At 36.4% G+C, this 576,716-nt stretch overlaps 1 protein-coding gene and 1 pseudogene across 1 annotated transcript; one reads left to right on the top strand and one right to left on the bottom strand.

Moving 5' to 3' along the window:
* Positions 1–141,363: 141,363 nt before the first annotated feature.
* LOC129463953 (dnaJ homolog subfamily A member 1-like) lies at positions 141,364–142,430 on the bottom strand (annotated as a pseudogene).
* A 107,659-nt stretch (positions 142,431–250,089) lies between these two features.
* Positions 250,090–517,887, top strand: LOC134732552 (laforin-like). The gene is made up of 5 exons (XM_063618487.1): positions 250,090–250,522; positions 354,509–354,630; positions 404,263–404,366; positions 502,236–502,328; positions 517,485–517,887. The coding sequence occupies exons 1-2, from the start codon at positions 250,130–250,132 to the stop codon at positions 354,542–354,544; spliced, it is 429 nt and encodes a 142-aa protein (XP_063474557.1). The 5' UTR covers positions 250,090–250,129; the 3' UTR covers positions 354,545–354,630; positions 404,263–404,366; positions 502,236–502,328; positions 517,485–517,887.
* Positions 517,888–576,716: the final 58,829 nt, after the last annotated feature.

Below are 576,716 nucleotides of genomic sequence, written 5' to 3'. Positions count from 1 at the left end.
CCAAATAGGCAGCAGGAAATGTAGTGACAAAAGGGATCAGAGTGGTAATCAGAGGGCCAGGCTCTTGGAAGCTACAGTAAAGACTGGCTTAAACTCCAGCTGAACTGAGGAACCATTGCAGCCTTTAAAAAACAGTGAAATCTAACCTGTATTTCAATACAATTACTCCAATTACCATGTTGAAAATACAAAATAAGGAAGACAGGGAAGATAGCATAGGGTTCAGGAAAGAGTCTTGGTAATATCCAGATAAGAAACTGTAGTGCTCGGATTAGCATGGTTGCATTGGAGGTTAGAAAAGGGTCAAGAATAACTCCATAGGTTTTGACCAGAGAAAGTGGACCAGAGCAAGTGGCTATCAACTTAGATGGAGAATGCTAGTTTTACAGCAGGAGGGATATCAAACTTTGGTTTGAGATATGATCATCAGATTTCTTGTTAGCTATTCAAATGGGGGATTTGAGTAGGCAAATTTGTTTCAAATTGCAGGGCAAGATTCAGAGTGGAAATATATGCTTGTGAATTACCAAATATAGAAGCTATTTAAGACTAAGACTGAAAGAAATAAAGAAGGGGTGTCAATACAGAAAAAGAAAGATCACAATCAGAGCCTTGGGACATTCCAACATTAAATGGTTTGTTCTGAACAGAAATTTACAAAAGGAATTAGGAGGAGGAGCCAGTGGATCAGACAATTAGAAGGAAAATATGAAAATGATGTGAATAAAAAGTTTCAAAAGGCGGAAATTATCAACTTTGCTACTGAGAGGTCAAGAAGGACTGGATTTAGTGCATGAAGATAATTACTTACCTTGATAAAATCAATATCTATGGAGACATGTTGGGAAAATCCTTCTTTAATTGGGTTTATAAAAGATTGTGAGAATGTGATGAGAAGAATTGGAGATAGCCAACTTTTTGAGATGTGTTACTGTAATGAGTGTAAGGCATTGACTTGCAAAGTAGTGCCATCAATGCAAGGTTCTTATATTATTATTTTTATCATTTAATACAGATGAAAAAGTATTCGTAGGGGAGTACTGGGAAGGGAAGAACATGGTACAGAAAGGGGGACAGGAAGTACTGGGTAGAGGAGGGCGTGGTCTCTGGTTAGGATCCACCCCTACAGAACTAGGTGAGGACAGGCACTCCTGCCTTCATGCCCAAATGTTGCCATGGCCTGCCAGGTCCCTATCCTGTGCCTATATAAAACCCCGAGACCTGCCAGGCCCAGTGGCTCATGCCTGTAATCCCAGCACTTTGGGAGGCCGAGGTCAGGAGATCGAGACCATCCTGGCCAACACAGTGAAACCCCGTCTCTACTAAAAATACAAAAATTAGCCAGGCATGGTGGCGCACACGTATAGTCCCAGCTACTCAGGAGGCTGAGGCAGGAGAATTGCTTGAACCCTGGAGGCAGAGGTTGCAGTGAACCAAGATCCTGCCACTGCACTCCATCCTGGTGACAGAGCGAAACTCCGTCTAAAAACAAAAACAAAAACAAAACAAAACAAACAAAAAAACCCTGAAACCCTAGCAAGGCACACACGGGCAGCTGGATATCAAGAGGAGCAGATCGACGGAAGAAGACGGAAGCAGCTGGATGTTGAGAGGACATGGGGGGAGCACGCTGGCTGAAGAGCACACAAACAGACACCAGCATGCCTGCAGTCCATCAGGCCATCGACTGGTGGAAGGAGTTGGAGTTTGGCCAGGGCAGTCAGAGGAGAGCCCGGGCCGCAAAGCCACCCAACTCCAGGGGAAAACCATGTCTTTTCTGGCTCCCCCATCTGCTGAGAGTTACTTTTACTTAATAAAACCTTGCACTCATTCTGCAAGCCCACGTATGATCTGATTCCTCCAGTACACCAAGGCAAGAAACCCCAAGATACAGAAATCCCTCTGTCCTTCTGATAAGGAAGCTGGTCTAATTGAGCTAACACAAGCCGCCTATACATGGCTAAACTAAAAGAGTGCCCTGTAACACAGGCCCACTGGGGCTTCAGGAGCTGTAAACATTCACCCTAGAGGCTGTGGTGGGGTTGGAACCCCACAGCCTTCCTGTCTGCATGCTCCCCTAGAAGTTTGAGCAGCAAGGCACAGAAAGGTGAGCCACACCCCCATCATACGCCCTGCAAGAGGAACAATGGAACTTTTCCAGTTTCAGTATCCTGTTTTGTGTTCAGTGGAATTATCTCGGAAACACAGAGTTAACATTGAAGTAGGAGAGAAGACTGAAGAAATTATCTTCTTAAGTATGTGACAAGAGATAGGATCTAGTACAATGTACTCATCTATAGAAACTGCTGAGAAAACAGAGTACACAGTGAAAATGGTTGCAGATGATTGTTTTGGGAAGGAGGGAAGTCTGTGAAAGTTTCTAATTTCTGTATTTTCTCAATGAAACAAATGAACTGCTTGGCTGAGCATAAGAAAAGTGGTGGGGAAGTAGAGATTGAAGAAGAGAGGACAAGGTGGGAAGTAGTCTTCTGGGATAGTGAGAGACTATGTAGAGATGGGGGGTGTACTGTTTTTGTCTGGCAAGGCTAAAGGCTCACTGAACATCAATCATCCAACATTTAAAGTTGAAATAGAAACATGATTGTTTATTTTTTCTTTAGCCATATTCAGCTGCATGGTACAAGGTTAGGGTGAAGAGAGTTTTGGATTTAGCTCAGGTTGATGTTTGACGTGGCAAAGCAAGAGAAGACAAAGATTGCAGAAGGTTGAGGACCAGAGAAAGTGAGCTGGAAAAAAAGGCTGGAAATCTTGCAATAAAATGAATAAAATTAAGATCCAGAAAGGGTTACAGTAATTAGTAATGATTAATGATCCAGTCTAGGTACAGCCATGGAAATGAAAAGAATAACTGGGTGGAGCACAGCCATTGGGAGACAGCTATTCAGCTACTTGAGAATCTCTTACAGAGGAAAAGTGGGATCGTTTACATAAACATTGAAATTATAAATAATTAAATATGGAGCAGTGAGGAAGAGAGAGAGCCAAAAACTGAAATACTTGAGAGATGAGCATGACTAAACTTGAGGTTTGTTAGGTTATTAGCAATATAGTGCAAAGACCTGGGATTCAAAGTTTAGGAACTTTAGAGAAGAGAGGGAGAGAGGGCTTGGAAGAAATACTGAGAAGTAATGGAGACATCTACTCCATTGCTAGGTCTAGTAGTATGAATTATGGAGAGTGAACTTCCAGTAATTGAGAAGGAAAAGGAGGAAATAGAGTTTTTGGAGAACAACTAGGTTTTAATTAGAGCTAGAAGGCAAGGGGAAATTGAAGAGTTTGAGAATGTGGGCACAAAGAGGAGATGGAATGAACTCTGCACTCCAGAGTGGTGGAAAAGTTTAAGGTGGTAAAGAAGTATGGCAGACAGGGACAGAATAGGAGAACTGGATGGGAGGGACTGAGAATTTAGGGCTTCTCATGGTGATCAGTTTAAAAATCCTGGAAAATAGGCTTAATGAGTTTCATGGCAAATGATGGTGGTGAGGTTAGACAGTGAGAAAGAGGGGATCCGATGACCTCATGTCATACCTTCCAGCGAATAACTGGAGCTGGAAAAGGACGATCTTACTCCAAGCATTCTTTTTTATTAGTATTATTATTATACTTTAAGTTTTAGGGTATATGTGCACAACGTGCAGGTTTGTTACATATATATACATGTGCCATGTTGGTGTGCTACACCCATTAACTCGTCATTTAGCATTAGGTAAATCTCCTAATGCTATCCCTCCCCCCTCCTCCCACCCCACAGCAGTCCCTGGTGTGTGATGTTCCCCTTCCTGTGTCCATGTGTTCTCATTGTTCAATTCCCACCTATAAGTGAGAACATGCGGTGTTTGGTTTTTTGTCCTTGTGATAGTTTGCTGAGAATGATAGTTTCCAGCTTCACCCATGTCCCTACAAAGGACATGAACTCATCATTTTTTACGGCTGCATAGTATTCCATGGTGTATGTGTACCACATTTTCTTAATCCAGTCTATCATTGTTGGACATTTGGGTTGGTTCCAAGTCTTTGCTATTGTGAATAGTGCGACAATAAACACACGTGTGCATGTGTCTTTATAGCAGCATGTTTTATAATCTTTTGGGTATATACCCAGTAATGGGATGGCTGGGTCATATGGTATTTCTAGCCTCATCCCTGGGATGCAAGGCTGGTTCAACATATGAAAATCAATAAACATAATCCAGCATATAAACAGAACCAAAGACAAAAACTGCATGATTATCTCAATAGATGTAGAAAAGGCCTTTGAAAAAATTCAACAATCCCTCATGCTAAAAACTCTCAATAAATTAGGTATTGATGGGACGTATCTCAAAATAATAAGAGCTATCTATGACAAACCCACAGCCAATATCATACTGAATGGGCAAAAACTGGAAGCATTCCCTTTGAAAACCATCACAAGACAGGGATGCCCTCTCTCACCACTCCTATTCGACACAGTGTTGGAAGTTCTGGCCAGGGAAATCAGGCAGGAGAAGGAAATAAAGGGCATTCAACTAGGAAAAGAGGAAGTCAAATTGTCCCTGTTTGCAGATGACATGATTGTATATCTAGAAAACCCCATCATCTCAGCCCAAAATCTCCTTAAATGATAAGCAACTTCAGCAAAGTCTCAGGATACAAAATCAACATGCAAAACTCACAAGCATTCTTATACACCAATAACAGACAAACAGAGAGCCAAATCATGAGTGAACTCCCATTCACAATTGCTTCAAAGAGAATAAAATACCTAGGAATCCAACTTACAAGAGATGTGAAGGACCTCTTCAAGGAGAACTACAAACCACTGCTCAATGAAATAAAAGAGGATACAAACAAATGGAAGAACATTCCATGCTCATGGGTAGAAAGAATCAATATCGTGAAAATGGCCATACTGCCCAAGGTAATTTATAGATTCAATGCCATCTCCATCAAGCTACCAATGACTTTCTTCACAGAATTGAAAAAAACTACTTTAAAGTTCATATGGAACCAAAAAAGAGCCCTCATTGCCAAGTCAATCCTAAGCCAAAAGAACAAAGCTGGAGGCATCACACTACCTGACTTCAAACTATACTACAAGGCTACAGTAACCAAAACAGCATGGTACTGGTACCAAAACAGAGATATAGACCAATGGAACAGAACAGAGCCCTCAGATACAATGCCGCATATCTACAACTATCTGATCTTTGACAAACCTGACAAAAACAAGCAATGGGGAAAGGATTCCCTATTTAATCAATGGTGCTGGGAAAACTGGCTAGCCATATGTAGAAAGCTGAAACTGGATCCCTTCCTTACGCCTTATACAAAAATTAATTCAAGATGGATTAAAGACTAACATGTTAGACCTAAAACCATAAAAACCCTAGAAGAAAACCTAGGCAATACCATTCAGGACATAGGCATGGGAAAGGACTTCATGTCTAAAACACCAAAAGCAATGGCAAAAAAAGCCAAAATTGACAAATGGGATCTAATTAAACTAAAGGGCTTCTGCACAGCAAAAGAAGCCACCATCAGAGTGAACAGGCAACCTACAGAATGGGAGAAAATTTTTGCAACCTACTCATCTGACAAAGGACTAATATCCAGAATCTACAATGAACTCAAACAAATTTACAAGAAAAAAACAGCCCCATCAAAAAGTGGGCAAAGGATATGAACAGACACTTCTCAAAAGAAGACATTTATGCAGCCAAAAAACACATGAAAAAATGCTCATCATCACTGGCCATCAGAGAAATGCAAATCAAAACCACAATGAGATACCATCTCACACCAGTTAGAATGGCAATCATTAAAAGGTAAGGGAACAACAGGTGCTGGAGAGGATGTGGAGAAATAGGAACACTTTTACACTGTTGGTGGGACTGCAAACTAGTTCAACCGTTGTGGAAGTCGGTGTGGCAATTCCTCAGGGATTTTTTTTTTTTTTTTTTTGAGACAGAGTCTCACTCTGTCGCCCAGGCTGGAGTGCAGTGGCGTGATCTAGGCTCACTGCAAACTCTGCCTCCCAGGTTCATGCCATTCTCCTGCCTCAGCTTCCCGAATATCTGGGACTGCAGGCACCCACCACCACGCTCTGCTGATTTTTTATATTTTTAGTACAGACGGGCTTTCACCGTGTTAGCCAGGGTTGTCTGGGTCTCCTGACCTCGTGATCCGCCAGCCTCGGCCTCCCAAAGTGCTGGGATTACAGTCATGAGTCACTGCGCCCGGCTACTCCAAGCATTCTTGCCTCCCTTTTAAGACCTTCTAGATGAAGGATATCCTTATGAAAGGTTAAGATTAGGAACATGCTTATAGCAAAACTGACAAATGGGATCTAAATAAACTTAAGAGCTTCTGAACAGCAAAAGAAACTATCAGGAGAGTAAACAGACAACCTACAGAATCAGAGAAAGGATTTGCAAACTATGCATCTGACAAGGGTCTAATATTCAGCATCCATAAGGAACTTAAACAAATTTACAAGAAAAAAACAACTCCATCAAAAAGTGGACAAAAAACATGTACAGACACTTTTCAAAAGAAGACATACAAGCATATGAACAAGATTATAGAGGCACCAAGAAGCATGTGAAAAAAAGTTCAATATCACTGATCATTAGAGAAATGCAAAGCAAAACCACAATGAAATATCATCTCACACTAGGCAGAATGGCTATAATTAACAAGTCCAAAAATAACAGATGCTTGTGAGGTTTCAGAGAAAAGGGAATGTTTATACACTGATGGTGGAAATGTAAATTAGTTTCACTATTGTGGAAAGCAGTGTGGCAATTCCTGAAAAAGCTAAAAACAGAACTACCATATGACCCAGCAATCTTACTGCTGGGTATATACCCAGAGGAATATGAATTATTCCACCATAAAGACACATCCATATGAATGTTAATTGCAGCACTATTCACAATAGCAAAGACATGGAATCAACCTGAATGCCCATCAATGACAGATTGGATAAAGAAAATGTGGTATGTATACATCATGGAATACCATGCAGCCATAAAAAAAGCAAGATCATGCCATTTGTGGCGACATAAATGAGGCTGGAGGCCGTTATACTTAGCAAGCTAATGCAGGAACTGAAAACTAAATACTGCATGTTCTCACTTATAAGTAAGAGCTAAATGATGAGAAGACATGAACACATAAAGGGGAATAAGAGACACTGAGGCCTCCTTGAGGGTGGAGGGTGGGAAGAAGGAGAGGAACAGAAAAAATAACTATCGGGTACTAGGCTTAGTACCTGGGTGACAAAATATCCTTTACAACAAACCACCATGCCAGGAGTTTATCTATGTAACAAACCTGCACATGTATGCCTGAACCCAAAATAAAAGTGAAAAAAAAAAGAAAAAAAAAAAAGAACTTCAAAAAAAATGGCCTGGCCCTTGTGGAGATAAAGAAGTCTTCAGTGACAAACTTGATAAGTAAATATTGCTGAGTGTATATAGAAAAATGAAGCATTTTGGTTTCTACACATTGCATATTAAAAAAGATCATTTTATCAATCCTTTAAAATTTGGCAGATAAGTGAAATAAGTCACCTATTTGTGAGATCATGCAGTATTTCTCTTTCTGTACCTGAATTATTTCACTTATCAAAATGTCCTTCAGTTCATCCATGTTGCCACACATGACAGAGTTTCTTATCTCATAGATGTACACAGTTGAATAGTGGTTATCAGAGGTTGGGGAGGGAATAAGAGAGGGAATGACGGAAAGAGATTGGTCAAGGGGTACAAAATTAGAGCTAGATAGAAGGAACAATTTGCAGTGTTCTATAGCACAATAGGGTGTAGTAAGCCACATTATAGTGTATATTTTGAATAACTTGAAGATAATATTCTGGATGTTTTCATAAAAAATGATAAACGCTGAAGGTGACAGATATGTGAAATATCATCATTTGATCATTATAGGGCAAAAGTATTGTATAGTATGTATAAAGAAAGGCAGTGAGGATATTTATATCATTATCAATGAAAATCTTGAAGTAGAATATATTTTCTTGTTTTATTAGCTAGTGTGAATTTTTATTATGAAAATATACATATTAAGGCTAAGTAGTTCAGTAAGTATAAATTGGTATATTGAGAAAAGTAAGTCGTTTGTGTAAACCTATTTCTTGTACTCCTTTTTTTTTTTTTGTCCCCCGTGTTGTCAACCATGTTGACTGCATCGTGGTTCTCCTCAAAAACATCCAATGTGTGTACAAACACATAAGCACATAAATCAGTGAACTGAAATTACATCCTTACCTAAGTTCTGCATTTTGTCTTACTTTTTTTCACTTAATAATATATATTAGAAATCTTGCAATGCTTTCCTAAACTAATTTTATGTTACTTTTGTTTTACCTCTAAATTGTTGAACCACATGACTTTTTATAAACCCATGCAAAGTAAGGTTAGAAAACTACTTACTTGCTTTTCTAAATGACTAACCAGTCATCTCTACATCATTGATTGAGTTACCAATGTTTCAATTATCACAGCTTTATAGTACTTTAAAAAATATTAGGTGATGTTATTCTTTCTTCGTTACTCTTATTGGATTTTTCTGCTGATTCCTACAAGTTTATTCTTCTAAATGGTCATTTTTATTACTTCATCAAGAAAGAGGTTATTTCAAGAGGATTTGAATTATTAGAGTTCATAACATATATCAGGTTGTTTTGGAACACAGGAGAATGCCATTTGCAGAGAACAAGAAAATAATATGAAGTTGATGCTAAGTTCATGTTCCCCAAATTAGTGGAAGCATAAAATAGTAACTCAGGAAGAAACAGGATGTTCTGATGAAAATCTTATGAAGTTATTTCAATATGCTAGAATTTATTGAGGTTCTGGCTATAAGATTTAAAATGTCTGAGAAGTAGAGAAGATAACTTTTCATGGGATTCATCCCCTTATAGGAAGGATCTGCAAATGTAGATAATATTAAAGAAATTAATTAAATATTATAAAGAAAGATTATAATAATATATAATGATGCTATGCCATTTCTATAGTTTTAGTATTAAAATTATACTTTTGCTGGTTACTACTTATTTCAACCCAGCTCCCTTTTTCTCTGCAATTTTATATGCAGGATCAGTACCAGAGATGAGTTTGCAATAGTTTTTCAAGTTGCCTTGAAAGATATCTACAATTTATTTCTGCTTTTACAAAGAATGGAAGTCAAACTAGAAGAATATACGGTGTGTGATAAATTGATATATTTTTCATTACTTGAGAACGTGGACTATTTTCTCTCCTATATATTTAGCTGTTTTGGCTTTGAACCTTTGCACTTCAATCAAAGTGTAATTTTGAAGGAAGACTGTGTCTTAAGTTTTATTGAAGACTCAGCTATGTTTTCTGTTTCACTGACTTCACCAGAACTAAATAACAACTCAGCAGCAAAAACTCACTGCTTGCTACCATTTGAAATACCCACTGCCCATAGGCATAATTGTCCATCAACTCTATAGAAATCTGTAAATTTATTTAGAAAGCCTGCAAATGAGATTGATCCAATAATACATACCCCTAATAAAGAAGCTAGAGAAAACATTGGAAACAAATATTCTTCTATTATCACCTCGGCTTCCACTGTAGTTAGCTCCATAATGAAAACAAAATGAAAGAACATTTCATGACAAGTTGCAAAATTCCTGACTGAATGATTGTAGACTTCTTAGCTGTATACTTAAGATGAAATAGATAAATGTGTGTGACATATGTATAATTACTCAATTACCATTGTGTGTGTATGTGTAATCTTGAGTAGCTCATATCCTAATACGTTAGGTTTTAAAGCTTTAAATGATGTCAGCAAGCCTCTATGTGATGCACACCTACAGAGCCAGCAAACTCATGTCATTAACATTGCTATGATCTCCAATAACCAGCTATACGTTGGGTAAATGCATTTAGGTTTAGAAATAGCAAATTATTGGGCCATTTGCTATATTTCTAATGTGAAAGGCTTGGGGGTATCTATAAATACTCTAAACTCATACTTGCCATGGAAAAATTTTGCTCGTCGCTGAATTATTACTTGGCCTCTGAAAATCATTATCATCATTTGGCTCCCTTAGAGAGATAATTTACCTCATATGGACAAGCACTTTTCTCCCAAGAGGGAGTGAGTTTTACTAGCCTGTGCCTCATAGGATCAGAAATACTTTTAATTGTTTCTTTAGTGCTGATAGCTTCTTTCAACTGGTGAGAGGACTAATCATCTTATGCAAATACCAAGCCAATGAAATAATATGATGTTTGTATTCAAAGCAATTAGATTGCCACTTCAATTTCTGTTCTTTATTCATAGATGGCAATAAGAAACCCTGACACATCAATTATGATCTTTTTCACTTGACCTCTAATTAGTAGAACACATTTAGAATATGTTTGAAGATTTTAAAGATTATATATATAATCTTTATATATATATATATATATATCCGACAAGTTATATAGATTAATATTGTGGTGTCTTGATAGCTTAATTTGGGAAAATGAACTTAAACATTCAGAATTTTAAAATATGATTTAAAAAATTGTTTTCTAAGAACATGATAGATTTTCTAAGAACACAATAGATAATAAAAATAAAATGATCAACCATATTTATCTCTTGAACATCTTCTTTTTTTCCCTAGACTTGTAGCTAAATAGCTCAGTGAAAGGCTGCTAGATTATTATTTTTTTCTTTTTTTTATTATACTTTAGGGTTTTAGGGTACATGTGCACAATGTGCAGGTTTGTTACATATGTATCCATGTGCCATGTTGATTTCCTGCACCCATTAACTTGTCATTTAGCATTAGGTGTATCTCCTAATGCTGTCCCTCCCCACTCCCCTAGGAATCCAACTTACAAGGGATGTGAAGGACCTCTTCAAGGAGAACTACAAACCACTGCTGCTAGATTATTGATTACACACATGGTCCCCATACACAGACCTAAACACACACCCACATGTACATGCACATACACTCACAGATTCTGTGGTATTTTATTCTATTTTTAGTCTTCCCAATGGTCAAGTTATAATTTCTGTGTGAAATATCCTCTCTAAATCACTCTGGACCTCTACCTTGGGCAGCTGTATGCATCCTAAATAAAGACAACAGGGCTGTGGCCTCCCCTAAGAACAAGGTTCTTATTTCAGGAGTCAGACGCCAAGCAACAGGAGTCCCAAAGCAGCATCTGACTCAAGCTTGTCAAGCTTCACAGGCTGTTGTTTTCCTTGCCTCCTCACTGTCCTGGGGACTGCCTGATTGTCCTCTTGAAGCTTTCACCATTGATTCCCATTTTCTTACTGTGATGCTCTTCCTGAAAGATATAGGGGCTTGTACAGATTGTTCTAATGAGAGTAACGCAGAGAGCTCTTACAAAGGAGATGTGTGGGGAGCAGGAAGGAAACACCAGGGATGCCCAAATGATTCCTTTAATCTGTCTTTTCTATTAATCTACATGTTGTGCACCCCATTCCCTTGAGAGGTTTGCCGTGATATGTTGATGTTTGAGACGGCCAGATTTTGTATTTATATAGCCCTGGATTGGGGAGGAGGAGCACTCTGCCCTTTCATTATCTTTTCCTTGAGACTTCAAGACAGAAGGAAGAAAAGGGTCTGTTGTATGTATGATGTTTTTCAGCTAGAAAACTGATGCTAGTCGACAGAGAACCTGCTAACAATATCCCATTCTGGGTGGCCCAGTCTACATCACATAGACTCTGTAGTATCATTCAGAATCATTTTATTGTTTTTCCTCTGAATTTTGTGAAAAGAGTAATATATTAGAGAGAGAAAGAGAAATTGAGAGGGAGAGACTAAAAATGAAAAAGAGAGGGACAGTTTCTTGAACAGTAAAGACTTTTTTAACAGGAGTTACAGTGCAAGTGAAAAAACACTGCAGCAATTGAGATGCAGATTCAAATTCTGTTTTATTTACTTTAAAGCATTACAGATGCACTCAAAAGACAAGCCATCAGTCAGCAATGACAGGGAACATGAAAATGTATAAGAATAAATTGAGCTTTAATTTTTCTTGACTAAGTATAGACATTTATCATAACCAACACACTTATAATAGCATAGTACACTCTTGTTTTTTCCTTCTATTTAGTAATCCCATCTATTTTGTTTTGTGTCTTAAACCTAATTAGACAACAACAGTCCAGGATTCTGCAAAATGGCAATATTTCTTTTAACCAATATTGGTGAAATCAGCTGCAGTTAAAGTTATGGCAAGAGTTTATGCAAAAATAGTGTGATGTTTTTGCTAAATAGTGTGTGAAGTCCTCCTACTTGTGACACCTAATTACTGGTGTCATGCTTGCAACAGCAGCATCTGTGCACACTCAACACTCTAATGGGCAGCTCCTACAGGACTAATGTATTTTAATTGATGGTGTTTAGCGTGGCTTTTGGTTTCTCTCTCATATGAGAAGCTTGCCCTTCTGCTCTCCTGTCCCCAAATGAGCTGGCTCTCTGCTGGGGAACACACAGTACAGATGGTCAACAAAAGGTGAAGATTGCCAGGATTCCAGCTATCAGTCTCCTTTCATTCAAGATAAAATCTGAATTACTAATCAACTTCCTTCTGCCCCCACACTCAGTCTTACTCTAGCCCAAGCTGTTTACATTTGGACTTAATGCTAATCTCTCTTTGTCAAATGGCTTTATCAAGTCTCATTTGATTTGAAACATACCTTCCTAACTAGCAAATCAGGGCTGGACCATTTTAGATCCTCATCACTCATAGTTCATTTCAAATACAAATTGTTCTTTCCCTGGGGAAAGAGCTAAAGCCTGGTTAAATTTCATCTCTGGTATCGTCTGAAATGGGAAGAAAAAGTACTTGAACACAATAGAACTAAATGACGAATCACGTGTGCTTCACATGAATCTGGATAGTGCATCCTCCATAGAATTGTTATCAATGTTATTATGTTTAGTTCTTCACAAATAGCACATTTACACTTCTGAGTTTTCTGAGCTGTGTGTCCTTAGTTCTTTGATAAGAAGTCAGGTATATAAAAAAGAATAAATAGAATTATGTACACTTTTCACTGCATCTACCTTAGCAATGCTTACATCATTTTCTTTGTTACTAAAGAAACTTTAAAAAAATCATTTGTAATAGCTCAACACATAGGATACAGTTGTAAAGAAAGATTCTACAAAATCGTGTATAATTCACCAGACCACACTGTGTTCGAAACATCTGAGAAGAAGCAGCCTGGAGAATATGACAGAGTGGATCCCTGGTTTTGAAGGAAGCAGGAAATTGGCTACCCCTTGCTGGCCAATTAACAAAAGTCTGCATCCTTAGTTTTAAAGACAGTAAGCAGTGGGCCTGCCTGTGTGGCCACCCAAAGGGAAATGTTGCAAAGTTCTAATGAGATGCTGTTAATTTTGAGTGGTACTCAGTCTAGTCCTCTTTTTGCATTAGGGGAAAAAAAGGACATAAAACTGCACTCCTTAAATGATGATCCTGGTACTGGTTTCTAGTCAACCACGAGCGAATGAAACAAAAAAAAAAAAAAAAAAGAAGAAGAAGAAAGAAAGAAAGAAGGAAAAGAGAGACTTTGGAAGATTTTTTTTTCCTGAATAAAATACATGTTTTTGCCTGTCAATCAGGTTTTTTTTTTTTCATATTCTGTAATGGAATATTTTCTAAATCTGAGCTTTAAATTAAAGAAGAAATCACTCAAGATAAATGCTATGTGCTTCTGTTTACGCTTTAAAAAGACATCTTTCTTAAAAGCAACTTAATGAGATTAAGATGTTAAATTCTGTATATATTAGGAAGTAGACATTCTTACAGATATATGCAGGCTCGTCCTTTCTTGGTAGCAAAGATTAAAAAACAAAACAACAAAAGCAGTGTTGCAAGACTAAGCAAAGAAATAAAACCAAAGCAATTAAACAGCTACTTCAACATAAACACTTAGTAATATTGAAGGCTACCATGGAGGTGCACACATAGTCTGCCGGATAATAGTGCTTTATGCTTATATCATTTTCACTTTGCAATTTAATTTATATTAACTGGTTTAGTTCTCACAACGACATTTTGAGATAGGAATTATTATCTCATATTACAGGTGGGGAAATTATCCCATTTCTACTATTATTAAGGATAATTTTAAGGTTTTTATTTGGGTCCTCTAATTTCTGAATCAGAGATTAGTTTTGTTAACTTCAGAATGAACAAAATAGACCTCTGTTTATGTTATCCCTACACACACACACACACACACACACACACACACACACAAAAGGGACAGAGAGAAAAAATAAAGAATTAAAAAATGAAATCTCCAGTTCTAGCATAACAGGTCATTCAAAGCAAACAGACAGAACTTCAGATGTCATCATGGAAATTAATATTATTTTTACTTTAATGTATAACAGATGTTCAATCTCAAAATTCATAACTTGGCCAACAACATGCTAAACTTGATTTACCTTTTTATGCATATGTTCTAAAACTTTATATTATGTATAATTTAGAAATATTACCTGCTTTTTGTCATATATACAAATAATGTAGACTTAAAGTAAAAATCAAAATTACAAATTTTTAGTTTCAAACTTCAATTAGTCTCTGGCATTGATAGTCACTAAATAAAGGTTTTTTAATAAATGAATTAATAAACTATTCTACCACACAATTGTACACTTTATGAGAAAGGGTAATTTATGCCAGACACAATTTAACAGTTTAGATCAACACTAGAGATGCAAAGACAAGTAAGTCACTCCTTGGCAAAGTTCATTTAGGGGCAATAGGCACAAAGACAAATATTATTATAATTTAAATACAATATTCTGCAGTTTATGGAAATGCATAGAGTATCATGGGAACGAAAGGAATGCCACCTGGGCCAACCTGAAGAAGATAGAGGTAAATGGGTCAAGCACACCTTCAGTGAAATGCCAAAAGTCAGCCCTAATTTCTGGATCTTTTCCAATCACAAATACAATGTGGTTAAAAAGCAACCTTGAACCATGCAAAATACATTGCACGTCAAACATACATACTTTGAATGCAACTGTGTTCCAACAATATTAAAATAAGAATCATTCTCTGCCAGGCCCAGTGGCTCACGCCTGTAATCCCAACACTTTGGGAGGCCGAGGCAGGTGAATCACCTGAAGTCAGGAGATTGAGAACAGCCTGGCCAACATGGCAAAACTCTGTCTCTACTAAAATACAGAATTATCCGGGCGTGGTGGCATATGCCTGCAATCCTAGCTACTCAGGAGGCTGAGGCAGGAGAATCGCTTGAACCCGGAAGGTAGAGGTTGCATTGAGCCGAGATCGTGCCACTGCACCCAGCCTGGGCAAAAAGAGTGAAACTACGTCTAAAAATATATGTATATTTTCTCAGATATTTGTAGAATAAGAAATATTCTGAGATAGGCAGAGCAATATCTCTCTATTTCCTTGTGCATATAATAGAGAGAAATACATATATTTACATTATAAAAAAGAAGTGAGAACTTATGAATATTCCAGGAAACTAATGACTTTGCCATCTTTCGCAAGCACATTCTTAATTTTAACACTAGAAGTTCTGAATAGTTATATTTGCTATTTCTGTTTCTTGAAATGTCTTCTACTTCCCTCATGCCAAATATACTTAGTTTTTTTAAATAATCCTAATTATTATATGATCTTTCCTGATGCTCTCTAATCAGCTGTAACCTGACTATTAATTCCATAATATTTATGTAGAACCATAGGAAACTCAATGAATATATATTTTGATTATTATTATGCATTATCATTTGCCCAAATTGGTTCCAGACAGGTGCATGTCCCTTTACAACTTACTTGTTAAATATGTTTGAATTTTACAAACATATGTAAACTCAGTTTGGTATTTTCATAATTATGGTAAGACCTGCAATTACAGAAGTGATCATACCGAGAGAAGAACCAGAAACTGTATTAGCAACGTGTATTAGTTCATTCTCACACTGCTATGAAGAAATACCCAAGACTGGGTAATTGACTCACAGTTCCGCATTGCTAGGGAGACCTCAGGAAACTTACAATCGTAGCTGAAGGCAAAGGAGAAGCAGGCATCTTCTTCAAAGGGCAGCAGGGTGGAGTGAGTGCCAAGCAAAAAGGAAAGCCCCTTATAAAACTATGTGATCTCATGAGAACTCACTCACTATCATGAGAACAGCATGGGGGAGACTGTCTCCATGATTCAATTATTTCACCTGTTCTGCCCTCGACAGGTGGGGATTACCGGGATTACAATTCCAGATGAGATTTGGGTGGGGATACAGAGTCTAACCATATCACTATTAAATGGCTGGTTTATTAGAGATAATATAGATACAATGGGGAGTCTATTGCCGAGACTCACTTTAAAAAGTCATTTTGGCTGAAAATTTCTGATACCAAAATCTTGCCCAGAACAGTTCAATAAAAACAGAGAGATCTCTGTCCAAAAATAGCAACTGTTTTTTTATTTGTTAGATCCTGATGATGGCAATGTGGAACTGTAAAATAATAAATAATTCAAACTCTTTGCCTTTTAATCCAAGGCATTATTTTGAAATTAGCCAGTGAAATGACAAAAATTTTTCGATATAGAAAATAATAATAATTGAAACGTTAGCAAGTGCACACTGCAAGAGAAGATGCATTTATTAGAAACAAAATGAGAAAAGATTACTTAGGCATTCATCTCCGTCTTCAGAGAATAGAATAAAATAATTTCATAGTAGTGTTTGGAAGGTCTTGTTGTCACTATATAGGTAGCCTACACCAGGGAATCAACTAGAAAGTAGAAACTACTTTTTTTCTTTTGTTAACTAACATACTGCAAGTTTCTCAGCAATGATTTAAATCACTATTGCTAGCTTGTAATTATAACGAAGTACCATTACCATTACCTCGGTAATGGTACTTTGTGTGCTTGTCCCATTTACCTCTATCTTCTTCAGGTTGGCCCAGGTGGCATTCCTTTCATTCCCATGATAAACTATTTAACATTCCAGCAAGAATAATTAAATATATTAAGGACTATTTTTTCAAAGTTTACATGGAATATTCTAAACTTACATATAGATAAAGAAAACCACAATATAATAATCACCAGTATACTCATCCCCTATATTCATCAGACAAACAAACACACAAAATATCATCAACTATAGCCAATGGGGGAAAATAAGTAGATAGGTATGTTACAATATATTATTTTAAATATCCAGTTCTTAAGAGAAAATTATCAGATGCAAAGAAACAGGAAAGGGTGATCCATACTTAGGGAAAAAATGGAGACGTCATCAAGATAGCTGACTAGATGTGCCCGGGACTATCCTCCTCCTCAAATATGGAACAAAATAACAAATAGATAACCACACTTGGTTCAAGTGTGGTTGAATAACAAGTAGATAACTTGCTAACTCAAAGTAGCTAACCACACTTAGCTGTCAAATACAGTATTTTAGAGTGAACATTGGAATTATGCAGGGAAGTGACAGGGACCTTCTGTGGTATTGAAAGGAGAGACAGGTGAAGAAGCTGGCCAGATGGGACTGGCTGAGCCAGGAGGGACTACCCATTACAGGGAAAACGTGAGTGAGAGATACCCACCATTCCACATTCCCACCATGGACACCTGCAACCCTAGCCACAGGAGAGCCTGTTGGTCCTCACGGGCCCTGAGCCTAGCTAGTATAGAGAGCTGTCAGAATTCTACACCATGGCATTGTTTTAGAGACGGAATTCATGCTGGGGCCCAATCATCCCCTGAGCTGCGGCAGCATAACACCATTTTGAGAGCCAAGTCCCCACTGTCGTTGATTCCAATATTCCCTGCATATCCACATCCCTACAAACCCATTGACATTCCCCCACATTTACCCAGAGGACTGCAGTGTCATGACACCACTGGCTGCAACGTTGTGGCTGGGACCCCAGCACTCTAGCCCACACAGTGTCCTACACTTTGGGGAACAGGCAGAGCAGCTCACCAGGGAGGCCACACCCAAGACAAAGGTAGCCAAATTGCTAACTGCCCAGAAGCTAGGACCCACCTTCCTAGGGCTGCTACCATTGACAACAAACCCACCTATGGTGGTGGCAGGGCCACCATGTACTTGCATATGCCTTAATGGGGCCTGAGGAGCAGCTTGTCACACGTACTGTCTGGAAGCCTGAAGACAGATTTACACCACCCATTGGCAACAATGCCAATGCCCAGACATGCCATGCAGGGGCCTGAAAATTGGTCCTCCCAGCTCACCATCATTTGTACCCACATACTCCAAATGGGGTCCTCTCCTGCCTGCCTGCTGCTGCTGTTGCTGCCACTGCCACCTGTGTGCAGTCTGGGGGTCTAAGGATCAGCCCTTCTGCCCTGCTGCTGACAGGGCCCTTGTGCACTCTCCTGAGGCCCCCATCCCCCTCATCACCAGTGATGATAGTCTCCATGAGCCCTTTCTGGGGGCCCAGTGACCAGCCTGCCCAGGCCATTGCCACCACTGCCGGTGCCTGGACACACCTACTGGGGGACCAAGGATCAGCCCCTACCCACTGCTACTTTCACCAGTTCCCACCCAAGTGTGCCACCTGAAGGCCTTCCGATTGACTCACCCAGCTGACTACCACCACTGCCAGCAACCAGCACATATCACCCAGGGGATCTAGGGCTGACCTGCTGCCACTATTGCCATTGCTGGCACCACTCGTACCTACCAGAGCAACAAGGAACAGCCCATGTGGTGTGCTGCTGCCACCATTGTGCCTTTGCATGCCACCTGGAGGCCTAAGGACCAGCCCACCCCAACAACCCAACCACTGCTGGTGCCCAAGTATGCAGCTTAGGGGTGCTATGACTAGCACACCCAGTGCACCACTATCAACCCTGGTGTCTGCATATGCCACCCAGGAGCTGGAAGACCAATGTACCTGGAATCCTTGTCCCTAGCAAAGCCTCGCCACAACCTCTATTAAAAGCTGCATCATAAGCAACTGAGGAACTCACAGACACCACTGATGTTGATTGCAGCTGAAACAATTATACAGAGACTACCCTATTGTTATGACTCAGAATCAAATCCAAAGTACCCTACACAATCAGCACTATAGATATATCTACAAAAAAGTATTTTCAATAAAAACCAACCCATAAATTTGAAGAAATAATTGTTATAACAGATATGCAGATACCAAAACAACAACATAAAAATCATGAAAAAGCAAGCAAACATGACACCTCCAAAGAAACAAAATGATTCCCCAATAACAAATCCCAAAAAGGAAGTATTTGAAATGCCTGAAAATGAATCCACAATTATGAACTTAAGGAAACTTTGTTAGATACAAGAGAACAAAAGTCAACAGATAGATATATATTATACAAAAGAGCAAAGCAGAAATTCTGGAACTAAAAAATTCAATGAATTGAATTTAAAAAATACATTGAGATCTTCAACAATAGACAAGATCAGGCAGAGAAAAGAATTTCTGAACTTGAAGACAGGTCTTTTGAAGTAACCCAGTCAGATAAGAAATAAGTAAGAATGGAAAACAATAAAAAGTCTATTTGATATATGGAACACCATAAAGCAAAATAATTTGAATTTCTGTGAGTTCCAGAAAGAGAAGAGATGGGAAAAAGCATAGAAAACCAATTTAATGAAATAATAGCTGAAACTTCCAAAGTCTTGTGAGAAAGATTGGCATCCATATACAAAAAGCCCAAAGATTCTCGTATATATTCAATCCAAAAAGGTCTTTGCTGAGACATATTATAGTCAAAATGTCAAAAGTCAAAAACTAAGAGAGAATCCTAAAAACAGCAAGAAAAAAGCATCAAGTCACAAATAAGGAAATTTCCATCAGGCTAATATATTGGTCAGGGGACACCTTATAGGCCAGGAGAAAATGGGATAATAGATTCAAAGTGCTGAAAGAAAGAAAGAAAAAAATTTAAAAACCTGCCAGTCAAAAATATACCCAATGAAGCTATCTATCAGAAATAAAAGAAATAATGTCTTTTCCAGGAAAAGAAAAACTGAGGGAATTCAACACCATCAGACGGCCCTACAAGAAATGCTTAAGGAAGTCCTACATCTGGAAGAACAAAAACAGTATCTATCAGCATGAATACATATGAAAGTATAAAACTCACTGACATGGTTTTGTGGTGTCCCCACCCAAATCTCATCTTGAATTTTAGTTCCCATAGTCCTCATGTGTTGTGGAAGGGAAATGGCGGAAGGTAATTGAATCATGAGGAGGTTACCCCCATGCTGCTGCCCTCATAATAGTGAGTGTGTTCTCACAAAATCTGATGGTTTTGTAAGGGACTTTCCCCACTTTGCTTGGCATTTCTCTATCCTGCCATCATGTGAAGAAGGACGTGTTGCTTCCCCCTCCACTTTGATTCTACATTTCTTAAGACCTCCCGAGCCATGCAGAACTGTGAGTCAATTAAACCTCTTTCCTTGTAAATTACCCAGTGTTGGATATTTCTTCATAGCAGCATGAAAATGGACTAATACACTCACTGGTAGAGCAGACACAAAAATGAAAAAGAAATGAATCAAATGTTACAAGTACAGAAAACCACCAAATCTTAAAGATAATCAATAAAGAGGAATAAAGGAAAAATGGGTGTACAAAACACTCAGAATATTATTAGCAAAATGACAGGAATAAGTCCTTATCTATAAATAACAATTTTGAACAGAAACTGTGTAAATTCCTCAGTTAAAAAATATAGACTGGCTGGTTGGATCAAAAGCAAGACCCAATTGTATGCTGCCCACAAGAAACACATTTCACCTATAAAGACACATGTAGACTGAAAGTGAAGGGGTGGAAAAAAATATTCCATGAAAGTGGAAAACAAAAATGTACAGGAGTACAAAATCTATTATGAAATAGATTGTAAGTGAAAAAAAATCATAAAAAGAGACAAAGAAAGTCATTACATAATGATAAAGGGATCAATTCAGCAAGGGAATATAACAATTGTAAATGTGTGTGCACTCAACACTGGAACACTCAGATATATAAAGAAAATATTATTAAAACTAAAGAGAGAGATAAACTCCAATACAATAAGAGTTGGGGACTTCAGCACCCCACTTTCAGGAATGACAAATTGTCTAGAGAGAAAATCAACAATGAATCATCAGACTTAATCTGCATTATAGATCAAATGGACCTAATAGACGTTTACAGAACACTTCATAATCAGGGGAAAAAAAGAAGTCATAGACTGTCTCTGAGAGTCCCAAACCCTGGACTTTGCAGAAAATAATCTCAAAAAAGCCATTATAAATATTTTCAAAGAACCACATCAAGCCATGTTTAAAAATTAAAAGAAAGTATTAATGATGTACCACAAAAAAGCAAATATTAATAAAGAGATAGATGCTATAAAAATAAAGAAATGAAAATCCTGTCACTGAAAAGTACAACTGAAATTAAAACTTCAACAGAAAATGTGAACTGATGAAAGAATGAATCAGTAAACTTGGTAATACCTCAATATCTGTTACACAATCTGATGAACAGAAAGAAAAACAAAATGAAAAAAACTGAAAAGAGCCACAGGGACCCATAAGACACCATAAAATATACCAACATGCTCACATGGGAGTATCAGGAATATGAAAGCTTATTAAGGTTCACTATAGTTATCTCATTTTCCAGATCTCCCTGCTAAGTTTCTGGCTAGTTTTTTAGTCTTCTGCTTGACCTAATCAAGAGAGAGAGAAAAGATCAAAAGCACCTTTGAATATATAATGACTTAAAACTTTCAAATCTGATAAAATAACATTAATATACACATCCAATATGTTCAGTGAATTTAAAGTAGGATACATTAAAATATATACACATCTTTAAATATTATAATCAAATTGTTTAAAGACAAAGACAAAAAAGTTTCTTGAAGACAGAGAAAAATGAAACATTACATATAGCAAAGCACCACTATAATTAATAGCTAATTTTATATTTGAAACAACAGAGGCCAAAAGGAAGGGGAATTATATATTTACAGTGGTGGAAAAAAAATAAACAACCACCTGCCAACCAATAATTCCATATCTATAAAAGCCATTCTTCAAAAATAAAACAAAATACAGTTATTATAAAAAAATTTAAAACAAAAAATTTGTCATTAGCATATGTGCCTTAAAAAAAATGCTAAAAGAAGTTCGCATCCTTTGGGCTCAAAAGAAATAACACTAGACAGTAATTTGAATCTACACCAAGAAATAAAGTGCACTAGAGAAAAAAGAGTAAGCAACTTCTAAGTAGCCAAATTGCTCAAAATAAGCTAATATCTATCCAGCTAGCGAATTTAAAAAAATAAATAAACATTATTTTAAAAATGAAGTGCCTGCACTCATAAAACTTTTCTCTCTTCCTCTTACGTCTTCCAATGTTCCAACATCCAAGCCAGAAACCTGGGAACATCCTTTACTCTTAATTTTCCCTTAGTTTTTATTCCCCAACCAATAAATGATCTTTTATCTTTTTTTATTCTACTAAGTAACTATTTCTCAAAGATATATAATCTTTATTTCATCTAGTATCCCTGTTTCCCTAGCCTCACAATCATCTTAAAACTGCAGCAGGCTCTGACAGGTTTTGCTTCTTTGTCTTGTTGCACTCGAATTAATTTTATGCATAAAGGTCAATGGGAGATTTCTAAGATGACCCTCAAGTTTCCCTAGTAAATAGGCTCTGTGTAATACCTTTTCTTTGAGTGCGAGGAGTTTTTGTAAACATGATAGAATCAGGGTTCTCTTGATTGTGTTACATCATATGGGAAAAGTAGTGGGATAGTCCCTGTTCTGATTTTTCTATGTTATCAGTAGATGGGAAAGAGTTTTCTGATGCCTTTGAAGAAGTAAGTTCCCAAGCCGTGAGAGTATTACATGGCTAGAAGCTGAAAATGGCCTGTAGGAGCTGAAAGGAATCCCCAAATTACATTTAACAAAAAAATTGGGAAATCAGTATTACAAGTTTGGGGAACTGAATTCTGTCAACAACCCAAATGACCTTGAAAGAACCTTAAATGATAGCCTAGCCCTGGCTTACACCTTGATTTTAGCCTAGAGAAACCTTGGGTAGACGACCTTTGCCTGGACTGACCTATGGAAACTGTGATATCACAAATGAGTGTGATTTTAAATCACTCATTTTGCAGTAATTTGTTATGCACCAATAGAAAACTAAGAATGCTATAACTCTTGTTTCTTCTTTAGCTTCTCTTTATAAAATATATTGCTCATACTCCAATCTATACTTTGACCAAACGGCACTTCCTCAATTTATAAGGTATACTACAATTTTGGGAGGACATTGTGGAGTATTCTGTTCTATTTGATAAGAAACCTTTCACAGCTTCTTTATATCTGTCTAAATCTATTTATTTATCAGGTCTTCACTAAAAGTTTCTTAGTATCTTTGGAGTAGATTTTTGCCTTAAAGTCATCTTGTACTAGGCAGATTGTGAACATTCAGCAAATGACAGATAATATTTTTTAAGTGATGATAGCTAATTTAGTCATGAAGATGACTAAAGTGAGTGGGCTGTTTTCCCCATATCTTTTGAGTGATCAAATTAAGTTGACCACTTGTTGACATAATCACTTATTTTGCATGTCAACCCCTGAAAAACCATTATATAGAATTGGCCTTTTCACATCTTACTAATAGTAAATGATTATATACCTATTACTGCATAAATATCCCTAAGAAATTTTATATCCTTATTGGAAAAATTTTCCACAAACATTGCCTGATTACTAATAATATACTTTTTCATTCTCTCTCAGAATGACAGGTAGGCAGCTCTCTCCGATTTTGAAGAGCAGAAAATAAAAACTACTGATCTTTAGAATGTATTATTCATGAATATAAATATGTACATTATACTATTTAAGCAACTCTTTTAAAGGAAACTTTACCTATATATTCAAGCTGAACATTTAAATCTACATAATGCATTGGTTATCCTATACATAGCTTACTATTTATTTTGAAAATATTCTCAATTTAAAAATCCAGCAACCTAATACATATAATAAAATGTATATTCTAATTTGTTCATTAAATAATTCATATTATTCAGAAAAATATTGGTCAAGTGATTTCATTTATGACACTTTAATTCCATGAGTAACAGATTAACATATACATCCAGGTAAAACTTGAATGTCTCTAAAATCATAATGTTTAACTCTAGGGAAATCAAATCTAGCATTAAAAGACATTCTCAGTGGTCCAAATTACAAAAGGAAAAGGAAGACATATCAATCCTGATTTTGGTTTAGGAGTGACATTTAAATCTTGATTTTTTTTCCAATCTAGTAATCCACTTTCCTCTTTGAATAGTTAACAACAAAGTGTTATCCTAGATATTCTTCTAATCATATTAGCATATAACCTATAAACTACCCTGCAGTTAGCTTAAATACTAACTAGAGACTATCTTTTTGTTGGCCCTATACTCCGTTGGTTTTCATATCTGTTCTACCTTAGTTTCTATCTATGTTTTACATGCATGTTCCCTTTTGCCCCAGAGTTTGAGGAATCTGGATTCTCTTCTTCTTCTGTGTCATGGCTTTTAATAGCCCATCATCAAGTACTTTATGTACAACTAGCCTTTGAGACACTCAATATTTTTTTAAAAGAATTTCATTTCTAAAAATAGGAAACATGAAAATAAACTGGCCTTTTCTCATTTGATTTCATATGCACACAGGAAGAGTTTGTTACCTATGAATTTGTAACACATTTTCCCATAATACTATCAAAATCCAACAGGATAATGCAATGAGTTTCTTATCAATATAAGCCCATATTTAAAATCACATGTCTTTTCCAAGTATACCATGATGCACAAGTTTCATTTCGTAATAATATTCCATACATATTATGAGTGCTTGGATATCTATATATTCTAATTTATTTTATAAACCAGAGCAACATGTAATAAATATTTGATTTAACTTAGTTTATGCTTTATGGTGCCACCAGTAAATATTTTGTTCTTCATTTTCTTTTTTTTTTTTTTTTTGACAAGGTCTGGCTCTATTGCCCATACTGGAGTGCAGTGGTGCAATCTCTGCTCACTGCAACCTCTGCCTCCCAGGCTCAATCTATCCTCCCACCCCAGCCCTCTGAGCAGCTGGGACTACAGGCATGTACCACCACAGCTGGCTAAATTTTTGTATTTTTTTGTAGAGACAGGGTTTTGCCATGTTGCCCAGGTGGGTCTCGAATTCCTGGGCTCAAGCAATCTACCCGCATTGGCCTCCAAAAGTGCTGGGATTACAGGTGTGAGCCACCACACAGGCCACAATATTTCAACCAAGATATACACTAGTGTAATTTTTATAGTATTTGTTTCCTAGACCATTCACTTCTTATAAAATTACACAATTTTAATTGTTAAAATAATCCACATAAGCAACATTAGTTAAGAAGATATCTGAGTTTGATTCTCAATGCTACTTTCCTTTATAATTTCTATACATTTGGATAATTTTATTCAACTTTTAGAATTCTATTTATTTTTGTAACATGAAGATAATAATAATACAACATAGTTACAGAAACTTTAAGAATAATTTATGTGAAAGAAGTTTTAAAATGCTAATCTTATACAAATGCTGGCTAAAAATAATATACCATAGTATTTATAAAAAGAGATGAGATGGGATAAGAATGACAGTATCATTAAGCACTTGTCCCAGAAATTTATTCCACATCTCTGTAGTTTCTATTTGATTGCAAGGATCCATAGGAATTATAACTGATTCCCCCATTTCTTTATGTTTCTAACAGACTGAAAACATCAAATTAGAATTCAGTCTTTTTTCTCCCCATGGCTTTTAGTATCAAGTTTCCATCTGAACAACCAATGCATTTGTCTAAACCACCAGGGTGCCTAACTCTAAAAGAAGGTGGAGGCATATACACACTAACTTTTATGTCATCTTGTCATGCTGTGGTATCTCAAGGTGCTTTGCAATGACATTAAACTTAAAAACGTTATCTCTCCTGCTGAGTTAATTAGTTAAAATCAGGTGAGTGGGAATGACAACAAACACATCTTAAGTTCAAACTTAAACCTGAAGCCAATATCAATAGACATGGAGGAGTTCCTTGAAGCAGGTGTATTGTAGCTCAAAGGGAGACCACCTGCAGAGACATATTTCAGCAAGGAAGATGTTAGGAGCCCCGTTTTAGTTGACTTCAAATTATGAGTGGTGAAAAGAAATCTAGTCCAAGAAGGTAAGTTTTTATTTTTGACAAGCATTGTGAATTGGAGTTAGCTTAGTGGTATAACATGACCTTCAACAAGTGCCACTGGAACAAGCTTTTCGTCCAGTGGTATAAATTCTGAATAATTGGCAGCAACTATGTTTTGAATCAATCACAGTCCATTAAATAAATGAATTAGGCTGTCAGTGAAGGAAATGGTGATGTTTTACACCTTGTAAAAAAATGATCAAGACACCCACTGAAACCATCCAAAGAAGAGGTGATGTTCTGTATTTCCTTCCAGCTAAGAGCAGAAACATTCAGAGATTGAGATCAATAAGCACAAATTCAAATTGTTTAACCACAGTAATATTCCATGGAATCACTCTCTGTCAAGGAAAAGAACCTTAGGAGGAACATTTAGTACAGGTACAATCCCACAAATTTTCTGCAAGTTGTTACTCTTAGAAAGGTCTTGGGCAATTATATATTTTCATTTTTTTCTTTATAATTTTATTTTATTAATATTATTTATTTATTTATTTTGAGACAGTGCCTCTTTCTGTCTCCCAAGCTGGAATGCCATGATGCGATCTTAACTCACTTCAGCCTCAGCCACACGGGCTCAGGGCTCAGGTGATCCTCCTACCTCAGACTCCTGAGTAGCTGGAACTACAGGTGCATGCCACCATGCCTGGCTAATTTTTGTATTTTTTGTGGAGATGGGGTCTCATCATGTTGCTCAGCTGGTCTTGAGCTCCTGAGTTCAAATGATCTTTCTGCTTCTGTCTCCCAAAGTGCTGGGATTACAGGCATGGGCCACTGCATCTGGCCATGTCATTTATTTTAAATTCCTGTGATGACTTGTATTATTTTTTCAAATTATTCCCTTATCTTCGTTTTGCTTATAGGAATTGACTTGCTTTGGCCAAGAAATGTGAGCAGAAGTGATGAGAACCACTTTCAACCAAAGTTTTAAGAGTCATCACATGGTATCACCATGACTTCCTTTCCCTTTTCCTTGAGATTTAGTACGTTCCCCATAGAGGACGTGCCTAGGTCCCAACATGAAAAAACACAGACAGCCCACAAAAGACATCAAATATAATTGAAGAAGTTGTAGTTGTAGGTTTTTGAGTTTTGAGACTGGCTCATTACTATAGCATAACTTAACCAAAACTAATGGATACAGTTTTCATGCTAAAACAAATAAGCAAGTAAGTCAGCAAAACAAACAAATAGACAAACACTTGGAAAACAAAATATAAATCATTAACAAAGAGAATAGCATTGCAAATATCTAGACAAGGATACCCACAACAAGGCATTTTAAAGCAAAATCGTCTCAAAATATTCCACAGATTAACAGTGTTTCCTACATTGTGAGTTTCACTGAAACTGGCATGTTTAACTTGAAATATCTTAAATACCTTAAAAATAGATATCTTACAAAAGAGAAAGGAGGAGAGAGAAAAACAGGAAAACTTATAAGGATGAGCTTATTGGAGGTGAAAACTCTTCAAAAAACTTCAGAAATGATTCTCCACCACTAAGGTAAAAATCATATACCGAATAATAAGAACTCCACCTTTGTAATTTAGGCCCATAATTGGTGTGGGAAAGCATACAGTGATTATATGAAGGTAAATTGAATTTTCAGTTTGTCTGATTTCATACTTGCATGCTACAAGAAGAAAAACAAAACCACGGAAGGCCGTTGCACCCATGTTACTCTCTTCTCACTAACAAACAGTCTTCTATATTCCCACAGTCTATAGAGCACTATTTCTGAAAGTCATTTGGTTTCTAATTATAGCACCAACATTAACTCCTAACACTGGAAATATAAAAGAAACAACATATGTGTACTATGCTATTACATAGAATAAAGAAATTATTAAGTAAATGTATATAGGGAAATAGGAGAAATATTTTTTGTAGAACCAGATATTGAAAATGACATAATGAAAAGACTTTTTTGCTATGTGAAAAATGTGTGTATAACCTTGATCATGAAGGGAACCACCACCAAAGCATCTGTTCACTTTGGCACTGACAAGGTACAATTTTAGAAAATCAAATTAGAATCTCGCCTGTAACATGTAAGTTGCTGGGTAAGTCATCACTGATTAATGGTGTGGCAGACAAAAAGCATTTTCAAATAATTTTAAAGATAGAAGCTCTTTGAAGAAAAATACTGTAAAAATTGATCAGTAAGTGGGATTTGTTTCAGAAGTTTCCTATACGCATATACTTTTCCAAGGAAAATATTAGTCAAAAAGATGGAAAAGATTCAAGTGAATATTTATCCTTCTACTCTGCCTGAGCATCTAGAGACTGATAGTTTTGCATATAAGAAACACTATGGGTTAAAAGGTTAAGGTAAACATTGCTAATCTGCCTTTTTTATTCCTTTGTACAAGCAGGGTGGCTGTGGTTAATGTACAAATTGAATATGATAAACATAAAAATTTTTCTGTATATCTAACTCAAAGTTATCAAACATAAACAATAGAAAAAGTATTTACCACAATTTTAAATAATGCACCAGATCACCCACAAAGATGACCACTTTTTGTCAATTTACTTCTCTAAAAATTAAGATTATTTTTCCCCACCAAATATAATTTCTCTTTATTAAACCCAATGCATTTCATCTTCTCCAAACTTGGAATAAACCAGAATTGTTAACTTTAATTTTACAATATCCACCTGTGTATTCTAGCACACCTTATGTGGAGAAAAACATTACTTCATATGAAGACAAACACTAGAAAAATATTATTGTTTTGTGTAAAAATTAATATGTTAACTGTTGACTTTCCTGAATTTTTCTAAGTTGGTGCTAGCAGGAAGGTATTTGAAAATGTTTAGTACATGTAATCACACAGTGAAGAGTTGATACACTTTGATCTAGAAGAATTTAGTTAGGTAAGGATAATAATTAAGGGGTTATAATCATAAAGCCTGAGACAAACTTGAAAACACTGACCAGAAAAAAAAAAAACATATAACAAATAAAAAGTGGAGTGCAATTCTCAAGTAATCTTCATAATGGCATGCATATACTTGACACTTGAAAAAGAGATGCCAAAGTGCTGTTCTGTAATCCATTGTAAGAAAGTTGACCAAGACAAAAAATAATTAAGGCATAGGCACATTGGAAATTGTACCTTTTATATTTGAAATATAATCATCTGCTTTTCAATACTCTCAGTGATACCTTTGACTTGCTGTATTTTCAGTTCCCCAGTGATTTTCCACCATTGGTTAATGCAAGTCAGTGCCATATTTGCCAGTCATCTAAACCTTGTTCACTGCTACCTTTCCAATCCCTAGTGCATTTTAAGTAGTCAATACATATTTAAAGAAACAATTATTCTTTCACTATGTGGAATTTGGCTTATTCATCTTCCTAATCCATTTTCCCATAGATTATCAGAACTACAGATTAGCCATATTCTATATTGTTTCCATTATATATATAATATATATAATTAAAATTAATATGTTAACTGTTGACTTTCCTGAGTTTTTCTAAGTTGGTGCTAGCAGGAAGATATTTGAAAATGTTTAGTACGTGTAATCACACAGTGAAGAGTTGATACACTTTGATCTAGAAGAATTTAGTTAAGTAAGGGTAATAAGTTATATATATATATAAATATAAAAAACTCATGAATATAGAAGCTTTCTTTATACAAATTATTACATCTAAGACCTAAAAATTTATTAGAAATAATTCAACCCATTTTCACCACAGGGAATAGTTACTGTTATAGCCCTACAACGAATTATGTAAGAGTTGAGTAGCTTTTAAGAACCAACATATTTTAATTAAGGTTATATGTTAGATATTAAATAAAAGGTGGTAGGATATTCATATTAATCAGTTTTTAAAGTCCTATAATTCACTTAACAGATACAGTGACCATGAAAGAAACTTCAATGGACAGAAGATAAAAAATTAAGAAGCCAGAAAGTGGAAAACCTAAGTAGAAAGTAAAAATAGAAATAAATGACCAGTCGAATGCTGCCTTTATTTATACACCTCTTAGCACATTTCTTTTTTACAAAGTATGAATATATTTAATCAATTTTTACTAAAGTAACTTTATTTAGCTGGCTGTTTACCTTTCTGTAAAGCCTCATTACCCATAAAAACAAAGAATGAAGCTGATTAATGTGCTCTAAGTGTGATGTTCAAATTATAATTTTCATATACGTAAATGGATGCTTCTGCAGAATTTTGTTTGATAATTTACGGAGTTAGCACCGTCCAAACCACTAATCAGTTTCTTTTTATGATGACAGCTGCAGTAGATTCTTTTGGAATGTTAATTTTCATTAGTGTCTTCCCTTCCTGTGGACTGTATTCCTGGCTCAGGAGTGATTTCATCATTGCAAACTAAAATTTGTGAGGAAAGACATTTGGATCATTCATTACTTTTCTAAGAGTGCACAAAGATAGAAAGAATTGGAAACAAAAATTCAAATGGGTAGATTTGAAATATGTGAAGTTAATATAAATAATATATATGATAGCTAAAGATGCACTACTTTCATTACAAAATTTGATTAAGTTGTTGCTGACTACGTTTGTTAAGATTGATATATCAAACAAAAGAAAGAAAGAAAAATGCCTAAACACAGCAAAATGACAATGTCTTTGAATTTTGGAGAAAAATAAAATATTAACTTTAGTAATTAAATGATAATATTTTAATTAATATGATAGATAATTTTCTACCTAAACAACTATTTTGTGTAGTTGTATAGATTACCAACAATAATTTTTGACTTTTCAATTAAATCATTTGGTTTTAAAGAAAGCAATAAAACTTGTTCACCTTCACTGTGTGCCTCTCATATTCCAGGTGTGTCATCTCTAGAACAGGAGCAAAATTATTATCGCATTTAAAGGTGAGGAAACTGAGGCACAGCATTTTTGGGAAGCTTGCCCAATGTTACTTGGCAGAGTGATATTTGAAGCTAAGCAGTTTGGATTCAGAGCCTGGAATCCTCACTGGGTATACATATTAAATTCATGGAAAGAAAGCATAAAATTCAAAGCAGAGATGGCAAATGGATTAATGCCTTGTCCTATCATATATTAAGAATAAAGCTTAAATCTATATTTTTAATATCCTGTTAAAACATGTTTTATAGAATTGCTTCTATTTCTCATACTAACTCCCAATTTGCCTGAATAGCAGCATTGGTTCCTGTTAATTTGGAATTTTCATGCTTGGATGATAGTATTAATGTTTTATGCCAGTGTAAATGTTAAGTCTCCAATCAAAGGGCCTGAATATATTAACATTATGCCTCTGTGCATAGGTATGAGAAGATAAGATGAATTATGCTGTCTGGAAAATTATTTTTGTTCAAACTAGATATATTTGTTTAAAAATCTGCTAGTATAGAGAAAACTTTTGATGTTTTCATTGCACTTTTGAAGATTGAGTAAAATATTTTTCCACAAGGTCAAAATAATTGTCAATCTTAGATTTTTCAATCTTGATATTTCCAAATATTATATGTATATATATGTATATATATATACAAACATATAAAATTAAGAGATAAATGTAATCTATAATGTTGTTCATTGTAGATCTTATTTCCTATTTTTTCCTTAAATATTATTGCAATTTTTAACACCTGTAGAGAATGCTAACCTATAAAAATTGAGTGGTTTTCAGCAAAAAAATTACATAAAACTGTTATTTGGCAAGCAATTGTCTGCTTTATTTTCATCCTTCTACTTTCAGATTTTTCTCTGATAATTAGTAAGAGCTAACACCACTTTCACTTCTTTATCATCTATTCTCTTCTTAACTGTCTGTAACATGATTGTCCTTTTTGTCAGTCTATTCAAATGGCCCTCAGAAATACTGTGAGGTCCTCATTTCCCTTCATGACTATGCCACTATATTATCATCTTTCTGTATTTGTAAATCCCCTATTGGCTGAAACACAAATTGATTTTAAAACTTATACTTACAGTGATAATGGATTACAGAGTACATTACACTATGTGGGTCATGAGGGTGAGTATGAGGATATCCTTTGTGCAACCCAGGAAAGGTGCATATTATAAAAGGTGCTCCTCATACAAATGAAATAAAGGTATATGCACAGAAAAGTAGTGTTCTAGGATTGACAAAATTACATGTACATTTTTAAGAAAGTAGACATTTGAAATTCCAATAGGCCTATTTTATGCTTTGAAAAATGAAGTATTGATTTCTGAAAAGTCCTTAAGTAAACTTGATGGGGGTAATATTGTTATTGTTGTCTGTCTTCATTCATGCAGCATACACCCTATTACATAACAAACTTTGGTGACGTAATTTGTAAAAACTATGAAGAAAAAGAAATTAATGCATTTAATTTTCCTGATGGCACCCTAAAGACACCATTCAAAACATAAATGTTTTCTTACTGATTTATCAGGAATATTTTAATATCAATGGTTGTTTAGCATTTGTTTTTCCTTGAGAATTGCTTTTCCATGGGTTCTAAGGTGTGTAGAAGTTTTTTTGTCTTAATGATTGGGGGATATTATTGTCATTTCGAAGAAGAGGATGGTCTGGGTGAGACAGCCTTATACAATAAAGATTTTCCTACATCCCATACAACGTTTTAATGTCACACAGAGTATTTATTTAGCTTGGAACCCTGTTTCTACAAGAAAGACACTAAGTAATTGAAATATAGAGTTATAAAGGGAAATATAGAGTTCTAAAGGGTAATACAGAGTTCTAAAACGTAAGTGTGTCTCAGTTGAAAATGAGATAAATTTTACAAAGTCAAATGTATGATTGTTAGTAATTGTTGAGCCTTAAGAATTTTGAGTAAAATTTTTCATGTCTTTCTAATCTTTGCCTCTCTCAAATGTGGGAATAATGATATTTGTTTTGTGTTAGGACTGTAAAGATTAAAGGATAATATGTAAGTGTTTAATATCTTGCCTGACACATAGAAGACACTAGATGAAAAAAATTTTTTGAGGGAGTGTGTCTTGCTCTGTTGCCCAGGCTGGAATACAGAGGCACAACCACAGCTCACTGTTGCCTGGACCTCCTAGGCTCAAGTGATTCTCCTACCTCAGTTCCCTGAGTAGCTGGGACCACAGGCATGCGCCGTAATGCCTGGATAATTATTAATATTTATTTTTTGTAGAGATTAGTTCTCACTATGTTGTCCAGGCTGGTCTTGGATTCCTAGCTTCCAGAAATCCTCCCTTGTTGGCCTCTGAAAGTGTTGGAATGACAGGTGTGAGCCACCACTCCCAGCCAAAATAAAAATCAGTACTGTCAATAAATACTATCGTTACTACTAATATAATCATTACTATTAATAAATAATATACTATTTTATACTATATTATTATATATACTACATTATAGTGTTACATAGTAGTAATTATTATTATAAGTCATAATAAATAGTAGTAGTACACTTATAGTTATGCTTTCTCAAATTTGGAATATTGTAATAAGGAGTCGGGCTTCATGTCAGGTGTTTAAACCACAGGTTTTTCTAAAAGCCTCACCCTCCCTTTCCTCTTTAGAACCACAATTTAACAGGCTGATAAGAATACACTTGCATGTGTGTGTCTCCCTATTTGGCAACAACAGGAAATTTATATATTTATTTATTCATTAGAGATAGGGTCTCTCTCTATCACCCAAGGCAGTGGCATGATCATAGCTCACTGTAACCTCAAATTCCTGGTCTCAAGTGATCCTCCTGCCTCAGCCTCCTAAGCAGCTGGGATTACAGGCACACGCCGCTATGCCTGGCCAACTGACAGGAATTTAAGCCTCGTCTGCATCGACACTTGTCTCAGTCCAACCTGTTTGTTGCTATAAAGGCCCAACTTACCCTCCTCTAGTTTATGCAAACGAGCCCAAACCTGCCTGTATCAGACCAGCTCTCACTAGGACTCAGCCACTTGTGTGAGCAATAAGCTTTCTTTCAAGTGCAAAACAAAATAAAACCCATGCTACTTATAATTATCTGAAAGTAGAATCTAACCCCATTTTACATATAAACACAAAGTATTTGTTTTATAAATTTTATACACACTGAATTTTCTGGGAACCCAAAAACTGTATATCCAGAAAGAACTCTACATGTATATGTAGAGTTATATGACATTTTTCAAAGCTGTTTATTATTTCAGAAAATCACATCCCCAGTGGCAATGCCTCTTATGGTATTTAAGCCATTAATAAGTCACCTGTATCGATCTATATTTGTAGCTGTCAGAAATAGGTTGCACAGAACTGACTTTTATTTATTTATTTATTTGTTTTGAGATGGAGTCTCGCTCTGCCGCCCAGGCTGGAGTGCAGTGGCGCTATCTCAGCTCACTGCAAGCTCCGCCTCCCGGGTTCACGCCATTCTCCTGCCTCAGCCTCCCGAGTAGCTGGGACTACAGGCACCCGCCACTACGCCTGGCTAATTTTTTTTTTTTTTTTGTATTTTTAGTAGAGACGGGGTTTCACCGTGTTAGCCAGGATGTTCTCAATCTCCTGACCTCGTGATCCGCCCTCCCCGGCCTCCCAATTATCTGTTATTTTTATTGTGTAGATTTTCTTAGTTCACTTTATATATAATAAGATTGACAATCAAAGATGTAGAAGAACATTCTGAAATGTTCCTCTATGTCTTTAATTAATTAAATATCCAAACTTTTCTTATTCACAGTTTTTAAAATGGCAGCATAGAGTAATTGATATGTGTTTGCTATTGTTTTTTGATGTCATGAAAAGGAGAACAATGTTGTGTAGTGTCTTAGCATTCTTGCCTTCATTTTATATTCCTCTGTAATATACTGCAGTGATCTTATTACAGAATGAAACTAAAAAAAATCAAGGAGTGACATGGGTTAGAAGGAATCCAAGGTCATAAAATGGCACCATTACAGAAGTGAAACAGAGACTATTCCTACTAATAATGCAATTGAAGAATAAAAGCAAAAACAAGAACGAGGTGCAAAATTGATGGCTTTAAAGAAACAAACAAACAAATGACAAATTTCCCAGAGAAAGAGAAAAGGATGAAGTATATTGGTTATACTTATAAAAATAGAAGAAAATTAATAAAAGAATACAATTGATATATTCCTCAGAATTCACATATTTATTTAAATCGCTTTTTTTCTTGTAGAAGGTACTTGAGGCCTCCTTAAATTAGCTGCAGTAACACATGGAACAAGATATCCACATTCTCCAACAATATAGAAACCAGAATTCAGCAGCTCTGCAAGAAATCTAGTCAACACATTTATTATGATGATTTATTATTCACTGAGCACCAATTCAATGCTTCTTATAACGGGAAAAATAAACTTCTTTTCTATTTCAGATATTTTAAAATATAAACAAAAATAAATGGAAGAAAGAAATAGTACCAAGTCTATTACTATACCACTTACCTCTTTTTTTCTAGAAACTTATAGCAGAAAAAAGTAGGTTCAAGCCCCTAAGGAATAAATGATTAAAACCAAGGAGTAAGTAAAATAACATTAAAAATGGAAAAGAAAGAATCATGGAAAAAAAAAAACAAACACATAAATTCCAAGTTTCCAATCCAATTTGAACAGTAATTTGGGTACAGGGGCACAAGTATCCAATAAGTTAAGTTCTTCTCTCTCCTTCACCATTTTATTCCACAAATTAACATTCTAATTCTATCTGAACATTCATGTGTGTCTTCTTAAATGCTTTAAGATTCAAATTAATCGGCCGGGCGCGGTGGCTCACGCCTGTAATCCCAGCACTTTGGGAGGCCGAGGTGGGCGGATCACGAGGTCAGGAGATTGAGACCATCCTGGCTAACACGGTGAAACCCTGTCTCTACTAAAAAAAAAAAAATACAAAAAATTAGCCAGGCGAGGTGGCGGGCGCCTGTGATCCCAGCTACTTGGGAGGCTGAGGGAGGAGAATGGCGTGAACCCAGGAGGCGGAGCTTGCAGTGAGCCAAGATCGCACCACTGCACTCCAGCCTGGGCGACAGAGCGAGACTCCATCTCAAAAACAAACAAACAAAAAAGATTCAAATTAATCATTTTTCTTAGTAATTATATTTTTCCCAGGTAATGTTTGCATATTCATCCTCAAATTATCCATAATTTATATTGCATATTCATACAAGCCCAAGAGCTCACATACTATATAAATAGACCATTGAATTTTAGATACCTAGTAGCTGAGAATTATTAGCCTGTATCTTCACAAAAATATATATTATAACAAGATAATTGATCAGGATATAAATAATTTCTAATTTTTTAAAAATTTCGACTTCTGCTTTACAACAACAAATACAAATAATGTAATGAAAGCTTGCTAAGTGAAAAGTATAGTGATAAATCCTTTCCAGACCTTTTTTTCATTGAATCCTTGCAGCAATGTTAGTGATATTTGTTTTTGCCACTTAATGGATGTGGAGGCTGAGGTGTGATGGATTAAGAAGGTTCTTATAGTCACAGAGAAAGTGAGTATACACCAAGATTCAAAATCATAATTCAAAGTATGTTCTTAACCTTTCTTCTCTACTTCCCTCCAATAAGTTAAGTTTATTTTTAACAAATTTTTTAAAACACAGAAAAGCACAAAATATTAATGTAATCAAAACTCATATTCATATCACCACACTCAAATATGAATTACTACTATGTTTATTTGTGTTCTGTTTTACTCTAAGGAAATAATATATTAGCAAGTAAGTTAATGGTCTCCTTAACCATCACCTTACATCTCCTTCAACCCTTCTCATAGATAATCACTGCTATGTAATACTTCTCATCAACTTAATTATTTCATGTATATGATACAAATATGCCTACTTCATTCTGAAGGCCTCATTGAGCTTGACACTGAACCTATTACTAATTGTTCACGTGGCTACTCTATTGCCTCAGCATTTGAAGGGAGTATCTTTCACACAAACTGAAGAGCTCTTTCTAGGAGTGACACCAGAAGCAAGAATGTGTCATCTTAGGTGATATTACACTTGCAGCATTTTTCAGAATAATGGTTAGTTCAGTGGAGACAATGGGAGGACAATTAATTATTCATTTAAACAAGGTAAATTATATGTACTTAGTTCATACTCTCCATTCCAAAAGTATCAATGTAGTGTTCATCTCATAGAAGTATATGAATGTGGCCGGGTGCGGTGGCTCACGCTTGTAATCCCAGCACTTTGGGAGGCCGAGGCGGGCGGATCACGAGGTCAGGAGATCGAGACCACGGTGAAACCCCGTCTCTACTAAAAAATACAAAAAATTAGCCAGGCGCGGTGGCGGGCGCCTGTAGTCCCAGCTACTCGGAGGCTGAGGCAGGAGAATGGCGTGAACCCGGGAGGCGGAGCTTGCAGTGAGCCGAGATTGCGCCACTGCACTCCAGCCCGGGCGACAGAGCGAGACTCTGTCTCAAAAAAAAAAAAAGAAGTATATGAATGTATAGAACATCAGTCATGTCAAATTTCATTTTATAATCCACCACAGTACATAATTGCAAATGTACAAATCAAGCTTTTATGAAATTGTTTATCTCAACTATTTGCTCAAAAATGGCAAAAATGAAACTACACGTAAAAGTCTAGTAAGGCCTAATATTTTATATTACTTCACCATGATGTAAAATGAGGTTTCACTAGAACATTTAGCTTCATACATGAGGACTGTATGATTATTCTAAATCAAATGGCATGGCAGTCCAAAATGAACTTGTTCCTGTTCAGTATGTTTCCCATTTAATCTCATTCTGTCCTTATTTTTCAGTGCTTTGCTAAGTCGAACTACATAAGCAAGCCCTTCCATAGCTAAGACTCTGTCTTCCTTGTTTCTGGATAGCTAAAGTAATGTCTTCTCACAACAGTCTATAAATGATAGTACTACTACTTACAGAACCACTTAACTGATGGTTCCATACCCGCTTGCAATATTGATATTTTAAAGGAGGGCTGAGTAGTGCCCAGAACTAAAAGATTTGATCGGTGAGGATGGATGTATCTCCTGGGAGATTTTTTTTTTTTTTTTTGAGACAGAGTCTCACACTGTCGCCCAGGCTGGGGCGTAGTGGGGCGATCTCGGCTCACTGCAAGCTCCGCCTTCCGGGTTCAAGCGATTCCCCTGCCTCAGACTCCCGAGTAGCTGGGATACAGGCGTGCACCACCACGCCCAGCTAATTTTTGTATTTCTAGTAGAGACGGGGTTTCACCGTGTTGGCCAGGATTGTCTCGATGTCTTGACCTCGTGATCCACCCGGCTCGGCCTCCCAAAGTGCTGGGATTACAGGCGTGAGCCGCTGCTCCTGGCCTCTTCTGGGAGATTTTAACGTAGCTATTTCTACAAGTGGGAAAAGCTCTGTACTCAGAAAAATGCAAAATATGAGTCTTAGAAATGGCTTTTGGGATATAGTGGTTGTTTATGCATAAAAAGGTATAAAACACAAATTAAAAGGATATAAATTCAATTTGAAGACAGCTTAAAAGTAATTTTACACGCACAGGGTAATTATAACACATGGAGAATAATTATAAAGGTATTTTTGATGGGCTCTTGTGTAGTGATATCATACCATGGACCAGACTGTGATGGAAACACATATCTCAATCTACGTACTGAAATTTTGCAACAATTTCAGGCCTCATATTTCTTGTAATACAAATGGGGCTAATACAACTTGTCATCTACTTCATAAGGAATATTATGAGGATTCATGAGATCATTAAATGAAGATTCTCCAAGTGCTTAATTTACTCACTGGCAAGAACTCAAAATTCCATTCACCTTTTCAGGGCATTAGAGCGTACTTGGTCCACAATGAGTTAATATATGTGCTTAATTTTCTTCCCTCTATCTAGACAATCCTAGACCTGTGTGTGATACATAAATAGGATTATTTATAATGTGTTATGAAATCCTTATGGTAAGATGCAGAATTGCTGTTTAAGTAAATGAAAATAAATCTATTTTAACAGTAGCTTTAAAAGTCATCAGAATGGTCTGATATTACTTTGTCTCATCCTATGGATGGGGAACTTAAGTTTTAAAGGGTCATAAGTATAAAATTATATAAATATGCAGACCATCAGAAGTAACATTAAAAGGACTAGGTTATACATTAGCAGTTTTTTTGTGCCTTTTCTTGTGATAAAAACCATTCGATTACTCTCTTTTTAACTAAACATGATCTGTAATGGAGAATAATTATAAAGGTATTTTTGATGCAGCATTTACAACCTATTGTCAAATTCCAAGCTAGGGGATGAGAAAGCCTGTATCACTGAATGTCCTATTTATGATCTTTTAAAATAAATTCTCGTTCTTTTGTGTAGTAAACATCTTGACAACATAAAAGCTCATAGAGATGTTCTAAGATGTTCAGATGTGATGATTATGAATGTTTGACACAGCCCCTTATTGGGCTCTTGTCTGAGAATCAGGATAGAAACTTTCACACAGGGCAGTGGCTCTGTGGCAATCAGGCAAGATGACTGCTCCCAGGACATAGCATGTCAGAACACAAGACCAGTAACCCTCGGAGGCAAGGGGTGTGCCAGCTTACAGGAGCCCAAAATTCATGCTCTTATGACAATGCCACACTGCTTTTCCCACAAAGCTAAAATAAACAAAATATTTACACCTGGTTTTCAGAAGGATATGAGTTGTTCATAAACCTGATACAGACTGGCAACTAACTCATTTGCTCAAAGAAAAGAAATTTTTTTGTATTTGGTTTTGATAATAGAAGTATACTTTTAAAAAGAAAATAGATTAGCTCTGGCAAAAGACTTAAAGCACAGAGCCAAAATAAATACTAGAAGGGAAAAACGCTATTGATATTCACATAAATGAAAATATTTTATAGGAAAATGTCATAACTGTGACATTAATTATGTAATTCAAAATGTGACAGTCATCTTCCAATTAAACAAATATTTCATAAAATCAATTCACCTATACTGCTGGGGACTCTGTGGAATATTTGGAACAGATACTATTAGGAGAAAATGTAGCTGAAAAAGAATTATCTCTTTCATCACAAGCTTTACTATTCCTAAAGTTGACTCAATTTCTACTTGCTAGGCTTAGATATAAAACTATATTTCATACATGAAAATAAACCTAATCAAAATCTTTTGAAGCAGATTTGGAGGTATCAATAGTTTCTAAATTACTAATAATGGAAAACTCTTTCAAAAATACCTAGCTTTTCTGCTCACTTACCTTCAAACATAAACAAACACATCTTAAAAATCTCAAATCAAGTATATTGAAAGAAATAAAATGTATTCCTATTTTTATAACTCCAACTTTAGGATGGTATGCATTAATAGGAAATATAGTAAAGTTTTTAGGACCCCTGGATTCTAATTGCTTTTAGAACCCTCCCTTATGAACAAGAGAAATAGGCTAAATAATTTTAGTTTTTAAAAATTTCAGTTTGCCATATATACAAACATGTTCAATTATTCTTAAATTTGTACTCTTTCAGATTTCATTTTAACTATTTTCCAAGTATGCACCTGACTTACGTTGCATTTTTTGTTTACCATATTCAATAATTTTGCCTCCTTAGCTTAACATTTTTACACGGTTGGTCAACACATAGATTTTTAGGTGAACTACTAATGAAACAAAATATAAGTGCCTTGTATTTTTACCTCTACAATAATGGGTTTATATTGTGAACAGAAGTGTGCTAATACCCTGCTCTTAGGCTAATAGCTATGGTATATCAAATAGAGTCTTTTTTCTTATAGCTTTATGTAGCTGCTTCCAATAATTCATAGTTATACATATTTTAACACTATGGCATAAGCAAAGTTAAATGGGGCAAAAGGAAAATTAGGATCTTGCCCTGAAAAGGTGAATGGAATATTCAAAAATATTAAAATGCCCAATAATTATATCACAGATAATTTCCTGACACTTTCCTACCCCCAGTTAAAATCTAGCCCCCACTATGGGCTATCATGGCATCTATTCCAAGACCGCAGTCCATTTTATAATTATATCACTTACGATTATTTGATCAATGCCTGTCTTCCTTGCTGGACTAGGAGTGAAGCTCTGTTTTGTCTTTTTGTTCTGCTTCCAGTGTCTACCTGAGTGACTAGTGAACTGCAGGCACTGAATATTTATTTAATTAATGAACAAGTTAATAGTCACTGGTCATTTCCTCAGTTTCCTAATTTTTTCACCAAGATTTACTAGTCACTCTATTTAGAGGAAAAAATGAAATAGTTTAAAGTAAAATACCTATATACATAGAAATGTGACTTAATAGTATTGTGCACCTTATTATAAAGTCTATTCTATCTCAAAAGAGAAGTAGTATATAGGTATACCTCCTTTTTTTTTCTTTTTTTTTTTGGCAGAGTCTTGCTCTGTCACCCCAGCTGGAATGCAGTGTTCTTGATCTCGGCTCACTGCAATCTCTGCTTCCAGGGTTCAAGCCATTCTTTTGCCTCTAATCGCTAAGAAGTGATTCTTACTTCTCCTGAGTAGCTGGGATTACAGGCATGTGCCACCACACCCGGCTAATTTTTGTATTTTTAGTAGAGATGGGGTTTCACCATGGCCAAGCTGGTCTCAAACTCCTGACCTCAGGTGATCCGCCCACCTTGGCCTCCCAAAGTGCTGGGATTGCAGGCGTGAACCACCGTGCCTGGCCTTACCTTTCCTTTTTTGTTAAAAATTAATAAAAAGAAAACCATATTTGTTGACTGCAACAGTTCACTCTATTATTGTTTCTAGACATTAGTTTGGGGAGTTTTCCCCAAATACCTTTCTGTCTAAATCAAGTTCTTAACCCACTATAAATAAGTACTAGACTACGTCCGGTTATTTTTGTAGGTGAAGAATTGAGATTATAAAGAATGCTCAATGTCTATTCCAGTATTTAAGGTGAATGTTCTAAATATATTAATAAGATCAACCTTATATAAAATAAGATCCAACCACCTAATTATACAGATTTAATTTTCTGTACTCAAAAAGAGAAAATAACAAAATTAGCATGATGGCTCAAGAAAATATTTATAATATTCATGGACATATTTTGGAGATTGTACATCAGTCAGGATATACTTTCTCTATACCTCATCTCTCATTTCTTTGTATTGTCTTCATTTCTAGGAATCACAAACGTGTCCAGTGACAGCTCTAGGTTTGCACAGCCTGTAAAGAGGGAATCCTGAAGTGAATATTAGTTCCAGCTAACACCATAGAAATGATTCCTTTTGGCTGCATCTCTGATCTACTTTAGTGTGGTCAAGTTACATCACATTTTCAGCTCCATGTGAGAAAATAAGGCCCATGGGATTGGGAAGCAGCTGCCCCCAATGGTAAAACAAATTCTCCAAAAGGATTAAAAAAAAAAAAAAGAAAGAAAGAAATATCCTCCACAAAGGGCTCTACTTTTCTCAGAAAATTATATTATTAATTAAATATTTACACTTGTATATGCACTTCCACAAGAGGACTAAGCCATTATAAGCATATTCGAGGACATAATCTCTTTCTTATATAATTTTACTTTTTAATTTTTAAAATAATTAAGATATTTTAAGATATTCTGGGAAGGAATTAGGAAAAGCCAACTATGTAACACAAACTTGGCTTCATTTTTCTGGTGCAATACATTTGCCTTAAAAACAAGTGACAGTTCTGCACAATAATCTCCATTTGATGAGAGGAACCTTTGTTGAAATGATCATTGTTGAAGGAAAGTAGAAGGATTCAGTATACCTCAAATACTTTTTTTCACACAGAGTGTGTATAGCTGATATTGGGCACTGTTGTTTGCACATAATCTGATGCATGTGGGAAATCTAATTCAATGGAATTTATTACATAGTCTCTAGAGGGGACAGGGATGCAATACCAATGGATGTGAATTTCATGGTGCTCTTTTCACCAAACAACAGTCTTTCTACTTAAAGTTTAGACTCCTGACTCCCCAAAATAGTTAAGATTGCCATTCAAAATAGAAAATTAGCCATATATATATAAGCACCTTTAAACCGACTCTTCTATGAAATCAATTTATAAATATATACATACACATACACACATACACACGTGTGTGTGTGCGTGTGTGTATATATTTATATGTGTGTGTATATTTATATCTTTGTGTGTGTATGTATGTGTGTGTGTATGTATATATTTATATATTGACTTCATAGAAGAAGGTGCTAAAGGTGCTGATAAACATCTAATATTATTTTCTCACTCTAGAATAGACCTTGTTCTTCACATTTTACAGGCAATATATTCAGTCTATTCATTATCTCCAGTGAAAATGATAAAAAATTAATTGAAAATTTATATTGTAAAAATATATATTTCACTGTATTTCTTTCACATTGTATCATGAAACATATCAGTATTAAAAATGTTCCTAGTAAGCATGAGAGTACTTATATGAACATTTGTCACATACAATATTTAACAGATGTCTCATTTCAGTGTTTCTATTACTAGAGTGTCAGCAATGATCTGGTGGATAGTGCATTACACCAGGAGCCAGAAAACCTAGATTCTTAAGTTCTTGGCTCTGCTGTTGCTATTAAATAACATCAAACAATTCCTGGATCATCTGTACCTCATTTTATCCACCTTCCAAACAAAGGGGAATATTTTTTTCCTCCTGTAAAGTGTTATCAGGGAATGGTGAACATGGTTAAACAACTCAGATTTCAAATTTCAGGTCTAAAGTCAAGATGATGGTCAAAAATTTGATATTTATGTAGATACTAGAAATTAAGGAGCAAGGCATTCTTGGAAGACTATCAAGACCAACCCAAAGTCTCAATTTCCTGGCTCTGATGCTGACTATTAAATAACACCAAACATTTCTGAATCATCTGTTCTTCATTTTATTCACCTTAAAAACAGAAGGGATGTTTTTCCTGCTATAAAGTGTTACCAGGAAACAGTAAACATAGTTAAATATCTCATATTTAAAATTTCAGGTCTGAAATCAGGATGGTGATAAGGAATTCAAATTCTCATTTATGTAGGTATCAGAAATTAAGGGGAAAAGCATTCCTGGAAGACCATCAGGACTAAGATTATAGGAATTGAATTGGCAGAAGAAACCATGGTCTGGCAATTCTTCCTGAGTGAAGTCACCAGTTGTCTGTACAGAAGAGCTGGCTGTACAGAAGAGCTGTGCAAGTGATCATGTGATGATGTAACAATGCACCCAGCTACTTCCACTGTTTGCATAGAATGTGATCTCTTGAAACCGTAGTCCTAAAGCAGGGGCTTTGAGATCTGGTTCAGGGGTGGTTCGTGTGTCCTTCATAATCTTAAACCTCACAGTCTCCACTGAAAATTCAAATTCTTTGTCACATGCCGTTGCTGTAATAGTAAGAGGAAGATGAAAATGTCTAGTATTTTCAATAGCTGTAACAGACCAGAGAATTAGAGTAACAATTCTAAGAGCAAGTAACCTAAAAGTATAGTTGATATTGGAATAATGCAACATTAAAGACTCTTGAGATTATCTTATTTCATGCTCAGGGTCCTCAAGAATACACTAGTTGCAGTGATTTTCAACCCTTGCCTCACATAAAAAGCATTTGGGAATATGTGGTTAAAAAATTCTTGTATACACACTACACCCCAGGCCAACTAAATAACAGTTTTCAGAAGTGATTTCTGGATCTTGGTGTTTCAAAAGTTGTACAGGTGATTCTAATTTGCATCCAGGTTTGAAAGCCACTGATCCAGTGCAGTGTACAGCTCCTAATGATAAAAACTTCTTCTCGGCTAGTGAAAAGAAAAATTCCAAAACATCTCTTCTTTATCTTTAAAGAGCTGAATGATGTATATATATATATACATATATATATATATATATATATATATACACATATAATTCATGTGTGTGTGTATATATATGTATATATACACATATTTATAAACCACTTCTAAAACTCTTAAAGATTAACAGCTAAGCCAATGTTTATTGACCTCTGGCAGAGTAGGGTACAATCCAAAGATTCAGTTGTTCACTCATCTGAGTCTATATTATCCTTTGAAATGCATGCATATAAACTCTGGTACTTCCACTCTGGGACCGTCTGCACAGGCTAAATATTACTTTTAAAGCCATTGCCTTAAAGTCCTCAAAGGAAGCTTTCTTCTCTAATTATTGATTTTTTGTCATCAAAAGAGTTATTCTTTTTGATTAGGGACCTAAGTGGTAACATGAATACTCTGACCTACATTCATGGCCCATATCCATCATTTATTTATTCAACACAGTATAGTATCATCTTAGAAATGTCACCAAATTTGCTTATTTCTGTAAAACACTGATAGAGAGTGTCACATGCAGGCTTTCTTTCTAGGTAGATATATATTACACTAATTTTTCAATTATCTACTTCAAACATCACTTTGATTCTTTAAATAGTTCTAAAAAGTAATTTATTTGCTTACTTAAGATTTTCTTTAGGTTTTCTCACTTGCTAAAGCAGATTCTAGAAAGAATTGTCACATAACTTGCAACAGAGTCTAATTGCTGATCAGGCTGTACAAGTTTGAGTGGTCGGCTGCTTGATACCTAGCTATAAGTCTTGTTGAAGAATCTTTAAAGAGAAACCATCTGGATTAAGGAAGCTAGATTTCCTTTGCTCCCCAGAGGGTTCATATGGCTTGTGCTTTCAGCCCAATGTCACCCTTTTAAACAGTGGAACATCCTAAGAAAACATAAATTGCAATAAAACATTTAGTGTATTGATATTATTAATTATGTAATGCATACATTACAGAGAAAACATGAAAGACATATTTTGTTGATTTTTCTCTTGAACAACTAAGTTATTTTATTTTATTTTATGTATTGGCTTATTACCTTTCAACCCAAGCTTGACTTTCTGTATTCTGTTTTGTGACACTGAGACTGATAATCTGCACACTGTTTCCCAGACTCATTGCTACCTCACTGTCTGGTAGTGTCTGAGCCTGGAGGGAGTTTAGAAAGCAGGACAAGGAAGAAACAGATTTCTTTTTGGTCTCCAGTTTCTGCTGCTTCCTTCCAGTAACAGGGGCCAGGTACCACTCCAGGCCCCAGCTCATTGCAGCATTCTTGTTATCACCTGCCATGCATCCCTCAGAGGCACCAGCTGGTCAGATTACCAGCCATGACACTCTTCCATGTCAGAGGTACCAGCACCATCACCAGTGGCACTACACCACTTTCCATGCTGTTCTAGTGATTATAATCTTGTTCTTTGCTGTCCGAACCCTAAGGGTGGGTAACTGATTCCTGTAGTTACTAATTTCTGTGTCACTTTAGCATTTTCTTTTTTGTTGTTGTTTAAGCCTTCCAACGCTTATGTGACCATTTTTGGGGGAGAGATATCAAATCCTCTCTATTAGAAAAATACCTACAGTGGCTTCAGTTTTCCCAGCCAAACACTGACTCTGATATAGGATGAATTATGTAACTTTTATTTCCATCTTCAAAGAGATTTATTGGTTTGAAAAACAACAGGGAACTACTTAATTGACATTAATTTGGGGAACAATGCAGTGAGGCTGTACACAGGAAGCTTACAGTAAGTGAAGGCATCCAATGCTACCTAGTGGATGAGGAAAATGATGTCCCAGACAAGATGATGATCTGATTTTCCAGGGAAGGATTTCACAAGAACCCTAATGGTGGAAAACACATGACAAATTATACATGAAATGATACATATCAGGACCAGATATGTCATTTGCAGGGCTGAGTGCAAAATGAAAATGCTGAATCTGCTATTTTAAAAACATATAAAAATTACAGCACGGCAGCAACAGAACTTTAACTTTGCCCTTTACAGAAGACTTTGCCCAATCTCTGGACAAGTGCCATGGACTAGATACTAGACATAGAAAATTTATTAAATGCCTTCTTAACTCTGGTACTCTTTATTTTACCAGGTAACTGGAATAATTACCTTTCCCAGTCACTTTTATCTCAAAATATGTGAAGATTAGGCCAAAGGTTTCCAAGTTTTAGATCAGAAGATCATAATCATTAGCTGTTTCCATACAAATAAGGAAACCCTTGGAAAGTTATCAAAATTTCAGATAAGCAGTTCAGCATTGTGTGTAAAAAAGTAAGCATTTCAAGATAAATACAATATAAATAAGATACTCTTTAATAATCCACAGTAGTCCAAGCACAGTGGCTCACGCCTATAATCCCAGCACTTTGGGAGGCCGAGGTGGGCGGATCTCTTGAACCCAGGAGTTGGAGACCAGCCTGGGCAACATGGTGAAACTCTTCTCTACAAAAAGTTAGCCAGAGATGGAGGCATATAGCTGTACTAGAGAGGCTGAGGTGGGAGGATCACTTGAGCCTTGGAAACAGAGGTTGCAGTGAGCCATGATTGTACCACTGTACTCCAACATGGGTGACAAAGCAAGACCTTATCTCAATAAATAAATAAATATCCACATTATCTGAAAGTTTTGTGGCTGAAAAGCCACTACTTTTCTCTTACAGCGTTTATAGATCCCACGCCAATGAGCATGTCTGTATACCAATTCTATAAATGGCACATTAGTCTGGCTAGCAGAGGCCAACATTTATCGTTAGTTTTTGGAAAATTCATCTAAAATAACTGGGCAATTATATAAAGACTTATCCATAAAACAAAGTAAATCTTATTATCAGCACCATGCTCAGAGATTACCAACTTTCATTTTAATGACCTCCAGATGCATTACACAATAGCAGTTCCTCATTTCAGGAAAATAGAAGTAGAATAACTATACACGGGGGAGTTAACTAGAGAAGTATTCAATTCTTCAAAAATGCAATTTTACTTCAAGCATAGGCAGTCAGAGATGAGTTGTGAGTTTAGAACTCACATAATGTTTTTTATTTGAATGGAGGGAAAGTTCAAATGAAGGCAATTGGACTTATTCTTTTCTCTGCCAAGAGTTGGGATTTTAACACACATATTATGTTGGTCGTTTAGAAAACATACACAATGGTATTCAGTTTAGTTTTAAACTGTGAATCAGAAATAAAAAATAACAACAGATGGAGAAAATAAAATTGAATTCCTAGTGTATAGCAAACAAGCTTAAATACTGTGTTCAGCTCCCATGTGGTGTGCTATTTGGTCTGAAGGGCTGAATGTGACAAATGTTACCAGTGACTCACAGTCCATGTCTACCTGTAGCCACAAAATCCAATGTTTTGTGATCAGCTCTTTTGCTTTTTTAAAAAATGTTAATTGCTATCTACATATTCTATCAAACTTTGAGGTTGTTTCAAATCATAATAAGAGTGTATTGATCAAAATGTAGCCATCACCTGAGTTGTTTTATTTTGTGTTGTTCAAAGACAGTCCATTCTATTGATCACCAAATGTGGTGGAGGGTCATTTTTGTAAGGCCTGAGATATCTAACCGTGTATGAAATTTCAAACGTTTTCTACACCAGAGAATACACACACGCGCGCGCGCACACACACACACACAATTCTACATCTTTTGCCATTTCTATGCCTGTTGTATCCTGAAGTGATATTTTCATGAAAGATTCTACTGAGACCTGTGTCATGGCACTTTCATTATTGCTTCCAAGCATGTTCCCCACACAGACTTTAATTAACCTATACTCTGTCGCAAAATTTTTTATCATAGTGTTTCAGGATTTTTCTTATCCCCTTCGTTAAACTTATGACAGGGTTACCCCATTTACTCAACCTGCTGCACTCAACCCCTTTCAGGAGGGAGAACGTGAATGAGCAAGTGCTGGATTCGGCCAGACATTCCAAGCACCGACATAGGAGAAAGCTTTGTGCGGTGCCTGCGGCAACACCCAGGTGGGGTTGCCTATGACAACCCCAGAGGAGGTGCTACAGTGCTCTCTTAGTTCCACCGTCTGTAGATGGTGGTGTGTTAGCAGCTCAGTTGGCCCCTTGCAGTGGCACCTGGGTGAGGGTGCCTGTGACCCTATGCCCCAGAAAGGGTGTTACAGTGCTCCTTTAGTTATGTTGTCCATAGTCCGATGACGATGGCATGTTAGCCACTCAGTTGGTCCCTTGCCTTGTTTCCTGGCCTGGCTACCCTCTGCCTGCAAGGTCAAGGGCCAATATGACAGCCTTTTCTGGGTACCCGCCCTCAGTGAGTCCCGAGCTCTTGTCTGGCGTCCAAGAAGAGGACCTCATGACCATGAGGTCACATGGATGCTTAAAGAGTGGTGAAAGAGGAGAATTTTGTGGAGGGATGAAAACAGCTCTCAGCAGAGAGGGAAGCTGGAGAGGGGATGGGAAGGACAGGTTATCTTCCTTTAAGTCTGAGGTCTATAGGCATAGGATGGGTAAACAGGCACAGAATGGGGCATGCATGCTGATTGGTTTGTAATTATGCAAAAAACGTTAAAGCAAAGACACCTACTCAAAGGTGGGTATGACAGTGTAGAAAACCAATTAGGAAAAGGTAGGCATATGTTAAATAGGTGAAGGGTGGGGATCAATTAGAGGAAAGTGCACCAAACAGGAAGACAAGCTCCCAATCTGGTCAGAGGATTTAATGTGTAGTTTTGCTTTCAGGCTTCAAACTGTCTTTGGTTTGTAGGTGGGGTTTCACTGGGTACCCACTCCTATCTGCCTAGGTATTTGGCTGCCTCCAACTGCTCTCAATAGTATAACATGCATACAGAACAGCACACAAATCAAAATCTAAAGCTCAACAAATTTCACAAGTAGAAGACATTCCTTTGACCAGTATGTATATAAAGGAGAATATGCAGCGCAATGGATGCCCTGTACTCCTTCCTTTTAGTCACAACCAAGGTGCCAATGTCATGAATCCTAACCTCAAATATTACTTTTGAATTTTTAAAATTTTATTTAAATAAAATCACACATATATATCCTCTGGTATATCTGGTTTATTATGTTCATTCTTCTGCTTCTAGAATTTATTCACATTGTAGCATAACTTTCAGTTTTATTTTTATTTTCTAGAGTGTTACCATCATATTATGGAACAACATCCTTGTTCTCCTCTTCAAATTCCTTCAATATATCATCCTGTATTAGTTATCTTTTATTATCTTCAATTTTAATCAATTTTTTACATTTACTTTGTGTGATTTACCATTCTTGGCATTGTGAGAATGAAATTTTTGCTAAAAATATGCCTATGTCTTAAGGAATTTAACATTTAATGGAGGGTTCACATATAACAAACTCAAATGTCATACACAATTACAGAAGCTCTAAATAGAGGTAAAAGAAATATATTACAAATGTGATATAGTAAGACAGTCTTATTTTGCCTAAGAAGATCACAGAAAAGTTCATCCAAAAAGTTACCTTCACTTTTGAGAAGGATTTAGGTAGCTAATGAAACAGTATAGGGCACTGCTGGCTGAGGGCAGCACATGAACAATGTCTTGTAATACAAAACAGAAAAGGATTTGTCAGAAATGATTATTATGAGCTACACTGGCTGATTCTGCTGGCAAGATAACTTGAGACATATTTCTGAGGGCCTTGTTCCTCATGCTAGGAGTGGTTCAGTTCCTCTCCCCATTTCCTTCTCTCCTTTTGCAAACCTTAGCCTGTCCTGTTTCTCCCATTATTACTCACTGGTGAATTTACATCATGGCTGTCCTTGGATTTTTCCCTATTCTTTTGCTTCCAGTATTTCCATTATTGAAATAAGACCTGATCACACTATCAAAACAAATCAAAATAGATCTAAATGTAAAACAATATGAATATTTTTCTAAATTATTCAGACTTCTTGTTCTCTTGACAATCTCTTCACTTAACCCAAACTTACTACACAAAATGTCCTATAACAAGTTTTATATCTCTATTATATATTTATTTTTGCATGTGATATGGTTTGGCTGTGTCTCCACCAAAATCTCAACTTGAATTGTATCTCCCAGAATTCCCATGTGTTGTGGGAGGGACCTGGTGGGGGGGTAATTGAATCATGGGAGTTGGTCTTTCCTGTGCTATTCTCATGATAGTGGATAAGCCTCATGAGATCTGATAGGTTTATCAGGGGTTTCTGCTTTTGCTTCTTCCTCATTTTTCTCTTGCTGCCGCCATGTAAGAAGTGCCTTTCCCCTGCTGCCATGAATCTGAGGCCTCCCCAGCCTAAGTCCAATTAAACCTCTTTTTCTTTCCAGTCTCTGATATGTCTTTATCAGCAGCATGAAAACAGACTAATACAGTATGTTTTGAATCATATGTCACTAGATGCTCAGTACATGTTTGGAAAATGTTGATAATAAGATTGCAATGAAAAGCCTAAATTATTAGCTAATATCTCATCTCATACATTTTGCAACATTCCACGTCTATGATCTATCTCATTAATTTTTACTGTTATGGCTTGAAAGTCCATCATTACTAATATTGAGTGTTTTTTTAACATAGAAACTAATTTTTAATTATAACAATTGTTGCCTCCTGCTAAGCACACAATTGTTAACAGCACATACATTGGGTCCCATGGTCAGCATGATGACAGAGCTGTTCAAAATAAATGAAAGTTCTATACGGTTGCAGTAATTTCCTCAATACTGACATTAGTACTAATATTTTTGAAGTTACTCTCCTGCTGTGTCTTGGAAACGTTTTTGTCTTTCTGTGTGTCTGGTTCATGGTTTGCTGTCTTCAGATTTCCATAAGGTAACTGTTGAGCCGTCTTAGTCCCATTCATTCTCAACACCTGATCAGTCCATTGCAGCAAAGCAACAAAGCACAAGGCTTGAACCTGCAAAAGAAAAGAAGGAATGATGGAAAACTTGTTAAAATCAAGTCAGATGGCAAATTTTGGTGGAAAAAAAATGGATCAAAGTAATTCTTCATGGATATTAGAAATGCCTGATATAAGGGCTACCAAATCTGAAAAGAATTTCTTGTAGGGAGAGAAAATATATATTCTGACTGAAATTAATTAAAATATCAATTATAATACTAATAGTAAAATGCTTTATTAAATGCATATGATTTTTTACTTGAAATGACAAATAGATGCCTATAAAAAGTTTTGGATATTTGTGTATGCATGAGTTCGTAGGACAAATATTTGATCAAATTAAAATACTAATCTAGTCAAACTCAACTGACTCTTTTCCCTAAATTGATTGACAAAAATAATGGATTGGTGATTTATTCAACAACACACATTTATTTAGCATCTATTATATATTAAAAACTAAGCTGTTAACAAATGATACAGTTTGGAATGAGATGCTGCTCCTGCCTTTCATTGGATTATACTCTGTTGAAGGGCAGGAGTAAAAACAAGATGAACTTCTCAGACTTCTTTTCCTATAAAATTAGGAAATAATGCACAACAGGAGCAGAGTGAGAACATTGGTTAAAATAAAAACGATACTACACATTCCTTTGTTTTCTTGTAATGATCCTAGAATGCTCTGTGGGGACCCGTGTAATTCCTAGGAAAATAAGTTTTGTCAGTACCACTGTAAACTTGTGGATGCAAAGCAAACAACTATAATCAACTTGGATGAGTTATTCTCATAACCATATTAAGCTATCACTTGATCTGGAAATGTACCAACTTTGCCCAGAAAATTTCTGAATCATTAAAACAATAGATCTAACTCAACTAATGTTATATAGAGAGACTATTTTTGTGCTAGTTTTTTAAGATTTTTATTGGTTGGAAGAAGACCTAAAGTCACAAATTAAAAAGGTTGATGTAACTCTATTTTTTTTCTCATGATTTTTTTTTCTGGTGTGCTAGAGCTGTATTTTTATATTAATATTATTTACAAGGTTTTGTATCTCTGATTCTCATTAGGGAGAAAATTAGCACCCCATAGCACTAATCCATTTATAAATTATAATCTAAATGACAAAGAAATGATTTCTACATCAGCTATTCCCTAACTGTGTTTCACATGAGAAACCCTAAGTCCTCTTAAGTGAAAATAAATCTTGGTTCTGAGATGTTTTCTAAATGCTTCTAACAGGACTTTGAAATATTTATATTTTTGAAGCGCCAAATATTGTGTAATGAGTTTAATATTTCTATAGGTTTTCAGATTCAGTTTACAGAGCAAAATGTAATTTAAAATGAGATTATTTCAGATGTCAAGTTACACTGTGCTGATCAAAAGTTGTTGTATATACTATGATTTTTAAAAAATATTTGTATTTGAAACTCCTGTGAATGATTGAATGATACTTTCAAAACGCCTAGAGGGATTATGTTAATGATTCGGTCTGGACTGATAACAGTAATAATGAATAAGAGTCTGTGGGAAAATTCTAATCAACAGGAGCTTTTAAACTTATTGCTAAAACTTCTCTTTTTGGGGAGTAGGAAATCTGTCCAAGAAAAACAAAAGAGGGATCCAAGTCAAAATCTAATGACAGCTCTTTAAAACTGGGTTAGTTCTTTACAATAATAATAATGAAAAGGATAAGAGAGATAAAGAGACACTTCACAAAAGAAGATGCATAAATAATAAATAAAGTTGTAATGAGGGAACCAGAAATATAACTTATTGTGATTCTCTTTTATTCATTTCCTCCTTTGAGACTTTCCTTTTCTTAGTGAGTCAGAGACAGATTGTTTCCAAGATTATTACACTGGAAATGGAAAGAGCAAAAAAGTCAATGTTGTTCATTAGTGTTTTTTTGTTTGTTTTTACATCCAAAATGGATCTGAGGCTAGCAGGGTACAAAGTTACTGCTATCTATTAAACTGGAAAGAGAATAATGAAAGACAAAGTACCCAGCTCCAAAAAATAAGAGTCACTGGTGCTGGGGGGCAGAGGAATGTGAGCATAGTTTTCGAGAGGGTCTGATAGTGGGAAGAAAACAGGAAAAGGTGACCTAACGAAGTAAAGACAGATTTTAAAAAGGTATGCTTTTATCCATCAAGAAGGCAAATGTTTATTAGCTAAAACTCAGTGTCTCTGAAGGCACAATAAACAGACATTTTATTAAGCAGCAGCTAGGAGCATATGTCATGTCAAAGTCTTTGGAGGTCATTTGACAGTTTGTATTAAGGACTATGCAAATGGCCATACCTTTAACAGAGGTTAAGAATTTATTCTGAGGAACTTAGTAGCGGATGTACATTAAAGCATGAGAGGACTCAAACTTCACAGAAAAATGGAATTAAAAGATAAAGAAAAAAATTACACTTTATTTTTCAACATAAACTCCGGGAAGTTCAAGGCACTTTAATAAGTGAGAATACCAGCCATTTTGTCCATCCTTAAAAAACTGAGGGTCCTGGGAATTTAACCATCTTAATGTTATCTTTTTGACATTACTAATTGAAGAAAAATGGGTGCTCTTTAAAGATTTTTTTAAGATTAGGAAATAAAAAGAAGTCAGAAAGAGCCAAATTGGGGCTGTAAAATGGATGCCTAATGATTTCCCACTGAAACTCTTGAAAAATTATGATTGTTTGATGAGATGAATGAACCTTGCTGTGGTGGGGAAGGACTCTCTGGTGAAGCCTTCCTGGGCATTTTTCTGCTAAGGCTTTGGTTAACTTTCTCAAAATATTCTCATAATAAGCAGATGTTATCATTCTTTGGCCTTCCAGAAAGTCAACAAGCAAAATGGCTTGAACATCCCCAAAAATCTGTTATCATGAACTTTGCTCTTGACTGGTTCCTTTTTGCTTTGACTGGGCCACTTTCACCTCTTGATAGGCATTGCATTTGTCTTTGTCTTCAGGACTTTACTTGTAAAGCCGTGTTTCATCTCCTGTTTTCTTCAAATAAATGCTTTAGGATTTTGAGCCCACTTGTTTAAAATCTCCATTGAAAGCTCTGCTCTTGGCCGGGCACGGTGGCTCATGCCTGTAATCCCAGCACTTTGGGAGGCCAAGGCAGGTGGCTCAGGATCACCTGAGGTCAGGAGTTCAAGACAAGCCTGGCCAAGATGGTGAAACCCCATCTCCACTAAAAATACCAAAATTAGCCAGGTGTGGTGGCAGGCGCCTGTAATCCCAGCTACTCGGGAGGCTGAGGCAGAGAATTGCTTGAACCCAGGAGGTGAAGGTTGCAGTGAGCCAAGATCACACCACTGCACTCCAGCCTGGACAACAGAGTGAGACTCCGTCAAAAAAAAAAAAAAGAAAGAAAGAAAGAGAGAGAGAGAAAGAGAGACAGGAAGGAAGGAAGGAAGGAAGGAAGGAAGGAAGGAAGGAAGGAAGGAAGGAAGGAAGGAGGAAAGAAAGAAAGAGAGAGAGAGAAAGAAAGAAAGAAAGAAAGAAAGAAAGAAAGAAAGAAAGAAAGAAAGAAAGAAAGAAAGAAAAAGAGAAAGCTCTGCTTTTGTTTTCAGTTAATCTGGGCACAATGGTTTTGGCACTCATCCAGTGGAAACATTTCTCAACTTTAATTTTTCAGCCAGAATTGTCCAAGCTGAACCAATCGAGATATCTATGGTGTTGGAATATTGTTTCTGCTGTGAATCGCTGGTTCTTTCCAATTAGCGCACAAATAAGATTAGTTTTTTCCTCACAAATTAATGTGGATGGTCTGTCGCTTCCAGCTTTATCTTCAATGTCTTGTCCCTTCTTAAAATGAGTTATTCATGTGTAAACTGCCGATTTCTTTGGGGCATTTTCCCTATAAACTTTTGGTTAACAATTAATGATTTTACCATTCTTCCACCCTAGATTCTTCATAAATTTGATGTTTGGTCTTGTTTCAATTTTAGCAGAAAAATAATGTTGCTCTGACAGGGGCTTTTTCAAACTGATATCTTATCCTTCTTAGTGCCTCAACCTAGATTCTATTCAGATGTTACAAAAAGCTACTATGACTTTATTTTGGTGTAAAATATTTTTGAAATTTATACATATTTTTTTCATAATATTCATTTTTCGTGAATTTTTGAAGACCTTTTTTTATTACCAACCTACCATTAAGGCATTATTTATAATATTACAGAATTTAAAACTGCCTAAATGTAAACAATAGGATATTTTAAAATAGTGTTTTATCCATAGAACAGAAAAATTTGCAAGTAAATTGTATTATATTCGTAAGAATATATATTCATATTTCATATATTCATATATGTTGAAATATATATTTCATGTATTCATATATAAGAGATATAATATATATGAAATATATATCTTTGAAATACATATGAATATATAAAAACATATGTGAAATATATATATTTGAAATATATTTGAATATATATTTCATATATATGGAATATATTCATATTTTAAAATATATTCATGTTTTTAGTAAATTTTGTTCTATGTTGCATAATAGACTAGAATTGTGTCTTCTTTATTCTTTAAGGGGGAGTATGTTTTAGGCTACCATGAGCATCATTATGCTTCTGTGGATCAGTTGATTGCTGGCTGAGGTTTCAGAGAATTTTGCAACATTGCACACACAGGTCAACTGTGAAGTGTCTTCACATAGCCTGCTCAGAACATTCCTATGATAACTCCATAGCATTTCTCCAATTCCAGCACATATTCCTGGTTTCCCAGTGCTTGATCCAACTACTCAATAATCATCTCCTCTGATATTTCAATTTTATGTCTTTATTGGACAAATTATGAAATAGAATGGTTGTCTTTTAGAATACACCTTGAATTAAGGTAATGTCAAGTGCAACAGAATCTCCTTTTGGGGAAATTTCATAACATCTAAGAATAGAGTTAAAAGAAAAGAATGAGATGACTACTCCAGTGGAGTTGACATCTGTTGTTTTTCTTTTTTCATATACAGGTTTTCAGACACTAAAAACAGTACACTTCTACCTGTGTTATGCTGCCTATATCTAATTATTCAGTTATATCCTCAAATAACCTTTTTTATCCTAATGCTTACTCTACTAAGAAAAGTATCTAAAGCATTAGAAAATGATTACTATGATACTATCAGATGAAAGAAGATCTAATCTAGAAATGATAGACTCACTATAAATTTTTCAGAACTAATTGTTAGAGCATAGAGTTTAGAACTTACATGTCAGGCAAATACAATGATTTCACCTCCTCTTCAAACAAAAATGCCAACATTTTTTTGACTAGTAGACGACACCAATTAAAGGTAAAAAAAACAATTTAGTGAAAATGCATTGCATAATGATTAGAGCGTATTGATAAAATATTCATTTAAGAAAGATATAGTGAAATCAAAACGTCTGTGAAAATTTCTTTTTTGAGAAGTATCACTTCTTCAGTGATAACTCTTTTTTTTTTTTTTTTTTTTTTTTTTTTTTTGAGACGGAGTCTCGCTCTGTCGCCCAGGCTGGAGTGCAGTGGCGCAATCTCGGCTCACTGCAAGCTCCGCCTCCCGGGTTCACGCCATTCTTCTGCCTCAGCCTCTCCGAGTAGCTGGGACTATAGGCGCCCGCCACCACACCCGGCTAATTTTTTGTATTTTTAGTAGAGACGGGGTTTCACCGTGGTCTCGATCTCCTGACCTCGTGATCCACCCGCCTCGGCCTCCCAAAGTGCTGGGATTACAAGCGCGAGCCACCGCGCCCGGCCCAGTGATAACTCTTTTTTTTCATCTTTTCAATAATTTTATTTTCTTTTAAGTAAAGACATTGCAAACAAAAAGTAACTTATTAATAGATATTTAAAGTAATTTCTTGTTAATAAAATTTCTTTTTCTATTGAATTTCTTGTTAATCATTAAGTAGTCGTTGCCTTTAAACCTTCGGTCCCCAACCCAACCCCCAAGCCGCAAACCAGTAGAGGAACCCGGCTGCAGAGCAGGAGGTGAGCGGCCTGTGAGCAACCATTACCGCCTAAGCACCGCCTCCTTGGATCAGCAGCTGCATTAGATTCTCTTAGGAGCAAGAACCCATTTGTGAACTGCGCATCTGAGGAATCTAGGTTGTACACTCCTTATGAGAATCTAATGCCTGATGCTCTGAGGCGGAACAGTCTCATCCCAAAACCATACCCCCAACTTCATCCACAGAAAAACTATCTTCCACAGAAACCAGCCCCTGGTGCCAAAAGGTTTGCGGACTGCTGCTTTACACATTTTTTAAATTTATAATCTGTCAAAGATTAATTTTGCCACAGCCATTTTCCTTTGGTTAGTATTTTTCTTTCTCTTACCTTCAAACAATCTGTAAAGTGACTTCTGGAGGTGTTTTCTGTAAAAAGAATGTAACATGATTTTTTATAAGCCAATCTACTTTCTGTTTTCACACTTTCGAAGTTAATGGCAAAATATTACAATGAGAAAACTCAAATTTAAAAACTTTTTATTTTGGGAAATAAAGCAAGTTATATAACAAACTTTCATTTATCTATCACCCAACTCCAACTAGTATCAACAATTAATTCAATTTTTTCAATGTATATCTCAACACACTATTGAGAAAGTATCTTTTGACATATACCTTTGACCTATTAACATTTTTTGCAATTGATAAATATGGAAACTATTTCTACAACTTTTTTTCCAATTTTTCTTTGCTGTCTTTTATTGAATCAAATTTTTAAGTTCCTTTTCATCTTTCATTTATCGTACATTATATTTCTATTCCTTCAGTAACTGCTTCAAAAAAATATCAGTTCCTAAATTAACAAAGCCTAATATTGATTAATATGTTTTTTCTGCTACTGAATACATTTGATATGGTTTGGCTGTGTCCTCACACAAAACCCATCTTAAATTATAGCTCCCATTATCCCCACCTGTGGTGGGAGGGACCCGGTGGGAGGTAATTGAATCATGGGGATAGGTTTTCCCTGTGCCGTTCTTGCGGCAGTGAATAATTCTCACGAGATCTGATGGTTTTATAAAGGGCAGTTTCCCTGCATATACTGTTTTGCCTGCTGCCATGTAGGACGAGACTTTTCTCCTCCTTCACCTTCCACCATGATTTTGAGGCCTCCCCAGCCATGTGAAACTGTGAGTCTATTAAACTTTTTCTTTATGAATTACCCGGTTTCGGGCATTTCTTCATAGCAGTATGAAAATAGACTAATATAACTTTAAAAAGAATTAACTTTATATCCTAACCCAGTTGCTATTATTTAATATTTTATATTTACTTTCTATATACACTCAGGCGATTATTTTTAATTTACATAGTCAATGTTTCTTTTATGTTTACAACTTGTTACTTCTTGCTTTCTTCTATTGCTTCATTTTGGGTGCAATTTCCTGGTTGATTCATTATGATGTAATTAAGGGGTTATTAAGAAATGGTAGAAGCTGCCACTCTGCCAAGATTCAGGACATTGTTTTGTCTTTAAGAGAAGTCAATTAAATGTTGTCGCTGTATCAATTAGAGTACTTTTAGTTAAAATGTTAAAAAAATACACAATATATTTTAAACAATAAAGAAAATTGTTGTTATCATATAACTGAAAAGTTCTTCTACACATGTTTCTAAATTAAAATTCTACGCAAAAGATAAAAGCATCTATTTCAACAATAGCTCCAGTTAGGAATTGAATTGCATTAGCCCTGATATCTCTGACTTAGGCTCCCCAGTAATAGATTTGGAACACATTGATTGGCTCATGTTATTTTGGGCTTGCTCTAGTAGGAGGAGTGGGGTCTTTCCCAATGAGTCCAAGAAATGATATTTCCGTCAACATCAAGTGCAACTATTTTATAATGTGCTTTATAAACTGTCAGGTTGGGCCGGGCATAGTGGCTCATCTCTGTAATCCCAGCACTTTGGGAGGCTGAGGCGGGTGAATTACGATGTTCAAGATCAGCGTGGCCAATATGGTGAAACCCCGCCTCTAATAAAAATACAAAAAATTAGCTGGGTATAGTGGCGCCTGTAATCCCATCTACTTGGGAGGCTGAGGCAGGAGAATGGCTTGAACCCGGGAGGCAGAGGTTGTAGTGGGCTCAGATCATGCCACTGCACTTTAGCCTGGGTGGCAGAAGGAGATTCCATTTCAAAAACAAAAACAAAAACAAAACTGTAAAGTCCTCTACATATAAAAATAATGACATTACTATGTACAGAGACTAAGAATTATTGGCATTATTATATCCTATCAGCTAACAAAATCACTTCCTAAGATGAAAATTGCATAAAGTTGTTTAATCATTACTTTGAGATTTTAAGGTGTGTTTGCTAAAACTTTAGGCCCTGTTTCTGAACAGATCTTGACAAATATGTCAATAAAAAAAAAGAAGCAGCCAGTGAAAGTGGTGCTGATTCCAATCAAGCACTTAAAAAACTGTTCTCTTAACTTTATTACTTTTTCCTACTTCCTTTCTCATGCTCCATCTGGAAGTTACTAATCCAAGAACTGTCTCCCTTGAGTATATTTTTTTCCCACAGAGATAGTTTCTGGAACTGAAAGGATGTTAAAAGAAAGATTAGTGCCTAGTAGAGGATCTCCTTCTGAAATAAAAAGTGGACCCAATGGAACAATCGAAAGAAAGAAAGAATAACTTGGAGATTCGAAACAAAGCAGGTTTCAGACAGTGTGCTCAGGAAGAGAGGACTCAGAAAACTCAAACAACCTCATAAGAATTTTCATTTAGCAAACACAAACTTATTTCTGAAAGCCTCTGTCCTTTCCATGACATTTCAAGTTGGTTTCTAATTGTATGAAGTTTCCTAGAATAACCATTCTTTTGAAAGAACATCCTGGCCAACACAAACTTTGATCCATTTGTTAGATAGAATTGTTATTATAAAATATTTAATTGACTATATGATGAATAGCAGAAGCTGGATTAACCAGTTAATGATTATAAATTTGGTGTCATGGACCAGTTTTTTCAGAGCTTGTAGGCTGACATTTTTGTGATAAACCCATACAGTTATTAACAAGTTTGATATACAGAAAGGCTAATAACAGTCTCAACTTTGTCTTTCTTGACACAATGCTTTTGCTGATGCTGTCCCAGTATTACCTTCTTAATAGACTTCTCCATGATTATTTTCAAATGGTGACCCATTGTTTTTTAAAAAAGTGATATAATATTTTAGAACGTGCTGAATTACGTACTATTTCTACTGGTTTTTGTTCCAAAGTGTCTACATTTGCTAAACCAGATTCTCTGTTTCTGCTTTCTGTGAAGATAGCTACGGGCACAAAGCCAACATGCAGCAAAGGTTTTTCATTCATTTATTAAACATCTGTTATGTGCTAGGCCCAGTACTAGGTGCTGATACATGGTTTTGAGTATGATACATTAATTATGTGTAATTGATATAAACATTTATACACAGAGATACACATATTCTATTACTTCTAGAATGCATTTAAAATGAAAGATAATTGGAGAGGAAAGTAAATATTTCAGAGGTTATTCTATGCTAAATTAATTTTTTTCTTTTTCAGTTAATAACCGTCTTTTCTCTAGAGTCTATTTTTAAACATTTTTAGGTCCAACAATTTGCTGTATAAGTTAAACTGCATACGCATATTGTGAAGATCTTGTTTCATCTATCTTTTAGATAGTGCCTGCAATTTTAGTTCTCAATAAATATTATTGTAGCAATAAAGCATGAAGTGATTATAAAAATTGGCAATGTCTAAGGCTTTTCTTCATTTCTAAAGCTTAGCAGCATCTCCAATAAAGTGCAATTTTTCATTGTAAAAATTTCACTATTTTCATTACATTCCAAGCAACTAGAACGTATTATGCTAGGTCACATTAAAAATCTAGTGTCCATTTAGACTTGGCTTGAAGCAGGAAGGAAAGTAGCACAAGAAAACATATGAAATAAAAAAAATTATTTCTTGCCTCTAGTTCTACTCTACAAATTTATTATTTTCTCAACTCACCTATTAATTTGAATCTCATGAAAGAATACTTAGATATAACTCTCCATTTTCTGACTTTTAAAAAAAATGAAAGCATTAAAACTAAATTTCAAAAACTACATATTATAGGAGATTCAAATAAATAGCAGGAATTGAACTAAAATCAAAAGCCCCAGCATTATGAAGAGAGTCAAAAATTATGTAAAATGATCAGTGGTAATTTGATAATAACTTCCCGGACTGGATTAGCAACAAGCTTTTTCCCCCAAATTGTAAAATTTCATAAATTTTTGGATTAGTCATAATTGCATTATAGTCAGTAGAATCCCAGAGATTCAAAGAAAATGATGTTTCATAAAATAAATTGTGCTTATGGCCATCAGTTTAATTTGGTTTCTTTTGTAAATGCTTTGCCATTGCCACAGTAAAATTTTGGATTCCAGCACTGCCTCTTACTTACCCTAGGAAACTTTACCATTTAAAAACACTATTCCAAATTGCAAGAAGACTGGTCACTGATTCTGCATGGAGTTTTGAAAAGGAAATACTAATTTTTTTATATAACCCAATTTTTTAAAATTTTATTTTATTATTGTACGTTAGGTTTTAGGGTACATGTGCACAATGTGCAGGTTTGTTACATATGTATCCACGTGCCATGTTGGTTTGCTGCACCCATTAACTTGTCATTTAGCATTAGGTATATCTCCTAATGCTGTCCCTCCCCCCTCCCCCCACCCCACAACAGTCCCCGGAGTGTGATGTTCCCCTTACTGTGTCCATGAGTTCTCATTGTTCAATTCCCACCTATGAGTGAGAACATGCGGTGTTTGGTTTTTTGTCCTTGCGAGAGTTTACTGAGAAAGATGGTTTCCAGTTTCATCCATGTCCCTACAAAGGACATGAACTCATCATTTTTTTATGGCTGCATAGTATTCCATGGTGTATATGTGCCACATTTTCTTAATCCAGTCTATCGTTGTTGGACATTTGGGTTGGTTCCAAGTCTTTGCTATTGTGAATAGTGCCGCAATAAACATACGTGTGCATGTGTCTTTATAGCAGCATGATTTATAGTCCTTTGGGTATATACCCAGTAATGGGATGGCTGGGTCAAATGGTATTTCTAGTTCTAGATCCCTGAGGAATCGCCACACTGACTTCCACAATGGTGGAACTAGTTTACAGTCCCACCAACAGTGTGAAAGTGTTCCTATTTCTCCACATCCTCCCCAGCACCTGTTGTTTCCTGACTTTTGAATGATGGCCATTCTAACTGGTGTGAGATGGTATCTCATTGTGGTTTTGATTTGCATTTCTCTGATGGCCAGTGTTGCTGAGCATTTTTTCATGTGTTTTTTGGCTGCATAAATGTCTTCTTTTGAGAAGTGTCTGTTCATGTCCTTTGCCCACTTTTTGATGGGGTTTGTTTTTCTTGTAAATTTGTTTGAGTTCATTGTAGATTCTGGATATTAGCCCTTTGTCAGATGAGTAGATTGCAAAAATTTTCTCCCATTCTGTAGGTTGCCTGTTCACTCTGATGGTAGTTTCTTTTGCTTTGCAGAAGCTCTTGAGTTTAATTAGATCCCATTTGTCAATTTTGGCTTTTGTTGCCATTGCTTTTGGTGTTTTAGACATGAAGTCCTTGCCCACGCCTATGTCCTGAATGGTATTGCCTAGGTTTTCTTCTGGGGTTTTTATGGTTTTAAAGACAGGGTTCCCTAAATTGTGCCTTGAGGTCTAAGGATTTCCTAAAATGAATAAGGTTCTGAATTAATTAATATTATATTTTTTCATCGTTCTCAATGTATATTAGCATGTTAGAGGTTTTGAAAATGTTGCAGCAATAATAAATATTTAAGTTTCCCAAACTTACTTGTGCACAAAATCCTTTTCACAATTAACACCAAATAACCCATAGAATAAGCATTTGGAAACAGTTATCTAAACCTATACATCAATTTACATTTCCTAGTTTCTAATTTAAGTATGCTACATAGTTTTAAGATAATTATTTATTGAGCATTATTATAAAATGGGCTGGACCATTTTATAATAAAAAATTAAATGTCCTGCATTCATCTACTTAGTTTTAAAATATTTATTGAATGGTCACTGTAAATAATCACTGTGAACAAGGAGAAAGGAGTTCTTACCCAGTGAATAACTGAAAAGATGTTGCTCAAAGAGGTGACAATACAGAACAGAAAATTATGCAAATATTTACTACATATGCAGTATAATAATTGATAAAGTAACTATGTTTTGATGGATTTTTTTTCCTAAAATACTGTCATTTTTGATTCGTTTTATAAAAGCCTCCTTTTCATACTTGTTGGGAAAACTTTGAACATGGATTGCACAGAATTACAATTTCAAATTTAAACTTTGTATAATGACATTATATCCTGAAAGAATGTAAAAAGATTTAGAACTATTTACACCTATATTAAATAGCACTATGTGGGTTCTCTTAGTTATTATTTGTTCATTTGCTTCCTTCTATCAACTCATTCTGCTTTTTGGCTGAACTGGATTATCTCTGTGCAAACTCTGACCAGTGCTTCTTCCATTTTGTTGCCCACAACAAAGCTGATGATTGGAAGAGGAAATCAAACAACCCAGTTTAATCACTGAGCTGACCTTTATTCTTTTATAAAAAAGAGTCTGTGCTGATGAGCATCAACAGCTTTCTCATCAGCTAAATCTTCACTTTTCTTACTACCATGTGCCCAGGCAAACGTGTGTCATTTAATTCCCTTCTGAAAGAGATTTTCAAAGAAGACCTCATCCACCATCTGAAAATTTCATTAGCTCCTTAAGTGATACTTGATCACCAGCTATACACTTCCCTTTAGGCTAAAGAGGTACCAGTGTAGGTAGGGAAGCAAAACTTACATATTTCCCAACAGAAAAGCAATATAAAATAGCCAATAAATTAGAACAAAATCAATGAAAAAAAGAGTAGGGTATGTGCACACAAAATAAGTTTTGGAATTTTTTTTTTTTTTTTAGGAAGAGGAAAGAGAATGTTGCCTTGTAAATAATAAGAAGGACCAAATTGTCCAATCGCCCTTAACACAAATGAAAGATTTTAGGCAGAACCAAGCTTACTGATTCAAAGACAGAGGCAATAGTACAGACAGGCCAAGCATTCTTCCCCTAGCATAATTTGCCATTGTCAATGTAATTTTCCAAATATTATTTCTCTCCTAGATTAGGAAATGTTCTGGTATAGATTTTGTACGTGATATACAAGTAATGCATGCGGATCATTGTGTGAAGAGAGGAATGCATTCAGTTTTGGAGCATCTCTTTTTAATATTCTATTACTATATAACATATGAGACATCTATCGGTGAGCCATGCCCCCTAAAAGCATAAACTTTGAGTTCCTTAACATCACAAAGAGACCACATGTATCCTGACAAAAACATTTCCAAGTTATGAGTTTGCCATTATCTTTCTGCTCGTAAATATTATAAGTGCATTTACCAAGAGATTTTGCATAGAGAGATATTTGACTAGGCCATCTCTGTCACTGAAAAGAGAGATTTTGGGTTACAGACCTATTGTTAACCTAGTATTTCCGACTGATATTATTGGAGTGTAATTCATGGAAGAAAGTAATTGAACTTGTTATGTCACTTAAGGATGGTCAGTATGACAAAGCTTATAGTTCAGTTCCTACCTCAAAACAATCTTGTGCCCTACTGTTTTTCCCATCAATTAAAAAGTCTAACACACTGAAATAGCTATTTTCCCTTCTGATTCGTTTATCATACAATAGTATTTAATCTGGGAATAAATGGAAAGTGTAAAGACAAATAGCATGCAAAATGAGCAATGCCACAAACTCAGATTAAAACAGGCAACAATGATTTTGTAGTTTTGGTGGATCATTCTTCACCCTAATAGAATACATTTACAAAGAAAATCATACAAGGAACATATTCAAGGATTTTCTCTTGTATTTGGCCAAGAAAGACTCTCATTCCTGAAACTCAAAAGAGTTTCTAATAAACTGGAGGTAATTTTTAGCATGCTATAAATGCACTGCAGCCTTGGTAAAAGTTAAGCTATCAAGACTTGAGTGATATTCAACAATTTGTCAGCTATTTATAATCAAATCAATATCATTCTTTTTGGAATCACATCTTTGTCAATCAAATTCCTTGAGGTGGCTGCCCTAATCTTCATCACTTCCTGATTGCTGACATCTGAAATATATAGGAATCATGAGTTAAAGGCCAAGCTATTTTGAAAATGTATTAGGTCTATTATTATTAAATCACAGATTATCTACTAGCATTAAAAACTCATCTAATTTTATCCATTTCATCTTCATGCTGCTGTACTTCAATGATATAGTACTTTTCAACCAGTCTGTACTTGTCTAATTTTTTTTTACCAGAAGCCACCAATAAATGTATAATTAATAAAAAAAAAGCTGTTGAAATCCATCAACAATTGTAGGGTATTATGTCAATTCATAACTTGGAACCATCATCAAATTACATAGATAAATATATATTTATTTAATGAAGATATATGCATAAAGACTGTGTTTTGAGACTGATTTTTAAACATTATTTTAGAGTACATTTACATCCATCCAAGTCTGCATATAAAAAACTTGTATTTAACACAACTTGCCTAATTATTATTTTATTATCCTTTCTGTGTATATGCCTTGAATAATCACAGATATAAACGTGTATACACACACACACACACACACAACACAAACACACATCCAGAGGCATAAAAATCTAAATTTTTAAAACATTTTAATTACATTTAGAATTTTTGGAATTTAGGGCAAAATATGCAGAGAGCAAACAAATAATATAAAACTTTATTACCAAATGATTGGTATCCAAGTTGGAATGTGTGCATGCCAGAGATATGCTGGGGTATTTGAGAAAATTATTAGGATTTCTATTTATGTTTGATTTCTCATACATTTTTAATTACTATCTTTTACAATTTTAACATGCATAAAATGTTGATACAGTATAAAAATGCTTTGGGAGAGTAATTTTTAATGAAATATATGAATAATTAAAAATTGTGTAGATACATGGGTTAAGGACATAGTTCTCTGGTATTGAAACAAATCAGTCCTGTTAACATTTTTTATCTACATGTATTTTAAAATATTATAGGAAAGGTTCCATATAAAACCTGCCTCATTGTCTGCTAATTCTTTTTATAACACTTTTTTTTAACTGTTTATCCAAGTAAAACAGTTTTTGTCAGATAGGTTTGATTCGTAGATAGAATGAAGAATATAATATTTGTTGAAATGTTTGCCTTACATGTAAAGAAGCTTAAATGCCATGAAGCAAAATAATTAGGCTGTATATTTTTATTCTTAATTAAATTTGCCTGATTTAAATCTAATGTTATATTTGAAGAAATCTTGAGCTCTTCCATGAGAAAATATATAACATTTTCATATTTTAAGCTATATATACATATTTATGGAGGAAGAGAGACACAGAGGTAATCAGTTACTGTTTGTAACATTTATCAGAAAAGCACCAAAAAAATCTAAACTTTTAATGGCCCTTGAGTTTTATATTATACTTGAGAGGACATGCTATTTGACAAGCAGCACTTGATAAAAACGACAGTGACTATGTGAATCTAATAGTACCTTATCAGGTTTAGATTTATAATTATTATAATTTTTAAATTTAAAATTATGATACGGCAGTAAACAAATTACACATTCCTAAGTTTTTATTATTGACAATTCTCTTTCTTATGATAGCTGCAGAATTAGCTTGCTTATATTCTACTAGACTTCTTCAGCCATCAACTCGTAAGCCATCACACTTAAGTATTATGAGCTACGGGGCAGTGAGGGAAAATAATGCCAGGTCAGATATACTCCTCCTTTTCTTTTCCAAGCTAATAATGTTGGTTACAACATATTGAGCACTTCCAAAAGTGGCAAATACCATTCTTTGTATATGACATTTACTTTATTCTTCATAACAGAATCATGAGGTGGTGTTTTCTCCAGTATACAGGTGAAAAAACTAAGGCTTTGGAGGAGTCCAATTATTTGCCCCAGTTCACACGGTTTTTAAATGGTTAGGGCAGAATTCAAGAGCATAGCTACATCTGTCTAGGTTTCCAGCTACCACATTCTACTGAGCAGAACTTTGTCTTGAGCTACTAATTTTTAAAAAATTAATTTTTAAATTGACAGATAAAATTGTATTTATCATGTACAACACCGTTTATATATACGTGTTTATAAATATAATTTATATATGTATATAATTATAGTCTATAATATATGTATATATTACATACATATATATGTATATAAATATATAATTACATACATATATACATATATGTATATAAATATATAATTACATATACAAATTATATATGTATATGTTTATATCTACAATTAATTTTTAAATTGACAGATAAAATTGTATTTATCATGCACAACATCACATGTATATATACACATTGCGTAATGACTAAATCTAGCTAATTATCATTTGCATTACCTCCCATAGTTATCATTTTTGTGGTGGGAATATATTCACTCTCTTGTCATTTTTTAAGAATACAATATGTTGTTAGCTCTAGTCACCATGTTATAGAATAGATGTCTTGAATTTATTCCTCCTATTGGAAAGTTTGTGTCCTTTGATCATCATCCCCTTAGCTCTGCTCTTCCTGAGCCCCAGTCTAATCACCTTAGCCCCTGGTAACCACCATTCTACTTTTTGCTGTTATGAGATTAACGTTTTAGCTTCCACATATGAGTGAGATCATGTGATATTTGTCTTCTGTACCTGGCTTACTTCACTTAACATAATGCCCTCTAGGGTTCTCATGCTGGTGAGAAAGTCAAACAAAATAGAGATCTCAAGAGCCAATCCAAGACATCTACCAGGTTTCCTTTTGCTTTGATGCCCACCTTTACCATTATTCCTCCTGCTTCATGGAGTGCCTTCCAAGAATATAGTATTAAAAACAATTATTAAGATGGAGAAAAACTGGTAACTACAGGCCAGGCGCGGTGGCTCACGCTTGTAATCCCAGCACTTTGAGAGGCCGAGGCGGGCGAATCACGAGGTCAGGAGATTGAGACCACGGTGAAACCCCGTCTCTACTAAAAATACAAAAAATTAGCCGGGCGTGGTGGCGGGCGCCTGTAGTCCCAGCTACTCGGAGAGGCTGAGGCAGGAGAATGGCGTGAACCCGGGAGGCGGAGCTTGCAGTGAGCCGAGATTGCGCCACTGCACTCCAGCCTGGGCGACAGAGCGAGACTCCGTCTCAAAAAAAAAAAACAAAAAAAAAAACTGGTAACTACAAATAACATAAGAACACCTCACTTATGCTACCAAAAATATATGCTTCTCACAATTGGCATAATTGTGTCATTCCTGTGTCCTCAATTTAAACTTGATATTCTTTAATGTATTTTGTAGATAGAAAACAAGGTAAGAGGAGTTCTTTGACCATTTGCAATGCTGTGGGGGTGTGTCCCACAGACCCTGACCCAGCGACGGTTAAATAACTTACACTGACACAGATATTATGCTTGTCAGTCCGGTTGAGAGTCTGGGTCGCTTACAGACTCCCGGGAGAGTGCTGTAAAGAGTTGCAAACTCAGCCTGACTTGCTGGCCTTCCCTGCATTTATTCAGCACAAATTAAATGACAAAAGTCTCAAGTGAACACTACCAGAAGGTAATTACCATTGCCAACCCGCTGAGGAGAAAGCAATCATACACCCATGGATGGTCAAAGGTTAGTCTTAGGACCACATGAATAAACAAACTATTTAGACTCCTCTACATTCCTTTGTTAATTACTCTTGTTATAGCTCAAAGAAGATTAGGCTGCCTTCACCCATAATTCTATCCTGAGGCTTTTGCAAAAACCTTCTGGTCTTCCAAGAAAGTTTGTATTTATTTTACAATTTTTCCCACCATCCTGACTGAACCCCTATACAATAGTCCATTTAAAAATAAAGTCTCCTAAAGTCCAAATCTGTGGAGACTAGTCACCTGTGTAGTTCTTCCTCAAACTACCTAAAACAGTGACAGTGTGTACCTATCTGTCATAGTCACTTGGAAATGTGTATCTAGGAAAGCCAGGATCATGCTGTTAAAATATTTTGTATAAGCTTATAACAATGGCACTTAATTGTATGCCAGAAAGGATTTCAAAGTTCATGTAATGATTATAGTAATGATAAAGTTGCCTGATTTTCTTATTGGCACTCTTTGTTCTAGTTGTTACATACAGAAGCCAACATTTGATAAATTTATATTTAGAATGATACCTATGAACAATTTTCAATTAACCGCCTGGAAATTTCAGATTCTCACTTCTTGACATCAAGTGGGATCAAATGTAATGGCAGTATAGATTCCTAACTCTGCACTTTAACTCTAACTTGCAGGTAATACCTTGTTTAGTTTCTCTGTCCAATGGTCATTTGTCTCCTTGCTGTGACTGCCAAAAGACTTGCCAATTAGTGTCACTTGCAGAGGCAGTTTGGGAATGTGGGTACCTAACCAGCAAAAATAGTACCAACATCAGTAGCACATTTTAATGAAAATAAAAACAAAACAAATTTGTCATTAATAAATTTACCCTAAAACATAATCCTATAATATTTCCTGGTCTCCAAAAAAAATTCAGACTATATCAGTTAATATCATCAAAATGAGAGTAAGGTATGATTACATGATATAAGTATATTGTTGAATTTAAAATATAGGCATTGCATTTATTTTTACCGTTTCCCAAACTATCACATGCATCTTGATGACTAATGCTTGGAGAATATCAATAACTAGAAGACAGCCTTCTGACTGTATTTTTTTATATCCTCTTTTCTATATATTCTGAACATTACACTGGGGAGATTCAAAATGAATACAAGGGAAAGAAACACTTTCACTCTTAATCTAAAGGGAGATAATACTTTCCCAAGAGGTGTGTGGGTAATTTATAGTTAAACATTTTCCTTTGATCTCTATATCACTTTTTCTATTTGGAGTTAATTTGATTAAGTGCGCACCAAGAGGGAATCCAGAAAAAAAAAAAAAAAAGAAGAAGGGTTTTCTTTGGGCAGACAGCCAGGAACACAGTTGCAGAAACTTTTTTTTTTTAATTGATTGAGCTGCTAGTGATACACATAATTGACTCAAAATTAGAAATGGGATCTGAAGGCACTGAGGATCTCAAATAGGGAGTATGGACCATGGATAGGCTTGTACATTTTTACCACTTATATATCCAGAAAACTCTCATTCAAAAAAAAAATTTAATGAAAAATTCTAATTTTCCATGCACAAAAGAGAGGTGTACAAAACATTGAGTCATGAGAATTGTCAGATATATATATATATTTGGAGATGGAGTCTGTCTCTGTTGCCCAGGATGGAGTAGAGTGGTGTGATCTTGGCTCACTGTAACCTCCACCTCCCAGGTTCAAGCAATTCTGCTGCCCCAGCCTCCCAAGTAGCTGGGACTACAGGCATGTGCCACCATGCCCAGCTAATTTTTTGTATTTTTAGTAGAGACAGGGTTTCACCATGTTAGCCAGGATTGTCTCCATCTCCTGACTTCGTGATCCACCCACCTCGAGCTCCCAGAGTGCTGGGATTACAGGCGTGAGCCACCGCTCCTGGCTCCAGAATTTCATGTATATATTCTTCTAAATACCTGAGATTATTTCAATTTCAGCATATTGATAAATATATTATCTTGTAAGCTCGAAGCAGAAGGTTTATAGAAATTAAGAAAACCTTAAATGTAAAAACATCTCGAATTCTCCTGCTTTTTTCTGCTTGAGCTTCTCAGGTACACATGAGGCAGGGTAGGTAGTCAGGAAAGTAACCATGTCCTCAGGACACGGCAACCATGCAACGATATAATTAACACAGTAAGCCTCAGCATCTGCATGGTAGTCAAGCTCATTCAAGCAAAGCTATCTCCAGTAGGGAATTTCCCCAATAGGGAGAATGTGCATTTTGATTTTACCTGTCCTCAAAATAACCTTTTGCTCGTTGTAATAGTAAACAAACAAACAAACAAAAAACCACCCATGGGTGGCGATTTAAGATGCTAATGAGACATGCAACCTATGAACAAACATGTAAAGCTACTATGCATGTGCACCCAGAGGACCACCCAGAACATGCTTACTGATAACACCTCTTCCCTTATGAATAATCATGTGAGACTCCCATAAAGGGAGTCTCTCTAGTGCCAGTCTTTACTGTTTCATCCTTATAAGCAGCCCACCCTGAATTCTCTCTCTCTCTCTCTCGGGATGTACTGTCTATTCTGCACTTAACTTTTGTAATGGGAAAGGTTCCCTTGTCCCCCTGGCAGGGTGTGCGATGGGTGTATGGCTGCCTTCTTCAGTGCCCCGCTGCTCAAACCTCTAGGGGAGCATACATATGGGAAGGCTGTATGTATTGCTATGGGGGCTCCGACCCCATGGCAATGTCTAGGGGTGAATGTTTACAGCAGAAGCCCCAGTGGGCGTGTGTTATAGGTGCTCTCTTAGTTTGCTGTCTATAGGCGGCTTATGTTAAGCAGCTCAATTAGACCCTCTATCTGGTTGCAAGGTCAGAGGGCTTTCTGTATCCTGGGTTCTTGACTTGGTGTACCAGAAGAATTGGATCACACGTGGGTTTGGAGAATGAGCGTAAGGTTTATTGAGAGGAAGTAGCTCTCAGCAGACAGGGGAGCCAGAAGGGAGATGATTTTCCCCTGGAGTTGGTAGAATGGGCAGCCTGGGCTCTCTTCTGATTGTCCCAGACGAACTCCACCTCGTTCCACCAATCAGTGGCCTGCTTGCTTGCAAATGCCTGCTGATGTGCTCTTCTATGGCGTGATTCCCTGGACAACCTCTCAACATCCAGCCGCTTGGACATCCAGCCACATGTGTGTCTGCCTGCTAGAGTCTCTGGGGTTTTTATAGGCACAGGATCAGGGCATGGTGGGCCAGGGTGGTCTTGGGAAATGCAGCATTTGGGCGCAAAGGCAGGAATGACTGTCCTCACCAAGGTCAGTGGGGGTGGAGCCCTAGCCAGGGACCATGCCCTTCCTCTATCCAGCAGTTTTCTTCCCTCCTTCCTTATCATTTAAAGAGACCACACTCTTCCCTTCCCAGCACTCCCGGATCACTTTCAAAATGTTCTTTCTCCTTTGCAGTAAATTACTCTGTGCTGCATCTCCTTTGCTGTGTGTCTCTTGTTTATATTCTTTTAAACTAAGAAGACAAGAACCAAGGTCTTGCGTCAGCCATGAACATACACACCTATTGACCATAGGTACTTGGTTTTACTTCAAGTGTATTCTATTTTCTGAACCACGTTTTTATATTACTCTCTGTGTTGTCTTCCTATCAATTTCTAAGCAACTTCATTGAACACCTGACCTAAATCATGTAGAGAAAACATACAGGATGCACATAGAATGTTCTAAATAGTACCAAACATATAAAATTTGGGGAAAATTAAAAAGCTGGTGCTATATTTTAGGTTTACACCCTTTAAAGTGATTTAAAGAAACAAGCAAGAGCTAAGTCAGTTAAACAAATTTGCTAGCATGTGCTGATATGTATTGAAGCCTTAATGTCAGTTAAATATAATTTTGATATTTAATTTCTTTAGCCTTGGGACATTGGGAATAAGGCTAAAAATAAAAATGCATGGTATTTACTTATGAGATAAGGTTTTGTAAAGCCATCTCAGTCTTCTAGGAAAATCAAGATTATTTCTCAAAATAAATCTGAGTCAGTATACTCTTGGGTCTGAGAGTACCAGAGACTTATTTACAATGTGTAAAAACAGTTAAGGAGACTTTAGAAGATTAAACATAGAGGAAGCCTTTGGAAAACTTGCACTAGGCTAGTTAAGGTTGCATTATCAAATAAGGGATGCCTATGCCACACATCCTTCCTGGAGAATAATACATCCAATCAGTTATTTTATAAACAAAAGAGGAGTGTTGATATTGACAGTTTTCTACCTGATTGTATTAATATGGTTGTGAGTAGAGCTGTTTGGTGTGCCAGAGGGACAGGCAAAGGCCTGCTTACCCTCCATTTGAATAGTCCTGTGGACCAACTGTTTTCTTTCTAATGACTGCAGAGGGACTCTGGCAAATTTGCTTGGTCTGGAAGTTGCTAGTTTGATGCTATGACTCTTCAACTTGATACCTGAAAAAGCTACAGAATGAAATTTTATTTCTATTATATTATGAATATGCTATAAGGTAGCTATTTGTGCTTCATCTTGTAGATGAGCATCTGAGACAGAGTGTTTGAATATGTTGTTCAGGGACACCTAACAAATGGCCAATCCAAGATTAGAACTGAGATCAGTATGATTTTAAAAACTGTGTTTTTTACTCTGCTATAACATAATTAATAAGCCATTTAAAAAATAATACTATTAGGCAAGATCTTTCATGTGCCAGGTACAACTCTAATCAATGAAGCTAATTCGGAGAAGAAAGCTCATTTTCATGAAACTTACATTTTTGTTTTTTTACAATGATTGATATCTAAAGTGTTAGTATTTTGTTACCATATTTTTGTCAGGTTCTCAAATATATTATTGCTCACACTGACCAGCCTGTTTTAAAGGATTATGTGGATAGATGACTAATCTTTTGAAAAGTTAGTTTCATAGACAGTGATAGTCATATCCAGCCACTCACATTTGTTCACAAAATTAAGAAAAGGTGTGTAAATTATTGGTGGAGAGAATTCTAATCACATGCTTTATCATCTCCTTTCATCAAGATTTTGATGCAACATATGGTGGAGTATATTTTGTCTTTCTACTTGAGAAGAATTTCATTAATAGACCACTGTTACTGATAGGAGATTGCCATATCCCTTGACACATTAGAAGAGAGAAAAGTTAGAGCACTGCTAAACACATTTGCAGCAAAACAAACTAAGTTTTGAGAATAAGATTCCTAATAATGTTTAATCAAGAAGCTCAGATAACACAACTTATATACCTATATAGCAAGATGTCTCATACACCCTTAGTGGGAGGTGTATCAGAAGTAACTCTAATGCAATGTTACCAATACCTACAAACATTTCGAGTATTGTACACTTTGAACTAGCAATTTTATTTCTAGGTATTTCTACTACAGATCTGCATACATACAAGTGAAATCACACGTGTGCAGTTTTACTCCAGGTAGCAATGTTTGTTAAGGCCAAAGAATTAAAACAATCTAGAAATCAAAAAACAAAACACTAATTACAGATATACACACACATATATAAGATATATTATATACATATATTCTACCTATCAATAGAGCAGAATATTATACAGCCAAAAAAATTAGGAAATATTTTTACGTGAGGAAAAATGTTCAAGGTATATAACTCAGTGAACAAAGAAAGAAAAAACAGGATAGTAGAAAAATGTTTGAAACACTTTATTACTGAGCAAAAGAGGCAAAAATATTTTTATACATATTTGTTCATATATGAACTCTCAAAGAATCTCCAATAAACTAACAGCAATTATTAAATTTGGGAAAAGCAGGTAACAAGATAGTGAGGGCAAGAGAAAGAAAAAGAACTTTCACTCATTTACCTATTTAGTATTTCAGATATTTAAATTACATATCTGTACAATATGTACAATCTTATAAAATCATTAGGAAAACTAAAAATACATAAATCAGCAAAACAAACCAAAACAACCCTTGTTCTCAAGTGTTACTTAATTTTTAAATTTTACTAGTGGAGACAGTGACATCAATATTTAAAATATTTTCTGCCCTTCATGTGTAGTTGCTATAAACACTACTTTAAGCTGCATCTACAATTATGTTATATAATTAAATGATGTAATTAAAAATTGTCCAATTCATTATAGCTACTAAATGCTAATATTGCAACTGACAATGAATGATATTTTGGAATAAAGTTGAATGGTCATTATAAAAATTGAAGTGACTTTACATCAAATTTATATCATAGATTCATCTCAAGATAAAATTTTAAAACATCTATTGTTAAAAATCCAATGCTATTGTTTTTTAAATAGTTATAAATTATATTCACTTTCATTAAAATATTTTATCCTAAATTTTATATTTTTATTAACCAAAGAAGTAATTTTTTTTTTAGAACATCTAGGTCACTAGTATATAAACTATGTAGACATAAACTCTGAAATTAAGGGACAGAGTATTTTATTTAGGATGCAAATGAAAAAAGGTTATATGCGCTTTATGGACTTTTACACTGATAGCACAAGAGCTTGGTTTCGTGGAACAGTAATACAATGAATTTCAGGTTCTGATTTTGTGGATATAAAAAGCACCACTTCTGATAAAAACATCTGGCTTGAGTGTCTCTGAAAGCTAGTTCCACAAATTTTCGGTGCTCTTCAGAACATGGGAGCTGATTGTGATTAATCAGGGAAAAGCCCTTCTCTAATAAGGCTCTGTCCAGTCCAATTTCTGAACATGACAGTCTTGAGAATTACATTGCCGAATGGTCTACCAGAGATAGAAGGTTGAAAAATTGGCTGAATTAAATAGCTCACCCTAGATGACCTTAAAAATGGACATTTTGACTGAAGGTAGAGAAAAAACTCATGCATTAATGATTTTGTATATTATATATGTATTTTGGAAGAAAAACATTATAGGATGCTTCTTTCATCCTGACTACTTCCAAGTATTATTATCCTGTCTAAATGCTGCAGTCACTCAGGTGACAGCCTGCAGTGTGCATCCATCCCTTCACTCCTGATTACAGATAACATTTGTAGCATGAGGATGAGAGAGGAAAGTGAGAGCCTGGACGCAGAGAAAAGTCATCAGAAGTCATAAGAGAATAGAAGCTCATTTTTATGACTTTGCCACCTCCCAGTTAAGTGTCTGCTGCAGACATTTATTGTTATTAGAAAGTGGGCTTCTAAGACAAGTGAATCATGTCTCAGAGTGTGCTAGTCTCCAACATAATTAATAGCCAGGAGATTTTGTACATAGAGTTTGTCAACTCAAAAGCAAAAGGTCTTTAAATTGGTGTATAGAGTTGCATAGCTCAATCATCACACAATCAAAGGCTGTTCTGATTGCATGCAGATAGGTCACTAGTCTCACTAACAGAAGACAGTACTCCATTTAAAAATACCTGCTTGGCTGGGCACAGTGGCTTATGCCTGTAATCCCAGTGAGAGGTGAAGCCAGCTGGACTTCCTGGGGCGATGGGGGACTTGGAGTACTTTTCTGTCTTACAAAGGATTGTAAAATGCACCAATCAGTGCTCTGTAGCTAGCAAGAGGTTCATAAAATGCACCAATCAGTGCTCTGCAGAAACGCACCAATCAGTGCTCTGTAGCTAGCAAGAGGTTTGTAAAATGGACCAATCAGCACTCTGTAAAATGGACCAATCAGCACTCTGTAAATGGACCAATCAGCAGGATTCTAAAAGTAACCAATCGTGGGGAGGATTGAGAAAAGGGCATTTTGATAGGACAGAAACAGGACATGGGCAGGGACAAATAAGGAAATAAAAGCTGGCCACCACCAGCTACCAGTGGCAACCCACTCAGGTCGCCTTCCACACTGTGGAAGCTTTGTTCTTTCACTCTTTGTGATAAATCTCGCTGCTGCTCTCTCTTTGGGTCTGTGCCATCTTGAAGGGTTGTAACACTCACTGGGAAGGTCCACAGCTCTGCTCGAGGTCAGTGAGACCACCAACCCACCAGAAGTAACCAACTCTGGACACACCAGCACTTTAGGAGGCTGAGGCTGGCAGATTACAAGGTCAAGAGATCATGACTATTCTGGCCAACATGGTGAAACCCTGTCTGTACTAAAAATACACAAACTACCTGGGCGTGGTGGCACGTGCCTGTAGTCTCAGCTATTCGGGAGGCTGAGGCAGGAGAATGGCTTGAACCCAGGAAGTGGAGGTTGCAGTGAGCCGAGATTGGGCCACTGTACTCCAGCCTGGCGACAGAATGAGACTCTGCTTATATTTACTTGGAAAAAATTTTTCTTCAATTATGTGAAAGCAAATGTTTACAGGAATCTAAATGTGGTAGCATAGATCACCCTTACCTTTGGCATTATTTTGTTCCACAGATAAAACAATGTAAAGGAATGTTTTGAGCTACCAAAAATAAGAGTTTTATGATTCATTGTGATTTTATCTCATTAAAAATAAAACATACATAAAATTTATAATATATGGACATACAAAAGATAAAAATTTAAAATCATCCATAATTTCAGTATTCTTGTAACTACTGTTAGAAATATGTATATCTTCCATTGATATCTCCTTGTGTTGCTAAATTATAATATATTTTATCAGTCTTATCTGGGTGAGCATTTGACCTTTTTCCAGTATTTGCCAATAAACAACACTGAGGTAAAATTTATTTTAGATAAGCTTTTATATAAGCTCATTATTATTTCTTGAGAAAATATTCCTAGAAATATGACAGCATTAAGGCTTTTAATATGCATTACCTTATTTATCTCCAAAAACTGATACCAATTTAAACTCTTGTAATGATTGTTAGCTAGCATTTGCTTCTATAAACTCTGAAACCACAAATTATTGTCTTACTGGAAGTCTTTTCAAAAATAAATGTTAAAATTATATTGCTATACTCTTTTGTTTAAATGTCCATTTTCTTTATTATAAAAACGACAGTTTGTAATTATATCACCTGTTAATTTTTGAATGCTTGTTGGTTTTTTATGCTTTTCATATTTTATTGGTTCCTACTATCATTTAACTTGTAGAAACACATATATATTAAAGTTATTAATGATGCTTTCATTTTTAGTTAATAATCTGATTAGTTATACATTTGTGTTACAACTTTTGTTTAAGACTTTTCTAATACATGGAGTTTTCTTTGTTGGTCCAGTCAAGTCTATCATTCTGGCAGCAGCCAACCTGAAGGAAATGTCAATGATCAAACCTAGGATTATTTGAACATCAAAATACATATTTGAGGCCAAGCGCAGTGGCTCATGCCTGTAATCCCAGCACTTTGGGAGGTGAGGCAGGCATATCATGAGGTCAGGAGATCGAGACCATGCTAGCTAACATGGTGAAACCCTGGCTCTACTAAAAAAATACAAAAAAAAAAAAAAAAAAAAAAACATAGCTTTGTGTGATGGCGGGCGCCTGTAGTCCCAGCTACTCAGGAGTCTGAGGCAGGAGAATGGCATGAACACAGAAGATGGAGTTTGCAGTGAGCCGAGATGGCGCCACTGCACTCCGGCCTGGGCGACAGAGTGAGACTCTGTCTCAAAATAAATAAATAAATAAATTAGCTAAAATTATATATAAAAAAAGAAAACATTGTGTAAAAAATGACTAACAATAACTAATAGTAATTTTTAAAATGTCTTGAAATTTAAATACTCCCAATAAAGATGTTAAAAAACCATTATATTTATATGATAAAAAAGAGTGAATTGGAAAACAGACCCAAGAAAATTATCTAAAATGAGATATTAAAAAGATAAGACACAATGAATATGAGAAGTCAAAACTATTGAGAAGAAAACGAGGCCTAATATCTAATTGCATTTACAAAGATGGTAGAAAGTAAAATGGAAAAGGAATACATGAAAAAATGTTGACAGATAACTTTCCAACTGTTATGTAAGACAAATTTTCCTTTTTACAGGGAAAAAAATGTCCAAGCAAGATTTTTAAAAAATTTCCCTCTCTGCACTAAATTAGTATAATTTGAAGTAACTGTAAACAGAGAAAGAGACCCAAAGAAGAAAAATAGATCAGTTACAAATGAAGCAACACTATTAGGTCAGGTAATAAACAACAAACACATAATATTGTTGGAGATAAGTGGTAAAAGAAGAATTAAAGAGGATGAAAGACATGCAATCATGATTGGAGAAGGGTGGTATATTATATAAGGTGAAAACAGAGACAGCAGATATCTTCCTGGATACTTTTTTTCCTGAGATTTCTATTCTCGTATCTTCCCCATCTCAGTAAATGGCAGTTATTCTGCCAGTTGTTCAAGCCAAGAACATTGCAGTCATCTATAACTTTCTCTCATCTCTCCAATCCTTTAGCAAATCCTACTAGCACTTCTTTAAGATATTTCCAAATTACCCCCACAGGAAGCAATCTCTTATATGTATTATCACAACAGTTTCCTAATTGGTGTCTCTATTTCAATCCTCCTTTTCCTTCCCTATTTGCATTTGTAATCGGAGAGATTTTTTTTTATTATTTAACAGAAAGTCAGATCACATCCTTCTTTTCTCAGAACCCTCCAAGCTTTCTCATTTCACACGGATTAAAATAAAATTACATTTCCATTCAGAAGGATCTACATTCTCATACACACTGTTACACTTCTGATATTTCCTCCTGTTTCTCTCCTGTCACTACACCCCCACCATGCTGGCCTGCTTGCTTTTACACACTCCTGTCTCAAGCTCTTTTGCTTCCTTTTTTCTCTCTCTGGGATGTTTTTCTCATCCACTTTCTACTCGGAAAAAACCTTCTGCATTCACCCTAAATAATGTACCACCTCCAAATATCATTGCCTCCCCATTTAATCTTTGTAGCACTGATCCCCTTTGTCTCCACTCAGTAAGAAGGCAAGAGCTATGATGAAGGGGCTAAGACATAGCAGGGACTTTGTCTTCTTAACTGTATCCTTAGAATCTGGAAAAGTGTTTAGAACAAAGTACTGTACCCACAGAATAAAGAACTTTGGAGCACAGAAGACGTTCTATTAATATCTGAGAATGTATGAGAAATTTAAGCCATATGAATATGAAATTATATTCAAAGTGCTGAGAGAAAATAGGTGTCCACCTGCACCTAGAATTCTATACACAGCAATAGTGTCACTTGAAGACTGATGATAAAAATAATACATTTTCAGAAAAAGAGCTGGTATACACCATCAAGAGTTTCTCGCTAGGGAAAAATCTACTAAAACTACTTAAAAAAAAAAAGACTACAATATACCATATATTTCAAGAAGAAGGCATTAAACTTAGAATAAAGAAATGAAGTTCAAGAAATAATGATGGGTAAGAAAATTGTTAAAGGTGAGATTAATGAAGTAAGCATTCACTGAATTAAATAAGGAAAACAAATTATGGTTATTCTGATGCTGAAAAATGAGTTAGAACTACAATACTAATCAGTTGATAAATGGGGATTTTAATGATAGAATTTTAAGGTGTTTGCAAAGTGAAATATACTCTATCTTTAAACTCTAATGACTCAAGTATGTATGTTAAATTTACAGATAAAACTAATGAAATAGAAATATAAAACATTTTCAATTCAGTTAAGGTGAAAAATAATGAAAAGTCTATCAGTGTAATTTACATAGCAAATAATTTGCAGGAATGCATAAAGAAATTGTCAAACTCCCAGTCATAATAGATTTTTAACATGCCCTACTTAGTAACTGATAGATTAAATATATCTAAAATTAATAATCATATAGGATATTTAAACAACACCATTAAAAAATATCTTCACCACATAAATACAATATTCATTCTTGTCAATCATGCTTGAAACAATTGCCAATACTGACCAAATGCCAGTCCATAAAGTAAGTCTAAACAATCAGCAGGGTACAATACATACAAATTCCATTTACTAGCAATAATAAATTAAGATTAGTAAACACTTGAAAGTCAATTTAAAAGAAACATGTATGTGAAACATTTTAATAAATATTTGAAAGTAACTCATAAGTTCAAGGTGATATGACTTAAAAAACACAAAAAATATTCCAAGTAAAAGTAATTAAATAGTAAACATCAACGTACATTGGCAAGTAGGTGATGATCTCATTTCAAATGCTAATAATTAGAAAAGATGAAAGCCAGCCGGGCATGGTGGCTCACGCCTGTAATCCCAGCACTTTGGGAGGCCGAGGTGGGCATCTCACCTGAGTTCAGGAGTTCAAGACCAGCCTGACCAACATGGAGAAACCCCGTCTCCACTAAAAATACAAACCAAGCATGGTGGTGCATGCCTGTAATCCCAGCTACTTGGGAGGCTGAGGCAGGATAATCGCTTGAACTCGGGAGGCGGAGGCTGTGGTGAGCCAAAATCGCCCTCCAGCCTGGGCAACAAGAGTGTAACTCCGTCTCAATAAAAAAAAAAAAAAAAAAAAGAAAAGACAAAAGCCTGATGTATAGAGAGATATATAGAATTTGTACAGTTCTCCACCACAACACCACACTGCCCAAGACTGAGAATATACGAGTAAATGCTGTATTCATAAATGATTTGGATTAGTTATTTCTTGCCTCTCTGAAAGCTAATTGGCAATATCTACTGAAACTACTTGTGCATTTACCCTTCAATGAGGCAATCTCCCTTCTGAAAATTTCCCTTAATAGTATACTTCCAACAACTGGAAATTACATATGCATAAGTATTTGTTATTGCAAATTGCACTATTATTTGTAATTGCAAAAATTTGGAAATAACCTAAATGTCCGAACATATAAGTTTTTTTTTAATAAACTATGGTTTATCTTCACATCTTTATTATACAAATGGTAGCATAGTATATAAATGCAGTGTAAAAAGGAATGCGGTAAAACTTTATGAACTGATGTGCAGTGATTTCTGGTATGTGTTTTTAAGTTATAAAAACAAAACTGCTTTTATATATTATGCTACTATCTAAGTAAGAAAGAAGTGAAAAACATGCTTACATTTGTTTATCTTTACAAAAAAATACAGAAGTAAAAAACAGATAATGAAGAAGTTGATTATCTAGGTCTGCTAATGGTGGAGGGGGATGAGGGAGATTGGCAGATATATGAAAAAGATTCTATAAGGAGCTTAAACAAATCAACAAGCGAAAAAAAAAAGCCCCATTAAGAAATGAGCAAAGGACATGATACAGTTTTGATATGTGTCCCTGCCCAAATCTCATATTGAAATTCTCAGTGTTGGGGGTGGAGCCTGTTTGGAGGTGATAAGATCATGGGGGTAAATTTCTTATGAATGGTGTAGCACCATCTCTCTTGGTACTGTCCTCATGATAGTGACTGAGTTCTCATGGGATATGGTTGTCTACATGTGTATAGCACCTTCCCCCTCACTCTCTTTCTCCTGCTTTTGCCAAGTGATGTGCTTGTTTCCCCTTTGCCTTGACTTCCACAATAATTGTAAGGTTCCTGAAGCCTCCCAAGAAGCCAAGCAGATGCCAGCATCAAAGCTTCCTGTACAGCCTGCAGAACTGTAAACCAATGAAATCTCTTTTCCTTACAAATTACCCGGTTTCAGGTATTTATTTTATAGCAAGGCGAGAACACACTAATACAGGACGTGAACAGACACTTCTCAAAAGAAGACATACGCATGGCCAACAAGCATATGAGAAAGTGCTCAACATCATGAATGATCAGAGAAATGCAAATCAAAACCACAATGAGATACCAACTTATACCAATCAGAATAGCTATTAAAAAGTCAAAAAATAACAATGTTGGTGAGGCTGTGGAGAAAAGGGAATGTTTATAGGCTGTCTTGGAGAAAAGGGAATGCTTAATTAGTTCAGCCACTGTGAAAAGCAGTTTGGAGATTTCTCAAAGAACTTAAAATAGAACTACCATTCAACCCAGCAATCCCATTACTGGATATATTCCCAAAGGAATATAAATCATTCCACCAAAAAGACACTTGCACTCACGTGTTCATTGCAGCACTTTTTGCAATAGCAAAGACATGGAATCAACCTACATGCCCATCAATGGTGGGCTAGATAAAGAAAATATGGTATATATTTTCCAGTGAATACTACACAGCCATAAAAAAGAATGAGATCATGTCCTTTGCAGCAACACGGATGCAGCTGGAGGCCATTGTCCTAAGGAAATTAATGCAGAAACAGAAAACTAAATACTGAATATTCTCACATATAAGTAGGACTAAACGTTGAGTACGCAGGAACACAAAGAGGAGAACAATACATACCAGTGGTTACTGGAGGGTTGAGGGTGGAAAGAGAGTGAGGATCAAAAAACTGTATGTGTAATTTACCCATGTAACAAACTTGCACATATATCCCCTGAACCAAAAATAAATATTGGAAAAAAAGTGATAATTTTCCGAGCAAAAAATTTTGCAATATTAATTAATTAAACTAAAATGCAAAACAACAAGAAAAACTTATCCAAGTAACCTATGCTTTTTCCACATGAGTGTGGTTATGGTATTCATTTAAAGTTCAGTTGTGTTCATAAGCTTCAGCCTGCTTTCAGTGCTAGGTTGCTGTTTTATTTCTCTTTCTGTCCTTATTGATTTAATTTTAATTTTTAAATGTGGAGCGCATTGGCATGTCTCCAAATGTTATCTGTAACTATACTGCAAAATTACTTGCTCAGAAAAAGTCACTCTTTCATATACTCCCCCAACCTCTCTTACCATCCTCCACCTTCATAGCTAGCCTAAGTAACCAAATTCTTCAGTATGAGGATCAACTATATTTTAGGGAGGTCCTATATTTGGAACGTTAGGTCATTTCCACCATTTTACAATTAAAAATAATGATTAAATTTGCAATGAAAAATACTTATGCGTATGTGTTTTGTTAGTTTTTGTGTGTTTTTTGTTTATTTGCTCGTTTTGTTGTTGTTGTCTTTAGTTATTGGAGGTATCTCATTAAGGGAAATTTCCGGAGGTGGGAATGCCCCATCAAAGAGTAAATGCACAAATAGTTTCATTAAATATTGCCAATTCCCTTCATAGGGTCTGTACCATTTTGCTTCCTGCCAGCAATGTATAAGAGTGCCTGTGTGGTACAGTGGAATATTCTAACACATCTCTCTCTTTTCTCAGTACTTGAGAGAAAAAGCAGATTAAAATTAGGAAGTCATTATGGGCTGAGTTGTGTCCCCCCAAAATTCACACGTTAAAATTTTAATCCTCAGTATTTCACAATATAACTATATTTGGATACTGGGTTTTTGAAGACGGAATTAAGGTTAAAATGATGGCATTAAAAAGGGCCCTAACTTAATTTGACTAGTGTTCTTACAGAAAGAGAAATTTAGAACACAAACATAAGGGAAAGACCATGGGATGACATAAGGAGAAAATAGCCATCTATAAGTCAATAACAGAGACATCAGAAGCAACCAACTTTACTGACACCTCGACCTTGGACTTCTAGCCTCCAGAATTGTGAGTGCATTTCTGTTGTTTATACCACTCATTGTGTGGTATATTGTTACAGCTGCCCTAGCAAACACACAGAAGATCACAAAAATTTAAAAAATATGAACAAACAACTTTCTGGGCAAATTATAGAATATTTATCCCAAAATGTAGAATATACCTTTCATTTCAGGAGTACATTGACCATTCATAAAAACTGATGATATCCTGGGTCATAAAATAAATCTGAACAAATATAAAGATGATAATATACAGAAATTACCTTCATTGATAAAAATGTCATTAGTTAGAAATTAATGATAATAATAAGAATTTTTTATATCTCCAAATGTTTGGAATTTTAAAAAATACATTTCTCAATAAGCATTGAGTCAAAGATAAAATTATAATGAAAAACATAACATATTTCTAACTCAATGTTAATTAAAATACCATATATTAAAACATGTCAGATGTAGACTTACAAGAAAAAATGTAGCCTTAAATGCATATATTGGAAAAAGAGACTCAACACTTCATCATGGACTTAATACTAGAAAGGAAGCATACGGTATATGAAGCCGGTGTAATAAATTGACTCTTGGCCCAAGTATGATACATAGTGATTCCACTTTATCTACATAATGCATAATTAGGATAGACACTCTTGGTAGTTGGCAGGATTCCATATTGGCTCCTTAGACTTTGAGATAATAGTTATAATCGTGAGGAAAGCCAAGTAGTAGCTTCTGAAATATCTTCATATTAGCATGCAGTTGAAAAGAGCATTACCTCTGGGGGTAAAGGCAAATAATACTGCCACCCTTAAATGTTTAAAAGATGTAGATATTATGATCTCCATCATATTTTCATTTAACATATCTCCAAAAACAGATGAATCCTGAAGGACGACAATAAACTACTGTAAATTTAACTAAGAGTAACACGCAATTACTGTACCAAATGTAGTACCTCTGCAAAAACAGATCACCTTTCAGATGTCTGGTGTATTAATTTGTTCTTGCACTACTATAAAGAAATACCAGAGACTGGGTAATTTATAAAGAAAAGAGGTTTAATTGGCTCTCGGTTCTTCAGGCTGTACAGTAGCATAGTGGCTTCTGCTTCTGGTGAGGCTTCAGGAAACTTACAATCATGGGAGAAGGCTAAGGAGAAGCAGGCACATCTTACATGACCAGAGCAGGAGCAAGAGAGAAAGGGGGGAGGTGCTACACTCTTTGAAACAACCAGATCTGGTGATAACTCACTCACTATCACAAGAACAGCACCAAGGGAATGGTGCTAAACCATTTATGAGAAACCACCCTCATGATCCAATCACCTCCCACCAGGCCCCCCAACATTGAACATGAGACTTGGGTGGGGTCACAGATCCAAACCATATCATTTGTTATTGCAGTCATTTATTTGAAAATGTGTATTTGTTTCTATTCCTATCAGGAAGAAGAACAGAAATAGCTTGGACTCACGTGAAAAGGGCAAGAATTTACATTTAGAAATTTTCTTTTGTCGTAATGTAGTATAGAGAGGTTTGAACTATCAGAGAATAGTGTAGAAAATCACACTTGCTCACTATTATTTACGATATTAAGTTAATCAGAATTAAGAACAAGACATGTCAAGTACAAGTAAAACAAATGTGCTATAGAGTGGGAAATAAACACTACAAAGTTTCAGAGATTACCACATTTAAAAAAATGTTTTAAGACATCCAATGGACTGCAGCATGCTAGAACATCTCCATGATCCTCCAATCTTTCTTTTCTAGAACCTGACCAACCTGCTAAACAATTCACCTCTGTGCATAGCCATGACATGGATGAAGAACATGGAAAGGTCCATATTATTAAATCGAATGATCCTTTTTTCTTATTTTTTAAAAGTTTAATAGTTTTAATTATTACATTTAAGTCCAGAGTGTATTTAGAGTTATTTTTGTCTAAGGTGTGAGTCAAGGTTAATTTTTTGCCTATGGATGTCCTATCCTTTCAGCTTCATTTATTGAAGAGGCTATCTTTAGCTACAATATTATTACTGTAGCTAATAATAGCTCCAAAAATGGGACAGACTGAATTCTACCACTTTATTCTGCGTTTTTCAGAATTGTTTTAGGCATTTCAGTTCCTCTTCCTTTCTATATAAATTCTAGAATAATATTTTCTATCTCTACACACACACACACATCTTTCTGGTACTACAAATTAAACCTGTATATAAATTTCTCCATAGAATTTGGGGAAATTTATATTTTTACCATTTTAAGTCTTTCAATCTATACATTATGTAGCTCTCCATTTATTAAAATCTCTGACTTCTTTAAGCAGCATTGCTTAAAGGATGTTTTCAGAATAGAAGTTTTAAATTGATACCTGTGCATTTTATTTTTATTGAGCAATTGTGCATGTTATTGTACATCTAATGTTGCTGTTTATGTATTCACCATTAGAATATAGAAATGCATTTCATTTCTGTGTGCTTATCTTGCATCCTGTGAACTTGCTGAACTCACATTACTTCTATGAAGTTTTGGGGGCATATTTTTAATTCATTGAGATTTTCTATGTGGACAATTATGTTATCTATAAGTAGAAACAATTTTGTTTTCTTTTTCTTTATGGCACTGGCAAAAACTTCCCAAATCATGATAAGTAAGACTGATGAGGCCAGGAACAATGGCTCATTCCTGTAATTCCAGCACTTTGGGAGGCCAAGGCAGGAGAATCATGTAAGGCCAGGAGTTCAAGATCAGTCTGGGCAACATAGTGAGATCCCTATCTCTACAAAAATAAAAAATACAAATAAAAATTTGACTAGACATAGTTGTGCAAGCCTTTAGTCCTAGATACTTGGGAGGCTGAGGCAGGAGGATGGATTGAGCCCAGGAGTTCAGATTACAGTGAGGTATGATCATACCATCGCAGTTCAGCCTGATGAGAATCAATATCTTTGCCATATTTCTGACCTTAGGGGCAAATCATTTAGTCTTACCATTACAAACAATGTGAATAGTACATTTTTTATGTAGATGCTATTTATTAAGTTGAAAAAATCCCGTCTATTCTCAGTTCAATAGGGAATATATTTCAAATATTGTCAAATGCTTTTGTCTGTATCAATTGACACAATCATGTGATGTTTCTTCTTTAGCTTGGTGAGTTACACGGAATGATTTTCAAATAACAAATCAACTTGGGATTCCAGGAACAGACACAACTTTGTAATGCTATATAATTGTTTTTACATATTGCTGAATACTATTTGCTAATATGTTGTTAAGAATGTTTATATTTTTATTTTTAATTATGAGGGATATTGGTCTATAGTTTTGTTGTTGTTCTTCTGTCTTTACCTGGTTTTGGTGTCAGGGTAATACTAACTTCATAAAATGAATTGGGAACTGTTCCCTATTATTCTGTTTTCTGAAAGAAATTATTTAGCATTGGTGTTAATACTTATTTAAATGTTCAGAAAATTCTCCAGTGAAATCATCTTGATTTGGAGATTTCTTGTTTGGGAGTTTTCAAAGGACAACTTCAGTTTCATAATTCTAGTGCTATTCAAAGTATCTATTTCATTTTGAGTGAGTTGTGGCAGTTTGGTTTTTTTGAAATATTATTTCATTTCATTTAAGTCATCAAATTTGTGTGTAGAGATTGGAGTGATGCAGCTGCAAGCAAAGGAATGCCAGTGTCTGCCAGGAATCAGGAGAAGATAGAAACAGGAAAGAGATAATTCTTTCTTATAGATTTTAGGGAAAGCATAACCCAGTTAACACCTTGATTTCAGACTTCAGGAAATCAAGGTGTTATTTCCATGACCAGTAGTTTTTAGTATATATTTTTGTATAAAATTTTTTAGTGTTTGCTTTATATATTTCATTGTATATGCATAATTTATAATCTACTGATATCATTTTACCAATTCAAACAAACCATAGAATGCTTACCTCCTTTTGTCCCGTTTATAATTGTTTTAAATATTCCCTTTACATACATATAGAACCACATCAAACAGTGTTATAATTTTTTGCTTCAATTGTCAAAAACAATTTAGAAAATTCAAGACAGCAGAAAGTCTATTATATTACTCGTATGTTTGCTTACTGTGATATTTCTTTCTTTCTGATGTCTTAAGGTTACTTATTTCATTGTGTTCTTTTTGTTTAAAAAAATTCCCTGTTATTCTTTTAAGGTTAATCTGCACAGGGCATGGTGGCTCACACCTGTAAACCCAGCACTTTGGGAGGCTGAGGCAGGCAGATCACCTGAGGTCAGGAGGTCGAGGCCAGCCTGGCCAACATGGTGGAACCCCATCTCTACTAAAAATATTTTAAAAATTAGCCAGGTGTGGTGGTGGGCGCCTGTAATCCCAGTTACTCGGGAGGCTGAGGCAGGAGAATTGTTTGAATCCAGGAGACGGAGGTTGCAGTGGGCCAACATGGTGCCACTGTACTCCAGCCTGGGTGACAGAGACTCTGTCTTTAAAAAAAAAAAAAAAGTTAGTCTGCTGTTGACAAATTCTGTTAGTTTTCTTTCATCTGAGAATGCCTTAAATTCCCTTGAATATTTTCTCAGGATATAGGATTCTGGACTGACAATTCTTTTATTTTGAAACTTGAAAAATATTGTGCTTCTTCCTTCTGACCTCCTGGTTCCGGATAAGAAATCCACTACTAATATTATTTTATCTTTATATTTCTCTCTCACTGCTTTCAAGATTTTTTTCTTTGTTTTTAGTTTTCAGAAATTTCACTATGGTGTGAGTATCTTTGAATATCTTTAGGGTTTTTATCTGTTTGGGGTTTGTTCTGCATCTTGAATCTGCAGTTTTATGTTTCTTGACCAATTTGGAATATTTTCAGCCATTATTATTTTGAGTAGTGTTTCACCCCCAAACTCTTTCTCTTCCCCTTTCTAAATTCTGATGACATAAATATCAAACCTTTGGTTATACTCCCACAGGTCTCTGAATGTCTGCTGATTCTCATTCAGTCTATTTTCTCTATACAGCTTGAGTTGGGTAATTTTTCTTATTCTACCCATCAGTTCATAGAATCCTTCACTCTGTCCCCTGCACTATGCTACTGAGCCCATCCTTAGACATTGTATTTAAGATATTGTAATTTTTGGTTCTAAATTTTCCACTGGGATCTTTTTCACATCTTCTGTTTGGTTGCTGAGACTTCCATTTCATTGCTGAGACTTCCATTTCTTTTCTGAGCCTATTTTTTCATTTTGTTTACGTGTGTTACTAATTGATCATTCAAGCTTTTCTTTTCGTGCCTATTTAAAATCTGTGTCAGATAATCCTAACTTCTCTATTATCTCAATGTTGACATCATTGATTATCTTTTTTCCTTTAGTTTGAGATCATCTTGGTTCTTTGTATTACAAATGGTTTTCAGTTGGAATCTGGCATTGGGATATTGTATATTGAAACTCCAGATCTTATTTAAACCTTCATTTTTAGGTAAGTTCCTCTGACACTGCTTGGGCAAGGGAAAGAGGAAGGATGTGCCTTGTTACTGCTAGATGGGGCTAGAAATCCAGGTAACCCACCTGGCCTCTATTGACACTCAAGCTGTGGAATTTTTTCATAACTGGTGGGCATGGGAAGGAGTTCCAGCTTCTCATTAGTCCTGCACTGATACTGCCCTGGCTGTCCAGGGGGGAAAATGGTGCCCCAATTGCTGCTCCCCATGTGGCCACCATTGACACTATGCAGGGGGCACCAGGGAGGCAGGTGGTGAAAGTTCTGAATCTCCAGTAGCTCTTTGCTGACACCATTCTATTGGGGATGAGGATGGCAACTTATTACTTCCAGGTGGGAATAAAAGCCTAGCCTCCGTACATGGACTCCGTTGACATTGTTGTGGGAAGATGTAGGAAACTGGAATGGGATATGCACTTGCTGGAGATGAAAGTCCCAGGTCTTTAACAGGCCTTTGCTGACACACTCCAGTGAGGAACTCTGGGTGCCTTGTTACAGCCTGGCAAATGTGGAAGTTTGTGTTCCTCACCTGGCCTTTGCTGTCATGGGTAGGAGAAGAACCAGAACTGGTGTTCGGATGGAGTGGAGAGTTTATTGTGTAAAGGTTTTCTATCTTGACCAATTGACTTCTCCTGGTCTGTTGGCCACAAATAGAAGGTTAGGTTGCTTTTTTGTTTGTTTGTATCTGTTGGCATTTCTGCATTGCTGGCTTTTTCATCTCTAAATCCGGGATGTATGAAGCAAAAATAAAACCAAGAAACTCATCATCATCCTCCGGTTTAAGTTTCCTAGGTAGTCTCCTTTCTTCTCTACACCTTTCAGAGTGGTCTTTTTTAATGTATATAATACAAGGGTTTTCAGATATACTCCGCAGAAGGAATATGGAAAAGCATGTCTAGTTCATCTTCTCAGATGTGGAAGCTTACTATTCACTTTTAAAATATCTTTTTTCAAAAGTATTCAAGGTGCAGTGGCTCATGCCTATAATCCTGTTGCTTTGAGAGGCTGAGATGGGAGGCTCAGGAATTTGAGATCAGCCTGGACAAGAAAGTGAGACCAGTCTCTACAAAAAAAAAAAAAAGAAAGAAAGAAAAGAAAAATCAGCTGGTGTGGTGGAGCATGCCTGTGGTCCTACCTACTCAGGAGGCTGAGGTAAAGGGATCCCTTAAAACTTTCAGGTGCAGGATGTGGAAGATGCAGTGAGCTATAATCACACCACTGCATTCATCCTGAACAACAGAATAAGACCCCATATTAAAAAATTAAATATAAATGAAAAGGTATTCAATAACTTCCTTTATTTGTGGTTATGACTTGAATTTGCAAAGGCTCCACTTTTATAAAACTATGAGTTTGTGATACGTTCAAAATAACTGAACTGCAGCTTTTCAACTTCTGGAACTTCAACTTCTTCATTTTTTAGTGAGAAGTAGAGAGAAATATAAATTAAAATTAGTTTCAGTGTGTTGCATTATTTCACTTACGCTTATTATCTTGCTTTGTGGCTTCACATGCCTGTGAACTGCAGAACAGATTAGAAAGAAAGAATAAGCTAATTAAACTTAGGTCTCAAAAAACTAAAAAGAAAAACGTGAGAATATAGACAAAAATGTGAGGTAAAATTTTGACTGAACTATTAAAAATAGTTTCTGAGAAAATCTAAACTATTAAAAATAGTTTCTGAGAAAATCTATATAAAGTATATAGATTTAGTTTATATTTACCTTTGTAACTCACTCAGGGGAAAAAAAAAGTTGGATGTGTTGGCAGTTAAGTCTTACAGATTCCCAAGAACTGAAAGAACTATAAATAGAACTTTTAAAGAAGTATTTTCTAACCATCTTTACCCTACTATCAAATCGAAGTATTCTTTCTCTCTCTCCCTCTCTCCCTTCTGCTTCCTATCTCTTCCTCTTTCCTTGTCCTTTTGTCTCTGTCTTTCTGTCTGACTTTTCCTTCCTTCCCTCCTTCCTTCCTCCCTCCCTTCCTCCCTCCCTCCCTTCCTCCCTCCCTTCCTCCCTCCCTCCCTCCTTCCCTTCCTTCCTCCTTCCCTTCCTTCCTGTCCTCCTCTTCTTTCTCTCCTTTTTCTGTGCTTTCTTGCCTTTCTTTCCCCTTCATCTCTCCTCCCTTCCTGTCTTCTCTCCTGACTTTATATACTTTATCGCTACACATTGGTTAGGGCTATCTTCTGGATATATGTATATCATACCAAAAAGTATTAGTGACCATCACTTTGTATCCAGAAAAGACATTTTCAGAGATTAAAAAAAATTAGTCTATGAATTAAATGTAATATTAAAGAAAATAATTTTCTTAGCAACCTGGGTTCTGAAATATCCCTATTCACTTCCTTTGTTTTCTACATGGAAAACAATATATGATAGCAAAGTTGTCACTGGATTTTTACCCTGATCCTCTATTTTGGTCTTTAGGAAGTATAGTGAAAACCTGACACAAACATGCATTCTCTAGCTAAATTTTACCACCTGAAGAGCCAGGGAATTAAAAAAAAAAAGAGAGCTTTATTTGCTTCATTTTTTTCTTAAATGCCTGAAATGTAATGTTTAAAAACATCCTAACCATGGTATTGTGGCATCGATGCTTGTTCATTTTATATTCTGGTTAATGTGAAACTTTCTGTTGAATTGGAATGGTTTTCAAAAAATGTTCCAAAAAATTGAAGTCTTTCTTCAGCTACATAATATGTAAATTCAACTTTAAGTGCAGACTGTAATACTCACACATAAATATCCGAAATCTTCCAACTGTTTGTGGTGTTTTACCAATTTGTTTCAAACAGTGCTAGGGATATTAAGCAACACAACACCCTCTGACAACAAAGGTGCTATTAAGGGCTGTTGCGTCAATAACGGGTGGATGTAAACTCCCTAAATAATCATAGATTGGATATTGTGTAGCAGTTTCAAAGGCACAATTATAGCCCATTGTGTCAGTAATGCGTGCATTTAGGCCTCTTAATAGTACATATTGGCAAACTGACTGTGAGATAGTGGAACTAGTTACCAAAGGGTAGATTCTCATTTCCTTGATATATTTTAGAAACGGAAATAACTATCTGTTTGAAATTATTTAGATTCATTCTTATTGGAGTCAGGGGGTTGGGAAACCTTGCCTCTAGTGGGCTCTTCTGGCACTGTCATTAGAAAAAAAATTATGAAAGTGTTGTTGTACTCAAGTTTTTCTCAACCTTACTTCAGAGATGCAAAGCTCAATTTAGGATACACACGTGTCACATTTGTCTCAATTCAACTCCAATCCTGAAATATGGAAAATCTATGCATAGATCTCCTCAACTTGCTATGACCATCTCCTATTTACAAGCCCATTGTTTCTAACAGAAAAAAAAAATGTTTAAAAAATAAAGATTAAGTATCTCCTGCTTAACATCAGCAATCCATTCCTGATCCCATCCTGAAAAACCAAACAATCTGCCTTAAAATGCTAACCTAATGCCTATTTCCCAGCTTTTATTAACTGGAAAATTTATATTACTATATATAAAACCAAAACTCCCAACTAATGTCCTAAAATGCAACTAAAATACAGTAAAATATTTATATGTATGAAACAAACTATGATGTTAATATTAAATGCTTAAGGCATCATTTTCTGATCACCAATCTATTTTTAACAGTTTCTCTGTGAATTGGCATGTACCGTTTTCATGCCATTACATCAATAGTACATTTTTGATAAAGCATAGCAACAACACACAGCAATAAACAAATTCAATGAAACATACAAATAAAAATCTATAGTTAAAATAAGGCAATTTCCAGAAACAAACCCTTTCCTATTTCTCCAATACAGTAAAAAGTGAAGCCTGAAGAAGGTTGACAAAAGGGAAAGACGAGCATTTATTTCTTGTTGCAAACAGTAATGCATCAGAGTGTGTCTGGAATTGGTGGGTTCTTGGTCTCGCTGACTTCAAGAATGAAACCATGGACCCTCGTGGTGAATGTTATAGTTCTTAAACATGGTGTGTCCAGAGTTTGTTCCTTCTGATGTTTGGAGGTGTCCAGAGTTTCTTCCTTCTGGTGGGTTCCTGGTCTCGCTGACTTCAGGAGTGAAGCTGCAGACCTTGGCAGTGAGTGTTATAGCTCATAAAGGTGGCCTGGACCTGAAGAGTGAGCAGCAGCAAGATTTACTGCAAACAGAAAGAACAAAACTTCTACAGCATGGAAGCAGCCCACATGGGTGGCCGCTGACTGCTCAGGTGGCCTGCTTTTATTCCCTTATTTGGCCCCACCCACATCCTGCTGATTGGCCCATTTTACAGAGAGCTGATTGGTCCATTTTACAGAGTGCTGATTGGTCCGTTTTACAGAGTGCTGATTGGTGCATTTACAAACCTTTAGCTACACACAGAGTGCTGATTGGTGCATTTACAATCCTTTAGCTAGACAAAAAAGTTCTCCAAGTCCCCACCCGACCCAGAAGCCCAGCTGGCTTCATCTCTCAAGAGGATCTAGGCAATGGGGGAACAATCTCAGGACAACTTTGAGATTCAGAGGAACAGACAGATTTCTGCATCATTTTAGTGCTGCTCTAGACACTCTTTAACAGGAAGGAAGGAATACAAATTTATGCTTGGTGATTGATGCTGTAGGTTAAAAAAAGTTATAAAACTGATTTTTGTTAATTTCATCTATTTTTAATATGGTGTGTTAGCAGCATCTAGTCAATTTCAGTTTTTAATTGAAAGAATAGCCGGGTGCAGTGACTCAGTATGTAATCCCAGCACTTCAAGAGACCAATGCAGGAGGATCACTTGAGGCCAAGAGTTCCAGACTAGTCTGGGAAACATAGTGAGACTCTGTCTATACAAAAAAAAAAAAAAAAAAAAGCCAGGTCTGGTGTCACACAATTGTAGCCCCAGCTACTCAAGAGGCTGAAGCAGGAGGATCACTTGTGCACAGGAGTTTGAGGCTGCAGTGAGCTTGAGCTATAATCTTTATTTTTATCCTTACCCCAGTTTTTCTTCTGATAAAATACAAATAAAACTTTCCACTGTACTACAGCCTGGATGACAAAGAGAGAGATCCTTTCTCAAAAAATATCTATTTAATTAAGTGAAATAAACATAAATGAAAGAAAAATGTTCATAACTGCATCTGCATATCCTTGTTTTTGACATTTACCCTACTTTTCTAAGCATCTAAGCATAATTGTGATACTTTACCAATTTTTGGATAGCAAGTTTTCCCACACCTGGTATGTTATGTTTTGAACACTTAAATAAAAATCATCCATGTGTTAACACTGGCAAAACTTAACCAAAAAAGAAGGGATCGTATATTCTATGAACTTTAGGTTTTAAAGACCAAGAGGAGGTTAAGTGAGAGCACATTATCGAGGAGACAGTTTGGGCGGCACGTCTATATTGCAAAGAGAATGAATCTCACCTCTCACACGACTTTCTTTAAAATTCCAAAGGTTTCCCCCATAACAAATTCTTGGATAAAATATGTTTTCGTTTGTAGCTGGGCCTTCTCCATCAACTAGCATCAAATTTCCCTAACTGATATGCTATAGTGTGTTCACTCTTCTCACAAGACCAATTGCTCATCACCGATTCTTATAAGACCAATGATTTTCTGCACATCTCCTCCTAGACAGTGGATGGTCTCCACAATCCTGCACAAACTATTTCCCTGAGTATCTTAAATTTCAGCAATAAATTATTAGAGTTCACAGTCAGTGCAAAGTCATACTGCTATTAATACATTTTCCTTTTCTAATTTAGCTATAACTTTTAAGCTTCTGACTTATCTACTTTAGGTGTATATTAGTAATTATGTAAGTCTGTGTTTTAGAAATTTTGTTTAAAACATTTGAAAGTTTTATTTGTATTTTATCAGAAAAAAACTGAGGTAAGGATAAAAATAAAGATAATATTTTAGAAGAACCACTATAAAACAAAAAGTATCTTTTAAAAAATTAACTTTCTTTGTCTTTATATAAACCACAAAGAGAAAAAATCAGCTAAAAGTCCTGATAACAAAAATACTAATAGAACATTTAGTAGTTTTGAACTAGGTGCTTAAGAAAACTTCTCCATTTCCACCAGAATGCCTATTTCTGTATTTATACATGAAAATATTTATTGGATTGTCCACATTTATTTACAGACATATGAGTTATAAATGACACAGACTTAATAGTTCCATAGTTTTTTGAATAAACATAGAAATTGACCCTTCTGGTCTTAAAGCTTGAAACTTATATTTGTTTTCTCTGAGTTCCTTCATCAGGAAACAACCTCAGGCCTTTCAAAAAAGTTTCAAAAAATGAAACTCATCAGATCACCATATCCAAACAATGAGATGCCGGACCCCACATTCATCATGATTGCTTCTTTGCCCCTCCCTAATTCCTGTTTTCTTACACATTGTTACATTTCTTTCCTGCTGTATAAACCCCGGTCAGTCAATAAGATAGATTTGAGACTGAATTCCCATGTCCTCAGCTGCAGCACCCTATTAAAGCCTTCTTCCTTGGCAATAACTCTTGTCTCAATGATTGGCTTTCTGTGCAGTGAGCAGCAGCAATAGGACCTAGATTGAACCCCTGGCATTTTGGTAACACACACACACACACACGCACCTTTAAAATAAAAACGTATTGCTCCAGAAACAATGTTATTTCCTAAATGTTAGATTATACCTAATTTTTCTGAATGAGTTATTTTGGAAGAGATTCATGTCTTCTTATATAATAGAAGACAAATTGCTGAATAATAGTCTTATTGAGATAAATATTTCATAAAATTAAAAATTATGAGAGCTTTAAGAATTAAAATTGTCACTACATTTTAAATTTTGCTAATGTGCATAGATCAGTTTAGGAGCAGATCAACTAGGGCTGTATGTGTAAGTTTTTTTGTTTTTTGAGACGGAGTCTCACTCTGTCACCCAGGCTGGAGTGCAGGGGTGTGATCTTGGCTCACTACAACCTCCGCCACCCGGGTTCAAGCAATTGTCCTGCCTCAGCCTCCTGAGTAGCTGGGACTACAGGTGCCCGCCACCACACCCAGCTAATTTTTTGTATTTTTAGTAGAGACGGGGTTTCACCATGTTTGCCAGGATCCCCCATTACCTAGATCCTGACCTTGTGATCCACCTGCCTCTGCCTCCCAAAGTGCTGGGATTACAGGAATGAGCCACTGCGCTCAGCCGTAAGTTTTTAATAATTCTCCCTGTTGAGAGTGGGCAGATTACACCCCTGACAAGAAGTAATGCCAGAGATGACCATTACAAAAAATAAATATTTAATAAATTACTTAACATCGAACTGGCCATAACCAATGACTAACTAGAGACAATAGTACATCAAGGGGGCATCTTCAAACTAATAGAAAACATGTAGTTTCTACTCATGGGGAACAACAACACACAGAGCAAGACAAAGCACATATGAAGAAGCTGATGTGCATTTAGTAAGAGATCCAAAGCAAGGCTGGATCAAATACCATTCATTCATTTAGCCAATATCTATTGACTGTCTATTCTACTTAGTCCACCATGTGGTTTTAGAAATACCAAAATAAAGCAGTGTGCCCTAAACACATCAGAATTTTTTACAATACTAAACACAGTAACAAACAAGTACAACACAACATAATAACTGCTATACCAAAGATTATATGCAAGGTACAGAAAAGAAGCTTATGGAAAAGAAAACTTGACCAAGGAAGTCCAGGAGAATTTTATTGAGGAGGGAGCATTAGAATGATATATTACAGGTTAGTGTCATGCCTGGTGGTAAGTAGTGATGGAGAAGGCATTCTAAACAGAGGAAGTAATTTGTGTAAAGTCTTGAAAGAGTGAGGGAGTATAGCAATTGCAAGCAACTAAAGTAGTTTGCTTTTTTGAAACCATAATGTAGAGAAGAAAAATAGCAGGATATGAGGCTGGACAGGGAGCAGAGCCAGATTACATGAAAGAAGTACTGTTAATGCCTGGGTGAGACAAGCAAGCAAAGAAGCAGTGACCATATGCTGGGCTTCCATATAGGAATTCAAGGGAGTCTGTGCTGGAAATCTAGTTGTGAGTACTTTTGATACAGAAAGGGGGCAGGGAAGTGCTAGGAGGAGAAGAGTGGGGTCCCTGGCGAGGGCTCAACCCCTGGGTCTGTGCCCATGGACCTAGGTGAGCACAGGCATTTCTGTTTTCATGCCCAAATGTAGCAAGACCACCTTGGCCTGCCACACCCCCATCCTGTGCCTATAAAAACTCTGAGACCCTAGTGGGGAGAGCACACATGTAGCTGGATGTCGAGAAGAGCACACCAATGGAAGCACATACAAGTGGCTGGACATTGAGAGGAACACAATGGTGAAGAACACACTGATAGGCACCAGTAGACACCACTAGGCCATCGACCAGCAGAATGACACAAAGTTTGGCTGGGATGGTTAGAGGAAAGCCCTGCTGCTGGGCCGCCCCACTCAGGGTAAAACTACCCTTCCTCTCCACCTGCTTCTGGCCTCCCCATCCACCTCACTGAGAGCTACCACCACTCAATAAAAAACCTTGCGCTCATTCTCCAAGCCCATGTGTGATCTGATTTTTCCAGTACACCAAGGCAAGAACCCTGGGATACAGAAAGCCCTCTGTCCTTGCCATCAGGCAGAGGGTCTAACTGAGCTGATTAACACAAGCCCAAGCCGCCTACAGACAATAAAACTAAAAGAGTACTCTGTAACACACACCCATTGGCATTTCAGGAGCCATAAGCATTCACCCCTAGATGCTGCTGTGGGGTCAGAGCCTCACAACCTGCCCACTGCATGTGCCCCTTAGAGGTTTGAGCAGTGGGGCACTGAAGAATCGAGCCACTCCCCCTGTCATACACCCTACAAGGGGGACAAGGGAACTTTCCCATTTCCACTTTCATCATATCAAGTGGCAGTGGAATTCATGGGCAGACTAAATTACAAAAGGGAAGTATACCGTTTCTTCTTGGATATCAGTATGAAAGCTAGAATGAGCACTCTGTGCAGATAGAAGGACAATCAAGAATGAACATTTCCCCAGACATCCTGGGAGAGGTAAATTTCAAGCACTGAGTAATTAACTGTACTAAAGGCCAGAGAGGTCAAATAAAATAAGGACTAAATATATGCATAGGGTTTGGCAACTAGCAGGTCATTTCTTGTCTTAATGAGAAAAATTCAATGGAGTGCCAACACTGAGGTAGACACTTACAACTCTCTAGCAAAGAGCAATTTAAAAGCCATGTTTCTCAAGTTTTAGAACCAGAGATTTGAGAAAGAAAAGGATTTTGTGAATGCTAAAAGCTTGATTGCACATATCAAAGTTTAAAATCCAAAGAATTCATGAGTCGTATTGCAGAGAAAACATGTAATAAAATTATAAGCTTTTCTGTGACCAAAATGAGAAAAGAAAAATATCTTAGGGAAGTCTGAGTTATGTGACATCTGCAAAATTTATCAGGCCAGAGAGACATGAGTATGGGACTTCAGTCATGCCTCCCTACCCCCAAGGCTATTCTCAAGCTTCGGGCTCAAATAAACTCTATACTTAGTCATATTTTCTGAATCTCATTGTTTTAGGTTGACAAAACCAAATGGAGATATGGGACAAAAATGGGAATGGAAAGTGAGTGCTTCACAGAAAAAAGAATATGATAAAACAGAATCAATATTAAGAAATTAATGGATCCCCGAGTTTCAGTAGAAATTTTGAATGAATTTAGGGGATTCCAGAGACAAAAATCTTTTGCCAGACTTCCCAGTTCAGTTGTAGAGAAATAATTTTATTTTGGTATGCATTGTTATATGTGTGTGAAAATTAAAAACAAGCAAACAAAAAAATTTCATCCCAAAAGAAATTTCTTTGACATGTTTCAGGATGGCAATTCAGAGAGCCTGCAGACAAGAATAATCCTGAAAAGCTGCCTTTTGTCAAAGAGACTTGCATCTGTAGAGAAAATCTGCATTGGTGAAACAAACAGCCAGGCTTTCCCTGAGGTCCCCTCCCTTTTTGTTTAGATCTAGGGAAGATTAACTTAAAATCTGACCCCTTTGAAAGACTGACAGAGAAGCTTTATCACAGGTTACCATGTATGTCTTTTGAGACCTGTTATCTGTGAGGTTTTATCTATATAACAAGACTGTCTTTGCCCCATGCCGTTCTCTCTCCCATTCATAACCTATCTTGCCATGCTGCAAGCCCCCTATTCCTTCTGTAACCTCAAGATGGTATAAAAGCATCAATCATCTAGCCTTTTCTTTGGGTTATCATGTTTTGTATGACTCCCATATAATGTGGGCATGTTAATAAATTTTGTCTGTCTCTTCTCTTATTAATCTGCCTTTTGTCAGTTCATTTTCAGTGAACCTTTAGACTTTAGAGAATGATGGGCAAGTTTTCCCTTGGCCGTCATAGATGTGGCACTGTGAGCAGGATACCAAAACCACTCTGTTCTTCTGGAAGCCACAGCCAAGGGAACCTAGGATCTGAGAAGTTCACAAAAGGGTAAGAAATTCTTACTAGTCTGACTCTCAGTCTTTCTCTATAGAATCCAGTTGAGCAAATGATAAAAATCACTGTACCGTTTTCCCTTCAAACTTGAAACTGATGGGAGTAAAGCATTTTATACAGAGTAGTCTTAGGTATAGCAATTCTGGTGTATATTTTCTATGAATATTTACATTGTCTGATCCTTTTCCTCCCAGAAATAGTCGTTATTTTCTGCTTTGTCTCTGTCTTACTGTGTTATTTTGTCATAAAAAGGGTTACCATAGACCCTAAAATAGAAACTGGATAAGATTCGTTTCTCGTTTTATTTTATGTCCTTGAGAACTTGGCTTGTGACAAAGTGGGAACATTCTCTCTTGGTCTCAGCCTTCTATGGGGCATGATTTGGGTCATGTCCAGTGGCCAGTCTGAAAAGATTAGGAACCCAAGACATGTAAGATATTGAACAGCACACTCTTCTTATCAAATCTGCCAAACTCTCTAGGGAGTTTGCCTTCATGAGGAGTCCCATCCATAAGGGGCTTTTGTGATCTCAATCCTTGTTGCCTGGTTAGTCTTGGGAAAGTCAAATCCCCAGAGAGCCTACCCAGTGCCACAGATTAACAAGTCTGTGACTGGTGCCCCCCGCCACAGATTTGTGGGATACTGGAGGCAGCATACACGCAAACGCCATCTTTAACCTTGTATAGCATCAAAAGTATTTTGCTATTCTAGCCTATTTCCAGGAGTGAATTTTTCTGGGGATCATGGGAGGATTCATCCTCTGCACCCATTTTAAAAACATTACTTGTATCTATGGTAATCTTAACCTGAAAATTTATCTCTGGAACTTTTCATGACAAAGACCTATTGCTTTGAGTCACTTATAGAATAAATCGGCTATATTTAAAAGAAAACTTTTTAGGGAGTTTTTATCTTAAAACAGCTATCTTTTTGTACCTATGAAAAGATATAAAATGAATTTATAGACTTACAACCTTCTTTGGCAAGAATAAAAGAAAAAAGCAGAAATCAGATTTAAAACAAAAGTAAATTATTTTTTACATACACAAACTTCCTGCTTTGGATCTTTTGCATGATCTGCAAAAAGACCTATAGTCTAGTGGCTTGGAATTTATGTCTGTACTACTGTGGCCTGGGTTAAATTCCTGACCAGGGTAAAAGTCCCTTGGAAACATAAATAAAAAAATAATTTGATATTTGCATATCTGTATCCATTTATTTTGTAATCCTTTCTACCCCCATAGATAGCTTTTGACTTCCACTCGTCCTGTTTTTAAATTTCCTGTGTGTATGGAACACAGGTTGTCAGGTCTTTGCAGACATTCAACTGAGAAACTGAAACCCTGGAGAACATGCTGGACAGAAGTGTGGGATGTGCTCCAGTTGTGGCTGGTGAAATTTTCTTTCTTTGAACTGTTGTTTGGAGTCCTCTGGATCTTGGGAAGCTTGAAGCTTTTACTCCCTCTTTGGAGACCTTGGTGATAGCCAAGAAGGGCTTTTTGGTTTTGTTCTCATGCGTACTTTTTTTTTTTTGAGACAGAGTCTCGCTCTGTCGCGCAGGCTGGAGTGCAGAGGCGCAATCTCGGCTCACTGCAAGCTCCGCCTCCCGGGTTCACGCCATTCTCCTGCCTTAGCCTCTCCGAGTAGCTGGGACTACAGGCGCCTGCCACCATGCCCGGCTAATTTTTTGTATTCTTAGTAGAGACGGGGTTTCACCTTGGTCTCGATCTCCTGACCTCGTGATCCGCCTGCCTCGGCCTCCCAAAGTGCTGGGATTACAAGCGTGAGCCACCGCACCCGGCCGTTGTTCTCATGCGTACTTATTTCTTTTCGATTGGAGTCATGTGTTTAGGTATACCTTTGATTTAAAACTTTTGTTTGTATTTTGTGTGTAATAGCAACTTGTTTTCCATTGTTTTGTTTCCTATCCTTGGTTGGAAAAACACACCTCCTGCCACTGCTGAGAACTGACTGGTGAGTGGAGGAAGCAAACATCCTCCCAGATCACGAGGGGAAAGGCTACTGCAAAGACGCCATTGCCTAGGTTCCGGTGAAAGGCCGACTGCTAATGGTATGTCCAGAATTGGTGGGTTCTTGGTCTCACTGACCTCAACAATGAAGCCGCACAACCTCGCAGTGAGTGTTACAGTTCTTAAACACAGCGTGTCCAGAGTTTGTTCCTTCTGATGTTCAGATGTGTTCAGTTTCTTCCTTCTGGTGGGTTCGTGGTCTTGCTGACTCAGGAGTGAAGCTGCAGACCTTTGCAGTGAGTGTTACAGCTCTCAAGGCAACGCGTCTGGAGTTGTTCGTTCCTCCCTGCGAGTTCGTGGTCTCACTGGCTTCAGGAATGAAGCTGCAGACCTTTGTGGTGAGTGTTACAGCTCATAAAGCAGTGTGGACCCAAAGAGTGAGCAACAGCAACATTTATTGCAAAGAGCAAAAGAACAAAGCATCCACACTGTGGAAAGGAACCCAAGCCAATTGCCACTGCTGACGCCTGGCAGCCTGCTTTTATTCTCTTATCTGGCCTCACCCACATCCTGCTGATTGGTCCATTTTACAGAGAGCTGATTGGTCCATTTTACAGAGCACTGAATGGTCCATTTTACAGAGAGCCAATTGGTCCATTTTACAGAGCACTGATTGGTCCATTTTACAGAGAGGTGATTGGTCCATTTTGACAGGGTGCTCATTGGTGCGTTTACAATCCCTGAGCTAGACACAAAAGTTCTCCACATCCCCACTAGGTCAGCTAGATACAGAGTGTCCACACAAAGGCTCTCCAAGTCCCCACCAGAGTAGCTAAGTACAGAGTGTCAATTGGTGCATTCACAAACCCTGAGCTAGACACAGGGTGCTGATTGGTGTGTTTACAAACCTTGAGCTAGATACACAGTGCCGATTGGTGTATTTACAATCCCTTAGCTAGACATAAAGGTTCTCCAAGTCTCCACTAGACTCAGGAGTCCAGCTGGCTTCACCCAGTGGATCTCCCACCCTGGCTGCAGGTGGATCTGCCTGCCAGTCCCACACTGTGCACTGGCACTCCCCAGCCCTTGGGCCGTCGATGGGACTGGGCGCCGTGGAGCAGGGGGTGGCGCTTGTCAGCGAGACTCAGGCCGTGTAGGAGCCCACGGCCCGGGGCGGTGGCGGGAGTCGGGGGGAGACTCAGGCATGGGGGGGCTGGAGGTCTGGAGCCCTGCCCCGCGGGGAGGCAACTGAGGCCCAGTGAGAACTCGAGCGCAGCCCCGGTGGGCCAGCACTGCTGGGGAACCCGGTGCACTCTCCGCAGCTGCTGGCCCGGATGCCAAGCCCCTCACTGCCCGGCCGGGAGGGCCGGCCACCGGCCCCAAGTGTGGGGCCCTCCAGGCCACACCCACCCAGAACTCGCACTGGCCTGCAAGCGCCCGGGGCAGCCCCAGTTCCCGCCCTTGCCTCTCCTTCCACACCTCCCTGCAAGCTAAGGGAGTTGGTTCCGGCCTTGGCCAGCCCAGAAAGGGGCTACCACTGTGCAGTGGCGGGCTGAAGGGCTCCTCAAGCACAGCCACAGTGGGCGCCAAGGCAGAGGAGGCGACAAGAGCGTGTGTGGGCTGCCAACACGCTGTAACCTCTCAATGGGACAGAGCTTGCTGCATGTATATTTAAAATATTAAGTGAGTTGTACGGTCAAAAGTTGGCTTAACTAAAAGCTGATATTTAGGTCATAATTTTTTTAAGGGCCTTTCTGCTTTTTCTCTGTTGTATCCTGTTTCACCCCTGAAAAAATTTTCAGCTAATATGTATATATATTATATATAAAATTATATGTTCTGTCCCTCTGTTTGCTTCCTTTCTTGTTGGCGTGATTTTTGCTGACAAAAGGTAAAACTTCATTAGCCTTTTGGAGAAGTTTAAGATCTCTCCAAATTGTCTCCTCTGAGACTTGTTCTTGAAAGAGTAAAGGCAGACCCAGAGCATGCCAAACGCAGTCAAGAGATCTTTATTAGCAGAGTCGGGTCAGGTCGCGCAGAGAGAGAGAGTGCTGTTGGGATGGGATATTTATATCCCTTAGGGCTACGTGGGTATTGATGATTGGGTCTGGGGGGCGGCCTGGGGATGAGCGGGGTGGGGAGCAGGAGGTGTTATTTTCTTATTGGGTCTTTCTTGGCGGGTTTAACATTGCGTCTGGTGTGGAGAGGGAGGAAGAACCCAGAACTGTCGCCGTCTTGTGGTACCTTACGTGTCTGCGCCACCCAACAGTCCTCCCTTTTGTTTTCTTTAAAAGGGGGTCGTGATTCGTCTGGCTACTTCCTGCTGAGTGGGGGCGTTGTAGGAGGGAAAGAGAGTTTTAGGGAGGGCTGTTAGGGAGGTTTGTCACGGGGTATGATGGGTATAATAGGAGAACAAGTCCGAGGAGGAGGGCACTATATGTGAACACCTCCTGGGGGTGTAGTCTGTGAAGGTCCCTTGAAGATATAGATCTTCTAATGCCGTAAGCCATCCGAGCGGTAACGATGGATCAGCGATGAGCCAGCTGTCAGTGCAGAGATTGTTGAGGAACTGCTGGAATCGGTGTGTTGTCATTTCGAAGACTGAAGTTTGACTGAAGGGCCATTAGCAGGCTGTGAGACCGTCTATGGAGCCTGCTTTGTCTTCGCAGGTAGCTAAAAGTTGATAATTTCTAAGGAGAAGTTGGTTAAATGTCTAGGGATTGGGCTGTAAGTCTGAAAGTTGGGACGCACTGTATCTCCTAACCCTGTGCCTAGGAGAGAAGTTGTTAGAGAGATTCCGAGCATGATGGGTAAAAAGATTGCTCGTTTTTGTCGAGGGCCTGTGAGAGAATTGGACTCAGGGTTATCAAACTGGTAGGCCTGGAGGCCTTCGGGAAAGGAGGGTAATGTGAATTGAGAGACTAGAGTGGTAGGTCCAATGTTGAGACATTGTAAAGGGGAGTCGGCCGGTAGGGATGCAGAGCCTCCCATTATGAGAGGAGGGGAATATACGGCGTCGGGCTAGGTAGGGCATCCCCTACTAGCCAATCGACCGTGTGGGGAGTCAGAGCTTCCGAGTCGATCGTCACCAAAACGGAAGGACTGATGGGCCTTTGGAAGGCCGAGGGCCGTGGGCCACCTGGTACCAGGATTTTAGTGAGCGAGGAGGAGGGACCCAGGCCGGGCGAGTGAGAGGGAGGGAGAAAACTCAGTTCCCTGGAGGCCGAGACTGGGTTTGGTAACTTGGGGTATACAGGGACCGGGGAAGGAGGAATCGATGGATTTGAAGCAGTCGGAAGTGGGAACTTGAGAGGCATTAAATAGAAATAGTGGGGATGAGCGGGGGGAGCGGGAGGTGTTATTTTCTTATTGGGTCTTTCTTGGCGGGTTTAACATTGCATCAGGTGTGGAGAGGGAGGAAGAACCTGGAACTGTCGCCATCTTGTGGTACCTTACGTGTCTGCGCCACCCAACAGTTATCCCATTTACTTGTACTCCTCCTTCTTTTCTTGCCACCTTTGATACCACATGAAAAGCTCTAAAGGGGACTTCTGGCAGCCCAGAAACCCCTTGAGGAACACAGAAAAAAAGATGCCATACACATCTTTTTGGGGTTCTTCTGTCTTCCCCGTGAAGCCCCAAGAGTCACGGGCAGTGATGTCTCAGGACTAACACTACTTCCTTTTGCATTGAGTTCCCTGACCTCTTTGGCTTTTGGGAATACTGGAGATTGTTTTGTGTTATGAGCGACCACTTGATCTTCGGGTGTATGATGGCTGGTAAGGCACTAGCCAAAGCTAAAGTTTGGGAGGTGCCTGACAGAGGTTGCAGTGAATAGGTATCTTTGCCTGTCTCTTATCTGTAAACATGTAACCCAAGTCTCTACATAGCTACCAATCCTACTTTAATAAGCTTTCTAAAAGTAAAGTTTAAAATGGGGGACTAAAGAAAACCAAAAATACCCCAAAATACACTTCTTTGACATCTTTCAAGATGGCTATTCAGAGGAGCTGCAGACAAGAATAGCCTTGAAAAGCTGCCTTTTGTGGAAGAAACTTGTATCTGTAGAGTAAATCTGCGTTGGTGAAATGAACAGCCACGCTTTCCGTGAGGCCGCCACCTACTTTATCCAGATCTAGAAAAGACTAACTGAAAATCTGACACTTTTGAATGTCTGGCAGAGAAGCTTTATCAGAGACTACCATCTATTATTTCTGAAAGCTGCTACCTGTGAGGTTTTATCTATACAACAAGGCTATCTTTGCCCCATGTCCTTCTTTTTCCCTCCCTCCCATAACCTGTTTTACCAAGCTCCAAGCCCCTATTCTTTTTGTTACCTCAACATGATATGAAGGTGTCAGTTACTTGGCCATTTGAGTTTTCATATTTTGTACAACTGCCATGAACACACATGCATGTTAGTCAATTTTGTATGACTTCACTCCTATTAATCTGCTTCTTGTTCGTTGACTTTTAGTGAATCTTTAGAGAAAAAAGGGTAAGTTTTCCCTTAAGTCCTACACAATTATCCACCAAACTTAATTGCTTTAAAATGAGAAACTGAATACATAAGTGTATATAACATATTTTGCAAGTTTAGCTGTGTCTGAGGCAGAAAATGGAGCAATACCTAGAAAGACAACAAAAAGACAATTCGTTTATTTTCTTTTTTTCTTTCTCTTTCTCTCTCTTCCTTTCTCGCTTTCGTTCTGTACTGGAGAGACTTAGCTTGTGTTGAAGTCTGAATGGAAGCCACTTATGGATATGCAAAGAGGAATAGATAATTGATAAAGCATGGTAACAAAGATTATTTTCATCTGAGTACAAAGATAAAGTTAAGACTGGGTGAAGATTCAGCCATGTTTGAGAATTGAGTGACAGGCTGTCACAGGCAAGAAGATTCTGGAACAATACAGAAGTAGAGGCAAAAACTATAACTACTCATAACTACTCATATATTTTGCCCCTGTAGAATATAACTAATTTAACTAATAAAGCCTTAGAGTTTCAAATTACCAAAGCACAGGCCTCTTTTCCTTATTAGGTAAAATTTAGACTTTTTTTTTTTCTTTTGAGTCTCACTTGTTGCCCAGGCTGGCGTACAGTGGTGTGATCTTGGCTCACTGCAGCCTCTGCCTCCTGGGCTCGAGTGATTGTCCCACCTCAGCCTCCCAAGTAGCTGGGACTGCAGGCTGGTGCCACCACACTGGCTAATTTTTTGTACTTTTGGTAGAAAAAGTCGCCATGTTGCCCAGATTAGTCTCAAACTCCTGGGCTCCAGTGATCCCCCTGCCTCAGCCTCCAAAAATGTTGCAATTACAGGTGTGAGCCACTGCACCCAGCCAATTTAGACTGTTTTTAAGGAAATACTGGTTTATTACTTTATTATCCTGTGTATAGAAAGCCTGAGAAATTAGAAAGTGCACTCACTGAATAGGCAGAGGTGTAAACCATGAAGCAAGTCACTAAATTTCACTGAATTTTATTGGAATTCTTCTGAATTTTATTAGAGAAATATGAAAGAGGCTATTGGCAGACAGTAAAACTTAAAGACAGATAGAGTAAATAAAGCCAGGCTAGGGGTTTTAGGTTTTTGAGGTAGTAGGGTGCAGCAGAGGGGGTAGAGTCAGAATATGGGATGTGATTGAAGATACTTGATCAGAGAAAGGTTGTGATAAAATGTTATGATACTGTGTGTGTGTGTGTGTGTGTGTGTGTGTGTGTGTGTATTTTAACAGGACAAAGGCGGTGGTTCTTTAGTGGATTATGAATTATGTATGGATTATCTGGAGATGGATATAGGTAGGTAACTATTGCAAGGCTCTGAGCAAGAAATTACAATTGCCTAGACTTAGTCCAGATACCTAATCAAGTAATATTTACAAGGACCTTGATATTGATTACATGGTGCATATAAGATATAGAGTCAAGTATTTCTTTTACATTTCTTACAGTAAGATAAAATAGGTATTTAAAATATAGTCAGAATATAGAAGAGCAAATTGCAAATTGGACGCATTTTTGAAAAAAACAAATCTATGCTTACAATATTATCTTAAGATTATTTTAAAATATTGTGTAGTCTATTAATATACTTAAAAGATATGCATGTATTTTGCAGGTTTTACTTGTTTTTTTAAGTATTATCAATACACACAAAATCTTGTATTTAACTTCATGCAAATATGAGCACAGAGTTTTTCAACAGCCACCACGTAAGGGCTCAGATACACTAAACTAACCTTAAATTTTTCTCTTTTGTGCATAACTTGGTCCTTTTTGTTATTTCAGATTTTATTTGACTTCATCTTTTATTTATTTTATTAAACAATATGTCTGTACTATCATTTCCACAGAGCCGTTTTATTTTGAAAGTGGCGAAAAGACGGGCACATCCATTCTAGTGCTAATATTTTCTTATTAATTACTCTCTTCAAATAAGTTTCACAGGGGTTGATTCACTTGAATTTAAAACAGAAAAGAAAAACTTCCCAGAAAGATACCACGTCCCTCCCTCCAGCTTGAGTGCTGCTTAGAAAATTGCTAAAGTACTTGGATAGAATGGAATATATGGTATTATTTCTCAGAAACCTAAAAATAAATTTGACAGTTAAAATTTGTGTGCCATTATGTTAACCTTTATAATCTAAACATTGAGAAATAGAATGTGTGATTATGTTTTAATTAGTCTATTGACGATTTACATTACAGAGGAGGACAGAAATGCTTTTTTTAATTTTTATTTTATTATTATACTTTAAGTTTTAGGTTACATGTGCACAATGTGCAGGTTTGTTACATATGTATCCATGTGCCATGTTGGTGTGCTGCACCCATTAACTCGTCATTTAGCATTAGGTGTATCTCCTAATGCTATCCCTCCCCGCTCCTCCCACCCCACAACAGGCCTAGAGTGTGACGTTCCCCTTCCTGTGTCCATGTGTTCTCATTGTTCAATTCCCACCTATGAGTGAGAACATGCGATGTTTGGTTTTTTGTCCTTGCGATAGTTTACTGAGAATGATGGTTTCCAGTTTCATCCGTGTCCCTACAAAGGACATGAACTCATCATTTTTTATGGCTGCATAGTATTCCATGGTGTATATGTGCCACATTTTCTTAATCCAGTCTATCGTTGTTGGACATTTGGGTTGGTTCCAAGTCTTTGCTATTGTGAATAGTGCCGCAATAAACATACGTGTGCATGTGTCTTTATAGCAGCATGATTTATAGTCCTTTGGGTATATACCCAGTAATGGGATGGCTGGGTCAAATGGTATTTCTAGTTCTAGATCCCTGAGGAATCGCCACACTGACTTCCACAATGGTTGAACTAGTTTACAGTCCCACCAACAGTGTAGAAGTGTTCCTATTTCTCCACATCCTCTCCAGCACCTGTTGTTTCCTGACTTTTGAATGATGGCCATTCTAACTGGTGTGAGATGGTATCTCATTGTGGTTTTGATTTGCATTTCTCTGATGGCCAGTGATGATGAGCATTTTTGCATGTGTTTTTTGGCTGCATATAGAAGTCTCATATAGAGAGACTTCCATAGATTTTCTGAATGGCTCTTAGATCTAATGGGGAAAACATGCCCCATTTCTACATGTGCCATATACCTACCAGAGCACCTCAAGTGTATCTTACCAGTAAAAGGGAAAAGTCAGGTGAAATGGAGATGTTTTTGCTTATTTTGTTTTGTTTTTAATGTTTTGATAATGCAAAGGAGAGGGCTGTTTTGTTTTTAAAATCTTGTACTCTTTGTAACAGCCTAAAGAAATCCATATTTTACTCTCCTAGGTTATCAGGAGAACCACAATTAGAGAATTTTACTTTAATGTGTTCACAAATGATTCATAATACCTAGTATAATGAGCAGTTCAAAATAACATTACACAATCGTAGCTATACCTCTTATTACATTGACAATATTTATTTTACATTATAAAGAAACTCCAGACTTCCATAGAGTTTTTGAATGGCTCTTAGATCTAATGGGGAAAACATGCCCCGTTTCTGCACATGCCATATACCTACCAGAGCACCTCAAGTGTATCTTACCAGTAAAAGGGAAAAGTCAGGTGAAATGGAGATGTTTTTGCTTATTTTGTTTTGTTTTGTTTTTAATGTTTTGATAATGCAAAGGAGAGGACTATTTTGTTTTTAAAATCTTGTACTCTTTGTAACAGCCTAAAGAAATTCATATTCTACTCTCCTAGGTTATCAGGAGAACCACAACTAGAGAATTTTACTTTAATGTGTTCACAAATGATTCATAATACCTAGTATAATGAGCAGTTCAAAATAACATTATGCAATCATAGCTATACCTCTTATTACATTGACAATATTTATTTTACATTATAAAGAAACTCCAGACTTCCATAGAGTTTTTGAATGGCTCTTAGATATAATGGGGAAAACATGCCCCATTTCTACACATGCCATATACCTACCAGAGCACTTCAAGTGTATCTTACCAATAAAATTGAAAAGTCAGGTGAAAAGGAGATGTTTTTGATTATTTTGTTTTGTTTTGTTTTTAATGTTTTGAAGATGTTTAGTCTACAATTCTATGTTTTCTTTATGAGCATTTAAGTTGAATGGAAATGTAAACCCAAATTAGAGGCTTGTCATTTCATAGGGGTTATATGTAGGCTGCTACTAACACAAAACCTAGAAAGTTTGCTTTTAATTCCCAGGTGAGTAACAGAAGCAGGAGCTAAAGATGTATCATATATATATATATATATGATACAAAGACAAATTTCAAAGGAGTAAAAGGCATAATAATAATATTAATCATAATAATATAAGGACCTATGAAGAAAACAAAGGAATTTCTTTTTATCTAAATCAAGGAAAGTACTCCCATTAAGTAGCATTTGGAATACAGAAACAGTGAAAGAGGAAAAAAAAAAGGATAAAATCATTTACAAGGCAAAGTCATCATAAATAAAGTAAAAAAGAAATAAAAATAAAATTAAACTAAAACATTTGCAATTAATGTCACAAAGCATAATATTCCAAGTTTAAAGAGTTTTTAATGCTTGAGAATAAAAGAATCAAAATCTTAATGAGATACAGATCTGAGAAAGCAATTCAGAGAATTTTAAAGAAAACTACAAATGCCCTTTACATTTACAAAAAGATACATCTCAGTCAAAACAAGATACATATAAATTGAAACAAAAACAAGATATTAAATGTAACTTATTATTGGCAAAACTCCAAAGTTTCGTAGCATACTCTGCTGTGGGTATGGGGAAACATGTATGCTTCTATTCTGGCAATATGAAATGATTATTCAAAATGTTGTTTTATAGTGGCATTATTTGTCATAACAAAAATTAGAAACAATCCATAAATCCATTAATAGAAACCTGAGTAAGTTATGGAGCATAACCACATATTAAACATGCAGTTGTAAAAAGTAATGAGAAGATTTCTTCTTGTTGTATGGATATATGGTTAAGTTTTAAAAGTAAGGTACAAAATAGTATGCAAAGAGTTGTATTTACACATACACACATTTTTAACTGCAAAAATAAACATTACATTAACATTTGCAGAAAAGCATTTGCCAATAGCCAACATACTTTCTTGATCAAAACTCTCAGCAAACTAGGAATACAAGGTAACTTCCTAAATCTGAAAAAAAAAATCTACAAAAAACTCAGTGCTAACATCCAACTTAATGGTGAAAGACTGAATATTCTCTTCAAAAGATCAGAAATAAGGAAGTCCAATCTCACAACTTCTATTCCATATTGTACTGGAAGTTCTAGTCAATAAAATAAGGCAAGAAAAAAGAGGTACCAGAATAGAATTAGCAATTTTGTGGGATATAAAATCAAAATACACATTTTAATTTTTATACTGGCAGCAAACATTAAAAATTTTAAAATGCCATTTACAAGAGCATCAAAAATATGAAATACTTATAAATAAATATGGCAAATTTAAAAGTCCAGTACATACATATATATATGTGTATATATATACGTATACATATATATGTGTGTATATATACGTATACATATATATGTGTGTATATATACATATACATATACGTATACAAGACATTGCTTATTTAAAGAAGACCTAAGTAAGTGAAGAAATAGACCATCTTGATGGGTATAAAGACCAAATATCACCAAGATGTCAGTTTAACCCAAATTGATCTACAAATTTGATGCAATCCCAATAAAAAACCCGGCAGGGCTTTTTAAAAATAGAAAGTGACAAAGTGATTTTACAATGTCTATACAAATTCAAAGGACCTAGAACAGTCTAACCAATATTGAAAAAGAAGAAAACATTTGGAAAACTAACACTACTTAATTTCTTTCTTTTTTTTTTTTTTTTTTTCTTTAAGGCTAAGTCTTGCACTGTTGCCCAACTTGGGGTGCTGTGGCACGATCTTGGCTAACTGCATCCCCAACCTCCCGGGTTCAAGCGATTCTCCTGTCTCAGCCTCCCAAGTAGCTGGGACTACAGGTGCCTGCCACCACATCTGGCTAATATTTTGTATTTTAGTAGGGACAGGGTATCACCATATTGGTCAGGCTGGTCTCAAACTCCTGACCTCAAGTGATCCACCTGCCTAGGCCTCCCAAAGTTATGGAATTACAGGTGTAAGCCACCACGCCTGGCAACACTACTTAATTTTAATCCTTACAGTATAGCTACCATAATCAAGACAAAAATCAAGACAGTGTGATAGTGGTATAAAGGCGGATGAGTAGAAAAATAGAATGCAGTAGGGTCCAGAGAGAGATTTGCATATATATTGATAACTAACATACTATTGTCAAAACTCTAACTCTACAGTACATATGGGAAAACATGCATTCTTCTACTCTGGCAGTATGAAATGATTATGCAAAATGTTGTTTCATAGTGGCATTATTCGTCGTAACAAAAATTGTTATGACATCAACAAAAGAAATGATACCAGAAAATATGCAAGAAAACAACCTTCAACCCATAATTTGCACTATATACAAAACATTAATTAAAAACGAATAATAGACCTAAATGTAAATTCTAAAATTATAAAACCTAGAAGAAAACATAGGAGTAAAAACTCTGTCATCTTGGGTTATGAAATATTTATTTAATATAATAGTAAAACATGATTTATAAGAAAGACACCTTTTTTGTTTGTTTGTTTGTAGATGGAGTCTTACTCTGTTGCCCAGGCTGGAGTGCAGTGGTGCGATCTCAGCTCACTGCAACCTCCACCTCCCAGATTCAAGCGATTCTCCTGCCTCAGCTTCTCAAGTAGCTGGGACAACACCGGGCTAATTTTTGTACTTTTTTAGTAGAGATGGGGTTTCACTATGTTGGCCAGGCTAGTCTCAAACACCTGACCTTGAGTGATCCACCCTCCTCGGCCTCCCAAAGTGCTGATATTACAGGTTTGAGCCACCGTACCTGGCCAAAAGACACTTTTAAGAGAGAAAAAAGGCTATCCACAAATAGGAAGGATATATTTGCAATGTATATATCTAATAAATTCTTGTATCCAAAATATGAAGAATTCTCAAAACACAATAATAAGAAAATCAACAACACAATAAAAATGGACTAAGTATTTGAACAAACACTTTGTCAGAAAGATATGCAGATAGCAAATAAGCACATGAAAATGCTAAAATGCAATAGTCAAGCACATACCTATTAGAATGTCTAAAAGTTGAGAAAGCATAATTTTTCTATACTGCTGTTGGGAATTTAAAATACTACAATCACTTTGTATAACAGTTTCACAGTTATTGAAAAATTTAAACATACACCTATCATCAAATCTAGCCATTCTACTCCAATATTTGCCCAAAAGTAATGAAAGCATATATACATACAAAATTCTGTACATAAATGTTCTTTGCAACTTTATTTGTAATAGCCGTAATCTGAAAATAATTTAAATGTCCATCTGCTGATGAATGGATAAAGAAATGTGATTCATCCTTCCTATGGAATACTACTCAGCAATAAGGTGCAGTAAGACATATTAATACAAACAGTATTGATCCATCTCAAAATCATTATGCCAAGTATCAGAACTCAAACACAAAAGACATGTACTATAAAATTTCAATTATGTGCAGTTCTCTAAAAGGCCAAACAGTAGAGACAGAAAGCAGATCAGCAGTTGCCTAGTGAATGGGCATAGAATGGAGAAGGAGCTGGTGGCAGGAGTGTGGAGGGGAGAATAATACAGGCTTAAGGAAATTTGGGGGGATGATGATTATGTTCATTCTCTTGATTGTGGGGATGATTTCATGGGTGTATAGAGGTGTTGAAACTTATCTAATTGTACACTTTCAAAATGTGTAGTTTGCCAAATGTTAACACCTCAATAAAGCTGAGAAAATAAAATAACAAGAAAAATGACATAGGAGCTCACAAAAACCAGCTTTTAGTGGCCAGATATAGAACAATCTGATCATTGGAAAGAATAATAGCTACAGTGGATTGACCCATATTGAAATAGAAAAACTCCTAATTTCAAAATGATACTCATAAAAGAGATAATGGGAAAGAAGGCAAGAAAAGTTGTTAATATTTATCCTATATTTTTTCTATGCACACTATTTCAGGATAACCAAATAGATCAATCTGAGCATAAAAAGTTATTACATATAGAAAGAAAATTTTCAGCTAATAAATGATAAATGTGAAATAACGGTTTCAGGCAAAGTTCATTAATGAATAAAATGTTAGACAAATGATCTATGACAATCACTCTGTGACTAACCAATCTGTAACTTCCCAATAAAGTAGAAGGCAAGAAGATTCTAAAAAGATAATTCATAAAAGAACTTCTACTGCTCAAAATATTTATTTATGTTCTTTACTGAATAGAGTTGCTTTCAGCTTTCTCACTATTATCTTTGTGTGTGTGTTAATATTTGCTAAATTGCTATACACGTTTCTATCTTATATGCTGTAGAAATATATTTTACATGTCTTTCTAATATATGAAGAAATATTAAGTAAAATTTATAATTCTATTTAAAATAGAGTTTTGGAATAGAAGTGATTCTCCAAAAGATGATCTATTTATTTTTCAAGAAAGTGAAAAGTTTAAAATTTAGATGCATAAAAGACACTAAAACTGTGATTTGTTTTCAGGGAATTAACGAAGCATAGAGCAAATGTAATTAATTATTAAATTCAGTAGGAAATTAGATGAAAATATGACGCATAATCTAAAAAGTAGAAGTCTGCTAATTAACACTCAAACTCAGAAGACACCTGAAATTGTTTCTACAAATATGTCTTTATTGTATACACAATGAAGAAAATCCCATTTTTGTCAGGTTTGCCCGCATTTCTGGTAAATTATTTATATGTATTCAAATATACTAATTTAAATATTTCTATTTAAAGAGCCTAGGAAAATAATTTTTCATTACATAGAATCATAAAAATAAAAGAATGTCTTCTTCTGCCTTGTTCGTTTATTTCCCCCATGAAACCTCATTTGATACTGTACTTTAAGTGGAAATGAACATCCGCAAACTAAGGAAAATAGGTCATTTGCAAGGCTTTTCTTCCAGTTTCATAAAAATCTGCAGTAATGGGCTCTGGTACAAAGGCTTCACAAACCTAGTGGCTAGAATATTTTTCTTTATTCTTCAAAAATATTTCCTTTTGCTTCATTTTGTGTGAAAATTGTGAAAGGAAAATAAATCTTAGGGCCCCCAAATCACTAAGGTAAACGGAAAAGTCAAGCAAGGAACTGCTTAGGGCAAACCTGCCTCTTGTTCTATACAAAGTCACCCCTCTGCTCACTGAGATAAATGCAGATTTGATTGCCTCCTTTGGAGAGGCTTATTAAAGAATGCAACCCTTTGTCTCTTATCTACCTATGACCCGGATGCCCTCTCCCTGCTTCAAGTCTTCTGATCTTTGCTTCGAGTTGTCCCACCTTTCCAGACCAAACCAGTGTTCATCTGACATATGTTGATTGATGTCTCAGGTCTCCCTGAAATCTGTAAAACCAAACCGTGCTCTGACTGCCCTGGGCACATGTCGTCAGGACCTCCTGAGGTGGTGTCACTGGTGTGCATCCTCAACCTTTGCAAAATAAACTTTCTAAATTAGCTGAGACCTGTCTCAGATACTCGGAGTTCATAAAATCAAAAGTGTTTTTATATTCTCCTCAGTAGAGTTCAACAAATAAATATGGAATGTCATAAGAATAATGAATACTGTTTGTCAATTGTTTAATCTGTGACAGACATATGCACAACATGCTCACCTTACAACAACCTCAGATGGACTTGCCATCTCCATTTTATAGTGGGTGAGACTATACAAAAAGTCTGAGTAGACCCCCCTGCAAAAAAAAAAAAACAACAAAATCCAACCCCAACAGGGTTAGGAAACACTCTTCAATCACAATTTTCAGCCACCACCGGGTCCTCACTCCTGGGTGGCAAAATTAATGTCTGTTCTTGACAAGACAACAATGAACAGCAATACAGGCTTTGCTCCCTATACACGTGGAATGAGGGAGCAGGCAGGTGACATATTATTCAAAAATTCCTCTATCTCACTTAGGCTCCATTTCCTCTCCTATTAAATGCAATTAACAAGATAGCAGAGTTACTAGAAGTATAACCTCAGACAATGTGTGTGAAACATCTGGCACATAGTAGGCACTCATGAAATTTCTGTTCTCTATTCCGTAAGTCTGTAAAAATGAAGAGATTTAGAACAAAGGAAAGAATTCTGAAGGCAAGTTAATTTTTAAAACCTTCCAGTGATGTTTATTTATGACCGAATTTCAGTTTAAAGTGTAAAGTACTTCACATTCTCAATAAAAAGTCTGAAAAATCACTAGTACACAAAATTCACTCTTAACAAAATTACTTTAATGACTGGCGGTAAATGCGCTCTTGAATATTGGATGATTTGAGAGTAGCAAAGTGCTTTATTCTTACAAGGATCATTTGTTCTGTATTTGACAAAAACGAACATTTCATTCTGTTTTACTTTTAAATGGGTATTATTGTCTTTGATATTTGACACTGTCAAGTAAAATGTCACACCAATCAGAAAAGCCCATTCATACTTAATAGGTAGACTGCAGAACAGAATGTACCTTTGACTGATTTACGGCTTGAAAATCCTACATAAACAATGTTGATATTTCCATTTTTACCAAGTATCAGCATAAGACATTTCACAACTGTTGTTTAAGCAAAACACAACTGTTCATCGCTATAAAAAAACAGTAGCAAGTAACAGAATGTTAGTTTAAAAAAATACTGTGTATTTACTAAAAATGAGTAGTTGTTACAGTAGTATGTTTTAACCTTTAACTTGGTAAACTTTATGTTCATTAACCATCAAAACATACTGTTTGAATTTGAAGTTGTTGGAACTGAGGGCTATGATTTAGAATATTTTTGGGCAATGTTTACTAGTTGTATTTTTAAGAGTGAATCTGATCATTAGCATATGAACCTTGTAAGTATACATCCTAAATGCTCTTTCTTTGTCAGAGCCTTGATAGCATCTTCTCGTGAACTTGAATTCTGAATATCTTGATGTTGCTTGTTCTCATTTAAATGTTAATATGGTCAACAAGTTTAATTGCATAACACCTTTCATATCAAGCTTATTTCTAATTAAGTACTTCAAAATAAAGAACAAACTTTCTAAGCATTTTACAGGTATAATGTTGCTTTACAATCATGTGAAGAGATTTCAAATACCCAGAGACAACTTCATGAGAAGAAATTGCTCTTATTTTCTCACCTTTAGATTGATGGGTTAGAAATTACACCTCTTTCTCTATGCTAGGACTGCTTTTTATGAGGGGAGTTTGTGTGTGTGTGTGTGTGTGTATGTGTGTGTGTGTGTGTGTGTGTTGTTGATCAGGTTATCGGGACAGGAATTCAAGAGGAAATACATTATCCTTGAGTTCTGGGGAACTTAGACAGATTTATGGAATGTATTTGTGTGCTCAAGCATATCAAGACCTGCATAAAAACCAGTGCATTCCTGAAACTCAAAATCATTTAGTAATCTCTCTTACATCCCATCTCCTTATCAAGGAGAACCACCCCACAACCATCACTAAAGCTTCAAAAGCCTATCATTTAAAACAAATCTCTAGGAAATCCCTTGTTTTTAATATCAGAGGCTTATTACTTGTGCTTTAAATATAGACAGTAATATGGAAATTTGGATTTTAAAAACCTTATTTTTATATGCACATATACAACGGAAGCAAAGGCTATTAAACATCTTTGGCTTTTTAATTGCAATCTCTCTGGGCTTTATGTCTTTTTAAAAAAAAATCTGGTAAAGCCAGCAAACAGGAGTGTCAAACTAAAGGTCAGACTAATACCTGGGAAGGTGCAGCAATGGATTTAATGGGGGCAAACTGATTAAACTAAGTCAGCTTAATTCAAAGCAGCAGGAGCAACAGATGCTGTTGCCTTTGTTTATTTTCCCTTGTTGCCAGATGGAAAAGGAAAAATAAATACTAGAACAGAGAAGAAAGCTGCTGAGTTGCATTTCTACTCCATCTTAGCTTGCTGCAAAATTTCAATATGCAAAGTGCTCCAGTGATCTAAGCAAAGTGGTTTGTTTTGGAGTGGACTTTCATCCCTGGTAACTATCTCTACATTAGAAATAGAAGTAGCGATAGGATGGAAATCACCTATATAAAGCTCAGTTGTTTTATCTCGTGCAAAATGAGGTAATTATAATATATTCAATTTTCTGAAAAGTCTTAAGGCAATTATGAATGTATGCATGCCAACACTTGACTGTATGCTTTTTGAAGGCAAAGATTCTCTCTTGTTATTACTATACTTTGAGCAACCTGCATCACACAAGCAGTAGATACTAGTGAGTAAATGGCTAGTATACAACATGGAATCAATTTTGTTTTCCCAATATTATTGAAGAATTCTTGAGTACTCATTTTATACTTGTCATAAGAGTCCTGTTTTGCACTCCTTTTTGTAATAGTACTGCTGAGGCCATGTAACCTAAAGTGGAGTCCATTAATTTTGAATTTGATAATTATTTATCCAGGAGCTGGCATAAGCCAGGAAGGTTTAGGCAATGGAGATACAGCACTAACGAAAACACTAAAACTCGTAGAACTTATCTTAAAAGCAGTGAACACAATAAACAAACGAGATAGTGTTTGTCTTAGCTTGGACTCCCTAGGAAATGAAGTCAAAGAGTAATTGCTGACTCTTCAGTGAGATGTGTAATACTATGGAAGAAGGAGTGAAGGAAAAGTTCAGTGTGTTGGGAGAGAATGGGAGCAAATATATGATGTTGTGCTATCCAGCTAGCCACTGCTTCAGTGTCACGATCATTCATCTAGGAAAGATCATTCTGGAGAGGATTGAGGGAAAACTAGGAGCAGTCATTGGGAGATAGGAAGGGAAATTATCTGCCTATCTTTAGCTCCCTTATTGTTTTCTAGCTTTCACTGGAGAAAGTTCCCCCAAGGGAGTTGTGAGAGTGGTAGAGATGGTTAAATCCCAATTTCAGTACTTCTGGAATACCTGGCCCCTTGGAGCAGCTGCTGAGGAAGCCAGATCCCATGTCTCACGGTATGGAGCTTCTTTGGGGTTTGGTAATGACCATAAACTCTGTAGGTCATATTGGTAGGACATAGGTGCCATTACAAACACTTTATAAATGCAGTATTTGGCCCAGCACTGAGCATGTAGCCCAAATCAGTGAGCTGATTCATTCCATAGATATGTTATTCTCACCTAAGAGGGAGAAGTTTCATTTCTGAGGTTACTCAGGGTCAATGATGTAATCTTTGGGTTGCTATTGTGGGCTTTGAAAAAATATAAATTTTATGAAATTTAGTATAGATCTGGCAATAAATCAAATAAATAGTTATAAATAAAGTATAAACACATCATATACCAAATGTCTCTCTGTCTGTCTTGTAGGTATTAACTGAAATAAAACCTTGGGATAAGCACTTAAATAACTTACCTTAGTTTAGTTTTGCACCAAAGCATTCTATAAACTCTAAATATTCAAATTCTGTTTTAAAAGTATTTCCTTAAATATATGTAAAACACATACAATATATTAGTGCTGAAAGAAAAATAGAAACTGAGATTTTCATCATATATCAATGCAGAGCTAATAAATTAACATAAACCAGAAGGTCTCCTTTCTTTTCTATGGCATCTAATTACTCTAAATATATTAGTGCATATATTTGCATAATTGTTTCACATATTGCTTAGCACTCTTAAACATCCACTTAAAAGATGTACATATGATTCTATATCATTTAATTCATTGAAGATTTCAATACATCCAACATGTAATTGAAAATATATACAGTATTTGTGTATGCTTATAGATATATGCATATATATTCAAACGTTAGAAATGCATTGTGTTTGGTAATTTGAGTATGCAAATTAGTCTTGATGACCGCTAAGAGGGCTTTCTATCCTGGCCTTGTTTGTTCAGTTATTTTAACTCATTCATCTCCCTAAAAATCTCATAGAAGATTTTATTGAAACTTTCCTCAAATATATTCCAAAGCTTATATGGTGGCCTACGGGACAGAATCCAACAGGAAGAGAGGCCTACTGTATCGAAAAATTACAAAACCAAAATTAAAATTTAAACTTACCTTCAGAAATATAGACAAAAATGAAGGAGTAAAAGGAGAAAGAAATAATAATACATGTTAATAAGATACTAACATCTAATCACAAGTCATTCTCTCATACCAGTTCAATCAACAAATTGGTACAGAAAATAATATCAGACACTTAGGAATGCTAAATATTTGTAAACAAATTCATTTACATATCTTCAAAAAGTTAGGTTTAATAGTTTAGTATTTTATCAGAGAAAATTGGAGAGATTTGTAGAATTTAACCAATAACAGAAATAATTCAGAAAATATTAAGAAACATTGTAGATTAAACTATGACAAATTACCTTGATATGCCAAATGCAAGAAAAAGCTAAGTATATTCAAGACACATATAAGCAACAACAAAAAAGATGTACGTATATACATGAAAGGCAACTTTTGAGAGTTTGGACCAAAATCCCAGAAGACACAATCCTGTATGCCATAATGCTGAATGTTGAAATCCTGAAAGATAAAAGTCTCTGAAGTCAAAAATCTCAAAAAATATAATCCCAAGAGATCAAAACTGCAAAAATATAATTCTGGAAAAATAATGTTTACACATTATTTAAAAGATATTGATTTACATTTTTTAAAGACAGTTTATCTGAAAACATAAAAACATGACAGAAAACTTTATAGGTCACTAAATAGGCAATAACAATGTACATATTTTTGCAAGCATAAACACTCAGGTATATTAAGGATGTTTCATGAGTATAACAGTTATGAGTAGACAAACTTTATTCATAAAGAGGTAGGTCAAAAAGCAAGAGGTATAAACACATATCACTATGGTTGGTAATTATGTGCACCCAGCCTTAAAATTGTGGTCATTTAAATATTCTGATAGATAATCTGAGTCTTTTGACGAGATTGATCAAAAATCCAGATTTGTCACCATGACATATACAATCACCGAAAGAACCAAGATCTCAAAAAATTCTGTTTTTCACAAATACGGATTCACAAAAAAAGAAATATCTCCCTGTGCTAAGAAATTTCAAACAGTTTTATGTACACACACAATGCTTACACACAGACTCAACATTGTGATAATGCACTTTTGTGGATTTGAATCTGCCAAAAATGTATAAAGTTAAGTAGAACTCTCTAAAAGTCTTGACACAATTTATACCTTCAGTATTGGAAATGCTGCAAAGATAAAATATATAGCCTAGCAAATTCGCGCTGTATGTGAATGGGCAGAAGTTGTACACAATTGAATAATTTGGCATGGATGATTTCTTGTATTTTTCACCTACATTTTCACTTCTATGATCTTCTAAACACTTGCTGCACTTGTATTTTAGAGAGTGATTGTGGTCTCTTTTTTAAGAATATGCTATCCATTTGAAAGTCTGGTTATTGCTCAGCTGTTGCAATTAAGTGATGTTCTGCTTTCACAGCACCAGTAATAATTAGCTTTTAAACTTTTATCTTTCACCATTAAGTAGCCTCATACACTTAACTTATCACCGCTTTTTTTTGTGAGGGGGCAATTTCATGGTGTTGTAAGGAACACAATAAGAAGGAATTATATTCGGCTTTCCCAGTACCAAATCAGTATTAGTCAGGGTTTTCCAAAGAACCAATAGGGTATGTATATAGATATATAAGGTGGGAAACTTTTAGGGGAATTGGCTCAGACAATTATGGGGGCTGTGAAATCCTATGACTGCCATCTGCAAACTGGAGACCCTGGGATATCAGTAGCATGGCTCAGTCCAAGTCCAAAGACCTCAGAGTCAGGAAAGCTGCTGGTGTAACTGAAAACCTCAGGACCCAGGGGGCCACTGGTATAAATCTTGGAGTCCAACGCTCAATGAGCCTGAAGTTCTGATGTCAAAGGCAGCAAAAGTCTGCCTCAGCTCTGAGAGAGAGAATTCACCTTCTGTATTACTGTTTTCAGGTCCCTGGCCAATTGGATGATGCCCAACAATACTGAGGGAATACCCTTCCCCACTGAATCCACTCAGACTCACACCCTAATCCACCCTGGAAACACCCACACAGATACACCCCAAATAAGGCTTTACCAGGTTTCTATATATTCCTTAGTCAGTCAAGTTGACACCTAAAGGGAAGTCCACAAGTCCACCCCTTGTCAACTTGGTACATGTATACATCTCATTAACTCAAACTTAATATCCAAATAAAGACAATAACAAGGTAATAGTTTTGGCTAACATGATGCAATTATCTTGCATACAACCAAAAACACACTAATCCTTTCCCCAGAATTTAACTTTAATGATTCCAACATTCAGGATTTTAATCTTTCAGCATTGTAATTTTCAGGATTTTAAAAACTAGGGATTTTAGACTTTAAGGATTTTGATTTTTTAGGATTTCAACAATATGGATTAGGCATTAGGAATTGTGTCTTTTGGGATTATGATCAGCATCAACCTTTTGGAACATGAGTTCCTTAAAAACAGCCAAGTTTGTATAGCACTTAATATAAGTATCTGCTATTGATTAAATCTTTGTGTCTTCCCAAAATTCATATGTTAAAACATAATCCTCAATGTTATCGTATTTGGAGATGGAGCCTTTCCAAGTTGATTAAATCATGGGGGTGGAGCCTTTATAAGTGGGATTTATTCCCTTATAAAAAAATAATCCAGATAGATTCCTCATCTTTTCTGCCATATGAGGACACAACAAGAAGGCAGCCATCTGTGAACCAGAAAGTGGGACTTCATTAGACACCAAATAGATTGGCACCTGGATCTTGGACTTCCCCAGTCTCCAGACTGTGAGAAATAATTTTCTGTTGTTTTTAAGCCACACAGGCTATGGTATTTTGGTATAGCAGCCTAAACCGAATAATAAACCTGTAAAGTAATCAAATAATGTTGTATTGAAAACATAACAGAGCACAGAAGATCATACATAAGTTGTTATTCTGAAAATCAAACTCCCCAAATTTTGAACTTTGGGAAATTTATGGCATAAAATTCAACAGCTATTTTTAAAGTTTGCTATACAATAGATATCATTTTATTTTTCTACTAAGAACAACCATATATAAATACATCATTTTCCTTGTAAAAAGAACAAGTCTGTATATGTGAGTGTACACACACACATACACACACATATATAATATACACATACACAAATATGTACACACATATATAATATATACACACGCACATATGTACACACAAACATATATAAAAATATCTATAAAATAACTAACGTTTTAATTTTGGTAGCCTGTGAAATCTCAATAATCTATACTGAGTTTTGCTAAAACTAAGAGTTAAAAAGAGCACAAGAAATTAGTCTGTAGAATTGTATTATTTACACTGATGTCCATGGTGACAAATCTTTAATATCCCAACAGATAGCTCTCCACAATTCCACCATGAATGTCTGACTTTTCTAGTCACATCAATCCCTAGCTGTTGAAGTCTTTTGTGTCTTACATTATTTTTATTAACCTACCCTGAATCTAGCCCGTTATGTGTTCCCCAAAACAACCATACTGTTTTGGTTGCGTGTGTTCTTTTATTGGAAGTATCTAGGAAAAGTTCCCCTCTACCTTGTCCTTCCTCTTTTTTTCAATATTTTTAACCAACTGTAATGAATACTGTAGCTCCACGCATAGACATTTTTAAAAGTCTATCACTCATACCCCAAATCCTGGAAATATAAATTGGTGACAGATGATAGCTCTGCCCCACGTTGAGGATTGTCTTTGGCCATGAGGAACCCCCTTGCTCAGAGGCCACTCACAGCCAATGACAGACTGATATAAAGAAACAAAAGATTAGCCTCTGTGTTACAAATTGGTACAAATATTTTTTAAAAAGTTATCCCATATCCAAGACTCTGAATAATAACTAAGCATTCAGTCACAACTGCATTGAGGGTCAACTTCACCTTCTGCCCAGTCCAATGTTCCTCACTTTCTTACAAATATGTTAAACAAGACCAATCACTCCTCAATGAATATTCTTCATGCAACTTCCTATCTCAGAAGCCATTTCCAGAAAATCCACTCTACGAACTTAATGTTCTAAGATATATGGAAAGCAGAGAAGGAACATACTTTGTTACAAATAAGGATTTTGCCTTAACCATGACATAGAACGCTAATGAATCAAGCTTGATTGCTTTTACTTATATCAGTGGTAGGTCTAATACTTCAAATTGACCCTAAAGTTGGTAGACTCTATTGCTCCATTCGTTTTAAAACCAAACTCATCTTATTTCTCTCTACTTTGCGGAATGGAAAAGCCTGTAGTAGGTAGAACAGACCAGTCATTAAGAGGCCTGACCTCGGCTGACTACTCCAAATCTTCATATGGATAGCATAACAGCCCTTATCACCTCCGAGTTGTTCTTACAATTCCAAGTATATAGAACAAAATAATCTTAAAGAAAGACCGATGACACATTCGACCATGTCAGATGTATTACCCTGCTATTAATGTTTGGACCTCCAGAAATCTAGCCCACTCAATAAATATGTTTGGATTGCATAAAAAATCAGCACCACTTCTCTTTGGTAAAGTAAAAGTGGAGAGAAAATATGAAATGTTCCTAGCAACTATTGCTGATTGTAAAGTCTATTGCCTAGTGATTTACTTATAGGAACCGATATATTTTAGTTAGTATTATTTTTACTATTAAGGTAGATTTTCAGCCAGGCTGTAAGCACATTTGGAAAAGGACCATGTCCTTCAACTTTGTTTCTCAGATTCAATAATAGCTGTGACATGCTGTAGGTGTTCAACACTGGGTTTTTTTTAATACCAATAATTAAATAAATAAGACATTTTGATAAAATATTCTTTTACCACGGTAATTGATAACATTTCAGAAAAATCTGAAAATTGATCCATTTGTATGCTACTATTGACCTCCTAGCTCTGTACAGCTCTATTCATCCACATAGAGTCTAATCGGCTATAGATACAGCTATTTCTCCATTGTGTTTATAAGAATATCACTTAGAATCTTTATTAAATATACTCTTAAAGTCAAGGTACGTTATTACACATATCTGCATGTACAGGTCCACTATAAATGACCAAGATAATTGTGCGCTACATAGTTTCTCGGAACACCATGTAAATGGCACCTGTAAAGTTGTTCAAACAGGCAACCCTCTAAATACTCCCTTGAAATGTATTTGAAAAGACATTATGTTATTTTTTCTTATTGTTCACAATGAATTCATGAACAATTCATGTTGACTAATAGTGACAAATGATGTCATTTCTAAATACTCTCATTATACATCAAATTTACTAGAATGAATACTTTGTCTTCTCAAAAATAGAACATGTGCTCATTACCAATATTAGATAATCTTTTGTATTTCCCATATTTCTCAAAGATTATTTACAGCGATTTTATGGTTAAAATTACAATATATTTTTACGCATAGTGTAATAGAATTCTTCCACTTCTGGAGATGTAAAAGCATTTAAATGAATTATTTTCTCTTTTGTGACATTTTAAAACAGACATTGTTAGTGTTTGCTTATAGCCTCTCAAGTCCTTTTGTCATTTTCATGCATTACTGGCTCTCAATGTGCTTTCAACCCCAAAAGCCAGTTCCTTCAGTCCTTTACTAGAGTCTTGGCATTAGAGTGCTAGGTCTAGATTTGGAAGTGTCTGGAAACGTATGCCTACCCAGGGCAATCACTAACCAAAGCATGATGGTGCAGTGGAATAAATGCTCCCATTTTCTTGTTCCTGGACAGGTAACCCCGAAATGCAGGCTACAATTTCTGCAGAGTTCTTGGGGAATTGTGCCAAATTATCTAATATGGAATTTAGCTAGACATTACCCTCTTGTGTGGCTTCCCATCTTGTTATGGGTTTAATTGTGTCCCTCAAAAAGGATACATTGAAGTCCTAATTCTCAAAACTTCAGAAGACGAACTTCTATTTTGAAATAGGGTGTTTACAATGGTAAGCAAACTAAAATGATGCTATTAGGGTGATCCCTAATAACTGACTAATAGCCTTACAAAAAAGAGGAGTTTGGAAACAGATACACATACAGGGAGAATGCCATGTGAAGATGAAGGCAGAGATGGGGTGATGAATCTACAAGTTGAGGAAAGTCTAAGATTATCAGCAAATCACCAGAAGCTAGGAGAAATGTCTGGAACAGATTTACCTTCTCAGCCCTCAGAAGAAACCAACCCTGCCAACACACAATCTTATATATCAAATATCCAAAACTGAGACAATACATTTCTGTTGTTTAAGCCACCCATTTTGTGGCACTTTGTTGCAGCAGCCCTAGGAAGTGAATACACTTCGTTTTCTGCAACACGTTTCTATTCCCGCCACTACTCCACCAAGAACCTTTCCTACCAAATCATTTTTATACAAATCTCCATCTCAGTATTTGCTGCTGGGGAACTCAACCTGAGACAACTCCAGGCTGGTATCCTTTATCATTGGTGTGTAAAAAAGATTATTAGGAGATAATTGGCGAAGACCAATCCTCTTCCTGAACTAAGCAAAGTTATTCAGAAATTGATCATTTAGCTTTGATTCTACCTTCCATGAATATTGCACTTTTCTCTCTAAGATGTGACAGTTACCTTGTTAACATACATTCTTTTTCTGTTCTAACAACAGAATTTAGTATTTTTCTCAGTAACTTATTTCTGGATTTAACTTACTTCTATTCTTAAAATTTCTTGGTTTTATTTTGCATTTGTCTTGGTTTTGTGCCCTGCTTTTCATCTTTGGAAAGCCGCTTTAGATTCAAGCTTATTGTAGATTCCCCCAAACTATCCTATCGGATCCACTTGCTGTCTCCTACTGTTTTTTTTTTTTGAGACGGAGTCTCGCTCTGTCGCCCAGGCTGGAGTGCAGTGGCGCAATCTTGGCTCACTGCAAGCTCCGCCTCCCGGGTTCACGCCATTCTCCTGCCTCAGCCTCTCCGAGTAGCTGAGACTACAGGCGCCCGCCACCACGCCCGGCTAATTTTTTGTATTTTTAGTAGAGACGGGGTTTCGCCGTGGTCTCGATCTCCTGACCTCGTGATCCGCCCGCCTCGGCCTCCCAAAGTGCTGGGATTACAAGCGTGAGCCACCGCGCCCGGCCTCCTACTGTTCTTAAGCACAATAGTTATGCAGAAATGTTTCATAAAAATGTATTTCAGAACATTTCAACACTCTTGACACATGCTTTAGAGTTACCTATGAAAATTTTAGGGTCACATTCACCTTTTTCAGCTTTCATAAGAATAGTCAAGAGTATGTCTTTGAGTCTGCTATGCAACTCTGTCCTTCTCAATTCTAAATAGACACAACCACTTTAATTGAAAGGTTTCCATCACTCTTACATCCTCAGCCAATTTTCTTTCCTCATCTGAATGAAATCCAGCAATTGCCCATTTTCTTCCTCATGCAAGATGAAATTGTCAGCAAGGTAAATAACAAATTTATTAGATGCCATCCTTTTAGCAGAATTAGATTTCAACCATGCTCATACAGTTCAAGTTCTCCATTATTTGCATACAGATGGTTTTGTGTGAAGTTGGAAATCTTTTACAAATTTTTAACCATAATCTTCATTTTGTTTGTGTGTGTGTTTGTGTGTGTGTGTGTATGTATGTGTATATATATATATATATATATATATATATATATATGCCATTCTTTCAAATCATACTTATTTTGTATTTATGTTGTATTTCCTAACAGCCAGATTTTGGTACAACATGAATCCGCAACAATATTAATTCTCTTTATTTTTCTTATTTGTACCCCTGCTCATAGACTCTCCACTTGGCTTCACAAATCATGCATGTAACAATAAAGCATAAAATTATAAATGTTCTCAATATGTTCCTCCTCTGTTACTCTTTTTCATTGAATAAGTTGGAGACATGTATGTTAGTCAGCTTGGACAGCCACAGCAAAATAACATGGAATGAATGGCTTAAACAACAAAAAATTATTTTCTCACAGTTCTGGAGATTGGAAGTCCAAGATTGGGGTGTCACCCTGCTTGGGTTCTGGTGAAGGTTGTTTTCTTGGCTTTCAGACTGCCACCTTCTTGCTGTGTCCTCACATGGAGAGGCTAGAGAGAGCAAACACTCTGATGTATCTTCTTATAAGGATAATAATCCCACTCTAAACTGAATGATCTCCCAAACACTATCACATTGTGGTTTAGAGCTTCACCATATGAATTTTGGGGGAACACAAACATTCAATCCATTATATAATGCATTTCTTTTCACATTTCTCTGCTCACCAAGTCATATTAATACTTATGCTATTAATATGCTATTGCTATGGTTTGAATATGTGTCCCCCCAAAATTCATAGGAACCTAAGACCCAATGAGATGGTATTGAGAAGTGGGGATCTGTCCTCACGAATGGGATTAAGACACTTGTAAAAGGGTTTGAAGAAACTGTCTCAGTCATTTTTGCACTTTAGCTTTCTACCATGTGAGGAAGCAGCAACCAGTCTTCTTGCTCATTACTTTGTCATAACTAGAGTACCAGAAAACTGATATCCTCAACTATGAATAAAACAGCCAGCTTCCATTTCTTCATTCTTTCTCAAAGTTTTAGCCATCAGTCTGGAAAAATAATTAGTCCACAGATACTCTTAAGTCTTTCAGTTTGAGTTTTTGTTTTGTTTTGTTTTGTTTTGTTTTTCTACCAGGTCTTCAAAGGCAATAGAGATACATCAAGTTTCTCCCAAACAATTTGCTTATTTCAGGCATAGAGCAGCACATTTTGATAATGTTGAATATTGCCAGCCTGTCAGCCATATCTCAAGTTTATGTCTCTGAGGTCTTAGATATACACATAACCATACTTTTTTCCCATTTAATGAAGAAAGACCATCAATTACATTTTTATACAGGTTGTGTTTTTTAAAATTATTTCATTATGTTGTCTTGCCAATTAGATTGCAAACTCATTTGTATTATATCTAGCTAATCTTTTAAACCATAATAGGCACTTGCTAGATACCTGATTACTTAACCATACATGCATTTGAAAAACATACATTAATTCAATGTACTATAAAACAAAGTTTCTGCGTCAATTGTGGTGGTACACATTTGAAATTGGTTCTGTCATATAAAAAATGAAAGAATGTATTTCACTCACCATGGTGCTTTGCAAAAAGCAATCACTTTATAAAAGTTAACCATTGATATTCATAATAATGGTGCTTACCAAAATTAATAATTATTGAATAATAAATTTCAGCATAATTATTACTGCATATTTATTATTATTATTAATTATTACAGCATAATTATTATTCCAAAGAGTAACTGCCACTTTGACTCTATATTTATCAGAATCCTTAAAGTGGCTGAGGAAGGGAAGTGATATGCTCCCAGTAGCAGATGAAACAGACTATAAGGCAGAGATTGAAGGCAGGTAGTTTGTAAAGGACTTCACTTTTAAATGTGGATTTTACCCTAATACAAATGTCAACAATGCTGTGTGAAAGAGGAAATGCTTGAAGAATTCTGAATTCATAATGAAGCGTCATCTTTCAACGAATCCACAGTGGTTAGACACATAAAACACCTGCTCTCTTTATAGATTCTATGCAGTGCCTGGACTGCCTGAATGTCTTGATTCTGTGGTGCTTAAAGCAGAGAATGTCACTATGATTTCAAAGGGACTTAATGGTTAGAAACTGCTATAAATGATAAATTTCCATGTCACCTTAAAATTTCCTAGCTTTGTTAGTTCAAGCCATGTCCTTAATGTGGTTTAATGCTGCTATTATTATTATTTAATATAGTCAATGTATGGACTGAACAAAACATACTTGCAAGTTTAGCATTTTCCAATCAATATTTTAAATTTACTTGATTAAGAAAAAAAGTGTGCTCAATTATAAAAATTCTCTCAGTGCTTCCCGAGATGACTTTAATGTAATACGTTTATCTGTATGTAAAAATAGATTCTCTGGTTACCAGAAATAAATTGCAGTATATCACTGGATTAATTGACATCAGTTTCTCAAGGTAAGATATGACATCTTGCTGACACAATATGAGTAAAAATTCTCAAAACAATTAGACAACATTATAGGAGATGAAATATAGAAAGGTTTATTTATCATACATATTATGAATCAACATTATGTTTTCAGTTTATTTTCACAATAAAGTATATATTATATTTCTTTTTTTATAAAATTGTGTTATATTAACATATGCAAATAGATTCTCATTTTAATGTCTTATAGGGTTATCAAATATATCAAAAGAAAGAAATAAAAGAATGTCATAAGTTTATATCTCCCAGGTAAAATTTTCAATACTTGTCTGATAAATATGCATAAACATGTACATTGCTAATAATATATATAGTTCCATATACTTACAAGCCATGTGCTATAACGGAGAAGAAAATGTCTTCTTATGAGAATTATTTTGTTAAAATCAGTGGTTTCATTTTCTTCAAATCCAGGTTAAAATACAAAATTATAATTACAAAAGCACAGATTTAAAAATTACTTTTAATATTATATAATGTAATCACCTATCATCACAAAAATTAAAAAACTTGAAGCTCTGTGTTTTGGAGCTTTATATTTTATATCTTGACTCAAGATATCCAAAGTCACAGAGCTAGTTTATGACGGAATCATGCAGTAGCACCAAGTTTTCTATTTATTTCGTTTTACTTCAAAGACCATATTTTTTTCTTACAGGCAATGCTGTCTCTCTAAAACCTGTGTGTGTTGGCCAAACATGTGTCATCTGCCCATTTAAACATGTATTCCCTAATTTCATGCAAATATTTGTTCAAAAATTGTGAATATAATAGAACTTTTTTTTTTTTTTTTTTTTTTTTGAGACAGAGTCTCGCTCTGTCGCCCAGGCTGGAGCGCATTGGCGCGATCTCTGCTCACTGCAAGCTCTGCCTCCTGGGTTCACGCCATTCTCCTGCCTCAGCTTCCCGAGTAGCTGGGACTACAGGCTCCCGCCACTACACCGGCTAATTTTTTGTATTTTTAGTAGAGACGGGGTTTCACCATGTTAGCCAGGATGATTTCGATCTCCTGACCTCGTGATCCGCCCGCCTCGGCCTCCCAAAGTGCTGGGATTACAGGCGTGAGCCACCGCGCCCGGCCAGAACTTCTTAATTTAACAGATATTCTACATTGTGCGAGACACTAATAATGTTGGAAAAAATGAATGTGATCTTTGTGGTCTGAACGCTTTCTACCTGAAGTAATGATAGCCTATGCTATGTGATTTAGTTCATATGACCTTATTTTACTGATGAAGTGAAATAAGTACAGTTTTTCCCTTTTTATATATAGGGATATACAACTGAAAATGGTTTCAACTTGTCCAAATTCGTATAGTTTATAACCGGTGGACTGAGAATTCATCCTTCCTACACCTGCCTAGCCTTCCAAGGTTCATTGACATTAGAATTCTTGATCTTCTTCACTGATAACTTCAGGCCCTTACCAGCTGAAACAGAATAATATAAGTATTATATATAACCATGTCTTCTACCCAGTTCCTTCTCACTTAATTGAATATAATTTCAAGCAAAACTACAAGCCCAGGGAGGATGATGCAATTCTTAGCTGCTTGGTCCATGGTACTTCTTTATGTCTCCTTCCTGGCTTCAAAGCTAGCACATAAAGATGAGAGCTGGGTTCCTGGATGATCACAAATTAATAAATTAATAAGTGCTATTGAGCTCCATCTTCATGTTGGTCCAGTCCAAAGGATCAGATTTCTGGCAAGAATCATGTTTAGTAGTTACTTTGGTTAGCACCCCAAATACTCTTCTCTAAATATAAAGTTCTGTTGGGAAACCCAGATTGCTGTTAGTAGTAATCCTGGTAAGCTACTGCTGCTACTACTTTCTACTTCTATGCCTTCTACTACTACCATTAATTTAGTAAGAGTAAAGTCCTCTTGCTTCTTGCCAGTATCCCTTTCCAGGAAATTTCCAAAAAAAAAAAAATGGCTACAAGGCTATGCAAATTAAATGATTTTTTTTCTGTCTTTTGAATCTTAAATATCAACTATAATTTGTAACCCCTAATATGTGATGTGAAAGCCTCATTGACTAAAAGGACATTGACAGTTTCTTGGATTATGACAGGTTGCCATAGCCGTTGGAGATCACACCATGACTTGCTTCCCTACCACCTGGATTTTATGTGAAGTCACATGTTCTTAGAAAAACAGACTTTTAAGACACTCTTCTGCGATCTGGCATTTTCAAAGTAAGCCTTAGATGATACAGCCTTATCCTGTATCTATGCAAAGTTTATCGTCTCTTCACCGGCTCTGTGTTAGTGTGCTGACTCTGAAAGGATGGCAAGGTTGGCTGGCTTCTAGATGTGGTTGGGCACCTTGGTGTCTCTGCTTCCATAGACTCTGTTCCACTGTTTTGCATTGGTGGTTGTGGCTTTGTCTTCCTCGTTCTAACCGATAAGGCATAGCTGTTCAGAATGGCTTAAGGCTAACTGCAGCATGGCTGGTTTACTTGCAGCTTTGTCTGAATCACATTTTATTTTCCGTTAACTAGATTGAACCACCAACCCACATCATACTACAATTAATGTTTTATTCTTTATTTCAAGACATTATGCAAAAGTATTCATAAAAAATGTTTCTCTGAAATTTAGATACAGTATATTTTTAGTTTTATCCTGATCTTTAGCCTTGCTAGGCTGCCAAAGGGAGAAATTAAATAAAAAAAGAAAACACCTTTATTTTTACCAGGTACACCCAATCAAGACATATTCATTGCCCTGAAAGGAGATTACAAAACTCATTTTCCACATTTCATTCTCAGTGACTCCATGCTGGTTTTGAATAGTTGTTACTTTCCATAACAAAATTGGTTCTGAATTTGGTCTGAGATCAACATCACTCAGTAATCAGTCATTACAAGGAAATTTATTTCTCTTCCCTTTCTCCTCTTATTTCATAAATTATTGTTGCTATTGTTGTTAGTTTAAGAAACATCCTGTAATATATAGCTCCTTTTTTTTCTTTTTAAAATTCTAGATATGAATTACAGTAGCCTGACTGTCTCATGGGCAAACTCCTTCCTTGTTTTGGGATGTATTTCATCTGAGCCAGAATTGCTAAACTTATTCAGAGCAACTATTACAATCTTTTCACCCACTTTAAACTTAAATTTCTCTCAACAACATTCATTCTATCCTTTCTAGTTCATAGATCACTCACAATGACAAGCAAAGACAAGTAAAATAGAGTTGAGTGTCTTTGCCTTCTCTTTGTCACTTACCAACATTCAATCATTATACCTATCCCTCCCTTCTTTTCTTGATTACATTTTTAAAGCCCCTACATTTTATTACTTTTTTTTCAAAATACCTTGCAAAACTTGCTGCCTTGAAATTTTCACCCTCTTAGTACTTTTTTCTCTGGGCTTGTCCTGTCTCATATTCTACATATTCTATGTTGGCTATTTACCCCTCTTTACCATTTTCCTACATGACCTTTTATCATTGGAAAATTGTAAATTCTGGCATCTGATTTCCGTAAGCACACAAAATGTCATATTTTAAAGTTAAATTGTGAATGCAGAGTTACATTTGGAAAAGATTGTCTGATTCTCTAATATAGCCCAGAGTTGCACTGACCCTTAAGGAGGCTCAGTTTTTAGCAGTGAGGGTGGGGGAAAGTAGGGAAGAGAATAGAGGTGAAGAGGATGTGAAACAGAAGTTTTTGGGGTTTTTTTGTTTTGTTTTTCAATTTTTGGCTTTTTGCTGTTGTCGTTGTCATCGTTGTTTTTTGAGACAGTCTCGCTCTGTCACCCAGGCTGGGATACAATGGCACGGTCTCAGCTCACTGCAACCTCTGCCTCCTGGGTTCAAGTGATTTTTCTGCCTCAGCCTCCCAAGTAGCTGGGACTACAGGCACCTGCCACCACGCCGGGCTAGTTTTTGTATTTTTAGTAGAGGCAGGGTTTCAGTATGTTGGCTAGACTTGTCTCGAACTGCTGACCTCATGTTCTGCCTGCCTCGGCCTCCCAAAGTGCTGGGGTTACAGGCATGAAGAAGCTTTAAGGAATATGAATTTAATAAACGCTATAAAGGAGAAATATGAAAAAAATTTTCAAGCTATGAGATTTACGTATATATGTATATATATACATACATATAAATATGTGTATATATATACACACATATAAATTCTATATATCCATCTAGTGAATATCTTGATACATCAATCTTTATTAACCAAGAGGAATTATCTTCCATTTTAAATTGTCCCAGTTACTAGGGTCATTTTTAAATAAAGATGGTTTCATTTTCTTGCAATATTAGCTGCTAGTAAATAAAATATCTTTCAATTACTTTCCTATTACTACCAAATAGCTTCTTTTTTCATGAAAGTAAACATAGGCATAAAAAGTTTTATCCTTTATGTTGTAAGTTTTGCCTTAGATATTCCATTGTAATGTGTTCTAAAATCATTAGTGAGGATATTTTGGTAGACATTGGAAACTTATTTTCATTTCACCCCATAAATATATAACTATAAGTAAATATTTTATGCATGTTATATTTTAACTATGAATATAAATCAATGGATTATAAATAAAATATCTAAGCATATGATGAGACCATATGCATAGTTTTGCTTGTATATTTTATGTTTCTTCTTAGTTTACCATCAGTCATGACTGCTGAATACATATTAAGCTAAAGTTTCCTAAGTTTGCTCACAGGGTGTTTTATTTTTTAAAAGAAAATTTAATATTTAGCAGTCAGTTAAAATATTGATATTGTCTAAAATTGAATCACATTTTGGTTAAAATATTTATTTCTCAATAAAATACAAATGAATATTTTTGTTAATTCTGAAAGTTGTGTAACCCAAGTTTTTGATTAAGCACTTAAGCATGTTAAAATACACATTGTATTGTCATGGCTGTTGGTTTCCATCACAGGGAAGAACTCAGTGGCATTTGCCCAGGGTGCATATTTGCATTGGCCTACCTGTCATTAAATTCTAGTTTAGAGCTGCAAACTGAAGTATTGCCTGGTTTGGTAAAATTGACACTGCATGTTTGAGCCATTTCAATGATTAGCCTACAAGAAATCTATCAGTCCTGAAATAAAAATGTACTCAGGCAGTACACTTATTGGAATACTAGACTCTAGGTTCCTTCAGCAATCATAACTCTCAGGTGGAAAGTTAATCTCTAGAAGTATTTTGTTCTGTTTTTGTTAGTTTTTAAAACAATTGTTAGAAAGCCATATCCTCTTTCCTGCCTTAAAGATGTTTCCTGGCTACAAGTATAATCCTTTGCAATGGTATTTTTGAGGCCATGCAAGGAAATATGGAACCTTTATGGACCATTGTCCAGTCTGAATTGGCCATTCACTGCAGGAATATTACAGATTTGATTTCCATTTGAGTGCAAGGTTGGACTATAGGAGCTCTAAGATCTAAGAGTCCATGTACCTGTGATGTTCTTTAACAGGTGTGAAAAATAAGTGCTCAGTGTATGTGTGGAAATTCAAAGAAATATAAGAAGCTAAGAGTAGAGATTATTCAATTTAATAATGATCATCATTATGCACCCCATACCAGTCTAGTTGTTGAGGCTGGCTTTGTCAGGAGCCCAATTATCTTCTCAATCAGATTCTAGCAGGGGTGAGAAAGAAAGTAGAATTTCTAAAGCCTCTATGCCCAATAAGCCATACTGCCTCCGCTTTCTTGTTGGAAAGTCAAGAATCCAAGTGAGTGAAACTGTTTTATTATTTTTTCATTCCAAACTCTTTTACTAGAAACCGAACTTTAGAAAAATATGATTAAACTCAATGACTGTGAGGATATCTAACCTAGTATGATTCCAAAAATTCTTTCTTATTCCCAAGTTTAAGTCCATGCACCCTGTGGTGGAAAGAATCAAGCTCATTATGTTGTTTATTCCAGGTAACTATAAAAAATGGAAACTTCTAAATTTCACATCCAACAATTAGCTACTTTTCTATTCTTTACTACTGTGAGTATAATTGAATTTGAATGAATAGGATAAATATAAGAGCAATCTCTTTATGTGGTGGAAGAGCAAAGTCAGTAACCTGAATCTAACATAAGCATTATAAATGTACACTTTGTTAAAAATAATAAAATTATCAAGGCAAATATAAATAAACCCACATTGAGATCAACATTTCCTAGCTTAATCTCTACATCAGTTTAATATATACTTTTTTATAATTGCAACATTATTTAATGCTCATTGAAAAATTTTCTGTGCCTTTTCTTTTTGGTACTTTTTTAAAAACTTTGTTCATTACTAACATAATAAGCATTCAACACAAGACTATTGATTGAGGATATTAACAAATATAATAAGTGAAATAGCTGGTACAACTGTAAAATTAAATGTGAACTATATTTTAAATATTTTCAAGCTATTTAAGTAAATCAAAGTTTAAAAATTCAACAAATTATATCTCAGAGTACTGTGAGACGGTGGTTCTTAACCTCCCTACTGTTTAAAGGAAAAGAGGCCCCTTTTCCTGCACGAGGCTAATCCTTCTACTCATACTTGAGATTCCATATCCTCTCACCTGTGTCTAAATTATTCCGACCTCTAATATTTTCTTTTTTTAATGTTTAAAATTGCCTAAGATGCGTCATTTTAACTATAGTATCAAAAACAAAAGCATTTCCCTTCCCTCATCCTTCTGGCCACAATCTATTTTGTCTAATTATTAAACTTTTAATTTAATTCTTCCTTCATAACACCATTAGAACTGATTTATTAAAAGGCACACCTGTCGCAGTGTTGCCAAAAGCAAAGAATACATTTCCATCCTGATCTGACCTAATCGCTCTATGGTCCTCGAAACTGAAGACCACTCTCGTTCGTTACGCCATTATCTTTCACCTGGGTCTTTTGGCTGCCATGATATGTTTTTCCTGGGATTTGCCTTTCTTTTTCAGAGTCCTTCTTTGATTATGCAGAGTTAGTTTTGTTGGGTTTTGTTTTGTCTAAGATTTATCTATAAGCTTTTGCTTCTTTCCTCCGTTTTTCTTTTCTCACCTGGTCTACTTTAATTTTACACTCCTTTCACTCGTGACTTCAGTGATCTAGAAACCAATGATTTATAAATCTGCAACTCCCAGCAAACCTCCCACTAGACCCTAGAAATTGTATTTTTGTTCTCTTAATAGATACCTCCATATATGGATGTTACATGGCTTATGCTCCAAAATGAACTTAGAGCCCTATAACATCTATTATTTTCCCTTCTTTCATTCTTTTGCTAATGACAAGTGCTCATCTAAATTTATATTCCTCTCCTCATTTTTAATCACTTAAAATATGTTTCAGCCTCCCTTGTGCTTAGGTGTAGCCATAGGACTGATTTTCAGCTGATTTAATTTGAGAGGAAGTGATGTGTTCTATTTCCACGCACGGTCCCAGACATTCCCAGTACATTCTCCTTCATTTGAATTTTCTTTTAGCTGGCGGGAATCTTGCAACAAACTTGATTGCCATAAATTGAAAGTTTGGAAATCCCTGTCAGCTTAGGAACCTAAATGACTGTTGAACAGAGCTGCCCCACACAATTACATTTTATGAACAAGGAATAACCATCCTATTGCACTTAAAGCCATAGTCATATGGGGGAATTAATTTAATTTAAATATCCTGAAACATAGAGATACTTAAGCCCAAAACTTGGATGTCATTACAAATCTTTGAATTTATGTGATCTAATCAATCATGTACATATAGTCACACACATATGTGTGCAAAGATATAGCTATCTGTTTATCAATTAATCATCTATTTATCCCATTTGCCCCTATATATTCCCATCATTATTTAACTCAGGTCCCCATCTTTTCTTACCTTAACACTTTCAATAGATTCTTAATAAGTCTCCCAGAATGTAGCTTTACCCCTGCTTACTCCCCATCTCCTTTCAGTCTTTTATTCAAAATAACATTTCTTAAATATGTGCTTAGTTATTTAGCTCACCTACTCAAAATATGTTTGAGAAATGCTTTGTAATCAGTATATTAGGGAGACATTCATACATTTCAAGAATTTCTTGAATTCTGATATTCAGATTTAAGCATGTGAACATATGATGAAACTTTTAAACATACAATTAAAATTATTCATTATAATTTGCTATACTACCAACATTAAATTACAGTTATGTTGGAGCATAAGTCAAAAGGTTTAAAGTAAGCCTGTAACATACCAAAGGAACACTTTCTTATATTATACATGGAAATTAATTGTCCATGTCAAGGTCTTTTTACTTTAACTTCTAAGTTACCCATCTCTGGAAGTTACTACTTAGGGGCATATTATGGTCCAAAGAGAAAGGATTAAAAATAACTAGGACTGGTCAAGTTATATATATGGGTATATATGCGTGTGTGTGTGTGGGTGTGGGTGTATGTGCAGAAGGGAAAACAATCCTAGAAGTTCAAGCCCTCAAGAAGCAGCATGTTATGAAAAATTTCTTCTTTAGAAAGGTATCCTTTATATCATTGATACCACAGCCTAAATTATATTATGCCATCTTCAAGTAACAGTTGAGGCAACAGAATAAATGCAGAGGAACCACAATGGAACTTATATAATACAAATAACTATACAAACCAACACTTCTCTACAAATTACGTTTATTTTTTTCTAATTGCCAGTTAAATACAGTTTTAATTTTATAGATTAAGAGTGAAAGGTCATACACTGCAGCCTAGACATATACCTAGCATTTCAGTCCAAGTTTGTTCATGGACACAGATGAAATCAATAACAAGGTTTGGCCTAACAAATGCTAATGGAACTTCTTTTTAAAGTAGTTTTTACAGATATTAAACTCCATCTTGCACACTGAAGTCATCATACATACAGTGCAGAGTCAGAGATTTTATATTTGCCTTTATTCTTCATTTAATTTTTGATATGGGTTGGCTGTGCCTCCACCCAAATCTCAGTTTGAATTGTATCTCCCAGAATTCTCATGTGTTGTGGGAGGGACCCAGGGGGAGGTAATTGAATCATGGGAGCTGGTCTTTCCTGTGCTATTCTCGTGATAGTGAATAAGTCTCATGAGATCTGGTGGGTTTATCAGGGGGTTCCGCTTATGCTTCTTCTTCATTTTTCTCTTGGCACTGCCGTGTAAGAAGTGCCTTTTGCCTCCCACCATGATTCTGAGGCTTCTCCAGCCGTGTGGAACTGTAAGTCCAATTAAACCCCTTTTTCTTCCCAGTCTTAGCTATGTCTTTATCAGCAGCTTGAAAACAGACTGATACAACTTTTAAAATACTACTATAGTTGACTATTAAAACAAAAACAATAGCAAGCAGTAAGCGTATTATGATTACAGTCCTCCACTCATTCACTGCTGCACATAAAATGCCAACTGTGAGTGTTATTCACTGGCCCCATTAAGAGGTTTGACACTGAACACCACCTCTAGGATGATGTTTATAATCCTCATATGCTTCTCCATTGTCATGGTATCATCTTTTCTCATTTGGATCAAAGTCCACCAGTTCTATCTGATCCATTTCATCAGTCTCTTCTACTTTCTTCCTCTAAGGTAGGAGTTTTTTCAGCAAAGAGAGTTCATCAGCTGAGAGAAAGCCATTCTCAGGAAAAGTTTACCTTCGATTAGATAATTTGGCAGCTCTTCATACGGGCTACGTAAATTGGCATTCCTTCATTTAGCACACCCAAGATATCTCCATGCTGACAATCTAACCTGGATGAGAGCTGATGACTATAGTTCAGTCATTAAGAGTGGAAGCTACAAAATGTTTCAACCAGCTGTATATCCATACACATGAAAAGTTCTCCTCCTCATTGAATAAAAACAGTGTGCTCCTTCTGATCTAACACAATAATATCTCCTAGCTCCAATTCTGGTTCTTTGGTCTGCTTCACCATGGAATGTTACCTTCTGGCCATCTTTCACGCCTTTGTCAATACGGACTTGTATAAGCTTCTTTTTCTCTGTCTTCCTTACATTGCAGCTTTTATATCTATCTTCAGGACTGATTTGTTCTCCATGGCCCTAGCACTCTATCCCCACAGATTAAATTTGCTAAACCATTCCAGGTCCTATCTGATGAATTCTTATTTGTATTCCAGTAACTATGCAATTGGGACAGCCCTCTACTGTTCCTTTCTTACCACTTCTACCTTCACATTTGTCACAAATCACATTTTTTTTTTGTTTTATTTGCAGAGCCAGTTTTCTTGCCACACCTTTATATAAATCTTCTAAGGTTATTGACAGCTGACACACATTTTTACCTTTCCTTTCCCTCTGCATACTTCCTCCTTCTCCTCCAAAAATCATGTCAAAGATGTCCATAGGAGAGCCAGAAGCGCTACCTGCTCCACCCTCTTTAATTACCTGGCTTTCCTCCTTTGACATACAATTTGCTTTTCTTTGCATCGGAGAGAACTTGATAAGCTGGAGAAATCTGCCTAAATTTATCTCCTTCATTCAGGTTCTTATCAGAGTGGTACTTCAATGCCAGTTTCCTATAAACCTTTTTCTTATAATATTGTTGAGCGGCATTGGGTTTTACCCTCAAAGCGTCATAGAAACTGGCTTCTTTTTTTTTTTTTTTTTTTTTTTTTTTATTATACTTTAGGGTTTTAGGGTACATGTGCACAATGTGCAGGTTTGTTACATATGTATCCATGTGCCATGTTGATTTCCTGCACCCATTAACTCGTCATTTAGCATTAGGTGTATCTCCTAATGCTGTCCCTCCCCCCTCCCCCCACCCCACAACAGTCCCAGGAGCGTGATGTTCCCCTTCCTGTGTCCATGAGTTCTCATTGTTCAATTCCCACCTATGAGTGACTGGCTTCTTTCACCAATTTTTACTGGCAGTGAGTGGGCTGAGGTTGATGTGGAGGGTGTGCAAAGGAACGCACCTAGTAGTTGTGCTCAGATGCGGCAGCCACCACTCCACCTCTTGCCAAGCGTTCTGGAAAGTTCCCTCAAAATATTTTAAATGTTGTCACATTTTTTGATCCATCTATCTAGCATGTATTGAGTATTATTACTTATACGTTTATACTTAGATTGACACATAAATAAGCACAATCTGTCATTTCAAGAAATGTACATTTTAATGGAAAAAACCACATAACTATAAAATAACTGTAAAAACATAGATCCTTCCCTTTTTGTACATAACATAAAATCCAAACTTCTTGGCATGGCATGAAAGGACCTAGTGAAATTCTAGAAGTTATTAAACAGATGTTTTGGGAGCATTTGGAAGAGAAAGCAATGACCGTTAGGAGCCAGCATGGGCTCACAAAGAATGACTTCTTTTTTGATAGAGTTGCTAGACCGGCAAATTAGGTGAATTTTATAGGCAAACTTTGTTGATTTCAACAAGCCATGTCTGTCCTTAGTAAAGCTCTTTCACTGATATCCTTAAAAGAAAATGGGAAATGTTAATTGGAAGGCAAAATATTAGAATATTAATTGATAATACATGATAATCAAAGGTCTTTGTTCGTTACCACGTTCTTCCCACCTGATCTTACTGAAATTTTTAACAAGTCTTTGAAGGCATAAAAGGAAAGCTAAAACAATTTTAAGTAAAACGAAACTGATGAAAATTATTTTATTTTGCTTTTACTAGCTCATATGTGTGGTAATATAATCATTACTGGACACCACTATTTAAAAGGACGTCTGCGTCAGTGAGGCTTGTGGCAACCCTACCAAGTGCTAAGAAACACTAAAGACAAATAAGCTGAAGACAAAATGACAGATAGAAAACAATAAAAATTCTTTTCAAATATTTGAATAATGTGGAAAGGCATAAAATGCAGAAAATGAAATGCAAATCATTTTAAAATAAATATATAAGTAAGCATTTTAATATTATGAGCATTTTTATAGATATATAAACATAAAACACAATTTTTGAAACTTAGTTATTATTTCATAATATTTTTTGACCCTTATACTATGCAACCATTTTTTTCCATGTAACTATATATTTTTAAGAATATGCTTCTGACCAGAGAGGTTTTGAGCATGAGAATAGTGTGATCAAAATTGTTCATTATTAATATTAAGCCAGGAGAATTCTGTGGAATGGAACTGATTGTAGAGAAATTGGTGTCAGGTGGACCAGTTGTAACTGTGCCGTCCAAAATGGTAGACAATAGTTGCATGTGACTATTGAGAACTTGAAATGTGGCTAGAATGAGTAAAGAACAAATTTTTAATTTTGTTTAATTTAATTTAAATATCTACATGTGGTTAGTGGTTAGAATATTGACAACAGAAATCTAGCACATCTTCATCAACACAGAAAATTCTACTGGACAGTGCTGGTTTGATACATATAAGACATACATGGAAAACAATGATGGGTTAGTGATAGAAAAGAAAGGGACAATTCATATATTAAAAAGAAATATTTAAATGGCTTATTGATGGGCTTTTATATTGATTCAAAATTGGGGTTTTAGTGAGCCGAAGAGTCCCCATCTAGAGTGCTGAACTAATAATGCTTGTGAAGAATATCTTTACAATATGCACTTTTAAATTACTTACTAAAAGTTAAGATTAAAAAAGCATTTCAGATATACAGTAGCAACAGGTAAATTTAGGCCTGTAATTGTAAAATTATTTAATATTTGGTCAATGTTTATTGCATTTGGGCTACTATAGAAGCACTTAATATATAGTTTTATTTAATTTTCACTTGCAGTTCTATGCTACAGTATTATTTCAGTGCACGATATTACTATTATTTCGATTTCAAATACGTAGAAACAAAGAAAAAGTTAAGTATGTGGAAATATGTAGAAACAGTGAAAATGTTAAATATCGTGTGGAAAATTTTGAAACTAGATAACAACAAAGCAGGGATTTCAACTCTCATCTCTTTGGCACTAGCATCCAAATTTGTAATTGCTAATCTCTTCTTCATGGTCCATAGGGTGCTGCTTGAATAGTCCGATCTAAAACACTCTTTTTTAGGCAAAGGCTAGGGTGATGAGCAGCCACCCAAAGATATGTGATGTGATCAGTTGATATAGACATTTCAAATGCTCAATAAACCTAAATTGATTAATTTTTCTCAACATATAGTGTAAGAACTTACTTGTATTTTCATTGTAAATATTCAGCATAAATCTATTGAAGCAAAAATATGTAATTATATAAACTGTACATTAAGACATATAATATTAGTGTAATACTAATTACTTTAAAGTAAAAATGAGTATTTTAAGTCACATTGTAACAACTTTATTTTTGTAAGTTCTGAGAACTCTAAACCTTGTGCATCAATAAAGGTTTCATCATGAATATACTATTTAAGTTATTCTTTGTTAATTGAAAAATAATTGTATATATTATATATTTTTGAAGTACACTGTGATATTTTGATACACGTTTGCATTGCAGAATGATTAAATTAAGCTAATAACAAATCTATCACCTTGCATGTTTATCATTTTTTGTGGTGAAAATAGTTAAAACCTACAACTTTGAAACATGCAATGAGTTATTTATTATAGTTACTATTCTGTGTGACAGATTACTAAATCTTATTTCTCCTGTCCAGCTGAAATTTTTTTATCCTTTGATCAACATCTCCCTTTCTTCTGTTCAAACCCTCTACCCCTCTGATAAACACCATTCTACTCTCTCTTTCTATATATTGAAGTTTTTAGTTTCCACATATGAGTGAGACTATGCAGTATTTGTCTTTCTGTGCCTGGCTTATTTTATTTAGCACAATGTTTATATACGTTGTTGTAAATGACAGAATTTTCTTCTTTTATAAGGCTAAATAGTATTCCATTGTATGCATATGACATATTTTCTTTAATTATTTCTCCAATGAGGTACACCAAGGTTGCTTCCACATCTTAGCTATTGTGAATAATGCTGCAGTGGACATGGAAAGGCAGATACCTCTTTCGCAAACTTATTTCAGTTCTCTTCAATATATACTTGGAAGTGAGATTGCTGGATCATATGTCAATTCTATTTTTGGTTTTCTGAGGAAATTCCTTACTAGTTTCCAGCCCAATCTGTGGGCTGTCTTGTCACTCTATTAATTATTTTCTTTTTTTTTTTTTTTTTTTTGAGATGGAGTCTCGCTCTGTCACCCAGGCTGGAGTGCAGTGGCGCGATCTTGGCTCACTGCAAGCTCCGCCTCCCGGGTTCACGCCATTCTCCTGCCTCAGCCTCTCCGAGTAGCTGGGACTACAGGTGCCCGCCACCACACCCAGCTAATTTTTTTGTATTTTTAGTAGAGACGGGGTTTCACCGTGGTCTCGATCTCCTGACCTCATGATCCACCCGCCTCGGCCTCCCAAAGTGCTGGGATTACAAGTGTGAGCCACTGCACTTGGCCTCTATTAATTATTTTCTTTGCTGCATGGATGCTTTTTAGTTTGATACAATCCTATTTGCTTATTTCTGCTTTTGTTGCTGTGCTTTTAGTGTCTTATCCAAGAAATCTTCACCCAGACCAATGTCCCCTATATTTTCTTCTAGTAGTTTTAGAGTGTCAGGATTTACATTCAAGTTTTTAATCCATTTTAAGTTGATTATTGTATATGGTAGGAGATAAGGGTCCGATTTCTTTCTTCTGCATGTGGTTATCCAATATTTCCAATACCATTTATTGAAAAGACTATTCTTTCTCCATTGTGTCTTATTGGCACCTTTGTAGAAAATCAATTAAGCATAAATACATAAATATGTGAGTTTATTTCTGGGTTCTCTATCCTGCATCATTGGTCAATGTGTTTGTTTTTATGTCAGTGCCATGCTGTTTAGATAAATATAGCACTGTAGTATACTTTAAAGTCAGGCAGTATGCTGCCACCAGCTTTGTTCTTGATTGATTTGGCTATTTGGGGTCTTTTGTGGATCCATATGAGTTTTAGGATTGTTTTTCCTATATCTGTGAAAAAAATGGCATTGGAATTCTGATATGGACTGCCTTCAATCTAAAGAGTGCTTTTGAAAGTATGGACATTTTAACAATATTAATTATTCTAATTCATGAACTTGGAATATTGTTTCGTTTATTTATGTTGTAATCTACTTATTTCAGCAATGTTTTATAGTTTTAAGTATACAGATCTTTCACCTTCTTGGTTAAATTTACTTCTGAGTATCATATTTTGATGCTATTGTGAATGGGATTGATTTTTTAATTTTTTTTCAGATAATTCCTTTTTAGGGTAAAGAAATGAAATTGATTTTTTGTGTGTTCATTTTGTATCATGCAATTGTACTGAATTCATCAGTTCTAACAGTTTTGGTGGAGTTTTTAGGGTTATCTATGTATATGATAATATCATGAGCAAACAGTGGCAATTTCACTTCCTCCTTTCCTATTTGGATGGCATTTATTTATTTACTTATTTGCTTATTTTCTTTCTTTCTTTCTTTTTGTCTAATTGCTCTGGCTAGGACTTGTGGTACTATGGGCATCCTTGTCTTGTTTCTGATTCTAGTGAGAAAACTTCCAACTTTTAACCATTGAATACGATGTTAGCTGTGGGCTTTTCATATACAGACTTTATTGTGTTAAGGTACCTTCCTTCTATGCTTAATTGGTTGAGAGTTTTTTTATCACGAAATAATTGTGAATTTCATCACATGTATTTTTCTGCATCTATTTTGATGATCATATGGTTTTTGTCCTTCATTCTGTAAATATGATATGTCACATGTAACAACTTGTGTATGTTGAACCATCCTTTTATTTCAGGGATAAATTCCACTTAACCATGGTGAATAATCCTTTTAATATGCTGTTTAATTTTTGGTTTACTAGTATTTTGTTGAAGATTTTTGCATTTAGTTCATCAGGGACATTGGCCTGTAAATGTCCTTTTTTGGAGAGTTTTTGTCTGGCTTTGGTATCAGAGTAACGCTGGTCTTACAAAAAAATCTTGGAGGTATTCCCTCCTTTTCAATTCTTTGGAAAAGCATGAGAAGGATTGGCATTATTTTTTCTTTATAAGCAGAACTAAATTAGAATTCTTCCATAAAGTCATCTGGACCTAAGCTTTTTTGGGTAGTTTTTTTTTACTATTGATTCAATCTCTTTATTCCTTATTGGTCTATTTACAGTTACAGTTTTCATTTATTTTTGATTCTATTTTTTTAGGTTCAGTGTTTCTAGGAATTTATCTTTTTTTTTTTTTTTAAACGGCGTCTCCCTGTGTCGCCAGGCTGGAGTGCAGTGGCGCCATCTTGGCTCACTGCAACCTCCACCTCCTGAGTTCAAGTAATTCCCCTGCCTCAGCCTCCTGAGTAGCTGAGACTACAGGCACGTGCCACCACACCCAGCTAATTTTTGTATTTTTAGTAGAGATGAGGTTCTACCATGTTGGCCAGGGTGGTCTCGATCTCTTGACCTCACAATCTGCCTGCCTCGGCCTCCCAAAGTACTGGAATTATAGGCATGAGCCACTGCACTCAGGACATTTCTTCTAGGTTATCGGATTTATAGATATATAGTTGTTCATAGTAGTCTCTTATGATCCTTTGTATTTCTGTAATGTCAGTTTTTATGTTTGCACTTTCATTTCTGATTTCACTTTTTTATGTAACTTTTTTTTTTTTTTTTTTTTTTTTTTGAGACAGAGTCTACTCTGTTGCCCAGGCTGGAGTGCAGTGGTGTGATCTCGGCTCAATGCGACCTCTGCCTCCCCGGGTTCAAGCAATTCTGCTGCCTCAGCCTCCTGAGTATGTGGGATTACAGGAGTGCGCTACCATGCCCAGCTAATATTTGTCTTTTTAGTAGAGATGGGGTTTCACCATGTTAGTCAAGCTGGTCTGGAACTCCTGAACTTGTGATCCACCCACCTCGGCCTCCCGAAGTGCTGGGATTACAGGTGTGATTCACCGCACTCGGCTGAAATCTCTTATATTTTTAACTTTGTTTCCTCATATACGTTTTTGCCCCAGTCATTTAAACTTATCACCATCTTTAATCCAACTCCAGAGTGTCCCACACATGTTAATGGATACTTTGAATTAATAATTTATTATACACTTTCCTTGTAAAAAAGGCTAATACATGTTTCAATTACATCAAAAAGAAATTATTAAGGATAAAATTTTTTTTTGAAGGGTGATATCTTTAATGAAATAAATAGGTTTCTTTGTCCTTATTTGCTCTTAACTATTGCATAGAACATACTCTGTAGGATTTGCATCTTTCAGAAAGTCTGTTTCATATGGATCTAATCATTAAAACATACATTTGGTTGGCAGAAACTTCTACTATTTATGGATAAACCCAGAATGTAAAAAGCAATTCACGTTCAGAAAAAAAGAGGTGAATCAGATGTTTGTTGATGTTATCAAAGATAGTAGTGATACTCTTCTATCCAGTATCCACAGAAAAGGAGCTCCCTTTTTCCTATCAGAAATAAAGCTGTAGACTATGCAGAGAAAAGAGCATTATAAAATTTGCTAGAATAAAAAGGGGACCAAGGGTTTTAAGACTCCTTAGGAAATGATACTTGGAATTGGTAACAAGAACACTAGATAGGCAGGTTCTTAAAGTAAGGGAAGGTATTATTAAAATAATACCTAAAATAATTAAAAGAGAAGGGATAAGGACTTATTAATGTGAGGGCACACTCATGTGGGTCTCATTCTGTAGACCTATGTCCTTGCCACATCCAGGTAAACTCAAACAAGGTAAAGCAAAGCCTAATTTATTGACTTGCCTACTCTCAGCATCACATAATTTTGGTACAATTCCAGCATGCTTAGAGAAATAAATATTTAAAATTGTACTACTGTTTACTAGTGAAAATTAAAACTATTTTTCTAAACTTAAGAAACAGGCAAGAGTATACAACTTGGTGATTTTTAATATGTTTAGGAATTTTCTGATAGTCACTTGGGGAAAAAGTAGGAAGAAAGAAATTTGTAGCTGGAATCTCTAATTAGCCTTATCTGACATTGTTAGGGGAGAGAATGGAATTTTCTTGCTCACTATATGTGATCAACAGCCACAGATGCATTGTTTATTGTTTGGAGTCCACTATATCTGACTAAGAGCCACACATTCATTGTTTATGATTTCTGATTAATGGTTCACACATGGCATCCTCAGGCACTGGCTCCAAATTGTCATGACCTAGGTTAAGCCATATAAAAATAAACGTAAGATAGTTTTCCATCCCAAAATATAAATCAGTAGTCTGGATTTCATGATCTTATGCAGACAACGTATTTCATGGGTTCTAAAATTATTTTCCTACACTCTTTGTCAAAACATTTCACACTTTAGTCTTCTTGCTGGTTCCCTTGTTAGCAAAACTTTCACACATGCTTAAGATAAAATTGTCTAAGACATTTGGCTTAATAATGGGTATTGTGCATGGCAGTTTGCAGAACAACTCCTGGATAGTTCTCTAGGGGTCATAGGAAAGGGCATTGGCTGTAACTTCAGTAAACATATTTTGATCGCAAGAATAACCTTCTCCACACTGACCACCTGGTAACGCCGTTCCATCTGACAACATAACCAAAAGCCTTGTCCACTTCTGTATATACACTCAACAGGAACAGCGTTCCTAGATCAAATCTAAGATGCCCAGTTAAATTTGAATTTCAAATGCATTTTTAAGTATAGTAGGTGCAAGGGACATACTTATATTTTAAAATTATTTATTGATTATCTGAAATTCAAACTTAGCATGCATGCACTGTGACAATACTAGTTGTACAGACAGAGAAGGAAGTAGCCTAGATACAGGTTATATTACTTGCTCAACAATCTTTTCAGAATGGAAGTTCTTTAAGAGATGTATTTAGTTGAAAAGTAGGGATAGGTGGAGCTAAAGATATTAGAACAGAAGAAGAGGCACCGTAAGGGTAGAAAGCAGTTTATAGGGGTTAGAATTTGTGACTTCCTTCGTGGGGAGAGTCAATTCTTACAGAAATTTAAATAGCATATTCAAGCATGGGCCCTGCTGCATTGGTGGTCCACATATTGTCAGAAACAAACAAACACATAATAATCTGCCTATGTTCAAGTGTATACTAACTGCTACAAATGGAGGCACTTAAATAATTTCACATGGAAATGATGAATTTAAATCAAACTAGACTTGATTCAAATTGCAAATATTTTCTTCGATTAGCTGGGAAAAATAGACTATATTATCTAACCTTGCCAAACCTCAATTTCTCATTTTAAATCAGGGAAGCAATATTTCTTATCTAAGGGCTGTGAGGAGTTTTCCTATAAGTAATATACTCACATTAGTGCCTGAGTTAATAAATTAAATACTCAATGCAATTTACCTAGTATTACTAAGTAGATGTAGCTATAAAATATAAATAAAATGATATTGTGGCAATATTTTTTATCTAAATAAATATTTCCAACGAAACAAGACTTTACCTTAATTCACCACAGTATCCTTTACTCCTAGGGCAGTGATTTGGGGCAGAGTAAATACTCAAAACCTATTTGTTGAAGAAATACATGTACTCAGATTATTCAATTTAAGCATCCAGTTTTCGTCTTGTGAAAACAACTTAGAACCATGTTCTATCATCTTGCCTCAGAAGATCTTTGCCTTTGGGCCTAGAAAAATTGTTTGTATAAAAATGTATTTTAATTTGTATATCTTCTTTAGAGATTTTCACTTCAGCTGGTCTGATTAAACTTCGATTGTTTAATCCACAGTAGAAGTTGCAAAAACTCATCTCTCGTTATGAGTCAATATATTATGTGGAAAAAAAAAATTCTATTTTTAACTTATTTTCCCTTATGGAATTTTGTAGCTACATTATTCACAAGCTATTGTGAACATAAAATGATAACTTTTCATTTTCAGATCAACAAAGAAATTATTATGGAAAGAGAAAGAATTTTTACTGTGATTATATAGTAAATTCTAACCAAATTATTGCTAAAATCATTGTTTTAATAGCATAATTATAATTTGCATTACTCATAATAAAAAAAGAAAATATTCATAAAATAAAATTGTTTTTTGCCTCCTAATTTCCACATTTAATTTGTTCTTACCAGCATTTACGTATATGTTGACCATAACTCAGTAGCTAAAAAAGATAAAAGAACTTTCTCTTTCACACCAACAGAAAGAGACTTCTAAATTAAAGCTACTTTTTATTTCCAGTCTTTTCACAATAGGAAATGATGATCTATTATTTCATTGGATTTCGGCTTTTGAAAACAAAAGTAAAAAGAGATCTGGTAATTCAGAGAATTAAACTGTGTGGATGGGCAAGATTAAATTCTGTACCAAAAAGAAAAAAAAAGAAACAGCTAGAGAGAAATTCATATTGATATGAGACAAATGTTTTGATGAAGGCTTAGAAAAAAAAGAATAGACAGTAATCAAACTAACTATCATTCATGCACTACACACAATGCAACCAAAAACAGATGTGAAGGGCTGATGTGACAGTAATACTAGATAATAAAGCTATTCAATGCCAACTCACATTTACCTGATTATTACTGGTTCTTTGATTGAATTATATATAAGAAAAGTATGTTGGTAAAGTACTAAATGTGTTTCAATTATTGAATTTGCCATCAATCCATCACCAAAAATAAGCAACTGTCAGCATTTAAGTCACCTATAAAGGTGTTGAGTCAGAAGGGCACACTGTAAAGCAAAAGAAATCTACAAGTAACAAAATCTATATTATTGAAAAATAATAATAATCACAACAATAGCTGAGCACTTTTTAAATGACTGGTCTCATGCCAAACGCATTCTTTTCATTTTCTTCGTTACTCTTCTCAGAAGCTTTGAGCTAAGTATTATTTCATTTATGTTTTTATAGATAAGGAAACTAGCTTAAAGAAGTTAAATAAATTATGAAATCTCACAGGAGCAAAAAGTAGAAGAGGCAAGATCTATATATAGGTTTTCTGACTTCCACACAGCCACACTATAGGCTCTGCTAGCTGGTCAGTATGTGATCATAACCTCACTCAATGTGCTCATCAGTGGAATGGGGTAAATGGTGATGCCTAGGTCTGGGAATTATTGTAGTAACAAATGAGAAGATATCAGAAGCTTGTGAAAATTGTGGTGTCTAATACCATTACATATATTTTTACTATCAGCAAACAGCAAGTTAAGGCAATGGGTTTGTTGAAAAAAAAATATGATAAGGCTTAGGCTTTATGATGCTTATAGTTGACAATTTCATAGGTAATTAAAATAGATAATAGTGTGAAAGCTTTAAAAGAGTTTACAGGAAGGAGAGATTTGTTATGAAAGACAGCGGTCAGGAAGAAAAAGAGAAGGCTCGAATAGCAGGTAAGAAAACTTGTATGGGGCAATTTAAGACAGTGTTCCAGGGCTAAGTAGAAATAGTCAAGAGAATTTATGTAATCCAGTGGCTAAGTGCAATATATGACAGCTTCTAATTCCCTATAGCTTTACTAATATGGTTTAGTTTTCACCAATATAACAGGTGAAAAGTAATAGATAAAATATATTTCTGTAGTTTTATTAACTTTTTTAGTGATTCTGCATGTCTTATAGGATTACATTATATAATTAATTTTCTGTAAAGATGTCTGTCCATATCTTTGTTCCTTTTTGCTATTGGTTTGTCAAGTATTTCTTCTGCATTACTGGGAGAGGCTTTATTAGGTGTTAAGATATTACTCCTTTGTGATATGATTGCAAATGTTTTTCTAATTCATATTTGTCTTTTGGTTATGCTTACGTTGATTTTGCTATGGAATATAGACTCACACACAGACACACACACACCTATATATATAATATATATTTTATTTATTCTGAGTTTTGTGTTATGAAGAGAAAAAACCTCCATTCTGATATTTAAAAATATATATATAGTTTTATGACTTCTTCGAGGATTTTTGTGGTTTTATTTTTACATTTAAATATTTGACCCAAATGGAATCTCCCTGGAGTAATAGGACAAAATAGGATTTAAGTTAATTTATTTTCCATGGGTCTACACAATTGTAGAAATAGCACTTATTATGAAAATAATACTTTGTCTTTCACTAAACTCCTGCATGTATTTGGGTATATTTGTAGGTTTTCTCATCTTTTACAGTGATCTGTTAATTTATGCATCAACATCACAGGGTTTTAAAAAGTGCTATAACTTTATAATATGTGTTAGAAGGTAGTAGTGCTAGTCTTTTAACGTTATGCTTTATTTTCAGAATTTTTATGGATACTTTTACTTGCTACCTAACCATAAGAACTTTAGATTTCAATTTTGAGATGCCAAAATCTCTTATTTTTATTTGAGAATTCCCTTAAATTTGCTAATCATCTTAGAAAGAGTTTCAAATTTTTAATTTTGAGCCTTCTGCTTTTCAAATAGCATGTAAAATATGCAAATAGCATACCTAAGGTCTCTGGATATTTTCTCCCTCAACATCTGCATTCAAGACATAGTAAAATACACTTGATCATCTAGCCTGATCATGGAGGCCCTGAGGTTTACCTTGATTGTGTCACTCTCAGCACCTGTATAACAAAAAGTCACTTTATTCATATTAGCAGTCTGTTGGGCTCAACATGCAAGAACGAGATCAGCCTACAGTACAGACTGGGATATACCCTCAGATCCCTGAGCTGGAAGGAGAAAGGGCAAGAGAGGATTGGGGTCCAGAGCCAAAGAGAACTGAGGGAGACAAAGGCAGCTGAGACAAAATGACCCATTATCAGAAGCCTATCGGGTGGCTTGGCAGAAGCAGCATCCACTTTTTCTTGGGCATTCTTCTCACAGTGTAGTTAAATGTACAGCAGCATACCCTAGTCCAATTGTATTATTTATTGTCTATCTGCCATACTCTAGAGTATAAATATAGTAATGAAGGAATTTTTTAGTTTAACTGCCTTAAATCTTCAGCAAACAGAACCCTACTGAGCACTTAGTGCACACTCCAAAAATATTTTTGAAAGAAAACTCAACAAATACATATTGAATAGATAAATGCATAACAATTGCAGGAATAAAGGGAGTAATGTTCTGCTAAAAGTGTTATCTCTGATTACTGCATTTCATTAGTTTATTTGTGAGATGGACCATGAGAAAACAGAAGAGGAAAGCCCAAAAGGGCAGAGGTGTGGGCAGAGAAGTGTGTAAAAGTTGAAGCCAAACATGCAATTATTCTTTTCATTGAATTGCATTATGTTTAACTATGTGGTCTACGTAAAGCCAAAATTATTACTTGAGTAATTTTTTTCTAACTTTTTAAGTTGTCTATATGTCCCTGGCCATGGTATTTACCTGACAGAAAATTTTACTCCAATTTTACTGGGAGTTTTATGATCACTTAAGACCTTGACCTTTCACCATCCCTCCAAAAAGTGAATTAGAGTCAGCATTGACTTTGCTTGTTATCATTGAAAAAAATATGTTCCAGATAAAACTTTGCTTTCAGTGGCTAATGCAAGTTTCTTATTCATGTGTTCATTATGAGTGAACTTGACCATTGCAATAGTTTCCATAATCGCTTCCCTACCGTTCGAACAATTTTTGATGATATCACCCTCATGCTTCACTTGCTTAATTAGACCCTAGTGCATCAATGAGTCTTTTTAACTTTCTTCTGCAGCGGCTCTTCTTGCCCAGGGCTAACCCCTGTCTCTAAGTTTTATGCTGTTCTTTTTAGCCAAGGTTTTTTATATTTGACTACAGTTGCTTTCTAGACAATGTAAGATTTTATTGATAACAAAATGTATCTTTACCCATTTATTTAATACTGTCTGAGTGGGGAAGGGATTTGATGTTTATTGAATAACTACTACGCATAAGGTTGTGTGTCATGCATGTCACATTCATGGTTTTACCTAAAATTAAGATATTATTTTTCTTATAGTAAACTAATAAATAATTGTTTACTGTAAAAATTTCAGGGATGCAAAAATTTACAATACAGAAAACAAAGTTAACTAAACTTCTATCCCAGCCCAGATTTAGCCATTTTTAATATTTTGACGTATGATGAGGTAGAAAAATATAGTTTTTCTGTAGTTTTTCTATAGGTATATTTAACACATGTATACAGATGTGTTCTTATCTCATTTAAAGATGTCTACCATATTTTGAGGATTTTCACATTTTATTAAAATATTTTTGAAACAGCCTATGTAATGACAAATTCTATTGCAAAACATTTGTGCTCTTTCCAATGGGCAATTGAAATTGCAATTGATGGATTCAAAAGCATGAGTTCAAACAGAGAACAAAAAATTGGGAGGATACAATTTAACATGGGCAATATTCTTAGGGTATGGTGCTCATGTGTTATGTTTAGTTTACTTTAAAAATGATTTTAAAAGTATGATTTCTTATGCTGCATGAGAATTTTGCAATGGTCTGGCTCTGTGTCCCCACCCAAATCTCATCTTGAATTGTAATCCAAATTGTAATCCCCATGTGTTGAGGAGGGGACCATGTGGGAGGTGAGTTGATCATGGGGGCAGTCCCGTCATGCTGTTCTCATGATAGTGAGTGAGTTCTCATGAGAGCTGGACGTTTTATAAGGGGCTTTCCCCACTTCACTCTGCATCTTTTTCTCTTGCCACCATGTGAAGAAGAATGTGTTTGTTTCCCCTTCTGCCAGGATTTTAAGTTTCCTGAGGCCTCCCAAGCCATGCAGAACTGTGAATCAACTAAATCTCTTTCATTTATATATTACCCAGTCTCAGGTATGTCCTCATAGATGCATGAGAACAGATGAATACCATCCACTGTAATAAAGAAAATTATGAACCAAGTTTTATGCTTTAAGTAGCTGATTTGTCAGTAACTAACTTACCTTCCGTACTCTAATATAGACTATGTGTGTGTTTTGTATGTAAATTTACAAATTATCAGCTAATCCCTTCAATCAGCTTAAGTGGGCAGTGACGAAAGTGTAGTCTTGTCCAATAGCAATAGATTTATAAACACGGAGCTCAGTTTTGTAGGTGATTGAAGATGGGCAAGTATGGAGTCACAAACATATTTAAATCCAGGATTATTCAAACTCTTGCTTAAATTTCGGCTCTGTTTATTTTCCCAGTGGGACTCAGATACTCTTCGGGAATAGTATTAGCCAAAAGTTACTGTTACAGCAATCACCAAACATAGAAGAGCCATTTTTTTTCCTCCAAGACTTGCATGGATTACAGCCCAGAGTTAGTAAGCAGGACAGAGAAAGTGTCCTCTGGCCCTTACTACATCTATCTTTTGTACTGTACTGAGTCCATCCAGTAGAAGGAAAGGATCACAAAAAAGAAGTAAGAGATCAATTTGATACAGAACTCAGTGAAGGGTTCATCCCATATGATAATTTTCATTTGTTTATTTAGGTTTTTTATTATTCATAATTTAATTTGTTAAAAAAGAAAAGTTTAATTTGAAATCAGTGAGATTTGAAAACTTAAAAGACTATGCATAAGAAAATCCTCAAGATACAGAAATTATAGATTAGGTGGAAAACCTCTCCACCGAAGAAGATGACTGCAGAATTTATTGGTAGAGGCTTAGGGACCTGGAAGAACAAGGAACATAATTTATGAGTTTGTTTTCTAGGACACTGTTTTGATAGTGGTGGCAGTAAAACTTTCTTTGAGATAAATTGGTAAAGCAGAAGGTTAGCTTCAATGTAATGCTGAATAAGACTTTGTAGACATGTTCTTAGCAACCTCAGAATGAGACTATCATTTGTAGAGCTTTATGTGTGACCTGCCTGAGAGAGGCCAGTAATGCCTAGAGTTACTCTGAGGTAATTATTAGGAAAATTCTAAATTACTCTTGAGTAAATTATGAGCATAAACTTTTACATTGGATAACTGTTTCAAGAAGCCAGGTTTTTTTTTCTCTAGTAGTTTTTAAAACTTGTCTCTCTTCATCACTGTTACTTTCTTTAATATTTATAAGTAGATGCTGTGCTTGATAAATCAGGCAGTTCTCAGGAATAATCCAGTTTGATAAAAAAAAAATTCAGAATTAAGACATTACAAATACAATAAAGTGCACACAGTTATTTGGCAGCATTTTGGAAAATCTGACTCTGACAGTTGAGGTTTCTCCCATGCTGACTCCCTGTATCTACTGAATAGAAACAGAAGAAATTAAGAGAAAGTGTCAGGAAAAATAGAAGCTGTTTGATATGACAGATTTAATTAGCTGACATGAGTACTATAATATACTAGCACTTTTAATAACATGACCTTCACTTGTTCCTCAGGGGACACAACATAACGAAGAGCAAGATCTTTCCTCTAAAGTGACAGCTGTTGATAATGTTCTGTATTTACACATTTTTCTAACCTCTAAAAAGCACATCTCCTTAACTTTGTGATATTCCTCTAAGGTTAATGGGTCTGAATTCACATTCCTAATAATTCAGCTTTTGCACAGTAGGCCAAGTTCATTGCAAAGTCAGGGGAATCAGGATTTTTTCCAACTCTAGGGCTTGGAAAGGCCACAGAAGAGGAATAGAGTGAAAAGCTACTGAGTTAAAAGATTAACGTTGATCCTAGATTACCACAGAAGTCACCTAAATATTCTCCTAGTGTCTGTGCTACCTCCAGATTCTCAATTTACCTTGGCCTGCCTACAGATTTATTCTTTCTTAAAAGCATCTTTGATCACACTTGAGCCACATGTAGGGTTCCATAGCTTTCTATAACTAAAGGATAAATGCCACCTCCTTCTCCCGCTAGCCACTGCTTATCCTGCCACACTTCCGCACTCCTCAATTATGGAAAGTCCCCACTTCAGCCAGGCTGCTCTGTGATCTCTCAGTCTGACATTACAGCCTCCTCATCCTTTCTCATAAAACCACTCTCAAACACACCTATGAAATGCTTATCTGCTTCTTCATACACATACTTTTCACTGTTATCTTCCCCAAATAGTCTAGGAAAAGAGATTACTTTTCACTCTGAATTTCTGCAACACTCTGTATTTATAGTTAATGACGTGTTTTACATGTCATAACCTGTTTTCTGAAGCCAGGGACAATTCCTAGTACTTGAACTCTTATTATTTATTAATCCTCCAGTGGTTATATAAACAATCACTGGTATATTTACCACTGTCTTAGTCCATTTGAGCTGCTATAGCAAAATGCTGTAAACTGGGTACTAATAGAGTGCATGAGCCATGGCAAGAAAAATGACAGAAATTTATTTCTCACAAATTCTGGAAGAGTTCAAGATCAAGTCACTGGCAGATTCAGTGTCAGGTGAGGGTCTGCTTTTTGGTTCATACATGGTGCCTTCTTGCTGTGTCCTCGCAAGGTAAGAAGTGAGCAAGGCAGCTCTCTGGGGACTCTTTGTTAAGGGGACTAACTTCATTCATAAGGGCTCTACACTCATGACTTAATCACCTCCCAAAGGCCTCATCTCCCAACACCATCACATTAGTGAATTGGTTTCAGGATATGAATTTTGAGGGTACACAAACATTCAGACCATAGCAACTACCAAGTGTGAATAGTTATATGAACTTTGAGGTACAGATAATATAAACAACATGGGGAATTTATTCTAATTATCTACAAATTTGTACCCAACAAAGTCATGAAAGTCACTCAAAAATCATGACGTTGGTGCCAACCTACTGACCTGCCAGTGTCCTTGCCTTCTTCTTGGGTCTTCCCTGTGTCTTGTTTCCTAGGACAGTAGCTGGACACCATTCTCCATAATAACCATATCATCAGATCTTATAGAATCTACCTAATGTCCAGTCAGATATGCCTGGTGCAGACCTTTCTGCTTAATGATTTTTTAGCACCTGAAACTTTAAATAGCTGGATAAAATAATTTAGAAAGAATAAATCTACATTGTGGATTGAATTTTTTTTCCTTTCTTTGTTTCTTTTTTTGTTTTAGAGGTGGGGCTTCATCATGCTGCCCAGTCTGGTCTTGGACTCCTGGGCTCAAGCAACCTACCCGCCTCCACCTCCCAAAGTGCTGGGATTACAGGCCTGAGCCACTGCAGCTGGCCTGGATTGAATGTTTTAGAGCCCAATGAACAATTAACATATAAAGAAGAGTAACTGACACTCTCTGAGTATCAGTGTATTCTAGGTGATAAGCAAGGCTCTTTATGAGTAGTTATCATTTACTCCCAATTTTTAACAATGAGGAAATTAAAACTCAGAATGATTGATTAACCTACCCAGTCACACAAAGCAGCAGGGCTCAGATTTCTGCTTGATATGCTGCTTTTAAAATAAGTTTCTGATTCTTTTGCGTAAATATCTAGGTGATGTGTGGCTGAGTTATATGATAGAAATGTGTTCAATTATTTTAGAAACTCTGGAACAATTTCCCTAGTGGTTTTATAACTTTACAGTATCACCAGCAGTTTATGAGTTTTCCAGTGCCATCACATTTTGCCAGAACTTTGTATTTTCAGTAATTTAAAATTTCAGCCACTCTACTAGGCATCAACCTAAATAATAGACAAAGAGAGATTCTCCAAAGATAATCAGTTTATTTAGGAAGGAGCAGAAGCATTGCCATGCAGAGTACATGAGCCATGGCAGCCACAGGCACAATTGAAGAGGTTGAGGCACAAGGAGGCTTTTAAAGGCAAAAGGAGGAGTCCATGTCAGTTATTTTGCAACAAAGAGAACAATGGTTAGAAGGGTTTATTGCAGGAGTTGACTGTCAGCTCATGAGTGGAGACTGTATCAGGCACAGGTTCTTATGGTTAAATGTCCTTGTGACTCATGTAGCAAGCTGCAGTTTGGAAAATCTTTGACAAAAGTTTTTCTTACAGGCTTATGTGCATAAGAACCTTCAGAAAGTCTTTACAGTAGTTCTTATCACCTTATCACAGGCATGTTTGCATGAGAGTTTTCCCTTTCTAATCTCCTGATTTTATTTTGAGTTTAACACAAGTGACTCCATGTTTATATTGATAACTTTCACATCGGTGTGGATTAGTATTTTAATGATGTTTTTAAGAGCATTCTTCTAGTGACAAATTATATTGATCATTTTCTCATATGCTTATTAGCCATTCATGTATTTTCTTTCATGAAATGCCTGCTCAAGTCTCTTGGCCATTTTTATTGGATTGTTTGTCATATGTCCTCACAAAGACTTCAACATGAATGTTTTAGCTATTTTTATTTATAATTCTAAAAAATAATAAACAAACTAAATGTTCAATAACAGTTGAATTTTGAATGGACAAATAACATATAAGCTATATCCAGGCAATGAATATTAGACAATAACAAGAAATTAGTGATACATACAGCAAAATGAATGAATCTCAATATCATTGCACAGGGTGAAAGAAGTGATACCCAAAGAGAATATAATGTAGGATTCCACCTATATAAAAATAAAAGAATAAACAGCCAGATACAGATATATAAATACATAATTTCAGAAAGTGCAAATTAATTTATAGTGACACAAAGCAAATTAGCAACTGAGTGAAGTCCTAGTTAGTGGACATCTTGAGGGTGATGAACATGTTTTGTTATTTCAATGTAGCAATGATATTGAAGAGGTATACATCTGTCAAAACTCATCAAATTGTACACTTTAAGCAGTAGCAGGAATTATACCTCAGGTTAAAAATAAAGAAAAAAGATAGATAAATAGACACATAGGTAGATAAATACATACAGACATGCACACATATCAGAGACAGATCAAACAAAATAAGATTCTAGTGTTACCATTCTCACTGTGTCGAAAGAGACTAAAGTGTCTCTATCCAGAAATAGCTCTACCCTGAATTTGATCTTATCTGTTGCTACCTTTTGTATCCTGTTATTTCAATGCCATTTACTTATTTTCCTGTAATTCCCATAAACTAACATATTAAAATTCTGTTTATGATTGCTCATGTTTAGGACATTAAGTTCAGTGTCAACATTGTTTTTAAAGTTGTAAGGTATTCTTTCTCTTTTTGTACTATATACTAAAAATACTCTATTTTAAGAATGGTATTCAAATGGTATTTAAATACTCCATTTTAAGAATGGTATTCTCTGCTAATGTGTACATATAAAACTCCTGAGAATTATCAGGAAACGGATTTTCTCTGCCATTTACAGTTCCAGGATGAGCAATTCTATATTCACGGTGACTTCAACGGGAAAAGGACAATTTTTAGTTTCAGCATTATCTTAAAAAAAAAAGTCGTCCCTATCATGCAGTGATTATTGATAAGCTGACAAAGGAATAAAAACAGTAAAACACTAACCCACCTGCAGCCTCCTGAGCCTTAACAGTCTTGTGTTCTTTTGCAGATATACTGGCATCATAAAAAAAATGTCTTTAATGTAAAAATGTTTTTAGATTCCAAAGGCAAGAGTTTCTAATGATGAGGTTCTTGTATCACTCAAATAATTTCATTTCTGTTCCATCTTCTACTCAAGGGCCAAGTTCTGCTCACAGACTGTATCTATCTTCAGAATGCAAAATACATTGCCAGAATTTTCTAAAGAAACTGTGCAAAACATTAATATTAAACCAGTAACTCCAAACTAAAGACAGTCTTTGTCACCTCAGTGAGATTGATGTTATGGTTATTATGACAGAAAATATGGAAACAAAAAAAAATAACTACCAATAGCTCTCTTCACACTGTGAGAGATACCAACACTTTTTAACATATACAAAAAAATCTGAAAAATAGTTCTCTTTAGAATTGTTAATTTGCTTCAGAATCAGAAATAAACTGCAATACATTACAGAGGCCAGAATTAATGCCCCAGCATCATCACAACAGATACATCTCTCATTCCTATAAAGTTCTAATACCTGAAGGAAAAAACATATTCAAGAAGAAATTTAACTGCAACTGAGGGGGGACTCTAGTTTAATCATGACATTTTGAAAATGAGTGTTCAACCTGATTCTTAACTTAAATGAGACTGGGTGATTTCCACATTTTCACATGTAGCCATGGGTCAGCAAATCATTTGGAGGACTACCTCTAGTAAATTAGGTACAATACAAATATAAAAATTTCCACAAGTTAAACTTGGGTTCTTGTATTTCTTGATCATAATACTTCAGCTATCCTCATATGATCTTTCTGATTAAAGAAAAAAAAAAAGATTTGGCCAGATGTGGTGGCTCTCGCCTGTAATCCCAGCACTTTGGGAGGCCAAGATGGGTGGATCACGAGGTCAAGAGATCAAGACCACCCTGGCTAACACGGTGAAACCCCATCTCTGCTAAAAATACAAAAAAAAAAAAAAAAAAAAAAAAAAATTAGCCGGACGTGGTGGTGGGCACCTGTAATCCCAGCACTTTGGGAGGCCGAGGCTGGCAGATCATGACGTCAGGAGATCGGGTCCATCCTAGCTAACACGGTGAAACCCCATCTCTACTAAAAATACAAAAAATTAAGCGGGCGTAGTGGTGGGTGCTGTAGTCCCAGCTACTCGAATGGCGTGAACCCGGGAGGCAGAGCTTGCAGTGAGCTGAGATGGCGCCACTACACTCCAGGCTGGGCGATAGAGTGAGACTCCATCTCAAAAAAAAAAAAAAGATTTCATTTATCTGCTCTACCTCTGAATAGAGCGACAGTATCTTTTTCTTTCGAAAGATATCCATAAATTTCTGCATTTTATGGTTAACAAGTTGCAAGTTACCTCCTCCTTAAAATGACTCTTCTGTCTAGACCATAATATTTTTAATGGAGAAAATATTATCTTCAAAGGTGCTGATGAGAGGTGACAGCGTGCTGGCAGCCCCCACAGCCCTCGCTCGCTCTCGGCGCCTCCTCTGCCTGAACTCCCACTTTGGCAGCACTTGAGGAGCCCTTCAGCCTGCTGCTGCACTGTGGGAGCCCCTTTCTGGGCTGGCCAAGGCCGGAGCCAGCTCCCTCAACTTGCGGGGAGATGTGGAGGGAAAGGTGCGGGCGGGAACTGGGGCTGCGCACGGTGCTTGTGGGCCAGCGTGAGTTCCAGGTGGGTGTGGACTTGGTGGACCCTGTACTCGGAGCTGCCGGCTGGCCCCACTGGCCCCGGGCAGTGAGGGGTTTAGCACCTGGGCCAGCAGCTGCTGTGCTCAATTTCTCACTGGGCCTTAGCTGCCTTCCCACAGGACAGTGCTCCGGACCTGCAGCCCGCCATGCCTGAGCCTCACCCCCCTCCATGGGTTCCTGTGTGGTGGGAGCCTCCCTGACAAGCGCCGCCCCCTGTTCCAGGGTGCCCAGTCCCATCAACCACCCAAGGGCTGAGGAGTGCGGGCACATGGCGCGGGACTGGCAGGCAGCTCCATCTGCAGCCCCAGTGCAGGATCTACTGTGTGAAGCCAGCTGGGCTTCTGAGTCTGGTGGGGACTTGGAGAACCTTTATGTCTAGCTCAGGGATTGTAAATACACCAATTGGCACTCAGTATCTAGCTCAAGGTTTGTAAACACACCAATCAGCACCCTGTGTCTAGCTCAGGGTTTGTGAATGCACCAATCGACACTCTGTATCTAACTACTCTGGTGGAGACTTGGAGAACCTTTGTGTGGACGCTCTGTATCTAGCTAATCTGGTGGGGATGTGGAGAACCCTTGTGTCTAGCTCAGGGATTGTAAACGCACCAATCAGCACCCTGTCAAAACAGACCACTCAGCTCTACCAATCAGCAGGACGTGGGTGGGGCCAGATAAGAGAATAGAAGCAGGCTGCCTGAGCCAGCAGTGGCAACCCGCTTGGGTCACCTTCCATACTGTGGAAGCTTTGTTCTTCGCTCTTTGCAATAAATCCTGCTGCTGCTCACTCTTTGGGTCTGCACTGCCTTTATGAGCTGTAACACTCACCACGAAGGTCTGCAGCTTCACTCCTGAGCCAGTGAGACCACGAACTCACCAGAAGGAAGAAACTCTGAACACATCCGAACATCAGAAGGAACAAACTCCAGACGTGCCACCTTAAAAGCTGTAACACTCACAGTGAGGGTCTGCGGCTTCATTCTTGAAGTCAGTGAGACCAAGAACCCACCAATTCTGGACACACCGAGGTACCTGGTAAAAGCAAATTAAATTCTGTAAAATGAAACAGATTCTCATTACTTTATAGCATTTGTACTGAAATATATAAATATTTGTTTACACTTTTTTTCAAAAGCCTCTTTGCCTCCATTCAAAATATCTTGCTTTAATGTTTCATAAGAATATGCACATAACTTTCGACTTATGATGACTTTTTTCCTAAATTTAAACGATGCAAAATGGTAGACTTCATCAATTTTGTTTCATTTTAACAAAAATATACATTTATTCAATTAAAATGTTTTTTATTCTTAACTTGAAGAGTTTCAGAGAAAAATGGATGTGATTTACTTTTTAATAGTACAGGCTATTTGTAATTCATTATGGCAAAAAGTATACAGCTCCATTTATGATGATGAAATAAATTTCTCTTTTAAAATAAACTTATTTAAGATTGTTTATCAATTCTAGTAGCCTTTTGGCAGAGTGTTTCATAGTCTTCTAAGAATAGAATCATATCGTCAGTGAAGAAAGATAGTGTTACTTCTTATTTTGCTATTGAGTGTCTTTTATTTCTTTCTCTTGCTTGATTGTTCTAGCCAGGACTTCCAGTACTATGACGAATAGGAGTAGTAAGAAGGGGCATCTTTGTCTTTTTCCAGCTTGATAAACGATTCTAGCGGGGTTGCAGGGCACAAAATTAGTGTACAATAATCAATAGTATTTCTAGAATGCACATTTATGCACATAATGTCCAGGCTGAGAGTCAAATCAAAAACACAATTCCATTTACAATAGCCACAAAGAAAATGAAATACCTTCGAATACATCTAACCAAAACACTGCTAAAACAGATAAATTCTAAACACTGCTAAAACTGCTAAACAAATAAATGGAAATATATTCCATGTTCATAATTGGAAGAATCAGTATCATTAAAATGGTCATACTGCCAAAAGCAATTTAAAGATTGGACGCTAGTCTTATCAATCTACCAATGTTATTCTTCACAGAATTAGAAAAAACGACTCTAAAACTCATGTGGAAACAAAAAAGACCCCAAATAGCCATGGCACGCCTAAGTAAAAAGAACAAAGCCAGAGACATCACACTACCCAACTTCAAATTACACTATAAGGCTACAGTAACCAAAACAGCATGGTACTGGTACAAAAAAGGACACAGACCAATGAAACAGAATAGAAAACTTAGAAATAAAGCCATACATCTGATCTTTGACAAAGTTAACAAAAACAAACAACAGAGAAAAAACTCTCTATTCAATAAACAGTGCTGGGATAACTGGCTAGTCATATGCAGAAGAATGAAACTAGACCTTTACCTTTCACTATATACAAAAATTAGCTCAAGATAGACAGATTAAAGATTTAAATGTAAGACCTCAAAATACTAGAAGAAAACCTAGAAATTACCCTTCGTGACATTGGCCTTGGCAAAGAGTGTTTTGCTAAGTTTCCAAAAGCAATTGTAACAAAAACAAAAATTGACAAGTGGAACCTAATTAAACTAAAGAGCTTTTGCACAGCAAAAGAAATGATCAATAAAGTAAAGAGAAAACCTACAGATTGAGAGAAAATATTAGCAAACTATGTAGCCAATAAAGGTGTAATATCCAGAATCTATAAGAAACTTAAACAAATTAACAAGCAAAAAATAAATAACCCCATTAAAAAGTAGGCAAAGGACATGAACAGACACTTCTTAAAAGACTTACAAGTAGCCAATAAACATTTGAAAAAATGCTCATCACCACTAATCATCAGAGAAATGCAAATCAAAACCACAATGAGATACCATTTCACACCATTTAGAAAGGCAGAGAAAAGGGAATGCATGTACACGTCTGGTGAGAAGGTAAATTAATTTAGCAACTGTGGGAAGCAGCTTGGTGATTTTTCAAAGAACTTAAAATAGAGTTACCATTTGACCCAGCAATCTCATTATTGAATATATTCCTAAAGGAAAATAGATCATTATATCAAAAAGACACATCCACTCAAATGTTCATCACAGCACTATTTGCAGTAGCAAAGACATGGAATCCGCCTAGGCATCCATCAATGGTGGTTTGGATAAAGAGACTGTGGTATATATACCATGGAATACTACACAGCTATGAAAAAGAATAAAATCTTATCCTTTGCAGCAATGAATAGAGCTGGAGGCCATAATCCTGAGTGAATTAATGCAGGAGCAGAAAAGCAAATATTATATGTTCTCACTTACAAGTGGGAGCTAAAAACTGAGCAAACATGGACATAAATATGGGAATAATAGACACTGTGGACTACTACAGTGGGGAGAGAGGGAGGGACCCCTGGGTTGAAAAGCTACCTCTTGAGTACTATGCTCACTACCTGGGTGCAATATACCCATGTAACAAACCTGCATATGTACCCCTGTATCTAAAAGTTGAAATTAAAAAACAGTTAAATAAAAAATGTATTCAAGTTGAAAATAGTGGATTTAAAATATTGCATGAATAATTGTAAATTATAATTTAATTGAGCAAATTATAGCCAGAACTGTGACATGGTACAAAAATGATGGGAGTTTAAAAAACAGGGTTTAATAAGTTCTCAATTTAAAAGAAAACATATATATATATATATATATATATGCCCTATCAAAAGATTTCTCCCACATGTGAAGATATTCCAAATAATATTGTAGACTTTCAGAATTAAGTTTTAAACTCTACTTGCACTAGCATAATCATAATTTAAAATTTAATTCATGTTTCCTCCTTTGCTTTTTTTATTTTTTTATTTTTTTGAGATGGAGTTTTGTTCTTGTTGCCCAGGCTGGAGTGCAATGGAGAGATCTTGGCTCACTGCAACCTCTGCCTCCTGGGTTCAAGCAATTCTCCCACCTCAGCCTTCCAAGTAGCTGGGATTACAGGCACCCACCACCATGCCCAGTTAATTTTTTTGTTTTATTTTAGTAGAGACAGGGTTTCACCATGTTGGCCCAGCTGGTCTCAAACTCCTGACCTCAGGTGATCCAGCCGCCTCAGCCTCCCAAAGTGCTGGGATTACAGGAATGAGTTATCACTCCCAGCCCCTCCTTTGCTTTTACAGGAGTAGATTTCAGTATCTTCCAGTTTGCAATACTAGTTTCAGTAACTAAAATACACTAATGTTTCAAAACAGAAGTTTTTAGTGTTTCATTTGTGGAACATTTTGATGCAAAATATCTTAATTTAGGTATTTATTTTTAAAAAACTCATGTGAGATTTATTCATTTTTGTTGCTCTTAGAAATGCACTGAGCACTATGGTAGCACAACTGGAAGAGTAGGCAGATGGAGTGGATTAAGGAGAGAACTGATGTGGCTTGGTCCTAGATTCTCCTGCCACAAACCCTAAGCACATTAACTGGAAAAGACAACACACACACACACAAAGCCTCCCTATGGCAGAGTAGTTGTTTAAGCCTCAATAAGCAGTAACAAAGTCCCCATTGATGACACATCTACAAGTATATTAATTGGTAGAGATTAGACATACAATTTAGGTTTAAAAATTTTTAACAAAACACAAGTAAAGCTAAAATTATTTGTAAATTTTGACAACCACAGCTTGTTGTGATGGTGGAATATCATAGCTTATTTAGATACTTGCACCAAAGGCAATTCCAAGTACATCAATGTTTCATAGGTTTCTTAAATTAGTATAGACAATATGCACCTATGCTATATTCTATTGAGCTTGAAATTTGTATTTTCTTCACATATTTTTATTTTCAGTGATGAGCTTTTCAAATGAATTTCTAAAAGGATTTACAGTAATGTCAGACATATCACCTTAAATGAAAAGAACACTAAAAAGTTTTATATTTTTTTTCCGAGTTGGAAAGGGAAAAAATAAACTATTACTAGAATTAATTTATATTGTTCTTTGAAGCTTCTGATGACACATATGAAACTCAACATTATCTGATTGCTCATGAAAGTTTTCATCTTCTAATGTAGCCAACACAATAACAGCTATCACTTATTTCACTTTTTCTATGTGCATAAAAACTTTTGGGACAAAAATAAATGAAGCTGAAAACTGTACTTCCACATAAATTTTATTTTATGTAAACAATAGCGTAATTTTAAAAATAAGTGAACTTAATTTAGAAGAATAGTCATTTGATCCCAATGAAAAGTCATCCTTCAGAATATGTCAATAAACCTTTTGTAGCTTCTTGTATTAAATTATCATCAATGAGCACAGCTTTTTAATAATAGCTACTAATTTCTGAAGCAGATGTTGACCCTGCTGCAGCAGATTTATGTTTCCTGATTTTCCTGTGGTCCTAACCCTTGTAGCTTACAGCAGGTTTTAACAAACATTTTGTGCAAGTTATACGTTCGTCTTCATATTTCTTTTGAAAATGAGATAAACAGTAGGAAGTAAATTAATTTTTTATTAAACATATATTTTGTTTCTGTGAGCCCATTTCTGCCAAAGAAGTACACAGCAAAAAAGTGAAATAAATAGGCTGAGATCCAGGAAATGCTGGTACATCAGTACTAGTCTCTATATTCTTATGGCAAAGCTGCTCAGCCTCCATTTCCCATACATATTCCCACATATTTGGGTCAATGGGGACCAGGAGGCTTCTTGTACCTAGCAGGCCACTGTATGGGTCAAGGTACAACAAGCTGTTGCACCAAGTGGCCACCAGGGGCAGCAAAGTGGAAGAATGGAAGAAGAAAGTGTTCCCACCCTCCTGTGTTGGAGGACTCTTCCTTTTAATAGAGAACACTGTAAACTTTTTTTTTTTTTTTTTATACTTTAGGGTTTTAGGGTACATGTGCACAATGTGCAGGTTTGTTACATATGTATCCATGTGCCATGTTGATTTCCTGCACCCATTAACTCGTCATTTAGCATTAGGTGTATCTCCTAATGCTGTCCCTCCCCCCTCTCCCCACCCCACAACAGTCCCCGGAGCGTGATGTTCCCCTTCCTGTGTCCATGAGTTCTCATTGTTCAATTCCCACCTATGAGTGAGAACATGCGGTGTTTGGTTTTTTGTCCTTGTGATAGTTTACTGAGAATGATGTTTTCCAGTTTCATCCATGTCCCTACAAAGGACACGAACTCATCATTTTTTATGGCTGCATAGTATTCCATGGTGTATATGTGCCACATTTTCTTAATCCAGTCTATCGTTGTTGGACATTTGGGTTGGTTCCAACTCTTTGCTATTGTGAATAGTGCCGCAATAAACATACGTGTGCATGTGTCTTTATAGCAGCATGATTTATAGTCCTTTGGGTATATACCCAGTAATGGGATGGCTGGGTCAAATGGTATTTCTAGTTCTAGATCCCTGAGGAATCGCCACACTGACATGAACAGACACTTCTCAAAAGAAGACATTTATGCAGCCAAAAAACACATGAAGAAATGCTCCTCATCACTGGCCATCAGAGAAATGCAAATCAAAACCACAGTGAGATACCATCTCACACCAGTTAGAATGGCCATCATTAAAAAATCAGGAAACAACAGGTGCTGGAGAGGATGTGGAGAAATAGGAACACTTTTACACTGTTGGTGGGACTGTAAACTAGTTCAACCATTGTGGAAGTAAACTTTTTTTTGACAGGAATCTGTTAATCATGTTTTATCTGAAAAGGATCAGAAAAAGAAATATGGATTACCACTGGCTGTGTCTCATTCTGATTATATGTTAGAGAATGCTGTTTACACATACAAGTCTCACAGTAATAGAAACCATTGGCAAAAACAACAAGCAACAATTGGGAGGCGGATTTGGGGGAGCATCAAACAATCTGATATTGTACTTAGTGTATTGCAGCTATTAATAACATTTGGTTATAAAATCCCCCCAAAACACTGTGACAACGTTAAACAAGATAGGGTGAGATACCGGGACAATAGGTATAAGCTGTTTCCATCCTGGGAAAACTGGAATATGGCCACCTTAATAAGACCCAAAGCCTGAACTCTTCTCTAACTAGTTTAGGGTTTGTAATATTTTTTGATAATCCCCTCCCTTGAAAAAGACTCAGTCTAACCAAATGTCTCCCAACTTACATATTAAATCCAAATGTGAATGGCTTCTCTTATGTATTTTGCCTTGCAAAATTGGCAGCACTTACATTAAATAAAAGTCCATACATTTCCATATATTTCATGTTTCAATTGATCTTGGCCATTAACATAATAAAAAGGAAAATTCCTGAGGATACTTCTCAGGATTTTACATCAATGTTTGGCAAATTTGCATACATTTATGTTAAAGTCTTGGCTGATTATTCAGACATTTTCCATAAATCTCCTTTAGTCTTATTAATAATATACTATACATGCTGCATCTCTTGGGATTATAGAATAAATTTTATGTTTTAATAGAATTATCTAAAAGGTTAAATTTTAATTAGAGTCAAATACAGCAATTCTCTAGTTATTTGAGAATTCTTCTGGAATGCAATTCCCTTTTGGGATTAGGGACAGTAAGAATAAATATGTGTTAACCCATGAGCAGAGATCTGCATTGCTCCTAACATAGTTGCTGTTACATTTTTCTTTGTTCTATGCTATTGTAAACTAGTGGGAATACTAATACTTCTTTCAGTTGCTCGAATTTTATCAATATAGTGAACACTTATTTATAGCCCCACTCTTCTGGCAGCAGCTCTGGTCCCACTCGTAGTGCAGAAGGTTTTGGGTAAGGATATAACCACAGAAGCTATAGTGTACAGTTTTCTCAAAGTAGATAGGTGGATGAAAGCTAGTTGATAGATATAGATTAGATTCATTAATTGATTTGCTTCAACCAATTTGCAATGGATTTTTTTTGAGACGGAGTCTTGCTCTGTCACCCAGGCTCACTGCAAGCTCCGCCCTCTGGGTTCACGCCATTCTCCTGCCTCAGCCTCCCAAGTAGCTGGGACTACAGGTGCCCATCACCATGCCCAGCTAATTTGTGTGTATGTGTGTGTGTATTTTTAGTAGAGACGGGGTTTCACCGTATTGGTCAGGATGGTCTCGATCTCCTAACCTCGTGATCCACCCTCCTCGGCCTCCCAAAGTGCTGGGATTACAGGCGTGAGCCACCGCACCTGGCCTGCAATGGACTTTTATCACTTGCAACTGATAAAATTCTAATGATAATATGACTATATATTGTGAAATAGTGAATATTTTACCATATAATTCTTATTTTAATGTAATACGACTCTTCCTTGGGAGAAGAGCAGAACAATAATGTTAAAAATAATAAACTTTGCTTTAATTTCTTTTCATGATACTTTAACTCAAAACTTAAACACATTTTGTTTCCATTTTGTCATCATGTACATTAACTCTCTTATTAGGTAAATAGGAAGAGAAGAAATATTTTCATAGTATCCTTATAGACATTAACACTCAGATTTCTAATGAATCGTTATGACCAATTCAATGTTTCCTTGTAAATTCAGACTTTACTACCAAACACGTTTTGATCTACACTGTGAACATTGGGCTATTCATGTAGAAAAATAACCTGCTGTTTATTTGTTGGCTTCCTTTTGTCATTTCAGAGACAAATTGTTATACATGTTATTTCCCATGTCCACAACTCCCTACAAGGTAAATACTTGAGAATTTGGCAGTCACTTTTTTTCCGAATGGATAGAAAACATACAATTGCAGATGGATTGGTTTGAATGCAAGAAGCAGCCAGCAACTGCCATTCATGAGGATTAGTATACAGGTATCTATCTAAAGCATAAGCGTATCCAGTATTTCTGTTATGAAATTGCCTTGATTTCTTTGTCTTTTTTTTTTTTTTTTGATGCAGGGTCTCATTCTGTTGCCCAGGCTAGGGTGCAGTGGTGCGACCTCTGCTCACTGCAATATCTGTCTCCTGGATTCAAGCAATTCTCCTGCCTCAGCCTCCCAAGTAGCTGGGATTACAGGCATGCGCCACGCCCAGCTAATTTTTGTATTTTTTGTAAAGACAGGGTTTCACCATGTTGGCCAGGCTGGTCTCGAGCTCCTGACTTCAGGCGATCTGCCCACCTCGGCCTCCCAAAATGCTAAGATTACAGGCGTGAGCCACTGCACCTGGCTGCCTTGATTTCTTAAGCCCCCAAGAACTGTTAAGTAAGATTTTTGTACCTAGACATAAGTAGAATAAACCATTTGGTTCAGGTGATGGAGCTGTGCCTGGAGAAGGAGCAGCAACATTTGCCTTAATTCAACAGAATTAAGGGTTTATTAATGTACAAGTATTTCACAAAAATAATTCTGCTTATAAGACGTGTTGATTGAACTGATTGAAATATCTAGAAGGCATGTCACGCAGAGCACACATTATGGAGATTTTGCAACACTGAATGGGAAAGCATTAAAAATGTAAAAGGAAGAAAAGTCGTGGGTTTCAGAAAGAATAGTTCCCATGAAAGGACTGCCCGACTGTACTTAAAAAAAAAACAAAAACACATTGTGGTGTTTAACATTTTCCTTATGTTGTCAATACGCCTTATATTTGTCTATTGACAGTCGTCGTCTGCCTCACAATGCAAGCTCTGAAAGCTAAGAACTGTTTCTTTTCTTTCTTTCTTTCTTTCTTTCTTTTTTTTTTTTTTTTTTTTTTTTTTTTTGATGCGGCGCGGCGTCCCACTCTGTCCCCGGGCTGGACTGCAGTAGCGCTATCTCGGCTCACTGCAAGCTCCGCTTCCCGGGTTCACGCCATTCTCCTGCCTCTCAGCCTCTCGGGTAGCTGGGACTACAGGCGCCCGCCACCACGCCTGGCTAATTTATTTTCAGTAGAGAAAGGGTTTCACCGTGTTAGCCAGGATGGTCTCGATCTCCTGACCTGGTGATCCGCCCGCCTCGGCCTCCCAAAGTTCTGGGATTACAGGTGTGAGTCACTGCACCTGGCCTGAAAGCTAAGAACTGTTTCTGGGGAGCTTGGCAAGGAGCCACATTGACATGGATATTTAATAAATGCCTTTTGATCAAAAGGAAAAGAGAAACAGAGGAAAATGGGGGTGAAGAAAACTACATAAGAAAAAATAAAGCAAAAAAATTATTGATTTACTTATTTGTAAAATCAAGGAAATGAGAAATATACTATTTTCTTCTATTCTATGAACCGATGTTCAAATAATCTAAAGTGTTACATTTTTAAAGTGTGTATAAACAACTGACATAAGTAATGACTAGGTTGTAAAAAGTCATTTATCATCTACCTAAGACCTAAGAACTATGCTGACTCAAATTTAATAACCCTGGAAAATCTTGATGCTGCCAGCAGGTGCTTCCTCCATTTGACCCTGAGAGTATCATGGTGGTTTTATGTACCAGAATACGCCTTTGTCAGCCTCCTCAGGTTTGATAATACTATTATCAGTTTTGGCTCACAGACAAGCTTGCCATATCATATTTAGCTGCCAATATAGATGGCTTGAATTCTAGTTCTTGTCAGGGCACATAATATCAGACTTGCTACCGCCTAATGTCAAAAGTTGGGTTAAGAGAAAATAACATTTAGGAAGGATTGCCTGAAAATTATATAATCTATTTCTCTAGATACCATAATTCATATGCCTTTATTTAACTCATCAGATATTTATATAGATGAGGACTATTGTGTTGGTTCCCCACAGGACTAGTTTTATTAAATTGTGATTTAGTATAATTCCATTAGTGTTACAGTATAAGAAAATAGCACTATACAATTCAAAGCTGTGTTTACCAGTAGATGTAAATGAGGATTTTGTTAGGTTGCAGTGTCCTCCTTGGAAGCAACTTGGAAAACATCGTTTGCTCTCTACAGACGCTAGGACTCATATGCTTATTTTCTCGTCTACTTTTCTACTATAGTATAAGGTTAGAGTCAAACTGTGACTCAAATTTTTGTGTTCTAGCCTCATTTCTAGATGTATTTATACCTCTATTCTAGCCACTTCTTTATAATATGCATTTCTAATGCACTATTTTGGTGAAGTTTATGCATCTTGTGAACTTTCCTAATCTTCTCTGGAATAATAACACACATAAATGAATAAGTAATTTTGCCAAGACTTTTCTATATTCTTTGAACACACCATATCCTTTGTGCTCAAATATTGGCCAAACATTCTAATATGCTGAGAAGGCTAGTATGAAATATGAGCATCATGGTTTCAGCTTACAGCTGACAGCAAACTCTCTCATCTTTTTAAAATGTTTTTTTCTCTCCCATTATGCTCTATTTTAAAAAAAGAGGTGTCTTACTCCCTCCTAATAAAGGTTAATCTCTATTTTTCTGCCATTGCACCTCCATCATCATCCCCTTTCTCTTCCCAGAAACTACTGAGACCTCTTCTATCTCAGTTACAGTATGCTCAGGTCTCCTTTATATTAATGGTAAAAAACCACAATTACTTTTGCACCAATCTAATACAGAAACAGAAACAAAAACTTTCCTTATCAAGTTTTCTCATATATTTTCCTCTTGCTTTTGGTTATAATCTCAATCATCTACATCCTGTGAATCTACTTCCTACTACCACCCCTTTCCTTAATCCCTTACTCTGTAGCTCCAAACTGAACATTGATCCTTTCATGGAAACCTCCTGTAACTTTCTGATGAATTATCAAGCATAATGATTTGTTCTCTGTATTCTTTGTATTTGACATTTTCTGTGGCCATTGATTTTCTCTTACTATGAAAAATCTATATCTTTTTCATTTTGTAATTTTGTTATTTTTTAAAACTGGTACTTCCTTTCTTTCTTCTCATTCTTATTTACTTGTCCTTCTTTACTCCTCACTAAATAACAATAAATTTAGTAATATTTATTAAGCAACTACGTTCTGTCAGACACTGAACTAAATATGTTTTTTTGTTGTTGTTTTTTGTCTTTTGTGGTTAAACTAGAAAATTTCTTTTTTTCCTCTTCAACTGTTTTTTTTTTTTTTAGAGGGTCTCACTCTGTCACCAGGCTGGAGTGCATTGGCACCATCGTGGCTCACTGCAACCTCTGCCTCCTGGGTTCAAGAGCTTCTCCTGCCTCAGCCTCCTGAGTAGCTGGGACTACAGGTGCACCACCACACCCGGCTAATTTTTGTATTTCTAGCAGAGACGGGGTTTCACCATGTTAGCCAGGATGGTCTCGATCTCTTGACCACATGATCCACCCGCCTCAGCCTCCCAAAGTGCTAGGATTACCGGCATGAACCACCACACCCAGCCCTTTTTCTTCAAGTTTTATTTTAAGTTCTGAGGTACACGTGCAGGATGTGCAGGTTTGTTACGTAGGTCAACGTGTGCCATGGTGGTTGCTGCACAGATCATCCCATTACAGAATATCCTATCACAGAATAGCCAGGCATCCATTAGCTATTCTTCCTGATGCTCTCCCTGCCGTGACCTTAACCCCTCCAACAGACCCCAGTGTGTGTCTTTCCCTCCCATGTGTCCATGTGTTCTCATCATTCAGCTCCTGCTTGTAAGTGAGAACATGTGGTGTTTGGTTTTCTGTTCCTGTGTTAGTTTGCTGAGGATAATGGCTTCCAACTCCATCCATGTCCCTGAAAATGGACATCATCTCATTCCTTTTTACAGCTGTATAGTATTCCATGGTGTATATGTACCATTTTTTATAATCCGGTCTATTACTGATGGACATTTAGGTTGATTTCATGTCTTTGCTATTGTGAATAGTGCTGCAGCAAACTATATGTGGATTTATCATTATGGTAGAATGATTTATATTTATTTGGGTATATACCCATTAATGGGAGTGCTGGGTCAAATGGTATTTTTGCCTCTAGGTCTTTGAGGAACTGCCACACTGTCTTCCACAATGGTTGAAATAATTTACATTCCCACCAACAATGTAAAAGCATTCGTTTTTCTCTGCAACCCTGTCAGTGTCTGTTGTTTTTTTGACTTTTTAATAATAGCCATTCTGACTGGCATGAGGTGGTATCTCATTGTGGTTCTGATTTGCATTTTTCTAATAATCAGTGATGTTGAGGTTTTTAAAATATGTTTGTGGCCAAATGTATGTCTTCTTTTGAGAAGTGTCCATGTCCTTTTCTCACTTTTTAATGGGTTTTTTTTTTTTTTTTTTTACTTATAAATTTAAGTTCCTTGTAGACTCTGGACATTAGACCTTTGTCAGATGGATAGATTGAAAGACTTTTCTCCCATTTTGTAGGCTGTCTCTTCACTCTGATGATAGTGTCTTTTGCTGTGCAGTTCTTTAGTTTAATTAGATCCAGTTTGTCTATTTTTGCTTCTGTTGCTATTGCTTTCAATGTTTTTGTCGTGAAATATTTGCCTGTATCTATGTCCTGAATGGTATTGCCTAGATTTTCTTCCAGGGTTTTTATAGTTTTGGATTTTATATTTAAGTCTTTAATCCATCTTGAGTTAATTTTTGTATATTATGTAAGGAAGGGGTCTAGATTCAATTTTCTGCATGTGGCTAGCCAGTTCTCTGAGCACTGTTTATTAAATAGGGAATCCTTTCCCTATTGCTTCTTTTTGTCAGGTTTGTCAAAGACCAGATGGTTGTAGGTGTACAGTCTTACTTCTGAGTTCTCTATTCTGTTCCATTGGTCTGTTTGTCTGTTTTTGTACCAGTACCATGCTGTTTTGGTTACTGTAGCCTTGAAGTATAGTTTGAAGTCAGGTAGCGTGATGCCTCCAGCTTTGTTCTTTTTGCTTAGAATTGTCTTGGCTACTAGGGCTCTATTTGGTTCTATATGAATTTTAAAATAGTTTTTTTCTAATTATGTGAAGAATGTCAATGGTACTTTTATGGGAATAGCATTGAATCTATAAATCACTTTGGGCAGTACGGCCATTTTCACGATATTGATTCTTTGTAACCATGAGCATGGAATGTTTTTCCTTTTGTGTCCTCTGATTTCTTTGAGCAGTGATGTGTAATTCTCCCTGAAGAAGTCCTTCACTTTCCTTGTTAGCTGCATTCCTAGGTATTTTATTCTTTTTTGTAGCAATTGTGAATGAGAGTTCATTCATGATTTGGTTCTCTGCTTGCCTGTTGTTGGTGTACAGGAATGCTAGAGATTTTTGCACATCGATTTTGTATCCTGAGATTTCGTTGAAGTTGCTTATCATCTTAAGCTTTTGTGCTGAATTGATGAGGTTTTCCACATATAGGATCATGTCATCTACAGAAACAATTTAACTTCCTCTCTTCCTATTTAAGTACCTTTTACTTCTTTCTCTTGCCTGATTGACCTGGCCAGAACTTCCAATACTGTGTTGAATAGGAGTAATGAGAGAGGACATCCTTGTCTTGTGCCAGTTTACAAAAAGGAATGCTTCTAGTTTTTGCCCATTCAGTGTGATATTGGCTGTCAGTTTTTCATACGTGAAATATTTCCCTTCAATACTAATTATTGAAATATTTTAACATGAAAGGATATTGAATTTTTTTTTTTTTTTTTTTTGAGACAGAGTCTTGCTCTGTCACCCAGGCTGGAGTGCAGTGGCGCAATCTCGGCTCACTGCAAGCTCTGCCTCCTGAGTTCACACCATTCTCCTGCCTCAGCCTCTCCGAGTAGCTGGGACTACAGGTGCCCGCCACCACGCCTGGCTAATTTTTTTGTATTTTTAGTAGAGACGGGGTTTCACCGTGGTCTTGATCTCCTGACCTCGTGATTTGCCTGCCTCGGCCTCCCAAAGTGCTGGGATTACAAGCGTGAGGCACTGCGCCCGGCTGGATATTGCATTTTATCAAAGGCCTTTTCTGCATCTATTGAGATAATCACATGGTTTTTGTCTTTAGTTCTCTTTATGTGATGAATCACATTTATTGATATGCATTTGTTGAACCAACCTTGCATCCTGGGGATAAAGCCAACTTGATTGTGATGGATAAGCTTTCTGATGTGCTGCTGGATTCAGTTTGCCCATATTTTGTTGAGGATTTTTGCATTAAGGTTGATCAAGGATAATGGCCTGAAGTTTTCTTTCTTTATTGTATCTCTGCCAGGTTTTGGTATCAAGATGATGCTGGCCTCATAGAATGAGTTAAGGAGGAGACCCTCCTATTCCATTTTTTGGAGTAGTTTTAGTAGAACTGGTACCAGCTCTCCTTTGTACCTCTGGTAGAATTCAGCTATTAATCCATCTGGTCCTGAGCCTTTTTTTGGTTGGTATGCTATTTATTACTACCTCAATTTTACAACTCATTATTGGTCTTTTCAGGGATTCAATTTCTTCCTGGTTCAGTCTTGGGAGGGTGTATATGTCCAGGAATTTACCCATTTCTTCTAGATATTCTAGTTTATGTGCATAGAGGTGTTTATAGTATTCTCTGATGGTTATTTGTATATCCATGGGATCAATGGTGATGTCTCCATCATCATCTGATTCTGTTTATTTGGTTCTTCTCTCTTTTTTCCTTTATTAGTCTAGCTAGCAGTATACATATACATTTTTCTTTTTCAAAAAACCAGATCCTGGATTCACTGATATTTTGAAAGATTTTGTGTCTCTATCTCTTTCAGTTCAGCTCTAATCTTGGTTATTTCTTGTTTTCTGCTAGGTTTGGTGTTTGTGTGCTCTAGGTTCTCTATTTCTTTTAGTTGTGATGTTAGGTTGTAAACCTGAGATCTTCTAGTTTTTTGATGTGGGCATTTAGTGCTATAAATTTTTCTTTTAATACTGCTCTAGCAGAGTCCCGGAGATTCTGTTACATTCTCTTTGCTCCTATTAGTTTCAAAGAACTTCTTGATTTCTGCCTTAATTTTATTATTTACCCAAGAGTCATTCAAGGGCTGGTAGTTCAGTTTTCATGTAGTTGTGTGGTTTCAGGTGAACTTCTTAATCTTGAGTTCTAATTTGATTGTGCTGTGGTCTGAGAGACTGTTTGTTATGATTTAAGTTCTTTTGCATTTGCTGAGGAATATTTTAATTCTCATTATGTGATCAATTTTAGAGTGAGTGCCAGAGTTCTGTAGATATCTATCAGGTCCACTTGATCCAGAGCTGAGTTCAGGCCCTAAGTAGCTTTGTTAATTTTCTGTCTCAATGATCAGTCTAATAATATAAGTGGGGTGTTAAAGTCTCCCACTATTATTGTGTGGGAGTTGAAGTCTCTTTGCAGATCTCTAAGAACTTGCTTTATGAATTTAGGTGTTCCTGTATTGGGTGTATATATAATAGTTAGCTCTTCTTGTTGAATTGAACCCTTTACCATTATGTAATGCCCTTTTTGTCTTTTTTGATATTTGTTACTTTAAAGTCTATTTTGTCAGAAACTAGGAGTGCAACCCCTGCTTTTTTCTGTCTTCTATTTGCTTGGTAAATTTTCCTCCATTATGTTATTTTGAGCCTGTCTGTATCTTTGCATGTGAGATGGGTCTCTTGCAGACAGCACACAGATGGGCCTTGGATCTTTATCCAGCTTGCCATTCTGTGTCTTTTAATTGGGGCATTTAGCCCATTTACATTTAAGGTTAGTATTGTTATGTATGAATTTGATCCTATCATCATGGTGCTAGCTGGTTATTTTGTAGACTTGTTTATATGGTTCCTTCACAGTGTAACTGGTCTGTGTACTTCAGTGTGTATTTGTTAGTGGCTGGTAATGGTTTTTCCTTTCCATATTTAGTGCTTCCTTCAGGAACTCTTGCAAGGCAGGCCTGGTGGTGGTGAATTCCCACAGCATTTGCTTGTCTGAAGAGGATCTTATTTCTCCTTCATTTATGAAGCTTAGTTTGCCCAGATATGAAATTCTAGGTTTGAAATTCCTTTCTTTAGGAATGTTGAATATTTGCCCCCAATCTCATCAGGCTTGTAGAGTTTCCACTGAAAGATCTTCTGTTAGTCTGATGACCGTCCCTTTGTAGGTGACCTGGCCTTTCTCTCTGACTACCCTTCACAATTTTTCTTTCATTTCAACCTTGGAGAATTTAAAAATTATGTGTCTTGGGGTTGATCTACTTGTGGAGTATCTTACAGGGGTTCTCTGCAGTTCCTGAATTTGAATGTGGGCCTGTCTTCTTAGGTTGAGGAAGTTCTCCTGGATGATATCCTGAGTATGTTTTACAACTTGGTTCCATTCTCCTCATTTCTTTCAGGTACCCAATCAGTTGTAGGTTCGGTCTCTTTACGTAATCTCATATTTCTCATAGGTTTTGTCTATTACTTTTCATTTATTTTCTCTACTCTTGTCTGCCTGTCTTATTTCAGAATGGTAGTGTTCAGGCTATGAGATTATTTCCTCCACTTGGCCTATCCTGCTATTGATACTTTTGATTGCATTGTGAGTTTGTATTGTGTTTTTCAGCTCCATCAGATTGGTTATGTTCCTCTCTAAACTGGCTATTCTGGCTGTCAGCTCCTGTATTGTTTTATCATGATTCTTAGCTTCTTTGCATTGGGTTAGAACAGCAAATTTTGTTATTACCTACCTTCTGAAGCCTACTTCTGTCAATTCAGCCATCTAAGCCTCAGTCCACTTCTGTGACCTTGCTGAAGAAGTGTTACAGTCATTTGGAAAAGAAGAGTCACTCTGGCTTTTTGAGTTTTCATTGTTTTTGTGCTTATCATTTCTCATCTTTGTGGACTTTTCTACCTTTCGTCTTTAAGGTTGCTGACCTTTAAATGGGGTTTTCGTGGAGTCTTTTTTTTGTATGTTTTTGTTGCTTCCCATTTGTTTGTTTTTCTTTTAATAGTCAGGCCACTCTTCCATAGGGCTGCTATGGTTTGCTGGGGGTCTGCTCCATACTCTAGTTGCCTCAGTTTTCCCCTCACCTGGAGGTATCACCAGTGAAGGCTGCAAAACTGAAAAGATGGTAGCCTGATTCTTCCTCTGCAAGCTCTGTCCAGAGGGTTACTGACCTGTTCCTGGCCCAAACATCCCTATAGGTTGCTGGAGACCCCTGTTGGACGGTCACACCCTTTCAGGAGGAACAACATAAGGGACTCACTTAAAGAAGCAGTCTGGCTGCTTTTTGTTAGAGCAGGTGTGCTGCACTGGGGGAACCCTTCCTCATCTGGACCATCTGGCCTCTCCAAAGTTGGCAGGCTGGAATGGGTGATTCAATTGAATGACAGAGATGGTGGCTGCCCCTCTCCCCAGGAGCTCAGTCCAAGGAAGAGATCAGAGCTGTCTGTATGACCCTGGCTGGAGTGGCTGAAGCCACCACAGGGAGGTCCTGCCCAGTGAGGAGGAATGGATTGGGGTCCCACTTAAAGAAACAGTCTGGCCATGATTTGGCAAAGCAACTGTGCTGCACTGTAGGAAGCCCTTCCTTGTCCAGACCATTTGGACTCTCCAAAGCTAGCAGGCTGGAACAATTGAGTCAACCAAACTACAGAGGTGGTGGCCACCCTTCCCCATGAGGACTTGGTCCCATCTCAGACAGACTCCAGCCTGTTGTTTTTGGCTGGCTGGAATTCCAAGTCAGTGAGTCTTAACTTGTGAGGTGTTGAGGAAGTGGAGCCCACAAAATGATGCTGCTTGGCTCCCTAGATTCAACCCCCTTCCTAGGAGTCTGTGTGGATGGATGTCCCACCTTGCCGGGGATCCTGGGGCCAGAATATGTAAAACTCTTGGGTCTCTGTTTGCTTGAGTGGCTGCTCTGCTAAGAGTTCACAGAGCTCTGTGTATCAGACCCAATGCCCTTAATGCATGGGTTCATGAGGGGATCTCCCAGTCCATGAATTGCAAAGATCTGTGGGAGAAGAATGTTTTCCCCAGTGGGTTTGCACAATTACTCACTGCTTCCCTTGGCTGGGGGTGGGGGTTCCTTTGGCACCATGCTGTCCTGGGTGGGCTGTCACCCCATGCTGCTATTCTTCATTCTCTGTGGGTCAAGTTGTTTGCCTAGTAAGTCCCAATATGAGATCCTGCATATTTGAGTTGAAGGTGCTGAGTTAACTTCCCCCTTTCATTCCTCTCCATAAGTGCTGCAGACTACAGTTGCTTCTAATTGGCCATCTCATCCCCTCCTTTCTATGCTGATATGGTTTGGATTTCTGTCCCTACCCAAAGCTCATGTCAAATTGTGATTCCCAGTTTTGGAGGAGGGGCTTGATGGAGGATGGTTGGATCATGGGGGTAAATTTGTCCTTTGCTGTGAGTTCTCATAAGATCTGGTTGTTTAAAAGTGTGTAGCATCTCCTCCTTCACTCTCTCTTTCTCCTGATCCAGCCATGTAGGACATGCCTGCTTCCCCTTTGCCTTCTGCCATGATTGTAAGTTTCCTGAGGCCTCCCCAGCCATGCCTTCTGTACAGCCTGAAGAACTGTGAGTCAATTAAACCTCTTTTTCTTTATAAATTACCCAGTGTTTGGAAGTTCTTTATGGCAATGCAAGAATCGACTAATACATATGCATTATTGCTTTTAACCTCATATGAACCCTATGAGAGACTTGCTGTTAATATTTTCACGTTATAGATGGAAAGTCTGAAACTCTGATTAATTAATTTGTCTAAGGTTGCACATGTATTGTCTGATAGAGGTTTGATTTAAGCTGTTTAAATTCAAAAGCATATATTTGTAATCCTTTTTTAATTTTTTCAATCTTATGAATATGTAATAGAGGTATATATTTATGGGTTACATGTGATATTTTGATAAAAGCATACAATGTGTAATGATAAAGTCTGGGTAATTGGGAAATTCATCATCTCAAACATGTATTATTTCTTTGTGTTGGGAACTTTTCAAATCTGCTCTTCTAGTAATTTTAAAATATACAATAAATTATTGTTAACTGTAGCTTCCATATTGTGATACTGAACACTAGATTTTATTCCTTGTAACTGTATTTTTGTACCCATTTACCAGCCCCTCTTTATCTCTCCCTCCCTATTACCCTTTCCAGCCTCTGGTAACCACCATTCTATTCACTGCCTCAACGAAATCATTTTTTTAGCTCCCACATATGAATAAGAACATTGACCTTAATTACTACTATATATGGCCAATTAATAATGCTTTATATTTTTTCCTCAACATCTTCCCTTTGTTGTTAACTTCTCTCTTCCTTTTACCTATCTAGTATCCTTTGTATTCAAATGCCCTTGTCAGTCATTCCAATTCTGACTGTCTGAATAAAAGAAGAAAGTTAAAATCTATTGACTGCCCACACACTTTCCTATCATTTTCATAAATAATAATAGTTATCACTTATTTATTGCTTCATGTCTATAAGGCACTGTTCCAAGCATCTTCTACACAGTATCTTCAGTAGCCCTCTAAAAAATTATTGAAAATAGATCTCATAGTACTGGATTTACATTCAAACATGTGAATACTATTCTGGGCAATATTTGCTAATTCTTCTTATGCCTGATTTGCTTCATAACTATAGGTCTCCTGAGTTGGAGCATTTGAATTTGCCACCCCGACTTAGCCAATAAGTACTCTCATTTTCTCTCTTTTCCACTTCATTTCTTCTGCCTGAATTCATCTGTCTCAGGCAGCTTTGTTTTTTGATGATTTATTAAGATGTTTTCAAGTGCAACTTTAAGAAGTCAACTTTAAAATAAGAATATACTTACATTTCTGAAAATCTAAAAGGAGGGTAGGCTCAAATATATTTGTATCCTTTGGCTGTAATTCTTTTTGATTTTGGAGGCTCTGCCTTCCAAAGTGTCAGCTTTGGTCTTATGCCAGCTTCAAAAATAGCCACAGGCATCAGTCAACCACAAGTGCCTTCTTCTTCATTGATATCCAGGGAGCAGGCTGTTCCTTCCTCTTATCATCAAACTGTATCCTGAGTTACAACGATGTTGAACCATCCTGATATTCTTGGGCACAGCATTTACTGGCTGACTTGGACTTGGGTTCCTTAAAGCAATTATTATGGCAAGAGGATTAAATTTACTCCGATTTTTCCACAAATAAGGCCCACTATGGCTACCCTGGTGGGGACGATCTAAACTTATTGCACAGTGTGTAAGGGTGTAATGTAATATATGACACTATTTTCTTTACCTTTTTCCATGAGCAAAACTCCATCTTTTACACTTTCGGAACTTGCAATCATGTATCACAGCATCTAAAATATAATAGGTATTCAACATATTATTTGTGAGCAAACATTGGGCAGCTTGACAGTTTGGGAAGCAAAGAAATGTAAAATTAATTGGCTAGTGAGTACTACAAAATCAAGCACAATTTTTGACATAGACACTATGCATACAAAGCTTATATGTCAATTCTAAATGTATTATTTTTTTAAATAAAAACTCATATCTCTACAGCATAAAGAGATTTGAATTGCCAAAGGAGGTTATTACTTTCACTATCCATTCAGAATTTTGTAAATAAAAGACATATTTTTTCTATGTTACTTTTTAAAGTGGCATTAAAATCCTACAAATAAAATATTAATTTTCGAATACTGTTGAAAATAATTTACATTACTTTAAATCACAGAATTTAAATTTTTACATTTTTCAAATGTTATACTGTTTAGATGTATTTGGCATAGTGACAAACATTTATCCAACTGTGAAATCTGTTATCTTGACAATAGTCTGAGGGCAATAAAGAGTTATTGAATTAAATGGAATAATTCCACTTAGAAGTGAACTCTTCCTGTTTCTTGATGAAAAAACTAAACTTAAAAAATTACCTATGTTACCCATATCAAAAGTTTATAAAGAAATTCATAGAAGACAAAATAATATTGGCTGAAAATGATGCATTAGTTTTTATGCTCTACAATACAATACAGTCTTTACAGAAATATTTTCTAAAGAATTGGGTATTTGAGAACTACATATGAAAATAATTTCTTGGGATATCCATGGATGTTTTATTCAAAAGGATTATGCTGTTGTACAATTCTTCAGCTAAAATGGATATCTAAACCTTGCTATCCAAATATACCCTTGATAAAAATGCAGTTATAAAAAACTTTCTTCTTTAAGGTGCTAGTCTGTGTAATTTAATGCCACAGGCTCAAAGGAGAAAACATAATGTAGCTTTTGCTTGAATCTCTGAAGTAGTGCCTGTCACAGCAACCACACAACATCCTTGCATGCATGCTAAACAGGTTGTAATGATGATATTCCTTTGGCAATGGCAATCTCAAATGAGTCACACCTGAGTCTTTTCTATGCTCTGAGTTTTAAAATACTGCTTGATCGTTCATTAGAAAAAATTATTGAGTCTCATTCCCATTTTCAAAATGTCAACCCTAAAGTTAATTTTATTTGTAGAAAAAGAAAAAAGTTTACATAGTCTAGAAGCCACTTGAGTTAGGCTCTTTAAGAGGTGACCAATAAAAAATTTTGCAGAAGGTAGTTGAAGAAACACATTCCAGGTGGAGAAATAGCATTCAAATAATGTTAGGCCATTTCCCTTACATAGACACTCTTTTTTTAAATTTTATTTTATTATTATTTTACTTTTTTAGGGTACATGTGCACAATGTGCAGGTTTGTTACATATGTATACATGTGCCATGTTGGTGTGCTGCACCCATTAACTCGTCATTTAGCATTAGGTATATCTCCTGATGCTGTCCCTCCCGCCTCCCCCCACCCCACAACTGTCCCCGGAGTGTGATGTTCCCCTTCCTGTGTCCGTGAGATCTCATTGTTCAATTCCCACCTATGAGTGAGAACATGCGGTGTTTGGTTTTTTGTCCTTGCGATAGTTTACTGAGAATGATGGTTTCCAGTTTCATCCATGTCCCTACAAAGGACATGAACTCGTCATTTTTATGGCTGCATAGTATTCCATGGTGTATATGTGCCACATTTTCTTAATCCAGTCTATCGTTGTTGGACATTTGGGTTGGTTCCAAGTCTTTGCTATTGTGAATAGTGCTGCAATAAACATACGTGTGCATATGTCTTTATAGCAGCATGATTTATAGTCCTTTGGGTATATACCCAGTAATGGGATGGCTGGGTCAAATGGTATTTCTAGTTCTAGATCCCTGAGGAATCGCCACACTGACTTCCACAATGGTTGAACTACTTTACAGTCCCACCAACAGTGTAAAAGTGTTCCTATTTCTCCACATCCTCTCCAGCACCTGTTGTTTCCTGACTTTTGAATGATGGCCATTCTAACTGGTGTGAGATGGTATCTCATTGTGGTTTTGATTTGCATTTCTCTGATGGCCAGTGATGATGAGCATTTTTTCATGTGTTTTTTGGCCGCATTACTCACTCACTCATGGCTGGAATTTATCTTGTAATTCTCCATAGCTACGCTGACAATCTGCTATGTAACCCCTTTACAATGGAGTGACCTGTCATGACATTCTCTAAGACTGATTTCAGAAGAAACCAGCTAATTGACTTGCTCATTACAATTACTCCTAAGGTTATACCCTTTCACACCAGCCTACCTTATGTGTTGTTCTTGCAACAGGTACATATCTCTGGACCTTTATATAGTGGTCATAGGGTATAAGGAGTAGCCCCTTGCTTTTAAACTAGTAGAAGAAATTGGTTGGGGCATGTACCATAAGGGGTATATCCTTTACCTTCAGCACAAACATGTAACAGATTTGAGGGACTGTGTTTAGTTCCATAAGCTTGGAGCATGAGGTAGAGACAAGCAGAAAGTTATGATAATAAGGTCATGAGATTGAGAGCTCTTCTCTGCCATCCATACTAAAGAGTTTCAAATTTATCCTTATAGAAACACCAGTTATGAAACTCTACTGATGTGTTTTATGAGTATGCTTCCTGGTAAAAACTTAGTGATTTCAATGAACATTTTTTAGCATCTTATTTGTCTTTGTAGCCCCTGATGAGAAACTGCCCATACCAGTCTTGTTGTTAATGAATACATGTATAAATTGGAGATAGACCTATGTAGTAAGTACTCAACAAAAAGGGACTCTGCAGATGTGAATGAGTTGATAAACTTTAGATGAAGCAATTATCCTGGATTATCAAAGTGAACCTAATCAAATCTCATGGATCCTTAAAAGCAGAGAAACATTCCCTGCTATGGTCAGAAGGAGACAGAGAGTCAGAGAAAGACAACGATGCTGGCTTTGAAGACAGAGGGAAGGGATCCAGAAGTGAGGAATATGAATGGCCTCTAAAAGCTACAAAAGACAAGGAAACAGATTCTCACCTAGAGCCTGCAGAAGGAATGCAGCCCTTACAACACTTTTATTCCAGTGAAATCTTTGTCACATTTCTGGCTTGCAAAAATGAATAATAAATTTATTTTGCTTTAAAGCCATCAAGTTTGTGGCAATTTGTTACAGCAGCAATAGAAAACTAATACTGATAACCATATTCATATAAATGAAGTGGTAGAAAGTATGGGAAGTAGGGCCTAGGGAATGAAGTTTGAACAAAAATAGGTATGAGAATTTCTTCATTCTCATTACGGAATAACATTTGTGTGGAAGACTGATACATTTTCATTGTGTTCTAACATTTATTTTAATGGCAAAATAGGTTTTGCATAGTAATGACTTCGGATCCATTTCTCTCTACAATTATCTGCACTCTGTTTTCAGAATGAAATCAGTGTACCTACAGACTGCCAGTTAATGACAAGCATAGTTTACATATTTCAGTGATGAAGAAATGGTTTGTGCAACAAGCATTCTAACACACGAAGTTTCTTCTTCCAAATATTCATATTCTCAGGATGATAAGCCAACAGTTTTTGGGGTTATTAAAAGCAAACTTTAGAATTATAGGAAAGTTCTTTATATAGAAGATTAAATTTAGAATCAGTAAGATATAACTTCTGCTTTATGGAAACACACAAATATATTTAGCCTTCTTCCTTTTATTTTTATTGTATTAAAAATGTTAAGTGCTAACTCAGTGCTTTACATTTCTTAAAGCAAAATTTCTAGGTAAAATTTTTCCAACCGTGTTCTAGTTTTGATAAAATTTGTAGTATCCTTTAGTTTTAACAATAATTTAATTTAATATATAAGTTCATATTGTGTGTATTTATACAAACACATATAAACATGTTAAAAGTTATTAAAACTGGAGGAAATGGTTTTAAGCATATCTTTTAACATTATAAGTACCACTACTAGTAACACTAATAGAAAAAAATAATAAACAACATATCATGCATGCATGTATTGTTATGAAAGAAAAATAGTAAAAATACTAATTTAAAACAAAATAAAAACAAAGAAAAAGTAATAAAACAGGATGTACAGAGACCATATAACAAGCGATAGAGAACAAAATAAATATGCAGGAATCTTTAAAATAAAAGTTCATAAAACATGATGACAATTTTCAACACAAGATCTTTGTTTCAACAGTAAGTATACATGGGAACAATTTCATTCATTAAAAAAAGACATACTTTCATATTAGCCCCATATCAACACCCAAATACATATCTGTAAGACACGCATATGAGGAAGTCTCTTATATTTTGCGTATGTATTTGAACTAACGTATTTATTAAAATAAAAATTCTTGGATTATTTTTAAATGCTGTTGTAAGGTAGGAAATTGTTATTGCTTTTTAATATATTGCAACATTTGGAAAATTATAGCTCACACCAAAGAAAAGTCTACTTTATGTTTGGAATATAATAATGAAAGTCTGAACTCTTCCTTCTATCAGAACTTTCTGATAACATAGAATAGATGATTATCAGTTCTTGCTCATGATGAGGAGTAACTTGATGGCATCACGGGCTCAGAAGACCACATTCCTGCATTATTTTAAGGTTTTTTTATTTAATATAATTGGTGGCTACAGGAAGCTTTAAACTAGGGTCTTGTTACAAACTCAATGGAATTTATAAAGGAATAGATTATGAGATTTTTAAATTACCATAAAAATGGAGGTTGTGACTTAAGAAGGCAATAAGGCAGCTTATTACCCATTACTGCCTTCACAAGATATAAATCCTCAAAGCTGAAAGGATGAAACCCAGAATTGCATAAAGCACTAATAGCAAAATTAACTTCCATTCAAAAAAATAATTTTGGAGATGTAGTTGCTCATGCCTCCTATCCAAGAAGAAGAGAAATTAAATTTATAACTATGTTGAGAATTTTTCTAAGACCCTTGTGTGTAGGCTACTATGGTAGGCTGACCACTGTTACCCCAAAGATATCCCCTTCTTAATACCTATAACATGTGAGTATTACCTTGTATAGAAAAAAAAGGACTTTGTAGATGTGACTACATTAATGATCTTGAAATGTGGAGGTTATCCTGGATTACCCTAGTGAGCCCAGTGTAATCACAAAAGTTCTTAGAGAGACTCAGAAGAAGTCAAAGAGAGAATACTCACGTGAGAACAAGAGATTGAACTGATGTGAGAAAAAGGCCGAGGAATATAGGTGATCTAGAGAAGCTGAAAAAAAGCAAGAAAAAAAAATTCTTTTTACAGCACCTCTGAAAAGAACCAGACTTGTTGAAGCTTTGACTTTTTTTTTCAGTGAGATTGATCTGAGAATTCTTATCTCCAGAACTATAAGAAAATAAAATTTGTATTGTGTAAGTAATTAATCTTGGTACAGTAGTAGCAGAAAATGAATACAAGTACTTAAACAGGGCTTAGGAGAGCTAACATGTCTCAGCCACAGAACTTAGGAGTTTTGTGAGAAGTAATATCAAGTTAATGTAAGAATAGCTAAGACGATGTGAGTTAGAAAATAGTAATTACTTGACTTTGTTCTTCAATGAATAAATAATTGAAAAAAATTTAAATTTATCTCTTTGAACATATCACTCTTCTTTAAGAATCAAATAGTGATAATGAACATAATGAAAACATTATAATAATAAAGTTAAATTAAGTTTTCAAATTCTTTCCTTGATAAAACCATTTCCTTTTGATATGTGTCCAACATAGGAACTGGCATCCAAATTACTTATATTGAATCCTGACAAATATCTGCCCTGAAACTGAAGAGAAAAAAAAAAAAAAAAAACTGAAGAGAAAAGCACTGATGAAGAATTTTGACAAAATCAAAATTCTTCCTAGAAGCTATATGTTTCACATTCTGTTCATATTATTATCATAATATTATATGTGGAAGAATCTGGCCAGTTATAAGGCTTTTTAAACACAAATATTTTAGAAATTTTGAGATTTTGAAAATGTTTTGCTGTGATCTGCTCTTATAGCATTTTAACTGACTTATAATTCCAGAAAATATGTGGAAACTTTGATAAATCCTATATTGCACAAAACAAAGATATAATAGAAGATCACAAACATTGATCACAAACACAAACCTTAAAAGACATAAGGATCACGAATATTGACAAGCTATGGCTGCTTTTTGTTTGTTTTGTTTTTGGTTTGTTTTTTGAGACAGGGTCTCACTCTTGTCTCCCAAGCTGGAATGCAATAATGTGAACTCAGTTCACTGCAACTTTTGCCTCCAGAGCTCAAGTGATTCTCCTGCCTTAGCCTCCCAAGTAACTGGTACTACAGGTATGCACCACCACATCTAGCTAATTTTTGTATGCTTTGTAGAGACAGGGTTTCACCATGTTTTCCAGCCTGGTCTCGAACTCCTGGCCTTAAGTGATCCTCCCACCTGGGTCTCCCAAAGTGCTGGGATTACAGTGAGCCACCGCTCCTGGCCACATGTTTTTTGTTTCTTTCTTTTTTTTTCTTTTCTTTTCTTTTTTTTTTTTTTTTTTTTTGAGATGGAATCTCGCTCTGTCGCCCAGGCTGGAGTGCAGTGGCGCGATCTCGGCTCACTGCAAGCTCCGCCTCCCAGGTTCACACCATTCTCCTGCCTCAGCCTCCCAAGTAGCTGGGACTACAGGCGCCCGCCACCATGCCCGGCTAATTTTTTTGCATTTTTAGTAGAAACGGGATTTCACTGTGTTAGCCAGGAAGGTCTCGATCTCCTGACCTCCTGATCCTCCTGCCTTGGCCTCCCAAAGTGCTGGGATTACAGGCGTGAGCCACCGCACCTAGCCTTTCTTTTTTTAATGTAATATATGTACATAGTTTTAAAAATTCTAACAGTACAAAGGCTGTGTGATGAAAAATATCAGTATTCTTGTCACCCTGACCCTACTCTCCTCCCTAAAGGCAGACACTCCAGTCAGCCTCCTAAGTATCACACAGAGATATTCAGTGCTCATACTTAGAGAATACATGTATATCCTCTGCCCTTCCATTTTTACATCTGTGATACTCTCATATTCATCTGCATTGCTTGTTTGTTTTAAATAATATGTTTTGCAGGTCATTCTTTGATCAGCTTTTATAGGCTTGTTCATTCTTTTTAATGGAAACACTATATTTTTAATTTATAACATATCATTTATTTAATCAGTTATGTGTGCATGTGTGTGTGTGTGCCTGGGTGTGTGTAAAAGATCATTGATCACAAAGATAACTCAAAAAAGAGTTAGGAAAATACATAAAAAATTGTTACCACGAGTATTAGTTTCTTCAGTGAGTACTACCTACTAAGGAAAGTATGAAAAGGACAGCAAGTTACATTTGTTCAAGTTCATATGTTTACTGTAGATTAAATTTGCAGATTTGAGTCATTTCTCTTCTTTAACTTGTGCTATAAATTACTTCCTATGGGACTGAGCAATAAATACTGGGATGATTAATATGTTATTTCTCATATTGATATTGAACATTGATGTCTAGAACTCAGTTCCAATTGATTATATCTTAATTGAAAATTATTCATCTTTTGCATAATGTAACTTGAATACATAAGTCATAAAACTAGATTATTACATTGTCTCTACTTTCTATTTTTTTTTTGGGTGGTGTTTTAATAATTGCTTTTATGCTTTTCTGTAATGACAGTGCCAAGAAGAATAGAAAAACTGATGACAACAATTTTGAAGATTATCTTAGAATGAATTCCTCTATTACACATATTATATTCCCAGATTCACTTCCATATCTTGAACAAGCTACTATAAAATTTATACTATAAAATATGTTTTTATTTCATTTGATTTTATTTTATGAAAAACAGAGAAAAGGTATTATCAAGTTCTGACTGTTAAATGTGTGAACATATAAGAAAATCAGAAATATCCAAAGTCAAAATTAGAATTTCCCCTTTACCAATTGATTAATCATGAGTAATTAATTTATACACTGAACCTCTGTTTATGAATATGTAAAATTCAATTAATAATATGCATACCACAAAATCATGTGACAATAAGATAATTTAAGATACAGAAATATTTTTATTGTTCAATTCAAGAGAGATTAACTGATGACTCTGTCAGCCACTCTACTAAACAGATATTGGTGACTGTTACTGTTAATGATGTAGGCCAAACAAAAATATAAATATGTCAATAGATTTATTTGTAATGAAAAGAATGTAGTATTAAAGGAGTGATTACCTAGGATCTAGCTATGGTTTGCAAAATCTCTAATTGTGTGAATTTGTGATGTCTGAGCTTGATTCTTATTAAATAGAAAGACTATCAGCTGATCTCTAAAATGTCTTCATCATGCATATTATTAAATTAACTAGTAACAACAACAAATAATAATATATAGGTACCTATGTTGAGTGTGAAAATAAACAATTTCAGGGTGACTTTTAGGCCTTTCTCTCCCATGAGTAGAGTGAGAATAGTATGTAGTTACAGTTTATAAAGATCAGGAAACAGCAGTTCCTGATTATGATAATTGTCACGGAGAAAAGTAGTCAATTTTACTCAAAATTGTTGTCAACTACCTTTGAGAGTCAGCATTTTAAAATTAATGCCTGAAGCAATTATATGGAAGTAGTGGCATAATAATGTATATCAAACAAGTCGGAAGGAAGGAAAACGAAGGAAGGAAGAAAGAAAGAAAGAATGAGAGAGAGAAGAAAGAAAAAGAAGAAGAAAAAGAAAGAAAAAAGAGAAAGAAAGAAAGAAAACAAAGGAAGGAGGGAAGGAAGGGAAAGAAAGAAGGAAAGAAAGAAAAAGAAGAAAAGAAAAAAGTAGAGAAATAAAGGAGAGAAAGAGAGGGAAGAGGGAGGGATAAAGAGAGGGAGGAGCAGAAGAAGGAAAAAGGAAGGAGGGAAGGAAGGAAGGAGGGAAGGAAGGAAGGAAGGAAGGAAGGAAGGAAGGAGGAACGAGGGAGGTAGGGAAGAAGGAAGGGAGGGAAGAAAGTAGGGAGGGAGGGAGGAAAGAAAGGAAGAAAAGTTTACGATGTATCTTTGAGCTGTCAAAATGAATTTGAAAAGTACAAGGTTTCTATTGAGGTAATGTAGATAGTAATCCTATGTACTAAAATTATCCTCAAAAAATGAGTCAAGGAGACCTCAGAATGTACACTGAGAAATTACTTTACAAAAAGGGCAATGAGCCAGTAAAACATAATTCAGTTTAATAAAAGAAAAGAGGTTGAAAAATAGCAGATTAACCACAGAATTGAAAAGGGAAATAAATTCTGCCCATTTTTCAATCTTGCTTTTTTTTCATTTTGAGAAGGATAATATGAAAAATCATTCGTTTTCTAAATCAGTTATGTTTTAAGTTTAGCCAGTCTGCCTACACAATGATATTTATGTATTGAGATGGCCCTGTATTAATAGGCAGAAATTGTAAATGCTTATAAACTGGGCATAAGAAGCATTATTTTCTTATTGTTTTTGAACCACCGCTTTCCATTCCCAATCCCCAAGATGTTTGTATCAGAGAATTTTCTACTTGTTTCATGTATTTGTTTGCCCAGAAATAGAACCGTAATTTCTTTTGAACTAAGTTGATATACAGTTATATAGTTTTGGTTAGCCAATCTATAATTTATACCTATGTATACATAGATTTTATTCTAATATGTGAGCATAAACATGAGCATTGATCTTCAATTCTCTTTAAATTATCCTTCTTATTAATAAAAGAGAGCCTTTGATTCTCTTTTTCTTGGAAAAAAATGTATAGTCTCAAATCTAAATTTAATGGAAAATGAAAGTCAGAAATAAAGCCCTGTTTGTATTAAATTTCATTGAATACAATTTTTAAAGAAACAGCAGAAACTTCTTTTGTCTTCAAGTGGTAATACCATACCCTAAATTAAATTATTCATTCATTCTATAAGATTATGGAACTAAAAACTGAAGAATTCTAGAGACAAATCTTGGGAATGACTAAGCAGGCTGCTATATCACATCTATGGTAAATGAAGATTATGGGGTTTTAGAATCATTTGGGTATCATCTAAAATAATTTTCTGAGTTTATAACTTTTTTTCTCTACTCACGGGAATACAGATAGTAATAATTATCTCCAATTTCACTTACTTTGAAAACATATTTTCTTGTCACTCTTTCCTGATTAACTATGAATATATCTGGCATATTCATTTCCATAAATATAACAGATGAACTTTTGTTGGTATTTTAAAATATTTTTTCATGTCACCATATTCCTTTCTGAACATTTATAAATGACAGAGATTCATATCAACTGAATTGTATTGTATATTGACCATCACAGGTTTTTATTCAGATCTAAATACAGATCAACATTAAAAATAGGAGGAGAAGCTGAGAACCATGTAAAACTCTGTAAAGGGCTATAATAATACATAGTTATTGTCGAAGTCTTCACAGTACCTCTGTCCATTCTGGCTGCTATAACAAAATACCATAGACTGAGTGCCTTATAAACAACAAAAACTTATTTCTCACAGTTCTGGAGGCTGGGAAGTCCAAGATTAAGGTATCAGAAGATTCTGTGGTTGGTGAGGACCTGCTTCCTAGTTCACACAGGACTGTATTCTTCCTGTGTTCTCACTTGGAGGAAGAGGCAAGGGTGCTTTCTGGGGTCTCTTTTATAAGGGCACCAAACCTATTTATGAGGGCTGAGTCCTAATGACTAAATCACTTCCTGAAGGCCTCACCTTCTGATACCATCATTTTGGGAGTTAGAATTTCAATGTATACATTTGGAAGGGACACAAACATTCAGTATACAAGCAGTACCCCACAAACATGTTTGCGAGTAGAAGGTACCCAATAAATATTGTTAGATAAGTGAATAAAAGAATAATGTATTTAATAACTGAAATTAGACATACTAGTTTTTTGTAATAAAGCATACATTGCAGTAGAGGTATGAATATGTAAAAATTCTCATTTTCCATGTTTTTGGTAGGTTTTCTAGGGTAAAATTGTAATATGTTAATTTAAAAATATGAAACTCAGAGTATAATAGATAAAACAGCTAATTTCATTAATTGAAGCATTTAAGAAAGAGGAAAAGCATTTAAACTGTGTTAGTGGAAGGTCAACATAAGCCTGCTTTGTCTGGGTATAGACTTCACTGCTGTATGGTCTTAGTTGTGTGTGTGTGTGTGTGTGTGTGTAAACTCATCTTAGGCATTGTGAACTATACACACATATATACACATAACACATACACCAACATAGTGAAAGATATAAAGACTGAAGCAAGTGTCTTGGTAAGTGTGTTTTATTTTACATGGACATTTTTATTTAAGAAAAAAAGCTTATTAAGAATCTAGCAAGCTTATTTAAGCAGGAATTAGTGAGATTAGATCAAGAAGTAACTTGAAACTAAAAAGTAGCTTAGAAATCTGTCTTGGCAAACACATCAAAAGGTAAAAATTTTTAAAAAGGGCAGTCAGAAAGTGGATGGAAAATTAAGCAAGATAAAAATTTTTAAATTATCTTTCACAGATCGACAGAAGGAAACTAGAGAAGAATAATGTGAAGGGGCTTCTTGCACACAAACCGTTACTTCTAGGATGATACACTGAAAATGCAATGTCTTTGGTTATGGAAAAGGATCCAACAAAACTGTATGGATTTGACTGGGCAGGGAAACATAGCCATTATTTAAATTGTCAAACTTTAGGGATCCTTTTCAAAAGTAATCTCTGATTTATTTTCCCCGAAGAATAGTATGTCAGAAAAGAGATCTTCAATTTATAAAAAGAATAGCAATGTAAATATTTTCCTTTTTTGGCTCATTTTTCATGTATGTATCTTTTTTCTGTTCTTGTTTGTTTACTCTTTGTTTCTTTTTTATACAGTAATGGTGTCAATTTTAATAGCTGTTATCTGATGTGGAAATCCGTATGAGATGTGACAGTTTCGGTAAATGGCAATAAAATCATGACATAAATCATCACATAATGAGAACACTCACTATTCCTCCCATACTTAGAGTGGAGAACAGGGACCTCTGTTTTCTAGTTGGCAGCTATGTGAAATGCTGTGGTGATCAGATATTTGCTGTTGCTGAACCAGTTGTTATTCTAGAAATGAGGAAACAGCTTGACAAGATGGTCCTAGAAGATAACTGCTCCCTCAACAAGGGCAGAGGAACTGATGTCACTGTCAAGGTCACAGGGGACAATCTGGACCACACTGTCCCCTAATATGTTCATCAATGTATTAGTTTATCTTAGTTTATAATTTAGGACCAAATACATCTCTTATGGAAACATTAGCACCATGTCTTTTGATGTGGATTAAGACATGATTCAGAGAAAATTCTGTTTCAGAAGTCATTGACACAAACAATAGTCTTTCATGGTCTTATGACAGCAACATTTATATGCATTTATGAAACTCCATAATCATTGGTCTGTATAATTAATGTTTTCTTAGAAAATAAAATCATGTCACTATAGGCAAATTTTATTTTAATTTTGAACAATTCAATAGCATTTATTCTGTGTTTACTAGGCACAAGAACCTGTGCAAGATAATATGTAAGAAAAAGAAATGAAAATCATGGATCCTAGCTTAAAGGAGATTAAATTCATGGAGGTAAAAATACCTTTAGGCACACATACCCACACACTAAAAACAGTACACGAACTAAAATAATAATAATACAGTTCGGATTGTGAAAGTCTTTGTTTACTCTTTAAACTGAAACAAACACTAAAATTAGAAAGTGTCTAAATTTAGCCACATATGAGTAAATATTAGTGTAAATAATAAACTTGCAAAGTAACTTGGAAAGTCTATTAGTGCTATTCTTATAATAGTTTGCCAGCCATTTAAATAATGAAATTTTTAGTACAATTGGCAGATGATCTCATAATTTTGAAAAATGGATCATTCATACAATAGATTTAAAAGCTTTTGAGGTGTTATGCTGTGCACCATAACAAGTCACACATTAATGTTAATGCATACATTTTGGAACAATGCATTATGCCATTGATTTATATATTATGTCAATGAGACTTACATATTTTAATTACTGCATAATTTATGATATCAGGTAACAAAATATTACTATCTCATGTTCCTGCTACCATATGATTAAAACAATTTACAGTTTTCCAGTTGCCTTCCAAACCAATGTTTCTGTAAAGTTCTTTTGATTTATTTGGTTTTCAAAGGCATTTGCTGCTTTAATTTATTTTTATAGCTTTACTAAGAGAGAAATGGATACGAATTATTCCTTTTGTTTCTTTTTCCTATTGATTATCTCCTACTTATTCTCCCTTCCATTCATTTAGATTCTTCATTTTCTGATCGTCTAGACACCATTCTTTTAGTGCTACTATTTCTACTAAATTTAATTTTCACCTCCTCTAAAGCGTTTTTTCACTTTAGAGGGCAGAGCCTCTTGACATTTATCCTTTTCATCAGAATCCTTTTATCATTTGCTATAGGTTGGCTCTGCCATTTCTCTTTCCTCTCTCTTTCTACTGCTAATAGGAGAATAGTACCACATGTATTTCTATGCTACGTTTTTCCTCCTTATCACTTTCTGAAGAGTGTCTAACATTCACTTGCTGTGTTAGAAAAGAGCTTGAACAAAGAAAGAGGAAAAGCCTACAGCTGATGGCCTTCCAGCAGGATTATAAAATCATTGCTAGAATGAGAAGCCAGCTGTTGCCATGGCATTTTGCCTAGCATCATTGAATCAGGTGTCTTCTTTGTGAATGGAGAATATTGGCATCTTAATACCACAGGTACAAGTCACATATGTCGCATGTACCTGTAATGTCTGGGAGCTACTTGAATGAAATCGTGGTCACTCACCAGGAATCAGACATCTGATTTCAACCTGCCTCTGTCAGTGAAAATATACATATATCGGCACAGATAATTAGTTCAACTGTGTTTCAGTTTACCCAGTGGCAATTAGCATTAGTGATACATACTTCATTTGATTGTTGAGGCACTTTCCTTACTGTTTAAACCTGCACCCTATGTTAGCATCGGTGTGCACTGAAAATGATGATATTTGGAGTTTGTTAGACAAGCAAAGAAAAAATATTCCAAGTTTGACATATAAAGATCTCGAATATTTTCTAAATAATCATATTGTCATCAAGCTTCATAAATGACACATAATCACTGAAATAAGCACAACTCAAATTGCGCATGTAATTTAGCTTTGTGACAAAAAATAAACAAGTAAATTCTCAAGATTATTACGTGACAAATTGCCTATTACTAAAAAAAATCTTTGGAGTTTAAGAAGGTGTTGATAATAATAGTTTCAAATTTGAATGGTTATGTCACCATCTGAGCAATAGATACCATGGGATGATGAAAAAGCTTATTCCCCCTATTTCTTCTTCTTCTTCTTTTTTTTTTTTTTTTTTTTTTTTTGAGATGGAGTCTCAGTCTGTCACCCAGACCGGAGCACAGTGGTGCGATTTCAGCTCACTGCAACCTCGGCCTCCCAGGTTCAAGCGATTCTCCTGCTTCAGCCTCCCGAGTAATAGGGATTACAGGAACACACCACCACAGAGTAGAGACAAGGTTTCACCATATTGGCCAGGATGGTCCTGAACTCCTGACCTCAGGTGATCCACCCATCACGGCCTCCCAAAGTGCTGGGATTACAGAAGTGAGCCACTGCACTCAGCCTCATTCCCCCTACTTCTGAGCACTCAGAGGAACTCAAATTTTGATGGAGAGAAAGGGACAAACATATTCCACTGAAGACACTGGATATGTGTACACTCCTTAGTGACCTAGAATCACTGCTCCTTACCTGGATTCAATCTTAACAAATTATTTATAAGATAAAGAGAAATGACAGTTGATTGTGTTAGTTGCTATATGGTATAAGGTAGAAAAGCTTAAGAAAATTTAACTTCATTTTCCCTTCAGTAAAATAATATCTATTAAAAATAAATTATAAAATAAAATCTAGTATAAAGACATTTGTTAGAAAAAAAGTAGTTAGCATTAGTATTCAGAAGCTACATAGCATATTTATTTATCCACTTTAGGCATATTTCAGATGGCTGAGCACACATCTCATGGTCTCACATTCAAGCCATAAATTTATGCAATATGTTCTGTTAATTTAATTGACTAATACTGTACATTTCTGAAAGAAAGTCTTTTCTTTATGTCAATGTAGTTTTAAAGATTTATTCTGCTTCATCAAGGGCTCTCTGTATCTATTCAGTGAATAGTTTATTTTCTCTCACTGGATAACTCCTTTCAAAAATTTCCCACTTTTTTATTAAAAATAATTGCAGTTAAATATGTCCAAGATGAATTATTTTTTCATTACATATCTAAGATAGTGAAATGAGGAAGATTCTCCAAAAATAACCTTGGGAGATCACTTTTGGTTCACCAGTGGAAACTGGAAGTGGGGGATATTGCTTTTCCCAGTAGGAAGAGTTACATGCAAACAGGGCAAAATCCCATGGCCCACAAGGCATTTAATTCCTGTAGAGAGAGCTGGTAAGGAGCTTCATTTCAGACAATCTCTAATGTAAGAAGTGTGTGCAGAGTTATAAAGTATAAAAAGTGAGATTTTTTTACAAAGTAGATTATTGGGGAACATAATTAGACATGACTAACCAGGAAGGCAGATTTGATTTAGAAAGGGTGGGGTCAGTACTCCTTCAGGGACCTGGTTATCCAAAGATTTTTTTTTTTAATCCTTTTCACAGCAATCTGTTGTTCTTGTTGGACAACAGCCAGCCAGCACCCTGTTCATTCTCTATTGAAAATGTCACATTCCCATAGATGCCCTATGAAAAGCAAATCCTCAAGAAGTAGAATTTCCTTGTAGAAACAAAGACACACACTTAGATCCTAAGAGATCCCTAAACCAGCTACTCTCCTGAGTTGATAAGGCTTCAAACTGATCTTCTCATTTCTTTCCAGCTTTTGCCCAAAGAAACTTTCTCTTTTATCTTATTCCATATAAAATTATAGAATTTGTCTTCAGTCATGGTCAGAGTTAGACACAGAAAGGACTCCCATGAATGACGTGATAACTGTGAAAAGATCTACCTATTCAACAGTGAGAAAATTAGAATCAGGGTCAAACACGTTTTTGATAGTCTGTTTAGTTCATTCATTCAATGCCCTCCGTATGAAGATAAGACCAAAGCTTCTAAAATTCTCTATGATCCCTGCTGTGAGTTGTTGCCATATATTTATTTTCAACTAGTAAATTTTGTGAAGTTTTCTTTGGATTTTCTTCTTGAACAGATAAATCCATTTCACCAAGGCAGAGGGATCCTAAAAATTAAGGAACTGTGTTGAAATATTCATATTCTGGAGAAAATTGCTCCTGGGGAAAAGTAAAACCTACTGCTGTGTTATATGTGTAATGAGTAGGTAAAGTATCAAATTAAAAAGTGTTAGCAGTATATTATAGCTGAGCAATCACTGAATTGAAAACGAAACAGGTTTCCTTTTCAATAAACATTAAGGACATGACCTGGATATAAGAAGATAAGACATTATAAAATCCAACATAAGATTTCAAAGGTTTTTGCTGGCTAGGGTCAAGCTTTTTGTCTTTCTCTTTGTTGTTTTGTTGATCAACAATGTAATCCGAAGGAAACTGCAAGTAACATCCAGTGTATTTTGTTTTAAACACATATCATGCATATAATTTGTTGATTTTGTCTAATACTTCATTTAATCCCTGTCTTTTCTCCTTCTCTATGCTTACTGCTAAATAACATCCCACATAGCACCTGGCACATGGTGTGCTCTCAATAAATAATTATTAACTGAATTTGCTACTTAGAAAATTTAGTATTATCAAGTCTCACATGGAAAAAAATGGATGACATGCTTTAAAAGTAATTTAAAATGTAAGTTTCTCTATTCTTGAAATATGAAAATGCTTCATTTCTCCCCATCTTGTTATATTTCTAGCTGAGATGACCTGGAAATTGCAGAAGCTTCATGAAAGTCAAGGTTGCCTCTAAATAGGATGAAGAAGTATAGAAATGAAGCCAAGCTGTCTGTTGTAAACATTACTTGGTAATCATAAGAAAGCTCCAATTTTAAGAGTTTATTTTCCAGCCTGCAAAATAATGTGCCTGTGCTCAAATCAAAACGTTAGAATCAAATATCTTACTGTCAGTACCATTTGTAAAACTGTCATCTCACTGTACTAACCATGGAGTTTGATGCTATGACTGTGGAGACAAAAGCCAGCATTCCTTTCCTCAAAAGTTATTTGACTGTATTCCCACAAATATAGTTCAGAAAGCAAGCAGAAATAGGTGACATGCGCTGAGAGTGGTCATTGTAGAAGCTCATGAAAAGATAACCTAACCCACGTTGAAGGTATAATGGAAACTTTCTGTAAGAGGTAATATTGGAGCTGAATACTTAAGTATTTGCAAGAAATACCCAGATATAGGAGAGAGAATGTACATTTCAGATAAAGCAATGGGTAAAAATACTGAGACGTTTGATTAACATATGTTGTGTTTGCATTTGAACAGCTGCAAGTTGCTCAGCATGTGTCATTACGGTGCCTGTGAGGAAAGTAATCAACAGGGCTGGAAAGTTAGGCAACAGTGAGCGGTAAAGGTCTTATTAATTCAGGAATTGTGAAAATATAACAGAGGCCATGATGATTCAAAATTTCTATGTGGAAATATTTTAGGAGTGTCAAATTTTAATACACAGGGAGGTACTGCTAAGGTATTATTTGGAAGATAAGCTTGCATATTAAACATTCTGTTCTTAGAGTATCTGTTTCTTTTTCTGCCAGATTTGGGAAGATCCTGACTTTATATGATATTTATAGAGCCACTCTTTTTTCTTAGGACTATTCTTTAGATAGTATGTCTTTTCCTATTATTTTACTTTCACCAATGTGTCTTCATTTTTATTGTTTATTTCTAGTAGACAGGAAGTGCATCGTTATGTTTTTTTAATACAATCTCTCCCTTTTAACTTGACTATTTAGACAACTTATATTTAGTGATATGGTGCGGTTTAAATGTACCATCATGCTCTATGTGTTATGTTAGTCCCAACTGGCCTTTGTTCCTTATTTCTTTTTCTCTGCCATATTTTATCAAACAAGACTTATTTTTAATTATTTTAAATTGAGGGGATACATGTGCAGGTTTGCTACACAGGTATATTGTGTGATGCTAAGGTTTGCGCTTCTAATGATCTCGTCATCCAAGCAATGAACAAAGTACCCTATAGGTTAGTTTTTCAACTCTTCTCCCCTCTCTCCCTCCACCCTTTTGGAATCCCCAAAAGGGGATTTCTGCTTGCTTTCCGAACCATATTTGTGGGAATACAGTCAAAGAACTTTTGAGGAAAAGAATGCTGGCTTTTGTCTCCACAGTCATAGCATCTGTTCCCATCTAGCACTGTTCCCATCTTTGTGTTTGTGAGTACCCAGCGTATTTGGTTTTCTGTTCCTGCATTAATTCATTTAGGATAATGACCTCTAGCTTCACACATGTTGCTGCAAAGGACATGATTTTGTTTTTGTTTTTTTATGACTGTGTAGTATTCCTTGGTGTATATGTGCACATTATCTTTATCCAATTCACCAGTGATGGGCAGTTGGGTTGATTCCATGTCTTTGCTACTGTGAATAGTGCTACAATGCACATATGACTGCAGGTGTCTTTTCAGTAGAACGATTTATTTTCATTTAGGTATATACCCAGTTATAGAATTGCTGGGGTGAATGACAGTTTTACTTTTAGTTCTTTGCAAAAATCTCCAAACTTCTTTCCACAGGATCTGGACTAATTTGCATTCTCACCAGCAGTGAATGTGTTCCCTTATCTCTGCAACCTTGCCAACATTTGTTATTTTTTTGACTTCATAATAATAGCCATTCTACTGATGTGAGAGATGGTTATCTTGTGGTTTTTGTTTGCATCTCTTTGATGATTAATGATGTTGGGCATTTTTTTCATGTTTGTTGGCTGCTTGTGTATCTTCTTTTTTGAAGTGTATATTCATATCCTTTGTCCACTTTTTATTTGAGTTAATTTTTTTCTTGTTGATTTTAAAGAAGATTCCTGGATATTTAATTTTATCTCTTCTATTGACTCAATTCACCTTTTAATTTTATTTTAACAAATTCTCTAGAATTTGCAACATATATGTTATAATATTGTTCTATGTTATATATAATATATTCTTCTACTTCACGTATAATTTATGTACCATATAACGATATGCTTCAATTTTCTCTCCTCCTGTCTTTTTTTGTTGTTGTTGGTTTTTATTTATTTTTCTTTGTTTTTGTTTTATTTTCTTCTCCTCTCTTTTGTGATAGTACCCTCATATGTTTTTTTTTTCAATATACGTTATGAACCCCACAATGCATTGCTTCTACGTTGTTTAAGGCCAAACATTTTACAATAAATTTTAAAAATGAGAAAAAAATTATTTTATGTTTACCTATGCCTTTATATTTCTGGGCCATGTCTTAGTTGTCTAGGTCTTAGTTTCATTTCCAGTTGTTTTCCTTCTGCCCTTCACATGTGAAGGTTTGTTATGTAGGTAAACATATGTCATGGGAGTTTGTTGTACATATTATTTCATCACCCAAGTGTTAAGCCCCAGTATCTAATAGTTATTTTTTCTGTTCCTCTCCCTCCTCCCACACTCCCTCCCCAAGTCGGCTCCAGTGTCTGTTGTTTCCTTCTTTGTGTTCATAAGTTCTTATCATTTAGCTCCCACTTATAAGTAGGAACATGTGGTATTTGATTCTCTGTTTGTGTGTTAGTTTGCTAGGGATAATAGTCTCCAGCTCCATCCATGTTCCTGCGAAAGACATGATCTCGGTCTTTTTTTATGGTTGCATAGTTTTCCGTAGTGTATCTGTATCACGTTTTCTTTGCCCAATCTGTCATTGATGGGCATTTAGGTTGATTCCATGGTTTTGTTATTGTGAATAGTGCTGCAATGAACATTCACATGCATGTGTCTTTATGGTAAAAACAGATTATGGTGGGAACACGTTTTTGGAGTATAGAAATATTCTCAACAGATTCTCTCAGTAATTGTGTCTGAAAAAAGTGTTTATTATTCCTTGAATTTTTATGGATATTTAGTCAAATATTCTATAGAATCCTGATTTAACAGATTACTTTTTAAGCCCTTTAAGGATGTGGTACCATTGTTACTTGCTCTGCAGTTTTTAAAAATAAAAAGCAGCACATGCGATTTTTGTAGTTGTTCTTTTCTACATAATGTGTGTGGATTTTCTTTTCTCTGTCCCTTTGTTTTTTTTGTGATGTTTTTCTTTGTCATTAGTTTTTAATATCTTTACTATAATGCAACTAGTTATTATTTTTTATGTTGATCTTGCCTAAGCTTCTTAAATATGTTGGATTCAGATTTTCATGAAATTTGAAAATTTTTTGTTCATGTTACTTCAAGTAATTTTTCTCCCATTTCTTTCACATCCTTTCCTTCTGGAATTCTCACTAAACCAATAATGGGTTATTTGTTACTGTACTACGGGCAAACACGATTTTGTTTTGTTGGATTTTTGGCAATTTTTGCTAACTATATTTTAATTTAAATTGTTTTCATTGCCCTTTATTCAGATTCATTGGCTCGATCAATTTTTTTTCTGTAGTTTCTAATCTGCCATTCAGCCATAAGGTTTTTATTTCATATTTTGTATTTTTCAGGTCTAGACTTTTCATTTGGCTCTTTCTTATAGTTTTTGTTTCTACTTTGATTACATTCATATTTTTTTCCAAGTCATATATATACATACACACACATGCACACACATATACACACACACACGTGTGTGTGTATATATATGTATATATGTATACTGAAGTCCATGATTTCTTATTTCATCATTTCTGTCATTCATGAGTTTTTATTCTATTCAGTGACTTTCCTTCTGGTTATAGGATACAAGTTCTTGCCTTATCATGTATCTAAAAATTTGTGCACTGAGTATTGTAAATATTGTTGAGTATCTGGATTTTATTTTCTTTTAAAAATAGTGTTGAGTTTTGGTTTGGCAGGCACTTTATTTGATCAGTTTGATCCTTTTGAGATTTATTTTTCAGCTTTGTAAGGAGGAGTATAAAATACCTTTTTGCCCTTGGACTAGTAGTTGTACACTATATCTATTTTGCGGCCTTTCTGGAATATCTACTGAATGTTGTGTATATTCAGCAGGATCTCTATACACTAGTTGTTCATGTCATGAATTCTCTCAACCCTGTGAGATCTAAGAATTCTATAGGTGCCAGTTCCTTTTCAGTTAATCTTTTCCTGGTAGATATTGCCTGTCCTCATTAAATCTCATTCTACGCACATGTAGCTTAGAATTAAGGCCAAGATTGAAGGGAATCTAGTACAGATTTCTGGGTTTTGTTTGTTTGTTTCTTGAAAAGGAGTCTTGATCTGTCACCCAGGCTGGAGTGCAGTGGTGCAACCTCGGCTTACTGCAACCTCCACCTCCCAGGTTCAAGCAATCCTTCTGTTCAGCCTCCCGAGTAGCTGGGATTACAGGTGTACACCACCACACTCATCTAATTTTTGTCTTTTAGTAGAGATGGATTTTAACCATGTTGGCCAGGCAGGTCTCAAACTCCTGACCTCTAATGATCCACCTGCCTCGGCCTCCCAAAATGCTGAGATGACAGGCGTGAGCCACCGCGCCCGGCCCTCTAGTGCAGATTTCTAGAGAGATTACTCCGTTACACTGCTCCTAAAAGTCCACCTATCTAACCTTTCTTAACTTTCATCTCTTTGCCGGCCCCTCAAGACTGCAAAGGTCTGGTTAGATTCACGCTTTCTATGCTAGGGATGTGGTAAATGCTCCCAGGTTTTTTAAAAAAGAGATGATCATATGGTTAATCTCTTTTTTTCCCTCATGGAACACAGACCTGTGCAGTCTTTTTATTTCAGTATATGAAAATGGTTATTTCACATATTTTTTTCACTATCGTTCTGACAGAAAAGCTAGTTTAATATTAGTTACTCTATCATAGCTCGATGTAGATATCCTTGTCTATAGATAGATAGATAGATAGATAGATAGATAGATATCCTAGTCTATATAGATATGTATGTAGACATCCTAGTCTATATCTATATAATATATATATATATAATACATATATATGGCTTAAAAAGTAAGCTGTGAAATCAGGATTCTATAGAATATTTGACTAAATATCCATGTATATGAATATATATATGAATATATATATGATGTCCTTAAAGGGCTTAAAAAGTAAGCTGTGAAATCAGGATTCTATAGAATATTTGACTAAATATCCATATATATGACTATATATAAAACTATATATTATATATAACATACAGTTTTATATTATATATTATATATATTTATATATAGTTATATATATTTATATATAGTTATATATATTTATATATAGTTATATATATTTATATATATTTATATAGTTATATATATTTATATATAGTTATATATATTTATATATAGTTATATGTATAATTATATATAGTTATATATAGTTATATATAGTTATATATAATTATATATATAGTTATATATATAGTTATATATAGTTATATATAGTTATATATATAGTTATATATAGTTATATATAGTTATATATAGTTATATATAGTTATATATAGTTATATATATAGTTATATATAGTTACATATATAATTTTATATATATATATAGTTATATGTATAACTATATATATATATATATAATTTTTTTTTTTGAGAAGGAGTCTTGCTGTGTCACCCAGGCTGGAGTGCAGTGGCGTGAACTCGGCTCACTGCAAGTTTTGCTCTCTGGGTTCATGCCATTCTCCTGCCTCAGCCTCCCAAGTAGCTGGGACTACAGGTGCCCACCACCACACCCGGCTAATTTTTTGCATTTTTAGTAGAGATGGGGTTTCACTGTGTTAACCAAGATGTTCTCAATCTCTTGCCCTCGTGATCCGCCCGCCTCAGCTTCCCAAAGTGTTGGGATTACAGGCATGAGCCACTGCACCCAGCCTAAATTTTTTTTTGAGATGGAGTCTTGCTCTGTCACCTGGGCTGGAGTGCCATGGCATGATCTCAGCTCACTGCAGCCTCCGCCTCCTGGGTTCAAGTGATTCCCCTGCCTCGGCCTCCCAAGTAGCTGAGATTACAGGTGCCTGTCCCCACAACTTTTGTATTTTCAGCAGAGACAGGGTTTTGCCATGTTGGCCAGGCTGGTCTCGAACCCCTGACCTCAGATGATCCACCCGCCTCAGCCTCCCAAAGTGCTGGGATTACAGGCGTTAGCCACCCTACCCAGCCTAGTCAACATATTTTAGTTAGCTCTCTTTCCAAGTGTTTGAGAGCTAGAATTTGGCTTTTAATTATTTCACTTCTTTATTTTTAGCACCCAGTAAAGTAATTGTCATATTGCCTGAGACTCTGTAAGTAAAAATATTAATGTTTATCTCTGAAAATAGACTGGGTTAAAGGTATAGATTTATATGTGTTTCATATACAGGTGTTTTAAGATATTTTTGGTGTGTTTTAAGACATGATCTAATTATTAAGAAAGCATTGTTTCTCAATTATATATGCAAAACATCTGGCAATATTAATAGAGAATATTTCCCATTATTTAATTGTTGCTGATACTTTTTTGTCCTTTTCTAATATGTATTCTTTGTTCTCTAGCTAGTTGCCTCTGTGTTCTGCTTGATCAGCATTTTGCTTATTTACCACTGTTGTAGTAAGAGGACTGATGCATCCAGTTCACTTTGAGGGTCTAACCACATCTTTTTAGAACCCAGTTTGGAATGTATTATTAGACTCACTTGTTGGACAGAAAATAAATGCCATGACAGCACCCATACAATTTTTTAACAAATATTATCTATGATACATGCTCAAATTATAATATTAAAAATGTTAACACCTGCTCTTGCCTAGGCTATACTTTTGTAGTTTTTTGTTTTGCTTTCAAGTCCTTTGTTGCTCCAGAAGGAGGAGGTTTCATAGTCATGAATTTGCATAAATTTGTAATAAATTAGATTTCTTCTTTTCTTTACCTTTTTATGAATTCTGAAGTTAATAACTTCTGAGCATAATGCATCCACAAGTAACTCTGCTTTCCCAATATACGTAAATATATAGAGTTACTTTCATCTTTTCCAGTTATACCAGAAAGAAACTTAAGCTTTAAATCACATGTTTCTAGAACCACTTATTTTAATTCACTTTTTTGGACTCTGGCAATATCCAGTTTTCCTCTTTTGCTTACATTTATTCTATAGATTCTTAGTTGTAGTAATAGACAAAGGATTAAATATACTGCTTACAAAATTTGGAATCATATAGACCTATTTTCACTTAACAGCTGTGCAATTATAAGTAAATTACACAATCTTTCTATCTCAGAATTCTTACCTTGAAAAGAGTTCATAAGACTGCTATGAGAGTCACTTCTCAGCATTTTGGCTAAGATCAAGTGAAGACTACTACGAGAATTCAAAGGAGCATGCATGCTTTAGAGAGTTCCAACAACTGGAGTAATTCCTAGCATGTGGTGGGCTTTCAATAAATACCATATGTAATGATGCTTCTGTTATTCTTTCTCAACCATCAATTACAAAAGTTTTGTGGTGACTGTGGCTTCAAGAGGAACAGAGTTATCATTTTATCAAGAAAACTTTCTTGGCCATATTTTCAAACATTTAAAATCTGGATACCTACTAGGGAACTTTTGAAAGTATCAACACAGGCTGGGCGCGGTGGCTCAAGCCTGTAATCCCAGCACTTTGGGAGGCCGAGGCGGGTGGATCACGAGGTCAGGAGATCAAGACCATCCTGGCTAACATGGTGAAACCCGGTCTCTACTAAAAATACAAAAAAAAAAAATTATCTGGGCGTGGTGGCAGGCACCTGTAGTCCCAGCTACTCGGGAGGCTGAGGCAGGAGAATGGCATGAACCCAGGAGGCAGAGCTTGCAGTGAGTCGAGATAGCACCACTGCAGTCCGGCCTGGGTGACAGAGTGAGACTCCATCTCAAAAAAAAAACAAAAAACAAAAAAAGGAAGTATCAACACAGCCATTTTTATCCCATAGACTAATGTTTGGCAACTTGAAGGAATAGATTCCTAGATGAATTATTCATTTGCTTTGTGTCAATACAATTAGGCATTTGCTTATTGTCCATTTCCTTATTCAAAATATAAGTTATATAAACAATAACTGTTTTGTTTGCTTTTGTGTCCACTATGCCTTGCACAGCCTAGGACACACATTAAACACCTAATAAATACAAGTAATTAAAAATGTAATATATATGCAAGTGTTTTATTGCTGATACATTTAAATGTGTGACTGTAGAAATGGTGATACCAATGATTTATGAGGGTTTTTTCCCACTGGAAGTGATATCGACAATGCTATCTATAAGCTTGATATAAATTATTTATAGTATTAAAGGTTGAAAAAATGTAGAGTATAATAGCAATAGTATCTTTTTTGTTGTTGTTATTGCTATCACTATTGCAATTTGAAGACTGTGTCCCTGGTTTATTACTTTTTTTAAAAAAAGACATAAGTAAGAGGTAATAATCATTATGATGAGTGTTTTCAAGGAGTAATTTTGAGAATCATACAGAAAATAAAGATCAGTTGTAGATCCAAGCTCTGTTTCTGTGAAAGTATTGGTTGATTAGTCAATTCAGTTCAGACCATCAGAGAACTACATGCATAATAAGAACCTCAGCTACAGGTATTTGAAGATCAAATCAGTAAGTGAGAATATAAAAGTCAAATAAGTCTGTGGACATTACATAATCTCAGATTGACATACCTTTTTAGAATTTCTGGAGAGGCATTTTTAAAGAGTTCCAAAAATAGATTTTTTTTTGATCTGTGCACTTTTCAGTGGAACACAATTAAAGAATAGGAGCAAAATAGGGAGGCAAAATGATCTAATTTTGAGAAATAATTGGACAATATTTTTGGTTTTTTGCCACAGACTTATAGATCATCTTGTTATTTTCTCCATGGGAAGAAGACTTGGGTTAATGGCTTGAAAATTGTTAGACCCCTCAGGTGGGTTTCAAGCCAGCCAATCCCCTTCACAACTACTTAGAATACATGCCAATTTCAGTTGTTAGCAGTCATTTGTATGACTTGCCTTGCTTAATATTGCAGCAGATTGGGAAAATATCCAACAAAGCACCACTTTGAGATAAAATTAAATACCTGCAACACAATCAAATCTAAAAGACAAAGAAATTGGTCATCGTTTGGAATGATCTGAAAATAGATCACAACATTGATTTAATATCTTGTGAGCACTGATGCACATTATATCATTTGCCCATAACTTAAAAATACCTTCAATAAAAATATATGCTTTAAATTTAAATTTCCTCCTAAGAAAATAATAAAATTAATGTGATACCAAAATTGGAAAGCCTGGCTAAAATGAAAACTCCGATGTTAGTGTAGGAATGCCCATAATTCACATGCATTCAAATATTCCATCCTCATTTGCCTTAATTTATTATTAACTAATTCTATTGCAAGTAATGTCAGTTGTGGCCAAAAAAAGAAAGAAAAAAGTTGTTGCAGCTTTTATTCACTTTGAAAAGGCAATCATTGTTCTATTATTCTCTCTCAGGCACCAAATTCTTAAGCAGATAATACAATAAATAAGCATTTGGTTCAGCCTATTAGTCTCTAACATACTTTCTAAAATTTTCTTTGACCTCCCATTTGGGCACAAAATATACAACTATTTTTCTAATTTGAAAGAATTCTATCTCTTATAATGGCCTTTATTTGATTGAAATTATTTTTATTCTACCCATTTTCCTTGAATTTCAGTTAATATTGCTCATTGTCTGATGAGAAATAATGTGTCTCGTTCATAAGAAAATTGACATTTAACTCTAAAATGTAGATGACTTTTTATCTTCTGTTAAATATTTTCTTAAACTTTGCAACTGTTTTAAACAAATTTATTTTTCTTCTTTTTCTCAAACCTTGTCGGTTCTGAACTTTGCTATATAGAAAATATATGCAATTATTTAGAATGTATTATTGCTTTTAAGGCTGAATAATTTTTGCCCGGAGTTAGTATTCTCTTTCGTAATTAAAGAATGCCATTCACATTGGCAAGTAGTTTTCTTCTATCTTTATCAAAATTTCTTTCTATTATTCAGAGATGTTTAATCATAAAATGTCTTGATTAGTAGTCTCTCTGGTACTTTGTTTCAGAAAAATATCTAGAGTTAGAAAATCAATTTCTGAGCTTTTTCAAGTGAATAAATAGATTGCATATATGGCACAACTATTTTAATTGTAACAATTATAATTGTTCTATCAGGAGTCTCACATATTTTGTTATAAGATATAGGAATTAATAATCTTAAATTCTATTTTATTAATTCACAGAGATTATATTTAGCACTCAAAATGACAACTCTTTTCTATATATATATTTTGGGGTTTTTTTGAGACAGAGTTTAACCCTGTTGCCCAGGCTGGAGTGCAGTGGCACAATCTCGGCTCACTGCAACCTCTGCCTCCCAGGTTCAAGCAATTCTCCTGCCTCAGCCTCCCGAGTAGCTGGGACTACAGGCGCCTGCCACCATGCCCTGCTAATTTTTGTATTTTTAGTAGAGACAGAGTTTCTCCATGTTGGTCAGGTTGGTCTCAAACTCCTGACCTAGGGTGATCCACTCACCTCGGCCTCCCAAAGTGCTGGGATTACAGGTGTGAGCCACCACACCCAGCCTCTCTTCAGTATTTTTGATAATTTGAATGTACTGTATTTTCTTTCGAAGTTTGAAATTAGCAATAAACATCAATTAGTTTATGAAATATTACAAAAAAACTATCATAAAAGAAAATTGTTAAATTGTCTCCATATGGACTTCCTTTTTATTTCCTCTATTTATTTCCAACTTATTAGACTTTGGCTACTTTATTCAAAACAGTTCATTAACTAGGAAAATGTGATCATGCAAACATATGGGCTTATTGTATGTATCATTAAATGAAGACTATCAAACAAGTATATCCAGAATATGTTCCATGAAATACTAGTTCTTCAGGATATTAATGGATGTCATTTGCAATAGAATTAGTACAATTTTCATTACAGTAAGAATTCTTTAAGTCAAATATACATAGTCTCAAAGCTAGTCTCACTCTTTGCCAAATTTCCTCAATATTTTTACCACAGATTATTTTTTCTTGAAGTATCTTTTAGATAATATCCTATAGAATAAAGCTAATGTAAGCAAACAGTAGAATATTCCACTAGTAATAGCTAATCTAAGTAAACAGATTTTCTTTTTTGCCCTATGCAACAGGAAAAATAAAGCCAATTGTACTAATGAACTAAACTCCACTGGTATCTACTCCTTTGGTTTAGTTAGATGTTTTGTTTAGTTTCTGTTCCCAAATTTCCTGTTTTCTAACATGTTCAATTTGTAAACCATCTCAAATAATTTTGGATACAAATGTTCATTTTGGAGAGAAACATTCTGTTAATTCCCTTTTCTGCCACAAACAAGCACAATTTATTTATCTTTATTTGGTGCCACAATATACGTGAGATATATATATATATATATATTCTAATTACAACATGAAGATTTTATTAGTATTCTTGTCTGTTCTCAGTATCAGAACTCTGAGTATTTTAATATCACAGTGTGTATCTTGTTTTCATTGTGTATGTCACAAAAGCCTGAAGGATTAAAGTGAAGTTTCTAATGTGTTTTTCTGGATATTGTCTAATTGATAGATCTATATGCATTTCTTGTCTTTTAAAGAATTGCTCTATTTTATTACCAATAATTCACAGGAGCACATTACAATGTCAATTTCTGTATTTGAAAATGTATATTTATTTCCAGGCCAACTTTGATTCTTCACTTCAAACATTTTATCACCAGATGTTACTAATGGACTATTGGTTAGTTTCTTCAGTACAGTTTTCTTCTTTTAACTTTAAATTTGCATTAAAAGAGAACAAAAAACATGGTGATTACAGTACAGCAAATTAAATTCTACAACGGTCTAATTAGAATGGCAAATTGTTCCATTCTTTCCTTAGAATATTCCCATCAGTGAAAAATGTACAACACAAATGAGGTATTCAAAAATCTTACTTAATTCTATTCCTCATTTTAGAAGAAGGGAATAGTTGAACACAAAGTGAAATGCTAAATTTTTTAAAAATGTAAAATAAAAAATATAAAATGAACGAGTATAAAATTAAAATGTTTTAAAACTTAGCAATAATTTAAAACTATCTGAGCAAATAATCCAATCCACAACATACCTAAAGTTTGTGCACTCTTTAAAATTTAATCCAATTCTCATTCTTCTCAGGATAACTTTTTTCATCTAGGGATGAAAGCTAGAGATTTGTAAACTTCTTTATGTTTAAATCCCTATAGCAAAATGCATAAAATTATGATGACAACCAACAATATTGAAATATATTTAACAAGATGTTTTAAAAATAGATTTATAAGTGGATATATATGGTTTATTAACATTAAATAACAAGATCTAGAGTATGAACTAAATACCATAATTTTCAAGTACTGAGCATTACAGTAAGTCTACAACTTAAAATTATATGAATACTTTTAAGATTCCTATTGGTGACAAGATTACAGTTGTTGGTAATACTATTATAAAGTTAATAAAATTGGGATATAATTTTTCCCATTCAGACTTTTGGGGTTCTATTTATTCTATCCCTGGACCGCTATAGAATTTAAAAATGGAAGGCTAACTAGCTCTTGTCAATGCAAAACTTCATGAATCATTTGAGATTTACCCAGAATTGTTAAGTATCTCTGATCCTCAGTCACCCTCATTCTTTCACTCATTTATGGAGCACTTGCTATTTCCATCTCCATAATGGTTTAGGTTAGATGTTTTCCCTAGTTCTCATTTTAAATTATGACATTTCTTTGCCTATCAAATTGGCAATACTAAAACAAATTTAAAATACTGTTGGCAAGTGTACTATTGTGTCCAGAATTGGTGGGTACTTGGTCTTGCTGACTTCAAGAATGAAGCCACGGACCCTCGCGGTGAGTGTTACAGTTCTTAAAGATGGTGTGTCCAGAGTTTGCTCCTTCTGATGTTCAGACGTGTTCTGAGTTTCTTCCTTCTGGTGGGTTCGTGGTCTCGCTGGGTTTGAGTGAAGCTGCAGACCTTTGCGGCGAGTGTCACAGCTCTTAAAGTGAGGCATCTGGAGTTGTTCGTCCCTCCCGGATGGAGTTGTTGGTCCCTGCCGGTGGGTTCATGGTCTCACTGGCCTCAGGAGTGAAGCTGCAGACCTTTGCGCTGAGTGTTACAGTTCATAAAGGTGGCGCGTCTGGAGTTGTTCATTCCTCCCGTCAGGAGTTGTTAGTCCCTCCCAGTGGGTTTGTGGTCTCACTGGCTTCAGGAGTGAGGCTGCAGACCTTCACAGTGAGTGTTACAGCTCATAAAAGCAGCGCTGACCCAGAGAGTGAGTAGCAGCAAGATTTATTGCAAAGAGCAGAAGAACAAAGCATCCACACCATACAAGGGCACCCCTAGCAGGTTGCTGCTGTTGGCTCAGGTGCCCTGGTTTTATTCCCTTATCTGGCTCCACCCACATCCTGCTGATTGGTCCATTTTACAGAGAGCTGATTGTTCCATTTTACACAGAACTGATTGGTTCATTTTACAGAGCGCTGATTGGTCCGTTTTGACAGAGTGCTGATTGGTGTGTTTACAATCCTTTAGCTAGACACAAAAGTTCTCCAAGTCCTCACCAGATTAGCTAGACACAGAGTGCTGATTGATGCATTTACAGACTTTTAGCTAGACACAGAGTGCTGATTGGTGCATTTACAAACCTTTAGCTAGACACAGAGTGCTGATTAGTGCGTTTACAATTCTTTAGCTAGACAGAGAAGTTCTCCAAGTCCCCACCCTTCCCAGAACCCCAGCCTGCTTCACCTCTAACTGGCACTTGCAGAGGAACTTGGCGGCTCCTAGCCCAGGCACTCCGGCATCCCAGAGGGAGCTCCTCCCACACAACTAAGGGGAAAAGAGGGGAAGCGAGAAAGACAGAGACCCGCCATTGTGGTCAACGACCCCGCAAAGAGGGAACGGCGGTGCACGCACAGGACTCAGTCTCTGATCAAGCCCAGCAGGTGCCAAGTGCTGGGCCCACTGAGCCCGCACCCACCCGGAACCCACTCCCGCCCCGCGCAGCCCCAGCTCCCACCCACGCTTCTCCTTCACACCTCCCTGTGAGCAGAGGGAGCCGGCTCCAGCCTCGGCCAGCCCCAGAGAGGGGCCCCCACAGCGCAGTGGCAGGCTGAAGGGCTCGTTGAGCACGGCCAGAGCAGATGGCTAGGCGGAGGAGGCGCCCAGAGCGAGCCAGGGCTGCTAGCACCTTGTCACCTCTCACTATGAAATAAGTAATAAGAGCCCTTAGACATTGCTAGTAAGAACGTAATCGGTACAGTATTTCAGAAAAGCAAATGTACAGAAAGAATCTATAGTTCAGACTTTGACTTCTTGGTAGCAACAGAAGACATGACCACTAATTTTGTTTTGGAGAAAACAAAAAGAAAGGGAATTTTTTAAAAGTGAAAATGCCTCAAAGATAAGAAGAGTGGTAAAGAAGAAAAAAAAGTACAATATTTTGGAAAATACAAATCAGATGAAACATTTGGGAAAACAGAGAAAGCTCAAAGTCCTCAATAATTGGTGAATCCAAATTCCTAGAAAAGAAGGATATTTCAAATAAGGAGCCCTGCTTGAAAAATTGTCTTAAGAAGCTGTTAGATCCATTCTGTCTTCAAGACCCCATTTTAACTCTAAATAGTGTAACAATTGTCTCTCATCACCCAACCACTCACTCTAGAAAAGACTGGACTTTATTCTCTAAAAAGGACAAAATGGAGGATTCTGGACTGCATACACCAGGCAGGGTTAATGGAGAAGAAAATATATACTTACTGAATGAGGAAACCTCCAGTATGTTTCTCCTAACTGACCCACCTCCCATACGATTAGGCTAAATAAAAATCACATTTTTATTTCTAGCATAAAAGATACAAAGACATCAAATCACACTCAGAGCAGTCTTCACGCAGCAACTACCAACCATGCAGAAAACTCTACATGAAAGACAGGGGCCAAAATAAAAAACAACAGACAATTAGAGGGAACAGACATTTTCATGGCCAAGGAGAAAATCATATGTGTGTATGTATGTGTGTCTGTAAAATAAAATGTATATATACACACATGTGAATATATATAATTATATATAATTCTATTAATAGAATATATATATGTTTGTGGGGGTATATATATATATGTGCATGTGTATATATAATTCTAGAGATAGTAGCAGTTACTAGCATCTTGGAACAAGAATGAAATACTATTTTTTACAAGAAGAACAGAAATAGATCTCTTGAAAATTAAAAATATAATAACTGAGATGACAAATTTAATAAAAGAGTTGGAAAACAGAGTTGAGGAAATATCCCAGAAAATACAGTAAAGCACAAATAAATAGAATATTAAAGGTAAGAAAATGTAGAGTACTAGCCAAAAAGTTTAATATTCACTGAGAATTCTAGGAAGAGAGAACAAAGTAAAAGGTGAGAACACCGATTAAATAAAACAAGAACATTTTTCAGAACTAGTGCGTGTGAGATTGCAAAGGGCTCATAGTACTTAGCACACTAGAGAAAAGCATGCCCCCACCAAGGCACATGATTTTGAAATTTCAGGAAGCTGGAGGGACACTGAAATTTTACAGGCTTTCAGAGGTAAAAATAGGTGGCATAGAAACATAATGATATACACTTAATCAGGAACTTGCTGATATTATGCTTTACGTGCATTAGGAAAGAGAGCCAGGAGGGACAAGAGCATGATGTGTTAGAGACTAGGGGAGAAATAAATGCTACATTGTAATTTTCCATAATGGGAACTTACAGTTAATGCCTTAAATAGAAAAAATTAAGAAGTAGAAAGGCAAACACATTAACTTAGAATATGGTGGTTAAAACTTGGCGACAATGAATTAGCTGAGATAATTGACAATATTTGTCTTGAGGGAGAAAGAGAGGAGAGGAACAGGAAACTAGAATTTCTAAAACTGTGTGATTCTCTGTGTGAATGTGTAACTTTTGTTTTTGAAAAAGAATAAAGAATAAAATATGTTCAGATTATTGATTTACTAATAAAAGTCAGCATTATACCCATAATAATCTAATTCTGTATACCAAATCAGTGTTTATAATGCAGGTACCACAAAAAGGAAATAACCAAAATGTATAAAAATAAAGAAAAAATGTTATGAAATTATGCCTCATTCTTATCATAGGACATTATGTAATCAAACATTTTAAAGAGATTTAGCAATATAAAAATGCATATAAATTAATATCAAGTGAAAAACCAAGATGAGTTGATTTATTTTCAAAATTCAGCCTGGCTTCAAAGGAAGAACAAAAATAGATCTCTTGGAAATTAAAAATATAATAACTGAAATGAAAAATTTCCCAATTAAGAGATTAGTAAATAACTGAAAGTACATTAAAATATATATGGTGACTTTTGGAAAGTAGAATTATGTGTCTTTTTGTTTTTTTCCTCTAAAATTTTTGTATTTTCAAAATATATATGCAGCAAATTTATTTTGTTTATAAGTTCTTAAAAGTTAAAAAAAAAGCAGTGAAACTGTGACTACAGATTTTTCTATTCAGGTTTTATAATGTTCACCAAATTTTCAAATTTGATAAAAACTAGCCATGGTAATTTGGACTTAGGGACATAATGTAAACAGTAATATGCTTATTATTTTTCCTACTTAGTTTAAGTGAAAAAGTTTTCCAGGTTAGTAGAAAGTTTATAGCTTTCCTCAGCAATAGAATTTAGAGTGTGAGGTTATACCTTGTCAATAAGAACCTCTCTTACAGACAGTAATACTGTTATTTTCATAGATTGTTACATAGTTGGAAAGAGTAACCTTTTATTCACTACTTCAGAAGATAATTTGTAAGTCCTTCTTTCACTTTTTTTTTTCAATGCCCATAGAGGTGAAGGTATAATTTTCTGAAAATGTATTTGCCAGTTATAAATCTGATTTGAACACAAGAATGCATACATTCATGTACTTCCTAAGCCAAAGATGTAATAAGAATTCACAAAAGAAACACATAATTTATGGCTACATGAAGCCACAGTTTCAAGAAGAAAATTGAAAAGCAACCAATCAGCAGTCTTTGGTCTGTTTGAGTTTTGTCACTGAGTTACTTCCCTGATGTTTTAACTGAATTGACTAAACGAGGTCATATAGATATTGTTTTAACATTGGCAGCTTGAATTGACTATGACATTATTTAGTGAAGATATGTTTCCAGGCACTAAAAATTCTCAACCTTTTTCAGTTCTGTATGTACCAAGAATATGTCATCAGTAAGTCCTTCCTCAGAATAGAGGATACTCCCAGCACAGCAGAAACTCAGAAAAAGGGATTTATGTAGCCTTTTAATTTTTTTTTTTTTTTTGACTTCTACTTTAGGTACAGGAGTACATGTGCTGGTTTGTCATATAGGTAAATTGTGTGTACAGAGCCTTTTAGATGCATTGTTAACATTTGAATAATATGTAACACAGGGAAATCTATAATATGGAAGTGTAGGCATTTGTGAGAGATGCCACATAAATGCTGTGGGAGGCGAAATGCAAGTAGTCAGGGAAGGTCATATATTACAGAACTTTGCATTTTGACACAGACAAGTTCCTTCAGAATTTCCATCAAAATTCTAAAGAGATAATTATGTGTCTACAGCATAATGTAGTATCATTCATAGATATGTATATATGAAAAGAATGCAAATTTCATGCCTAGATTTGCTATGACTTAAGTGAACAAAGATAAAATATAGAGCTTAAACACATAAGCCTACAATGATAAAATTGCCGACTAAAATAAAATTGTAAAATTCAAAAAATATGCAAGTTACACAAATCTTCCACTTGTTTAGTTACCACAGGAAACTCACGATAAAAAGTCTGTGGTCTTGTGATATATCATAATGATGGCTGAAATGTATATTTCTATTGCCATGTGATATCATTGCTAATTCAATTCAGAAGCATTTATTCTATGTGTCTTCCCTCTAGGGAGTAATTGAGAGCAAAATTATTAAAAGTAAATAATAAATTATCTTATTTGTTTTGCTTAACTGAATCTGTTACAGTTACATTAGATTTTTTTGGTAGTGCCTTTGATTATAATTTTTCTTTCTTTCTGTTTATCTCATTCAGCTTAATTTAGTGAATGTAGTGAAAGACCTAACTGCCCTTCTCTGTGAGAGTGTCACACTGTCAACAAAACTGACAATGAATCCAAAGGGAAAAAAAATTATTTTGATTTTGTGACTGACTTGTTCATTGGAAATAAATGACTTTCCTTGTCGTGCAAGGATCATCTTAATATGCACTGTGCTTTTTTTTTGCAGTATTGCTGCTACTTAGAGATAAAAAGCACAATTTAGAAACATGGGAAAAATAATCTAATATGTTGCCTTTCCTCAAAGGTCACAAATAGAAACATTACAAATGGTGAGCGGATCACTTTGCCTCTGTTAATACATCTGTATGGTCATAATCAATTCTTCTGAAGCTACAATTCTCTCTCATAGTATCAATTTGAATTCAAAATGAAATATTGCAACTACAAAAGTTGTTTCTACAACTAGAAAACAAAAGAAGACATGTTTTACTTCCAAGGCTATGAGTGGAAATCAGCATTGTAAGTAGAAGTTATGAAAGTAGGTATTCTTTTTTCCTTTTAAATAATTTAAAATATGTAATATTAAGTCACAATATCAAAATCCTCCCCGTACCTCATTAAAGAGTTACTCTTTGGATATGTCAGCATTCTTTTAATAAATATTTTTTGACCACCTACTGTATGTGAAGTACTGTAGTGCAGTTTTAGGGGATAATTATTTTTAAGCAGTTACTATGCAAACTTCCTGCGTTTGGGATGTCTTTAAGGTATACCACCCCAGAGAATACTGGCATGACATTAGCACAAAGCAAGGACTATAAAAATGATTCACTTCTCAGGTATCAGCAGAGTCAGAATGAAACAACAAGGTACTGAGTACATACTATTGAGAAGTATTATCTCCTTTAACATTTCGCATAAAACAGTACATGAATTTTATTTGAATGAACAAATTAACATGGAGTACAGTCTTAGAAAGGGTGAAGTAGTTTTCTGAGATGTAAATTTTTGAGGTCATGACTTAAAAAGCAGAATTCCTTTTATGATAACATCTATGCTAGCCAGATATTTCTAAACCAGAGATAAAGATGAATAGAGTTGACTTTCAGATACTAGTTGGACCATCAACACAAACACTTAATTTGTACAGAAATAAGGGAGAGCTAAAAAAGTGTGAAAGAGGTGGTAATTTTCTAGAGTTCTGAAATATAAAAGAATAACTTAAAGGCAAATAGACAATGACTAAAACAATAGGAAACAATAAGAGGGGTAGTTTCTAGATTAGTAGAAACCCTGGAAAGCAAAAAGAATGTGTATTGGAAATTAAGATAAAAACACTAGTTCATATTTACGTGTTTTCTTCATCACATATGTTTTTGCATGCCTCCCTTTTGTTTTTTGAGACGGAGTGTCACTCTGTCATCAGGCTGGAGTGCAGTAGCACAATCTCGGCTCACTGCAACCTCCACCTCCCGGATTCAAACGATTCTCCTGCCTCAGCCTCCCAAGAAGCTGGGACTACAGGCGGGTGCCACCATGCTGGGCTAATTTTTTGTAGTTTTAGTAGAGACTGGGTTTCACCGTGTTAGCCAGGCTGATCTTGATCTCCTGACCTCATGATCCGTCTGCCTCCACCTCCCAAAGTGCTGGGATTATAGGCATGAGGCACCGCACCCGGCCCACATGCACTATTTTATTTCATTATTTGAACAAACCAAAGGAGCAGGACAGATAAGGAGTATTTTGAGTGGATGGTGTCTTTGAGGAAGTAGTAGTCAACTATTTTCACAGCAAAGGTGCATTGGTAACTATACTAAAATCCAATGATTTACAACAAAAAGCATTTATTTTCATGTGTACATTCTACAGGTTCACTGTGATTTGCCTGATCTAAGCTGGACTCAGTGTAGAAGGCTCTGTCTTCAGGCTTTGACTTTCCTGGGCTTTATTTCCAGGCTGCAAATTGAGTTCAAGATTTCTCCACATATTTTTTTGCTGGGCCCCATGCTAAAATGGAAAGGTATAGCATGCTCTTCACATGCCAGCTGAGGCAAACAGAACAAGCATATGTAACGCCCCTAAATGTGTCATATTCTCATTCCTTTGGGAAGAGCAATCATATGAACAAGCCTAACATCAAGGATTAAGGCAGTACATATTCCATTCATAGTAGTAGTGGGAGTATTTGCCAAAAAATAATTCAAATTATCATAGGGGAAATACACGTCCTACTTAAGAGAAAATGTTGATGGATACTTCTCAGAAAAGATGGCAAAATTTTTTAAAACTCTGCTCCACTTCTTCCAGTAAATTATATAATACTAAAAATATGTCTGCCATTGTATTAGTCAAGGTTCTGTAGAGGGACAGAACTAATAAAAGAGAGAGAGAGAGATACATAAAGGGGAGTTTATTAAGTATTAACTCACACAATGACAAGGTCCCACAATAGACTGTCTGCAAGCTGAGGAGGAAGGAGAGCCAGTCTGAGTCCCAAAACTAAAGTACTCGTAATCCTATGTTTGAGGGCAGGAAGCATCCAGCATGGGAGAAAGATGCAGGCTGGGAGGCTAGGCCAGTCTAGTGCTTTCATGTTTTTCTGCCTGCTTTATATTCTAGCCAAGCTGGCAGCTGATTAGATTTTGCCCACCCAAATTAGAGGTGGGTCTGCCTTTCCTAGCCCACTGACTCAAGTGTTATTCTCCTTTGGCAACACCTTCACAGGCACACCCAGAATCAACACTATGCATCCTTCAATCCATTCAAGTTGACACTCAGTATTAACCATCACAGTCGTCTTACTTTTTGCTTTCTTCCCTTTGATGCCTCACTCCTGCACACCTCATTCCCAAAAGTTACCAGCATTTGCAGTTGGTTCATATTCTTAACTTCTTCCCTAAATTATTGTATGTGTATGTCGACTGTCTCACTGATAGAATCAGGGTTCCCAATAACACAATGGGTAGTGTCAGAAAGGAGGTCAGAGAACACACATAGCTGATGGGACAGTAGGGTGATTATTTTACAGGCTGTGGCAAATGGCTGTATTATGGTATACTGAGAAGTGAAAGGGGATACAGGAGGAACAACAATTAGTTTTCATGGGAAGTCTCTCAAAGTTGCATCCTCACATAAATTGCAAGTAAGGAACAGCTGGATAGTATAACTGACCACTAAGTGTTTCACTCTAACTATAGCAGAAAAACTAACAAAAAGTGTTAACATGTAACACTGATTTAAAAGATTATTTTATTTTTTCAAAATACTGCATTTCGATGTATTTTAATTCAAAAATAAATAAAAATGAGAAAGCAAGCCTGATTTAGTGCCTGGTCAGGAAAGAATAGATTTTAGTAAGCATTGCAAAGTAGCATCCAGCATAATTTTAAAACTGTGTGGAAGAGGAGATTATTCCCTCTGACTAGATGGAAAGAACGAATATGTAATATGTTACATATTTTGGGTATATCACTATTCGATTATCCATTCTCCTGCCCATGGCCATATGGGTTATTTTCACATTCTGTTACAAATAAGACTCTTTTAAACATTCTTTTACAGGTCTTTTTGTGAACATATATTTTCATTTCTCTTGGAACAAAATGGCTGAGTAATGGGTTAAAGTATGTTTAAATTCATGAGAAGCTGCAAAACAATTCTTAAAATTGTTTTACCATTTTACGCCCCCACTGGTAATGTATGAAATTTCCAGTTGCTTTGCACTCTTGCTCTCATTTGGTTTTATCATACTTTTTTATTTTAGCCATTCTAGTGTGTGTGTGGTGCATCATGCTTTGAATTTGTACAGTTTTAATTTGCATGTCCCAAATGAGTAATAAGGAAAACTTTTCCTAAGTATTTTGTAGCCATTTGAAATGTCTGTGCCAGTCTTTTTCCAATTTTTATTACATTTCTCATCTTATTATTGTCGATTTTTATTAGTTTTATATATATCTGGATTCAGCACTATCGACAGATAAAATTACTCCAAATAATTTTTCCAGTATTGTTACCTGCATTTTCTTAGTGGTATTCTTTAATTTTAAAAAATTGCTTTTTTTGATGAAGCTTCATTTCCTGCTTATTTTTCCTTTATGAGCAAGTGATTTTTCTGCTCAATTAGGTATGTTATTTTTATCCCCATACAGAACATTATTTTCTTATGTCTTCTTCTAATAGTTTTATAGCTCTGAATTTTACATGTAGGAATGTGATCCAGGCTTTTGTGCACAGAGCAAACTGGGTATTGACTTTTTTTTCTTTTCTTTTTTTTTTGACTGATGGAATTTTCCAGTTGTATCTGCAGTAGTATCTGCTAAAAACAGATATACATTAACAATAGCAATAGTATCTGTTAAAAATATTCATTTCTCCCTTGAATTGACCTTGTATCTTTGTCAAAAATCAAACTGAGCATATATGAATGAGTCTAACAAGACTAGTACTGTTCAAACCTTGTACAATAATCAAATGTGCTATTATTTACTCTCTCCATTGGGGTAGTCAACCACTTAGGGCTGTTCAGTAATCGAAAGGTAGCTAGTGTGATTGAGGAAAACACTTTTTTTTTTTTTTTTTTGAGATGGAGTCTCGCTCTGTCGCCCAGGCTGGAGTGCAGCGGCGCAATCTCAGCTCACTGCAAGCTCCGCCTCTCGGGTTCATGCCATTCTCCTGCCTGAGCCTCTCCGAGTAGCTGGGACTACAGGCGCCCGCCACCACGCCCGGCTAATTTTTGTTTTTTTGTATTTTTAGTAGAGACGGGGTTTCATCATGGTCTCGATCTCCTGACCTCGTGATCTGCCCGCCTCGGCCTCCCAAAGTGCTGGGATTACAAGTGTGAGCCACCGCGCCCGGCCAGAGGAAAACACTTTTAACTTAATTTAATTTTTATTAATCTAAATTTAGATAAGCGTATGTGTCTAGTGGCATTCCTACTGGACAGAACAGACCGGCAACTAGCATTCTGTTTCATTTATGTATTTGTCTATTCCAAGTCAACCACATTCTTTAAAACTGTAGCTTTATTTTAGGTCTTAAATATATTATTTTAAGATGGCTATTCTAGATTCTTGATGTCTCTATATAAATTTTTTTGTTATATATATTTTTAGAGATAGGGTCTCTGTCACCCAGTCTGAAGTGCAGTGTCACAATCATAGCTCTCTATAACCTCAAACTTCTGGCCTTAAGCAGTCCTCCCACCTTGGCCTCCCAACATGCTGGGATTTACAGGCATGAGCCACGGCGCCCAGTCCATATAAATTTTAGAATCACTTATTTCTTCAAAAGAGCTTGCTAGAATGTAGTGCAGTAGTGTGCACCTGTGGCCCCAGCTACTCGGGAGGCTGAGGTAGAAGGATCACTTGAGTCCAGCAGGTGGAGGTTGCAGTGGGCCAACATCATGCCACTGCACTCCAGCCTGGCAATGGAGGGCGACCCTGTTGGAATGTTTATTAAAGTTGTATGGAACTTATTGATCAGTAAAGGGAAAAATTGCCATCTTAACAACATTGGAACATTGAGTCTTCCAATCTACAAGCATGACATTTCTTTAGGTCTTATTTAATTTTTCTCAGCAGTGTTTTCTAATTACTAGAGAAGATATTTTGTATATTTTACTTCATATTAATTCTAAACTTCCTTTTTATTTTTCCTGTTAGTGTAAGTTGTATTTTGAAGATTTATTATCCAATTTAGTTTCTCATGTTTAGAGAAATAAAATTTACTTTTGAACTTTGACCTTGTATTCTGTGATGGTATTAAATTAACTTCATGCTTCTAGTACCTTATTATAAAATACTTAGTATATTCTATATACATGATGAGGTTGTTTGCAAATAAAGAATATTGCATTGCTTCCTTTCAAGTATTTATACCTCCTTGGATTTTTAATGTGCACAATCATGCTTTCCAATCTTGAGGACTGTTATTTCTTTATCTTACTTTATTGCACAGTCTAGGGCCTCCCATATGACAATGAATGAACATTTTGAGAGTAAATATTCTTACCTTATTCCTGTTCTTAGGGAAAAACCATTCATTATTTTGCCTTTGAATAGTATGTTAGCTAGAGGGTTTTTATAGGATGAGGATGATCTATTCTTCTTCCTAGTTTGAGAATGGTGTTTAGTATCATCAAGTGCTTTTTCTGATCTACTGATAGGACAAATTACATGGATTGATTTTGAAATGTTGAACGAACTTTACATTCTTGAAATAAACCCTACTTGTTTACGCTAGGTCACAGGGAAGGTAAACCCACCTCTTTGTTCCTGAAAGAACATCTTCATCTTAAGACCTATTGTAGCTACTATTGTTATAAGTACCGATGGTAGCTAATAGGCCTTATATCTTGATATCTCTTTTTTCTAAGCTTTTATTTTCTTTTATTTTTAGATGTGTCTCTTGTTATGGCTAAATTTAATTTTCATAATAAATCTGTCTCTTTGTCTTTTAACTTGTGAGTTCATTTATGTTTATTTTAAAGATTAACCAATATGTTACTGTTTCTACCATAAGAGTTTATTATTTAGTTTTTCCCACTTTTTCTACTCTTTAAAAATCTCCTTTTTACTCTTCTTTTAAACGGGTATCTATGCCTTTTCCTAGCTTGGATACAACTAAAACAAGAACTTTCACATACTCTCTCCTTTCTTAGTGTTCTTCTTTTCCACAATATCAGACGTTTTGTTAATGTTGTCTAAATTTTTAATTTAGATTCTCTTACAAACATATTTATGTATTTCTATTTATTTGTGTTTGAGTATGTGCACATATGCATACATAAAGGCATAATGTAAATATAATAATATTTATTAAGTTAAAGATCATAACAAATGTATTTAGTTATCCTAAAACTGGAAAGTTATCTTGAGTGTGTATCTCTCTATTTTTAAGTACTTTGTCCAAAAATTCTCATTGAAGATATTTGTGTGGTAGCTGTCCTAAGGCATAAATGTATACGTGAAAATATTTCTGAAAGATTTTCTTTGTCTTGCTTTGTTATTTAAAGAAAAGTTCATCCAGATATTGATTCCTATGCACTGGTTTTTTTTTTTTTTTTTTCAACATTTTGAAAATGTTGTCTCATGGCTTTCTTAAATCCAGTATTGAGTTTGAAAAATCTGATTTATGTCTAATTTTTGTTTCTTTGTAAATAATTTGCTTTTTCTACCCATAGCTGTCAGACTTTTCCTTTTTCTCTAATAATATGTGATGTGTTTAGTGTGTGAATTTTTTCTTATCTCTCTTCTTTGACACTTTATTAGATCTCTTTTGATACACTTTGGATTCGTGTACTCTCTAAATCTCATGTTGAATTGTAATCCCCAGTGTTGGAGGTGGGGTCTGATGGGAAGTGATTTGATCATGAGGGTGGCTTTCTCATAAATAATTTAGTGCAATCTCCTTGGTGCTGTCCTCATAATATTGAGTGAGTTCTCCAGATATCTGGTTATTTAAAAGTGTGTGGCACCTCTCCCCTGCCTTGTTCCCACTCCTGCCATGTGACATGCTTGGTCTTCCTTCACTTTCCGCCATGATTAGGAGATTCCTGGGGCACTCCCAGAAGCAGATGCCACTGCAGAACTGTGAGACAATTAAATTTCTTTTCTTATAACTAACCCAGCCTCAGGTATTTCTTTATAACAAAGCAACAGCCTAGACATCTTTATTCTGAGGTCTTTCTTAATTATTCAAATGTATTAATAATGTTTACTGGATACATTAACAGAAACTCTTGTCCCAAATGCTCCACCATCTACTTAAAAATCAAAATGGGGTCCAACTTAAAGACACTGAACTGTAAGAAAGACCTTTGCATCAATGTTCCTGAAGTTATTAATGTAAAAGTCACGTTTTATTTTTATTATATAACAATTTTTTAAAAATAATTTTAACTTTTAGATTTAGAAAGTAGATGTGCAGGTTTTTTAGCTGGTTATGTTGTGTGATGCTGAGATTAAGAGTACTGAGCATAGTACCCAAGCATTAGCTTTTCAATTCTTGCCCCCTCCCTCCCTCTGCTCCCCACTCCTCCAGTAGTCTATTGTTGCCATCTTTATGTTCATGAGTACCCATCATATAGCTCCAACTTACAAGTGAGAACATGTGAAAATACCAACTTTTAAAATACACTTTGCAGTGAAAATTTCTGATAATTATTCTTAATACAGGCTTATTAATGGACTCTATAGTAGCAGTGTTGGAGTAATTATCAAAGGACATTCTCCAGATGCATTTCCCAAATGTTCCACTGAAAAGACTGTACATGCCAAAGGTGTGCCTAAATGGAGTGCAAATTATTAATTTTATATCATCTTCAAGGGATATCTCAAGCCAATTAAAAAGGGATATGTGGTTGTGTGTGTATATATTGATATTAATTTTGGTGTGTGTACTTCTAAATATGAATTTGGCTTATGTCATCATAGAAATTTAGAAAACAATAGGATGCTTAATTCACAACAATCTTTTGTGAATATAAATACTTTATTTAATATTCATATTAGTCTGTTTTCATGCTGTTGATAAAGACATACCCCAAACTGGGTAATTGATGAAGATAAAGAGATTTAAAGGACTCACAGTTCCACATGGCTAGTGAGGCTTCACAGTCATGGCAGAAGGCAAAAGGCATGTCTTACCTGGTGGCAGGCAAGAGACTACTTGTGCAGGGAAACTTCCCATTATAAAACCATCAGATCTTGAGACTTATTTACTATCACAAGAACAGCATGGGAAAGACCCGCCCCCATGATTAATTACTTCCCACCTGGTCCCTCCTACAACACGTGGGAATTGTGGGAGCTACAATTCAAGATGAGATCTGGGGACACAGCCAAACCATAGCAATATCCAAAAAATCAAAAAGTAAACTCAAGAAATGTCACAGCCCAGAGCAGTCTAAGGGATCATGATATCTAAATTTGATGTGGTATCCTGGATGGGATCCTGGAAACTGAAAATAAATATTAGGTGAAACCTCGGGAAATATGAATAAAGTGTGGACTTTAGTTAAACATAATGTATTACATTGGTTTATTCATTGTGATAAATGTGCCATACTAATGTAAGATAATAATAGAAGAAATTGAGTGTCAGCTATATTGAACTTTCTGTACTATATCTGTAATTTTTCTATAAATCTAAAATTATTCTAAAGTAATTTTTTTTATTTTATAAAGTAAACTCAGGGAAGCCTCACATTTTACCTCTTGACATTTTTATTTTTCTTAGCTATATATGAGATAAAAAAAATCTTCCAGTTTAAAAATTAGTCATCAATATGGCATAAATCTTAATATTGGCACATTGAATTTATATGAGACTGCTGTTCCTGAAAACTGTAGTAATTGTGCATTCATTTTTATAACATTGGTAAGTATGTAAGTATTAATTTTAGTTTTTTAACATGAGAAATTAAGAAAAGTAACTTTCTTTCTGTACATTAGACTATCTCAGGTGACTACAAAATCATTTAGCAAGATCGCAGGTGAAATTTACTAAATGGATCATGGCTATTCAGAGTAATTCCTTTATTTATTTATTATGATTTTTTAAAAGATATATAGCCCAAAAAGTGAGTAATTTATATTAACTATCAAGAGAATTAGGGCCATTAGCTGTATCATCTGTAAAATGGATTTAACTAATCAAAATAAAAGTGTAATAAAAATGCAAACCCTACGATAGCAAATTTCCCAGTGCCTGTTGTGAATACCAGCGGAATTACACATCCACAAAGCAGGAAGCAACGTTGACAAAATGCATATGAAAATATTCACTTCCAGTGTCAAAGTCTCTTTCCAATTTACTTCCCTGATTTCTGAATTTCTACTGGTGCGTTCTGTTCTACGGTCACTAATCTCTTAGGTTCCACAGTGTAACATAGGCCTCTACTCCCATATGTGTCCAGGTGTGTTTTCTGAAACACATAGTATAGGTGCAACTGAAAATCTAACTTTTCTTCAAACAACTTCAATGATTGAGGAAAGTCACTTTGCGACTGAGGAGCTAAGGTCACTCCTTTGGCTATGACAGTGAACCAGAGGAGAACTGAGGAGTCTTTGAGGGTCACACTTAGACACAAATAAGAAAGTAAAGTGTATGAATATGTATATAAATAACCCCATTGTGAATTTATGAATAAATTATAGGAAGTTAGATTCGTCTTCAAAATGACCTTATTGACACTTCCAGTCTAAAAATAGTCATATCAACTCTCTTTATCTAACTTACAGAAAATGTCTAAAGACATCCTCAAGTTAGGAATAGTTTCAGTGGTCACAATTTTCCTTAGAGATATGGGTATATATACCTCTAGCCAGCTCTGAACATGAATAATTTACATTTGAGATGAGTTTTACAGGGGGCTGTTCGCTCTTTCTATGCATCTGCTTTGGTATACTATTCCAAGCCACGGAATCCCTAATCCCAAAGAATTTACACCCTCTGGTACATTTTCATTTATATTAAAATATTTGAGAATGGTATCGTGTTAATAATTCTTTCCATTTTTATGTCATTCCAGACACTAAAACATTCACTTGAACTGTATTTCTCTTCTTAACTGCAGTCTCAATGGTGATGTCAAAGTGTACATATCACACTGCCATCATTTTTTTTTCTAATTATATTACCATTCCAAGGACAAAAATCTGTCTGGCTTTCCAGATTTTTCCATCTTAGTGATAACTGCTATTATATGTCATGTCATCTCTTTTAAAGCTATTCTCAAAAGAGACTTAACTAGCATGTTTCCCTGATGGTCTGTCTTTGTCTTCTGAGACAAGTCTATGAGCTTGTTATTTTAGGTCCCCAGACTCAGTAAAATCTGCCAACATTTGCAGTAAAGCCTTCATGTTTGTAAAAATGAACTCACATTTGTCAAAACTACCAGTCAACAGCATACTTAAATATCAAAATTAAACTCTGTGTATTAGTCAATTCCAACTCCTGATCTGCTCAACAGATTTCCATTAAAAAATAAATAGATTTTGCTGGATGTGGTGGATCACGCCTGTAATACCAACACATTGGGAAGTGGAGGCAGGAGAATTGCTTGAGCTTTGAGACCAGCCTAGACAACACAGGGAGATTCCATTCTCTACAAAAAGAAAATAATAATAATAATAATAATAATAAATTATCCAGGTGTGGTGGTGTGCACCTGTGGTCTCAATGCCTCAGGAGGCTGAGGTGGGAGAACCACTTGAGCCTAGGAGGTCAAGTCTGCAGTGAACCATGATTATACCACTGCACTCCAGAATGGGCAACAAAGCCAGACCTTGTCTCAAAAAATAAGTGAATAAATAAATAAATTTTAAGTAGGACATGTAATCTGTATTAGTTATTAAATGAATCAAAATATTAGATATAATCACAATGGAAAAGAAGGGTATAAGGCTAATTCAAATGGGTTGATAATCAAAGTATAATTTATATTTGGTTGTATACATCTTGGCTGACATTTTATAGAATCACAAAATATCAGGTTTAGAGAAAAGCTAGTATGTAAAATGATTTGCCCACCCATCTAATGTTTGCATGTCTACAATCCCTTGGCAAATAATGACTAAAGCTATACTGAGTTTGAGTACTGGGGAACTCATTCAACACAATTGTTTCTAGGCATAATTTTAAGTCACGATCTTAATGGACTGCATAGGGCATTGGTGTATAGGTCTATAATCCTTTATCTGACATTCTTAAAGCCATTTGTGTCTTGAAATTTTGAATTGTTAGATTTTAGAACATAACATACAAAATCTAGGGCAGTGTGACTCAGTCAAATGTTTTTCTATCACACATATATATCTAGACAAAAAAGGCATAAAGAACATAAGATTCTCATGCCAGTTCAAATTAAGTTTTTCTGCCAAAGAAATTCAGGTCAAGTCAAGTTTTATAATCACGTGGATTATAAAAATGTTGCTGTTTTCTGAGCTTTATGGATTTCAAAATTACAAAGTTCTGGATTATTATTTTTGCTTTTTCCTCCTTGTATTACATATTGTGCAATAAAAATTTTGAATACATTAAGTTTTGGTGGGCATATAACAATACCTTACTGCTAAATATCTATGGTACCGAGGATTATGAATTTTTTTCAAAGACCAGTGGACCAGTAACTATTTACTTTCAAGCAGAATCTCCTCATTCAAGCAAAGGTCATGAAGCTAGACATAAGGTGGAGGAACAAGGACAGTATAAATCTCTGTACACTAAGTAAAAGACTTTTTTACTCCATCAGAAAATTATTTTTGATTATACCCCTCAATGCTGTACATGTATAAATTATATACATCCTTAAGCAAACAAAATGAAAAAGGAATGAAGAAAGTGTAAATCCATATAAATGCTTAGTATTTTCAGCACTCCAGTGAGTCATTTGATGTGCTCCCTGTGGTTCAAATCCCTTTGTAACCTGCTGTAAAACTTATGCATATTCTATATCCTCTGCTCCATGGCTTAAACCTATACTCTTAGGATGGGAAATGGGATAGCAGAAAGGTATTTCCTAAACTCAGGCTAGGTGACACTGGTGATACAGGAGGTAATTTTAGGTGACATTTTAGGAATATTTGAAAATACTTAATAGCAAATTTACTTAATACATTTTAAACAGCTTCCATTACATTTATTTTAATACTTAATTAACAATGTTTAATTAACACATTAAATTCTTGATTTAATTGACATCCTTGCTTATATTAAGGGTAAGTTTTGAAAATCTGAATTAATGTAAAAAAATTATTTTTAAAAATATGTAAGTGTTTTGTGGTTATAGCGAGGATTGAAATTATGAATTGGTATTGTGAATGACTGAAAATTGGGAAACAACACATACTGGCTAAAAATGGACATTTTAGCACCAGTCTCCCTAGGTTGATTTCCTGAGATAATGTGTGGAAAGTAGCTAGTACAGCACCTGACTGAAAGAAAAATCTAATGGATGGCAGTGCTACATGAAAATTCAGTAATCATTTATTCTGTTCATCTTTTTCCCCAATCTACTGGTTTTAATGCCAGAGACATAGGCAAGTAACATAAAAAGAACTTTTGCAAAAGGTCACCACCTATGCACTAGGTGTACCTTCTATCTACAAAGCAAATATCAGCATAGTGTTCTGACTACATTTTTAAAAGCAAGAAAATAGTTTCCCATTCAGGGAGTTGCAATGATTGTTCCACTGAGAGTCAACTAAAGAACATGAACATATATATAAGAGCAACAACTTATTCATGAACATGAATTAACAATAAGTAATTGCTTTTGTTTTGTTTTAGTGTATTTCATTGAACCTGTGTTTTTTGGGAGGTGCCAGCTTTATATTATCCTCATCAATTTTGAACCAATTAACAAAAATTAGATAAAATTTTTAAAAATAAAAAACAAAGACAAAAAAAGGCTAATCCTAAAATAACTGTCACACACTGTGGAACGAGAGCACCCCATTCTTTTAAAGAACAAAGAAAGAAAATTAGCATCATTGAGCTTCGTAGAATGGGGATTTTCTGGGATTGAAAATAAAGAACCTGACAACTCTACTATTATGTTTTATACGATATATATTATATCATATATAATTATTATATTATTATAAATAATATAAAATTGTATATATCTTAATATTTTAATATTGCTTAATAGATAATCTATATTACTTTACTACTTCATTTATTGTTATCTATATTATCTATATTACTCCTTCTTTCCTTCGTTTCTTTCATCACTTTGTAAAAAGAAATATGGCTACATAATGCTGTTGTGTTGAAGATGCTGATAAAGAGGCAGGTGATGGTATCCTTCAACTATCAGAGACTCTCCATGTGCACCTGAGTCTGACAGTGAAGAGTAAGCTCATCATGGCCTTGGCCCCTGTTAAAATGGGTCACCAGAAAACATCTTGGACTTCCAGATAATCTTCCATTCTCTAGATTCTAATATTCACTGGACTCTTCATAGTGTTTTTTTCTGCCTCTTATCCACTCTCCATTTATTCAAATCATTTCTTGGTGTTCTCTGAAACTCAAAGTCAAATATTAGCAGAATCACTTTTAATTAAATTACTTCCATGAAAGTTCCCTCCACCTTCTTGCTGTAATTGGAACCCGGCTGTCTATTATTAACACTACTTCCTTGAAGATTCTGTTTTCTTTTCACATGCCTCATAGTCTGGAATCCAGAGTTACTATGTTTGCTATTTCTCAGAGCCACTAGATACGTTCTCATTCAGGGCTTTTGTACCTGCTCTTCCTTTTACCTGGAATGCTCCTTTGCCCTCCACCCCCAATATCCAAGTGGCTAAGCCCTTTACATCCTTCAAATGGCATCTTCTCATTGAGCTTTCTCTAGGTCCCTGTCTAAAACAACAATCTTCCTTGTATACCTCATATTCTTCTCCCTGCTTTATTTTATCACCTTATGATAATGAGATCCAGGTCAAGAAATAATGCAAGCCTGATACTTGCTTGATGTTATGCTGCAGATATTACACATATTATTTAATAGTCGTTCGGTTAAGTGACTGCTGTATGTCAGGTTCTGTGCTGTGGTTCTGTATATCTGAGATACACAGTGACAAATGAGATACAGTCCTTAACTTCCTGGAATTTGGAGACTAATGATCTGACAATCTCCTACTACATTTCAGGCATTTTACACATAATCACTGTAATCCACAAAGTAACCCTTACCTAATCTCCCTTCTTCAGTATTATTTTTTTTTTCATACTACCATAGGAATTGATCTGAAACTTCAATCTAAATTTTCTCCTCTGCTTAAAAACATCCAGTTTCCTCCATTTGGAACATCCTTTCTCGACCTCATTACTTGGTCAGATTCAACTCACTGAAAATTCAATATATAGTGTACATTCACCTCAAGGAGAATAAGCCTCCTTTCTCTTTGCTTTGTTAGATTCCTTTCATGTGTGCTCTGATAGTTTTCATTATATTACTTCTCACTCTATCACAAAACCATTGTTTAAGATCCTATGATATGTATGAGCTGTGACTTATTTGTGTGATTTTCCCATCAAACAACACAGACATTTAACAAATGTTTGATAAACAAATTAACAGCTACTAGGGAAAAGACAAATAGGAGGGGGGACTAACTTGCAGCTTACACACAGACAGAGCAGCATGTGGAGACCACAGCATGAACTTTTGTTCCAAGAAGCACCACAGGAACATACCAGGAAAGCCAAGAGAATCCACAGATCGTTTGAAGGAAGTGGACTGTCACTGCAGGCTCAGTGGGACAGCCTAGGAACTGTGAGTCGGCTTGCTTTCTCTGCTGTGAGACTTGTAGCCTGGGGCAAGTTCTCAGCCCTGCTCTCCAGCTGCCAGAAATAAACTTGGTACTGTCGTGAGGGGCATGGTGGGAGTGAGACCAGCTTTTTGGACTGTAGGCTGCATGGGAACTGAGTGAGGCCTTTGGGTGCTGGCTTTTCCTCACTTCCCTGGTGACCTGTGTGATACAGTAGAGGCAGCCATAATCCCCCTGGGAACATAAATCCATTAGCTTGAGAACCACATCGACATCTCCCACAGCAGCCACAGCAAAGCCGTGCCCAAGGAGAGTCTGAGCTCAGATATGCCGCAGCTGATGGTGTTTCTCTACCCACCTCGGTGGTTAAAGACAAATGATATAACCTCTTGGGAGCTCTATGGCCTCACCCAGTGCCTGATTCTTCCTATACTACCATAGCTGATGAGCTATTGAAAGCACCACCTCCTCGCTGGAGGGCAACTAATACAAAACCAGCGCACTTAAAAACACAACCAAGGATCCTCACAGTGTCCACTTGGCTCCCCTGCTACTTCCACTGGAGCAGGTGCTGGCATCCACAGCTGAACAACCTAAAGATGAATCACATCACAGGACTCTTTGCTGACATGCTCCCCAGTACCAGCCCAGAACCTGGTAACAGCCACTGCAGTTTAGCTCTCAGGAAGCCCCAACCCTAGAGGAAAGGAGAGAGTACCACATCAAGGGAGCACCCTGTGGACCAAAAAAATTCTGAACAACAGCCCTTGAATCACAGAACATCTGTCTGACATAGTCTACCCAAATGAGAAGGAAACAAAAAAACAATTCTAGTAATATGACAAAACAAGATTCTGTAACACCTCCAGAAGATCACACTGGCTCACCAGCAATGGATCCAAACCAAGATGAAATCTCCAAATTGCCAGAAAAAGAATTTAGAAGGTTGATTATTAAGCCAATCAAGGAGGCACCAGAGAAAGGTGAAGCCCAACTTAAATAAATAAAAAAGATACAGAATATGAAGGGAAAATTCCTCAGTGAAATAGACAGTATAAATAAAAAACAAACACAACTTCTGGAAATGAAGAACACACTTAGAGAATTGCAAAATGCACTGGAAAATCTCAGCAATAGAATAGAACAAGTAGAGGAAAAAACTTCACAGCTCAAAGACAAAACTTTCAAATTAGCCCAATCTGACAAAGACAAAGAAAAAGAATTTTAAAAAATAAACAAATCCTCCAAGAAGTTTGAGATTATGTTAAACAACCAAACCTAAGAATAATTGGTGTTTCTGAAGAAGAGAAATCTAAAAGCTTGGAAAACATATCTGAGGAAATAATCAAGAAAAACTTCCCCAGCCTTGCTAGAGATCTAGACATCCAAATACAAAAAGCTCAAAGAACACCTGGGAAATTCATTGTAAAAATACCATCACCTAGGCACATAGTCATCACATTAACTAAAGTCAAGATGAAGGAAAGAATCTTAAGAGCTGTGAGGCAAAAGCATCAGGTAATCTATAAAAGAAAACCTATCAGACTAACAGCAGATTTCTCAGGAGAAGCCCTACAAGATAGAAAGGATTGGGATCTGCATTAGTCAATATTCATGCTGCTGATAAAGTCATACCTGAGATGGGGTAGAAAAAGAGGTTTAATTGAATTTACAGTTTCACATGGCTGGGGAGGCCTCAGAATCATGGTGGGAGGTGAAAGATACTTCCTACATGGTGACGGCAAGAGAAGAATGAGGAAGATGCAAAAGTGGAAATCCCTGATAAAACCATCAGCAAAATCAGCATAGAAGGGACATACCTTAAAGTAATAACTATCTATGACAAACCCACAACCTACATTATACTGAATTGGGAAAAGTTGAAAGAATTCCCCTAGAAAACTGGAACAAGATAAGGATGCCCACTCTCACCACTTCTATTAAACATAGTATTGGAAGTCCTAGCCAGAGCATTCCAACAAGAGAGAGAAAAAAAAAGGACATTCAAATAGGTAAAGAGGAAGTCAAACTCTCACTGTTTGCTGAGAATATGATTACATAGGTAGAAAACCAACCCTAACGACTCCTCCAAAAAGCTCCTAGAACTGATAAATGAATTCAGCAACATTTCAGGATACAAAATTAATATACCCAAATCAGTAGCTCTGCTATACACCAACAGGGACCAAGCTAAGAATCAAATCAAGGACTCAACTCCTTTTACAACAGCTGCAAAGAAAATAAAATACTTAGGAACATACCTAACCAAGGAGATGAAAGACCTCTACAAGGAAGGCTACAAAACACTGCTGAAAGAAATCATACATGACACAAAACAAATGGAAACACATCCCCACTCATGGATGGGTAGAATCAATATTGTGAAAATGATGATACTCCCAAAATTCAAGGCAATTCCCATCAAAATACCACCATCATTCTTTACAGAACTAGAAAAAACAATCCTAAAATTCATACAGAACCAAAAAAGAGTCTGCATAGCCAAGGCAAGGCTAAGCAAAAGGAACAAATCTGCAGGCATTACATTACCCAACTTCAAACTATACTATAAAGTCATAGTTATCAAAACATCATGGTACTGGTGATAAAACAGGCATACAGGCCAATGGAACAGAATAGAGAACCCAGAAATAAAGCCAAATACAGTCAACTGATCTTTGACAAAGCAAACAAAAACATAAAGTGGGGAAAGGACACACTATTCAACAAATGATGCTGGCATAATTAGCAAGCCACATGTTGAAAAATGAAACTGGATCCTCATCTCTCATCTTATATAAGAATCAACCCAAGATGGATCAAAGACTTAAATCTAAGACCTGAAACCATAAAAATTCTAGAAGATAACATCAGAAAAATCCTTCTAGACATTGGCTTATGCAAAGACTTCCTGAGTAAGAACCCAAGAGCAAATGGAACAAAAACACAGATAAATAGATGGGACTTAATTAAACTAAAAAGCTTCTGTACAGCAAAAGAAATAATCATCAGAGTAAACAGAAAACCCATAGAGTGGGGAAACATCTTTGCAATCTATACATCTGACAAGGAATAATATCTAGAATCTACAAAGAACTTAAATCAGCAAGAAGAAAACAAATAATCCTGTCAAAAAGTGGGCTAAGGACGTGAATAAACAATTCTCAAAAGAAGATATACAAATGGCCAACAAACATATAAAAAATGCTTAACATCACTAATTATCAGGGAAATACAAATCAAAACCACAATGCAATACCACCTTACTCCTGCAAGAATGATTATAATCAAAAAAAATCTAAAAATAATAGAGGTTGGAGTGGATGTGATGAAAAGGGAACACTGTTGGTGGGAATGTAAACTAGTGCAAACATTGTGGAAAACAATTGTGGAGAGTCCTTAAAAAACTAAAAGTTGAACTACCATTTGATCCAGCAATCCCACTACTGGGTATCTACCTAGAGGAAAAGAAGTCATATGAAAAAGATATTTGCACATCCATGTTTATGGCAGCAAAATTCACAATCACAAAAAATATATCAGCCTGAATGCCCATCAATCAACAAGTGGATAAAGAAAATGCAGTGTATTTATACTATGGAATACTACTCAGCCGTTAAAAGAAACAAAATAATGGCATTTGCAGCAACCTGGATGGAATTGGACACCGTTATTCTAAATGAAGTAACTCAGGAATGGAAAACCAAACATTGTTTCTCACTTGTAAGTGGGAGCTAAGCTATGAGGACACAAAGGCATTCGAATGATACAATGGGCTTTGGGGACTCAGGGGAAAGGGTGGGAGGGGATGGGGAATAAAAGACTATACATTAGGTACAGGATACACTGCTTGGGTGATGGGTGCACTAAAATCTCAGAAATCACCACTAAAGAATTTGTTCATGTAACCAAACACCACCTGTTTGTCAAAAATTTATTGAGTTTTTTTTTTTTTTTTTTTTTTTAAGACGGAATCTCGCTCTGTCGCCAGGCTGGAGTGCAGTGGCGCAATCTCGGCTCACTGCAAGCTCTGCCTCCCGGGTTCACGCCATTCTCCTGCCTCAGCCTCCCAAGTAGCTGGGACTACAGGCGCCGCCACCATGCCCAGCTAATTTTTTGTATTTTTAGTAGAGACAGGGTTTCACTGTGTTAGCCACGATGGTCTTGATCTCCTGACCTCATGATCCACCCGCCTTGGCCTCCCAAAGTGCTGGGATTACAGGCGTGAGCCACTGCGCCCGGCCTGAGATTTTGTTTTAATGAAAAAAAAAAAAAAAAACATTAGCACATTGCACTTCTCTGTGAGCATACTTCCATGGGGAGGAAATGTGAGAGCTCATGGGATCCAGGTATTGAGCTTAGCTATGTAGGTGAAGGAACTTAGGAGATAAACACTTCCTTCTCTCCTGTGCTTTGCATTTTCATTGCTGCCATAACTATAGGCCACTTGGGAACAGATAGCTCAGAAGAGGAGAAGCAGGAAGGTAGGTGAGCTTATTTTAAAAAAATGTAAATAAGAGGAGAAAATGTTTGAAATCACAGATATTTAGAACAAGAAGAGACTCTGAAATAATCTAATTTCACAGATATGATGAACTCCATAATACAGAGAAGGAAATAGGACTCAAAGAGATTAAGTGCCTGCCCCAATGTCACACAGCTGGTGCATTTTGGAAAACTCATTTAAATTCATATCACAAGGGTTTCTCTCACCATATGAACCTCCATTTAATTTCTGGGAAGTGAAAATGGTATGGAAATCTATATGGGTATCATGAAACATGATTCACTCTGAAACTATTCATGCCTTTATCACCATCCATACTACTTCTTCTTCTCCTTCTTTTTTTTAAGATAGAAATCTCCCTTTGTCACCCAGGCTGGAGGGCAGTGGTACAATCATAGCTCCATGCAGCCTTGAATTCCTAGGCACAGGTGACCCTCTCACCTCAGCCTCCCAAGTAGCTGGGACTATGGGCATGCGCCACCACCCCTGGCTTGCCGATGCTACTTTTATGAGTCAGCCTAGTGCTACAAAAATTCTACATGCCCAGGAGAAATAGGCTTATTATCTCAGGTGTGCACCTAGTCTATTTTACACACTTTGTCTTCTCAATAACTCATCCGACCACTTACTCGTGATTAATTACTTTTTCCTACTTTCCTCGTTTTGTTTTCTCAAGATTTCATGTTAACATTTTATTCTTCCTTCTTTTACTTGCTATGGTTACCTTTATTTATAAATAATTTTCTTGGTAAGTTGTATTTTTCTTAAAAGCCAGATGTTGTTATAGATGGTAATGGGGACCTGTGGAGTCTTCCTGGGTGGCCTAGCACAAGACCACTAGTGCCGAGTCTCCTGGTTCCAGTGATGCCTAAGCAGAGGAAACTGCACTCAGTTGCCTATAATATTGCTCACATGTATTTGTCCTCAACAGGCAGTTGCCTGCCTATAGATTTACTTATAATGGGATTTTGTGACTCTCTTGAGCCCTTAACAGCTGGTGCTTATGGTGAAAAAAAGCACCAGAAGGGAAAAACACAAATCTAAGAATAATCCCTTATAAGTTTCTAATATTGCAGTCTTATTGGAGTCTTTGTGACAGCAGTTTATCTCAAGGGAGAAAAAGTCTGTGCATGAAGCAGGGCAATTCAAGTCATGAAGGTAGCCAAAGATCCACTTCCCAGAAAGTTTATGTGAAATACTGTTCCTTTACCTCTCCTGCGACACACTCTTTCTAGAGTCTATATATTCCCATGGAGCAAATGCTTCATTCTCTGGAGGCTTCTTATCAGAGCTTCCTGTAGTCTTAGCTTTCACTCAGTGTCCCCAAGTTTTCTCTCCCTGAAGAACATTTCCTTCTTTTTTGTATAACTGCTGATGGGAATTCAAATATTCATAACAAATGAAAAGAGACTATTTCTCAGCCTGTGCTATAAGCTCGGAAATAGAGACCATATTATTACTACATAATGCGTATTTAATATAGTAACAATAACTAGCTTTTGATATTATTTAAAAAATTTTATTGTACATTGTATATTGACAAATTATAGTTGTATGTATTTATGGGATACAAAGCAGTGTTGTGATTTTTTGAATGCAATGTGAAATGATTAAATTAAGCTAATTAACATATTTACCACTTCAAATATTTAACCGTTTTTGTAATGAGAACATAAGAAAGAAGTTTTAAAACCCCTTTTGACAAAGCAAATATGCTACAGTCCCTGGTGATAAGCAATGCTATTAATAGGAGAGGTTTTGTTAGATTTCTGGATATTTCTTTGACTACAGGCAGTTGAAAATGCTTACACCCTCTCACTTTATTCATGTCTCTAGGGACTGGGCTCATTCTACTCTTAGTCTGGTGCAATTTCACATGCTGTTCTCTCTTTTGTAAATCATGCTTCAAATTCACATGATTTAGACATCAGTTGAAAATCAATTGCTCATGGATCAATAAGATCTCCCTTCTTTTTTCTGTTTTCATGGAAAAGCAAAGGTGTCTTTCACATATTTCATTGCAGTTAAGAACACAGTGAGCTTCAAACTTTTCTGTAATATCTTTGTTATCATTTCTTCTGCTATAATCAGAATTACTCCTTATATCCTGAGATTTTGTTTATTTTTTATGGAGAAATAACAAGATCTCTCAAATGCATTACCTCCACATTCAATTCTAGGTTGCTTAAATTTTTGCTTCTATTTGCTCCAATTTTCTGCTGCATTTCTTTTAAAGCTTAACTTTCTTGGAGGCTTTAATTGGTCCATTTTTAATCCCCTTCGACATCATGTAATTATTGGTTTCCCTTGTAGGAAAAAAAATACCAGACTCTTGTTGTTAAATATAAAGTATTTTATTGTAGGACTTCTGTGAGCACTTCAGATTGACCTTTTGTGTGGTATGTATGGAGTCGGCACTGTACAATACAGCCCCATGTCGTATTCTAATATTTTAAACAGATCTCTACTTGCTACACCAGATGATCTCTTGCTTATGTTCCTCCAGAATATTCCTGCTATCTTTATTACAGTGACCTTGAGGCTGTATTCACTTCTGGCCAATTAAGCTGTAAATCAGAATTTATCACTAATAGTGGTACAATTATATGCTGCTGTGAAATTGCTCAGCAAAGAGAGATATCTGTATACATTTGGGTTTTGTTTATTTGCCAAAGAACAGACAAAATTAGAGCAACTGCAGCCTGCTATACTCCCTCACTCACTCAAAAAACACAGGAAGTTTATCTGGTATATTTATACTTCATTCTCCTAAAAATATGTACCATATCCTATATTCATTTATGTACATTTAGTAAAATTGACTCAAAAATTAAGTTTTATTAGACATAAAATATAAACTTATATGTATAATATTGAACTATATTTAACCATGTAAAATATAAAACTTCGCTAGCCATTGGTGTTTAAAATTGTTGCACTTTCATTAATTGTATTGACACTGCCAAAAGCACAGGTTTGAATGGCTAATTGCTTTTTCATTTGAAGGATGAAACAGGCAATCTGTGTTGAATTTGGTCATGAGATGTTCTCATTTACATTTGTAATTTGTGTGAGCTGTAGTCAACACAGGAACCAAATGTCAACTCTCTAAAAGAAGGCCAGAAATCTAAGCGAACACAGGACAATTATGGGAAGGTGAGCACATTTTCATTTCTCTATATTTCAGAGAACAGAACACTGTTAGGAGTATAAACAAGTTATAGCAGAGGCTGGAGCATCAAATGCACTGTGAGTGAGATGTCTTCTGATATTTCTTTGAAACAAGATCTCCTGTAAATCTGTGATTTGTTGTAGTGTTGCTTGATATGATTGCTGCTTTGGCACACACTGTCAATCATTTAAATATGTGATTCAAGGACATATATTATGAATATACTTTTACTCCATGGATCACTTTATTATGTGTAAGAACACTCAGTTTTTACTATGGAGAATATCTGTGTACATATTTAATATTTTGGATTGTTACAAGTGTACTAAATTTAAACTGATGCTGAGTGTTGAAAATCACTGATTTAGAGGCTAAATCCTTATGAAAGAGAGAATCAACGTCTAAAATATTTAAAATTAAAGAGAAATTTAAAAGTTTTGTTATTTACATTAATTATAAGTCCTTTTACAAGTTAGGTATGTGAAAATTATCAAGTAACACAAAATTATCAAGTAACTCATTTTATAAGAAACAACGTATTTACTTGAAGATAACACTAAACTCAATGACTTTGCTATGCAAATGATGTTGTAACTGGCATAATATCAGAAAATAGTGTAATAGCCTCATAATATCAGGTCCATCAGTTAGAAAAATGTGTCCAACTATTTCCTCAAGAATTAATTTAAGATAGAACATGTTAAAGGTAGGATTTGGTTTTAGTGCATATTAATGTGTATTTGGGGGTCATTTAAAATATAATTGATTATATCCTTTCTTGTATTTCTCTTTATCACCTTTAAGTCATGAGATGAACTTAGATTCCTTGGTATTCTCCACTTAAAATATACTTATATTTATATATTGCATTTCAAACCAATTTTTAATTTTCTTTAGATTATCTATATTTAAGTAAAAATGGTCCCTTCCTTTAAAAATCTATGATTAATCTAGACATGGAATATAAGCTATTTTAGTTTCTCCAGAAATTCTCAAAAATAGGCATGTACTAGGTACTCTAAGGGATACAACAGGGAATCTAAAAATACATCCTTTAGAAAGGGAAAAGAGACCAATGTACCTATAACTGGAACACAATGTAAAAAGGATCATCATAGATTACACAAATCCTCAAAGAAAGACATTGAGCAGATATGGTTTGCAGTAGCATGGGAAAGGGATGGACCATAAAGAGGAAATCTAGAAAATGGTTTCTGAGTTGAGCTTTAACAAAGAAGACTTTGATACACAAAAGTAACGTGGCTTGGGAAGATTTTTACAATGTTTTCATTTTGCAAAATAGGAGGATGACTCAGTGAATGACTCCGTGTGGCAAGGAAGGATCATATATGGATAGAAAATGTGGGCAAAAAGGTAGACGGAAAAGGTAGAAGGCTACAAATATCAGGATAAGTAAGAATTGTGGGCTTTACCTTTATATTTTGGAGAAATCCTGAGGATTTTGAAAGGATAATTATAATTTCATTTTAAAAAATTTAAACTGGCCTAAATGTTCAGTATTGACTACAACTGGCACAAGGGTCCCTGGAAAATACATGAACTAAAGGCAGGAGTTTATAAAGACCTGTTTTAGGTTTTATCCAGGAAATAGAAAATAGGCCACACATTTGATGGGTGTGATACATAGAGCTAATGTCAGAAAAATGTAAAGTTATGAGAATATATAAAATACCAAGGAGGAAAATAGAAGTCCCAAGGCAATAATCTTAAGAAAACTCTTAGGAGAAGTAAAAAAAAAAAAAAAAAGTCTATGGGCCAGGAGCGGTGGCTCACGCCTGTAATCCCAGCACTTTGAGAGGCCGAGGCAGGCGGATCACCTGAGGTCAGGAGTTTGAGATCAGTCTGGCCAACATGGTGAAACCCCATCTCTATTAGAAATAAAAAATTAGCCAGGTGTGGTGGTGTGTGCCGGTAGTCTCAGATACTCGGGAGGCTGAGGCAGGAGAATAGTGTGAACCCAAGAGGCAGAGGTTGCAGTGAGCTGAGATCATGCCACTGCACTCCAGCCTGGGTGACAGAGTGAGACTCCGTCTCAAAAAATTAAAGTTTATGAAGAGGAGAAGTTTTATTAATGTTATATGGGCAAGTTCATATTCTGTATCTTCATAAAGCCATTTTAAGCACTAGCATTAGTTGGAGTTTCATTTTTTGGAAAGGCAGGTAAGAGTAATGGAAGTTTGCTAAGCTAAGAAATAGACAGCTAGGTTTCAAATCCATGATCAGATACAGGATTTCATGCAAGTCACTGAAATTCTATGAGCTTGTATAAACTCATAGAATTATCCACCTTTAGGCCAGGCATGATGGCTCACACCTATAATCCCAACACTTCTGGGGGCCTCACTGGGACGATTACTTGAGCCCCGGGATTTGAGAGCAGCCTGGGCAATATAGTCAGACCTCATGTCTACAAAAAAATTAAAAGTTAGCCAAGTGTGATGGTATGTGCCTGTAGTCCCAGCTACTCAGGAGGCTGAGATGGAAGGATTGCTCAAGGCCAGGAGGCAGAGGTTGCAGTGAGCCAAGATTGCACCACTGCACTCCAGCCTAGGCGACAGAGTAAGACCCTGTCTCAAAATAAATAAATAGGAATAACTCCACCTTTACAATGTGGTATATATACTAACTTAAATACTTTTGTGTGATAAAGTTATGTTTAACCCCCACATTTAGCCTGGCATCTGTAAAGAGAAAACCTTCATGCATGTCAAGAATATAATCCAGTTCTTCCCAATTAATGGAGCTACAAAGCTTAAAATCACAACTTATAGCTCTTCCAAAATACAGCATTAATCTGGCCATTTATTTATCCATCCAATTAAACTATATTAATAGAGAATACCTTATGTGTCAGATACTGTGTTAGGAGAAGCACAACAAGCAAAGCTAAAAAGGTCTCTTCCCTCAAAAACGATAGATCTTAGTTACAAAAAAAGGAATAAGCAAATTAAAAATTTTAAAAGCTACCCTGAAAATAAACAGTGAGAAACTCAGGAGGGTTGTGGTGGTGGTGAGCAAGAGAGTAGCTAGCAATAGTGCGGCCAGGGTAATCCCTGAGATAGGAAGAATGAGCAAGAGCCCACCATGCTTGGGAGAACTTTCCAGAAAGATCATTTATGCTCTGTCACTCACATCTCAGCTATCTCAGTTGCATGATACATCCCAAGCAATGTGCTTCTAACAATACTAATCATAATCAAGCTATTTTCTCTCTGCCTTAGGTTTCTTATTTTTAAATTAGTCTAACATTACTACCTGATTCTTAAAATTTTTGTGAGCATTAAATCAGCTAACGTTGGTAAAGTGTATGATATGTAATGAATTCAAGTTATTTACTAATAACGACGGCTTTGAAGTCTATCTGTGATTTCTTTTTATACATATATGCATACCACATTGTGCAAATTTGCATGTATCTATGTATATGTATATACAGGTACATATACTTAGAATAGGTACAAGGTTGTCTTTAATAGCATTCTTGTTCATTTTCTAGTGAATTTTATTGAGCATTTTAAAAGTCGTAGCATGAAAACTAACATTAGAATTTGCATTCAATACAGAACATGCCTGTTAGGATGCTGCAGTAACAAAAAGAACTCAGAAGTTTCAGTGACTTAATGAAATACAGTTGACTTCTTACACATGCAAAGTCTGAAGCAGGTCAGACAGTCTTCTCCCATATTGGTGGCTAAGCCATCAGAAACAGGGAACTTCAAAGATACACCAACAGGTGAAGAGAAGTCTAGGAAACAGTAGAAAGTATAAAGAATAGATCCAAAAGGGACCCATCTCAGTTCTGTCCACATACCTTGGCCAGAACTCAGTCATGCAACCCAAACTAGCTTCAAGGGAAATGGGTGACACAGGCTTACAGATATCCCATGTGCCCAGAAAGAGAAAATGTGCAGTGTGTTTTATATATATATATTGTAATATTTATGGTTATAGTAATGTAAAAAATAAATTTATAACATTTGCATTAACAGACAAAATAATAAGTCATAAATCTGATATATGTGAATTTAGTTCTATCTCTTAAGATTTTAGACAAATATATTTTATTTATTGGCACACATTTCTTTTTCATTTTAACACCAATTTGTCTCTATTTCTAATTATTGTGCAGAAGAATTAAGAAAGCATATCTAAATATGCATTATAAACTGCAATAACTATAATGCAGTAGAAAACCATAGAATTGGTGACAGTCAATATATAATATTTATCAAATATATGTATGTACAAGTATACACTCACACACACACATATTGTCTTACAGAAACTCTTAAATTGCTATCTGGCTCTTTTATTTAACTTATCTTGAATCTTTTCACAAATCTCCAACAAGACAGTAAAATCCTTTAAGGTATTTGGAGTTATAAGAGACTGAGAATGCTAAACACACAGTCAATTCTCAGTAAATATTTGTTGAATGAGTAAACAGGGTCAGCTGGTGGAGGAGATTTCATGCCTGGCTGAGGAATTTGAATTTATCCCACAAGGACAACCATAGAAAGTTTTTTTGCAGAGAAGTAGCATGATGAAAATAGTAATTTAGAAATGTTACTATGTCATTGGATACAGAAATAATGAGAGGGGAAGGCTGGAGAGGAAAACTAATCCAGAAGCTATTGCAGTAATTCCATATGTGAACCTGGGCTTGAATAGCGGCAGTTGAAAGAGAAATAAGGAAGAAATACAAGAGATATTTTAAATAAAACTTGGTGAATTATTAAATGGCAAATTATTGAACATACAGGGAAAGGGAGCCCAAAATCAAAGATTACTTGAAGGTACTGAATTTAGAAGCTAGGAAAAAGGAGTCACGCTGTTGATGGAGAAAGGGCCACTGAAATGAACTGATCTGTAGGGATCATAAGCGCCTACATGTTGATCTCAGAGACAGCTGTGTTACTACTCACCAGTAGTTCTTCTAAAGACGTGTGAAAGAATGTATACACATTAGTACTTTTGAGTTAAATTTGTTTTATTCTAAACAACTTCACGTAAAGAATATTAAACATTATTTTGGGAGACTGGAATAGCGTGTTTTATATTAATTTAGGTTCTAAGGTTGCAAAACACTATTAATACAATGCTCACAAAACAGCATTTTTCAAGGAAATAATCATTTCCATTTCTAAATAACCTGTAATTAAATTAGAAGAGAAATATTTTTGGTAACTAAAAGTGAAATGGGAAAAGTTCCCTTGTTTCCCTCGCAGGGCATGTGACGGGGGTGTGACTCACTTCTTCAGTGCCCCGCTGCTCAAAGCTCTAGGTGAGCAAACAGACAGGCAGGCTGTGGCGCTCTCACCCCACGGCAGTGTCTAGGGGTGAATGTTTACTGGGGCTTACCTCTAAAGCCCCAGTGGGCATGTGTTATAGGGTGCTCTTTTAGTTTAGCCATCTGTAGGCAGCTTGTGTTAGTCGGCTCGATTAGATCCCTGCATTATCATAAGGACAGAGGGCTTTCTGTATCTCAAAGAGTTCTTGCCTTGGGGTACCGGAAAAATCAGATCACACATGCACTTGGAGAATGAGTGCAAGGTTTTATTGAGTGGAAGTATCTCTCAGCACATGCGGGAGCCAGAAGGGAGACGGTTTTTCCCCTGGAGTTGGGCTGCTCCGTGGCCAGGCTCTCCTCCCACTGCCCCAGCCAAACTCCATGTCATTCTGCCAGTCAGTGGCCTGCTGACCTGCGAGCACCTGTTGGTGTGCTTTTCTGCTGGCGTGATTCCCCTCAACATCCTGTGGAAGGTGAATGGTCACTTTCTGAGGCCACCAGTCCTTCCTGTAAATAATCATTTGGCCAAACGTTTGCGCAGAGGGCTGTAAGCCATTTTTCCTCCAGATTCTGAAAGTCAAAGCAGTCCCAGTTGTTCAGGACACACTCCCAAAGAGTAGAAGATGGGAGTGGCGAAGAGAACTGGTTGCTCATTCTGAAAGACAGGGAATACAGGTGTCCCTCATTCCCCTCCTTCTTTCAGAGAAAACAGCATGTGATGGAGAGTTTAGAAAGCCAGATCCCCTTTTCACTTTCCACCTCTTGTCTCTGAGCCCCAATTGTGTCCGGAATTGGTGGGTTCTTGGTCTCACTGGCTTCAAGAAGGAAACCATGGACCCTCGCAGTGAGTGTTACAGTTCTTAAAGGTGGTGTGTCCGGAGTTTGTTCCTTCTGATGTTTGGATGCGTTCGGAGTTTCTTCTTTCTGCTGGGCTCGTGGGCTCGCTGGCTTCCAGAGTGAAGCTGCAGACCTTCGCAGTGAGTGTTACAGCTCTTAAGGCGGCGTGTCTGGAGTTGTTCATTCCTCCCTGTGGGTTTGTGGTCTCGCTGGCCTCAGGAGTGAAGCTTCAGACCTTTGCCGAGAGTGTTATAACTCAAACGCAGTGTGGACCCAAAGAGTGAAAGGGCAAAGCTACCACAGTGTGGAAAGGGACCCGAGTGGGTTGCCATTGCTGGCTCCAGCAGCCTGCTTTTATTCCCTTATCTGGCCCCACCCACATCCTGCTGACTGGTCCATTTTACAGAGAGCTGATTGTTCTGTTTTACAGAGAGCTGATTGGTCCATTTTGACAGGGTGCTGACTGGTGCATTTACAAACCTTGAGCTAGACGCAGAGTTCAGTGCGCCCGCCGTCCTCAGCACTTGGGCGGTCAATGGGACCCCGCGCGGAGCAGGGGGCGGCGCTCATTGCGGAAGTTCCGGCGGCGGCGCAAGAGCCCACGGGAGCGGGGAGGCTCAGGCATGGCGGGCTGCAGGTCCTGAGCCCTGCCCCGCGGGGAGGCAGCTGAAGCCCGCGAGAATTCGAGCGCAGTGCCGGCGGGCCGGCACTGATGGGGGACCCAGCTCCTCCTCCGCAGCTGCTGGCCCAGGTGCTAAGCCCCTCACTGCCCGGGGCTGGCGGCACCGGCCTGCCGCTCCGAGTGCCGGCAGCGGAGCCCACGCCCACCCGGAACTCACGCTGCCCCTCGAGCGCCGCGTGCAGCCCCAGTTCCCGCCCACGCTTCTCCCTCCACACCTCCCCGCAAGCAGAGGGAGTCGGCTCCAGCCTGGGCCAGCCCAGAGACGGGGTCCCACAGTGCAGCGGCAGGCTGAAGGGCTCCTCAAGAGTGGCCAGAGGGGACGGACGCCAAGGCCGAGGAGGTGCTGAGAGCGAGAGAGGGCCGCCAGCACGTTGTCACCTCTCAAAACGACCTTGGCAGATGCCGGCTATGGGTCCTGATGCGGTATGTACCCATGAAACAGGGAAAACCTGGAGAATAGGAATTAACCACCCTCACCTGTGCCTCCGTTTCTCCCTGATGTTGGCAAACTTTGAGTTCCTTAGGCCTGTTTATGCATGGAGCATGTCCTCCTTCTGTGGGGTGGAGCTCACTGAGCAGGAATTGGTCCCACTCCTTTACATTGTGCCTGTTGTTTGGATCCCTCAGACCTGCTTTTGCTTTCTAGGTCCGCAGCCTAAAGCTTGGAATTGAGTTTGGTACTGAAAAGATGTTTTAGAGTCTGTATTTGTTTAGAGCATCTCAAATGTGCCCTGCCGGATTTGCATTTCTCAGCCAGCAGGAGTTGTTCCTCCATTAACTTCCCTATCAGGAACAGAGTGGGGCACGGGGTGGAGGGGCTCTCATTTAGAAAAGGAAAAAAAGAGAAAAACAGTTAAAGGGGCAAAACAGGGAGATGTTTGGAGAAGAACACCTTGCTCAGTGCAAGTGGGCCCCTCTAATAGTCATAACTTTGCCATCCTTCCCCCAGTTTGGATCAGGTTGAATTCCTTGGCCAGGGTAGGAAAGGTTCTGTTGCTGCAGTGGGTAAGAAGCACCCTATAGGGTCCCGACTGTTGCCTCAGCTTCCTTTTGCACCTCTCATGGATGTTGGGCTTGGACTTTGCCTGCTGCGCGCATGCCCAGGCACCCGAGGTGAGAAGAGAAAGGGTAACAGAAGATGCCCTGCGCCATGGGTGCCTGCGGCTGTCAAGGTGGAGGCATACATGGCACCTTTAGGAACAATTTGTCTGTTTTGCACCTTTGGCAGCTGAGCCAGTCATTTTACTTAGTAACATTACTGCAGCCTGTAGCAAAACTCTTAACATTATAAAGAAAGCGATATGAGCCATTTTAAACCATGTGAGAGGGAGAAAAGAGACAAGGTCCGGGGCTTTTGACCCACCCAGTTAGGGCAGAGTTTTTAAACTCCATGAAGAAAAGTAGAGCCTCTTACCTGCAGGAAAGAGACAGAGATGGCAGGATTTTGGAAGAGAGGCAGACCCAGTAGTTTCACATTCGTTCATACTCACCTTCCAGGATCCCAGATAAGCCCCAGTTGAAAGGGGAAAAGGTCCCTTGGCCCCCTAACAGGGCTTGCGATGCGTTGTGCCTCAGTTCTTCAGTGCACCACTGCTGAAACCTCTAGAGAAGCAAACAGACGGGCAGGCTGTGGGGCTCTCACCCCGCGGCAGTGTGTAGGGGTGACTGTTTACTGGGGCTTACTCCTGAAGCTCAATGGGCATGTGTCACAGGGTGCTCTTTTAGTTTAGCTGTCTGTAGGCAGCTTGTATTAGTCAGCTCAATTAGACTCCTGCCTATTCACGAGGACAGAGGGCTTTCTGTATCCCGGGGTTCTTGCCTTGGTGTACCGGAAGAATCAGATCACACGTGGGCTTGGAGAATGAGTGCAAGGGTTTTTTTGAGTGGAAGTAGCTCTCAGCAGATCAGGGAGGCAGAAGGGAGATGGTTTCCCCTGGAGTCGGGCTGTTTGGTGGCCGGGCTCTCCTCCCACTGCCCCAGCCAAACTCCCTGTCGTTCTGCCAGTCAGTGGCCTGCTGGCCTGCCAGCGTCTGGTGGTGTGCACTTAACACTGCTGTGGCCCCCTCAACATCCTCTCGACATCCAGCCGTTTGTGTCTTCTTCTGCCGATATGCTCCTCTCGATGCCCAGCTACCTGTGTGTCTGCCTTCTATGGTCTTGGGTTTTTATAGGCACAAGATGGGGGTGTGCCAGGCCAGGGTGGTCTCGGGAAATGCAACATTTGGGCAGGAAAACAAAATGCCTGTCCTCACCTAGGTCCATGGCCACAGGCCCAGGGGTGGAGCCCTAGCCAGGGACCACACCCTCCCCTACCCAGCATTTCCCTTCCCCCTTCCCTGTCATTTTAAGGGACCATGCCTTTTCTAGCACTTCCTTTTCGTATCATAAGTGAATCATAAAATATGCCACACAGATTTGGTCTCAATTAGAATTAGCCAAAACCATTGTATAAGCTATTTTCCATTCCAAAAGTTAGAATTGTTCATGATTCCTTGGTTTTGCTTTATTTATTTTATTTTTATTTTTATTTTTTTATTATACTTTAAGTTTTAAGGTACATGTGCACAACGTGCAGGTTTGTTACATATGTATACATGTGCCATGTTGGTGTGCTGCACCCATTAACTCGTCATTTAGCATTAGGTATATCTCCGAATGCTATCCCTCCCCCATCCCCCCATCCCCCCACCCCACAACAGGCCCCGGTGTGTGATGTTCCCCTTCCTGTGTCCATGTGTTCTCATTGTTCAATTCCCACCTATGAGTGAGAACATGTGGTGTTTGGCTTTTTGTCCTTGCGATAGTTTGCTGAGAATGATGGTTTCCAGCTTCATCCATGTCCCTACAAAGGACATGAACTCATCTTTTTTATGGCTGCATAGTATTCCATGGTGTATATGTGCCATGTTTTCTTAATCCAGTCTATCATTGTTGGACATTTGGGTTGGTTCCAACTCTTTGCTATTGTGAATAGTGCCGCAGTAAACATACGTGTGCATGTATCTTTATAGCAGCATGATTTATAATCCTTTATATACCCAGTAATGGGACGGCTGGGTCAAATGGTAATCCTAGTTCTAGATCCCTGAGGAATCGCCACACTGACTTCCACAATGGTTGAACTAGTTTACAGTCCCACCAACAGTATAAAAGTGTTCCTATTTGTCCACATCCTCTCCAGCACTTGTTGTTTCCTGACTTTTTAATGATCGCCATTCTAACTGGTGTGAGATGGTATCTCACTGTGGTTTTGATTTGCATTTCTCTGATGGCCAGTGATGATGAGCATTTTTTCACGTGTCTGTTGGCTGCATAAATGTCTTCTTTTGAGAAGTGTCTGTTCATGTCCTTTGCCCACTTGTTAATGGGGTTGTTTGTTTTTTCTTGTAAATTTGTTTGAGTTCTTTGTAGATTCTGGATATTAGCCCTTTGTCGGATGAGTAGATTGCAACAATTTTCTCCCATTCTGTAGGTTGCCTGTTCACTCTGATGGTAGTTTCTTTTGCTGTGCAGAAGCTCTTGAGTTTAATTAGATCCCATTTGTCAATTTTGGCTTTTGTTGCCATTGCTTTTGGTGTTTTAGACATGAAGTCCTTGCCCATGCCTATGTCCTGAATGGTATTGCCTAGGTTTTCTTCTACGGTTTAGATAACATTTAACCTGCTCTGACCTACAGTTTTTGTTACGGAATTAATCTAACATTTTCTCTGACTTCATCAATTAAATAACTTAATCAAGTTGTCTTGATTTGAACTACTATTAATATAGAATCTAGCTCATCCAATAAATTGTTTTCTCATAATGTTATTCAATTAAGTGAATTCTCGCCCTATATAGAGAGATTCAATGCCCAGGTCCTTATTGTTCTATGAATTAAGAAGAGGGTTTGTAGGAACTATTAGGGAGCCTATCCCTCTTTCCTGATAGAATATACAGAAGGAGGAAAGAAAAATGTAAGAAGAATTATAAATAATACATTTTTAGGGCTCAGATTCTTCTTGCACTGAGCCTGCCTTTCTGAGGGTTTGTGCAAAAATATCTTTACTTCAAGTGAAATATAGTGAAAATTCCTGCAGTCTCATCTGAAGACTTACTGAATATGTTGTTTTCCAGTGTTTTCTAGAGAGTACCTATTATCTAATAAAGGAGGTGACTGTAAGTGAGACCATTTATCACATTATGTGCTCTTTCCACTGAAGGCTAGAGGGCCAGTGGAGGGGAGGAGGAAGCACAAACATTTTCTGAATAGCTAAAAAGTACTTTGTTGCAGAAATGATCTGACTGAATCCTCACTAACTTTATGAAATTGGTTCTAATTTTATTGTCTTCATTTTATAAATAAAGGAACAGAGGTTTTTAAGGTAAAGTCATATAATTTATGTATCTTATTAAATCCAAATCAGTATTGTCTTAAGACATTCTTTTTCTTAAGTATTACTAAAGAGAGAAAAAACGATTAAGAAAACATTTAAAGAAGTGTTTCTATTGCAGAAATATGGAAGTGTTAAGCACGTATGGGAGTAACAGCAGCAACATAGAAAGACTGGAAGAAAGCTACAGGCCCTTCTTCCCACACAGAAACACCAAGTTAACAATTATATATGGATAAGAATACGTCTGAGGACTCTAGGAACTGGTTGAGAAGCTACAAAACCCAGGCCCTTGAAAACCAGGACTAGATTTCAGTGAAAACAGCAGAAAAATTGGTAGCAATTGGCACATCTGTTTATGACCTCCTCCCACTCCCCCACCTCCCCCCATGTATCATAGCCAGAGCAACTGGATAGAAACCCACTAAACTTAGGATATTCCCTTGGAATGGGAACACAATAGTGAACTGTGAGACCAAGTAGTACAACAAAAGAGTAGACCATGTGATTAATGGGTCTAGGGGTTCTCCAAGGGACTAGTTTCTTTCCCACCTGACTCAGAGAGCTGACAAGATAGTTGCCAGAGTTTGGAAGCTGCTAAAAACAAAAGCAAGCAGGAAATCTTAGACAAAGCATTCAGAAAAGAGAAACAAATAAAGGGCATCCAAATTGGAAAGGAAGAAATCAAATTATGCTCTTTTGCAGATGATATGCTCTTATATTTGGAAAAACCTAAAGACTCCACACACACACACACACACACACACCCCCCATTAAAAGTGATAAATTCAGTAAAGTTTTAGGATGTGAAATCAATATACAATAATAAGTAGATAGTGAACAATCTGAAAAAGAAGTCAAGAAAGTAATCTCATTACAGTAGCTACAAGTAAAATAAAATACCTAAGAATAAACTTAACTAAAGCAATAGAAGATCCCCACAATAAAAACTATGAAATATTGATGCAAGAAATTGAAGAGGGTATAGAAACATGGGAGGATATTCCATGTTCATGAGTTGGAAGAATAAATATTGTTAAAATTTCCATACTACCCTAAAGCAATCTACAGAAGCAATGCAGTCCCTATCAAAGTACCAAGAACATTCCTTACACAAATAGTAAATATATCCTAAAGTTTATATGAAACCACAAAAGACCTAAAATAGCCAAAGCTATCCTGAGCAGAAAGAACAAAACCAGAGGAATCACTTTACCTGACTTCAAATTATACTACAGAGCTATGTAACCAAAACCACATGGTACTGGCATAAAAAGAGACACATAGACCAATGAAACAGATTAGAAAACCCAGAAATAAATCCATACATCAATAGTGAACTCACTTTTGACAAAGATGCCAAGAACATACATTGGATAAAGGATGGTGTCTTCAATAAATGGTACTGGGAAAACTGGATATTGATATGCAGAAGAATGAAGCTTGATCCCTATCTCTCACTGTACATAAATCAAAAAGGATTAAATACTTAAATCTAAGACCTCAAACTATAAAACAATTAAAAGAATCCATTATGAAACTCTCCAGGGCATTGTTCTGGGCAAAGATTACTTGAGTAATATCCTGCAAGCCCAGGCAACTGAAGCAAAAATGGACAAATGGGTTCACATCAAGTTAAAAGGCTTCTGCACAGCAAAGGAAACAATCAACAAAGTGAGGAGACAACCCACAGAATGGGAGGAAATATTTGCAAACTACTCATATGACAAGGAATTAATAACCAGAGTATATAAGGAGTTAAAACAACTCTGTAGGAAAAAAAGAAATATATTAAATCTATTAAAAATGGGTAAAAGGTATGAATAGATATTTCTAAAAAAAAAAAGGCATACAAATGGCAAACAAGCATGTGAAAAGGTGCTCACCATCACTGATCATCAGAGAAATGCAATCAAAACCACAATGAGATATCATCTCACCCCAGTTAAAATGGCTTTTATCCAAAAGACAGGCAATAACAAATGCTGGTGAGGATATGGAGAAAAGAGAACCCTTGTACATTGTTGGTGGAAATGTAAATTAGTACAAACACTATAGAGAATAGTTTGGAGGTTCCTCAAAAAAAACAAAAATACAGCTACCACATGATTCAGCAGTCCCACTGCTAAGTATATACATGAAAGAAAGGAAATAAGCATGTTGTCAAAGAGATTGCACTCTCCTGTTTACTGTAACACTATTCACAAATGGAATGGTATTCACCTGCACAAAGCCAGTACACAAAGACTGGAAAAGATGGGTGTTTTCAAATTCCCAAATCCCAGTAAAAAAAAATTACAAGGCATACAAAAAAAAAAAAAGAAAAAGAAAACATAGTCAATCAAAGGAACAAAATAAAACTCTAGGAACTGACCCTAAAGGAATGTGGATCTAAGAGCTGCCTAAAAATTTAAAATAACTATTATAAAAACACTCAATGAGCTAAAGGAACACAGGTAGACAACTGGATAAAATCAGATAAATGATGCAGGAAGAAAATGAGAATATCAACAAAGAGATGGAAACAATAAAATAGAACCAAATATAAATTCTAGGTTTGACAATACTGAGCTAAAAACATTCATCAAGAGGTTCGACAGCAGACTTGATCAGAAAGAAGAAATAGCAAACTTGAAGACAGGTCATTTAGAATCATTGAGTTAAAAGAGCAAAAGGAATAAAAAAAATAAAAGAGAGTAGAGCCTAAAGGGCTTATAAGATGCCACCAAGTAGACCAATATGTGATTTATGATGATCTCAGAAGAAGAAAGAGAGAAATAGGCAGGAAGCTTATTTGAAGAAGTAATGCCTGAAAACTTCTTAAATCTGAGGAAAGAAATAGAAATATAAATATGGGAAGTTCAAATGACTTCAATTATATAAATTCAGAGACCCATAAGTAGATACATTATAATCAAACTGTCTACAGTCGGAGACAAAGACAATCTTGAAAGCAGAAATAGAGTTACTCATCACAAACAAGTAAGTTTTTATAAGATTATCAATGAACTTCTGAAAAAATATTGCTGGCCAGGAGGGAGTAGGATGATACAGTCAAAGTACTGAAAGAAAAAAGAGAAAAAGAATTGCAGCCAAGGTTACTGTATCTGGCAAAACTATGCTTCAGGAGAAGGAGAAGTTAGGATTTCTCCAAATGGATGAAAACTGAGGGAGTTCATTGTCACTAGGCCTGCTTACAAGAAATGCTAAAAGGAGTTCTTCAAGTTGAAATAAAAGAATAGTCCACAAAAACATAAAGCTGTATGGAAATATAAGACTCTTTAGTAAAGGTAAATACATGTAAAAATTTAGTAGCCAGTATTATTATAATTTTGGTGCATAGAACTTAAATGGCAAAAATAGAGAAAAATCTATAAATCCATATTAATAGATTTGTATATATATACACACAAATATACATATTTGTGTACATATATACAAATATATATTTGTGTGTGTGTATATATATATATACACACAAATCACATCTCTCTTTCCCTGTGTATACATATATATATATAGATGTCATCTATAGATGTGATTTGTGATTTGTGACATTAATAGCATGAGTAGGGGAGGGTATAACCAAAAAGACTAGAGTACTTATATACAATTGAAATTAAGTCAATAATGGTTTAAAATGCAGTACTACAATTTTAAGATGTATTATGTCATTGCAGTGTTAACAACAGCGAAACTATCTGTAGAATATACGCAAAGGAAATGAGAATCAAAGCAAATTACCAAGAAAAAAAAATCAATAAAATGCCAAAAAAGCACTGTTGAAGGACAAAAAAAGCTGTAAGACAAAAAGGAAACAATTTTTAAATGGCTATAGTAAGTCTTTCCCTATCATTAATTACTACAGATATAAATGGATTAAACTGCCTAGTCAAAAGACATAGATTGGTTATATGGATATGAAAACCCAGATCAGGCCAGGAGCAGTGGCTCATGCCTGTAATTCCAGCACTTTGGGAGGCAGAGGCAAGTGGATCATAAGGTCAGGAGTTCAAGACCAGCCTGGCCACCATGGTGAAACCCCGTGTCTACTAAAACTACAAAAATTAGCCAGGCACAGTGGCAGGTGCCTGTAATCCCAGCTACTTGGGAGGCTGAGGCAGAAGAATTGTTTGAACCTTGCTGGCGGAGGTTACAGTGAGCCGAGACAACACCACTGCACTCCAGCCTGGGCAACAGAGTGAGACTCCATTAAAAAAAAAAGAGAGAGAGAGAGAAAAACCCAGATCACATTATGTATTTTATACAAGAGATGCATTTCAGATCTAAGGACATGCATAGGCTAAAAATGAAAAGGTGAAAAAAAGATATCTCATAAAAACAAAGAGAGCAAATGTGGCTATACCAAGAGCAGAAAAATAAACTTTAAAAGTTTTATGAGAAACAAAGAAGGATAGTGTATAAAGATAAAAGGGCCAATTCACCAAGAAGATAAAACAATTACAAATGTTTATGTAGCAAACCTCAGCTCTCCTAAATATATAAAACAAAGTTTGGCAAAATTGAATGGAGAAATAAACAAGAAAATAACAGTAGAAAACGTTAATATCAGTTTCAATAATAGATATCACAACCAGAATGAAGATTAATAAGGAAATACAGAAATAAACACTATAGACCAAAGTGACCTAACAAACGTATACAGCACACTATACTCAGTAACAGAATAATGTACATTTTTCTCTACTACGCATGTACCTTTCTCCAGGTTAGACTACATGTAGACACTCAATACAAGTCTTTACAAATTTAAGAATAAAATCATACAAAGTGTCTTTTCTGTTCTTAATACAATGATACTAGAATTCAACAGTACAAGAAAAACTGGGTCAAAAAACAAGTTACAAGGACAATTGGCAAACACCCTGAGACAAATGAAAATGAAAACACAACATACAAAAACTTCTATGATGCAGCAAAAGTACTGCTAAGATGTACATTTATAACTATATATGTGCACATAAAGAAAAATGACCAATGAAGAACCTAAATTTTACTTCAAGAAAATAGAATAAAACAAGAGCAATCCAAATCTAAAGCTAGCAGGATGAAATAATAAAGATTAGAACAGAGATAAAGAAAATAGAGCAGATAAAAGACCAAAAAAACGCTTAGCACTTTTATTAAAGATCAAAAAAATAAACAAACCCTTAATTAAGAAAAAAATAGAGGAGACTCATATGAAATCAGAAATAAAAGAGAGAACATTACAACTAATGCCACAGAAATAAAAACAAAAATTATCAGAGAATACTATGAAAAATTGTGTGCCAACAAATTGGATAACCTGGAAGGAATGTATAAATTTCTAGATACACAAAACCTACAAAAACAGAATCATGAAGAAATAGAAAATCTGAACAGACCAATAGCAAGTGATATGGTTTGGATCTGTGTCCCTACCCAAATATCTTGCTGAACTGTAATCCCCAAATGTTAGAGGTAGGACCTGGTGGGAGGTGACTGGATCAAGGGAGTGGATTCCCCTCTTGTGATAGTGAGTGAGTGCTCCTGAGATGTGGTTGTGTGAAAGCAGGTGGCACCTCCCCACTTTCTCTCTTCCTCCTACTCTGGCCATGTAAGACACGCCTACTTCCCCTTTGCCTTCCACCGTGATTGACTAAGTTTTCTGAGGCCTCCCCAGAAGCCATCGTGCTTCCTGTACAGCCTGTGGAACCGTCATCCAATTTAACCTCTTTTCTTTGTAAATTACCCACTCTCAGGTATGTATATAGCAGTGCAAGAATGGATAGCAAGTAAGGAGGTTGAATCAGTAACGAAAAACTTTCCAAGAAAGAAAAGCCCAGGATCAAATGGCATCACTGGAGAATTCCATATATAATTTGAAGAGGAATTAACACTAGTATTCCTAAAATAATTTCAAAAATTTAAACAGAAGGAATCCAAGGTCATCCTATGAGGCCAGGTTTACTCTAATACCAAAACCAAGCAAAGACAATACAAGAAAAGAAAACTACAGACCAATATCCTTGAAAAATATTGGAAAAAAAAATTCTCAGTAAGATGCTAGCAAATTGAATTCAACAGCACTTTAGAAGGATTATATGCTATGACCAAGTGGAATTTATTCCTGGCATACAAGGATGATTCAACATATGAAAATCTCGTTAACAGAAGTGTTATTGGCATCCCGGGTTCTTGTACTCTCCCAGGACAGAATTCAAGAGAGATTACCAGACATAGCAGCAAAGAGAAAGACAAATATTTATTTAGCTTGTGCACAAGGAAGTCAGCACTTCAAAAGGGAAAGGATAGGCTGTTCCCTGAGGGTAGTCTGTGGATTGTTTTATAGGGCCTTCCAACAGGGAAGGGGTTAGTCAGGGCATGTATAGAAGGAGTTTTTCTAGCCCTTGCACAGTGGCTTTACCAGTTTCTTCATACATACATTGTGTGTAACATTAAGATTTTAAATCTCCACCCAGGTTGTAATTTTTAACATTAAAATTAGGAAAGGGGTAACTATAAGTTGAATCTAACTGCACATGTGGGGCCCTGGAAAAGTCTTTAGCTGCCTAAAGCAGCAACTTGTGGTTAATAATTTATTGGGTCTTTTGTTGCTGATTGGCTGGAAGTCAGATAAGCTACAGCTTGAGAAAGAGGCTTTTGTTCTTTTTCTCTAAACTGCATCAAAACAAGAAACCAGCCAGCCTGCCTGTCTCAGAAGGAGGGCCAAAAACCATATGATCTTCTAATTTGATGGAGAAAAACTATTTGACAAAATTTAACATTTTTTGCCTGTGAAAAACACTCAACAAACTAAGAAGGAAATTACCTCAACATAATAAAGACCATTTATGACACACTCACAGCTAACATCATACTCAACAGTGAAAGCTTGAAGAGCTTACCTCTGAAATCAGAAACAAGGAAAGAATGGTCATAGTTGCCCTTTCTATTCAACCTAGTACCAGAAGTCATAGAGCTATTAAGCAAGAAAAGGAAATCAAAGGAAGCCAAATCAGAAAGAAGTATAAATATTTGTGTCCATAGATTAAATGATTTTATATGTAAAGAAACTCTAAAGATTTCACGCATACAAACCTGTTAGAACTAATAAACAAGTTCAGCAAAGTTGCAGTATATAAAACCACCAATATCAGTTTTATTTCTATATACTAATGCTGAGCAATCCAAAAAGGAAATTCAATTTCATTTTTAATAACATCAAAACAAGTTAAACACTTGGGAATAAACTGAAACCAAGGAGTCAAAAGACTTGTATACTTGTTTTATAGTCAAAACGTTGTTGAAAGAAATTAAAGAAGGCACAAATAAATGAAAGAAAACTCCATGTTTATTGATTGGAAAACGTGATATTGTTAAGGTGTTCATACTACCCAAAGTGATCTCTGTATTCAATCCAATTTTTATCAAAATCTCAAGTCTTTTTTTGCAGAATTAGAAAAAATCATTCTAAAATTAATAAGGAATTTCAAGGGACCCCTAATACCTAAATAATTTTGAAAAAAAAAAAAAAAAAAGAACTAAAGTAGAGGACTCATTCCCTGATTTGAAAAAATGTTACAAAACTATACTAATCACAACAGTGTGGTATTGGCATAAAGGGAGTCAAGAAGACTAATGGAATAGAATAGAGAGCACAGAAATAAGCCTTCATGTAAATGGTTATATGATCTTCGCAAGGATGCGAAGGCCACTCAATGGGAAAAGTACATCCTCTTTAACAAATAGTGCCATGAAAACTGGATATTAACATTAAAATAATGAAGTTATTTTTGTGATGGTTAATTTTTCATGTCAACTTGACTGGGCCACAAAGTGCCCAAATTAAACTTTATTTCTGGGTGTGTCCATGAGGGTGTTTCTGGATGAGATTAACATGTGAATTGGTAGGCACAGTAAAGTAGGTTGCTCTTCCCAGTGTGGGTGTGGCATCATTCAATGCTTGAAGTCCTGAATAGAATGAAAAGCAGAGGAAAGAAAGATTCGTCTCCTACCTGCCTGCTTACTTGAGCTAAAATATTGTCCTTCTCCTGCCCTTGGACTAAAATTTATGCCATCAGCTCCCGTGGCTTTCAGCCTTCAGACTTTGACTGGAATTACAACACCAACTCCCCTGGGTCTCCAGTTTGCAGATGGCGAGATGGTGGGGCTTCTCATCTTCCACAATCATGTGAGCCAGTTTTTTGGAATAAACCTTACAACTTATAAAAAAATGAACGCAAGATAGAGTAAGGACCTAAATGTAAGATCTAAAACTATAAGAAATAAGACATAGAGAAACAGCTTCATGACATTGAACTTGGCAATAATTTCTTAGATATGACACCAAAAGCACAGACAACGAAAACAGACAGACAAGTTGGCTACTCAAACTTAAACACTTTTATGTATCAAAGAATACAACCAGGAGTTAAAACACAACCTATAGATTGGGAGAAAATACTTGCAAATTATGTATCTGATGAGTTACTATCTAGAATACATAAAGAATTCATACAACTCAACAATAAAAACAAATCATAAAACCTGAGTAAAAAATGGCAATGGACTTGAATAGACATGTTTCCAAAGAAGATATACACATGGCCACCAAGTGTAAAAAAATGCTCAACATCACTGATCATCAGAATATTATAAATTATACCCACAATATCACCTCACACCCATTAGAATGACAACTAAAAAAAAATGATAATTTTTGGTGAGATTATGAATAAATTGGAGCCCTTGTGCACTGTTGGTGTGATGGTAAAATAGTGCAACTGCTATGGAAAATAGTATGGAGTTTCATTTAAAAATTAAGAATAAAATGACCATATAATCCAGCAGTCTCACTTATGGGTTTATATCTAAAAGAACTGAAATCAGAATCTTGAAAATATATTTGCATGCACCTGTTAATATCAGCACCATTCATAATAGCCATGATATGGAAGCAACCCAAATGTCCATGGATAAATGAATGGTTAAGAAAAATATGGTATATACATAAAGTGAAATATTATTCAGCCTTAAAAAAGGAAGGAAATCTTGTCTATACTACAACACGGGTAGAAACAGGTATCAGAATGGTGGTTAGAAAAGGCTGAGGGTAGGAGGAAAAGGAAAGTTATTTAACAAGATTCAGATTTGCAAGATGAATAAGTTCTGGAGATATGTTTCACAACAACATGAGCATACTTATCACTGTCACGTTGCACATTTAAAGTGGTGAAGATGATAAATTTATGCTAGGTTTTTCACAATAAAAAGTGAATATAAAAATGTGAGCACTTCTGCATCTAATAGCAATTAAATAGAGACATAAATGGTAAATCAGTGATTCAGAAACACATCTAAGTTCAAAAATAGTCATTTTTATACAGTTCCAATCTACATAGCTAAATGTACATTTTCTCAAAATCCCTTATTTCAAACAGGTAGGGCGAAAATATTTATACTCTTACCTTAAAAGTTCACATATATGACAGAACAAAAATATTTTTATATTGTTTAACCTTTAATAGGCTTCTGGTTGCTGGTTGTCATACATCTAAAATTTCATAAACATAGCATTAAAGTTTACCAGATATCAGGGAGTAGAAACTCTGGGAAGTAAAGAAAGAGGAAGAAAAGGAAGGAAAGAAACAGGAGGAAGAGACCCTTTATCCAGCCAGCCTATTAAATGGCAAAATGCACAGTTTAATCATTAAAACAAGGAATCCAACCCAGGAGTCATGTGAAGTCATGTCCCTGTCGTCTCTCAGTGTCACTGTATTTCAATGTTCTCAATATTACCTGCAAGGGATTGCTGAAATGCAGCCTCATGGGTTATCTTCAGTTGTATTATATCAGATTCACTGAGGGTAAGTTGAGAAATCTGGTATTCTACAAACTCGCAAGATAATTCTTATACATACTAATAGTTGGGAATTACTGTTGATTCTCTTAGTTTAGGCTAGTCTTCTTCTTGGGCAATTTCTAAATATCTTGAAAATATTTATGTGTGTTGTACAGTTTCTTGTGGCTGTTGTAACTAGCTACCATAAACTTTGTGGCTTACAGCAATGCAGATTTTGTCTCAACAGTTCCAGAAATCTGTAATTGGTTACACTGGACTGAGACTTTGGTGCCAGAATTTATTTCTTTGCCTTTTAAAATTTCTAGATCTGCATTTTGTTTCGTTTTGTTTTTGAGTTGGAGTCTCACTCTGTTGCCTAGGCTGGAGTGCAGTGGCGCAATCTCGGCTTACTGCAACCTCTGCCTCCTGGGTTTAAGCGATTCTCCTGCCTCAGCCTCCTGAGTAGCTGGAATTACAGAAATGTGCCACCACGCCTGGCTAATTTTTGTATTTTTAGTAGATGAGGTTTTGCCATATTGGCCAGGCTGGTCTCAAACTCCTGACCTCAGGTGATTCACCCACCTCGCCCTCCCAAAGTGTTAGGATTACAACCGTGAGCCACTGCGACCAGCCTAGATCTGCATTTTTTGATTCACATCACTTTCCTCCATCTTCAAAGCCAACGGAGTTGCATTTCAAATCTTTCTCTCTGCTGAAGTCATCACATCACCTTCTCTCTCTGCTGTAATAGAATGTTCTTCTGCCTCTTTCTTATAAGGACAATTGTAGCTGCATTTCAGGCCCAGGACAAATTAGGACCTGGAAACCTCTGGGTACCATTATTCAGCCTACTACAGATGTGTTTATACACACACACACACACACACACACACAGACACACAGCAAAAGAGACTATAGATGACTTTGGAGTCACTTAAAATACATGTATTATAATCTTCCATATGAATTTTAAGATATTTATAGTGCCTTGATAAACATACTTTGCTTCGGGACAGAGGAGCTAATTCCAGTTTACTACAAGAACAAGTGACGATAACAGTGGTGGGCTGGGGGAGGTCCCCAAAAGCTAGTGGAACCTCGACCCCACCTGGTGTCCAGGCGCTTGACAAGATTGCGAGAAGGAATTGAAGGATGAGTCTGAAAATAGTGAAATTACAGAGATTTATTGTACAGGGAAAAGTACACACTCAAGAAAGGTGAGTGTAGGCATACTCAAGAGAGAGATGTGCTGAGATTTCTATCATTATGGCTTTATTTAACCAAGGGGGTAGAATATTCATGAAAATTCCTGGAAAAAGGTAGAGATTTCTAGGAACTGTGATGTCGCCCATGTTTACCCCAAATATAGGTTTACGCAGAACTGTCACGGGGCAGGTAGGTTGCTGATTTTGTATATTAGTGAGTGTGTAATGAGGTCCTAGGTGAAACCTAAGTCAAATCCAGTGCTATGTTGGGTCCAGCCAGTCTTAGCCAGCTTGATCCACGCCCTATTTTTCAGGTTCTCATCAACCCATAGCCTCAAGTCACGTGAAACTGCTGCCTGGAAGGAATTTTTTTGTTGTTCACCTGTGACCACCCTGTATTATTCCTGTCTCAAAATATTTAGGGATGACAAAACTCCCCTTGTCTCAAGGTTTTTCAAGGTTTACTTTTCTCCTCAGAATCTCTGCATGCTAGGTGTTCTAAAAATAGCAACAAACATAAAATTGATGCCTGGCATCAGTAGTTGTCAGAGTGTGGGGACAGTTAATGAGCCTATCATAGGTCAACACCTATTTGATCATCTATCCACTTCTCCTCATAAGTTCATCATTCTTTACGTTAAATTAGACTCAGAAAAATAAATTACGGTCGTTCTCTATCAGCAACCCTTGGTTACACTTAACTTGATAGTTGGAAATAACAGGACTATTTTTAAAAGTTGTCTGGGTTTTGCAGTTACCTAATGGAGGTAATTAACTTTACTTTTTATCTGATTCCAGTAAAACGATTATGAAAACATATCACAACTGCTCTTCTATAAAGCTTTGAAATATGTTTGAGTCCTTACAGTGTTCTAAATTTTGATTGTTTAAACAATTACAGGGAAGTCCACTTAGAGGGCACAGCAAAAAGGAATCATAGACTTTGGACTAATTCATTACTATTCTTACAATGACCTGTTGGATTTCTGTTGTCAGCAAATGTCCAACTCATTGATACTGCACTTCTGTCTTCAGAAGGCAGCTGCTTCTTCATGAACTTCCTTGGAATTTGGCTGCAACACAGCACTCTATTCGAGGACTCAGCTGTCTCCACTGAAAACATTTTCTTTTGCGGTGTGGCTCCCTGATGGGTCTCCTTGTGTTACATTTCTGCTTTGTATGACATCTACTGCAAATAGCTGCTTATGCTCTATTTTATGGTGTCATGCTTTCTCTTTGGTATATTAACATCTTGAAAGTTTTCTATTAGCTGTTTTCTACTTTAATTAGTTGCCTGCCACTCTCGTTTCTTAGAGTTATGTAATCTCCAATAGGTAGTAAAGTAAATTATCTGGCACTTTTCTTTATGCCAACTTGTTTTAAAATATATCTTAATAGTTTTTAGAGGGCATATATTATCATTAAGATAACATATCAATAAAGACTAAATATTCTTTCATGGCCACATAGAATATAAATATATAAACAAACGTATCTTTAAGAAGTGAGGGAGAATAAACTAGTTCAATGCCAAAAAGAAATTGAGTCATAATTAAACAAGGTAAATGATAGGTAAGGAAGACTTTTGATAAATATGTAAAATATGATTTTGGGATTTGTTATTTATGCAACTTAAGTAACACCCATCTCATGTAATATTTACAAAGTATCAGCATTTTGCCCTAAAAATAGCAGATATCAATAAAAATTAATTATGTCATATCATACCATATCATATAGAAGTGTATTCATTTAATTCAACATAAATCTTTTTTGTGACTACTAGGTGTCAGATCTGTGCCTACTATGTGACTGTACTGTGATCATGTATCATACTAATTTTAATTAACTCATTGCCTAAGAGATGAATCACAAACTTTGATTACACACATAGAACATGGTTTAGAGGAAGAAATTGAAAGAATCATTATATGCATTTTATATGCAGGGACCATGTTTTCTACAATAAATTAATTCCACCTCCCAACTTCTACTGTTGATGATGTTTTAAAAGATTGTTTCTCTTCTGGCCTCTCTGAAACACCCAAATACTGTTGCTCAGCAAATTTTATTACATCCTCAAGATTTTAGGAAGCACTAGCAGTACGTATAGGCAAATGCTTCAAACACAAATTACTTAAATCACTCAAACATTTTGAAATACTGTGCAAATTTACATTTATCAAAGAGAGCCATTAAAATGTCTATAGAGACAGAGCCGTCTTGTGGAGTGGCTAATTCTGCCATTTTCTTCCTCAAATGAATCCAAATAACTTTTACAGCCTGCCACTTTCACTGTTACAGTGACTCCCAAATACTTTCCCACACAGTATGTGATTTTGAATTATGCCCATCAATGATCTCCCTTCTATTTCCGCCCACAAAAAAGCACAATAAGTGACTTCTATTGATCTTTGCTGAAGAATAAAATAGTGATGTAAAGAGGTTCTTGACAGCACAGTTGTAAAATATAGGCCCCTTCATCATGTGTCTTGTAAATTTTGGAACCTAAGGAAATAGAGATTTTTTTGTGTGTGTCTATAAAACTAAGAGCTTGATACAGGATTGAAAGGGTTATCACATAATTAAGGTTTTACAAAGTGCCGTATACTATACGTACTGCATTCAAAACACTTTATAATGGTGTCTAAATGTTTGCATTCTTGCCACAACCAATGTTTTATAATAACTTAAAATGATTTAAATGATGTAATGTAGGTGGTAAAACAGATAAAGTGCCACTGATGTGTTTTGTAACATTATCTCTTATGTTCTTTGTTGTTAGATATAACATGGTTTATCAAATTTGATTAAAGTTATTAAAATATGTAGACAAGTGGCTCGACAATTGTTTTAACTATAGAACTTCAACAAATTTTAAATATGACTAAGGTGTTAGAGGCAGCAAAGCAAGGCTTTAGGAACTCTGATTCTGCTCCATTCAGCCTGAATTTAGTGTCTAGGCCTGACATTGTTAGCTCTGTATCTTGTGCAAATCAGTGAACCTTTCTGTGCCTCTGTGTTAAAATATAGAAAATTGAGATAATCAGATCTTATAGCATTATCATGGGAATTACTAATTTAAAACTTATGAAAGGCTTAGAGTATGACACATAGTGAGTACTCACTAAATTGCAACTTTTACTTTTAAAACTACAGATAAAATAGGCATATGTCCTAAATCCATGTTATGTAGCAGCAGTTCCCAAGGCCCGTTCATGTAATACCAAATGTGAAAATATCATTAACATTAACAGAGAAAATCACATGCAATATTTTTTCTAGTAAATTCATTTTTACCAGAATAAAGTCATATTCTAGTCACTATAGCTAATACAGTTTATGTCGTAGTCTAAAATTAAGAAAGTTTTGCAAACATGACACTTTAGATACATTCACGTATTAATATCTTACCACATTATTATGCCATCTTTTGAATTTGATTATTCTCTTTTTTTTGGATTTGGAGGTTGGCAAATGAGGGCAAGAGGGGCTTTCTTTGAGACAGTGTTACAGAAAAGGGGTCCTGATCCACACCCCAAGAGTTCTTGGATCTCGCTCAAGAAAGAATCCAGGGCAAATCTGTAAAGTGAAAGCAAATTTATTAGGAAAGTAGAGAAACAAAAGAATGGCTACTCCATAGACAGAGCAGCCCTGAGGGCTGCTAGTTGCCTATTTTTATGGTTATTTCTTGATGATATGTTAAACAAGAGTTGGTATTCATGTCTCCTTTTTAGACCATCTAAGGTAACTTCCTGACATTGCCATGGCATTTATAAACTGTCATGGCACTGATGGGAGTGTAGTAGTTAGGACAACCAGAGATCACTGTCATTGCCATCTTAGTTTCAGTGCGTTAGAGCAGGCTTCTTTACTGCAAACTGTTTTATCAGCAAGGTCTTTAAGACCTGTATCTTGTGCTGACCTCCTATCTCATCCTGCGACTTAGAATGCCTGGGAATATAGCCCAGTAGGTCTCAGCCTCATTTTACCCAGCTCCCATTCAAAATGGAGTTGTTCTGGTTCACACGCCTCTGAAAATGGTGTACAAGTATATTTGCTCCCCTTACTGAGGCAGATTAGAGGTTTTTCTTCATCAATTTATGAACCAACACAATCTGATCTGTATGACTGCTTTGGGACAGACTTGATACCCATAGATTTTAACATAGGATCTGACTACCAATCAATTCTCATATCCTCAATCATTATTTATTTAAAGAAATGAAAGATGGGCCAAAGGTTAAAAATTCTCCTTTTATCATTTCCTTTATAGTCAAAGCAAAAGGGGTGGTTCATCTACAATGATTCTTTTTCAAAAAGGTAACGTCTTTGATGTTTAAGGGAGGAAACAAGCCTTCTGAAAACTACTATTCTCACTCCTCAGGAAAAAGAGAAAAGAAAAGGAAAAAAAAAAAAAACCTAATCCAAACACTAGTCTTTTGAAAGAGAAAAATTCTTTTGGGTGTACTAAAGCCTATTTTACCACTGAATTTTGAACATATTCTCAAGTTTTATTAGAACATAATGTATTTTCATTTTAGTGTTAGGCCAAATATTATATTAAGTAATGCCTTTACCAATTCAGTTATGAATTCTACAGTCTATAATCCTCCTTTGTATGCTTTAGTAACTCAAAATCTGCTCTATTTCTTCTAAGAATAATTTTCTGATATTCTTCTTTTTCCACTAAAGCAGACTATTTCTTTTTATTGAAGTTCCATTTTGCAATGTTCATTAGATGTTGAATGTCTGTCAGTATCCACAAGTCTCTATGTTCCCCATCCTTTGTGCCTTTCAACTTTCATTTTCCTCAGTGCAAACACTTCCATATTTTTACTTTCATATTATTCTTTAAGGACTTGAATGATGACAAAACCACTTTCAGAAAGAGCTGGGTCAGTAATATAAGGCATCTTTTATAAGATTCTCGACCATGCATAACAGAGCAAAACAGGAACCAAGAGAAAGCAAACTAGAGTTGTGTGAAATTGCTCATTTATTCTCAAATAGTTTTCAGTTTTTCATGAAACTGCTGAAAAATTCACAAATTGTATTCCAATGAGATGAATGTTTGTTTTCTAAGTTTTCATCAAAACTTTCGTCTTTGGGTACACATTGTATATGCATAAGACATCCTGTTCCTATGTGTGTTGGTAGTACCTGCTTGTTCATAGGCATGAAAATGAAAGAAGGATATTAAATATGTACAAACTGCCTGACTGGATAAGGAAAAATGCAAATAGTGCTGTGTGTAGTGAATACACACTGATGTGTGGGTGGGTGTGCACTTTTTCCCCTTTTCACAAGTCCAAGACAAAGAGACAAAGTTTAAAGATTTTTCTAATAGATCATTTTTTCTTGGTTTGTTCTTTTTACCTTTTCAGCTCATTTTATTGTGAGAAACCAATTTATATATCAGAACCTCTTCACTTTATGCATAGTAAGGAAAAAATAATAATAAATGGCTCAGATGCTTTGACACTTTCCCAGCATTCTTAGTTTCCCAGGTATAAAATTTCCTTTTGATGATAATGTAAGAATTCATTCTTTCCTGCTTCAGGTTGTAATTTTCTGAACAAATAACTTTAAATGTCATTGTCCCTGTATTCTATACTATGACAGCAAGTTTGAGAATGTGCTGGTTTGAAATATATATAGAGGGCACATTAAAATTGGTTTTCATTTATATGCATTTAAATAATATTGAAGTACTGCTTAATTTGGGTGAAGTAAATTATTCCCTCGTATAACACTGACTGAGATATTTGCTATAAAATATTTTATATATTTGATATAACATGCTATTTTGAGCCACATAAGTGATTTTTCTTTCCTCCTCCCCTTCCTTCTTTTCCTCTCTCCCTTCACTTCCTTCCTGCCATCCTTTCTCTTTTTCCTTTCAAGTTTTATTTTCCATTTCTTTCTTCACTGTCTTCCTTTCTTCTTTCATTCTTTCTATTTTTATCTTTTCTCTTTCCTTCCATTCTTTCCTTCTTTTCTTCCTCACACCCTCCGTCCCACCCTCTCTTTTTACCTTTTTTTCCAAAATCTCAAACCTTCTCATATTTCATCTTCCATCTTCACAAAAGGCCAGTCAAAAAACCTAAAGTGAAGTTGGATAGAGGTAAAGCAGTAGGATATAGCGAGGTCTGTGGACACTTGGAGTCAGTGTGCCCAGCCTAAAGGCTTTAAATTGTAAAAAGTTTTATAATGCTCTGGGAGGTGTATTCAGCCTGCTTTATTCAGTTTGTAGTGCTATGCTAAAGCTTTGAAACTTTAAAAAACTCTTTGTCTTGATTTCCTATACCTCCCATCTACCAATGGATTCTTTTGTATTCTTGTAGGACTTTCATGGTTTTGTTTATTGAGGATAGCTTGATAAGAGATTATTACAGTCACCCATATACCGTGTCTTCTCAGCATACACAAGGCATCTTTGTAAGCATATGTGAAAGGTATTCTGCATTTTTTTATTTGTGCTTTTAAGGAAAGGAATTGTATGCTGTTTGTTTTTCATTGCTACTCTTTTTAGGTTCTTGAGAGACAGATATGCCCTTTTGTTTTACCATCATATTTTAGAAGTACTTTCTGAATGTGAAAGTAACATAGTGAATGCTTTTAACTTAATTGTTCCTTTTCATATCTCTGCATCTCTACTTCTCATTTTAAGCATTTTATTTATTATATCTGTTTTGTAATTTCAGTAGGTAAGCTTGGAAGGGATGTATACAAGAGTTCTGTAAACCATTTGTGGTTCTGCATTTTACCAATTCTGGTAGCCATCTGTAACCAATATATGTATTTACATTCTTAGCGGGAAAGCTTGAACAGATTCAGAAATCTCATAACTGTATCTGGCAAGGTAAGCACAGATGCTCCTAGACCTGTGATAGGGTTAGTCCCTATAACCCAGTGTAAGTTGAAAATATCATAAAGAGAAAATGCATTTAATACACCTGTCTTACCAAACGTCATTGCTTAACCTAGCCTCTCTTAAATGTGCTCAGAACACTTACATTAGCCTTCAGTTGGGCAAAATCATCTAACACAAAGCCTATTTTATAATAAAGTGTTAAATATCTCACGTAACTTACTGAATTCTATACTGGAAGTGAAAAACAGAACAACTGTATAGGTACTCAAAGTGTAATATTTACTGATAATAGTTATTACTTTTGCACCATCATAAAGTCAAATATCATAAGTCAAACCATCATACATCGGGGACCGTCCCTTTAATGTTCAGATTTTTCTGTGTTACGGTCTACCAATTACATGCATTTTCCTATTTAAGGCAGACTCAACTAATTCAAATTTCTCAGGCCATCAAACAAGAATGTAAAGCCCCATTTCTTTAAAGAGCTTGAAGAAAGCACCAGTTATCATCCAGAATACCTTTTAGTTAAAGTGATACCTAAACTTTACCAGACTAATGAATTGAGACCATTTCATATGAATATTATTCTCTACCCCATTTATTTAATGCAGTATCTAAAAGACTGTACACTCTTCGGCTGCCTAGTAAGAGGATATGTTAGATACACATCTATTCACAGCTCAAAGTCACTGTGGAATCATTAATAGCCGCTCTTATTGTAAAATAGTACATTCTGCAAACACTTCACATGGCCTATCAATCAATCCAATTATATTTATGAAGTGTCCTTCATGTGTCCATCCCACAGTGAAATGTGGACTTCATATAAAAGAAGATACAATACATATTTAAAAGGCTAAATCAAACAAATAAATTTTTTAGTTAAACCTTATAAATCAACAGTAATTTCAAAGTTCTCATGCATAAAAGAATAGATTCTTGAGTTGAAAAGCCGAGTGTGAAAGATTTTGTGAACTTAGAATCTTATTAGAATCAGACTGAAAGGTGGCAGGTGGAGGTCACTGATTGTAAATCGTGGCAGAAACTCTCCTGGAATCAGGAAATCTTTATGTAACAGATCCGCACAGGATGAGTACAGAAAGAAGACTGTATGGTTAATAAAACGTGCACACACACACACCTATGCAGTAATCCTAAGGTCAAAAGTATGATTTTAGAGCAAAGAAATCACTCTTTTAAGGTTACCAGCATAGACTACATTTTAAACATTTATCCTGGAGAACCAATCAGTAGCAACACAATTTTATCTATACTAAATTCAGGGAAATTTGAAGACATCCATGCTTGAATATCACACAGACAATTATGCAAAACATCAAGCCACTTCATAGGTCTGCAGGGACTGGAAAGAATATCTGAGTATCGTCTGCATACATATGACACTGCAGGCCACAGCATTGAATAATGTTATTCACTAAAAATATCTAAATATAAAGCTAAATAGGATTTGAAACAAGCCCCAGGGGAATCTGAAAGTAACTTGGCAAAGCATAAACCATTCCCTAAAGGAGCAAATTGTAAGGAGAATAGATAAAGAAACTATCCAAGCAAACCATGTTAATTCCAGAAAATTCAAAAACATAGTTGTGTCAAAGAATGACACGGTGAGCAGTATTCCAACTAGACAAATAGCCTTAAAATACACATTCAGCCTGGCGTGAACCCGGGAGGCGGAGCTTGCAGTGAGCCGAGATTGCGCCACTGCACTCCAGCCTGGGTGACAGAGCGAGACTCCGTCTCAAAAAAAAAAAAAAAAAAAAAAAAAAAAATACACATTCAGCCAACAAAATATTCACAGACATTATGTTCCAATCTAAGTCTCAGGGCCAGTAGGGTGTATATTTAAAATGAGGTGCTAAAATAATATCCTAAAAAATTTCAAGCTATAATGCCTCTTTTTCTAACAATTAATAAAATTTTAAATTGGTGATGAAGTTAAAACAAAAGAGTGTAACTGTCTAGTGTTTCAGATTCTATTAAATGTTTTTTCCATAATCTTGAGACATTTATTTCATGCTACATTTTGGGGAAGAAATCTATATATATGTATGTTATATATGTCTCTTAATCTAGATCACAATGTTTTGATGATTCTCTGTAAAGAACTTAGAATTCTTAAGGGAAGAAAAATGATATTGCTGCTATCATTATCATTATCCAATACTGTAAAAGTCATTTGGTAAATCTTCTTTCCACATGCCTAACCAGCCATCACATTTTTTACATTTTATTCATAACCTGTTTGTCTTGGAGTATGTTAGGGAGAAGACTGGTCTATGATTAGGCCATCTGCGTTTGCTAATTGCCACTTATCCCCTATCCTATATCGAAGTCAGACTCCTAGCTTCCCACAGAAACTGGGAGATAGAGGTGCTATCTTCTTTGAGGATTACATTTCAAAGGATGGCTCCCAGGTCCTTGACAGAGACATTCCTGAGTTGTGAGACTGGCAAGAAGCTAGGAGATGATGTATGTCTCAAAGAGGCAGATAAAACTGCAAGGTTTCTAAAGGCTCTAAGAAAAGGGAGGTCAGGGACCTAGAGTCAGGAAGAAGCCTGGCTAAACTTTAGTCAAGCTGTGGAGAATGTGCAGGCTGTCTTGGTCAACCATCGGCATCTCAGAAAGCATTGCTGAACTGCTCTAGAAGCTTCTCTTTTAGAATGATGGCAGCTGAAAGTTTTCAAAATAAATCTTGATTAACAGAATAAGGTTATCAATTTCTATTGAGGAATTAAACAGCTACCATTACAACATAGAATAATAGAAAAGTATGGTTGTGCATATGAATGTGCTTAGCGTAATGAAACAAAATCATATTTAACATCATGGTAATAATTATCAAAAATGAATAAGCCTCGTGTTTCTACCAACATTATATGAAATTAAAAGATGCTAATAGAAGTATTTTCACATTTTTACTTAGGTTATGAATCATCTGAAGTCAATAGTCACGAATATGTTTTATAATTTTAGAACTTTGCAACTTTGTGAGGTTTAGAAGAGTGAATATAGTGCTGCATAGATGTGCTACAATTACCTGTCTATATTGAAGAAGAGAAACCAATTCTTGGCCACAATTAGTTTTAAACGAATACTGCCACACCAGTGGGCAAAGTGAAACCTACCAGATTTTCTTTGCCCTGAATTCTTCATAATACAATATTCATACCTATATGCTCTGAGAAGTTTGGCAGAACACACCTGAATTGACATACCTCAATGCTTCTCTTTGATGGCTACTAAATTAGAAATTTAAACAACGTAATGGAAAGAAGTCTTCAGTGATAAACAAACTGTGTTGCTGCGGGCAAGCTCAAATCCTTTTTACTTCTTTTCCTGGAAGCCGTGCTTGCCTGTAAGCTTCCCACCTGGCCGCTCAGGCTCTCCCTGGGAGAGGAATCTTACTCCTTCCCAGAGAAAACTCGATTCAGTTTTAACAGCTTTGTGTAATTTCCTCTTGAAAGAAAAACTAAAACTTGTTGGGAGCTTTTTCTAAAGTCGCTGCAGGTAGTTAACAGTTTGGTTAAAAATAATTAAGCCAATTTGTTAATATGAAACTTAAACTCCTTCATACAGAACACTAAGCTCACAGGATAAAAGAGATTGCTTCAGTGGAAAGTTCTTGAGGGAGGCTTGGAGCCAGACCCAGCATGAGGTGCTTTATTTTCTGCTGTAAATCTTCACACTTCTGCAAAATTGTTGGAAGCCAGTACCTCTGTGGGTAGTTTTTGCTTATTTTTTCCACATGTCATTGTCCCTACTGGGAGTACCTCTAGTTGCTCCTAAGCAGATACCCTACAGCTAGCTCAAAGCATTAACAGAATGCAGAGTGAACCGAATACAATGTGACAGATGCCTCCAGAAGAAATAGCCAAGGTAGAAACAAAAGACAAAGAATAGCTAGGATGCACTGCGCTCGCCACTAATCAAGATGGAACTGAAGAGAATTCCCCAGACTAGGGAAACAGCTCATTCAGTTGTGTTAGTCTTATTTATACTTCTGAATCATCTGAAGTAAATTGTTTAGCTCTCTTTAGTCATAAATACTTGTCGGTAAATAGAAAGATGTTTGGTTTTGAAATAGTGTCATTTGTTAACTAAGATATTAAGATACAACATTTCTTCTCGTAACTAAGCATCTACTTCAGCCTCAACCACTGATATGCAAATTTACAGATATGTTTATATATATTACATTTATTCATTCATTTTTCCATTTAGTGCATATTTATTGACTGCTTTCTCTTGCATCAGGCACACTGTGCTTGGCACCACGGATATTGAAGTGAGACAGAAACCCACATGCCCTTGTCCATCCAGCCATCAGATTAAAGTAATAAATTCCATCATGGTGATTGTTTAAAACTGTTGATTTCAGTTTTAATAAATTTGCTCTTTAGTTACAAGTCTTCGACTAACTTTTCTTTGTGCAGAGGAGGATGTTCTTTGCCAATCTGCACATAATAGGTCCATCAGCAAGCATATACTGTTTCTTATATGAGCATGTCACCAAGATGAAAAAGTTTCTCAACAGGACCGTATGCCCCTATGTGTCCGCCTGTCTGTCCACACTCATATATGCATCGTTACAACCATCTAAAATGTGCCTATAGAGTAAAAACAATGGAATTTCACATAGGCTTTTGAAATCAAACAAATTTTAAGCAAAAAGTCTATAAAATTCATGTTACAACATTTATATGTAGATATTCAACAGTAAAAAGGTAATTAAATGACTATTGTATATATATTCAGAAGTATTTCTGACGTGAGCTATATTTATAGTCAAAGAAAGATTAACCCATTTTTAGAATAAAATAATGCTGTACTGTTACTGTTGTAGTAATACTGTTACTAATACATCAATTTCTTTTTTTTTTTATTATTATACTTTAGGTTTTAGGGTACATGTGCACAATGTGCAGGTTTGTTACATATGTATACAGGTGCCGTGTTGGTTTGCTGCACCCATTAACTCGTCATTTAGCATTAGGTATATCTCCTAATGCTGTCCCTCCCCCCTTCCCCCACCCCACAACCGTCCCTGGAGTGTGATGTTCCCCTTCCTGTGTCCATGAGTTCTCATTGTTCAATTCCCACCTATGAGTGAGAACATGCGGTGTTTGGCTTTTTGTCCTTGCGATAGTTTGCTGAGAATGATGTTTTCCAGTTTCATCCATGTCCCTACAAAGAACATGAACTCATGATTTTTTATGGCTGCATAGTATTCCATGGTGTATATGTGCCACATTTTCTTAATCCATTCTATCGTTGTTGGACATTTGGGTTGGTTCCAACTCTTTGCTATTGTGAATAGTGCTGCAACAAACATACGTGTGCATGTGTCCTTATAGCAGCATGATTTATAATCCTTTGGGTATATACCCAGTAATGGGATGGCTGGGTCAGATGGTATTTCTAGTTCTAGATCCCTGAGGAATCGCCACACTGACTTCCACAATGGTTGAACTAGTTTACAGTCCCACCAGCAGTGTAAAAGTGTTCCTATTTCTCCACATCCTCTCCAGCACCTGTTGTTTCCTGACTTTTTAATGATGGCCATTCTAACTGGTGTGAGATGGTATCTCATTGTGGTTTTGATTTGCATTTCTCTGATGGCCAGCGATGATGAGCATTTTTTCATGTGTTTTTTGGCTGCATAAATGTCTTCTTTTGAGAAGTGTCTGTTCATATCCTTTGCCCACTTTTTGATGGGGTTTGTTTTTTTCTTGTAAATTTGTTTGAGTTCATTGTAGATTCTGGATATTAGCCCTTTGTCAGATGAGTAGGTTGCAAAAATTTTCTCCCATTCTGTAGGTTGCCTGTTCACTCTGATGGTAGTTTCTTTTGCTGCGCAGAAGCTCTTGAGTTTAATTAGATCCCATTTGTCAATTTTGGCTTTTGTTGCCATTGCTTTTGGTGCTTTAGACGTGAAGTCCTTGCCCACGCCTATGTCCTGAATGGTATTGCCTAGGTTTTCTTCTAGGGTTTTTATGGTTTTAGGTCTAACATGTAAGTCTTTAATCCATCTTGAATTAATTTTTGTATAAGGTGTAAGGAAGGGATCCAGTTTCAGCTTTCTACATATGGCTAGCCAGTTTTCCCAGCACCATTTATTAAATAGGGAATCCTTTCCCCATTGCTTGTTTTTGTCAGGTTTGTCAAAGATCAGATAGTTGTAGATATGTGGCATTATTTCCAAGGGCTCTGTTCTGTTCCATTGATCTATGTCTCTGTTGTGGTACCAGTACTATGCTGTTTTGGTTACCGTAGCCTTGTAGTATAGTTTGAAGTCAGGTAGCTTGATGCCTCCAGCTTTGTTCTTTTGGCTTAGGATTGACTTGGCGACGTGGGCTCTTTTTTGGTTACATATGAACTTTAAAGTAGTTTTTTCCAATTCTGTGAAGAAAGTCATTGGTAGCTTGATGGGGATGGCATTGAATCTATAAATTATCTTGGGCAGTATGGCCATTTTCACGATATTGATTCTTCCAACCCATGAGCATGGAATGTTCTTCCATTTGTTTGTATCCTCTTTTATTTCATTGAGCAGTGGTTTGTAGTTCTCCTTGAAGAGGTCCTTCACATCCCTTGTAAGTTGGATTCCTAGGTATTTTATTCTCTTTGAAGCAATTGTGAATGGGACTTCACTCATGATTTGGCTCTCTGTTTGTCTGTGATTGGTGTACAAGAATGCTTGTGATTTTTGCACATTGATTTTGTATCCTGAGACTTTGCTGAAGTTGCTAATCAGCTTAAGGAGATTTTGGGCTGAGACAATGGGGTTTTCTAGATATACAATCATGTCATCTGCAAACAGGGACAATTTGACTTCCTCTTTTCCTAATTGAATACCCTTTATTTCCTTCTCCCGCCTGATTTCCCTGGCCAGAACTTCCAGCACTATGTTGAATAGGAGTGGTGAGAGAGGGCATCCCTGTCTTGTGCCAGTTTCTGCCTTCATTTCATTATGTACCCAGTAGTCTTTATTTCTGCCTTCATTTCATTATGTACCCAGTAGTCATTCAGGAGCAGGTTGTTCAGTTTCCATGTAGTTGAGCGGTTTTGAGTGAGTTTTTTAATCCTGAGTTCTAGTTTGATTGCACTGTGGTCTGAGGACAGTTTTCAAAGGGAATGTTTCCAGTTTTTGCTCATTCAGTATGATATTGGCTGTGGGTTTTTCATAGATAGCTCTTATTATTTCGAGATACGTCCCATCAATACCTAATTTATTGAGAGTTTTTAGCATGAAGGTTGTTGAATTTTGTCAAAGGCCTTTTCTGCATCTATTGAGATAATCATGTGGTTTTTGTCTTTGGTGCTGTTTATATGCTGGATTACATTTATTGATTTGCGTATGTTGAACCAGCCTTGCATCCAGGGATGAAGCCCACTTGTTCATGGTGTATAAGCTTTTTGATGTGCTGCTGGATTCGGTTTGCCAGTATTTTATTGAGTATTTTTGCATCAATGTTCATCAAGGATATTGGTCTGAAATTCTCTGTTTTGGTTATGTCTCTGCCAGGCTTTGGTATCAGGACAATGCTGGCCTCATAAAATGTGTTAGGGAGGATTCCTTCTTTTTCTATTGATTGGAATAGTTTCAGAAGGAATGGTACCAGTTCCTCCTTGTACCTCTGGTAGAATTCGGCTGTGAATCCACCAGGTCCTGGACTCTTTTTGGTTGGTAAGCTATTGATTATTGCCACAATATCAGAGCCTGTTATTGGTCTATTCAGAGATTCAACTTCTTCCTGGTTTAGTCTTGGGAGGGTGTATTTGTCGAGGAATTTATCCATTTCTTCTAGATTTTCTAGTTTATTTGCATAGAGGTGTTTGTAGTATTCTCTGATGGTAGATTGTATTTCTGTGGGATCGGGGGTGATAACCCCTTTTTCATTTTTTATTGCATCTATTTGATTCTTCTCTCTTTTCTTCTTTATTAGTCTTGCTAGCGGTTTATCAATTTTGTTGATCTTTTCAAAACACCAGCTCCTGGATTCATTAATTTTTTGAAGGGTTTTTTGTGTCTCTATTTCCTTCAGTTCTGCTCTGATTTTAGTTATTTCTATCCTTCTGCTAGCTTTTGAATGTGTTTGCTCTTGCTTTTCTAGTTCTTTTAATTGTGATGTTAGGGTGTCAATTTTGGGTCTTTCCTGCTTTCTCTTGTGGGCATTTAGTGCTATAAATTTCCCTCTACACACTGCTTTGAATGTGTCCCAGAGATTCTGGTATGTTGTGTCTTTGTTCTCATTGGTTTCAAAGAACATCTTTATTTCTGCCTTCATTTCATTATGTACCCAGTAGTCATTCAGGAGCAGGTTGTTCAGTTTCCATGTAGTTGAGCAGTTTTGAGGGAGTTTCTTAATCCTGAGTTCTAGTTTGATTGCACTGTGGTCTGAGAGACAGTTTGTTTTAATTTCTGTTCTTTTACGTTTGCTGAGGAGAGCTTTACTTCCAACTATGTGGTCAATTTTGGAATAGGTGTGGTGTGGTGCTGAAAAAAATGTATATTCTGTTGATTTGGGGTGGAGAGTTCTGTAGATGTTTATTAGGTCCACTTTGTGCAGAGCTGAGTTCAATTCCTGCATATCCTTGTTAACTTTCTGTCTCGTTGATCTGTCTAGTGTTGACAGTGGGGTGTTAAAATCTCCCATTATTATTGTGTGGGAGTTTAAGTCCCTTTGTAGGTCACTCAGGACTTGCTTTATGAATCTGGGTGTTCCTGTGTTGGGTGTATATATATTTAGGATAGTTAGCTCTTCTTGTTGAATTGATCCCCTTACCATTATGTAATGGCCTTCTTTGTCTCTTTTGATCTTTGTTGGTTTAAAGTCTATATTATCAGAGACTAGGATTGCAACCCCTGCCTTTTTTTGTTTTCCAGTTGCTTGATAGATCTTCCTCCATGCCTTTATTTTGAGTCTATGTGTGTCTCTGCACGTGAGATGGGTTTCCTGAATACAGCACACTGATGAGTCTTGACTCCTTATCCAATTTGCCAGTCTGTGTCTTTCAATTGGAGCATTTAGCCCATTTACATTTAAAGTTAATATTCTTATGTGTGAATTTGATCCTGCCATTATGATGTTAGTTGGTTATTTTGCCCGTTAGTTGATGCAGTTTCTTCTGAGCCTCGATGGTCTTTACAATTTGGCATGTTTTTGCAGTGGCTGGTACCGGTTGTTCCTTTCCATGTTTAGTGCTTCCTTCAGGAGCTCTTTTAGGGCAGGTCTGGTGGTGACAAAATCACTCAGCATTTGCTTGTCTGTAAAGTATTTTATTTCTCCTTCACTTATGAAGCTTAGTTTGGCGGGATAGGAAATTCTGGGTTGAAAATTCTTTTCTTTAAGAATGTTGAATATCGGCCCCCACTCTCTTCTGGCTTGTAGAGTTTCTGCCGAGAGATCAGCTGTTAGTCTGATGGGCTTCCCTTTGTGGGTAACCCGACCTTTCTCTCTGGCCGCCCTTAACATTTTTTCCTTCATTTCAACTTTGGTGAATCTGACAATTATGTGTCTTGGAGTTGCTCTTCTCGAGGAGTATCTTTGTGGTGTTCTCTGTATTTCCTGAATCTGAATGTTGGCCTGCCTTGCTAGATTGGGGAAGTTCTCCTGGATAATATCTTGCAGAGTGTTTTCCAACTTGGTTCCATTCTCCCCGTCATTTTCAGGTACACCAATCAGATGTAGATTTGGTCTTTTCACATAGTCCCAAATTTCTTGGAGGCTTTATTCATTTCTTTGTATTCTTTTTTCTCTAAACTTCCCTTCTCGCTTCATTTCATTCATTTCATCTTTCGTCACTGATACCCTTTCTTCCAGTTGATTGCATCGGCTCCGAAGGCTTCTGCAATCTTCGCGTAGTTCTCGAAACTTGGCTTTCAGCTCCATCAGCTCCTTTAAGCCCTTCTCTGCATTGGTTATGCTAGTTATCCATTCGTCTAATTTTTTTTCAAAGTTTTTAACTTCTTTGCTATTGTTTTGAATTTCCTCCCGTAGCTCGGAGTAGTTTGATCATCTGAAGCCTTCTTCTCTCAACTTGTCAAAGTCATTCTCCATCCAGCTTTGTTCTGTTGCTGGTGAGGAACTGCGTTCCTTTGGAGGAAGAGAGGTGCTCTGCTTTTTAGAGTTTCCAGTTTTTCTGCTCTGTTTTTTCCCCATCTTTGTTGTTTTATCTACTTTTGGTCTTTGATGATGGTGATGTACAGATGGGTTTTTGGTGTGGATGTCCTTTCTGTTTGTTAGTTTTCCTTCTACCAGACAGGACCCTCAGCTGCAGGTCTGTTGGAGTTTGCTAGAGGTCCACTCCAGACCCTGTTTGGCTGAGTGTCAGCAGCGATGGCTGCAGAACAGTGGATTTTCGTGAGACCACAAATTCAGCTGTCTGATAGTTCCTCTGGAAGTTTTGTCTCAGAGGAGTACCTGGCTGAGTGAGGTGTCAGTCTGTCCCTACTGGGGGATGCCTCCCAGTTAGGCTGCTCAGGGGTCAGGGACCCCCTTTAGGAGGCAGTCTGTCTGTTCTCAGATATCCAGCTGTGTGCTGGGAGAACCACTACTCTCTTCAAAGCTGTCAGACAGGGATGTTTAAGTCTGCAGAGGTTCCTGCTGAATTTTTGTTTGTCTGTGCCCTGCTCCCAGAGGTGGAGCCTACAGAAGCAGGCAGGCCTCCTTGAGCTGTGGTGGGCTCCACCCAGTTCGAGCTTCCTGTCTGCTTTGTTTACCTAAGCAAGCCTGGGCAATGGCGGGCGCCCCTCCCCCAGTCTTGCTGCCACCTTGCAGTTTGATCTCAGACTGCTGTGCTAGCAATCAGCGAGATTCTGTGGGCATAGGACCCTCCGAGCCAGGTACGGGACACAATCTCCTGGTGTGCCGTTTTCCAAGCCCGTTGGAAAAGCGCAGTATTAGGGTGGGACTGACCCGATTTTCCAGGTGCCGTCTGTTACCCCTTTCTATGACTAGGAAAGGGAACTCCCTGACCCCTTGTGCTTCCCGAGTGAGGCAATGCCTCGCCCTGCTTCGGCTCACACACAGTGTGCTGCACCAACTGTCCTGCACCCACTGTTTGGCACTCCCTAGTGACATGAACCTGGTACCTCAAACGGAAATGCAGAAATCACCCATCTTCTGTGCTGCTCAGTCTGGGAGCTGTAGACCGGAGCTGTTCCTATTTGGCCATCTTGACTCCACCCCCCACTAATACATCAATTTCTAATGTGGTATCAAAGTATTATATTCTTCTACTCTAATAATTGATAAATAAATTTTAAAACCTCAATGTTTATCTTAAAATTCACCTACAAAAATTTTAATATTGAAGACAGAATACTTCATTGAGTGTGATTGAAAGAATGCTCATAAGTGGAGGAAAACAGAGCACACTGGAAAAATATTTTCGCCCCCTCTCTTGCCTATGGTTTATATGTCTCAATTTAGTAAATATTAATTTTGAAAGCCAAAAAATATATGGTGACAATTTCAAGTGAACAAATCTGGCCTAATCATTACAGAGTTGGATGTAATCCATCTGGGAAAATAGTTATAACCATTCCATGAATGAATAGATGGAACAAATCCTCAATGTGAAACAGTATTGAGATTTCTAAGTAAGTGTTTGGTCCAAGAACTCTACATTGAACAAGTATAGCTTCTGTTGATATAGTCATTGCAGCACATTCAGAGACTAAGATAATCAAGGGACACTTTTTTTAAGTTTATATTTCATCCACAAAAAAAAAAAAACCCAGGTAGATTACAATTATTTTACAATCCATTTATTCTAAATGTGTTTTTAGTCTTTGAAACTGTTTCAAAACATTTCTTCTAAACTTCTCCCTCATACTTCAGATTAATTTTTCTTCTTTGCCATTTATTATTAGCACTCCAACAAAATAAAGCACCCAGTTGTTTATTCTACCCCAATAATTGGAAAGCATTTATTTAACACACACTGTGTACGTAGCGTTCAAGAGACTGTCTAAAAGAAATAACACAAGCCCTGACCAAATGTGCAGTCTTTTTGAGGAAATTTAAAAACATAACTGCACATCTGAGCCAAACACAACATGTACAGAACCATAATACCAAGTAGCACTATGCCATTAATTAGCAACTATTGTTTTGTTATAATACAAAGGTGTTTATTGTGCACACCACTTTTTACTTAATGCCGAATGATAATAAAAGAATGACCTAGTCCTGGTCCTTAAAAAGTCAAGTCACAAAACATGTTAAAGGTGTAGTACTTAAGATATCACTTAAGCAAGCCCCTCACTGCCCTGATGAAAAAAAACTGATTTATGCAGAAAATAGACAGCACAGGAGAAGAAAATTTACTTACACTGCATATACTTGTAATACCAAAAATGATGGCTGTGGGGTAGAGCTAACTAGCTATATACAAGGATTCCAGAAATAATTTTATTTTCACACAAAGTAGATGAAAATCCCCAAGAAGAAGACAAAGGCTATGCATTAATCTATACAAGGAAATAAATATAAATGCAAGAGGTTTCACCAAAAATATAATGCCAGTCACACAATTGATAATGAAAACACTGAAGTCCATCAGATAAATGAAAAGAATTATACAACATGGGAAGTACAAAAGATTAATTTCTTATTTATCAAAAAATGTTAATGTTCATGGAATTAATGAAGTATTTAAGTATCATTTATTTATATATGATAGTCATAATTAAATTCTATTATATGATACTCAGGCTCTTAAGAGTTTATGACATTAGCAATCATTTAGTGATAAAGTATAAATATGAAGAATTTCTGGAGTAGCTAATGCAACATTTTTTCGCCAAAAAATAAAAAATATTTGTATCTTACATCTTAGCAAATCTTAGAAGCTGTTTTGAAGAAACCCATTCAAAATTTTAGGTATAAAGACAAGATTGTGATTTTACTTATATTAGTACAAGCTTGGAAATATAAAAGAAAAACTAATTAAATATTGCAACTTAAACTATACAATAGAAATTATATATTATGCACCCATTAAATATTTGTTTAGATATTTCAAAATGTGTATAGTTATCGTTTCTAAATAATAGGGATTATGAATGGATATTTTTCCTCCTCATATTTCTTACTTTACAAAAATGCCTTCATTGTATGTGCTCCTTGTAGAAAAGTCAAAAATGAGAAAATAATAAAGTTAGGTTGAGTGCAGTGGCTCATGCTTGCAATTCCAGCACTTTGAGAGGCCAAGAAGGGCAGATCACTTGCACTCAGGAGTTCAAGACATGCCTGAGCAACATGGCAAAACCACGTCTCTACAAAACATTAGCCAGGTGTGGCCAGGTGTGGTGGTGCACACCTCTAGTCCTAGCTACCCAGGAGGCTGAGGTGGGAGGATCACTTGAGCCCAGGAGATGGAGGCTGCAGTGAGCCATGATCAAGCCACCACACTCCAGCCTGGGCGACAGAATAAGACCCTTCCTCACATAATAATAATCATCATTATGATAAAGATAAATAATTTTGCTAACTTTGGTATGTAAAATGATAAGTGATACTGAATGAATTATTAATAGGGCTGTGGATGAAGAACTGAAATGTGGAAGGGTATGGCTGACATATCCAGCTTAAATTAAAGTCCCATTGTAATAGCTAGCATACTAAGTTCTAACATGTGGGGCTACAGTATAAAGTGGTTACCTGTCTCTGTTACTATGTTTTATGGTGACCCCAGGTCTTATAAAGAGATCATAGAACCAATGTAAAAGATTATTGCATCACTCCCAGTGTCCTTCTAAAATATCAGAAACATTTACCTGCATTCACTTTCAGACGTGTGAGTTAATGACATGTGAGACTAGCTCATGCAGATTTTCTAAGAGTCTGTGCTTGAAAATGGCAATGTGTGGGCAACGGGATATTCCCCACTAATTATTCAGATATTTCAACACTTTCAGCTCTTTCTCTGATAAGGCCTAAAGCTGTTGGGTATATATTAACAATTTCTGGCATCAGTTTGCAAGAAATATTACCATTTCACTACATTAGGTATTTTCATGTTAACATTTTATATTGTAAAGCTAACTGTAATTTGGCTGATAGCAAAAAAAAGCAGTTATTGTTATTTGAAAATTTCACTTACAATTTGTTTATTCACAAAATTCATCTTTGTTAAATAGCATAAAGTGACTATAAAGACATTTCTTATCTATTTAAATAACTTTTATCTCTCTAAGCAATCAACCTATCATGAGCACAACTGAACTCTTTAATTTCTGGATAGTCAAGAAAAATTAAAGAAATATCTGACTTGTGTCACTTGCATTAACAATATCTGCCATGCCTCCTAACATGTGGGAAGTGTATTCATTTCTTTATAAAACTTCTTTTTAACCCCTTCAAATTAAGTTGACATTAGCAGTTGGTAGTAATGATGTCACTAAAATGTCAACATTTGACCCAACACCCTGATGTTTTCTCTACAACAAAAAGAGAGAATTCAACCTGGAAAAATATTGAAATTCCAGCCAGAAGAATGCTTAGAATCTACTTTTCACAATATATACTTTCAAGTTTGCCTCAAGAATAAAATGCCAATAATGCAAACAAAATGGTCAAAGTATTATTCCTTTTTTTCTTTTTGTAAAAGAATATGATCAGTAATTGATTTAAACATTTGGATATAAATCAGCCAAATTGCTACTTTGTGTCCAACTAAAAGAGTAGCTAAGTCTCTGACAGCTTTCTATATGTAGCTTTTTCCACAAACCCAATAAACTATAACCAATATGCATTTATTGTTATTAGCACCAATTTGTTTGAAGTCAAAAATTGCATCGGCACTATGTTGTAGCACCATTTGCCTGTTTGTGTTAATCCCAGTTAAAAATAAATATTAAACATTTCTTAAAATATATTTTCTTTAAAATTATTTAATTAATTAAATTATTCTTTCTTTATTCAACCAGTAATTATTTTGTAAAAAATTGAATTTTGCCCGGTGGTTGTAGTGGAGAGGGAAGAAATGCAAAATGAATGAGATAAAGCCCTTTCATTGACAAGCTCATAAAGCAGGGATGGGGGAGGCAGATTACAATGTACTAAATTCCATGCAAGCAATATTCACAGAGTGCTCTGGGACCTTACATCCTGAGGATGTCGAGAGTATCCCCAGGGAAGGGAACACTTTAGCTTGTCTCAGAAGATGAATAGGGCTTTTCTACCGGCAGAGAAGAAGAAAGTGGAGGGGTTTGATAGCAAAGGAGAAACCTTAAGAATATGCTATATCAGGGAAAAGTTAAAACTTGAGTATGGTTGGTATAGAGAACACTTGCTTGATATTAAATGATATAATTGCCTTTACGTTGGGCTCTTTTATATAGGAATTAGAATTGCTTCTGTTTTCTAAAAGTAAGGCTATCTGGTCCTATTAGGGCCTCTTCAGATTGCTTCAGGAGAAACTCTTCCTTTCATTTAATGTGTTGTGACCACACATTTCTTTGGAAATACTACTTAAGTTCATGAAGCTTTTGAGATTTTAAGCTGGCTGTTTCTTTTGATTGGAACCCTATTCTTCTGACTGTTCACATTTGGTTCTTTCTCATCATTAAATCTCAACTTACAAGCCATCTCAGTAGCAACTATATTACTCTTTCTCACATAACCATACTGCATTTTCTTCATAGCAACCATCACTTTTTGAAATTTTCGTGTCTGTTTCTTATGTACCTGTCTATCGCTTGTCCTGTTTACCTAATTAAGTATATAAAATTCTTAAAGCCAAGAAACAAGCCTATTAATACACCCTAAAACTATCACATACAAAGGAGAGTTAGGCACATAGTAGGAATTACATAAATTACTTAAACAAAATAGTGAATGATACAAAAGGAAAAACAAATGCAATGTATACATTCTAAGAGCAGTCAATCAAATAATAAATGCATTTAATATGTCAGCAATCAACATTGCATTCTCACCCAATGGCTTCTTAAGATTGGACTTCATCAAGGAGCACATGGTACAAGAGAATGAATAGACCATGGGAAAAGAGAAGGATGTCCTGCATTTTGCAAATGTGGTTAAATGAGTCAATATAATAGGTGTATTAATATTTATTTTATTTTACTTGTATCCAAAGGTAGATGAGCCCTGATGATGCTGAGTTTATATTTACTTTATCTGTATCACAGAATATATGTAAGATGCAAATGAGAAATAAATGTAAAAGTATCGTTAAATGTAAGAGATTGAATTTTATTGCCTTCCTGTAGTAAAAGAAATAAAACGTAGATCCTTCTGGAATAGAAAGAAAAACAATGTAAGATACCAATTAAATAGACTACTACTGGTATATTTTCCATTACCATCTGGTTCTTCTCAGTCTATGAATTTAGTCAGAAAAACAACAAGTAACAGAATTATAAGAAATAGATCTTTTGTTGATCTTCAGAAAAAATGATTGCATCATGATGAAAACTGTTCTTTTTTAAATGTCACACAAAATTGTGCATAGCCAGAGTAAATGAGCCAGTAAATGGGCTGGCATTAATAATTATACTGACATGCATGCAATTTCAATATTGACTGATAAGATGATTGATAATTTTCAGATAATTAAATTTAAAATTATGAAAGAACTTTAAATAAGTGTGACTTGTAGATTTTATAATGTTTAATTAAGTACATGCTAAATGTAGCAATAAGTTACTTCATCAGTAAAATTTTGTAAATAAATATGCAAAGTAAAACAATTTCAACAAGAATATTAGTATCATAGGGCTTTAAATGTCATTTTTTTAAAATAACAAGTATTTTTTATTACTCTTGTTTTTCATTTTGCTTGACTTCATACTTCCATTAAGCTACAGAATTAAGCTTTTAATCCTACTTACGAAAGCCTTTCCGAAGCTCTATCAATATGAATTTCGAAACAAATCAAGAAAACAGCCTAGAATTTTTTAAGCTAGAAGAAGACAAAGAAATAAAAGGAGAAAACAGCCACATCCAGGAGGACCCTAAGAAGTTATAAGTATTAAATGTGATGTGGTATCCTGGACGAAATCCTGGAACTGAAAAAGGATAATAGGAAAAAACTGAGGAAATCCAAATACATTATGGACTTTAGTTAATTTTAATGTATAACTATTGGTTCATTAATTGTGCCAAATGTACCATATTAATGTAGAGTAAACTAGGGGCACATATGAATTTAGCACTATCTTTGCAACAATTTTATAAATCTAAACTGTTGTAAAATTTGAAGTTTATTAAACACATTTAAGAGGAAAAACTACACGTGAATTTAAAAATCACTCTAATGCTGTCTACAGGTCAAAAATAGGAATTTTTTTACAAGCAAAGAACATTGGAACCACCTTGCCAGTGGATAGCAGGCACATACTATTAGAATTCTGAAAACTAATATAATACTTTCAGCTTCAAAAGATACCAGTATGCACGCACATACATTATATGTTAAATACTTTTCTATAAGGGCCCTAGATTGCCCCTGCTGAGTTATATACTATAAGATTTATCCAAACCTGGGCTTCAACTGATTAGGTGTATAAACCTGATCAAGGAAAATTGATCCATATTCTGGCCAGTGAACTAGGGCTGCGACCTGGTTCAAAAATACAAGCAGAATCAGAAAACTCCCCTCTCTCAGAGAAAAATTTGACTATGAAATAACAGATGATATTTGCCAGTTTTCAGTAGTGGCAAAAATAATGCACCCTGTGTTGTCATGATGGGAAAGAACCTGGGGTAATCATTACGGGAAATGAATGAGAAGAGTAATCAAGAGAACCTAAATGAAAGAAGGAGGGAAATGAAATAAATCAAAGAAACCAGCTGGGCATCCACAGAGTGAGAAATGGGAAAGAAAGAGAGAAAAGGAAACAATAAGCAGAATCTGCCCTTGAGTGAATGGCATCCTCGTCTAATAGCTCTCCAGTTTTCTCCTTTGGACTCAGTAAGGTCTGGCTGTATTTTTATTTCTGTCTTGGACTCATTTTCCTAGAATAAATCCTTCATTTCTAGAGCAAGTAGAAGTTAGCTCTTACACCTACAGTAAAAAAAAAAAAAAAAAAAAAAAAAAAAAACCACCTAAGACATACTTCAGATTACACAAGCCACTAGCACCCCCTATTAAACCTACTCTGTAGCTGTCATGCTTCTTTTTTTTTTTTTTTTTTTTTTTTTTTTTTTTTTTTACCAGGACAAAAGGAATACTATCTTTATTGAGGCCATTCCTAGAAGCTCTGAGCTTTGGACAAGGGCAGTTCTTAACTTACACACTTTAATCTTAAGAGTTAATAATCTAAAGTACAATTATTAAATAATAAAGTTGGTATTTAACAAACATGCCAGAAATTCTACATCCAATGATTGCTGATCATTCAGTCACTGCATTTGTAAATATTGAGTTCAACAGATACTGTTAAATGATCTGTTTTCGTCCAGGCGAAGCAAACATTAACCCCAATGACCATACGGTAAATGTAGTTTTATGCTTTTGCACAATAGATAGTTCCTGAGTTGTTATATGAGTTAGACTTCTTAAAAACTAAGTTGTTATTAATATCCTAAAATATTGACTTTATAAATGCTACAGTTATCTATAAAGTGATTTATTATATGTGAATTAAGTCAATATTAAAGTGATTTAAGTTTCCTTGCAGTAAATCTTTTATATAACTATTTGCCTTAAAACAGAAATGAAGTAGTTTTTTGTTTTTTAAGACAGAGTCTCACTCTGTCACCCAGTCTGGAGTGCAGTGGCACTATCTCGGCTCAGTGCAGCCTCTGCCTCCCAGGTTCAATCGATTCTCCTGCCTCAGCCTCCCATGTAGCTGGGATTATAGGCAAGTACCACTACATCTGGCTATCTGGCCATGTTTTGTTTTGTTTTTTTTTTTTTTTCACTTTTTTTTTTTATTATTATTATACTTTAGGTTTTAGGGTACATGTGCACAACGTGCAGGTTTGTTACATATGTATCCATGTGCCATGTTGTTTTGCTGCACCCATTAACTCGTCATTTAGCATTAGGTATATCTCCTAATGCTGTCCCTCCCCCCTCCCCCCACCCCACAACCGTTCCTGGAGTGTGATGTTCCCCTTCCTGTGTCCGTGAGATCTCATTGTTCAATTCCCACCTATGAGTGAGAACATGCGGTGTTTGGCTTTTTGTCCTTGCGATAGTTTACTGAGAATGATGGTTTCCAGTTTCATCCATGTCCCTACAAAGGACATGAACTCATCATTTTTTATGGCTGCATAGTATTCCATGGTGTATATGTGCCACATTTTCTTAATCCAGTCTATCGTTGTTGGACATTTGGGTGGGTTCCAAGACTTTGCTATTGTGAATAGTGCCGCAGTAAACATACGTGTGCATGTGTCTTTATAGCAGCATGATTTATAGTCCTTTGGGTATATACCCAGTAATGGGATGGCTGGGTCAAATGGTATTTCTAGTTCTAGATCCCCGAGGAATCGCCACACTGACTTCCACAATGGTTGAACTAGTTTACAGTCCCACCAACAGAGTAAAAGTGTTCCTATTTCTCCACATCCTCTCCAGCACCTGTTGTTTCCTGACTTTTTAATGATGGCCATTCTAACTGGTGTGAGATGGTATCTCATTGTGGTTTTGATTTGCATTTCTCTGATGGCCAGTGATGATGAGCATTTTTTCATGTGTTTTTTGGCTGCATAAATGTCTTCTTTTGAGAAGTGTCTGTTCATGTCCTTTGCCCACTTTTTGATGGTGTTGTTTGTTTTTTTCTTGTAAATTTGTTTGAGTTCATTATAGATTCTGGATATTAGCCCTTTGTCAGATGAGTAGATTGCAAACATTTTCTCCCATTCTGTAGGTTGCCTGTTCACTCTGATGGTAGTTTCTTTTGCTGTGCAGAAGCTCTTGAGTTTAATTAGATCCCATTTGTCAATTTTGGCTTTTGTTGCCATTGCTTTTGGTGTTTTAGACATGAAGTCCTTGCCCATGCCTATGTCCTGAATGGTATTGTCTAGGTTTTCTTGTAGGATTTTAATGGTTTTAATTCTAACATGTAAGTCTTTAATCCATCTTGAATTAATTTTTGTATAAGGTGTAAGGAAGGGATCCAGTTTCAGCTTTCTACATATGGCTAGCCAGTTTTCCCAGCACCATTTATTAAATAGGGAATCCTTTCCCCATTGCTTGTCATGCTTCTTATTTTCCACTTTCACTAGCTGTTTCTGGCTTCTCTCAGAACCAAAATGACATTATTTCCAATATTTGATCAAAGTCTTTAAAATGCTGTTTACACTTGTAACATTACAGTGGTTCAAAAATTATACTATCCCCTATCCCTTGAATTATTTTTAAATAATTCTGTCAGAAAACAACTTCCTTGTTACCATGTATCTTGGTGTCAAAGATAAAAATCACAAAGCTGTAGGCTTGTGTAGTGAGCCCTCTTCAACATTATCAATGTGAAGATTAAGTACGTTAATTAAGTGATTACCTTTAGTCCCTAAGTCTATGCTGATTAATGTTTTAAAGATTTTCAATAAGAAGATAGAAAAATAAACACAGGATAAGTTGATAGACATCAATCTCATCACAATAAATATGAATGTATTAATAAAATCCAAAAATGGTCCATCTGCAAACACTCCAGCTTTGTACTATTTTCACTAGAATGATAGATACAGCTAGAGTGAAAGGAGAAGATACACCACTTGTAGCAAATAATGTCAGCAGGAACTACTTCAAATACAATCTCTCAGTTTTTCTTAGCAACTGAAAACTGATTTTCTTCAAATGGCAATTTGTCAAACTTAAAACTGCATTTTCCAGGCTGCCTTGTTGTAGGTGTAGCTAATGAAGCATAAACTGTGGATTCAAGGAACTCTCTTTAATAGAGGATCAGTCAGTTGGAAGGAAGACCTATTTTGTACTTATTCCCATTTTCCCTCCATGATGTCTGGAATGTGAACATGAGGTAAAGTTAAAAATTAAAGCATTGTGCTAAAAATGACATAAGAAAAAGAGATAAGGAACTTTGTTCCATGGGCTGTCATTTCTGAGCTGTCTCCAGACTTCTTTTACAGAAGAGAAAAAAGCAGCCTTACAGTTCACTTAGGTGGTTTGGTTACATGTAGTGGTACTAAATCCTACGTGGCATATCACAGAAATAATCAAAAGAATGCTGGTGTGACTAGTTATGACCAGATTATTTCAGTAATCTATGGAAGATTAATAAGTAATCTCTAAAAAGCAGTTTAAAATGTTATGCTTTAGATTCTGTGGGTTTATTAATTCAAACAATGCATCCAGACCACCTGTCTCTGATTCTCAGTGTCTGGAGCCCTAGCTGGAAAGATTCAAAGTCTGGAGTTGATTCAATGGCAAAGAACAGATATCATCTGGCTATTGGCCAGAAAACCTGCATGTGGCCTCTCTGTGTAGTATCTCATGTTCTTTAGTTAGGGCTTCCTCACAACATGGCAGCTCAGTAGAAACGTTATTGCCTTTTACGATCTAGTTTCAGATGGCACATTGTGTTACTTCCCCCTTAATCACAAGTTTCCCAGGTTCGAGAGGCGGGAACAAAGACCCATCTCTCAATGGAAGGAGTGTCAAATCATATTATAAAAAGAGTCTATAAGATAAGAGATGTCATTGCAGTCATCTTTCCAAGATAGAATCTTCCACACAGAGAAAATAGATAAGTAAGGTTACAATGTAGTCATGAAATATTCAATTCACTAGGAAGATATGCAATTTAAGTCTGCATGCATAAAATAATATAGCTTCAACCTATGTGACACAAAACTAATGAAAATCACATGAAAAACTTGACAAACCCAACATCATAATAGGAGTGTTTAATATTTCAGTATAATTATAGATAGAAAAATTAATCCGTAAGAATATCAGAGATGTGAGTAACAATTAACAGGATTTTTAAAAATGACATAGATATAGGGAAGAAACACAATTGTAGAGAATGAATTTTTTTTCAGAAATTTTAGGGAATGAACATTTTAGGGAATGAGCTTCATAATTTTAGGGAATGAACTTTCTTTTCAAAGACTGGACACATATCAGGATATAAGGCAATCTCAACAAATTTAAATGAATCTGTATAACTCACATCATGTACTCTAATTGCAAAGTAATTAAGCCTGAAGTAAATAACACAAAGGGAGTTAGAAAATAAGATGTCACCAGGTTGTAAATTTGTAATACACCCATACTTTAGAAGTATTCATTGGTCAAAGAAAACATTCTTTAGAAAAATTAAAAATAACTGAAAAATAATAAAATATCACATATAAAAATTTTGTGATTCAGCTAAAGTGATATTTAAAGCAAATGTATACACTGAAAATCTTCTGGTGCAAAAGAAGAAAGGACAAAAATTAGGGAGATAAGTCATCTAATAGATACAAGTGACAACACAATAATACAAGATACAACACAATAGATACAAGAGACCACACAATAAAAACATAGAGAAAGAAAATAAACAGTGATGATAAAAGAAGCAAATGAATCATTAGAATTATAAAAATTGTTTATAAAATCATCAACCTGTGCCAAGATTAATACAAAAATAGAATTGCAAAAGTTATCTCATACGTGTGTGTGTGTGTGTGTGTGTGTGTGTGTGTGTGTGTGTGTAAGAGATGGGGAGGGAAGGATGGAGGAAGAGAAAAAAGAGAAATGAAAAAAAGGGGTATCTATAGATACAGCAGAAATCAAACAGTAAATAAGAAACTATTATAATTTGATAGCAAAAATTTAGAGAAAGTTAGCAAAATAAACTTATAAAAATATATATTCAAGAGGATATATAAATCTGAATAATTCTATAACTGTTAAAAATTAAATTGTTAAAAAATTACTCCACAAAAGTCACCAGCGTCATATGTAAAACGTTACTGAAAAACATTACAGAATACCTAAATGATTATACATCATTTCTCCTTAAATATGTCTATTGAGTCAATTAAGTTCTAATTAAAATCTCAAGATTTTCATGTGTGTTCTTTTATCTTTCTTTGAGACAACTTGGTATGTTGATTCAAAATGTTAATGGGAATAAAAAGAATCAAGAATAGCCAAGAGCCTCCTGAAGAAAACAAATTGGACAAAATTTCATTAACAGCTAGCAAGACTTACATAAACTAAAGTAATAAAATAAGAATGGACCTGGACACAAGAAGAACAAATTGACAATGGGGCAGACAAAATACAGCATTACAGATCACTGTCAAAGAATGGGATATCCAACTGGTGTTAGGACATTTAGCTATTTACATGGGAAGAATTGAATGCCTATCTTATTCATTCATAAAATTTAATTTCCAAAGATAATAAGAAACTCGATATCACTTCAGAATATAAAAAGATTTCTAGCTACAAAATCCAAACCATAAAGAAAATATTGATGAAGTCTGATAATTTGAGAATTTCTATTAACCAAAAGATGCTAAAGAGGGAGACTAAAGAGAAAAATCCATAAACTGTGGTGTTTTGGCAAGTTATATGCAAAGGCTTAGTATCAAGACTAGAGGACTACTATAAGTAGAGTAAACACAAATAACTTGGAAGAAGAAAAGGGCAGAAATCTTGTTCTCAGAAGAAAATAAATGGCCTTTAAGCATTTGAAAATATTATCAACCTTATTTGGAAACAAAAAAATGCAAATTAAAACCACAATGATATTGCCACAACATGGGCAAAATTAAAAATGTACATCCAATTTTAATATGAATGAAGAACAACAGGAAATTTCATCTGATAATTCTCATACAAAGCTGGTAGAGATATTAATACAGCCTATTTTGAAAACAATTGAGCATTTTATGAATGAATGGAAGATCTATAAACTCTAAGAACCACCAATTCTATTTGCATGTGTGTGCCAAGAAATAGATACAGAAATTTTTATAGTAGCATTGTTTAAAATAGCAGAAAAAGACAGTAACCTAAAAGTCTGTTCATAGTGACATGGAAAAATAAAAATGGAACATGGAAAAAAAGCACAGTATACAGTAATGTTTATTACTGAATTACAACCACATATTATCATGACTGAATTCAGCAAGTCAAAATGATTTTAAAAAGCAAGTCATAAGAGAGTATATACAGCACAATCTGATTTATATCAAGCCAAAAACGTGTCAAACCAAATGACATGTTATTTAGGGATAGCTGCATACATGATAAAACTATAAAGAAAATGTGGGGAATAATATACATAACATTCATATTGGCAGGTACCTGTGTGAATGGGTAGCAGGGAATATCCTGGGGAAGGGGATTACAGAGGCTACAAAGTTCTTAGTGGATAGATTGATATTTCTTTTTTTATTATTCCTTATGCCCTACAATTTGCATCAACCAAGTATTTTATTATAAAAATTATATTTGCCTCAAGGCATCAATAATTTCATTAAAGTAATGGCCTGTGTTCTCACAGTAGAAATATACCCTTAATGAAATGATCAAATAAGTACAAATTTACCTGCTTCCTGGTTAACACTTTCCTATTTAGCTTTTACATTGGTTTTCACAGAATATGGAACTAATAATAATTGAAATTAAAGCAAACATAATTTTCTGTTTGTTTTTGATAACTTTGTATTCCTCTGAATTGAAAAAATATAGACATAAATTCTAGAAAATACTTGCAACATTATATACACATATAGACATGGTTAAAATTAGGGATCAGATATATACAATGTTTGAAATATGATATGAAGTATACAAATATAGAATATTTTATAGAGTATATAATTATAAAACTTTAAATAATGCAAATATATACTCTCAATTAACTCAACACAAGTATGTATACAATTTTTGCAATACTGTTTTGGTTTAAACTACCTGTCAATAAGATTGTTACAATCCCTATATCCTGGGAATACAAAGTATAATGCACTTTTTTAATAGACTACAGTGTATTTTTGTCTTCAGAGAACATGATTTTATATTTATGAAATAAGAAGGAATTGCCTTTTCTTTCATCTCTGTTCGTCATTTTTTTTTCATCTAGAGGATGGCGAGTATAGTTAGTTCTGATAATAGAAATTATGAGAAAGCTAGAAGTGAAGTGTACAGTGCAGTAGTACTAGCTAATCTCACATACCAGCCATAGATGAAGAAAAGACTGGTACTTTAGAACTATAGTCCATCAGCTGAGCAAGTTGGAGGATTAACAGCATTGACATGAGCAGGTCAGAGTGCTCTGCTAGGGCCTTCCAAGTTGTAACAAGGAATTACATGAACAGGGCCACATGCCCCTTCCAGAGCAAAGATAAGGGCTAGAGAAATAGCCCACAGCAAATAGACCAGGAATCATTTTTACCTATTGCACCTAAGTAAGCTAAGAAACAGTCATCCAGATCTTTTCTATTGAAAATATCCAGAACCATAATTAAAACAGAAAATGAATAATTACTGTCCTCCATTAAAACCTCAAAGGATTGAAAGCAATGGAATACTGGCAATGATATCTTTATAAATACTGAAAATAAAGAGTTTAGGGCAGAGTTTACCAAATTAATGTATCTTGGATAATAATAATACTATAAGTCAATATTTAAAAATACAGGGGTTTCAAGGCCACATAAGTACATCCAATTGGAACTTTGAGGACATCTTCAAATATCAACTCGAGAATTTCTGTGGTAAAGAAACATATTTACTTTTTCTAAACCAAGAGTGAAAATTAACTTGACAAGTTTTTTTTTCTCTATAATGCTATTTACAGAAATAGCGTTTAACTATTTGGCTGGTCATTTGGTTTATAACCAGAGGTATATGAAAGTCTTGAGGCATGGAGAAGTTTGTAAGAGTCTAATTTTTGAAATTTGACTTCATCTGAATCTGTAACTCTAAGAAGCATAAACGTGATGAAAGGAAGTAAGTTTTAAGTTTTATAGAGAGTTGAAGTTTTAATTTTCTGAAAAAGCTTAAATTTTCTGAATCCAAATAGGAATGAGTACACACACACACACACATACATCATATGTGTTGTGCTTTAAATAGTTATTGAAATGAGGATGAATATTATGTGTTTATGTATGCATTATGCTGTATTAGCCACTGTATACATAGGTGATGAACAAGAATGTAGTCCTTGCCCTCATTAATTGCTGTTACAGGAAGAAGATAAATCTCAGTAAGCACAAAATTTAAAAACTCTGAAATTTAATGCATATATTAAAACCTCACTATTAATATTATAAGTAAAGGCAAAATATAGATAAGCAAATTCCCCCAACCCCAGCAGGAGATGGAAACTTAGCAGCCCCCTTCCCACCCACATTTGTAAAGTAGGAGAAGAAATGAGCAGAGAATAGGAACACACTGCAGTTTTATTACATCTAAATTTGGGTTGTGTGGCCTTTCTTCTGTGCAAAATAGGAAATAGATACGGGACTCATACAGAAGATAAAAGAATCAAGGACTACTTTAGATAAATGGTGGCTAAGGAAAGCCTGGCTGAAAATGAGACATTTTTTCTGAGATGTAATGGAAGAGAAAAGTGTATTCATTGTTTGGTAATGGTAAAATGTTGGCAAGAAGCATTCTAGGCAGAGAAAAAAAACGATGGTTGGACAAAGCTTGGCATATTTGAGGCATTAAGAAAAGCACTAATGTGATTAAAGAACTATGACAGGAAAGGCCCCATATGCAGCCCTTAGACAGCTGTAGAAACAAGTTTGAATTGTATTCTAAGTGCATTGGGAAGCCATTGAAAGATTTTAAGCAATTGGGTAGCATAATTCCAACTACAATTTTGCTACAAATAGATAATGAATTGATGATGGCGAATATGAAATCAAACACTACTCTGCAGGCAGTTGCAGCAACCCGGGTAAGAAATAATGGTGGCCTTAACTGAGGAGAGGTCATTATCTGGCAGTTAAAAGAAGATGTATAAAATAGATGGTGGGCTGTAGGAGTGGGAAGCTATGAAATCATCTGTGGGAATAGGAAAACAAGCTTACTAGAGAAATAAAGTTGGGGGAGCCAAGAATGTTAATTGAAACAAAGCAGCTGAATGTTGTGGCATTCTCTGTCAATATTTGACTGCTGAGGAGAAGTCATGGAGGCTGCAATACGGGCTTATCCAGGTTGGAGCTTACTAATGCTGTATGATGAAAGAAACTAGAGGAAAAAGAATTGAGAATATTTCTATTTTTTTATTTTTTATTTTTGAGGCAGAGTCTCACCCTGTCACCTGGGCTGAAGTGCAGTGGCACGATCTCAGCTCACTGCAACCTCCGCCTCCTGGGTTCAAGTGACTCTCCTGCCTCAGCCTCCCGAATAGCTGGGACTGCAGGCGCCTGCCACAATGCCTGACTAATTTTTGTATTTTTAGTAGAGACGGGGTTTCACCATATTAGCCAGGATGGTCTCGATCTCCTGACCTCGTGATTTGCCTGCCTCAGCCTCCCAAAGTGCTGGGATTACAGAATGGAGAATATTTCTAAGAGAAGTTTACTAGTGCTGTATGATGAAAGAAACTAGAGGAAAAAGAATTGAGAATATTTCTAAGAGAATTGTTGAAGTAAAGTATCTCAGAATCTAGGTGGTCAAAAAGGGAAGAGAAGCCAGAGGGGGGTGATGGATAGAAAGGACAGTAATGAATGAGAAAAGAAGTTTCCATGTCTTCACAGTTAAAGATGCATGAAGATATGATAACATAAAAGCTCCTACTTGAGAAAATTACAAAGGAACAGCATTTTTAAGGTTTAATTAAGGCAAAAAAAAAAAGTGGAGAAACTGATTAGAGAAAAAGATGTGTGTGTTGGTTAAAGGGATACCTGGTCCCTGAGCGAGCATTCCAGAGATGGGAGGTGGGTGGACGCTGGATCTGTTTCAGAGCTGTCCAGAGTAGTGTGGGAATGGTTATCACTATAAAAAGAGATGCCCAAGAAGGGGATATAAGAATAATTCTTACAATCACCAAGATAAGTGTGGACAAGCAGACCTACTGCTGTGTTCACAAATGCTTCTGCCTGTTTATGAGATGGCATTTCTCTGATGCTTATTTGTGCTCATGGGATGTTGCCAGCTTTCTGAGAGGGCTCCATGTGGGATAATAGCAGTTCTAAGCAGCAGTTCCCTGTGGATAGGCATAAGGTCATGGTGAGCTTTCTTGCAGCTCCCAAGCAGCTCTTCATAGAAGTTCAGAAGAACAAGTTTTTGAGGCTTTTCAGGGTTTGCACCCTCAAAGTGAAAATCATCCAGTGTCGCTTGCACCCTTCAGATTCTCCCTCCACCGCTCTAACCAAAGGATCTACCTACAAGATAATTCGAACCTATGATTTACCCACTTAAAGTAAACCAAATGTTACCAAGGCATTGATTCTTTGTCTTACATCGGAATCATCTTTTGGAAAATAAAAATCATGGGTTCTATCAATTTTGCATCATAATTTCTGGAGATTAATGTATTTAACCTACTTTATTCAGATTTCCCTGGTGGAATTGATATGCTTAATAAGATTTCCCTTTAATTCTTATAGAGCAGGATCTACACTGTTCAATACATGGAAATTTTAAACTAGGTGGGATTTTAAAAAGGCTTACATGATCTAGATCCTGGCTACTTCTCTGTATGTTGCCATTCAATGCATCTAGCTTGACTTTCAAGCAATACCTGTCTATTTTGGCTTTATCAAACACATACAGGATCCTGGGCTACAGAGTGTAGTTAAAAGTTTGGCATTCCTGTTGAGAAATCAAGTTGCACCTGACCCCTGTGCACTGAGTGCACTAAAGATTCATTGCAAGTCTTTGCCTCTGCACCCTCCACATTGCATTGAATAATCTGTGTGTCTGTTTTCCCACAATAGGTTTTCAATTTGTCAAAGATAATGAGGTAGTTGCCCTCCGCTTTGTATCTTCAGCATTTAAACACAGTCTCTGGCATACATATTGTTTGTTTGATGCTTAAATAAAACAAACTGAAAGACCTTATAGTTAAGTGAAAGATAAATACAATTAAAGTGTTACTGGTATGTATGCTCTGGAAATAGACATGTGATGGTTAATATTGAGTGTCAACTTTATTGGACTGAAGGATGCAATGTATTGATCCTGAGTGTGTCTGTGAGGGTGTTACCAAAGGAGATAAACATTTGAGTCAGTGGACTGGGAGAGGCAGACCCACCCTCAGTCTGGGTGGGCACCATCTAATCAGCTGCCAATGCCGCTAGAATAAAGCAGGCAAAAGAAAGTGGAATGAGCAGACTTGCTGAGTCTTCCAGCCTTCATCTTTCTCCCGTGCTGGATGCTTCCTGCCCTCCAAAATCAGACTCCAAGTTCTTCAGCTTTTGGATGCTTAGACATACACCAGTGATTTGCCAGGGGCTCTTGGGCCTTTGGCCACAGACTGAAGGCTACACTGTTGTCTTCCCTACTTTTGAGGTTTTCAGACTTAGACTGGCTTCTTTGCTCCTCAGCTTGCAGATGGCTTACTGTGGGACTTCACCTTGTGATCCTGTGAGTCAATACTTCTTAATAAACCACCTTCATATATACATCTACCCTATTAGTTCTGTCCCTCCAGAGAACCCTGACTAATGCAAGACATAAGACACTCTCAGCATTGGTAAGGAATTCCCAACTTAGGTTTGAATGTGGGGTTAAAGATAAGAGAAAACCTCACAAAAGATGTGAAAGAAAGAAATCAATGTTTGAAAATTTTTAAACTCAATTTGGAAACGTTCATGTAAGAGTAGAGAAATGTGTCAATCAAGAATGAGTGTCTATTTAAGGGTAGGGAAATGATAAAAAATGAAGCATTGAAGAAGCACAAACTGCTGCTAATGATAGCTCAGAAATAGTCAGATTCAGCTCTGTGGCACTATGTTTAGGGTACATTTTAACACTTTTATTCCCTTCTTATTGTAGTCTCAACATGAGGATCTACCCTGTTTGCTTGGTCCTCTGCAGAACATCTACTCCTGAAATGTAGCACCTATTGGTAGAAAAAAATGAAGGGATTTGAAAATAACAAAAATGTGTTTGAACCCTGCTTCCTCCATTTATTAGCTTTTTTTGTTTTTGGCATGAATTGATTTCTAAATTTTCTCTGAGACTCAGTTTGTATAAAACAAGAAGAATGATTCCTACTTTGCCACTGAGGTTTTGCAAAGATAACATGAGAAAACTTGTGAGAATATGATTAATAAACTGAAAAATGCTTTACAAATGTAAAGTCCTCTTATTTTTGTTCTATTCTCATTTTGTGCCTGTTTTGTATTACATTCTTCTCAGTTTTTTATACATCATCAGGAAAATGCAAGTCAAAATCACAATGAGGTATCATTTTACCCTAGTTAGGATGACTACTATTAAAAAGTCAAGAAATAACAGATGCTGGCAAGGATGCAAAGACAATGGAACTCTTATATACTGTTAGTGGGAAAGTATATTAGAACATCCACTGTAGAAAACAGTATGGACATTTGTCAAAAAAATAAAAATAAAATTAGTGATGTTGGCTTTTTTTTCATATAACTGTTGGCCATTTGTATGTCTTCTTTTAAGAAGTGTCTATTCATGCCTTTTGCACACTTTTGAGTGGAATTATCTATGTTTCCTGTTGAGTTGTTTGAGTTCTTTGTATATTGTGAATATTAGTGTTCTTTCAGAAAAATAGTTTGCAAATATTTTCTCCCATTCAACAAGTTTCACCCTGTTGATTATTGCCTTTGCTGTGCTGTTTCTGTGAAAAACAACATTAGTATTTTGATAGGAATTGCATTGAATCTGTAGTTTGCTTTGGGTAGTACGATTATTTCAGTGATGTTAATTATCTCCATCTATGAACATAGAACGGGTCTGGTTTTGGTATCAGGGTAATGCTGTCCTCATAAAATGAGTTAGGGAGAATTCCCTCCTCTTTAATTTTTTAGAATAGTTTGAGGACAATTTATGTTTTTGAAAATTTAGTAAAATTCAGCAGTGAAATCATCCAGTCCTGATGTTTCCTTTTTGGGAGACTTTTTATTACTGATTCAAATTCATCACTAATGAGTGATTGGTCCTTTCAGGTTTTCTAATTCTTTTTGATTTAATCTTGGTATGCATCCAAGACTGTATCTATTTCCTCTATGTTTTTCAGTTTGTTAGTATGTAGTTGTTCATAATAGTCTCTGGTGATCTTTTGTATTTCTATGGTATCAGTATCATACACCTAGTCTTTTTTTGTTTGCTTCTGATTGTATTTAATTGGGTCTTCTCTCTTTTTTCTTCATTAGTCTGGCTAGTGGTATATCAATTTTGTCTATCATTTCAAATAACCAACTTTTGGGTTTTCATTTCTGTAACTGGATGCCTAAATCTCTCACTATACATGGGACATTTTCATCTATTGTTTCATTAAATAGTTTTTCTATCCATTTTATTTCCTCTTCACCTTCTGGTTCACCCAAAATTCAAATATTTGGTCACTTTATGCTATCCCATATGTCACATAGGCTTGTTTCAATTGTTTAAATTATTTTTTCTTTATTTTTGTCTTACTGAGTTACTTCAAGAGACCTATATTCAACTTTTGAATTTTTTTCTTCTGCTTGATCTAGTCTGTTGTTGAAGCTTCTGGATCTATTTCGTATTTTATTCAATAGATTCTTCAGTTACAGAATTTCTGTTTGTTTTATGATATCTATCTCTTTGGTAAATTTCTCATCCCTATCGTCAATTGCTTTTCTAATTTCTTTGGATTATTTTTCTGAGTATTTTCACTTAGTTCTTTATTATTATTATTTTGAGCTCTGTTTCCAGTGTTTTAAAGACTTATTTTTGGTTGGAATCTGTTGCTGGAGAGATATTGGTTTCCTTTGGAGGTGTCATGTTTCCTTGCTTTTCCCATGCCCTTCTCCTGTGCCCTTATATCTGCACATCTGGTTGATCTGTCACTTTTGACTTTCTTTTATTGAATCTATTTCATGAGGGAGGATTTTTTTCCTCCAGATGTGTCTATGCTGTTGGGTGGGTAGGGCACTTAAGCTTTGATTCTGGGTACATGCAGTAGTATAGTCTTTGTATGATTTCTTCAGCTGTAAACAATGTCACAGTGTCAGTAGGGTCTACATTTCCTCAGTGTCTTAGGGTGTGGTTGTTAATGGAGGCTATGGTGAAGTTTTGCTGTGGATGAGGAATCCTAGGTAGGCCAGTTCTTGGGCCCCAGTGGTGGCCTCAGTGGGCCTACTGTGAGTGTTCTTGGGTCCCAGAGTAGTGTACCCTGGCACCAATGATAGCACTTCTGGGCAGGTCAATTCTTGGACCTCCAGGCAGCTGGCTCAGGTACCAGCAGTGGCACTTGTGGGCTGTGTGGGTTGCCAGACACTTGGGTCCCTGAGCAGTGGACATGGCACGGACAATGGCAATAGCATTGGTGGGATAATTCTCTCACTTTCAAGCAGTCTGCGCTGACATTGGCAGTAACTGCCTTGGGTTGCATAGGCCAGTCCCCAGGCCCACCGGTGGTATATGCAGGTGGGTGCCAGCTGTTGTGGTAGTGGTGGATTGGGTTGGCTCCTTCTTAGGCCCCAGGAGAAGTAATCATGTGTTGGATGGGGCATGACAATCCCCAGGCCCCTGGAAGGCATGCTTAGGTATGAGTGGGGATGTGGGGGCAGGGTAGAGTCAGGCAGAGCATGCTTGTCCTCAGGTCCTCCAGTGGTGCATGCACGTGCTTGCTATGGTGGAGAGGAGTGGGGTAAACCCCAGGCCCCTGGTGGAAGGCTCAGGTAGGGGATGCAGCAGCTGGGCTTCTGTGCTATTGTGCTGCTGCCCTGTTGATGGGGAGGCTGGGGTTGCTTTCAGTGGCAGTAGCTGTAAATAAACAGTTGTGGAACATGTGCTTTGGCCCCAGGTGGCAGCTTCAATAGGGTAGCCTTTCCCAGGGCACTTTTAAATGTGTGTGGGTTCTGCTACTGAGGATAGCTACAGTGGGAATGTGGACTGCTGCCAATGGCTTACACTTCTGCCCTAAGAATGTGGAGATGCCAGGGCTGTTGTGCCCCAAAACTGAATAGAGTCTGGCTAGCCTGTGCTCTCAAAATAGCACTGTGCTGCAGCTGCTTGGGACTCGGGTTGTGTGGGTAAGCTCATGTTGAAGTAGATAATCACACTTCAGATAGATCAGCATGAGCTCCCTCTCTGAAGCAATGTTGTCATGTGGTCCCCAGGCAGCTTTTAGAGCCCACAAGGGTGGAGGGGTGCAGGAGTCCACAGTGTGAATGTGGACTGCTGGGGGGCCACTTACTCACCCTTTCCTGGCACTGGGGAGCTTCTCCAGGCTCCCAGCCAATCCCAGCCAAGCAAACTGCCTCACTTCCCTCTTTTCCTTGTCTTAGGTATTTCCTGTCTCTGCTCTGTTGAACTCCAGCATTCTCTCTTAGACGATCTATCTGAAGTGTGATTACCTACTTGCTATTTTGGTTCTTCTTTGTGGAGGGGTGAATACCAGATGTCTTGCTCTTGTCAGTCATCTTGAAGCCCCGCCTTGAAAAAATGCTTTGAATTTATTCTTCTATGAACTTGAAATTTCAGGGGAAAACATACATATCAAGCTGGTGAGAGAGTAATAGTAAATTTCAACATAATAATCCTCTTTAACCATGAGAAAATACTTATCATTTTTGAAGTATTAATTTGTACTTTCTACACATTATTTTTAAGGCTTCATGTTTGCCAGGCACTATCTAAGCACTAAGTAGAGAAATAGCATGAGAAAAATCCTCGCCACCAGCAGGAGGCATATAACATATTAGAAAAGACATATAACAATACATAATCACAATAAGTAAGATAAATGTGCCTGGTGATATAAAAAATAAAGCCATAAAACTAAATAGATGCAGATACTAACAGTTGAAACTTAGAATTAAGGAAAACCGTACTTTTAAAGGCAAGATACAAAGGCTTAAGATCCTAACTATGTTTCGAAGTCAGCCATCTGGCTATCTCATGATATGTCAGTTTCTTTTTGAATGCTAGTTCCCAATCCATTCAGATTTAGGTTATTTAAACCTGCTTTATTTGTTCAAATCAGGCCCAGATGGCCTGATTTATTTTCTTTAAAGGAATAACACAGTACTTAATTCAAATGAATTTAATAGGCAAGAAGATGATGCCATTGACATGAATAAAGCCAATATTAAAATAAAACAAGAATTCTTTAAAAGAAACTTGAAATATTAATCTAATATGAATAATTATATTTTGTAAGAGATACAGTGACAAAGTAGTCATTTCTTTGTTATGCTCTTTAAACCCTGAATAAGAAATTCATACAATTAAACTCCAGTAATGAAATGTTTATATAATATAAGATCTAACATACTCTTTCACTGATAAGAAGCTATCTTTAAGGTCTCAGGTTGGTCTGCTTCAGAAACATGTGGCTCTGACAGATAGACAGTCATGCCCTGCCAAGCAGGCTAAATCTTAGAGTGCAGGTATCCACAAGTGAGCCAAAGTCAAACTCAGAAAGACAATTTTGGCAGCTCAATAAAACACTGGAAAACTTGTTTGTAGAGGTTGTTAGGATTATTATCTCTTGCAATCCAACACGTTATTAGGGCAGTTTGCTAAATTTTGTAGCTTTTGCTTTCTATCATTTCAAGCATTATTTATCAGAAACAAATTCTGTTTCTCAATGGTTACTCTTAAGTACTGAAACAGAAGTCTTGCTCTGCTTCACTCTTATAGGTAAGAGTGAAACAAAGAAAAGAAGTGGCTTTCCTTTGTTTCACTCAACCAAACACATAAAGAATCTTTTTAAATCAACATTTGTGAAGCCACCTAACAAATTTTTTAATACTTATATTCAATTTTGTATGAAAAAAGTGTCTGACACATAGTAGGTAATTAGTGGATATATATTAGACTAATGAACAGGTATCCACAGAGCTACCTTAAATAATAAAATAGTATGAAAAAATGATGGGAAACGCATAATTATAGTGTGAAGGGAAGACTGTTGCATGATCAGTTGAGGCAGAAAAAATTAAAATTTGATTTATTCGCACAAATAAGATTTTTTAAACCAGTTCTGTCACACCACTGTGCTTCCTTTAGTAATGAAAAATGGAAAGGCTTTGCCTTGTCTCAGTACTGTGCAGAAATGACAACGAGCTCTTGCTACAGACCACAAACAAAAGGATTCAAAGATATATTACTAAGACAGTGCCAAGCCAACTGCTGTCTCTATCTACAAAAGGTATATGACGAAATATAAAATGGATTTTTGAAATAAGGGCATATCTTGCCCAAATAATTACTGTATTAAAACCAATGTCATTTTGGTGGAGAGCGGGCAGGTGAAATATTTAGCTGATGACAGTCTTATCACATTACAGTCCTTTTGCTGTTGCATGTTTCTCCCTTTGTTCCTTGCCTTGATAAAGCTGAACAGTAGAATGTTAACACAAGCCTCAAAAGTTCAATTTCCACCTCATATAATGTGTTTGACTAAAAAAATGACGTTTGGCAATGTCCTGCTTCATCACTATTAATCATTATATTTTCTTTGAATTCGTCCTCAAAAATCCCATCTACTGTCTGTATCACACATTCAAGGACTTTATATCTTTTTCGCTTCCTGGTCTTTACTTTTAATATTTCTTTCTGTGACTTTTTAAAATAAGAATCTTGAAAGAATCTATCTAAAATAAAGGCAATGCATAAAATATGAGCACACCTTCTAGCAACTTAGGTCACCCATATTATTGTGGCAAAACAAAAATGTAAGACCAAATGGCTGAATTGGATTATAATCAGGATTACTTCTAGAAAATCACAAAGTTTATCATCATTACAAGTGGTAAAGTTAGAAAGGCAATTGAAACTTAGAAATGTATTTTTTAATGGTGCATAGGAAAAATGCACAATGCACTAGATATTGAATTTTCCCTGACTTGGGAAAAGTTACAATCGTTTCTAATTTTCTTTTATGTAATATATGACCATCTGAGTTCAAGCAAATAGAAATTTCTAAATGTCAATGTATAAAGTATATTATAAACAAAAGACACAGCCAGAAAGTCTGCTGAATTTCAGGAAATGTTCTCCAGACTCTAAAATTGATAAGGCAGTATACTATTATAGCATTAATTACAGCCATCAGAATAGAAGAACATTTCTTTAAGACTTTCTGAATTAAAAGAAGTATGATCGACACAAGCTTCTCTGCTTTTATGGTAAGCTGTTATGTGATCATGAAATCAAATTTCATGATCATATAACAGAAGCATTTTTTACAACCATTTTTCTAATACTGTTGCATTGTTTGCCTCAAAATACTTCTACCGTATGGATCTTCCTTTTCCTTGTGGGAAAGGGAAGACCTGGAGTCCCTGCCAGAGCATTGGTGCCAGTAATGGGATAGGGGGGTCTCTAAAGGGCATGCAGCAAAAGACAACCGAAACCAACTCCTGTGTGACTAGGCAATTCTGGACTTTAGGCCCCATCTGAAGCAAAAGGCTTTCAGTTGAGGATGGATTTAAAGGCATAGGCAATTTAACTCACAGACAAACTAAGAAAGATTCACGGAAACAACAGCGGGCGAGAACCAGAGTGCCTTTCTAGGGTTACTACTGTGGCAATGTTCAGAAGCTATATAGGGGTCTGTACAGTCACAGGCTCGAAAAAAAATTCTTCAATTAATAAATACACTGGGAGTAATGGGTATTACAGTAACCATAATTTGTGGTTGCATGAGTGCTAGAGGCTTGTAAAGCTTAGAAGAACAGACACAGAGAAGGCTGAAATGAGTATCATCTTTGCCTTCCCAAAGCCAGCCGAGTGTCAGCTAGAGCTTTTCACAGCTGTGACAAGCTTTCCCCAGCCCTTGCTGGTGACACCTAAGACTAGTGCCATGAAGTAAACTGATACTCTCCTGGTTTCCTTTGCACAGGGCAACCAACAATTCTCCTTTCATTTCTTTGATTGGCCTCAATAATTCTGAATATATTCGGAAGTTCAATCAAATGTAGCTTGTAGAAGCAGCAGCCCACCACACTTATTATATGCCTGCTCACATTCATTTAAATAGATCTCTTCCACATTCTCTGAATCAAAAGCTACCTGGTCCAGTAGCCATGTTACCAAAGTCTTTAATCTCAGTATTAGCACGCACTGCTTTCCATTATCTGTCTGACAAGTGATTCTCAGGTGATCAGCATGCCCTCAAATCTATTGTGAAGATTTACACCATTGGGCCACAATCACTGAAATATATGACTCCTGGTCCTGAGAGAGCAAATGGTCTCAGAGGCCCCAGCTCTCAGGTACTCAATATGCCTCTGCCTCTACACCACTGAGCAGTGTTTTCTAACCAAGATTGAAACATTTCCATTATACTTAGGGCTCATTTTTTGTACATAATCCTTTCTGACATAGGCAAACAGCTATCTGTGCTGCCTACCCCTGTGTGTGAACTGTACTTTGAGTGGTAAATAGCCTAAGCCTCCATCTAATGCTTTTGTTCATTGTGGATCATCTTTCAAACTCAACCTGCACAGTCCACTAGTAAAACTCAAATCAGCAAGGACTTCAGTATCTGTAGTTCACTTCTTCATGGCACATGTCCAAATCAGTTGTCTCCAATTCCAGTGGCTGAAATCTATCTATGATGCAGATTCTACCTACACAAAGACTGCAAAAGTTTGAGTTGAATGTCTTAGTGCCAGATATAAATCTTTGCTCAAATAATATAATTAAATCACAACTCAATACATTTACAAACTAAATAAATTTTTATGAAATGACATTTCCCTTACTATATGTGATGAGCTCTGGTATATTTTTATCTTCCATTATACTCTACACTTGTCTACATTATTTCATTTTTTAAATGCTGAGCAAAACCCACCAAATCAATTTCACAATCTATTAAAAAAATTCTTCTTCGACATGGAGAATAAAGAAATAGCATTTAAAAATGAATGATCTTGATGTTAATAATATTTTTATGTTTAAATATATAACATTGTCAAGTCTACATTGTGGTAGTTTTGGTTCTGAGGAATTTCAGGTTTTGTTTGTACACATAGAATTTCAGTGTCTGGCAGCAGATGTTGCAAGAATGTATGTTTTTTTTCTAAATGGTACCCAAGGATTTTGTAGACAGAGGAATATTTCAAAAACTAAAAAAGAAAGAATGAGAGAATTTTTTTTGTATTGAAATGTACAACACATGCCTGAATGACATTAGACAGAATATTTCAAATAATAATAGTCTTAGAAAATACAGGAATACTGCTTACCAAAATGATATAAAATGTTTTCATCTTTAAAATGAATTTCATATTTATATTTTAAATCACTGTCTGATTTCTAGTACATTAACATTCTGGACACTGCAAATGTGCTTATACGAAGTCATGTAAATGTATGGGTCAAGGAGTTCATTTGGTATTTCTCTGGGCATTAGCACAAAGATACTTGCTCCTTTCAATATAGTCTGTAATTCATTTAAGTATTACATTTTCAGCTCTCAATTAGGTTTTCAAATCTTAGTAATTTGATGAATTTTCTTACCATCATGTCTTACTTTTAATAATTTAGTTCCTGACTCCACTTCTTGATTTTATGGGATGTTGTCATGGGCTACTCACTGATTTTTAATATGCTTTTCATATTTATGTGTATATGAATCTTTAGAACATTTAGCATTTTAACTATCGATATTACATGAATTGGAAGTATTTCTAATTCTTTACTGCAGAAATAAGTATTCATGAGATTAGATGAAAGGTATGAATTATAATTCTACTTTATTTATTAATAAAATAGCCTCAAAGATTCTTCATATCCTTTTCTGAAAAAAACATGTTCAAAAGCTTCATGTCCTTGGTGATCATTTATTTTTATTTCAAAATAAATGTAGATGTAAAGTTATATCATTAAATTTAATTCCCCCAATGGAAAGAACTTGGAGGGGGGAAAATCCTGTTTTAAGAACTTTTACCACCCTTTACTTTCCATGTATCTTGTTTCCTAAAAAAAGAAAATCAACTTAAAAGGACTAGTGATAGAAGTTTGCTTTTGTAAAACTTACAGAAGATATAATACATACAAAATGAATATTAAACATTTGAATATGTTTAGGAAAACCTTGAAATGAGCTCTTCTCGAGGGTTATAATGGATCTGTATATAAATTATTTCACTATCTTAGATTTCTTTCTTTTTTTTTTTTTTTCTTGAGAAAGAGTCTCCCTCTGTCGCCCAGGCTGGAGTGCAGTGGCCACGATCTCGGCTTACTGCAAGCTCTGCCTCCTGGGTTCATGTCATTCTCCTGCCTCAGCCTCCTGAGTAGCTGGGACTACAGGTGGCCGCCAAGAGACGGGGTTTCACCGTGTTAGCTAGGATGGTCTCCATTTCCTGACCTCGTGATCCTCCCGCCTTGGCCTCCCAAAGTGCTGGGATTACAGGCGTGAGCCACTGCGCCCGGCCTCACTTTCTTAGATTTCTAAGAAAGAAAACTGGTGGTTGAGATTACTTACCTGTTGAAATGAAAACTTCTTAAGAGTATTAGAAAATTAACAACAATAAATGTTTATAAGGTGATGACAATGAACATATAAACAACCCAGAACTTAAGGTTCTAGCCAAGATAAAGCAGCTCATTCCTTTCCTTTGCAGCTAAAAAACCCTGTACGTAACACAACAAACAAGTGTAAAAAGCCTCTGAAAGGTAGAAAGAAGAAGGAAAACTACCCAGAACCTCAGAACTTGAGGAATGACACTGCAGGAAGTTCCTTGGGTTTTCTTATTGCTACCTGTAACTCTGTGACAGGATGCTGCAGATACCCACAACCCAGAGCTACCAATAGGCATACATAAAAATAAGCTCCAAGGAAAGCCTGCTTTCTCTGAACAAAGGGACAGCGAATGTACCAGAAGAACCCTCCAAGTCACCCCTTGCAGTTCCAGCAAGGCCAAAAGGGAGTTGATTTTCTACCATCTCTTGATCCCATGGAAGCAGGCAGTGTATTTCTATATCCCCACCAGGTAGTGTTAGTATCTAATCATTATCTAGATATCTAATCATTTCCTTCCATCATTGAGTTATGTGAACTTCTAGTGATTAATAACCATGCATTGTTGAGAGACTTCTATAGATTATAACCTCTAATAATTATATTAGATTAAAAGTAACAAGGGAATTAAAATATCCCTCCCATGGCCCTACCACATTCCTCCAAGAAATAAAATCAATGTGTCATTTGCTGAGGATACAGCAGTGAACAAAATGAAAAGTGTCTACAAGGAAAGGCAAAAAATAGTCAAGAAAATACATAAAATACATAGCGTATAGGATGCTGATGAGTATCAAGGAGAAAAAAAACATGTAGCATGGAATGGAAATATGAAGTATTCAAAAAAAGAGGACAGAGTTAATTTTTTTTAGATAGGGAAGGTTTCACTCGGGATATCATTTGAGTAAAGACTTATGGAAAGGGGAGAACCAGGTTTGAGAGAACTAGAGAAAGACGTTGAGAGAAATATGTCTCACATATTCAAAGAGTGGACTGCTGAGGAAGTGAGTAGTAAGATGTAAGAATTGGAGGCTATCATTCAGGTGTATATTATGGGAATAATTGTAAGAACTTTGACTTTAATTCTGATTGGCAATTGAAACTATTGAAGAATTTTTAGCAGAAGGGTGACATGATTATCTCGCATGTTAATTTGATTACTTTGGCTGCTCCATTAAGAATAGACTATAGCAAGGCAAAGGCAGACGGAGCTATTCCAATAATTGGGGATAATATGATAATTGGTTGGTTTAGGAAGAGTTAGTCTTGTAGTTCATGGGCTGTGATTGAAGATAGAACCAATTGGATGCACTGATAGATTAGGTATAGAATGTGAGAGAAATTAAGGAGTGTAGGCTGACTCCAGGTATTTTTACCTGGACAGTTAGGCTATGGAATTTCCGTTTCTTGAAATGAGGAGTATTACGACAAGCAGAAGTTTGTGGGAATTTTTTGTCTTTTGTTTTCTGCTATAGGCTATGTTTTCGTTCTTAATTTTGGTGTTGGGATAGGCAGGAGGTTTCAGAAACAATAAAGAGGAACCAAACGTAAATGTAGCCAGAAGAGTAAAAGGAAAATAAAATGAGCATAATGACTTGGAAAACAAATGAAGAAAGTATTTTAGGGAAGAGGGAGTGATTGACTGTTTAATGCTGCTGATATATCACACAAAATGGAACCAAAAATTGACGATTAGATTTACTAATGTGAAGGTCACTAGTGACCTTGACATAGAGTAGTGGAGATTAAAGACTGATTGATGTGGAGTCAAGAGGGAATTGCTGGAGAGAAACTGGAAACACTAAGAATGGAAAATTAACATAAAGAGAAAGGGAGTGTAGACAGCATGAATAAAAGTAGTACCAGCTCAAGTTTATTGAGCCTTTTATGTGTGCCAACATAAGTACTTTATGTATTTTGTTTCATTGAGTCCTTATAACAAAGCTATGAGATAAATATTATTACCTCCACATTTTATGGGTGAGAAAACAGGTACATCAAGGTTAGGAAACTTGTCCAAGATCACAGAGAAATGATTTTTAAGCTCTATGTTATGCTAACAATCAGGTAGTAAAACTCTATTGCTTAGAACATTTTTGCTTATTTGTTGGACTTAAAGCAAAGAGGTCCACCAACAAATTTCGTATAGCAGGAAGTCTGATGTTGCATTGTTAGAGGTTTAGTTAACTCAGCAACTCAATGTCAGAGGTGCTGTTCTGGTTCTTTGCAAAAAGTCTACAACAGCTTTTAAAAATCACATTTTCATAGAGCAACACTTGAAAGCTGGAAGGAAGGGCAAGGAGATTCTCTCAGTGAGTATTTTATAAAGTGAGAAAGCTTTCCTAGAATTCTCAACTTTTGTGCCTTACTGGCTAAAATAGAATAATTTACTAGAGTGCTTACTGCAAGGGAGGCTGGGAAAACTAGCACCCAGCCTTTTCAACCTTTGTAACGAGAGTTGAGTCACACTAGCAGAGAGAAGGAAGTGAAGAAGGTCTGCTGAGTTAACAAATGTAGATCTGTCAGAAAGAACATTCAGGTCACACATACAGAGAGAAGCATGATATATCATGCAACTAAACCTATTGAGTAAAGAGACAGCCAGCACATCGAGATGGTATTACAAAGGAGTGGCAAACACTGTAAGCTAGACTTAATATAAAATGTGAGCATTTTTGGTTACCAAGTAAGTGGTCTAAAATATCCTAGGGCTGATCAACATAGAAAAGGCATTAGAAGACTGTTCCCTATTCACTTACGCAACTTGTGCATTTATCCACTCAGTCCTTTTAATTTACCACAGACAGCCATGATTCAAGTTTGCCTCACAGTCAATGCCCTCACAAAATTTGTAGTTCGGTATGGTTCCAGAAGTTAAAATTGTGTTAAAGTCAATTATGGCAAAAGATGTGTGTACCCTGGGATTACTGCACTATTTATGTATTTACCCTTTCACATTTCTCAGGTTTTAACCTAAAGATCATTTCCATAGCTAGCCCCCTCCTGAGTACTTTTTACCACTGATGAGTTTCTCCTCTGTTCTATTGCATATGCCTTGTCTTATTATCTTAGACCTCCTATTTGGGTATGTTTTCTCTATATGTCACCAAACACATTGAATTTTAATTTCATCGTTTGTGTATCGGATTAGACTAGATCTCCCAGGTCTATTCGACAGTAAACATTCTGCTAATTATTTAAGTGGGAAAACAAGGTAATTAAATAAAACAAATACAAAAATTTGCAACAGCATGTAAGCAAGTATGTTTGGTATTATTTCACTTGCACCAAAAGATGTTTTTTATTGACTCCCCTGTTGTCCACCTAGATTTCTTGTTAGGAAAATTTAAAAGGAAAGGGGAGATAACTACACTTGTAATCTTATTGGAGGAAGTTATTGATGACAAAGAGTTATTTGTAATGTAGATAGATATTGAATTAAGAAAAAAGAAAATTTAGTGTATATGGATTAGAAGACTTAATATTAGTAAAATGTCTGTACTACCCAAAACAATCTATAGATTCAATTCAACCTGTACCAAAGTCTCGATGTCATTTTTTACAGAAATTTAAAAAAAAACTAAAATTTTTATGAAATCTCAGGGGACCCCAAGTAACCAAAACAAAGGATAGCTGGAGGCCTCAAACTTCCTGATTCCAGAATATATTTCATAGGCAGAGTAATCAAAAATGTATGGTACCGACATGCAGGAGAAAGAAAAGTCTCCAACAATTGATGGTGGGAAAATTGATTATCCACATGCAAAAGAAAGAAGCTGGACCCTCATTTTAGACCATCTAGAAAAAAAAAACTTGAAATGAATTAAAAGCCTAAATATAAGACCTGAAACTATGACACTACTAGAAGAAAACATAACGGGAAAGTTTCAGGACACTGGATTTGGCAGTCATTTCCTGAATATAATAGCAAAAGCACAAGCAACAGCAACAACAAAAAAGGCAAAGATAATACACCAAACTTAAAAACCTCTGCATAGTAAAGGAAACAATAGTGTGAAAAGATCATCTATGCAATGGGAGAAAATATTTGCAACCCGTATACGTTATAAGGGGTTAATATTCAGACTATATAAAGAATTTCTATAACTTAACAACAACAAAACCAAATAACCAATTACAAATGAACAAAGGACCTGAATGGATATTTCTTCAGAGAAGTTATGTAAATCACCAACAAGCATAGGAAAAGATGCTCAACATCACTAATCATCAGGGGAATAAAACTAAAATTACAATGAAATATCATCTGCCACCCATTGGTATGACCATCATTTAAAAAAAAAATAACAATTGCTGGTAAGGATTTGGGGAAACTGGAATTCTTGTACACTGTTGGTGGGATTATGAAGCAATGCAGCCATGATGAAAGCAGTATGAAGTTTCCTCAAAAAATTAAAAATACTATATGATCCAATAATTCCACTTTAGAGTATATATCCAAAAGGAATAAAAATAGGATCTTGAAGAGAGATTTGCAACCTATATTTATCACAGTATTATTCTTAACAGCCAAGAGGTGGAAGCAACCTAAGTGTCTATTAATGGATGACTGGACAAAGAAAATATGTTATATGCATATCATGGAATATTCTTCAGCCTTAAGAAAGAAGAAAAGCCTGTTATATGCTACACAAGGATGAACCTTGAGAACATTATGCTACAAAAGGACAAATATTGCATGGTTCCACTTATTTGAGGTATTTACTCAACCTCACAGAAACAGATAGTAGAATAGTTGTCATTAGGGGCTGGAAAAAAAGTGAAAGGGGAGTTGTTCAATGTGTATAGAGTTTTAATTCTGCAAGATGAAAAAGTTCAAACATCTGTTATATAATAATGTGCACATAACTAACACTACTGTACTGCATACCTAAACATGATTTTTTTACTACAATAAAAATGAGCACATGAAATTTTAGCCAGTAGAAAATTACGTGTATTCACAGTGATCTAAAATTGCTCAACTATAACGAAAAATTTCATACTGAAAATTTACAATGTGTTGGGTGCAGTGAAGGAACCTGATAGGGACTGCTTATGGTTCTATTCTACCAATGAGGAAATCAGGTTAGAAGATTACGTTTTTGGCCTAAAGACACATGTCTCAGTAAATGGTTACATTATTATTCAAACTAAGGATACCTGATTTTAAACATGGTAAATATTTTGCAGTGTGAACTTTTGGTATAGTAAGTTTTATTAACTTTGCCAAGCTCATCAAGTTTATAACTATACATTAGTTCATCTTATTTACAATATACAAATATGTATATATACAAGTGGAATAGATGTAGATACTTCATAACAGCAGTGCATCCTGCAATTCTGCCTCTAACGATCTTTACCTCATTTGCTACATTTTACTACTCTTTCTCCCATGGTATAAGAGGAAAGATGGATTATTATCTCATTTTGTTGATGAAAAAAATGATGTTAGGAGAAGTCAGAGTAAGTTTATCAAAGTGAATATTTTGTTAATGGTAGAGTCAAGAAAAAAAAAAAAAACACATCTTCCTGGTCTTTGTCCAGTGCTTTTCCCAAAAAGTATGTTACTAGCTACCATTTGGTAATTTTACGCACTATTAAAAAATGACTAAAGTGTCCTTAATGCTTCAGAAAAATTTAAAAAATAAAGCACAAGCTTTCCAAGAAATGTCTAGCCATGAGCTTCTAAGGACTTTATTCTTTTTCTCCTAGTAGGTTTGCATTATGTCTCATCTATTATAATAGCACTCATATAAAAAATTTTAGAAGCCCTGTTTAAAATATTTTCTTAATCTATCTGTTGCCATAAATACATCTATGGAAATAGAAATTACCCCTTAAAATCTGTATGAAACCAAAGCCCATTCTTTCATTAACTCAATTCGTGATATACCAACTTTTTCTTTTCTTCCTTTTTTTTTTTTTTTTTTTTGAGACACAGTTTCACTCTTGTCACCAGGCTGGAGTGCAATGGTGAGACATTGGCTAACTGCAACCTCCGCCTCCTGGGTTCAAGCGATTCTCCTCCTTCATCCTCCAGAGCAGCTGAAATTACAACCAACCGCCACCATGCCCAGCTAATTTTTTGTATTTTAGCAGAGATGGGGTTTCACTGTGTTGGCCAGGCTGGTCTCAAACTCCTGATCTTGTGATCCGCCCACCCTGGCCTCCCAAAGTGCTGGAATTATAGGCGTGAGCCACTGTGCCCAGCGATACACCAACTTTTTCTTAGGCTGTCCTTGATTTATGTTTGTTATCTATATAATCCTGTCTCTCTCTCTCTTTGTATCTGTCTCTGTCTTTCTATCTTTCTCTCTCTCTCTCTGTATTACTATTTCAGTGCAAATGACACTGTGTTCCACATACCTCTGTTCACTTCTTCCTTTCTTAGCTCTGCTTAGTAATTTATTGTTCCCAGACAGTTCCCATTCTTACGGCCTTCCCACATAGTAGATGTGCTTCCTCAGCTGTTTATGTGGTTCCCTGACAATATTGTTTATACTGCAAGCCAACTAAGAGAGGCTTTAGCTTCTTAGTCTCTTCTAATTATTCAGATTTGCACTCTTTTAAAGTCAGTTGAACAGAGGAAGACAGTGGATCAGATGCAGCTTGTACTAGTTTTTTAAGATTCATCTTTTCTTCCTATCTGTGCCTTGTAAGAACAGTATTTATTTTATTATTTTAATTTATGAGTAATTCATTATTTAACTACCCTTTCATTGTATACAATCTCTCTTTTTCTCTGCAGCTTCTATTCTATTATTTCTTTTAAAATGACATTTAAAAATAAATCTGTGGTATTATTTGAAGTGTAGGTTTAACTGGAGGCATAATCGAGGCTTTTACCTCTACCTTGGTTTTATTCTTTAAATAAGTATTCATAGGACCATAATATGTGGAGGAGGTAATATACAGATCACAGACATCCGCTACTACTTAATACAAAGAAGGAAGGATCTAAGTCCATCCAGAAATCTACTAAAGTCAACTAAGTCTTAGGTGAAACGAAAATATAAGAGCAGTGATTCGGAAAAGAATATGAATGGAGAGGAAAACATGCATTTGGGAGAATGAATTTTTAGTTATTATTTATCCAAAATGTAGAAGATGAGTACCTGTGGGACATGAGTAAACATCACTTTTTTTTCTAATTTGTTCTTCATTAATAGTTTGCTATTGTTCTCTAGCTCTTTGTTTTCCATAATTCGATTGTAAAAAGCTCAAAGAGCCTCATATGTGCACTGTAGGCATAGTAATGGCTCAGTGACTGATGAGAAAACAAATGGTATGCATTTTTTAATTTCTCAAAAATATTATGATGTTATTTAATTTCAAAATATACTAGATAGAGAACATGAGTCTTTGAAGCCATTTCTTTTAAAAAAAATAAAAATCTTGAGAGCTTCTCTCATTCAGCTAAGAACTTCTGGCAAAAGCACTAATAATAATTTGTCTTATATTGAGTTAATTTTTTTCCTTCTTTATAATAGTGTTTTATTAAGGTATTATCCTCAAAAGATAGTGTTCAAATTTATTGCAGATTAAATTCCTGGAAAAGGGATTGTAATTTGAAATAACGGTACTCACATCTTATTTTCCCAGTGGAACAAAATTATAATAGAATGTTACATTTATAACCCTGAGAGAGGCTGATGCCCATTTTTATAGAAATAGCCACAAATATCATGTTTAATCAACTATAAATGATACATCAATATAATTCGAGATTTAGAATTCTTTGTATTCTAAAGGATATATACTTTGGGGAAGGAGAACAGCACAGTGACCCATCACATAAAATTGCATTTGTATAATAGAGTACAACAGAATACATTAATAAAAACTTAAAATAATGGATTATATGGTGGGGCATGTGAACATATTTTAGAGGCACAGAGCCCAGCCTTTAAACTTTGGAGCCAGTGCCACAAAACCTTGAGGGTCAGAATACCAGGCTACTGGCCAAAAATTCCTGTGCCCAGAGTGCTCTGGTTCCTATAAATGACACTGGAGTCAATGGGAACAGCAACTAATTCCTTTGAAAACCTTGTTAACAAGTGTGACTTCACATCCCCGGTTACTCTAATCACCCACCACACAGCATGTAAATATCTTCAGGTATCTGTGCCGTCCCATATTCTTGTCCAATAATAGTCTGTGTTTCCTCTCTCCTAACCTTGCTTGACAGTGTTCTTCCTCCCTAACCTTTGCACTTGGACCTTGGTTTCACTGAAAATTTTATTTACCATCTTGCCTTAAGCAAAAATGTTTTCTCCTTAAATACACTACTAGCCCTGAAGCACCCACAAGTAAAAGCTATCTGTAACAAAGACTTGTTACCTGTTCATCAAAACCTGTTTTTGTTTTTGTTTTTCAAAACAGCCCTCGCAAGTAAGTGTGACCATGTGCCAATGTTTGTAAGGAAAAATGTGAGTGCTGCTTCCAGTTATGGCCCATAAAAACTTCTTATGTGCAATCTTGTAAAGGATCTTCCCTTTTCCTGCTGGCTTTATTGGAGACCACCCCAGGGAAGCCTTGGGAACCACCTATGGAGATGACAGTAGAGCCAAGGTCAGAAGGAACCTGGGTCCTTAAATCACTTCTTGGAGGAGAGCCAGTCAGAAGAGCTGACAACTGAGATTGTTGCATGAGTGCAAAAAGTAATAATAATTTTTGTTTTAAGCCACTAAATTGTAGATGCTTTTTTGTTACAACAGCGAGCAGTGCCCTGATGAATACGCTGCCAATTCACCCACACCATGATGCCCTAGGACTAAGAGGCATTTTTTGTATATTCCTTGTTTTGTATTCCCTAATGCCTTTTCATCTCCAGTAAGTTTCCTCCTTTTCAGTTTATTTTCCCATGGCACCAAACTGAAATTTATCATTACCCAGAATGTCGTTATCTTGGGGATATTAAATTCAAACATCCCACTCTCCTATCACAGCCTCCTTTTAGCTCATTCATTCAGTTATTCTTACTTAGCTTGATTTTCATCTTCCTACAGTACTTACTTCCTTGACTCCTCCATTTTCTCCCTCCACTCCTTAACTGCTCTCTCTGTCTAACTTAGATTGTGTGGTCCAGCACGTCCATCAGCCTCTTGGTATTGGCAATCCCATTTGCCAATTTAATCTCCTCAAGAGATTAGTGGCATGAACCTACAAGGATTGGTGCCTTTATCAATGCAAGGTCTCTGATGTCAATGAAGTTCTCAACGTGCCTGGAAATAATTCTATATTTTCCTACTCCGCTCCTTCTACTGTCCGCAGATGTTATTTCAAACTGTCTACATTTCCCCAAATCTCTGATACCACAGTTCTGCCTCTCTCCTAGCCAGGGCCTAGTTCTCACTTCACAAAAAAAAAAAAAAGGAGTTGTTAGAAAGGACTATCTAATAACTTCTTGATCTGAAACGTAAACTTAAATCACATCTTGTTACAATGGAAACTATTTTTCTATTATATTTAATTCTTCACCTTTGATAGAGATCTCTTAGGGTTGGTAGATAAAATATAGGATTCCCAGTTAAATTTGACTGTAAGATAATAAAATTATATATATGTATGCTGTATATAATTATGACATATGTAATAAGTCATATAACATATTATATATAATAAGTCATTGGTAATATTTAGAACATACTTGTGCTAAACAATTATTCCTTGTTTATCTGAAATTCAAGTTTATCTGGGCATCCTGGTTTTGTTTTTTTTTGTTTGTTTTTTTGTTTTGCTAAATATGGCAACTTGATTCACTTCGCTTCTATTTTTTCTCCAATTTTTCACTAAATATTCTATTTTCTTTTCTGTCTTCAGTATTAGTTATTCCCCATAAACATTCAGGTTATTCAGTTATCTCCTAAACTAAATCGTTTTGCATGGGCTGCATGGTCCTCTCCAGTGGCTCCTTATGTCTTGTGCTTTATAACCTATTGAAAGTTGTGTAGGCACACTATTCTGTCTTCACTTCACATTCGGTAATCTGGCCTCAACCTTTACCAATCTACTGAATTTTCTCTCTTCAGAGTTTGTATTAATTTTGCAAAATCATATGGACACGTGGTCTTGACCTTACTTGACCTTTAACTAGCATTCCACCCTAGTGAACTACTGTCTTGTTTCTTGACCTACTTTCTTTCCCTGGACATTCATGATACTGGAGTGGTCCTCTTGCTTTTGTCTTTCTGACTGTGCTTTGTATGCTCATTTTTGAATCTCTCTTCTGCCTAAGCTTAAAGGTCATTGATGCTGAGGCCCTCTGCCCTATGCACCCTTTCTAGGAAAGCATCTATCCCAAGGCTTCAGTCGTCATCTCTAGCACACCTGGAGCCCTGATCTCTATCCTGACATTTAGGTATGTATTTTCTGCTGTCTTCCAGACATAGCTACTTGGGTGTACTTCAAGATCATCAAATCTAATATGACTATAAGTAAACATCATCTCTACCTCCAAAGCGTATTTACTTCCTTGGTCTAGATCTCATTGTAAGGCAGGAGGAAACTGAGTCTCAGCTTTAAACACCCCAATCACTTCAAATCTTCAAACTAATTTATCTCCCAGTATTAAAAACTTTATTTTCTACACATACTTCAAATTAAGTCCCTCACTCGCACCCCCTGTCTCCGCTTTGAGACTTGCACCTTTACTTCAGACCCAGATTTCACACAAAAATCCATACATGGTCCCACAGGACAGGAGGATTGGGATCGATCTGCTCCACCTTCTCTTCTCAAGAATTTTTTTATCAAAGTGTGTGAAACATTTTGTTTACTGTTGCCATTGAAAAACAAATGTTCTGCCTTTGTAAATGTCTCAGATGGTGTAATGGAGTTAATGACTGGTTGCCTTCACTGTCAAACCTTGGCTCCAAGAAAGAACATTAACAATGTCCAGACAACAGATAATCCACCTATTACTAGCTTTCTGTTGTCCTATCTGATTCATGGCTTATTTAAAATAACTAAAAGTTAGGCCAACCATAGAAAAAAGGAGTTATTTGTTATTTTGTCAAATGCTTAACAGAGAGATATTCATGGAATAATGAGTTAAATGATCCGTAGCCACAAGGATATTGCACAGATATGGAGTATACAGTTCCAAAGCAAAATTTCTAGACATTATGTAGTCTTGATTACCTCTAAATATGCATTATTATGAGGTAGTGCTTTCTGCTGCCTCCATTGGTGGATGGAAATAATCTTTTCATTTGGAGCAAATGAAAGGTATCACAAGGAGCTCTCGAATGTGTTCCTTCCCATGGTCCCATCCTTATTTCTTTCTTCATGGGGAAACTATGTGGGGGATATATCTTGGGCTACTTTCATAGCCAATGTATAGGCATTGTAATACTTATAACCAGTTTCCCAGCCTCAGCACTATTGGACATGCTGGTGGCTGCTCTGAGCATTGTAACATACCTAATAGCATTCTTGGCCTCTACCTATCAGATGCCGGTAGCATCCACATTCAAGTTGTGACAATAAAACGTCTCCAGGCATTTCCAAATGTCCTCTTTGAGTGAAGATGGGGGAGAGCAAAATTGTTCCAGGGTGAGAATCACTGTTTTATACATTATCCCATTAATGTGTATAAGATCTGCTCTTTCTGAGGCAGAGCTCCTCTTCCACACCTCAGAAGGTTCATACACTTCCCTGAAGGGCTTACTTCTCCCATCCACCATCTTTGCACCTCCAAGTTGATGCAGTAGGCTCTTGGCTAATCTACCACCAGTAAAAAGGAACACCCTATGCTTTGGTTGCATAAGCCAGGACTGCTGGCATTCCTTGGGGTAACCCCAGTTTGTCATCCTGTGAGCCTTTCCAGGTGACAATGCTTCACTAGAAAGGTGTCCATTGACTGAGAATGAGGCCAGTAGCATGTGCATTCCCTTTGTTCATTCCTGAGAAACAATACTGATTATTTTCACCAAGATTTGCCACCTAGTAGTACATCCAATCTGATATTGATAAGGAAGTAAGGTAGTCATCTTGGTCCACATAAAATGGTGTTCTCTCCACAGAGCGTTCTTCAGAATGTCTAGGATAGCCCATTTTAGTACTAGTTTAATAAGCAAGATACCAAAGTTTGATGTCAAACTTTTTGGGACTATTGCAAATTCTGAGGGTCTTTTTCCCTGCCATCACCCCTGATATCATTCTTCTCTCTAGTTCCTCCAATCTGGTATCAGTGTTTGTTGGGGTTAGCAAATTAGATTTAGAAGCATTTTCTAGTTATTTCAGAAAAATTCAGAATGGCTCTTCAGTGAAACCCCTACTCAAATCCTGCATGACAAATTACTCTGGAGGCCTTTATATGTAGAATTACATCATAATCAACAGTTAGCAAGGGGTCTCAGCACTGTTTTCTCTACATGGTCTTACATTGTCTAAGACCTTAAGGAATCATACCTCATGTTCTTACAAATTCTTTCCAAAAATGCTGCTATCAACCACACCACATCTCCCAACAGCGTTTATTCCTGACTACTTTCCCATCAACTTCCCTGAAAGATGATGAGATTTCTGGAGATAGTACAAGTGCTTTCAAACTGAAAAAACAAATAATAAAATACAAAATTTTAACTTATAACAAATGAAGTCTATCTTTTTATATAGTGAAATACTCATGCCTCACTGCAGCCTTGACATCCTGGGCTCAAGAGATCAGATCCTCCCACCTCAGCCTCCCTAGTAGCTGGGATTGCAGGTGTGTGCCATCAACCCTGACTAACTTTTTTTGTATTTTTTTGTAGATACATGGTTTCACTATATTGCCCGTGTTGGTCTTGAACTCCTGGACCCAAGAGATCCACCCACCTTGCTTGGAGTGCTGGGATTACAGGCATGAGCCACAATGCCTGGCCAACATTTCTTTTATTTTGTCCTTAAATGATTGACTTTTGACAGAGTAGTTCTACTGAAACATGCCTTAAATGCTTGGGCTCCTACAGCTATCTTCATTCTGTTTTCATTCTTTATGCTTATATCCCACTGATGGAGAAAGAGCTTTTGATTCCCTTCCTGCCATCTTTTCCTCCATTTCTGTAACACTGGAAAATCAAGTAAGTCAATACTGTGCAAATTTAATTCCAGAGCAACTTTTTCCCATCAGGTGCCTGACAACTGGGCCTACTTGGGCCTAATTGGAGACTGACTTGCTGTGTCATCTGACCCTATTTGATGGCATGTGTTAATCCAAATGGCATGTTAGGGTTAGGGAACTAAGCTAAGAATCACTTTACTTTCATCCAAGATGGACTAGAACTTGGTGAGCTCACTTATTTCAGTGAAGCTTCTTGAGGCCTGACAAGTCTCATAAAGAAACACATACTATGTATGTCATGACTAATATATTACGGTTACAGTGGCTAGAACACCCCACACCATTGCTGAGTACTTCAAAATCACAAATATACTCTAAAGTAACCCACTGATCTTTAACATCAGACTGCATAGTCCATTACCAAAACATGGAGCCCAGAAAAAGGTATAAAGAAAGTTATTTATTTTAGTCTCAAACTATTACAGTTCTTATGAAATTCACTCTGAATACAGACTCAGGAGAGCCTACTATACCGTATCACTCTGCCATCTGCCGCTGCTCCAGATTCTCAAACTGCAAGTGAGACCTTGTGCTTCTATGGGTGCCCACAAAGCAACTCATATCTGAGATCTCAGGGAGCACATCTACCTTTCCAGATTCATGCGCTTTCTCATTTCCTCTTCCCCTACTATCTTGTCAGTCCATAAAGGTTTCTCATTCTTCCGCTTAACCATTACCACTTTAGAACAAAACCACCCTCTTCTCTCACTGGAGTGTCACTTTTCTGTGGTCATGAGTGTTTCCTTATCATTATTCTCTACATAGAGGTCGGATGATTTTTTTAGATGTAAATCCAGTTATGGCCCTCTTAAAATCATCTAATAAATTCCCATCCCTCTTAGAATCAAATCCAAACTCTTTGCAAAACCCCAAAACACTGTGTTCTGTGTTCTGGCCTCTTTCCGACCACTGTCCTCTTCAATGTACTCTTTCCAGTGACTTTCATGTGTTTCCTAAAACACATTTAGTTTTGTCCTTCTGTCCCTCAGTATCTTCCCTCTGAGGGTTATACTTCTCTCTGATGAGATAGCCCCTCATCATTTAGGTCTTTGTTCAAAGTCACTTTCTCATAAAAACATCCTACCAACTTTATCTGGAAGAGTATCCGTCCTCCTTGCCAGATATTCTAATTTCTTGAAGAAATAATCATTTTATGAATTGTTTTCATGTTTGTTAACTTCTTAAGGCATAAACATTACATGATTCCTTACTCTAGCAACAAAGTAATATCTAGCATATAATAGGAGCTCAATACATATTTGAATGAAGGAATGCCCACCTCCCACTCCTAATCTCTGTACTGTCTTCTCTATTTAAGCCGAGGTGATCAATTATTCCAATTTCCATCTTTTCTTTGTTTTGTTTTGTTTTATGTTTTTCCTGGATGAAGCTGGAGGAAGATTTTAAATACTAGGAAGGGAAAGAAAGAAAGGATGAAAGGAAGGAAGGAAAAATGGAAGGGAAAGAGAGAGAAAGAAGGAGGAAGCAAGGGAGGGAAGGAAGAAAGAAATTCTGATTAGAAACTTCAGAGTTTGTTTATTTATTTATTTATTTTTTGAGACAGAATCTCGCTCTGTCGCCCAGGCTGGAGTGCAGTGGCGCAATCTCGGCTCACTGCAAGCTCCGCCTCCCGGGTTCACGCCATTTTCCTGCCTCAGCCTCTCCGAGTAGCTGGGACTACAGGCACCCGCCACCACGCCCGGCTAATTTTTTGTATTTTTAGTAGAGACGGGGTTTCACCGTGGTCTTGATATCCTGACCTCGTGATCCGCCCGCCTCGGCCTCCCAAAGTGCTGGGATTACAAGCGTGAGCCACCGTGCCCGGCCAGAAACTTCCGAGTTTAATTGGGCAATTTATACAAGAAGGGGGTAAACCTCCTAGCATGTTTTTAATATTTTCTAATACAAAAAGATTCTTCTTTATTCTCTGATTTTAGTTGCATTACAGAAGGTTCCCTTGAATTTTCTTGCTTGTTCAGTTCTGTATTCAAAGAAAGGCAGTGGGGATTATCCTATGCACCCAGACCTCAAGCCCTCAGGCTCATAGATGCCAAATAGAGGATAAAGAAAAAGGAAAGTTATTACTGCCTCAAAAGCTAAGATATTTTAAAGGAACTAGGAGAATAGACTGGGAAATATTGAGATGTGGAAAAGAGTAGGTAGAACAGAAAAACTTGCTGAGTGATGGACATGGACACTTAGAGTGTGGAATCAAAGAGTGTAGGTGTTTTGCTTGACAAACTGGGTTAATATTGGAATAATTTTGTAGATGAAAAGTTGGAGAAAAGGTAGGTTAGGAGAATGCTTTGGTTCTATATTTGTGATGTCTATTAGAAATGGAAATATTAATGTTGATGAAAAGAGTCAAACTCTGTAAAATATTTGAAGAGATTTATTCTGAACCAAATATGAGTGATGAATGGCTCATGACACAGCCCTACAGCCTTCAGGAGATCTTGAGAACTTGTGCTCAAGGTGGTATGGCTACAACTTGGTTTTATACATTTTAGGAGCATAAGACATAAATCAATATATGTAAGATATATCTTGGAGGATCAGGAGTTGGGGAGGGGGAGGGTGGGGTGTTGGGGAGAGTGCAGGAAGGCTCCTAGGTCATAGATTTTCTGATTGGCAATGGTTGAAATAGTTGTTATCTAAAGACCTGGAATCAATAAAAGGGAATATCTGGGTTACAGTAAGGGGTTGTAGAGACCAAGCTTTTATCATTGTACATGAAGCCTTCTTGTAGCAGGCTTTAGAATAGATTGTAAACATTAATATTTCTTATCAGACTTGAAGAGTCTGTTCTATCCATAATTACAAAAGTGAGAAGGGTATAATGAGGGCTGTCTAGCTCCCCCTTCCCATCATGGCCTGAACTAGTTTTTCAGGTTAGTTTTGTAATGCCTTTGGTCAAGAAAAGGGGCCCGTTCAGATGGTTGCAGGGATTAGAATTTTATTTTTGGTTTACATTAAGTTGGTGGTCAAAGGTATGATTCTAGGTTAGGGCAGACAGAAAGAATAAAAATAATTGATAAGATATAGAATGTTTTGCAAACCAAAAGCATGTGAGATCACCTTTATGATTTCAACCCACTCATGTCCATTGCATTATATCATAACATATTTTAAGAGCCATTGTATTACCCTAATATAAAATTTACATGCTAAATATCCTTTTATACCCATAGTTGTCAAATTTATACTACTTTAATAAGTATGAAGAAGAAATAAAATAATTTAATTTATATTATTCTTTAATATACATTTCAATATCAAATGTTCAGATATGGCTATACTAAATATACCTTATCATATGTAAGTTCATAGTTGAATAAGTGAGACAATATTCCATTTAAAAATGTACACAATTTTTTTTCTATTTAACATTTTAAAATAAGAGGAGAGAAGAAGGATTTGGAGGTCGATGTTTGATATTAATATACTTCAAAATCAGAAGATAAAGTAAAATTGTATTTTAGTTGCCTATTACTGCTGCTAAGAAATTACCAAAAACTTAGTGATTTAAAACAACACAAATTTATTTCTTTTAGTTCTGGATATCAGATATCCCAAATTAAGGTTTTGGTAGGGCTGCTTTCTTTTCCTAGGCTTCAAGGGAGAATCTGTTTCCTTGCTTCCATATTCTAAAGGTCACTTGCATTCTGTGGCTCACAGATTCTTCCTCACACACACCAATCTTTTGCTTCACTCCAAGCTCTTCTTCCATTGTCACATCTCCTACTGTCTGACTCTGCCTCCTCTTGTATCCCTCTGTTAAGTATCCTGTGAGTACAATGGCCCCACATCCACATGAATAGTCCAGGATAATTTTCCCATCTCAAGATTCTTGATTACAACTGCAATGTCTTTTTTGCCATGTTACATTCACAGGTTCTGGAAATTAAGACATGAACATCTTTGGAAGAGGGAGGGGCACATTATTCAGCTCACCACAGTTTTTGTTCTGGTAGCTTCTATTTTCCTCAATTAAAAAAAAAGTGAGATCATCCAGTGAAAATGAGAATAGAGACAGAGATTGTAAGAGGTTCGAAGAAAGAAGAGAAGGTGTGAAAACGTCAACTCAGAGAGTGGAAAAGGAATTGACCTAGTGAACAGAGTAAAAATACTTGGTGTTTCAAGGACCACCTCAAATTAGAATGATTAATTTAAAATAGTGCCATTACCACAGTGTAATATGCCTCCAGCCTTACTAATCTTCTTGAATGCTGGTGAATAGTCAGGAGACAGCTGGGCTTAACAGGATTGGAGTTTACCAGATTAATGCCGCAGAAGGAAAGGGAGGCTAAACTGAATTTAAAAGAAAAGGAATAGATAAGGCATATAGACAGTGGGGAAATAATAGGGTCAGTCAGTGATCACAATTGGTGGGAGATGGTTGGAATGTGGGGCCATCAAAGATGAACTATGCAAAATTGCAATATGGAAGGTATTAAAGTTTTGATCACGATAAGGTCTAAGTTATAACCATGCAAAAGAAGATAACTACTCTACCCCTAGGCTTTGCATATCTGAAGTATATGTTAATAGCCATGTACCATAACTGCCATTATAAAAACCATAAACAAAAATACCTGTGGAAAAGCAGTGACTTTAGGAGAATGATTTGAAATACAAAAAAAAAAAAAAAAAAAAAAAAAAAAGATTAATGGAATGTTTACAGAATAAATTATGTATATAGATTTCAAAGGCTGGGATTTGTCTTCCAACAATACCTATGTTGAAGTCCTAACCCCCAGGACCTCAGAATGTGATTGTATTTGAAGATAAGATTTTTAAAGAGGTAATAAAGTTAAAACGAAGTCATTAATTTGGGCCCCAATTCAGTATGATTAGCACCTTTATTAGAAGAGGAAATTTCGATACAGTTATAGAGAGAAGACCATGTGAAGAGACAGGAAGAAGATGGCCATCTATAAGCTAAGGAAAAAGGCCTCAGAAGAAATCAGTTTGGAAACACCTTGATCTCAGATTTCTAGCCTCCAGAATTGAGGGAAAAAAGATTGATGTTTAAGCCATGCAGTTTGTGGCACTTTGTGATGGTGGTCCTGGCAAACAAATACAATCTGAGTTCCAGAGGATGTGGTCAACGGGTTTGATGAGTTGAGATGGGGAGTGATCAGATCATGAGTCAAATTACAGAACAAGCAGAAAAAGAATGGAGATAGGAATATGGTGATATTAAATGACCTAGAACACTCAAACTTCTTGTATTTACTGAAGAAAACAGAAATACAAGATACACCAGGATTAAACCTGGTGGTCTTTTATGAAAAGAATACTACTTAACTCTTAAGTGTGGTTTGCATCATGGAATTAATCTTTTAGATAGTAGTGAAGAGGCAAGAATTTTTAATGATATTAACAGTCTTATCACTACATGATTATTAATTCATAATACATTGGGAAAAGAAGGATTTCTGATAAACAGTAAACTAGTAGCTTTTTAATTTGATGACATAGCTAAAGAAATGAGTGATGCTGACAAAATTGTCTGTAGAATGTAGGACTAACCAAGTCCAATTTAAAAAAAAAAAGCCAAAGAAATAGAGCACATGACACACAATGCCATATATATATATAGAGAGAGAGAGAGAGAGAGAAATCTTAAATACTTGCTGAAGAAAACAGCACATGAATTAGTGCCACTGGAAATAGCCGGACTGAATTATGAAGAAATGTCAGCAGTGGAAAATAAGAGAAAGTTTAAGTCCGTCATTTAATTCACGTACAATTGTGATACACTGCAAACAAAAGCCCTAAGAAAAATAGCACAGTGTAGGAGAGTAAAGTCACTGGAAATCGCAGACCAACTTTTCAGATAATGAGACCCAGATTTATAATTGTGAGCTGCATTTTCTGCAATTTTCTGAGGGAATATCTTTTTAACTTTCAGCAACTGAGGGTATTGGCAAGTACTTGACAACTCATATCTTAATAAGCAACAAAGACCAGCCAATCAATAAACTGTGAAATGACAAATATTAGCAATTAGTGTTGAGTCTAAACTGTAGCCACATCAGAAGGTAAATACTCTCCCAAGCATTGCTGCTTTATTTTAAGTACTGGTAATATGTCCAGGCTTTGATGTTGTATTGCAAATACAGTAAGCCTCAGCCTAGAGACTCTTGCATTAATCACGGCCTACTACCCGAACCTATATATGGTGGCATCAGACTTTTGACATAGCAACTTCCTAATCACTAGGGAAATTAGCAACATTTTCTCTTGTGTTGCCTGCAGTTCCATTAACTCTTACTTGAATCTATTTTGTTTCTGTTTTGTTTATTACACATATATAGCAGGTACTTACGCTGCTTCATTATTCAGGATAAATGTCCATCTTTGTTTCTCCTTCTTGCCATACATGAAGGAAACAGTATATAAGGAGAGGCTTGAGTTTCCTCCTTGAATTTACCAGATACATAGAAGAGAAGATGAAGTTGTCCTTAACATTTCTAGAAGAACTTTATGACTAAATCGTCACCAAACAGGAGAAATTATACTAATTAATGTGGCAAAATTCAAAAGCTACCCAGTTGTAGCCAGCAACTATAAGGAATAAGTGAAGTTAATATTGTTGGAGTTTAAGCTGTTAATAGAAAGCAAAAAGTGCTCAGTTTTCCATTTGTGAAATGGGGAGCTTAGAGTAGTGAATATAAAATAAATAGATAAATAAAACGAACTTTCAGAGGAAGGTCTTAGAGAATGATGTCTAAGAGGAAGAGCCATAGGATTATACAGAGCTCTATCACTTTATAGCTTTGTACATTTAATTCACTAAATTTCTTCATTTCTAAAATGTGGACAGTAATAAATATGCCTTGTATAGTTCTATAAGGATTAAATTAGAGTATAAGAAGCATTCATAACAAAGCCTCAGACATCATAACATCCAATAAATATTAGCAGTGTTAGTTGTGATTATTATCATAATTATAAATAATTTTACTAATATTTATTGCATTTCTACCATGTGAAAAGTGATTACAATAAAAAGCAATTTACATATCTTAAGAGTGACAGTCAATTTTAAAAGTTCAGGTTGAAATTTTATCACCCAATTTTTCCCCCTCCGCGATTTTCACAACTCCAGTCTAACCACCTGAATGCAAAATTATACTCCTCAGCAATTTAAATTATGCCATTATTCCTTTGCTCATTTTTAATCACAGATTTAAGCTCTACAGTGCTATGAAACCTGCAGACACAGAAGTTCATGATTTATGTATGTATTTGATAGCCTCACCCCTGACATCCTAGCCTCAAATCTAGACTCTTAAACTGCCTACTTAGCTCTGTTAACTGATTTTAATCTTGCATATTAGAGAAGCCATTCAAATGTTCTTAGGCATTATCATCTTGGCACTTTAATTGAAATATATCTTTACATTTAAAAAAAAAGGAACATAACAGTGAATAAAAGCAGCCCTTTATTCACCCAATGTATGCTAATGTTGACCCAACTGCTCTTGGCTTTTCAAAGGACTCCTGTGATTTCCTGGAATTTCCTGAACTCAGCACTTTGATGATCATGGATATTTTAACTTCATTGCTCTCCCAATTGCAAAAGAGCTTTTGACATTTGGATTTTGTGTTCATTTAATGGCAACTGCAATTAAAGCTTTCCCACATCAATGAGCTAACTTTCTAAGGCCACTTCAAAGGGTGAATTCAATATTCGAATTCCATGATGCTTATTGATCTGTGTGCTACTATTTGTGTGACTGGAAAACTACTCATTAGAAAATTTCCTGATGCCATTGATACAGAATAGTGAACAGAACTAATTTCACTCAAGTATTCTGCATTTGTGTAATGAGAACATAGCTTAAGCCTAAATAACACATTGGTTAACATGAGGCATATATATATATATATATTTAAAAAAAAAAAAGCCAGAATCTTAGGCCTGACCAAACAATGCTTATTTAGAGAGGATGAGTATCCAAGCTGCAGTTATGGATTTCTGAGAGTGCATAGTCACTTCAGAATCACTTTTAAACATTCTCCCAAGAATCTGGAGATTCAGAAAGCTCAGAGCCAGAAGCTTTCCACTTGAGCCTCATGAACTCAAGTGGATTTAGGACTATGTGATACCCACCCCAGTTTCACATGGTAGAAGTGAGCATTTCCTTTTGTAAGTCCTATCGACATTTAACACTAGATTTTTATGTTGCTGCCACAAATATTTTCAATTTCAGTTTGATTTTTACCAGACAGAAAGACACAGAAAAAAAGTAAAACAAAGAACCCCAGAACAATTTAGGACTGCGTTGTTTCATGAGGACCTGCCCAGGATTATGTCTACACATTAAAAAGTAGATGGGAGAATTATTATAACTCTCTGAGTAAGTATGCTGTTAAACAATTCATCTTTGTTAAAACATCTATTCACATAATTTCCAAACTTTTTCCTAATGCATACTGCCAGGTGAGGTGTCAGAGCCCTCTCATCAGGAGGTGGTCAACTGGTAGGTTGGTAAAAAGAATTTACTGACAACAACATAGGTTTGAAAAAGGAAAGTTTATTGGAAAGAAAACGCTGCAGAAGAGTGCAGCATGGCACCTCAGCAAGAGGGCTGAGCGTGCCATGGTGGATTTTTCATTAGGAGCATTTATGGACCTTAAGGCAGGAGCTTAAGGGAAATTTGGACCATATTAGCCATGTAGGTCATGATAAATGATTACATTTGTAGACATTTTGGTGCCTTAATGTCAGCAAGGGTTGAACAGTGAGTTTTGGCATGGCATTTGGGAGATGTATAGAAATTCTAGTTACTTATAAATTTTGCAGGGGCAGGGAAAGAAATCTGGAACCAGATGCCTGCTTTAGATAGTAGGGAAGTCTAATTACTTCTAATTTCCCCAGATAAGGAGTTTTGACTTTGGATGGCCTGTTTGATAGTCACCAGGTGGTCTTTGCTCCCTTCTAAGTGCCTCAGATAAGGAATTTTTGTCTCTAGGGCCTGTTCAATGGCCACTAGGTGATTTTGCTCTCCCCACGTACCTACAAAGAATCTTCTCGAATTACCCGGTAATCAGATGAGGAATGAAATGAAAGCTTTAACTCAGCTAACATTTTTTCCTAGGCTTGGTATCTTTTCATTTACCAAAGTAAAAAACTATTTTAATTACTTTTGGCATGTGTACTTCTATAAGCAAGAAATAAAAGAGACTATAGAATAATCATAATCATTTGGAAATTCAGATCCCCTTTTTCTGGAGCCCTTTTTACTTCAAGTTAAAAAAAGGAGAATAGGTCAGTATCCTCAGATTCTGTGTCCTGAACTTGATGCAGATGTGCTGAGAAAAAGCAATAAATTTTCGCTCATACTTAAGTAGGAAGTAAATATATAAAAGGAGAGAATTAGATATAGACATATACTCCTGCCAGCTCATCTTTGCCTCAGAGTACCCAGTGACAAGAAAGAAGCTGACTTTTGCTAATACTCTCTGTCTTTTCTATTAATAGCTAATAAATTGCACAGTTGTTAAAGAGACATCAACAGGTGGTACACATTAGTGTTTTAATGTTGTTAAGAGTAGTAAATTTGTGAAATTGTTAAAGGATTCCTTCGGTGCCACTTTGCCAGCCAGAAATCTCTGCGGCCACCACTGCCTTTGTCTGGGCCTCACTCAGGGCCCACTGGACTCACTCCACCTGCTCAGCCTAGCAGGCTGTGCTGAGCTTGTAACCCAGCCCAGATCCCTCACCAGCCATGGCTCTGTGCTCAGCCCGTGGCTGGACCAGATGTGCCATGAGCGGCTTCTGCCTTGGGTGTCAATGTCTAGATGAGAGAATGAGATAGCACTCAAAAAATAGGAGATGCCAGCAATCACAGAGACCCAAGGGGTGTTACAGCTCTTACTCAGGGAGTCCTGAGATTTGAGCCCCCAAGAGATGTTGCAGCTCCTCATTCCCATAGTGTGGCAACCTGGCGTGTGTCTTACAGCTCTTTTTGCACCCACTGTTCAACAGGTTCTGGGTTCTTGTCCCGCAACCAGGAGGAATGAAATATGTGGACACGGGAGAGTGAGCAAGGCAGACAAGAATTTTATTGAGTGACAGAAAAGCTCTCAACATGAGAGGGGACCTGAAGCAGGTAGCCATCTGTGAGGCTGAGTCTGGGGTGACTATGGGCTTAGAATAGGGGAGTGTGTACTGATAAATCCATGAGTGGGCTTTGGAAAAACACCATTCCATTGGTTAAAAGGCATCATCCAGAAGGAACCAATACAATAGAGAGGAAAGGTAAGACAGGGATAGAGTTTCTCACTCTCTCTCATCCTGGACTCTATCCAGAGCTGGCAGCTCACTTTTCAGGTTTTAAACTGTCTTTGGCTTGAAGGTCAGGTTTCACCAGGGACTTGTCCCTGTCTGACTAGGAATTTGTCTGTTTCATGTTGCTATCAAAATGTAGCAGTAGTACAATTTTTATAATTAGGTCCTCATATGGTTTCTTGCAATGATGAGTTTGGTTATTATCATTTCTGTTTTACAGATGAGAACATTGAGATTCAGAATACTCAATGACTAGCCTTGGGTAAGCTGGCCAGTCAATGGCATAAATGGTAATAGCAACAGATGTTTTCATAGCTATGTGGGGCAAGATCATTATACTCATGTAAGGAATATGCAAATTGTTGTACATGGAGAAAATATGGAGAAAAGGAGACAAGCAAATGTATAGAATATATAATTTTTACTGAAATTATTTTTCTGTGTGTGTATGTGTGGAAAGAGAAATTGAGAAGCAATTAGAGTAATAATTGTGTGTCTTGTTCTACAAGACCAGAGAGGAAAAATAAACCAATAGGACTATAAAACCAAAAGCAAAAAGAATTGCTTCCTAAGTTGATTGGTAATCATCATAAAACGATAAATGTAATTCTGTTTCACTTTTCATAGTCTATTCTATGAAAAGACTATTTTATCTAGGTAACAATACTGGACATTTTTCAATACGTGTTTTGAGTTTTTCTTTGTATGATTTGAAAACTAAATAATATGAACAAAGAAAACTCTCATTTAAGTAGACAATAAACTCTTAAGGTTTCTTTCTACTTACCGTCTATCTAAATAATATTAGATTGGTGCAAAAGTAATTGTGTTTTTTGCCATTGAAAGTAATAACCAAGACCAATTACTTTTGCACCAACCTAATATTAACAAAATATAACCATATCTATCAAAATATTAAATCATTTATATACATTTTATTAAACACAAATGTAAATATTATTTATTAAGTCCCTCTCTCTAATTTTCTAATTATAACCAGATTTCTACATACCATTCTTCTAAGATGAACAGGTTGGGGGTAAATGATTTTGGGAGATAACTTACAAAATGAAAAATATGATTTATTCATTCACTTACTCATTAAGTAATGTTTCATGAATGCCTACCACATGATAAACATTGTGCTGGTTTCTAGAAATGTCAGGAACTAGAACATATGGTCTCTACCAAAAGTAGATGAGTAGAGGAGACAGACAGTTGAACTGAAGATAGCTCTATAGTGTGATGCTTAGGATAACTGAAGCAAGTATCCTTACCCCTCATCTAGTTCACCACAAATTACTATTTACTCTGCCTTCAAAATGCATTATGAGTCTATCCACTTCTATCCCACCATTAGCAAATTACTCCAACCTTCTACTAGCTCTCTTCTCAACTACTTCAATTGCCTCCTACCTGTTCTTCTACAGTGTGATGCTTAGGATAACTGAGGGAAGTACAGTGTGCAATGGAAGCATACCAGGGAAATCTTAACCCAGACTGGAGAGATCAAGAGAGACTTCCCCAGGAGATGACATCTGAGCATCTGAATCTTTGTGAATGACAATGATGTAGCCAAGTATCATGGAGTAAGTTTTTGTGGGGAGAACCAAGATAGTATTGTAAGTCTCTAAAAATATTCTTAGGGTCATATTCAAGACATACTGAGTGCAGAGTGGCTAGATCAGGAAGGTCTGCGAGTGATATACTTTGTCTAGAACATTAGATATATAAGGAAAGATGAAAGGAGACCAAAATCCAATAGATCACAAAGAGACGTGTGTTGTATTAAAGGAATTATTTGTGTGAGTGTGTTTGTGTATATAAGAGTCTGTTCAATACTTGCCTTTTTGCCTGAAAAAGATATCTATTTGTAGTTTGGATTTCATTTTGAAATATCTACTAAGATTCTTGAAAATGAGAATCACAAACATAAAGAGAATCTCTTTTTGGTCAGAAAAATATTTTCTATTGCTCACCTATCGCACTCCTTCCCACCACAAACTGGTGTTCTACAGAATTATCTGCATCACTTTTTTCAGGAAGGATAGTTTTATCTTCTTAAAAGATAATAACAAATATATGTCATAAAGAATAGGGATTGATAATCCTTGTAATTTTATCTGTGCTAATGTAAATACAAATGCTATTCATATTTCTCATATATTGAAGATTTGTCACAACAAAAAATAGATAATACAAGTAGAATATTAAAAGCACTGTTGCAAATAGTCTTTCTCAACAGGGTAGTTTACACTCCATTGTCAGTAGAATATTTTTAAGTTGTTTGCCTGAATAGTGTGTAAGGTAAAGAATTTGACAGGTTAATTATACATTGCTTTAAAAAGTATTTTCTAGCATTTTATTTGAAATTGGTTGTGTTTTAATTTCTTTGATTCTCCTGATGCTCTTTTATTATGGAACCACAAAAACACCTTTGTATCTGTGAGAGAGAAACCCTTCTCCCCTCGTTAAGAGGCCTCTGTTCATACTTTCTGTTGATTCCTCCCCAAGGCAAAACAAGTTACAGATCTGCATGGACAATGCCTGAGAAATTATTTGAGGGCAAATTTTACTACTAATGCCTTAGAAATCATGCACCATATTCAATTTTCAAAATATAAGCACCTCAGTACGTTTTCTGTCCAGTTAGCTGTTCTGTTCTGTTCTGACCATCTTCTTCTCTTACTTTCTTCTTTCTTTTAACTTTTATTTTAGGTTCAGAGGTATGTGTACAGATTTGTTATAAAGGTAAATTGCATGTCAGTAGGTTTAGTGAACATATTATTTCATCACCCAAGTAATAAGCATAGCATCGAATAGGAAGTTTTTTGATCCTCTCCCATTTCCCACCCTCCACCCTCAAGTAGGCCCCAGTGTCTGTTGCTCCCTTCTTTGTGTCCATATGTTCTCAGTGTTTAGCTCACACCTATAAGTGAGAACATGTGGTACTTGGTTTTCTGTTTCTGCATTAGTTTGCCTAGGATAATGGCCTCCAAATCCATCCATGTTGCTGCAAAGAATATGATCTTGTCCTTTTTTTTGGTTGCACAGTACTCCATGGTGTATATATACCACATTTTCTTTGTCCAGTCTACTGTTGATGGGCATTTAGATTGATTCCATGTCTTTGCTCTTGTGAATAGTGCTGAGATGAATATACTCGTGCATGTATCTTTATGGTGGCATGATTTATATTCCTTTGGGTATATACCCAGTAATGAGATTGCTAGGTTGAATGGTAATTCGGTTTTAAATTCTTTGAAAAATCACCACACTGCTTTCCACGATGGCTGAACTAAAAGAAACTGTGTTGGACAAGGATAGGACACAGTCCCACCCATTTTAGATTCAAGGAAAGGGAATTGAAACGAAAAATTTGATTTGGTTCTTGTGACTTAAACAGTGTTCTCCATTTCAGCTTTATGACAGCTCTATCTCAGAAATTGTTCAGGATTTGGCTATTAATAAAGCTGCACTTCATTTGCTATGTGGCCATGGCTCCTGGTAAGTGTCATTCTTTCAGACAGAACTGCAGAGTGGAGGAGTTCTGAATGTCAAAACCATTGAGAGACCAGCTATACAACAGACCAAATAGCAGCTATGCCCTTCAAGCCATTTTTCTGTTTTTTTTTTTTTTTTTTTTTTTGAGACGGAGTCTCGCTCTGTCGCCCAGACTGGAGTGCAGTGGCGCGATCTCAGCTCACTGCAAGCTCTGCCTCCCAGGTTCACGCCATTCCCCTGCCTCAGCCTCTCCGAGTAGCTGGGACTACAGGCGCCTGCCACCACGCCGGCTAATTTTTTTTTTGTATTTTTAGTAGAGATGGGGTTTCACCGTGGTCTGGATCTCCTGACCTCGTGATCCGCCCGCCTCGGCCTCCCAAAGTGCTGGGATTACAAGCGTGAGCCACCGCGCCCGGCCTCGAGCCATTTTTCTATTAGTTATAAGGTACTTTCCCTGATCTTTGATCATCACGAAGAAAGGTATCCACAAATCTATTGGTAGACTGATAATTTTTATTGGATATCTACTATAACTTTATATATTTCCCATTCATATCTCTTCACTATACTCCAGATTCATATTTTCAAAGTCTGTGTGATATCACAACATCTACATCTATTAGGTGTCATGAATACATGCAGACCAAAAGTCTGTCCTTTCAAAAACCTTCCCCATCGTAGTCAAACTTGATTTCTCCCCCTACTCCTTACTCACCCCTTACCCCTCATTTAGTCCACCACAAATTACTATTGACTCTGCCTTCAAAGTGCTCCATGGGTCTATCCACTTCTGTTCCACCATTAGCAAATTACCCCAAGCTTCCATCAGCTCTCTTCTCAACTATTCAATTGCCTCCTACCTGTTCTTTTTGCTTCACATTACTTAATCTTCACACACAGCAGTCAATCAAATTACAGCATTTTACCATTTAAAACTCTTCATTGTCCTCCAGTATATACTTTTTGAATAAATCCAAACTCAGTGTCTTAGCCTAAAAGATCATTCAAATGACTAGCCCCAAGCCTTCTGTCCCAGCCTCCTGTCTTATCATTTTCCTCCTCCTTGATTTCTTTGTCACAAATACACTGGATTTTTATTGATTTACTTATTTATTGCCTATGCTTAGAACATAACAAGAACATGTAAAATTACCAGCTACCCTTAGGCCTCTGCATTCGCTGCCAAGAAGTTCTTGTTTTTTACTTGCTGGCTCAAGTTTTCACTTGCTGGCTCATTGTTACCTTCATGAATTTGAGGCTTATTTTATTTATTTGTATCACATATACTATCTAATAGATGCATTAAAGTAATACATTTTGCTCTAAGTAATATATTCCATAGATTTCTAAATGTAATAAACTATAATTCATTTTTAACAGGCTCTAATGTCTGCTTTTTTGCTTTACTTAACTATTCTTTAGGAAGGGCATTATTTAAACTCAAGGTCAAGGTGCCATTTTTTCTTCTGCTGTAAATTCATTAATTTAATATGTATTTATTTGCATTATGATCAGAAAATGTAGCTAGAGTGGCATGATAATACTGGCAGTTAGGCAGTTTTCTCTGTGACCACATTTTTAATGATATTTTCCTTAATGTTTCTAGGTATTTTAGAACAATGTGTGCTTTGGCATGCACAGAAACACACATAGCAATGTAGTGTCTTATATAAGGTTATGAATCTACAGTTTGTGTAATGAGAGTCAATGTTGTTGAAACGTTCCTTGAGAATGTTCCATTTTGGTAACTTAAATACCTTTCTCAGAGAGCAACACTAGAACAGATTGATGGGTCTTCTGACGAGCACAAGATGAAGTTACTGGTTTGCGTTTAGAGATCTACTTTTTACTCTCAAAAATGTATATTTAAACAATAGAAGTATTCTTACCCTAATGCTATACACCATAAGGAGCAATGGAAAGCTAAAACTAAATGAGGCTTACATCTCGAGCTCCCTTTGAGAATATGTTCATCAACGGAAAATGAGTTCATAACAATCAGTTTTACTCTTCGATTTTTGATCTTGTTCTTCCTTTTTCTCTACCTATCAACCTTATAAGTTTATTTTCCCATTGAAGACTTTTTGCTATATTTCTTATTTTGCCTGATACTAAAATTCACACGTGTCAATTTCTTTAACTTGAGACCTGCGTTTGACAGTCTCTTATTTTCAAAGGTTTTGTGTCTTTGTTTTAAACATAGCTCTAGTAAAGAAAGGATAGCTTTATTCTACATATTTATTTTACTAATTTGAGAGTCTCTCCTTAGATGATGTAATACAGCTTTATTGTTATTATTCTTTTTATTTTTTCTTATTTTTATAATTTGAAATTTTATATATTATATTGCTTTTCCTGTAAGTTTCCTTTGGACTTTAAAATACATATTTGAAAATATATTTTCTATTAAAAGCTTCAGCAAATTTCTATCAAAATCTTTTTACTTCTTTTAAAATAACCCAGAATTGCAAATCTCTTTTGACATCATTCTTGGGGGAATACTTTCTAACCACTGCTTTCAGTTTTACAGACATACTATCGACTTTTCTATATGTAAATATAACTTTCTTAAGGGTAATAACACCTGTGGCAAACACATGCTCTATATGCTGAGGAAAGAATCTTTTGTCAGTCTTTCTGCTAAACTTCTTTATGAGAAGTATGGCTCTAACCTTTGCCTAACCCTTTCTCACATGTGTTTGGATGATATTTTTCTCTGCTCAGATATCTCAATCACATTCCATCTATTTTCTATGTTCTAAATAAATGTTAAAAATGCCAAATGGAGGCCAGGAGCGGTGGCTCACACCTGTAATCCCAGCACTTTGGGAGGCCGATGTAGGTGAATTACCTGAGGTCAAGAGTTCGAGACCAACCTGGCCAACATGGTAAAACCCTGTCTCTACTAAAAATACAAAAATTAGCCAGGCATGGTGGTGCGCACCCATAATCCCAGCTACTCAGAAGGCTGAAGCACGAGAATAGCTTGAACCCAGGATATTGCGCCACTGCACTCCAGCCTGGGAGACAGAGCGACACTCTGTCTCAAACAAACAAAAATACCAAATGGCCTTTCTTTTTGTTTTCCAAAATTATGAGTTTAATCTTTGTCCAACAGCTTTGTTGCCTCTTGTGGTTGTAAAGTTTGGGCTTGAGTAAAAACATAGTCTTAGTCTACCGTCTTGCACTAAAAATTTAAAGTTATTTCTAGCTCTGGGGAACTTGGTGAAGAAAAAAATAATAAAGTCATATAATTTCTGAAATGTTCTTTTGTCTTCCCTTTCTTCCATCCTGGTCTAACAAAACTCTTCCAACTTTTCAAAGACAATTCTTTGCACCACCTCTAGGTACTTTCTCATCAGAACATCTCATTCACTATTACACTTTTGGTCTTCTTGGCATATACTTCCTCATTACTGACATACATTTTTATCTTCGTCTCTAAGTTGATTCTTGAGGGTAGAATCTGTATTCATATTTTTAGGATATATTAGGTGCTATTAGGACCTAGCACAATACTTTCTAGAGAGTAAATACTCAATTAATACTTGATAGAAAAGAAAAATCTCAAATTTAAAGCATAACAGACCCTTGGAGATTATATAGCCCAATATTCTCACATTGTGGATGGCATAACTGGAACCTATTACCTCAAGGCCAATGCTTGAATCCAGACCACACTGCAAGTGTGGTCTTTATACTGAATGATGAACTCATAGACTCTTATACTTACAAGAAAATATAAAATTACTTAGCACTCAAAGTGGAAATGTACAGCTTTGCTAATATCTTGACGTGGAACTATTGTGTTAATACTCTTAATGATTAAAAATGTCTCATTTGTACAGAGCAGAGTATACATGTGATACAATGCTTTTACCTTAGCTGAATGAGACACACTTCACTAAATTTTCTTCTCATTAAGAACTTAATTCTGATATATTATCTCAGTTCAGTTCCTCATCCACAGAACAGTCCTTCAATTATTTTTAGCAATAACATTACACATATGTCAGATACTACAAATGTATAGCAAACGTGCTACTACTCACCCCATCATGATCATATAACACAAGCCACCTTTCTCACTGAATCTAGATCGAAATTCAGAATCCTTCCTAACTCAGTTTTGTGGGAAACCACTGTCAATGGATAGCCAGTGCCATATATGATAAATGATATTATTATTTAAAATATTTACAGCCTCTTACTGGGATGCTAATTCTATTTCCCCATTCTCTGAAGAATGATTATACAGCATCATCTCAAACTCTGGAGTAGCCATTTGACTCAATTTGGCCAATGAAATGTGCATGGAAATGAATATGTTACTTGCAAGCAGAGCTTCAGGATCTAGTTTAGTTCATGGTTTTTAATGTCTCCCTTCCCTCTCCCATAGGATCTTCTCTTTTAGTGAGGTCCCTGGAATGAAAAACATATCGAGAAGAATTGCAACAATATAAGTAAAAAATAAGCCTCTGTGTTGTTAGCAACTGATATGTGATGACCACTTATAGCTACAACATAGTCTATCCCCTCTTCACTTGTAAAGCATGTCAATGCATTTATTTATTTATTCATAAAGATGTATTCTCTAATCACATTATTAGGTTCTGGGAATACAGCTGTAAGCAAGATATACATGGTCTTGACTCATAGACCTTAACATGAAAATGAAGAAGCTTTTGAAAATGTTTTTAATCATAAATTAAAAAAAAAACTAGAGATTGAGATAAATGCTATGAATGGAACTAATTAAATTGCTATGTAATAGAGAAAAGGGGAGATAGAAAAGTTGGGGTCTGATTTTGATACTGAGTTTAGAAAACTCCCTTCCAAGGAGATTACATTTATATTGAAGGTAGAAAAATATGACAATTAACAAGCTATGAGGGATCTGATTTAAAGTTGTAATGGATAAAGGATTATGGTAAAGAAAATCTGAAGACAGGCTGGGCGCGGTGGCTCATGCTTGTAATCCCAGCACTTTGGAAAGCCAAGACGGGTGGATCACGAGGTCAGGAAATCGAGACCATCCTGGCTAACACGGTGAAACTCCATCTCTACTAAAAATACAAAAAAATTAGCTGGGGGTAGTGGCGGGCGCCTGTAGTCACAGCTACTCAGGAGGCTGAGGCAGGAGAATGGTGTGAACCTGGGAGGTGGAGCTTGCAGTGAGCCGAGATCACGCCACTGCACTCCAGCCTGGGTGGCAGAGTGAGACTCCATCTCAAAAAAAAAAAAAAAAAAAAAAAAAAAAATTATTGAATAGATTCCAGGAGGAGTTAAAGCATACTGAGCAATTAATTTATTCTAAGAGCAGTGGGAGTCAATTGAAGGATTTTAGGCAAGGATGTGATGCACATTTATTAAAGATCACTCTACTATGGTTAGAAAGGACAAAGGTGGAAGTAAAAGAAATAGCTAAGAGACTCTTGAAGTAGACTTCGTTAACAATGTGGTGGCTTAGATTATGATGGTAGCCATGGAAATTGCAAGCAAATTAAGGGTTTAATTTAAGAGTGGAATCGATGGGAACTACTAATGGAGTAGATTAGAATGTAATGCAAATAGCAGAACAAGAATGACTCCTGAGTGAAGTGGTGTCATTTCCTGACAGTCTGGCATAGGAAGACATTTTAAAGAGTGTTATGGCAAATGGAAATGAAGAATTCAAGTTTGGATCAACTCAGTTTGCTTTGTTGTGAAATGTTCGAATGGAGACACCAGGTAGACAACTAGGTACATATGGCTGAAGTTCATGGGTAATATATGTGCTGGAGATACAGATTTGTGAGTTATCAATAGAAATGCCATTTAAAATATGGATATAAATATCACTTATTTGTGAAGACATACAGAGAAAGGCAAAGGAAGATCCAGGATTAAGCCTTGGACAATGTCAAAATATGGGAGTTGAGGAAAGACCAGAGCCAATAAAGGAGACAGAGAATAATCAGTTATGAGAATTGTATAACATAGGCATCATTAAGACTTTCAAAAGTGGTCAAATCTGCAAATTCTGTTGAGATACTAAGTAAGATAACAGGAAAAAGTGTTTATTAAATTTGGTAATATCAGAAGTGCTTAGAGATTTTAAAAATAGTGGAAAAGGCAATCAGGACTAAGAGGACGACACATGAGTTATAACCAAAGAAGTGTGTGTCTCTCTTTGGAGACCTGAGACTATTGAAGAGGATCCCAGAAAGAGAAAAATACTGGAAAAGGGTTACGCATCAGGGAAAGATTTTTTAAAGAATGAGAGGCACTAAAGCTGGTTATATTGACGGAACTATACTATAGGAAAAGAAAGATTTACGATGTACTGGAATGAAATCATAGCCATAGGCATGAATTCTTTGAGGTGATGGAAAGGGATGGAACCCAGAGCACACATGAAAGAATGTTTAATAGGTGGATAATCCATTCTTCACATGAAGAAGAAAGGGACAATGGGATTTCAAAAGCAGGCAGCTTTGCAGATAGTGTGGTAGGAAGATAAGGAATCTCGGATTCCCTAAGTGAAGCATGAGTAAACTGAGATTGAGTAGAGAGCAGGAGAGAGAATTGTGATGATAGATGAGTATGTACATACATTGTATGAAATAGTTAAGGAAGAATATCAAGCTAATAAAGTATAGCAGACTCAAAATGTTGATTTCAAGTGTGGCTGCCAATGTGGTTGTAAAATTGCCTTTGCAGGATAAAGAAAAACAAATGCTGTGCTTTATCCAGGGTTGTGGTTTAGTTTGAGAGTATGACTGACAGAGAAAGGGGTAAGCAATTATAATATAGGCCACAAGATCTAAGCTAGAGAACAGGAAAATGAAGACACAAGGCCAGTGGGTTACAAGTTGTGGGGCAAAAGTATGGGGTCAAAGGGTTATAGCATGGGAGTAGTTGGGCAAGTGAGTTGGAAAATTAGGAGGTAAAGGTCAGAGCAAAGGAAGCAATTTCTAATGCTATGTGTTATCCTGGTCTTACATCTTCCCTACTTCATCTGTTAACACAACTGTGATTCATTTATTAATCCCTGTTTTACTTTTTATTTGCTCTTTGCCTCCAGTAATTTAACTATATGTATCCTCTTACACTGTATGCATTTTGGTCAGCAATTAAAAAAAACTTTCTGGAACAAAGCAAGGCATTAATTAATTTTCACATTTCAGTATACTTCTTTATATGATGATTTTTAGATAAATTGTCATCTCTGTCTTCCTTCTCTAAAAGGATTTCATTTATTTTCAATACCCTTAATTAAATGAAATACCAGAACTGTGCATAATCACCTAGAGATAAGTTAAAAGTGTCACAGTCAGCAACTGGACATGCCAAGACTGGGACACAGGTCTCATAGCTCTTGTTCTGTCTTTTGACCTGCAAAGATAATTAAAAGTAACTGCAAATACTTACTGAGTGAGAACTTTCTTTCACAGAGTGCTTAATATTCTACAAGGTTCGTTGTATTTATTTCTCAAAAATAAACATAATAGCCCATTTTAAAGATAGAACAACTGAGGCTTAGGAAAGTTAACTTGTTCAAAGTCATACAGCTAAGAAGTAATAGAAACCAAATAAAACTTCAAGGAGTCTGAACCTGCAGTCCGCCCCTCCTTATCTCTGCCCAATTGTTTTCTGTTGGTAGGCTCAAATGGTTTTTTTTTTTTTTTTTTTTTTGCCTTATCAACCACTCATGCGCTCATACTGAGTTGACAATGAATTACAATTACTTGGTTGCCTTCGCATGCAATCAATCTATCAGCTTCTTCTCCTTGCATGGTGCCAGAGACATAATAGGTACCTAATAAATATTTGATTCATTGAAGTTCTGTTCAAACAGTAGATTGGATAAATGCACTTCGCATATCTCCATTCCAATAATTAATTAAAACACTGATTAGAATAGGACTAGAAACTTCTCTCCATTATTCTTCTAGCATGAATGTTTAATTTACTATACCTATTTTAACTGCATATAATATACAATCTCCAGTATACATTCTTCATCTTGTCCACAAAGATAATATGAGAGGCTGTTAAAATTAATAATAAACTAGATTTTTCACTGTAATATTTACTTGATCTATCTAGGAACCATAGCCAAATTAAAAATGAAAATAAATCGACTTGTTTTGGGGAACCCATGGTGGTTTCTATTGATCATTGCTAGCTCTTCTGAGAATACAAAGACCATCTTTGTAATCTTTGATTCCATATATTTATCTCCAACATGTCCAGAAATCATGTTGTTCCCTTTCATTTTTCCTAATATTTGTGAGCAATATCTGTCCCTTAGTATCATTAATATACTTGGTCTCTCTTTTCTTTTCCATTTTGTGCCAGGGTTGGGTGGGGGGGGCACTGAAGACTTTCACCAATACTTGAGTTCATTTTTATTTTTTGCTGCTTGTTTTCATAGAATACAAAGAGTTCTTCACAAAGATGCTTAGAGTAGACCAACAGCAACATTTTACTGTAACATAATTGATATGGTTTGGTTCTGTGTCCCCAACCAAATTTCACCTTGAATTATAATCCCCCTAATTCCTATATGTCAAAGGCGGGACCAGGTGGAGGTAATTGGATCATAAGGGTGGTTTCCCCCATGCCCTTCTCATGACAGTGAGTGAGTATCATGAGATCTAATGGTTTTATAAGTGTCCAGAATTTCCCCTGCTTGCCCTGACTCCATCCTGCCCCCCTTTGAAGAAGGTACCTGCTTCTCCTTTGCCTTCCATCATGATTGTAAGTTCCTTAAAACCTCCCAGCAATGCAGAACTGTGAGTCAGTTAAATCTTTTTCCTTTATAAATTACCCAGTCTTGGGTATTTCTTCATAGCATGTAAGAATGGACTGATACAATGATTTAAAGTATTAGCAGAGTTTAAGAAAGAATATATCACAGCACCAAAGATGAGGATAGGGTAGGGTTGGCCTATAAAAGAAGCAAAGGAAAAGGAGATTCAAAAAGGAAAATATAGTCTGTAACACCATGAAGTTCTGCCAAGAGAAGAGAGATTCTCGTTTTCTTTTTTTTTATTCTTTTTATAATTTACAAAAATTTGTATCTTTATGGTGTACAAAGTTGCATTAGTCCATTCTCACAGTGCTCTAAAGAGCTACCTAAGACTGGATAATTTATGAAGAAAAGAGGTTTAATTGACTCATAGTTTCACAGGCTGTACAGGAAGAATGGCTGGGAGGCCTCAGGAAACTTACAATCATGGCAGAAGGTGAAGGGAAAGCAAGCACATCTTACCATGGTGGAGCAGGTTCAAGGGGGAGGTGGTACACACTTTTAAATAACCAGATCTTGTAAGAACTCTATCACAAGAACAGCAATGGCAATGGGGAAATATGCCTTCATGAATCAATCACCTCCCACCAGACCCCTCCTCCAACACTGGGAATTACAATTCAATGTGAGATTTGGGAGAGGACACAGAGTCAAACCATATCAAATGAGATGTTTCAAAAATGCATACATTGTGGAGTGGCTAAATCATGCTAATTAACATATGCATTACCTCACATATTGTTGTGGGAAGTCAGGGAACCTGAATGGAGAGACCGGCTGAAGCCACAGCAGAACAACATAAATTGTGAGGATTTCATGGACATTTGTTAGTTCCCCAAATTAATACTTTTACAATTTCTTATGCCTGTCTTTATTGCAATCTCTGAACATAAACTGTGAAGATTCATGGACATTTATCACTTCCCCAATCAATACTCTTAAAATTTCCCATGCCTGTCTTTAATCTCTTAATCCCATCATCTTCATAAGCTGAGGATGTATGTCACCTCAGGACCCTGTGATGATTGCGTTATCTGTACAAATTGTTTGTAAAACGTGTGTTTGAACAATATGAAACCTGGGCATCCTAAAAGAACAGGATAACAGCAATTTTCAGGTAACAGGGGAGATAACCATAAAGTCTGACTGCCTGCGGGTCCAGGCAGAACAGGGTCATATTTCTCTTCTTTCAGAAAGCGAATAGGAGAAATATCACTAAATTCTTTTCTCAGCAAGGAATAACCCTGGGAAAACGAATGCATTCCTAGGGGGCAGTCACTAAAATGGCCACTTTGGGAGTGTCTGTCTTATGTAATTGTAGATAGGGATGAATTACGCCCTGGTCTCCTACAGTGCCCCCAGGCTTGCTAGGGTTAGGAAATTCCAGCCTGGCGAATTCTAGTCAGACTGGTTGTCTGCTCTCGAATCCTGTTTCCTGTTAAGGTGTTTATCAGTGACAATGTGTGCCCAGCAGGACATGGAACCTCATTAGTAATTCTAATTTCGCCCTGGCCTTGTGATCTTGCTCTGCCCCCATTTGCCTTGTGATATTTTATTGCCTTTGAAGCATGGGATCTCTGTGACCCACACCCCCTTTGCACACCCCATCCCTTTTGAAAATTGCTAATGAAAACTTACTGGTTTTGCGGCTCGGCGGCATCACGGAACCTGCCGACATGTGATGTCACCTCCGGAGACCCAGCTGTAAAATTTCTCTCTTCGTACTCTTTCTCTTTATTTCTCAGACCGGCTGACACTTAGGGAAAATAGAAAAGAACCTACACTGAAATATTGGGGGCTGCCTCCCCCCAGTATCTGGTAAAGAAAAACGGCATTACAGAACCTGCCAACGTGTGATGTCACGCCCCGGAGACCCAGCTGTAAAATTTCTTTCTTTTGTACTCTTTCTCTTTATTTCTCAGGCTGGCCAACACTTAGGGAAAATAGAAAAGAACCTACATTGAAATCTTGGAGGCTGGCTCCCCCGCTAACATATATATTGTTTTAAGTTTAAGAACATTTCAAATCTACTCTGTTGGCCACTTCAAGTATAAAATACACTGGTATTAACTGTAGTCACTGTTCTGTACACTAGAACTCATTCCTCTTATCTAACTGAAGTTTTATATCCTTTGACCAACATTGCACGAACAGCCCCATCCCCCAACCTCCAGCCCCTGATAATCATCATTCTACTGTCTTCTTCTAAGAGCTTGACTTTCTTAAACTCCACATGTAAATAAGATTATGTGATATTTGTCTTTGCAGAAAGACAAATGGCTTATTTCACATAACATATTGTCTTTCAGGTTTATCCATGTTGTCACAAATCACAAGATTTCCTTCTTTTTAAAGGCTGAATGGCATCCTATTGTGTATCTATACAACATTTCCCTTTTCCATACATCTGATAAGGGGTTAATATCCCAAATATATAAGGAACTAAAACAACTCAATAGCAAGAAAACACATAACCCAATTAAAAATTGGCAAAGAAACAATAGCTGTTCCTCAAAAAATAACCAATAGGTATATGAAAAAATGCTCAACATTACTAATCATCGGGGAGATGCAAATTAAAACCACAGTGACATAGCACTTCACACCTGTTAGAATGGCTATTAAGAAAAAGATGAAAGAAGAAAAGTGTTGGTGAGGATGTAGAGAAAAGGGAACTCCCACACAGTGTTTCTAGGAATGTAAATTAGTATTACAATTATGGAGGTTCCTCAAAAAATTAAAAATAGAACTAGCATATGATCCAGTAGTCCTGCTACTGTGTATGTATTCAAAGTAAGTGAAATCAGTATGTCAAAAAGGTATCTGCACTCCCATGTTCACTACATCATTTTTCACAATACCCAAGATATGGAATCAACCTTAGTGTTCATCAGTGGAAACAGAATTTTATTTAAGAGACTTTAACATCTCTGGTCTTATCGGAAAATCATCCCCATTGGAGTTACTAAGTTGTCTTAGTCTCCAGTAAATATTTTACTAATATGACTTTCTCTTATTAAATTAATCATAATAAGATCTTCTAAAAAATGTTTCATATTATATTACAGATTGCTTACTTACAGGGAGAAAATATGCTAATTTCATGCAAACATATGTGTTTCAGTTTCTGGGAATTAATTTCTTACTTTAAACTAAAATATTTTGGTATCAGTCCAGAGAAAATGCCATATCCTCACCAAACCATTTCATTTCATATATCTGGAAATGTCATGTAGTTGTAGAGGTAGCAAAATGAAATGTTTTAGTGACCACAGTATTGCATCTAGAAGAGTTCATGTAATTTATTTTCATCTATTGAATTTGAAGGGAAGTGATCTGTCTCCTATAGTCCTGAACAGACAAAGACAGGTACACATTCTCCATGTTCTCTCATCCCTTCCTCCAGCAACCATAGGAGCCATGTGTTCCAAGTATGGCTACAAAGCTGAAGAGGTAGGCAAAGTTCAAGTTAGGGCCTCACTAAGGAAACTGAATTGTATCCCAGAGATAAGGAAGCACCGAAATATATAAGAAGGGTGTTAAAGTATTAGAATATCATTTTTGAAGTGTACACTAGTCACAGAATGGAAAATTAATCTGAGGGAGGACAAATGAAGTGAAGTGGGGCACTACAGAAACAAAAGGAATAATAAGAACCTAAAGTAAAAGAGTGGAATTGTTAATGGAGATGTTTGATTAAATTTAGAGCTGTTAAGAGAGTAGGGTTGACAGGATTTTATGATCAATGGAATGAGAATTAAGAATCAAGGATAATGCTATATTTTTGACTTAGGAAGCTGACTATGTAGGGGGATACATTATTATATAAAAGTAACACAAAAGGAAGGAAAGATCCTGTTTGAGTTTTCTTCAGACTTGTCAGTTTATATTTTTATTTTCATTCTTGCATTTGTACAGTTTATGAGGATTTTCAAACTACTTTCACAATATTAAACTAGGTAACTAAACTACAAAATATTTTTTACTCCCCGCCTGGTCATCTTTTTTAAAATCATAATTCTACATAACATTTAATGGAAATTTTTATATATATTTTTTCTATGTTAATTGCATTTTAATGTCTTTTTATTTTTAAATTCCAAATATCAAGACCTATACCTGTTTACTTTCCACTCTATGCCTAAACAAATCCATGAGTTCATGCAAAACCCAGATCAGCGTCCCATGCATTTGAGTCTTTACTGAATGTTACCTTCAATTTTCCTATGAATCCTGTCAGCTCCAGCATTAGTACAAATATGGTTATTTGAAGTATGTAGAACAACTACAACAATTTGAAGTATGTAGAACTTCAGTATTTTGTGGGCAAAAACAAAAAAATTGGACTCTCAATCAAGTTTTCTTGGTTTAATGCTGACATATTCTTAAGCTCAAAAACTTCACAGGTAATATTAACTGTATCTCGCAATATTGTCTTCATTTATTGTCCTCCAATTCCACATCTCATCTACCACAACTTTGAAATAAGACCTCATCTGCCATCGTCATTCCTCGGGGATGTTTCCCATGACCTTCCTGATCAGGTTGACATTCCCCATATACATTTATATATGATAGCCAAGATCCAGTTACTATTCCTTTGTAGCCATTAGTAGAGTTAAAATTTCCATTTTCTTGTATCATACTTTAATTACTATTTGTTTTCTCTACCTGACCCTAAGTCCCTTTATTTATTTTCATCGTAATATTTCTCAGTGATTACCAGTGTAGCTTAACATTTAAAGGCATTTGTTAAAAGTTTGTTAAGTTAATCAATACTTAAAATATTTTGCATTTTCTGTAAATCATTATATTATCTGAAGTTTATGTTCTTGTTTCTTTTTCTAGTTTTCATTGATAAATATGTGTAATGCTATTCTGCTGTTAGCTGTCTTTATTGGACATTTGCATGCTTATTACAAATGTAAGCATAAATACGGTTTAAAGAGTGTATGGAAACTCTATTTTACAAAAGAACCGAAATGATCTCTGTTAAGGCTTTTAGCACTTAATAACTCCAAGGAATCATTTAATATCAGTAAAAGGTGATGCAACAATCTCTAGGTCTTCGTACTCAGCAAGATACTGCAAAATGACTTAAGCTATTGATTCTAACAGTTTCATATTTTTATTCTCTTCTTCCCTTTAGGAACCTCTAAGACAAGAGGTCAATTTAGCCCCATTTTATTTTTTAAAAAAGAATTTCGTGTTCTTGACAGGTGTCAGATTACAAGTCCTTAGAGACAAAGGTTTCCTGTTTGGCCATCACAGCATTTATAACACAGACAGCTGCACGTGGTTTCCCTTCCTCTTCCCCAGTTTCTTACCCTATCCACAGACCACAAACCCTAACCCACAGAGAGCAGCTTCAGATGCAGGAGGGTAATTCAGTCTTCAGGCTATTAAATCAGTGACTCCTTAGCACACTCACTCTACGGGGATGGCAGCAACCACTCATGATGATGTTTCTTGTGTGAGGATTGTGTGATGTTATACCTTTTTCCCTGTGAGGTAGATAACAATGTTCAACACATTACACAAAAACTACTGAGCAGGCATGCAGTCAATACTCAAGCCTTTTTTGTTGTTTTCATCAATGTCATTTTCAGTGAGTGCTTTAAAAATCATATTAAATTTGTTTTAATGATCTCAAATTAGTGTCAGAATTGTGATCCTTTTTCCTACTTATTAATTGTTTTGGTTTTTAAGAATAAATAACTTAAAACTGCCACAGCATCAACAATAGTAGTCTATAAAATGCTTCTTTCTTCCTTTATATTGATATTATTATTTAGTCTTTGTAATTTTCTGGGGAAGCTCCAATATTCTTCTTGTCAAATGTCTCAAGAAACCCTAAAGATATGGTTATCTCGTATTTATTTTCTCATTTCTTCACCAGGCATATGGAAGGGGTAAATGTAATACATTAAAAAATAGTAACACTAAAAGAGAGGGCATTTTCACAGAGTTCTGGTCAGCCACTTTTTTAGATACTAATTTTATATTCACCATCAACTGCAACAATAATCAGGAAATCAGGAAGGTTCACTGACCTTTGCATGTAACCATATTTTTAACAAAGACCTTGGGTCCTAAAACCTCAGTGATGGCATCATAGTACTCATTGATCTCAAATTTTCCCAGAAGATATTAATGATATGGTGTTATCAAAACCCAGATATAGCTAAAGAATTCCTTTGTCATCTCAGTGACCTCCCTCAAACTCCTTATTACTCTTCATATTAATTCCATCACTTTTATACATCAAGTGGTCAGTCATGTTAAACTTGTTAGAACCTAAGCATCCAATGGCCATGGTGTTGATATATGTCTTTTCCTTTCCCGCCTTTGTCTGGATTTAGGGATGGTTTCCATCGTGCTTGGACTCTGACTAAGGACATATTGTGAAAGGCTTATGTATACTGAATGTTTGAGAATGTAATCTCTAAACTGCTGTTCTATTGAATATTGTCAGTTATTACTTAGTAACATGCTCATAGTCAGACTCCGTAATATCTAAAGCTTCTATTGGAAAATTAAATTATTTTAATAACCTCCATAGCATATTTTAACTATGAATGATACACTCAAAATATCCTCCCCAGATGCCTTAAGTGTCATCCTTTGCATCCACCTGGAATCATTTCAAAGCATATGAACACAGAAAGAAGTAAATATTGATTGAGCACTTTCCTATGCTGCAGGCATGGCAGTAGGTGCTGGAGATGCAGAAATAAGATATTTTCCTGAAACCTAGAACCCAGTAAGACACATTCAATTGCTCCGTTCATGTAGTGGTGTGATCTCACTGTCCTTCTTTTTGCTTACAGTGGATGCTGACAAAAATTGTACAAGAGAATTTATGAAAAAAAACAACAGAGACAAATGGCAAAAAATATTTGAAGTACTTTTTCTTGAGCTGGCTCTTCTCCAAATGACAACTGATAATTAGGTAAGTAAATGAGAACTTACTGAAACAAATGACTTTCTCTGATTAAAACACCACGCAGAAAAATGACATATTGCAGAGAGACCAACCTTTCCTCTTCAAGCTCACTATTCTCTTGTTGAGTTATCATTCAGTATTGGGTAGAGAAGCAGCTAAATGCACAAAGTTTAGGGTCAAGTGAAAATTACCCAAAGCTTTATGGGTAATTAGGTTGGGTTATATTAGGCAAGGGAGTATTCATTAGTTACAATGCAAACACTATGTGGTTACTAGACATTCACATCCCGGCATGGTTCCTAGTTCAGCTCATAATTACCTATTCACCAGATGATCAGTTTTGCAGCCGGGTGAAGAAGAAATCCTCAGGAAACACTGTGGTGTCACCCTGGAAACGTGGGACTAGCAGAGCAAGTGGGCTAAACAAAGTCTAATTATTTCTGGAGGGAGAAAGGACACTCTTTGGAATTTCCCTGCCCCTAGAGAGAGCATTATGAATCATTTGGGTAAGCGGTCTCCTACATGTGATTCGAGAGTTCGTTTATGAGAGGACCTTTGCTCTAAAATATCAGCACTAGTGATTGTCGCATTACCATTATAGATTCATTTCCTCAAATGTTGAATGCCTTTCAAATCAAGAGTCACAATGTAAAATTCAACTTCTGCCAGGAAGCTAGTATATTAAGCCGGTGTCAGCTAATCATTTAAGTAACCATTTAAGTAGAGTGGCCACATATCTGGTTTACATGGGACAGCCTTGGTTTATACTCATGATATGATAATTAATACCATTCCCATTCAGTCTCGGTCTGGGTTCGATGATGATAAAGTATATGACCTCTAAGTCTAAATCCAGTTGAGATTAATGCTTTCAGACAACAAAAATAACTCTAGCTAATTTAAGTTTTGATTGGTTGAACGAAGACCAAATATTCAACCTAGAGTTGCCAGAGATGAGGGAGACCAAACAGGTGGCTTCTAGTTAGAGCACTTCATCCAGATAAGAGCTTGTGTGCAGACTAACCAAACCAGAAAAATGGAGTCAGAAGCTTTCAGCAAAAATACAAATTTGAACCAAAATTATTCTTCCTTCTGGCTATTGCCTGATATGTTGACTTATAACTTCAAGATGACAATATATGTTTGCCAAGGATATAAAGAGATATTAGTAAAATGAGAGAAGGAACCCTAAACCAATAAATTTCTCCTTCTTTATAGTATGGCCTAGAAACACCTCTCACAGCTCTGATCAGAACCCTAAGCTCTGTGTAAATGGATAAATGCCTTAAGTTTGTTGGAAGAACATTCAGATCTATAAAGTCCTAGAATAAAGGAATAGTAACTATTTCTGGAAATGTTATATTAATGTATTCATGAAAAATCATTTTCCTAATATATAGATTATACTAATATCATTGCTAGTATGTTGGTTTATTAATCATATGTGCTAATTTTGTAAAATAAAAAAATTCTACGGTTTGAGATTTTTAAGAATCCTTAGCTAAAAAAATTATGTGTAAGTATAAAGCTACAGTTTGATTTTTAAATACAAAATTTTGTTTTTATAATGACCTCACATTGCAGTTGATAAATATTTAGAAAGAAGATCAGAGACCAGCAACAATACTTTGGGAGGAAAACAAGCTCAGTTCATAGATGGTAATTAAAAAGCCTGTCCCATGCTATACCAAATGTGTTGATAGAAAGATAACCATTAGTTTCTAATCATTGGTCTTATAATAAAATTGGGAAAATGCTGATATACAATATTAAAATACACATCATATGACACTGAAGAAGGAAGCTTTGATTTTTGTTTGATAAAGAAGCACACATTTCTCTCAGAGTAACTTAAGTTCTCCTCAACAAATGCGCATTCATGCAGTATACCCATAGAACAAAGAGAAAATAAGACTGTATTAATCCTTTGTAATTCGAATAGTGATTTGAGAATTAAACCACCTTCATTCTGTTCACTAATTCTTTATGTAACCATAGTCTGGGAGCTACTTTCTGCTCACTGTAACATCTGTATCAGTAGTGTGACTATAATACTTCTTATATTAATACAGCATCCTGCCATACCATTAAATAGAGCTCAAGTCTAATTTTGAAGGCCTAAAAGAAAAACAAACATACTATATGTGGATTGATACTGACCCCACTTTAAAACGAAACTAATCTTTCATAAAAGCATTTTTCTCTGCCAGGCCCTTTATAACTATGTTTAAACATGCAATATCTTTTCTAATTGTTTTTCTTTACTTCTATATTTCTTCATTGATGATAAAAATGAACTTTAGAGACACGTTAAGAATGATTCCCGGCTCCTGTAATCCCAGCTACTCGGGAGGCTGAGGCAGGAGAATGGCATAAACCCGGGAGGCAAAGCTTGCAGTGAGCCGAGATCGCGCCACTGCCCTCCAGCCTGGGCGACAGAGCGAGACTCTGTCTCAAAAACAAAAAAGAGAATCATTCCCATATAGATTTTGCACTGTAAAATAAATGCCTAATCACAATGGGAGTATTTGTAAGTGATTTATCCAAGTGGAAGGAAAACATAACAGATTCTGTCTGTCCTGCCATTGAAAGTTCTTCTGAACATGGGCAATTGCTAATTGTATGCTCAAGACAACAACAGAATAATTCAGACAGAACAGGCTCCCTTCAAACTAGGAAGTGATGAGTTTCATACCAGTAAAACATACACACTTCACAGTTTATTAAATTCTTCACGTGACAAAAAATTCCAAACAATGTGAATATTAGATAATATTTTAGTTAGAATAGGACTTACTTAAGCATGTGGGATTAGTATACTATGTTCAATATTATATATAATTATACTATAAAAGGTATAATTTAACCCAGTATTTAAGTAAACTAATCTTACGATTTTCATTTTGGAGCATAGAAATGTCCTAGAAATGAGGTTAAATCTAACCAAAGTCGCACCATTTATTACTTTGGGTTACCATATCACTAACCAACTTAGAAATTAGACTAAGGACAGATTTTCCCTAACTAGTTAAAGAAAATAAATTATGTTAAAGTATATACTCAAAATGACTGTAACTTCAAAGCACAAAAACTTAAATAGGTACAGAGATAAATATGGAAAGAAACAGGATAATTCATGTGTGTTCTGTACTTGCTAAATGTCTTTATAATATTCTTGCTATCTGTATGAATGGAAGTACATCAAATTTTCACAGAATTTTACCAATGAATAAATTGCATACTTTTTAATATGCACAAAATTGCATACTTTTTAGGATGATATAGTAGAGATATTAAACAAAAATTACTACCTATTGCATATGTCACTAATAAAGTTCTCAAAAACCAAAGTTGGGATTTAAGAGTTCTGTGCTCCTTGTTCTGCCACAGATTGCCAGAACATTCTATTCTTTAGATAATATATTAATTGCATTGTATAATTATACCATGTGAGGCTAATTATTTGATGAGCAATCATGAATGCAAACAGAAATAATCCAATAGTGAATTCAGACAAAAACTTCCCACCAAACACCTTTTCAATTAAAATATGTCATTACAAAGCTCAATATCCATTTCAGGTCTCTCTTCACTATGAATTTCCAAATAGCTTAATAGCTGATCTTATTAAAAAACGCCTTATACTTTTCATTTATTCCTTGACAAATGCATATCTGAAATTCTAAACCTCATCATTATAAATGTATGATTCTCAAGCTGGGTAAAACATAGTCAGAATTTATTCCAAAGATGCTACTAATAAATAACAGAGAGAATTATTAGATACCACACTATGTACTTAGCTCAGAGAACTAAGTCATAATTACTTTCATGATTTGTATTATGTGCATAAAATATAGATATATGGGTAATACTATATGTATATATTTTAAAAAATCAATTTATATTGAATTTCACAGAGAACAAATGATTCAAGATTTAAGAGAGTGTATGACATAAGTATAATTCTATATTTGTAAAAAGTCTGATAACATGCTAGAAGTAGAAAAGATTTTCTCTAGCAGGTTTTGCATCGTGCTATGTAAAAAAGATATATATTTTCTCTTTTTTTGCTTTTAATTATTTTGCTTTTTTGAAAAAAAAAATGGACCCCTCCCTATAGGCACACTACTTCTTATATAGCCAAGACTTCCCTCTTGTGGCTGGTTGATGTTAATATATAGTTCTTTATTTTTTAAGTGACCACTTTTTTAAATTGTTTCAGCAAGGAAACTGAAAAGACAAAACTGCATAGCTTAAGATGTGTGAAGTCAAAGATAAATACAATATAAGTTGAGTAAGCTTATCAGATTCTCTGAAATATTCTAGATTTTTAATTTTTCCAGTTAAATTTTCAGTATTCTTTCTAACACTTCCTTTAATATCTTTGCCTTCCTGAGTATTAATATCCTACTTCTGCTCCTGACTTAAATTTCTAGGAATGTCACTTTAATCAAAAACTATTAAATAGCTTTTGAAATTAAGGACGTTCTATGTCATTTAGACTATGTTTCTCTGTCCAAATTTAAGTAGGTCAAAAAAATGGAAAACAAAGTAATTTTTATTAACATTGCTTAAAAAAAAAAAGCCCTAACTTTCTTGAAATTTAGAATGTACCACGTAAGAATCTGAGCTGAGAAGAAAGACTTTAACTTTTAAGTCACTACCATCTTGAGTTAAAATAAAAACTTCACTTGTACAAGGAAAATTGGTAAAATTTAGAAACACTAAGGGGAAATAAAGAGAAATGGAGAAACTACTTCAGGTGTCTTGCTTTACAATTTGTGTATCAGTTAATACTCATAAAACCCTGAGATTATGCTGCTAACTTCCTTCTTGTAGATGAAGAAATTGCTGTTTTGATAATTTTCATGAATAAGCCCCAGCCTGGAACACTACACTTTTCGCTATCAGTTGCTATATTGGTTTTGCTAAAAAATTTCCCCCTTTTTTTTTTTGCCTATGCTTTTTCTATCTAAGCGTCATTCTCAACATTAGTAATATTGAAATAAAGAGATTAAATGGTTTGGTCAAAATTACAGAAAAAAATTATGGCCCATTTAGGAAAATAAACCACACAGATTCTTTACCTCAAAGGGAAAATATTAAGGATATAGTTTCCTTTATGACAATAGACTTTACCCCATTCTAGCTGAGATGACTATTCCTTGGATATCGTGAAAAAACACCTATCCAGAGTGAAGTAAAAATAGCAGAGGTGCAACAGACTTGCTTAGCATGAGATTCAAAAGTAGTCTATTTTATGATAAAAGGAACTCCAAAATATTTTTTAGAATAAAGTTGCAAGAACTAGAGGTAACATATTTAAACATTTCTGTAAAACTAAAGCTTAGAGATGAACTCAATCCAGGAAAAAGCCATCTGAATTATTAAACAGCTTGTCAGCATTTGCTATTTCAGGGAGGAAAGCTAGTTGTTATGCCTCGTTTTTGATAAGGTTTAAGGAAAAAAAAATCCCCTTAATGGCAGAATGTAATTGAGGCAACAATTCACATACCATCGCCTGTCATATATGATGAATTCCAAAATATGATTGCCACACTTTAGAACACTCATTCTTCTGAAAATTGTAAAGCAAAAAAGGGAAGATTTGAAAACATGTAATATAAAAGTGAAATTATTCTTCTAGAATGAAAGTGTCCTATAGGAATTAGTATGTTAAACAAGAAAACTGCTTTATCGTCACCTAGAAAGTTGTAATACATCATCATTGATTGTTCTCAAGCTTATTTTCTTTGCAGGAATCTGTTTCCAGTGATCCATAATTAAAGCCATTCTAGGCATGAATAAATATGTAAGAAGGGTTGAAATCTGACATCATTTAAAATATTATTTTCCCTTCTATTTTAATGAACAAGAAGTGATCTGAGAAATATTTGCTCGCTAATGCTGGCAGAGATTTAAAGTTAACAGTGAACATGAAACTTCCTTTACATTGCTAGGGCAAACTATCTTAGAGGTTTTTGTTCTTCAGAGCTGAACATGCTTTTTGAGTTTCAAATTGTTTGAGTTATCTTTAATTCCATTAGAAATAAAGCATGAGACAGTAAAAACTGCCCTATCTGAGAAATATCATCTTTCTTAATTCAGTGTCATGGGGAATCTTTCAGAGGAATATCAAGGGTTGTCAAATACTGCTAAACCAATGGGCCATATTAGATTTAAACCATGATGCATACTTCTGTTGAAAGCAGTATTATATTAGTAGAGCATACAATAGACTTGAATACAGAAGACAAATCTGGCCATATATTTGTCATAAGGTATGCACTCATAAGTTCTCTATTATTTCAACTGTCATAAAGTAACAAATGCATCTTACTGAACTCTTTTGTTAAAAAGAAAAAGATAGATATGTAATGCACCCTATGTTAACAAAGATACTTTAACAAAATAGGTCATGTCTACAGGGTTTAACTAGACATTAGACCATGAAATACTTGAGTTCTTACGATTACAACAGTGACAAATCGGTGATTTCAAACTTCAGTTAGCAATTCTGTAGTGAGATGAAAAGTTCATTGTTTCTTGTTTTTTTTTTTTTTTCTGTTTGTTTGTTTTGGTCATACTTGGCAACCATGTTTCAAGGAATAACCTATTTCTTCCTCATATAGTTTTGGCTACTTAGATTATCCCCTGAGTCATGTTTTTGGTAATTAAGCCTCCATATACTTGTAAAAAATAATGAATCCATTCTGCCCTCAGTAGCTTAATTCATTTTTTGAAAGAAACAATAGAAACAGTTTTAGAAAAAAATGCTATATCAAAAAGTGGAAAATTGTAGTGGACAAACTAAGAAACCAACAGTCAAGAGCATAAATCCAAAAAGCATGGCATAAATCAACTTTGAGAAAATATTAAAAATACGGGGATTTTATATAATGTGTCATTTTCTAAATATTCGATTTTAATATTCAATATTCAATTTTATTCTGTTTTTCATAACAACTCTTTAAGCTAAGAGATATCCATTTTTTAAAAAATTAAAAACTTGTAAACTGTTGTAAGCTTAGGCACAGTAGGGGCAATGAAATTAAAATTCTAGATTGATGGGTTTGCATTTTATTTTATTTCATTTTATTTTTATTTTTATTTTTATTTTTGGTAGAGACTGGGTTTTCACCATGTTGACCAGGCTGGTCTCGAACTCCTGGCCTCAAGCTATGTGCTCACCTCGGCCTCCCAAAGTGCTGGGATTACAAGCATGAGCCAACGCGCCTGCCCCGTGGGTTTGCATTTAAAAAAAAAACAAAAACTAAGAAATCTACTATGAGTTCCTGAGCAAGTGTATGACATCATTTTTTAAACAATCTTAGCAACACTGTATTCTTAGATACTTTGATATATAAAATGATGTTGAAGAAACTGAAAATGCTTATTCTGAAGAAAAAAACTTTCAGAAGATAAATTTGGAAGGACCTTGTTGTAAAATAGATTTATTCCTTTTTTCTTCCAAATGGCAGAATAATAATCATTAGGAATTTGTCACAAGGGAGCTTAGGTAGGCTTCAATGTCTGATAATTTGTGTCCTAGAGAGGGGAGTTTCCCATTACTGTGAAGCCTAATTATGTAGGAAGTAGCAGGAATTTTCAAACTAGAGTTCTGGAGTGAGAGTGTCAGGTTCAGATCCCAGTTCTACCACTGAGATTGAGCACTGTGGATAACAAAAGTACCTACATTGTTAGGTTGAGGAATAAATAAGACTTAAGAAAACACTTAGCACAGGAACTTTACACATATAGCGTAAGAGATCAGTAGGCCGGGTGCAGTGGCTCATGCCTGTAATCCCAGCACTTTGGGAGGCCGAGGCGGGTGGATCATCTGAGGTCAGGAGTTCGAGACTAGCCTGACCAACATGGTGAAACCCCGTCTCTACCAAAAATACAAAAATTAGCCGGGCGTGGTGGCACACGTCTGTAATCCCTGCTACTCGGCAGGCTGAGACAGGAGAATCTCTTGAACCCAGGAGGCAGAGGTTGCAGTGAGCCGAGATCGTGCCATTGCACTCCAGCCTGGGCCACAAGAGTGAAGCTCTGTCTCGAATTCAAAAAAAAAGAAAGAGAGAGAGAGATCAGTAAATTTTAATTATTATTATTTCCCCCACATACAAGCTTCCTTCTGCCTAGAAGGCATTGACAAACTGCTAGGCATTAAACAATGACGTATCACCTAAAGTATAAAGTTAAATAAGACGGTTCGTGCTTTTGAGAAGTTTATTGTTCTCAAATTAAATAAAATGCCAAATCATTTTAACATGACCTGCTATGTGCTAACCAGAGACTGCGAAAACATAGAGGAGGCAGACACTGGGCTCACCTGAATTTCTAAGCAGGCTTGCTCTGCAGCTGCTAGGATGCCCTCCAAAGGATTCATGGCTCATAGTTGCTTTCTTTCTGTGTGCCCTAGATTTTGATCAGAACTGGGTAATTCCAAATTATTTAGGTGATGATTTCTACAGATGGCTAATCTCGTCATCATCTTTTGCTTCATATGAGTGTCACTGTTAGAGGTAGCCTTGTGCTCAGTAATGACTTTACATTTTCTGCATAGAAAGCTCTAGAAATGAGGTTGGAAGTTAGGACTAGAACATTTATCTGAAAGCTATGTTTCTGTGGCAAGTAAATCCATTGTCAAATTTACGATGTCTTTTTTATTAGGATGGGTTTGGGAGAAGTGACAGAGATAATGGGAATCAAACACCCCACAAGCCATTCCTTGATACCTCCACTGCTGAGTTTATAATAAAAAACACAACTTAATCATTTTTAGTATTTCTCAAAATGTCATTTTATTCAAACCTGAGATTTAAAAAAAAAAAAACCTGTAATTTTGAGAAACTGCCTTTCTTTCATTATAGTGCACACAATTTGTCTTCAACATGATAAAGCATTCCTTCCGTTTCAAGAACTTTCTCCACTGTTCATCTTTCAGGATCTTTTGCATTCCTCAAATACTCACTGAACACCATGTCCTCTGATTTTTTTGAACAAATGGATCTTTTCTCTTAATGAAATATTATACAAATACCATTTTTATGTTCTAACACAATTTTTATTCCTAATTTAGTGGTTTTGTAGTTTTCTTGTCTTTTCTGAATCTTACTGACCTATGCATCATTCATAGCCGCTAAAATTGTACTTTGTCCTCAGTAAGTGTCCTCAGTAAGTGCTCTATAAACATTCGCTAAGTAGTGAAATTAAATAACCATTGCTTATTTCGGTTTAATAATAAAAGGTTAAAAAGTAGCTATGACAAATATTAATAATTTTAATGTAATTCTAGTTTTAAAATCCCTCACAATATAATTTGAGTTCAAATAATGTGGCTCATAAAAATGACTAGTTTTATATTTCTATCAAATTTCTTTGTTATGTGATTGCTAAATTACAGTTCAGTGGCCAATATCCTGTGTTTCAGATTTGCCCTTTGACAAAGCTTTAAAAAATGTTGTGGATCACAGAAAATAAAATGACATTTTCAAAATCATAGAGCTAGCAAATAAAAGCACCTCATTGGCATATGCTTTTGAGCCAGCATTTCATCGTGGTAAAAAGGTTCCCATGTCATTCTAATATATATTAGGGAGGATCATTCCTTCTCTTAGGGAATTGATATCTCCTCAAAAAATTATGTTGTCTACAAATTTTACATTTAGAAAATTAGTAGAAAGAGATAAGTAAAATAAAGATGTCCAAATCATTTAAGAATTTCATTGCAACTAACTGTTTAAAAGCCTATTGCTCCTAAACAAATTTTCTAATTTTGACATTAGAACAATTGGTTGTCTATTTATAATTCCTACAGAGAATACCTGTAACCATGATGGCAAGTTTGTGATGAGATTTAGAAACTTCAAGACTTTAGTTGGCCTAAAGATAGACAGTCAGTATGTTAGAATGGCAAAGTTTATTAATAAAGCTATTTGCTCCAAGCTAGTAACTGCACCATTGTTTCTTGCTTTCACCCTGCCTTTTCTGTGCTGCTTTTTCTATTTTATATTCTCATTTTATTTTAGTTCAGTAATATTCACTGAAAGTAGCATTTACTTAAGTAGTTTTCATGAAACAGTAGTTCCATGACATTTGTTACAATAAAATTAAACTTTTGTCACACAGGCTCTAGAAAATATTACATATTCCATTGTCATCCTTAGCCATTTACACATTAGAGTATTACGTCTATTTGAATATACATCATTGTATTAAAAGTTTTGAGAAATCAACAGTAAAGAAACTTACTTAACTTGGTTAACCATCATGTTATAATTTATATGACTTTTTACCAGGTAACTTATTAGAAATAATAATATATATTATAATATGATACACGTGATATATATTATATTATACAAAATAATGTTATGGACCATGGACCACATTAAATGCTTTACCTGCATTATATCATCTAATCATTACCACAACTTGAGGAAGTATGTATGATTATTACCCAAGTTTGCCGATTAAAAAATCAAAGCTTTTCAAAATTAAGAATTTGCTGAGGTTGACAGAGTGGTAAGATTCGGGACTTGATTTGTCTCAAGGGTCCATTCTTCTACCCACTGTGCTCTTCTATCTCAATACAATTAAAAACTCTTATAAAGATATTTTAGATTTCAGGGACAAGAGGAGTATGATAGGGATGTTAATTTTTTCAAATTTTGTTCTCACTTTGAAAAATATTATTTGAAGATAAGGCATGATAGTAAATAAATAGAGAGACCCAAAGGAACTCAAAAGTTTTTATTTATCCTGATGCATTGATTCTCTGTGTTATACAAATTCTCTTTAATAAGATTCTTATCTTCACTCTTATCTGTTTGAATATATGCTTCACTCATCTTTTTCTTTTATTGATTTCTACCTTAAGATTTTAATATCTTGTTTATATAATTCAGATTTACAAAGTGCTGAGTAATGTTTCAGTTGAAAGTCAGACTTAGACTTCTCTCCCACTTCTGCTTAATAATTATCATTTCCATAAGATTCATTTTCAGTTAATTGAGCTCAGCAATAAAAAGAGAACGTCAATAATTGATACCATATATAATTAATGTATATGACAAATTATTGGATTTTTGGAAGACTTAAGAGATTCAGTTAACTTTAGTAAAATTTTACTTTGTGTTGGGTATTATACCAGAAACAGAGATAAAAATTAAAATGAAATGTGGATCCGGTCTTCATGAAACAAGGAGTCTAGTGGGGAAAAATAATCCTGTAGAAAAAAAACTCATACTCTAATACAAAGAGTGATAAATAGAATGAATCAAGGATGCATAAAGAATTAGGGCACCATAGAAAAGAAAATACCACTCTGATTTAGCCAAGTAAGTTAGCCAAGTGAAAAAAGTAATAAAAGAATGTGGTTCCAATGGAGAGAACAGCATTCACTAATCACACAGGTGAGAAACAGCCGTGTGTGTGTGTGTGTGTGTGTGTGTGTATTTGTGTGTTTGAATAGTAAGCATCTCTTGATTGTTAGGACATGAAATGTGTAAACTATGCAATAGCACAACAAGAGACTGGATAGGTGAAAGACACAGAACAAGCCATGCAAGTCTACTATATTGTGCCAAAAGATTTGTGAAATCCACTGAATAATTTTAAGCAGAGAACTGACATGTTTTGACTTGCATTTTGGACAGATTATGATGACTTCAATCTCGGGAACAGATTTTCATGAAACTTAACTGATGATTAGACCAAACTGGGCCTTATCATGATTATTGAGGTGAGACATGATAAGAACTTGAGTTAGAGCAATGGTACCAAACAGGGAAATTAGCAGATCAATTCATGCAGCATTTAGGTGGTAAAACTGGATGATAGAGGGTTGCATTTGATGTATGTGTGGAGAGAGTGTTACAAACTACTAAAGTTTTGTGTCCCCCCAAATATTCAAATGTTGAAGCTTAACCCCCAGTGCATTGGGTTTTGGAGATGAGGGTCTTTAACAGTAATTAAGTTTAGCACTTTGGGAGGCTGAGGCAGGTGGATCACCTGAGATTCGGAGTTCGAGACCAGCCTAATTAACATGGAGAAACTCCGTCTCTACTAAAAATACAAAATTAGCCAGGCATGGTGGTGCATCCCTGTAATCCGAGCTACGCAGGAGGTTGAGGCAGAAGAATTGCTTGAACCAGGGAGGTGGAGGTTGCAGTGAGCCGAGATCATGCCATTGCACTCCAGCCTGGGCAACAAGAGCAAAACTCCATCTCAAAAAAAAACAAAAAAGTAATTAAGTTTAGATAAAATCATGAGGGTGGGGCTCCCATGATGGACACTGAAAACGAGGAGAGACCAGAGCTCGCTCTTTCTCCACCATATGAGAAAACAACCAGCAGACACCTTCTTCAAGCCAGGAACAGGGACCTTGATATGGTTTGACAGTGTCCTCACCCAAATCTCATCCTGAACTCTGGCTCCCATAGTCCCCATGTGTTGTGGGACAAGCCTGATAGTAGGTAGTTGAATCATGGGGGCAGGTTTTTCCTGTGCTGTTCTCATGATGTTGAGTGGGTCTCATGAGAGCTGTTAGTTTTATAAAGGTCAGTTCCCCTGCACACGATCTCTTGCCTGCAGTCATGTAAGACGTGCCTTTGCTCCTCTTTCACCTTCCACCATGATTGTGAGGCCTCCCCAGCTGTGTGGAACTGGGAATCCATTAAACCTCTCTTTCTTTATAAATTACCCAGTCTTGGGTATTTCTTCATAGCAGTATGAAAATGGATTAATACAGACCTCATCAGGAACCAAATCTGAAAGAATTTTGATCGTGGACTTGCAGGCCTCCAGAACTGGAGAAATCAGTGTCTGCTGCTCAAGCCACCCAATCTACAGTATTTTGTCATAGCAGTCTAAGACAGAGGATGAGATTAGAAGCTGTCAAGCTTGACTCTCCCATTTCTAGTTTGTGTGAAGGGCTGAATTTTGGAGGCACAAACTAAACTGGAGAAAACAGAAAGAGGATCATGTTGGGAAAAATCATCATAGGTTTCATTTTGAGCACAGTTAAATTTGAGGTAATGATATCTTATGAGCAATTTCATATATTTACAAAGTGATACATGACAAAAAGAAAAGCAAAAGCTACTTTAAGATATAAGCATGTGTAAATGTCCCTCAAATACTCCTATTTATTGAGTAAGATAAAAGGTAAATTAGCCTTAAACTCATTGAAAAGTTAAACAAATATTTTTGCACACTCAGCCTCTTCTTCTTGTTGAACTTTGCCTTTTCTTGGTGGTATTTTACTTTCCTAAGGATGAGTTATTTTGGAGAAGCCTTTATTGGATGTAAGTAAGAAAATTGTTAAAGAATTCTATGCTGGCTTCTCAATAGCAACCAAGAAACCAGGGAGAAAACCTGTCTGAAGGGAAAACTTTTTATAAGTTTGTAGTGTGTCTGACTCAGAACTTTTTCTACTGCAAGAGAATGAAACCTAACTCACTCTAATTTAAGAAAGAAAAATGAATTATTGACTCACATTACCAAAAGATCCAAGGGTACCTAGCTTCAGGCATTGCTTGATCCAGAGTCACAACAATATCAAGATTCAGTTATTATCCTTTTTTTCTGCTCTATTTCTCCCTGGAGAACCTTTTTCTCATGCCACTTTTCTCTACTTTAGGGCCCCCTAGCAGCTCCCTCTTTATATTATCTTAATAATTCTATTAGGAAAAGTCTCTTTATTTTGACTTCCAAAGAAAATCACAGACTGAGTCTCATTGTCCAGGCTTGGGGCATGTGTTTAATCCCTTAATCACTCCTTCCAGTGGGGATGGAATGTATTGGTTGGCCCAGCTTGGATCATTTGCCAACAGCAAGTGCTGGCAGAAGGAGAGAAGGGATATAGTTCAGTACCACCGAAATAGAGGAGTGCCCCAACAGGAAGTCAGATTCTGTGAAGAAGAAGGAGTGGATACTGGGATGGTGGAATCAACAGCTATCCACTACAGAGGCACACAGCAAAAATTACCAGATTGGAAGGAACAGCATGTGTGCCTGTAGGTTGTGTCTATTTGAGTGCTGGTATATGTACTCAGTGACAATAAGAAATGTCCATGGCATGCTACCTCTCTTCTGGTTTGTTTCATTTGGGATATTTCTCCCTCAACCCCAGCAGAATAAAAAGATCCTTAGTGTCCCTGGCTCCTAATAATCATATTAGCTCTTGAGAAGCAATCCCTGGTTAACTTCACTCCTATCCTTCCTTCTCAATGTTCTAATATCTCTCTCTGGAGCTATATATTCAAAGCAAATAAGACCCCATCCAACTTAGCATCAGAGAAGCTTAAAGTAACTCATTTTCTTTACACTCACTCCCTAAACATTTGGCACATCATGAGAAAATGTATAAATGACAGCTCTTCAAAAGTGAGGGGATAGGGGTTAGGTGTCATAATATGATGAAAGCAATACAAAATTTAAAATCTTTTTACGGCTGCTTTTTTCCCTTCATGAAGTCCACACATCCGTAATTCCACTCCTTCTTTCATTTCCTTGCTGTCTGCTTCCTTTTCCCATTAAATTAGCACAGAGACAGTTCTCAATCATGCATAGTTAAATGTGAGTAGCTCTCAGACTGGCAGCCTTGTATTCTGTCCCTCTATAAGCTGCTGGGGACCAGAGAGTCTGTGGAGCTGAAACTCTGTCCAGAGCTGAAAGACAATACTGTATTTTGCTATATTTTAGTGCAAACATATATCAGTTAAATTACATGTCAGATGTGCCCTAAGTATCTAACTACTCTTTATAAAATTTAAAATGTATATAATTATTTCTTCTGTTACATGTCTAAATTCCAAACAATTTAATTTTAGGCAGTACTGTTATAGGGAAGAAAGAGGCATAGTACATCAGAAACCATGTGGCATATAATTGGCACTCATTGAACATGTGTTTCTAATATTCATGCATAGTATAATTAGAGTAAACATAAAAAATAAGTATCTGATCTGTGAAGATATTTTTTCTATTTGTTTAACTGCTCTTTGTCTAGCACCCATTGCAGTGTCTGACACAGAGTAGGTATTCCATAATTGTTCGTTGAATGATTCAATGAAAGAGAATTCCAAGTGTGTAATGTATGGAGACAGAAACTGTAACTAGAATAACTATTGCAAAAGTTAATTACAAGTAAACCAAAAAACAAAAAGGGAAGAAAAAAATACCACCCTGCTGAGCTACAGCTACACCAGTCTCAATTAATAATCAAGCTTCTATAATGCTAGAGTGAAAATTTTTGAGAGAAAAAGTAGATTGCTTCCTGAGAGCTTCTGTAATGCTAATACAATCTTTAGACTCCATTGTCACACTGATGATTCACTGGTAAAAAGCAGGCACACTTTTTTTTGGCCTTCATTATCAGCCCATTTCTGGCCTGATTTGCTTTAGATGATTTAGACTCTGCTGCACCTGAACTGTGACTTTCCATATCAGAAAAGGGAATGAAATATGAACAAAGACAAAAAAAAAGGGAGGGGTAAGTAAGAATAAGAAGAAAAACCAAGGCTATAAAATTAAAAACATAAAAAAATCATAGCAGTCTGTCTACTCTGTGCCTGAGGTTAAAATTTTAAGTATTTTCAGGGCTTCTACTCACCCCTTTACCCCCCAAAAACTTCTATTTTCTCGTATCTAAAGGACATTGCTTTATGGTGTGTGCAGCAAAATAGGTTTTATTTTTATTTATTTATTTATTTTTTGAGACAGAGTCTCGCTCTGTCACCCAGGCTGGAGTGCGGTGGCGCAATCTCGGCTCACTGTAAGCTCCGCCTCCCGGGTTCACGCCATTCTCCTGCCTCAGCCTCTCCGAGTAGCTGGGACTACAGGCGCCCGCCACCGCGCCCGCCACCACGCCCGGCTAATTTTTTGTATTTTTAGTAGAGACGGGGTTTCACCGTGGTCTCGATCTCCTGACCTCGGGATCCGCCCACCTCGGCCTTCCAAAGTGCTGGGATTACAAGCATGAGCCACTGCGCCCGGCCTATTTTGTTTTGTTTTTTAAGCTGTCTGCAGTCCACAGTAGAAGAGTCAGGGAATCTAGCTACACTACAGTGCTCCTTTTGGCATTCTTCACTGCAACCATTCATTGTGGCAGTAGCTAACATTTGTCAGTTTAAGCCATAAGCACATCTCTTGGCCATTACCAGACACCTTCAGTAATTTTTGAATAATTTTAAATCACTCCAGTGCCCAGGAAGACCCGACAAAAAGCACAAGCCAAGCTCCTATTTCACAGTATAGCAGCTACTCCTACAACAGACACTGGGCATAAATGAAGTTCTGAATGACCTGTGGTAATATGGGAATTTGGAACTAGCCACGAGCACATCATTAAAAAAATAATAATAATAAGTATTCAAAGCTAAAGTTACTTTACTTTACCCAAATACCCAATGATAAGACCAGCAGCATGGAGAGCCTCAAGTATCTCCAGTATTTATTTGTGAGATTTACACTCAAACACATGTAATCATCATTTTCAAGACCAGCATTGAGGAGTAGAATAGAGATCCTCAGTGAGCATAAATATAATTACACAAGAGGTGAAAGTGGGAACCCTGTTTTGATTTGTATTAATGTCATATTTTTTATGGTTTCTTTCTTGAGAAAACTAAATCTGTGACACTATGCACAAAATGATGAGACTATAGTCTGGTTGGCCCAGGCATATTAGTTTATATGTGGATAGCTATAGTAAGTTGCTACATTCATGCAATAAAAATGTCAGAATTCTTGAATGCAGTGCCTCTGATTAGGTGAAACAAAAGGCCGAACTAAATTCCCAGTTTGAAAGTATCAATCTTATCGCTGCATTTCTGAGTGAGTCCTGTCCTCTCCTCTTTTTCCCGTGATCTAGCCTAGCTATATAAATCTATACTGTATGTAGAGCATTTTGTTGTGTGAAAGCTTTCTGGCTGTATTGGAACAATGAAATCCCCTTTCATTTAAATGTTTGTGAAATCTGTGCAGTCCTCCTTCCCTGAAGAAAAAAACCCATGAAGTCTCTCTATGAAAATATGAATTTTAAGAGAAATCACACTTACTCTTAAATGATCAAAAACAGAGTAGGCTACATCTCAAAAATCCATCAGAAAGCCATCATTTCCTTTAATGAACTAGATGTTATGAATTAAAGCTTCTTTTCCTGGCCCTTCTGCACATTAGCATTTTTGATTGTTGATTAGTAAACATAAGCATTTTAATGGCCTCTTCTAAGACAACTTTTAAGAATCTTTACAGAGGTTCTCTGGCTTATTTACATTCACAAAGATTAAACAATCATCACACTTGCAAAAAAATATACTGTCTGTAAGATAATAAAAGCCAGATTTGCCACCATTTTGTCCAGTAATAAGTGAAAGAGAAAAAAATAATATTCACTTTGTTGATAATTGTTTTTTCCTCCCCACATTTTTAAAAGTACAACAAAATTGCACTGTACTATATGCAAAAGAAAATTTGTCTATGACGAGAGAGCTACCATGAAACATTCACTGATACTTCTGCATGCTTCAACCAAAAAGGAGTTGTAATTCTGCTTCCTTGGTTTTCTCCATAGAGAAAAAAACAAGGAGTTTATCATAACTGTATAGTGTGATTTTTATATGAAAAATAAATGATTCACTTATTTGTATCTGTAAAGGTTTTGATTGCTTTTTTTTCTTTGAGTTATTCTTAAGGCAATTTGAGATCTCTATCAGAATTTAAAAGATAGGTGGTAAGCTTAAAAATGAACACAAACTCAGAGTGAATACAGTCAGTACCAGCTCCAGTTGTTATCTACAAATTCTGTAACTACATGTTGTCAAGAGCTAGTCAAGTACAATTAAGGCAAAAAACCAACATAATGAAAAATCGTAAGTTAGCATGCAGTGTTGAGGTTAAAATGTAAATTTAATCCTGACGTATAAAAATAAGCCAAAAGAATGTAAGACACACAAGGCCACCTCCTTATTCATATTGCAGCAAAGAAAAGAAAAGTGGAAAATCTACTAATTGATTGGAACAATCCTAGGAATTATAACAGGACAAGTGAGGTTTTAATACTCCTTCAGGCTACCACTTATTCTTCCAACCCTAATTTTGAGTGAACTTGCCCTTACTATCTCTAAAACTGAATTTTAAAACTCCACAAAGCATATTAAGAGAGAGGAAGTACATTATTTATATTGACTCCTGTCTCAAGGAAGCAGGATGGATTAATGAAATCATCTTGGGCAAACCTGTTTTCATCTTATATTAAACTTAAATGAACTTTTGCTGTTGACAATGCACATCTGGAATCTTAGTTCTTTCTTTTGACTGGGTGAAGGATCATGGGCACATCATTACACATTCCTGGGCCCCCGTATCTTTATCAATATACTAAGGAAGTAAGAGATGTATTCTTTTTTTTTGAGACAGAAAAATTATCCAGTTCTGTTGCCCAGGCTGGAGTGCAATGGTGTAATGGCGTGATCTTGGCTCACTGCAACCTCTGCCTCCTAGGTTCAAGTGATTCTCCTGCCTCAGCCTCCCGAGTAGCTGGGATTACAGGCAGGCACCACTACACCTGGGTAATTTTTGTATTTTTAGTTGAGATGGGGTTTCACCGTGTTTTTCAGGCTGGTCTCAAACTCCTGACCTTGTGATCTGTCCTCCTTGGCCTCCCAAAGTGCTGGTATTACAGGCGTGAGCCACCGTGCCCGGCCAAAATGTATTCTTGACTAAGATAATTCTTGCAGTGACAATCAAAGGCAAAGCACTTTATTAACTGTCCGCAAACTAATGAAGAACAAAACTTTATATGATCTTATTTTATTTTATTTTATTTTTTGAAACAGGGTTTCACTCCTGTCAGTGACATGACCTCAGCTCACTGCAACCCATGCCTCCCAGGCTCAAGTGCTCCTCCCGCCTCAGCCTCCAGAGTAGTTGGGACTACAGACGCACATCACCATGCCCAGCTAATGTTTGTATTTTTCATAGAGACAGGATCTCGTTATGTTGACAAGGGTGGTCTTGAACTCCTGAGCTCAAGTGATAAGCCCACCTCAGCCTCCCAAAGTGCTGGGATTATAGGCGTGAGTCACCACACTCAGCCTAGATTGATGTGTCTTAATTCTTATCTAGGTTCTATGGATTACAAACTGTAGAGCCAAGGGCTAGTTATTTAAATCCTTCTGTGCCTTTGTTTCCTCATTAGTAAAACAAGGATAATAGTACTACTTACCTCATGGAGTTGTTTTCAGAATTAAATGACTTCATTTAGGTGCTGAATTTAGTGCCCTCACATAGTAAGTGCTATCTAAGAATTTGATGTTATTATTTTAAATATTATATTGAAAAGTCTGACATAGTTTTTTCTCATGCCTAAACAAATCCTTATACTGCAGTTTAAGCACATACACATTCTGGTTAGTGGGAAAAGAGCTTGAAGAAAATGATTCACCATACCAAGACTGAAAATAATCTCCCAAAAGCTAAGGCAATCATTGAAAAGTTCGCCAGGATTTCATTAACCAAAGCTGTCAATTTATTTTATTACAGTGCCCCATAAAGATAGTGGTCATTATGTTTTACTAAAAAAGTAGCTGCCTTATATTACTTTTCAAAGTACATGCAAAATACTGTTATTAACAAGAATATATATAGAATACATATAGAGCTTTACAGTAAATATTAAGCTTCAAAAATATTTCTACATTTTCCCCAATAAAACCAAGAAAGAGCTGGCTAGGAAGATGATAAGTAAATAGATGAGTAATTAGAGATTACAGATAATAGATAGTTGAAACTTCTGGATTGATGTCAATTTTTATCTTAGTGATTACTCATTCGTTTGTACAGAAGACCAAGGAAAGATAAAGATTTTCCCACAAATTAACTTTGAATGGCTCAAGCAGCAATAGCATTGCAAGAAAAAAATTTATAAAAGAAGAAGCAGGCCAAGTGACTTTAAGGAGACCTGCAATCATTTTCTACTATAAAACAGGAAAATTGAAAAGCAACAGTCTGTTTAGATTTACAAAAGAAAAAAATTGCATATAGATATTTTCATACATATTTACAATATTGTGTGTATTCACATGCACACACACAGTACAAATTCATTTCACATATAAAAAGTGTGAAATGTGAAATGTCAAAAGTTTCATTTAATTCGTGGGTATATGTATGTATGACCAGGATGATCACTTTATTTCTCTTCTAATAAGAACACTACAGCAGAAAATATGGCAATTTCTAACACAGGATATCCATACATTTGATCATAGGCTACCTCAAAAGGAAAACAGGCCAGGCACGGTGGCTCGCATCTGTAATCCTAGCATTTTGGGTGTCCGAGGTGGGCCAATTACCTGAGGTTGGGAGTTCAAGACCAGCCTGGCCAACATGGTGAAATCCTGTCTACTAAAAATACAAAAAAATTAGCCAGGTGCAGTGGCGCATGCCTGTAATCCCAGCTACTCTGGAGGCTGAGGCAGGAGAATTTCTTGAACCTAGGAGACGGAGGTTGCGGTGAGCGAGATCACGCCACTGTACTCCAGCCTGGGCTACAGAGCGAGACTTGGTCTCAAAAAAAAGAAAGAAAACAAGCTTTTCTTACTTTTGAGGTCATTGTAAAACTCAGTGACCTATGGAGTTAAGAAATGACTGGATTCTGTTGCTCTTGGTCATGAATCTGACTGCTGTGTCGTAATAAGGCAAAAAATGTATACTTTTTAAAAGTGCACTCTAGTCAGCTTCAATTATCACATTTTCACTGTGTCAACCAATATAGTTTTAACCGTAATAATCAAGTCATTGAAAAAAGATGAATTTTATGTTTTAAAGACTTGGCTATAAAATACAAGTGAATTAATTGTGCAAGTAAACTCAAAGTGATTTATACTTTAGTGGAAAAGTATACGATGAACTTTCAAAATAAATAATTTGCTATTGATAATGGGGAATAGCCATGTATAAAGGGAAGGCACATCATTTGAAAAGCCTCAAATACTAAGGTTTGGAAAGGCATCTTTTCCACTATTCTAGGGACCGTATTTCAACTGGTAACAATCTTATAATTTAAAATTCCACTGAAATTGTTATATCATGCTTGGGTTCATTGTTTGGCAAGGTAGAATGGCAAAAACTGGGGGCCAGAAGATTCAAAGTTTGTTGAGACTGTCACTAACTCTATCGGTATGCCTTCAAACAAATCCTTTCACATCTCAAGGCCCTTGGTTGCTTCCTGCAAAAAAGGGGGGCAACTAGACAAAAGATCTAGACTCTGAGATCTAGTTTCTGACACAAGATGAGAAATTAGTTTGAGTTTCTAACTCTCAGATTTGCTATCATATTCTAAACTGCTCAAAATATGTAAGGACCATAGATTATACAATTTGAGACTGGCGGAAAGAACATGAAAAATCACAAGACCAATTTATTCTGTTCACATGATGCTGACACACATTTTCTCACGATGACCAGTGTGGAAAGCTAACCTCACTTAAGCATATGACATAATGTAATGCTCTCAAAAATGAGAATCACCATCAAATTCTTCTTCAAGCTGAAACTCATTAATGGTGGTTCAAAGCCATTTCCAACCAAGAGGAGAACTGAGTCTGAAAAACCACCCCCAAGATCACCTCTACACAGGCACACACATACCCCAAGCTCCTGATAAGCCCCAATGTTCTTCCAGTATTATATTGTCCCAAATTCATCCTTATTTTGGTAGCCAGATTCAGATTTACATGAAAAACAGGAAGTAGGCAATCCTTAAGACAGTTAGAAACCCTTAAATGTGTTTATTTCTGGATAGTTTTTGTAAACTGTCCTGACCACTGGTGTTTAGGGGTGAAATCAAGGTTGGGCTTTGAAGGGCTGGGATTCAGTGTTCTTGGGAGCCTGTGCCCAACTATTTTCAAATGTATACTTTGAAATATATATTGCACATGTAAACACAAAACACCATCACAAAACAAAGCATGATCATCGCCCTCTAGGTCTCTAGGGCAACCAAAAAGGAAACAAAAGGCAGAATATAGAAGTTGTTGGATGTTTTTGTCTTTTAATACATACCAAATGCATTTACTGGCATGAATAGATTATCATATCTCTTTATCTTTGAGGCTTATCTGTAGCATTTTTTATACAAATAGATTTGATTTCTTAGTGTATCTGTGATTATTCAGTGCATAAAATAAATTGAGGGTGGGGTTCTTATACTCGGTTTACTGAAAATGAGTTTTTTACACAGACACTGCAACAATCACCATTACATTCCCTGCCTCCTCATACTCCTCTAACTAGGTATCTGCATTAAGTGCCAACAATATTTCTGAAAGCCAAAATTATTTGTGAAATTAATAATCTGAAAAATGACTCTCATCCAGCTTCAAATTGGCCTTTTGTCTCATTTGGTAGTGTTATTCATTACTCACCAACCTTATGAAATTCACATAGAGAGAGGCAGCATTATTGGTTTCTGAAATACCATTGTGACTTAATTTCTCCAGTAAATGGGCTAAAATAGATGCATTTAAAAAATAATGGTGGATGGGAAATTTTGATATGAAGCTTTCATTAAGAATCCAATGCCTGCCACATATGCATTGGCTTATTACTTTTCAAACATGTTTGCTTTTTTTTTTGTAGACACAGGCTTAGAGTCAAACACTCCATAATTGACTGCTTATGAATGTTTTCTATCAAATCGTTGACATTGGTGGTGTGTCACAGCTTGAGAGAGTGATCCACAAAACTTCTGTGCCACCACTGAAAGATCATAGGAATATTTGCCATTCATGTCTGTGCTTAGAATGGTATTTGATGAATACAAAGCCTTTAAAGATTGTTGGATACATTTACTATTCAGAGTCAAACTGAAGTTTTTTTATATTTTTATCCAGTACTCTGAGGGAAAGTTATTTTTGCATTCATAGACACTTAGCAGAGTTGAATGTACTGTATACATGTTATTTTCCAGATATAGTAAATGCTAAGGTCTGCTTTTTTATTTCTTTTTTATTTTTTCAAGAAAACAGCTTTCATCTTAGGAACTTGGTTGTGTGGCATTCCTAACATAAAGAAAAACATTCTGAAGGATGCATTCATTCTTGATTTTAAAACCAGTTGAAAAGGAATTTTTCAAAGGTGATAATATATACCTATTGAAGTAGAGTTCCCTTAAAAATAGTTATTTTCCAGTCATAGTCTCCCTATTTTCCCTTTAAACAATGCACACCAGCTATAGAATCAAAAGTATTAGAGCTAGAAAACATCTTAAAGGTTCTCTATTCCAACCGCATCTTATGACACAGCATGATTGAGAGTTGTCTGTGGCCATGAAATAAGTTTTTCTCTACACTAATAACTGAGCTGAATGGAGAGTGAGCAAACAAAAGTCATTATAAGCAATTAAGTTTGTACCATATTGTTTAGCAATTTTAGGCTGCATTGCATCATCACCATCCTAATAGCACCTTTCTCTGTGAGACTCTTTCAAAACTGAGCTGCTACAGATAATCATTTCACCAATTTCCAGTAGTTCCTGCTCTAGAACACAGAATAAAACAGGTCAATGTCATGGCAGGCAAAATGCAAAACAAAGGCAAAAGCCCAAGCTTGTTAATTGTTTTAGTTGGAGAAATTTTTGGAAGGAATGAATATCAAATAACTTATTACATAGAAAAAAGCAATCACTACTCACCAGTAACCAAAATGAGAGCTATCTTTAGATATGTTGAAACTGATGAATTGCGATTAGTGAATTTCAAACTTTGGGGAAGATATGGAAAGGAAGATGTTGGCATTGCCAAAATCCTAAAGCTCATCCCCCTGAAGTCATCACAAAAAACACACTGGAAGATTCTTCTCCCTCGCACCTTCACCCTGTGCACCCCATTCCGTCTATAGCATGCCCGTTTGTGACTGCTTTTTCCCTTTAAGATTATCTTGGAATTTTTTATTTTGGGAAAATGTACATGAGAAATGTGGGGAGGAGTGTGAGAAGAGAGAGGGACACTGATGTGGGAATGAAGAGAATGTATATCAATTATTTTTGGTCCTAATTCATTTAGAGTCTTCTGGAAAACATCATCTGTATTTTTCCATTGTTTGTGGAGTTTTTTCTTTGTTTTTTACTTCTTTTTTTTTTATTATTATACTTTAGGTTTTAGGGTACATGTCCACAATGTGCAGGTTTGTTACATATGTATCCATGTGCCATGTTGATTTCCTGAACCCATTAACTCGTCATTTAGCATTAGGTATATCTCCTAATGCTGTCCCTCCCCCCTCCCCCCACCCCTCAACAGTCCCCAGAGTGTGATGTTCCCCTTCCTGTGTCCGTGAGTTCTCATTGTTCAATTCCCACCTATGACAATTAAATATTCTATCTATTTATGGTGTACAGCATGATATCGTGGTCTATGTAAACGTTGTGGAATGGCTAAATGAAACTAGTATGTGCACTGGCTCACATACTTACCATAGTTTTGTGACAAGAACACTTAAAATATACTCTCTTAGTGACTTTAAGTATACAGTATATTATTATTAACTATAGCCAGCATGATGTACAATAGACCTCATGAACTTATTCATCCTGTTTAGCTAAAATTTTGTGTCCTTGACCAACATCTTCCCAATCTCCCTATGCTGTTTCATTTCTTAATTTGATTCCATTGACATTTTCCCACTCAGCTGTTATTTCACATCAAACTGATGACTCCTGACAAGATTCTCAATAGAAATTATTATTGGAGCCATTATAGATACCTTAAACTAAAAATTTTTTAAAAAACAATAATGTCAAATGGATGGTAAGAACTTTCATGTTGCTATTCATACTGCATCTTTTTTTTAATTTGTAATATGGGCTTTATTATAGTTTATGTTTCTATAAAACCATTAAAAATGATTATTTTTAATGAAGAGACTATTTTACAGTTTTAGTACAGATTTTGCTTGTTTTATTTTTATTCAAGATCAAAGTTTAAACAAATAGAGCAATGATAGCTTTTCTAGAAAAACATGAACATCATTCTTTGATAATAAAAATGTCTTTACTGTTAAAGAAACAGTAGGAATTTTAATTATGCAATGAAAGGTACTAGACATTTCAGGAAGGGGTTTATACAAATATCCTCATCTCAGGCTATTATTTCTGTTAAAACAATCCCTGAAAGTACTTCAGCCAAAGTTATATCAGACTGAGGAAACGTAAGGTTTCCAGTGTGTGCCACCATTACAAGTATGCTGATGAGAACATGGAAATCACCTTTGAGGCCCTCTTATTGGGGTTTTCCTTTTTGAAAAGAAGAACAAAAAAACAAAAATTTTTTTGTTTCAATGTGATTGTGTCATTTTGATAAATTCATTTCCTAGTCCTGACATAGCCTTAAAGTGTGAAACTTTCTCTTGCACATAGAACTGTTCATGGGCTTCTTTTTATTATTATTATTGTTATGCTTTAAGTTCTGGGATACATGTGCAGAACGTGCAGTCTTGTTACATAGGTATACATGTGCCATGGTGGTTTGCTGCACCCATCAACTCATCATCTATGTTAGGTATTTCTCATAATGTTATCCCTCCCCTAGCCCCCCACCCCCTGACAGGCCCCAGAATGTGATGTTCAACTCCCTGTGTCCATGTGTTCTCATTGTTCAGCTCCCACTTACAAGTGGGAACATGGGGTGTTTGGTTTTCTGTTCCTGTGTTAGTTTGCTGAGAATGATGGTTTCCAGCTTCATCTGTGTCCCTGCAAAGAACATAAACTCATCCTTTTTTATGGCTGCATAGTATTCCATGATGTATATGTGCCACATTTTCTTTATCCAGTCTATCACTGATGGGCATTTGGGTTGGTTCCAAGTCTTTGCTATTGTGAATAGTGCCACAATAAACATATGTGTGAATGTGTCTTTATAGTAGAATGATTTGTAATCCTTTGGGTATATGCCCAGTAATGGGGTTTCTGGGTCAAATGGTATTTTTAGTTCTAGATCCTTGAGAAACTGCCACACTGTCTTCCACAATGGTTGAACTAATTTATACTCCCACCAACAGTGTAAAAGCGTCCCTATTTCTCCACATCCTCTCCAGCATCTGCTGTTTCCTGACTTTTTAAGGATCCCATTCTAACTGGAATAAGATAGTATCCCATTGTGGTTTTGATTTGCATTTCTCTAATGACCAGTGATGATGAGCTTTTTTTCAGATGTTTGTTGGCCACATAAATGTCTTCTTTTGTGAAGTGTCTGTTCATATCCTTCACCTACTTTTTTATGGTGTTGTTTTTTTTCTTGTAAATTTAAGTTTCTTGTAGATTATGGATATTAGCCCTTTGTCAGATGGATAGATTGCAAAAATTTTCTCCCTTTCTGTAGGTTGCCTGTTCACTCTGATGATAGTTTCTTTTGCTGTACAGAAGCTCTTTAGTTTAATTAGATCCCATTTGTCCATTTTGGCTTTTGTTGCCATTGCTTTTGGTGTTTTAGTCATGAAGTCTTTGCCCATGCCTATGTACTGAATGGTATTGCCTAGGTTTTCTTCTAGGGTTTTTATGGTTTTAGGTCTTATGTTTAAGTCTTTAATCCATCTTGAGTTAATTTTTGTATAAGGTGTAAGGAAGAGGTCCAGTTTCAGTTTTCTGCATATGGCTAGCCAGTTTTCCCAGCACCATTTTTTAACTAGGGAATCCTTTCCCAATTGCTGGGTTTTGTCAGGTTTGTCAAATATCAGATGGTTGTAGATGAGCAGCGTTATTTCTGAGGCCTCTGTTCTGTTCCATTGGTCTATATATCTGTTTTGGTACCAGTGCCATGCTGTTTTGGCTACTGTAGCCTTTTAGTATAGTTTGAAATCAGGTAGTGTGATGCCGCAGCTTTGTTCTTTTTGCTTAGGATTGTCTTGTCTATATGGGCTCTTTTTTGGTTTTGTATGAAATTTAAAGTGGTTTTTTCTAATTCTGTGAAGAAAGTCAATAATAACTTGATGGGGATAGCAATGAATCTATAAATTACTTTGGGTAGTATGCCATTTTCATGCTATTGATTCTTCCTATCCATCCTATCCATGAGCATGGAATGTTTTTCCATATGTTTGTGTCCTCTCTTGTTTCCTTGAGCAGTGGTTTGTAGTTCTTCTTGAAGAGGCCCTTCACATCACTTGTAAGTTGTGTTCCTAGGTTATTCTCTTTGTAGCAATTGTGATGGGTGTTCACTCATGATTTGGCTCTCTGTTGTCTATTATTGGTGCGTAGGAATGCTTGTGATTTTTACACACTGATTTTGTATCCTGAGACTTTGCTGAAGTTGCTTATCAGCTTAAGGAGATTTGGGGCTGAGACAATGGGGTTTTATAAATATACAGTCATATCCTCTGCAAAGAGAGATAATTTGACTTCCTCTCTTCCTATTTGAATATCCTTTATTTCTTTCTCTTGCATGATTTCGCTGGCTAGAACTTCCAATACTATGTTGAATGGGAGTGGTGAGAGAGGGCATCCTTGTCTTGTGCCAGTTTTCAAAGGGAATGCTTCCAGCTTTTGCTCATTTAGTATGATACTGGCTGTGGGTTTGTCATAAATAGCTCTTATTATTTTGAGATACGTGCCATCAATACCCAATTTATTGAGAGTTTTTAGCATGAAGGGGTGTTGAATTTTATCAAAGGCCTTTTCCGCATCTATTGGGATAATCATGTGGCTTTTGTCATTGATTCTGTTTATGTTATGGATTACGTTTATTGATTTGTGTTTGTTGAGCCAGCCTTGCATCCCAGGGGTGAAGCTGACTTGATCGTGGTGGATAAACTTTTTGACATGCTGCTGGATTCGGTTCGCCAGTATTTTACTGAGGATTTTGGCATCAAAGTTCATCAGGGATATTGGCCTGAAATTTTCTTTTTTCGTTGTGTCTGCCAGGTTTTAGTATTAGGATGATGCTGGCCTCATAAAATGAGTTAGGGAGAAGTCCCTCTTTTTCTATTGTCTGGAATAGTTTCAGAAGAAATGATACCAGCTCCTCTTTGTACTTCCGGTAGAATTTGGCTGTGAATCCATCTGGTCCTGGGCTTTTTTGGTTGGTAGTCTATTAATTACTACCTCAATTTCAGAACCTGTTATTGGTCTATTCAGAGATTCAACTTCTTCCTGGTTTAATCTTGGGAGGGTGTATGTGTCCAGGAATTTATCCATTTCTTCTAGATATTCTAGTTTATTTGCATGGAAGTGTTTATAGTATTCTCTGATGGTAGTTTGTATTTCTGTGGGATCAGTAGTGATATCCCCTTTATTATTTTTTTTTCTGTTTGATTCTTCTCTCTTTTCTTCTTTATTAGTCTGGCAGCAGTCTAACTCTTTTATTAATCTTTTCAAAAAAAAAAAAAAGCTCCTGGATTCATTGATTTTTTTACAGGGTTTTTCATGTCTTATCTCCTTCAATTCTGCTCTGATCTTAATTATTTCTTGTTTTCTGCAAGCTTTTGAATTTGTTTGCTCATGCTTCTCTGGTTCTTTTAATTATGATGTTAGGGTGTTGATTTTAGGTCTTTCCTGCTTTCTCCTGTGGGCATTTAGTGCTATACATTTCCCTCTAAACACTGCTTTAGCTGTGTCCCTAGTACATTGGGTCTTTGTTCTCATTGGTTTCAAAGAAACTTATTTATTTCATACAGCTAGCTTTAGAAAATTTTACCAACTTGCCTAGACAGGTGTCTTAAAAGCTTTCATTAATTGGTTGATCTAGTTTTCTACGATTGATGACATGCTGGTTTCTTGAGCTTGAAAGTAACTCTATTGATATATGCCTACTTGCTCACTGGTTTGTGTTTCATGTTGCTGGTATCATCATCTCTGTTTGACTCTTCTCATCTGTCTTGCCCACTGTTCCTAGTTGTCTCTCTCTTTTCGTTCTAGACTTCTAGTTAAGTATCTTATTGTAAGCATCAGATGGTAAATTATATTTTCTGTTTCTTGAGCTAAATAGGTTGATTCCCATCCCCACTTTAAATCTCAGAAAGAATTAAGAATATGCCGTTCTTGGCAAAATAAATAGAAAGCCATCTCTGACTCTGACCTTCACCTATGGACAGAATACAGTAGAAGACAATTTCCAACTGTGGTAATTTATCAACTCATTAACATATCTCTGATGAGGCACTTTGAATAATCCATCGGGAGATAGACTGGGAAATGTAAACACTACTTACAAACAATTACTAGTGCTGCCCGACTATATTCTTGGCACACCATTTTTATATCCCCTCAATGGGAATAGTTTGAATCCACACATAGTGACTACTCATATTTTAAGGCACTCCTGTTTGGTTTTTGTTTTACTATTTTTTTGTGCCAACAGGCATTTGGGAAACAACAGAAAGTATGAACTTACTCACTGTACTAATGGAATATATCTTTGGTCTAGTGAGTATTCACAGTATTAAAATCAATGACTAGCTAGTGAGATGTTATAGAGAATATGGAAATATATACAGCCCTTTTCTGGAAAGACACTAATCTAATCACCTGCTGACCTCAGAGCTACAGCTAAACTTTGAGGCAATTGTAAAGCCTACGTCCCCTCACCATGTGCCTCAGCACACCCATGGGACTGTCAGCATTAATGCTGATGCCCCAACTCCACCCACTCTGCCTTTCATCACCTAAAGCTCTCAGCCAGAAAGTGGTGACAGAGGCGGCCGGCATTGTATGTCAACAGATTATCAGGATGGTTAGTAACATTTCCTTGCTAGGAACCTTTTTAAATCCCTGCATTGGCAATCCTAAAGCTCTGTTGATTTTTGTTACTTGCTGATAAGGCTTTTAATGGCCAAAGCCAGATATATTTTTAGATCTTTTGTCACCCTGGGTCCCCTGTCACTCACTGAGGTTGGAATCAGCAGGCTATTAGTTTGCCCAATGTATAATCTCAAGTTCTATGAAACAGGGGAATGCAGCAAGTAGGCCTCCTGATTGTGGAATTTATTTTTGCTTTTTATTCATAGGGCATTGTCATTTCTGCCTTTAAAACTAAAATGAAAACATCTGTCTGCAGCTGTGTTAGAAATCTCATAAGGAAAACATATTGTAAAGCATCCTGTGAATTTTTATTAAAGCTATATGTGTGTGTGTGTGTGTGTGTGTATAAAATGTCTGTTTGCTTAACACATCAAAATATATTTTAAATATTTTAAAATTACTGGTTAGTTCTTTTTCCCCTGTGATAAATACTTAGAATCTTTTGTCAAATTAAATTGCAGCATTAAAAAAAATAGAAGATAACAAAACCGTCAAATGAAGGAACTGGAACTAGATGAACTGTAGGGAGAAAAAAAATCTTCAGCACATCAAGAACTATTGGACCAGTGTCCTTTAAAATATATAATATGAAAAAAGAATCCTTTGCTCTGGTGAACATTTCACCACTGAAATGTTCTTTAACTGGAGGTTTCTTGTTCATAGAAATAAATCCCTGTGGGTAGTCTCTCACTTGTAACTGTGACTGTCTCCCACTTATGCAGAAGAATGTAACAAGAGTAGAAAGAAGTATAAAAGAGGAATTTGAAGGGGTTTTTCCAGTGCAGTTTGTTGGGGAAGGAGCAACACTAACATCAAGGTAAAGGAGGCATGCAGGAAGCAGTCCGTCAGGCAAAGGAAACACATTGTGGACTTGAACTAGGAGATAAACACATGGCAAAGCTCAACCCGACGAGAGGAAAAAGGAAGGTGTCCTGTTGAGTATGCAATGTCATACTTTTCAGAAATAGTATGTTTTAAATGTTTAAATTACAAAATCAAACTGCCAAAAAAAATTGATAGAGTGACACTACTTTATTTAAAGATCCTCGATGGTCTCCTTTTAGAGAAAATTTTAAAGATAAGTCCTCTATCTCTATCGAAAGATAGGCACCTCTCTATCAAAAGATAAGTCCTATTCTGGTAGAGACCCAAAACATGTTCCATTAGTAGTACAGTGAGTAAGGTCATACTTTCTGTTGTTCCACACAGAATGACAGGTAACACAGTGGGCAGGACATGGTAGAGACAAAAAGCTCACTGTGTTAAAATGTAGTGAAAAAAACCCACATGGAGAATAATGTGCTCACGTGACACACAATGAAGTTTTAGAAGAAAGTAACTCAGAAGAAAACAGCCTTTTAATAGAAAGTGCGAACATAATTTGAAGACATTGTGAAATGTGATGATTATACACTAAAATTTCCTAGGAAAATAAGCCAGATATAGCCTAAATTGCATCATCTCATCCAGTTGTACGTTTTCTGTTGGTCCTAAAACTATATACTCCCTTTCACTACATCTTAGCTACTTCCTCCTGCAAAACCTGCGTCTTTCAGGCTAGGCAGCTACCTCACTTTCAAGAACTAACACTAACCCATATCATTAACAGCTGAAGAGACACAAAGAGAGAAAAATACTGTACTAACCCTGACACCTAGGAATGTGTGGGGCACACAGTAAGTGTTCAATAAATCTGTGAACTAAATGAAGGAAAGCAGGTAGTTGCACTGGGTGGGAGGGTAGGATCTGTCAAATATGCTCACCAGGGATCCTGTTCACTCCACTTACTTCGCATCAATTTTCAAAGGAATAAAGTAATATGCAAGTTTGGAATGCTATGCAAACATCACATTTCTCCCCTCAGTACTGGCCTCTAAAACTCAGCAATAGGAATTTCCTACTATGTTTTTCCAAGGAATTCTATCACTTCCAAAATAATGAAATTGCACTTACTATGATGATTTTGATATTGCCAAAGCTAAAATTCATCTTTATGTTGATTCTCTCTGACTCGCTCAGTTTTTTACAAAGTAGATTACAATTATGCAGAAAAACTCTTTTTAATAGCCACATACTATTTTGTCTCCTTTCATATATATATATATATATATATATATATATATATATATATTTTTTTTTTTTTTTTTTTTTTTTTTTTTTTGAGACAAGGTCTTGTTCTGTTACCTAAGCTGGAGTACAGTGGTGCAATCATAGCTTCGTATCTTTTTTATACTTCCTTAATGTTTTATTTTGTTACTGATATGACTTGGTTCTGAGTCCCCACCCAAGTCTCATTTTGAATTGTAATCCCCAGTGTTAGGGGAGGGATCTGGTGGGAGGTGACTGACTTATGGGGGCAGATTTCCTCCTTGCTATTCTCATGATAGTGAGTAAGTTCTCATGAGATCTGACAGTTTAAAAGTGTGGGGCACTTCCCCTTTCACTCTCTCTCTCTCCTGATCCACCATGGTAAGATATCCTTGCGTCCTCTTCACCATAAGCCATGATTGTAAGTTTCCTGAGGCCTCCCAGTGATGCTTCCTCTTATGCCTGTGGAACTGTGAGTCAATTAAACCTCTTTTCTTAATAAATTATCCAGTCTCAGGTAGTTCTTTATAGCAGCATGAGAGTGGACTAATACACTTACTAGTACTAGAAGGGCAATAATTACAAGAAAAATACTGATAACATGACCAGGGAGGTAGGAATATATCATAACAAAATATATCATTTTAAACATGTCTTATTTTTCCACACAATTTTTTATTTATCTGTCTTTGTAAATAATCAAGTATGTATATAATGATCATTTTATATTTTATGCTCTATGAAGTATATACAAATAAAATGCATAGACGTGCCATTGAAATATTTGAAATCTAATTATAAGACAAAGTATATACATGTGAAATAATTAGAAAGAGGATACTATGAGGTTCAAATGCATAACGCACAAACTGTGCGCTTCATTATTTAGATGGTGTAATATCAGGACATCAGGAAGTCAGATTTATCTTCAAGGCATCTTGGATAAGGTAAAATTTGAACCAGATTTTTCTTAAAAAATGGTGTAGCCGGGCACGGTGGCTCACACCTGTAATCCCAGCACTTTGGGAGGCTGAGGCGGTTGGATCACGAGGTCAGGAGATCAAGACCATCCTGGTTAACACGGTGAAACCCCGTCTCTACTACAAATACAAAAAAAAATTAGCCGGGCAAGGTGGCGGGCGCCTGTAGTCCCAGCTACTTGGAGAGGCTGAGGCAGGAGAATGGCGTGAACCCCAGGAGGTGGAGCCTGCAGTGAGCCGAGATCGTGCCACTGCACTCCAGCCTGGGTGAAAGAGCAAGACTCCATCTCAAAAAAAAAAAAAAAAAAAAAAAAAAAAAAAAAATGGTGTAAATACTTTGATTAAGATGGACAAGGACTTTCCATCCAAGAGAATAGCATGTATAAAGTAAATTACTAGCATAGAAATTTAGAGGTAAATGCAGATTGATCTAACATTGCTCTAGGCCCATTGAATATTTCTGAATACGATTTTTCAGTGTGTTAAATTTAACCAGATTGAAGATTTTAAGACCCATCCTACTGAACAATTTTAAATGAAGGATTTACTTTGTAATGAGGCATTTGCATTCAATCATAAATTTGGAATGCAACATCTTTAACTTGGTTATTTCTACTAGAATAGGTTCTTTCAGGGTATTATGCTTATCCTGTAGTAAAGACATAGATTCCTCAAAATTTATTTCAAGTGTAAAAGATGAGAGGAATACTTATTTATAGAGAAACCCGGAAAATATAGTACTTACAATAGCAAACTAAGAGTTGTGTAATAAAAGTTTCAGAAATGCTATCACTAAACTATTTACAGAAGCTCCAGAGCACTATTTTTGAAAGAAAGACAGAAACAGAAATTTTAGAAAAGTGATTCACAAGTCTGAAGCTGTTGATAGAGAAAAGCTGAAGTACTAAGGAACAGATGAGTCAGAAGCAAATTTAGGAGAAACACATCAAAGAATGTCTTAAAAATTTATCATTTGGGAGGGACTATAATTCACTCTAGCTAGAAAAAGCAAAAAGAATAGAAGAAAGTATATTTACATAGAATTAAACTTAAATTAGCAAGTATTCTTAGGAATTTTTTAAACTGCCTGCGTCTTCTTTTTTAAATAAAAGCTTCATTGAGATGTAATTTACATATAATAAAATTTGCCCTTTAAAATTTTTTAATCCAGTGGTTTTTAATATATTCACAGAGTTATGCAACTATCACCACTATCTAATTTTGGAACATTTTTATCATTCTCAAAAGAAACCCCGTATCCATTGGCCATTGTTCCCTATTTTTTCTCAATTTTCAATGCCCCTGGCTTTGGCAAGCAATAATCTACTTTTAATATCTGTGGAGGTACATATTCTGGATATTTTATATAAATGAAATCACAAAATGTCTGGTCTTTTGTGACTGGTTATTTCTTCACTTAGCATGCTGTGGAGGTTCATCCCCGTTGTTGTGGTGTGTATCAGTACTTCATTCCTTTTTACTGAATAACTTTCCATTGTATGGATACACCATATTTTCTTTATCTGTTTATTAGTTAATGGACATTTGAGTTGTTCCTAGTTTTTAAAGCTTCACCACCTGATTCAAACCTTAAGGCCCAGGACATGTCATGGCATGTTTTGCTTCTTTATTCTGACAGAAAACAAAGTCATCAGAAACTTTATCTTCCATCTAACAAAACATTAACTCCTACAATATGGGCACCCACCCTATTTTCCTTGCTTCCTGTAATAATGGAAAAATGCTTCCTCTTTCTTTCTTTTATTTATTTATTTATTTATTTATTTATTTATTTATTTAGAGAGGGAGTCTTGCTCTGTCACCCAGGCTGGAGTGCAGTGGCGTGATCTCGGCTCACTGCAGCCTTCGACTCCCTGGTTCAAGCGATTCTCCTGCCTCAGCCTCCCGAGTAGGTGGGATTACAAACCATGCACCACCATGCCAAGCTAATTTTTGTATTTTTAGTAGAGATGGGGTTTCACCATGTTGGCTAGGTTGGTCTCAATCTCCTGACCACGGGATCCGCCCGCCTCAGCCTCCCAAAGTTCTGGGATTACAGGTGTGACCACCTTGCCTGGCCTTCTCTTTCTACATAAGAGTATTCCCCTGCACCCTGCAGTAGTCCCCCCTTATCTGAGGGAAATAAATTTCAAACATTTTAACCTGTGCTTTCCATGCATCCATCCAATCCCATGTCACCATACCCTCTCCATCCTATGGCATCATATCCTGGATTCCAGAGAAACTTACAGTCTATCTATTCCCTCAGTGTGTTCAAATACAACTTGTCAATTAGTCCTTCCTCAATATTTTAATAAACCTTTCAACCCACTTCCCTTCTAATAACTCCCTGTATCTCTCTTCCTCATCTTGTTAAACAGAAAGGACATTTTTATCCTAATATCTCTTGATTTCTCAACAGTGTTTAATACATGTTTCTTCTTGAAAAGGTGTCTTCTCTTGACTTCCATGAAACAATAATCTTCTGTTTTACTTCCTACCTTTCTGATTTCTCTCGTGTCTTTGGTTAGGCCCAGGTTCCTCTACCAAACCTTTATTCACTAAAGTTATTTAAAGTCCAAACTTAAACAAAGTCCTCATGTGAGTCTGATACATGAAAGGGATCTTGATCCAGACCCCAAGAGAGGGTTCTTGGATCTCATGCAAAAAATAATTAAGGGCAAGTCCATAGAGTAAAGTGAAAGTAAGTTTATTAGGAAGTAAAGGAATAAACGAAAGGTTACTTTTACAAATAAAAGAGTAAAAGAATGCTCCATAGATATAGCAGCCCCGAAGGCAGCTGGTTGCCACTTTTTATAGTTATTTCTTGATTATGTGCTAAGCAAGGGGTGCATTATTCATGCCTCCCCCTTTTAGACAATATAGGGTAACTTCCTGACATTGCCATGGCATTTGTAAACTGTTATGGCGCTGGTGGAAGAGTAGCAATGAGGACAACCAGAGGTCACTCATCATCATCTTGATTTTAGTGGGTTTTAGCTGCCTTCTTTACTGCAACCTGTTTTATCAACAAGGTCTTTATGACTGGTATCTTTTGCCGACCTCCTATCTCACCCTGTGACTTAGAATGTTTAACCATCTGGGAATGCATCCCAGCAGATCTCAGCCTCTGACAACTCTACCCTCTCCTCAGGCAATCACATCTATGCCCACAATTTCAATTCCCACCTACATATATTTGATTTCAAAATTTATATATCTAAACCAGACTTTTTCACTTCTAATAAATTTTCTATTTTCACCTTTGAATCCCTAAGGTTTCATGAGCTGAAAAGGGTCTGGATTTTACCCTACTTGAAAGCTAACAGCTTTTCACAGTTTCATGGATGCTGACAGAAGACAAGGTTTCTGGATCAGAGAAAGGCTGTGCAGTAGTCCCCTCTTATCTGAGGAAAATATGTTTCAGGATGCCCAGTGGATGCCTGAAATCACACATAGTACCAAACTCTACCTATGCTATGTTTTCTCCTATGCATACATACCTATGGTAAAGTTGAAGTTATAAATTAGGCACAGTAAGAGATTAATAACAATAACTAATAATAAAACACAGCAATTATAACAATATACTGCAGTAAAAGTTGTGGGAACATTTACTTCCAGAATGTCCATTTAATGTTCATGAACCATAGTTAATGCCAGTAACTGAAACTGAAAACAAAACTTCAGGTAAGCGGGGAATACTGTATTACTCACAACAGAAATGGTAACCAGAGGGCCAGCATATTTGGGCCAGTTTTCCCAGTCTCAATTCACACAGGATGACAAAAGGGACCAAATGACACCTGCATAAGCAGTGAATTCTGTTAAAAAAGAGAAACCCAGGGCCAAGAATCTAGTACTTTTGGGCAAGCCACTAGAAGTTTACTTTGCCCAGGGACTGAGTTACCTGGTAACCACACTCTCCTCACTTTGACCTATTCAGCTGCCTATGTGACAAGCAGAAGTTTTGTAACGTGGTGCCCTCAGAAAGAATGGGCAGGGATGTTCAAGACTCCTGGCAGATGTCTCTTCCAGCATAAAGAACCTCAAATTCTCTATAACCCTAGAACATTGAATCTATATCTGTTTTCCAAACTACTGTTTTTCTCTTCCATTGCAGAGTCTTTGCCAAGGTAGAATTATTTCTATACCAGGAATTCAGTTTCCACTGTGTCAGAATCAAATACATTTCAAGGTGTTTTGTATTTGTCTGAAGAAGGTGGCATTAAAGTAAAAAAGTAGTTGAGAACAAGAAGAGGAAGACAAAGGCTTAATGCAGTGGGGAAAAGGGAAAGCACACCTACAGCTCCTATTGAAAAATAGTTGTAAAGAAAATAGGCTATTGATTTAAATTAAAATCCATAAGCTATACCATTAATGTTTGTATTTTGTGCCCTGGCATTATGAAAATTACCTAGTGAATTGTTCCAGAGAGTTATCATTTCATTTCTTTCCCTATTTCCCAAATTGTTCGTGCTTGTTCCTCACATCATTTCATAAACATATTCTCCATGAATAGCCTAAAAACAGTATGGAAAACATCCTGCCATTTTCTCCTTTCTGAAGAAAATCATTCTTATTCTGGATTTCCTCTGTGGTATCTCAAAGGTTAGCTTTGCTTTACCCCAGGCTAAGCTGTGGAAATGGATCATGAGCTTTTCCAACCTACTGTGACTCTTTCTTCCCCCTGCCTTAAATATGGACCCCCACATTGACTGTAAAACTTCACTGAGGCAAGGAAAGAATGTTAAGTTAATATACCTAGAAAGGCACGAGTCAAGGCAACTTGAAAGAATCCCCCATAATCATTCTTATGAAAATATGCAAACCTAATCAACAATTCCCATTTAGAACTTGGCTACCTCTATCTTGCCAATGAGTTAACATCTAGTTTGCTGACAGTGTGCTTAGCAGTCTTTTAGAAAGTTTATGTAATGGTATAGTTTCTTTTTTTATTTTTCACTTACCAACTTGTAATTTTTCACCGAGGTCTAAGAATTTTAGTAAATGATATATACTCAGGCATAAAATGTCCTTTTAATATTTGCTGTCATTTGTACATTTAAAAATAGGTCGTCTACTTTTACATTTCTACTTCAACTGCTTATATTAGCTACTATTTTACCTTTTTCTCTAGACTAAAATTGATATTGCCACCCCCCAGAGCATAACATGGCTTTACTAGCATTAAGACATAATTAAGAGACTGAATTCAGTGTTTCCTGGCTTTCTAATATTGGCTCTTTAAAATATAAATTTAGTTATGAGGCTCTGCCCCTCAGGGGAAATACCAGTGACAACCAAATCAGTTTCTGGCAGTTACGTTTCAAATAACAGTGGGGTTTCTGTTTTCTGCCAGTCAAGAATCTTCCCTCAGATGCATCGTTTGTTAAAACCATGTAGGGGCAGAGTGTTGATTGACGATATAAAGTGTGATTCATTGATATGATGCCAGATCCATGTACAAACAACAAGAACATTGATTAGCAACTTTGTAATAGTTGAATTCAAATATTTGAATGTTTTAACATATATGTAACTAAAATCATATATACACACCTCTTACCTAATGGTGAGCATATCCTGGCATTTGAGATAGAATGTGTTAATCATGGAGATCTAAGCTTTAGGGAAAAGTTTAATAAAGATAAAAGAGTGACTTGAATTTTATAAGGGAAGTATTTAGTAATTAAAGATACCACAGCTGCTAAAGATAATATAGTCATGAGATTTCATAATTATAAGGTCCTGGCATCCCTGCTTACAAACCTCATACTCAGTGGTAATATAATCATGCCCATTTGAGAATTGAAGAGATAAGAGAGTGTGTGGTGTGCAGCATCCATTACTAGAAGGTCTATTATTTCACAGCAATGGGAGGGCCAGAATGATCCACAGCAGAGAGAATTTTTGTTTTGTCATTCAGTAAACATGTCACATATTTCTACAACCCAACTTTTCAAGCCACATCTGCTATATACATGTAGGGAAGATTCATTAATGCAATGTCAGGAGTACTCTAATAAAAATAAAATGTCTGTTCCTGGGAGCCACCAAGTGGCTGCACTTGTATATACCTCCCCAGTTATGATAATTTAGTGTATTGGCAGGGTCCAGGGAGTATTTCATTACATTTGTTTCCTCTTCCTTCCTATTTGCCTCACTCTGTAAATAATCCCTTTAGACCATTTTTCTCAAGGATGTAGAGAGAGAACCAAATGGTATTTTCAGTCTCCATACATGTACAATTTGAGAAACACTTTCTTCTGTACTATAAGAGAATATACCAATGATGACATTCAAAAAGTGATATAATTTAGAGGCACAACATATAAACTTTATTTTGTATTAGAGAGGGTTTTTAACCCTATTTTAATTTTATGTTTTCTAACATTGGTTTCCAATTTACTTGCTTTTATCAGTTTTTTAATAATTATTTTAATTTGGTTTAAAAATACAATTTTTATTCAACCCTTGCTTACCAATAAACACCAGCAAAATATTATTATATAATTTCAACTCTTTCTTGGAATTTTATTTTCATTAAATGCTAAATAATAACCCTGCATTTTAAGTCAAATTAATTCTGAGATCAAATTGATGGCTTTGCAAAAAACACATTGAAGTAAGTATCTACACAAGTAAACAATTAAGTGCATTAATTGAGATTCAGCATTCCGCAAAATATATGTGTTATATGCATATCTTGATATATTTCCTCTACAGCAACGTATATTTAATCAGTATTTCTCTAAAATAGAAAATAATCCACTAGATCCTCTGAAGGAGACCTGTGCCTTTCATACTAATAAATCACTGAATATATTTGACTACATAACTTATTTATCAGACTCTTAATTAACAAATTTTTTGACTATTGGATATTAATCATGACATATACTGGGCATGTTATAGATTTATATTCTGTAGTATTTAACAATTAAGGTAATTCATTTTCCCCACAGTATGATAACAATTATTTTAATGAAATAAATCTGTAATATTGTGTTTTACTGTGCACTGTTAGCAATAACCTAAAGTTATTCTGGTATGTCTCAGGGGTTTATATAGACTTTCGTGAATCCACTCATTCAGTTTTCACCTCTGGGCCTTCTCCAGAAGTCTGTGGAGATGGACTAGGGTTACATTCAACTCAGAGACATCACACTGGACTCAAAGTAGCTCTCCTCTCCAGTTTTTGGGGGCTTTCTAAGGCCGTGTGTATCATGTCTGGGTTCTTCTTTCCTTAAATGTGTTCTCCCCAGAAAGATGCTGTTTGATCTCTTTTGAAAAAGGATTTCTGGCAGGGATATTCCACCAAGCCGAAATATTTTTGGATACCAGGCAAGCTTAAGCTAAGCTTTGCTATGTGAACTTCAGATAATTACCTTAAATTGCTGAACCTCATTTTAGACTGAAACAGTAGTACCACGTGTTTCTAATTCTAATATATTTTCATATTATGTATAAGATCACATCAAGCATGATTATTATGTTTATTTAGCATTCATTTTTTGAGCATTGCCATGTGCCTAGCTTTGTTCTAGTTTCCAGGGACCCAAGGGGGGAAAAAGACCCTAAATTTGTGAAGCTTATTTTCTACTGTAGTCAGTACATTCCTACACCATAAAACAATTTTTTTCTCCAGATTCTTTCTAATTAAACATTTAGTCACCGTAGCCTGTGCAAAAAAAAACATGAACAAAAAAACTCTGTTAACTGTAACCAATATTTCTTAATAGCTGCCCGTGAATGGGAAAGGTAACTTCAGACTTCACTTTGAAGTAGCAAAGCAAAACAAGAGTATGTAAAAACAGACAAAAAAAAATGTTTATAGAACAATCACCCGCAGTGTAAAAAGAAGCCATGCCAAATACATTTGAATTCCAGAGTAATAGATATAGGTTTTGATTCAGCAACAAACAAAATCTCACGTGTCAGAACATCAGTAAATAAAATCCCTAGATACATATCAACCTTAATTTACAGAACCACGCTATAGTGGAATGACACCGTATGATCTATTTTATACACTTATTTAATATTTCAAAGAAGAATATAAGAATGTTATTAGCCTACTAAATTGTAAGTGATAGATCTACAGTCTTGTTTCCACTTACCATACCCTATACATCTTGCTGACAGCTTACTTTTTGGAAGAGTTGGCTATGAATTACTCTTAAGCATCTGAACTGTCTGATCCAAAGTTACTCTTCTATCTTCTCTTCCCTAGTGATGAAACATGTCTTTTTCTCAGGGGCCTCTTTTGTAAATTATAATTATTCTTATATAGTTCCCTTTGTTTTCTTGTTATTCCTTATTTCTCACATTGACGAGAAAGTGGAAGGATAGGTTATCATATATATTTAACATTTCCTGAGTGGTAAAGGACATTTCACTGATCATGATGTAACATTTATAGTCTAAAGATACTAAACCATGTGCCCCAGAAAACCTCCTCAAAGTTGTTGGTACCGTCTTATACCTTACTAGGCAGTTTGCTGTTCTCAAAGGAAAACTGAGACAGAAAACATATTTGTAAAAATAATAGAGATTATTTTACTGTTTGAAAGCAACATATAAACACATATATTTTTCAAATACATTTGAAGAATCTACATTGAAAAAAATCATTTGGCTCTTAAAGAATATGTTTTAGAATGCATGTTTTTAGAAGATAATTCTATTGCTCTATAAGGAAAAAAACAGGAGGGGAAACAAAGTGGTAAGAAGTAAAGAGTACTTTTCATATGCTATATTTATTTTATCTATATTTATTGTATCCATACACACAGATATATGTGTGTGTGTGTATATGTATATACACACACACACATATACACAATGTTAATATATTTAATAATAATCCAAACAAGTAATGTATCTTGTTCAAATTCCTATAATTATCATGTGGTAGAGGCTGCAAACTGTTCTCTTGCCTCATGTTACCGACTCTGTAATACAGATGTTTCTTGACGTAGCATGCCATTGTGTCCTGGTAAACCAACCCATCGTATGCTGAAAAGTCAAACATAAGTCAAGCATAAGTAAAACATGCATTTAATATACTCAACCTACCCAACATCATAGCTTAGCTTAGACTACCTTAAACATGCTCAGAACACTTGCATTAGCCTACAGCTGGGCAAAATCATCTGGCAATACAGTACATTGTAGAGTATCTGTTGCTTTACTGTGGCTGACTGGGAGCTGTGCCTCACTGCCACTGCCTAGCTTCATGAGAGAGTGTGAAACTGCTTTCCATTAAATGCATATCACTTTTGCACCATCATAAAGTTGAAAAAAATGTAAGTCCAACCGTAATAAGTTGGGACCATCTGTGCCCAGTCCATCCCGTCTGTATGATAGAATCTATGCCAGCTCAGAGAAATGGAAAATAAAAATTCATAATAGACAAAAATCCTGCACATAAACATTGAAAGAAAACAAAACAAAAAAAAACCCTTCCTATGAAATTTAAGAGGAAGGAAATGTCATATTCCCCCTCTGAGAAATAGCTGTTGGCCTCAGACTGCAAAAGAGGACCTGAAGAACAAGGCAGAAGGTAGCCTAGCTCAGCCAGCAGGACTAATGAAGCAGGTGTGTGGGCATCTCATTGACGCTATGGTAAGAAGAGCCATTTTCCATATTTGGAAGTTTTCCAAAAGACATAAAACATTTTCTCTTTAATCACATCTATTACACTCTAGAATTTTTCTTTTTCTTTTATTTTTTTTAAATTTTGCTTTAAGTTCTAGGGTACATGTGCACAACGTGCAGGTTTGTTACATATGTATACATGTGCCATGTTGGTGTGCTGCACCCATTAACTCATCATTTACATTAGGTATATCTCCTAATGCTATCCCTCCCCCCTCCCCCCTCCGCCAGCAGGGCCCGGTGTGTGATGTTCCCCACCCTGTGTCCATGTGTTCTTATTGTTCAGTTCCCACCTATGAGTGAGAACATGCAGTGTTCAGTTTTCTGTCCTTGCGATAGTTTGCTCAGAATGATGGTTTCCAGCTTCATCCCAAATTTTAAAAATGCTAGCTATTAGAGACAATTTCAGAAACTATAGCCTCTACTTACGAAAACTAGTGCCAAGTCTCAGAGTTTAATTACTGTAAAATCTTCCCCAGCAGCAAATGAAGGAAATACATGCCATTGAATTCTGAGTTGAAATCTTTGAGTTCAGTCAATGTTTTCGGAAAATGAGCTCCCACAGGACCACCCACAACTGAATGCTTAGATTACATGTCATTAGACTCTGAGCCAAATGGCAAAGTCTAAGAATTAAATTATGCATAAATATGTAAATATAAATATGTATACACACATATACAGCTAAACTTATATGAGGACTTATAAAAGAAAATCCTAGTAAGTTCATGGCATAGGAGCTTTATTGTCACCCGTAAAGCCTTCTGAAAATAGAGAGGAAAATGGAACATTCAGAAAAGTTAGGTGGTGGTTTCCAAGTGGCATTTATAGTAGATATATAAATTAGATAACCTTATTTGGCAAAACAGTTGCTTAATATTCTGAAAATTCTACAAATACACTTTTTGTGAACATGTTTCTTTTGAAATCTGAGCAGAATTTTACAAGTTGAATTATTTTAAACGTAATTCTAAAAGACAGTTTTCATATATTTTGGGCATTTCATTAATTGTAAAGGCTACCCATGCTTTATTTAAAATAATACTTAAGTTATATTTTACAGTGAATGTGTCAATGTGCCAAGTGACACCCACTGGTTTCTCTTTCCAGTAAACTTCCATGGGAGCAATATTTAATGACCCTGTTCATAAAAACAGGCTCCTTGCTGTCTGATAGAGTATTATTACTATGAATGAAGAGATTCCCTAAGTATTTAAAGCTATCCACAGATTTGCAAAGTGTCTGTTAAAAACTGCTTTCATCTTTGCTTTTCTTTGGTAACTACCTTTTGTTGATATTGTTCTTGTTGTTATAGTGGTGGTTGCTATTAGTGTTCACTGAAGAAAACAAGCTCTTACAAACAAAAAAGCATGAACAAAAAGAAATAACTGGAGTGGGGGATGGACTCAGGCTTTTTTATGTGAGTTCTGTTCTCACTTCTACCACTATTTTCTTTTTATTTATTGAAATTATTCTGTAGCTCAGCAAGGGGAAAACAAAAGGCATGAAAATTCATTTAAGTACTCTCTTTTATTTATGTTAACATTTCATCATATGCTGTTTAACAATTTACTAAATGTTTATTATGCACAGAGTTGCATTCTCAAGAGAATAAATAAGTTTCTGTCAGCACTTCTTTTAAGAAATCCTATTTTGGTTGTGGATTTTAAAAATTCATAATAAACATTTCCTTCAGGAAGAAGCCAAGAAAGAAAATGCTTTGACATTGCTGATAAGTGAGCTTGTAACTAAAGAAATGGAAAACAAACATGTGCATAAATATTCACTGTGTGTATGTGTGAAGGGAAAGAGGAGGGAGGGAGACAGAAGAAGAGAGAAGGAGAGAGGAAGAGAGATAGAGAGAAGGACAGAGCATGTGAAAGAGTGACAGAATAAAAAGATAATTAATTCTTGGATTTTATGATCTCCCTGATTGCTTCAGTGTTAACATTCCCACAGTTTGTCACCAGTCATACTTGCAAAATAGAAAGAGAAAAGCACAGAGAATAGACTAGATGATGTCCAAGGTTCTCTCAGCTCTGAAGTTTTATTATTAAGAAAAATATAGAATAGAAAATAAATGTCAAATAAATGTCAAAAGATGAAGAATGGCAATCTCTAGTACTTTCATATATCGTACATCATTTGACTCATGTGGAGATTATGTGTATATATATATATGCATATATATATACACACACACACACATATACACACACACACACACACATATACATACATGAAATTTACCAGCTCTAAGTTTTTATACTGAAAAATAAGAGAATTGGGTTGGAGGAAGAGTGACATTCTTGTCTTCCCTTCTTATTTAATTTTTTAAAAGGAATGAGAACATTTACCAGTAGATTATTATTTGTCAAGCACTCTTAGAAGCACTATATTAACTTATTGATATTTTTAATAACCTTATAATCCAAGCGTATTATGATAGTATCCTGATTTTTTAGATGCACAAAATTCAAACATGAGCAGTTAAAACTTGCCAAAGTCACAGTGCCTCTAAGTAGCAGAGCAGGGTTTGTCAACCAAGTAGTCAGGTTCTGAGCTTATCCAGCACATCAATCTGTAACTACCCAGTGGGTTCTCTTTGTCCGCTGCCTAGACAGAGCTGATTTATCAAAACAGGGGGATTGCAATAGAGAAAGAATTTAATACATGCAGAGCCGACCATATGGGAGACCAGTGCTTTATTATTACTCAAGTCAGTCTCCCCAAAAATGCAGGAATAGGATTTTTTAAGGACAATTTAGTGGGTAGGGGGTCAGAAAATGGGTAGTGCTGATTGGTCGGGTCAGAGATAAAATCATAGAGAGTTGAAGCTGTCCTCTTGCAGTGAGTCGGTTCCTGAGTGGAAGCCACAAGACTAGATGAGAATCTTGCAGCCTCTAGCTGCATGACTCCTAAACCATAATTTCTAATCTTGTAGCCAATTTGTTAGTCCTGCAAAGGCAGTCTAGTCCCCAGGCAGGAGGGGATTTATTTGGGGAAAGGCTGTTATGGTCTTTATTTCAAAGCTAACCTATAAAGTAAGTTCCTCCAAAAGTTAGTTCATCCTGCACCCAGGAATGAACAAGGACAGCTGGGAGGTTAGAAGCAAGATAGAGTTGGTTAGGTCAGATCTCTTTTACTGTAATAGTTGCCTCAGTTACAGTTTTTGCAAAGGTAGTTTCAAATCTAGCTCCACCTCTCCAAAGAAGATTGTGACATGACTCTCTCACTAACCACATGCAGGTTTTGCTGTATAACCAAAATGTAACAAAGAAAAAGACATTTTTCTGTCTATATAAAATAGTTTTCTGAAGGTGAAACCAAAATAAACATCTTCTATAAGCCTTTGGTCCAGATACAACAGTTCATATCTTAATGAATATTCTTATAGTTACTTTTGGTTTTATAAAGCTTCACTGTAACTTATCAATATAGTGAGCATTTCTCAATGTCATTAAATCTTCTTCATTGAGTGCATGCTTTTGAATGTTCATTTAATTGTGTCAAATTTATTTGATAATGGCTGCTTTTAAAACACATAAACATAGCTGGCTTACTGAATCTTGCTCAGAAGCCTCAGTTAAACATCTTTAAGTAATTAAATTAACCAATCTGTCTGCATTAGTTTTCTGTGCTGTGTAACAGGTTACCAGAAAGTCAGTGGCTAAAAATTACATACATTTTTAATCAAATGGCTTGTATGGGTTAGGAGTCCAGACATGGCTTAGCTGAGTCATCTGCTGTGGGTCTTAAGGCTGCAGTCAAGGTGTCAGCAGGCTACATTCTCATCTGGGGGCTCAACTGGGAGAGAATCAGCTTTGAAGCTTCCTCAAGTTATTGGCAGTATTCATTTCCTTGCTGCTATTGATCAGATAGCTTCTGTTTCTTGCTAGCTGTGTGCCATAGGCTGCCTGGCCACAAAAGGTCATCTGTAGTTCCTTGCCTAGTGGCCATCTCCATAGGCAGTTCACAAGTCACGTGCTTTTTCAAGGCTAGAAAGAGTGAGAACCAGAACTAGCAAAAAGAGTCTTATATGTTTCACAATCATGGGCATGACATCCATCATGTTTGTTGTATTCTTTTGATTAGAAGTGAAGATGATAAGGATATGCTACTCTAAAATATGCCAATTTGGCATAAGAACTATTTTGAGTTCCTGAAATCTATTATCTCTTTAAAAGCCTAGCTTCCCAAAAGAACTAAAAAGAACTAAGTTGTCATAAATCCATTCCCTGAGGGCAGCTTTATTCTTCTTGGACACCACATCCAGACAGACATTGTCACAAACTAACACATTCCCATGTAATTTCTTGAGAGCCCAAATACTCACTTGCTTTTCCATAAGTGCTCTTTCATCACCTCTTTCCCCTAGGAAGTTAGGTATATCGACCCCAAATTCTAACCACTCCTTTGGTGGGTAGGGGTTCAGAAATTTCCAGAGCTGAGTTCAAGTCTTGAATATCCTTGTTAATTTTCTGTCTCGTTGATCTAATATTGACAGTGGGGTGATAAAGTCTCCAACTATTATTGTGTGGGAGTATAAGTCTCTTTGTAGGTCTCTAAGAACTTCCTGTATAAATCTGGGTGCTCCTGTATTGGGTGCATATATATTTGGGATAGTTAGCTCTTCTTGTTGCTTTGATCCCTTTACCATTATGTAATGCCCTTCTTTGTCTTTTTTGATCTTTGTTGGTTTGAAGTCTGTTTTATCAGAGACTAGGATTGCAACCCTGCTTTTTTTGTTTGTTTGTTTGGCTTTGCATTTGCTTGGTAAATATTCCTTCATCCCTTTATTTTGAGCCTATGTATGGTTTTTTTTTGTTTGTTTATTTGTTTGTTTTTGAGACAGAGTCTTGCTCTGTCACCCCGGCTGGAGTGCAGTGGCACAATCTCGGCTCACTGCAAGCTCTGCCTCCCAGGTTCATGCCATTCTCCTGCCTCAGCCTCCCGAGTAGCTGGGACTACAGGCGCCCGCCACCACACCCAGCTAATTTTTTGTATTTTTTAGTAGAGACGGGGTTTCACCGTGTTAGCCAGGATGGTCTCGATCTCCTGACCTCGTGATCTGCCCACCTTGGCCTCCCAAAGTGCTGGGATTACAGGCGTAAGCCACCATGCCCGGCCGAGCCTATGTGTGTTTTTGCAGTGGCTGGTACTGGTTTTTTCTTTCCGTATTTAGTGCTTCCTTCAGGAGCTCTTGTAAGGCAGGTCTGGTGGTGACAAAATCTCTCAGCATTTGCTTGTCTGTAAAGGATTTTATTTCTCCTTCGCTTATGAAGCTTGGTTTGGCTGGATATGAAATTATGGATTGAAAATTCTTTTCTTTAAGAATGTTGAATATTGGCCCCCACTCTCTTCTGGCTTGTAGGGTTTCTGCAGAGAGATCTGTCAATTCATCAAATTCATTCTCTGTCCAGTTTTATTTCAGTCTGATGGGCTTCCCTTTGTGGGTAACCCGACCTTTCTCTCCAGCTGCCCTTAACATTTTTTCCTTCATTTCAACCTTGATGAATCTGACAATTATGTGTCTTGTGGTTGCTCTTCTCGAGGAGTATTCCTTGTGGTGTTCTCCATATTTCCTGAATTTGAATATTGGCCTGTCTTGCTAGGTTGGGGAAGTTTTCCTGGATAATATCCTGAAGAATGTTTTCCAACTGGGTTCCATTCTCCCCATCACTTTCAGGAACACCAATCAAATGTAAACTTGGTCTTTTCACATAGTCCCGTATTTCTTGGAGGCTTTAATTGTTCCTTTTCATTCTTTTTTCTCTAATCTTGTCTTCACACTTTATTTCATTAAGTTGATCTTCAATCTCTGATATCCTTTCTTCCGCTTGATTGATTCAGCTATCGATACTTGTGTATGCTTCACGAAGTTCTCATGCTGGGTTTTTCAGCTCCATCAGGTCACTTATGTTCTTCTCTAAACTGATTATTCTAGTTAGCAATTCCTCTAACCTTTTTTCAAGGTTCTTAGCTTGCTTGCATTGAGTTAGAACATGCTCCTTTCGCTTGAAGGAGTTTGTTATTACCCACCTTCTGAAGCCTACTTCCGTCAATTCATCAAACTCATTCTCTGTCCAGTTTTGTTCCCTTGCTGGCTAGAAGTTGTGATCCTTTGAAGGAGAAGAGGCGTTCTGGTTTTTGGAATGTTCAGCCTTTTTGCCCTATTTTTTTCTCATCTTCGTGGATTTATCTGCCTTTGGTCTTTGATGCTGGTGACCTTCAGATGCAATTTCTGAGTGGATGTCCTTTTTGTTGATGTTGATACTATTCCTTTGTTTGTTTGTTTTTCTTCAGTCAGGCCCTTCTGCTGCAGGTCTGCTGGAGTTTGCTGGAAGTCCACTGCAGACCCTGTTTGCCTGGGTATCACCAGCAGAGGCTGCAGAACAGCAAAATTGCTGTCTGTTTCTTTCCAGAGGGGCACCCACCAGATGCCAGCCAGAGCTCTCCTGTATGAGGTGTCTGTTGACCCCTGTTGGGAGGTGTCTCCCAGTCAGGAGGCATGGAGATCAGGGACCCACTTGAGGAGGCAGTCTGTCCCTGAGCAGAGCTCAAGCACTGTGCTGGGAGATCTACTGCTCTCTTCAGAGATGGCAGGCAGGAACATTTAAGTCTGCTGAAGCTGCGCCCACAGCCGCCCCTTCCCCCAGGTGCTCTGTTCCCAGGAAGTTGGGGGTTTTATCTGTAAGCCCCTGACTGGGGCTGCTGCCTTTCCTTCAGAGATGCCCTGCTCAGAGAGGAGAAATCTAGAGAGGCAGCCTGGCCACAGTGGCTTTGTGGAGCTGCAGTTCAAACTCCCTGGCAGAAATTTCCTTTTTTAAAATTTTTTGAGGCAGGGTCATGCTCTGTCTTCCAGGCTGGAGTGCAGTGATGCGATCATGGCTCACTGCAGCCTCAATCTCCTGGACTCAAATGTCCTCCCAAATCGGCCTCCCAAGTATCTGGGACTGCAGGTGTGCACCACCATGCCTGGCTGATTTTTTTCCTTTTTGTAGAGTTTCTTCTGAGTACTCCTATGTGTCTGCAGGATGCACATATAAATAAACTTCCTTTTTTCTCTTGTTAATGTATTTTTGTCATCCTAATTTATAGGGTCCCAGCTGGATAACCTAGGAGGAGATAGAGAAGCTTCCTCGACAGGTCACCGCCACACTTAATGGGGAGAGCAGATTACTGAAAGGCACGAACGTGAACAGGTAGGGATGTGGTTCCTCACACTGTTCCCTCTTCACTGGAGCTTCCTTGGTATATAGAGTTGCTCAAGAACAAAGCATCTCTGTGACAAGTGTTACAGGTGAGGGTTTCTGTCTCAGTGATCATTAAGTTAAGGCTCAAACAATGGTTAATTTTCCCTTCCAGGAAATCCTAATATGTGTGGTAAGTGTCTGTAGACAGGCAGTTCGGTGATTCAGTGATACCTTCTTTTTCCTCCTTAGTTTCAGCTGATCCTGAGGAGTGCAGAAGAAAGTGCCTTCAGCTCTCCCCAGAGTAAATTTCATGAAAAACAAGTAGTCAGTAATTGCAGACAGACTACACGAAATATATTATCAAAGTCAGGTGGCAATCTATCCACCCTTTCTGTGTACTGGGATTACAAATCTATCTTGCTTAAGGAAATAATGTGATTTTTAGAGGTTTTTTTTTTTTTTCCCAAAGAGCAAATTTTTTCATACCACCTACAAAATAGCCTCTTTATTACTTATTTACTCACTTATTCATTTATTCATTCATTGATTTAATAAATACTCTTGAGTTACCAGGAGTAATTTGTTCAGCCTCTTTGTCAGAAGCTATGAATACAGTGGTGAATGAGATATGATTCCTGCCTCAAAAAGGTTAGAATGCATTGGAGAAAACACATTAGAAAAACCTAAACAAACATCTAAAATAGTAATTAACCATGTGACAATAGGAGATACAAAGCAAACTAACAGAATTCTGTATTGTATCATAAAATAAAATAATAAGGCAAGTTTTATTTCATTAGTGCACCCCAAGCAAAGAGGCTTAGGTTGTCCAAGTATCTGCCCGAAAAGCTTCTCAAGATTTTAAGCAATGTGTATACAAGCAATAAAAGGAATTATCTTCTGAGCAAACTATCCCTTATCAGAAATCCCTTATCTTTCTCCACTTTTTTCTAGTAGAAAACATCAAGGGTTTTTGCGCCCACTCCCTTACACGCACACACACACACACACACACACACGTTTTAATCTGGCATATGGTATTCCAAAACACAATTGAACAATTGTCGCTTAATGGTTCAGTAATATTACTCGATATGTTCACAGAAAATTCTTAATAATTCTATTTGATTATAGTAGCATAGGTAGAATCAAAATTATATGAGCAGTAAGGAATATAGGGAGGTCAAGTGTTTTCTAAGAGCATTTTGTCCCATTATAATCCTACACATTAATTGGGAAAGAAAAGGACTCTTTACATTATTCAGGCTTTGCATACAGAAACATGGTATAGCTCTCCAGGTAGCTAAATATTTCATTTTTCTCAGTAAAGTTTTATCAAGTTCTCCCTATAGGTCTTACTCATTTTCTTTTTAGGGTTATTTTAAATAATACATAAGTGGTTTTGGTTGCTACTGAGTGTAAACAATGCTTGCCATTATGTCTTCTAATGGTTGCCACTGGTTTGAAATGTAATTGATTTTTGCGCATTTATCTTATATCTGACCATTACTAATTCCCTAAGTTTTGACAGTCGCTTGAATGGAAATGACATTCACAAAAGGTATGTCAAGGCTCACAACACTAGTTTTGAGCTCCATTTTTACTAACTAGTTATTTCAGAAACTATTTTTAATTTCTAAATGGTTAACTTTACTTTGTTTAAAGTCTTAGTATTACTTTTTAGCTTTATAGAATGTAGCATACTTAGACTATTGAGACAAGCATAAAGATTTTTTTAAGAATAAGAATACACTTTATAATTGCCCCTTGAGACTTTGAACATCTTTCTTTTTATTCTTCCTCGTCTGTCTTTTTTGGAATGGTACAGTTTTTATTAGTTTCAGGAATATGGAAGGTATACAATTTTAAATTTTCAAAATTATAATTTTATTTGTATATTTTGTCAGTGGCAAAACTGAGATGCCTTTCTTGATCCATTCCTTTTTATAGTTCTTCCTACCCCTTTCACTGCTTCCTGTCTATATCACTGTAATTTAGTAAAAAAATTTATTTTTAAAATATTGATACACAATTATAATGTATATGAAATCATTTAGATGAGTATTTAATGACAGTACTATGTATTGCAAGTCCGTTTCCATTATGATTCTCTATTTTGAGCTTTTAATTTAGTTTCCTCTCTCAGACTCGAAAAGGTGGTGTACTGTATAATTTTTTCAGTCTTTGCATAGGTGATTTTCTTTGCACAAGAAATGAGAGAGTAGAGCATACCATTATTTAGCTACAACAAATAAAAGACTCTAGTATTTTGTTAATAAAAATGTTCAAGTATTTACAAGCCCACATTGAAGATACATATTGCACGGTGTATAGTGTACTTACAATTGTTAGGCTTAATTGGGTTAAGTATAAATATCTAAGAATAGAAAGAAGCAGTGGAAAAGTTTCTTTTAAACACTGAATGTTGTATAAAATCTATAAAGGTCTGGGTATGTCCTTGACTAGAAACTTTCATGAGGAAGAAATGAAGCATTGAACTGACTAAGTCTTCCCCTCGTGTTCTTCCGAGTAAAAACACCTGTGGTTTCATCTGCTAAATCTTTGCTCAGGGTGATAGGTGAACACAGGCTTTCTTCTTTCTGTGCTTAAATATCTTTAGAAACTTAAAGGCCATCTGTACCCTAAGTTAGGTCATGCACAAGTGAAAACTCTCCTGCTATGTAACCCCACCCACTGCCCAGGTACATAATGCCATGCTTTCATTCCTGTCTGACTTTGTTCCCTTGGTGCTGGGTACACAGTTCCGCCTCTATGATTTAGGCCATTCTGCAACTTGTCACTGGCAAAGACTCTTTATAGTTGCCATTACCACTTCTCTCTACAATTACACCCTGTAAGAGGTCAAGCTGAATATATCAGGGGCCTTATACACACTGCCTACCTACATCTTAACTCTTGTAAATCCCAGATGTTGCACTTTAGCAGAGCACTTCTTTGGGGAATATTCAGGTTGTTGTTTTTCACTTTCTTAGCAACGAGGTACTCTAAGGAGGTATTTTTCCTTTCATTTCACTCCTATGTCTGTTCTGGTTTATTCTGCAGTGTTAACAGGTGAAAGAATCTGGGGAAATGTGTCTTTGATGATAGGACTCGTCTCTGAGCCACTTCTCAGTGCTCAAAAACAGCTTGCAGAAAGGTGGAGTTTCTGGAGGAGGAATGAAGTGGGGAAGCTTTTTCTTTCTCAAGAAATACTGTCTTTTGTATTTTGTCACTACTCTTCTTCCTCTCCATGTTACTATTTAGATGGGTCCAGTGCTCGTTTCCACTCAGGAGGATCTCTCTTCTGTTGAACACTTAGCTCTTGGAAGGTAAAATAAGGAGTAAGAAGCCATGGTATGGGTGGCTTAAGTGAGTTCTGTCTAAGAATTGGATTCGAGTGGCCAGTGTAATACAGGGCAACCAGTTCCATTTGAATTTCAGATAATCAGTGAATACTTTCTTTTCAGCATAAGTATGTCCCAATTATTGCTAGGTATACACTTACACTAAAAATTATTCTTTTTTAAATCTGGAATTCAAATTTAACTAGGTGTTCTGCATCATATTTTTATTTTCTAAAACTGCCAATCTTAGATTGTACTAATGGTCAAGACTGACATGTTGCTCATCCCAGATTACAATGATAGAAAATGTTATAATTAGAACCAATTTCCAAACTCAGGATAAAGATTCTGTATTTACAATTGTATTCTATAACCCATTTAAAGATACACAGGATTTAGGGAGGTAGGGAAATGGAGGTGAAATTTATAACAGCTGTGTAATTTGAAAAATTGGGGATTTGTTTGGTTGGTGAGTAATTAATGATTTTTATGAGAATATTGGTTTTGATTAATATGAATTTTATTTGTTATAAGTAAGGAGAGTAATGGCAACATTTTTAAAGTAGTGTTTTAATGAGGGAAACTGATAGAAGGTTTTTATGGGGTGACGGAGAGGGGAGGAGGTGAGTTATTAAATGCAGAGGAGGGACTTTGGTAGTGTAGATGTAGTGAGTTATGTCGGTACATAGGTTGTATGTTATGGTAATAAAGTTATAGTTTTTGGGGGAGTGGAGACTTTAATGTAGTAAGGAGGAATGTTTCTTTGTATTTATTTATAAGTTGTTGGGGTTTGTCAGAAGTTGGCTTTAGTTGACGAAGTGACCATGTTTTATATAGAGTTAGAAAGAAAAACAGGCTGTAATGCAGGAGACTGTCATGCCTAGAGACCTTCCCCATCTGCTTACACTTGGAGAAGGTTTGGAAATTCAAAATCCAGAAGAAATTTCAATACCAGAAGATATTACTAATAATCACCTTCTTGCCCTGATTTCAGTTTAGAAAATCAATCTTGCCAATGGGAGGAATTAAGCATAAAAGTATCTGTTATCACACAACCCCCATAAGCCTCAGAACATAACCTATAATGTATGCTAACACCATTTTGGCAGAATTAGCAAATGGTATTTAGTTTTTAATAGAAAATGTTTGAGGAAAATTGAAACAAATTTTTCAGTGCAAGACATGAAGTTACAGCATTCTATCTCTGCTTTCTGAAGTGTCTTTCATCGCACCCTTTTTAACTAGACAATTTCTTATTACTCAAATCTCACATCACCTACTACAGAGAGCCCTCTATGGATCACCTCCCTCTCCCATGGAGAGTTCTTTGAGGACAAGGATCATTACTTATTCAGCTCTGTATCCCTAGAACCTAGTGAGAGGTGAAGCCAGCTGGGCTTCTGGGTCGGGTGGGGACTTGGAGAACTTTTATGTCTAGCTAAAGGATTGTAAATGCCCCAATCAGCACTCTGTAAAATGGACTAATCAGCGGGATGTGGGTGGGGCCAAATAAGGGAATAAAAGTTGGCCGCAGGAGCCAGCAGCAGCAACCTGCTCTAGTCCCATTCCATGCTATGGAAGCTTTGTTCTTTTGCTCTTCACAATAAATCTTGCTGCTGCTCACTCTTTGGGTCTGCACCACCTTTAAGAGCTATAACACTCACTGCGAAGGTCTGTGGCTTCACTCTTGAAATCAGCGAGACCATGAACCCACTGGAAGGAAGAAACTCCAGACACATCTGAACATCTGAAGGAACAAACTCCGGACACACCATCTTTAAGAACTGTAACACTGTGAGGATCCACAGCTTCATTCTTGAAGTCAGCAAGACCAAGAACCCACCAAAAGGAACCAATTCTGGACACATTAAGAACCAGCGAAGCTCAAGAAATATTTGTTGAGTGAATGAAGAAGTGAAATCTGCAATACAATTGCATGGAAACAGTAACCAGTAAGCAAATTTTGAAATAAGGAGAGCTGTGGAACAATCCAAAACACACAATTGCAAATCTTTAAAACAATACTGGAAAATCATTAAACTAAGATAAGAGTTAATAGGAATTAAGAGCATGAGAGACTTTGAGCCCCATGTTAGAAAAGTGATGTTCAGTATTTAACCTTAATGTGCTTAAGTTTTAATCAGACATTTCACGTACTGCCTTCTTGACCAGGCCCCATTCTTTGGAACAGAGGACATTCAGCACAGGTAGATATTTATAAAATAAATTTTCCCTATTTTCTAATAAAATAAATCAATTGAACCATAATCGCATTGTGTTATTGAGATCTCGTCTAAATTTGTATGATCAGATATAGTGAGTGGCAATATAAAGTGCCACTACATTTTAGAAAATGAAACATTTTAAAAAAATCCCTCTTCACTGCCCCACTTCACCTGACTAGCTAAAAATAATAATCATGAAATATTAAAAATAAATGAATAGGAGCAGCAGGAAAAAGAAGAGGTGAGAACAACCCCCAGACCAACCAAAGCCCACTGTGCAACCAAAGCCAAGGTGAAAGAAGAACCACAGAGAAACCACAAAGCTGTCTGCTAAACCTGCTCCTCCAAAGCCAGAGCCCAAGCCTAAAAAGGCTCCTGCAAAGAACGGAGAGAAGCCACCTAAAGGGAAAAAGGGAAAAGCTGACACTGGTAAGAAAGGGGATAACCGTGCATAACATGGAGATGCTAACACAGACCAGGCATGGAAAGCTGAAGGTGCTGGAGATGGCACATGAAGTGTGTGCATTTTTGGTAACTGTGTGCTTCTGATGACTGTGTAGTTTGAACTACTATTTTTTATCAAGTTTTATTAAAACACAGAATTTTGTTTATTTTTCTGTTAAGCTATGTGATGTGGTTTGGCTGTGTCCCTATCCAAAATCTCATCTTAAATCGTAGTCCCCATAATCCCCACGTGTCAAGGGCAGTACCAGGTAGAGGTAATTGGATCATGGGGGCGGTTTCTTCCATGCTGTTCTCCTAATAGTAAGTGAGTCTCAGGAGGGCTAATGGTTTTATAAGGGTCTGGAATTTCCCCTGCTTGCACTCAATCCGTCCTGCCACCCTGTGAAGAAGGTGCCTGCTTCTGCTGTGCCTTCCGCCATGATTGTAAGTAAGTTTCCTGAGGCCTCCCCAGCCGTGTGGAACTGTGAGTCAGTTAAACCTCTTTCCTTTATAAATTTTCCAGTCTGGAGTATTTCTTCAAAGTGGTGTGAGAACTGACTAATACACTATGTTAGCACACAGAACATTTTACTGTTTTTTGGGGGAGGGGCAAATGTCACTAATAGAATGTTTCTGAAGCTGGATTAATATGGGGAAAACCCCTTTCCCCTCTAGCTCTGAGAGACTTTTCTTGGCTCCCAGGATAAGGGATTCCCTTCTACCTGACTTTGACCACACGCAGCCACTTTGGCACAAATGCCTTGTGGTATGGAAAAACAAATTCTTTTCGTGTCCTCTTCTCCCTTTCCACCTTCAGCAAAGACTTAATTGCTTTAAACCCAGACGCCTGTTGGGATCCGACCTCCAATAATTGGTTACCAGGGTGTCAGGCAATCTGGACTTTCCGATGATGCCACTGAGATGGTGCCCCTCAAAAGATCAATGGTTCTGTTTCTAGATTGTGGATCTTCACGTGAATTCTGCCATTTTTATTTCACTTCCTAAAAGTCAGGGTCGACTTGTGAAAAGTTGTAAATGACGTGCTAAATGTGAAGTGTCAACCCTCACTCTAAACTTTCCCTGTTCAGAGCATCAAATGGAGACTTCACTGGGTTTTATAGTGGCTTTCTGATTTTTGGTAGTCCATTGAAGAAGGAAGTTTAAAAGTCGTATACTGTTAAGGATTGCCCATGTCCTGCCAGAAATATCATGACTGTTTATGGAAAGTATCTTTAATAAAGCTGGATACTGTTTGACTTGAATAAATTAATAAATTAATTAATTACATAAAATCTGAAAATATTCTTACCCTTAAACACGGGAATTATATTTCTAGATTAATTCAAGTATAAAACGATTTTTATCGACAAAGAGGTATATTGATTCATTATACATTGCAACACGGGACAGGAGACAATCTAGCTATCCAGCAATCAGAAAATGGTTAAATAAGTTATAATACCTACGTTCGACTAGAAATTACTTAGCTCCTTAAAATATTGTTTAGAAAAACATTACTCACAAACCATTTATAATACTTCATTGTAAAATTAAATATAATCAAAATATAATTGATACAAAAAGATTATTAGGAAAAGTAATTGGAGAAAGTAGAACAAAAAGAACATTTTCAAAAAAATGGTTATTTGACACTTTTTATGTGCCAGACACTTTTCTAAGTATTTTAAATATGTTAACTCATTTAAGCCTCATAACAGCCCTATGGAATAAATACCATTATTATCGACAGTTTTACAAATAAGGATGTAAGAAACAAAGATGTTAAGTTACTTGCATAAAGTCACACTTTAAAATCAGTAGAAGAGAAAATATTCAAACAGAGGCTACCAATAGCACAGTTATAAGTATGCATCGATGTTGGGATTTATCACCTTTTAAAATTTTTCTTTATGTTGTGTCATATTGTATATGAAATTATTATATATGTAATTTCATTATTCATTACTTAATATTTTCAGAAAATAATATTTAATTGAGCAGGACTTTGAGACATTAAGATGAACTGTGCTGTTTCATCTGAACTTGAAATTTTTTTAGTTCTGCCTTACGAAAAAGCCTTTTTATACCCTGATATCTGAATATTTAGCAGTGAGGTCCACCATGGATATTAAATTCTTCTCGATGGCAAATAGCATACCAGGAAATAATTTAATTGCAATCCTGGAAGGTAACAGAAAAAGATGAGATCACACAGGCCATTAGTCTCGAGGCATAGGTGGAGATCAGTCAAGTGAAAAGGAAGCAGGTGTCTAAGTTAGATGGCAAGAGACACAATTAGTAGTTCCCCGGATTTGCACAGGAGCCTCCTGAGGCTCGCGTAACCGCTTCCCAGCAGGCACGCAGTCTGACACCTGAGATGGCAAGCTGAGCTAAGAAAACTCAGGATAGCAGTCACCTAGCTGGAAACAGGGTTGCTGCCGGAGGGAGGAGAGGGGTATGTGGCAATGCTCCCGCAAATCCCTAAAGAGCGCTGCTCCATTTCCCTGGGCTACAGTCTCTGCAAGTTGTGCTGTAAACACGCCCTGGAAATGCATCCGTTCTACAGTTATTTCCATCCTAGTGTAGCACTCCTGTAGCCTTGTTTCAAGGCTTGTTTCAAGGTTGCAGAAGTGCTACGCTAGGATTGAAATAACTGTAGAACGGATGCATTTTGTTCTACAGGTTCAAAATGCTCATACTTAAGTACAATCTAGGGACACTTTATTCTAGAACCTGTGTGACTGAAATTATAAATGTGAACACTCCCTTATATGATTCACTTTAAAAAAAAATTCATTGTTGTCTTTTGTACTTTGGCATTATCCAGTCAAAATTAATAACAACAAAAAGCTAAAGTATTATTTTTTTCAAGATGAACAGATCTTATAATCTCACTCGATAAAAATAACTTTAATGTGTTGAATCAGGTGAGATATCTAGATATCCAGCTTTCTAGTGTTATTCACATGTTTTAGAAGCACGCCTACCTCCATCTCTGTTCCTTGAAGTATGAATATTATCAACGAGAAAGGATATCTGAACAACGGCACTAGAAGTAAAGTGATAGAATTTAGTTTATATATTCAAGTCCTAGGCTAAGTGCTTTCACAAGTATTAACAAGTGAGAAGAAAATATTCCTCTTGGAAGTGATTGCCACATCATATCCTCTAACGAACAACTTTCCTTCACCTGATATTTTCTTATCATAAATAATGTGCATGCATTGCCAAACACTGTAATCTGATTTTCTCTAGGTAACAGCATGAGACAATGAAATACAACTCTGCTTTTTCTTTTACTAAATAATCGACTTAGCAAGTGTTATAGGACCAGTATTGAGATTCCTCTTCTGGATCATTAGAATTTCAAATATTATCCTTCCCCATCTCCACCCATTAGATAGGCAATACATGGGAAAAAAAGGTATAGCTATAGATACATCTCCAAGGACAAATGCTTTGTGTTTTATATGCTTAAACAGATTTTAGGATTGCAAACCCTTTTCAAGTGCCATATTGCTGTAGAAATTAGTTATAATCTGACAATATTTGTTCACAGTAATGCCCTGTACAAACACATATTGGGGTTGGGTGTTCTAAATTATATTAGTACTAAATCTCTATGAAGACAACTGCTACAACCTAATCCCTCTGTCTTCTGGGTAAACTGTATGTCAACACTGTGTACACTTGGCTAAATTTTCAATGTCTATCAATTGTGGATTTGGACAAACTAGGCTCCTCTGTAAATGTTCAGTCCTTACAAAGTTAGTTAGAATAGAGTTTATTCTATTTATCAAATTGACTGCAGTATTAGTAAAAGGGAATACTGCTATAGATACTTAGGATGAATGCCATGTCTTTCTTAATGACATTTCCTGATTAATGTTTAACATAATGTGCTAACAGAGCTTGCACGTGGAGAGCAGGGCATCAGAATGCTTAAATACAAGGCCCACAGTTGCTAGCTAAAAGTCATGAGCCCTGGATAAGTCATTTAACTATTCTAGAATCAGTTTGTTAGTGTCTAAACTATCTCGGAGCCCTCAAATCCGATCAGTCTATGTATCTCTTCTAAGACAAGCCGTGGGTTTCTATTATTTATCCAGTAAACAATTTTTTAACCTCTATTACTATTCAAACAATGTAGGATGTATAGCATTGCACAAATTCCTTTCACAGATATTACCATGTAGATGCCAAATCATACAAAATGCAATAAATTATTAAGGACTGTAATTAGCATCACAAGAAAGATGAGACGTTTTCTGGAGTTTCAAAGAAAGGAAAGCACACTGCATCCCATAGTCAACAAATAATAAAGATCTACCAGATGACAGACAATGTGTTCAAGCCTCGCGTTTTATAGATAAAAAGCAGGCCTGCTCCTAACATTTGTGAGGCACAAAGCAAGAATATAACTGGAGGCCTGCATGTCACATGACTTTATATTTAGAAATTAGACTAACAAACTATTATACCAAGTATGTACTATCATCCTACCATGATGAGCCTAATTTTACAAGGACCTCAAAGAGCAAATAAAAATTAAAATTCTCAGACTTTTCAGACTTCCTTACCCCTGGCTCTGCCCCTACTGCTCCATTCTCTCCCTTTGTTTTCCCACCTTTTATTTCTCATCATAACCTAAGGGCCCTCACGTGCACTCGTGTGGACACTCCAGCCCTGTGTGTCCAAGCTCCTTCAGTAAAAGAAAAAACTACCATTGAAGAGCTGAGGAGAATCGTAATAGATAACATTAAAATCATACCATGTGAAAAAAATATTAAAACTCTTGTAGAAGGAAGTTTCTGGGGTTGGCTGCAGAATGTGGAATTACTCAGTTTGGTTAGAGTTTCAAAAAGAGAAAAATATTAATGCTAAACCCATAAAAATAAGCCTAGATCATAATGTCAAAAGCTAGAAAGTTTGAACTTTATTTGGTAGGCAACGAAGAGGGATTTGAAGGTTATTGAGCATGGGTGACATAATCAAAGCTGTACTTTAGGAAGATTAATTTGGCAGCCGAATGCAGAATGAGTAGATTAGAAGCAAGACTGGAGGCAGGGAGAAGAGTTATAGCAGTAGTTTAGGTAAGCAGTAATAAGACTGTTAACTAGGGCTAAGGTAATGTACAAGAAGAAAGGGTAGTGTGAGACAGTAGGGAGAAGGAATTGACAGCCCCTGATGAATCACTGGTGATAGGGGAAAGGAGAGAGATAAATCAAAGAGCACTCAGAGGTCTTGAGCTTCTGTGACTAAAAAAGAATACTGGAAGCCATCAGCAAAAAGTCAGGGGGAGGAACCAAACTGTGGGGTGAAAATGGTGAGTGGCATTGATGTGTGTTGTGTTAACAACATTAGCAAATCTCCACCCAGGTGAAAATGGCATTGAGACTTATTAATGCAGATCTGGAACATGGGAGAATCATCAGGAAATCTCATAAAGAGGTGAAACTCTTAAGTCTGACTTGTTTGAAATTAGTTGTGGAAGCTATTCTTTATGCAATCCCAATGTCTACAGGTATTCAAAATTTTCTCTGGCTCATAGGTTAGTTCCTTGGATTTTCAGGTTGCTAAAAATATATGTGTATTCTGAACAGTTATTTACAAACTTTGGACCAGTTAATTCACTTTGGCAAGTTCTACCTTATAATTGATAGCACTGTGGTCTGCTTTGTCAGGATTTGGTGATAACAGTTCACATTTTTTTTCCTGCCACAAGTCATTTCCCCATACCAGAACATTCAGTTCTGGGAATTTTGACTTTGTCCAGATTTAGACTTTATGCATTTGTCTAACTTAATGCTTATAAACAGTGAGTCAGCCTTCGGGCTGACAGATCTCTCAAACCTACTGCGAGGTGCCGGAAGCTCTTATGGCTCTCAAGTGACACATCTATTTGTTGATTACAAAAGTCATTGCCTTTTGTTCTCACTCATATTAGCCACTAAGATACAAACACCCAGACATGCACATCCGCGCACACACGCACATCCGCGCACACACACAGAGAAGCACATGCACACACAGAACTCACAATCTCAAGCAACAGTAAAGATGACTTAATTGAGTTAATGCCTTTACTCCTGTGTTCTCAATAACATTACCCAATAACTCCTCTTCAGTTGTCCCTGATGCACCCAAATATTTCAGTCATTGTTGAAGATCTCAGGATGGCTGCCATTGATGCCAGAATGGGGAAAGAAGCCTTACTACAGTGAGAAAATCTCAGTCTTTGGGCAAACAGAAACAGAAACCAGCAACTGTGTGGCACACATTTCCAGGGAGGGACAAAGTCTATGTGAGGTCACTTTAGGTCTCTGCTTGCCTCCACTTCAGGAAAAATGCCGCTGCCAAACCCTTTGACTCTATCAGTGCCTCAGCTTTCAGAGTTATAGCTAAACCTATATCCCTAATTATCTTTTTATAAGTCTCCTCTTTCACATGTATCTCCAATCCAGGCAGCATGGTGGAACATACAGTTCATAATGAGGGAGTGTGGACTCCCTCAAGTATTTCAGGGTGAAGGCAAACTGTGGGTGTTAAAAGGGAAAATATTAATTTAAAGATCAGTGGTGGTTTTCTGCTAGCAGAAGTGTCAAGTTTTTAAAGGGGACATGTGGCACTAATAAAAGAGCATTTCATGAATAAAATATATAAGACAGACAAAACCAAAAATGGAAATAATATATATAACATGCTATATAATGACTTTTGGGTTGGCTGGTTACCTATTGCCTCCCACAGCAAACAAAATCTGAAAAGGAGCAGACATAGATATACAATCTCCCGTTGTTGCTGAAAGAAATGCTCTTTTCATCAGAACTTTGACCTACTTCTTATATATCTTGCCAATGTTTGCTTGATCATTCGTTTATTCTTTGAATCAATTCCCAGTCAAGCCTAGTTCTCCTTACCTGGCCTTCACCTATTAAAGCCCTGGACAGACTGACTCTATTTGCTTCTCTAACTTTCATAACTTTTCAGGATGCTCTTGACCCTGAGTCATAAATATACATACATGTAACTGAAGAGTCATTTATAGGCCAGCAGTCATTGAAGGGACAAATATGCATGTTCCCAAAGTATATTTAACTACTTTGAAAAAGTAAAGAGGCCTTAAAACTAAATTTCTTAAAACCTAGGGAAAAAAAAAAAAGAGAGAATGTACCATAGGCAATATACGAGACTTCATTTGATCTGGGTTTGAATTATGGGATAAAACTAGTAAGTGCCATTAGTGATTCTGAAGATTAGTTGATACAAACATTTTCAAAAAGTAGTAAAGGATTTTTTTAATATTTATCTTCCCAACTCACTATATGGTATTTTCTATAGCAAATTACATTAAACAATCATTTATATCTTCTATTTTTACTAATAAAAGAGAAAATAATTAGACTTTGGATTCACAAGTACCACATTGAAATTTATGATTTTCATTAGATTGCTAACTATTTTTTAAATGTCAGGAGTACTCTTACCACTATCTTTGAAGATCCTAGGAATCTGATGTTCTCAGTTGGGAGCCATTTCTTAAGTTATTAGGCAGGTGAAATGGATTAAATGCTGAGTTAAGGCAGGCCACTAAACCCATGATGAAATTAGAGGGGTCAGGATTTATGACCCGACTTTCTTTAGCAAAAGAAGGGAAGGTGAGCCCAAGCAATAGACAGAGCTTGATGAATGAAGGAAACCAGGTTGATGAGAGATGCTAAAGTCAGACATCAGACTCTTAGGAAGGAGGAAGATAAGGCCAGGGTAGTCAAGCCATCGAATGATGAACACATAAGCCTACAGTGTGTTGAGACGACAGTGGCTGGTTAAGTGGAGTAAGGCAACCTTCCTGCTGGGGAATGGATAGTGGTCAGGTTACAACAAATTCAAGTGGGGGAAAATTACATCCAAGTTGCACATCTAGTGGGACAACTCAAAATCTCCAGGAAACCCTGTGATTAGGGGAGATAAGTCATTCTCCTCTTAAAATGATAATTCTCCAAGTAGGTTTTCACAAAAGTCTTTAAAACCATGAAAAAGACTAATAAACAGTAACAACTTCAAGCATTATAAATTAAAAATAAAATAAAAGAATCACAGGTTTAGCTCCACTGAACTAGATATACAATAGGCCTCTGGCACAGCACAGCAAGGATTCCTATTAATTTAAATAGGGTAAAATGAGAAAGAAAATTCACATCAGAACATTCATGAAATAAAAATGCAGGTTCTGAGCAAGTCAACACAAGTTTACTGTCAAGGCGCAAAGCCTCCTGTACCTACTCCCAATGGGGTGCCACCTTAATGCTTTCTGCTCAGTGTCCTATTGTGTTTGAGTTTTGCCAGTTTGATCTTTAACTGTGAATTTCCTCTTCCTGATTGCACTAACGCAGAATGCAATCTCTTTTTGAAGTCACTTTTGCTGGGTGAGTATTTTAAATCTAGATCTGTGTTGTATAGAATATACAGAACATTTGTACCAGTTTACAGAAAAGCTTTAGTAATCATATCACATCTGTAAGCACTATTAATGTCAATGGAAAGGCAGTGAGCCTGATGATCCACATATATCTGCTAAAACTGCTGGAGCAGAGTAGACAATGAAGGAAGGAAAATACAGTATAGAAAACCAGCATGGTGCCAATAACATTGAAAAATATTGTAATGCTTTGCTTTTGAAATTTTTTACCTGTATGATAAATCCATTAAAAATATGAATATCAAACTATGTATGCTGAAACTAGTATTTTAGGGGAAAGTCTTTTGTTAATAAAAATTTTAATTATTTGCTTTTGACTTTAATTTGTTCATTCATGTTTTGCTTGTAATACATTAAAAGAAGAAAACACAACCACACAATTGGTAGATTATGTAAGACAACCATTGAGGTGGAAGAGTTTTCTCATTTCCAAGTTACTAGGAGCATAACTCATAATTGTTAGCAGTTAACGGGTTAAATACATATTACCGATGCATACAGTTTTTTTGTTTGTTTGTTTGTGGTTGTTGTTTCTTGAGATGGAGTCTCACTCTTCTTGCCCAGCCTGGAGTGTAATGGCACGATTTCGGCTCACTGCAACCCTCTGCCTCCTGGGTTCAAGCAATTCTCCTGCCTCAGCCTTCTGAGTAGCTGGGATTACAGGTGCGTGCCACCATGCCAGGCTAATTTTTGTATTTTTAGGAGAGATGGGATTTCACCACGTTGGCAAGGCTGGTCTCAAACTCCTGACCTCAGGTGATCCACCCTTGGCCTCCCAAAGTGTTTGGATTATAGGCATGAGCCACTGCACCCAGCCTCATAAAGTTTTATAATATATAAATTCAGATGGATTAAAGAGATAAAGTAGTTTTTAAGAACATCATAATTTTCCTGGGAAAAACAAATATGTATATATAGGAGCCTATTTAGTTTTCATCAATGATGACTGAACTCAGCATAAAATTGATAGAAAAATTAAAGAAAAAGGATGGTAGAGATCTAAGTTTTAAAAATTAAGAAATAAAAATAAGATGCAAATTACAAACCCTGTGCAAAAAAATCCAATATACATGGCAAAAATTAATATTCCTAATAGAAAAGGGAGTCTTAAATGGAATATTAAAAAAATTCAAAAAATTGAATAAAGGGCAAAGATCTGAACAGCTAATTTCAAAATAAAAAATACAGTTTAAAATACAAAAAAATTATTTAACCTTATGCTATGAACTGAATTGTATCTCCCTATTCCACCCCCTAAATTCATACATATTGAAGCTGTAATCCTCAATGTGATGATATTTGAAGGTAGGGCCTATGGGAAGTAATTAGGTTTAGATGAGGTCATGAGGATGGGATCTTGTCTAAACCTTATGATGGGATTAGTGTCCTGAAAAGAAGAGATGACACAGAGCTTGCTTCTTCTCCCTCTGTTTCTATACATGTGCACTGAGGAAAGGCCATGTAAGGACATAGCTAGAAGGTATCTGTCTGCAAGCCAGGAAGGGAGCCATTACCAGGAGCCAAATAGGCCAACATGCCAAGCATGTTCACTCACACAATCTCAGAATTTTGGGAGGCTGAGGTGAGCAGGTTGCTTGAGCCCAGGAGTTTGAGACCAGCCTGGGCAACATGGCAAAACCCAGCCTCTACAAAAAATACAAAAAAAAAATTAGCTGGTGTGATGGCACACACCTGTAGTCCCAGCTACTCGGGAGACTGAGATGGGAAGATCACCTGAGCCCAGGAGGTCGAGGCTTCAGTGAGCCATGATCGTGTCACTGCACTCCAGCCTGGGCAACAGAGTGAAATCCTGACTCAGGAAAAAAAAAAAAAAAGAAAAAGGCCAACACCTTGATTTTGGACTTCTTAGCATCCTGAACTATGAGGAAGAAAATGTCAGTTTTTTAACCCACTCAGTCTATAGTATTTTGTTATGGCAGTCCAAGCGCACTAAGACAACTTATTTGTGTCTTTTGTTATTTGTAATGAATCCCTTTGATAATACCTAAGTTTATGCTAATGAGGTAACTTAGGATGGGATCCCTAGATAGCCTCAGGATGGAACTGGTCTCCAGAAAGGCCAAATGATCAGTAAGTTGGAACTTTCAGCCCCACCTACTGATCTCTGGGAAGGGAGTAAGGAGGCTGGAGATCAAGCTCTATAGAAATTCTTCAGCAGCAAGATTTGATGAGCTTCCAGGTGTCTGATGCTAAACATATATGGAAATGCTGGGAGGGTGGCATGACCAGACAGGGCATGGAAGTGTGGAGCCCTACCCTCCTACCTCGCTCTATATAGCTCTTCCATCTGGCTGCTTATCAGTATTATTTGTAACATCCTTTAAAATAAATAGGTAAATGTAAGTAGTGTTTTGCTGAGTTGTGTGAGCCATTCTAGCAAATTAATTGAACTTGAGGCAGAGATTGTGGGAGCCCCAGTGTAGAGCTGATTGGTCAGAAGCAGAGGTCACAACTGTGGCTTGCAATTGGCATCTGAAGTGAGGACCGTGTTGAGGGACTGAGCCCTGAAAACCCATGGGATCTGATGCTACCTCCAGGTAGATCGAGTCCGAATTAAATTAAGTTATAGGACATCTGGTTGGTGTCCACTGGCGAATTGCTTGGTGATGGGAGAATCTCCATGCACATTTTGGTAACCAGAGGTGAAGTTTTCTGTGTTGAATATTGAATATGTTAAGTGTGTAAGAGTAGGAAAACACTTTCTTTTCCTACCTCAAATAGAAGCACAAATCAAAATCCTAGGTAACATATTTTTCATATAAAATTAGCAAGTATTTAAATATATAGTAATACCCTGTGTACATGAGGGAATGAAGACTATAGATGTTTTATATACTTTAGGTGGAAGCATAAGTTGGTATATATTGTTCACAATTTGTCAGTCTGTATTGATTCTTAAGTAGCTATGACCTTCAATCCTATAATTCAATTTCTAGGAATTTAACTAGAAGGTAGTTCATCAGAATGTGATTTAGGATAGGAAACAATTTGAAATAATCTACACATCCAGTGTTAGGAGGGTCACTAAATAAATTTTATGCATAGGATGGGATATTTCATATCTCTATATATAATTTAGATTTTCAAGTTCTTGTTTTCAGGTAACAAAACAAAGACTGGATTTTCCTTTTCTCTGCTTGGATATCAAAACATGAAGTCAAAGATAATAGAAAGATCAATCTTTACTCAATCTTTATAATGCCAGAAAATATCTGTAGCCTCAAACACAGTGAAGGTTAACGAGGACTGCAGAAAGATACTAAAGAGGAGCCTCAAGGTTGCAGATTTCAGACAAAGTCAACAAAGTGTAGTTTTTCAGAGTAGGTGGCATATACTAATGGAAGAAATCCAGCAATCCCATATTTAAAAAATATGACCCCGCTGCAGGCAGGAAGCTTCCTGGTCCTAGATTGGCAACAAGTTGATGCCAGAAGGACCAGCCCAAGTGAGAAGTAGCAGCAGCCAGCCATATTTACAGGAAGCAGTCTGCAAGCAAGGCAGAGCAAAAGGGAGAATCTCTACATTTTGAGAAGCCCTGAAGCTTCTGATCACTGTAGCTAACAGAAAATAAGAGCCAGGGTCATGTCTGACCCTGCTTCAAAAGAAACTTTATTATGAACCAGAAGAAATTCCTACTCATGTAAAATATGGCTGTAGCCTGACCCTCAAGTGATTCTCAGGCAAATACCTGGGCAAGAATTAACTTCAATCAAATATGTGTACAATTTGAAAAGAAACAGTGCAGAAGCTATATATGTACAGCAGATTATACCTATATATAATTATATAGAAAATTACAAGTGATTCAACAAAAACAAATTGCATATAATTAACACAAGAAAAAGTTGTTATGTCTTCCATGTCATGGAAGATATGAAAATTGTCATCAAACATAGCATAGCAAATCAATATTTTAAATAACAACCTTTTAGATAAAAAATCTTAAAGCAGATAAATGAGTTTAGAGAAAATATGTATACGACAGTGAAACAAGAGAAATAAAACCAATCAGCAAAGACATGAAATGGCAGAGATGAGGAAAGAAGTAAGAGATAAATAGAAACTATCATGGAAATGAGAATCTCACCAGAAGAGAAAAACAAACTGGAATGCCAGTGAGGAAGAGCTTGGGAAAGATGAGCTAATAAAAGTCAAAATAACTATTCAAAAGAAAGTTACCGTTGAGGAAGAAAGCAGAATAAATGGAATTTTCAAATACTTTCAAGTAATTTTTAGTTTTTTTAAATTTCCAGAAATGAAAGATAACTTGCATATACAGATTGAAATATCCTATCATGTCCTAGAAAAATCTGATCCAGGATCAAAATTGAGTCAAATGTTGGAAAAGTTTCTGGACTTCAAAAGTAAAGGGTGGGGAGGAAGAATCACTAACATTTAACTTAGGAAAAATAAAAACCCACATAGATGCACAAGCATATGCGAAAGTAAAATGGTCTTTGCTTTATGAAGAAGCTGGCCTAGGTAGGGTTATAAATGGGTTTTACTGAACTTAAACAGCTAATTCCTGCGTCTCTGAAAATAATCAGAATAGAAAAATAAATGGAAAAATTTCAAACCGACTGTAAGAGACTAACATAAATCCAATTCCAAAAGCTGTTAATTATACCATCTAAAAAGAAAACTGTCGACTAATCATGTGTTTACAAACCAAAATATTAACAAATTAAATATAACAGTGTATTTAAAGAATAACACACCAAAATCAGCATAGTGAACCCCAGAATGCATGTAAGCTTATACTAGGAAAAGCATTAATGAAGTTTTTGACATTAGCTGACTAAAAGAGAAATATGAATAAAGAAAAAAAGGCCACATCAATTTCTAATTTTAAAATGAAAGGAAATAAAATCAGGTAAAGTTTCCCTACAGAAATCTAGAAAGGAAACGTACCTAGAAAGAAATAGGAAGTAATTCTACTGAACTTTGAATGATCAATGCCATCATTCATTATTTCATTTGCACTCTTATAAAACAGAATAAAACTTGAGAAAGAAATCATTGACATGCTTGTTAAAAAAGAAAGCGACCTAGCTTTCACTAGTTACAATCAATTTAGATTAAAAAATGGATAAACACAAAAGCATATACAGACACAAATAATCCATGAAGTAGAAATTGGAACAGAAAATATTTTCAAAGATACTAGAGGATAAATATTTTCTAAAATACAGGAAGAACTTAATGTGCATATGAATGAGCATAATATCTCTTAGAAATACATTCATTTATGCTCAATAATCGGCACTCAGACAGAGCCTATCAATGTTACTGGATTTAATATATTAAATAAGCAAGTCACATATAGGAGAAAAAAAGAAGTTAAAACATAAAAAAATAGACAAAAGAATGGACATAGAAGAATTAATAACATAATTTAAATATATGTCTGTATAAATATATATTGTGAAAACAGAGTGATGTATGATCATTTCAACAGATACAAAAAGTTTTGATTGAACTGAAAAAGAATTGACTTTTAAAATTTGAAAAATGGTTACTTCCTCTAATTTTTAAAAAAATTACTATGTACAAAAGAACTGAAGCCTGTTCTGTCAATTCAGGATGACTCACAACAAGTGCTCTGAGGGGCATGCTTCAACCTCCCTAGCTGCAGCCAGCTCACTTAACCTACTTTTTTTTTTTTTTTTGTCTTTTTGACTACAGGCATGTTTCTAGTGGCCTTTGGATGTTGGATTTTAACAACAACCTTAGAGAAATTGTTAAAAAGATTTATGTACATATTTAATATGGAATACTCTGCAGTTTTAATAACGCAGACAGATCTCCAAGACATATTTTTATATGAAAAGGCAAGTTGCTGAGCTATATGAAAAGTATGTTCAAATTCATATTTTAAAAAAATTACATATGTAAAAGAATTCATGTACTCAACAGTTGAATATCAAATTATTCATTTGGGAAGAAGTAGAGGGAGATTTGAATTAAACTTACATGTTTTATTCCATATATTTCTGAAATGTTTGGATCTGTCCATAAAAATATTTTCATGTATTCGGTGTTTAAAAATTAAAGTACATTTTTAAAGGATTATCTGATAAAGGCCTAAATTGGACATCACCAAGTGCTAATTACTCTAATGAATTGTTAATAAGCTTGAATCTGCGATGTTTTCTTGTAAATAGCTTTTGTGGGGGATTTTTGTTTGTTTGTGGGGTTTTTTGTTTTATTTTTTTGAGACGGAGTCTCGCACCATCGCCAGACTGGAGTGCAGTGGCGCCATCTCGGCTCACTGCAACCTCCGCCTCCCGGTTCAAGCTATTCTCAGGCCTCAGCCCCCATAGTAGCTGGGACTACAGGCACTCACCACCACGCTGGACTAATTTTTGTATTTCTAGAAAAAATGGGGTTTCCCCTTGTTGGCCAGGATGGTCTCGATCTTTTGACCCCGTGATCCCCCTGCCTTGGCTTCCCAAAGTGCTGGGATTACAGGCATGAGCCACAGCACCTGGGCAGGGGTTTTTCATTTTAGTATTTTTCTTCATTTTTGTTTTTGCAAAGGCATTCTAAATGATAGTCTATAAATTCAGAAGGAAAGGCATGATACCTGATCCCAAAAGTATTTACCCTATCTACTAATGGGTAGCTAAAAGAAAACATACGTTTAGCTTAAACAACTTTTTATCTCATTAAAATGTGTAATGCCCTGAAGTAGATAGTACTTTAAGTAATCAGTAACTGTATTTAAAGGCAGATAATTTTTTATCCCTTTCTTAGGAAAAGGAAGACACTGAGAAAACTTGAAATAGAGAGTGAGAATATCTAAAGGAAAAGAGGGAGAACTGCAAGTCTAGAAATACCATAGATAAACTTTCGTACTTGCTAAACAATACCTAGGGCTTGAATTGTAAGTTAACACAATCAGCAAGTCTTCTGCATTAAAATATCAGAGGAGAAGGATGAACGTGGTCACACGAGGAAAGAGTCTTAAATCATTAGCTATTTTTAATATTTTAAAATATGAAACAGAATTTGGATTTGGTAATGTTTAAATGAAAAAGAAAAATAAGGAAGAATCATTATATAAATACTGATGTAACAGACTCCAACAGGATTAGAGCACATTTACTCTTTACTATCAGAGCACATTTTTAATTTCTGATGAATATTTTCCAAACAATTTACACTTTAAATTTGACAAACAACTAAATATCGAAGATGTGAAATATGGCAGGAACAATTGTCCCAAGCATTCCAGTCTGCATAAAAAAAATGTTATAAAACTATTAGGTTAAATTTAAATCCAACATAATTGATTCGGGATTTAAAAAACAAGACAAAAAATAATTATATGCACATTTTTTAAAAAATACAAAACAAAAGGAAAGTTTGTCCAGGCTAGACTGTCCAAACAGCAAAAATTCATGTTAGTCATAATGTGGTGTTATGAAAGGTATTATAAACTATTCACCTAAATATTGCCCTACTCAAACATTTTCATTCTCTTAGGGATTTGAGATAGACTTTTAAAAAGGAGCAGATTGTTACTAACTTCTTCAGGGTGTATGTGTGTGTCTATTAAAAACAGAGCATTCTTCTCAGTATTCTAAATATCCTCTGACTTTTAAAAATAATGTATTTGCAGAAATATTAACATACTCCATTTGGCAATAAAGGTGGACAGGAAATTTAAGCACTGCATGGGAAGGATAATAAGATAACCTTTAAAGACCCTTTCAACTCTGGGAGTCTGTGATTCCAAACCAAAGGAGGCTGCAGTTAAAATGTAGATGTGAATTGAAATCATCTGCTAGTTTCAGACAATGCTTATAAGCTAGATTTTAGGCTTATACTCCTCTTTATCTAATTTAATTAAGAATGAGTTGGGTTTTAAATAAAAATATTAGTAATATCCTATTGAAAAAAACAAATGATTCTATCCAGGAGACATCATTCACAACTGGGAAATACAAACGTTCCTTAATATAACATTATATTTTACAGCCATCTGGAGAAGCACCACAGTCTCTTCAATCACTCTCATCATTTGCTTGCTTTTACCTGCAATTGTATACCATGCTCACGTTTTTCAGCAAATAATTGTTATTTGAAACTCTCTGGCTTCTGGTGAGAGGTCACTGGCTTTATAGAAGACATTTATTTTTATATCTATTATTCCTGGTTTTATTTTTATGACTTTCAATTTTGATACAATTTTAAACTTACAGAAATTATGCTGAATAGTCCACGAAAGTTCCCCATAACTTTTAATCTGCTTCAACAACTTTATAATTTACTTCTTGTTTTGTCATTCTCTCTGAACATAGACACACACACACACACACACACACACAGTTCTACAGCATTTCAGAGTTCCTTGGAGATTTCTTGCTTCTTTATCCCTAAATATTTGTGTGTATTTTCTAAAAGCAAGACATTCTCCCACATAACAGTAATACAATTATCAAAATCAGAAAATATTATTATCTAAAGCAAAGGCTATATTCAAATTTGTCAATGTAACAGTAATGTCCTTTTTAACTTCCTCCCAACCCCCACCACTGGTCTAGGACCCAATTCAAGTCACAATTTGCAATTAGTTGCTATATCCCTTTAGTCTCCTTTAGTAGAATTCCTCAGTCTTTCTTAACTTCAGTATTTTAGAAGAATACAGGCCAATGATTTTGTATAAGAGTTACAGGCCAAGAAGATATTAATGAGATTGATATCTAATACCTATTCTTTTGGGAAAACCATGACTCTGGGAATTATAAGACAGATGAAAGGATGCCTTCTTTTTTCAGACTCATTCATCCAAAGGGGACACTTTTATGCAATTGACTTATTTTATCTAATTGATTCACCCTTTTTCAATCAGTGCACCAGTTCCACAAGATGAGATTCAGCCACTCTTAGTGTCTGCTTAATGCTATAGACAAACAATAAGATTGAAATTTTTATGTTTTTTTTTAAACTTCTTTTTATATGGATCTGCTATGGTCTGAATGCATGCTAAAAAGGTCATGTGTTGAAAACTTAATCCTAAAATCCATATGTTGACTAGAGGCGGACCATTGGAAGGTAATGAGAATTAGGTAAGATCATCAGGGTAGAGCCCCCATGATGAGATTAGTGACTTTATAACAAGAGGAAGACAGACCTGAGCTAGCAGCTTGCTCTGTTTTGCCACATCATGACACAGCAGGACGGCCCTCACCAGAAGCGCTGCCATGTCCTTGGACTATCTAGCCTTCTAACCTTACAAAATAAGTTTATCATGAGCCAAATAAACTTATTTTCTTTGCAAATTACCCAGTATCAAGTATTCAGTTATAGCAACAGAAAACAGACTAAGACAGGTTCAATTAAACAAGTCTATTAAAATACATAATGTGTAATGACTAAAACTTTTATATAATTATACTTTTAACTGACACTTTTTTTTCTCTGCATAGAATTGATACTGAACAAATGTGAGTATTTTGAGTATTTTTATAACTTAAAACTAACCGCACATAGAATTATCACTAGTGCGAAATGATTTGGGTGCCAGTGATTTCCCTTCCTTGTTTTGTTTAATTCTTCTGTGTTTTGTAGCAGTGTAAAAGAAATGTTCCAGGTTAAATCCATACGTCACATTGGACAATGTTCCCGGCTAAATCTGTACCTGACACTGGACTTTAAGAATTCCAAAGTCCTCTTCTGTAAACTCAGAGCATTTCCTATTGTCACTGGTGTCGGGGGTTAGTAACTTTAGCCATGAAACTCTAGATTCAAAGACTTAACCAGAAAACCCAACTCATGAAGCAGATGACATCAGCTAATTCACTGCACAGATTAAAGCTAAATAGAGGAGGAGGAATGGAACAGCATTCACCTGTTGTACAACAGCTTGGAAAGGGCCATGAGGAGCTTTAGTTGAAATTCATTACTCTGTTTAATCACTCCCTGGGTTAGCTTAAACTGATTTATTCTGTCTCTCTAGTGGCCTTAGGATATCTTAAACTCCTTTTGGGTAGGTGCTGAGTTGTCTCCCTCCCGGGACATATCACACTTCTTTGCTGCTATATATAATATTAATAAACATGGGTTGTTTGTTGAGCTGAGTAACTTTATAGTCCATATTATTGTCTGATATGCATAGCTTTAAGATATATTTGATGCTCTTTAAAAAGATATGAAAAATAATTGTCAATCAATATTAAGTTCCTCAAAAGCATTTAGGTATCTGAACATAGGCACTTTTCCACAATTTTACATCATCAACAGCAAAAGACATCCCCAAATTCATTGAAACTTTGAAAGGATACAGTTCATTAAAGTTCTGTGAGGATAATGGCTTTTCAAAATCTCAATTTTTTTTTTACCATTCTTCAAATAGTCTAGTTTTCTGATGTTTTTCTCCATTATTAGATCAATAAAGAATAACAACATTTGAAAGATGCGGTCCTTTGAAAAGGCTTCACAAAAGAATTAAATAAAAATACTTTAGCCAAACATACTGACAAGATTATAATAGCTCTCATAATCTAACTTACACTTACTCTGTAATTACCCAGCAAAAGGTGCAGAAGTATAATTCACTGATGTTGCAGAATAGCAAACAAAGAGATATGTGATGAAACCATGAACTAGGAGATAAAATTAGTCACTGCTACTCTTGCTCTTTTTGATGCCACCAGCACTACTGAAAGCAAATGCAGAATGCCATCCACAGCTTCATTCCTCACATGCCTTTCCAGTAATGCCTTTTTCTTTACCTGCTCTATGAACAGCTGTTCTTCTCTTCCTAATAGGATAAAAAAATGCATGTGAATTCATTGAAAACCATAGACAGCCTTATCACAAAAAAGGCTGAAATTTCAGCAGTGCCATTGCAACAATCTGGAGTACAAGACAAAAAATTGAATAAAAAGAAAATGTAGAATTAACTGGTGATCTTATACCTTAGAATAATTAATGATTGAATTCAAATTAGACCATCACCCATAAAGATTCTTAGTCTTTTATGATTATATTATCACATATTAGATTTCAGTTAATTATTAATTCTGGAAAATATTAAAAAGATTCAGTGAATATCTTTTTTTCTGGCTTTCATATTTAAATGAGACTGTGTTCAAAAATTTTTTAATTAAAAAACCGAACTCAATTTAGTTTCCAAATATTTCAAAAATTCAGATTAGTAAATGACCAACAATTTTTAACTCCTTTGATACAATTTGGATTGTTTACTTGAAATACTATCTTGAATATAGTAATACAAATAGTAAATTAGCTGGATGTGGTGGCTCATGCCTGTAATCCCAGCACTTTGGGAAGCTGAGGTGGGTGGATCACGTGAGGTCAGGAGTTTGAGACAAGCCTGGCCAACATGGTGAAAACTGTCTCTACTAAAAATACAAACATTAGCTGGGCGTGGTGGCGGGTGCAGGAGAGGCTGAGGGAGGAGAATTGCTTGAACCCAGAAGGCAGAGGTTGCAGTGAGCCGATATGGCGCCACTGCACTCCAGCCTGGGTGACAGAGCGAGACATCATCTCAAAAAAAAAAAAAAAAGTAAATTATAAGAACAGTATTTCAAATAGAAAACATACACAGGTTGGACATATAAATATTTATTCAAAACACGTCAAGCCATTGAAACTTGGAAGAGATGATAGTATATACACAAGATGTATGACATCTATAGTGTTCCCCATTGGTAATCTGCTTTCTACTCAGCACCAAAGCAGTAGACATCCCTCCAATTAAGAGTGGGGAATAACGCCATCATTCTTACTGTACTGGGGCAGAAGATACATAAATACATAAAATAAAGGCAACAGGCTAGAAAACGAAGCATTTAGATTATAGCACTGACATGTTTACCATTCATGCATTCTAAGCTCTCTCCTTCACCATCAGAATACTTAATAATGGTAGGGAAAGGGAGAAAAGAGATAAAGTTAACACTTTTTGCTTAGAGTGTTAAGATTCTCTCTAGTTTAAAAAAAAATCCAGATATTTTTGCTAAAATTAACTAATGAAAGAGACTTTGGGGACTTTTTATGGCACTCTTAAGATGATATATAATATTAATTATGTAATTGGTTCAAAACTTTTTTCATTATATAGACTCATAGAAATATAGAAATATAGTGAAAGCTATGAACCTACTCCCACATGAAGAAAATAATATTATTTAGGTGCAGCAGATTCATAGATCCTGTAAAGTCTAGCCATAGACCCTCTTATTCTGTGGTCTTTGGTTTATGAGCTCTTGATGCTTAGGAAGTAATCTAAATATTGATATTGTCATCATGGGGAAAAAGATATGTTTCAAATTCCTCTAAAGCTTGTACTTGAAACCCCTGAGGTTCACGAGATAGAAATTTTTTATTTCTTTATTTTAAAAACCTACAGATTTACTCCATAGTATCAGTTATTTCAAATAAGTTCTTGACAATTGAATATATGAATGAAGAACATACACATAGATTCTATTTCTTATTTTTGAGTCAAAATTCAAATAATTGTCTTGTTCTATGATTTATAACAAAAACTCAAAATTATCCAAATCAGCCCTTTAAAAGAAATAGCAGCAAAACTTTATGTTCTTTATCAAATTTGTTTTTTTTGTGACCGTTGACTGAATGCATAAGTGACGACCAAAGCTTTCCTGCAAATAGTGATACAAGACAGCAACACTCCTCGGAGACAGTGGCAGTGTGAGCATAATGTGGCATATACAGTATGAGCATCTGATTTGCATAGTACAAGAATGCATCCGGGCTAAAACAAACTGAGGCTATTAGCCAGCTCTGCTTGAGCATGTTTTTACAATTTCTTAATTTAAAAAAAATTAGAAGTTTATACCGGAACCCCACTATAGGTATAGACACAGACTTATCATATACTTAGATACTCACACATAGAGATAATTATGCTTGAGTCCATTAAAAGTCACGCCTCCAGAAGATATACAAATGGCCAAGAAACATATGAAAAAATGCTCAACAACACTAATTATCAGGGAAATGCAAATCAAACCACAATGCAATACTACTTTACTCCTGCAAGAATGACCATAATCAAAAAATAATAAATGTTGGCATGGATGTGGTGAAAAGGGAACACTTTTACACTGTTGGTGGGAATGTGAACTAGTACAACCACTATGGAAAACAGTGTGGAGATTCCTTAAGAACTAAAAGTAGATCTACCATTTGATCCAGCAGTCCCACTCCTGGGTATCTACCCGGAGGAAAATAAGTCATTATAAGCAAAAGATACTTGCACACACATTTATAGCTGCACGATTCGCAATTGCAAAAATATAGAACCAGCCCAAATGTCCATCAATCAATGAGTAAATAAGTAAAATGTGGTATGTGTATATATATATATATACATGTATATATATATACGTATATATATGTTTGTGTATATATATGTATATATATATGTTTGTGTATGTGTGTGTGTATATATATATATATATATATATATATATATATATATAAAATGGAATACTATTCAGCCATAAAAAGGAACAAAATAATATCATATGCAGCAACCTGGATGGAATTGGAGACCATTATTCTAAGAAAAGTAACTCAGGAATGGAAAACCAAACATCATCTGTTCTAGCTATGAGGATGCAAAGGCATAAGAATGGTACAATGGACTCTGGGGACTCAGAGGAAAGGGTGGGAGTGTGAGGAATAGAAGAGTACACATTGGGTACAGTGTACACTGCTCAGGTGATGGGTGCACTAAATCTCAGAAATCACCACTAAAGAACTTACTCATATACAAAAATACATAAATAAAACACAAAAATAAAATAAAATAAAAAATAATTTAAAATATCGCTCCTCCAGTTTTCTAGGGAATACTTTTTAAAAGAATGAACTGAGGTTGTAACTGGATGGTGGAAGAAATGAAAAGATTATTGCATTAGAACTTTGAAAGAGAAAAAATGAAATGTGAGGCAAAATTGGGACTAGACATACACTTCTGCTTTTGTTGAAAAAGATGGAGCCGTATACATCTATATAAGGAATGATAACACCTGGCTGGAGAAGTTCTCTGTGTGATGCTAAAATAAGATAACCCTGTACGTTTAGGAAGGGCTTGTAAAATAACGATTTACTGATTTGGAATATGCAAGCATGTTAAGCAAATGTTACTCAAAGCTCTTTGTACCTTGAGCATCCAAACTGCACTTTGTTTCTGAAAATAGGGACCCCAAGAGACTGGTTCTCACAGGGAAGACTTAGGACATGGAAGTTAATACCTCCCTTAATAAAAACCAAGAAGGCCTGAGATATTTTAATGTGGAACTAGAAGCAACACAAAACAAAACAGCCTGTTAGACTGCAAAAGAAAGCAAAATAAATTATAAGCCCCCATCAATACAGAAATAAGTAATAAATAAAAGTGGTTCACAATAATCATTATTTATTTACATTATTAAGTAAAATATTTTTTCATAAAGTAAAAGTTATTTTATATATATTATCTCCTTGACCCTAAATTCCCCATAACATTTTAAATTTCTTGATTCCCAATTCTACCATCACTAGTAGTTGCAGAAGAGGCTAAGAAAAGGAGAATTGACTATTCATAAATAATTGCCTGGATGGAGTGAATATTACCTGGCCATATATTTCAGGATTCTCAACTTCAGATGGGAAAAATTATGTAAGCATTTGTTGGCACTCTACTTCAAACAGGAAGGGAATGAAGAACCATAAACAAGGGAATATACAAGCTCTCGGCTGGGCACAGTGGCTCACGCCTGTATCCCAGCACTTTGGGAGGCCAAGGCGGGCAGATCATGAGGTCAGCAGATCGAGACCATCCTGGCTAACATGGTGAAACCCCACCTCTACTAAAAATACAAAAAAATTAACCAGGCGTGGTGGCGGGCGCCTGTAATCCCAGCTACTCGGGAGGCTGAGGCAGGAGAATGGCGTGAACCCGGGAGGCGGAGCTTGCAGTGAGCCGAGATCGCGCCACTGCACTCCAGCCTGGGCGACAGAGCGAGACTCTGTCTCAAATAATAATAATAATAATAATAGTAATAATAATGGGATATACAAGCTCTCAAAGGGTCAAAAATTGGCTGGGACTCATCCCTAAGCCACATTGCAGAACTGCTGGCAGGTACATTTTTACTATCACATCTTGCCCTACAGACACTGAGTCCAGAATATGATCCCTAGAACCACCCCTCCTGGTGCAGCTGCTTTCACTTATTTAAAGACAGCAGCAATGCAGGCTCCATATAGCACTTCTTGACAACTGCTGCCTTGCTCATCTGTTTCTGACTCCTGGAATCCAGATCATAAGCCTTTGTCTCAGCTGCCACAGAGGCTGGAGGTAATGAGGACTTTCTTCTTATGTAAACAATTAACAGAGAAGGTGATTAAAAGATACTGAGTAACAGAGTATGACAAATGCTCACTACAGATCACACTTAACATACTGCCCTCAAAAGCCTTAGTTCTGCCCAGGTTTACAACATGTAACACTCTAAAAGGTGTTATGTAAGACGTATTAATAAAATAAGCCCTTCTGGAAAGAATCACTCCTTCCTGATATGACTTCCCCTACTGTCTTTTCTCAATAGCATCCTCATTAGCCATTACAATGGCTCTTTAAAAATATATACATACATACATATGTATGTACAGAAAATGTTTAAGCATGTTTATTTCTCCCCCTTCAATTGATAAACATGTAAGCTAGTAAATAACCCATCATTTGACTGTTCTACTACTCTAAGCTACCTTTCTAATACTCTATATCTCTTTTCATCAATTAAAAACTTATGTAGCCATTGTTTTCCTGTCTCTCTAATAGCTTTTTGGCTTCTGTCCCCACCATTCTATGGACACTGCTCTCCTGAAAGTCAAATGACCAATTCTTTATTACATCCAGTGGCCTTTCAGAGTCTCACTCTCCTTGACTTCTCTGCAGCACACAGCTCTGTCAATAATCTTCTGGAAATCCTTCTTGTATTTCTTTCCTAGATCTCTTCCTATTGTCTCCACTTGATCACTGTCATCTATTTTTATATCCTGTAATACCTCATCTCTAGTGGCAGCTCCTGAAATTCTGTCCTCAAGACTCTTTTCCCTCTTTTGTCTTTCTCATTGAGATCACCCTACTCACTATTTCACTGTTTGCTTCTTTACACATTCTTTCATTTGTTCAATATGTATTAATGGTAATGGCAGGCCTCTGCCAGGTCCCGTGAGGAGGATAAGGAACAGGCTCTGCTCTCAAGGAACTCAGAGCCTTTAAGAAAAGAACACATAACAGAGACACTTCTTATTAAAAAACCAGCCAGGCGAGGTGGCTCATGCCTGCAATCCCAGCACTTTGGGAGGCCGAGGTGAGCGGATCACAAGGTCAGAAGACTGAGACCATCCTGGCTAACACGGTGAAACCCCGTCTCTACTAAAAATACAAAAAATTAACCGGGCGTGGTGGCGGGTGCCTGTAGTCCCAGCTACTCGGGAGGCTGAGGCAGGAGAATGGCCTGAACCCGGGAGGCGGAGCTTGCAGTGAGCCGAGATCGCGCCACTGCACTCTAGCCTGGGCGACAGAGCGAGACTCCATCAAAAAAAAAAAAAAAAGAAAAAGAAAAATCCAGAAACTGTATGGCTATAGCTGTGCACAGATTTGGAATCAATCACGTGGTAGGTGAGTGGGGATGTAGCTCAAGGCAAGAATGAACTCCCTGGAGGAAGCGAGAATATCACTTTCCTAAGCATATCTTCCATTAGTATATCCCCATCTCTGCCATTATGCAGTTTAGTTCCACCTTCCTCCCTCCCTGCTGGACACCTGCACCTTAAAACCCTTGAAGAAATTAGGTTTAAAACCAAACTTTTCATTCTTTCTGCAGCATTTGATTCCCCTCCTGATTTTCTCGTTTACGATCACAGCATCAATGTTTGCTTAGCCATGCTAGCTCTAGCACTCTGAGTCATTGTGGGCTTGTCTCTCTGCCTCACTCCTAACAGCTGCTCTTTCACTAAATAGTGTTGATTCAATAGCTGCATAGGCTGAGTCTAAAACTAAAAAAAAAAAAAAAAAAAGAAAAGTCACTTAACTGTGCAGTTGTAGGCAGATTATTTTTGTGTCTCAGTTTCCTCTTCTTTAAAATGGAAATAAGTTGTTCTTTACCTGTTTTTGAATTAAATAATAAGAAAAAATGGAAATAATGATTCTGACATCACAGAGTTGTAGTAAAAATTAAATAAGATGCTTTCCTGAAACATATCGAATATTGATCATATGTCATCTATTGTTGCTCCTAATTTCTACTTTGTCTATTTTTACTCTTCCTATCCTTCTACCTTGACCTTGGCCCCAAATTTAAATCATTCACACTTCTCTAATTATTTGGTTGAAGAAACTGAACTGGACAGGTTAAGTTTACAAGGTCACTTGATTCTTTTTTCCCACTGTCTCTTCACCCTCACTCTATGGAACAGTTCAATCCTTGCCCCTCAATGAAATCTCAGTCAGGTTAAAGAGCTTTTCAGTCACTTTGTTTTACAAGGACACTTAATTCTGGTAATAATAACTGCGGTTCAGTGTAATCTTCAAAATTCCAAGCTCTTATTCAGTTTGGAGCTTCTCTCTTTGCCTGCTTCATAGCACTTCAAGCCTGTAAGGGTGCATGAGTGGGGATGGAGGTGGGGTGAGGTGTGGTTTAATGTCATTGCTCTTTAGTCTACCCAATTCTCCCCAGACCCAGAAGCTGCTGCTGCTGATACCTGTAGGCCTAGGCCCACAGGGAGAAAGAATTAGGAGCTGATATTGTGGGGGGTTTAGGTTAGGGCCCTCTGGCTTAAAAGAAAAGCATTGGAAACAGATCCTTTTTCTTCTAGAGAGCCTAGGTGAGTTTTTTAGCTTTTACTGCAGTCTTTTTGATACAAATAGCTCCCCTGGGAAGACATCCACAACTTTCTCCTTCTGTACTTGAACCTCGCTCCTCTGCTAGGTCACTTGGTCATTCCATCCTTCCCATCCTGACTCCGGCACCCTCAGGCCAATATCCTCTCACAGATCCACTTGGCCCAAGGAAAAATCCATACACCACTACTCTGGGCATTTATAGAGGGCTCAATGCCAGAGCACACCTGAGTCAATCTCTGTATCTGTCTCTCCCCACTCTACTTTTTCCTCCTCATTCCTCTCCTCCTCTCTCAAAACTCTGTTATGTTGAGAGTCACAATCTCTCATCTCTCATCTCTCACCTTAAGATTTCTCATATATGTATAAGAACAATCTCCCATATCCCCTCAAACTCCCGGTGACAAAAATCAAGCTCTTCCAAATGTCCGCTTCAACAAATGCCCCCCTCAGACTGGGTTTCCCACAAGTTGGAAGAGGAAATGCTCCCAATTTCCAACAACACGATCCAGAGAGTCTTTTGTATTGGCTCCATTGCCATCCTGGCCAGTCCCCCAGCCCTGCCTGTGTGTCGCTGAGAGAGATGACGAGCCTCACAAGGCAGATTTGGGACAGCCCCTTGACAAGCACTACAGACAAGCCCGTGTGTGAGGACTTGGCATCCATTGCTCTCAATCTTAGGGCCAAAAGTGAGACAGAAAGGGTTCCACTGTACTATCCGGTGACACCTGTGTTGGTATATTCTCCATGAATCTCATCTCTGTGTCCACAGTCCTTCCCCCATCAACCAGCAGATCACCTTCAAGGACCGCTTTTTAAAGCTCCCCACCCTAGGAACGCCTAGTGAATCCCTCTGCCCACTGAGGAGTTCTGCTGCTTCTATTTGGTATGAGGACTTTTCACGCTTGGCTCATTTTTAATACTCAAAGATAGGATTCTTTCCCAAGTGGCTCTTGAATCATTACCATTACTTTTTAATAACTGAGAGAGAACAATCTATTAACAATTAATTAGAGTAAATGAAAGGGGACTGTCTCTGCATAGATGAAAGCAAACTGTTCATGTTTAGGGAAGACTTACTGAAGTACTTCAAACTGTAAGATAGGCAATCAACAAAAGGTGAAAATATTTTCATCAAACTGTGACCAGAAATAATTAAGAACTTCTCCACAGATTAGAAGCACAAACAAGGAGCAGCATTCATCTCTGCATAAATTAATATATATGTATATATTATCTTATTTATAAAAAGATCTATGCAGCATGTCCATAGATTAGAAAACTAGAGTAATAAATAATTTAGACTAGCTACTTGCCTGTTGAAAAAAGAAAAAACACTGCCACTTTTCCCAGTACCAGTCCTTTTTTTCACATTGTATTAGGCTGTTTTCACATTGCTATAAAGAAATACCTGAGACTGGGTAATTTATAAAGATGTACAGGAAGTATGGTGCCAAGATCTGCTTGGCTTCTGGGGAGGCCTCAGAAAACTTAACAATCATGGCGGAAGGCAAAGGGGAAGCAGACACATCACATGGCCAGAGCATGAGCAAGAGGGGTGGGGAAGAGGTGCCACACACTTTTAAATGACCAGATCTTGCGAGAACTCACTATCACAAGGACAGCACCAAGGATACAATGCTAAACCATTCAGGAGAAATAGGCCTCCATGATCCAATCACTTCCACCAGGCCCCACCTCCAACACTGAGGATTACATTTCAGCATGAGATTTGGACAGGGACACAGATCCAAACCATATCACACAACAATTATTTGTACATTATACTTATTTAAAAGCGTCATACAAATGATATATTTTGAGTGTAGTCTGTTCAGAAAATCTTTTAGGCATAAAGAGGATGTTAAAGTACTTAGGAGCTGAAGAATTGACATTCATTTTAATAAATTAATAGATTTCAAATTAGATAAAACTGCAAAAGTTTCTCAAGCTTTTTAAAATTCAGTCTTTGTCTTTCTAAATTACCTGATGTGAGAAGACAAAGAGAGGGGTAAATTTTAGAGGAAAAAAAGTGTCCCGTGTGATTGGTTCCAATAAAATCTAAAATGCAGCAGTCTGAAGTTGGCTAGAAGCAGTTAGACGAATTGTGATTCTTATTTTTGATGAGTCATAATGTTCAAGAGGAGGGGTGTCTGAATATAGAATGAAGTTGTTCTAATTTCTTGATATTATCCTAGAGGCCTTTTAATATATTACTTATACCTTTTTTTCCACTTGAAGAAAGAAATGATCTGACCTCTAAGAGGCACATTTTCAATAAATTCCATAAAACAGCAGGAGAGAATGCAGATTGAAAATGCAGTTCCAGCATCTTGCACTTTAAAAAGCTTTTAAAGCCTGTCTCATGCATTTATCTTTTAACAAAGATGAATGCGCAAGACACCTCGAATTCTACCCTGCTTGGTAAGTCAGTGATAATGTTAAATCAATGACACAATGATCAAAAATGAGAATGGAATCAATATTCTGATCAACTGAATTGCTTTAGATATTAGAAAGTAATTATTCCCCCACAAGACTGCATTGGTGAATGTAAGAGCATGTCTGACTTGTCTAATAACTTTCACTTTAAATATTGACAAACTCTTCACAAATAAAATAACAAATTTGGGGGAATTGTATTGAGCACGAAGTTATAAAATGTGTCTGGAACAGATAAAAATACAATTATATTATTTCACACATAACTCTGTAAGGGGAGATAGCCCCTGCAAAATAGAAGTTAGTCTAATTTATTATCACATTTTGTAATGAAAAGCAGGCATTTGAGTAAAACTAAAAAAAAAAAAAAAAAGAATGCAGCAAAGGTCCTACCCTCAGCACCAGACATAAATCAAAGCTGCTAAGCAGCCATCACAATGCATCGATTTATGGCTGCAGGTGAGCAGCACAGTAGGCAGAATTAGAATTGGTCCCTGACCTTAAGGAACTTACATTCTGGTTAGAAAGCCAAGGCTAAACATATGAAACAATGTGAGAAAACTTACAGAGCAAAATAAAGTAATGAAAGCTAACTTTTACTGACAGCTTACATTGAGCCAGATACTGTTCTAAGGACTTTGTATGTTGAAGTGAATTCTATCAGTGGGCTGCCCAAATCTATTTTAGTAGTGTAGAGCACCCAACACCTAGCAGCTGTACATGTTGGCTATGAAACAGCCCAGGCTCTCCTATTCTCCAAAATAAATTACCCTCTTTAGAAAGAAAGCCAACTAGCCTTGAAGTTTATGCACTGCCACCCGCTGGGAGCAAGCTTGCAGCCAGTGGCTGATGGATATGGAGGTATACAAAAGGCCAGTTCTGTGGTGTAATTTGTGGTTCTCAGCTCTCCGTAGGATCAGGCTGATGTTAGAATCCTGCTGAGAGCCTCTCTTTACCTAGTTATCCCCACACCCTTTCCTCCTTCCATCTCTCTCCTTTCTCTGAAATCCTTCCCCCAATAAATCATTTGTACAATAATCTTTGCCTCAAGCTCTGCTTCTAGGGAACCAGACCTAAGACACACATAGGAACTCATTTAATACTTGCAACAAACTCATGGGGAGATTATTACTATTATATACCTTCATTGAGGCACAGATGGGTTAAGGGCTTAGGCAAAGTCACTCAGCTTATAAATGGTAAATCTTGACTTTGATTCCAAGCACTGCCGGCTTGAGAAACCATGCTCTTAATCTCTATGCTCCTTTGAGAATTTTCGCCATGTGAAAGCATCACTATGCATGCAGAAAGAATGTAGGACTTAAGATTAATGTTCATGTGAGTGCTTTACCTTCCTAGCCTTGTGACTTTGAGTCATTTGATTTTAAAGAACATATTCATAAACTAGGCATAATAATATGAAGTGGTTAGAAGGATGAGATCAAATGTGTGAAATATCTGGCCTAGAGCAGGTCTTCAAGAATGTTAATAAAATTTTGAATTTGAGAATACCAGTAGTCCTTTAAAAGTATGCAGCATTTTACAATTTATAAAATGTTTTACTTAATGATCTCTTTTAGTCTTACAATAGCCTTATGATAAAAACGTTATTAGATATATTTTCTTGATTTTTTTAAATATTGGAGTTCAAGAAACTCTCAAAGTTAGTGGGAGAAGCAGGGCTCAGAGTTAAGATATCTGACTATCATTCTGGTTTTTTAATCTTTGTACCTCAGCTACTTAAAATAATAAGGTATAATTTGAAAATACTCTACTGATTACTTTTTTTATTTTATTTTTTCTTTTATTCTTCCCTGGATTTTTGAAAAATATATCAACCTTTTAAAAGTGGTGAGTACCATTAGTTCCCCAATAATCCACAAGGGAGAGAAGGTGTGGATGGGAGTTCATGGAAGCAATTTCAGGGGACACTTCATGAAGGACAGGCATTTGAGCTACATTTAAGCTCAATTTTTATTTCTTCTACAAGAAAATATGTTTTGAGGACCTTTTTATTTTTTTCAATTGACAAATGAAAAATTTTATATGTTTATGGCATATAACGTGATGCTTTGATCTATGTATACATTGTGGAATGATCAAATCAAGCTGATTAAAATATCTATCACCTCACATACTTATCATTTTGTGATGTGAACATTTAAAATCTACTTTCTTACCACTTTTCAAGTACGTAGTACCTTATTATTAACTATGGTCACTATGCTGTAGAAAAGAACTCCAGAACTTATTCCTTCTGTCTAGCTGAGACTCTGAACTCTTTGACCATCTTCCTATCCCCTAGCCACAATCTCCAGCCCCTGGTAACTGCCATTCTATTCCATTGAGTACCTTTCGTCCTTTAAACACTGTGTAAAATTTGGGAAGACAAAGATACAAGGTAAGGAAACAACATAAGTTGAAGCAAATAATCAGAAATAAAAACATGTTTAAGAAATAGGAATAATATAGTACGGAAATATGGAGGAGAATAGTGGAACAAAAAAGACTAGAAAGTTCATTTGGGGCAGATATTTGGGGACAGGGAAAGACTGGGTTAGGACCTAAGGCTTCGTTTTGAAGTTGGAGCGACCAAGTGAGCATGGTGGGTAACTGGGACATGATTCAAGCTATACTTTAGGGTCTATACCAGTGAGCAAAATGGATTTGAGAAAGTAGAAGATGAAAAGAAAGAGACACATTGAGACTACAACAATAAATAAGTGAGAAGCGATGAACACTGACAATAGGATAATAGAAGGAGGATTATGTGGCGGGGGCTGGGGTGTGGAACTTTTCAAAGGTCAAATACGCAGCATTTGTTGATTGACCAGCGGCAAGTGGATGAGGAAGAAGAGAATCACGCAAAGTTCAAAAATAACTTTGCGTGCATTTTATTTTTATAGCACAGTAGTTATGAAAACAGGATCTAGCCCCAGACCTTGACTTGTGTCAAATTTCAGCTCTATCAATCAATTACCAACTAAAATAAAGTTGGGCAATTTCCTTTTCCTTTTTCTTCTTCTGTTACTTCATCTGTAATAGAGGATGAAAAATTGTGCCTACCTCCTAGGGTTGTTGTAAAAATTAAATTAATTCTAAAAGATGCACCTGCTGCAGAGTAGTGCTCAAGACCTTCCATCACAGTCTCTCCCTAGTATCCACAGGTCATTGGTCCCAAAACGTCACCAGAATGCTGAAGTCCCCCTGTCTGTCCTGTTTCTGTGGATGTAAAACCTGCAGGTACCAAGGGACACCTGTACTGTGAGAGGAACACCTTGACACAAAGCAAAAAGAAAAGAGATCATTTACAAAAGGAAGCAAAAGTTTCATGTGTGAAGTTGATACTGTCAGATTTGAGTTTGTATCCTGGCATTGCCTTTTATTTTGGAATTTTTAAAAATAATTCCTTTGCTTGATGTGTATGATTGCCCAAAAATGAGAAAGACTAGTCTTTTTAACTCCCTAAAATAAATAAAGATCAATAAGACCAATTAAATGATCCATTCAGATATGGTACTAGTCTATCAGGCACAAAAACACAACCTTGGGGACTCATACATTCAAGCTTTTCCCTGTGCACAGTCCTATCTCCTAGTGACCAAAAGTACTGTAAGTTAATGAAAGTGGGTGAGCTGGAAAAACAAAAAGTGTAGCATTTTAGTGATATTACTGGGAAATGTAGAGTCAGTGATAAAAATCCAAGGCAATAAAAATATGAATAATGAAAAAAAATGAATATACAATTTAAATTTTCAAAAATATTTTTACTGACTAGCATTTGTTTCTTTCTAATAACACAATGAGATCAGTCCATCATTAGTCTTCTGAATCTGTACTGTTTTCATTATCTATAACTGATTCTAAATAACATTCTAACAAATGCGCCGTCTTTTCTAAAATTCATGATTAAGTAATATGCAATTTCTCCACCCATCCTCTATCCTTGTTTATAACATTTTATTACCTGGCTTGCTATTGATCTTTTATTTTTCTATTTTCATTTTAGTGAGGGTTACTACAGCTTCCTTAGGGAAAATACTCCTTGATCATTACATCAAAACCAAGTTTTACATGTACTTAAGGTCAAAGCATGATCTAAGAAAACTTACATTCTAATGATTTGAGCTTTGTACATTATGTACATACATACACATATATTTTATGTTTTCTCTTATTTGACATAAATTAATTAAATTTAGCAAAAATATAGTGAGCTCCACTTAGGTATTCTTATAACAAAATATTTTCAGTATGTTTTAGTTAGGAAAATTTTGCTTAGACAGCAAACCCCAAGTCTTAATATAGGCTTTATGTTGTCTATAAGATGTTGAACAATTTTTCAATCGGGTATTCGGTAATAACAAGAGAACCTGTTAGAAGAAGGGTTGGTGAGTGAGACATTGGAAAAGAAAATACAAAATTATAATACATAATATTGTAAAATCTTACTTGATGCTTCCCAAGCAAATTTAAATATTTCTTGCTCTATTGAAGAATTATCACAATAGTTAGAAGTTTTATTTACATGTTGCATGGACAGGACACAGAAAACCTACAAAATGGCCATATCTGACAGCCTTTTTCTTGTCCACTCTTCACTATAGAACAGGCTTCCTTAACCTAAGCATTTTGACATTTGGGGTAGGAAAATTATTTGTGATGTGACAGTGGTGAGGAGATTCCTGTGCATTGTAGGGTGTTAAGCAGCATCCTTGGCCAGGACTTGCTGAATGACAGTAGCACTTCTACCCTCAAAATAGTGACAACAACAAAAAAAAATACGGTAGCTCACATCTGTAATCCCAGCACTTTAGGAGGCTGAGGCAGGCAGATCACCTGAGGTCGGGAGTTTGAGGCCAGCCTGACCAACATGGAGAAACCCCGTCTCTACCAAAAATACAAAATAGTGCCGCAATAAACATAAATGTGCATGTGTCTTTATAGCAGCATGATTTATAGTCCTTTGGGTATATACCCAATAATGGGATGGCTGGGTCAAATGGTATTTCTAGTTCTAGATCCCTGAGGAATCGCCACACTGACTTCCACAATGGTTGAACTACTTTACAGTCCCACCAACAGTGTAAAAGTGTTCCTATTTCTCCACATCCTCTCCAGCACCTGTTGTTTCCTGACTTTTTAATGATGGCCATTCTAACTGGTGTGAGATGGTATCTCACTGTGGTTTTGATTTGCATTTCTCTGACGGCCAGTGATGATGAGCATTTTTTCATGTGTTTTTTGGCTGCATAAATGTCTTCTTTTGAGAAGTGTCTGTTCATGTCCTTCGCCCACTTTTTGATGGGGTTGTTTGTTTTTTCTTGTAAATTTGTTTGAGTTCATTGTAGATTCTGGATATTAGCCCTTTGTCAGATGAGTAGGTTGCAAAAATTTTCTCCCATTCTGTAGGTTGCTTGTTCACTCTGATGGTAGTTTCTTTTGCTGTGCAGAAGCTCTTGAGTTTAATTAGATCCCATTTGTCAATTTTGGCTTTTGTTGCCATTGCTTTTGGTGTTTTAGACATGAAGTCCTTGCCCATGCCTATGTCCTGAATGGTATTGCCTAGGTTTTCTTGTAGGATTGTAATCGTTTTAGGTCTAACATTTAAGTCTTTAATCCATCTTGAATTAATTTTTGTATAAGGCGTAAGGAAGGGATCCAGTTTCAGCTTTCTACATATGGCTAGCCAGTTTTCCCAGCACCATTGATTAAATAGGGAATCCTTTCCCCATTTCTTGTTTTTGTCAGGTTTGTCAAAGATCAGATAGTTGTAGATATGTGGTATTATTCACAATAGCGAAGAGTTGGAACCAACCCAAATGTCCAACAACAATAGACTGGATTAAGAAAATGTGACACATATACACCATGGAATACTATGCAGCCATAAAAAATGATGAGTTCATGTCCTTCGTAGGGACGTCGGTGAAACTGGAAAACATCATTCTCAGTAAACTATCGCAAGGACAAAAAGCCAAACACCACATGTTCTCACTCATAGGTGGGAATTGAACAATGAGAACTCATTTACACAGGAAGGGGAACATCACACTCCTGGGACTGTTGAGGGGTGGGGGGAGGGACAGCATTAGGAGATATACCTAATGCTAAATGACGAGTTAATGGGTGCAGCAAAACAACATGGCACATGGATACATATGTAACAAACCTGCACATTGTGCCCATGTACCCTAAAACCTAAAGTATAATAAAAAAAAAAATACAAAATTAGCTGGGCACAGTGGTGCATGCCTGTAATCCCAGCTACTCGGGAGGCTGAGGCAGGAGAATTGCTTGAACCTGGGAGGCAGAGGTTGTGGTGAGCCGAGATCGCGCCGTTGCACTCCAGCCTGGGCAACAAGAGTGAAACTCCATCTCAAAAATAAAATACAATAAGAATAAGAATAAGAATAAGAATAACTCCAGACATTGCTAAATGTTCCCTGAGTAATAAAATCACAGCTGGGTTAGGATTACTGAAGATAAATAAAATAAATACTAACTTTTCCAACTTCCCTCCTGGCTTGGAGGTGACAGATGACCAAGTTATAACCAATGAGATATAAGAAAAATATAAAGGAACTATTCTGAAAATTATCGTCCTTCTTAGAGAAAGCTCCTGTTTCTCTGTTTTGGTTAAGGTGCCTCGCTTAGAGCTGAGGTTGCCATTTTTTGAGCATGAGAGGAATGTCAAAAGCATACCTGGCATGCTGATTCAGAGCCTGAATGTTGTGAAGCTCTTGCTCAAAGCCAGCAGTCACCTACCCACAAACTTGTTGCCATGAGAATAAAATAATCCTGCAATTACTATAAATGCTTTAGTCAGCTTCTCTTTTACCTGCAACTGAAGACATTCTGCATAACCATAAACAAGGTATTATTGTTTTTGAAACTTCGCACAACTATCAAATGGGGATAATAATACTGGCAAGTTGTAGAAATTGTTCACAGCATGAAAAAAAAGACAATATGCATTAAAAAGATAAAACTTAACACGTAATAGGTGCTCAGTAAATGGTAGCTATTGTCATTGGCATGGTGTCAATTGATGAATAATAAATATGAATAATAAATATAGGCCGGGCGCGGTGGCTCACGCTTGTAATCCCAGCACTTTGGGAGGCCGAGGCGGGCGGATCATGAGGTCAGGAGATCGAGACCATGGTGAAACCCCGTCTCTACTAAAAAATAGAAAAAATTAGCCGGGCGTGGTGGCGGGCGCCTGTAGTCCCAGCTACTCGGAGAGGCTGAGGCAGGAGAATGGCATGAACCCGGGAGGGGGAGCTTGCAGTGAGCCGAGATTGCGCCACTGCACTCCAGCCTGGGCGACAGAGCGAGACTCCGTCTCAAAAAAAAAAATAAATAAATAAATAAATAAATAAATAAATATACTTTTAATTCCTCCTTATTCTTTCTAGAGTAATATTTCAAAAGAAAGTTCCCAGAACCTCCTATGTTAAAAGGCCTGAAATGACAATTCCTATTGGGATCTAAAAAAAAATTCCTATTGGGATCTAATTAAGGATTAATGGAGTTTCTGAAATTATATTTGAAAAATTTAAATTGCATACATGCATTAACTCAGGACAGAGTCCACTGCTTTTAACAGGTTTTTAAAAGGGGCTCGAAACCTGTTTATCCAAAAATGGGTTAATAATGAACACTTTGAAGCTTCTTGGCTTGGTAAGGTTACTATAGTTAGTTAATTTAGATAGGCTGCTTTTGAGGAAAAATAATATGTCAAGAAGTTCAGAAGGAAAAGAGATTTGCTTATTTCGAACTTATAACCTGGGTGGTCTGATGAAAAGGAGAAGGCAGGCTGTATAAGCACAGGAGTGATGTTAACGTTTGAAAAAACACCAAAAACACCTCTTTAAGAATTTAAAATGAGAACTTTCTCTTCAAGAAAAGACAAAAAAAAAAAAAAAAAAGCTTCCTTCTTTAGTGAATTTTGTTTCCTCAATTACAAGACAAAATTGGGAAGTGAAGACAAGACTTTCTCCTCCCTAAAATGGCATATTTGAACTTCCTTGAAAACATAATATAAACAAATACATTGATTATATTTGATTCAATACAATGAGAACAAACCTAATTTGAATTAAATTTGCCGGGCATCATGTTTTTTTGCCTAAGGCATACATTATTCTGGCCTGACTATTATGAATACAATAATTGAAGGTAATTTATCCTAAGCTTTAGCTATCTTTCAAAAAATATTATCAATAGATTTTTTTAAAAAAAAAAACCCTTCTTTTGAGGAATTCATCATTCTTCCTTTTACATATCTGAGAAAAGGATACTTTCTTCAGAGGAAACTATGGAAAGAAATGATCACAATTAGAAAATGAGAGAGAAGACAAGAGCTGGGAGAAGAGGATGAAAGTTAAAAAAAAGACAAATCTTGGGAAATGAAACCTAATCTTGTGGAGCATCTTCGAATTCACTATTTTATTGCGACTAATAGCATTTTGATAGGCTTAATTTACCTTACATGGATAAGAAAGGTACTCAGAAAATATTTTGTCCACCAATGCTAAATAAAATGAACTTGATTTATACGTGAAATTAAATATACTTACTGAAACTTTATTATAAATTGTCAATTTGAAAGCTAGGTGAAATACTAGAAATTCTCCTGTTATTTGACAGAATTTAATTCAGTTATCTGGCATGCACATTTGCCACACATTGCATTTTCTTAAACAATAGAACAACCTGTTCCCTGAACCATTTCCCTGAATGAGGCTTGTAAAAATTCCTATAATATCACTGAAGGTCATTGTCAAGTATCAGAGATTCTAACATTTTTTTAGATTTGCCAGTAGAGATACCTAAGGAATACTAACCAACTCAGTCCTTCAACAACAATTATCCTTATTAAATAAATGTATCAGATGAATCTTCAGCACAAAGAAAATTAGAACTACTATGGCAAATCTGCAGTGTAAATCCATGGCAGTAACTGATTTTCGCAAGAGAATATTAATCAAGAAAAGTTTTAACTTTATCAACTCCACTAATGAAAAGACATTTTCTGTTACATATCACACAAAGCCTGATGGGGTGAAGGAGTGTAAGCCTTAAGCCTCTAGATTTTAGCTGATGTATTACTTCTCCAAATTCACAATGCTTATGAAGTGCCTCAGATCTTAAATCAAGGAACCTGCACCACAAAGAAGAGAGTTGCAGTGAAATTAACTTTTTCCTATCCTTGTATATGGCATTATTTTTCTTGTTTTAGTACCTTAACATGAAAGATGTATAATACCGACAGAGGCAGTCATTTTATATAAAAGACTGGAATAGCTAATTTAGTGAGCAAATAAATGGTGGCACAAATCCTCCTGCTCCTTTAACCCATCATCAGTCATTTTAATCAAGCTAGTCTGTTCCCAAAAGAGAATCTCATTGCAGTTGCAATTATTTTCTTTAATGTTGATGCCCCAAAGACAGCAGAACAAGCATATTGCCAAAATGAACAGAATTTCAAGATGACATATTCTCTCCTCTTGTTCTACTACTGTTTCGCGTTTCTCTTAATCTTAGTAAGCATCTTCATCAGTGAAATTCAAATGCTGAAACTGACCATCTCATAGGTTTAGCCTGCTTCTTAAATGAGACAGTGTATGTAAATCAGTCAGTATTCAGTGCCTGACATACAGCAAGTGCACAATACACATTAGTTTTGGGTTTTTTAGCACTCACATTTTACAGATGACACATTCGTTTTTACTATTGTTATTTTCTTGCCAAAATTTTTGAGGGAAAAAAATAATTATCTTTGCAATTTTCCACTGTGATCACAGTTTTAATTTATATGCTTTGAAACATAAACTAATCAATGAGAAGAGAAAATATGTCTTCATGTGTCTATAAAATACATTTTGTTTGTGCTAAAGTTCATGGAAGATTGAATTCAAGAAGTGTTAGGGTGCTTTTGATTGCTTCTAATATCCGAGATGGCAGAACGGGTACAATATTAAGGATTGCTTCTCTATGCCAGGGCAAATTTTTCTTACTGCATCCTTATCTTCTCTGTCACTCACAACCACTGGCTCAGGGAGGATTTGGCAGGTGGTTGATAAATGGAAGTTCTGGCTTCTTAGGGCACTTTCTGGAAAGTCCCCAGAAATGATATGAGATTGACACAGAAATGCATGTAATGCAGTAAGTGGAGGAAGATGCCAGGGTGGCCATTGAGGGAAGTCAAAAAGAAGAGGGAAATGAGACAGGATACATGGGAAATTCATAATACAAGTGATCAACACATATTTAACAATCACTTATTACTTGCTAATTACTGTACAGCACATAGTGATATTTGTATAGGGAACTAGCGGTGAAAATGAGCAAAATACAATGCTTGTCCTTAAGAAGCTTTGAAATGACTGGTGTAAAAATAAGCACATGTATGTAAAACTAAACAGTGAAATACAATGTGTAGGTTCTAACAGACAGTTTTTGTCAAATCTATTAAGAGATATGGAATATGAAAAGGAGCAAATCGCATTTTCTGGGAGAGTGGAAAAAGGTGATATTTGAGCAAAAGATTAAAAGTTAAACAAGAAGTGAAAGACTATTCCAGTGAGAGGAGCTAGATGAGTAGAGTGAATCTGGACATGGTGTATGTGTTTGTGACTGGAAATTACATCAGGGAGCCAAGCTGGGGTCCAGCATTTTAAAGCCCCCAGTTTCATGCTAATATACCAGGCTTTCATCCAGTGACAGTGGGGGACTACTGGAAAATGGTTTACAAGGAATTGGTATGGTTGCATGTTTTGAAAAAATTACTCAGGCAGCTGTGAGGAGGAATTTATAAAGGACAATGCTTGAGGCAAGAAAGCACCCAGCATCTGACTATAATGGTCCAAGGGAGAAACGTGTGCCTGAGCTTGGGACGGGGATGTATCTGAGAGCCACATAGGATGAGATAAAAAGAAACAAATGGAGCCAGTTGTGGTGGATCACACCTGTAATCCCAGCACTTTGGGGGGCCGAGGTGGGTGGGTCACCTTAGGTCAGGAGTTCGAGACCAGCCTGACCAATATGGTGAAACCCCATCTCTACCAAAAATACAAAAATTAGCCAGGCGTGGTGGAAGGCACCTGTAGTCCTAGCTACTCAGGAGGCTGAGACAGTAGAATTGCTTGAACCTGGTAGGTGGAAGCCGCAGTGAACTGAGATTGCATTGCTTCCGTCCAGCCTGGGCAACAGAGTGAGACTCTGTCAAAAAAAAAAAAAGAAGAAGAAAAAACAAATAGGTTCAATAGGGATGCAGAGTCAGGCCCAAACTAACAGAGACAGCAAAGCCAGATTAGCTTGTTAGACACAGTAACAATGAATGAGACACATATAAAATAATTCAGAAGCATTTCAAAAAAGGGAATGTCTTTTATTTTATGAAGTAGCTTAAACGTGCATACTGCCCACTCCCTTTTGTTTTTGATTTTTTTCTTTCAGCAAGTGCTAGCTATACACTCTTAAGTATTAATAATTCTGCCATTGCCTTTTTTTTTTTTTTGCAACATTACCTATCTCCCATCATGTGCTAAACACCGTACAAAGAGTTCTATGTCTATTAGTGACTGGGCTATGCAATGCCCAGACATTTGGTCAAACATTATTCTGGCTGTGTCTGTGAGTGTGTTTTTGAACAAGATTAACATTTGAATCAGTAGACTGGATAAAGCAGATTGCCCTCCCTAATACGGGTGGCTTTCATACAATCAATCAAAGACCTAAATAGAACCAAAAGTCCGTAAAGAAAGAACATCTGCCTGATTGGTTGACCTGGAACATCAGTCTTGTGCTGCCCTCAAATTAGAACTATAGCATCAGCTCTTCTGGATCTCCAGCTTGTGAACTACAGATCTTGGGACTTCTGGGCCTCTGTAATCATGTGAGCCAATTCCTTTTAATAAATTTCTTACTTCTGTTTCTCAAGAGAACCATGCCTAACAGATGATTACAATGGTTTAGTCCCCGTAAAAATATTTTAAGAAAAGACCTGGCATCCTGATTTTAAGATGAAGAAAGTGAAGTATAGAAGGACTGAGGAATTCATCCAAGGACACACAAGGGTAGAGTCCAGATTCAAACACAAGCACTCAAATAAAGCTCCAGAGTCTCTGCTCTACTACTACACAATGTTGCACCCAATGCCCTTGCAGGTATACATTTAACAACAGAGAGGAAGAGGCGCAGCATTAGCTATTGATGACATAATTATGTAAATAACTATTTCATGTTGTGACAAGCTCCACAAAAAGATATAAGACCATTTAAGTGTGAGGAGTCTTGCCTGTTCTGGAGTTCAGGAAATGCTCCTTGAAGTCCTATTTTAGAACTAAAAGGACTCACAGGACACTGAAACAGTATGTCTAAAGACGCCAGAAGGGAAGGCCCATGTGGCTGATGTTAGTCGAGAAGGGAGGAGCATGTAACAGAAGTCTGGATGAGGCCGGGCGCAGTGGCTCACACCTATAATCCCAACACTTTGGGAAGCCGAGGCGGGCAGATCACGAGGTCAGGAGTTCAAGACCAGCCTGGCTAACATAGTGAAACCCCATCTCTACTAAAAATACAAAAAAAAAAAATTAGCCGGGTGTGGTGGTGGGTGGCTATAATCCCAGCTATTCGAGAGGCTGAGGCAGGAGAATCGCTTGAACCTGGGAGGCAGAGGTTGCAGTGAGCCAAGATCACACCACTGCACTCCAGCCCAGGTGACAGTGTGAGACTCTATATCAAAAAAAAAAAAAAAAAAAAGGTTGGATGAATAGCCCAAAGGTGGGTGACACTTGTACAGAGTTTTTATTTCTTGCTAATATCAATGTGAGGTAATTGAGGGGACTTAAGGGATGCAGATATTGTAATAGGACTATTTGCATTTGGAAAAGCTTTCAGCTCCAGAGAGACCTGGATGAGAGTGGGGTAAGTGGGTTTAGAGAAGAGTGCTTTAGGAGCCATGGCTGTGGTTGAAGTGAGAGATCACACAGGCTTCCAGCAGTGCTCCTCAATCTGCAGTGGGAATGTCTGTCCAGGTTTTGGGTTGTTTTGGTTTGGTTTGTTTTTAAAATTTATTCCAGACCAAGTGAAAGACTTGAAAAATATTACATGCTTAAACATCTCTCAACATCAAATTTCTATAAAAATTTGTAAATGCTTACTTTATATTTTGATAATTCATTGCCCCAAAACAATAACAGCAACAACAACAGTTTATAGGCTAGCATTAGCCCATGGATCACTATTTGAGTAGTAGACTAGATGGTTGCAATATTACATATTGAAATAAATTTACATGGTATTTACATATTATTTACATATTAAAGTAGATACTACTTAATGAATAATTAGATTGAAGGGTTTGTATTGAGACAGAGGAAACTGGCAAGAATGACAATTAGATTTTTGGCATGAGCTATTGAATAAATTACAGAGTTCTTTACTGAAAAGAGAAAATTGGAGGGAAAGCATGTTTGGGCAGATGTAGAAGGTGTAGATGTAGAGAAAAAAGAATGTATTCAGGGTAGGAATATTGATTTTGCAATGACTCTGAAGATTTTGAGTAGGCAGTAGACTATATCAGTTTAGAATCCAAAACATTGATATTAACAAATAATACCAATAGCAATGAATAATAAATATTAATAATGAATATTTATGAATAACACATAGCCCAGAAATAAGGCCACAAACCTAAGCCCATTTGACCTTCAACAAAGCTGACAAAAACAACCAATAGAGAAAAGACCCCCTATTCAATAAATGGTGCTGGGAGAACTGACTATCCATACACAGAAGTTTGAAACTGGACCCCTTCCTTATACCATATACAAAAATCAATTCAAGATGGATTAAAGACTTAAATGTAAAACCTAAAACTATAGAAACCCTGGAAGACAACCTAGGCAATACCATTTCAGACATAGGAACAGATAAAAGATTTCATGACAAAGGCACCAAAAGCAATAACAAAAGCAAAAATTGACAAATGGGATCTAATTAAACTTAAGAGCTTCTGCACAGCAAAAGAAACTATCAACATAATAAACTGCCAATCTACAGAATGGGAGAAAATGTTTGCAAACTATACATCTGACAAAGGTCGAATATCCAGCATCTATAAGCAACTTAAGAACAATTTATAAGAACAAAACAAACCCCATTAAAAAGTGGCCAAAGGACATTAACAGACACTTTTCAAAAGAAAACATACATGCAGCCAATAGCATATGAAAAAAATCTCAATATCACTGATCATTGGAGAAATGCAAATCAAAATCACAATGAGATACCATTTCACACGAGTCAGAATGGCTACTATTTAAAAGTCAAAAAATAACAGATGTTGGTGAGATTTCAGAGAAAAGGGAATGCTTATACACTCTTGATGGGAGCATAAATTTTCAACCATTGTGGAAAGGAGTGTGGCAATTCCTTAAAGAGCTGAAAACAGAACTACCATTCAACCCAGCAATCCCATTCTTGTGATACACACTGAGAAATATAAATCATTCTACCATAAACACATATGCATGCAAATGTTCATTGCAGCACTACTCACAATAGCACAGACATGGAATCAACCTAAATGCCCATCAATGACAGATTAGATAAAGAAAATGTGGTACATATACACCATGGAAGCTATGCAGCCATAAAGAAGGATGATATCATGTCTTTTGCAGGAACATGGATGGAGCTGGAGGCCATTATGCTTAGCAAACTAATGCAGGAACAGAAAACTAAATACTGCACATTCTCACTTATAAGAGGGCGCTAAATGATGAGAAGACATGGACACATAGAGGAAAATAATAGACACTGGGGCCTCCTTGAGGGTGGAGGGTGGGACAAGGAAGAGGAACAGAAAAATAACTATTGGGTACTAGGCTTAGTACCTAGGTGATGAAATAATCTGTACAACAAACCCCCATGACGCAAGTTTACCCATATAATAAACCTTCACATGTACCCCTGAACCTATAATACAAGTTAAAAAATAAAATAATACCTCTGTATGTATGATAATTATCTAAGAAATGTAAACATTTAATTCTTACCACATCTTATAATTTTTTTTTTTTTTTTTTTGAGACAGGGTCTCGCTCTGTTGCCCAGGCGAGAGTGCAGTGGCGCGATCTCCACTCACTGCAAGCTCTGCCTCCCGGGTTCATGCCATTCTCCTGCCTCAGCCTCCAGAGTAGCTGAGACTACAGGTGCCCACCACCATGCCTGGCTAATTTTTTTGTCTTTTTAGTAGAGACGAGGTTTCACCATGTTCTCCAGGATGGTCTCAATCTCCTGACCTCGTGATCCGCCCTCCTTGGCCTCCCAAAGTGCTGGGATTACAGGCATGAGCCACCGTGCCCAGCCCCGACATGTGTACTATTTTTGTGCCACTTTACAGATGAGAAAACTGAGGTACAAGCAAGATGAATAATTTATTTACTCAGAGTCACACAGCGAGAAGCAGATGCCCACAAGGAGAAAGAGAGGCAGCCAGAATCCTACACACTATTTTGCCTCCAGAAGAAGCATGTAAATAAAAAATATAAATTTAGGTTATGAGGTTAGGTTTTCAAAGAGCTCTGTTTTAGCTTATGGGCAAATTGCATAAGCTATAACATTTTGTTGTTGAGTTCTGGGGTTTCCAGTCTTTAGAAATGAAGATTAGTCAGACATGACCAAGGAGCCAGCTTCATAACATTTACCACTCCTTCTTATTTTTGGAACAGATAATTATATACTTAAAAGATGAAATTTTGAAGAAAGTAAATCAGAAATAACATTCTTTTTCAATTGCTTAGCATCATGTTTACTCTTGATCTGTTTTATGAACACGTAAGTGTTGTTGAAAAAAAGTATTATTAGACCTAGATTAGCTTAACTATGTCACTTTACAATATGCAACAGTAGGTTGCTCTTAGTTAACAAGTAAGAAGGGGAATTTATAGCAGTTATCAATAGATACTGCAGGTGGTAGCAGATTCAGATATGGGCTGTCAAAATCAATGCTTAAGCAATACCAGATAGGACCAGCCTAGGGGAGAGCAGATGGACAAGGCCCCAAATAGGCTGAGGGTCCAAACTAAATTCCAAAGACAGGGGACCTTGACTCTAGGCGTAGACCAGCATGGATATGAGTCCAGAAGATCATCCTGAAATCCTTTCAAGAAAACAGGAGGCCAGATGGGTGCACCATAACCTGAAGCTTAAAAGAATTCAAGATACGATATATCAATCCAACAAAAATAGCATCTGGGAGATCCAAATAGCAGGCAGTCATGCTAAAAGCAAACAAGCAAACAGTAAGAATGGGATATGTCAAGGGATTTTTGGTTTTTGTTTTTTGTTTTTTTAGATAGAGTCTTGCTCTGTCTCCAGGCTGGAGTGCAGTGGCATGATCTCAGCTTACTGCAACCTCCACCTCCCAGGTTCAAGCAATTCCCTGCCTCAGCCTCCCAAGTAGCTGAGACTACAGGTGCCCACCACCACGCCCAGCTAATTTTTTGTATTTTAGTAAAGATGGGGTTTCACCATGTTGGTAGGATGGTCTCGATCTTCTGACCTTGTGATCTGCCTGTCCTGGCCTCCCTAAGTGCTGGGATTACAGGCATGAGCCACCACACCCAGCCCAGGGGATGTTTTTTAATCACTTTAGAAAGGCAGTAGTTCCCAACACAGACTTTGTAATCAAAGAGCCTGGGTTGAAGACCCACTTGGCCAGTATTTAACCTTGGACAACTTACTCAAGTTCTGTAAACTTTACGTTCTTCTTCGTAGGATTTATAGATGAATAACAAACCAATGTTTATGAAGTGTTTAACACAATAGCTGGGTTGTGCTGAATAATCAGGAAATGTTAATTAGGGTGATGAACACCATAATGATGATGATAGTCAGGATAAGGTAGGCACCCTGCTTCTGGAAAATATTGCATGGTTTAACAGATAATCTAGATATAAATATATCCTACTTTTCTTTGGTCTTTTTCACCAGAATTTTTTAACCTTTGGGTAATAAAATGACAGTAAAATTTGGTAATGTAGGACTATCTTTTTCAAATGAGTCTAGCTATAGAGAAATTACTGAGCCAAGCCCGAAAGGGAGAGTGTGGTAGGATTTTCTTTTATTTAGTAGGATGCAACATACTAATAATTGACACTGTAGTATCTCAGGCTTGGTAGCCTATGTGTGTTGGGTAATCCTCAAGTCTGCAATCTTTACCCTCACCCCAAAGCTGTATCATTTTCTTAAATACTCCATGTTGGGTCTATAAGAACACCTGGGCTTTTATCCTATTTTCTGTTTGGTGTTCCAGTATCTGGAGTTAACCCCAGGTTTCTAGCAGTGATTTGCTTAGAATTACTATTAATCACCTACCTACTTTGCAGGGTAAACTGTGGATATGGAAAGAATTAACCTGTATGGAATGAAGTGTGGGACCTGCCAAAAATGTGAGAAAATAAGGCAGTTGCAGGCCACACGAGGTGAATTGCACAACTGACACTGCAAGTCCGTGTTGCAGTGGAGCTCTGGTGAATGGAATATGGAGAAAATTATTTCAGAGTATTGAGGACAGACAATAATACTGGCATCCAGCAGGACTAGCTCAGCAAGCTGTCGGGGATTGAAAGGGGACCCTGAAAAGGGATAGAAAAGCTGGAATGCTCGTGTTGCTTCTAAAAATAATTTGTGAATATTTTAGCCAATTTGTGAAAAGAGTCTGACACTTCTAAGCCCATTTAGAGTATAAGAGAGATACACTAATTCTGAATCTTTTCTGGACTCTGCATGGAGCTTAAGATTTACTAGTCAGCTAATTTCCATATAGAGACAATATAAGGGCAGCAAAACCTGAAAATTTATTGTTACACACATAAAGTGTTGAAATAGATAAAAAGCGTGTCAGCTATGATTTTAGCTAGCTATGCTCTAATTTTTTTGTACACACACACTCTTGCATGCTCACACTTATGGATACATTGTCTCTCTTCTTTTTATTTCTCTTTCTCTCTCTTACACACACACACACACACACACACTTTCTACATATTTATGATGATTCAGATAAAATGTGAGGTCATTATATCCTGTCTCTAGGCTCTCTCCCTTTAAGTGTCAGCCCCAGAAATAAATCAAGTTTCTTATGATAAATTATATCAGAATAATTTTTTTGTCAAGTTAGTAAAAATGTGATTTAAAAAAATGTGATAGGCCTAGTACATCAGTGTTTAGAGAGGCAATGAACAAGATATTCATGTAGAATGGGAATGAAGACGGGACAAAATGATAAAAGCTCTGTGAAAGAAAAACGCAAATGAATTAATACTACCTGGTTTAACAGCATGCTGAGAGAATGATAATTACAGAGAACATCACTTAGTTTAGGAATCTGACAGAAAGAACTCAAGGTATGACTTCTTAGTTTGTTTGCACTACAGTAACAAAATGCCTGAGACTAGGTTATTCATGAGAAGAGAAATGTATTTCTTCCAGTTTCGGAGGCTGGGAAGTCTACGGTCAAGTCACCAGCAGATTTGATGTCTGGTGAGGGCCTTGTTGCTCAGTCCTTACATGGCAGAAGGGTGGAAGGACAAAAGGCTGTAGCGTGCTCTCTTCAACCTCTTGTATAAGAGCTCTTATTCCCGTTCTGCCCTCATAACCACCTCCTGAAGGTTCCCACTTTTAAATACCATCACCTTGGTGATTAGCTTTCAACATATGAATTTTGGAGGGACACCCACGTTCAAACCAAGCATATGATCTGTGATATTTATTTGTTTTAAAATTGCAGACAACTTACTTAACTTTTCTAAGCCTCTGTTTCCTCAACTCTGTAATAGGGATAATAAAAGTAATAATGAAAACTTTCTTCATATGGTGTTCCTGAAGTTTAAATAAAAAAAAATCCTTTAAAGTCCTTAACACAGACGTTTTTTAAAAAGAGCATTGCTTTCCAAAGAGAAATGCATCATCTTCAAAAGGTGTGCATTCCCCATAATAGATTGCATAGTTCAGAAGTCCTTTTCATAGGGATGATACAGAAAAGAGTCAAATATCAGATAGGTGGTTGGATGAAACGACCTTAATATCCCTTACCTATGATACTATCATTTTATGGCCAAGTTATTTGGCAGTTGGGATTCGAGGGATCTTTTAGCAGATTTCAAGTGTCCTCCACTGGGTAGTAAAAGGCTAGGAGGGTTGCACCATGGAGCAGTTAGAAAGTCTTCCCATTCAAGTAAGAAACACCTCCACTCAAACTGGCTCAATTAATTATTATTATTAATATAATTATTTCAATCATAACAGTCCAATAATATATTAAGATTAGTTGATTTAGGGCTTCAGAGATAACATCTAGGAATTTTCTTATTGCTAGTTCTACCTTCAGGGTCAGCTTCATCCAAAAGTGGGTTTTCTTCATGGTCCTAAGATGGCTGCCAGCAACAAGTGGGGAATATGGTTTTCATTCACCTGAGCTTCTTCCTCTAACTGTCCTTCCCTTCAGTCCAGTTGAGCCATCCAAGCATGGCTTACCTTCAGGAGATTAACAGTTGCCAGAGGATTTCAAGGCACTGACTGGCCTAACCAGTGAACAGAATCACTATTGTGGGAAATGTATGACTATGAGAGGCAGAAGTCAAGACCTAAACCAAGCACATGTCTTTAGAAAGGAAAAAGAAATCAGTGAATCCTGCCTAGGCAACCAGGCTCATTGTAGGTAATTACTTCAGAATTAAGAGATTAGGTAAAAGATAATCAATGCATTCCCTAAGACTAGGTGATCTAGATGTATAGAATGAAGTCAGGGCAGGAAAAGAATTGGTTAAGTTCAGAAGGAAGCAGGGGGCCATTACCTAGATGTTTGAATAATTTCCTTCCATCCTAATAATATTTACGTAAAAGTGAAAAGATTAAGGAAAGCTATAAAGAAATAATGCAAGTTAAATAGTAATAGGCACTTAATAGATCATTTTTCAGTATGTATGATATAATTATAATAGGGAAACATTTTTCTGAGTACTCACTTTGTGATAGTGCTGAACATCCTGCATAAATTATTTCATCAATAGATAATTTTGGCTAAATGAGTGAAAAATGAATGAACCAATATGTTAATGAGAGACACCTATATAAAGGAAAAGCCACAAAATCATACCTCATTCAAGTTTTGCTTTTTTATATGATTGGTTAAAGAGGTTGTTAAAAATTAATTCAAATGTGAACCGGGCTGTGGAGAAGCCAAACACAGAAGTCATGTCTCAGTTTGACAAAAACACAACTTTACTGAAACCGAGATGAAGAGTTAGAGGAATCAGTGATAATTTGGAGGTAGTGAACATAATAATGCCCTATAGGCCGGGTGCGCTGGCTCACGCCTGTAATCCCAGCACTTTCAGAGGCCGAGACGGGTTGATCACAGGGTCAGGAGATCGAGACCATCCTGGCTAACACAGTGAAACCTCGTCTCCACTAAAAAATACAAAAAAATTAGCCAGTGTAGTGGTGGGCGTCTGTAGTCCCAGCTACTCAGGAGGCTGAGGCAGGAGAATGGTGTGAACCTGGGAGGCAGAGCTTACAGTGAGCCGAGACCGTGCCACTGCACTCCAGCCTGGGTGACACAGTGAAACTCTGTCGCACAAAAAAATTATAATAAAAAAATGCCCTATAATATTTTATAATAGCCCTCCACAAAATAAAACCTTTCAGACTAGTATTCATGGTGGTTAAAACCAAATAACAAAAAAGTCACAAGAAAAGTTTTATTAAAATACATGAATGTTTTTCTCCTTGGAAAAGTCAACAAGGTTTTGCAATAGAACCTCAAAAATTCTCAATGTCTGGGTCCCTATTTTCTAGATTTGTACTTAAATCTACCATGTAACTATTATGTTCTTTTGTTATTAATATGGAATTTTATTAATTATAATTATACCAAGTTTGGTAAAATAAAAGCAAAACATCAAATGAAGGTTGGATGCATATTACATATAGCTAACACCAATGGGCTCTGAATTTTTTGTTTCCCACGGCCTCCATTCTGCCAGCTCTGGGGTTCTATTGCCATTTCTTGCCAAATTATATTTGCTCTCTGTCAGTGTCCACTGGCAGTTTGACAAAGTGCTGAATCTGCAGAAACCACGGCATGCTGTGCAACAGCTCCCATAGCAGATTTTTGACAGATTTTCTTCCCCTGCAGTAATAAGGCTTGTGCTACATTTTGTGAACAGGGACATAGATTAGTTAATATTTCTAAGGCATTTTGAAGATGAAAAGTGCCACATACATACTGATTTTTACTAATAATTTCTCTTGCTGTAAGGATCAAAATAAGCTCAGAAACATATTAAGCCCTACTCACAGAAGCATTAACACTTTGCTAAGATTGTCAGAATGCCTGACAAAGACAAAACATTGCATTTGCCTTCACATTTGACAACATTTGCTAAAACTGACAAATCAGTGCTCTGGAAAAAAAACCTCAGCATTTATCACAGTCATAATTTATTTGAATCATGGATAAAGTGCTAACAGAGATTCTGTATACGTTGACAACGTTGTGGATAGTCACCTGAGAATTATATAGCACAGTCTCAATACTTAGTTCAAAATCCTTTAACTAAAACGAGCATTTGTCTTTCTGTATATTTATCTTTTATTTCACAGTTGAGACTTCACTAAACCAAAGATTCCCAACTGACAAGGACAGGCCCAATTAGTAAAAAGGTCTTAAGGCTCAGGTTAAAATGGCCAATTCTTGACCACATCTCAAAGTACTAAATCAAAATCTTCAGAAATGAATCTAGAACGTTTGTATTTTAAACAGGAGTTCCTATTGTTTTGGCTTTTGAGTTGGGCATTAGAAACCTCTATTAGCTAATTCCTACACTTCTGAAAGAGTTTCTGGTTTCTAATAGCCTATACTTCTTTCACTCTTAAGAAGTTAGGTGTGGTTTCCTTATTCCTAAGATTTGGATTAAATTGGTTCGAATCATAGGAAATTGAAATTTTGTGGAATTTATGTATCTTCTTACCACCAATTAACATTCTAACTTTAGAAAAACCTTTCTTTTCTTTGTGTCTTTGGTTATTTCTCTGTTTCCATCCTTGCTTGCTACAAATATTTGGTGATATCAAACCTACAAATTCCACCTATAGTCTTCAGTACAGCTGCACCCTTTGATTTCTACAGTAGCCCTGATTCTTGCTCTGGCACTGCACTAACTTCTTGCTTTTAACTATTTTAAATTCAGACAAAAGACTTAACTTAGGCCTTTGAGGATATTCTGTCTGTTCAATTGAATTTTGTGTTTTCACCTTGTCTACTTTTACTGTTTCATCTCATTTTTCTTTAAAGTACTATCTGTCAATGTATCTTTGTTTTATTTATTTTCATCCACCTTTTTGTTCTTTCCTTTTCAAATGTGGAACAAGAGGTGCAGGCATCAGATGAACAGTCAGGTGCATTGCTGGCCTATGCCAGATCAGTACAGTCAACCCCACTCACAAACTAGGCTCCTGTTGGTACAACAGCATCACCTTTACCTCATTTCCAGAACAATGCAGAGGGTATCATGGTAGAGATAAAAATGCATAAGATCTAGGATGAGAAAGTCTATCTTTAATCCCTGTTTAGTCCCCTATTAACTGTGACCTTAAACAAGAAATTGACTCCCTGACTTTGTAAAGGAAAGGTAATAATAAAATCTTTGTCTGCTTGCTGGGATGATTATCAGGGTCAGATCAAATTATGGATCTAAAAGAGCCTTAAAAACTTGTTAAGTAGCTGTTATTCACGTAAGAAAATCTGTAAATTAAAAAGCCATAGTTTTAACATAAATAAGCACTGGGAATTGACTAATTTATTCCATCTATCTCTGGATAAAGAAGGGACCAGGCGGAAAAGGGTAGAGAAAGGCAACACTTCACTGCATGAGAAGCAGGACTGTGTGAAGACTGATAAGCCAACACAACAGAAAGCAGAGTGGTAAGAAAACTGGGTGGCATTATTGAGCCACAGGATCAGGCTTGACTGACACAACCATACCTCGGGACTTTTCAGATAAGTAAGCCAACACTGGCTTTGTTTTAATACTGGCTTTAGTCACATGTTTTATCACTCATGAGAAATCATAACATAAGGAATCATAACTGGTTAAGTGCATCTGTTAGTTGGGAGTACTAAAGCACTTGTTGGATCTGGGATTTAGAAAGATAGATCCAAACAATTTGACTTGAGAATAAGGTTATCGTTGCTAAAAACATGTTCACAAATTTCAAATATGCTCATACAATTCAACTTAGAAAGGATGAATGAGGACCTCCCTGGGGAGGATTATACTTTGGAATGCGACAGAACTGGGCCCTTTACTAAAATGTCCTTTATAAGAAAAGTGAGGGTCTCAGATAAAGCTATTCCATTGTTGACCATTGCTAAACATCTACCCTATTTTTTATCTGCACTTGTGGAAAATTTTCACCTTACTGAGAAGATATTTGAGAACAATACAAGCCTTTGTCAGCAGTATTGATCTACAGTTAGCCTTTGATTCTATAGACAGGACTCACTATAGGCCAAGCTATGTGATCTCAGCACAGATCTCAGGCTATGAAGATTCCTTCAAAGTCTGAAGCATAATACCACTGGGAGAATCAGAGCAGGTAGGAATGGACTCTCCACATTAAATTCCAATCAAAATCCAAGAAAGATATCCTAACTGTACTTCTTTTTAATTTATTTCAAAATAATTTGATACAGCTTTCAATTGATCTAAATGAATACCCTTCTGCCACAGGACACAAGACAAGCACTTACTTCTGTACTGATAACATAGGTTTCTCATTATTAGGTTGCAGGAGATGCCTTAATAATCTACCAAGCCTGCTGGCTACACACTGTCAGTTTAATATCTACTGTGCCAAAACCAAAATTATTTTAGATAGACACTCCAACATGCAGATAGAAAATACGAGTGAAGCCTATGTAACAAAACGATTAATCTGGCTATCTGGGCTAAGCGGTAGGGTAGTGCAACTTGCATTTAACAGTTCAGGAAGCTCATAAACATTCATTTATTATACATATCTGTATTTTTTAAAAAAATAGATTTCCAGTGCCACATTCTGTGCTAGGAAAGCCCTGTGGCTGCTTGGTGATTAAGATTCAGCCTTCGCCCTTAAGAAGCTTATATTTTAAGGTGAAATGTCAGGATTATAGAAATTCTATAAAATTCACACTATAATATGGAGACTAAGGCAAGAAAAAATAAAACTATTGCATACTTTTTTTGATAAGACAATAAATAGCAATGCAGTATGTGCCTAGTTTATTATAATGCACAAAGTTTAACAAGTATTCTTAACTGATAAGTATTTAATCTTTTATTTTAGTAATTTTTGTACATGTTTCTTATTTCAAGCACCCTCATATCTTTTTGATTTTTAAAATTATTTTGAAGCATAGATAACATATTTTGTGTTTCTGCATAACAGTTTCACTTGCATTATGAGGTCACCCCTTGCATAATTTATATTCCATTCATTGAAAAACCAAATAAATGAGAACATTTGTTATAAACAAGGGAAAGAGAAAGTGATACAGTTCACCCCATGAGTACATAAGGCCAGTCATCAAGTTTAGTTCAAAACCGTTTGAGAAGGTGACGTTTGACGGAATCCTTCATAATATTCCTTTGAACAAGGTAGAGAAATGAGGTCTAGCAATAGTACCCACAGTAGACTAAGAGATGGCTACACAAAGTGGTGACTCCTGGATTATGTTCAATCTAGAAACCAGCCTCTGAGGGCACATCTTAGAAGGTGTCCTGGGTATTGTCCTATGAAATGTTTTTAATCATAGATCGGATGAAGCCACAGAATCTGTATCTAAGATATTTTTGAGATGCTGTAATTTAAGAGGAATAACTAAATTATTGGATAGTGGAATCAGGATATTTAAAGTTTTCATTTAAATTCTATGCACCCCTGTTTTGTTCAACAATTAAATATAAAAATACAGGCTGGAAGAAACAGTAATTAATTGCAGTTTGGGTAAAAATGCAAGAGGCTTAGGTAAACATGAAAGTAATTTGAGCCAAACGTATCATATTGTTCCAAAAAAGGTAACAAGGCTGTAAGGGGAGCTTTCCATGCCTTTATTTAGGTCATGGAGTTAAGCCCAGAAGTGTGCAGGAAATGGGAGCAGGAGTGGTGACGAGTCCCAAAAACCATACCTGTAAAATGTGGAATGTGGAATGTTTAGCCTGGAGACAGAGAAGTATGCTTGACTGAAATCTTCAAATATGTGAAAGTCTACTGTCTGTAAGGGGAAGTAGACTTATCCTAGGAATTTCCAGAGGTAGAAACTAGTATGAGTAAAAGTTACAGAGATTCAGATATGACTCCTTATCAGGAGGACATTTAAAATGATGTGGACTGGTAAATGGATTTCCTTCTAAGAAGTGAGCATTGGGGAAATGATAAAATGTTGAATGACCATTTGCCGAGGATGTTGTGGAAAATTTCTTAATTGTGAAAAAATTAGGATGACATGACTCCGAAATTTTTTTCTAACTGTAAGGATTTATCGTTTTATATTTTACCGATTCTTGGTATATATAATAGGCCCCAGGTAAATATCTGCTCCCAATTATGCTCTTGTAAGTACTAATGAACATGTCTCTTTTTTTGGAGGGACAGACCCTCAGATCTTACACCTCTGTTCCTGCTTGGTCTTTGTATCTATTCCATAGGCTAGACATATTATCAACACAAGATACTAAGAATATCTTAGCAACTGATAGACTCCCTCTCTGTGTAACCAAAAACAAAACAAGACGAACAAAAACATAAGAAACAAATTTGGAGTTATGTGTTTTCTAAAACGTGTCTAATAGTTTTTCATACTTAGATAGGAGACTAAAAGAAACAGCCTTTTTTCAAGTTGATAAGGATGTTTGGAGGACAATGGTTTTTACTCCAATAATTCCTTTGATATTCGCCCTAACCGAAAACCATGTCAACAATGCATAGAGCCAACAAATTATTTTACATGAAACAACCAATGCCCTTGGCTATTTTTTTCACTTCCAAGATTATCTGCCTAAAGTTTCATATCCCTCAATGCTTTGTAAGTTTTTAGCATTACTTCCAAACTCTATGTTCCATATTCTGCAATACATTTTTTCCACTTATTCTTCATCTGGCAAACTCCTACTTAACTCTCACTACCTTGCTTAATTTTCCTGTCTCCTACAAAGTTTTGCTGAGCTTCCCTGGGTGGAAATGCTTATTCCAGCTTTGACATCAATAGCTTCCTTCAGAACTCTACTATGGCACTTGTGATGCATTATTTATGTGTGAGTCTTCCCATCTAGGTTAAAAATGCTTTCTTGAATACAGTTTCACTTTGTTAGTCTTTATGTCCTCTTCAGAACCCAACATGAGGGCACCTAGGACACCACAGGCATTAAACAAAAACAGGAGAAATGACTGAAATAATACATACAGTAGATGAGTAGATATAGGAAAAAGTAAGAAAAACTACATATAGGAATTATGAACTTAAAATTATGGCAAAATATTATTACATGGAATAAAAACACACCTAAAGGAAATATGATACACAGGATATCTGAAAAGAAACTAAATTTTTGTGCTCTGCTATTATCCACTGTCACTTACAGGAGTAAACATTAAATGGTGGATATCTTATCAGCTAATTTGTCTAATTCTAGGGAAGGTATTCAAATAGGAGAAGTACGCAGATAATGAAATTTTACTTGTTTTATCTATTAAATTTTCATTCTTTCCCAACAAGAAAATTATAAACAAAACTGAGTAATTTCAATCACTTTAAGGCCATAGATATGTTTGTTCATCTTTGCGTCTGAGTCCATATATGTAGGAAAAAATAAATACTTGGTAAATGCATTCATTATTATACATTCGGTGACAGGTTTCTTCTCTCCTTTCTTTAGCTAGCACTTCTATTAAAAATGTCTTCCTAGGCCGGGCATAATGGCTCATGCTTGTAATCCCAACACATTGGGAGGCTGAGGTGGGCAGATGGCTTGATCCCAGAGATTCAAGACTAGCATGGCCAACATGGCAAAACCCTGTCTCTACAAAAAAAAAAAAAAAAATGCAAAAATTAGCCAGGCATGGTGGCACATGTCTGTAGTCCCAGCTACCAGAGAGGCTGAGGTGGGAGGATGGTTTGATCCATGAAGGCAGAGGTGACAGTGAGTTGAGATCGCGCCACTGTGCTCCATCCTGGGCAACAAAGTGAGACTCTGTCTCAAAAAAATAAATAAATATTTTCCATGACCTCCTCTTTCAAATTACTGTCTTCATAGATTAAGAAATTAAATAATATGGTTACAATTGTGCGTGTAATAACATTTTTTAAATTCTGAATTATGTGCTTTTCTATGTATTAAAGTCAGAGATTTACTTGGATGTTTTCTTGATGGTTACTAGTATTGCTTATTTTTAGTCATTGCTACCTCTCTTGTGTTTGATATTGTTTGAAATCTGACTGAAGCATGAATGTTTTCAGGTATCTATTGCAATCAGGTACCTACATGAGAAGAAAGTATTGTTACTGTAGTTCTTCAGACAGAATCTTCTGATTTCTGCATAAAAGTATTGTTGGTGAATGCCAGTATTTCTAGAAAGTTTAACTCCTTATATGTAGATTTGAAAAATAACCTATTATTTTCTCTGAATGAATACAAATAAATTTTAATACCATTTAGCATATATAACTTCGATGGAAAAACAAGAGCCATACATACCAGTTAACAAAATTTTTGTGACATTACTAATTAAAATTTCACATATTTCACTGCAAATATGGGCAATATTATGTGATGGGAATATTATCTATAGAACTATGCTGTGGTGGGTATATTTTTTCTCAGAAAGAACGTTGCCTAGGCTGTATCACTTAGCAGCATAATGTTGTTATTTGAAATGTAAATAGTAGGTGCTACGTGGGGTACTTGTTGAATTGGACACATTCTGATTTGAGAGCATTTTAATCAGTGAAATTCATGGAGTAGCAGTATAACACCCTTCTGATACCTGTGCATTTAGTGTTATGCAGGCAGCAGTACTGTTGTATGCTTGTTGATTGCTGAAGCGAGAGGTATGCCACACGTTATGTGTTACTTTCTTAGCAGCTGAAGAACACTCTAAATGCTATACTGGAGATGAAATACTATGTCTCCTGTGCAAATCACATGACTCTTACTTCCCTAACAAACACTTACAACACATGTCATAAATGGATTTCAACTATATCTCACACTTCAGATGCGCCTTATAATTTTGTTTATACATTAAAGCCATAAGGTGTTGCAAAACAAGTTAAAGGAGCTCTTCTTATTAAGGTTACAGAGATAACTCTTAGGTAAGAGAAAATCTACATAAGTGAACCAAAGAACTTGTCTCTATTTCATTCCAGGTCTAAATTCAGTGCCATTTGGAAGTCATTTATATTTTAATTGTTTTGCATGTGCTTTTATTCCTATGTATTTGCACTATATTAAATGATTTAGTAGTTGCAAGTGAGACCCTGTGTGTTTGAAATTATTTGCCAGCTTCTTAGAATATAAAGTTCAACACAGGAAAATTAATAACATGATCAAAAAAAAGAGAGATGTTGTTAATTGAGTGACTTTAGATGTGCCAATGCTATTCATTTCTTATCTACTTAATCCTAACAACGATTCTATAAGACACATAGTGTTATCTCTAACCTACATACAAGGAAACTGGGCTTTAGAGATGAGTGGCCTGCTCCAAATCACAAGGAGTTGTACAAGGATTTGAAACAGTACTACTTTTCCCTGCATCACAAGGCAATAATCTCTGCCCAGTGCTATGCCTGAGAATAATATAACAAATATGTATGAAAAAATGTTTCATTCTAATGCTGCTTAATATTGATTTAAAGAAAAGGCTAAAAATATACCCAATTATTTTATGTTACTCTAACGTGTGAGATTGTTTGTTCCATATTTATTGACAGAGAAATATAGAAAAACAGTAAAAGGGGAGACAGTAAATGTTAATCCTGACTTTATACCCATCTTGAGCCAATACTTTGTCTAGCTTTAAGGTCTTTTGAAAGTTTTAACAATGATCAAATGACACTCCACAACCAAATTGGCAGGAGCTTTCCTGGATCATCTTGTTAGTGTGCTCTTGAAGGGCATCCTGACCTATGTTGCTTCAAGTGTCCAGAAAGCATCAATTTTCTACCTTGATTTTCTCTGATTATTGGCAATTTTCTCTGCTACGGGCGTTTGGGTGATGAGACAAACTTAATGTGATTGGCCATGTTAACAAAGTGAGAACATTCCAGTCACTCAGTATGTACCTCGTTAGTATCACTCTCTCGTAATTCATGAAACGATATATTGAAATATACAAAAGAACCTTATCATAAGGTAGAAAACGCTTGTTTGTTCTTACCCACATCATGGTCTGTAGTATATTATTTGATGATAAAAGTCTAAAAAGACTTTTTTCTTTATCTTTATTCCTAGGTCCCTCTGCAATTTTTTTTTTACTATCCTTTCATACTTGGAAGTCTTTATTTCATCAACCAACATAGTATAAGTATTTAATATTTAAATCTCTTTTAGTTATATATTGCTATGCACAGCAAAATAAAGAGCCATAAAAATCTTGAAAAAAGACTTCAAAAGGCATAGTCTTCCAATTTATTTTAAAATATAGTTACTTATTTGTCAATAAAACAGGAAGCTGTATTTATAATTTGGAGTAACTAGTAGGAAATATTGTCATTTGATAACAGCAGAGAGTATTTATTTCATTATAAATTTTCTAGCTTTGGCAAGAACCCTGGTCTTAAAATAGTATTGAGCTTTGAAAAATGGCCAAGAATGTATTTAAAAGCATAGAGAGTATATACCTAAAAACAGATAATAAAGCTTAATGTAGACTAATGCTTGACTATATAGTCAAACTAGTATACTGTGTATCTGGAATAAAATACCATTATTCATAAAATGGCTGTATAAGTAGGCTCCAAGTAGAGTCAGATAAATGGCACTATATAAATTCATAAAACCCGATGGATTACTATTGACAATTATCATCAAGCTTTATTTTACCTACAAAAGAAAAGCATTTTTAAAAATGGCATGCTATTGGTTGCCACAAATGTCACCTATTTTTCTTGAGAACTGTAATTGCAAATCAGCTTTTAATACTCATCAAACATCTCTGCTTAGTTTTACCTATTTAGATGATATGCTAAAGGATTCTGGAAATTTTAAATAATTGAAAAAGAAGAAAGTGTTGCAGAGGAGAGGTCTTTATAAGAGTAATAAACTATAAAATATTCTTTTTTTGACCTCATCTTTCATGAAATATTCAGAAAAAATTTTGATTAAATAAGTTTACAATTAATAGTTATATATTTAGGGACAATGTACTAAGTTGTGGAAACAGTACAAGTATTTAAGAATGTTGACTGGTGGTGAGGAAATCTCAACTGCCAATAAATATAAAAGGTGAAAGAACAGGACTTTAAACAGAGCTTACTTAGCTATGGGTCTCCTCCCCACACACAAAAACTCCCTGACTGGCAGATAGGCTACAGTTCCTAAGACTTTGGCTCTTCACTCTAAAAGAGTTAGCTTTCCACCAGAAAAGATCCTCAGGACCCACAATTCATACTCCCAGCTGAGAATCCACCCTGGGGTACAAGGTAAGCAGACACTGAGGCAGCTGGGCCATCCTGGCCCTAATTCCCCCAGCAGTGTCCACACTGAGCACTGCTGCCCTTGTAGAAGGCAGTCATTGGCTCATCTGCAGGGTGAGTCTTGTGCTGCATAAAGTGAACAGGAGGGTGTTCGCATTGGGGACATGGCTGGGCAGGAGAGTGGACATTCTCCTAGACAGTTGCTCTCCCAGGCAGCTGCTCCCCCAAGCACATTATCCACTTCTTTCAGCTTTGGATACTTCCAATTTGTGATCTTGTAGGTGATACTGTACTAGAAGGGCAGGTGTTGCAGGTGGAGCAGTGACAACGCTGTCCCTCCTCCAGGATCAGCTCATTTTCCCAGCCTGGGCAAAACAGCATTATTGTCTCAGACTCTGACCCACAGGCTCCAGCTCCAGCTCCCAGCCAGAAAATATTCTTTAAATAATTTTATAATTTCCTGATTGTATTCTAAAAATTTTATAGGAAATATTTTGCTCTCTAGTAGAAAGTCAGTCATTAGATTGAATGCTGAACCAAAAATTAGAATATCTCTTTGTGTTATCAGGATGGCTGCCTATAATATTTTAAGTTAGGTTAATTCCTCTTTCATTGTATTATATACAAAATTGTGGCGTTTGTTTATATTTGCAAAAATTGTTTTAGTATTCTAGTTTATAAGATTATGATATCTATGAATTTTAAAAATCTTTAGAAGTAGATAAAGCTTATATTTTATTTGACTATATTATTTTAGAAGAAATATTTTAGAGATCATAAATTTAATTTTGGGAACATATTTTTGACAGGTTTTCTCAAGAAATAATACTTGAAAAAAGTTAGTTGCTTGCTGGCATTAGCACATGGGTTGAAAGCTGTGTGAATATTTATTAAAGTGTAGTAGCAAATAACAGTTTATCAAGTTGATTGGAAGGATCTTGTATGTGTCACTGGGACTGTTGTTAGGTCCAGTTAGGCTCTATTAACAGCTTCATCAATGGTCAGGCGGAAGAAAGAGACAACATATTAATTATATCTCTGAAGCTATTATGCCCAAGTATCAATCTATAAAAAGTGTCAGCCCCGAGTGCTTAGTTCAAATATGCTCAGAAATAAACTTTAAAACAAAAGACTGCTACAGAATTTGTATTCCAACAAAAATGTAATGGAATAATGTTTTAAATTTTGTATTGCAGAGATACTTTCTAAATTATCAAAGAAATTGGACAAAGGTGACTTTTTGTTTAAATGTAATCAATATCCTTAATGTGTTCTTATTTGCCCATAGAGATGAAAGTGAAAATTTTATAAGGTGTACAGAGAAATTGCATAATTACATGCAGACTTAGACCATGAAACTCATTTGTTGTTGACCATCAGCTTTTCTGTATAGCTAAGCACTATGAACCGTCACGGCACTGCCAGCTTTGCTTCACTCTTTCAACAATGCTGACTATAGCTCATGGGCCAGGAAGAAAGTCCATCCAATAATCTAGAGAAAGATGGACATCCCAGAACCTCTCTGCTAATCTGGGCTACTGCTGCAGCTCAGTTATAAAACTGAGTTCCTGCCGTCTTCCTGAGTCTAACTTGAAGCCCTTTTCCACCTTTCTCCCCTGTGCTTGCTTTAGTCACATCTTTATAATGCCACGGCTCTCCAGTTGCTGTGGCATGAGTTTTTCCTTCTTCTTACTAATCATACATCCCCTTCTCACTCTAGGAACAGGAAATTTCTGTTTCTGCATCCCAGTCTCTGCTTCATGCTGACAGACACCTGTGACACTATTTAAGTGGCTGCCTATCATCTGCTTCCCCAAATATAAATATCTCTAGCTGCTCCAACATTCCATTTTCCTGTGTTCTGTCTTCATGCTTGTTGAAATATTCTGTTACTCAATCTAATAGCAACAATTTACTACCACAAATGATGAGTAACATATACATAAGTGTAACTAATAAACAAAATTACAAAGAAATAAAATGTTTCCTTAATTTTAATACAAAGATAGCAATGTGAATTTATTTCACTATTATCATTAGAAGTACATATGAATTTTAAATGGAATATTCCACATTTAAAAAAGCCTAAGTGAACGTAACATATTTATTTGCTATTAGGCCAGTCTCATTTACTAATTTCATTAAGGGAATACATGTATTGTTTTAATCTGAATAAATTTTCTAATATTCGAAATTTTTCTGGTTGGGGCAATTTTCCATTACATCCAGGCTTTTATTTTTAGTTGTAATTAGAATTTTGCACTCAGTAATATGCTATGTATCAGTGCTATTTTAAAAGTGATAATCTAATAGTACTAATTCTTTTGTTGGAAAATAAGGCAGAAGAAGTATCCTATTGCTCACCAGTCCATGCTCCACATAATATGCCTGGGCACCTGCCAATTTATTATCATACTTCAGCCATGCTTATCTACCCAAAGGGACCTTTTCTAGGCATGAAGCATGTAAGAACTCTTCAGTTCTCTATTAAGCTATCTTCTTGGCACCCTTTGCCTATTGTCCAAATGCTTTTTAAGGCCAGTTATCCTTCCTTCCCAAACACCCTTCTTGAATTTGTTGTCATATTTTACTATCTATGGGAACCCTGCTTTCTGACTTCCACAATTCTGAATTTTGTATGCATTGGTGTGAGTGTAAATATTTAACAACCAGCTCTGCTAGAGAAGCAAAAGCCCCAATTCATACCATTTAGTAGTTTTAATGACAGAAATGTCCACCACCATGAACAATTTCAAGCTACCAAAGTGACTTCCCTAATTAGGAGTCAGGACATGTGTGTTATTTATTGCTGCCTAAAAAAACTAGCCAGCTAGTTTAACAGCTTAACAGCTTAAAAGAACACTTATTTATTGTATCACAGTTTCAGTTGGTCAGAAATCCAGGGTCTCTCAAAAGACTGCAGGCAAGGTGCCAGCCAGGGCTTTGGTCTCAAATGAAGGTTTAAATGAGCTAGTATACAGTTTCAAGTTCACTCATGTGGTTGTTGGAAGAATTCAGTCTTCTTAACGTCATCATTTCTATGTGCTTATTGCCCACTTGATGAAATCCACTTACCTGGAACTCTTGCCTACCTGAGTTAAAAACTGGTCAGGCAGGGGACTTGTTCTGGCAGATCCTGTACTACCTGGACTGGGTTATCCAACTCTCCCTCATTATACCTAAGTATCAGCAAGATGACAATGAGTCCAAACACCAAGGTAGAATCTCATCCTTTTCCCCACCACATACGTACACAAAAAATTCTTTTCATCTCAAGGCAACTGTTTAAACCTGAAGCTATCTGTATTAGTCCGTTTTCACACTGCTGATAAAGACATACCCAAGGTCTAATGGGCTTACAGTTCCTTGTGGCTGGGGAGGCCTTACAATCATGATGGAAGGCAAAGAGGAGCAACTCATGTCTTACATGGACAGTAGTAGGCAAAGATAGCTTGTGCAGGGAAACTCCCCCTTATGAAACCTTCAGATCTCATGAGACTTATTCACTATCATGAGAATAGCATGGGAAATACCTGCCCCCATGATTTAATTACCTCCCACTGGCTCCTTCCTACAACACGTGGGAATTCAAGATGAGATTTGGGTGGGGACACAGCCAAACCATATCATTCCACCCCTGATCCCTTCTGAATCTTATGTCCTCATATTTCAAAACCGACCATGCCTTCCCAACAGTCCCCCAAAGTCTTGACTCATTTCATCATTAAATCAAAAGTCCACAGTCCAAAGTCTCATCCAAGACAAGGCAAGTCCCTTCTGCCTATAAGCCTGTAAAATCAAAAGCAAGTTAGTTACTTCCTAGATACAATGGAGATACAAGCATTAGGTAAATACCATTCCAAATGGGAGAAGTTGGCCAAAACAAAGGGACTGCAGGCCCCATGCAAGTCTGAAATCCAGTGGGGCAGTCAAATCTTAAAGCTCCAAAATGATCTCCTTTGACTCCACATCTCACATCCAGATCACACTGATGCAAGAGGTGGGTTCCCATGGCCTTGTGCAGCTCCACTCGTGTGGCTTTGCAGGGTACAGCCTCCCTCCTGGCTGCTTTCACAGGCTGGCGTTGAGAGTCCACAGCTTTTCCAGGTACACAGTGCAAACTGTCAGTAGATCTACAATTCCGTGGTCTGGAGGATGGTGACCCTCTTCTCACAGCTCCACTAGGCAGTAACCCCGTAGGGACTCTGTGTGAGGGCTCCAACCTTGCATTTCCCTTCCACACTGCCCTAGCACAAGTTCTCCATGAGAGCCCCACACATGAAGCAAACTTCTGAGTGGGCATCCAGGCATTCCATACATCCTCTGAAATCTAGGTGGAGGCTTCCAAACAACAATTCTTGAGTTCTGTGCACTGGCAGGCTCAACACCATGTGGAAGCTGCCAAAGCTTGAGGCTTGCATCCTCTGAAGTCATGGCCCAAGCTCTACATTGGCCCCTTTCGGCCATGTGGAGTGGCTGGGATGCAGGGCACCAAACACCTAAGCTGCACACAGCACGAAACCACTTTTTCCTCCTAGGCCTCTGGCCCTGTGATGGGAGGGGCTGCCATGAAGTCCTCTGACATGCCTGGAGACATTTTCCCCATTGTCTTGGGGATTAACATTTGGCTCCTTTTTACCTATGCAAATTTCTTCAGGCAGCTTGAATATCTCCTCAGAAAAAAATGGAATTTTCTTTTCTATTGCATTGTCAGACTGCAAGTTTTCCAAACTTTTATTCTCTGTCTCCCTTTTAAAACTGAACATCTTTAACAGCAACCAAGTCACCTTTTGAATGCTTTGCTGCTTAGAAATTTCTTCTGCCAGATACCCTAAATCATCTCTCTCAAGTTCAAAATTCCACAAATCTCTAGAACAGAGGTAAAATGCTGCCAGTCTCTTTGATAAAACATAACAAAAGTCAGCTTTGCTCCAGTTTCCAACAAGTTCCTCATCTCCATTTGAGACCACCTCAGCCTGGATTTCATTGTTGATATCATTATCAGAATTTTGGTAAAAGTGATTCAACAAGTCTCTAGGGAGTTCCAAACTCTCCCACATTTTCCTATCTTCTTCTGAGCCCTCCAAACTGTTCCCACGCCTGCCTGTTACCCAGTTCCAAAGTTGCTTCCACATTTTCAGATATCTTTTCAGCAGCACCCTACTCCTGGTACCAATTTACTGTATTAGTCCATTTTCACATTGCTGATAAAGACATACCCAAGATTGGGCAATATACAAAAGAAACAGGTTTAATAGACTTACAGTTCCATGTGGCTGGGGAGGCCTCATAATCATGGTGGAAGGCAAGGAGGAGCAAGTTACATCTTACATGGATGGCAGGAGGCAAAGAGAGCTTGTACAGGGAAACTCTGCCTTATAAAACCATCAGATCTCATGAGACTTACTCACTATCATGCAAACGGCACAGGAATGACCTGCCCCCCTGATTCAATTACCTCCCGCTGGCTCTCTCCCACAACATGTGGGAAGTCAAGATGAGATTTGGATGGGGACACAGCCAAACCATATCACTATCGTTGGTTCTCCACATTAAATTATTTTAAATTTATTTCATTAAGTAATAGCATTATCCAATTCAATTCACCACTGTTAACTTTAACTTGGCTTTTGCTTCAAGAGGCATTTATTGCATCATTTTTGTTTTCTTTTTCTCTTTTTTATATTTTTTAGAGATAGGGTCTCACTCTGTCACACAGGCTGGAGTACAGTGATGAGATTATTGCTCACTGTAGCCTGGAACTCCTGAGTTCAAGCCATACTCCCACCGCAGACTCCCAGGTAGCTAGAACTATGGGCATGCACCACTATCCCTGCCTCATTTTTTAATTTTTTTTTGTAGAGATGGAGTCTCACTATGTTGCCCAGGCTGGTTTCAAACTCCTGGGCTCAAGCCATCCTTCCACCTCAGCCTCCCAAAGTGCTGGGATTACAAGTGTGAACCAGCACACATGGCCTTTGTTGTTTTTAATTTCTATATTTATTAACATTATTCTGAATATACACACAAGGTTGCTGAAGCAGAAGAGATTATTAATTACTTATCGAAAATAATACATGTGTAATTCTCTTGTGCCCCAATTCTTACCTCTGGAGACATGTGTTGAAAGCTACATGTTGTCCTGCACATAGGAAATCAATATTGTAGGTGAGAAACCAAAAATACATAAATCTGGAAATTTATATAAGAGAGAGACAGCTGCCTCCTCCTTTCCTGAGGATGTTTCCTTAGAAATATAGCAGAAAGGACTCTTGGTTCTAATCTTTTGGACAGTAAATAAATTTTCCAAAGGAAAGGTAAGACCAGCATATTTACAATCCAAGAGTATCTCCACAGTCTCAAGTCTTATCTCCTCTTAAAATATAAACTCATGGCTCTGGGGAGGCAAATCTCTCTGGATGGTCTCTCATTATCTACTCAGTCATAAGATAAGTTAGGCTTGTCTTATAATCTAGGTCCCAAGTTTCAGAAAAATTTGCTCAGAACTCCCTGCCTGTGCAAAAACATAAAAATATTTTCCTTACAGTCTCCTACACTTCTGTTTCTCTGGAACTTTCAATGCGGCATTAGCAAACTTCTCTGAATCCTCACATTCCTCTGAGTAACTCCTATACCCCTTGCCTTAACCCTCACCTGGATATTCTTTGAGGTCACTCTTTCTCCTTTAGTCCATACAAGTAAAGGATGTTCTTTTTCTCAATCTCAGCAAGGTCCCATCCATTCAGGAGATGAGGATAAGTGTCCTTCTCGCTCTCCTGTTGCTTTCAGGTCATTTCTCCCCCTTCCTTTTTGCTAAATTCTGCACTGTTGAAGTGCAAGTCATTTTAGCCATCTTACAAGTTTCCCACCTCAATCCTGCCATTTTCTTACTTCCCAACTACTTCTCTTCACTCAACAAAAGCCTTACCTTCTGGCCCACAGCCTTGCTTTCCATAGCAACTTCTGTTGTCATTCTCAATAACAGTATCATATTCTGGACTTCCAGTCCATTGATCTATTCACTAGAAATAATGTTTTCATCCCTAATATAATTCAGTTATCCATTCTCATGGTAATATCATGAGTTTGTCATCAACAAAACTGTGTCACTTCCAAAATAATTCCAAACATTCCATTCTCTGTTGACCTCTTCCTGCCTTTCCAGCTCATGTTTCATTACACCAAGTCCAATGTTCTTCCAGTTCTTCATGACCTACAATGCACGAACTTCACAAAATTTTCATCATCTATCATCTGTGTGTCTTCATTTCTCTCTTTACTTAATGCATACTTAATAATTTACTCAATCACCATCTTACCACATTCATTTGATGTTTCATCTCAAATTTAGTAAGACTACAATTTCGCTCATGATAGTTCCTATACCTAGGCATCCTTAGAATCCTTACCTCAATAAATGACACCATTGTACTTTGATTAATAAATCTCAAAACCTTTCTCTATTTCCTGTATCAAGGCCATTCATTCACTAATTCAGAAAAATTTTCCAATCCACTTTTAAGCACCAGAGAAACCATAGTTCAGAATCGGAATGTAATATAAATCTCAAACCAACTCACTGCCAGTGTTCGCTCTGTGGCCCAAACCTCTATTATTATTTAATCTATAATTCTGAAATAACACCCTAACTAATCTCTGCTCTTCCACTCCTGGCCTATCCAAACCATTCTTCATGTGGCAGCTAACATGTCTTTTTACAGAACTACTGAAGACTTCTGTAGCTGTTCCTTGCACTTATAACTTCATAGACACGTGTTACCATGAACACCTGTGTAAGTTGGCCCTTGGTCACCTTTTCTCCTCAGTACATGACACTTGCTCTCTGGGTCTCTATCTAGCTCCAACTCTGTGTGCAACAGGGTACCACGGTTTTTCAGGTCTCAGAACTCAGCAACCTCTTCACTTCTGCTGGTCTTTGGGCTTGCTGTTCTCTCTGAACATATTTTTCTTTCTGATCCTTGCATGAATGACCTCTTCTTGTCCTTCAATTCTAGGAGTAGATATTTCCTCCTCCAAAAGGCCTTTCATAAAGAATTCTTCAGCTTTCCCTTATTACCCTCAATTACAGGACTTTGCTTATTCCGTCCATTGCATTTATTGCAACATATCATTTTATTTCACGTTTATATATTTATATATATATATAGGATTTATTTGTATAAATTCATTTGTTTGTTATTTATTTCCTCATGGCAGTGCAAGCCTCATGCAGACAGACATAACAATATGCCATGGTTACACCTGCAGTTAATATGCCAGTAACTGCATATTAATTGGAATATACGGAATATGGTGACCCTAAATTCCACCAATATCTATGGCATGAACAAAGGATCTCCCGCCTTTCAGAAACCTATAATCTCCATTCAACCAATAGTGTTTTTAAATGGTTTCCAGAGCTCAATAGTTTTCTGAAGTCAGCACATCTCAAAGGTAGAGCACTTTTCCACATATCCTAAAAGTGATTCTTAACTAGACAGGGCAGTCAGAGGTAATGCCCTCCTGGCCAGATATATAATTGAACTCTTCTAGGTACGTGGAAGCAGAGGCAATTTGAATAAATCCCCAAAGTCATTCTGAAACATCACCTCCTACCTCCATCCCCACATTATCCCACTGGTGAAGAATCAAGAAATTCTAGGTAAAAATCTGATTTTGAAACTTCCTTGTTGAAAGCCCACAAATGGTTCATTAAGATGGTGCACATGATTTTCGATGATCAAGTCTGTGTTCGTGTCACCAGCTTCAACTCACGACTCCCTGACTCATGCTGTACTCTGCATCGATAAAAGATTGTTATCTTTCCTGCACACTGTGTATACACACACACACACACACACACCATATATATGGTATTTATATTTAGTTATGTTAAATTTCCAAAGATACACAAACACACACCTTCAATAATTTAATGGTTTTGAGTGGTTGAACTTTACAATCATTTGTCATCCAAGTGATTCAGTCTCCCAAACATTCACACGAAGAATATTTTATTCAATTAAGCCAACCCAAAGCAATGAATTTCTCAGTTAGTGAAATACAAAGACTTGTATAAACCATTGGTTCTCACCTTGTTGAGGGAGTCTGCATCCAAACTATCTGGACAGCTTTCTTCAAAATATAGCTGCACATATCCCTATTCCCGCCTCGCTCCACCTCACAGCCAGATTATATTATTCCTTAGTTATATGGGTTGGGGAAGAATAGGTATTTTGAAAAATCCTCTTGGACATTCCGCATTGCTCTGAGTGTTCTGCCCTAGATAAAAATGGCCAATATAGACTCAATCTTAATGGATGCTTATATATTAGAACAAGATAGAAAAAGCAAAACAAAAATTATTTTGCATCAGGAGTTGAAACTAATCAGTAATTCTGTGTATCTGGATAGCTAAGTTTTTCTTCCAGATTTGTTTACCATAAATAGCTGCACCTCTGCTTTGTATCACTTGCCAAGATTAACTTATTAATTACACAAATATTTATAAAAGCATCCACAATGTGATAGCTCTGTGCTATGTGCTGGTGATATAAGCAATGAGCAAAAAGTACATAGTCCCTATACCTAACAAGCTTCCAGTCTAGGAGGGGAGTCATATATTAATCAAATAACCACATTGATGATATATAATTACCAATCAAGATAGGTATAATGAGGGAAATAATGACAATTCTGTGAGACAGGATATTTCACATATATCAGATTTATACTAGGAATCAGGGGAAGCTTCCTGAAAATAATTGGGCTGTGACATTAAGGATGAATGAGTTAACACACAAAGAAGGAAGAGGAAGGGTGTGCTCATGACAAAAAAAAAAAAAACAGTGTAGGTAAAATCTCTGTGGTGAAAGTGAGAAGTCAGGTCCCAGGTATTCAAGATTGACAGGGTGAACAGCAGAGACCCAGGCGGAAACCAGAGGCATCATGGGTAGCAAGGGGCTAGACTATCAGGGCCGTGCTGGTCATTTTACAGATTTTTTTTCTAAGATCAGTGATATCTCATTGAGAAGACAAAATATAGAAAAATCTGTTTTGAGGCAATTCTGTATTCTTGGCAAAAGAGAAGTTTAATTTGGATTATGATGTTGGTAATGGAGATAAAGGGAAATGGATCAATTCATGAAAGAAACACAGATTGGGCTTGATATGGCAGTTGAGGTAACAGAGGAGTCAGGGATTGCTTCCAGCTCTCCTGTTTTACAAGTAAAGTGTCATTTTTTAAACTTGGGTGCAGTTTGGTGATAAAGAGTTTAATTTTGTATCTGATAAATTTGAACTATTTGGAGTTAGTCAAGTAGCAAAATGTTAAGTTGGTAGTTAAACATTTAGGTCTGAAGCTCAGAGAAGAGAATTGAGCTGGAGATATATTCAAAGATGTTCATTTTACATGCAGTAATTGAAATCATAGCATGGATGAGGTTGCATAGGTAAAGAATACAGAATAAGAATAGAAGAAATCCGGCCGGGCGTGGTGGCTCACGCCTGTAATCCCAGCACTTTGAGAGGCTGAGGCAGGTGGATCACGAGGTCAGGAGATAAGACCTTCCTGGCTAACATGGTGAAACTCTGTCTCTACTAAAAATACACAAAAAAATTAGCCAGTCATAGTGGCACCCGCCTGTAGTCCCAGCTACTCGGGAGACTGAGGCAGGAGAATCACTTGAACCCGGGAGGCGGAGCTTGCAGTGAACCGAAATCGTGCCACTGCACTCCAGCCTGGGTGACAAAGAGAAACTCCGTCTCAAAAAAATAAAAAAGAATTGAAGGAATCCTATAATAAACCTTAAGAAATTCCAACATTGAAAAGCCATGTTAAGGAAGATGACCCTGACAAGAGAGACCAGAAAAGAAGGCATAGAGGCAGGAAGAAATCCAGGAGAAAAATGTGCTGGAAAAGCCAAGGGAGGAGAGAGGTTTAAGGATATGATCAGCGCTGTTAAATGATGCTGGACGGTCAAACCAGAAGATAACTAAAAAGTGTCCACTGAACACAGAAACATGGAAATCTTTAGTGACGTAGTGAGAGCTTGTTTGTGGAATAATGGAGTAAAAGTTCAATTGAAATAACTTACGAGTGAAAGATGAAGAAATGCAAACAGCATGCATAGATAATTCTTTCAGGAAGCTTGATTGCAAAGAAAAAATGGGCAATACCTTCAGGATTTATACAATGAAGATGGTGTTTTATTTGTTTTAATAAGAGGCATTCATATATATATATATATGCACTCACACACACACACACACACATACATAACATACGACACAAAGAGAGGAGGAGCAGAGAAAAAGGAGGAGAAAGAAAGGGTATTATTGATAATGAAAGATTCCTGAGAAGATAGGGCAGCAGGAGGAGACCAAAGCACAACTGGAAGCTGTCACTTCAGACAGGCATTCAGGGAACTTCTCTATTGTAAAAACAGTGAGGGATAAGAGATGGGAAACAAATGCAGGTAGATTGGGACATTAGATTAGCATGACATTTAAAGGTGAATTCTACACGTTTTGTAAAGTGGGAAGATATCTGCCAAGAAATGGAAAGATACTGGGGGAGGTTTGATGATAGTGGAGAGGACTTGAAATAGTTTGGACTGTGATTAGAAGAACCTAGAGTAACTTCCATGCTTCATGAAGTCCTGGGTAGGATTAGGAACTAAACTCAGATTGTTGATCCTGAGGGGAACACCTTTTATTTCTTCAATGTCTGTTCTTCCCGAAAATTACAACCCTGTTTGCCAGCTCAAATTTGGGATCTTAATTTGTAACCCTCTTATACCATACTATATTGCTCTGCGTGGGTGTGTGTGTGTCTGTGTGTCTATGTATTTGTGTTTATCTTCCAGTAGGATCATAGCACCTTAAGAAACTTAGCATTAATTTGCCATCCCTATATACACTTGGTTTAACACACTATGTACAAATTCAACACTTAATAAATATTTGCTTCGAATAAATATATAGGTGTTCGTTTGAATATAATACAGGAAACATAAAATGTTTCCAAGATTTTAAATCTCAAACATCAATTCCTAGATTTAGTCCAAGACATACAAAATCTTCAATTTTATATATAATTCCAGAATGCCAAATATCTGAACTCACATACACTATGACTCTTGTCTGACTGTAGATATATTTGAACTAGTTATTCTATAGAGTGTGTGCCTGAATGCTTTTTGCAAATCTTTCTGCAAATTGTCTCTAAGGAAATAACATCACTGAATCAGATGTATACTTAATAAACGACTGCAAGTAAGAGCATTTTACATGGAAACATAAATGTCTTTTTAAATATGCAGGTAGAATAAAAGGTTCAGTTATAAGATATTTTGATTTAAGTTTTATCATTGAAATTAAGGAATCTCATACTTAACCTTCAAGAGCTGCTATGCTAGTGAATGGAAAATTATTTTTGATTACAAAACAAGCAGTTAATGTGCTTTGCTTTAAAAAGATTTGCTTCAGAGACAGTGAGGTTAGCTGCTATTTTGAATTTCAAAATGAGGCCCTGATTTCCTGTAGTGGAGATTCTTGCTGACATGTCCCCGGGTTCCACAGCTATGCCTCGCTGCTTGAGTTTTGCTTCACTGTGTCCTTCTGCCCACATACTTGAGGGCTCTGTCCTCCATTTGCCATCGAGCAGCTACCTAAGAATCCATCTGTCATCCATCTTTCACACGTGCACCACCCAAAGGAGTCCCTCCTGCAACACATCAAAAGTACTCCTATGCTGAGGAACTGTCTGCATTCAAAATCCGGCAGAAAATAAGTTCAAGGGGAGACACTAAGAATACATGACTAGTTTGAAATACCAAAATAATTGCAAATGGAAATAATTTAGAAAAAGCATGATAAGTAGAATGGCAAAATGACTAGTTATGTACACCTAATATATTAATATTCAAGGAAAAGGGGTGAAACAAAGTAATACAATACCAAAAGTTTTTAAACGTATGAATAAAAAGTAGAAAGGTAAATTAATATATAGGGTGAGCACTTTGATTACCGAATACAGAAATACTTCTACTGTTAAGGGATAGAAGAAATTTAAAAAATAAAAATATAAAATAGTAAACTAATTTTTTAAAAAAAGATATTTCCAACAATAATTATTCGTGATAATGCCAATATATAAAAAAGGATTTTAACATTTATGTTTTGGTATAAAGTTTGCACTGGTCTATAACCTGAAAGAAATTTAGTGACAAGAAACCAAGTCACTGTCTTCCTGTTGTCTCATAGGTCTCAATAGCCATCAGCATCACTAACACCTCATAAAACGTCCTGTGTTTTAAATGGGTGGGGAGCTCATTTGATATACTGTTTATCCCCTTGATATTAAAAAGAACTGGCAGAAGTGCATTTGTGCAAGGAAGGGCAAAGATAATAAAATTTAAAAAACCAAGGCTATTAGTCAAAAAGAATGAAAAAAAGAACCCTAAGTTCTTCAAGGAAAAGTGATTAAAAGCATGACACTCAAAGGTCCAAAGGGAATAAATGATTCAAACAAGGCTAGAGTGTTAAAATATACATCTAGAAGGATTTGACACCTACATTTCTAAAGGACCTGAATGATTTTCAACAGACCTGAGGCTAAAAATTTGTAATGAGAACTTCTCAGAAGCAAATACCAAGGGGAAAAAGTCAGTTGTTAATAAAAAGGAATTTGTATTTGATTTTCATTAGTTCACATTCATTTAATTTTCCTAAAAGAATATGAGTTTAAAAAGAATAAAAGAAAATAATAGTTTGTATTGACTAAATAGAATTTCTGATCATTTTGCAAACATTGGTATATTAAAGTTCTTTATAACTCAGTGACATTCAACAAATATCATGGAAGAAATAACAAACCAAACAATGCAAAAATAAGCAAAACTGTCTACCTATAGTCCTATATCAGATAGACACTGAGGAGACATGATTTGAAAGCCATAGAGACAGTGTGAATTAGGAATGTCTTTACAAACATAGGGGAGAAAGTCAGCCCACTTACAGAGATTCAGAGGACAAGCATGAACACCTTCCCTAACTGTCTACCACCAGTTACAATATTTGAAATTCAACCAGCATTATTTCTTTTTATTAATTTAAAGGTATTTAGGATTTAGTAATCATCTCTTTTAATTCTAGAAAAAAAGAAGTTTATAGCAAAATAAAAGCAAAAAGTCCTGGTAAAGATCTTGACGGATAGGGCTTGTCTATTGGAGCATCTTGTAAGGATGGGTCATGAGAAAGCAGAGTAACGATGGAGTTGAATGTAAAAAGAGTTCAAAAAGAAGCATTGAATATTTCCCAGTTTTACAAGGCTTGCAACATTTTCAGCTTTATAACATCTGTAGGCAAAATGGAAAAATGAGTCATTGAAGGAAAAAGGTAACTCTGTGCCTACTGAGAGGAGAATGCTAATCTCATTCCATCATTTTTCAAACTATTGTATTTCATCGAAGACACCCTTAGCATTATAGCACAGTTATGCACCACATAGCAATGTCTTAGTCAACAACAGATCTCTTGTATACTAGTGACCCGTAAGATTATAACAGAGCTGCAAAGTTGCTAGAGCCTAGTGAGTTGTAGCCACAGTAATGTCATAGCACAACACATTACTCACATTTTTGTGGCAGTGCTGGTGTAAACAAACCTGTGCTGCTAGTCATAAAAAGTTGTACACATACAATTATGTACTTGATAACAAACGACTATGTTACAAGTTTGTATCTTTACTAAACTATATTTTATCATAATTTTAGAGTATACTCCTTCTACTTATTTAAAAAAAAGCTAACTGTAAAACAGCTTCAGGCAGCTCCTTCAGGAGGTATTCCAGAAGAAGGCATTGTTATCATAGGAGATGACAGCTCCATATGTGTTATTGCCCTTTAAGATCTTCTAGTGGGACAAGATGTGGAGGTGAAAGACAGTGGTATTCATGATGCTGACTCTGTGTAGGCCTAGGCTAATGTATGAGTTTGTGTCTTAGTTTTTTTTTTTTTTTTTTTTTTGAGGCGGAGTCTCGCTGTGTCGCCCAGGCTGGAGTGCAGTGGCGCAGTCTTGGCTCACTGCAAGCTCCGCCTCCCGGGTTCACGCCATTCTCCTGCTTCAGCCTCTCTGAGTAGCTGGGACTACAGGCGCCCGCCACCACGCCTGGCTAATTTTTTGTATTTTTAGTAGAGACGGGGTTTCACCGTGGTCTCGATCTCCTGACCTCGTGATCCACCCGCCTCGGCCTCCCAAAGTGCTGGGATTACAAGCATGAGCCACCGTGCCCGGCCTGTGTCTTAGTTTTTAACAAAAAAGTTTAAATAGTAAAAATAAAAATAAAAGACTTAAAAATAAAAAGCTTATAGAATAACAGTATGAAGAAAATATTTTTGTACAATTATACAATGTGTTTGTATTTTAAGCTAAGTGTTATTACTAAAGAGTCCAAAAGTTTTAAAGAATTAAAAAGTTTATAAAGGAAAAACTTTACAGTAAGCTAGGGGTAACTTCTTATTGAAGAAAGAAGAAGTATTTTTATAAATTCAGTTTAGTCTAAGTATACAGTGTTTATAAAGTCTACAGTAGTATATAATAATGTCCTAGGCCTTCACATTCACTCACCACTCACTCACTAACTTACCCAGAGCAACTTCCAGTCCTGCAAGTTCCATTCATGCTAAGTACACTATACAGGTGTACCATTTTGATGTTTTATACCATATTTTTACTGTACCTTTTCTATGTTTAGATATGTTTAAATGCACACATAATTACCATTGTGTTACAATTGTCTACAATATTCAGTATAATAACACAATGTACAGGTTTGTAGCCTAGCAGCAACAGACTACACCATATAGCCTAGGTGTGCAGTAGACTATACTATCTAGGTCTGTTAAGTACGTTCTATGATGTTCACACAGTGACAAAATCACCTAATGACCATTTCTCAGAATGTATCCTTGTCTTTAAGTGATGGATGACTGTATTTACAATCTGGTAGGAGTCTTTTGAGCTCTTATAAAATCTCTAACATTTTACTGATGGGAAACACAGATAAAGTGCTCCTTACTAAATTCATAAACCAGTTAGTTATACAGCTAAGACAAGCAGCTGATTTTCTCAATTCTAGTGGATTCACAACACGTCTCACTGATTTTTTCCTAAATTTTTCTCCCTCAGATAAACCTATTGATGTAGGTGATGTCACCAATGTTATTAGAGCATATCACTGTGTTGTATCTACCCTACTGAACTGGTATCCAAAAGTACACTATGATTCAGTGAATCGAAGTGGAACATTTCATTGCTTATTTCATGAAAACATTGTCATAAATTTCATTTTATTTCTAAAAATAATGGATGCCATTGAAACTATTTTCAGTGGAATTTTACTTTCAGACTTAGAAATGTTTCACTTGCAAAAGGACTGTGCCTACCATAGAAAGGTATCAATGGTGAAATATTGTAATACTAGTAAGTAAATGGAATCTCTAACTGAACTGTAAATTGTTGCAACGCCTATCATGAGTTGACCATTCCATTTCAATTGTGGTTGAAATAGCTGTTTTTTGTTTGCTTGTTTTTGTTTTTTATTCAAGTTGATATCAAAAATAAGAGAGATTACATGACTGAACCAAAATGTTCCACACCCAGGCTTTTGTACATACTGTTGTCTGGGTGTTGCTAGCACTGTGTTGTCATTAATTTCAAGGTTACACTTGGAGTGCATGGAATAACCATAGGAAATTTTCTCCATGTGGGAGCCACTTTACTTGTTGCTTCAGAAAAGGACTTGATATCCATAACAGCCATCCAGTGCTAAAAGAGTGATAAGGAATGTAGTCATTCTTTAGTACATTGACCACAGAATGACACCCTAAAAATGCAAAGGGCTTTGCCTATGCCTGACTCTATAAACAATGTCTAACATGATTAGAATTCTTTCACTTATAAAACTTCCACACATCCAATTTTTCATAAATTTCCACAGGCAAATAATATTATGCCATCCCTGTTTCACCCCACCGTTCCCATTATTTGAGTGATTAACTTTTAAAAATGAAACCATATTAAGAAGTTTTGTTTAAATAACAACAAAGTAACAGATTACACAGATGTCTGACTTATAAGAAAAAGAATGCATAAAAACAGTGAAAATTATGGGTGCCTTTGGCCTCCAAATTCATTTATCACATTACAACAGGCGATGATGTTCTCTGCTACCCAGAAAAAAATGGAGGCCTTGGATGACCCTCTAAATCTGTGTTCAGTGTTCCAGGAATTTCTAGGACTCCACTACAGAAAGAGTACCCAGCAATTCCCTTCAATTCTCATCTCAAAACTGATCTCTCCTCTTCACTGTGTCTGTCAGTTCAGGTTGTTGCCTGATGCATGCCTTTCAGGGGCTGTGTGACTCATGGTGAGTTTGCCTTACTTTACTCCCCACTTCAAGGGGCAGATGCCAAAATAAACTCTGTACGATCACAGGGAGAAGCTGTTTCCATTCACTGGAAATGGAAATCTTCATCTAGTTTTTACTTCCTTTAATTCTTATGCTGTTATTACCAGAGTCCTCTGATAACCTCCCTGGCCTGTTCTCCGCCGTGTCTCTATACTTCTTGTATCAAACTTTTGTTTCACTTTCATTTATTTATTCAACAAATATTCAAAATGGTACTATGTGCCAGATACTTCTCTAGATGCTTCAAAAACATACAACAGGAGAAAGCCCTCCTTGTCCAAGAAATTCACAAATTTTGAGGATCTACAATTTCAATGATGACATTCTAACACAGGAGAAAGAAGCCACTCTTTGATAGAACTCTCTACACAGTTATCTCTAAAGTCATTCATGACTCCTAGAAGATGCAATTATTTGCTACAATATAGATTGATGGTCTGGTATAGTGAAGAGTGATGGAAATAAAATTAGGCCACCCCAGTTCAAATCTTATCTGCCATTTTCTGGCTATGTGACTTCACAGGTCTCAGTTAAGTGGTTATTCCCTAAGCATGAGTGTCCTCAACTGTGAAATTGTTATAACAATGACCTACTCACAGGGTCATGTGAAGACCACTTGAAATAATTTATGGAAATTGCAGCACAGCTTCTGGTCCTTAGTAGGCACTCAATAAATGTTGTTTTAGTCAAATACATTACAATAAAAATGATACATTAGATGCCAACCATGTAATAACTCCTTAACTGTTTGAAATAATTTAAGACTTAGAGAAAAGTTGTAAAGCAATACAAGTTCTCTCATAGCCTTTGCTCTGATTCCTCAGATTATTTTATATATAGTATTATCATATAAACAATATTTCAAAAATAAAATTTCTACATTTTTGAAAGTAATTTTCAGACATAATGTTCCTTCACTCCTACAGACTGTAGCATTTCTCAAGAACAGTAACATTCACCTATACAACCAGAGTAGAATTATCAAAATTACAAACAAACATTGATACATTATTATAACATAATCTATAGACTTACTCATTTCATCAATTGTTCCACTAATGTCCTCCATAGCAAAAGAAAACAAAGTGTTTTCTGGCCCCAAATTTAATTTAGGCCCACACATTCCATTTGCAAGTTATGTTTCTTTAGTTCCTTCAATCTAGAAAAATTTCCCTACCTTTCTTTGTCTTTCTCAACCTTGATATTTGAGGAATACAGGTCTGCATTTTGTAGACTGTTTCTCAATTTTGATTTGTCCATTTTTTTCTCATGTTTACATCAGTTTATGCCTTCTTGGCAAAGCAGTACAAGAGTGATATTGCGTCCTTCTCAATGCATCATATTAGGAGACATATAAAGTCAATTTATCCCACTAATAATGATATTAACTTTGACCACTAGATTAAGGTGGTGTGTGAATAATCTCCACTATAGAGTTATTCAGTTTCCTTTTGTAACCAATAAACATCTGTGAGGAGATATTTTAAGACTAAGTAAATACTCTATTGTTCACTATATTTTTGTCCACTAGTCCCACCATGCAATGATTTTACCTAAAACAGTTATTGCTATGGAAATTGCTAAATGGTGATTTCTAATCACTTCTACATTTATTAGACATAATCATATAATAACATTTACTGTTAACTATGAACAAACTAATATTTAGTTGATTCATCTAACAACCAATGTTAAGAGAAACCACCCATTTAGGCATGAGAGGAAAATGTTTTTTATCTGTTAAATATGACTTTTATCAAGCTATGTTATCATCATAAAAACAGTATCTGCTTAAAACTTATTTTTAGAACTGCATTAAAACCTCAGCACAAAGAACACTAAATCCTCACAAAAATGACTGTCTCTAATTGGGAACAGGAGAATAGAACACACTAAGAACAAAATTAGCCAAATAACATTGTCCGAGTGACCCTGAGAAGTAAGAGAATGGTGTCTAAATATATTTATTTACTAACACGCCCTATGCTTCTGTTTTTCTTTTTTTTTTAAGTCATCTTATTTCTGAAGGAATCTATGGGCCTATCTTCACTGTGAAGATAAAAAGAAAGCTAAAAAAGATCACTATATATTTGTGAAAGTAGATTTGTTATTGGTTAAGGGTAAAGAATCCAGAGAAAAACTCCTTTTCACTAGAAAATATGTGAAGAAATATCTTCGAAGGTGCTTTTCTATATGCTTGGAAGTTCAGATATTTTTTAAATTTTGAATTTATACTCTTCTTTCTTAAGGTTTGTATATTTTTGCTTTTATAATACTAGTTTACTCCTAATTCCCAATACTAACTTTCTGAACAGTACAGTGGAGCACCAAATGAGTAATAAGAACATTTGAAAACTCTACTATTTTATGATATCGGGTAGTTTATGTACTTCTTTGTTGTAGAGCAACATTTTACTGAATAAAATAATAGTGAAAAGTCTTAATTACATATTAATTGTTGATAAATTAAATTTTCAGCTTTTAAATATTTATAGTAAAACAAACTAATTGGTCCTGCTAGATGCATTTTGCTGTCTATATAGATTAGAGATGATCTGGATATATAGATGGAGTAAAGCACTGGTACCTAATAGTCAGGAGACCAGTGTCCAGATTGAGCTCAATACTAATTAGTTATGTGATCTTGTGTGAGTAACATAACCGTCACTCACCATGGTTATTTATCTGTAAAATGAGGAAGTTGGATCATGTGATCTTTTGTGGTTACTTTAAGACTTAAAATTCTATTTATTGTAAAGAAGAAGTATTTTGATTCTTATTATATTTCTGAAATTCTGATTATAGTTCCACTTAGCACATTATATCCAAATGATGTGTAAGCCTAGCCTCTTCTCAGAGTAATTTTTGATTTAGTCATAATCAAAAAATGAAATATCCCTGATTCAAATTATCAACATCCAAATCATAATATTTTACTACACATAGCCTGCATGTATTTCCTTTGTGTTAGTAAACATTTGCATTACTCAACTAAATTTTTCTCTTTTTTATTATCCCCAAACTGCCTTCTTAATATAATTTTGCTTCCATAATAATTTGCTTTCACAGGCACTGCACAAACATTCTAATCTGCCTGATAATTTTCACAATATCAATAAGATACATTCTGGTGAATATTTTATCCTTATGTGGGTTTGGTTAATATGAAACGACTTCATGTTCTGATTTCGCTACAAAACTGACAAAAATCAAGTTTCTGAACCACTGGATCAGCAAAGCTATCATCCCGGGCCCTGGTAAATTCACCAAGACACTGAGATCTGATAACAGAGAGTCAGCAGACCTTGCCCCAGTGATAACTCCACTTCACCATCAGTTTCTCTTGGAATGTATTACTTCCTGAGTTCTGCGTTGGACATTTCTGCAGGCTTCAAGCCAAATATCGGGGCTATTCAGGTAGAAACGGCTCTAGTAATTTTGGACCAAATTCTTAGAGGTTTACTTGATAGAAAAATACTGTTAGATATGAGCTGCCAATCAAAAAATTCAACCTTTTCCATTCGAATATTAAGAAAATGTGAGCAAGATATAATCTTAAAGGCAAACACTCAAAGTGGTGATTCTAGGGACCAGGATATTAAAGTGAATGATGGAATGACTCAAACTCAAATCATTAAGTTATATCGAATATTTAGTTTTTAGTTTTATGTAATAACTTATATGTCTAACACCAAATTCAGGCAGTTCACTAGATGCACAAAGCCTAAAGACAAACTATTTTACCTCAAAGTGTGGATTTTTTCCATTTAGAGAAACCATACATCTAATTCTCAGTCACCCCTGCCAAAATGAGCAGGCATCAGCATCCTGGATCAAACTTTTTCTGCCATGCTACTTTCATGACCTGCTTAGAGTCCACTCTAAAATTTGTACCAATGTATCTAGGTAATAACCATCACTTATCTCATAGCCAGGTCATTGTCACGCATTGCTGAAGGGTCTAGGGATGTGTTAATAGGTCAAGCCATTTTAAAGACACCTTCTACAGTCATCTTTTGATATGGATATAACTCTCACCTAGGTCCAGCCATATTTGTTCCTTCTGCTTTGTTTGTTTTTTAAGACAGAGTCTCCTTCTGTCACCCAGGCTGGAGTGCAGTGGCATGATCACAGCCGACTGCAGCCTTGACCTCCCAGGCTCAAGCAATCCTCACACCTCAGACTCCGGAGTAGCTGTGACTACAGGCACATACCACCACAGCTGGCTAAATTTTGTATTTTTTGTAGAGACATGGTTTCACCACATTGCCTAGGCTGGTCTTGAACTCCTGGGCTCAAGTGATCTGCCTGCCTCGGCCTCCCAAAGTGCTGTTTCTGTTTTTCATCACTTACTTCTCAGGATGCCTTCAGTCTCCTATATGAAAGCTCTGCTTCTATTTTTAAAATAGTACACATATAGATATATTCCAAATATATGCCTTTGCACCCCAACACATGATAGATAGATGGATGGAGAGACATAGATATCTTCTTATGCATTTTTGTCTATTTTGTTCTCTCTCCTAAGCACTTTTGTCTACCCCAAATAGGTTAAAGCAACTATCCACTATCACAATCTAAGTCCTAGGGATTCTTGTCCTAAAATTAATAGCTCAATATTCTCAAAGGCAGTAAATCATAGAACTTTCTTACCAAGCTAGAAGATAACCTAGTAGACCTTTGGGCTTTGAATTTTCGTCCAACTCCTTTTCTCCTGATTTCTGCACTCTATTTCTTGTTGCCTCCAATACCATGATCGAGAACAGACGTTTTCAGTATTATCTCATGTGATATTACCAACAAGCATACCAGGTAGTGAACATTATCCATATTTTATATGCAAAGATGCTGAAGATGAAAGAAGAATGGTAGCTGTCCAATGCATCACAGCTCATCAGCAGTAGATTCTGGTCTGCCTGACTCAAATGTCCATGCCTTTCCTACTATAAAAGACTGTCTCGCAATGACAGTGTCACCTGTATGCTTTAAATCTATCTGTGGTATCTAATAAAAAATAGATCAGAGTCAACATGGTCCTAAAATTTGACTTTGTCAGTTTCAGCTTTAATTATTTTAATACTACATTATAAGCAAATAATTACATGAGTGTGTGTATGAGTGTATTTGTGTGTAAAAAAAAGCTCTAGATGGGCTTATTTAGGATGTCTTTTTAAATTATTATGGATTTAACATTTGTAAGCATTGTCATAGAAGAGGTTTGATTGAGTGTAGCTGAATTTATTACATGCCAATCAAATTAGTGCAGTACACAGGTAACTTTGTGCTTCGGGATGGCTCTGGGAATCTCCCTTTGATTTGGGGATTGCCATTTACCCATGCCTGGGAAGAAAGAATGATGACTGAGGTGATTGTGGGTAGACAATGACCCCATTAATCATCGTGCTATAGATATGAGTTGTTCCTTGCAGTGACTCATTACATAGTGCATCAAATAATAAACACCGACAGCTAGCGAGGAGTGAGGGAAGACTGACAGATGGTCAATAAATTCAGAACTGGCATATTTTCGTAAATTGATTGTAGGTTTGAAGGCTTGCAGTGCTTTTCACTACAACTTTAAATCAGCAAAGTTGTCTTCCAGATTAAGCAATTAAAATTTAAATATGAAAAGTTCTAATGATTCGAGAATGAGATATTGCCTATTCTCTCATGCCACTGAAATTTGCTCAATTATTTTTACCAGAAAAGAAAATCATCTTTAGAGTTTCTGGGGAAAAAGTGTAGTGACTAAACTGCAGATACTTTTCTTTGAATGCCATGAAATATCTACGTAAAATTTTTAAAAATCATCACAAAATTGTGAAACATTTTTCCTGAAAGTTATGATTATTTCTAATCTAAACAGGTAATATTAAAAGGAAAATAAATGCAAAGCTTGAATAATGTGCGGTACTTTATAAAATACATTTCACAAGTCTAAATATTCTGCCACGTAAGATGTAGTTACGACAGTTGAAGTTCCCTCTTCCTATAACATCCAAAATTGCATGAGTCTTATTTTAGTGGTTTGGGGAGATTTATAAAGAGCATGCCAATTCCAAAGCCTAGGGCAGTACAATAAAGGCAACAAACTTGTCTTCTGTGTTCAGACAGCCGCACCAGTCACTCTGCTTTGATAGCCTTTTCTCCACAAAGCATAGATTACAAAAGTAATCTGTTCTCAAAGAAGATGAGAAAATGCTCATTTCATTCATTGAATTAGTTGCAAGCTTATGTTTAATATCAACGTTATAAATAAATACCCCACACATACCTTTCTCTTCCCATGGTGTTATGTGCTGTCTCTTCTGTTTGTCCTTCCTAATGTACTCTGCTTCCCGTCAATTATGGATTTGTGTCCTGCAAAAAGGTATGTTTAAATCCAAACCCCCAGTAACTATGAGTGTGACCTTATTTGGAAATAGGGTCGTTGCAGATGTAATCAAGTTTAAGATGAGGTCATACTGGATTTGGGTGAGCCCTAATGCATATGATTGGGGTCCTTATAAAAGAAGAGAAAAGACACAGACACATAGGGGTAAAACACCATGAGATGACAGAGCCAGATGTCTAAGCAGCAGCTGCAAAGCAAGGACCATCAAGGATCACTGCAAACCATCAGAATCTAAAAAGATGTGAGGAAGGATTCTCTTCTCTAGGCTTCAGAGGAAATATAGTCCTGTTGAAACCTTGATTTCAAGCTTCTAACCTACAGAACCCTAAAACAGCAGTCCCTAACCTTTTTGGCACCAGGGACTGGTTCCGTGAAAGAGAATTTTTTCATGAACTGCAGGGTTGTGGGGATGGTTTCAGGATGAAACTGCTTCACCTCAGGTCATCAGGCACTAGCTTCTCATAAGGAACGTGCAACCTAAATTCCTCACTTGCGCAGTTCACCATAGGGTTCGCGCTTTTATGGAAATCTAATGGCCAGCTGATCTGACAGGAGGTGGATCTCAGGTGGTAATGCTTTCTCACCCACTACTCACCTCCTGATGTGCAGCCCAGTTCCTAACCGGCCACAGGCCCCTACTGGTCCATAGTCCAAGGGGTGGAAAATGCTGCCCTAAGACAATAAATTCCTGTTGTTTTAAGCCACCTGTTTTGTAGTACTTTGTTACAGCAGCCCTAACAAATGGATACACTGTTCATTCTGCTTAGTGCCCAGGAAGATGGCCCACAGAGACAGCAACAGTGAGTCTCCTCTCACATCTGGTTCGGGTAGGTCAAAATAAAGCTCTGGAAGGAATGCAAGGACAGTGGAAGATTAAGGCCACTAAGTATTCTGCCAGTTCCCTCTGCTAAGTTGCTTTGACTTGTTTGTTCCTCTCCCAACAGCTACAGCTCCAGTCCCTCTCCATAAAGCTGACCTCTGGAGTTTGGTAACTGCTTTGTCTCCTTCCCCGCTCAGACCTGGATGGTAGTGGCTCCCAAGTGTCATCATCTATATTAAGTATCAATTGCAGCATAATCAATTGCCATGAATTTAGTGGCTTGAACCAACACACATTAATTATCTCAAAGTTTCTATGGGTCAGGAACCAGGCATGGTTTAGCTGTATCCTGTGACTCTGGGTGTTGCAGCAGAAGCAATCAAGGTATTGGCCAGGGCTGGTGTTCATCTGAAAGCTCCACTAAGGAAGGATTTAGTTCAAATTCATTGTTGCTGTATTTATTTCCTTTTGGATTGTAGGACTGAGGGGCTCAGTTCCTTTCTGGCTGTTGACCAGAGGGTATCCTCAATCCCTTGCTGTGTAGCCCTCTCCAGCATGGCAACTTGCTGCTTCAAAGCCAGCGAGGGCAAGTGTCTGCTAGCAAGATATAAGTCAGAGTCTTTTGTAATTTAATCGTAGAAGTGGCATACCCTCAAAGTATTGACACAACTTAAGGGGAGGAGATTACATGAGGCAGTGAATAGCACAAGATCAGGATCACTGGGGTCATCTTGAAAGCTGCCTACCATCCCACGTCTTGTTAGAGTACTTAAATTCTGCCCACACCTTAGTAAATAGCCCCCTATTTAAGTGTGCCATCAAATAGGGGGCTATTTACTAAGCCCCCTATTTGAGGATGATAAATTCAATTTAATCACTCTTCTTTCTATTCACTCTGATGAATTACTGTTCACTCTGAATAATGTGCTAGTTTCCAAGATTCACCAAAACTAAAGAAAGCTATCAGCACTGAGCATTCTCAACATATTCAGTCATCCAGGCCAACATGGTCTATAAATGTAATAATTTGCCTAAGTCATGAAATAAAACATTTTTTTCTAAAATAATTTACATGTATACCTGATTAGATCAAAGGAGAATTCATGAGAAATTGTGTAGGATATCAGGGGTCTTGTGATGGTTAATATTGAGTGTCAACTTGATTGGATTGAAGGATACAAAGTATTTTTGGGGGATATGTCTATAAGGGTGTTGCCAAAGGACATTAACATTTGAGTCACTGGACTGGGAGAGGCAGACCCGCCCTCAATCTAGGTGGGCACCATCTAATCAACTGCTGGCATAAAAGCAGGCAAGGAAAGAACAGACTTGCTGAGTCTTCTGGCCTCTATCTTTCTCCTGTGCTGGATGCTTCCTGCCCTCGAACATCAGACTCCAAGTTCTTCAGCTTTTGGACTCTTGGACTCACATTGATTTGCCAGTGGTTCTTGGGCCTTTAGCCACAGATGGAAGGCTGTACTATCAGCTTCCCTACTTTTGAGGTTTTGGGACTTAGACTGGCTTCCTTGCTCTTCAGCATGCAGATGGCCTATTGTGGGACTTCACCTTGTGATCTTGTGAGTCAATACTCCTTAATAAACTTCCCTTCACATATTCATCTATCCAATTAGTTCTTTCCCCTTAGAAAACCCAGACCAATACAGGCCTATACAATTGTGTGGTAGATTCAGCAATAGTATGACTAGAACAAGTGAAAATGCTGTAATCAAGAAAACTATTAAACATTTTCATGGAGAAAAGACAGAATTCAAAGCTTCTGACTTCTTTTGGGGTTGGAGTGGCAACACAAAATATCATGGCCAAGAGATAAACAAAGACAATAAACGAGTAGATGATTCAAGAAAAGAGGAGATGAGAATGACTGGAGAAGCCTGGGAGCGTGCAGGACAGGACTGTCAGAACGATAGGGAAAGAAGCTCATGTGCCTTTGGGACAAGTGTATGCCCACTGTGTTAAAGACTCTTGCACAGACATTTAAGCCTGATGCAGGAGACGCAAGTGTATTAGTGACTCTCTTTATAAGAAGACAAGTAAAGGGTGGTTTGATTTTTCTCTCTTTTTAAAAAATTTCTTAAGTAATGCATTACAAATACGGTTTCAAGGAAAGAACACCAAGCCAGAAGCAGAACTGAGAATACAGTTCCTTCTAGCTCCAACATAAATGTCAAGAAAACAGAATAACATCTACCTTGCCTACATCACAAGAATGTTGTGAAGATCAAATAAGACAATGAATACTAAAGTACTTTGAAAAGTAAAAAGCATTAAATAAATATTATTAAAAATATTTTTCAAAACTCAATCATGTAGCATACATTTATGACAGTTATAGGTCTCAGAAAAGCATCTTTTAATAGGCTTTCCTAACTGTTGCCATTAAAATTTCAAAAGCCTAAAATTTTCTTTACTTTGCTCATGATTGGGGCACTTTAGTAACCATTGAACTAAAACATATATAAAAATATATCAACTTAATGGCACTAGAAATTTTTTTCTAAAATATGATCCAGTGATTTCTGTCAGTTTGATATTGTAAAAAATGAGGATAATATTTTCTAATATTTCCTGACATCGTTTCCTTCTCATAAGTACATCCCTGGAAATGCTATCTTGGAAGGAGAAAATATGACACAGAAAATATTCCTGAAGACAAAAAAATAAAGTAGTTTTTGCAAGGGTAGAGGGCAAAAGAAGAAAGATAAAAAGAGAGATGCTAATCTCATTCTCTGCCCACCTCACATGCTTGAGTAGAAAGTTTCTAGATAGTCTAGAAAGTTCTAGATAGTTTAGGAGGAAGGTAATCCAAGGAGCTTAGGTCCCTATAAGGGATCTTATGCCCTACTGGGAAAACATCTAGAAGGCCTCCTGTCACCATGTACTAGCCACTGCATAGAATCGGTGGCATGAGAGGAATAGAGAAAGGATGATCTGGGACTAGTGCTACAGAAATTCCTCACCTTCCATGGGGTTTGATATTCCCAGTGGAGGCATCGGAAGTAGCTGAGAGGTCAGAACTAGCCTGCCTACTGTAGGGACACTGAGGTAAATATCATAATGAACCTATGTCAGGGTGGAGAAGAAAAGCCTAAAGCCTAAATCAGCAAATGTAGAACTTGGTTAAGCCTCAAAAGAGTCAGAGAAACAAGGCAAGCCTAGGAGAGGCCACCTCAGCCCAGGAAGTACTCCAGATGTCACCAGCTTTCCTAACTCTGTCGGAAATGACAACAGGATGCCTGATGAGCAGCTGCAACAAAAGCCTTGTCACAGAGACCAGCAAGGAATCAAAAGGGGCTCACAAGGACCTGTGTGAGAGCTAAGTTCCTGACCCTCACACTGAGAAAGGGCTCAGCAGTCTCCCCCTCGAGCCCACACAGTATCTTGGGAATTTGCAAAGAAAGAAACATCTCTGAAATAGAGATGAGCTCTGTAACCTCAATATTTATCCAAAAGGAGAGAGGCTTAAGCCAGAAGAGACTGAAATACATTAACTTAGTAAGTTTACATATTATCTAACACCCTGTGGATACAGGTTATGAGAAAGTTCAAATCAGTTAGAGAGGAATTTTTGTACATCTGAGTGTAGTGTATAAATTTGCAAACTTACCACTTTCCAAACCTGTTTCACATATACATTTTAAAAGAAGTATCACATTTCAGACCCACAAAGAATTTAGCCATTCAACATGAGCAAACATAATTTGCATAAATTTCTGCCTTACTGTGGAATGGCAGATTCTGACATGAATTCATATGTGTAACACAGTACATTATATGTGACAAGTATCAAGAGCACAGGGCAAATGTCTTCAGGCAATAGTGCCCTCCATTTTCCAATGAGATGTGAACCCTGTAAACCAAAGGGCAGTGGAGGTGCAGCCCATATACTTATCTTCCAGTTCACAGACTTTTTCAGCGCAGTAATATAGTTATAAGCCCTTTTAAGTAGAAATTTTGAATTAGAATTCCAATTAAGCCTTGAGAAGAACCTCGCATTAGGACAATATCAATAGGGAATAATTTAGGACTTAACTTCTTTTTTTTACTCCGTTCCAGATTTATTCTTTATGAGATGTAAATATCAGAAACATGTGGAATACTGAACAGATTTTTGAAAACCTGAAGCAAAAGAGAGCATGTATTAAAAATGGAAAAAAATGTCCAATTCTGGCATCAGAAAATCATATTAGTAATCTTGTTACTAATCTTGTATTAGTAACCTTGTTATACTTACAATTAAAACATTTTATCTTCAGAAGCTCATAGGAAAAAAAGAAGTAATACTGGCTCATCTTTTAGGAAAAATTTTTGTGTTTAAATTCTTAGAAGATATTACTTCAGAAGCTAACCTAGAATGTGTATGTCTATAGACAATATCAATAACACAATAAAACAAGTACAAACAAAGTCTAGAGTTTCTGGTTGATCAGTGGTCTCAGTCCACAAGAACCAATAGTTGCTTTCGTTGATTTTTTTTCATGAATAATTTCAACAATTTCAAATTTCAATGCTATTGACATTTGTTATAAAACCTAAAGATTTATTCAACTAAAGGCAAGATGTCAAATGTTCCTATGATAGTAACCATCTGTACCTTCCCTCAAGTGACTTCATGTTTTCCTGAGGTCCAGCTGTAATTATAAGATTTTCAGAAGTGGAAAGAGTCTTAGAGAAGATATAACAGCTAGAAATCTCCAAATAGTAATAAAATTTTTGATTTATAAAATATACATTTCCACTCCCTATAGCAATGGATGGATTATGGCTAATAGCTAACACAGCTACTCACAAACTCTGTGTGATAAACACTAAATAATAATCACTCGATTCATTTATTTTCCCCCTGAAAATTTTGAAGCATCCAGTATTCACCTTTTGGGGCAATTGCTCTGAAACCAGTGACATAATTGGTTCCTTGATTTTCAGTTACAAAAGCCAGTTATTAAATGAAGATGGAATTTCAGTTGCCAGTATTATACTTCTATAGATTTTGTATATTTGAGGGAATTGCTAGTAATTTTGTGGCATATATTTGTAAAAGTCATTCGTTATTTGTCTTATATGTGTGACATTCAAAAAATAAGAAAGCTTGAACTTGCCTGTTCCTTCAGCTAGGGAGTAGCCACTTTTGAAATAGGTGCTAGCTATGAATGAATTTTAAGAGTTAGTGAAAAGGTTGAAGAAAAACACATAGCTAAATTGAATAGAAAATATTGGGTCAGACATAAATGATCATGCTTGCTTTACACATTTGCTTACACTTGCACTAGTTCTGGCTTCTATCGTACATCTCAAGTTACTTCAGAAGTAGCCAAAGTATATTGAGAATAAATTTCCAGTAGCTCAGGATAAACAGTATCCAGGCTGGATATTTTAAATATTTTAATTTTTTTGAAAATTCATGTATGGTAAGTCACATTCACACTCCAAAATTTATAGTCCCTAAGTTGCAGTAATTCCTGCTTTGGCTGCTGACTTACAGCCCTGACAATTCCATTTTTATTTTTTTTTAATATCATGAAACTTAACACTGCTGGCTCTGGCAGGAAGGTAAGACCCACAGTTATTTTCTCTTCCAAATTTAGTATTCACAAACTAGATTGATTAAAAAATTGCTATGGATGTGACTTATCACGTATGGTACTGCCTTCTGACTAGCAAAGAAACTTAAATACTAGAAAATATCAACAGCATGATTACATATAGAAGAGAAAAGAGATGATATTTATCCTTTTGAAAGCCATATTTAGCTATGCAACATTATCAGCAAAGTACAGATGAGGTATCTCTGGAGGGTCACTCCATTTTACTTTGTTTAATTTAGAGCAGCAGTCTCCCATCATGGTCATTTCCAATCTCTAGGGCTGGTGATCACATGAGAGATAAGATTACACACCTTTTAGGGAGTGTAAAAGGAAAAACATAAAAAGAGCATATTTTTGTTTTCATATATCAAGGAGTTTACTTGGTAATTAATACTTTCTATAAATATTCATATTCCAAAAACTATTTCTTTTGGGTCTAACTTCATACGCTGGGACTTTTTGAGCTATAAAAGTGTGATAAAAATGCCAGTGTATGAGGAATTCTGTTTTGTTTTGTGTTGCTATTGTTGTTAGTCTTAATCATTGGAACATAGTAGAGTACAGGATGACTGGTTAAAATCAGACATTTCTTTCTTATAATAAGCTCACTTTATGCCTCTGAGGAAATAAGTTTTAAATAATCCTTGTTCTCTCCATTTGTTAAATAGGTATGAAAGTAACCATCAATTTCAACGGTATGTGAGGTATATTTTAATTGGTTTATGTAGATGAACTTTGAGATCTCATCTTAGAATCTTCTATGGAAGTATCAAGTAAGATGACATGTTTATAATTCCAAAGTTATTATATTTCATCTTTTGTTGTATTTCAATAACTATTAAAAAGTAGAGGTCTAAAGCAATGGTTTTCAAACTTGAATGAGTATGAAAATCATGTAGAAATCTTGTTAAAACACGTAATTCTTGGCCTGTCCTTAGAGTTTCTGATTCAGAAACGAACATTCTGAATAGAAACTAACATTCTTAGATGAATTTACATTTTAATTTGCAGACTAGCTTTGTTTTGTGAACACACATAAAAATAGTAACTATAAAATATATAAAATGTGGCTATAGAATAAGATAAACATTTTTATCTCTCTGCTTATTTCTATGTCAATTTTTGAGACCTTTGCTAAGAAGTGGTTCGGACCACAGGAAAAAAAAAATCATACAGCCTGGGTTACTTAGATGAATTACATGCTTAGCAAGAGAGATGTCTGGCAAGCTATCAACATTAGATCATTGTACCATAAACTGTATTTTCTCCAGCACACAATAGCTAGTAGTCCAGCTAACTCAATAAAAACAATATTAACGCTGTTACATTACCAGACAATCACATTCCCATTAGCAACAGCCTCTGTGAAAGGTATTCCCAAGTTGGAAGTTAGCCAGACTCCTTCAGACAATCTCAACTTACAACACAATGTAATTTGGAAATGGCCATATGGCAATAAATATGGCTGCAAAATACTGCACAAGCTCTTGCTCAGCCTTCTTATGTGACAGAGAGAACTGAGCATCTAGAGATTGCCTTAATGGTAGCCTGTCTTTATATATATATGGAACATATTAGCATAATCTTTGGCCCTATAGCCACAGAAAAATAAACATTCTTTCTGAAATTGAATAAACAAACATTTTATCACTCGAGTCAGTTTTAATACACAAATCCTTGCCTGTGCTCACGAAGATATAAGCAGTAGGGAAAATGGAGAGGATTACAAATAGTGTTTCTTATATTGTACAATCAGCCACATTTTCTTCCACGGAAGAGATTGTTTACACACCATTTTCTTGTATTTGGTGAATGAAAAAAATGAATGCTGAAAAGATTAAAGCAAAAATATTTAAAACCTGATAGAATCTACAGTGAGGTCTGTTCAGATTTTTTGCTACCCTGTGTCTATCAGGTAGGCAACTGTAGTGGTCTACAGTCATCATAAGAACTAGCTTTTCTATTCTCTTGCCTTTTTAGCATTATCCTTCAAGCAAGTATCCACCTGCCCAGACAATCAACCTGACTTTCTATGACTTCTCAATAAATGAAGCTCACTCCACTAACCCAAAGGTACTGTCAATCGAAAATATCAATATGAAAGCTTGAATTGCACATTTTATGATCATCCAACTGTACTTAGGCAATAGCCATAATTAGAAGAGAGCCATTTTCTTGTCTTTTATAATTATGTTCTACTTTGCCCTCACCAACATTAGAACACTATCGTTTTGCATATTAAATGCCGCATGGTCAAAAATGCAGCAGAATAAATTGGTGACTCTCTTTCAACCCACAGAAATCTCCAGAAAACAGCATAAATATTTTTAAAATGTCTTCCTAAAAATGTAGCTGAAAAATACAAAATTGGCAAGTATGTATTCTAGGCCATTAGCCCTATGCTAATTCTCACTAATGTTTCTCCGTATTAAGACAGTTATTTTCCAGATGCGTTTATAGCAGAGATCGCCTACTTTGTTGGTGGGAAGATAGGGAAACACCACCCAATATTTTTCAGCCCTTTGTAAGGGCAAGCCAGATTTTACTACACATTTTTCTACCCATTTACCTGGTGAATGTGACAGGTTATCAGATACTTCCCTCAAGATAGAACATTCTGATTCAGTAAGATTGGATGCATATTAAGTAAGATGGTGGTATTTTAATTTGCATTTCCTTCTTTACCTAAGTCAATTTTTAAAATGTCTGTCTTTCCATAACAAATGAGACTTAAGCAGAAGCTAAATCATTAGCAAAGCAAACCACGATATGGCTAATACTGTATTTTCTACCATCTTAAATGTGAACTGGTTCAGTTCTCACTACATCAGTTGAAAATACCAACTCAAAATTACTTCAGGCAGTGTTACTGCCCCCACTGAAACTCAGCTGTTATTTCCTACCTATCATAATACTAACTTTAGAAAATTACCCTTTGGTCTCAATGAAAGCATAGAAGGAGAGATAATTTTCCAACCATGTCACGAGTATAACACATGTATGAGATATTAGATGAAATTAGCTATGTGTGGTCACAATGCAGTTCTGATATAATGAAATGAATACTAAACTTGTAATCAGAAGACATTGGTTTGTGACTAGGATCTATTCCTTGCTATTTATGGAAGTCTCATAATTTCCCCGAGCCTCAGTCCTCATAATAAAAGGAAAAAGGTGAACATAATAATGCCTTCTTCATAATATGGTTATGGGCATCAAAAAAAGATAATGTATTTTAAAATACCTTTGAACTATAAAATGTCCATCTATGTAAACATTAAGTTTTCCTGCCCCACTCTCCCCATCTCACTTTCCCCCTGTTGTCACAAAAAAATGGTCCCCTAGACAATCTCAACATTCAATTCATGGCTTCAGCTACTGGCTCCCATATTTCCATTTCTCATTTAAAATTCTATCCCATTCAAAACCAACTGCCTACCACACATCTATATTCTATAGTCATCTCAAGCTCCTCGAAAGCCATGTGTCAAAATCAAAATCTACCCCTTCTCTTCTTAATACCTGCCCATTTTCTTACATTTCTTTTCTTGGTGACTAGAACCACCATCCATTACTATCCAATTTTCCCTACATTGCTAATGCTAGGTCATGAGTACTGACCAGTTTGATATTTTTGCCTCAAACACTGTTGTCACTGTTGAAATTCAAATCCTCATCTCTTGTGTTACTAACAGATTTCCTTGTCTCAGTCTCCTCATTCCACTTTATCCTTGATGGTGCTGTCAAAACGCTCTCATTAAGCACATATCTGCCTAGGTTATTCCTTGCTTGAAATCCTTCATTAACTGTTCATCATCTTGCAGACTTTCAGATCTAGCTTCCTTCTAGAGCTTCCTCTCCCCTCCAGTCCTTCTTGCAGACTTTCAGATCTAGCTTCCTTCTAGAGCTTCCTCTCCCCTCCAGCTCTTCACCATTCACACCCCAATGTCCAGTCATGCTGAAACTAAAAGCTCTCCCAATGCATCTCATAGCTCCACTAAGCTGTTCCTTTCCACTGGCCCCTCCCATTCCCTAAGTGTTCTCCATACTCATTTTTTGCCTTTTTTTTTTTTTTTTTTGAGACAGGGTCTCACTCTCTGGTCCAGGCTGGAGTGCGGTGGTGCAGTCAGTCTGCTGCAGCCTCAAGCCCCCAGGCTCAAGCAATCCCCCCACCTCAGCCTCCTGAGTAGCTGCGACTGCAGGCACATGACATCACACCTATTTGTTTTTGTTTTGTTTTGTTTTGTTTTTTGTAGAGGTGGAGTTTCAACATGTTGCCTAGGCTAGTCTCAAGCTCCTAATCCCAAGCTTTCCACCTTGCCGGAGATCAGGAGTTCAAGACCAGCCCAGGCAGTATGTGGCCTAATCTTGTAAAAATGTGGCCTGTTAATGCGGCCTATAATAATGTGGCCTATTATTCTTAAGGAAACATTAAGTAGATGCTCTTCCAAGAAATTTGCCTCAGACTGAGGTCTGTGCTGCCAGGTCACCCTCCTCACCCTATGATATGGTTAAGCTTTGTGCCCCACTCATATGTCATGTTGAATTGTAATCCCCATAGTCTCCATTTGTTGAGGGATGGATCTGGTGGGAGATGATTGGATCATAGGGGTGGTTTTCTCAATTCTGTTCTCATGATAGTGAGGGAGTTCTCATGAGATCTGATGGTTTTATAAGGGGCTCCTCTCTCAACCGCTGCCATGTAAAACATGCCTGCTTCTCCTTTGGCCTCTGCAATGATTGTAAGTTTCCTGAGGCCTCCCCAGCCCTGCAGAACTGTGAGTCAATTAAACCTCTTTTCTTTATAAATCACCCAGCTTTGGGTTTTTCTTCATAGCAGTGTGAAAATGGATGAATACAGCAAATTGATATCACAAAGAATGGGGTATTGCTATAAAGATACCCAAAAATATGGAAACAACTTTGGAACTGGACAATAGGCAGAGGTTGGGGAACAGTTTAGAGGATTCAAAAGAAGACAGGAAAATGTAGAAAAGTTTGGAACTTCCTACAGACTTGGAGGGCTCCGAAGACAGGAAGATGTGGGAAAGTTTGGAACTTCCTAGACACTTGTTGAATGGCTTTGACCAAAATGCTGATAGTGATAACAACAGTGAAGTCCAGGCTGAGATGGTCTCAGATGGAGATGAGGAACTTGTTGGGAACTGGAATAATGGTGACTATTGCAATGCTTTAGCAAAGAGACTGGTGCCATTTTGCCCCTGCCCTAGAGATCTGTGGAACTTTGAATGTGAGAGAGAATTTAGAGCATCTGGTGGAATAAATTTCTAAGATGCTCAAGAGGTGACCTGGTGCTTTCAGTTTATGCATTCACAAAGAGGTGGTTTGAAATTGGAACTTATGTCTAAAAGGGAAGGAGAGCACAAAGATTTGGAAAATTTGCAGGCTGAAGATGCAATAGAAAAGAAGAACCTGTTTTCTGGGGAGAAATTCAAGTCTGCTGCAGAAATATGCATAAGTAACAAGGAGACAAATGTAAATTGCCAAGACAATGGGGAAAATGTCTCCAGAGCATGTCACAGACTTTCAAGGCAGCCCCTGCTATCACAGGCCTATAGGCGTCGGAGGGAAAAATGGTTTCATGGACTGGGTCCAGGTGGGGAACTTGGTGCCTTGTGTCCCAGCCATCCACCTGTGGCTAAAAGAGGCCAAGGTACAGCTCAGGCTATTGCTTCAGAGGGTGCAAGCCCCATACCTTGGCAGCTTCTGCATGATGTTGGGCCTGCGAGTATGCAAAAGGCAAGAATTGAGGTTTGGGAATCTCTGCCTAGATTTTAGAGGATGTATGGAAATGCCTGGGTGTTCAGGCAAAAGTCTGTGCACAGGTGGAACCCTCATGGAAAGCCTCTGCTAGGGCAGTGTGGAAGGGAAATGTGGGGTGGGAGCCCCCACACAGAGTCCCCACTGGGACACTGCCAAGTGGAGCTTTGAGAAGAGGGCCACCATCCTCCAGACCCCAGAAAGAATGGTAGATCCACTGACAACTTGCACTGTACGCCTGGAAAAGCCACAGACGCTCAACACCAGCCTGTGAAAGCAGCCAGGAGGGGGCCTGTACCCTGCAAAGCCACAGGGGAGAAGTTGCCCAAGACTATGCAAGCCCACCTCTTGCATCAGCATGACCTGGATGTGAAACATGGAGTCAAAGGAGATCATGTTGGAGCTTTAAGATCTAATGACTGTCCTGTTGGATTTCAGACTTGCATGAAGCCTGTGGGCTGCTTTGTTTTGGCCAATTTCTCCCTTTCTGAAAAGAAGTATTCACCCAGCGCTTGTACCCCCATTGCATCTATGAAGTAACTAACTTGCTTTTGATTTTACAGGCTCCTAGGCAGAAGGGAATTGCCTTGTCTTAGATAAGATCTTGGATTTGGACTTTTGGATTAATCCTGGAGTAAGACTTTAGGGGACTATTGCGAAGACATGATTGTGTTTTGAAATGTGAGGACATGAGATTTGGGAGGGGCCAAGAATGAAATGATATGGTTACACTTTGTGTCCCTACCCAAATCTCATCTTGAATCGTAATCCCCATCGATCCCAAGTGTGAAGGGATGAACCTGGTGGGAGGTGATTGGATCAAGAGGGTTGTTTCCCCCATGTTGTTCTCATGACAGTGAGTTCATTCTCATGAGATCTGATGGTTTTACCAGGGGTTCTTCCCCCTTCACTCTCTGCTTACTCCATCCTGCCGCCCTATGAAGAAGGTGCCTACTTCTCCTTGTCTTCTGCCAGGACTGCAAGTTTCCTGAGGCCTTCTCCAGTCATGCAGAACTGTGAGTCAATTAAACCTCTTTCCTTTATACATCACCCAGTGTCAGGTATTTCTTCATAGCAGTGTGAAAATGGATTAATATACCCACTTATCATTCATGATGCACTCAAAGTGTTTCAATTATTAGCTTATTTTTCTCTCAATTAAAATGTGAGCACCAATTTTTCTTTTAATATCTAATTTACTAGTATTATGTTGCCCAGAATGTTATAGATATTCAATATATTATTGCTGAAAAGTAAATTTTCCCTAGTCATTTGTCTTTCTTATTCTTTAATTTAATTTTTGTTAAAAAGTTAGTTACTAAAATGTTATAAGAACTAAATTAATGATACCTGATCTACCTGCAGAAATGCTACTTACTTGCCTTCATACATACCAAAACAAAATCTTACCAATACAAATCTCATATATGCACGGAGTTAGGAATTCCAATTCAGGAAAGTAAGTGAAATTCTTATCCCATTCTATCATCATAATAATTCCAGTTATAGAAACACTATCTGATTTCCAGAACACTGAAATGAAGATTACCAAAAACTTTGCCTCATTCCAAGCTGCACTAAAGGTTGAGAGGGTGTTTCTCCAGAGAAGGGTGACTCAATGTACTAAAATTGAATCTGACCTTGGAGATTTCTTTGATTTGTAAGAACATTTATCTTTTACCTATTAATTTTGCAAGTTTAAATGGTAGTAACTGTAAAGTGTGGTAAAGTTTCTCTTTTTAAAAAAGATGATATATTTCACAGTAAAATGTGTCTATCTTGCTTCACTCGTTTTCCAAATTTCTATACCAAAAAACATTCTAATTTTTGTTTTGTTTTCTTTGGGTTAATATAAATGGTGACAATTTCTAACTCATTGTTTAGGAAAAGGAGGACACTGTCATAAGGAAGATGATTTTAATAAGTAACTCCCTTATTCCAAAAAATGATGTTCCAAAGAAATAAAGTAAGGAAAGGGAAACCAGATAGTATGGAAAATCCTTCTTTAATGTAGACAAATAAAGCAGCCAGACAGAAACAGGAAAGCAAAACATAATTAAGGTGGCCCACAAATTATATTTCAGTTGACATAAACAACTTGAGGTCAAGACTCAAATTTACTGATTGTTTTCTATAAATAATTTTCCTTATGTTTCTTCCTCTTTTTTCATCCTGTGACCACACATCTCACCCTAAACACATTCTCCTATAAAATTCTGCCCCTCCAATGAAAAACAAATCTATTTATGTAACAAATCCTGTAATTCAATTTGTTGTCCTTAAAGATTCTTTGAAAAAAGAAAAAGTTGTTTGCTTTACATTCCCACTCACTCTCTGAGAAAAACAGAAGTGTCTTAAATAAATTAATTCACTTTCATCATATATGTTCAGGGCTTTGTGTTCATATACAAAGCTAACCTCCACAATAACACTTATTTTGCAGTAATAAAAGGACAACATGGAATATGAAGTTTTTTCAATGACATCTTTTAGGGAAAGTGTAGTAGAACTGAATTTGGTAAAAAAAACTTCCTCCAAATATTCTTGGGCACTCCCATCATTAAACTTTTTATTAAATCCCCTGTTAATTAAGCAATAGTCAACTGCTAGATAGAAAATTTCTCATGTGCTAAAATAACCACCCAAACAATTTTCTGGTTAATAGTCAAAATGCCCTTGGAGATGCCTTGTTGATACTACTATTTTCATTTAAAGATGGAGGGGTAATGAGCCTGACTAAAAAATACTCAGAATCTTCAATCCCCAATTTCTTAGATAAAGAAGTAATTCTCTCAGCAGCCTCTGAAAAATAAACTAAATAGAATTGACACAATCAAGAAAGAAGAGTACATATATTTCAATACGTAATGTGTCTGTAACATGTATCTGTTTGTCACTAATAAAACTAAAAAAGTAAAAATATTCACAAAATAAATAAACCTCAGCCATAGATTTACATTAAACCCTTTTGTTTTTACACTGACAATTATTTATGTATACATTAATTCACTGTCTTAATAGGTTCAGGTGTTTGTATTCATGCATAAAACTACGTTAATTGAGGTTTGAAATCACTATATTTGATAATGTGGACCTTTGAAGTTTCTGTGATACATATTATTATAAGCTTTAATTTTCTAAGACTAAAATCTTTACAGCATGACCTCAGAGAGATCTTGCAACACATCTTAATGACGGCAAGGGTAAAGGTAGTATCTTTCAGAAATGGGGGAAAAAAAGGAAAGAGTAGGATAGCCCTAATTATTCAGATCTCTTTGAAGATAATGGCTAAGCCTATTAATTGCTTTTAAAATAAAGCAAATTTGTGGAGAGAGAAAAAGTGTGACACATCATGTAAACAGATACTCTCACTTTTTGACACTGGTGTTATAACCCCAAATACATGGATACTCTTTGGATTGGAATAAAGGGCACAGCATTACACAGAAATCTAAATCCCTCATAAGATAGTAATTTACTAGGGATTAATTAAATTCTAAGAAACATAAAACCCTGCTTATTTACAGACTAGATCTGAACTAAAATGAGGTTTTGGGTTTTTTCTTGTTTTATTGGTTGGTTTGGTTTTAGGAAAGAGAGAGAAAGAGAAAAAGAAAAAAAAGAATGAAAGAAACAAAGAAAGAAAGATCCAACCAAATGTGTTAGGAACTAATCTAAAACTGTTTTTCTTGAAAAACAACCATTTCCTTTGAATAATGATAAATATCCATAATTTTCTTTCCTTTTCAATGAAAAATTAGCACATTCAGAATTTTCTTTAAATTTCCATGCAGTACCCATAAACATGTATATATTTATATTGTACTTTCTTGAGGAGGTACTTAGTCTACCACCATGCTTCCACATCTCATTCTTTTTTATTTCTTTTATTTTTCTTGTCTCTATTTTAAATTTTGTTCTTTCTTTTTTTAACTTGTTTATTTGTCCATCTCCCTCCCCCAGGAATGTACAGACTACAAATGTAGCATTACATCCAGCATCTTAAATTCTGTATCCCCAAGGGCCTATTATGTGCAAGGCACAGTAGTAATGCAGTGAATGATTTAAATCTCCTTTTACCCTATTCACTTTCTGATTTCAAACCTGTCTTTTGTGATGATATCACGATGATTTTCTGCATGAAATTAAATATGCTTTTAATGTCCTAATGTGCACTCAGATATACAAACCAAAGTTCTTGAATTCTTTTCATTCTTGGTGTTTTTCCTTTATGAAATTTCCTCTGTAGGGCCTGGAATGAAATTCATTGGCAATGACAGGCTCTAATAACAACACCAGCCCTCTTCCAACAGCAGCAACCAGGCTGACCACTTCGGGAGGGACATATGTGCCCTCATGCAGGGAAGATTTCTTCCTAACCTTCCACTACAATCAATACAGAGAAATAGGCAGGGCTGCTAACATCAGGCTCCATTAAGATGACTCTTTCTACCCTCCTGATCTGTAGACCCCAAGACAAGTGTGAAGAAAAAAAGAGAATAAGAGAAGATGGATGAGAGAAAATAAGATTGAGGAAAGGGGGCGTGGTAGCTTTTCCCTAAACCATCAATTGCCAAGGTTACTTTTGGCAGCGAGAAAAAGAGAAACGGGCAGAATGTGCCTGTCTGAAGCTTTTGTACTTCTGCCCAGACTGTGGGGAAAATGATGGGATTAAATAAAAATGCCAGCGATAACAAAAAGGAAATCTTCCCAATAGTTTTCCTTGCCTGAAGGATGAACTGCTTGAAGCTATGACCTCCCTGCCTGTCTCAATGAGGTCAAGAAACTGACTGTCAGTCCTACAATTGTGATTAATGATGTTCCCACTGGTGACATATTTCTAACCACAGTCTCTGGAGTGCAGCAAGACTCAGTTGCCTTGTGGTGTGTTGAGTCATTGCTCTGGCAAAAGATCTGTTTGCTACAGCAACAGGCTTAGCTTTCAACAAGGCATCCTCTTGATTCTTTGCTGCAACATCCTATCATGAAAGAACAGAGAGCCCAGTACAAAGAAGGACTGCTAAGAAGGATGAAACATTCATTTAAAAAAAGCTTTTGTACTGAATGGCAAAATGCAGCATAATGAATAATTAAACAATTAATAATGTAATCCTCTTAAAAGCACACAGCCACTATGGGAGAAGATTAAGTGTTTAACAGTTTCCAGTATAATGCAAATAGGAAGGAGGAGCCTTTCTTCTCCACTTTTTAGGGTAATGGAATTGAAAGCACATTTCCGGATTTTAATTAAATACTATTAAATTTTCAGTATTAAGCCGGCAACAACAGTGCTGTAATATGGAAGGATTATTAAATACAAAGGTAAGTACACAGTAGCAAGACATTAACATTTCTTGGTTCTGTTTTTATAAAAAGAGGTTACTTGAACGGGTGCATTCTACTTCTAAGCGACTATGGTGCACATCACCAAACATCAAGCTAAATGCTAATCTGTGTAAGTGACTATAAGATTGAGATTTAGATTAATGTACTTCAATGACAGTCCAATCGTGGGAAAAAAAAAAAAACTAGAAAAACAACATAGAATACTTGCAGAGGTTTGCAACAAAGTAATTGATACATCCAAATTCTATTCAACAATTAATATTCTCTATGACACAGCACCTGGGCTGCTACAATTATATTTGCACTAATTCCTAAAGTATCATAGGTATGGGTTGCCTTAACTCTGTCCCTAGAAGCAGAACATGACAGAAGGATTAAGAAAGTTCTTCCAGGTGAAACAGTGAGGCAGTGAAGGAGACACCAAAGGTGTGATTTCAAATGAACCTCAGCTAGCCTGATCATGCAGAGCCTTCGGGAGCATACATTAGGCCACAGAGTTTGCACTGGTAAGGGACTCCAGCAGCCCAAAGTCACCCTTTGAAGAAGGAGGAGGACATACAGAAACAGTACTGGGCAGTATAAAGAATTCCAGGGATCCAAGCAGAGCACCAGCAGTATCTCTACAGAGTTGTAGTAAAGAAAGATTCTGAGGCTGGGCATGGTGGCTCAGACCTGTAATCCCAGCACTTTGGGAGGCCAAAGTAGGAAGATCACTTGAAGCTAGGAATTCAAGACAGCCTGGGCAAGTTAAGGAGACCCTGTCTCTACAAAAAAATAAAAACAAATTATCTGGGCGTGTTGATACGCACCTGTAGTCCCAGCTACTCGAGAGACTGAGGCTGGAGGATTGCTTGAGCGTAGGCGTTCAAGGCTGCAGTGAGCTATAATTGCGCCACTGCACTCCAGCCTGGGTGACAGAGCAAGATCCTGTTTTTTAAAAAAATAAAGAAAAAGAATAAAAACCTCAAATTAATTCAGGAACAGAAAACTAAATACTGCATATTCTCACTTATAAGTGGGAGCTAAATATTGAGTACAAATGGACATAAAGATGGGAACAATAGACACTGGGGACTCCTAGAGGGGAAAGGGTGAGAGCGGGGCAAGGGCTAAAAAACTTCCTATTGGGTATTACGCTCACTAGCTGGATAACAGGGTCATTTGTACACCAAGCCTCAGGGACATGCAACTTACCCATGTAATAAACCTGCACATGTGCCCCCTGAATCTAAAATAAAAGTTGAAAAAAAATGAAAGATCTTTACTTATAATTATTCTTGAACTCATTTAGCTGTATAGTTGACTACAGTTTAAGTTAAAATGCCGATTAGGCGCAGCACTCTGCATGATCAGGCTAGATGAGGTTCATTTGAAATCACACCCTTGTTTGGTGTCGTCTTCTTCCACTCCCTCACTGTTGCTCCCGGAGGAACTTCCTTAATCCTTCTCTCATGTTCTGTTTCTAGGGACACCGAGTTAAGAAAACACATTCCTGTGATACTTTAGGAATTAGTGCAAATGTAATCAGAGGACCACAGGTGCTGTGTTACAGAAAATATTCTGTTTGCCTCCACTCCCCATAGCTAGCACGTACATGAAAATTTATCCCCAGACCCAAACGGGGCTTCGAGCAGAAGCAATTTTTGGAACTACAGGTTGTCTCTCCCTCATTCAAAATACTTGTGGACAGAAGTGTTTGGACTTTGAATGCTTTTGGATTTTGGAATATTTGTACATACATAATGAGATATCTGGGGCTTGGGGCCCTAGTCTAAACATAAAATTCATTTATGTTTCACATACACCTTATATTCGTGGCCTAAAGGTAATTTTATACAATATTGTAAATAATTTTGCGCATGAAACGAAGTTGTGTGAAGTAGTTATGTGTGGAATTTTTCAGTTGTAGCATCATGTTGGTGCTCAAAAAGTCTTGGATTTTGGAGCATTTCAGATTTTGGATTTGCAGATTGGGGATGTTCAAGCTGTTTTGCCTGACCCTATAGAAGCTGGGCTTAAGTAACCTTACGTCCTGTTCTGAGAACTAAGATACATGCCTGAAGCTCGACCCCACCTGCACTCCTGTAACGTTTCCCCTTTGTTTAGGATTCCAAACAAACATCTGAGTGTTGCTTAGATCTCAGTCCTGCTAAGAAAAGAAATTATGTTTCACTCTTGCCATTCCTCCTCTGAACTTTGACTCTCAATCCAGACTTAAGACCTTACCACTTCCCATTTGGTTACTTCCCTTGAAGTCTCGGGATGTGCTCCACATATAAGTTACTGAGAATCCATCATCCAAAATTGTTGCTGCTTTCTGCTGTTATGGCCTCCAGCTTTTGATTCCACATTTCAAATTCCCTTTCCTTCTGTCTCTGTAGGTGGAGCTGTATGGGTCTCTTCAGATGACAGATTTTCCTTTTGTGTCTTACCTAGTAGCAGTGATCTGGGCCCTATATAACTACATCTTAGAAGTTAATACCTGTTATGGTTCTAAAGACACCTGATTAGAAAAAATAATAATAATACACTCTTGAAGTTATTCAATAAGCAATTATAGGGGGAGAAGGAGATCCAAATGAAAAAAAATTCATAAAGTACTCCAATATAAAAGGATAGCTTAGATACTTGAAACAATGTTTGCTGTTTAAGTTTTCACTCTGGGGAGTAATTCCTCAGACTACACCAGACTTGGGAGAGAAGTTGACCTGGAAATGAAAAGTAGCACTCATGATATGCAAATTTTAACCATAGAACATAATGGCAACTTAAATTATTTAACCTTGAAGATGTGGACACATAAACAAAGGCCAAGGATCAGGTGAAAGCCTGGGCCAAGTAAACTAATCACAGTTAATTTTAAAATAATGTTTAAAAAGCACAGCTCAACTAATTGGTATTACTTGGTTTGTTGGCAATAATAAAAAGACAGTTAAATTTTATATTAGTGTAAAAGCATTTTAACATATAAAACACAACTTTTGGAACTGCCTGGGAATATTTCATATTTTTTGTTTGTTTTTTTATTATTATTGTACTTTAAGTTTTAGGGTACATGTGCACAATGTGCAGGTTTGTTACATATGTATCCATGTGCCATGTTGGTGTGCTGCACCCATTAACTCGTCATTTAGCATTAGATGTATCTCCTAATGCTATCCCTCTCCCCTCCCCCCACCCCACAACAGGCCCTGGAGTGTGATATTCCCCTTCCTGTGTCCATGTGTTCTCATTGTTCAATTCCCACCTATGAGTGAGAACATGCAGTGTTTGGTTTTTTGTCCTTGCGATAGTTTACTGAGAATGATGATTTCCAGTTTCATCCATGTCCCTACAAAGGACATGAACTCATCATTTTTCATGGCTGCATAGTATTCCATGGTGTATATGTGCCACATTTTCTTAATCCAGTCTATCGTTGTTGGACATTTGGGTTGGTTCCAAGTCTTTGCTATTATGAATAGTGCCGCAATAAACATACGTGTGCATGTGTCTTTATAGCAGCATGATTTATAGTCCTTTGGGTATATACCCAGTAATGGGATGGCTGGGTCAAATGGTATTTCTAGTTCTAGATCCCTGAGGAATCGCCACACTGACTTCCACAATGGTTGAACTAGTTTACAGTCCCACCAACAGTGTAAAAGTGTTCCTATTTCTCCACATCCTCTCCAGCACCTGTTGTTTCCTGACTTTTTAATGATGGCCATTCTAACTGGTATGAGATGGTTATCTCATTGTGGTTTTGATTTGCATTTCTCTGATGGCCAGTGATGATGAGCATTTTTTCATGTGTTTTTTGGCTGCATAAATGTCTTCTTTTGAGAAGCGTTTGTTCATATCCTTTGCCCACTTTTTCATGGGGTTGTTTGTTTTGTTCTTGTAAATTTGTTTGAGTTCATTGTAGATTCTGGATATTAGCCCTTTGTCAGATGAGTAGCTTGTGAAAATTTTCTCCCATTCTGTTAGGTTGCCTGTTCACTCTGATGGTAGTTTCTTTTGCTGTGCAGAAGCTCTTTAGTTTAATTAGATCCCATTTGTCAATTTTGGCTTTTGTTGTCATTGCTTTTGGTGTTTTAGACATGAAGTCCTTGCCCACGCCTATGTCCTGAATGGTAATGCCTAGGTTTTCTTCTAGGATTTTTATGGTTTTAGGTCTAACACATAAGTCTTTAATCCATCTTGAATTAATTTTTGTATAAGGCGTAAGGAAGGGATCCAGTTTCAGCTTTCTACATATGGCTAGCCAGTTTTCCCAGCACCATTTATTAAATAGGGAATCCTTTCCCCATTGCTTGTTTTTGTCAGGTTTGTCAAAGATCAGATAGTTGTAGATATGAGGCATTATTTCTGAGGGCTCTGTTCTGTTCCATTGATCTATATCTCTATTTTGGTACCAGTACCATGCTGTTTGGGTTACTGTAGCCTTGTAGTATAGTTTGAAGTCAGGTAGCTTGATGTCTCCAGCTTTGTTCTTTTGGTTTAGGATTGACTTGGTGATGCGGGCTCTTTTTTGGTTCCATATGAACTTTAAAGTAGTTTTTTCCAATTCTGTGAAGAAAGTCATTGGTATCTTGATGGGGATGGCATTAAATCTATAAATTACCTTGGGCAGTATGGCCATTTTCACGATATTGATTCTTCCAACCCATGAGCATGGAATGTTCTTCCATTTGTTTGTATCCTCTTTTATTTCATTGAGCAGTGGTTTGTAGTTCTCCTTGAAGAGGTCCTTCACATCCCTTGTAAGTTGGATTCCTAGGTATTTTATTCTCTTTGAAGCAATTGTGAATGGGAGTTCACTCATGATTTGGCTCTCTGTTTGTCTGTTATTGGTGTATAAGAATGCTTGTGATTTTTGCACATTGATTTTGTATCCTGAGACTTTGCTGAATTTGCTTATCAGCTTAAGGAGATTTTGGGCTGAGACAAAGGGGTTTTCTAGATATACAATCATGTCATCTGCCAACAGGGACAATTTGACTTCCTCTTTTCCTAATTGAATACCCTTTATTTCCTTCTCCTGCCTAATTGCCCTGGCCAGAACTTCCAACACTATGTTGAATAGGAGTGGTGAGAGAGGGCATCCCTGTCTTGTGCCAGTTTTCAAAGGGAATAATCAACAAAATTGATAGACTGCTAGCAAGACTAATAAAGAAGAAAAGAGAGAAGAATCAAATAGATGGAATAAAAAATGATAAAGGGGATATCACCACCGATCCCACAGAAATACAATCTACCATCAGAGAATACTACAAACACCTCTACGCAAATAAACTAGAAAATCTAGAAGAAATGGATAAATTCCTCGACACATGCACCCTCCCAAGACTAAACCAGGAAGAAGTTGAATCTCTGAATAGACCAATAACAGGCTCTGAAATTGTGGCAATAATCAATAGCTTGCCAACCAAAGAGAGTCCAGGACCAGATGGATTCACAGCCGAATTCTACCAGAGGTACAAGGAGGAACTGGTACCATTCCTTCTGAAACTATTCCAATCAATAGAAAAAGAGGGAATCCTCCCTAACTCATTTTATGAGGCCAGCATCATCCTGATACCAAAGCCAGGCAGAGATACAACCAAAAAAGATAATTTTAGACCAATATCCTTGATGAACATTTATGCAAAAATCCTCAATAAAATACTGGCAAACCGAATCCAGCAGCACATCAAAAAGCGTATCCACCATGCTCAAGTGGGCTTCATCCCTGGGATGCAAGGCTGGTTCAACATATGCAAATCAATAAATGTAATCCAGCATATAAACAGAACCAAAGACAAAAACCATATGATTATCTCAATAGATGCAGAAAAGGCCTTTGACAAAATTCAACAACCCTTCATGCTAAAAACTCTCAATAAATTAGGTATTGATGGGACATATTTCAAAATAATAAGAGCTATCTATGACACACCCACAGCCAATATCATACTGAATGGGCAAAAACTGGAATCATACTTGTTTTTAAAAGTTCATCCTAAAGTAAGGTCCATAGATCTTACATTTTCCTTCTCCACCAGGTAGGGCAGGGTTGCTTCATATCATCAGTACACAGTTCAAGTCCAATAAATTAAGGCAAAATCTTGTTTTCAGCAGGTATTTGAGGTCCAGAAGATGATGGGCAAGATGAAAAACCTGATCAACTGAAGAAAAAAAGAATCAGAAGTACAGCCAGGACCAGATGCTGAAGAAGATCAATTTGATGTGGATTCATAGACTCTATGGGATAAATCAGGCAACAAAGCCAGTGGAAATTAAGAAGCAGGCAGAAGCAGAGCCAGGAGGTACACAGCTGATTTAGCATCTTTATAGCTATGAGTTTTCTTTTAAGCTCATTCCCCTCTAAGATACATCTATTGGTTTTGAAGTTACTGCTCCCTGAGACCAATCTCAATGGCGTTCTTGAACTTGAAATAAAAAAGATCTGCATCCTCCTTCCAGCTCTGACATGTATTAGCTGCATAAACCTAGACAAAATATTTATATTATTTGAATTATAATGGGCAACATAATATCTCACTCAGAAATATTATGAAGATTAAATAAAATATTGAGTGTCAGCTACATGGCACACTATAGGCTCTTCATGATGTTATTCCCTCCCTGTGCATTCATGCTTACAACACCCCTGAAGCCCTCTGGAATGGAAAGTATCCAGGTTTCCTGTTGTGGTGATAGGGGAAAATGGTCATATGATAGAGGTGTTATTACACTGGTGGAAAGTGTAATGCCAGGTAAGCCACTTAAAGATGCAACCCGCTCCTAACTTAGCAGGTACTGAGACCAGCTTCAGTGCCAGCGAAGTTTAATACCCACTCCCATGAGCATGGGACCCAGCAGGGTCAAAGGTAAGATGAGTTCCTCTAAGTCGGGGTGAAGGAGAACTCATGCTATACAAAGCTTATGTGGAGAAGACTAGGAGCAGGAGATACAAGTCAATCATGACTGTTAATAATAAGCATATATATATACACGCATACACACATATAGATAGGAAAGTAAGCACCTGCCATGTGCCAGAATCTGTGCTGGGAGTTTTACATCTCATTCATTCTCATAATTCCTGCACAGTAAGTATTAATATTGCCATTTTATAGATGGGGACATTGATCTTCAAAGAGGTAAAATAACTTGTCCAAATTACACAGCCAGCAAGTAATAGTAACGAGTCTGTTCAACTCTGTATCCTTGGATCTTATTTTTGATTCATTGATTTATTTTGGAGGCTGAAATAATGTGGGGATTTTGATATGGTTCTTCCGCTACAGGGACCTGCTACCAGTTAACCAGAGATTTAACCTGAAATTTTGATTGCTGTTGTGTAGACCCCTCCAAATTTAACTAGGTAATAATTGATAATGAACACAACAGTGAAGCAGTTGAGTGTGGGGAGAATATGGGGGAAAAAATTATCCTATATGTCATATGTATATATAAGATACATAGTTTGGCATCAAAAAATTTCTCTGGATTTAGAAGATTTATTTACCCTGGAGAATACATTTCTAGAGTAGGGAAAGTACTGAAGAAAAAATACATATTGCATAAGAAAAAGAAAGGTTCCCTTGTCCCCCTCGAGGGCAAGGTGTGTGATGGGGGTGTGGCTCACTAAAGTGCCCCTGCTGCTCAAACCTCTAGGGGAGCATATAGAAGGGCAGGTTCCGACTCCAAGGCAGTGTCTAGGGGTGAATGTTTACAGCTCCCGAAGCCCCAGTGGGCGTGTGTCACAGGGTGCCCTTTTAGTTTACCTGTCCCTAGGCAGCTTGTGTTAGTTCAATTAGACCCCTGCCTTATGGCAATGACAAAGGCCTTTCTATATCCAGGGATTCTTGCCTTGATATATCAGAAGTATCAGATCACGTGTGGGCTTGGAGAATGAATGCAAGGTTTTATTGAGTGGAAGTAGCTCTCAGCAGATGGGGGAGCCGGAAGAGAGATGGTTTTCCCCCGGAGTCAGGCCACTGGGAGTTCCAGCTTTACTCGGAGTTCCAACTTTTCTCCAAACCACGCCTTCCCCGCAAATCTGCATCATTCTGCTCCTTGATGGCATGCCAGCGTGCCAGTGTGCTCCCACGCCAGTGCATCCCTCTCAACGTCCAGCCCTGTGTGTTCCTCCACTGATGTGTTCCTTTCAATGTCCAGCCACCTCTGTGTCTGCCCGCTGGGGTCTCGGGTTTTTGTGGACACACGACGGGGGCGTGGCAGGCCAGGGTGGTCTTGGGAAATGCAACATTTGGGCAGGAAAACAAAAATGCCTTTCTTCACCTAGGTCCATGAGCACCGGCCGAGGGGTGGAGCCCTAGCCAGGGACCACACCCTCCTCTACGCAGCACTTCCCTTCCCCTCTTCCATATTGTTGAAAGGGACCAGCCCTTCCCTTCCCAGCACTTCGGTATCACATAGAGGAAGTAACTTCCAAAAGTTCTAATGATGTTATTGTACTTTAATGTTCAGCATATAATATTATAATCCTCTATCTGTGTCCAAAATTTTCAATGCAGTCTCAGCTCCTTTTTGTTTGTCTAAAAAATGTAAATTCAATTTCTAATGATAACTGATGAAAAAACCTAATTTGCTTGTAAGGAACTATTTTTCCAATCAAGTTTGCTGGCATTCACAGTTCTCAACATGTAACTACCCCATACTGACATTTGAAACCATTTTAAAGAAAAAGGGTATCATATTTGGATGTGAAGAGAATTGGGATAGGTGTGAAAAGGCTAAGACCTCAGAGCTTCTTTTCTTAAGAAAATTAGCATTATTGATATTCACTCTTGAAAGAAAGAATGGCAGAAGATGAGTCGTGAAATGCAGTCTGTGCATCAGATACCACCAAGAGCTTTGCAGCCAGCTTAAGTAAACCAAATTTGAATAAGGTCAGAAGTGCAAGCACATACCTGTAATTCCAGCACTTTAGGAGGCCGAAGAGGGAGGATCACTTGAGCCCAGGAGTTAGAGGCTACAGCGAGCTATGATCTGCACCTGCACAACAGCCTGGGCAACAGAGCAAGACCCTGTTTCAAAAATAAAATAAAATAAAAAATCTGTTATCACATCTGAATTAGACTAGGCTCCTCAAATTTCAGCCAAAGTGAAAAATCCAGGAATAATATTACTAGTCAAGGATGTGGATATTTTTGCCCAGTAGGACTGATTAAATTTTTCCCTGAGGAAAGACTGAGGTTAAGAGAAGACTAACACTTTGAGGCAGGTAACATAAATCACAAATTTATTCAAGTGGCACTCTTTGTTAAGGACTGTGATCTGTTTGCACCAGTGCCCACGTGTGGATGCTGTCATGTGTGGGGCCCCAAAATCATGGCATCTGCAGGGGCAGAGGGCAGAGAGCCAGGGGAAGAGCAGCCGGCAGGAGAAAAGCCCATTGTTTCTCTCCATCCAGCTGCTACTCACTTTCTCAGCCTAAACACAAAACTCACGTAATGGCTGTTGAATTCCTTTTTGAATGACAATATAGATACTTCAATCTCAGCTAAATCTCATTTTATGCTCATTTCACTTTGCTGCAGCATTTTTTGTCTTCCATGCTGCATTTTTCTTGAACAATCACCAAACTGGCAGACTCTGACTAGCTTGTCAGAAAGGAAAAGGAATTTATGTTTCATAGGAAATTAATCCAATCAGTGGAACATTTATGAGAAACCAAGCCAGACTTGTTTACAAATGAACAATACCTGAAGGGAGAGATTTTAATCTCATTATAATATGACCTTCCAAAGATTAGGACACAACTGTTTAATTCTCCTTGTTAACTCATTGTGTTTAAAGTTTACTGTGTCTTATGGTTATCACGGAAAATAAGGAAACTAAAAATCACCTTATTCTAATAAAGTAGGAAGTGGGAGGAGGTAAACCAATAATAACCTTTAATACTGTGATGAAAAAAGCCTTCCATAAAACAAGGATAAACAACGTTGCAGTCTAATTTACCTCTGCATAAAATGTAAACTAGAACTCAGTGTGCAATAAAATATTAGTATCTTTACCGCCAGCATAATCTTAACTAATCATTTCTTATGTTATTTCTGTAGTTACAGTAAGTCATCTGCATGAAATTTGACTGAATAAGGTTAGCCCAGCAACTGAAAGTACTGGGGCTTTCCTCTTTTTCCATTTCATAAAATCTTTTTCCATTAATGTTCTCATACATTTCTAAGCTATCCCCAAACTGGATCAGCCTCTACTCTTTTCAGAATGTCACCAACCCAAAACAGTTTTCTTCTTAACAATCCCCTTCTTTGTAATACATAAACACATTCTTCAGGGGCACTGTAATTATCCAAAATGAGCTTTAGTACTGCAAATTACTTCAGCACCCCTATGATTTATCTGTAGTAAACATACTTTATAATATTTATATTCCCATTAAAACTGCCACTAATAATGAATCGACAGTATGTAAACATTTATATGATAGGGCACGGACAAATACCGGATGCCCCTATAATAGTTACATTCCTTGCTCTTCCTATCATGTTGGGAAAAACCAAGCCTTGGCATTTTGCCATGTTTATGAAAATACCTTTGAAAATGGCTCAGCACATTGCACTTCACATTTGCAACCATTTCCTTTAAAAAGATGGCATTCGTCCGTACTTATGAGGTCTGGGTTATTGCATTTCCATATTATGCATCATTACTCCGAGTAGGTGTCTTATCAGCAGCTCCAGTTGCTGTGGAGAAGATTGGAATTAAGCACTGGAAGCTTTTTATTTATTTTACATGCTTTATTCCTACAAGATTTTCTGCATATAAGCTCCTTTGTTCAGCTGAGAATTGGATACATTGCCAAGGCATTGTAAAATTTACATCTTGCTTTTTCTCCTGTATTCTTTCCAAAATTGGATTGAAAACAAAGTATAGTTTTTAATTAAAGCTCTGACCGACAACAGACATTTTTTCCCCCCAAGCACTGGCATTCTTGATCAGTGGTGAGGTTTCATAAAAGCTTAATAGAAGATGTTCACCGCTTAACCACAATCAGCCTTCAAGCAGTTTATATTTCAGTTAAAATCTGGGATATTCCTGATGATATTAATTTAAAGATAACTGTCACTAAAGTTGATCCAAATATAATCAACAAGACCATGGACAAATCTGAAACAAATTCACCTTTCCTTTTTAGCATCATGTAATTCAAAGTGATGTTCCTGCTGACTTCAACAGAAAAAAACTGAAAGAGAAGTCTGTTATTTTTTCAAGCAGTTTCAGAATAGACTTCTGATTACTATTTTATTACTTGGATCAATCTATCATGGCTTATTTTATCCTGAAGCGGAATCCAAAAGTCATCATTTTTTGGCCTTCAAATGTCTTAATAACTTAAATATCCTCAGTAAGGCCAGTAGCAGCCAAATCGTCTGAATACAGGTTTAACAAGTCTGAAGATCGTAGTAAACCTTGTTATGTGATTTAAGGCTAAGCTGGTCAAGAAATCAGTGGCTCTGTCTTCCCATTTGTAAAATGAAATTGGCAAACACTCTTCCTACCTGGGAAAAATTTGCCCTTCTTTACGGAAGTTTTGGGTCCTTTGCCTTCTGTAACACCATGAATTTCCTCTCTCTCCCTGGGCTATCTGCCTCCAGCACCCAACATTTAGATCTTGAAATTCTTCAGGACTCAGTCATAGCTCTTTATATTCTCTTGCCATACATTCACCTGAGGTGATCTCATCCATTTTTCAGAACTTTGAAAACACCTAAGCCAATGATACCTGAATTTTTATGTTCATTGCAGGGCTTCACTGAGATCCACACTTTTTTTTTTTTTTTTTTTGAGACGGAATCTAGCTCTGTCCCCCAGGCTGGAATGCAATGGCAGGATCTCGGCTCACTGCAAGCTCCACCTCCCGGGTTCCAGCTATTCTCCAGATTAATCTATGCAAGACTAGATTATTACATTTCTCCCTAAAGGTAAATAAGGTATTTTCTTCATGCCAGATGAAATTGCTGCTACAAAAGAAGGTTGAGATGAAAAAAGAAATGAAGAAAAAATAAAGTGGTAAATTTGTAGGCAGCTCTAAATAAGTATTAACTGTATAAAACAATATGTTTAAGAATTTAAAAAGATAGTGAATTAGAATTTATGACAAAAATATCAGTTACCACATTAAATATAAATAAACTAATAATGATAAAAGAATCACCAAGAAAGTTTAACAGTTTAAAATATACATCCACTCAATTACATGACCTCAAAATGCATAATTTTATAAAATAATATAAGAAGAACCCAAATGCACAGTCAGTGGCAGTTTGCATATATAAATTCAAGAAGGATACAGAGAAAAAAAGATTTAATAAATATTATAGCACCCAAATGCAAAAATAGAAAAATTGGACAATATCCTATGCCATAAAGCAAGTACAAATAAATTAAAAAGGTATATGTTTTTAACAACTATTAATAATCAAAATATACCTAGAAAATTACTATGTGTTTGTACATTATAAAAACATATCGAAAGGAAATCATGAGAGAAAAAAGAAAGTATACTAAACTGAATGATAATGAAAATACTACATATTAAAATTTGAAAAGTACAGCACGTAAAATGTATAGCCTTAGAAGCACACATTCAAAAGAAAAGATGGCTTAAAAGTAATGCTTTAAGCATCTGTCTTGAGAAATTACAAAAGAACAGCAAAAAAGAAAGTAGAAGAAAGCATTAAAGAAAAAGAGCATTGATGAATGATGATGAAACTAATAATTAAATATAATAGAGAAGACAAAGCCAAAAATTGGGAGGCTAGTAACATATATATATATATATATATATATATATATTTTCAAGAGAATAATGAAGAAGAGAAAATTAACTTACATCAGGAATAAAACAGGATATTCTATAGATATTACAAAGATAATAAATGTGTATAATAACTTTATTTCGATAAATTGAGAACTTCAGAAGAAACTGTCCAGAAAATTTCTAGAAAACTACCACTTATAAATCTGACAAAAGATATAATAAAAAACTGAGATAAACATAAAGAAACTGAAACAGCAATATAAAACTTCCTCCAAAATAATGTTTAGGTTCAAACATCTTTACTAACAGGCACAATCAGACTGGATTTTCTTGATACCAAAAACCAATAAAGAGAGTATGACAAGGGAAACATACAGTCCAATCTCATTATGAACATAGACCCCAAAATTCTTAAAAATGTAAACCCAACAGTTGGTAAAAAGACTTCATCATAAGCAAGTTGGTTTATACTAGAAATTCAGGTTAGCTTAACATTAGAAAGGCAATGCAATTGGTCATATGAAGAATAAAATAAAAAATAGATATCACCTTATTGATACATAAAAAGCATTTGATGAGTTTTAAAATCCATTCATGATAAAAGTTAAAAATAAAAACTCATGGCATACTAGAACTAGAATGGAGCTTCCTCAATCTGATAAAGGCTAATTACAAATTAAAAAAAATAATAATCCACTGCAAGCATCCTACCTAATGGTGAGATTTTCAAAGCTTTCCTTTGAAGTCAAGGATGTCAAATATCATCACTTCACTTCAATCTTCTACTGAAGGGCCTTGATAGCACTGAAAGGCAAGAAAGAGAAATGAAAGGTATAATGATTAGGAAAGGAAAATTAAGATTGTCATTATTCTCAGTTAACATAATTTAATTTGTAGAAAATCTAACAGAATCTACCGATTAATTAGAAGTATTTTGTAGCAAGGTTGCAGAAAAAAATCAGTTATATTTATATGCCAGTATTAAACACTTAGAAAATAGATTTTTTAAAGTCATCATTTCATTGGGGAAACTTTAAGGACATCTGTCTAGGCAAAGAATTATTGAGTAATACCCCTAAAGCACAGGCAACCAAAGCAAAATTGTACAAATGGGATCACATCAAGTTAAAAAGCTTCCACACAGCAAAAGAAAAAATCAACAAAGTGAAGAGACAACCCAGGGGATTAATAACCACAATATAGAAGGAACTCAAACAATTCAATTGGAAAAAGAAAATATAATAATCCAATAAAAAGCGGACAAAGGATCTGAATAGAAATTTCTCAAAAGAAGACATACATATGGCAAACAAATATATGAAAAGGTGCTCAGTATCATTGACCATCAGAGAATTGCAAATCAAGGCTACAATGAGATATCAACTCATCTCATTTAACATGACTTTTAGGCAGTAACGAATGCTGACAAGGATATGGGGAAAAGGGAACCCTCATACACTGTTGGGAATGTAAATTAGTACAGCCACTGTGGAGAAAAGTATGGAGGTTCCTCAGAAAACTAAAAGTAGAACGACCAGGGCCGGGCATGGTGGTTCCCACCTGTAATCCCAGCACTTTGGGAGGCTGAGGCAGGAGGATTATTTGAGGTGAGGAGTTCGAGACCAGTTTGGCAAACATGGTAAAACCCTGTCTCTACTAAAGATAAAAAAAAAAAAAAATTAGCCAGGTATGGTGGTGCACACCTGTAATCCCAGCTACTCAGGAGGCTGAGGCACAAGAATTGCTTGAACCCAGGAGGCAGAGGTTGCAGTGAGCCAAGACTGCACTACAGCATGAGTGACAGAGCGAGACACTGCAAAAAAAAAAAAAAAAAAAAAACTACCATATGATCCAGCAATCCCAAACCTAGCTGTATACTCAAAAGAAAGGAGATCAGTATATCAAAGAAATATGTGCACACCCAGGTTTATTGCAGCACTATTCACAATAGCCAAGATTTGGAAACAATTTCCAATTTCTGTAATAATGACCCAGTGAGAGCCAACACCTAAAATCAGTAATGAACTTATACGCAGAGTATATTAAAACTTCCATAATCAACAATAAAGAGCCTGAAAACCCAATAGAAAAATGAGCCAATGACTCCAACAGGCTCTTCAAAGAAAATAAAATGCAAATGGACAACAAACGTGAGAAAGTGCTCAAACTTATTTATAAGTAGGAAAATGTAAAAAAAAAAAAAACAGTGAGAAACTACTACATACTCACGAGATTTAGGTGGGGAAAGCAACAATAACATTGTCAAAGAAGTGAAGTGATGCGTTTCTCTTACATGCTATTGGGATTGTAGATTAGAACAATCACTTGCAGAAACACTTTTGGATTATCTGCAAAAGCTGGAAATTGACACAGAAATTCAAATTCGAGGCTTATTCCCTAGAAAACTCAGACGTGCACCTGGATACCTACAAAAGATTGCTTATCACAACATTGTTCCATTTGGCTTTATACTAAAAATAAATAAAATGGCCATCAATAATAAGATGAACAAATAATCTGATGTTGTTTATTTATTAGATGGAATACCATACAGTAATGAAAATGCACAATCTATAGCTACACCAACAATGGAAATAATTCCTACAAGCATAATTCATTTGATAAAAACTCAAGAACAGGCTGAACTAAACCACATTATTTAAGATTGCATACTAGGCAGTAAAACTGTAAAGAAAAACAATGAAGGAATTACCATATAAATCTGGATAATAATATTCCCAGGAAGGGAAGAAGGGGATTGTGATCAGGAGGGTGTTCAGTTGCTTCTGGAGTGAGGGGAATGTTATGTTTCTTGATCTGATTTCATGGTGTTCACTTTATAATGCTTCGTGAAATTGTAAAATTTATGCACTTTTCTGTAAGTCTTAAAATTCACATTAACAATTAAAAGAAAGAAAAGAGTTATTCTCTCACTGCAGAAGGCCATACAGAACAATAAAAATCTTACTCTTTTATGAAATTGTTTTTTGTTGGAGGTTGGGAGGTTGTTATTAGCTATAATTTTTTGAACATGTGAGGGAGAACTTAATGAGAAATGAAAATGAGGCATTTTTACTTACTGATGGGCATTCTAAGTGATAAAATATACTTTAAGAAATGTATTCATATTTTCAATTAATGCTGTAAAGAGATATTTCAAACTAGGTTAACAGTTGCCTTGAAGAAAGGCTTGTTTTAGTAAAGAAGAATAATGGTCAACTACGCTATCCATTTAAATAAAATAGTGGACACTTTGTCTCTGTTTTTTTCCATTCAGTTTCATAATTTCCTAATTAGTGTCATTTGAATTGGTGAAGGTGTATCATCTTGGCCTTCCCCATCCCTCCACCCCACTTCTCATGTGCACTGTCTCTCAATATTCTTTTGTATTTTGTTTGACTGTTTTATTGAAAAGCCATAAACAAGCAGTATTAGTTTACTAGGGCCACCATAACAAAATACCACAGACTGGGTGGCTCAAACAACAGAACTTTATTTTCTCATTCTTTTAGAGGCTGGAAGTCCAAGAACAAAGTGTCAACAGGTTAGACCTCCTGAGACCTCTCTTTTTGGCTTGCAGATGGGCTACCCTCTTGCCGTGTCCTCACATCACATTATTTCTATGTGCATTCCTCCCTGCTGTCTCCTTCATTTCTTATGAAGATGTCAGTCACACTGGATTAGAGCCCTATCCTTATGAATTCACTTAAGCTTAATTACCTCTTTAAAAGCCCTATCTACAAATATAATCACATTATGGCTTAGGACTCTCACATGCAATTTGATGGCACACAATTCAATCCATAACACGAGCTCTTTCATTTTAATAATATTATACCTAACCACTCTTCAGAGTATCCAGTGTGGTACAATAAATGTGAAATTTGGCAACTCTACACTGTTGCTCAGAAAATGACAAATCATAAGACCTATCATCTAATCCTCTCTCCTTTTAATGGTAAAATACAGATAATACATTTAAATAAATTGAGTATATAAAATGGGACATGAAGCTTTTTAGAAGTTCCAGTTGAAGATTGTAGATATATTTCAAAAGGACCTGGAGAGGAAATGGGCAATAAATTATGAGCTGCAGCTCTTCCTAAAGTCATCAGAAAGGCCTTTCTTTCTTCCTTTAAAAATATCTCCTGGTAAGTCAACCTGTTCTTCCTTTCTGATACCTACTTCAGATAGTGGATGTAGCCCTTAAAAAGAGAATCTCATTTTCACACAAAGGGAGGAGAACACAAATTTAAAATACAAGAAGGATACTAGGTCCCCACTCATAGCCCACACCATAGCCCACACTATCTTTATCTCATGCTTCCAGGCTCTTCCCACTCACTTCAGCCTCCACAATGCCAAGTTATTGTCCAAAAAATAAATCTAATCATGTCGTCCCCTGTTTAACTATTTGAATGTTTCATTGTTTCCAATAGACTCAAGTCTATATTTGATAGCTCAGGATATAAAGCCGTTTATAAGCATACTCCGGCTTACCTTGGCAAATGTATTTCTTGCTACTTCACTCCATGTGTACTCTGATCCAACTGCATAAAACTCCTCAGCAGCCTCCAGGTTCATCCACTACCTTGCCTAGAATTCTCTTTCACTGCATCTGTGCCCAGGACACTTCTCAGCTTTACGACACAGCTCAGAGGTTACCATGTGTGATGCCTCCTTACTGTCTTACTGTCCAAGCAAGCTTAGTCTTGCTTCACGCTACCACAGGACATTTTCTTACCTCAATTATAGTGCTCATGATGTTACACTGTAATTGTTTATTTATACCCAAGCCCTGCACTCTAGGCATAGGCAACTTGAACACTGTGTCTTGTATATATTTGCAGTCTCAGTTCTTGGCATGTGGTAAGAAATAAAACCATGATAACTCCCACTAAATATGGTTTTAATGTAAAAATCAATGCATTCTTTTATTGCATCAACAAATATGCATACAGATATCAAGGGTCCCCTACAAAAAATACTCACTGAGGCTGTGGAGATACAGCTGTGACTGTCAGATGTATACATGAATCTTACATTCTAAAAGAGAAAGATATTAAACAACTTACTATATGATTAATTATTTCACTGAGAACAAGTTCTACGGAGGAGGAAAAAAAGATGTGATGTTATTGAACTATATCGTAGGTAGCATGATTTCATCTAGGGAAGAAATGGCTAAGTGAGGTTTTCTTATGAGTTACCACTAATAACAGAGAGAGAGAGAGACAGAGAGAGAGAGGTGAACCAGGCCATTATACCCAAAATGCAGTTAAGTGTAAATGATGTAAATTATTATTACACAGTGTATTTTAGTGTATTTGTTTTTAATAACTTTCTCTTAATTATGGCATATAATCATGATTTTATTTTACATTTACTGCAATGATATTAGATTTTCTAGTATATTAATTTTAGCAAAAATGATTGATTTAAAGAAATTTAGCAAATTAAAGGAAGATAATAGTATCAGTATATAGAGACATGGCAAAATTTATATATAAATAACTAGTGCTAAATTCCACACAATGCAGAGGAAAAGGAAAAGAATTTCAGGTAAATGGAAAAAAATGAGTGAATGCCTTACAGAAAGAGCCTGGCACGTAGAGAAAATGAGAGAAGTCCAGCATGAATGAAGCTCTGAGGGAGAAATGACACGTGTTGGAAGATGAGGCAGGGGACATCAGTGGGGAGAATGAAAGTGATAAGAGAAGAATATTTTGAGAAAGTCATGTGAAGGAGGTGGATGAACAAACAACAGAAGACTGAGGAAGAATTAATGGAGAACCAGCTTAGCGTTGCATCATGCCGACCAAGGGAAAACATGTTTCAAGAAGGGAATAATCAACTGTGGGCAACAGTGCTGACAAGATGACAACCCAAAAGCATCAACTGCTTTTGACGACATGTGGGTCATGCATGTCCTGAGCCAGATAAATGATCCTGCCTAAAGTCTCTGATGTATCCTTCTCTGGATTTTGGATAAATGAAAATAAAGAGGGTCTTAGGCAGAAGATAGGCCTTGATCTGTCTCCTGTGTTATGGCCCAATTTTTCAGAGAAATGTATTTTTCAAATTCATTTCTCTGGACATGTATTACATAAAAAGATCATAATTTCTTATTCACCAATTATTGATGATTTTCTTTGATGACAAATTAAAATTCCTTTACTAGAAGTTTGATCCTGGGTAAGTCATTTATCTGACTGAAATTCCAGTTTCCCTTTCTGTCACATGCAGAAAATTATACTACAGGGCACAGTTTTTATGTTTAAGGATAATGTACAACAAGCCCCTTGCATAAAGCAGGTACTGCCAAGTAGCTTGGATTCTCATTCAGCTACAGTAGGACTTTCTTCTCTTACCATTGTGTTTCACTCCCCTTCTTCAAACCACAAGGAGAAAATGAGTCTAAGGTTTTATTCTTGAACATCACATGCTTACCCATGAGGTTACACAACCATTCCCATAGAGGATCAGCATTTGATGACAATGAAGTTTTCTGCGTGTCATTGCGTTCCAAAAGTAATCAGTACTCAATAAAATACCTTTCAAAATATGTAGACAAGTAGCTGACTTCCCCACATAGGCAGTTCCCTTAAAACAAACAGTAACTCCATGAAACTCATGCAATTCTATTTCCTGAGATTAACATTCAAGAGATGTTAGGCATGCCATAAACATTATTCAGAATATTACAGTTATTTTAACTTATTCTTTTTAAGACCAAATCACATTTACAGAAGCACACTTAAAAAGGGCTGGTGAAGACAATGCCATGTGCAATAAATAGAATTGTTGTTTTTGTTTCTACTCTTGTCAGTGAACACTTATTAAACACCCACTAGGTACTGGAGCTCATGGAAATGAATGTGAGTTAACACATTTCTTCTCCAAAAAGACATTTTTCAGTGACTTTATTTTTTTCTAGTATTTGGGGTAGACAAAACTGACTACATCACATTAGAAGTCAATCTGTTATCAAATTTAAGTTGTTGCAACAGCAAACATTTTTAGATTACATGAGCGTGCACACACACACACACACACAGGCACACACAGTAAAAGCATCTGAAATAGGCTATATTCTATTATTGTAAATGTACTCCCTGACTGAGACCTGGTATGCCAGCCTGAAGCCAATTATTATAGCCTAGCTATTAACTCCTAAAAATAGGGAGCTATAATGGAAACACTTAGAGACTAAAGAGTGAGCAAAACTACTATCCCAGCAATGGTGCAGCAATGAGACACATTTGTATAGTTTGCCATGCCATGGCAGGGGTTAGGTGTCAGCCATCCCTGCCTTGTCACATCAACCTGTACTTTCGATTCTTTTTTTTTTTTTTTGTCCTTTTACTGTATACTTAAAAAAAATTTTTTTTAATAGTCTCTTTCTTAGTTTCTTTCTCTTCTCTCCTCTCTGACAAATTCTTAGGTCAGATTTGTCTTTTAAGACTGTACCCCTTGTCCCCACCCAAGAAGAGGGTGGGAGCATTTGTTGAAGCAGAAGTCATGAGTAAAAATTGCTAAAGTGACCGGAAACAAAAATGCCAGAACTGTGACCCTTGGCAATTTTGTGGCACCCTTGTTGAGTGACTATATATGTGAGTGCACATTTTCTAATGCAACCCACTAGATCCTGACCATTTTCTAGAGTGTAAGACTATTTTCTTTGAGCTTATGCTAGGGCAATAATATATTGTCATCTAAATTTATGTTGTGAGACAGCTGTTGACTATCTTATAATTAGGTGGGCCAGTAGAATGTGTTTGTATATCTATTTGACATACCTGAGACTTGAAATAAATCATTTGTATAGTGACATATTGTTAAGAGAAACTTGAAAAAATTAAAATATCCTATTTAGCTTACAGATTTCAAACTATAGACACAAATAGATAACTGCAAAGTTTATCTGAAATCACAAAGAAAATATAAAGAATTGAATGATGCCACATGTACCTCAATCTTAAATTGAGGTATAATTTTCATACAATAAAATGCACACAGATCTCATATGTGACAATTTGATGCGTTTTGAGCAGTGGACACACTCACTTGTGTAACTCACAAATCTATGATAATAAGGAACATTTCTATCATCCCAGAAACTCCTATCCACTCATTCTGTTCCCCTACCAACCCTCTTTCCACAAGAAGCAACCACTGTTCTGATTTCTCATACCATAGATCAGTTTTGTCTTCTCTAAAATTACACTAAAACGTGGAAATAAACACTTTTGTGATTGACTTCTGTCATTCAGCATAATGGTTTTCAAAGTAATTCATGTGTTTACATGTACAGTAGTTCTTTTATTTCACTGCTGAGTAATATTTCATTGCCTATATTGAAATTGATTAGGCATTCACTCATCAATGAACATTTGAATTGTTTCCAATTTCAGGTTATTATAAATGAAACTTATATGAACATTATTGAACAAGTATTTTTTTCAATGTGTGTTTTTATTTTTGTTGGATAAATACCTAGGAGTAGAACTGCTGAATCACAGGGTAGGTAACTGTAACTTTCAAAGATACTGCCAAATGGATTTCCAAATTAGATGTATGAGTTTTACACCTCCTCCAACATATGAGGTTTCTGGTTGCTATAAATACATGTCAATATCTAAATATCATTTTTTCAGCATTTTAAAATTTATCTCAGTATGTACTAATATCTCACTGTGGTTTCAATTTTCATAAGCCTAATGACTAGTGATGTTGAACATGTTTTTATGTGACATTTATCTCCCTTTTTAAGTACCTGTTCAAAACTTCTGTCCATTTATTAAAAATTGTGTTTTTGGGGTTTTTTAAATTGATTTATGAAAGTTCTTTACACAGTTTGGCATAAGTGTATAATCAGATATATATGCACAAATACTTTCTTCCACTTAGGTTTTTGATGAGGAGAAATTTTTAATATTTAGGAGGAATAAATTATCAATTTTTCATTTCAGTTATTGCATTTTTCAGTTCTAGAATTTCCATTTCTTAAAGTTTTTATTTCTCTACCGGGATTTTCCATCTGTCTATTTATCATGTTCATCCTTTCCTTTAAATTCCTAAACATAATTTAAATTGCTATTTTAAATTCTTTGCTAATTCCAACATATCGTTTGTCTCTGTATGTGTCTATATTATGTTTTATTTCCCCCTGGTTATGGGTTACCCAATTTCTTGTTTTTATGCCACTTAGTAATATTTTATTTTATGCTAAACATTACAGGCACTATGTTGTTGAGAGTCAGAATTGTTTTTAAATCTTTATTTAAAGCGAATTGAGTGTTATTCTGGCAGGAAATTAATTTAATAGTGTTTCAACTTGATAGCTAAAATAGGTCCATATTATTTCTTATTCTAAGTCTAAGGTAGCCCTATTCCCAATATCTAAAGGTTTAGGAACCAAACTAAATGTGACATTGTGTTTAGCAAAACTTCAACTTGTCATGACCCCATCTCTTTAGAAATGTGCATCCTCTAGAATCCATATTTATTTTCACAGTTCCCCAGCCTCACTGCCTCTTTCCCTGCACACTTACAGCTTAATATTTAGCAAAAAACTTAAAAACAATTTCTAGGAAAATTTCATTTTTACGTAGTTCCTTTCTCTGTGGTCCTTGGCCTTAAAAATTCCAATCCACCCAACAGCCCTGTATTGCAATCTCCACCTCCTAAATTCAGCAAGACTATCAAGCTCTGTTGGGCTCCACCTTCCTGCTTTGCAATCTGGAAACTGCCTCCAGGTAGAGAAAGTCATGGTGATCACGGAGCTTACTTTGTGTGTTTCCTTTCTAAGACCACAGCCCTGTGTTGCTTCTTGTCGAATGTGTCAACAGTTGTCTCATATATTGTGCCCAATTTGATAGCTGTTTGTGGTGAGTGGGCTATCCCAATGTCAGTTACTCTCCATGGCTGCAATAGAGTCTCCCAAGATCTGTTATTCATGACAGGTAATATGCATCAGAAACACAAAACAGGGTGCTAGTCAGTAAAAGGCCAAGACACACAAAAAGACCTCAAAGGTTTTGTTTTCATTTTGTTAATAAAGACTCCATTTTAAAAACCTTGCTTCCCTGATTTCAGCAACCGAAAGCGTAACAGATTCCTTCTGCGTTATACCCTTCAGCTAGGTGGGGTTTCAAAGATAATATAAGCAACTCTTTAAAAAGCCATTAGTATTGGCCGGGTGCGGTGGCTCACGCCTATAATCCCAGCACTTTGGGAGGCCGAGACGGGCGGATCACGAGGTCAGGAGATCGAGACCATCCTGGCTAACACGGTGAAACCCCGTCTCTACTAAAAATACAAAAAATTAGCCGGGCGCGGTGGCGGGCGCCTGTAGTCCCAGCCCCTCGGGAGACTGAGGTAGGAGAATGGCGTGAACCCGGGAGGCGGAGCTGGCAGTGAGCCGAGGTCGCGCCACTGCACTCCAGCCTGGGTGAAAGAGCGAGACTCCGTCTCAAAAAAAAAAAAAATAAAATAAAATAAAAAGCCATTAGTATTTAAAAAGAGCCAAATACATTGTATACATTCAGGAAAAAAGAAAAAAAAAAACTATGAGATGTGATTTTTGGAAATGAGATCTGAGCTATATATGACATTTGATCTCATTTCTTTTTCTTCTTTGTAGTGAGAGCATATTCAAAGTTGAAGGTAGATTCTGGACTCTTGACACTTTTATAGTTTAAACTAGAAATATCCCAAGTTTTCCTAAACTGAGCTCAAGCTATTTTGCATCCTGCTTCTGTGTATACTCATGCCCAACCTCTGCCACCCTCACACTTACACACACTCCTACACAGATGCACACAAATGGCCCTGTGAGAGCACAGCCCTCCCTGCCTTTGCAAAGGATGTAGAAAGGCAAGGATCATAACACAATTTGAAACAGTGTCATTTCCATGATCATTATCCCTTTTTCCACATTCCATCGTGACTTAGTGTTAGCTGATTTTTCTGACATAGTATACACTAAACACACATGCACGCACACACGAACTGAGAAATACAATATTACTGATTTAAATTTAAATCACTCAAATATTAGAATAATCTTGGATAAAAAATAAAGACTCTAGGTACAGAAATGCATTTCTGTTGTTGCTTTTGGAGGGCCAATTCTGGTCCCGTGCCTCCTGACTTTCTTAGTGGTGGCCGTGGAGCTGTGTCGGGAGCAGCAGTGGTTACAGACAGTGTCTAAAGCCTCCTGGACAGAGGACAAAATATAATCGAATCATGTTGGAGGAGAAAATAACTAAAATTCAAACACTCTTTTACTAAGAAACCTTCAAAGGAAGAAAAGAACAGACTGAAAAATGAGCTGAAGCAAAAGAGCGGCAGAGACAGAGCACAAGAAAAAGAGATCAGGAATAAGAAATCCCTTCATCTAGTTTAAAGTCAAAATGCCCCTTAGTGAAGTAGACCTTTAAGTGTAAAGAAGTGAACTAAACTTATTTGGGTAAATGAGGCAAAGGGGGCAGTATGACGGCCTCCTTACCTTTCACACACAGTGAACTCTAACAGAAGGCTGATCACCTCACTTTGAATTGCCAGTTAAACCCGTCTTCCCTTTCTCCGTCTGCAGTCTTTAGTTCAGGTAGTGGACTAGATATTCATTCCAGTTCTTGTTCCATGATTTGCCCATGGTGCTTCTGGGTCTTCTTTTGTGTTGTCTGAGCAAGGTAAATAAAAAGATTGAATAAGGATTAAGAAAGTGAAAACCGAGAGAATTGAAATAATCTCTCACAATTCATAGAGCAAGAAAGTGGCAGAGATCACATTGTCACAGGGTCCCTGTGTGGTTCGAGGTTGTATTCTTTCCACTGTGCCTTATTCTCTTCCCTCAGGTTCTGAATATTTTGGAATGGGAATACAGTTGTGTGGGTGGTTTATGTTTGTACAGATTGGCTTTCCAGACCAAACATTGGCTTATGTTTGTACAAAATCTTTCCAAAACCAAACATTGGCTTATGTTTATACAAATGGTACAAATTGTAGTGTATGTCATGAGACAATGTCACATTTGTTATTTGTTGTTAAATAATAACAACCTTTAGTCAAAGATTATGAAATTCAATGAAATTAAAGAATAAAATCTATCATGACATTAAAGCATCTAGTACAGCATTGTTTCTTTTCAACAACTGTCCAAAACTGTACAGAGCTTTTATAAAGTTATTAGTGAATGAGATATATTGCTCTGAAACTAACCTCTCTTAGCAGCCATGGAAAGTAAAGATCCCATTATTTATTTTTAAAGCAGAACTTCAATCAAAAAAATCCAGAAAGATATTATTTATCACTACAGATATTATGTTGTCTAAGTGGTGCCATTGACCTAGTTTTGCACTGAAGGGACCATAATCTTGACACTACTATTCATGGAGTGAGGATCCAGGAGTGGTTTTTAATACAATATGCATTGTTATGGCAGTACTGATTATTAAAATATTTAAATAGTTTCATTTTGATTGGTAAACATCAGATGTAACAAGCAGCAACATGATTTAATAACATAAATTCCAGCACATATAGTTTCTCTCAAAAGCCAAACATACACTGTAATTCGAGAACCTTTTTTTCCTTGATCAGGCACTGTGCACAGAACTGAGGCTCTGCTCCCAAATTCTGCTATTTATTCTAAATATCAGGACAGGAGAGCCAGCTTTGCAACCAAACTGAAGAGAACCTATTCTATGATCTTCCATAAGAAATGCCCATAATCTGCCCAGGAAGAGAAACAGGGACCATGCGCAAGCAGTAAACGAAGAGCCCGCTGAGGCAGTTGTCAAATACAGGTGCTGCACAGTGCTTTGTCCAGGAAAATTTTTAAAGAGCACGGCTCTTTTTAACAACTTATTTCCTGGCGGGTGGCGACTATCCCCGTGAGTGAGAAAAGGTCAGGTGGGGTGTTGCCTAAATATCTGCCAAAACACATTTAATATTTAGAAGAGCACGTACCCCAGAGAGCTACAGTGAAGTCCTATTTGTCACACTCACCTAAATTTGCCACCTCGTCCCCATCCACTTCTTCCCTATGCTTATCAGTTCCCCTAATCCTAGGAACATACCAAATTTGCTGGTCTCCTGGCACATAAGCCCCCTACCTTACTCAGCTATCAGTAACTGTAATTGTATTCTCTTCCCCTCTCTTATTTCCCCGTTATTTTTGTCCCAGTTAATATGTTGGCATCTGGCAGCCCCACCTCACCTGTTGACACCAGCCTGCTCCTGATTCACCCCAGGTATTCAGCTGTCTCATGCTCCTGGGAAACAAGGAAGATAAAAGCCCTGGCCCCTGGCTCCATAATCCCAGCAACAACCAATCTTCACTCTCTTCTTGCCGTTCCACTGCTTCTCTCTCATTCTCTCTGGTTTCTGTCTTTTTGAATATTGATTTTTTACTATTCCACAGAGATAGTGTATTCGTCTGTTTTCACACTGCTATAAAGACATACCTGACACTAGGTAATTTGTATAGAAAAGAGGCTTGCCCGGGTATGGTGGCTCACTCCTGTAATTCCAGCACTTTGGGAGGCCAAGGCAGGTGGATCACTTGAGTTCAGGAGTTCGAGACCAGCCTGGCCAACATGGTGAAACCCCATCTCTACTAAAAATACAAAAAATTAGCCGGGCATGGTAGCACACGCCTATAATTTCAGCTACTCGAGAGGCTGAGGCAGCAGAATTACTTGAACCTGGGAGGCAGAGATTGTAGTGAGCCGACATTGGGCCACTGCACTCCAGCCTAGGTGACAGAGTGAGACTCTGTCTCAAAAAAAAAAAGAAAGAAAGAAAAGAAAAGAGGCTTAGGCTGGGCGCAGTGGCTCATGCCTGTAATCCTAGCACTTTGGGAGGCTGAGGCGGATGGATCACTTGAGGTCAGGAGTTTGAGGCCAGCCTGGGCAACATGGTGAAACCCAATCTCTACTAAAATACAAAAAATTAGTGGGCATGGCAGTATGTGCCTGTAGTCCCAGCTACTTGGGAGGCTGAGGCAGGAGAATTGCTTGAACCTGGGAGGCGGAGGTTGCAGTGAGCTGAAATTACGTCACTGCACTTCGGCCTGGGCAACAAAACAAGACCCCATCTCTAAAAAATAAAAGAAAAGAAAAGAAAGAAAAAAGAAAAGAAAAGAGGCTTAATCTGCTCACATTTCTGCAGGCTGTACAGGCTTCTGCTTGTGGGGAGGCCTCAGGAAACTTACAATCATGGTGGAAAGTGAAGGGGAAGCAAGCACATCTTCACATAGCTGTTAGGAGAGAGAACTAAGGAGGAAGTGCTACACACTTCCAAACAACCAGATCTTGTGAGAACTCTCTCACTATCATCACAAGAACAGCAAGAAGGAAGTCCTCCCCCAAGCTCCAGTCACCTCCCACCAGGCCCCTCCTCCAACACTGGGGATCACAATTCAACATGATATTTGGGTGGGGACACAGAGCCAAACCACATCAGGGAGGAAGTAAAATGGAAAAGGAGGGGCAGAGACTTGAAGAGTGATGAGGGGAGTCATATCCCAGATGGAGAGGCTAATCATGAAGCAGCATCTGTGAGTTGGAGAAGACCGCTGTCACCTAAAGGCTAACAAGTGAGTGGGAAATGATCACAACAGATAGAAACATGACGCTGACAGGGACATTATTTATCTGGGAACTACATAAACAAAAGATCAGATCACCAATTAGTTACTCCAAGATCACTTCTGGTGTGTTTGCTCTAACAGTTGCCTCTCTGATCTCCATGGTCCTGGTATTGGATCTATATCTTTGGCAACAATAAAAGGAGGAACGTTTTCAACTCCATTGATGGAAGCAAGCAGTTTTTGAACTGATTAAGGATCAATGCTGAGAATCCATTCAGTGAGAGCTGCAGTACTCTGGTAATTTGTTGAAGAAACTTTTGTCCCTAACCCAACAGCTGTTTCCAGCCCTTTCTTCTTCAATATCAAAGCCCTAAAGTTCTGAGAATAAAGATGCTAGAATTTTAATATACTTAATTTTCTTTTTTCCTGGAAGCTACTGCTGACCCAAGAGGAAGTCTATTGGAGGGAGTCCAAAGGCATTTTCTCCCGGATAAAAGATACCTGCTAGAACAAAATCTTTGTCACTCCCCTATTCCATCCCATCCCAACCTGCAACCTTTCTTCCTATTTTTGACTCACTGTAGCCTGCGGACTGAGGCTTGGAAGCTACTGAAGCCATCTTCTGACCAGGAAGCGGAGTGATGACGCACTGTAAATCACAAAGCAGAAAGTCAGAAGGGGCCTGGATCTTGGTGAGTTCTTGATCTGCTAAACTGACCAGGAAAAGGCCACCTATAGACTTCCTATACTTATCATTTTCCTTTCACTTCCGTGGACATATTTTTTCTGGTATTTCGTGACTTGTAGATGAAAGCATCCAAACAAGCTAGTGCACCTTAAAGAACCCCACACTGACCTGTGGCATGCCAAAGCATCCTATTTCCCTTTATTCTGAGTCATTAGCTTTTTGATAGACCATCAACAGGAGATAATGATTACCCCAGAAGGAACTGTAGAATTTAAAATGATCACAGAAATTTAGAATTGATGGGAGTAGACACATACCCTCTCTTCTTCATCAGCACTCTTTTCTACCAAATTGTTCTTGGGAAGTCATCAAGCTTCTGTTCAATTTTCCTAAGACAGAGAATTCATTATATCATGAAACAGCCCAACTCTCCCCTACCTTTTCTTTATGTAATTCAATTTTCCTGCCAGACCATAAAACAACACATGAGAGAAAAAGAAGAATTCAATAACATTAATTATTTCATTAATGCTTTTTTTTTTTTTTTTTTTTTTTTTTGAGACGGAGTCTCCCCCTGTCGCCCAGGCTGGAGTGCAGTGGCGCCATCTCGGCTTAATGCGCATTTTTAAAATGCACTGATCTGTAATGAAACCACTTGAAACTTGGAGAAAGATCATATGTTGAATAATACTATGTTTTTATTGTATTTTTATAAGTTATTAACACATTTTTGGATTGATTTAAAAGAGGGCCAGGCACGGTGGCTCACACCTGTAATCCCAGCACTTTGGGAGGCTGAGGTGGGCAGATGACAAGGTCAGGAGATGGAGACCATCCTGGCTAACACGGTGAAACCCCGTCTCTACTAAAAATACAAAAAATTAGCCGGGCGTGGTGGTGGGCGCCTGTTGTCCCAGCTACTCGGGAGGCTGAGGCAGCAGAATGGCGTGATCCCAGGAGGCGGAGCTTGCAGTGAGCCCAGATGGCGCCACTGCACTACAGCAACAGAGTGAGACTCTGTCTCAAAAAAAAAAAAGTAAAGAAAGTGAACAAGCTTAACATTATCCTGTAAATAACCCAACTAACACTAGTAATGTTATTAGTAAGGCAGCCTCACTGCACTGAAATTATTAATTAATGGAATGTAATTAAGAATAAAAGATAAAAAGAAAAAATAATTTATGAAATATAATAACACTATGAAGAAATTTTATGATATTTTTATAGCACTCTATATCAAGGAAGAAACCTGCAGGGAAGAAAACTGACTACATATTTTAAAATGTATATAACTAGTATAATATTAAACATAAATATTTATCTAAGTATCTTTTCAGAAGTTGGCTTCACTCAGCAATTTATGATCATAGAGAATTTATGCATTTATTTATTTTTTTAAATGTCTTCCCTTTTAGTTTGCCTATTAAAATAATCAGAAGTTCAAAATAAAATTCACTGAATATTTCCTTGTTTATGAATTTTATTTTGATGTTTGCTCAAAGGCCATTAAAATGTGTTCAGTGATTGATGGGCTGATTTGAAATTTCTTGCATGCTTGTAATGTCATCTTGAAATATTGTATTATTCTAAGATTCCAAAAAATTTTTAACAAAACTTAATATGGCTATTTCAGCGTTATTCCATCAAATGTGAGATCGCAAAATTGCAGTATATCTTTACACCATAAACATGAGCCATACTATATGAAAATAGAAAATGGGCTCAAGAATTTTATAGTCTAGTCATTGATCTTACAAAAGCATCTGTCTGCTGGAGCAAAGCCGAATCCTGCACACCAAAACAGCCTTATATGTATTTAGTACTCTCTCAGTCTTCTAAGACACATGTGCCCATCTCTTAAATCCAAAATTAGAATGTGTCCTTCCGCACTACAAAATTATCTCCAAAATACATCTTGTGAATTACCTGTTTGGTCAAAGTAATAGACAAGATAACTTGTATCACCTATTTGATTCTTTGTATTTTACACAAAAATATCCAACTCAATGGGGGAAAAGAAGATAAACCAGTAAACCACATATTCAAGGTCACGTATTATGAATAAAAGAAATCTCCTTTAACAAGTTGTATATGTAGATGAAGGCCTGGAATTCCACCAGTGTCCAATTAAGTGTCACAAAATATATTACCCCATCTGTTTATGTTTTTTAGGACTAACATTTCAAACCTAAAATTTACCCTCTGTATCTTCCAATTGCAAAGGACTGACTACCACGCTAAAGTTCAGTTCATCTACAAACAATTCAGGTTTTATGATCTCACAGTTCACTTGAATAGAGACGTGCTGATTTTTGACAAATTGTGTTAGGTTAGCTTAGAATTTCCAAAAGTAACATCTGCGAACTTTCATTTTAACATTATATGTTTTGTTATATTCTCATTTTTAGTATTTTATTTGCTAATATTCCAAAGAAAAGTAATGTTCCCTGAAAACATAAAATAGAATGCAAGGCGGTGTGTGGTATGCATTTTCCAGTTGTTTTGTTGGTCATGCTATGAAAACAAAGAGCATAATTTTGTGGCTAAATACTGCCCACACCACCTTTGAAAAATGCTACCTCTAGGAACATCACTTTCTCTGGTTGATATCCTTTATACCCTCATCTGAAAGTCAAATGAACATTTCCAGGCAAAAGAAATAAGAGCTAGGGTGTGCCAGTGGGTTTATTTTTAATTGGAAAAAGAACTCTTTCTTAAAAGTCAGGTAATGATTTCAATGTGTTTCTAAGCAAGACCTGAATAAAATATTAGACAATCATGCTCAAAAGCTATTAGTGGTTTTCTAATCTAATACAAGGAGCAGTAGTTTGGAAAGTAATTGGGGTTTTCTTTATTTGTAGTTGTAGAACTTGTGGAAAATTTACCAACTATACCATTGTTTTTGAAATTTTCATCAGGCAAAGCACTGAGTTTCCAGATTTTTATATGTGACTGGGAATAATATCCCCATGCATTAACTGATAGATTAACACACAGAAAAGTGCTACAGAAATAAATGCACAGTATTCATGAGATAAACTCTAGACTTGCAGACAGTGGGGGACAGGCTGTTTTTTGCGTGTGTGGGTTCCCCTCCTCACTACAAATAGTCTGTTATTCTAAAGCCTTATGATCATTTTTTAAAATTATTATTTCTGGAGCCAAATTGGAAGGCTAGAGTCTACTTTGTTCCCAGATAAATTCTTGTATTGAATTCATCAATCAAAGTATTGATTGGAATAAAATTTGGATTTGTGTTTCTTTAACTCTGGCATCACAGGTCATACAGTCTGCATGTCCGCAATATATCGCAAATGCTAGCACAGGAAATTGCTAAGCATGGAGCAATGGGTAACTTTTATTTAAAGGGAGAATTGTGTGAGTTGGGCAAGAAAGCAAAAATAATTGGATGATGTCGTGTGACAGAGCAAGCTGGTGTGTTTTCTTCCTCTGAACACTTCAGCATTAAATGTAGAATTTCCTTGGTTATGGCAGGTGCATGGTGTATTGGGTTCATCTTTTTAGTTGACAACTTTTGACACGTGTGCTAACTTTCAGGATGAAGGAAGAGAATCAGACAAAGTGCCAAAATATATAAAATTCCAACCATCTCACCTTTAGAAATAGGTCTCCTCTCCAACATAAAGCTCTTTCAAGAATAGAAATCCAACTGTGTTCTCCAACTGTAGATTTTGCGTAGTAGAGGTTCAGTAAGGAATACTGAGTAGGATTTATATCCATTAGCATACAAAAACTCAATTTAAGAAACATTTGAATGGTGACAAAAGAATTGCCTCCCCACTGCATCTCTGAAAGTGCACTTGGCACAGTATTTCTTGTCCTGCTGATAATCATCTTTTCTTCCTGCTGTTTACCCAGTCCCCATTTCTGAAGACTAAGTAACTTTTTTAAAAAGAAAACAGACATGCAATATTAAAATAAATCCTAATGACTTGATCTAGAGACAAAGTATAATGACCACCATTTTAAATATCATAAACATAATCTAAAAAATAAGAACTTGATATATTTTCAATATACAGATATATATTTTTTCCAACACTAGTAGGATGCATTAAAATATGTTCTCCTTAAGAGATTTCAAATTCATTACCAGACAGTTATGTTTTCACTTTAGTTTTAAAAACGGGGCTGACAGTGCTTTATGAATAAAAATGAAAAGTAAATTCCACAGTCAGAAAGTCTAGTGCCTGTGAGCCCTTGTTCCTTGGGACTTGAGATTACACATTGGGCAAACCAGTAGCCTACTGATTGAATCTCAGTGAGTAACAGAGGGGTTATAGTGAAAAAAATAAAAATAAAAACACTAAAAATATATCGAGTTCTGGCTACCAAGGGTTTTATTAGCCAGATTCAAAAATCAATAGGAAGCCTTTGGGCTCTCAATGTAGAGATTTTAAAAGAACCTATAAAGGGAATATTATCAGTCTTCCTGTTCATCTACTGAAATAAAATAGAGGTTGTAGCTCTCCTCTCCTGGCTAAGAACAGTAAAAGAATCAAATCTGAGTGTGGCAAAGGCTGCTTCACATACCCAACCTCTGAAAAATTCTCCACACATCATCATGTAAGCCACATGGTTAAAGGTAAGGTTATGTCTGAATTTCAGACTGGAAGGGGTCTTGGATATCATCTAATTAAATGTCCTGATTTTATAGTTGAGGAAAATGAATTGACAGTCACTTAGCTATTTAGTCGTGTAGCCATGACTAAAATTGAAATCTTCTGAATATCCATCAACAGTTTTGGAGCAGTTTCCCCTTTCCACCATACACAACAGAGATATTTCTTGTGAACCAAGAGTCACGGTTTTCAAGCATTTTTGAAGATATGGTGACAAATACATTTCATATCATTCATTATTACCACATACACACAAGACAAACAAAAATTTCTTGAAACAATATTTACTACATATGATACACCCAGGTTCTCCATTCCTTTCTAATATATGCTACTGTATTTCTTTTTTAATGGTAATCAAGACCCAATAAAATAATAATTTCACTATTTGCTAAGAGACTATGATTTTTTTTTTTTTGGAGACACGTTCTTGCTCTGTCATCCAAGCTGCAATCCAATGGCATGATCATAGCTCACTGCAACCTCGAGCTCCTGGGCTCAAGCGACCCTACAGCCTTAGCCTCTCAAGTACCTGGGACTACAGGAGCATACCACCATGACCAGCTAATTGCTTTCTTTTTTGTTAAGACAGGATCTTGCTATGTTGACCAGGCTAGTCTCTAATTCCTGGCCTTATGCAGTTCTCCGAAATCACTGCGATTACAGGTGTAAGCCACTGCACCTGGCTATACATTTTGAAACAATAACTGTAGTCTAACTTCCCTATTTTGTTGTCTTTGAAGAGACATAAAGAACTTTAATTGTGATTTCAGGAAATTATGCCAACAACCCAAGAGGCAACAGAACAGGGCATGTACCCTTCAGACAGAGGAAGACCCTGAGCGAAGGTGACCAGTGCTGATTTTACTCATTATGCATGACTTTCTCATACCAATTCACCCCAAATTGCTTGTTCATATAGCACTCTACCCAGTCAGGAAGAGGATGATCTAGAGAAGTTTTATTTCCACATAACTGCTTCCACCTTCCTGATTTCCATTTCCAATCATGTTTTGCCGAGTTGTGGGAAAATTGGAGTACCTTTCACTGTAGTTTTTTTCACAAGTAAATTGCTTTCCCCACATTTTGCTGGATAATTCCATTTTAATAATCCTTAAATACATGCCCATGTCTTTCATCTAGTTCAGTGCCCCATTCTGTGGACCATGGGCAACCCATTCTTCTATTCAATTCCCCTCTCTAAATGGAAAATAGGGATCCCCGTGGAATACTTACAAGTCCTTTGACTCTTTTGTAGTCACATGCTTCCTCTGTACCCCACCCTACTCCCTATCCCTCCCCCCACACACTCTCATTCTCTTTCTGGTTCTTATTCTGTCTGTCTCACAAACTAAAACATACTGGCAGGGATACATGCCAGTCTGGGGATAGGATGTACAAGTTGACTGGATTCCTTGGGTAATACAGGTATGTGCACCACTCCCACTGCTGGACCCCACTATCTGTCATTACCACTGTGCACACACATACAGGCACCTGCAACCACCACCACCCAGTCTAGGGATCGAGTGATTTTTACATGGCAAGTTCTTTCTATTGGCTAGTTTTGTGATTCTGTTCACTTGTTTTCAACCAAATTTCAAGCAAAAGCCTAATACAGAAGTGAAAGAGAAGGAGCCTTTCTGGTTTAGGGGAATATCGAATGTACACACTGGCTTTGCTTCTCACCTGTCTTCTACCTTCTACCATTACAAGGCAGGCTTAGCTCCTTGGAGCAGTTTAAAAACCTGAAGTCTCTCCCAGTGGTCTCAGATATTACCAGAAAAATATAATATTCTAGTCATCTGAAATGGGAATGAAAAGGAAAGAATAAAGGGAAGAGAAATAGAGGAAATGGAGATAAATTCCTTATAATTTGTGTTAGATAACACCTGAAAGAGTTAAGAACAAAGCTGTGCCGAAGTCTTTGGCAGAGATGTTATTAGCTGTATTGTTTGTATTCATCCTTGTGTCAGTTTGTTTTTAGTAGCGCCACACAAGTGATCAAAGGGTCTTCAAAAAGAGCACGTTATTATGACAAGTATCACTCACAGTTAAGCCATCTTCGCATTCCTGAAACATGCACAGACCCTCAAAAAGAACAAATTAAGTTAAAAGTAAGAAACACACATTGGGCAACAGTCCCCCATGGCAAGCATGGCATCCTTTCCTTTTTAGCTAAAATCATTTTTCAACCGGTAAGAGAGCAGACTGCTGAGAGGCTCTCTGTGGAGCAGTCACGGAGATGGCAGGTGATGCCATCCCAGCCCTCTGAATGATCAGAGAAGAATTCCTGCTTCTTCACATTGTGAGCCGGTAAGTCTACATCAGGCATAACTGCGAAATAAAAGCCATATGGTCTCAAAACTTTCCTACTGCTGCCAATGACCCAGAGATGAATTGTCTTTGCAGGGATCAACCCAGCAATCTTGACTTAAAGACACTCTAGACTTAAAGTAGCACAGCCCCATCACCTCCTCCCTATAGTGGAAAGACCTTGTTTAACCCTAGTTGTACAATTCTTCACAAACTGATATTTGCAGTGAAAACTCTATATGCCTAAGTGCAAACAAAAAGGTTTCTTGAAGATGTTTTTGTGTGCCTCATATGCCTTTAGTTAAATGTGGATGGAAATGTTTGAGGCAACTTCCAAAGTCAGACCATTAACAGGATGGGTTTTTCTTGTTGAACATAGAGTGGAAGGTTAAGCAGTGAGAAATTTGGCAAATCTTCTTGGCCAGTGGCCTCCAGCAATGTGTTTCAGAAGGCCTTTACTTATCTATTCTCTGCTCTCAGCCTCACTATTTGTTTGAGGGTGATGAGGCACAATTGTGAGAGGTTAGATAAGGTTTCTGTCTGCACATTCCTCAAACTCAACTGAGGTTAAAATAACAGAAACAATAATGTCTGTCAATCTGAGATGCTGTAAATAAGTGACACAGAGGAGCTGTGCCCAGATGTCAGGGATTTAATTTAGAACTAGGAGCACTTGGAGAAACATTGAATAGTGTCCCAGAATCATGAATGGTTTTCTCCAGAATAATCCGGCAAAGTAACTTATTCTCTTGACCGTGGCTTCTTTGGTCCCCATACCCAGCAAAGTAAGTACTTTGGAGCCGTTACAACAGCAAATTGGCACATGCCACACACCTTTGTAGACTTAAATATCAGAATCACTTCCATGCAACCAGCTACATTTTAAAGCCAAAGCTTTTACACAAACAACTCAGAATGTGAGCGCTTGGTGTGGCAAACATAATGCAATCATTTCATTTGAGAATAGCAATGTAATTCCCCCCCTTTAAAATGTATGCTTTATGCATAGACAGTTCACATGAATGTTTGTGAAAGGCCTGGTTCCTGAGCAATAACTTACTGAAGAACAGACAATTGGCGTTTCATTGCTTTGTGGCATTTGCAGTTAAATCAAATCTCCCAGGCTGAGCAATGGTTTCCGTTTGATGTAGTGCAAAAGCACAGATGCAGAAGATAATCACTGCTTAGAAATCGCCCTCGTGCTTGTCTCCAGTGGTACAACTTCATTTCCCATAGGTCTGATTCAGCGTTATGTAGAACTTGAAGACATATATTTGTTCAAAGAACACTTAGGGTTTGTCTTTGTTATTTAGTTGTCATATCATCAGCTGTGATGGACTTTTTTTTTTTTGAGACTGAGTCTCACTCTTTTCACCCAGGCAGGAGTGCAATGGCACGATCTTGGCTCGCTTCAACCTCTGCTTCCCTGGTTCAAGCGATTCTCCCGCCTCGGCCTCCTGAGTAGCTGGGATTACAGGCACCCACCACCACGCCCAGCTAATCTTTGTATTTTTAGCAGAGACGGGGTTTCACCATGTTGGCCAGGCATGTCTTGAATTCCTGACCTCAGGTGATCCATCTGCCTTGGCCTCCCAAAGTGCTGGAATTACAGGCATGAGCCACTGTCCCTGGCTGGGATGGACTTCTTTTAGATGGGATACAGTTCAGAGGTACTGACCTAATTTGCCTAAAAAGTGACTCTGGAAGTTTCAGCTAAAGAATTCGCAATGTTTTTGCTCAATATTTGATGTATGTAAATTTCAATATTTGATGTATGTAAATTATAAGGAATTCCATGAATCACTTTCATTAAGGTAACCTTTAAAACCATAGAGAAAATTTGGTTTACTGAGATAAGTTTTAAGAAGAACACAGCATTTGTTAGAAAAATAATTTGAGAAGTAACTTAGATACCATGAAGGCATGCTTAGGGTAATGAGAGATGCAAACGTTCAGGAGGGGAATTTAAGATAATACTGGAGGAGGAAAGGAGGTAGACTAAGAAGAAAGGAAAAAGAAAGAATATAGATAGTACAGAGAAAAGAGCAAGATGATGGATTCTATACATAGCAATGAATGACCACGTAATTTTAAAGTAAATTTGACATAAATCATGAAAGGTTTGGTGTGAGTGGTTTTCTTGTTGAAACCACTTCAGAAGCTGAATTCTGCATTTCATACTGATTTTGAGAAAAATGTAAGGGCTACATGTGGACTCAAATAGCTGATATATAATCAAAGATTTGATATATGATTTGTTGACTTAATGCTCAGAGACATTAGAAATATTTTACCATACTTGGAATCCTAGAAAATAAGAGATCATGCCTTAAACAAAAATAAATAAATAAATAAATAAATAAATAAATAAATAAAAAGAGTTCAACATAAAAAAATTTACTCCAATAAAAATTGAAAAGAAATTAAGGGAATATTTTGTAATAGTTGTACAGAGAAAGAATATTTAGCAAAACAAATAAAAGGAAATTATTTTTTCTTTCACTTTATTTTGCTAAATATTTGAATACATAAATATCAGACAATCAGCTGTTTGAAATATATGAATATCAGAAAATATTTTTAAAATTTAAAAGGTAGAAAAATTAATTGGCAAACATTGCTATGACATGACAAACAGCAAAAAGTACTCAATAAACAGGCTTATGAGCTGGAAGCCATCATCGTCAGCAAACTAACACGGTAACAGAAAACCAAACACCGCATGTTCTTACTCATAAGTGGGAGCTGAACAATGAGAACACATGGACACAGGGAGGGGAACATCACCCACTGAGGCCTGTCAGGGGGTGGGGCTAGGGGGAGAGAGAGCATCAGGACAAATAGCTAATGCATGTGGGGCTTAATACCTAGGTAACAGGTTGATGGGTGCAGCAAACCACCATGGCACATGTTTACCTATGTAACAAACCTGCACGTTCTACACATGTATCCTGGGACTTAAAGTAAAATTAAAAATTAAAAAAGGCTTATGAAATCAATGTGGTCAATGCTAACACTTTGAGAAATATAAGCAAACAAACATCAATCCTGAAAAACATAAAAAAACAAAAATAGCAGTACCTAATGAGTACATGCATGCTGAGATACTCAATGCTCACAAGGGTGTGATGGGATGAGCACACTCATAAGCTGCTTTTTTTTTTTTTTTTCAATTTTACTTTAAGTTCCTGAATACAAGTGCAGAACATGTAGGTTTGTTACATAGGTATATGTGTGCCATGGTGGTTTGCTGCACCTATCAAACGTCATCTAGGTTTTAACCCTGGCATACATTAGCTATTTGTCCTAAGGCTCTCCCTCCCCTCTGTCCCCACCCTCCAAATGGCCCAGGTGTGTGTTGTTCCCCTCCCTGTGTCCATGTGTTCTCTTGTTCAAATCCCACTTGTGAGTGAGAACATGCAGCGTTTGGTTTTGTGTTCCAGTGTTACATAAACTGCTTTTAATAAAGTTACGAATTTTGTAGTTTTTCTCGAAGGCATATACATACACCACTTTTCAGGAGTTCTGCTTCTGTGAATCTATCCCACTGAAATTATTAGAAATTCTGTGTAAATATGCCAATTATTATATTATTATAATAAAATTCTGAAATTAGCCTTAATGTCCAGAGATGGTTAAATAATGATGCTGTGTGCTAATGACGGAACATTTTGCATCCATTGAAATGCCGTTTTAAAAGCATGTATTTGAATATGCCCATTAGCCACTTTTTATTAGGAGAAAAAAAGTGAAAAACTAAATTGTATGTATATTAGAATTCCTGTTGTTTTCCTCTCTATATATATTTAGACAGAGGGGAAAGACAATAGATACATAAGGCTGGTGAAAAATACAGGAATATATATATATCATGGTTATATGTGAATTTTTAGAGTAAGATTTTCATTTACTTCTTAATACTTTCCCATATTTTTCAAATTTTCAAAATAAACAATTATTACTTTTGTGATGTTTACTTTTGACCATTCTTTACCCATCACAAAACACTATCCGTTTGAAGTATTGAACAAGTAAAACACTCTGAAATAAAGAGATGCTTAAGTTGAGATGGACCTAAAAAATAAAGCCTGTTTGATTTTCTGCAATGTGAGAAGTGGGCTGAAGATTGCTACTAGATATGGTGTTGCCTAAGGGTAGACACTTCTCAGAGTTACACTTCATTATCAAGTATGGAAATGGTCTATCAAGGATGCATAGTTAATGTAAGTTCACCTTATTTGGCTGTATATACATAACTGGTGTTTAAGTGAGGTGATGCAATGTGGATTAAGATAAAATGATATGGGAACCTCTTTGCAAATTCCAAGTTCATTTACACTTATCATACATTTGAAACCTAGTTAACCTTAACTGATGGGAACTCTATCATCATAGAATGTGCATGTGCATTTTGGGAGCCCTAACAGCCTGGGTTGTGTAGATAGAAAGTATCAAGCTACTGGCCTTGTCAAAACCCCAGGCAGGATAAGCTGAGCTCATAATTGTTGGCGCAGTCATCAATCCCAGTTGAACCAAGAGAATCAAGTCTTTCAGCCTCTGAAATGATTAAACTGAGACTCAGTCTATCTCACCTGTTTTCATCGCCCATTTCCATCAAATTTCTCAGAATTTTGGACTATCAGGTATTTCTTCTTTTTTGTATGTTAACCTCTAACCTCTTACTCTTTAGTAGTTCCTTCCCATCCATAAGTAAATGGGCTAAATTTCTCTCCCATACAATAAATACAAAAAAAAAAAAACCAGAAAATCCTTATTGACCTCACATGACTTCTAGCAACCACTGATCTCTTTCGTCTCTTCACAACAAAACATTTCAAAAGACTTTTCTACAGTTTCTTTTTTTTTTTCTTTTTCTTTTTTTTTTTTTTTTATTATACTTTAGGGTTTTAGGGTACATGTGCACAATGTGCAGATTTGTTACATATGTATCCATGTGCCATGTTGATTTCCTGCACCCATTAACTCGTCATTTAGCATTAGGTGTATCTCCTAATGCTGTCCCTCCCCCCTCCCCCCACCCCACAACAGTCCCAGGAGCGTGATGTTCCCCTTCCTGTGTCCATGAGTTCTCATTGTTCAATTCCCACCTATGAGTGAGAACATGCGGTGTTTGGTTTTTTGTCCTTGCGACAGTTTACTGAGAATGATGTTTTCCAGTTTCATCCATGTCCCTACAAAGGACACGAACTCATCATTTTTTATGGCTGCATAGTATTCCATGGTGTATATGTGCCACATTTTCTTAATCCAGTGTATCGTTGTTGGACATTTGGCTTGGTTCCAACTCTTTGCTATTGTGAATAGTGCCGCAATAAACATACGTGTGCATGTGTCTTTATAGCAGCATGATTTATAGTCCTTTGGGTATATACCCAGTAATGGGATGGCTGGGTCAAATGGTATTTCTAGTTCGAGATCCCTGAGGAATCGCCACACTGACTTCCACAATGGTTGAACTAGTTTACAGTCCCACCAACAGTGTAAAAGTGTTCCTATTTCTCCACATCCTCTCCAGCACCTGTCGTTTCCTGATTTTTTAATGATGGCCATTCTAACTGGTGTGAGATGGTATCTCACTGTGGTTTTGATTTGCATTTCTCTGATGGCCAGTGATGATGAGCATTTCTTCATGTGTTTTTTGGCTGCATAAATGTCTTCTTTTGAGAAGTGTCTGTTCATGTCCTCTGCCCACTTTTTGATGGGGTTGTTTGTTTTTTTCTTGTAAATTTCTTTGAGTTCATTGTAGATTCTGGATATTAGCCCTTTGTCAGATGAGTAGGTTGCAAAAATTTTCTCCCATTCTGTAGGTTGCCTGTTCACTCTGATGATAGTTTCTTTTGCTGTGCAGAAGCTCTTTAGTTTAATGAGATCCCATTTGTCGATTTTGGCTTTTGTTGCCATTGCTTTTGGTGTTTTAGACATGAAGTCCTTGCCCACGCCTATGTCCTGAATGGTATTGCCTAGGTTTTCTTGTAGGATTTTAATGGTTTTAGGTCTAACATATAAGTCTTTAATCCATCTTGAATTAATTTTTGTATAAGGTGTAAGGAAGGGATCCAGTTTCAGCTTTCTACATATGGCTAGCCAGTTTTCCCAGCACCATTTATTAAATAGGGAATCCTTTCCCCATTTCTTGTTTTTGTCAGGTTTGTCAAAGATCAGATAGTTGTAGATATGCGGCATCATTTCTGAGGGCTCTGTTCTGTTCCATTGATCTATGTCTCTGTTGTGGTACCAGTACCATGCTGTTTTGGCTACTGTAGCCTTGTAGTATAGTTTAAAGTCAGGTAGCGTGATGCCTCCAGCTTTGTTCTTTTGGCTTAGGATTGACTTGGCGATGCGGGCTCTTTTTTGGTTCCATATGAACTTTAAAGTAGTTTTTTCCAATTCTGTGAAGAAAGTCACTGGTAGCTTCATGGGGATGGCATTGAATCAATAAATTACCTTGGGCAGTATGGCCATTTTCACGATATTGATTCTTCCAACCCATGAGCATGGAATGTGCTTCCATTTGTTTGTATCCTCTTTTATTTCATTGAGCAGTGGTTTGTAGTTCTCCTTGAAGAGGTCCTTCACATCCCTTGTAAGTTGGATTCCTAGGTATTTTATTCTCTTTGAAGCAATTGTGAATGGGAGTTCACTCATGATTTGGCTCTCTGTTTGTCTGTTATTGGTGTACAAGAATGCTTGTGATTTTTGTACATTAATTTTGTATCCTGAGACTTTGCTGAAGTTGCTAATCAGCTTAAGGAGATTTTGGGCTGAGACAATGGGGTTTTCTAGATATACAATCATATCATCTGCAAACAGGGACAATTTGACTTCCTCTTTTCCTAATTGAATACCCTTTATTTCCTTCTCCTGCCTGATTGCTCTGGCCAGAACTTCCAGCACTATGTTGAATAGGAGAGGTGAGAGAGGGCATCCCTGCCTTGTGCCAGTTTTCAGAGGGAATGCTTCCAGTTTTTGCCCATTCAGTATGATATTGGCTGTGGGTTTGTCGTAGATAGCTCTTATTATTTTGAGATACGTCCCATCAATACCTAATTTATTGAGAGTTTTTAGCATGAAGGGTTGTTGAATTTTGTCAAAGGCCTTTTCTGCATCTATTGAGATAATCATGTGGTTTTTGTCTTTGGTTCTGTTTATATGCTGGATTACATTTATTGATTTGCGTATGTTGAACCAGCCTTGCATCCCAGGGATGAAGCCCACTTGATCATGGTGGATAAGCTTTTTGATGTGCTGCTGGATTCGGTTTGCCAGTATTTTATTGAGGATTTTTGCATCAATGTTCATCAAGGATATTGGTCTGAAATTCTCTTTTTTGGTTATGTCTCTGCCAGGTTTTGGTATCAGGACGATGCTGGCTTCGTAAAATGTGTTAGGGAGGATTCCCTCTTTTTCTATCGATTGGAATAGTTTCAGAAGGAATGGTACCAGTTCCTCCTTGTACCTCTGGTAGAATTCAGCTGTGAATCCATCAGGTCCTGGACTCTTTTTGGTTGGTAAGCTATTGATTATTGCCACAATTTCAGAACCTGTTATTGGTCTATTCAGAGATTCAACTTCTTCCTGGTTTAGTCTTGGGAGGGTGTATTTGTCGAAGAATTTATCCATTTCTTCTAGATTTTCTAGTTTATTTGCATAGAGGTGTTTGTAGTATTCTCTGATGGTAGATTGTATTTCTGTGGGATCGGTGGTGATATCCCCTTTTTCGTTTTTTATTGCATCTATTTGATTCTTCTCTCTTTTCTTCTTTATTAGTCTTGCTAGCGGTCCATCAATTTTGTTGATCTTTTCAAAAAACCAGCTCCTGGATTCATTAATTTTTTGAAGGGTTTTTTGTGTCTCTATCTCCTTCAGTTCTGCTCTGATTTTAGTTATTTCTAGCCTTCTGCTAGCTTCTGAATATGTTTGCTCTTGCTTTTCTAGTTGTTTTAATTGTGATGTTAGGGTGTCAATTTTGGATCTTTCCTGCTTTCTCTTGTGGGCATTTAGTGCTATAAATTTCCCTCTACACACTGCTTTGAACGTGTCCCAGAGATTCTGGTATGTTGTGTCTTTGTTCTCATTGGTTTCAAAGAACATCTTTATTTCTGCCTTCATTTCATTATGAACCCAATAGTCATTCAGGAGCAGGTTGTTCAGTTTCCATATAGTTGAGTGGTTTTGAATGAGTTTCTTAATCCTGAGTACTAGTTTGATTGCACTGTGGTCTGAGAGACAGTTTGTTATAATTTCTGTTCTTTTACATTTGCTGAGGAGAGCTTTACTTCCAACTATGTGGTCAATTTTGGAATAGGTGTGGTGTGGTGCTGAAAAAAATGTATATTCTGTTGACTTGGGGTGGAGAGTTCTGTAGATGTCTATTAGGTCCACTTTATGTAGAGCTGAGTTCAATTCCTGGATATCCTTGTTAACTGGTGGAGCCAAGATGGCGGAATAGGAACAGCTCTGGTCTCCAGCTCCCAGCCCCAGCGACACAGAAGACTGGTGATTTCTGCATTTCTGCTTGAGGTACCGGTTTCATCTCACTAGGGAGTGCCTAACAGTGGGTGCAGGACAGTTGGTGAAGCGCACTGTGCGCGAGCCAAAGCAGGGCGAGGCATTGCCTCACTCGGGAAGCGCAAGGGGTCAGGGAGTTCCCTTTCCTAGTCAAAGAAAGGGGAAACAGACGGCACCTGGAATATCGGGTCAGTCCCATCCTAATACTGCACTTTTCCAACGGGCCTGGAAAACGGCACACTAGGAGATTGTGTCCTGCACCTGGCTCGGAGGGTCCTAAGCCCACGGAGTCTCGCTGATTGCTAGCACAGCAGTCTGAGATCACGCTGCAAGACGGCAGCGAGGCTGGGGGAGGGGCGCCCGCCATTGCCCAGGCTTGCTTAGGTAAACAAAGCAGCCAGGAAGCTCGAACTGGGTGGAGCCCACCACAGCTCAAGGAGGCCTGCCTGCCTCTGTAGGCTCCACCTCTGGGGGCAGGACACAGACAAACAAAAACCCAGCAAGAACCTCCACAGACTTAAATGTCCCTGTCTGACTGACAGCTTTGAAGAGAGTAGTGGTTCTTCCAGCACGCAGCTGGAGATCTGAGAATGGACAGACTGCCTCCTAAAGTGGGTCCCTCACCCCTGAGCAGCCTAACTGGGAGGCACCCCCCCAGTAGGGACAGACTGACACCTCATTCAACCGGGTACTCCTCTGAGACAAAACTTTCAGAGGAACTATCAGACAGCTGAATTTGTGGTCTCACGAAAATCCGCTGTTCTGCAGCCACCGCTGCTGACACCCAGCCAAACAGGGTCTGGAGTGGACCTCTAGTAAACTCCAACAGACCTGCAGCTGAGGGTCCTGTCTGGTAGAAGGAAAACTAACAAACAGAAAGGACATCCACACCAAATATCCATCTGTACATCACCATCATCAAAGACAAAAAGTAGATAAAACCACAAAGATGGGGAAAAAACAGACCAAAAAAACTGGAAACTCTAAAAAACAGAGCACCTCTCCTCCTCCAAAGGAACGCAGTTCCTCACCAGCAATGGAACAAAGCTGGATGGAGGATGACTTTGATGAGTTGAGAGAAGGCTTCAGACGATCAAACTACTCTGAGCTACGAGAGGAAATTCAAAACAATAGCAAAGAAGTTAAAAACTTTGAAAAAAAATTAGAAGAATGGATAACTAGAATAACCAATGGAGAGAAGGGCTTCAAGGAGCTGATGGAGCTGAAAGCCAAGTTTCGAGAACTACGCGAAGATTGCAGAAGCCTCAGTAGCAGATGCGATCAACTGGAAGAAAGGGTATCGCTGATGGAAGATGAATGAAATGAAGAGAGAAGGAAAGTTTAGAGAAAAAAGAATAAAAAGAAATGAACAAAGCCTCCAAGAAATTTGGGACTATGTGAAAAGACCAAACCTACGTCTGATTGGTGTACCTGAAAATGATGGGGAGAATGGAACCAAGTTGGAAAACACTCTGCAAGATATTATCCAGGAGAACTTCCCCAATCTAGCAAGGCAGGCCAGCATTCAGATTCAGGAAATACAGAGAACGCCACAAAGATACTCCTCGAGAAGGGCAACTCCAAGACACATAATTGTCAGATTCACCAAAGTTGAAATGAAGGAAAAAATGTTAAGGGCAGCCAGAGAGAAAGGTCGGGTTACCCACAAAGGGAAGCCCATCAGACTAACAGCTGATCTCTCAGCAGAAACTCTACAAGCCAGAAGAGAGTGGGGGCCGATATTCAACATTCTTACAGTTTCTATCTACATTTTATTTTCTCACAATCACTGTCAATCCAATGACCTTCATGTAGTTAAATTCAAGTTTTTTTTTCTTTTTAGTGCTTGCCTTACTGCATGTCTTCTTGATATTTACCCTTGATGCTACTCTCCTACCCTTCCCCTATTTTTCAAACACTCTCCGCCTTTAGCTTCCATGATTTTGAACTAAGTTCAATGAGTTGGACAATTCCTGCTCTGTCTCCTTGGTATAGTCAAACTTCGCCACCAAAACATTAAATGTTGGCTTGGGTTCTTTGCTTTTAAAATATAGTAATTCTCCCACTCATGCTGATGGTTTTCATTATTACCCTACAAGATTTTACCAAATTTTATCTCAAGCTCCAGCCACTTTTCTGACTGCCTATTTAACACCACCACCAGGATATTTAAAAGATGCTTCAGAACATCAAATTCAAAATCTGCCACAGTCTACTCCATCACTACTACCCATAACTTTATTCTTATGTTTTCTATATCATTGAATGGATATCTCACTTTATTATGTTGCACATGCCACATATTTTAGCATCATTTGTAATATCTCTTCTGTACTCCCGTAACCAACTCAATACCAAACCTGGCTGATTTTTGCCTGCTAAAACACATCTCCTATTTTCTCCCTCTACTGTATCTTGACTGGCATCCCTGCTTTTATTCTTGCCTCCCTCACATCTGCTCTCTATTTTGCAGCCAGAATGATATTTTTAAAACACAAGGTTGAGTATATCATTGTTTGCTAAAAACCCTGAAAGGGGTTTTCACTGATTTGTGGGGCTTCTTTTATGTGTTTTAAAAAGTCATTCCCATTCACAGCCCTTGCCTATCTCTCCATTATCTCTCTCACTGTACTCCTTTCACTCTCTGCATGCCAGGCATGTCAACCTTCCTTCACGTCTCAAACAAAGCATGCTCCATCCTTCCAGAGTATGTCCTGTTTCTCCCACTAACTGAAATGCTCTTCACTCAGATACCGTCATTTTTATTTAACCCTTCATCAAACTTTTTTTTATCTTAGTTAAATAATACTTTACTTTTCTCAACTAAATCTCCCCCAGCGTAGACGTAACAACATAGATACAGCAGCGTATCTCCCTGCTATGCACCCTCATAATAGTCTTTTTCAGAGTTGCAATTGTAAATTGTAGTTTCAACCCCTTTGCTGTCTAAAACGTATTATGAATGAATGAATGAATGAATGACCAATTAATATGTACTACGTCCTGAGGTGACAAAAGCAATTTTGAGATAAATAAATCCTGGTTCCTGTTTTCCAATCTGGTGGGAAAGAAACTTACACAAAGAATTAAAGGCATAATGCAGTGTGGTAACTATTGTAGTAAAGAAATGTACCATACAAGTTTGTGGAGAGGAAAATCCAATTAATTCTACGTGGAAGGGACAGGGCATGCAGGCTTCAAAGCAAAGCTGACACTTGTGCTGAACTTTGAAGAAAGATCTGAAGTTAGTGAGGTAAAGACTTTGGGGAAAAAGATATCCTAGGCATAAAGAACAGCGTGAGCAAAGTCAAGAAGGTGTTGGCACACATGTCAGGTACAAGGAATTTGGAATGAATGCTTCTTTGTGTCTAGAACAGGTGGTGTATGGAGGAGAGTAGCCCAAGATTAGAAAAAGAGATAGCTGTCTAGAATTGCCACAGCTGTGAATTACTATGCAAAGATCTTGAGACTACACTTTTTCTGAACACAGTGAGATCTTCTCTTTCTCTCAGGTGGCATGATTTTTGCCAAATATAGTAGGTGGCAAAATGGTGGAGAGGAATGGCAATATGACAGTCAGAAAGTCCCATATAAACCTATTACAATCATATAATGAAGCCATAATTACAGCAGTAGCAATGGGGATGGAGAGAGAATTTTGGGATTTTTATCTTCTTCTTTTTTAACTTTTAGGTTCAGGGGTACATGTGCAGGTTTGTTATGTAGATAAATTTGTGCCACAAGGGTTTGTTGTACAGATTATTTCATCACCAGGTACTAAGCTTAGTATTCAATAGTTATTTTTACTGATCCCCTCCCTCCTCCCACTCTCCATCCTAGTGTCTTTTGTTCCCCTCTTTGTGTCCATGTGTTCTCATCATTTAGCTCCCACTTATAAGTGAGAACATGCGGTATTTGGTTTTCTGTTCCTGCATTGTTAGTTTACTAAGGATGATGGCCTCCAGCTTCATCCATGTGCCTACAAAGGACATGATCTCATTCTTTTTTATGGCTGTATAATATTCCATAATATATATGTACCACTTTTTTTAATCCAGTCTATCACCAATGGGCATTTAGGTTGATTTCATGTCTTTGCTATTGTAAGTAGTGATACAATGGACATACCTATGCATGTGTCTTTATGATAGAACAATTTATATTCCTCTGGGTATATACCCAGTAATGGAATGGCTGGATTGATTGGTAGTTCTGCTTTCAGCTCTTTGAGAAATCACCACACTACTTTCCACAATGGTTGAACTAATTTCCACTCTCACCAACAGTGCATGAGTGTTTTCTCCACAACCTCGCAGCATCTGTTATGTTTGAACTTTATAATAATTGCCATCTCAAACTAACTGGTTTGAGATGGTATCTCATCGTAGTTTTGATTTGCATTTCAGAGAGAGAATTTTTAAGATAAAATAAGTATGACCTGGTGGCCAACTGGAATGTGAACCAGGGAAGTAGTGAAAGAATGGAATAATCAAATCAAGGGCATTTAACTTGGGTAACTGACTGGCATTTACTGAGACAGGGTACACAGTAGTAGAACAATGTGTGGTGGAGAGAACAGCCACATTTTTCTGCTCCTGAACAGTGCATGATCTAGTAAAGGAAAGACATACCACCAGCAATCACCTATGCTATGATATTAATATGCAGGAAAACCTTTTCTTACCAGCTGGAGTAAGATATCATCTTAAGGAGAGCCCATCATTTGTTTAGGAAGTGTTTTGATAAATCTGCTGAGAATCAGGGCTGACAACTAGGATATGAAGACCTGGGTGTCTAGCTATATGCACAGGAATATAGGAGGAAACAGAGACACTGTTGGGAGTTGGGGAAAGATTGAAAGAGGGAGTAACTGGCAGCAGAAAGGGGATATCCAGAGGATATTTGGAGGTGAAATATTTGTGTTACGTGTAGTGTGGAATTCTTCCTTTGGATTCTACTATGACTTCTTCAATAAATTCCACATTTCATACTAACACTTTGAGGAGCATATTTTATTTTGGGAGAATGCAAAAGAAGTGCCCAGGGTTGTTTCATGCTTGATGGAGAAATCAGAGGAGAGCCATATCTGGGTTTCAATGTAATTTTAAAGTCCTATAAAGAAAATGTAAAGAAATACATAGATGCATAGAAGCTTAGTAGGATAATGCTCCTGTTTGAGATTTCCTGAAATGAAGAACTTTCCCTGGCAAGGAAAAAAAAAAGCATACGCAAAGGCATAAAGATATACAATGGTAACTGATCTGGTATAATCAGTGTGATGAAGGGTGGGAGAGGGAGGCGAATAGTGAGAAGTGGCTGAAGCAATGAATTCAGAGCAAAATTTTCTATTCAGTAAGGGAGTATATATTCAATTTCTTCCCAGTAGTACTTGAAAGTGAATTTACACTGTCTACTTGCTAACTATTTTAATATTTTACTATGAATATCTACCAAAAGCCCTGAGATAAAACAATGGCTACATATAAGGTAAACGGAAGTGGAGCAGGTCCTTGTCACACTATTGTGGAAAAGACAAAAGGGTTGAACATGCAAAATCTCTTAAATATAACACTAAATAAACTTTTTAAATAATGTCAGAGAGGAACATTATATACATGGAATCACCATACCCTCCTGGCATATAACTCAGTCATTGACTGATTACTTCCTACAATATTTCCAGGATGAAAAGCATGTTCTTGCTAAAAGTCAATGCTTAATAATTAAAGTAAAGGCTCTGTCTCTTCACTGAGGAAGAATTTGTAAAATTTGTAGTAAGACTATTCCTTAATGCTGATTTCTTCTCCCTACACTAAGAATTGTAGCTAACACTGTTGCATGCTTACTATGACTTTCTTCTCAGGACCAAAGCACGATCTCCTTCATGTTGTGGGGTAGATGAGCAATTATGCATGACTAATTCTGTAAAACTCACATCAAAGATATAAAGATTAGTCTCATTACGTTTCCATTATTCTTTAATAATTATTAAAACAAAGAACTACCTACTGTAGATGGCTCAGTGGACCTTGTGTTTCCTTCCTCTGCATTTGTAATGAATTGAATAGATTTTATATTTTCAACAAATCAATTGCCTATTCCCTAATTTACATTATTGTTCACTTGGAAAAGATGAAACATTTTACTCTTCAGGGCAAGGTGTACATTGAATGAGTACGGGATTTTTATGCAAATTATTCATTGACACTAGTGAAACAGAAACATATCACTTATTATCAAAGCTAAATTAGCCAAAAGATTCATTATTATTTTTTTCCCTCATTCTAATTTGAAAGCCCAAGATTATCAGTACACCTACTGTTCTTTCTGCGTGCATAACACATTTAAGGGAAAAGCATTCATTACTCTATCCACAATTCTCTTAAAAAAAAAAAAAAAAAAACAAAAAACAAAAAAAAAACGGCCGGGTGCAGTGGCTCACGCTTGTAATCCCAGCACTTTGGGAGGCCGAAGCGGGCGGATCACGAGGTCAGGAGATTGAGAGCATCCTGGCTAACACGGTGAAACCCCATCTCTACGAGAGATACAAAAAAATTAGCTGGGCGTGGTGGCGGGCGCCTGTAGTCCCAGCTACTGGGGAAGCTGAGGCAGGAGAATGGCGTGAACCCGGGAAGCAGAGCTTGCAGTGAGCCGAGCTTGCACCCCAAAACAAACAAACAAACAAAACAAAACAAAACTCTTTTTCGAGACATCAAAGAAAATATCATTTTTATATCTTTTCTACAGCTTCTTGTTTATACAGCATTTTGGCAGCTGCAACACGTTGAATCCAGAGCCATCAAAAATCCTCAGTAAAAATGACTAGTGACTAGTAGGAGGGTTTCTCACACATATCATCTTGACCTTCTCTAGCTCACACTAAGATAAGACAGCTTTTAGAATCATTTCATTAACATTAGGTAACCACGTGAGGGAAAATCCTGTTCAGAAAGAATTAATCATACCACCCCTCTGGGAAATCACTTAGTAAACCCACACACTGGGCGAGTCAGGGTTTGTTAAGTGTCTGTGGCCTTGTTTAAATCCCAAATACACTGAAAACAAACCACACCTTCCACTGTTAACCTTACTGCTATAGTGAGACTAGCTAGCCCAAATACCTGAGATAAATGTGGCACTCACAGCCCTCACCAACTGTCAATTTATCCCACCGTTAGAGCCAGACCACAGGAAAGACCACATTAAAAAGTAATCATAAAACCTTCTTGAATGATGATAAGTTATCCCTGCTATTTTTAAATTTTTCTTTATAGACTTATTTTCATTGCTATGTCAGGATTTATGACTTCCAAGTGTAAAATGCTGTAGCCCTGGTTCACAGGGAGGTTGCATTAGTTCAGCAGGTCTATCCAAACACAAATCTAGAAGATGTTTTGATGCAGAGCCCTATTTCACAGTAGTAATGTCAGTTCTCATTTGGTATATAGTAAAGTGTATTGTAAGACCTTTTAAGTCAGCAACCATTTTGACATAACCTGGTATCAGGATAAACAGCTGTTGGAAAGAAGTGATTCTTAAGGAAAATAAAAATGTAATCAATCACCATTGAGTAAGAAAAAACAATTATAATATTTAAAAAGTTTAGCAGATGCAATATTGCTCTGTATTTGTGGGTAGTTGGTTAACTATTCTCTTCCCACAAATTAGCAAATCTCTGAGCATAATCATTCATGTTCTAATGGTTAAAGCTGCTTCATATTCTCCTCCCACAATTTTCTGTAGTAATTGTTTTCAGTCATCCATAAAGCAGTGAAAATAACACATATTTTATTCATGATACCAAAAGCAAAATTGTGGAAAAAAAGTAAAAACAGAGCTACATATAAAAGATTTCAACTTCTGAAACACAGTATCAGTTTTTAAAAGAAAAAAGAAAACTTTCTTTGCTAATACCTTTAACCTTACATGTCCCCAAACATGCTGAAATAAATGTAGCAAAAGACAGCTTAGCCACAAAACGGTGGTAGGGAAAATGTCCCGTAAAACAAGTAGAGGACTGAAGTGAGGATGAAAAGAGAAAATAGGGAAACCTCACAAGTTGCCTTCATAAAAACAACTGTGCTAATCTTCAATAAACACCAGCATTTCCAATTATTTTTAAATGCTTGTAGTATAAAATTAACAATTATATCATAAAAATACTATTATGCAATAAATTCTTCCAAATGTATTTTGTTTTACAAATAGAAACATACTTTTTGTCTGACACAAAACTTTTCATTCATACTCAAGTGACAGCCACACCTCCTGGGACAGCCTCCTATTTATTCAAGGAGTATTTCTGAGAGCCCACTCTGTGCCAGAATCTGTGACACAGGCTCCTATCAAAAGAAATATAAATAGCTACCTTTAGTGTATTTTTTAGTAAGGTTATGTTAGGCATATTTGATTCTTAAAAAGAATCCCAAATATATTAATATGATATATAATAGAAAAAACATTTCCTGAAATGGGCATGCAATGTGTGGATATATTCATTGTGAACAAGAGGTCAGAAGCCCAGAGAAATAGCAACCTGGCACCAAGAATCAACAGGCTGATAAAAAAGAATGAGATCATGTTCTTTGCGGTGACATGGATGAAGCTGGAGACCATTATCCTTAGCAAAATAACACAAGAACAGAAAACCAAATACCACATGTTCTCAGTTATAAATGGAAGCTAAATGATAAGAATACATGGACACAAAGAGGGGAACAACAAACACTGGGGCCTTTTGGAAGGTGGAGGGTGGAGGGTAGAGGAGGGAGAGGATCAGGAAAAACAACTAATGAGTACTAGGCTTAATACCTAGATAATGAAAAAGTCTGTACAACAAACCCTCATGACACAAGTTTACCGATGTAACAAATCCACACTTGTGCCCCTGTACTTAAAATAAAAGTTAAAAAAAAGAATAAAGTACTTAGGAGTAAATTTAACCAAGGAGGTGAAAGATCTATACACTGAAACAATAAAACACTGATAAAATAAATTGAATAAGACATAAATCAATGAAAAGATAGCCTGTGTTCATGTATTGGAAGAATTAATGTTGTTAAAATGTTCATACTATTCAAAGCAATTTACAAATTCAATCAATCCCTATCAAAATTCCAATGCCATTTTTCAGAGAAATAGAAAAGAAATCCTAAAATTCATATGGAACCACAAAATACCTGCAATAGCCAAAGCAATTTCAAGAAAGAAGAATACATCTGGAGACATCATACTTCCTGACTTTAAACTATATTACAAAGCTATAGTAATCAAAACAGTATTGTGCTGGCATAAAAACAGACACATATATCAATAGAATAGAGGGTCCTGAAATAAACCCACACATACAGTCAACTAATATTTGACAAGGATGCCTAGAATACAAAATTGGGAAAGGATAGTCTCTTTAATAAATGATGTTGGGAAATCTGGATATCTACATATTCTAAAGGTCTTTATATGATTTTTAAAGACTTTATGAATTTTGAAAATTAAATGAACAATATTTGTGCTTAAGAAAAAGAATCAACAGGCTGAACAGATCACAAGAGACACAAGACAGCACAACCAGAAAAGGAAATTTTCTTCTCAAGGAGCAACATCATGCTGAACAGAAACAGAGAAAACTATTTTTATAAACATGAAGATACCATCATACTCTATTATAGATAGCATTATAATTATGGAGTTTTTTAATGTTTTAGGCTTTTACTCCTTTTCTTGTTCTGCCAAAATTCTAATATTAGAAAGCTGAGTCAAAGACAAATCAGTTGAAAACCATTGCAGTGGCTGAGTAAGGTATTTGCTTTTCTTCAGTAACCACTCATAACTCTTATGAATAATCTCAATGAGTGTGACTAAAACCTGGAGTTGTCTGACTCTCCTCAGCCAGATGAATCTGACCACTCCCTCTTTACATCCCATTCAAACTTCTCTTATAGCACATAACATTTTATTGTACTTCTTCATAAATCTATCTCATTTGCCATGACATATCATCTCGAGGGGAAGGACCTTGTCTTGTGTAATTTGGTACCCATTACCTATGGCACTTATTGAATGTCTTAAATAATAAGAAATAAATTTGTATTTGAGTTTTAAGTAATCAGAGCCAGAAAAGGAAATAAAATCAGGAGTATTACCAATATTTTGTTTTAGAAAAATTAGATTTTGATTTTTAAATGTGATAATTTTTATTAGTATTGCTATGATTCTTTTGCTAAAACTGCAAAGCCTGTATCTTTAAATTCTGCCTGTATAATTAGCTCTCAGCATGACACAGAACAAGCCACTCAACCTCTCTGTTTTTTAGTAGTAGAAATTTTTTAAATTTACCTTACAAGAAGGGTGGGAGAAACCAGCTATGAAACAAATTATAATATAAAAGTGCTATATAAAGATTAATGGAGAGGACTATGACTTATAAAAATGATTATAATAAAATAAAATAACTGTGGATGCAATAGCAACCTATATCAGAAACAAAGGGGCTACAGAAACAACTTTGAAGTTATCTCAATTACTATTTATCCCAACAGCAGTTTATTCAGATCACAGTTGATGTTTATTCTTTAGTCCCTGAATATATTTCTAAGATGACTTCTCTAATATGCCTTATGTTGTAATAATGAATATATTATTGAATTTATAAAGCTTATTATTCATTTTTAAATACACAACTCTGGTACAAGATCATGATTTTTATAAGCTAAAAAAGAGAGATATATTTGGAGAGCTAAAAAAGTTCAAGAGTCTATGGGATGCAAAGTTTTCTTTGACTTAAGATCTCTTTTGACCCCATCCTTTTATTTTGAAAAACATCAAGCTTACATAAAAATCGTAAAAAAAAAAATTCAATGAATACCACATACCCTTCAGCTATATTCACCAATTGTTAACATTTTGCCGTATATACTATATGTCTAAACACACGCACACACACAAAGATACGTACTTTTTTTTTTTTTTGCTGAACTGCTTGTAAGTGAGCTGCACATAATAAAATATTCACCTCTAACTATTAAATAATACAGCTTATATCTCCTAAGAAGTAGGAAATCAAGCAATTGTTCTACATAGCCACACCATCATGATCACACTCAAGAAATAAAACACTGGTATAACAATATTAGCTAATCTAGTGTTTATCAAATTATCTATGGAGGAGAATCAGTATTTGTCATCTCCAATCAACTGAGAAACAATACTTTTGTAAAATAAAATAAAAATGAATTACTAAGAAAATGAGAAGCCACCTCTATGCCATAACAACGTCAAGTTACTATAGAAATTTCTACTTGTTTACTCTTAATTTCTGCACTTAACTCCTTGTTGATCAATAAAAACCAATTAAAAAAATTTAAAAGCCAATTGGCACTGTCTTAAAGGCCATACTTGTAATAGCACTATTATGACACTGAGTAAATATTCGAGTGACACCAATTACCCCATCAATTACATTTTTAATGTGACCCAAGCAAGAATTATGCCTCTTTATTCTCTTATAATCTAAGAAAGTGATTCTTCCTGTCTTTCCCTGTCTCTCTCTCTCTCTCTCTTTGACATTTATAACATTGACCCTTGGAAGATTCCAGGCTAGTTGATTTGTAGAATGCCCCAACAGATGATTTTGTTTGGTGTCACTTCATGATCAATTTTACTTTTAAACACCTCAGGCCAGAATACTAGAATAGGTGTTTCTTCACCCCTGCTGCTGCATGACATTAGACGGCAAATGATGTTAGTTTGTTCTATGGTTAGTAATGCTAACATAGTATCTGTCAGATTTCATTATGTATATAGCTGTTTCCTTTTGCAATTCATAAATAATCTGTTTGCTGACATGTTGACATGGTGTAAATATCTCATTCCCCAGCAACATTTCACGCAATGCTTTTAGTATCTACTTATGCATTTTGCCCACAATAGTTATTATATTTTAGGTTAAAAAAAATGATTATGTCTAACTTGTTTTCAAACAAAGTATCCCCTGTAATGAAGAGTTCTCCTTTGCCCCTCGGTCTCTTTATTTTGGGGGAAGTTAGCTCAGTTGGCTCATGGATTATTTTATTCTTTTTCATTTAATGTTCATAATTCATTATCCTCATAATCTATTTTGAAGTTCAAAGTGTTTGAAATTTGGCCAATGAGAATTTCTTCAGGCCAGCTCTTAGGTAAGTGTGAAATGTCCACATAAACTTTCAAGTGCTCCCTTACTTTCTGATACAATGTATCCGCCACATACTTTCCCTGCCACAGAGTAAATCATTTATCCAGTGATCCCTGGTTCCTTTGAGTAAGGACTGGTATTTAGAAGCCAAGATTTAAGTGCTAGGGGTAATCGTTACTATTGCATATTATATTTTTCAGGAGTTTGTAATTTTTTAATCCTCCTCTTAACATCTCAATCAGTATAAAAATATTGTTTCATACATGGAAATACTTAGTATGAGCTCTATTAGAAAACATTACTAGTGGGAAATTGTTGAATTAAAATTTCATATCTATTTAAACATTTAAGATTTTAAATGACTAAAGCTATATTGTCATACCTTTTAGGGATGAAGTTTGTTATGCATAAATATGTAGAATCTTATTTAAATCTTTTCAAAAGTGATAGTTTCACACTTTCCAAATCTCCCCAATAAGATGTGATAAATCTTTCCTTACAACCCTAATAGTGTGTTGTTTCTTAATATCCCATGGTACATGGTGTCTTATGCTATGAATATTTCTGGCTATTGCTCATCTAACCTCTACAGTGACTGAGTTTAGTATCTAAAGTCAGAAGACTTGGATTTCAACATCAAATCCAACACTTAACCAAATTTTCTCCTTTGAAAAATGTCACTTAATTTTCCAAAGTGTAAGTTTTCTATGTGGAAATAGAAGTAATATTATCTCTTTATCATTAGCAGTATTTATAATATCCATAAATGTCTGAGATCCTGGGAATACAGGATTCAATCAAGGTTTTTTTCATAAGGCAGGAAATATATTTACATATTGTGGAATACCTGTCAAGGTAAGACCTTTAGACCTACTCATAAAGATATTTAAATATTGTAAAATATCTTTTAAAATGCAAAATCCAAAAAAATAAGCAATTTGGGGAAATTGGCAGACTTCCATGATGTCAGGAAGACAGCTAAACTGGAGATTTGTGTTACTTGACCACTGGACTCTTAAAATTATAAAATCCAGAATATTATTTCGATTAATGTAAATATAGAGTACTATCAGGGAAGTTAGTCAGTACAAAGAAGGCCCTGGACATCTGAAACTCCACATCACACAGTAAACCAAATTATCAGACGGTATAAAACTTCAGATATTCAAGATAATTATTTTCTTCCTAGTCATAAACATCTTTCAAAAGGGATACATTTGTTATTAAATATATCATATTTAAAATTAAACACAGTGGAGGCTTCTTATTTCAGCTCCATCATGTTAAGAACTGCAAAGTTGTCACTCCCATCCTATAACAAGAAAATCTGGATCAACTGCAAGCAATTACTTTTCTTGGACCCATCAGAGGACTGAGGTTACAAAGCAAATTGCCACCCTGAAATCTGGAGAAACAGGTGTATCCCAAAAAGATACATAAACAAAAATCTTTGCACTGTGAGCGGAGCCAGTGGAGCATAAGCTGGTAGGAACTCTTAAAGGGTAATTTCAACAAATTTCTCGAGGCCTAGTGTGGAATGGAAATGGAATGACAGTGAGACGCTTTTGGTGGCCACACTCATAAGAGGGCATCACACTTTCATGGAATCTAACTCCAGGAAGCCCACCTCCAGGTTCTCAAGATGGAGAGCTAAGAAAGATCCCCTTGAGGCTCTGGCAGGGGGAAGGAAAGAGTAACATTGTAGGACATGTCCAAAGCATTTTCCATAAAAAAGGCATACTGTCCAGCAAAACAACTTTCCTGAAGCACACTTCTGAAATGTTCCCCTCTGGGGGAAGGGAATTCCTCCCCACATCATCTCCTCTCAGCCATCCTAAGACATAAGCCCTATAAAAGATTAAGATTTAATCAACTTATCCTAAGCAGACAAAAAAGAAATAATAAAAATTAGAACAGAAATCAATAAAATTGGAAACAGGAAACCAACTAGAAAATCAATAAAACCAAAAGCGATTTCTTTGGAAAGATGAATAGAATTGATAAGCCACTAGTCATGCTAACCAAGAAAGTAGAGAGAAGACACAAATTAGCAATATCAGAAATGAAAAAGTAAGTTAAATTATATAATAATGGAACACTATGAACAAATCTAGGGCCATAAATTATACTTACATCATTACTTAGATAAAATGGACCCATTCCTTGAAAGACATAAACTATCAAAACTCACACAAGAAGAAATGAGTAACCTGAAGTCCTATATTTTTGAAGAAAGTGAATCAGTAATTAATGGCATCACAAGAAAAGAAAGCATCAAGCCCATATAGTTTCACTCACTGTCAAACATTGATTGAAGAAATAGTACCAAGTCTCCACAATCACATTCAGAAAATAGAAGCAATGTAAATACTCCTTAACTCATTCTGTAAGACCGGAATTACTTTAATATAAACCAGATAAAAGCTTTACAAGAAAATAAGACTACAAACTAATATTTCTCATGAATATTACCAGAAAAATCTGCAAGAAAACATTAACAAATTAAATCCAATAATATATTAAAAATTATATTCCATGACCAAGTGGAATTTACTCCAGGTATGCAAGGCTGCTTCAACATTTGAAAATCAATTAATGTAATCCTACATATTATCAGGATAAAATAGAAAAATCACATGATCATATCAATTTGTACGGGAAAAATGGAAATGTCCTCAGCTTGGTAAAGACTATTTACAAAACTCCCCGTGCTAACACAATTCTTAATTGTGAGAAACTGTGGACACTTTTCTCTTAAGAATGGATAAGGTCAAGATGTCCACTCTCGTTTCTATTCAATATTATACTTGAATTCCTAGCTGGAGCAACAGAACAAAATAAAAATAAAATGCATACATACTTGAGAGGAAGAAATAAAACTGTCTATTGAGAGGTCATAGGTAAGGTGTACATTTAACTCCAAGAAAGTGCCAATTTCCAGAGTTCTGTACCATTTTACACTCATACCAACAATGTAGGAAAGAATGTTTCTCCATATTCTCACTAGCATTTGGAATTGTTTTTTTTTTTTTTTGAGGCGGTGGTCATTTTAATAAGTGTGCATAGTATCTCCTAATGGCTTTCATTTGTATTTCCTTGACCGCTAATAATGTTAAACGTATTTCCATGTTTATTTACCATCTAGGTGTCTACGTTGGTGAAGTGTCCAAGTCTTTTGTTCATTTTCTAATTAGTTTATTTTTTAAGTTTTAGTTTGAAGAATTTTTTAATATACTCTGAAAATGAGTTCTTTGCCAAATATATAATTTGCAAAATATTTTCTCACAGTTGGTAGCTTTTCTTTTCATTGCCTTAACAAGGACTTTCACAGAGCAAAGGTTTTTAATTTTGAAAAGTCCAACTTAGGGATTTTTTTATGGATTATGCCTTTGGTGTCATGTCCAAGAATTTGTCACCTAACATTAAGTCAGGAAAATTTTCTATTATGTTCTCTCCTAAAAGTTTTGTAGTTTTATGTTTTACAGTTAGGTCATAAGAATCCATTTTGAGTTAAGTTTTGTATGGGAAATTTAGGTCAAAGTTCTTTTTTGGGGCTATTGATATCCAATTTTTCCAACATCATTTGTTTAAAAGTATCCTTTTTCCATTGAATTACTTTGCACATTTGTCAAAAACTATAACTTTAGTTTAGCTATGTAAATTTAATAAGCTTTCAATTTAAAATCACAAGTCCAAAGCCATTATGGGGCATAGTTTCACATTATTTAAAAATTGAATTTGTTATACTTATGATTTTTTGAGTACTTTTAAGTTTTCATTTGTTAGTCAGACAATTGAAGTAATTTAAGTAATTTAAAAGAAAATAGATCAAATGTATAAGTACTTTTTAAAATGTTGAAAAGTGATTAAATGTGCAAATGAGACCAACACTATTAAATGGCCCTTGAAAATTGCTAAAATTTCCTAGGAATATTAATAGAATAAGTCTCATAAGCTGCAGTTTCATACTTAAAGATAAAATAGTCCTTTTGAATGTATGAGTATGGTAAACTGAACACTAATTCTAAAAAACAAAGTAACCCCTGTTAGAACAGCTAAAATAAAAAAATAATGAAAATACCAAATTCTGGAAACAATGTAGAGAAACTGAATCCTTCATACATTGCTCTCGGGAATGTAAAATGATACAACCACTCTGGAGAATAGTTGTCAGTGTTTTACAAAACTAAACATGACTTATCATATGACCCAGCAATTCTACCCTTGGGTATTTATTGAAGAGAAATGAAAACTTTTGTTTACAGAAAAACTTGCACATAACTGCTCATAGCACATTTATTTTTAATGGCCAAAAAGTAGAAACAGTACAAATGTCCCTTAAAAAGTAAATGGTTAAATAAGTTGTGGTACATCTGTGCCATAGAATACTACTCAACAATAAAAAAGGAATGAACTATTGATAGTTGCAACAACTTGAATTAATCTTAGGGAATTATGCTGAGTGAAAAAAACCAATCCTAAATGATTTTATACTGTCAGGTTTCATTCATATTATACCACTGAAAATTATAGAGGTGGAGAACATATTAGTGGTTGCCAGGAGTTAGGGTCTACCAAAAGCCAAGGTGAAAAGGAAGATGGTGTAGCTAAAGGCAGTATGAGAAGTCCTCAGAGTTATGAAACTGTTTGTATCTTGACTGCAGTGGTGGTCACACAAATCTACAATGTGATAAAATTGCATAAAATTAAATAAACACACATGCAAATGAGCATGTAAAACTGGCAATGTTTGAATAATATTGATGGATTGCATTAACATCAATATCCTCATTATCTTACTGTACTTAGTATACAGTAAGATGTTGGATTCCATTAGGAGAAACCAGGTGAAGTGTACAGGCCCTCTCTGTATTATTCCTTACACCTGTACTTGAATCTACAATCACATTTTTTTAAAACATAATAAAAAGAGAAGTAAATCTCAAATAGTCCCTTCTATGCACAAAGAACAAAAAGCAAAACTCGTAAGGGCGTCAAAAAAACTGACACTAGCATAAACACACACAGAAATTGCTTAGAACAATGGATGAATATGTAGTATGCATTTAATGGATTGTACCTTCTGCTATTGCTATCACAATTATTAATATTTCTATAACTATTATCATCAATATTTGAACTTGTATTTGTTCTCATGCCTGATACTCTTTCTTCAAATAGCTCATCTGATTTAAGTGTCTGAGAATTTTACCACAAGAAACATCACTTCCTTGACAACTTATCTCAACGAACTATGCTCCATCATTCCACTTTTCCTTGCTTCTACTCTATCCCTTTACCATGATTTATTTTTCTTCTTGGCACTTATAAACAAACAAAATATTGCATATTTCTGTGTTTATTTGTTTATTCTCGATTCTCTCTCTAAAAGGCAGGCTCTATGAGAACAGGACTTTATCTACTTTTGTTCACTGTTGCTTCCCTATTTCTTACAAAATGCCTGACATGATACAGGTTCAGGAACAATTTATTAGGGAAACATTGTGTTAAGCTGAAGAGTGAATGTTGATGTTAAAGATAACAATGCAAAATTAACTTTTTCTTATGTTTTAAGCAACAACTTCGGATGTGTGAGAAAAATGCTAGAGAAGATAACTTCAAAAATCCCTTTGCAAATTTTTTTATTAAAATACTCATAAAACTATTTTGAAAAGAATCTTTTATGCACTTCAATGGAGAGAAAAAGATCAAGGAAATGTTGTGTTCTTCTAGGGTTTGACACTATTCTCCTTATGCCTTATTCATGAGTTTGAATTGAAAGTCTGCTCTCTTTTGGAACCTGCTCTCTTAATTTCACTTCTCTGCTTCCACTAGCTATTCAAGTTAACTGGTTCTTAGAGTTCCACCTCTTAGGGTGGAAGCTCAGTTGCCTCAGACCAAATTTGCATTTTGCGTTCAGGTTCCATATAAAGTCTCTTACTTGAAGTTTCTTTTTGCTTCTTTATGCAGGAACTTTGAAATTCATCAAGCTACAGAAGTATAAGCTCCCCCACCTTTTCCTCCCAGGATATCCACAAGTCTTTTTAGGTTCTCTGGAAAGAAGAAAGGGCATTTTAAAAATATCTACTGTGGACCACAACTGTTTCAGAGGGAGGGACAAACTGACTTTGCCTGTCTCAGTTCTTAAAGGAACATCTTTTCTACCCAGGTCCACTGTGAAGTGGTTTATGGCAGCTCTCCCAGTGAATCTACGTGGTTTACTCTTCATTAAAAGGATAAGTAAGTAGGGAAAAAAATGTGTCATGGGATCTATTGAGGAAGACAAACAGCTACCATTTATTGAGTATTCTAAAAATTTTATACATGTTTCAGGGTATTAGAAAGATTGGGGCTCCAAAAGATAATTATCAGATAGCAAAGTGAAGGTAAAATAATTCCCACCCCAAATTATGTAGGATTTACAAAGGGATGGAGAAGAACTACAACAGAAAGATGCAGCAATAAGTAGGTACTGTAAATAGCTGTTAACTTAGAAATCACAGCAACCACAGAACTAAGACACATCCTTTAGGGCAGGGGTCCCCAACCTCTGGCCATGGACTGTTACTGGTCTGTGGTGTGGCCTATTAGGAACAGGGTCGCACAGCAGAAAGTGAGCAGTGAGCAAGCAAAGCTGAGCTCTGCCTCCTATGAGATCAGCAGTTGCATTAGATTCTTATAGGGGTGTGAACCTTACTGTGAACTGCACATGTGAGGGATCTAGGTTGCACACTCCTTATGAGAATCTAATGATGATTCTGAGGTGGAACAATTTCATCCTGAAACCGTTCCCCCACCCCCCAGTCTGTGGAAAAACTATCTTCACGAAACTGGTCTCTGGTGCTGAAAAGGATGGGGAATGCTGCTTTAGGAAACTACAAAAGAGAAGCCAACCTGAAGTGAAAAACTCATTAAATACACAAGAAAGAAAGGCAACTTGGAAGATCTGCAGATGTAACCACCTGAGGAAGTTTTCCTGCCTGCCGCACAAAGAAAGACTACGGCATTGTAGTAGAGAAAGAGTTTAATAGATACGAGACTGGCCACATTTCATGGGAGGTGGAGTTAGTACTCAAATCATTCTTGCCCAAAGCTCCTAGATTAGGAGTTTTCCAAAGGTAGTTTGGGGGAAGGGGTGGGGGTGGCCAGGTGACGGGTACTTGCTTCTGATTGGTTGGGGCAAAGATGAAATCGGAGGGGTTTGAAACTGTCCTCCTTTAGGCTGAATCACTTCTGGATGGGGACACAGGAGCAGTGTTGGCGGGTCCAGATGGATCCATGGGTGTCAGACATTACAATACTTGAAAAGATATCTCAAAAGGCCAGTTGATCCTAGGTTCTGCAGTAGTGATGATATTTGCAGGACTGATTGGGGAAGTTGCCTATCTTATAACATCTGTAATAATAACTGACAATTATTTATGTCTGCACTGTAGCAGGACTCTGATGCCTCTCCTCCCTCTAGGCCTGACGAACTTTCATTACCTATGCAGAAGCCTTCAAGTTTGGACAAGGCCTGTTATCATTTAAACTATAGCCAAAATATCGTCCAAAGTTAGCTTGGCCCAATGACCCAGGAATAATTAAGGGAAAGACAAGATTGTTGGGGCTGGTGAATATCCAGGTTATCGATGGCAAATTCATACACATCTGCAGCAACCTCAATTCTTGCCTCCTCAGAAGAAAGAATTTGATAGAGGGGCGTAAGGCAGAAAAAGAGACCAAGGCAAGTTTCAGAGCAGGAGTGGAAGTTTATTAAAAATATTTAGAGCAGGAAAGAAAGGAAAGTACACCTGGAAGAGACCCAAGTGGGCACTTTGGAGGTCAAGTGTTCTGTTCAACCTTGATCCTAGGACTTTATATGCTGGCTGTCTTCCAGCACCTTGTGCCCCTTTCCCTTCATTCTTCCCTTAGGGTGGGGCTCCCACATGTGCAGTGTCCTCCTTGCACTTCGGAGGTGAGCATGTGCAGTGTGCTCAGGAAGTTGTGCACATGCCCATCTGAGGCTTTCTTCCCTTTTCTGATGGAATGCCCCCGGAAGGTCATACTCCACTATTTTGTCTCTTAATGCTCATGCTCCAGCCCACTTGTCCAATTCCTGAGCTTTTATTGGAAGCTGCCAATGATCAATTTCAAGTGTTTTTATATACTGGGAAATTGCCTCTCCCTCGCATCTGTGACCAGCTATTATTTTAGTATCACAGCTGCTGGACCATCACCTAATGGTCGCCTGACATTCCTGGTGGGAAGGGGGAGCCCCCTCCCCACCCATGCCTGACTACCCACCTACCTACTGTAACAAGATGGGGTGTGGGTTAGCTCAGATCTCTTTCACTGTCATAATTTTCTCACGGATACAATTTTTGCAAAGATGGTTTTATGAAGGCCACTGATCTAAGTCACAAAACCAAGCAGCAATGTCCCATCCAATTAATCTCTTTCCTACTTAAATGCAGAGTGAAAGAACAGCAAGTTAGTATGGGTGGAAGACCCCACCTTTCCCACTATAGGTCTCTAGGCTGAAGCAGGTCTAAGCTAAAGGAGGAAAAAACTTAAGGTATAAAAGTTAGAAGTTTCAATTATTAACAGTACTGAGCATTCTAATGATTTGAGATAAGGTTTGCAACTTATTTTTCTGCAGGGCTGTGTCCTATCTAAGAATCTGCATAATAATTTTGGGCCTGCTGGAGGTTTCTTCCAGGAGCAAAAGATTACCCTGCCTGACTGTGGGAGACAAGAAAATAAAGTTGCATTTTGATCAAAATCCATGCATCACACCTATTCAACGTACTGGTTACACACACATAATCTTTACTCCTCACACCATCTTTGAAAGTTAGCATACAGCTTGTGGTGTTGTCCAGGGAACACATGCTCAGAAAGGTCCTGGGCTGGCTTGGTTTAAGGCTCTACTCTTAGTGTCTTGAAATTTTTAATACTTTGGAAAAAGGAACCCACAATTTAATTTTGCACTGAGCCCTGCATATCATCATATAGCTGATCTTGCAAAGCGCTTTTACGGTGCTGGCTGTGTTCAACTTCTCGACTTACATCGGAGTTATATGGGTGTTAAGTTTTAACCATTGGTTATACCATACATATATTTTATGCAATTTTCTGTATATATTTAATATTATACAAGTTTTAAATGTTAAAAATAAATACTTTCCCAGAAATAGATTTACTCCAGGAAGCAGGGAAAAAAAATTTAATTTCTGGCCCAGCACGGTGGCTCACACCTGTAATCCCAGCACTTTGGGAGGCTGAGGTAGGTGGATCATTTGAAGTCAGAAGTTCGAGACTAGCCTGGCCAACACGGTGAAACCCTGTCTCTACTAAAAATACAAAAATTGGCTGGGTGTGGTAGCACATGTCTGTAGTCCCAGCTACTTGGGAGGCTGAGGCAGGAGAATCACTTGAACCCAGGAGGGGGAGGTTGCAGTGAACTGAGATCACGCCACTGCACTCCAGCCTGGGAGACAGAGCAAGACTCTGTCTCTGAAAAATTTTTGAAAAAATTTAATTTCTGACTCAAGTTCTTAGTGAGATATAAAGCCAGGCTTTTAGCAAATAGGCAAAAATAAGAAGAGGTCAAATCAGTGTTTTTTAAATTTA

Source organism: Symphalangus syndactylus, chromosome 15, assembly GCF_028878055.3.
Source record: "Symphalangus syndactylus isolate Jambi chromosome 15, NHGRI_mSymSyn1-v2.1_pri, whole genome shotgun sequence".
Lineage (NCBI taxonomy): Eukaryota > Metazoa > Chordata > Mammalia > Primates > Hylobatidae > Symphalangus > Symphalangus syndactylus.
This window is presented reverse-complemented; position numbering and strand designations above follow the sequence as displayed.

What these genes read in the sequence shown, in the direction of transcription:
- LOC134732552 (XM_063618487.1), top strand. Translation starts at nt 250,130, where the DNA reads ATGGGGGACCCAGCTCCTCCTCCGCAGCTGCTGGCCCAGGTGCTAAGC. An exon ending in CGGCTATGGGTCCTGATGCG is followed by an intron (nt 250,523 to 354,508) that starts GTATGTACCCAT and finishes TTTTGCTTACAG; the next exon opens with TGGATGCTGACAAAAATTGT.